Genomic DNA, 553,326 nt, shown 5'->3' on the forward strand with positions numbered 1-553,326 from the left:
AGGGCTACATGGTAAGATTATCTCTTTTCTTTCTGTTTTTCTTTCTGTCTGTCTGTCGTCTGTCTGTCTTTCTTTCTTTCTTTTTCTGTTTGTTTTGGTTTGGTTTTTCGAGACAGGGTTTCTCTGTAGCTTTGGAGCCTGTCCTGGAGCTCGCTCTGTGGTCTTCTTTGCATTTTCACTGCTTTCCCCCATTGTGCTTTTAAATCTCAATCAGGACATAAAAGGCTTCACAAGACTACTGCCAGTCCTCTCTCTCCCTCTCCCTCCCCCCCATAAAATACAAAGAGGAAGAAAATGGAAACAGGTGTCATACTATTTGTGGTTCTGATTAAGAAATAAGCAAGGGTATTCCCTAAGGTGACCACGGTTGAACCTGAGTCAAAAGAGTAGTATTATCAATTGAATTTTCAGAAGTAGACTTTAGAAAGTAAAAGAAGAGGCAAGCAAGATGGCTTCATGGTTAAAGTGCTTGCCGTGCAAGCCTGATGACCTAGTTCATCCCCAGAACACACAAAAAAGTAGACAGAGCAGACTCCAATCGATGGCATCTGATTACCACATGTACATGCATGCCCTCCACATCACACATATTCATATAATAGTAATACATAATAAAAGAGAAATTGTGTTTGTTAGGTATATTTAAGATGAGCCTCTCCACAGATGCAAATAATTCCAATTAGACCAAATAAAAGATGCCCACATTTAATGCAGCAAAGGGGAGAGAGAAGGGGAGACTATGCAAAACCTGGAAACATGTGTTCCTTTTCTGGGCGGTAGCCTAAATAGCCTGTGGGAGTAGTCCTGACCCTCCCTGGGGAGGAATTACTGCTTGGTGGGCTTTCCTGGAGGTGGACTCCAGACCAAGGCAACTCCCAGGGGAGGGTCTGGGGTAACTCTTTAAACCAAATATGTTGTCAATGACTTTAAAAGTTATTTATTGGAGATGTACACAAGTGGAGTCCAAAGGACTGTGAACTTGTAGGAGTGGGTTTTCTATTTTTTACCAATGAAAGACTCCCAGTGTGGGGAGACTCTCACTCAAGTCTCAGGATAACACACCTCCCCCCCCCCCCAGTAACTCACAAGAGACCGTCCTTGCTGCAATCACATGAGGTTTTAATGATGAGATGAGACGGGAACCAGTGCACTGGGGCCAAGACTCATAACCCATGAAGGGGAAGAGTGGCCAGGAGAAGGAGTTTTTAAGGGAAGAAACCACAGCCCAGTGATCTGAAAGGGGCAGGGAGGGTGTAGAAAATTCCAAAAATAGCAGTGATGATCACAAGGGGGGCAAAACTCCCTGCCTCTCAAGATCACTCTCAGGGTCATAATCAGCTAGTTCCTGAAACACAGTATTACAAAATACCAATGATAATCACAAGGGGGAAACTCCCTGTTTCTCAAGATTATTCTCAAGATTACAATCTAACTTTTTTTTTCTTTTTTTTTCTTTCTCATGGTTTATTTTTTTTATATTTAAAAATTTCCATCTCCTTCCCTCCTCCTCCCCCTCCCTCCGCTCCTCCTCCCCCTTCCCGCCCCTCCTTCTCCCCCTTCCCTCCCCTTCCCTCCACCCATACCTCCCCTCCCTCCCTCTCAAGGCCAAGGAGCCATCAGGGTTCCCCACTCTATGCTAAGTCCAAGGTCCTCCCAACTCCCCCCAGGTCCAGGAAGGTGATCGACCAAGCTGAGAAGGCTCCCACAGAGCCCGTCCATGCAGAAGAATCAGAGCCCAGCGCCAATGTCCTTTGCTTCTCAGTCAGCCCCCGCTGTTGGCCACATTCAGAGAGACGGGTTTGGTCGCATGATCCATCAGTCCCATTCCAACTGGAGTTGGTGATCCCTTTAGTTCTGTCCCACCGTCTCCATGAGTGAACGCACCCCTCATGTTCCTGACTTTCTCCCTCATGTTCTCGCTCCTTCTGCTCCTCATCAGGACCTTGGGAGCTCAGTCCAGTGCTCCAATGTGGGGCTCAGTCACCTTCCCCATCTGTCGCCAGCTGGAGGTTCCCTCACGGTCCTGACTTTCTTTCTCATGTTCTCCCTCCTTCTGCTCCTCATCAGGACCTTGGGAGCTCAGTCCGGTGCTCCAATGTGGGGCTCTGTCATTTTCTTCATCTATCGTCAGGTGGAGGTTCTATGGTGATATGCAAGAAATTCATCAGTATGGCTATAGGAACTGGCCTTTTCAGGCTCCCTCTCCTCAGCTGCCCAAGGAACTAACTGGGGGCGTCTCCCTGGAAACCTGGGAACCCCTCTAGGGTCAAGTCTCTTGACAACCCTCAGGTAGCTCCTTAAATTAAGATATATGCTTCCCTGCTCCCATATCCACCCTTCCTATATCCCAAGCACCCCATTCCTCCGAGCTCCCCCCATTCTCCCCTTCACATTTTTCTCTCCCCATCTTCCCTTGGCCCAGTCTCGCCCAACCCTCAAGTTCCCAATTTTGCCTGGCGATCGTGTCTACTTCCAATATCCAGGAGGATTACTATATCTTTTTTTGGGAGTTCACCTTCTTATTAGCTTCTCAAGGATCCCAAATTTATAGGCTCGATGTCCTTTAATTATGGCTAGAAACCGATTATGAGTGAGTACATCCCATGTTCATCTTTTTGGGTCTGGGTTACCTCACTCAGAATAGTGTTTTCTATTTCCATCCATTTGCCTGCAAAATTCAAGATGTCATTGTTTTTTACCGCTGAGTAGTATTCTAGCATGTATATATTCTGCAGTTTCTTCATCCATTCTTCCACTGAAGGGCATCTAGGTTGTTTCCAGGATATGGCTATTACAAATAATGCTGCTATGAACATAGATGAGCATATGCTTTTGTTGTATGATTGGGCATCTCTTGGGTAGATTCCCAATAGTGGAATTGCTGGGTCCTGGGGTAGGTTGATCCCGAATTTCCTGAGAAACCGCCACACTGCTTTCCAAAGTGGTTGCACAAGTGTGCATTCCCACCAGCAATGGATGAGTGTACCCCTTACCCCACAACCTCTCCAGCAAAGGTTATTATTGTTTTGGATTTTAGCCAATCTGACAGGTGTAAGATGATATCTCAAAGTTGTTTTGATTTGCATTTCCCTGATAGCTAGGGAGGTTGAGCATGACCTTAAGTGTCTTTTGGCCATTTGAACTTCGTCTGTTGAGAATTCTCTGTTCAGTTCAGCGCCCCATCTTTTAATTGGGTTAATTGGCATTTTATCGTCTAGTCTCTTGAGTTCCTTATATATTTTAGAGATCAGACCTTTGTCAGTTGCAGGGTTGGTGAAGATCTTTTCCCAGTCAGTAGGCTGCCTTTGTGTCTTAGTGACAATGTCCTTTGCTTTACAGAAGCTGCTCAACTTCAGGAGGTCCCATTTATTCAATGTTGCCCTTAATGTCTGTGCAGCTGGGGTTATGCGCAGGAAACGGTTCCCTGTGCCCATTTGTTGTAGAGTACTTCCCACTTTCTCCTTTATCAAGCTCAATGTGTTCAGATTAATATTGAGGTCTTTAATCCATTTGGACTTGAGTTTTGTGCATGGTGATAGACACGGATCTACTTTCATTCTTCTACAGGCTGACATCCAGTTATGCCAGCACCATTTGTTGAAGATGCTTTCTTTCTTCCATTGTGTGCTTTTAGCTCCTTTATCAAAAATCAGGTGTTCGTAGGTTTGTGGTTTAAGATCCGGGTCTTCTATACGATTCCATTGGTCAACTTCTCTGTTTTTATGCCAATACCAAGCTGTTTTCAATACTGTAGCTTTGTAATAGAGTTTGAAGTCAGGGATGGTAATGCCTCCAGAAGTACCTTTATTGTATAAGATTTTTTTGGCTATCCTGGGTTTCTTGTTTTTCCATATAAAGTTGATTATTGTCCTCTCAATCTCTGTGAAGAATTTTAATGGGACCTTGATTGGGATTGCATTGAATCTATAGATTGCTTTTGGTAGAATTGCCATTTTTACTATGTTGATCCTCCCAATCCACGAGCAGGGGAGATCCTTCCATTTTCTGGTATCCTCTTCAATTTCTTTCTTCAAAGACTTAAAGTTCTTGTCAAATAAATCCTTCACTTCCTTGGTTAGAGATACTCCCAGATATCTTATGCTATTTGTGGCTATTGTGAAAGGTGATACTTCTCTGATTTCCCTCTTTGCTTCCTTATCCTTATCTGAAGCTAGTTCCTGAAACACAGTCACTGAAGTGGCTAATCCTAGATTTCTGATTCTTTTCTTCCTGCTTAGATTTTTGGCTATTTTCTTCCTGCTGGGGGTGGGGGGGGGGAAACCTGGATTTATCCAGGGCTTTCTTTGGGGAGACCTGGATTTATCCAGGTCTTTCATCTCCCCACTTCTTCTAGTGCCTAGTTCTAAACATAGAACTAGATTTTAGTATCTTCTTGACCTTGTAAAGCACTATATTGGTGGCATAACATCAAAATCTGAACAGCACTTATTCCTTCCCTAATGAAGGTAATTAGTTTTAATTCATTAAAGTACTGAGGGGCCTGTATTAGACCAACTATCCCGAGGCCCAGGATTACCGCTAATGTCAGAGAGATAGGTTCTCGTCAAAAGCGAGTTGGGTACTTGTCAAAACTCATCTTTAAGCATGTTAGCTGGATGATAAAAGACCCTAGGTACCAGTTGTACAAGCACACAGTAATCTTTGGTGTCATTAAAAACCGATGTCAACACACAAGGTGTCAGGCCTGTATTACAAGCCCACCATCTACCTAAACCAGGAACCAAGTACCTGGTGTCAGGAGTCTATGGCTCTTAAGAGTCTCATTACATAACCCCAGTAAGAGTCAGCCTATGATTAGTCCCCCAAACACAAGCCTCTTAACTGGCAGTGTTGTCAAAAGTCACAGATACTGCAATTTGGGTAGTCCAGTAGTTTGCTTCACATGGATCCAGGCAGAGATGCATACTTCTTTCAGTTGTTCCCAGATCTGGCGTCTCATCATTTCAAGGGCCTTTAGGTGGGAAAATAAAGGTCTAGAAAGAATAGCATCAGGATTATACATTCCACCCAACTCAGTGAGCAGTGGCGGTTCTCCATATAGGATCTCATAAAGGGTGAGTTTAAATTGCCCTGGGGTGTTCCAAACCTGGAACAGGGCAAAGGGAAGGAGGGCTGTCCAGCCATTTCCGTAGGTCTCTTTTTAGAATTTATATTCATCCTTTCTACCTGACCTGACTCTGGGATCGGTAAGCACAATGTAATTTTCAATTGATCTCCAGTTGGGTGGCCAGTCCCTGACTTACCTGGGCAACAAAGGCAGGTCCATTATCAGACATGATTACCTTGGGTATCCCAAACCTTGGGAAGATTTCCTATATGATCTTCTTAGCCACCACATTGGCTGTCTCAGTCCTGGTAGGAAAGCTTCTACCCATCCTGAGAAAGTATCTATAAAAACTAATAAGTACTTGTTACCATATCTGGCTGGCTTAATTTCTGTATAATCTACTTCCCAGTAGGCTCCAGGCTGGTCGCCCCTGAGCCTCTCCCCAGGAGTGTCCTGCAGCTTTTGACTACTTCTTCTGCCAAGTCAGAGAGTCCCATAACATAATAGTCAGAGGACATAACCACATCTTTTAGTTTCTTGGCCCCCAAGTGGGTCAGGTAATATAAGCTTGTAACATATTTGTGCCCTTCTTTTTGTGGGAGGACTAGTTTCTTTTCCTTCTGTCTCTACTGCCCCGTATGGAGTTTTCCTAATTTGTCCATAATTTGATAGTCCTCACGGGTGTATCTAAAGCTGGTTTCACTGATATAGGCTCTTTGACTGCCAGGATCATTGCTCCCTGGGCCGCCTGTTTAGCAGTTAGGTCTGCCATCTGATTTCTTTTAGCCATAGCATCCTGGACAATGTATGATGGCTACCTTCTTTGGCAAATGTATGGCCTCGAGAAGGCTCAAAATTTCAACAGTCCTCTTTGTCTGTATATTGCTCTGTGTATTAGGCAGTGGCAAAAGCATACCTGCTGTCAGTGTAGATGTTGAGACTTTTCCCTCTGCCATTCATACAGCTGGTATCAAAGCCACAAGTTTGGCTTTCTGTGCCAACGTCTTTCAGGGAGGTTATGCCCAGACTACTTGTTTTCCATCCACATTGCTGCCCCCACCTTCCGCTTACCTTCGACCACTAAACTGCTGCCGTCTGTATACCAGTTTGGACTTCCAGGCCAAGACTGATCCTTCAGATCATTTCGGGTACCAGCTTCTTCTGCCAAAATGTCAGTGCAGTGATGGGTAGATGAGGTGTCATCATCTCAGGCAGTAGGGTAGCAGGATTGAGGACAGCAGGGGGAGCGAAGGTCACTGGTTCAGTCAACAAAAGGCTTTAATCACCTCCGGCCGGTGAGTCTCTTTCTAATAAAGGCGTGGGACACTCAAGGAAAACCAGGAAGGAATAAGTCATTTGTCCTCTCCCCAAATCTACAGTTTGTAAGGTGGTCCACAGATATTGTTTCGGTTCAGTTGCTCCAATTACTATAGTATTTTTATTCTTTAATTTCCCCAATGGTTGTTTCAGCACAGAGTGCTCAGCCCCTATGTCCACTAGAAAATCCATAGGGGTTCCCTCCATAGTCAGGGTTACCCTAGGCGCGGGGGAGGGGGTCCCCCGTCTAATCGTCCCCTCTAATCGTCTTCTTCTAGGGACAGTACTTTAGAGGCCCTTCCTTTCTTTGGGCATTCTCTTGCCCAATGTCCTTTTTCTTTGCAATAAGCACATTGGTCTTTGTCTAAGGGGTGCTTCTGTCCGTCTTCACTCATCTTTGGTCTTCTGATGCCCAGGTTTTATCTGTCTAGGTCCTATTTTCTTTTTCTCTCCTACCACTGCGGCCAAAATTCTATCAAATTTCTCTCTTGTCTATGATCCCTCTGGTTCTCTCTTCTGCCTCTCTCTCTCTCTCTCTCTCTCTCTCTCTCTCCCTCTTCCTCTCCCTCGCCCTCTCCCTCCCCCTCTCTCTCTCTTCTCTTCCTCAGTCTCTCACTTATGAAACACTTTCTCTGCCTCCTTAACCAAATCCTGCAAGATATAATCCTGCAACCCTTCTAACCATTGTAACTTTTCTTAATATCTGATGCTGACTGTTCTATTAAGGCCATAGCTATCGCTGACCCTCAAAGGTTGGGTCAAAGGGAGTATAACATCTATAAGCCTCCTTTAAACGTTTAAGAAACATAGATGGCAGAGCCCTGCAGTGATAGACTGTCAACTGCTCCTACCAACTTTAAGTTTGACCTTGAAAGCGTACACAGGGAACTAGATAAGGCCCATATCTGTTTACATATTTTTTTTTACCAAAATCTCTCTTGCTTTTTAGACAACATATCAAAAATTTCTCTTGCTTTTTAGACAACATAGCAAAAATCTCTCTTGCCATTTAGACAACATAAAAACTCTTACCAAAGTCTTTTTTGGTGGTTCTTCTCAGTGGGGATGTATGGCTACATTTTAAACAAGAACAGCTCATAAAATCCTATACCAGTGTGAAACATTTGAGACCAACAATAGGGTTTTTTTAAACATTAACCAACAATAATTTGTAAACAAGAACAGCACATAAAATCCTGTACCAGTGTGAAACATTTAACCAGCCCCTATAAATTATGACAGATACTTATAACCCATGGGATCTGAAAGAGTTCTTCACCTGCGAAGCCAAGCCTTGGTCAGCTTTGACCAAAGGTTTGAGCATGGAGCTCCCAGGACAGGCAGAGGGAACTCATCCATCAGCACAGGGGGGGGGGGGGAGGTGGTGATACGCAGCACTGGAGAAAAAAGATTGTTAACCTCTTTAGGTCCTAGTGATTACCCTCAGATTTTTTGTTTAGTATTTGAAATCCTGTTGGGGTACATCCACCTTCTACAACTGTCTGGCAGCCTCAATACCTTATAACAGCAAATCTGAATAGCCCAGCCATCTATATAAGCATGCTGCCCCGCAGCCATGTGCTTGGGGCCGAGGCTGACTTTTTTAATGAAATATACCCCTATGCTTATGGCCCTATCTCTAAAGTCTTGTAAGTGGTCACAATACCAAAGTCAAAGAAGTCATGATTTGAGTACGTCAGCGTCAGTCTAAGTCAGGACAAAAGCACAACACACATTATACAGACATACAGGACAGGGCACCAAACAAACCAAAGACACAGCTTCAAGCTGCTTCGTGAGTGTGACCCGCCCCGCTTTCTAAATGAGACCACTATCCACGCATGTCTCTACAGAGAACTGTCATACCATTGAATTGAGAAACGCCACCCGTGTATCTCACCAGACAACTGAACACACTACCTGCGTGTAAGACAAAACAGAGACTGAAGATAGACAGACAAAGGCTGACAAAACTTAGAAAGACAAAACCATTGATCCAGGGTCAACATCACAAGTAAGAGAACAAAAGACTGAAGGCACACAAGACATGCAAAATGTCTGTCTCCACTGAGAGAGATAAAACCATTCCAGAAGTACAAACGGCTGAGAGGACATAGTTCCTCCAGTCCAGGAGAACTTCCATATCCTCACCAGCACCCAGACGGTAATCTCCCATTTGTCCCTTCTCACCTTCCAGGACGTCTTCCAGGCAGCAGTCAGTGACCTAGCATGTCTGCTGATCATTCCCTCCATCTCCTCCTGAGACATGAGCAACTGCAAAACCGATAATACAGAACCTGACCTCAGCTCACATGGAAACACAAAGACACAGACACGGCTGTAACCTCAAAATACAGAACCTGAACCTGAATTCAACCGAACCGGCACAGAAACACAAAATAAGTCACGACTGTACAGAACCTGAACCTAGATTCAACCGGCATGGAAACACAAAGGCATGACTGTAAACTCAAATGTACAAACCTGAACCTGGCACAACTGGCACAAAAACACATAAAGGACCTGCCGGCACACAGACAAAGACACACACAGACAATTTCTCACCTCCAACCCCCAAGTGGGTCTTCGCAGACGAGGGCAGTCACTAATCCCGGACGAGCCCCCAAATGAAAGACCACCCCCCCCCCAGTATGGGGAGACTCTCACTCAAGTCTCGGGATAACACGACCCCCCCAGTAACTCACAAGAGACCGTCCTTGCTGCAATCACACGAGGTTTTAATGATGAGATGAGACGGGAACCAGTGCACTGGGGCCAAGACTCATAACCCATGCAGGGGAAGAGTGCGACCCCAAGTGGCCAGGAGAAGGAGTTTTTAAGGGAAGAAACCACAGCCCAGTGATCTGAAAGGGGCAGGGAGGGTGTAGAAAATTCCAAAAATAGCAGTGATGATCACAAGGGGGGCAAAACTCCCTGCCTCTCAAGATCACTCTCAGGGTCATAATCAGCTAGTTCCTGAAACACAGTATTCCAAAATACCAATGATAATCACAAGAGGGAAACTCCCTGTTTCTCAAGATTATTACAATCTAACTTTATCTGAAGCTAGTTCCTGAAACACAGTCACTGAAGCGACTAATCCTAGATTTCTGATTCTTTTCTTCCTGCTTAGATTTTTGGCTATTTTCTTCCTGCTGGGGGTGGGATGGGGGAAACCTGGATTTATCCAGGGCTTTCTTTGGGGAGACTTGGATTTATCCAGGTCTTTCACCATGTGGGTGCTAGGGTTCAAACCCAGGTTATTAGGCTGTGGGTGGTGGTGGCACTTGCCTTTAATCCCAGCACTCTTGGGAGGCAGAGGCAGGTGGATATCTCTGAGTTTGAGGCCAGCCTGGTCTACAAAGAGAGTTCCAGGTCAGACTCTAAAGCTACACCCAGAAACCCTGTTTCAAAACTGTTATTGTTTTGGTCCCTGGTCCCTTTAAGAGATAAGCCACGCCCACTCCCTCCTCCATCCCCCTGAGGCAGGCTGATCTTCAGCTTCCGGCCTGAGCTGGCTCTCTTTCCCTCTCGGAGAGGCAGCTCTGCTTCCCCCCTCCCCCTCCCCCTCCCCCTTTCTCCTTTACTAAATGTTTAACTTTATGACTATTTTCTGTGTCTATGTGCCTTTTACCTGCTGCCTGTTTACACGTGCCTGCCTGCTGTTGGGAACCCACCACCGCTTGGCTCTCCCAGCCGCATGGCCCACCATCACTGCTTGGGCCACCGCTCTGGGGCTGGCAGCCATATCTGCCTTGGGACTGGCTGCTCACAGAGTCCACTGCCTGCCTACAGCTGCCGCCTGGGACTTTGTAGCATTTTTTAAAGAACAACAACCCCCCCAAAAAAGATCAAATTACAGTAAACCCATCTTTCCTTAATGAAAATTCCCAAAGTTTGCAACCAGTCTATTTGTGTGCAAATTACCTTGTAGCTTTGATAAAAAATGGTGATAAGGTTTTAAGTAGTTTCTAACAATGTTTTGTTGTTTAATATATACAAATTTTCTTTTGTTAAATATTATTTTTATTTGAAGGTTTATAGCCGGGCGGTGGTGGTGCACGCCTTTAATCCCAGCAACACTTGGGAGTCAGAGGCAGGCAGATCTTTGTAAGTTTGAGGCCAGCCTGGTATAAAAGAACTAGTTCCAGAATAGGCTCCAAAGCTACAGAGAAACCCGGTCTCTAAAAACCAAAAAAAATTATTTTCATTTGCAGGTTTATGTCTGGGATATTATATACCTTCTGTGTTACAGTGTATGTAGAAACTAGAGGAAGGTGTTGGATTTACAGGTGGCTGTGAGTCATCTGACATGAGTGCTAGGATTTAAACTCAGTCCTCAGCAAAAACAGCATATGTTCTTAACCACTGAGTCTTCTCTTTTGTTCTTAAAAAGATAGTAGCTGGGCAGCTGTGCATAGCTGCCAGCCCAGTGGGCTGGTGTAGCTGCCAGGAGACTTGCGGAACACATGTGACCAGGGCCACGCACGAACAGGCGGTGCAGCAGTGGGTTAACGGCACAGACACAGAAAATAGACATAAAGTTTTATTAAAGGAGAGAGGGGGAGGGGGAGGAGGAGGGGGAGGGGGAGAGGGAGAGGGAGAGGAAGAGAGAAAGGGGAGAGGGAGGGGGAGAGGGAGAGAGAAGGGGGGAGAGGGAGAGGGAGAGGGAGAAGGAGAGGGAGAGGGAGAGAGAAGGGGGGAGAGAGGCAGAAGCGAAGCTGCCTCTCTGAGAGGAAAATGGAAAAGAGAGCATGCTCAGGCCGGAAGCTGAAGATCAGCCTGTCTCAGTGGATGGGGGAGGGAGTGGGCGTGGCTTGTCTCTTAAAGGGACAGGGACCAAAACCATAACAATCTCTATAACCCCAAAGATTTCAAATCTAGAGGAGGAAATGTACATCCACGTCTGGGAGGACACTCTCTCCAAGGGGAAAGCTGGGCGTGGCAGTGCATGCTGTAATCGCAGCACATGGGAAATGGAAGAAGTAGGATAACGAACACAAAGTCATTCTTGGCTCTATGACCAGAGAAGAACCTCTAAGCATCATATTATAGCTAACATGCCAAGGGCATAGGACAAAGAAAGAACGTTGAGACATAATGAAAGACCTGGATAAATCCAGACCCCCCCCCCCAGCAGGAAGAAAATAGCTAAAAATCTAAGCAGGAAGAGAAGAATCAGAAATCTAGGACTAGCCAGTTCAGTGACTGTGTTTCAGGAACTAGCTTCAGATAAAGTTAGATTGTAATCTTGAGAATAATCTTGAGAGGCAGGAGTTATTGGGAGCCCCAGATCCTGAATTTCTTGTAATCCCCTGATCTGAGTGCCTACAGCTTCTCTGAGCACGAGACCTTCAGGAGTTCCTGATGGCAGGAGAGTGGTTTCTGGTGGGTTTGGCTGGGGCGTGGCTATCTCTATATAATCTGCCCCTGAACACAATAAAGGGGGCATTCGTGGGGAATTCAAGGATAACCTGTGTCGCTGTCTCTCTGTCTGTGTGTCTGTGTATTTTAACCTCCAGCCCCCTTGACCGAAGCTCAGTAACTGGTTAAAGTGCATCGAACGAGGTCAAGATGGCGCTGAAAGCGAAGAAGGAAGCTCCTGCCCCTCTCAAAGCAGAAGCTAAAGCGAAGGCCTTGAAAGCCAAGAAGGCAGTGCTGAAAGGCGTCCACAGCCACAAAAAGATTTGCACATTGCCCACCTTTCGGCGGCCCAAGACCCTGCGGCTACAAAGGCAGCCTAAATACCCCCAGAAGAGCGCTCTCAGGAGGAACAAGCTTGACTACTATGCCATCATCAAATTCCCACTGACCACTGAGTCAGCCATGAAGATAGAAGACAACAACACACTTGTGTTCATTGTGGACGTCAAGGCCAACATGCACCAGATCAAACAGGCTGTGAAGAAACTCTACGACATTGATGTGGCCAAAGTCAACACCCTCATAAGGCCCGACAGAGAGAAGAAGGCGTATGTCCGGTTGGCTCCTGATTATGATGCTCTGGATGTTGCCAACAAAATTGGAATCATCTAAACTGAGCCCAGCCGGCTAATTCTAAATATACTTTTTCAACGTAAAAAAAGTGCATCGAACGCAGACACGGGGGCGCAGTGCATGGCAATTGGAGGTCTCCACCGAGATATCGGCAATTGGAGGTCCCAGCTGAGATATCAGGAACTAGGGAACGCTGAGAGGTCACCCTCAGAAGGTGAGGGTGGATTGGGGTATGTGTTAATCCTGATGTCCTTCGCTCCATTTGGCAGCAAGTGGAAGTCAACTGAGAAAGAGGGGTAAACGAACAGGGTTGTCCCCGGCCGGAGGGGACGTATGTATTAGGAAAAGATAGAATGTATATAGCTTAAAAAGATAAATGTGTACAGATGTATGATATGTTGATTGTGTTGTCTTTTGTGTTCTGGACTGGAGAAAGACATTTGATTCTAGGAACTGCTAAGAAAGGTATCTTGACTTTAAAATATGGGCTTAAGAATTTGATGCTTTGGATAGGAGGTTCTGTATTTGTCTTCATAGACGATGAGAACCTGAATATTTGATTCATGTGGTTTGAATCACCAAGACCTCCTGAAATGTTGCAGTAAGTACCACCAAGAATGCAGCATCCCTGCTCAGCAGGAAGTAGCCAGACAGATTGACAACGCCCAAATTCCCTAAAAGATTGTTTAAGTGGGGCCCCTTCAGTGGTTTTAGAGCAGCAAGCCTGCTTCCCTGAGTTCTGCTCCACTCCATGCACCAGTTTGGACCCAGAACGAATGCAGCTGGGGCTAGAAGGCAGCTGGAGCAGAGCTTTGCTAGGTGGCTGTGGTGGAAGGCACATTGCCTCAGCCCAGTCAGTGCCTAGCCTGGCGGATGCCACAGCAGTGCCAGAAGTATCAGCAAATGCAACAAGTGCTGGAGCTGAGACAAGCTGGAGCACAGACCCCACTGGGCTGCCCGAGAACGCAGCAGCGGGGCAAGGAAAAGGCAGTGGCAGTTCTAGGCTCTGCACGCTGAAGAGTCTGCGGCAAAGCGAATTTAAATCAAGAGACTGCCCTATTGTAGGAGCAGGTGGACTAATGGCTAGTACAACAAATGTCTTGTTCATTATTCCATTTGTATGACATCTGTTAATATTGCTAATGCCTCTTATGTGGTGAAACAACTCAATGGTTACTTGAATAACCGTTAAAATGTTACAATTAGCACACCAGATTGTACTGTTTAGCCAAAGGGATGGTTGAATACCATAGCTCAAATGGGAGGTTGGGTCCAATGGTGACTGGGGACCCTACTGCTGGCAATCTTAACACCTGTTGCCATGGGCATTCATCTTTAAATCCTGTGTAAGATCAAACAACCCACGAAAATGCAGCATATGGTCACTTAGCAGAAGCAGGATCAGCTGGGCTGCTAGGGAAGCCAAAGAAGTGCACGAGCAAGAAGGTGTCTTCCATGCACTCAGCTGACAAGAATGAATGTGTCACAGGGTATGGCAGCTGGGGTATGTTATTTAGGGGACTGCTGAAGGAGCAGTGGATTCTGACTGCTCCTGGGATCAAGGCAAAGCCGCTCCTAAAAGTCCCAAGTCTGAAATGGTCACACACCTCTGTTCACTTGAGGGGAAGAGGGTGTGTGGGAAATAGTATGAGGAACCAACAGTCTCTGGGATATTTGAATATACCTGTCTTACAGGCTTAAGTTGCTCTCTTGTGTCCCCTAAAAGCCAGTATTCTCCTGAGGAGATGCTGTCACTCTCTCCTAGTTACAGGTTCAATCAAAGTGACCAAAAGGCTGTGTGGTCAGGAGGGTCTTCTGTTTTATAAAAAAATTTAGGAGGGAGATGTTGGGAGCAGTGAGACCCCAGATCCTGAATTTCTTGTAATCCCCTGATCTGAGTGCCTACAGCTGCTCTGAGCACAAGACCTTCAGGAATTCCTGATGGCAGGAGAGTGGTTTCTGGTGGGTTTGGCTGAGGCATGGCTATCTCTATATAATCTGCCCCTGAACACAATAAAGGGGGCATTCTTGGGGAATTCAAGGATGACCCGTGTCGCTGTCTCTGTGTATTTTAACCCCAAGCCCCCTTAACAGAAGCTGGGTAACTGGGTAACAGTGCATTGAACGCAGACACGGGGGCGCGGTGCGCGGCAATTGGAGGTCCCCACCGAGATATCGGCAGGGAGTTGCCCCTTTGTGATCATCACTAGTATTTTCAGAATTTTCTACACCCTCCCTGCCCCTTTTGGATCACTGGGCTGTGGTTTCTTCCCTTAAAAACTCCTTCTCCCGGCCACTCAGGGTACAACTCTTCCCCTGCATGGATTATGAGTCTTGGCCCCAGTGCACTGGTTCCCATCTCATCTCATCACATCATTAAACCTCGTGTGATTGCAGCAAGGACGGTCTCTTGTGAGTTACTGGGGGTGTCGTGTTATCCTGAGACTTGAGTGAGAGTCTCCCCACATTGGGGGTCTTTCAGTAAAAGAAGTCTGAAGTTACTTACAAAGCACTACATACAAGGAAAGCATCAACTGATGTATTTCAAGCCCCCAAACAACTCACCTGTCATCCAAATTACTATATGCAGCAAAGAGATATCCTTTAAAAGAGGAAGGCTGTAGAGGTGGCTTAGTGGTTAAGAGCTCTTGCTGTTTCTCTAAAGGACCAGAGTTTGGATCCTAGCACCCACATTGGGTGGCTCACTACTATCTATAACTCTAGGTCTGGAGGACCCAACTTTTTTCTAGCAAAGCATGGAGACTCCTTTCTTTAATCCCAGAACTTGGGAAGCAGAGGCAGGCAGATCTCTGAGTTCGGCCTGGTCTACCAAAGGAGTTCCAGGACAGGTTCCAAAGCTACAGAGAAACTTTGTCTTGAAAACAAACAAAAGGTGGGGAAAGCTTTTAATTTCAGCACTCAGGAGGCAGACGCAGGCAGATTTCTGTGAGTTCAAGGCCAACCTGATCCACAAAGTGAGTTCCAGGAGAGCCAGGGATAGCTGCATAGGGAAACCCTATTTTGACAAAAGTAAATAAACAAATTAATAACAATATCTGTGCTGGGAATGGTGGCACTTGCATAAAATCACAGCACTTGGTAAACAAAGACTACAGGAGGACTGAGAATTCAAGATGGTCATCAGTAGCATTCTGAGTTCCAGGCCAGTTGCATGAAACCTGTCACAAGCAACAATGCTACTACCAACAATTTAAGAGAAAATATATAGCAACAGTAAATAAATTCACACCAAATTCTAACCTAGAACAAATATTGCTATACATAAAGGGGGAAAGTCAATTCCGGTATGGGAATTGAAGGTGACTTCAACAACCAATCATCTGAACACCATCCAGACACCACGCCTTAAGCATCAACACAGAAACTTCTGAGCAAGTGCCTCTGTTTCATCTTCTCAGGAGTCCAGAGGCTGAGGTTGGAGGACTATTCAAAGTTCAAAACCAAGAAAGAAATATATTTAAAAGTTAAACCCTGTGTTGAAAAAAAACAAGAGTTGATATTACAGAATTGTTAGAAGAGACCACAGAGGAAAAACTTAACATTGGATTTAGCAATCTAATAAGGAAAGCACAAGCAATAAAAGGAAAAAAAGTTGAATTTCATCAAAATTAAAAACGTGTATATCAAACGGCTCTATTCATAAAGAAATGTCAACTTACGAGATGGGAAAGTTTTGCAAATCATATAAGGCATTGATTGATCCTGATCCTAGCACTTGGTGGGTAGAGGCAGTGTTAATCCCACCAGTGAGAATAAGACCACTACCACAGTTTTTGAGCCAATTTTGAAGCAGGTTTTATTCAGTACTAGCCAAGACAATGGATACTGGACAGGTCCATACCTGGGATTCTCAGAGAATGGCCATGAACTGAAAGGTTTAAAACTACTTTTACAACTGAATTTCGGTTTCAGTTCTCTGAGAGGAGCAGACAGGTGTCTCTCCCAACAAAGGGCCATTCATCAATGATCACCCTTGCATTCAGGGACAAAGGAGAGTATACAAACAAAGCTTGAGTTAGCCTTACACTGTCTCAAGGACAATTCCTGCAACCCCTTGAAACTTACCCAAGATGTCCAAAGATAAAACCCTAGCAAATTAAAAGTATACTAAGGTAACTGCTGCTTGCTTAACCAATTATGTATATTTATTTATTTTTTATTAAAAATTTCCATCTCCTCCCCTCCTCCTCCCCCTTCCCTCCCCTTCCCTTCACCCATACCCCCACTCCCTCCCTCTGCAGGCCAAAGAGTTATCAGGGTTCCCTACACTATGTTAAATCCAAGGTCCTCCCAACTCCCCCCAGGTCCAGGAAGGTGAGCAACCAAACTGACAAGGCTCACACAGAGCCCGTCCCTGTCGTAGAGTCCAAGCCCATTGCCATTGTCCTTGGCTTCTCAGTCGGCCTCCACCATCAGCCACATTCAGAGAGTCCGGTTTGGTCGCATGTTCCATCAGTCCCATTCCAACTGGACTTGGTGATCACCCATTAGTTCTGTCCCACCGTCTCAGTGGGTGAACGCACCCTTCACGGTCCTGACTTTCTTTCTCATGTTTTCCCTCCTTCTGCTCCTCATCAGGACCTTGGGAGCTCAGTCCTTAACCAATTATGTTTGAGATGACCTAACTGTCCGTGAAATTTCCCTAGCTGTGCTTTGTAACTGAAGGTTTCTCTCTTGCCTGCTGGTTCACTAATAACCACTCTGAGACTTAATATTAATTACAAACTGTTTGGCCTATTATCTCAGGCTTATTGTTAATTAACTCTTACAGCCAGGCAGTGGTGGTGCACACCTTTAATCCCAGCACTCGGGAGGCAGAGGCAGGCGGATCTCTGTGAGTTCTAGACCAGCCTGGTCTACAAGAGCTAGTTCCAGGACAGGCTCCAAAGCTACAGAGAAACCCTGTCTCGATAAAAAAAATTAACTCTTATATCTTAAATTAACCCATTCTATGAATCTATGTGTTGCCAGATGGCTGTGGCATTACCCCACATTTTGCTTCCCTGGAAGCTACTGGTGCCTCCCAGACTCCACCTTCCTTTTCCCTTTATCTTTGCTTAGATTTCTCACCTGGTTCTATTGTACCTGGCTATTGGCCAAATCAGCTTCTTTATTAACCAATGATAATAAAACATATTCACAGCATACAGAAATGCATCCCACATTATCTCCCCTTTTCTGTCTAATTAAAAAGGAAGGTTTTAACTTTAACATTGAAAAATTACATATAACAAAACAGCTATCAAGCAACAATTGCAGTTATAATATTTAGTCTAAACTGGATGGTGGTCATATACACCTTTAATACCAGCATTTGGGAGGTAGAGGCAGGTGGATCACTGTGAGTTCAAGACCAGCCTGGTCTACAAAGCAAGTTCCAGAATAGCCAGGACTGTTACAAAGAGAAACCCTGTCTCAAAAAACAAAACAAAACAAAAAAATTAGTCTATATGTATTTGACAAAATTAAAGAAAATAGCCTATCATCAATTCTTTATTTGTGAGTCTAAAGTTTCATATTTAATTAATTTTAATCATAACTTGTAGGAGGAGCACCTGCTTGTTCTTCCCAGCTGCCTGTCTAGCTTAGCCCCGACATAGTCACACAGAAACTGTATTAATATAATCATTGCTTGGATCATTAGTTTCTTTTTTTTTTTTTTTTTTTTTTTGGTTTTTCGAGACAGGGTTTCTCTGTGGCTTTGGAGCCTGTCCTGGAACTAGCTCTGTAGACCAGGCTGGATCATTAGTTTCTTATTGGCTAACTCTTACATCATAATTTAACTCATTTTCATTAATCTGTATATCACCACGAGGTTGTGGCCTACCAGCAAAGTTCCAGCATGTCTGATTTTGGTGGCAGTTCCATGGTGTTTCTCTGACTCTGCCTCCTTTCTCCCAGCATGCCACTTAGTTTTCCCCGCCTAGCTCTGTTTCCCTACAGCTCTGCTATAGGCCCAAAGCAGTTCCTTTTCTAACCAATAAAAGCAACTCATAGGCAGAAGGATCTCCCACACCAATAACTAAGGAAAATTACACTTATAATTTTAATTATAATATAAATATATTAAATATATATCAAATATATTTAAAATATATTAATATATTTGATATATTTAAAATATATATTAAATATATGTCAAATATATTTAATATATTTTAAATATATTATCATATAAATATAATTATTAATTATAACTATCTAGTCTTCAACTGCATCAAAGACCCCAGAAGGATATAATATTAACTAAGTAAACAGAAAGTGCATTGTGAGCAACTTCCAAAACTCTAGAAATAACATAGATAACTGGCTACTTCGGTATATGTTCAGTTTATTCAGCATACAAGCAAGAGCACTTTCTCCTCCAACTGGCTAGCCTTGTCACATTGAAAGCAAACTCCATAAGGAGTTTCTTCCATGCCCATCATTCTCTTAAAGTAATTAATCATACCAGGAGCAGATGTGTCTCACTGTTGAGAAAAGTCTAAGTTCTTAAAACATTTTAAATGCCATATTTTGTAGGTCTTTGAAGTGTTTGAAGATTACCTATCCCTCTAAAATATATCTCTGCATATCTACAAAACCTAACATGTCTACAAGAGTGACTATTATAGATGGCTATTAATTTGTATTTTTAACTATACATTACATTTTTAAATGTGTTGCATAAACATAATACCTTAAACAAGAGTAGAAATAATGCATAATAAAATAAAAATTTATCTTAACTTTATATTAATAGACTAAAATCCACATCTATGTGTCAGCCCATATTCTACATGGTATGGAGGCCAGAATCTTAGGCCATAGTTTGCACCTGCCACACAGGAGGTGGTTACCTCCCTAACTAAGAGTCAGGATGTTGTTCTGCTCCTTCTTTGTAATTTGGAGGATGCCTGAAAAGAGATGTTAATTCAGTCTATGTGACAGAGCTGGCATACAGAGCAGGAAGATAGGGAGACATGACAAAATGGGCATAGAAAGGTGTGGTCAAAGGTGTGGATGTGACCAGAGACATTTGCCTGGTTACCTAGGAAACAGAATGCTAATGAATTTCCCCCTCAGTTTATGTTTTGGTATATAAGGCTGATCGGAGAATAAATGAGGAATTTCAGGATGTGAACTCAAGATTTCATGAGAGATCACTGAGAATCTCCTTCACGATAAAACCATGTGAGTTGTGTCTTTATTTCCATGCCTCCCCAGCTGGTCCAGAAAAATAATTGAGGGTCCAGGCTGGCACTGAACCCCAACATAATGGCACCCTGTAACATAGGACTGATCTGCAACCCCCCCCCCAAAATGCTGGAGAAGTGACCAGACGTATGGAGGAGAATGTGAGGAACCCGAGAGAAAAAAATTGAACCTAGGTGGATATGTGAATATGAGCACTCAGAAATAGAGAATAGAATTTAAAGAAATGTAGAGAAGCTGTAAATTTAAAACAAGAGTAAAAAATTGTAAATAATAAGTTATATATATGGGATAAGGAAAGAGTATTCAGTTATATATGTTGATAGCTAAAGAAAGTTAGAATGGAGCAGAAACAATGGCAGAGATATTTAGAATTTGTAAACGTGATAGTGGCTGAAATGCAGCTTTTATGGCTTGCTAAACATTTAGGAAAAGTAAAGGAAATACAGCATTTGGCCCATGAATCGCCTAGGTTACTGCTGAGATTGAGGCGCCAGGCACACAGTAGCCAGCTGAATCTAATCTGCCTGTGCAGAGCCATAAAGAAAAGCAAGAGTAAGTTTAGAGAGCAAATTTTACCACACAGTCAGCAGCCAGAGTCAGTCAATAGAACAGAGGACAGGATTCAGGAATTCTCCTAATTTTATGATTACAAGTTAAAATTAACAAAAATAGTTAAAAATCGGTGTGACTTCACTTGCCAGAGCTTGTGATGGCAGACTGGCAGATGGAGGGAGCTTGTGTCCTGCCCGCCCCCAACCCACAGCATAGCCTGGCTTCAGCAGGAAGCTGAAAGGCAGGTTTGCAGAAAAGGTAGCTTCCAGGAACTGCAGCTTCGGGACAATTAAAAATAAGTAATCAGGTTAAATATGCTTCTTTTCCATTTCACAATTTTTGTTTCTTTGTCAACAATCTGTAGTTTGTAGGTGTGTGGAATGTAATTACTTCCTTTGATCCTCATATCCATTTTCAATCTGTTTTCAGTACTGTGGCTCTGTGATATTATTTAGGCTATCCTGAGTTTTTATTTTTTTCTTATAAAATTATGGGTTGTTCTTTCAAGGTCTGTGATGAATTTTGCTATAATTTTAATGGACATCTGCACTGAATCTGTAGATTGATTTCAGTAAGATTATCATTTTTGCTATGTTGGTTCTACTTTCACAAGAGAATAGGCGATCTTTCCATTTTCTGATGTCTTCAATTTCTTTCTTCAAAGATTTAAAGTTCTTATCATACAACTTTTTCCACTTGGTTGGTTAAAGTCACTCCAAAACATTTTATGGTATTTATGGCTATTATAAAGGATAATGTCTCTCAGTTTAGCATATGTGTAGAAAAGGTGCATTTTGGGTTGTTTCAGATTCTGCCTATGACAAAGTAATTCTGCTGTGAACATAGTTGAACACATGTTCTTATGGTATGGTTGAACATCTTTTGTGTCTGATTTTTAAGGTAGATTGTTACCTAATTTTCTGAGAATTCACTGTACTAGGATCCAAAGCGGCTGTGCCAGTTTGCACTTCCACCAACAGTGGAGGAGTTTCTTCTTTACCCCACATTCTCTTAAGCATAAATTGTGATAAGTATTTTTAATCTTGGTCATTCTTGCAGGAATCTCAGAGTTTTGATTTGCATTTCTCTAATGGTTAAGGATCTTATGCTTGAGCATTTTTAAGTGTCTTTCAGTCATTTTAAGTTAATCTGCTGAGAATTTTCAGTTTAGGTCTGTACCATTTATTTATTGGATTATTTGTTCTTTTGGTGACTAATTTCCTGAGTTCTTCATATGTTTTGGAGTGGATTAGTGACAAGTGAAGATCTTTTCCATTCTATAGGCTGGCTGCTATTATGTCTTATTGATTATGTCCTTTGCTATACAGAAGCTTCTCAGTTCAGGAGATCTCATTTATTAATTGTTTCTCTCAATTTTTGTGCCACTGAAGCTGTGTTTGAGATGTACCAACGCATTCAAATGTACTTCTAATCTTTTCTTCTATGAGGTTCAATGTGGTTAGTTTTATGTTGAAGTCTGTGGCTCATTTGGACTTCAATTTTATGCACAGAGATGAATATGGATCCGTTTTCATTCTTCTACATGTTGATGTCTAATTAGGCCAGCATCATTAGTTGAAAATGCTTTTTTCCATTTTCCTATCAGCTAGGCAGACTTACAACTTAAGAGGAGGATAGTTTACAAACTTTTAATTAGATATACAATGGCTAAAACTTTAGTTATAATATTCTTATTGGAGATATTGAGCTACTAAGTAAAATTCTTAAAGGGAGCAATGAACCAATTTGCAGTAGAGAGCTTATAGAAGCTGCCAAACAGGTACTCAAGCAAGTGTAGTACAGTTCAATAGGTACAGTATAATCATAAACTACAGTATATTAATTATGATTCAGCTATGGTAAGTGTGTGTATTTAGTGCAAAACTTATTCTACAACAGTTTTAGGCAACAACAGAACACTTTTTGTGGCTGCACCTTCCTGTTTTTTCCAGTTAAGATATTAAACTATTAATGTAAAGCGGTAGCTTGTTTAATACAAAAGAACAGGATGAAATCTAGGAAATATTTTAGCAGAGCACTGCCTCTGATCGATGTTTCTTATACTAAGTAATAGATGAATTGATAATTTTAAGATAATGATCCTTGGACAATTGTGTTTGCTCAATTCAAAGGCCAGAGTAATAATCTTTTCCCAGATGATCTATGCTGCAATTCGCACAACTATATTTTGCTAATGTTATAGCTAAAGATCCCTTAAAGGATGTTATGCTAAATTTTACAAATGGCTCTTCTAATGGAAGAACTGCATATATGGTTAATAATGAAAAGTAACTGTGGAGCCTGATATGACTCCTTGAAAACAAGTGAAGAGGATAAAAGTTTCAGACAGATCTGGCATGATGGTACCAAGGTGACCTTTGCTAAGGCAAGTTGAAAAAAAAAGCTCTTGCAATGAATTATAAAAAGACCCGAACTATATTAATGTGGGGTTGAGGATGTGTTTGTGCTTTCTTCACAGAAAGAAAATAAAGCTGGATGAGATGACTGCATATTCAGTAAAGGAGTGGCAGAGGTGATGACGTAGTAGCTGCAAACGCCCCATAGAGGAGTTGGAGAAAGGAGCTGGAGAGGAGTCCTTGGTCCAGTTTCCCTGCCTCCACAGAGAGGAGTGCCTGATCCGCTGCAGGGTGCCATGCTGCACCGAGGGACAGATGCTGAGCTGCTTCCAGACAATCCAGACACACACAGACCCAGAGAGGCCCTGCTGACATGACCTGACCACAATGACTACAATTTTCTGCAGTTTGAATCCTGTCTGCTTTGGCGCTGAAACTAAGACCTAAGCTTTCCCCTTAGGGAAAGAAAGACTCACAAAAGGAGTAACTGAAACCCTCTTCAGTTAAGAAGGGGGCAGACGAAGGGCTCAACTGCTGCTCAGAGACTGGAACTGCTGTTTGATAGAAGCAATGCCACTGTTCTCTCACCCATCAGAAAAGCTTTTCTTGTCTTTTAATTAAGGGGGATTTAAGAAAACTGGGACATGTGAATTTATTGCTAATCATGGTATTGACCTGATAGTGTTTATAAATGCCTATAAGATGTTGAGAAAAGTTGGTATTGACCTGACAATATTTGTAACCGCTTATAAGATGTTGAGAAAAGTTTGATACACCCTGTAAATGTTTGGATTTAATGCATATGTTAAGAATTTTAGATTTTGATACAATGTGAAAATTTAAAGAGGCACTCTAGATTAGCTGAAGAAACATTTTCAACTAGGGCGATCCTCTTCTCCTTTAACTAGGAGACTATAGCCTTTAGTAGCATGATTATTCATACAGCATTCATACAGCATTATAATTTATCCTGACAAGAAAATGTGGCTCTAAGACACAGGGCCCTAAAGGTATCTCTCTCCCTTACTCTCTTTTATTTACAGAGATCAGCAGTCAATGGCAGGTTTGAAGCTTCTTCTCCCCAGATGCCTAAGACAGGAGCTTGCATAAAATGGAATGCCTGTTCCAAGGATGAATAAATTTGGGTAAATGGAGAAGTCTTTGCCTAAGGCAGACGTAATCATCTGTCCTGTTGCAAAAGCACAGGCTTTATTAAAATTAATAAGAGAGTAGAATGTAGGCCCTTAGTTCTACATGGTATGGAGGCCAGAATCTCAGGTAGTTTGCACCTGCTACAAAGGAGATGGTCACCTCCCTAACTAAGAGTCAGGATGTTGTTCTGCTCCTTCTTTGTAATTTGGAGGATGCCTGAAAAGAGATGTTAATTCAGTCTATGTGACAGAGCTGGCATACAGAGCAGGAAGATAGGGAGACATGACAAAATGGGCATAGAAAGGTGTGGTCAAAGGTGTGGATGTGACCAGAGACATTTGCCTGGTTACCTGGGAAACAGAATGCTAATGAATTTCCCCCTCAGTTTATGTTTTGGTATATAAGGCTTATCGGAGAATAAATGAGGAATTTCAGGATGTGAACTCAGGATTTCATGAGGGATCACTATGAATCTCCCTCTCAATAAAGCCTTATGAGTTGTGTCTTTATTCCCATGCCTCCCCTCTGGTCTGAAGGAATAATTTAGGGTTCAGGCTGCACTGGACCCTAACACCTATGCAAAGTATTTTGAGATTAACATTTTTGGGGGTTAAAGTAGATTCAATAGTCTACCTATTTTTTATCATTTCTACCTCACATCCCCCTTTTTCTTTAGAAAGAGATTGACTATGACCTTTAATTATTTATAATCAACCCCCTTTAAATAAAAACAAACATTTATAAACAATATTTTGGGAATTTGGGTGTAGTTTTTTATACTACTTCCTGCTGATTGGAGGCACTGGTAATCTTATGGGGATCCTGAGAAAATTTGGAATTATTGTTAAATTTTGGCTGTAGTAGTCTGTGAGGCTGCATCATTGCCTTGAAGTTGTTTGGGATGTTGGATCACCTGGGAATCATTAGAGACCTCTCAGGGAGTCTTGCTGAATCAAACCATATTAGACTCCAAATCCACAGTTTTTCATCTTCTGTGAAAACAAAAGCATAACCTCTTTTTCAAAGTATCATATCCTTAGACCAAAAATTTGAAGTCATGATACCTCTATGTTGGTTTAACTTAGCTGCCCCTACAATCAAATGTCTCTCTGTAGTTAGCTCATTAACAGTCAAAAAATAAAAGAAAACACAATAATATACATAATCTAGACTTTCTGTGTATTTCCCATTTTATGTGGCTTATTATAATTTTTATATTACTCTATTTCCTTTTTAAGAATCTCAATTTATTATCCTTAAATTTTTCTTGTAATCCATAACTCTGTCTACCCTTTATCCTCCCTCTCCCAAGCTATACATATTTATCAAATACATTATGACCCATTTAGAGGTTTTTTTGTGAATCTGTTTTTATGGTGTGTCTGTAATCATTTTCTGACCAAGAGAGTTTTTAAAATGCTAAGTGGGCATAGATAGGACAAAGACTAACCTTTAGTTGCTGACTCTACCCCGTTTGGCTTTCCAACATGGTAGAGGTACCCAGGAGAGTCTAGCCTTCCTCCCCAACTTTGTGAAGCAGCACTAAACAGCTTGCAGTTGCACTGTGCTCTCCAGCTCGCAGCTGTGCTCTCAAGCCCACAGGCACTGACTGGGAGCCTCTTACCACAACCCTGTAAGAGACTGCTGAAACCTGCCATGCAGCTCAGACCATGGCATTTGGTAGTCAACTCCATCTCTTGGGCAGTTTCTGGAGATGCCTCTATGTGATATGGCCAGCACGAGAGACTAGGAAGCCCAGTGTGTCTTGTTTCTTTGTGCTTAGAACCTTTTAAAAGCTTCTTTAGGTCTTTTATGGATCCATGCTGGACAGTGGGCACCATTTGTAACTGGAAGTTTCTCTCCTGCTCACTAGTTCATGAATAACTAGTCTGAAGCTTAATATTAATTTCAAACTGTTTGACCTATTATATCAGGCTTATTATTAACTAGCTCTTATATCTTAAATTAACCCATTCTATTAATCTATGTGTTGCCACAAAGTTGTGGCATTACCTCACGTCTCCCTTTCCTGGCAGCTGCTGGCATCTCCCATCTGCCTTCCTTTTTCCTTTGCTTGGATTTCCCATCTAGTTCTATTCTGCCTGGCTATTGGCCAAATAAGCTTCTTTATTAACCAGAGATAATACAGAAGGGCATCTCACATCAGTGCTTAAAGGAGCCTGCAAGTTCCTCTCAGGGTCATTGCCACTTTGTACAGGTGTCCAACACCTGCATGCTGGTATAGTAATAAAGATTCTTTGTTCTTGCATAATATTTGAATCTGGGGTCTTCTTTCAGAGTTTTCTTGGACCCTTTACAGAACCACATTACTCAGGTCCTTATAAAGGCAAACTCCACAAGGTTATGCACATCCTTGGTCCAGTGAAGGGCAAGCATACATCCTGATGCATTTCCTGCCCATGTACCTCCCACCTATGTGTGATCAAGAATAACCTGTGCAATTGGGGCAATCAACCTTGTATATAGAGGTGAAACCAAGTGGCTTGTTACCTTTTTCTGTTTTTCAAGACACGGTTTCTCTGTGTAACAGCTGACCAGGCTGGCTTCAATCTCACAGAAATCACCTGCCTCTGCCTCCTGAGTGCTAAGATTAAAGGCATGTGTCAGTATCACCAGACCATGCTTGTTATTTTATGTGAACAGCCCCCAGCATTCCAGGCAGTTATCTGTCCTCAGGTAAGTGATAATTACAGGTTAGAGGCATTTTTCTTTATAGATCTCTTATGCACAGTAATTTAAATTTATAAAGATAACTTTAGGCCTCACACAGGAGAATCCTAAATTCAAGGTCATCTTTAGGTATATCACAAGTTGGAGGACAGCCAGGGGTTCTGTGATAGCCTGTTTCAAACAAACAAACAAGCAAACAAACAAACATAACATTAGTAAGGCAAGGCATGGTGGCATACACCTGACACCTATAGTCTTAGCATGTAAGAGGCTCAGGCAGGAGGATGCTAAGATTTTGAGGCCAGCCTGGTCTACATAATGGGTTGAGGAGCTAGACTAGATTAGAACACAGAGTGAGACCCAGTCTCAAACAATAGTAAATTAAATCAGAAGAAAACCTTCCTTGAGCTCAAACCTGAAATTTTAACTAGTTTATTGTTATAAGTAAAATTAACCTTTCGAATACTCTTTAGTTATACTTCTAAATATCTTATTCCATACCTAAAAGGGTATGAAATCTATCGATTGCAGGTTTATGGCATCTAATATTGAAATTAAAAGAGTACTTAATGTGAAGTTTGGGTTGCTAAGTGTATTTGCAGGTCTATTTAGTTCGCATAAAATGTAGCCAACCTCTGCACTCTTAAGGCAATTGCACAATCTGTGTAGGGCTGGCTGGACCTCCCCAGACTCAGCTGCATGTCTGAAATTATCTTGCTTACAACATCTTATTCTTAGTAGAATTTTGTCTGGTCCAGATGGGTACAGCTGGGTCAGTCTCAATACTCTGTAAGTCTTGTACAGGATTGTTTCCAATCAGCATGTATTGCTGGGGATCTTTAGGTTCCTCAACCTACCCATATGCTTTAGGGGATTCCATTTCAGTCAACAGACTCTGGGGATTTGTTATACAAAGAAGTCACATAGCCCCTGAGGCTCCTGTGATGGAGGACTCTCATTGGTTAATAAAGAAACTGCCTTGGCTTTTTGATAGGGCAGGATTTAGATAGGTGGAATAGACAGAACAGAATGCTGGGAAGAAGGGAAGTTAGTCTGACGCCATGCCTCTCCTCTCTGAGACAGACGCCATGGAGCCAGCCACTAGGTCAGACATGCTGAATCTTTCCCGGTAAGACACCACCTCGTGGTGCTATACACATTACTAAATATGGGTTAAAGCAAGATGTGAGAATTAGCTAATAAGAGGCTGAAACTAATGGGTCAGGCAGTGTTTAAATGAATACAGTTTGTGTGTTGTTATTTCAGGTTTTAAGCTAGCCATGCGGGAGCCAGGCAGGACAAAAAGCAGGCCTGCCCGCTCACCTCTTACTATACTCCTGGATGAGACAAGCACACAAGTATAATTATATATATATATACATAGTATAAATATATATATATATATACTTTATATATATATATATATATATATATATATATAAAACCTTAACTATTATGAGCACAGAACTATCAGCAGAAATTCAAGGGAGGAAATACTTCATTCATATTAAGTCTGGGCATGCTTGCATATACCTGCAATCGTAGCATTCAGGATGCTAAGACAGAAGGATTGAAATTTTAAGGACAGCCCTAGCTACACAGTGTAAGAAATATCAAGCAGATGTCTTTTCTACCAAATACTATATAACTTGGGTTTAGGACAAGGAAGTACAATCTTTTTATCTTGTCCACCTTGTAAGATGTTTATGCAGATGTTTAAAGGTGCTCGGCCTTTATTTACACAAGGCCCACTTTTTCATTCTAGGAATTTGATGGTCTTCTGGAAGCAATGATCCCTTCTCCATTCTCCGTTTGGTGTAGTGGACCAATTCTTTTCAGACAATCAAATAAGATTGTAAAGTTGGATTCCAGCCAATGAGGAAAAGACACAGCCACCACCTCCTGTGTTGGTGTGTTTGCTCTTCTTCTTTCTTCCCCTTTTTGTCTGTTTGATACAGGATCTTACTATATAGTACAGGCTAGCCTAGAACGCCTCATGATACCCCTGCCTTTGTCTCCAGACTTCTGAAATTACAGTTTTAGATCTCTGTGTCTGGCTCCATCCTCCTCTATATAAACCATTCCACCCATTCAGGGGTAAGGCAGCGAGAGCATGATAGAGCAATGTGTCTTTAGTTCAGTCGCTGGTAAGGATGAGTACAAGCGACTATGAGATTACCTCATATTCAAGCCATAACACTGCATATGAGATGGTGTAAAAAGGGTATGTGAAATGGATTTGCTGCGAGTCCCCAGCAGTGGGCAGTGGGAGCAGCCAGTCCTAAGCAGGGACTGCGCATGAGACTACACGGCAGGAAGGTGGCTGGTCCCCTGCAAGCCACGTGGGGAGCAGCGTGTGGGAGACACAGGGATAAGCACACCATACAGAGTAAAGTTAGACATTTATTGGGGGGGAGAGAGAGAAAGAGAGAGGGGGGAGAGGAGAGAGAGGGGTGGAGAGGGGAGAGGGGGGGAAGAGGGAGAAGAGGGAGAGAGGGGGCGAGAGAAGGGGGAGTTCCTGTGCCGACACTTTTCTCTGGGTTGTTCTTCGGAGCGTCGCTCTCGCGCTCTTCGCCGCGCAGATAATCGAGGAGCGAGAAACCAGGGTGGGAGGTGAGGGAGAAGTGGGGAGAGAGGCAGAAGCTTCCTCTCCGAGAGGAAGGCAGAAAAGAGCTAGCTCAGGCCGGAAGCTGAAGATCAGCCTGCCTCAGCAGATGGGGGAGTGGGCATGGTTTGTCTCTTAAAGAGACGGAACAATCATTACAATAGTACCCAGTGCCTTTCAGATGTCTGAGTATAGAACCTTGATCCTGAAAGAGATCAGTGGTTGTTTCCAGGGGCCTGGTTTGCAATATCGCCAGTTAAGTCCTGATGCTGAGCTAGTGACAAAGCCTCTGATACTTCAGCATACTGAGATAAAGGCCTGATTTTCTGGATTCCCCTCCCATGGGTAGCAGCTGAGAGGAAACATGGGTCAGAGAGTATAATAAAACAAAAGCCAGCTCGCTGCAGCGGTACATACCAGTCAGTAATCCTAGGTACTTGGCAGGCTAAGATAGGATTGCTTGAGCCTAAGGGTTCTAGGCCAGCCTGGGCAAGAACTCTCTCTCTCTCTCTCTCTCTCTCTCTCTCTCTCTCTCTCTCTCTCTCTCTCTCTCTCCTAATAAATGTCTAACTTTACTCTATATGGTGTGCTTATCTCTGTCTCCCACACGCCGCTGCCCACGTGGCATGTCTGGTGTTAATCCTGTTTCATGTTTTTGTTTGAGACAGGGACTCTCTACATTATCCTGGCTGTCCTGGAACTCATTATGTAGACCAGACCTATCTCAGACTCACAGAGAGAGATCCACTTACTCTCCCTCTTAAGTGCTGAGATTAAAAGCACATACCACCACCCCATCCTGGTTTGTTTTAAGATTTATTTATTATGTATTCAGTGTTCTGTATGTGCCAGAAAAGTGCACCAGATCTCATCATAAAGGGTCATCACCTTGTGGTTGCTGGGAATTGAACTCAGGACCTCTGGAAAAGGAGCCAGTGCTCTTAACCTCTGAGCCATCTCTCCAGTAGATTTGGTTTTTTGAGACATAGTATCAGGTATCTCAGCCTGGCATCAATTGACAAATACTGGAGGGTGACCTTGAGTTTCTGATCCTCCTGGCCTCCACCTCCTGGGCATGAGACTATAGTTGTTAGCATTCAGGCATTAAGCTTACCTGCCCTTGGGATCTAGCAGAATATATCACTAACAACAATCATACCTACTCCCCACGCGCATGAGCTTACTAACATTTCAGGCATCATGCTATCCTGCCCCCAGGGTCATCAGCTGTAACCATGAAGAGCACCCCTGGGCATACATGTTATCAGCTTTCAGGCAGATACCTGGCCAGTCCAGAGTCCTATGGCTGCTTTGTGACATGTTAGTCTGCGTGCTCGCGCTAAACCCACTTTAAAAGCAGTCTATCCAGTCCCCCTTCCCTTTCCCACTGCTCTTCTGAAGAGGCAGGCAGGTAGGCCTCTGTCTCTCCAGCTCCCCCTTCTCCCCCACCCCGCAAAACCTCCAGTGTGAGAGCTTGCTGTATGGTGTGATTCATCTGCACAGCTGCTAGACAACAACAGGCATATACCACCACACAGTTTATGCAGTGCTGGGGATCAGACCCAGGGCCTTGTACGGAATGCAAATGCCTTCATCCCAAGTTCAAGTATCTTTTGTGTTTTTTTTAAAACAAAACAAAACAACAACATCAACAACAAAACCCTCATCTGGCCCAAATTAAGCACTTCCTATCTGTTATTTCGAGAGGCTCAGGTCCCCACAGATTCAGTAAATCCATAGCCCTAGCACAACTCCCAAGCAGCCTAGCCCTGGGTTCAGAGTCAGGGAGAGACACACCCCGAAAAGTGGGACCAGAGACATGAAGAGACAATTTGTCCCCAAACCTATAGCCAGAGAAATGACCCCTGACCCTGAAACTAGGACCAAAAGAACACACAAAGTGTCTAGATTTACGACATACCAAAGATATTTGCCTTGGCCCTAAAATTAGGGCTAAAAAGATAAAAAGAATGAGAAAAAAGAAACACAATTTGGTCCCAGAAACGGAGCCATCTCTGCCCCCCCCCCACTCAAAACCAGCCAATCCCTGAGCAGAGAAAATGGACCAATCAGAGCCTCAGGCAGTTACTGGCAGTTGGAAATTTCCCTCGGGAAAGCCCATTACATCATCAGAGGGCTATCAATCCCTAGCCTGGAAGTATGTAATTCCCCCTCACACCACTAGGGGGGCAGCCAATCACAAGTCCTGAGGCTTGGAATCCCCTGAGCCTCTGCCCTATATAAACCACCGTTTTTCATCCCCCCACCCCTGCTCTGGGTCTCTCCTGGGGCTGCTGCTGCTGTTCTCATCACTGCTGCTGTTGTCGCTGCTGCTGGCTTTTGACTGATGGAGTGACCCGAGTTAACTCGTGAATAAAGACTGTTTTTGCATTGGGGTCAGTCTTGTGGTGGTGATTTGGGTTCTGGAATTCGGGTATAACAATTTCATATGACCTATGAAAATTCATGGGGTAGGTCTTATCACTGTATTTATTCATATAAATAGCTGTTTTAAGTTCGTAGCAGAATTCATCAGAGTGTTTCATTCTTTGCTTTCACACATGCGATGCCTCTCTCATTTTTAACATCCTGGACAATAGTAGTACATTTGTATCAACTTATATATTTTGTTTTCTATAGTGCTAGATCAAACCTTGGGAATCAAGCTTGATAAGCAAGCATCCTACCAGTGAACTCCTAGCCTTTGTATTATTGAGGGAAAATTTTAATTACAATATTCATTTTTTATTTTGTATGTATATTTATATACACATACATGAGAGCCAAAGTTACATTTTAAGTTTTAATTTCTATTCCATAGATACCAATGAAACAAAAATACCTCTGAGTTCTAAGCTCTTTGCCCAAAGATGGGTAGTTCCTGAAATGTTGGAGGTTATTGTTTATATGAGATAGCAAGCCATGGGTTTTTTTACTTCCCTAAACAATTTGACCAATCTGCACCAGATGTGCTTGATCACATGTGGGCAGGAGTGTTCACCAGCAGGAAACATGTCAGAATATAGGATGTAGGCTGGAGGTACATCAGGATGTATGCTTGACCATGATTGGACCTGATGGAAAAATCCAATGAATTATTTAGGTTTTCTTTCTTAAGCTGCTGCAAACTGTGACTTGGGACCATTTTCTGAGAACATGGGTATAGACCTGGTAAGAGCCATCCACCTGTCCAGTATTAAAGCTTCCTTAAAATTTAGCTTTAAACTGTGATAGTGGTATTATTATCGACTGATGGGATTAACATTTTCTGGAGGCCCCAGCGAGATTCAAATTACCCACCCAAATTCTAAAGCTGGACCTTCACTCTGGAATTCCAGGCTTTAGGAGCTGCTTCAGGAGGCATGTACCTTGAGATGTTCAAAGACTCCAAGGCTGCTTTTAGTTCACAGACTATTGGAGTGAACTTCCAGGCTGAGCAATGCAGCAAGCATCTACAGAGGCCTCCTGGTAAATCATAGTCTGGTTTTGTTTTGTGGGATCCCTATCTGGGATATGATGGAGGTTTGACAGGGCCCAAATATTCTCCTGCCCAGGGCATATAACAAGACATTGTCCACCCCTCTGATTCTGGTACTGGTACTGGTTGGAAAGTTTTGTTTGTCTTGTTGGAAAGTTTTGTCTGTTTCTCAAAAGAGGTGTGTCTCCCTGTTTTGTTGGAAAGCTTTGCCCTTTCACAAATGCCAGGGCTGTGTGACCGTCACCAGAAGCACCAGCCACAGTGAAATGGAGCAGGCTGATATCTAAAAGGTAGCCTATGTGTATCCTGCTGAGGGTGGGCCCAAAGAGGATTCAGACCTCTTGAGAAAACCAAAAGGATTGTGACTGAATCCCATATATTAAGCTTTGAATTCTTTTCACTGTTGGAGCTTGGTTTTGCCTTATGTGGATTGTGGCTGTACCCTGTTTTCTCCTTCTTGAAGTAAAAAAAGGTACTTTACGTTTGATATTGCAGGAGCCCACAGTTGACTAATTTTAAACTTTTTAAGAGGAAATTTTAGAGTATTACAAAAATTTTTAAAATGGATATTTTAAGGGACAATTTTTAAAATATAAATATATTTCAATATAAACAAATATATTTAAAATATAAAAATATTTTTAAGGCTATGGGCCACTTTAAGTTTATAAATTGTTTTATATTAATATTTGAACTTAAAGATAGCTAAAAGGCTAAAAATTAAGGTCTCAGCTATGAGTACCAAGTACGAAACACTAGAAATTGGGATATTCCTATCTTAAGATGCAGCAAGACAAATGCCTAAGCAGTCTGGCAAAGGGCTTGAAGTACCTACTCAAGATTTAAGTCTCATCCCTGTGGGGGTTGAAAGACCTTTTTACAGGGGTAGCCTAGGACCACCTGCCTGTTTGATTAAGATTAAGATTCATAACAGCAGCAAAATTGCAGCTGCGAAATAGCAACAGGAAAGATTTTGTGGTTGGGTGGGTCAACCACAACATGGGAACTATATTGAAGGGTTGAAGCATTGGGAAAGTTGGGAACCACTGGTGTCTATTAACTTGACTAGGGCAATGCTAGTCTCTAGGCTCTCCCAGTCCCTGCTCGCACATCCTACCCCAGAAAGGCCTAGTCTTATGAAAGCTAATAAGTTATTGTAAACAGCCGGGCGGTAGTGTACGCCTTTAATCCCGGCACTTGGGAGGCAGAGGCAGGCAGATATCTGTGAGTTTGAGGCCAGCCTGGTCTACAAGAGCTAGTTCCAGGACAGGCACCAAAGCCAGAGAGAAACCTTGTTTTGAAAAAAAAAAAGTTATTGTAAACTGTTAAGGATAATTAAGGAAAACCGGACTATATCCAGCACATGGCCTGACAACATGACTGGAGAAGTCACACAAGTCAGCATCACTGCAGTTGACTCCTGGCCTCTTCTCAAGCTCTCACAACTCTCAGCTGTTGCTTATGCTCATGGGGACTCCATAAAGTGGGTTCAACAACTTCCCTGAGCTGGGGTGGTAAGTGTGGCTCCCACCCATCCCCACTAGAATGAGGCTAGATTCTCAGGGAACCTAGGGGGACAGAGCCAGTGACCAGAGTGTAGGAGCCCACTCCTACAAGGTCAGCGGGTTCCTGGATAGGGGATACTTGAGGCCAAAGAAACGTCAGAAGAAAGAAGACAGGATAGAATCGGGAGGTCTGTCTGGTCATGCCAGAGCAGCCAAACAGCCCAGAGTTTATTTCAGAGCTTGCTTATATACAAAAGCAGAACGAAGCATAGCACAGACGATCAGTCAGTATCTAATCAGAAGACCATTCCTGTCCTTGAGTGAGCACCTCCTCTCCAACATGGGCTTGCTGCTCGGAAGCAGCCTCACTTTCTATCTTGATGTTGCTGAGGTTTGTCGTCAGCAGTATACTGTCTACTAGATAGAGTGTTCTTTTCTCATGGGCTAAATCAGAAGTCTCTCATAGCCCTCAAGGTAATAAAAAAATTAGAGCAGGCAAACATGAACTCAAATTACTTAAGTCAGAAATGACTCCAGATGGAAACTGAGTCACACGTGGGCTCCCACACCAGAGACATACAGCAGAGGGCCTAGCTGCCACCTAACAGTTTACATTTTGGCTTACATGGTCAGAGAACACTAGAGACGAGAGAGAGAGAGAGAGAGAGAGAGAGAGAGAGAGAGAGAGAGAGAGAGAGAGAGAGAGAGAGAGAGAGAGAGAGAGATCCAGATCCAGGCAGAGAAAACCTCTGAACAGGTTACAATGTGCTTTGAAATGTGCTTATGTACTAAAGAAAGAAAAAAGAATTGGGAATAGACAATCATAAAAATCAATCAATCAATGGTTTAAAAATAGTAAAATAAATTCTTTAAAGAAATAGTAAAATAATAAAATTAAAAACAAACCAAGCCACATAAGGATGTGAAATACACAGGCACCTGGATCCTGTGTGTTGTTTTGTTGACTGAAATGTTTTTTAAATGCTGATGAGCAAATGGCAGTTGCTGAGAGAAACTGGATTGTGGAAGAAACTGCTGAAATAAACCCGCCCATATACTTTAGGGATATCTTGGCTTCAGAATGGAAGTCAGGAAATGTGTTGCATTAGAAGAGATGTTGTACTTTGTTTCCACAGGAAATTAAAAACAATGGATTCCTTCAAAATTAATAAAGATCAGATTTGACCAGGGGAGACCTCCTGAGGATCTTGGCTACAGACTTGAGGGAGAAATCCAGGAAAGACTACAGGACAGGGGACATGTATGCTGATCCCTCTTCAAGGGAACATTTCTGAGACTGAATAAGACATGATAAATCTTGTTGGCTAGAGAGTCCTCATAACAGTTTGTTTATATAGTCCAAACAGACTTATAAAGTGGTCAGATGTCTTTTACCTACTCAAACATCAAACAAATCATCATCAGCTGACTTACGCACACCGCACATTCCATACTTGTATTAATATGGATATATGTGTTACCTTTAAAAGTTTATATGCTTTTGGAACAAAAGAAACAGACACGAATAAAGACAAGTAGCTCAAGTTATCCAGCTTCTCTGAATGCCTCAGTTACAGTTTCCTCAAAAACTTACATCCAGAGCAACCTCTAAGCTGCTATCTGAGATGGTCCTGCCTCACAAACCACTCCAGCCTAGACTTCAGATAAGCTCCACACTTTCCCACCACATAGAGACTAAACAAAACAATTATGCAGCTAGGTCTCCAGGACTTGATCATCATCCCGGTTTTCTAAGGGTCCCCTAGAGATGCCATTGCCCCCAGACAATAGGAAGCAGTCTAGAGAATGTGAAGCCCACATTTCCAAGAGGCAGAGTGGTTGGTTTCTGGTCATTTGGTGGATGTCTGTCATTGTTTATGGGGCTTGGTTGCAAGTTGTTAACGGTCGTGGTTAGGGAGGAAACAAAAAAAAAAGGAGCTTATATTCAGGAATCATTTTTACTTAAAGCAAGGGGTGGGATATAGCAAAGGGCAGATTATTGAATCTACTTTTAAACTAAAAGAACAATTACTAGTCTCAAATATTTCATACTGGTATGAATTTTTGTATAGTGATACAAATTTAAGGCTATTTTTGTTATAATGTATATATGTTTCTACTCTTGTTTAAGATATTATACCTATGCAGCTCATTTAATGATGTTTGTTTGGTTTAATTTTTCAAGACAGGGTTTCTCTGTGTATCTTTGGTTGTCCTGGAACTCACTTGGTAGATCAGAGCAGCCTCCAACTCATATAGAGACTCATCTGCCTCTGTCTCCTAAGTGCTGGTATTAAAGGTGTACACCACCACACTGGCGATGCAGCTCATTTAAATTTATAATGTATAACTAAGAAATACAGGCTAGTAGTTAGTCATATATATTAATCTATAATGATAAAAACATATGTTAGGTATGCTTTCAAGGGTAAGACTAGATTTGTTTAGCTCAGATATACTTAAATAATGGTTCTCAAACTTGTCAGAGATCTGATGAATATGCCATTTAAAATGTTTAATGAGAAAAGCTTACTACAACAGACAGACTCTCATCTTCTAGTGTTGATCCCAAGGTTTCCAAAGAAGGTGACAGGGCACCATGTCTTCACCTGGATTGTGGTAATACTAACCACTGGACAAGCATGCTCCAATGCAGCACCTGCTGCCAGGACACTGACCAAATGCAGATAAACAGGACACTGAAGAGTTGATTGCCCCATTTTGCCTAGACAAAGTAAGGTCAGTCTCTCCCAGATTCCTCCTCTACAGGAAAGATGCTCACCTTCTGGGTCTAGTTGCTAAAGATTGATGCTGTCCTGGTAATTCTGTCCCCATATGCCACAGGAGCCTGGGATGACTGTCTAGGTAATGGACTAGTCTCTGTCGTTTGAATTGACACTTAGACCATTTGGGTTATAGTTTATGCTACACTTTATCTTTCTCAGATCTTTGCTGGTATTGACTGGCTAGGCTAGCTATAGCTTTGTCAACTTAGCAACAGCAGGCAACCAAACTCTTCGCCAAGGCTGCAGTCAGCGTCTTAGCTCACTTCATATGTAAAAATTTGGCATACTTTTTCTAGAACTACTAGGTATCCTGTTGAGAAAATGCAGACAGGTTTGCGTTGCTAGCAGGTTAAAAGAGGTTCCAGATGTAACTTCCCACTAAAGGAACATGATGCTTCTGGTAAATGATTGAATGGAAAGAAAGGTGTTAAAGTATATGTAAGTTCTGAGAGTCTAAGATACATGAAGGCCTGAGGATGTGAAAGCTTAAGGAAGTTTTAAGGGTCTCAGAAAACAATTGAAGATATAAATACAAGTTTTAAAGGTATAAGTAAGTGATTTAAGATATGTAAAAGTGGAAAATGTTTCAGATTTCTTTCCTCTTCTATGCTATCGCTACACTAAGATTTCAAAAGTTCAGGGTTCTGACATTGATCAATGGAGTTCTGATAAGCTGGTAGACCAGTGATTACTCACTGGCTATAGATCTAGTTCCAGGACAGCTAGGGCTGTTACAGAGAAACCCTGTCTAGAAAACCCCCCCAAAAAATTCCTTTCAGTTCCTAACTTTTAGCTTCTGTCCCTAGTCTTAGCCGACTTCTACTTGGCTGACAGACACATCTAAGCATTAGCTTTTCCTACATGCTCCAACCAACTGCAAGCCCTGGACCTGCTGAAAGCTGACGTGGACCAGTCCAGCCGATGTGAATGCTCCTGGACTCTTCAGCTGGGTCTATGAACCAGATGCTTCTGATGGACGCCCCATTGCCTGAATTCCCTCTTTGTCTTTGACTACCATTCCAACCTTCCTGGACCCTGACAACAATGTCCTAGTTTCAGCAAGAAGTTGTTACTGAAAAGAGTACATTGCCCTTTGTCCCCCAAACAGGCTAGAATGTTAGATCAAAAGAAAACTCCCTGGCATAGGGGACAAAAATAGCTACCTTTACTGCCTATCAGCATACCAGGAAAGGTACCTGTTAAAACCAAATAGGCCCAAATCTAACAACAGGTAGATTCATTAGCTGAAATATTTCCATAGTATGATAGGACATTCGACCTATAGGTATGGAGTCCAAATTCACGTGTGCACCAGATGAAGAAGGACGCTTAAAAGAAATCCCACACTAGCTGAGAACTGATAATAATAGACATTTATTTAGGGGTAGACTCCCAAATCAGAATCCTCTGCTGGAATGGAGAACAGAAACCAAATCCTGCAGCCGGAAAAGAGGCTGGATGCATGCTTTATATTGGCATAAATAATATAAGAGGCCATGCCCCAGTGGGTGGTTTACTTAAAGGCTATTGGCTGTATGATTCCTACAGCACCCTCTCCCTTTCTCTCCCACCTCTCCTCACACTGCTCAGGGTCAAGTCCACTCTGGACTCTCCCAGATGTCTCTGCCTCTGGCTATGCTCTCCCTTTTATTTACAATGAACTTTCTCCTTCACCACACCTAGGAGCAGTTGTGTCCTTTTCCTTTTGATTTCCTTTTTTCCATTCAGGTTATATAATATGTTTGAGGTCAGCTTGGATACATGAGACCTTATCTAAATTTTTTTTCTTTAAAAATCAATGAACTTGCAGTCAGGTGGTGGTGGCACATGCCTTCAATCCCAGCACTTCTAGGCATTAGAACTTGTAATGATGAGCGGCTTCTCTTAGATGAGAGCACTTGCTTGCTTCTAGCAAGCAAAGCCAGACCTGAGAAATTGCTGCTACCAAGAAAACATGCTTTACTCTATTCTTTCCCAAGCTTTCCCAAGCTTTCTGTGGATTCAGCCATCTACGTTGGGCGCCATTCTGTAATGATGAGCAGCAGGCAGACCTGCTTTTCGTCCCACCCGGCTCCCACATGGCTTGCTTTTCACACAAAATAACAACACACAAACTGTATTCTTTTAAACACTGCCTGGCCCATTAGTTTCAGCCTCTTACTCACATCTTGACTAACCCATATCTAATAATCTATGTAACACCACGAGTGGTGTCTTACCAGGAAAGGTTCAGCATGTCTGACCTGGTGGCTGGCTTCATCTGTCTCCCTGAGGAGAGGCACGGCGGTCTGGCTCAGAGAGCAGAGGCATGGCGATTTATTAACTTCCCTTCCCAGCATTCTGTTCTGTCTACTCTGCCCACCTAACGGCTGGCCAATCAAATGGGCCAGGCAGTTTCTTCATTAACCAATGAAATCAACTCAAACAGAAGACCCTCCCACATCAAGAACTCTGTGAGTTCTAAACTGGCCTGGTCAGTGCTAGTTCCAGGATAGCTACAGCTGTTATACAGAGAAACTCTGTCTCAAAAAAAAGATGAACTTGAATTTCTTCCTTCCTTCCTTCCTTCTTTCTTTCTTTCTTTCTTTCTTTCTTTCTTTCTTTCTTTCTTTCCATCCTTCCTTTCTTTCCTTCTTTCTTCTTTTTCATTTATTTCAAGAGAGGGTCTCATCATGTAGTTCTGGCTGTCATGGAACTCACTATGCAGAGCTGACTAGCCTTGAACTCATAGGAGATCGACCTGCTTCTACCATTGTCCACAAGTGCTGGGACTAAAGGCTTACACCACTAAATCTGGCTAGCCCTCTGTTTAATGGAAGGTGTGATTCCTTTGGAAAGGAGTCTCAGTTCCTGGATTGTGGACCCTTTGAGGCAAGGCCAGTAGTGTACACAATGTGCTACATCCTTCCTACCTCATGGTACAAAGGGTATGTCCTGATCCTGGGAATCATGAGAGAAAGACCAGTTCCACTATTTTTGAGCCAAATTTGAGACAAGCTTTAATTAAATACTGGTCAGAAAGATGGACTCTAGCCAGGGCCATTCCAGGGTTCCCAGGAATGGTTACTAGTTACATTTTGTTGAGGCTTATGAAGGCATGCTATAAATCTACTGTTTTTCCCATCAGTTTCATTCAGGGGCAAGTTTATATCTCAATGTATTTCCTACCCATCTACCTCCCACCCACATGTCATCAAACATATCCGGTGCAGATTGTAGACAGAAGTTTCTGCCCGCTTGGTCTAGTAGCTGTTCAGTCCCAAAGAAACACGCATAGGCTTATATTAATTATAAAATATGTGGCCTATTAACTCAGGCTTATTATTAACTAGCTCTTACAACTCAAATTAAGCCAAAATTCTTGTCTATATTTAACTGCATGGCTTGGTACCTTTTCTCAGTAAGGCATTCTCATCTTGCTTCCTCTGCATCTGGCTGGTGATTGACTCTCTGCCTTTTCTCTTCCCAGAATTATTTTTTTAATATTTATTTATTGTATATACAGTATTCTTTCTGAAAGCATGCCTTCAGGCCAGAAGAGGACACCAGATCTCATTACAGATGGTTGTGAGCCACCATGTGGTTGCTGGGAATTGAACTCAGGACCTTTAGAAGAGCAGGCAGTGCTCTTAAACACTAAGCCATCTCTCCAGCCCCCCCCGAATTCTTTTAGTCTGATCACCCCACCTATACTTTCTGCCTGGCTACTGGCCAATCAGCATTTTATTAAACCAATGCAAGTCACAAATCTTTACAGTATACAAAAGCTTTATCTTGTAGTATTTCCCCTTTTTCTTTTCAAAACAAGAACCCTGAATCTTTTTTGTTTAGCTTTACCACTGAAATCTGAGAAACTGTCTTCAACACAGTTCTCTGACAGATCCCGCACCCACTTCAAACTGAGGTTGGTCCAGTGAGTTCTTTCAGGCACTACATTCTCTCTTCGGTCAAAGGCTGTTTTCTGAATCCTCCCTTTCTTTAAGCCATACCCAATTAGTTCCTGCTTGTCCTGGTCCTTGGCCACATGTAGAGGGAGTCAGCTTTGTGACTTCACAAAAATCTCTTGTGACAAATCTGAACCTAGAGAATCAGGAGCTGGGCAGAAGGGGCTTCCCTCAGGAACATCATGTGACTTTTCATAGCACTACACCCCCACCTACTAGGGAATGAAGACAAGCTGTCCCTACGGTAAGAGCCCAGGATACCCTCTGAACCTAGCAATGTCTCTCCTCAATGATTTTGGCTTCCAAACCCAATTCAGTACTCCAGGCTATATTTGGCAATATCTCAGGGATCTAGGTTCATAATCCAGACTTGTGGAGAGACAGGTGATTCTTCTGGGTGATGGTGGTGTCCAAATGGGGCAGAGGAAGAAAAGGGAGAGCAGGTAAGACCGGGTTCTTCTCATCAGACGTTGCTATTCTTCTGAAATGAAAGAACTGATGGTGTAACTCTTCCCTAAGCTCTGCCTTACCAGTCCCCAGAGTATTTCCTAATGAGTCAGACTCAGGAGTCTCTGTGTTCTATAGAAATCTTATAGCTATAAACTAATTGGCTTTCTGCTCCCTCCCCCCCCCCACACAAATAATAAGCTTCTTGACCAACACAGTAGGGCAGATTGAGTTGAATTGAAAAAGTATAATTGCAGTATATTTGAACAGAGCAACTCCTGGGCAGCTTCTCTGGTCCCAGACACAAAGAGCAAAGAAGTCACACCCTTGAACTAAAGCAGGGAGACTTTATAGGTCATAGGCAAGGGGTGAGGACTTATCCATCACAAGCTGAATTTGTGCCCAAGAATGGTCAAAATCTGATCAATTGGGTGATTAGGCGGGGATTTGGGTTTTGGTGGCATCAGGGGAAGATGCTGAAATTGTCTCCAAGTATGCAGATCTGGGCAAGGATTTGAAAAATAGACTGCTGTAGATGGGTCATCTGTCTATGCGTTACTTTCATTGGTTAATAAAGAAACTGCCTTGGCCCTTTAATAGGACAGAAAATTAGTTAGGCGGAGTAGACAGAACAGAATTGTGGGAGAAAGAAAGCAAGTCAGACACCTCAGGCCTCTCCTCTCCGAGACAGATGCAGGTTAAGATCTCTCCTGGTAAGCCACCACCTCGTGGTGCTACACAGATTACTAAATATGGGTTAAGCAAGATATGAAAATTGGCCAATAAGAGGCTAAAACTAATGGGCCAGGCAGTGTTTAAAAGAATACAGTTTCCGTGTAATTATTTTGGGGCATAAGCTAGCCAGGCAGCCAGGATGGGCGGCAGGAACACAGCCTGCCGCTCTCACTACAGAGTGGTGCCTCAACGTGGTAAATTGGATCCTTGTAAAACCTGAGAGAGCTTAAAAAGGAGACACAGAGAGAGTTTAACACAGCTTTTTGCTGTTTGCTAGGGCGTGATGTAGAGACTAAGGCTTCATATCATATTTAAACAATCTTTAAACAACTGTAGTAAATGAAGACAATGACCTCAAAATGTAAACAATGTATATGTATCTTGATCAGAGGTAGAAATATATAATGCAATATGATAAATATATCCTAAAAATTGTATCAATATACAAAATGTCTTAAAAAGAGGTAGAAAGATACATACATACAATCTGACAAAATAGCCTTGCATAGGTGTACAAATATTGTAAACAGAAATAGGAGCATATTCAATATAACAGATAAAATTTGAACTTATATCAATATATAAAAATCTATATCAATGCAAATTGTCCATAAATAATAGCTCACAAGTATTTCCTCTATTTCTTACCATTATTATCATTTGTGTAAGTAAGTTCACACTAATCTACCATTCAATTTTCCCTCCTCTTTTTTTCAGTGAGATCTCTGGGCCTACATAATTTTCACCCTAACCCCCAATTTATAATCAACCCCTAAATGATGTCCCTAACCCTAAGGACAAACCCTCTTGGGAGAGGGGACGTCATCTTCTAGAATTGCTTCCAGCTATCATGGGGGCAATGTTCTTTCTATGGGATTCTGTAAAAGTAAAATGATGGTTAAGCTTCATGATTATTGTCTTTTATAATTGCAAATGGTCTCTGAGTATTCTGTAGTGTTTTTCTAAAGTTCTTTTTCGGAGTTCTGGTCAGAACGTTGTAAGAAGGAGCACCATTTCAGAAGCTGACACCCAAAGCTGGTCTTATAGCAGCACTATCAGCATCATGACATCATTATCAACCAGGTGGAGTCATTGTTGTGGGGTCCCATCTGCTTCCTGGAAAGCTAAAAGATTACTGCAGGAAAATCTACTGTTCATTGTGGAAAACTTAAACATTATTCATATAGACATATATTCAATGAAAGATATAATATAGACAAAATAGGAATGGTGAAAAAAACAAAACAAAAAAAAAAAGCCGGGCGGTGGTGGCGCACGCCTTTAATCCCAGCACTCGGGAGGCAGAGGCAGGCGGATCTCTGTGAGTTCGAGACCAGCCTGGTCTACAAGAGCTAGTTCCAGGACAGGCTCCAAAGCCACAGAGAAACCCTGTCTCGAAAAACCAAAAAAAAAAAAAAAAAAAAATAGGAATGGTGAAAAGGAAATTTTTTCCTAAATTCTTTCTTCTTTCTGTCCCATACCAGATGGCTCCTGACATGAGACAGAAACTGATTTTTTCTTTTAACAACATGCTTGGATTTAGAGAAGGATAGCCATTGTCCAACTCCAAAGCCAGTTCTCTCCCTCCCCCCCCCTCTCTCTCTCTCTCTCTCTCTCTATATATATATATATATATATATATATATATATGATGATTTTTTTTTCAGATCATCTGTCCTCATAAGCCATATTCCATTTTGCTTGGTGATCCTTTGTGGATAGTTAATTTTTCTTCTTTAGGCATCCAAACGTTCAAGGTCTCTTGACTTTTTGAAGATGTGTATTTTTCTGTGAAGACAAGAATAGAACCCTGCTCTAACCCTTATGAGGTTTCCTTCCCACCTTTATGTGTGTCACCTCTATGGATGAGCTGTCATTTCTCTCTCTCAAGAGGTTTCTCTTTTTCAAACCGAATCTTTACTAATTTTGATGGTATCCATAGTTTTTTCTTCTCCTGTGAAAACAAGAGCAAACCCCCTTTCACAATGCAGCACATCTTCTGGTTTCCATTGTGAGGTCAACACATCCTTGAAATACACTGATTTAATTCAGAAGTTTTTTTCCTATTATCCAATGTCTCTATGCTGCCATTGTTCTTTCTCATTAGCATTAAGAAAATTTAAGGTTTGTAAAGCAATATGCAATCTATTTCTGGGGGTATTTTCCATCCCTTTCTGTTTGTTTAGCATATTCTTTATAGTTCAATTTGATCTTTCTATAACTGTCCGACCTATAGGATTGTTTGGTATGCCTGGAATATGCTTTATATTATAATAAGCAAAAAATGGTTTCATTTTCTTAGATACATATGCTGGACCATTGTCTGTCTTTATTTCTGGAGGAATACCCATGATGGCCATAACTTCTAGCAAATGTGTGATTACTGAATCAGCCTTTTCTGAGCTCAAGCTGTTGCCCATTGAAAAGTCAAGTGTCAATGGTGTGGTATACATATTTTAATTTTCCAAATTCTGTAAAGTGGAATACATCCATCTGCTAGATTTCATTCCTTTGAGTACCCTTTGGGTTACTCCCTGTAGGTAACTGTATTTGGTTATAGAAAGAACAAGAACATCTCTTTATAATCTCCTTAGCTTGTTGCCAAGTAATAGGAAACTCTTTCTTTAAACTTTTGCTATTGACATGATGTTTTCTATGAAATTCTGAGGCCTTCAGCACATTTCCAATCAATAATCAATCAATTTTTGCATTACCTTATGCTAGAGGACCTGGCAGGCCTGTATAGTATCAGATATGTGCTATGTATATGGGACAAAGCCTAGTCCTGATTATGTCTTGAACCTGAATGAATAATGAAGTCAATTCTGTATTTTCTGGTATAAATTCAGCTGTTTTGATATGCAAGACAACTCTGCATATTGTGAATCAGTATATTGAGAAGTTCTTTAAAATGCCTTAGCACCATGATAATAACATATAACTCTGCCTTCTGAACAGAATCATAAGGGCTTTGTTCCATCTTACTTAATTCTTCTGATTTGTATCCTGCTTTCCTTGATTTATTTGTGTCACTATAAAATCTGTGGGCTCCAGTTATTGGAGCATCATATACAATTTGAGGAAGAATCCAAGTAGTTCTCTTTATAAGGTTAATTCTGTCACTTTTTAAGTGCTATTAATGTCTCCCAAAAAAATTAGCACAAGCTCGTTGCCATGGTTCATTGTCTTCCCATAATTTTTAAAATTTCATCAGTAGTAAAAGGCACTATAATCTGCTTGGTCTATACCTGCTAGTTGACAAAAATCTCAATTTTCCTTTTATAATAATTCAGAGACCTTTTCCGCATAAGTTTTCAATTTCTTACTTGGTTTATGTGGCAAAAAGGTCCATTCTAAGATAATATTTTCCCTCTGCATTCAAGTTCCTGTAGGGGAAATTCTGTAAGACAATATGACTAGACTATAATTAAGATTTGGATTTACCCTATCTACATGTGCCTCCTGTAATTTCTCTTCAATGATCAGCAATTCTTTTCCTGCCTCAGCTGCTAATTCTCTGGGACTATTTAAGTCTTTGTCACCATCTAAAGTTTTGTTTAAATGAACTACTAGGTCAGGTGTTAATTTCCTGGTGAGACATGTCTTTCACAGTGACTGGGAATGACTGGACCATGTTTGACATGGGGGCCTGCAAGAGGCTCCCAAGGAGTTTCCCATTGTTATCAGGTTGTCTTGTCTGTCTTTTGTTAATCTACATTCATTAGTCCAATGTTGGCCTTTGCCATGCCTCCTATATATACCAGAAGTCTGAGTCCTCCTATTCTTGCCAACCTAGAGGTAACATTATTCCTAGGAATTTATTGTCGACAATCTCTTCTCAGATGTCCTATTCTACCAGAATTAAAGCATTTGGCATTTTCGTGTCTCCTCACACCATTGGAAATTGCTTCTCCTACCCAAGCCTCAGTACTATAGTCAAATGTCTTAACATTCATTGTATGCAAGATCCATTCATCAGTTGGTGCTGGTTTGACCTTTAAAGGCCCAAGGATCTTTTTGCATTCTAAGTTGGCATTTTCAAAAGCCAAAGATTCAATAAGTACACATCTAGCTTCTGGGTCTGTTACTCCTACTTTTTTTTTTTGGTTTTTTGAGACAGGGTTTCCCTGTAGTTTCTAGAGCCTGTCCTGGAACTAGCTCTTGTAGACCAGGCTGGCCTCGAACTCAGAGATCCACCTGCCTCTGCCTCCTGAGTGCTGGGATTAAAGGCGTGCACCACCACTGCCCGGCTTGTTACTCCTACTTTTATGGCCTTAGTTAATCTTAATAAAAAGTCACTAAAGGGTTCTCTCTAGCCCTGTTAACCCTAATATATGATTCAGTTCTCTTCTTAGTTCCTGAATTCTGTCCCAAGCTGCTTGCTATATAGGGACCAGGTACATTCATCTTAGAGAGCCTGGTCCTGAGGATCATTGTAATGGCCCTCACCAAGAATTTGTTGTTGGGAAGTCTCAAATCCTTTTGCTTTTCCCTGTTCTAAAATTTTTGCCTCTTCTCTCCAATAACACTTCCAAAACTGCTGAGGTCCATTTTCTAGGATCACTGAGATTAATTGAAGCCAATCATGTGTGGTTGCCTTATTGCTTGAAGCCCATGTTTTCACCATTTCCCTAACAAATGGTGAATATAGCCGTAAGCTACTATTGCTTGTTTAATTTCTTTTAGAGAGCTCATACATATTGGTTTCCATGTATATTCTTCGACTATTTTAGGGTACTTTGTTCCAGGTGGTCTTTCTGAGGAAATTACTGGATAAGCAGTTAAACCTTTGGGTAAGTCATCCCGGAGTCTGGCACTTACTGATGAGGCTAAATCCTGTCCTTGTACCTTCTGTCCCTACTCATCAGTTTCAACAAATTCCTCAATCTTTTTAAATTTTCTTACTACTGCCTTTTGTAAAGTCTGAATCTCCTGTCCAGTGTTCTGTTTTAATGCCCTCATAGAGAATTCCAAACTATGAAATTTCTCCAGTAAAGATAACATCTCATCCTTGGACATAATTTTGATAGCGTGCATATTAACTTCCTGGAGCGATATCTTATTCATTCATCTATCATAACTTTTCAATAGATTCCAATTATTAAATTCAGCAGCATGAATTCTTTCAGATAATGTCTCTGCACCCTTAGACTGGATTTTGTCTGTCAAATTGATATTACCCCTTCCAAAATGTTAATTTTTCCAACTAGCTGTTCATTATTAGTCTGTAAAGACTGTATCATTTCTAAAAGTGCCTCATTCTTGTCTCTGTTATCAAACCATTTTCTTTTTTAAAATAAGATTTACTATTTATTTATTATGTATACAACATTCCTTCCATGTATGCTTGCCAGAAGAGGGCACCAGATCTCATTATAGACGGCTGTGAGCCACCATGTGGTTGCTGGGAATTGAACTCAGGACCTCTGGAAGAGCAGTCAGTGCTCTTAACCCCTGAGCCATCTCTCCAGCCTTCAAACCATTTTCTTAATGAGATAATATGAAAAAACAAAATTAATCCATAGAACCAAATAAAGGGAAGTATAAGGAAAATCACATAAGCCTTGCTGAATACCATTTATAGCATAAGCAAAATAATTATTGAACTCTTGGATAGTTACGTTATCAGTGATTTTTGTAGTTTTTCACATCTTTCCTGTCATAAAGCAATTACAGTGAATTGGAAAAGGTGTAAGAATCATTATCAGCCACAGGTGTCGCAGTTGCAGCCACATGGCCAAGAGATGCAAGCAGTGGCAGACAATCCAGGTTTGGTTTTGTGCATGTTAGATAATGAAAAATACACTTTATTTAACAAATTAAGAGCAGTTATTAAGGTGATGGAAGCAATTCCAAGAGTTGGTCACCAGGATAAAGAGAAAACCCAAAGCTTTCCATCAGTGCAAGTCAAGGACTGTGCGTGCTGCAGGGATCACTGGCTGGAGAGGCAGTGGCATCTTCGAGATGGGATCGATTAAAAGGAACAAATCAGAGGAGTGGCATGTGCATTGCCTGCCACCGGCGGGGAACGTGCACTGAGCTGGCGAACCAGGGGCTTCGCGGGGTTGCCTGGGCGTCCAGAAGAGAGTGAGTGTGAACTGAGCCCCACATTGGGTTGCCAGATAAAGCTGAATGCGTCCAGTGAGGGAAATTGCGAGTCAAATAATTCTGAGATAACTCCAAAAGAGTATTCTAAGATTATTCTTTATTTTAAGGGAAAAGTTCACGGAACAGGAACGGGGGTCCAGCCTTAAGGTGTGGATCGCGGGGGGCAGAGTAGAGAAAGAGAGCTGGGAGGGCCAACAGCTTTCTCTGGGTACCCAAAAGTCATTACCTAACCTGGTCCAGCTTTAGACCAGGCTGGCCTCGAACTCAGAGATCCATCTGCTGCTATCTCCCTAGTGCTGGGACTAAAGGCATGCACCCCACCACCTGACTCTGCTTTGAATTCTTGATCCTCTTGCCTTAGCCTCAGTGTTCAGATTACTAGCAGGTGCTACCATGCTAGTTTTCACTTGTTTCTTACGAAAACTAAAGTGAGGCTCGAGGAAGAGTCAAAATGGGAGTCTTAGAGGTCTGTGGTTGAGTAGTGGTTCTGACACAGGACTGTCAGATAAAATGTAAGATTATCAGCTCAATTTGAATTTCAGGAAAACTAATTATTTGCTATTATTATTCTCCTCAATAACTATGTAGGGTCTTCCTCTCTGTCTGAGGCCTAGGGAGCTGGGAGCTGGGTAGAGATGGAGGTCACTGTCTTGTTTCCTTCTGACCTCTACGAAGCTGTTTTGAACTCATCAGATAAGGTAGGGGGTTAAACTATTATCTTTGTAGATCTTCAGTTTATTTCTCTGTAAAATGAAGTGGTGCACACAGATATAATCAGGCAGGAGTTATAACTCTGCAACATTTTTGGGGGGGCGGATAGGGTAGTGTTCATCCTATTTATTTTTTGGAGGACTGTTGGAGCTTGCTGGTTAGGTCAATTAGCAAATGACTGTGTTTTCCTTTTTACCCAGAGCCTGGTAGTGCTACCATTCTCAGTAACTTCTACGACACTCAGAGTTTAGTTTTTTCCAGTTAACAGGAGAGCATAAGTGAGTTCTGGAAGAAAGCAGGAGGTAGTGGGTGGCACTAGAGGAGAAACACCTGAATCCATTAAACCTAGAGAGGAGGCACTTGGAGAAAAGTAACTCTAGGAGTTGGAGATTGAGGCCCAGAGAACTTAATACTGTGGATTTTCCTACAAATAATGAGCATGCTTGGGACAGAGAGAAGTAGATTATGTCTAAGACTGTAACCCTTGATCCTGGTGACAGAGCTGGGGCTCCTCTTGTCTGGTCTGATTCTGAGGAGCTCTGTATGTTTCCTCCCCCTTTCAGCTGGGGGCCTCCTTCTCTTCTTTGACTTCTTTTTCTTTCTTTCCTTCCTTCCTTCCTTCCTTCCTTCCTTCCTTCCTTCCTTCCTTCCTTTCTTTTTCTTTCTTCCTTTTTTTGGTAGCTTTGGAGCCTGTCGTGGTACTAGCTCTATAGCCCAGGCTGGCCTTGCACTCACAGAAATCTGCTTGCCTCCCTTCCAAGTGTCACCCCATTGCTCCTCTCAGCATGGGAGTCTTGTAGGCATGTGACTGTGTGCTTACATGCTTTTTACAGTGGGGGAAGGAGAGCTGCAGGAGTTATAGGGTAGAGATTTTTGGTATTCTTGGAGACAAAGTCTCATGTATTTTAGGTTTGCCTCAAATTTGCTAGGTAGCCAAGGATGATCTTCAGTTCTGATCCCTATCTCTCCACTGAAAGTACTAGGATTGTAGGTATGCACTGCCATCACCTGCTTAGAGGGAGTTGCTGCTAGAGAGGCCCTATACTTCTGCTCTGCTTCTCCAGTGTCCCAGACCTTAGCTTCCCCCAAATCTCTCCTTGGTGTTCCTTAGGACTACCACCAACCCAGCGCCCCCCCCCCCCACTGGATTCCCAAAGTGGAGTAGTGCCATCTGGTGACAGAATGAGGCAGTAACTCCCCTTTGATAAAGTGGACTTCAGGTTCCCACCAGGGCTCCTGTAGAGTTGACCACAGACAGAGGTAAAGTAGCCAAGCACTTAGGGAAGCTACCTAGAGGATCGATCCCTCTACATTTTGGGATCATGGCCCAGGGAAGTACAATGCAGGAAAGCTGCCTGAAGTAGTATTGTAGGTATTGTGAACTCCATGGCTTTTTTTTTAATGATAGAAATTTAGCTGAGCAAAGTGGCACATGCGTTTAATCCTAGCACTTGAAAGGCAGAAGCAAATGGATCTGTGTTATTTTGTAATCAGAGTTGGTCTACATAGGGAGGTCCAATTCAGACACAGTTACATAGTGAGATCCTGTCATGAAAAATAAAAGGGTACAAAGGAAAAAAAAGAAATTAGAGATTTATGTGTATGAGTGTTTTGTTCATATGTACCACACACATGCATAATGTCCAGAGGCCAGAAGAAGGAATCTGATTCCCTGAAACTGCCATGTGGTTGCTGGGAAACAATTCCTAGTCCTCTGGAAGAGCAGGCAGTGCTTTTAATTGCTGAACCATCTCTCCAGCCCCCACATCTCTATATTTTTTGTTTGTTTTGTTATTGCAGACAGGGTCTCTCTATTATGTAGCCCTAGCTGTTCTGGAACTCACTCTGTAGATTAGGCTGGCCTGGAACTCACATGTGTGACCACTACCCGGTGGGTAGTGGCCTAACAGTTATAGAATCTGGTCATAGCAATAGGCTCAGTGTCTTATAATTTCCATGTGAAAGTATTGGCTGTGAGAACTCTATGGAAACGCACAGAACATACTAAGAATTCCAAGAGCAATAATGGGTTGCATCAGGCCTGATGTCTGGGTAGGTCTTGTCAAGATTCTGCTCAACTGTGGAGTTTGTTTCATGCCTTCACATAGGATCTGTGGGACAAAGATTGTTCCTCCTGATGCTTCTTCACTTTGTCTGGTGATATTAGGCAAGTCATTTACTCTGGCTGTCAATTTCCTCAACTCTAAAATTAAGAAATTGAATTAGATAATCTCTGTGATTAGTCCAGTTTTCGCTGAAGAGCTTTTTTAAAAAATATTTTGCCTCGCCGGGCGGTGGTGGCGCACGCCTTTAATCCCAGCACTCGGGAGGCAGAGGCAGGCGGATCTCTGGGTTCGAGGCCAGCCTGGTCTACAAGAGCTAGTTCCAGGACAGGCTCCAAAACTTCAGGGAAACCCTGTCTCGAAAAAAGCAAAAAAAAAAAAAAATATTTTGCCTCACATATAATACGATAGTTTTTTGATTCTTGCCGAATGTTTGGAACAGAAAGACAAAGGAAAATTCGTTAGTTTCTTCTTATTGAGTGATGTAATTTCTGATAAATTTATACGAAATGCATTCTTGGACCCTGGCATATTCTGCGGCTTATATGTCAATCATAGTACCACTGAATCTTTTCGATGACACAGGGTAGAATTAAGTATTGACAAAGTTATCAGGCAGCTGTAGCCAGTCGGGCTTTAGAAAGATCGATTCCTTCGTTCACTTTTTGCTTCCGCTTTTGGAAGCAGCTAATAAATACACAGCAATTCACGTTTAATAGAGAAAACTACGAATCCCCAAAGCTAATGCGCTGGGGAGGCGCTTGCTGGTATTTCCCCCCCACCCCGAAACACGGAACTTCATTTCCCAGGAGCGCTTTGATGTTCCTCTGCTCGCGCCGACGTTCTCCCCCCCCCCCTTCGCGAGCCTCGCGCCAAGTTTACGCGCGCGCGCACAGCACGTAGCATACGAGTGACGCATAATATGTGGGCCGCTCAGGAGCCGTGGTCGCGCTGTGTGTGTGAGTGAGGGAGAGTGAGTGCGGGACCAAAGGCGGCGTGTGTGAACTGTGGCCGCTGGAGGGGTCGGGGGAGAAGCGGCGGAGCCGTCCGCGAAGGTAAGCGGGGTGAGGAAGGAGCCGGCTCTCTGGGAGGGGCACGAGGAGAGAGAGCGCGCGGACGGCTGGGCGGGAGAGTGGGCGCCTCGCTGGGGGAGGGGCGGCACCTGCTTCGGCTGCCGGCGGCGAGGGGGCGGGCAGGACCACCCGGGAGGCCGGGCCTGGGGCCTGACAGGACTTTCCCGTTTCCGATCCCCGGCCCGGGGGCGGGGCCTCCCGGTTCTTCCTTCAGTCTTCCAAAGAAGCTTCCTTTAGAGTAACTCTTTGGGCCGGAGCTGGGGGCAGGGATGCGCTCGCCTCTACCTGCAGGAGGTGCTCTTTCAATTTCTCTGGCCGCCTCCCGGTCTTCGTTCCTCACGGGCCGAGGGGCTCCCTCTTCCCTGCCACACGATGGACCCCCTTCCCTGACTGTCTCCGCCTCCTGCCTCAGTCACCTGGGCGGGCTTTCCCCTGCTTCGGCTCCGTGCCACCTCCCACTGCACCCGCCCTGCTCTGGGCCCGGGCTAGAGGGTGGAGCTCTCCGGGAACCCCTCCCACTTCGACGGTGCGGTGGAGAGTGGCGGGGGAGGAGGGGGGGAAAGGTAGGTGTGCGGGTGCGGGGACGCCTTGAGGTTGCCTGTCTAGCTTCGCGGGCGCTTGTGCCCACGGCCTCTGGTTTTTCTATCGGGCTTTCAGGGGCGTTTGCCATACTCTCTCCTGTTTCTAGAAGGTGTCGCTCTGTCTCCTCATGCTGCAGTGCTAGCTCTCTGGTTTTGCCATTTGTTGAGGAATTAACTCTTCGAGTGTGTGTAGTAGTAAATGACTTTTGAGTTAATGACTTTGACTCGTTTTTTGTCTTCCTCGTGTTGCTTTTTTTTTTTTTTTCCCCTTTGGTCTTTCTGAACTCTCTCTGTAGACCAGGGTGGCCTCAACCTCAGATCCTCCTGCCTCTGCCTCCCGAGAGCTGGAATTAAGGGCGTGCACACTCTTTCCAGTGAAGCCTTTTAACTAGTCTGCATGTTTTAATTATTAATTTATTGTAGCACTATCTTTCTGTTGTTAATGTGTAGCGTGAGAGGTTCATTGGTAGCGTCACCTGAAGGCTTTTTTCCCTCTTGGGTTTCCTGGTGTTTACCATTAAGGCTTTTATAAGCGTATGCGTTTTGACTTTAGGAGTCGATATAGTATATTTCTTCCAGGTGTCAAGATTTGTATTTGTATATAGCAATTTTCCATTAACCATTTTTGAGTGGGGATATATTTTTGAGGAATTTCTTACACATTTCTTGCGTATAGTACTTTACTGTTACATTATCGTTCAGTTGTTAAATTTGATAAAACGTAATAAAACGAACTCCGTGTTAAATTGAAGTGATTGGAGTTGGTTTTTTACCACTGTGTTTTTGTAAAGCAGGTAGTAATGGACAGTAATAAAGTTATATATGATCACGTGTCATAGTCTTTAAGTTTTTGCTTGAAGCTGTAAATTCTGAATTCCCCCCTTTTTTCTTCTGGTGTTGGGGATTCACCCAGGGCTCTCTTTTCCTCCCTTAAGGCCTTTGGATTCGATTCTCTATGTAGCCCAGGCTGGCCCCAGACTTGTGAATGCACCTCCTTCATTTTTTTAAATGATGTGTGATACAGCTATGTAGCAGAAGCTCGGATTGGATTGGCCTGCTTGCTGCCTGCCCGCCCACCCTCCATACCCTCCAGCCCCCCCTCTCTTCTTCCCTTCTTTCTGCTAGGAATTGAGTTTAGGGCCTTAGGGCCTCAGTGATAGGCTCTACCATTTAGTTACACTTCTCAGCTCCTTTTAAGGAAGGGTTGCAACTTTTCTAAATGAGTGCTCTCCCACCTTTTCTCTCTACCCCAGGACCTATTTTATATTTTAACACAGACTTTATCTTATATATGGGGGACAGTTTTTTGCTGAATCAGCCATTCAGTATAGTGTAGTAGAAGAGGACCTATTTTGTTCTTTAATTTGAAAATTACAAAATGATGGGGAAATGGTAGAATGGAGAAAACCTTTATCCTACACGCAGTTACTTGCCATAATAACTTAGCTATATCTTGGGTATTCTTTTCATTTCAGAGGTTTATACCTGAACATTTAAATTCACAGTTGGCAATTCTGCACAGTTTTTCACTTTAATTTTTGTATTTAACAATTTATTTGAGCTGAGTGGTAGTGGCACACACCTTTAAACCCAGCTCTCTGGGAGTCAGAGACAGGTGGATCTCTGTGAGTTCAAGAACAGCCTGATCTACAGAGTGAATTCCGGGAGAGCCAGGGCTACACAGAAAAGCTCTATCTCAAAAACAAACAAAATGGATATTTGAGAATCAGTCGAAATTAGTTTGACCAAAAAGTTGGTTCAGTTCCAACATTTTGTTTTATTTTATTTTTTGATGATGATAGTTTTGGGGATAGATGGAACCCAGGGACACTCCTCCTCCCCATGTCTTTGTGTAACAGCCCTACCTGTCCTGGACTTGTCTTTGTAGACTGGTCTGGTCTATAAGGTCATAGAGATCCTCCTGTCTCTGCTTCCTGAATGCATTTGTTTTTTGAGAGAGAATCTTAATCTCCCCTCAAAAAATCCTTCAGAGGAGAAGCTAAATTAAGTGATTACCTTTTGTTTCAACAGTTAACTGCTTTGCTGTGTATATTCTTCTGTATTCTTTTTCCCTGTCTTTATTTTGTGGAATTTCTTGAGGTTGTGGGCACATCACCTCTAAATTTTTGGGCACACAGTTTTTTTCTTTTTTTTCTTTTTTCTTCAAGACAGGGTTTTTGTTTAGCACTGGTTGTTCAAGAACTTGCTCTGTAGACCAGGCTGATCTCCAACTCAGAGATCAGCCTTCCTCTGCTTATGGAGTGCTAAAGGCATGTGCTAGCACAGCTGGCTGGCACCCATTCTTATGACTAAGGAATTTCCACGTGTGTAAATACATAGTTTAAGCATATTTGTTTATATTCTCTAATAGAGGTAGATTATCTTTCGTCCCTCACAACTGTTTTTATTTAATAGAAAGGAAATTGAGGTTTTTTTTTTTTTTTTTTTAAATTTGATGTTTAGAGAAGCTAAGTAACGAGAATTCACAGACTGTCACGGAATGTCAGCAGTGCTGGGATTTGGGTCCTTTTAAACTGTAACTCTCTTTCTGACATGTGTTGTGGTCATGGGGAATCTCTCTAACATGTAAGTAAATTCCTTAGCTCAGTATCTTAGGTTGGGTATTCCTTCTTTGGTGACCATTGGTTGTGTCATCATTAGATGTGTCATAATTTTTGCATGATATTTAGAAAAACCTTTGTGGTGGCTTATGTTTTTAAGTACTTGGTAGGCAGAGGAAGGGGAATCTTTTTATGAGTTCAAGGCCAATGTGATCTATATAGAGAGTTCTGGGCCAGCTAGGGCTGCAAAGACTCCTTCCAAAACAGAAAAACAGGGTGAATTAAATGATCCATTCTCAGTCTATTATGTCAAAATAAATGGTTATACCTTGTAAATTTTACATTAATAAAGCCTCTTTGTTTGCATAGCCCGGCTGTCCTGGAACTCACTCTGTAGACCAGACTGGCCTTCAACTCAGATCTGCCTGCCTCTGCTGGGATTTAAGCTAGGCTGGCTTTTTAAATATATACTACAGTTCAGACCCAGGATTTTGTAATGACATGCAAATGCTCTAGCCACTGTCCTGGATCTGCATCCCTTGTGTGTGTTTCTAAGTTGAATTCTAAAATTTTATTGTTTTAATGTCCTTGAATTCCCCTTCATTACAATTCCTTTTTTTCCCCCTCTCTCAAGACAGGGTTTCTCTGTGTAGACTTAGATGTCCTGGAACTTGCTCTGTAGACCAGGCTCAAACTCAGAGATCTGCTTGCCTCTTCTTCTCAAGTGCTGGGATTAAAGGCATGTGCCATGACTACCTACCTACGTTTTACTTTTTATATTTTTCGTTTTTCGAGACAGGGTATCTGTGTAGCTTTGGAGCCTGTCCTGGCATTTGCTCTGTAGACCAGGCTGGTCTTGAACTCACAGAGATCCGCCTGCTTATGCCTCCCGACTGCTGGGATTAAAGGCATGTGCTACCACTGCCTGTGTTACTTTCTTGTTCTTTAAAAACATTTTTTTCTTTAAATTGTACTAATATGTGGAGGAACTAATATATAGGGGAACCTTAAAAATAGAATGTTAATGTAGTAGGTGTGGTGGTGCACACTTGTAATCCCAGTACTCATGTGACTGAAGCCTGAACAGTCATGAAATTGAGTTCAAGCCCAAGTTACATAGTAACACTCTGTCTGAAAAAAAAAAAAGAAAGAAACCATGGGCAGCATGGGTGTATTAGAGTTTCTATTGCTGTGAAGGGACACCATGACCACGACAACTTGTTTAAAGGAAAGCATTTAATTGGGATAACATATAGTTTCATAGGTTTAGTTCATTATTATCATGGAAGTGTGCTGCCAGACATGGTGCTGGAGAAGGAACTGAGAGTTTTACATCTTGATCCAGGGACAGCTGAAGGAGTAGTCTGTGTTCACATTGGATGTAGCTTAAGCATAGGAGACCTCCACAGTGACATACTTCCTCCAACAAGGCCACACCTCCTAATAGTGCCACTCCCTATGATTTTATGTGGGCCAGTTACATTCAGATTACCACAATGGGTTGGCCTAGTGTGGCAGGCCTAAAGGCCCAGGACTCAAAGCCAAACTAGGAATATCCAAGGTTCAGGGTTTACCTGGGTGACAGTGAGTTTAAGGACAATTTGGGCAACTAGACCACTCAAAAAAAACCCAAAAAACAAAACAAAACCAAAAAACAAACAAAACAAAAAACCCCCCAAAAGTTCCAACTAAAAGTAAGTTAAAGTAGCACAAAATTGTAACTGTATGTTCTAGAAGGCTGATTGCTTAAGGGTATTCCTCATTCCTTCATAAGTTTTTGTTTGTTTTGTTGTTTTTTTTTTTTTGAGTTTTTGAGACACTTTTCTTTTAATGTAGCCCCTAACTGTCCTGGACTCGCTCTGTAGACCAGGCTGGCCTCATACTCAGAGAGACCTTCCTGTCTCTGCCTCCCGAATGCTGGGAATAAAGGTATGCGCTACCACCACCCAGCAGCTTGTTCTTTTTGAGACAGGGTGTCGTGCCCCCGTTCCCCCCCCATCCCCCCCGCCCAGTTCTGATTGTCCTGGAACTCAAACTCACAGAGATGTTCTTGAATTTGCCTTTCAAGTACTAGGATAAAGGGCATAGTGAGGTTTTGTTTTGTTTTGGTTTTTTTTGGTTTTTTTTTTTTTTTAGTTTTTTTTAACCTTTATTGAAAATATGGAAAAAAATCAAAAGGGGCTAGACTGTTCTCATGTGGTAGAACACTTGTCTAACATGCATGAAGCTCAGTTCAATCCTCAGTACTATATAAACCTCTGTGATGGTTATATATCTCTAATCCTAGCTCTTGGGAGGTAGAAATAGAAGGATCAGAAAATCAAAGTCATTCTTGGGATATAAAGTGAATTCAAAACTAGCCTAGGGCCTGGTGGTGCTGTCACATGTCTTTAATTCCAGCACTCCGGAGGCTGAGGCAGGTGAATCTCTAAATTCGATGCCAGCCTAGTCTGCAAAGCGTGTTCCAGGACAGGCTCCAAAGCTACAGAGAAACCCTTGTCTCGAAAAAAACAAACAAACAAACAGATCTAGCCTAGGATACTTATCCTGCCTATAAAAAAAATGTAAGCCTGGTGTGATGGCTACATCGTGAGTTCTAAATCAGTAGTGATTTAGTTCACTAGTGAGAGCCTCCCCATCCCCGAAGATTGTAAACTTATAACCCAGTGGTATTTAGTAGATTCACTATTGATTGTAGCCATCACCTATTTAATTTCAGTGTCCCCCCTTCCCCTTCCCCCCTCCCCCCATTTTGGAGACAGAGTCTCTCTGTGTTGCATTAGCTGGAGTAAAACTCAATGTGTAGACCAGGCTGGCCTCAGACTAGGAAGTGAGCTGTCTTCCCAGTTCAGTTTATCCCTTACCTTGACACTTTTCTTTTTTGTGGGAACTGTCAGGTATGTTTGTTTTGTTCATTTCTCACTGTTTTGACTTCTTTAGGCCAAACCATGACTACAGTAGTGGTACATGTGGACTCCAAAGCTGAGCTCACTACCCTGCTGGAGCAGTGGGAAAAGGACCATGGCAGTGGGCAGGATATGGTACCTATCCTTACCAGGTAAGAATAATTTGTTATTTTCTACACAAAACTTTGCTTTCAAAAAGGTATGTTGGTGCTAGCATTATGACTGAGCAGTTAAGAACATTTGTTATTCTTATAGAGTTTGATTCCCAACACCCATATTGGGTTGCTCACAACCACCAATAATCCTGGGGATTCAGCTTCTTTTTCTGGCCTCATGTGCACATATCCCCACACAGACACACGTAATTTTTGAAAAGTGGGAAGTTTAGCTGGACTTGGTGGCGCATGTTAGACAGGTGGACCTCTATTAATTGAGGTTTGCCTGGTCTACATCTTGTTTCTAGGACATCCAAGAGACCCATATCGTGGAAGGAGAGAACTCACTCTTGGTGGTTGCTCTTTGACCTCCACATATGCTCTGAAATGGTGTGTTTGTACATATATGCATACATACAAATACAAAGGGAAAACTAAGAAAAAATGAGGAATTTGGTTTTATATAGCTAATCTATGTAGGCAAGTTTGACTTGGGAGATGTATAACATACTGTTAGAGAGTTATCATTATAATAGAGTAAAGGATTAGTAAACTCCATCTTATAATCTATATAAAAATGTCTTTAAACTGTGTGATAGTGGCACATGCCTGTAATGCCAGCACTTGGCAGGCAGAGTTAGGCAGATCTTAGTGAGTTCAAGGCTAGCCTGGTCTATGAAGCCATTCCAGGACAGCCAGGATTGTAACACAAAGAAACCCTGTCTCGTCTTGAAAAACCAAAAAAAAAAAAAAAAAACCAGAAAGACCAGAATGTCAGACTTGTTTTAGGATGCTCAAATAATTTTCTTGTTTTCATCAGGTTTGTATGAATAGCAAGGCATAGTGGCATATACTTTTGATATTATTGTTTGGCAAGCAGAGATTAGTATCATGAGTTTGAGGTCATTCTCGGCTTCATAAGGTGTTAGAGCCTGAACTAAATCAGATTTTGCCACAAAAGAATAAATAAAAGGGAGGAGGGCTAGGGAAGACAGCTTAGTTACTAACATACTTGTTTTGCAAGTGTGAGTTTGATACCCAGAACCAAGTGTTTAAAATAAAAAAAGTTAGACCTGGATTATGTACATTTGTAATCCCAGTGCTGGGAAGGATGAGCAAGGAGGATCTCTGAGACTTGCTGAATCTGCCTTCCTGTCGTTTGGTGAGTTCCAGTCCTGTGAGTGACCTTGCCTCAAAGAAAAACCTTAAGGACTGCATTCCTGAGGAATACTTGGGATTGTCTTCTGGCCTCCACATACGTGTACATGTACACAAAAGAATCAAAAAGAGTTCATGAATAAAAAGGAGTTTGATATTACAACATGGATGCTTTTCTAGAAGGATCCTGGCATAATAAGACTTTATATAATTTTTATGTAAAATTCTAGAGCAGGTGAAACTAATCGCTAGTAATCAAAAGCAGAAGAGTGGCTACTTGGGCTATGGTGGAGGCCTAAATGGTAGAAGGCTAACAACAGAATGTGGAATGGCCCTGAACTAGGAGCTTGGGTTCTTTGAATAGCATAGAGGGTCAAATGTTTGAACTTTAATAAAAAAGAGTAGAAGAAGCATTCCAAAACTGGCAGAAGCTATATAATTGCAGGCCATAGTAGTATTGAATTAATTCAAGGAATATAGTTAGTCCCTGGAGCCGGAGACTGAAATGTGTTAAGTAAAGCTGAGAAGTCGGAACCAAGAGCTGCAAAATGGGTATTAGAAGTAGTTCACATAGTTAATGGTAGGGGTCTGCTTAAGGATAACAGTTGTCAAGATTTTGAAATGATTGGAATCAGAAGATGTCTGGTAGGTAGGGTTACAGGAATTACTGGATGAGGAGAAGGAATTTTTTTAAAGCCCAGATGCTTTGAATTTTGTGTATACCTCAAGGTGGCTTCAAACTTGAAATTCAACTTTCTGATTGCTGTGAGAACAGGCCTGTGCTAGACCATGTCTATCAGAAAATGAAGATTTTAATGGTGATTTGTTGACTTTAAATTTCTGAGGTGGTAGTAGTGTTGTTTCGTGATGCACAGAAGTTTGGAGAAGATTAAGAGTAGAAATTATGTTATGAGGTGATTATTTAGATTTTGTTATTCATAAGAAAAATCATGTTTTCCTAACGATGTTTTGCACCATGACTATTGATCGATTAATGCACATTTTTTTGAATTTTACTTTTGCTTTTTTTTCTAACATGGTCTCACTATGTGGCCCTGATTGGCCTGATGATGCTCATTGTAGCCCAGCTTGCCCTTGGATTTAAAAGGCCTTCTGCCTAAGCCTCCTGAGTGTTGGGATTTGGGGTGTGTACTATTATGCCTGGCATTTTTTTTGTATGCTTGTTCAGAGTTGACTCTTTTCCTTTTTGTGCTAGGATGTCAGAATTAATTGAAAAAGAAACTGAAGAATATCGTAAAGGAGATCCAGACCCATTTGATGATCGACATCCTGGTAAGATATATATATATATATATATATATATATATATATATATATATTTTCTTATGTCTGAGACTTTTTTATTTTGTATTTCTTTTGAAAAAGGGTCTTGCTGTGGCTGTTCAGACAGGTCCAAAATTCATGAGTAGCTGAGATAACAGGCATGCTCCACTGTGCTCATGTGTTTTTTTTTTTTTTTTCTTACAAAAGAAAGTTATTGGGCTTTGCAGATGACATGGCAGGTAAAAGTGCCTGCTGTAACCTGACAGGCTGTGTTCTGTTTGATCCTGGAGCTCATGTATAGGTAAAGGAGGGAACCTCAGGATTGTTATCTAACTTCTGTACATGTGCAGTGGTCTACTATGGCATGTTCATATATACATAGACATCACACAGCATACCCCACCAACACATAGGTAAAACACATGAAGAAGAAAATTGCTAATAGTATCTTTCAATTGAAATAACGTCCTCTGAGGTAAATTCCCCCTACCCCCCGAGAGGATTTTCTGTGTAACCTGGCTATCCTGGAACTTACTCTATAGACCAGGTTTGCCTTGAACTCACAGAAACCTGCCTGTCTCTTCCTCTTGAGTGCTGGGATTCAAGGTATATGCTACCACTGCTTGGCTCTCTGTTGTAAATTTTAAGTTTTTATGTTTTTGCTGGGCATGGTAGCACAAGTTTTAATCCCAGGCACTTGGAAAGCAGAAGCCATGGATTTCTGTGAGTTTGAGACCAGCCCGACTTAAATGTAGTGAGTTCCAGGATAGCCAGGAACCAGGGTTACATAGTGAGACCCTCTCCCCCGCAAAATTATTTGTTATCCTGTTTCTCAAGGTGAGATAAGGAAAAACATTCTAGTAAAATTGTAATATTTGTGATAAGTCAGGCATGGTGGCACACCCCTTTAATCCTAGCATTCCGGGGACGGGGAGGCAGACAGATATTTGTGAGTTCGAGGCCAGTCTGGTCTATAAAACTAGTTCCAGGACAGCCAGGGCTCTGTTATACAGAGAAATCCTGTCTTGACAAAAAAACCACAAAAAGAAAAAAGAAATATTTTTAATGGTTGTAGATCACTTTCAGGATCTGAGTGCTGGACTGAAAGATATGTGTCATCACTGCCCAGCTGACTTTACAATTTTTATTTTTTAAGTTTTATTGTTTCATTTAGTGTACGTGTATGTGTGTGTGTGTGTAGGTAGGTAGGTAGGTATACAAGTGTGATCCTGCTACGGTGAGCATGTTGACGTTAAAAGATGTACAGATGTACAACTTTCAAGAGTCATTTTTTTTTTCTCCTGCTGTGGGTTCAGTGAATGAACTCAGGCCATCAGACTTATGTGGCAAAGCCCTTTTATCCACTGAGACATTACACTAGCCCTTCTCCCAACCCCCACTTTTAATTTAAAAAAGCAAACCAAGCTTTTATTGCACCTTCATCTGAAACAATTATCCTGGTATTTGTTGGGAAATACAGTTGACAGTTGTGAGCTGCCATGTAGTGCTTGGTGCTGAATCCGAGTCTTCTGTAAGAACAGCAATTACTGTTCACTACCGAACCATCTCTTCAGCCTCCTTTTTTTCTTTTTTTTTTAAGCTACTAAAATCTTGATGCTCATTTAAATTCATAGTGTCATTATTTAATTTAGTATTGTTGTATAGACAGTGTCCTGAGCTGTGGGAGGATCAGTGCCTTAAAGAGTTTATATTGCATTTAATTTTTAAAAATTTCTTTTTCTTTCTTTCCCTCTCCCTCTCCCTCTCCCTCTCCCTCTCCCTCTCCCTCTCCCTCTCTCTCTCTCTCTCTCTCTCTCTCTCTCTCTCTCTTTCTTTCTTTTCCTTTTTTTTTTTTTTCATGAGACAGAGTTTCTCTGTGTAGTTCTGACTGTCCTGGAACTCACTCTGTAGACCAGGCTGGCCTGGAAATCATAAGAGATCTGTCTACCACTGCCTCTCAAGTTTCTGGAATTAAAAGTTTGAGCCACCACTGCCCAGCAATTTCTTTTTTTCCATGTGTGTGTCAGGTGAGGGGAGTGTATGTTTGTGTGTGTGTATGTGTAGGCGGAAATTTCCCTGTGCTGCGGCTGCTTCCCCAAAAACCAATATAGAGACTCAATATTGTTATTGGCTAACTCTTACCCTTAAATTAACCCATATTTCTTATTTATGATTTGCCACATGGCTTGGTACCTTTTCTCAGTATGGCATGCCCATCTATTCTCTCTGCACTGTTGTAATTTTCTCACTCTGCCTTTTTTCATCCCAGTCTCCTAAGTTTGATCGTCCTGCCTAACTTTATCCTGCTTTGCTGTAGGCCATTCAGCTTCTTTATTAACCACTGAGAGTATTACATATTCAGTGTACAGTATGTGTGTTCACATATATGTTAGTATGTGAGTGAACTTTTTTGTTGGTATGTGTGCATGTGGAGGCCTCTGAGTCACCTTAAGATGTTGTTCCTCAGGAGCCATCCGTCTGGTTCTTAGACAGGGTCTTTTGCTGGGGACCTGGGACTCCCAGTTTGGCTAGGATGACTGATGTGGGAATCATTCTGTCTCGACCTTCCAATTGCTGGGATTTCAAGTGTGCACCATCATGTGTGGCTTTATATGTGAATTTTAGGGATCAAATTCAGGTTCTTATGTTTGCATGGTAAGCTCTAGTGACTAATCTGTCTACGCAGCCCCTAGAGAATGATCTTTTTTTTTTTTTGGTTTTTCAATATGGGGTTTCTTAGCTTTGGAGCCTAGCTCTTGTAGACCAGGCTGGGACTAGCTCTTGTAGACCAGGCTGGCCTTGAACTCAAAGATATCCACCTGCTTCTGCCTCCCGAGTGCTAGGTGTAAACCAAGGGTAACCTCATAGAGCTCTGCCTGCCTTTGCCTACCAAGTGCTGGTGTTAAAGGTGTGTGCCACCATGTCTAATGCTAAAAAATATTTCTTATTAAATTTGCTCACAGAAATCTTCTCTTTGTTTCTGTTTATTTTTGCTGACAGTTTACTAGTCATATTTATAAGAACCCAGATGTTATTTTGTAGGTCTAATTTATTTGATAGGATTACCTAATCTGTTGTGTCTCCCTCTTCCTGTGGTAGGTCGAGCTGATCCAGAGTGTATGCTGGGCCACTTGCTGAGAATACTCTTCAAGAATGACGACTTCATGAATGCAGTATGTTTGCCTTTGCTTTCATCTAAAAGTTATCATCAGAAGATAGATAATCATACAGTTGTTTATTTAATAGTTTCCTGTCACCTAAAACTTTGTTAAAAATTGAGAGTAGAGTGGTTAGAATTTTCTTTTAAATTTGGTTATTGAAAAAGTAATCAAGCTGCTTTTTCAACAAAGTTCTGTTTGTGATGAAATTATTTTCTGTTTGTTTAGTGTGAACTATTGGTAAATGCTCTCAAGGTATCACTGCTTATTCTTTGGCAGGACTCTTTTGATTTAGGAATGTAAAATGTTCTTTTGGATTCCTGAATGGAAAAGTAAGAGTGATATATGTTGTATGATTCTGCACTAAAGCTGTTTGTGCTTTGGTATGTGAGTGGCTAAGGAGGTGCCTCTTGTCTGTTGTAAAGAGTAAATGAGAGCGAGAGAAGTGTGCATGTATACACACGTTATATGCACACTTCTCTCACAGCTACTGAAAGTAGCATAGCTCAAGAAATTACGGATATTAGTAGTTAGAGGTAGAAAATGAGGGGAACCAGTGTGATGGTTTATGTAAGTAAGCAATCCTAGCACTTGGCAGGCTGAGGGAGGAGAAAGATTTGAGTTTGATTGAGCTATGTAAGACCCTTTTTTCAAAATAACTCCCTCCTCAAAAGCTATGGGGATATATTCAATTCAATCCAATCCAATCAAATAAAGGAAGTTTAATAAATAAGTTTAATAAACTTATTATAAAACTTTTAAAATTTGATTGTATTGATTCCAGAACAAATAGTATTCCTTTACAGCTGTCTTAAAAATTTCAGTTATTGCTGGGCGGTGGTGATGCATGCCTTCAAATCCTAGCACTTGGGAGGCAGACAGGCGGAGTTCGAGATCTTTGTTTGAGGCCAACTTGGTCTACAGAGCGAGTTCCAGAGTTCTATGATAGGCAGAGAAAGAGAAACCCTGTCTCAAAAAAATTATTAATACTTATTGGTTATACAAGTTGATGAGATTCATTTTAATACTCAAATACATATAGTACATTGATCATGCCTACCCACCTTTTACTCCTCATTTCTCCCTTTGTTTTCCTTTCCTCTTTCTTTCCAGCTGGTGAATGCTTATGTGATGACAAGTAGAGAGCCCCCTTTAAATACTGCAGCTTGCAGACTGCTGCTGGACATCATGCCAGGTCTAGAAACTGCAGTTGTCTTTCAAGAAAAGGTACTTGATCGAAGAAAATAATCGTGTTTTTGAATCAAGTGGATCGAATTACTGTATTTGTACTTGTTACTACAGTAATTGTTAATTTTTTTCCTATTCAAGTATCAATGTATACTCTAGATAAAAAAATTCTAAAAACAGTTATTTGCATTGGGGTATACAACTGTTACCTCAGCATGGGGATGGTTGAGATAGGAGGATCAAGAGCTCAAAGTTGTATGTTTGCTAATTTGGTGTTCAAGGCCACCCTGGCCTACATAAAATCCTATCTCCCAAAGCAACAGAAGTATTTTATTTGAATAGCTACCTGCTATATGGGTGAAATAGTATTTTTCAGAATCCTAAGGTCATGTTTTAAACAGTATATTATAGTCTCATTTAAATTTTTGCTCTTTTTCCTCCTTTGTGGTAATAGAGATTAAACCCAGTTACTTTTATTAACAACACTGGAATATAGTTTTTAAAGGTGTGTGTGTGTACATGTCGAGGCATAGGCCTGTACATACACTTAGATACCAGAAGAGAGTATCAGGTGGTCGGCTATATTACAGTCCACCTGTTCCTTTGAGGATCACATTCTCTCTGCTGGACTGGAAGCAAGGGTGCCCCAGTAGTAGTCTTTTTCTTTACTCCTTTGGAGTTACAGTTATCTGTGGGATACTGGTTCTGTGGGTGCTGGGATCTGAACCTGGGTCTTCATGATTGTGCAACAAGTTCCCTCTAAAGACTGAACCATCTCCAGTCCTGCACTGAAATATTCATTAGCTTTTTTTTTTTTGTCATGGTATAGAAACCTTGGCTTTTTATTTAAGTTATGAAAATAGGTCTTTTATGAATTATACCCTTTCTTGTCCTTTACTATAGGAAGGAATTGTTGAAAATCTTTTCAAATGGGCCCGAGAGGCTGATCAACCACTGAGGACATACTCTACTGGACTGTTAGGAGGTGCTATGGAAAATCAAGACATTGCTGCCAACTACAGAGATGAAAATTCACAACTGGTAAGGACCATCTTAGAATTGTTGCACACTTGTTGCCTGAATCTGAATAGGTGTGTTCTATCAAAACATGTACTAGAACATAGTTATAGCAGTACTTTAAGATTTCTTTCCGTAGTAAAGAGTTTTGATTTTACTTTTCTTTTTTTACATTTAAACTTTTTTTTAAAATCTTGTCAGGGATCATGACATATAAATCATTCCCTATGTCTTGTTCTCATTTCTCTTCTTAAATTTTGTGCTTTGAAGATTTTGAAATATGTAGCAAATTGGAAAAAATTTTAGTGAATATTTGAATCTGTACCAGTTGAATGGATTATTAACATTTTTTTTGGACTCATTGTTAGTTTACTTATCTACCTTCCATTTACCTACTATTCTAAATTTTATTTATTTATTTTTTTTTTAAAATACTTATTTATTATGTATACAATATTCTGTCTGTGTGTATGTCTGTAAGCCAGAAGAGGGCACCAGACCTCATTACAGATGGTTGTGAGCCACCATGTGGTTGCTGGGAATTGAACTCAGGACCTTTGGAAGAGCAGGCAATGCTCTTAACCTCTGAGCCATCTCTCCAGCCCCTATTCTAAATTTTAAAAGAAATGCAATTCAGATTGAAATCCAGATACACCCTCCCTTTTATTTTTGTTTTTGCTTTTTGAGACAAGGTTTTCTGTAGCTTTGTAACCTATTCTGGAACTTGCTCTGTAGACCAAGCTGGCCCTGGACTCACAGAGATCCGCCTGCCTCTGCCTTTCCAGTGCTGGGATTAAAGGCGTGCGCTATCACCACCTGGCCACAAACCCTTTTTTTAGTGTAGTTTCATTCTTTTTGCTTTGCTATTCCCTCCTCTTTATTTTTTGGGTTTTTTTTTTTTGTTGTTGTTGTTTGTTTATTTTCTTTCTGCTTGCTTCAGACTTCAGAAGTTCTTCTCCTTCAGTACCCCAAGTGCTGAAATTATAGGCATGTACCACTGCACTCAAGTAAGCATAGAACCAAGTTTTAGTATTGGCTCTAAAAATAAGTACTAGAAGGTTTAAAAAGGCAAACTTGGAAATTAGATTATGTAGTTGCTAGTGACATACAATGTGTAGTCAGTAAGTTTTTGAAATCTTTAGTTTTGATTTTCAAAGTCAATTAAAAGTTTAGCTTCTGCTTTTTTTAAGTGTGATGCATAACCTAGTCTACCTTGGCCCCAAATTGTGTGTTTTATGTGCAGATCTTCTGGTTTGGGTTTTCTAGGAAAAAACCACAGACATACATTTTAAAATAGACCTCTTTATTGTTTGTTTGTTTTTTTGAGACAGGGTTTCTCTGTGTAACAGCTCTGGCTGTCCTGGAGTGTACTCTGTAGATCATGCTGGCCTCGAACTCACTGAGATCCACTTGCTTCCTGAGTGCTGGCATTAAAGGCATGGTCCACTACACCCAGTTTAAAATAGACTTTTAGTCCTAACTTCACCAAATTTTAGCAATCAAATCAACATATTTATCAAATCTTTACTATTCCCTGGTGTTGGGTTAACTGCATGAGTATTGAGTTCTCTCTCCTATTTTTAAAAGGTTTATTTATTATGTATACAGTGTTCTGCCTGCTGTGTGCCTGTAGGCCTGAAGAGGGCACCAGATCTCGTTACAGATGGTTATGAGCAGGGAATTGAACTCAGTACGTCTGGAAGAGCAGCCAATGCTCTTAACCACTGAGCCATCTCTCAATTGAGATGAGTTTTCTTTAACAGGAAATAATAATATATTAATGAGCTGTTTGTGGTGGTATGTGCCTATAAATCTTAGCATTTGAAAGGCAAAGGAAGAGTGAAACTCTACCTCATAAAATAAGCCAAAAGAAAATAATTATTTAATAAGAATCATGAGCCGGGCGATGGTGGTGCACACCTCTAATCCCAGCACTCAGAAGCAGAGGCAGGTGGATCTCTTTTGAGCTTGAGGCCAGCCTGGTCTACAGAGTGACAGCCAGAGATACACAGAGAAACCCTTTCCCGAAAAACCAAAAGAAAAAAAATTATGTTCATAAAATTCAGAATAAATAACTTCTTTTACTCAAATATTTGTTGCTAGGTGGCAATAGTGCTTCGAAGACTGAGAGAGCTACAACTTCAGGAAGTGGCTTTGCGGCAGGAAAGCAAGCGTCCTAGTCCACGGAAGCTTTCATCCGAACCGCTTTTGCCTCTAGATGAGGAAGCTGTAGATATGGACTATGGTGACATGGCTGTAGATGTTGTGGATGGAGAGCAAGAAACTTCTAGAGATATGGAGATCTCCTTCCGTCTTGATTCAAGTCACAAGACCAGTAGTAGAGTGAACTCAGCAACTAAGCCTGAGGACGGAGGACTGAAGAAGAACAAGTCTGCAAAGCATGGCGACAGGGAGAGCTTCAGGAAGGCCAAGCAGAAGTTGGGTTTTTCATCTTCTGACCCAGATCGTGTGTTTGTTGAGCTGTCTAATAGCAGCTGGTCAGAAATGTCCCCCTGGGTGATTGGCACCAATTATACCCTCTATCCTATGACTCCTGCTATTGAGCAGAGACTTATTCTCCAGTATCTGACCCCTCTAGGAGAGTATCAGGAGGTAAGTTATTAGGATAAGGTCCTATTTTGGGACTAGTATGGGGCTATTATATTTATCTTTAGGGCATTATATGGGTATATCTTACCCACTGATACACTTTTAACTCCATTCCAGAAAGTTCTTCATCTCATTAAGGTCTTATGCAGGTCATTCCTGATAAAGGTTAGTTTGATATAGATTTATTTATGTAAACATATGGTATGTGAATATATGTCTTAGCGTTTCTGTTGCTGTGAAGAAGAGATTCTATGACGACGGCAACTCATATAAAAGAAAACATTTAATTGGAGCTGGCTAACAGTTTCAGAGGTTTAGTCCATTATCCTCATGACAGGAAGCATGGTGGCATGCAGGCAGACATGGTGCTAGAGAGGAAGTTCAGAGTTCTACATCTGAGTTGTCAGGCAGCATGAAGTGAACTGGTTTGAGATTCTGAGTCCGCAGAGCACCCCCAACCCCTGGTGACACATTTTTCTAACAAAGTCACACCTCCTAATAGTGTCACTCCCTATGAACCAAGTATTCAAACACATGAGTCTGGGCCCATTTCTAGTCAAACCACCACCACATATGAACATATTCTTCATGAGGGGTGTGTGATTGTTTTTTAAAAAAAATTTTCTCTTAATTTTCTTTTTATATATTCATTGTGGTTTCATTTCTTTAATAGTCTTCATTCATAAAATACAGGGAATGTGAAAAAGCCACAATTTAATTCTTATTTTTTGGTTCTTATTTCAGTTACTTCCTATATTCATGCAACTTGGATCACGAGAATTGATGATGTTTTATATTGATCTGAAACAGACTAATGATGTCCTTCTTACTTTTGAGGCACTCAAGGTAAAATTTGCAAAAATACTAGTTTTTGTTATTACTTGATGTTTATGAAGCTCATGTTAAAGGTGGTTAGTACAGCAGTACTGGCCAGCCCTATGTGATTTCTCAGTACTTGAAAATAGTTTGTCTCCGAAGAACTGAAGTTTCATTTATTTACTTTTGTGACAGGGTCTCAGTCTGTGGCACAGGTTAGCATGGAACTCATTATGTCTAGTCCAAGTTGGCCTCAAACTTACAGCAGTTCTCTTGTCTCAGCCTCTTTGGTGTTGGGATTACATTTGCCTGGCTTTACATTTTAAATTTTAGTTATTTTGATTAAGTTAACCTTCATGTCACCAGTGTGCATCAAACAGTAGTATAGCCATATATTGTTGAAGTGGAATTGAAATGAGTAAATTTTTCTTTTAGTCCCTAGACATTTTAACTTTGGATGAGATCAGACAGAATTGGAGTAATATATGGGAGTGGGGTTTGTGTTTGTGTGTTTCTGTCTGTCATTCTGTCTGTTTCTATCTGTGTCTGTTTAAAAAGTGTACTGAGTACCTTGAACGGTGAAATGGGACTGGAGGTTGGAGCTGTGTCCAGTGGCCGAGAAATACTACATTCAGTTATAACACTGGTTTTGAACAAGATGCTATTGGATAGTGACTTTGGATGGCTGTTTGCTTATTCTCTTTGGAATTGCAATGGATATTATCATCCATCTGTTTCTTTAAAAAGTTATAAAAGGGACAAAAGAATGAAATATCTATGAACAAGGAAAAACTTAAAAGATCCTTCTTAGAAACAAAATTGGAGCTGGAGAGATGGCTCAGCAGTTAAAATACCAAGTTTGGTTTTCAGAACCCCTATTTGGCAACTCATAACTGCTTGTAACTCCAGTTCCAGGATATCTGTTGTTCTCCTGGGCACCCACATACTATCTTACATACACCCCCCCTTCCCCCCCCCCCCGCCTGACACACACAAAGAAATCCTGGTGTATCATTTTATTCTAAAGGATGATTCAAGTTATGTAAGAGAAAGAACAGAAAGGAACATTCTGATAGATACAAAACGGGTTAAAAGACAATTGTGGCTGGTTATGGTGGCGCACACCCTTAATCTCAGCACTCAGGAGGCAGAGGCTGGCAAATCTCTGAGTTTGAGGCCAGCCTGGTCTACAGAGCGAGTTCCAAGCCCAGACTATCAAAATAGAAAGAAAACAGACTGCTGACAGGGTGAGGTGAAGAGCGTTTGTAGGTGGTGGGGACTCAAGTAAAGCTAGGTTTCTTGACACACATTAAGCCTGTTTATTCTGTTTTACCACCTTTTGTGATGGCGAATTATCATGGTCTGGTAGCGGCATTATGAGAAAACCATCCATGTGGCATGAGTTACTGGGAATGGATATCTAGTTTAGCTGCTTCTTGAGGGAAGAACTGGGGGGAAGAATAGTAGAGGTCTTTATGACAAACAAAGGATAATGAAGGAAAGGAATTGAGTTTTAGTAAGGGTTAGTTGAGCTCTAGGTGTTGAGAACTTCTGAATGGGGTAGATGGATACCTGTTAATGGTGGTGCCATTGACTTTTATCTCTTCAAGTATGTAATTGCAAACTTGTATTGTCTGTTGTGGAAACAGGAGGGGGAGCTCTAGACCTCCTGAGGCCCTGTCTTTGAGGCTCCTGGGTTCAGAAATATGAAGAACATCCCACTTTTGTTGGACACTTTGTCCTTAAAATTGTGCAGGTCATTCCACCCTGGGAGACTAGTAGGAATTGAGCAGCAAATTAACAAAACTTAAACATTAGAATTTTAACTGGGTGTTGTGCTGCATTATTGTAACCCCAGCTGTGAGGAGGCGGTTGGTTCAAGGCTAGTAGGATGCCCTATCTAGGGCCAGTGAGATGGCTCAGCAAGTTAGGGCCAAGCCTGATGACCAGAGTTTGATCTCGGGAAACCACATGGTGGAAGGAGAAAACCAATTCTTGCAAGTCAAGTTGTTCTCTGACCTCCACATGTAACGCCATAGCTACTCATAGAATAAATAAATCTAATAAAATGTTTAATTTTGAGACAGGGTTTCTTTGTGTAACTGACTGTCCTGGAACTTGCTCTGTAGACCAGACTGGACTCAAACTCAGAGATCACCTGCCTCTGCCTCCTGAGGGCTGGGATTAAAAGCATGTGCCACCACAGCTTGGCCAAAGATTTAATTTTTAAAAATGCATTCTGATACAGCAGAACAACAATAACAACAACAAAACTCTGCCACTTTTGATTCTTTGCTTAAGGTTCTTCTTTGGGATTCTGTAATGCCAGCACTTGAGAGGTGGAGACCAGCTTGGGATACAGAGTGAAACCTTGTCTCAGAAAGTTTTTTTTTAATTGTTTGGGGTTATATTGAAAATAAAAGTAAAAGAAAAATTTCTGGACTTCATAAAAATCAGTGACTGAACTTGAATTAGAACACTGAGCTGATTATATATGAAGAATTAAATTGTCAAGGTTAGCAAAAGTCTACTCAGGAAACATGAAAAAATGATTGTAAAATTGTGCCATTGCTTTCAGCCAGGTTTATTATTTTCACCCTTTGTGTTTGTGGGTACTAGGAATTTAGGGCCTTGAAAATGCTACCAGCTCTTTTAACTTTCTGTTTTGAGACATGGTCTCACAACCTCTTGGACTTGAAGTTGTGGTTCTCCTGTCTTAGCCTCCTAAGGTGCTAAGATTACAGGCATGCCCTGCTTCGTGTGTCTTACTTTTTGTTTGTTTTTGTTTTCTTTGTTTAGTGGGAGAAGGGCTTATTTTGGCTTACAGTTTGAAGGAATAAAATATAATCAGTCCATCATGTAGGGAAGGCAAAACAGCTCCTTGGTAGCAGAAATGTATAGCTGGTCTTTTCATCTCCTCACATCTTTATTTCAAGACAGGGTTTCTCTGTAGCTTTGGAGCCTGTCCTGGAACTAGCTCTTATAGACCAGGCTGGCCTCGAACTCACAGAAATCTGCCTGCCTTTGCCTCCCGAGTGCTGGGATTAAAGGCGTGCACCACCACCGCTGGGCACCATCCCCTTACATCTTGGCAAAAGAAGAAGTAGAGGTTTGTTTTTTTTTTGTTAGAAAAAGAAAACAGGTTTATTTATTTCATATCCTACAAGGGTGGGCAGTAACAAGAATACTGCAGATAGCCCATTTCATGTTTTTAACCTGTTGCAGAGGATATAGCTCACTGGTATAGCTCATGTTTAGCCGGTACCCAGTTCTATTCCTACCCTGCCTCCCTACTCCCATGGGTCCTGGAAAGTTGAATACCTTTCTGTGTTAGGAAGGAAAAGGGGGATGCTGTAGAATTTTAAGCCGTTCTTTTTCTTTCCCTTCTTTTCTTCCTTTTTCTTTTTTTCTTTTTTCTTTTTTTCGAGACAGGGTTTCTCTTTGTAGCCTTGGCTGTCCTGGAACTTGCTCTGTAGACCATGCTTGCCTCACAGAGATCCACCTGTCTCTGCCTCTCTAATTCTGGGATTAAAGGCATGCGCCACCACTGCCTGACCTGGCCTCCTTTCTGTTTTCTTTCTCCCATCTTTCCTTTTTCCCTTCTCCTTTCTCTCTACTCTAGGTTTTTTTTTTTTTTTTTTTTTTTTTTTTTTTTTTGAGATGGTGGTTTTGTACTTATGACTCTATAGAAGCTAATATTATGCTAAGACATTTGTGATGTTTTTGGTTATTCTACTGTAACATGTGTCCTTACTGTTTAGCACCTAGCATCTCTCCTGCTCCATAACAAATTTGCCACAGAATTTGTTGCACATGGTGGAGTACAGAAATTACTGGAAATTCCTCGTCCTTCTATGGCTGCAACTGGTGTATCCATGTGCTTGTATTACCTGTCCTACAACCAGGATGCTATGGAAAGAGTAAGTCTAGTCCATTCAGGTGATGAGAATGTGTTTGATGGGGACCATCTCTTTAAAGCAGCACATTCACAGATGAATGTTTAGATAAGAAGAAAGGAATAGTTGAAAAAATGAAATTCTTATGAAAGACTTGAGGAATGTGAATGTATATCTTCATAAACCATCCTAAAATGTAAAATTATTTAGAAAATTTTAACTCTACTGAGAAAGTGCAGGACAGATGTTCCACAAGCTTTATTTGCTTTTTTGATTTCTATGGCGTTATGATTAGTAGCCAGGCACTTTTCATTTGTGTCTCAGTAGAATTGTATTATATTTTAAAGTCAGTTTATTATATAAACAGGTGATGCTTTATGTATGTTAAATAATTTGTGATGGAGATAGTAAACTAATTTCAGCTGTTCTCATTCTTAGTTTGAGTATTGTTTTTCCATTAAGTCTTTCATGTTAGTGATCGTTTTTAAAAGTGAGTGGGTTGTACATTTGGAAAGTGATGGTTTCTCAGGGTATCTCTAGGAGGTGGCTTACCGTTTCTATACAAGGATCATTTTTCTCATATTGTGTATTGTACTTTTTTTTTTTTTTGAGACAGGGTTTTTCTGTGTAATAGTCCTAGCTGTCCTGGAACTAGCTCTTGTAGACCAGACTGGCCTCGAACTTACAGAGATCCGCCTGCCTCTGCTTTTTGAGTGCTGGAATTGAAGGCATGTGCCACCACCACCCGGCTCTGGTTGATTTTTTTAAGTTAAGCTGGTGATTGTCTTGACTGTTGTCTTTGTCTTTGTTCATTTATTAAGAATACTGTAATAATTAAAATTTTACGTTTTGTGAATATTAAACTATTTATATGCACAAAGCTAATTATGGCTAAAATATAGAAAAAAGTACCAAGCAAACCTTGGGGATGTTTTATAATTTGTTGTTTAATTCATAGACGGTATAGACCTGTATGAATCAGTGGAGCAGCAGATACTACATATGATGAACTCAGGTTCATCAGTAGGCTCAGACATTTATAAGAATGTCTTTGCTGGGCATGGTGGCACATGACTTTGATTCTTGTACTTGGGAGACAGAGGCAGGTGGATCTCTGTGAGTTTGAGGCCATTCTGGTCTATGTAGTGAGTTCCAGGCCAGCTAGGGCTACAGAGTGAGACTATTTAAAAAGAAAACAAAACAAAAACAACAACAACAAAAAAACAGTCCTTAACTTCTGTGTCTTCATAATTGTTAAGCAAGATGTTAATACTTTATGCTCTGAGTCATTTAGAAGCTTTAAATGATATTTTTTTGGCTCTTGGTAAATATAGGTTTACTTAATTAATTTAGGTAGTTTTCTGGTTTGGAATGGATTATGTTCTAGACCTGACTTAGAATGATCACTGTTTTCTATAAACATCTCTACCTACACAGTTGAATTTTTCATCCCTTTTAAACAAACCTTTGCTCCAAATGTTAAAAAATAGATTTTATTTATTTATTTATTTACTTTTTTTGTTTTTTGTTTTTTTTGCAGGTTTGCATGCATCCCCACAATGTTCTATCTGATGTGGTGAATTATACCCTGTGGTTAATGGAATGTTCTCATGCTTCAGGATGCTGCCATGCTACAATGTTTTTCTCAATTTGCTTCTCGTTTCGGGCTGTCTTGGAGCTCTTTGACCGTTATGATGGTCTTCGTCGCCTGGTGAACTTGGTGAGGTTCTTCCACTAGCTCTTCAGTTAGCTATAGGGGTGTCCTCTTTGTTTCTGCTATCCTGAAAGGCATCATGTAGAAGACAGAAAATTTCCTTTTGGTTGTTTGGATCAAGGTTTCATGTAGCCCAATCTGGCCTTAACTTGCTGTATAGCCAAGAAGGACTTTGAACTACCATCTCTCCTGTTTCTTATTTCTCAGTGCCGGAATCAAAGGTATCATTGCACCTAGTTGGGTGTATTTCTGATGGGCATTTTGGGCTTTGGTGGTATATATATTTTTTATATATGAGTTTTTTCTTTCTGTCTTTTCTCTTTTTTTTCTGGTTTGTTTTGTTTTGTGGGTTTTTTTTTTTTTTTTTTTTTTTTTTTTTTTTTTTTTTTTTTTTTTTTTGGTGCTGAGGATTGAACCCAAGGTGCCATACATATTTTACTATACTATTGAACTGCTGCACCCAGCCCTGTTCTCTTGTCTCTGGTGGTTGGAGTTTACTATGCCATTGTAGCCTTTATGTATGTATGTATTTACCCAGTAATTTTGTAGTAATTTTGCTGTGATCACCTTAATTTTTTTCTTATCTTTTTTTGCTTTTGTGAGAAAAGGTCTCCCTATGTAGCCTTGTTTGGAACTCCTTTTGTAACCATGCTGACATTGAACTTCTATTGATTTTTCTGGCTCTGCTTCTCAAGTGCTGGGAGCTGGATTGCAATTGTGGGTTACCACACACTACAACTGGTTAATTTTGACCAATGGCAACAACTTTAGACTAGTATATCTTTGTTTTCCTTTTCTTGTTAATTTTTTAAAAGATTTTATTTTATGTGCGTTTGTGTTTTGTTTGCATTCATGTCTGTGTGAGGGTGTTGGATCCCCTGGAACTGAAGTCACAGACAGTTGTGAGCTGCCATGTGGTGCTGGGAATTGAACCCAGCTCCTCTGGAAGATTAGCCAGTGTTCTTAACCACTGAGCCATCTCTCCAACCTCCCTTTTTTAAAAATTTTAAGGCAATTTCTCTGTAGTTCAAGTTAGCTTTGAATTTTCTTTGGAACTTAGTATTTTCATGCCTCAGTCTCTCAAGTGTTGTAGTATAAGAATATACTACCATATTGCATCTTCTCTATATATTTTAATATGATTAGAAGCTCCCATTTTTCTTTCATATGACTGTTAGCATGTTGTATATATGGATATACTTGTCAGTATTGTTGAATGTAAACATTTACCAAAATCTTTTTTATCTTTTTACTTTTCTCTTCTGTGTGCTCTTTCCCCATCTACTTTGCAATCTTACTCCTGTTTACTAATAGATCAGTACTTTGGAGATTTTAAATTTGGAAGACCAGGGTGCACTTTTGAGTGATGATGAAATATTTGCTAGCCGCCAAACAGGCAAACACACCTGCATGGCTCTGCGCAAGTATTTTGAGGCTCACCTGGCCATTAAATTGGAACAAGTCAAGCAGTCACTGCAGAGGACTGAGGGTGGTATTCTTGTTCACCCTCAACCTCCATACAAGGTAAGAGAATAGTCATTTATTTATTTAATTTATTTTTGAGGCATGATGTTTTAGAGTTAATTATTGCTATGATGAAAAAGCATGACCAACACAACTTTGGGAGGAAAGAGTTTTATTGGCTTAGGGTTCATAGGTTCATATCACTGTTCATCATCAAAGGAAGTCAGGGCAGGAACTCAAATGGTAGGAACCTGAAGGCAGGAGCTGATGCAGAGACTACTGAAGAATGCTGCTTACTGGCTAATGTCTGGAAATTGGTTTGTGGACAAAGATTCTCTTTTGCTACAATATAATTGTAGTTTTTATCTATTTGAGAAATTTTCTGCTTATACAGATGAGACATATGGTAGACTTCTGTTTTAAATGCCTGGAAACACCATGAATGATTAGCCAGTACCAAAGGTCCATATGAGTCATGCCACCATAAAAACCAGTTTTCCTTTGCTGCCTGTTACAGGTTAGGCCATTATGGACATTGCTTTGTCTTTGTTGCCCATTATGATAACTATAATCACCTTACTTTTGGCATTTTAGTGCTGCCACCTGGCCCCTGCTACTTTGAGGCTCAATTTAACCTGCATTTAATTCATCCAGCTGAGTAACAGCATCTCCAGCCCTAAGGTCTGGCACAAGGGAAAGAGTGACAGCAGAGCTCTGCAAATGGAGTGGTGCCCCCACCATTTTGCATCTCTTAGTGAAGAGCATATCTTCTGGGCCCTCCAATATGGAGGATTAGATTTTAGACAGTGTATCTACTCTAGCATTGCAATTTTCTTGAGCCTTTAAATCTCTTCATATGTTGGAGGAGGCCACTTGTTGGTTCCCGGCTGCTCAGCCCCAAGATAATCTCACAGAAACTGTGTTATTTAAATCACTTTTTCGCCCATTAGCTAACTCTTTCATTTTTTATTTTTTATTTTTTTTGATTTTTCGAGACAGGGTTTCTCTGTGGCTTTGGAGCCTCTCCTGGAACTAGCTCTTGTAGACCAGGCTGGCCTCGAACTCACAGAGATCCACCTGCCTCTGCCTCCCGAGTGCTGGGATTAAAGGCGTGCGCCACCACCGCCCGGCTTAGCTAACTCTTATATATTAATTTAACCCATCTCCATTAATCTGTGTATCTCCATGTGGCTGTGGCTTACCGGTAACGTTCCCAGCATCTGTCTCTGGCAGGGCTATATGGCTTCTCTCTGACCTGTCTCCTTTCTCCCAGCATTCAGTTTATCTACGCCTATCTACCCTATCAGGCTAAACCAGTTTCTTTATTGACCAGTGGTATTTGCAGCATACAGAGGGGAATCCCACATCACCTCCCCTTTTCTGTTTTAATGAAAAGGAAGGTTTTAACTTTAACATAGTAAACTTACATATAAAAAAAACAGGTATCAAGCAAGAATTACAGTTACAGGGGGCTGGAGAGATGGCTCAGAGGTTAAGAGCACTGGCTGCTCTTCCAGAGGTCCTGAGTTCAATTCCCAGCAACCACATGGTGGCTCACAACCATCTATGAGATCTGGTGCCCTCTTCTGGCATGTAGGTATACGTGCAGACAGAACATTGTATACATAATAAATAAATTTAAAAAAAAAAGAATTACAGTTACAATATTTATCTACTTTATATATTTTATCATATCTAAGGAAAACTATAAGTATAACCATTTATTCTTCAACTCCATCAGAGACTCCAGAAGGGTATAATATTACCTAAGTAAACAGGAAGTGCATTGTAAGTAACTTCCAAAACTCTAGAAATGATAGAGACATTCTGCTGCCTGGACAGTCACTCAAAGTTCTTCTGTACTGTTGGGGCATCCATCTTTAGCCTATGGGCCCATAGTATCCAGCAGACTTTTCCTTGAAGCGGGAAATTTTAAAGACAGTTCCGTCTGTATTGGCAGTTTGTCAATCACTTTCTTCTGTGTACTACAGAATGTCTGGCAGACTCTTTCATGAAGTAGGAACCCCAAAGGACCATCTCACCTTTAGGCAAGTTCAGCAGTCATTTCTCTGTGGGTCCTGCATGTCCAGTTCATCAAGCAGTACAAGCAAGAGCTGTCTCCTGCCCAGATGGCCAATAAACTCCATAAGGAGTCTCTTCAGTGCCTATCTTCCTCTTGAAGTAATTGGTGCTGCTAGGAACTGATGTGTCTCATTGTCATGAAAAGTTCTAAATGCTTAAAACATTTTAAATGCCATATTCTGTAGTCCTTGAAAAGTTTGAAGAATGCCTATCCATCTGAAATACATATATGTCCCTCTAGAAAATCTAACTAACATGACTACAAGCTTGACCATTATAGATGATTATTTATTAACCTATATTTCTTAATTATACATTATATTTTTAAATGAGCTGCATACACAATACCTTAATCAAACAGAAACATACATATAACAAAACCGAACTTAAATTTGTATCAGTAAACCAAAATCCATACCAATGCAAATTTCTGTAGCATATCCCCCTTTAAATGTAAACAAACATTTATAGACACTATTTGGGGATATGGGCATAATTGTCTCCAAACTACCTACTGCTTTTTGTTGGCCAAAGTAATTTTTGGGGGTGTTCATGGCAACCTTTTGGGGTGTCTTAGTACATCAAACCACATTAGTCTGGAAGAGATCCACAGGTTCTCATCCTCTGTGGAAACAGAAGAACAACCTCTTTACCAAAGCAACATATCCTTCGACTCAAATTTTGAAATCAAGATACCTTTAAAGAATATATGTTGGTTTTGCTTAGCAGCCCATTCAATGAAATGTCTCTCTGTACTTAGCTCCTTCACAGTCAAAAAGTTCGTAGAAAATACAATAATATACATAATCCAGACTCTCTGCTTATTATTTTTTACTCTATTATTTTTTAATATTTATTATCTTTATACTCCTTTTAATCTACAACTGTCTATACTCTGTCTCTTTAAAGTCTTTACCTTTTTTTAAAAAAAAAAAACATTTACTTCTTTTTTCTTTTTCTTTTCTCTCCCAAGCCTACATACATTTATCCAACAATGTGGTTCATTTAGTGGTCTTTTTTTTTTTTTAATCTGAATCTGTCTTTATTGTGTATCTGTAATTACTTTCTGACCAGAAGTGCTTCTTAAAATGCTTCTTACAAACTTTAGCGGCGCCATTGCTAGGGGAAATACTGCACTGCTTCCTTGCGCCGCCCAGTCCAGCATCGTGGAGCTGTTTGCTGCCTCTGAGAGCCTTGCTCACAGCCCTATTTTTAGGCACACAGCCAGTTTATATTGCCATTAGGCAAGTTGTAGAACTGTTCACAAACCTCATTTAAATGCTTAGCCTCCTGAAAGAGCCAGAGGTCGCACTGGCAGCATGACCCAGAAAGCTGGCATTTCAAAATGTCACAGCTTTTTTCTGCTACTGCTGAATCAGGAAGACCTTAAAAGGTCTTAAACTCTCTTAAAGGAGTTGCTGCTTACTCTGTTCTCTTGTGTCTAGGATTCCTTTTTAAGCTTTCTCAGATTTTAAGTGGTTTAGTTAGCCACGTTGGTGCCAGTTTGTTGTTATGAGGCTGTTAGTTTGTTTCCCTACTGTCTGGCAGCTCATACTAGAAATAACCACACAGAAACTGTATTATTTAAATCACTGCATAGCCCATTAGCTCTAGCTACTTATTGGCTAATTCTTACATATTAATTTAACCCATCTCCATTAATCTGTGTATCTCCACGTGGCTGTCACTTATCCGGTAAAGTTCCCAGCATCTGTCTCTGGCAGGACTATATGGCTTCTCTCTGACCTGTCTCCTTTCTCCCAGCATTCAGTTTGGTTTTCCCCGCCTATCTACCCTATCAGGCCAAACCAGTCTCTCTATTAACCAATGGTATTTACAGCATACAGAGGGGAATCTTACACTTCATAGTCACTAAGCCAAGGGATATCAGGCATCACCAACTCCTTTTTGATAGGCTATCATTGGACTGATGCTTCAGCCAACCATTTAAATATACTTTTGTTATCTTTTGTTCGATTGTTTTGTTTTTGTTTTTTTAATACAGGGTTTCTTTGTGTGACTGTGGCTGTCCTGGAACTAGCTTTGTAGATCAGGCCGGCCTTGAACTCACAAAGCTTTGCCTGCTTCTGCCTTGTTGGTGCTGAGATCAAAGGCGTGCTTCACCACTGCCCGGCATTTTGTCACCCTTTTAAACTTTGAACTTTCCATATCAAACCTAGACTCTACCCAGTGGACCCTTACAAATAAACTCAGCCCAGTCTAGTATTATGTTCATTCCACAACTTTAAAATCTATTTACACACATACTCCCCAGACTTCTACTTGAATGAATTAGCAAACTCATTGAGCTCTTTAGTAGTGTAGTGTGCTTCCTCATGGACTATATACTTTCTGTCTCCAATCTATGAGCTTGCTTAGCTTTTAGTCTGGTTATAGGTCTAGAAGCAACTATTGGTGGGCTCTGAGGGACATCAGTACTGGCATCTTCAGGGTAAGTCAGTGCTGGTTTAGCAGGTAACAAAGTGTTGATTTCCTTAGTTAAAGTAGGAAAAGGCAAGTATTTCAGTGGGTGGGAGTATATCTGTTGAGGGTGGAGAGACTGCTCCCTCAGGTGAGATAAACTCTTGAGAATCATCTGAGGGTTCAAAGTTTTCAGCTTCAGTAGGGTCCTTCTATATTAATTTTCTGGGAATTAATTCTCTTTGTAATTCAGCCAGTCAAATAATAAGTGCTTTTGTTTGACTTTCCAAACTTAAGCTTTGTGGCTGCTGGAGAGATTTCCTTCCAGGGCACACTAGAAACCTTTAGTGTGTACATCTGGAGCTGGTCAGTTTCATCATATTGCTGTCCTTCACTGTATTCTTTCATGCTAGAAGTTAGTTACTGTTGTCATAGAGCTTATTCTTATCCTTTGCCAGTTTATCCAGAGATGCTAGGAACAACCAGCTTTTATCATCATTTTTCTTATTTTTCCACACACTGTCAAAAGTCTTGTTTTTGTTTTTGTCTTCTTTGTGTTGTCCTGGCTGTTCTGGAACTTGCTCTGGAAACCAGGCTAGCCTTGAACTCACAGAGATCTGCTTGCCTCTGCTTCCTGAATATTAGAACTAAAGACATGTCCCACCACTGCCCAACTTCAACAGTTTTATGTAGAGTCACCAAATCCATTGCTTCTCAGGATAGGTGAATAATTAAATGCATTTGTCTCCTTAAGTTTGTAAACTAGGTCACACTGGGGTTTTAATACTCTCCAAGCTTCTAAGAGAGGCTTCAGTAACTGGAGGGGCTACAATAACAGTAGGCAATGGCAAATTGGAAAGCCTCTTCCAGATCCTTAAAAAATCATCCTTGGCTGGGTGGTGGTGGTGCACACCTATAATCCTAGCACTCAGGAAGCATAGGCAGATGGATTGCTTTGCTCTAGGCTAGTCTGGTCTATTGAGTTCCAAGATAGCAAGGGATATACAAGGGAAATCCTGTCTTCGGAAAACTAAAACCCAAACAAAACAACAAAAAACCCACATCATTTTACTTCTGTTGCTCTAGAACCACTTCTGGTACCAAAATCTTTGATCAGGGTTCTCAGGAAGAATAGAATTTATAGAATGAACTCTCTCTCTCTCTCTCTCTCTCTCTCTCTCTCTCTCTCTCTCTCTCTCTCTCACACACACACACACACACACACACACACAAACTTATTAGACTGGCTTAACAGTCTGGTCCAGCTCATCCAACAATGTCTGTATACCAACATAATTTCCAAAATTCCAGTAGTCCATGAAGTTGGATGTCTCAGGTGGTCTTCAGTATATGACAGATTCCTGAAGAAGTAGGCTATAATGCTAATAAGGAATGGTCTTGGCCAGAGAGAGCAAGATCTAGCAGGCAAAGAGCAAAAGCTTCCTTTTTCCATGTTCTTTATATAGGCTGCTGGCAGAAAGTGTGGCCTAGATTAAAGGTGGATCTTATCATCCTGACTGAACTAAAGGTGTATCTTCCAACTTTAAAAGATCTGTATTAAAAGTGGTTCTTCCCACTTAAATGTTTTAATGAAGAAAAAATAAAATCTCTCATAGGTTTGCTAGGCTGATTGGATTTTTGTTAATTCCAGATGCAGTTAAGTTGACAACCAAGAATGACTACCACAAGGTCTCTGTTAGTAAACCAGGCTGACCTAGAACTCAGAGAACTATTTACGCCTTTTACGCACTGGGCCATTTCTGAGTGCCTTCTAAATGTACCACCATAGCCAGTTTCTATTCTTTTATTTCTTGTTTCTTTGTTGGGGAATCAAAAACAGGGTCTCATACGTGTCAGATTAGTGCTGTAAAACTTAACTACATCCTGACCCAGGACACAGTCTTAAAAATTAATACAACTTGGGGCTGGAGAGATGGCTCAGAGGTTAAGAGCATTGCCTGCTCTTCCAAAGGTCCTGAGTTCAATTCCCAGCACAACCATATGGTGGCTCACAACCATCTGTAATGAGGTCTGGTGCCCTCTTCTGGCCTGCAGGCATACACACAGACAGAATATTGTATACATAATAAATAAGTAAATATTTAAAAAAATTAATACAACTTGCAGCAGTTCCAGGTTTGAAATCACATCTGAGACTAGTGTCATGTCTGTAGGACGTATAGTTTTGCATTTTACCTTCCCTATATGAAAGCAGAACAATTAAAAGTGGAGGTAATAGATGAATTTCAAAGACCTTTTTGTTCCCACTTATAAGTCACTGCTATTCTGGCACGCTAAAACTAAAGGGACTCAAGTATGAGTAAAACTGCTTGCTTTTGTGAAAACTGCAGAATTTTGTTTGGGAAAGATGTATCCATAACTCTAGCTCTCTGTCATTTTGGAACTTATTTGATCGGTTTCAGATCAAGATGAATGTCTGCATGTTTCAAAAATTGCAAGTTGAAGAGATACCTGTTTCTTGGTGCTACTTTCTCAGCTTTCTTAAGTATGCACAAATCAACTTTTTTTTTTAAATATATGTGCCATCACAAAGTACTAAGCATTATGTAATGTAGTATTGTTTTACATATGGACTGGTGACTCAGGAATTGTGGAAATTGAAAGCTTTTATTAAAATCTTTGGGCAAACACTGAGAAAGTAGCAGATAGATGATGCAATTTTGTATTATAATGCATACCTCTCTTTATAGGCGTGCTCATACACTCATGAGCAGATTGTGGAAATGATGGAGTTTTTGATAGAATATGGCCCAGCTCAGCTGTATTGGGAACCTGCTGAAGTCTTCCTTAAGCTTTCGTGTGTGCAGCTCTTGCTACAGCTTATTTCCATTGCCTGCAATTGGAAGACCTATTACGCAAGGTGGGACTAGAAATTTCGCATGAAGTTCAGTATTTACATAATACATGTTTAACAAGCTTTTGTTAAGGTGAAGTTTTAAACTAGACTCTGAAAGAAGTAGGTTAAGTATGAAAGTGTTTGTTGTTGTTGTTGTTGTTGTGTGGTGGTGGTGCATGTCTTTGTTTCCATCACTTGGCAGACAGAGGCAGGCAGATCTCTGAGTTCCAGGCCAGCCTACTGTACAGAGTGAGTTCCAGCACAGCTAGGGCTACACAGAGAAACCCTCCCCCACAAAAAAAACAAAACAAAAGTAACAGCCCCTCCAAGTATGATTTTTATTATTTAATTTTTTGTACCTTACCGCCTTTTCTTTTTATGTGTGTATGTGGTTGTGTGAGCTTATGTATCTCACATACAGGATCTTGAGCAGAAGAGGGCATCAAATCCCCTGGAATTTTGAGTCAAGACAGTTGTGAAATGCCTTGTAGGTGCTGGGAATTTAACCCGTGTCTTCTGAAAGATCAACCAGTGCTTTTATCTCCTGGTCTATCTTCCAGCCTTCTCATTTTATTATTTTATATTTTGAGACAGAATCTCACTGTGCAGCCCTGCCTGGCCTGGAACTCAGTGAGGTCCGTCTGCCTCTGCTTCCTGAGTGATGGGAATAAAAGGTGTGTGCTATGATGCCCAACAATGTGAGTTTTCAAAAAATCTCTCTCTCTCTCTCTCTCTCTCTCTCTCTCTCTCTCTCTCTCTCTCTCTCTCTGTGTGTGTGTGTGTGTGTGTGTGTGTGTGTGTGTGTTAGTTAGAGACAGCATACAGGTATTGATTCTCTCCTTTCGTCATGTGAGTCCCAGGGATAATACTGTGAGTCAGGCTTGATAGCAAGTGACTATCTGCTGCTGATCTGTCTCTATGGCCTCAAAGGTGTGATTTTGGCTTTAAAAGTATTTATTTACAGCCGGGCCGTGGTGGCGCACGCCTTTAATCCCAGCACTCGGGAGGCAGAGGCAGGCGGATCTCTGTGAGTTCAAGACCAGCCTGGTCTACAAGAGCTAGCTCCAGGACAGGCTCTAAAGCTGCAGAGAAACCCTGTCTCGAAAAACCAAAAAAAAAAAAAAAGTATTTATTTACTTAATTACTTGTATGGGGATACATATGTGGTAAGGTGAATATTTGGAATCGAGTAACAACTTGTGGGAATTTGTTCTCTTCTCTCTTTTCTCTCGTTCCCTCCATCCCTTCCTCATCCATCCCTTCTTCATTTTCTTTTCTCTCTCTCCCTCTCTCTCTTAAAGAATTAGGTCCAGGCTCTTTTTGAACTCTCTGCTTCAGCCTTGCTTATCTGCTCCCAATGCTGGGAATCATAGGCATGTGTCCCTACAACTGGGTCTGACACTGTTTCTTTTTCTTTTTACATTAATATCTTTTGATGTCTCATGAGGCTGTGGTATTTAGAACCCATGATATAGTATATCTTCATTTTCACCTTTAGTAAATGTTGCCAGATTGTAAAGTGATCTTGATAGTTTTTCACCTTCTTGTAAATGTTTGGTACTTTCAGATTTTAAGCTTTGTATCCTGCATTTTCTCTTTCATGTAATTTTATTCTGTAGAGAGGAGCTGTGGGCAGGCCTGCTTTTCGTCCCGCTCTGCTCCCGCATGACTAGCTTTACACCCAAAATAACAGCACACAAACTATATTCTTTTTTTTTTTTTTTTGGTGTTTTCGAGACAGGGTTTCCCTGTAGTTTCTAGAGCCTGTCCTAAAACTAGCTCTTGTAGACCAGGCTGTCCTCGAACTCAGAGATCTGCCTGCCTCTGCCTCCAGAGTACTGGAATTAAAGGTTTGAGCCACCACCACCCGGCAAACTATATTCTTTTAAACACTGCCTGGCCCATTAGTTCCAGCCTCTTATTCACATCTTGACTAACCCATATAGAATAATCTGTGTAACACCACAAAGTGGTGTCTTACCAGGAAAGATTCAGCATGTCTGACCTGGTGGCTGGCTTCATGGCGACTGGCTCAGAGAGGAGAATCATGGCATCTGCCTCACTTCCCTCTTCCCAGCATTCTGTTCTATCTACTCCACCCACCTATGTTCTGATGTATCAGCCAAGCAGTTTCTTTATTAACCAATGAAATCATCAGATAGATAGAAGACACACTTACATCATTTCCCCTTTTTCTGTTTAAACAAGAAAGAAAAGGCTTTCACTTTAACATAGTAAAATTACATATAACAAAACAGTTATCAAGTAAGAATTACAGTTACAATATTTATATCTATTTTATCTTTTATCATAACAAAGGAAAATAACTATATTTATTCTTCAACTCCATTAAAGACTCCAGAAGGATATAATATTACCTAAGTAAATGAGAAGTAAGCAACTTACAAAACTCTAGAAATCACTGAGACATCTTGCTACCTGGACAGTCACCCAAAGTTCCTCTGTACCGTTGGGGCATCCATCTTCAGCCTACAGTCCCATAGTATCCAGCAGACTTCCATGAAGCAGGAAATTTCAAAGACAGTTCAGTCACTTTCTGCTGTGTCCTGCAGAATGTTTCACAGACTCTTTTATAAATCAGGAACCCTGAAAGACCATCTTACCTTTAGGCAAGTTCAGCAGTCCTCTCTATGTGGGTTCTCTGTGTCCAGTTTATGCAGCAGTCCAGGCAAGAGCAGTCTCTTGCCCAAATGGCTATCAGCTATCAAACTCCATAAGGAGCCTCTTCGATGCCCATCTTCCTCTTGAAGTAACTGGTGCTCCCAGGAGCAGATGTCTCTCATTGTCATGAAAAGCCCTAAGTTATATATGTTTTATAGGTACTTGCCTTTCCTGTAGAATTTTTTTTTTTTAATGATTGTCACTGGTTACAGGGTAGTTGGCCATAATTGATTTTGGAGTATTTTAGATTTAAAATTTTTAGATTAGTGATTGTCAACTGATAGATTCCCTCTAAGTACTTTAAAATTGGAAGAGCACTGTCATTAGAAGTGGTTTTGGTCCAGAGGATTTTGGATAATAAATTCTTAGCCTATATAAAAACACTAGTTTGTACCTCTTTTCTTTTCTGAGACAGGATTTTGCTGTTCTGGAACTCACCATGTATATAGACCAGGCTTACTTCAAACTAACAGAGATGTTTCTGCCACTGCTTTATGAGTGCTGGGATTAAAAGTGTGCCCCACCATTCCTGGCTTTAATATGTATCTTGTTGCTTTGGCATTCCTTTGCTCCTCTCAGAATCTACTTCCTAAGGATGCCAACATACACTGAAGACCTGCAGGTCTCTAGGAATAACCCAGGACTCCAGCACCAAATCGGGAATGCAGAGACATTGGACCTTTTGCTTGCTTCCATGCTTGCTTCATCTATCTATCTATCTTTCTATCTATCTATCTATCTATCTATCTATCTATCCATCCATGTATCCATCCATCATCTATCAATCTGTCTATCATCTGTCTGTCTGTCTGTCTGTCTGTCTAACTATCTATCCATCCATCCATCCATCCATCCATCCATCCATCCATCCATCCATCCATCCATCCATCCATCTCCTGAGGCAGGGTTTCTTTGTGCAGCCCTGCCTGTCCTGGAACTCATTCTGTAGACCAGGCTGGCATTGAACCCAGAGATCTGCCTGTATCTGTTTCCTGAGTTCTGGGATTAAAGGCATGTTTCACCATTACCTGACTTGAAATCTTAAAAAACAAAAACAAAAGAAAAACAAAAACAAAAAAAAAACCCAAAACCTGTTTTGGGCAAGGGAGATGGCTCAGTAGGAAAAGAAATTGCCTCCAAGCCTTGTGACCTATGTTTGATCTCTGGGACCAACATGATAGAAGGAGAAATCCAAGTTGTCTTCTGACTACACACACTATGACACACACGAATAAGTAAATGTAATTATAATCATATCTCATTTCCATATTATTTTTTAGTGTTCAGTATATTCTCATTCTTAAATATTTTTTAAAAATGAGTATTTTAGAACATTTTAAATGGCGGTTCTAATCTGTTATATCTCCTTGTTTTTTTTTTAAAATTGTTTTTAGTAATTATATTGTATTTGACTAATTCTTTTTTTGACTAGGAATGACACTGTGCGCTTTGCTTTGGATGTCTTGGCTATTCTCACTGTGGTGCCAAAAATCCAGCTCCAGTTGGCAGAGTCAGTGGATGTACTGGATGAGGCTGGCTCTACTGTGTCCACTGTAGGTAGGTTGCACCATGTTACTACGCTAGTTTTCATGAGTATATGCAGGTGCATGTATGTATGTGAAGGCCAGGGGATAGCATCAGGTGTTATTCTTCAGGGAATCGTAGTGTTTCTTTTTGGTATCTGGAATTCACCAAGTTGGCTAGGCTGGTTGGCCAGTAAGCCTTGGAGATGTATTTTCTTCTGTTTTCCCAGTACTAGGATATAAGCATATACTACTATTCCTGATTCTTATATTAGTTTTTGGTGGGTTCCAGGGATCATACTTAAGCCTTTTGATGGTAAGACAAACATTTTACAGACAAAGCTATCTCTCAAGCCTGCACCTTACCAATTTTCTTGTGTGATAATTTGTCTTTGCTCTTCCTATCAAATTTGTAACCTAATTTCAGGGTGTTAGAATATAACAATTTTTAATGTGTGGGTCAAACAACTCTTTCATAGGAGTTGCATATCAGATATCCTGCATATCAGATATTTACTTTATGGTTCACAGCAATAGCAAAATTAGTTACGAAGTAGCAACAAAAATAATTTTATGGGGGCTGGAGAGACGGCTCAGTGGCTAAGAGAATTGCCTGCTCTTCCAAAGGTCCTGAGTTCAATTCCCGGCAACCACATGGTGGCTCACAACCATCTGTAAAGAGGTCTGGTGGCCTCTTCTGGCCTTCAGACATACACACAAACAGAATATTGTATACATAATAAATAAATAAATATAAAAAAAATAATTTTATGGTTGGGGTTACCACAACATGAGGAATTGTATTTAAGGGACGCAGCATTTGGAAGGTTGAGAACCTCTGGAATAGAAGGTTGTGGAAGAAGGTTTCTTGTCTGTCAGCTGTAATTGACACCACACAGTTCATATAGTGAGAGTCATGTTAATACACTTAGTATTTCTGGATGGGTCAGATATTTCTATACTAGGATGTGCACTTCCCAGAACTTTACCTTTACAATGATTAATAAGTTAGGACAAACAATAAAAATTTTGGCAACACTTGAGTACTTAGAAACATAGGAAAGGAGAAAGTCTGTGTTTGGAAAAACATTGTTGCTGGGTGGTGGTGGTGCATACTATTGTCCCTAGAGGCAGAGGCAGGTGGATCTCTGAGTTTCAGTCCAGTCTAGTCTACAACAGCAAGATCTAGGACAGAAGGGCTACACAGAGAAACTGTATCTCGAAAAATAACAATAGAAAACTCATACTATTAAGAGCAGGCTGTTGAGGTGAATGATGATAGACTATGGTTCTTCAGGTGTAGTACTCTGGGAAAGAAAAGCATGCGTGTACACGTGCATGCATGTACACACACACACAGTTCACACAGACACACAGGTTTTGGGTTTTTGAGACACGGTTTCTCTGTCTAGCTCTGGCTGTACTGCAACTCACTCTAGACCAGGTAGCCTAGGACTCAGAGATCCGCTTGTCCCTGCCTCCCGAGGACTGGGATTAAAGGTGTGTGCCACCACCACCTGGTTTAATAGATAGTGAATAATGTTCCTATTGCTGTGAGATTTGCTCAACTAAGGGCTTTTTGCTTTCCTGCAGAAGGTTTTAATTCATTTCCACTATTTTTGTCCCTTTTACCTAGGAAACACTGTACCAAACTTTGATAGCTTTCATACTTCATATAACCCCTCTAATAACTATACAAGAGATATCGTACATGAGATATTCAGGTACAGAACATGTAGCAAACTTTTTTGTTGTTTTGGAGGGTGTGTGTGTAGAGACAGGGTTTCAGGTATCCCAGGCTGGTCTCTTAACTTACTATGTACCCGAGGATGACTCTGAACTCCTGATCTTTCTGCCTCCACCTGATAAGTGTTTTTAAGCAAGTATGTAGTTTTGGGTGTTAGCTCTCTTCTTTGTTCCTGTTGAGACATGACCTATCTTGTTGCTTTGAGTGCATGATCTTCCAACCAGTCTGTTCTCCCATCTTTGTCTTGTTATCTTGTTGTGGAAATGCTAAATGCTGCAATTACACATTAGTACAACGTTCATTTTTTTTTGAGGGGGGTATGTTTCAAGACTGAGTTTCTCTGTGTAGCAGCCCAGCTGCCCTGGAACTCACTTTGTAGTTCAGGCTTGCCTCCAGCTCACTGAGATCCACCTGCGTCTGCCTCCCAAGTGCTGGGATTACAGGCATGTGTCCCCACCACTTGGTAACATTCAGGCCCCCCCCCCCCGCTTTTTTTTTTTTTTAACATGGGTTCTGGGCATCAAATCAGGTCATCAGGCTTATACAGCAAGCTTTCTTACTCTCTGAGTCATCTCCTTGGCTCTTAAAGCTCTATAGAATGGATTTCTTTATGGTATTTTATATTGTATAGTGTAGTCACTTTCTCATATATGTCTTCCACTTTCCTCCTTCCAATCTTCTTGTTCCCTGATGGAGGAGTGTCTATGTGTTACTTTCATTATTAATAAAGAAACTGCCTTGGCCCTTTAAGAGACAGAAAATTAGGTAGGTGGAGTAAACAGAACAGAATGCTGGGTAGAAGGCAGTGGGACAGACACTTCAGGCAGTCGCCATAGTGAGTCGCCATGCCTCTCCTCTCCGAGATGGACGCAGGTTAAGATCTCTCCTGGTAAGCCACCCCTCGGGGTGCTATATAAATTACTAAATATGGGTTAAAGCACGATATGAGAATCAACCAATAAGAAGCTACAGATAACAGGCCAGGAGCCAGGCAGTATTTAAATGAATACAGTTTCCGTGTAATTATTTTGGGTAAAGCTAGCCGGGTGGCGGGACACAGCCCGCTGCTCCTTCTACAGTTCCCCGTTTTGCTTTCATGTCACACTTAAACATAGTTAAATTTAGATTCTCCATGTGGGACAAAATATTTTTTGTTTTTCTTGCTCCCATCATCCTCATCTGCTCCCTTTTTAAGACCTCTTCCTTCTCTGGGCATGGTTGGGTACACTGTCAGAGCACTTGGGAGGCAGAAGCGGGTCAGTCTTTTAGTTTGAGGGTAGTGTGGTCTATGTAGTGAGTTCCAGAAATAGCCTGGGCTAGGAAGAGAGAGAGAGACTGCCTCAAAAAAACAAACCCAGAAAACAACCAGTAGGAAAACAAAAGAAAACAGTCATCTCTGTTCTTTCTTAGGCCCATTCTAGTCCCATGCCTTTTTTGGTGGTGGTTTGTTTTTGAGACAGATTCTCACTCTGTAGCCCAGCCTGGCCTGGAATTTACTGTGTAGTCCAGGCTTGCCTTGACTTTGTTTGTATCTTCCTGCCCCAGCCTTCTGAATATTGGCATCCTTACACATGTGGATTTCTTTGTTAATTTTAATTCTAGATTCTGCTTATGGGCTAGTGTATTTAATATTTTCTTAAGCTCTACCATTTTCTTTTTTTCTATTAACATTTTGTTTTGTGTGTCCATGCACACAATGATATATGTGTGGAGGTTAGAGGGCAACTTGCTGGAATAAATTCTCTCCTTCTGCAAATGGAGTTCTGAGGATCAAAGTCTGGTCAGCAGGCTTGATGTCAAGCCTTGACCCAATGTCATCTTGCCATCCCCATCTATTTTCTGGTATATGACAATTTCATTCTTTTTTATGACTGAGTAAGATTATATTGTGCATAATACCGTGTCTTCTTTGTCCATTTGTCTGTTGAGGGACACTTAGACTGATTCCAAAATTTGACTGCTATTAATAGTTCATAATAAAGATGAATGTGTAAAGTGCCCCTATGATATGCCATTTTAAGTTCTTCTAGCAATAAGTTTTATGAAGAGTAAGATTTTTTTTTATGTTATAGGTATCAGCATTATTTTAGGAGTGGCTGAGGGTGAGTTCTTTATCCATGATGCTGAAATTCAGAAGTCAGCACTTCAAATTATCATCAATTGTGTGTGTGGCCCAGATAATCGGATATCCAGTATTGGTAAATTTATTTCTGGAACGCCTCGGAGAAAACTGTCTCAGACCCCCAAGAGCAGTGAACATACCCTGGCCAAGATGTGGAATGTGGTCCAGTCCAACAATGGCATCAAGGTGCTTCTGTCCTTATTGTCTATCAAGATGCCCATCACAGATGCAGACCAGATCCGGGCCCTGGCCTGTAAAGCCCTAGTGGGCTTGTCTCGAAGTAGCACTGTTCGACAGATTATCAGCAAATTGCCCCTTTTTAGTAGCTGCCAGATTCAACAGCTGATGAAGGAGCCAGTGCTGCAGGACAAGCGGAGTGACCATGTCAAGTTCTGCAAATATGCTGCTGAGCTCATCGAGCGAGTATCAGGAAAGCCTCTTCTCATTGGCACTGATGTGTCCCTGGCACGACTACAGAAAGCAGATGTTGTTGCCCAGTCAAGGATCTCCTTCCCTGAGAAAGAGCTGCTCCTGTTGATACGAAACCATCTCATTTCTAAAGGGCTTGGAGAGACAGCGACTGTGCTCACGAGAGAGGCTGACTTGCCCATGACTGCTGCCTCACATTCTTCTGCCTTCACCCCAGTAACTGCTGCTGCTTCTCCTGTCTCTCTTCCCCGGACCCCTCGGATTGCCAATGGCATTGCAAGTCGACTGGGTGGCCATGCTGCTGTGGGTGCTTCCGCCCCTTCTGCCCCCCCTGCCCATCCTCCGCCACGCCCTCCCCAGGGTTCATTGGCTTTGCCTGGACCATCATATGCAGGCAACTCCCCTTTGATTGGTAGGATCAGTTTTATCAGAGAGAGGCCATCACCGTGCAATGGCAGGAAAATTCGAGTGTTGCGGCAGAAGTCGGACCATGGTGCATACAGTCAGAGCCCTGCCATTAAAAAACAATTGGATAGACATCTTCCTTCCCCACCTACGCTGGACAGTATCATCACAGAGTATCTTAGAGAGCAACATGCTCGCTGCAAGAACCCCGTTGCCACCTGTCCACCCTTTTCTCTCTTTACTCCTCACCAGTGTCCTGAGCCAAAACAGAGGCGACAAGCGCCAATAAACTTTACCTCAAGGCTAAACCGCAGGGCTTCATTTCCAAAGTATGGAGGGGTAGATGGCGGATGCTTTGATAGGCACCTTATCTTTAGCAGGTAAGGAGAGGTTTTCCACGGTCCTTGGAATGATTCTTTTGTTTACATCAGTGTTTTGTCAGTATCATCACTGAGTAATTAATTAAAATTATTTGTTGGCCTGAAGTATCACTGAACGTCATTTTAAATGTGTTTTGTGAAGTAATTAAGTCAATTATGGATTTGTTTTAGATTTCTTGGCAGTATTTTGATTTCTTTGCTGTCATCACAACCAGTATGTTTGTTGCTTAACTCACTGTTTCTAGCCGGTACTCAGACTTGCCTTTTGTGCTGGCCAGGTTGTCTTCTGTCTGCTTCTTTACAAATCTTATGTACGAATCATGGGATTTTTTACATTGAAAATTTAAACTACTGAAGGTCACACTATAATGTTTTAGAATTCAGTTTTTGTTAATAAGACTTCACATTTTGAAACATAATACTCTTCTCTCATACTGTCTAGCACAGTTTGTGTTTGCAGAGTTCCTGGATATTCTTTGTTCTGATTTATGTACTCTTTCTGTTTCTGCTTAGATTTCGTCCTATTTCAGTGTTCCGGGAAGCTAATGAAGATGAAAGTGGCTTTACCTGCTGTGCATTCTCCGCTCGGGAGCGATTTCTGATGCTTGGTACCTGTACAGGGCAGCTGAAGCTCTACAATGTATTTAGTGGACAGGAAGAGGCCAGCTATAACTGTCACAACTCAGCCATCACACACCTTGAACCTTCCAGGGTGAGGGTTCCTTTTTGTTTGCTCTCAATTTGATATGGATTGGGCAGCCAGAGTTAAAGGAGTTACCCCCGCCCCCGCCCCGAGACAGGGTTTCTCTGTAGCTTTGGAGCCTGTCCTGAAACTTGCTCTGTAGACCAGGCTGGCCTTGACCTCACAGACATTTCCTGCATCTGCCTCTTGAGTGCTGGGAATAAAGGTGTATACCACCATTGTCCGACAAAGGAGTCTTACCTTTTATTGGACTTTATTTGTTATGAGCCATTAACTAGAAAGTCTAGTTGATATTGACTCATATCTCAGAAAGATTCTTAGATATTTGACCGGAGAGTTTTAGCTGTGTGTAGTGGTCATGGGAAAACTGAGACAGGATGGTCATGAGTTCAGAGCCCAACTTGGGTTACAAAGTAAGTTCTAGGCTATTCCAAGTACATAGACCCTATTTCAACAAAAGAAAAACAAACAATAAAAAAACGCAGGGCAAAAAGATGGGTTAGTGGGTAAAAGTGCTCACCATGCAAATCCTGACTACCTGTTTCTTGGAATTCATGTAAAGGTAGAAGGAGAAAGCAACTCCACGAAGTTGTCCTCTGACTTCTACATGTATGGTGCATACATACACAATAAATAAACCATAAAAAAGGACCATCTTTAGGCCCCTGGGAATAAACATATTTTTTTTTTTCTAGTTTGCTGAAGGCACATGTAATTAAGACCTAGTGATTTCTAATTTTGTCCTCTTTTAGGATGGGTCCTTACTTCTGACATCTGCAACTTGGAGCCAGCCTTTGTCTGCACTTTGGGGGATGAAGTCAGTATTTGATATGAAGTATGTATTTATTTGCTTTTACAGCATAGTATCTTGTATTTTGTGTCTTATTTAGCCACTTTGTTTCCCTTCATCAGATATTAAATTACAAGCCTTTTGGGGAAGAGTAATAATGTCAAACTGTTGGTACCTTTTTCTTTCTCATTTGAGATTCACATTTAATAAGAATTTGTCTTAGTTTATAAATAATCTTATGATATCTTTATATTCCCATTATACAGTAGACTGTTTACTTACCCAAAAGGGACATTTATGTACTAGGTTCACATGACAATTGTATTGATTTCTGCAATATTTCAAAAGCATATATCCTGTATTAGCCATTTCTCTAACCAACAAACTCTCATTATTTGGGATCTGTTCAGTGGACTTATAGAGGAACTTTTCTTTTTAATCAGTGATACAATTATTTCTTCTTTGGAAACCAAGGAAAATCAGGTCAGTGTGATTTGTAAGAGGCTGAGAATTTCCTGTCCTTTCAGGTGACTGGAATTTGTCCTGACAGTCTTACCTCAGTAATTTTGTTGTTTGTAGGCATTCCTTCACAGAAGATCATTATGTTGAATTCAGTAAGCACTCTCAGGATCGGGTCATAGGCACAAAAGGAGACATTGCCCATGTAAGTATTTAAGAATCTACTTCTATCAAGCTGATTTTACCCATTTGTTCACACTGAAATCTTCTGGAGGTAATGTGGGAATGTGTGTCTTGTTGGCAGCTAGAAATTACTCAGTTATGTGGGTGTGGTAGTCCATGTCTGTAGTCCCAGTTATTCTAGAGACCAAGACACAGAGATTGCAGATTCAGAGTTGGCCTGAACAATTAGTGAGCCTCTCAAAATAAAATTTAAAGGGCTGGGAGATGAGTTTGGATTGTATTGATAACTCTTGCCTAACATGATCTAGAATCAGTCTGTAGAATTCCAAACAACAAAATACCAAAGAACCAAAGCACCAAAACAGACCCTCTAGTTAGAATCCAGAAGTAAATAAAGCAGTTGTAAATTATGCAAAGAGCCAGACATGGTTGTGAATACCTGTGATTTCTCACTGCAGAGGCAAGAGAATCAAGAGTTCAAGTGCAAGGGCAAGCAGTGGTGGCCATACCTTTAATTACTCGGGAGGCAGCCAGGAGGATCTCTGTGAATTCAAGGCCAGCATGGTCTGCAGCGCGAGTTACAGGACAGCCAGGGCCACACAGAGAAACCCTGTCTTGGGAGAAAAAAAGGCGTTCAAGGCTAGTACTGAGTAGTGAGACTGTCCTAAATAGTGAGCTACATGGGGAAAATGTGAAAGGGTTGAGGATGAATCTGGAAGCTTGAAAAGATTTTTTTAGTACAGCAGTCTGTCCTTTTTTCCCCTCCCTCCCTCCCTCCCTTTCTTTCTTCCTTTTTCTTTCTTTTTCTCAATAGAACATTTCTTTATGTAGACTTGCCTAGTCTTGAATTTAGAATCCTTCTGCCTCAGCCTACCGAGTTGTAGGATTATAGGTGTCGGCTAACCACACCCAGCTAAGAACAGATGTTTATTGATTTCTTACCACGTGTTAGATGAACTATAACCTCTGCTTTTAGGGAGCCTTGTTGGAGAGACGATAAATAAAATAAATGTGTTAGGTAGTTAAGAGTTATAGAGCAAGACAGGATAGTGTTTAATTAGAATCCTGAAGGAAGCATGACTGTCATTCAGGTAACTGGAGAACTAGGAGATTGGGGTGGGGGGTTATAAGGCAGTAAATCACAGAGGATTTCTCCCTTTGGAAACATAAAAGTATATGGAAAATTGTAAAAAGAAAATACATATGTTCGGTACCTGGATTCGTCATTTTAATATTTTGCAGTATTTTCCATGTAAATTACTTTTTAAAAAAGCATTTGAAAGGGGGTTATAGACACATTATGAAATTTTTATCTTTTATATTTATCTTCTAACATTAAAGATGCTTTGTTGTATAATAAATTTTAAAATAATTCCCACATAGCTACTATTCAGTTCACACTCAGTTTTCTTAATTGTCATTGATGAACTTGTTTTCAAAGGGGTTTTGTATTTGTTTGTTTATTTTTTTTAATTTTGGAGTAAGCAGGTTTTTTTATTAATTTTTTTCATTTATTTTTACATACCAACCATAGTTTCCCCTAATGCCTCTCTTCCCATTTCCTCCTTCCACCTCCCATCTATCCTCCCATCCACTCCTCTGTTCAGAAAGGGGCAGGCCTCCCATAGGAGTCAACAAAGCATGTCATATCACAGTGAGGCAGAACCAAGCTCATCCCCCTGCATCAAGGCTGGGCAAGGCATCCCTGCATGGAGAATAGGTTCCAAAAAGACAGCTCATGCACCAAGGTCAGGTCCTGATCCCACTGCTAAGGGTCATAGAAACAGACCAAGTTACCCAACTGTTATCCACATGCAGAGGGCCTAGGTCAGTCCCATGCAGGCTCCCTAACTGCCCGTCTAAAGTCTATCAGCTTCCCCCAGCTTGGATCAGCTGTCTTTGGGTTTCCCTGTCGTGATCTTGACACCCCGCCCCCCTTACTCATATAATCCTTAATCCTTCCTCCCTCTTGTCAACTGTACTCCAGGACCTAGGTCCAGTGCTTGGCTGTGGATCTCTGCATCTGCTTCCATCAGTTTTTGAATGAAGGCTCTCTGTTGACAGTTAGGGTAGTCACCAATCAGATTATAGGAGAAGGTCTGTTCAGGCACCCTCTCCACTATTGCTAGGAGTCTTAGCTTGGGGGTAGATTCCTGGGAGTTTTCCTGGCACTAGTTTTCTCCCTAACCCCAATACGGCCCCTCTATCAAGATGTCTTTTTCATTACTCTCCCCTCCCCACCCCAGTTTACCCCAGCACCCATTTACCCAGGATCTCTCATCTGTTTCCCCTTCCCAGGGATAGTCATGTGTCCCTCTTAGGGTTCTCTTTGTTATCTAGCTCCTCTTGGGCTGTGAATTATAGCCTGGTTATCTTTTGCTTTACATGGGTTTTTGTTTCTAAACCAGGACCTAGTCAGGATTCATGTAATGCATTTGGGTTATGTCTTACTAATGTTTAAAGTCAAGAATCTTTCCTCCAACTTTCCTGATTTAGAAGAGAGCAGGATGGATGTCTTGTCCATGATCTGGGCTTGTTATGGTGTCAGAGGAGGATCTTTTTTGTTTGTTCGTTTGTTCTTTTTTTATTTTATTTTATTTTATTTATTTTTTTGGAGACAGGGTTTCTCTGTAGCTTTGGAGTCTGTCCTGGAACTCACTCTGTAGATCAGGTTTGCCTCGAACTCACAGAGATCAACCTGTCTCTACCTTCTGAGTGCTGGAATTAAAGGTGTGTGCCACCACCACAGTCTGAGGAAGATCTTTTTAAAACTGGAAATATTACAATGTTGGGAAGTAGAAAAAGACAAGATCTCCTGAGTAAATTGGGAGCATGGGGACCTTGGGATAGGGTTGAAGGGGAGGGGAGAGGCAGGGAGGGAATGAATATATATATATATATATATATATATATATATATATATGATACGTGACATGTTCCAGGCTAGCCAGGGCTCTATAATGAGACCCTGCCTCAAAAAACAGTAGTAAAATGAATAAAAAGGCAGCACACATCAACTGCAGTCAGGAAGTATGTTCTATGTTCTGTAAGTTGTATAAGGGTCAAAGCCAGGCAAAATTAATCAGTGGAAGAGGAATTGGGGTGTGTTTACTATTGTGGGAAGGTGCTGGAAGGGACCACCAGGGAAACTTATAGAAAACAAGTAACTCTAGTGTTTGAGGGGTATGTGGGATGTATGTATGTTTCTATATATGTGCATGTATATGTGATTTCTGCTTCTGAATGGGCATGTTCAGTATGCGAAAAGTATTGAACAGTTCCCATAAAAAATACTACAATGTCTTAGTTGATTGGAAAGATCTCGTCTGTGCATTGGTTGCAAATTGTAGACTTTAGAACTTTTTAGTGTGATGGAGCTAAAATATACTCTGAAATTTTAAGAAAAAGCAAAAAAACTCGAAGTATCTAACTTTGGGTAGTATTTATGGTTAGTCATTGATCTTTGATGATAACTTCTCAAGTTTAACTTTGGAAATATTTTGTTTCTTCAAAACTTAAGAAAAAGTTTTTTGTTATTTACATCCTTAATTTGGTTGACTTCCATTTTCTTGTGGGAAAGGGATTTTTCGAAGCTCAGATGACAGCTGGTGAGCTTTGCCTTTGCTCAGGGTGTGCTTTCGAGCATTTCAGTCCAACAGTGTCAGGGCCTTTGTAATTGGGGTTTGGGAACATGGAGAGGCGCTTCACAGTCTCTCTTTAAACCTGTCACTGCGTAGATTGGTCTGATTTTTCTCTTCCCGCCCCTTCTTCTCTAAAGATTTATGATATTCAGACTGGCAACAAGCTGTTGACTCTGTTTAACCCAGATCTTGCCAACAACTACAAGAGGAATTGTGCCACCTTTAATCCTACAGATGATCTTGTCTTAAATGATGGCGTCCTCTGGGATGTCCGCTCTGCACAGGCCATCCACAAGTTTGACAAGTTCAACATGAATATCAGTGGTGTTTTCCATCCAAATGGGCTGGAGGTCATCATCAATACAGAGATTGTATCCTTACAAGAGATTGTATATCTTTCCGTTTGTCACCTGATTTTGTTATACAGAACTATTTTGGGCTACTTTACTTTTGCTTTGTAGAAATCAGTTGCTAGAGGGGTGAACGAACTGTTACTTTTGGGAGGAAGGGAGTTCATGTAGTTTATATATATGGAATTATTTGTTTATGTATATGGGATTATTTGCAGGAATATCAGTCAGAAATATGTGTTGGCATTGAAGTCTCAGTACTTCACATTTAATTGGAAGAAGTGATACTTCAGAGAATGCATCAGGTTAGAGAAGAGCCTTTGGACTAGGATGGAGCTTAGTTGGCAGAGTGCTTGCTAAGCATGGTTCAGTCCTGTTCTAGTAATACAAGATCTCTCAAATTTTGATTAAATTTTTTCCCTTAACCAGACTCCTCCTAGTGGGACCTTCGAACTTTCCATCTTTTACACACTGTTCCTGCTCTGGATCAATGTCGTGTGGTGTTTAACCACACTGGGACAGTGATGTATGGCGGTAATAAGCCTTTTACTTCATCCTCTTTCTCATATTGTATACTCTCACATAATTTGGTATAATATTAGAAATACTTTTCACTTTTGAAAATCAATTGAAAATTAAAAGTTAAAAGAAATAGAACAAATGGTAACAAAAGAGAAGATTAAAAATTTGTTGATTAGGATAAAAGGCAACTAATTTTGAAGATAATGAATTTGTATAGAAAGAAATATGTGAGCCCTGCATGGTGGCCCACATCTTTAATCCCAGCACTCAGGAGGTAGAGGCAGGCAGATTTCTGAGTTCCAGGCCAGTCTGGTCTACAACGTGAGTTTCAGGATAGCCAGGACTTCACAGAGAAACCCTGTCTTGAAAAGCAACAACAACAACAAAAAAAAGAAAGAAATGTGCAGAAATTTCCATAATGTTAAATTAAAAGCCATTATATTTGTTTTCTTGGGATATTATAAAACTTCATCCTCAATACTTATTGAGGGATTGAGAGTCTTGTTTGCTGTAGTGGGCTGGATATGGAATGAGGGTACCTGGAGAAGAACTAAGTAAATGCAGAATAAGTTTCTTTGCAATTATATTCACTAAATTCTTGGTTGATCTGTGTAATTTCTGTACTTGTGGTTCAGTATTGTCTCTGATTCTTAATTTTTGTTTATTCTCCCTCCCCTCAATCAGCAATGTTGCAGGCAGATGACGAAGATGACTTACTGGAAGAGAGGATGAAAAGCCCTTTTGGGTCGTCCTTCCGAACATTTAATGCAACTGATTATAAGCCTATAGGTAAGCTTGAAAGGGCAGACATTTGATCATTGTTTCCTTCCTGTCTTGGTATCTTTCCTTAAGATCATTCATTTTCCAGGATGCCCATAGTGGCCAGAGTCATCAGATCCCCTGGTGTTAGTTATGGGTGGTTGTGAACCATCTAACATGGATGCTGAGGTTTGAATTTGGGTCCTCTGCAAGGATGCACTCCACTGAGCCATCTACCTAGTCCTAAATATTAGCCTTTAATTCCTGGGAACAAAAAGTATTTTTAGGCCATAGCAGTAATTTAAGTTTCAGTCTCATTCTATTTTTCAGCAACTATTGATGTGAAACGAAATATCTTTGACCTGTGTACGGACACCAAAGATTGCTATCTTGCTGTCATTGAGGTAAGGGAGGCTCACAGAGACTCTTTTCTATTGTTCTGGTATTTAAGATAATTTCCAAGTTATATTCAGGCATCTTATTTGACCTCAGATGCATTCTAAAGAAAGTAGTATTCTTGATGGTATATTACCGATAATGTACTCAATTAATAGGACTTGGGAGATGTACCATCTAAGAGAAACAGTGAAAAAAAACCTTTATAAATTCCTAGCTTCTGAACTCAAAACTGTCCTTCTTTTCTTAGAGGAGTCTTTGTGTCTCACAGAGTAAGATAAGCCTGTTTAAGGTAGTGGCTCACAGCTACCGCTGCCTAAGCTTTCCCATCCCATCTCTTGTCCTAGGTATACCATTTTCAGAGTCCGCCAAATAATTGTAAATATTAGAAGCTTTGATAGTTACAAGGTCAAGGAAAAGGGCACCTGTCAGCTGAGGTATGGATAGTGGCTCTCTGACTCATTGCTTATTTTAGAATGGTTTTTCCATTCCAGAATCAAGGCAGTATGGATGCCCTGAACATGGACACGGTCTGCAGGCTTTATGAAGTAGGCAGGCAACGATTGGCAGAGGATGAGGATGAAGAGGAGGACCAGGTCAGTGATCTTCGAAGTTTCTGTTGAAGCTTTGAGGAGTACATGCTCTGTTTTTTGTTGGAGGGGATTTTAAGATAAATCTTCTACATGTTGCCATATTTGGAAGACATGTTAATGTGTCTGAAACTTACAGAGAATGAAATTTTGTTATTATAAAACATTTTTTAATTTGAATGGATGAATTAAAACACTCATCTTTACTGAAGACTTTTAAAACAAAAAGGGGATAGGACACTACTCTGTGATTAGTACAGGGTTTTTAAACAAGCAAACAAAGAGTGATATTGTCTGCCTGGTATCTCAATACTCAAGCAGAAGGATTGAGTTCAAGGCCAACCTGAGCCACCCGGTGAGATCATGTCTCCAAAGCACCAGTCTTAAACCAGAACAACAACAACATAACCTCTACCTAATGACTGTGTTCCATTTACAATGTACATCCTAGAGGTCTCTGATTTTACTTTCATGCTTGTCATAGTGTCCATTTTGGGCTTCACAGTAAGCAGCTTCCATAGAGCCAGTGAGATGGATTACTGGTTAAAACTGTCTGTTGTCCAAGTTTGATGATCTGAATTCAATTTCCTGGATTCATGTGGTAGAAGAAAACCAATTTTTTAAGTTGTCCTCTGACCTCTTCTTGTGCATGGTGGCATGCACCCTACCCCTTCTGTAAGTAGGGCAATACAAGAGACAAGCACCTCTCCTAGCCCAGTGCCAGTGTGATCAGGTGGTTCTCCTGCTGGAGACGGTGGTAGTGAGGTGGGTGGAGTGAATACGTAAAGATCATTTTGATGGTTTGGAGAAATTTAAACATAAATACAACACAAGTAGGTCGTATTATATCCCACAGTCTTACCTTTACCTTTCTCCTGAGGTGGGGGATTTATGTTGTAGATGTTTGTATTGATTTCTGTTCTGAAGGGCATATCAAACTTGAGAGCATCAACAGATTTTCCTGATTGCTGGATTCACAGCCTTCTTTTTACAAGAGTACCCTTTAGTCCACCTGCTTGGTCCTGTCTTTTCAGCATTTGCCTCCGAGTTGAAGGACTAGTGTTTGACTTCCTCTCTCTACAGATGAGAGCCAGTAAAATGACATTTTTCCAGATTTTGAGTTAATTTCTTTTATTTTTGGTTCTCTGGGACTTTTCAGTCCCCTGGATGAGATAAGCCACAGGATGAGAAGAACTGTGCCCTCTCTGTATTACTGAAGCTCTTGCCCTCACCACTCTCCTGTTTTGATCATCAGTCTCAGGTCAGGACTTTTTTTTTTAAGTGTCCATTCCATATAGCATGGGCTTAACTTTTACAAGAATATTTCTTAAGTCAATTTTTTTTCTCCTTTCTCCTTCATTCCCTTTTGTGCATGCTGTTTGGAAGGTGGTACTAGAGATTGATTAAACACTGGGCCTTTTATATAATAAGCACATCCCAGTCCCCTCCCCCTTAAACTTGACATAGCATCTAACCAAGTTGCCCATATCTTGTTAAAACAATAATAAAAACAACAAAGCCAAACCCGAAAGAAAATTTACAAAACAAATAAAAAAACCTAAGAGTTTTCTGAGTGCAGTTAGCTAAGGACTCATTTTTCTCTAACAGACCTTAGTTCTGACTAAGCAAAAGCATTTTGTTGTGCTACTTTGAAATGCAGGTCTGTATATTACTGTTAGGTTGTATAGGTAGCCCATCATATGTGCATTTGACCCCACTGAGCTGTGCCCTAACTCGGAGTCTGTTTTTGAATACTGTCTGAACTTGAAGGATGATTCAGGACACCTGAGTGAGATGTATTGGGTTGAGAAATCTAAAACATACCTCTAGAACTCCATTTGTGTGTTCTTCGTTTCTATTGGTTTGGGTGGTGTATACTCCAGCATGCTCAGGGGTGATTGGTAGTTCTCAGGAGTTTTTGAATGGAGTAAGAAAAAGGGTGCTTGTGAAGTGTAGGGCTGAGATCACAGGGAACAGTCATCATCAGGATCTAGCAGCAGCTTGACCCTGAGGCTTTTTTTTTGTAGGATGTTCTCCTAGGGAGGGCCGAGAGTCAGTTCTGACTCCCCTTTACTCTGTCACACAGGTGAATAGTATTTTCTTGAGTGCCATGTTCTGATTTATATATGCTGCTGCTCTTTCTTCAGAACACAGCTTGAAAGAAAAACTCAGTTCTCTACACTTGACTGAACTACTACTACTACTACTACTACTACTACTCCTCCTTCTCCTCCTCCTTCTCCTCTTCCTCCCCTCCTCCTTTTCCCCTCCTCCTCCTCTTCTTCTCCTCCTCTTCCTTTCTCTCTCTCTCTCTCTCTCTCTCTCTCTCTCTCTCTCCTTTTTCCTTCCTTTTTCCTTCTTCTTTTTGAGATGGGCTCTTTCTCTGTAACCTTGGCCAGCTTAGAACTTACTATGTTGACTAGGGTGGCCTTGAACTCAGAGATAGACCTGCCTCTGCCTTGACTGCTGGAGTTGAAGACTTGTGGTATACCTGGTGTTTTTCTTTGTGTGTGTGTGTTTACTTTTTCTTAATTTTGAGATAGTCTCTGTAACTCAAGCTAGCTTTTAACCTGTGGCAGTTCTTTGGCAAACTCCTGAATGCTAAGATTATAGGTATAAGCTATCATGTCTTGGTTTGGTTTGAGTGGGTTTCATTTTTTCTTTCAATATTTTTTTTATTATTTTTGACTTTAGATTTTAGGCAGGATCTTATGTAGCTCAGACTGGTACCAGATTCACTATGTAGCCAGGGGTGGCCTTGGCCTTACTCTTTCTTCCACTCCCTTCAGAGCCCAGGATTATAAGCGTTCACTACCAGGCCTGAGAAGTTGCTTCCTTTTTTTCTTCCATTCTTTTGGCCTTGAACTTAACATACAAATCTAGGATGACTGATTCTCCTGGCTCTACCCCTGTGCCAGAAATATAGTATAGGTATAAGCTACTGTTGTCGGAGCCTGCTTGTTTATTCTCAGCTGCTCAGCCCAGAAATAACCACACAGAAACTGTATTAATTAAATCACTGTTTGGCCCATTAGCTCTAGCTTTATTGGTTAGCTCTTATACCTTAATTTAACCCATTTGTATTAATCTGTATCTCAACCTGGCTGTGGCTTACCAGCAAGGTTCCACCATGTCTATTTCTGACGGCAGCTACTATGTTCAGTTTCTTGAAAAGTTTTTCTGAACTTATAAAAATCATTTATTATTAATATATGTGTATTGAGAGAGAGACAGGTATAGTATATATGAGTGTATGTGTGCCATAGGGTGCATATGGAGGTCAGAAACAACTTTGTGGAATGGTTCTTTCCTTCCACCTTCATCTAGGTTCTGGGGATTGAATTTAGGTCATTAGGCTTGTGTGGACAGTGTCTTCAATTACTGAGCTATCTTGCTGGCTTAGTGCAAGTTTCCCTTTTTTTTTCCTTTTGGTTTTTTATGATAGGGTTTCTCTTTGTAACAGCTCTAGCTGTCCTAGACCTTGCTCTGTAGACCAGGAGGCCTTGAACTTACAGAGATCCACCTGTCTTTGCCTCCTGAGTGCTGGGATTAAAGGTGTGTGCCACCACCATCTGGCAATGCAAGTTTCTTAATAGTGCTATTTTATTCCTGCTTCAGTTTGTTGCTTTAGACACTATACTTTTCATGCTGCCTGTCATGAAATAAGATGAAATTTAGTGGCAGGGAATGATGGTTTATGCTTGTAATTCTGACACTTGGGAGGTTGTGGCAGGACAATCGTGTTTGAGACTGGCTTGGTTGTATATTGAGACCCTGCCTCCAAAAGCAGTTGAGCGAATGAATTATAAATATTTTATTCTTGGTGAGTAAATAGGGAAGGTGCAGTTGTCAAATCATTTATCTGTACATAGCAATGGTGTAGGTATTCAGAGACTTTCTTACTCCCCTATGGGTTTAGTCATTAAAACCATCTATTAGGTCTAGCTCAGGCTTTCTTTGAGATAGGGTTGCTATGTGTAGCCCAGCTGTCCTGGAACTAGTTCTTGTAGACCAGGCTAGCCTCAGACTCCCAGAGATCCACCTGTCTCTGCCTCCTGAGTGCTAGTGTTAAAGGCATGTGCCACCACTTCCCGATTTGTCTCAGACTTTTTTGTTGGGATATATGCCAACTTGAGGTTTGTTTTAAATTTCTCATCTAACATCATTATCCCTACCCTCTGTATTTTTGAAGTATCCTTAGTGTAATATTATTGTGTTGGTTCACATTATTTCTAGACTCTTGTGATAGTCTGATACATTTACTGTTCCCATTGGATCCCTCCTCACTTCCTTTCTTTATGCCTTCTTGAATTTTTTAAATGCACACTTTGGTTTATATGCTTCACCTGATTTTTAAAACTAGACTTTTCATTTTCATATGAATTATTTGCTATTCAAAATTTTGTCCTGGTATTGCTACCTGCTCTTCGGTCTTCTCAGATGGTTTGGGTGTGTCATGTGGCTTAGGAATGCAAGCACCTGTGACCAACACCTTTGAATTTGCCTTTTCACCTTAGCAAAACAAGCTCAGGGTAATGAGTGGTCAGTTGCCATTTTCTAAAATAGTCTCCCATAAAGTACCTATTATATAAGATGGTAGTTATTGGGAGATGAATGATGACCTGAATTCAATCCTCAAAACCATGTGGCAGAAGGAGAGAACAGACTCCCACAGACTCATATATACAAGTAATATGTGAATGAGAAAGTTGCCCTTTACCCTTAAACTTAAATAAGTGTGGATATTTAACAGAAAGAGATGAATTTGTATGTAATGTTGATGAATGAAATGTATGTAACCTTGCATAGTTGGCACTGAGGAAGCTACTCTGATAGCAGCAGTGAGCCTGCTAGAGTTAGTACTATTCATTCAAAGCTTGATGTCTGTTTTTAAAAAATTTAGTCAACTTTGTTGTTGGCTTTTTAGGAAAATTATGAAGCCAAAGATTAATAATTGCTTATTATTCCTAGATTTTGAAAAGTCAGTAGTTAATTACTGTTAACCTTAAATTTATAAAGAGCACTCTGAACAAGGGAATATATTTTCTTTTTTCCACTGTTTGACTCTGGGACACACTGTCTGCTGTGCTTCCTGTGTGTTCTCCACTGCCCAGCAGCGGATGGTTAGTCCCCACCATCTGTACCCTTGACTAGAGGTGAAAGGGTCTTTTTTTTTTTTAAAAAAAGAAAAAAAATATACTTGAGTTAAATTCTGCTTGTAAGGAAAGACCATGTATTTGACACTGAAAAAACCTGTAGTCTTTTAGGTGCTAAAGAAGTAGAAGTGTGAGGTACATAGATAAGACAAATTGAGTGCTGGACAGTAGGATTGCATCTGAATTCATTACATCTTTAACACTATCCTTGTTTTTAGATTAACTGTTCTTAAAGGATGGCCAGAAATTTAGTTTTCTGACTGATTTATTTTGGAAGGAAATAAAGGCTAAAAGCCATTTCTCTTGAAAAACAGATATTCAGGAAGAATTTTTGAATTATCTATGAACAAATGCTACACACTAAATAAGTACACATGTGAAAATTTTGCACAAATCCTGAGGAACCAGGCGGTTTGGTGTATAGCACAGGTGGCTAATGGGATGGCCTGGACTCACTTCCATGACGCTGTTCTTGGGAAGGTGAGGTGGGCAGAAGAGTGGAGCTTGAGAGCTGTGAGTCCTTTAGCTGGTGTCTTTACAGGGTTCTTAATTAGGGGTTCACATCACAATTCTACTGTGTAGACTTTGTCTAGTAAAATCTCCTTCCCGGATGTGGCGGTACACGCCTTTAGTCCCAGCACTCAGTTGGATCTCTTGAGTTCCATTGAAGTCAACCTTGTCTACTGTAGTGACTTCCAGCTCAGCCAGGGCCAGGGCTACATAGTGAGACCTGCCTCCAAAAAAAAAAAAAAAAACCAGCAGAAAAACTGACTTACCATTCTGCATCCTTGCTGGAGGTTGGGCAGCGTGTGTTTTGCAAAATAATTTCTCAGATGATTCTGATGGTCACACATGTCACGTAGACCTGATTTAATCTGAGCACATCATTTAATAAGAAATTGAGATTCAGAGAAGTTGGCATTTGATAGATTTGCAGTAAATGGCCATTGCTGGTTTTTGCAGTTCTGTATTGTAGGATGTGTCGCAGAGCCTTTGGGATGTTTAACTTATAAAAAGGAATAGACCATACAGAGCTGGAGCCCAGTGGGTAGCGGGATGGTGCCGCAGTTGAGGGCAGTACGTGGGGAGGGAGAGGTGTTGGAGACCCCAGTTTTTGAGAATAAGTCAACTAGAAGTAGAGCCAAGGAAGCCAGAGAATTTTAAGTAAATTGCAGATTTGACCTGTAGCTGAGTGAAGACGGACGAAGCCTGTTAGAAGCAGCCAGAGTTTGGCTGTAAAACCATATGAGTTTTAATTTCTTTATGTGTGAGATGATATATGCAGGCAGAAATAATAAAAAATATGCTTAGGGGAAAAAAATACAAGGATCAGGCTAATAATACAGCTTAGAAGCTAACATTGGCTAGGGACATTTACTGGGAATTTTAATGCCAGCATTAACTGGTGACATTTACTACAGAGGAGCTTGATGGTGACTGTTTAGGTTTTGATACTCTGTACAGTGTCCTGTGCTTATAAAAAGAACCACAAACTCACTCACTGAACATTGTATGTACATTAAGCACTTACCAACAGCTTAGATACATGACTCATACATTAAACAAAGGAAACAAACAGATGTACCCAAAACACTTAAATTTGCCAGGTATGGTGGTACATAACTTTAATTCCAGCATCGGAGAGGCAGAGACAGGCAGATCTTTGTGAATTTAAGGTCAGGCTAGTTTACATAGTAAGTTTCAGGACTGCCAGGGCTAAATAATGAGACCCTGTCTCAAAAAACCAAAAACAAATAAAATAAAATACCACTTAAAAACCACCCCACAGTTGATCTTCATGCTAATAGAGTTTGAACTTAGTGGAGGCAGCCTCATTCCAGAGACACTGTACACTTTGGAGTGGTACTGGCAGAAGCCACTTGTCCCTATGTGAGGTGAAGACTAAGCGAGCGAGTGGTGTAGTGGCAGCTGAGTGTCAGGGTAGAGATGGCTTTATTACCTCTTTAGCAGTAGATGGGCAGAAGGCACGTGGAACCTGAGTACTAATGAGAAATTGTTAGGTGTGGGGAGCTCAATCTCTTTGCATAAGAACTGAGCAGCAGTGGAGGAAGTGTGAAGGTATCTGAGGCAGGGATGTGAAAAACACGTCTGTGGAAACAGGCTTTCAAGGTGGATTCAGGCCCACAGCAGGAAGCTTGCCAAAGTCACATTTAGGGTCAGAGGCCAGAGGAGGGATTTTTGCCTTTGATCTGTCAGGAAGCATTGGGACTTTAGATCATCATGAAATAGACTTGAGATGAATTCAGAGAGAAAAAGAGTTTATTGCATTTTGTTCTAAAACTTATTAGTAGCCTTTAAAATGGCCTCGTTCTCAGTTCCTCTACACTGTCTTAAATCCTCAGTGAAGACTTAGAACAACAATGGCCAACACTTTACATTAGATCCAGTGGAAACCTTATTTACATAGACAAGAGAGGGGCTCTGCTGTCTGATGCTTTGACTCCCAGTGATTGCTCTAAATGTTGCTTCCTTAGACTTTGCATTTGGGTTCAGTACAGGCTTAGATTCTGCGGTAACATTTGGATAGGTCTGTGAGCCTTTGCTCCATGATCCAGGTTTCAAATTTGAATTTTAGCTGGGCATAGTGACCTGTGACATAGCATGTGTCTCACACACACACAAACACACACCCCTCTCTCTCTCTCTCTCTCTCTCTCTCTCTCTCTCTCTCTCTCTCTCTCTCTCTCTCTCTCTCTCCTCTCTCCTTTCTCCTCTCTCCTCTCTCCTCTCTCTCCTCTCTCTCCATCCAGCAGCTTATCAGGGAGTCTCTATGGGTTGGGCAATGGCTGAATGAGTAATGTGCTTGCCACACAACACAATCATGAACCTGAGCTTGAACCCCCAGAACACACACAAAGCTGGTTATGGTAGCAAGCAGTTGTAATCCCAAAAACTTCTATAGTGATGGTGAGGTGAGACTGGAGAATCCCCAGAAACTTGCAGACCATGCTAGATACTGTGGCTGAAGAACAAGAGATCCTGACTTAAAAACAAGAGGGAAGAGAGGAATCAACACTGGAAGTTATTTTCTGACCTCCACATGTGTACTGTTGCATGTGTGCCCACCTGTACTGACAGCAAAGAACACACACACACACACACACACACACACATTTTAACCTATGTGTGTTAAAAAAGTCTTTAATGGGGGGCTGGAGAGATGGCTCAGAGGTTAAGAACATTGCCTGCTCTTCCAAAGGTCCTGAGTTCAATTCCCAGCAACCACATGGTGGTTCACAACCATCTGTAATGGGGTTTGGTGCCCTCTTCTGGCCTGCAGGCATATACACAGACAGAATATTGTATATATAATTAATTAATAAACAAACAAACAAGCAAATAAATAAGTAAATAAATATTTTAAAAAAAGTCTTTAATGGTTGTTCCAAATGATCAGGTCTAGAAGCAGAGCTGCTTGTTGACAAGTCTGGCTTATATCGTAGCTGTGGGTTTTTTTTTTTTGAATCCATGGCCTTGTCAACAGTGTGCTTATTTTTTATGTGGGCAGCAGGATATTTAGTCCAGGATACCTAGAGGAAATATATCACTGTTTTTCTGGAACATTATTTATTGATTGATTTATTGCTTTGTAACAGGAAAGAGTAGTTATGTATATACTGTCTTGTGTGCCTCATTTGTTGAAACGTTCACATTGAGTGCTTAATAGCTCTGCAAGGTCTCTGCCCATTATGTAGGATGGAACACATGAACGCAGGGCTTTAGGAACTGGCAGTTCAGCAGCTGTGTTCTTTGTTTACTAGAACATGGGACTTCAGATTTCTGCGCAAACCTTTTGTTCCAGTGTCTGAGTTAAGTTCCCTCATTTTGGTTGATGGAGGAGGCAGAAGAATCCCTCTGGTCTTTGAAGGTTATTGGTAGTTTTAGACAGGTTTTCTATTTCTTTGCATAAGGGCTATATGACCAGTATTCCCTTGTGGAGGGACCTGTAATCCTTGCTGAGGGGGCTTTCAGATGTCTTGATCATGTGTGCCTGTCCCAGTCGTCATGGATAACAGTTTATTCCTCTGTACACCCTGTATTCCCCAGGATAGGAATCACTGCATGGCCCATATGGGTTTAAGCCTTTGTGTTTGTCCTTATGGACTTCATGCTCTCTCACCAGGAAGAGGAAGAGCAGGAGGAAGAGGATGATGATGAAGATGATGACGACACCGATGATTTAGATGAACTTGACACTGACCAGTTGCTGGAGGCGGAGCTGGAGGAGGATGACAACAATGAGAACGCAGGAGAGGACGGAGACAACGACTTCTCTCCCTCAGATGAGGAGTTAGCAAACCTCCTAGAGGAGGGAGAGGAGGGGGAAGATGAAGACTCTGATGCAGACGAGGAAGTGGAACTGATCCTGGGCGACAGTAAGTATAGGGCAGAGTTTGGGATGAGTGGGCCAGGTCAGCCCAGGCCGGAAGAGCTGTGCTGGGTTCTGCGGACTCAGCAGTCTCGTCCTTAAGGAGCAGCAGGATGGCGTCAGTGACCCCTGCTCTCCCGTTAGACTTTGTACACCGTTCCAGCTGCTCCCACCTCTTTCCTTCTAACCAAAGGCATGTAAACGTTTTCTGTCAGAGCAAACTCATTGCTTTTTTCGCTTCCTGGGTCTTATGGTCTCTATAACAGACACTCAGCTCTGCTGTAATAATGAGAAAGCAGTCACAGGCCAAATGTATGTTTATGACTGTGTTCTAATAAAACTTATTTACAAAATAGGTATGAGCTTATAGCTTTTGAATTCCTTCTTTAAAGGATTGATTGGCCTTAGGAAGGCCAAAGCCTAGCTGTCAGTCGAGGCTCAAGCTGGAATCAGTGAGAACAGTTCCTCCCAGGCTGCTGTGCCTTTGAGAGAGACTGTTGCATACAAACTAAGGGCCTTTTGTGGGAGAGTCCTTTCTAGTCTTCTTTTGGCCTAGTCCCCCTAAAGGCTGAGGTACAAGTGCATCTGTTTCGTTCATTCCTCCCCCACTTCTTTGTCCAAAGTTTGAAGAACAAGCTCTAGCTTGTGTAGTGATTTCCCACTAGTGGATTTCTGAAACTCTTCTGCCATTGCTAATTAATCCCAGATAAACCAGCCAGCAGCTTTAAGACTGGGCAAATGCCACCACTGCACTACGACATATCTCAGCCTTGCTGAGAGTGCCACTGTTGGCAGACTTCTGCCAGCTATGGTCCTGGTTCTCTGTATTGCTGCCCTGCCTGAGTGAGGAGTGATCCCTGTCTCCTTTAGCTAACATACCCACCATTCTCAAAGGCGTGATAGGTACTGTGTCTAATAATGACAGGCACTAATCACAGAGGGATGTTCACATTTAATTAAAATAGAAATTAGCTTCTCATTTTCAAATGCTCTGTAGCCATATGTTGTTACTGCTGAGCACTAAGAACACACACATCACTTACTCTGCTGACAGAAGTGTTGTGATGGTCCAGGCCAAGCAAATGCCAAGCTTCTTCCTCAGAGGACCTTATGTTTATGATCATGTTCCTGGTAGAAGAGGTGGGTGGCAGATTTTAAAGCATACAAATAAGAGACCCCTGTCATGTGTGCGGTGCCTTCACCGCTGATGGAAGTCCATTTTCTTTGGGATAGATCTCTCTCATGTGCTGGTGGTACTGAAGGCAGACAGCTGATTGCCTTAGCAGAGACTTTCAGCAAGTGCTCTTTTAGTTATTTGAGGAAGTTCTTGGTGGGGTTATCTGCTGTTTATCATATTTAAAGGTGATTCTGTGAGTTAGCTCCCAACCGTGACCTGAGAGCCAGGTAAGAAGGACCCAGAAACATTTTATCAAAATATCAATAGTGAGATCTTAGAGACAAATTATCCCTCCCTTCAGTTAATGATGCAGGAGGCGGGGTCAGTCCACATGTAAGAAAGGGTTACTTCATTTGTTTTTTGTTTTTAAATAAAAAATACTTTAGCAAAACACAAGATTTAAAAATATTTCGAGACAGATTAATCAAAAACTGGTCTTGAAGGGAGGGGCTTACTAAGAAGGGCTACATTGGGTGTCCCATTTTTACTCAAGCCTGTTCCTCCAGGGCCTGCTTTATGGCAAGAGGTGGCTAGATTGCATATGCTAAATAACTGAATCCCTGTTTTCAACCAGTACAATATCTCCATAGAAAGGGAGGAATATAACCCAGGTAGTGAAAATAAAACTTCTTCCGATCACAGATAAAATAGAGAAACCTTCCCACCCCCTACTCTAACCCTGACAACTGCCTTCATTCGCAGGGCTGTGTACTTAATCCATGATGGGGGCAGTGAATGAAAGAGAGCCGCTACCAGTGACCGTGTCCCAACAATCCAGATGACACTTCCAGCTTCTGCTCATGCTTTACAACAGTAAATGACACATAGATGTGCTAATGTGCATTTAATCACCAGAGGAGCGAAGATATCTGGGCTTTTTTATTCTGTGATGTTTCTAAACCTCTACTCATTAAATGCAAAGAAAAATGGAAGGAGTCTTGACAGAGCAGCAGGGACACCCACATGGTGATAGACGGGTTTAAGTGTTACTTGCGGCAAGGAACCTGTTAGCATGCTCCAACTTTTTCTAGGGCTTGGGCTTTGCTGTTTTGATAGAACTGTGCACATCCCCACTTCTGGGGACTACTTGCCTTCTAGATACCTTAGCATAGTCCTTGCTTGCTTGTGTTGAGATGATACGTTTTGGTTATGAAAAACACTTTAAGTTCTATATTGGGTCTTAATTCTGACAGGGACAGTTGACATTTAAGTGTTTCTCTGGAAGCGGGGGTGGGAGGTGGGGAGGCACGTCCTGGGCAGCGGTGACATAGTTAATGCCCATTGCCCTCAGCTTCTACACTGTGACACCAGGTGCTGGTTCAGCCAAGGATGCCTGGTTTTATGTGGGGCAGCATGGTCATCCCAGATCCCCAGTTTGTCCTAGTCACCTAACATAGTGGTACTGTGTGGCTGAGATTGGCCCCAAGTTCCCAATCCTTTTGCCTTCATCATCCGAGTGCTAGGTTTACAGGCTGTGCCACCACACCCAGCTTCAGGTTTTCCATTCTTAATTTGAATATAAATCCTCTCAATTTGTATTTGGTAACAGTGTACCCTCCCTTTGCCATTCTGAAAATTTCTTCTCTCAAAGCAAAGTTTTAATTCTGTACGTTATAATAATATTATAATATTGTCACTATTACCTAGGTGTAAATATTGACATATACATGACAAAGTGTGGCTATTTCTGCTTGGACTCTGGGTTGAGAGACAGAGGTGGCACCTGAAGGCTGTCCTGTAATGTTTTAAGGGTTGTCCATCGTGGATATTGCTTATTCGTAGTGGCTATCTGTGGAGCAGACTGATTGTACTCAACTCCTCATAAGTATTACTGTTACAAGCTTTATTCTGATTGCCTGGAGGAACTCTTCCTGAACTTAGGGAGTCTTTTTAGGGTATAGTGAAAGCCATAGAGACCTACACTCTGTGGGCTGCCATGTGACTTTGCATAGGCCCTGGGTCCTGCAGGGATACAGCTCCAGATAGGGAACCCTAGTCCTTGAGAGAGAGAGGCATGTTGTCGTCAGGGTCTTTGTGTCTTTGCTTCTGGAGACCCCTTGCTCCCAAGCCTGGATGTTGTAAGGCAACAACAGGTCAAAACACTGGAAAGATTGCCTTTGCCGCTATACAGCATTCAGAATGGGAGCTCCTGACCAGAGGCTGCGGATTGGGTCACTGCAACATCTGGGACTGAGAAAAGGCGAGGGCAGGTAGATAAAAGGCGTCCTGTCACCTGACCATTGGCTGCTGTGATCCTCATGGAGCAGTCCTTAGATGTGATGCCGAGTTAAATGTTGGCTTTTTTTTTTTTTTTGCAGTGGGGTAGGGGGATAGGGGGATTGAACTCTTGGCTTCCTAGAGAGGTTCTCAGGGAAGTGGACCTGGCATTGTTGGCATGCCTGTAATACAAACCCTGGAGATTCAGTAGATGTCTGCAGGAGTCTGGTGGCTCTGGAAGTAGACAGTACCTTCCTTCTGGAGTTTTTACCTTCCGAGAAGCTGCTGGGGTATGGGCTGTTCAGGTCAAGTGTCAGCTTCTCATTCTGTGACCACTCCATTGTGTTTTTCAAATCCTTGCCATGCTGGGCCATGTTTATATCCATTTGGATCCTGCAAACCCCGATTTTGTCCTCTCCCCCCAGGCCATCTCTTTTTTTATTTGAAGGACATTCTTGTCAGTGGTGGTGTTTCCATAAGGGACCTTGCAGAGAGTGAAGATGCACTTTTCCTTCTTCACCTTCCCTAGAATTCTTTTGGGTACCTTGGAGAGGTGTCTGTGAGCACCCCTTTCCACATGGACATGCCAGAGTCCAGGTGTTTCAGGGCTTGCCCACGTTCCTGGGAACCTCATGAAAATATCTCCACAGCTTTATTTAAAAAAAAATGTAAGGGGCTGGGAAGATGGTTCAGTGGTTAAGAGCACTTGCTCTTGCAGGACCTGGTTTGATTGCTAGCACCTACATGACAGCTAACAACTATCTGTTATTTCAGAACCAGAAGATCTGATGCCCTATTAACCTACTCGGTCACTAGACCCATGTTTTGCCCAGGTATACGTACAGGCAAAACATCCATATATACATTTAAAAAAAAAGTTCAAATTATGTTTAGGGAGAGAGCATGCTTTCCAGAGTGTGTGTGTGGTCAGAGGAGGACAGTTTGTGGCTCTGGTTCTCTCCACCATTAGGCTCCTGGGTAGAACTCAAGTTGATAGGATTGGTGGCAGGGACCTTCCTGCTGAGACCACTTTACTGGCCCCAAACACTAGGTCTTAAGAGTTATTTACTCATTTTAACTTTTATCAGATAGGCATGATGCATTTTTGTTTTGAGGATCCTTTGGTGGAGGGAAGGGTTAGAACATGGTCTCACTGCAGCCAGGCTGACCTCTCCAGAAGATGGGATTATAGATAATGTCTCTCACACCTTGCTTTGAGGGGCTCTTTTCCTACCATTTAGTTTCATTCCTCAATGGATCGTTCTAGAAGTGTTAATAAGTTCATTCCTTGTCTGCACATTAAGGTAGGGCCCTTGGTCTCCATGCTCCTTGTGGCCTCCTCCTTGTTGGTGGATGGTTGGCTCTTCTGTATCTGCATTCCAAGGATTGAGTCTTAGGATCATCTGTCTTTGTAGGCTCCTGAGGCTTAGAGAAAGGGATTCAGCCTGTTTTTAAAAATTAATTTTAGTGCCAGATGGTGGTGGTGCACACCTTCAATCCCAGCACTTGTGAATCAGAGGCAGACAGATCTCTCTGAGTTCTAGGCCAACCTGGTCTACAAAGCAAGTTCAGGGACAGCCAGGGCTGCACAGAGAAATCCTGTCTTGAAAAACCAAAACCAAACCTCCCCTGCTAAAAAGCTAGTGTGTACATTTAAGGTATCCATCATGAAAGTATAGGATTTATGTGAAAAGGTTACTATAGTGAAGAATGGACATGCCCACCATCCAACCATCACCTGCTTCCTATGGCAAGAACAGCTAAAAAAAAGAAAAAAAATCTTATTAGTCTGATCTGTAATGTAATTTCATTGATATGGTCTTTGTGTGGTATGTTAGGACTCTAGACTTGTTTATCCTTTGTATTTGCTACTTTGAACTGTTGACGTCATTCTTCCTGTCCCCTACTTCCATTCCCCTGGTAACAGTTTGTTTTAAAGACAGGGTTTTACTCTAACTCAGACTGGCCTAGAACTCACTATAGCTGGTGAGCCTCTTTTTAGTGCTTTCTCGGGGTAAGGCCAATGATCCTGCCATAAGGAGACAATAGGCCTGGAGCTGAGACCTCTTTGCTCCTCTCAGTCCTGTCCCTTTGCAGCCCAGTGCCCCAGGTGAAGGCTTGAGGACACTTGATCCCTCTGGGGTGTCCTGGGCAGGAAGCAGGGCCTCCAGGTTCAGGTCTTTTGAAAGGCAAGAGAACCAGAGGTCCCAAGGGTCTCCATTGTTGCCAGCAACAGGCATATTCTCTGGAGCCAAGCTCCAAGGAGTTAATTGATGTGTTTTCTACTTTCTGGAAAGTGGTAATTAACCCTGCTCAGGCATAAGTGTTGAATGCAGGGTCTTCTACAATCCTAGCACATAATTCTCTCTCCCTTCTCTACCTTTCAGCAGACAGCTCGGACAACTCTGATTTGGAAGATGACATCATCATATCTCTGAATGAGTGATGTGCCATCCCCACTTGGAAGAGAATCTTGGCAGGCGAGAGAAACTGAGTGAATGAATTCAGAACACCTGCCTTTGCTGTCTCCCAGGGCTGTCCGTTAAGGAACTGTATGCCCTGCATTCAGAGGACTGGTTTAGACTCTCCCTGACTCTGAGGGCCCTTCTAAAAAACAATAACAACCACAAAAAAAGACTACAGGGACTAGGCCCTAGTTTGCGTCCCCTCTTCCTAGGACGGACATAGCTTTCCTCAAGGGAAAAACAAACATGTCTCTGGGTATTTCACAATATATTTTCTTTGTATAATGTTCTTTACTTAAAGAACAAGAAATAGTTTTTTATAAAACTTTAAAAAGAAAAAAAAAGCAACAGGCATTTATAACTGAGGGTCTGAACTTATATCCACCAGTGTCCTATCCTGCACTTCATTTTCTTTGGAAGAAAATGATGTCTAAAGAACAATATAGAGGCATTTTTACATACGTATTTAAATGAAGAGGAAAATCGTGGTTTCTTAAATTGATAAGGATTAAGAATATTTTATTATAAATATAATATATGATTTTTTAACCTGTTTTGTTGCCTCATACGCTGTCAAGTTAATTTGTTTTCCTTTGTGCCAGAGCGGGAGTGGAAGGCATGGCCTGCTACTGGGAAAACGCCTAACTCCTCCTACCTTGGTGGCCAGGCAGTTGTGTAGACCTTGTTTTTGTGGAGTTGAGAGAACTTTAGGGGTATAAATTCACTCCCTCTCTTTCTCTTTGTGATTCAGTTTTTCGAAAGTCCTTCTTTCCTTCCCTTTCTCCCCAATGTGGAAATTACAAATCAAAGGTCTTTTTCTTTAATGTAAAGTGTATTTATTTTAAAAAAAAATACAAAATAAACTACAAGTCTGTCTTTGTTTATGGCCTTTCCTTGTTTTCTTTTACTGAGGTGGGGTGTCCTTCTCCACCTCCTCACAGTTCTTGCCAGACCAGGGGGACCTAAGGAAGGCAGAGCCTCCCACAGCACGTCTCCAGGGCAGACAGTAGTTTAGTCACTTGAGCCTGGCCTGAAGTTGCTGGAGGCCTTGTGAGGATGGGGTGGGGGGCAGAGAGGGTAAGGGAGTAGGGCTGCATCTCTATCACCGTGTGTGGGACCTTTAAGGAGCAGTCTGGCCACCCCTAGGTCTTTTTCAGTCCTAGAAGTTGAGGGGTACTTGAGGCTTGGTCACGTTGGATATGGAGGAAAAACTTCACGGGTCTGAAAGTATCAGGGGCTCATGTTTTGTTTATCCCACCATTTCTCTTCCCGCAATAAATATAAAACATTAATTTCTCTCTGATTTTGCCAAAATGGTAGCTTCGGTTTCTGTTACATAGGCATTAATTACATAGCCACAGAGACACCTCTCCCTTTACTGAGAGAAGGGTGCATTGGGTATAAAGTAAACAAGCAACACAAGATGGCGAAAACTCTCCAGGGGTAGGTAGAACCTGCTACACTTAGGAACCTGTCACACTGAAATGGCCTGTACCACAGAAGCACATCCATCCTGTTCCTGTAAAAGCTGAGGCCTCAGCTCCTCCTCTGCTTCATGCCTTGGCATTAACTGGTTAACTGACAACAGCTAGTACAAGTCTGATGGCCGGCACTGAATGCAGCTGAAGGGAAAGCAGCAAAACTGCATCATCACTAATTCCGCTCATCTGCCAGGAGCTCTTGGGAGCACCCACAGGCCTCCCAAGGTGGAGATGGGCACATTTAATAGGAAAGCACAATTCTGGTTGACTTGACAACACTCCCTTAGGAATGTGTTTCATGAGACTAAAAGAAAACATCTACCTTCCTTGTTCTACCAGGGTTCAAAACCCGAGTCACTTAGGAAGACACAGGGTATAAAAACATTACCCATTAGGGGTTTTTGTCTGCTCTGGTTTTTTTGCCTTCATGAAACGTCAGCCGCTGGGTACCTGCTGTTGGCTTTCTCACTGGAGACAATGTCATGACCAGACAAGGCCTTGGTTACCTGACCTACACCTTCTTTAGTGTTGGCAGGGCTGGCTAGGAGGCCACAGAACCTGTTATGTCTTAAGGACTAAAAGGAAGTGGTTAGGATGGTTAAGTGGTCCAAGGTGGAAGGTCACAGTGGGTTGTGGGTCTTACCAAGAAAACAGTGGTTATCACTGGAGCCAAAGGGTGACCCTTTCCAAACGGGTTGATTAAAGCTGGGGCCGGGGTGTCTTGGTTCTACCTGGGAAGGGTGCACTTGGGTGATGAAACTTCTTTGTAGCTGTTCTATGACATTGTTCAAGATCTCCAAGAAAAACTGCAACAGGCCTTCAAGATGAGGCTTGCTCTGGTTTCTGGCAGTATCACAAAGAATTCTGAAGTAGTTTGGGACACCAGGCCGACTGACTTGCTCCAAAGAAGTCAGTGACCACAGCTCAAGGATACATTAACTCTCATTAATGTTTAGAGCAGTGGTCCTCGACCTTCCTATGCTGCGACCCCTTTATGGTGACTCCAACCATAAAATTATTTTCATTGCTACTTCATAACTGTAATTCTGCTACTGTTATGAATCGTAATGTAAATATTTTCTGGTGACACAAGTTGGTCAAAGGGGTTGCGACCCAATGTTTTAGAGACATGTTTGGTCTCATGAACACCAGCCAAGGCCTGGTGAGAAGAAAGTCCTTATTTTACCCAATTTCCAGAGTTTCTGTCCTTGTAGACAGACATGAACTCCATAAAACCTCCAAGGTCTATCTCAGAGCCCAGAGGTTACAGGTGCTGCCTGAGGAAGTGGGCCAGAACCAACCCCTAACCAGGACTCCTATTCTCCTAGGCCTGACTGGTTTGGACTACCCAAGCTGGCACATTCTCAGCCTAGCTGTGATCTGTGGCGACAATTGTTCCCTGATCTAACGTCCTACTTGAGACAGCAAAGGCAGAGCCTAAAACTCCTTAGGCCACTTTCCCCTCCCAGCCTGAGGATGCCTCAGTCTGTTTCCTTCTTAGCCCAGCTGATGTGGCTCTGGGCTCTAGCCTGTCATCTAGCAACTGTCACTTCCTACCACAGAGAATGATCTGTTTCCTTACCTCATTTCTGTGGTCAGCACGGAACGCTATGTCTCTCATCAAGGACCTCTTCCTGGCACTGTATTCCCTTGCAGCACTGAGTACTGTAGCTGGGGAGTTTGCTGTTGGCCATAAACCTCTAGGTTTGTCTGGCACAGGCTCACTCTACTGACAACCCTGAAAGACCAAAGAAAGCCCCAAATCACAAGCACATTGAAGGGTTAACCAAGCTAGGCTGCTTCTCCACCCTGCATCCCACCATTTGCCTCCAGGACCCCTGGGAACCAGGCAGCTGAGTGATACCGGAGACCCTAAACTACATAAAGACTAAAGACTGATCCAGAGGGAGCCTGGACAGGTTAAGCACAAGGCCCCTCAGCATCAATATTGCACTGTTCCTCCCCCAGAATGCAAGACCATAAAACTGAAAACTACCCTCTCTGTCCAACAGGCTTTAGAATTAGGTACCTTGTCTAACGGCCATAGCTCAAACTGAAGCACTTAGGACAAGGAGAAAACAGTAATAAAAACTACCTGTAGCTGCTGGTACAGATCTTAGGCCCAGGCTCTTCCTCTGACGGGCTCTGCTCAGGGTGGTGTGATGGCCCACGTCACACAAGCCTGTTGGCCATTAGGGACCGAGGAGTGTGAGCAGGGTCCTGACAGATGAAGAGCTGGCCACCACGAACACAGCACACTGTTAGAAGCAGTGGTACCAAAAACTGGACATAGGTCATGCACTGAGGGCAGTTTTCCATTTTTAAGAAAAAACCTGATTAAACCAGGACTATGGTCAGATTAAAAAAAATTCATCCTCTGACAAAGGCTTTACTGACAACTTTCCATACAGTTAGTCAAAAAATAAAAATAAAAAAGAATAAAAAAAATACAGAATACAGCAGATAGTATCTCATACATGGGAAACACAACAGGAGTTTTTTCTTGTAAAAAAACAAAAACAAAAAGCTCAGACCCATGAACTTAGTTTTAGCAGTGGACAGGAAGTCACCAAATGAACCAGATCAACCCAGGAGAGAATTCAAACCAAGGGGGTAAGGTGGGTAGAGAAGGGAGCAGATTTTAACAGGACTGCTCTGTGACACAAACCCAGTGGAAGAGCAGGTGCGGGCTAGGCAGCGTCTCTGACTATAACTATCACCATGTGCTCTTCCTCTAGCTTGCCCAGGGTCCGCAGTGCCGACTGCAGGTACCGCTGTGAGAAGTCGCAGGGTGGGAAAGCGTAGAGCATGCCCGTGCTGTCTCTGCCCTTAGACCCACCCACTGGCAGGCTGATCACCCCTGCAGCCTGCTTCTGTTTCAAGTAGGAGACCAGGTTCCTGAGAAGCCGCCTCTGTAGGCCTGGTTCCACCGCGGGCACCCCTTCAGTGCCAGGCCCACTGGGGGCTGACTGGATGGCTAGGAGCACTGCGTAGCCGTTGGGGCTCCCCTGCTTGATGCGACGGGTGACCTCGTCCAGCTTGGGCTGGTCCAGTCGAAGGCGCTGGGCAATCTTTAGCTGGGTCAGCTTGCTGCCAGAAGTGTGGTCTTTGAGGAGACCGCTGATAACTCCCTGGTCCCCCTCTAGGATGTGCATAGATGTTGGAAAACAGCTGTTTTTCAAAACTAGAAGCCCATTCCAACCCAGCTGCAATGTCTGCGCATACTCGGATAAAGTCTTTAGCTTTTTGGTCTCGTGTTTTGGCTCTTCAAGAGTCTTGGGCTCTGCCTCAGTGGTCCGATGATTGCGTTCACTCTCTCGAGTCTTTTTTCCATGGGAGGAGTCTGGAGTCTCGTGGTGGTGGTGATGGTGGCCCCTCTCCTCCGCACCATGTCTGCTGTTGCTGAGGGAGTTGCTGCCTGACTCCTTGGTCCCTTCACTGGAGTGGTTTTCCTTTCGGCTACGCTCAGGGGTGCGGTCCGAGGCTCGCTCAGACTGCTGCCCCCCACCCTTGGTCCTGCTCCGTTCCTCATAAGGGGAATGAGTTGCCCTCCCGCGGTCACTGGAAAGGCTCCTCCGCTTGCGTCTCTCTTCCCAGGGCTTGGCTATACTTCGGTCCCCATCCCCTCCCCAGCGCTCACCACTCCTGCTGCGCACTGAGCGGCTATAGCCCTCCAGGCTGTTTCTGCGGTCCGAACTTTTACTGAGGCTGGTCCAGTCCCCTTCCAAAAAGGTCCGGTCCCGGTCTGAGTAGAGGAGGTGTGGAGGGGTCCTATCCCGCACCCTTAGGTCCGCATCCAGGTTTCGATGCCGGGTATATCCATCAGTGAGCAGCTCATAATGCACAGGGAGAGGGGAAGGCTGGTACTGCTGGGGATAGCGAGTCTCCTCTGCTTTGGCAAAATCCACCCTGAGCCTGCGATCCGGACCACCCAAGGGAAAGCCCCTCATTTTAGCGCAGGCGGCTTGGGCTGCGTCCAGGCTCTCGTACTGGATGTAGGCAAAGCTGTCTCCTTTGACGTGATCGATGGTCCGAATGCTCCCAAAGCGATCAAATTCCCTGGCCAGGGCTGCCAGCGAGGTGTTAGGTCCCAGACCACCCACCCAGAGGCGGGTGGTGGGGTTAGCTTTGCCGTAGCCTATCTTTATGGGGTTTCTGCCAATCACCCGGCCGGACATAGCCACCTTGGCCCTGTGTGCCATGTCCAGGTTCTGAAACTTGAGGAAGGCATAGGCACCACCCTGGCCACGGGCAGGCCTCTTGATGACCACCTCCTCAATGATGCCGTACTTCTCGAAGGCCCGTCGGAGCTCCACCTCAGATACACTGTGGTCCAGGTTCCCGATGAAGAGGTTGCGCGTGGCTCTCTGGTCATCCTCCGGCATCAGGTCCTCCTCGCACACGGCCGGGTAGCCGTAGGGGCGCCCGCGGTCGTCGTACAGCCCGTAGTAGTCCAAGGCCCGCTCCCGAGACAGTCCCACGGCGGCCGCGGCCGCAGCATCCAGGGCGAAGGCTGCCGCGGCGTGCCGAGCGCGGGGCTCCCGCAGGGGCGGGGCGGCTACCGGCGACAGCGAGCGCTGCTTGTATTGGTAGCCCCCGTGCAGCGGCAGGTAGCCCAGCGGGTCGGCGGGCGTGGGGGGCCCTGGGGGCGGCGTGGAGGCGGCGGCGCTGCTGCTGCTACTGCGCCGGCTGCTCCCGCCGCCGCCGCCGCCGCCGCCGCCGCCGCGCAGGTAGACCGGCTCTACCTTGAGCGGCCGGTCGTAGAGCAGCAGCTGCCGGGCCAGGGCGTGCTGCCGGGCCTCGCGCGCGTCCTGTGGGTGCCGGAAGTTCACGTAGGCCACGCGGCCCAGCTCCGGGGTGTGCGACAGGCGCAGGCTGATCTCACCGAAACGCTTGAACTGGTGGAAGAGCCGGTCCTCCAGGTGCTCGGCCGGCAGCGCGGGGCTCAGGCTGCTGATAAGGAGCGTCTTGTACTCCGGAGCCGCCGTGGAGCCGGGACCCGCTGGTTCCGCCCCGGGGGGCGGCGGGGGCGGCGGCAGCGGAGAGGCGCGGGGCGACGCGCCGCCGGCACCGGGGTCCCCCGAGGCCTTGCCGGTGCGTCCTCCGCCTCCGGGCGCGCCCGAGGAGCGCCCGCTGCTCGCTCGGTGATTCGCATCCCCGGCTGCGCGACCGTCGCGATGCCCGCCGCCGCCACTGCCGCGGGGCTTGTCACGAGCCCGCGCTGGAACCGGGTGCTTGGTGCCGCCGGAGGCCTTGTGCGCTGCTCGCCGCCCGCCCGCCTCTGCCTCCCGTTCGCGCTCCCGCGGCCGCTTGGCGGACGATGACGAGCCACGCCCGCTCGGGCTGGAGTCTCGCTCGTTCTGCCGCTTCATGGCGCCGGCGCGGCGGGCGGGCGGCCCGCAGGTCCCTCACAGCGGCAGCGGCGGCAGCCCAGGAGGCAGCGCCCCCGGCGCCGCCATCTTGGACAAAAGGACTCGGCGCGGCGGCGGCGGCGGGGCGGGGCGGGAGCGGCGGAGGGGCCGGGAGCTGCGTTATCAAGCTGCGCCGGCCGCACCACGTGACTCCGGTGGGCGGGACGAGAGTTTCGCTCGGCGCCTATCACCGGGCTCCGCGGCCCTGCACCACGTGACATCCCGGCAAGTGGAGGAGCTGGCCCGACTGCGAGCTCTGGCGCCACTGCGTGGCTGGCTGGGCTTAGGCACCGGCTACTGCGTTATGCGTGGAGTTCCTCAGGAGCAGGTAGGCCCCAGGGGGCTTGGTCTTTGTGCTGGGGGCTACCCACGCCGGTGGGTCTGCCAGCTCAGGGCCGTGCCCACTGGAACAGGAATGGCCACTTGACTGGCAGCCTCGTTACGTGAAGTATCCCACTCAAACCTGCCACTAGCTTGACATCCTATTCCCCTCCATGGCGTTTTCTGACTGGGACCAGAGATGATATACTTGAAGGATCCCTACACCCTGTCCAGGACCCACATCCCAGGTATCTTCTGCATTCAGATTCTTCAGGCACTGTCCTGGCAAGACCCTGAAAACAAAGACTACAGGTGCTGGTGAGACCTCCCTGGGTCCAGTACTGCATTTGCATCCTATAGACAGGAATCTTGGTGCCCCTGGGTCCAACTTTCTGCTGTAGGTTTCTGGGCAGACAGGAGGCTGAAAAGGTAGGTCTGTAGAGCAGGTAATGCCAGAAGTTATCTCTCGCCATGATGACATCTTGCTGGCTAATATTCTGTCTACATCCAGGTGAAATACAGGCAAGAGTACCCAAAGGCCTTTAGGGCTTTATGCTCTCCACGGATGGCTGCTGTTTCCAGGTTAGTTCCTATAGGATAACAAAGGGTGCACCCAGCTCTCCCCTCCTCCCACAGGCACAAAGTGACTGGCAGGAGACAGGTGCAGTGGGCTCCATGACAGGATGTAAGGCCCCGAGGATGCAAACTGAACTTAGGAACCACACAAGCGAGCTAAGACCGACTCTTTGGAAAACACAACTTCTTAGCTGTCACTTCTTTCACATGATGTTTGGGGGCAGCAGGAGTGGTGTCCCCAGCGAGGCACAGTCACACTGTTAAGTACCAGTCACAAAGCAACTGAAAACATACTGCACATAGCTCTCTGGCCCTCTGAACCAATTCCTGCCAAACCTGCAAAACTACAAGTAAGCAAGGGGCCTTGTTCACACCAGACCTAGACTGGAACCCCAACAAATGGATAACTAAGTACCAGGTGGGGTGAAGAAATGGAAATGCCAACTCTGACTACCCGCACTAGCGCAGAATATTCTCTGCTTGTTCTGCATATGCTGACCTAAGACCAGTAATAGGTCCACCTTCAGCTCAGGTGTCAAGCCCCAGTCTTCACCAGGCTGAAGTACACAACACTCTGAAGCCCAGAACTGCCCCCCTTCCCAACTTTGGCTGCTCCAAGCTCCCAAATCCTGTTATGGGTGATTCTGGCACTGGCAGACCAAGGGATCTTTGCAGACTGGAGAGATAAACCAGTAGATTATAGGACCGAATCCTGTTTCAGTTCAACTCTCCAAAGACAGATTTGTTTTTTCCCTTTAATAAAAAATTCCCAGACAAACTTTGAAGTCCTAGAGTAAACCAGCAAAAGAAGGAAGTAAACTCCTCCCCCTGGGAGGAGGGGGCACCATGGAGCCAGCATCATCATTAGGAAAGCCCCAGGCTTCACGTCTCATTGTCAGGAGCCCGCTTAAAAAATAAATTACAAAATGTTGTTTGGGGAAGAGACAGATGAACTGTTTTTCCCGCCGGTGACTATAAATCAGTCCGTGCGCTGGCTGCCTTGGGGGCATATTTAGGCATCAGTTCGTTTATCTTCCGGATATAGTCAGACTTTTCTGCGCAGCCTTTGCACATCTCCCCCCAGTCGTCCAGGATCTTCTTCAGCTCTTTCACCCGGAGCTTCTTCAGGTCCACTGTGCTCAGGTCAATTTGCTTGTCTGCAGGGAGAGCAGGACAGTAAATGGCGGGGTAGGATGCTGCAGCCCCATGCTGCATGCAAACCATTCCTTAGGACGGCCGGCCCCACTTGCGGCAGGGGAGATGTGGGTATACTGTGCCAAGAGGGGACTGGCATTCACCAGGAGTCACCTCAGGCTGTCAGTAGCCACTACAGGACACACACTGCCGAGAACCCACATGGTTCCAGTTCCCCAAGGACTGTCTACATGTCAGCACAGAATGAGTTCCAGGCTGATGACAGAGCAGACACATCCTCTTTCTCCCCATCAAGGTACCAGAGTCAAAGCTTACTCCATAACCCATGACCCAGACAGACCTACACCAGAACCAACCAGGGCACCAAGGTACCACAAGCACAAACCACAAACACAAGGCCCTTGGACACGAGCTATAATTAACGCTGGCATTGTTTAAACTTCGTGGGAGAGGCCTGGCTTGTCAAGACTGGGGTCATGTGCGATGAGATGGGCTCTGCGCGGTGACGCTGCGACTCCCATCACTCCTGGGCCGACGGTCTTGCCATGACACGCCTCATTACAGCGCTTCTCTGCTCAAAAACTTCTGATGCTTCCAGCTTCAGACTAAAAGCCAAGTTCCTTACCAAACCCAAGGCCCCACCCAACTTGTCCACCTTATGTATTGTATCTTTATATTGTGCACTGTCCTGCTATTAGCCGGCCTCCTTCAAGTCCTCCCTCTCAAAGTATGCTAACAAGTCACCTTCTCAACTTCTGACCACCACCTAGCTTTGATGTGAAGTCTCTGAGCCCCGCACAGAGTGTCATCCATCCTGCTACAAACCCTCACGATGACGCTTCTGGCTAGAAAGCAAGCCCAGGCGGGCACACAGACATGGCAGGGGGGGCACAGTCCTGGCCACACTCACCGTATTTCAGCTCACAGATCTGGCTGTCTTTCTTCTTCAGCTTCTCACAGATCTTCTCCACGGGGATATGGTGGGCCAGGGGCTTCGACACCTCATTGATGATCTTGGTGGCTGCATCATCTGTGGCCCCAATGTAGTAGCACTGTAGTAGAAAGGAAAAAGGAACAAAAGAATGTTTTATGTGCATGATGAAGTACACATGTACGCAGGTGCTGGGGAGGCCAGAAGGCATCGGATTCCCCGGAGCTAGAGTTAAGACTGTGTGGGTAATGGAGACTAAATGCAGGTCCTCTGCAAGAGCAGGATGCTTTCAGAACCACCTCTCCATCTCAGGTCACTTTGGAAACTCTTGGCCAGGCTGCATGTTTTCAGTGCTTGCCCAGATCCTGTAGTTGTAGACTCTAAGCCTTGATGTTTGCTCAGAGCCAGAGTTTCCAAATGAACTGAAGAACCATCAGAGTTCCAATGAGAGACTGCCAGAGACATTAAAGCTACAAAGGCCAGTGCTTTACATTATGGCTCTTGCCCTTGACTTGGCTCTGGCCACCTTGGGGCACCTAGTTAACTATTCCTGATCCCAAACACACCAAACTCTCTCTGGCCTTTGGGCACTCACACTGTTTGGATACACTCTCTCCACTTCACCGATCCATCCCCTCTCTTAACAGCCCCCCACTCCCCAAACTACCCTAGTCTATTTTCTTCATGGATACACCACTCACTGCTTTCCATTTGCCTGGCATTATTTTCCCCTGGCTGTACCAATACTCAGCTCATAGGAGATATTTTACAAGTACAGGCTAAAAATACTTCAGTGTCGCATTAGTTTACAGACATGGCCCATCATCAAGTGGACCATACACATGAGCCAGGGAGAGCCTGGGCTGGTCACCAGTGACTTACCAACCGATTCTCTTTGCCTCTTGCTTCACGACAGAACTTTATAAGTTCTTCTTCAATAGTGGCTGGTGAAAATGTGACATCTCTGTCTTTGAGGTCCTGGTAAAATCTTCCCAGATAAGAAATACAAACTGCAAAAGAGGAAAGAGAGATGCTAAGCAATTACTAGTCCCCATTTCACAAGGGGTAGAAATAAGAGATGATCATTATTTTCCATCACTGGTTTTTCTCACGCACTCATAGGTGCACAGAACTCTTAGGTTGCTGGGGTCTTAGTACCCTGTGCATGCCGAGAATGAACATTTACCCCAGTGACCCCCATAAAATCTTCCCTGCTCTTTTCAAGTTTAAGCAGAGAGTGGACACGTGTCCTTGAGAGGGAACTCACTGTGACCTCATAAGGGGCACACTAGAAGCTGAAGCAAACAATCAAAATGTTCCTTATTCCAAATACAACACCGAACCCTTAAGTGCAGCTTGGCAAGCCCAAGAGGCCGTTGCGGCCCACGGGGGTCCCTTCAAGGAACCTCTAAACACTGATGGGAAAGGACAAAAATTCCTGTGTTGTGGGCTCCCGGCCAAGTTTTCAACGCGACTGAGCCGACGCTTTCCCCTAAACGAGTGGATGTTTCTAGGTCCGGGTAATAGTTCCGAGGTCCTTCCTCCAGCGGGCCGCGCCAGGATGGGCCCCCGCCCCCGCCCTCTCGGTTCCGTTGGGTTCAGCGCCATCTGCCCCCCCCCCCCCCCCCCCGTCTCCCCACGCACCTTCGCAGTCGCCTGGCCGCAGCGCCCGGCTGTCAGGCAGCACGCTCAGGGCCAGCGCTACCGCCAGCCCGCGCGTAGCCCACATCTCCACTGCCTCCGCCACCACTGCCGCCGCCGCCGCGCGAATGAACCGCACCCGGCGCGGTGCACCGCCTAGGGGGCTGGGACACAAACCGGAGCTTCCCATTGGCTTGTAGTCCCCGCGCCCACCCATATGCCGCATTCTCATTGGTCCACGTGCCCCGGAGCCCAGGACGGCGGCTCCACGCTACCCTTCCTCATTGGCTGGCGGCGTCTGGGCCTAGACAGTTGTCGGTTGCTGATTGAGCCTGGGCGGTCCATAGGAAGCGGCTGGGCGGAAGCTGCACGGGCCTCCATATTGGGTAGGGGCAGCGGCTTTGCCTCTTGCCGGGCACCCTCTGAATCTGGTGACTCGTCCCGAGTACTTCTTGGCTCCACATCCAGTCCCCTCCTGGGCCCCGGATTTGTAGCGCAGGACTTCTGGCGTCAGCAGCCACCCAGCAGCACAAGCGGCGCGAGCAAGGATCAAAAGCGGTTCCTTGTTTTGAGCCACCACGTGGATTGGCGGACCAATGAGAGCGTCCACCTTCATGTGCCTGCTGCCCATACCCCTCCTTATCCTGGGTCGGAACGCAGAACCTCTTAGACGAAAGTCTAGAGGCCTGTCAAAGTCGGCTGCTGTCCTGGACATTTGAGGGCCTTGTTTGCGGCAAAACGAGCCGAGATTTTGGGATAGCCTCCCAGTTGAGGCCATGGATCTCGGGAAGTTTTGTGTCCCACTCTTGAAGACGCGCAAATGGGAACTGGAGATGTTACCACCTGGACTGCCCTGATGCTAAGTGCAAGGGCTTGGCCACTTGCCCTCGAAGGCAGACTATGAAGAGCGGCCAGCAAGTACAGGAAAGTATCTGGAGCTAAAAGGGCTTGGAGCCCGGCGACAAGGGTTTGAGAGGGGCACTTACGCTCCCATTCAGTGAAATCAGTGGATCAATATCAGGTATTCATCTTTAATTCACATCACAGCAGTCAAGGGAGGGGGGAGTCAATTGGCAGGTATTTACATCTAAAATTCACATTACTCGTTGGATGTATAACATGCTACCACAATATATACAGTAAAATACCTCTTGGGACACCGGCACAATTTTTTTCTTTAACTTTTCTGGTACAGGTAGGATCATTTTTAAATCAATTTTTCTTTAGACACAAGTACACAAAGGAAATGGTTAGAAGTTTTCTTGTTTTAAATAAGCACAGAATGCCATAGGTTAAAAACACATTTATAGGGCTTATTACCAATTAGACATCACACTCTATACATTTTTTGCTCAAATTCCTGTACAAATACACAGCATTCAAATAGGTATTTACAAATATGCTTATAAGAATGAAAATCAGTATTTCACAATCTTTTCAAATGATTCTGATCTCTGGCCTCCCATTTCCCTCAAACTGGCTGGTTTTTCAATACAAAGTATTCAGAATAGGTCCATTTCATCCAGTTAGGGAAAATGGAGAGGGACGACACAAATATATTTCATCTTGCATAAAGCAAGGCCAAGGAACTTAACCCTACATTCCCCTCCCTACCTCCTGTGCCACCAAGTGGAGAAGGCAGATGTCTGCACTGGATAGCAGGCTGCCTCCATGGACTGCTGCCTTCCCTAAGAGTCACAACAAAGCTAGACTTTGACCCTCATACCTATGAACCAGATGGTCCAGAAATAAGCTTACCAGTGAATCTAGGTTCAGGAGCAGGTGTGTCTGCCCTTGGAGCCAAGGCTACCTGAATTGGCCTACATCCTCCATAGTCTCTGCTCTGCCTGAATGATCCTGAGGTATCAGAAAGCCCTATACTGTTGTACCTGGACCCCCAACATACTCTGGAGTTAAATGGGCCTTCTATCTTTTCCCTTAGGTTATTTGCTGGTAATTCTATTGAACTTGTTTATAAGAGAAAAAAAAAAAAAAAAAACAAAAACCCTGACCATGGACTTTTCGGTTTGGGAAAAGAATTGTGGGGAAGGGATGAGCAGCTAGGCCCAGAACTTGGCCACAGGAGGCCAGAAGGCCAACAAGATAAAGGGAATGGGGCAACATACCTGCTCACCAAGGAGAAGGCAGTCTTATGGCCATCACTGATGAGAATGTAAGCAAATGAAAGGAAAACAACTGTCTGAGACAAGTTATTTTAAAAAGTAACTTAGAAGCACCCTGGTGAAATATTACTATACCCCCACCATAATACCAAGAGAAAAATCAGTGCCCTGACACGAAAGAATTTCCTATAAAGTCACCACTGTGCCCTTCCTAACGGACTGGGGAGGTCTGAAAAACTGCCCTTCTGCCTGTCCTGAACCCTGAGTGGCGGTCCCTATGGGTTTGGAGTGGAGGGTTCTGTACTTGACTACTTGGAAGATAACAGTTTTACCTGTGTGGCTCTCCACTTCCAAAATTAGTTTCCTCCCATCAGTTAAAAAAAATTATTTTAATGTTTTATACCCAGGAGCTTGCTGAACCTGACCACACATCCTCAGGGCCTGGAAGCCAGGCTGGGCAGCCAACCCCAAGGCTCAGAGGTAGTGCTGAAAATCCCTGATTCAGGCGCTAAATGTCAGGCATTTGGAGCCCTGTGAAAGCTTATGAGGCATTCTGGCTCCTGCCACACTGGATCTAGCCTCATCCTTACACCAGCTCTTTCTAACACAAGGGAAGGGGCTAACTCCCTGCAGGATTGATAGTCCTCCTAGCTTCATTTAATTCAAGCCCCAGGGCTGAAGAGATAACCCTTGCTAGTCCATTCGAGCCAGGGAGGCTTCTGCAGATCATGAGGTGTTTTGAGTGGAAAGTCCAAAAGAAAAGTGATGTATAGTGTCCAGAGTGGGGTAAGAGACAAGGCTGGCCCATGGAATAATGTCCAAAGTGGGATAAGAGACGAGGCTGGCCCATGGAAGCCTGGCAGTGTGCCCTGGGCATGCAGTTAGGCCAGTCATGTGCCTGACCAGCCCCTCAGTTGCACACTCCTAGATGAAAGAGTGGGCAGGTGGGCAAGCATTTGTGCAAAACGGCTTGTGGCCCCTTTGTCCACCTGTGACATGTCGTCCATGTGGTCCTTGCAATCCCTGAATGCAACCATGAATTTTTCTGTTCATACAGCAAAGGAAGAGGTCCCTAGTGCAATTTCCATTCTTCGCCATCTCTACCCTGGAAGGAGGGCCTGGGCTCCTCCTCCTGGACTCTGCAATACTGTAAAGCAATTCTGTCTGTGCAATATCTCCATATAGCTCCATGTGGTCTGGAACTGCAGGAGGAAGAAAGCAACTACTGCATAAAGGAAAACCCAGAAAAAATGGGAAAAAAAGAAATAAAAGAGAAACCACAACCCTTCATGCTGCTGTGGCCTCTGGACATGGCAATACTTGAGTTCACGGCAGTAGAACAGAGACTCTGGTGGTTTTCTCCTGAGTGCCAAGCCTCTAGCTCCCTGGGAGGGACTTGCTTTTCAGACCCGGAGTGCCTGGGCAAGCTGCTCATTGAAGATGGTGGTGCAGCTGCCTCTCTGCTCCTCACTGTTCCCCTCGGCCGTGCTCCCAGGCCATGCGGGCCTGTTCCTCCTTGGTGCTCCCAGGAGGCAGTGAGGCCTTTCGGTGCAGGCCCCTTGGCCTCTCAGCCTCCTCCCGCAGTAGCACACCCTCATCGTGCTCTAGGGCTGGCAGGCGGGGGTGGTAGGGCTTGGGTGGAAGCGCAGGGGGGTCCATGGGGTCCTGAGGGATGACACACCCTGGGGCTGAGTGGCTTCTGCATGGCTGGGACTTGATGGAGTCAAGGACAGCAGACTCAGAGAGGCTGTAGTGGACAGGGAGGTAGGGCGGCTCAAGGTCTTCATCGCCATTCCAGGCCTGGCTTGGCATGGAGTCCATGGTGTCTGTTCGAGGTGGGGCCTCTGAGGAGTGCCCAAAGTTACTCTCACTCAAGGAGGACACACCGCTGCTGGCGCTGCCAGACAGCGTAGAGTTGCTGCCATCCAGGCCCGATTGGGGGCTTGTAGGGGAGGCTGGGATGGGGTGGAGAGGAGACTGTGCGAAGGAAAGGGTGGGTAAGTTAGAATCCCCTAGACAGGTGGACTGGCCTGCCATGTGGAGACCAAGAGTCTGCTTATCAACGAACGTTAAAATCTTATCAGCTTCATGTCTGTGTCTTCAGCAATGATTCCCCCCTAAGCATCTTCCCCCCCAAAGCAAGCTAGTGGGGCCCAGAATCACTATTTCTGCCCTGCCCTGGCTGCTGGGCACTGATGCACCTGGGACCAATTCCCAGGTTGGGTATGGTCTGGGTCATCAGGCAGAAGGAATCCTGCTGGGCCACAGATGAGGTGAGTGTTACTCTGTTGCTGAAATCTGTCACAGACTTGGTTTATTTGCAGAAAAATGAAGCTAACAAGAAGAGTCAAATTTTACTTCTTGAATTTTTTGTAGAACTTTAGTGCCTGATATTTCTCATTTTCAGTTGACACTAATTTTAAAAACTCTTATAAGCCACCACAGGGACATTTAATTAGCTATGGGACTACAGTGTGTTGAGAGCCTGTGGTATTGGCAGAGAGCTCCCAAGTTTCTCAATGCTCCCTACACACATACTCTTGTCATGTGTTGTCCATAAGACCCCCTGATCTCCCTGTCCTCATGTTCATTGCAGGATTCATGGGTCACCTGCTGCTCTAGTGTGGCTCTAGCCACCCCAGCTTCTGCCAGCTTAGGCTCTCAGGACAGAGGAGAGGAGAGGCAGGTTCTCTTGTAGGGTGTCTACAGCAGATGAGGCGGTGGGACAGGTGCTTCAGTACATTACCTTGCGCAGGGTCCGGGCAGGGAGGGCTGGGGGGGCATCACCCAGTGGGTGGTGGAAGGCGTCAAAGTGTAGGGAGTAATGACCTGCAAAGAGAGCAGAACCGTAGCCTCAACTGGGGACCCCTGCACAAGCTGCACAGCAGAATCACCTTGCTGGGCACTGGGCAGGTGTGGAAAAGTCCCCCAAGAACACCTCAGCATTGAAAGTCACTTTTCTTTACACTGACAGTCTGTAAAATACAGGTCACTGAGGTAAAGAATCCCATTCTATACAGGAGGTCAGGAGTTTGAGTGCTTCAGAGCCCATGAAACAGGCTTCAGGCAGGAGAAGTTCTGGTTCACTGGCAGGTTGATGGCAGACTGGTGAGTGGTGTATCTGGCACAGCTGGTTTTGTCGTCTTCAGCCTCCCTGCCTGGGAAGGCCTTACTGAGCTAGCTTGCAAGACTCAAAAACCTTACTGGCCCCAATAGTCAGCAGACTCCTTTCTGTGGTGTGAATGTTTTATCCTTGGCTGAGACGGCCTAGAAAGCTGCTGATCTAGCCCTTGGTCAGAGTTTGAGACGACAAGCTATTTGGGGGACCCGCTTACCATGCAGCAGGCTTCGGGGAGGCACTGGGGGAGCCAGGATGTGCCCCATGAGGGCAGACAGGAAGGGCTGGGCCTCTTGGGCTCCGCTATCCAGGCTCCAGCTGCTGGGGGCTGCTGGCACCGCTGAAGGGTGGAAAGAGATGGAGTGAACGGAGGTTACTTCTTGAGCTTCCCGCTCGGAGAAGCTGCCCTACAGCCTGAGGCTTTTCTTCGTCTGCTCTGTGTAGCCAGCACACAAGAGGCTTGTCAGGCCCTACAGCTGAAAATAGTAGCCAAGCAAGACACTGTGGCCCAGAGAGATGACTGGCCAGTGACTGAAGCTGCCTCTGAAGACAAGAGTAAGCTGATTTCTGAAGAGTGTTCAGGATAAAGCAGATTGAGAGAACATGCAATCAGTCTCTGGGATCTGTCAGAAGCAAAACCAGAAGACCACAGGAGAGAACAGGAAAGGCTGAAGAGATCAAGAACATAGCACAGGACACAGAACTCTTCACAAGTCAAGAATTAGGTCAAGGCTCTTGAACTGCCCATGCCCTGTGTGAAAAGCAGGGGGCAGGACAGGAGATGGAGACCGTGTCCTTTGAGAGGCAGCTCTGCTGGTTCTACAGGAAGCCTGTGGTAACATTGAGAACACTGAGCCATCCCTGTTCTTATGCCTACTGACTGGGTTTAAGAGCAAGACATTTTCTGGGCAAGAAGAGGTATTTAAGGTACCCACTGGAGTCTCAGCCTGGACCCAGGGGAACACAACTGCTTCCTGAGAAAGGGGGAGGCTACAGCTGGGGTGACAGTCCTTTGTTAAAGGGGAGAGAAGAGCAGTGGCTAGACCTTCACAATTTGGGGTTTGGCTACTCTGCAGGTGCAGGAAAGAAAATGTGAAGCTTGTTTAAATGGTTTTTTTCAGAGAACAAACACTAGGAAGAGGAAACATGCCTTTCCTCTGATGGAGCCTTTTGGAAGGGTAGCCTATGCAGAGTACAGGTGTCTAATACGGGTTCTGTTTTAAAACAGTGGTAGCTAAGGGAGCCTGAGGTATCCAAGGTTTGGGCTTTCATGGCCCAGATACTCAATGGAGAATTCCAAGGCCTGACAGGAGCTGGGAGCCTCTAGAAAAAGCTGGAATCTGGCCTTTGAGTAGGAGATGGTCCAAAGTGCTGGGCCCAATGCATTCCATGGATAAAGGGATGACATCATTTTTCTTCTCTTTGCTCAAGGACTAGCATGGGCTTACAGAACAGCAAGATAAAACTCCAGCTATAAGGTTGCTTAATCTCATGATATATTGATGGCTAATAGCAGGAAGAAGGGGCATCTGAATCTGATGAGTAGCAACTGAGCTGTTACCTGCAGAAAAGAATTCTGAATCTGATAAGCATCAGATGGCTTCCTCAGAAATCCTGAGACCAAGAATAGGCATATCTTCCTCCAGGTTCTCCAAGGTGCAGCAAGGGCTTCTTGGTTCTAAGCATCCAAGCTCTCATCTCCCAAACAAAAACAATACTTATGATGAAAGCCACAGGTCTCGGAAGTGGCAGCTTAGAGATGATCCTGTGAAGCTTCTTCTCTAAAAAGACCTGACAACCCAAGATCTCAGACATGCCCTTAACTCCCTAAAGAACTGAAGGGGCTGCTAAAATTTACCCCAAGGGTCCAAAGGAAGTTGAGGTCAGGGACACTATAGGGGAAGAATGCTAGGAAGGCTGTCATGGTGTACTTAGGATGATGTCTGAGTGAGTCATTCCATGTCAACCAGAAACCACAAATCTGCAGTGAGGCCAGTGAACCTTTGCCATGTAGTGTGGCCAAGAGAATGATTTATTCTAGGAGAAGAGCAGCGGCCCTCTGTGTCCTGACATCTGTCAGCATTAAAAGCTCTACAGCATTGGCCTGAGGTCCCCAGTGCATAGTTCCTGACCTGAGGGCAGCCTTGTCTTGTCCAGGTGTGACTGGCAAAAAAAAAAGAACCTACAGGTGAGAGGTAAGTTTCTAGGGGTACCTAGGCGTTAGTCTGGCCTGTGTATTACCAATGGGAAACTGCCTAATTTGTTGCCACTAAGTGTTGACCTTGTGGTTTGGATATGGTAGCTCTGGGCTCAGGTTTTGTTCTGAGACACCTGTCCTTCCCCCAGACACCAAGGGTGAGCGTGCCCAGCTTTTTACTGCAGTGTAGCTTGTGAGGCCTGAGGTTCTTCTGTGTCCAGCTGATGTAGCATCCTGGTCTGACCACCAATACTGATTTGAGCTCTGAGCTGTGTGATTCTTGGCTAGTTTTGAGATTGCTCTACATCTTAGGTGAAGAAAACCATTGTGGATTCTAGCCTTCCAGGCCAAAAAGGCCCATTGTTTTGGGGTCATAGGTAAAGGAATCCAAGGAGTCACTTTCGGGATGTGCAGCCTTGAGGTTAGGAAGGCATCTTCAGTAGGCCTTTTGTAGTGGAGCATCTGGCACTAATGCACACTAGGAACCAAGGTTTGGACCTAGTGTTTGGACTCCTTAAAAAGGACACAGAGTTTGTCCTTTACAACAGCCAACAGGAGTAACAATGACAGTGGGGAAAGCAGACAGCACTTGGTAAGCAGGTGCAATGACAACACGATGAAAGCTTTGAAGGGACATGGTCTGATGGGCTAAGGGGCAACAGACTATTGGTGGGAAGTGAATATGTACTAAGCACAGCAGATGGAGGCGAGGGGAGAACTATGGGACCAGGTTCTGCTTGACAGACAAGCTCAGCATGGTCCCCATTTAGGTACTGCTGTGCTAAAATTAACTTAGGTGTCTAGGGCTTCAGTCAAGGTTATAGAGGTTGGACACTAGTTCTTACATCAGCTTGCAGAACACAGGGTAATGTGTCACATCTATGCAGCTGCAGCTCTAGGGAGAGTTTCTCAGTGGTATGGTGTAGTACAGGTGGACCCAGCAGTCCCTGGCCAGAGTGGCTAAACAGTGACTGGACTTCACTGGAGCACACAGAGCTTTCTCTGCACAAACTTAATTTTGGAAATTCACTGTAGTATATATGTTCTATTCCTTTGGAGCTTTCACTGCCCACAGTCCATTCTGAGCTCCAAGAAGTTTCTGAAGCCCCAGATGGACCATCAGGCATACTAAATACTAGAAGTTATTAGGAAGAACCTAGGAAAGTAGATGCCCACAGCAGCCTGCGTTATAACGAATTACTCAAGGCAGATGGCAGATGGGCTTCTCTGAGGGTGGGCCCTAGAGAGAGGGAAATACAGACAGACAAACAGAATCCAGGCCAGCTGTGGTCTAAACAGTGACCTAGAAATTGGTCAGCACTACGTCTAGGGAGACAGACATGAGCATTTTGGTTGTGGCTCAGACCTGGACAGTTGGTAACTCAGGAACAAGAGTTAGACACTCAAGATGGGACAAACATGAGAGAGCTCCTAGAGAGAGGAAAATACCTTTTTCAGCCATAGACAGATTGGGATCACTGCAGGGTTTACAGGCTCCAACTACTTGCTGGAACAGGGCCCGCTGGAAGTTTGGTGGCTGAGGGAAGGAGAAAAATATCAAAGAGTGTAAGCGCAGCCAGCTACATCTGGGAGGCAGTGTTATGGACTACAGGTGCCAGGATGTTCTAAGCTCAGATGAGGATATCAAAGCAGTAAGATAGCTCATGCTTGAGATGTGCTGAGAGCTTCACACAGCCCTGGGAAGGCTGTTACAACAGTCCAGGTATATTTGATCTGAGCACTTCATGGATATTTGAGACATCACCCAGGCTGTCATGTGCAAGACATCGGTACTTTCCATTATTCAACTGTCACATATTTCTATTTGCCAGGGAGACCACCGACAGAAAGGACTTAAAAACCCATCTGCTCCATGAGCACTGATAGGTCTCAATTCTTAGAAGTCCCCACCCAGATCCAGGTTAGCACTGAGGGGAGAGAAAGGCAGCACCCATACCTGGAGTCTGGCAGGTCCCATTGCTCTTCTGAGCAGCACCCATCAGATCTGCTCCCTGCCTGACAGAGGGGTGCCACTGAGAAACTCCTGGCACTTTGGGTCTAGGACAGTTACTTGGAAGTGACTTTTATGGCTCTGGATAGAAGGTCGGGGGCAAACTGCACAGGACCAAGTGTTATTTGCTGGTCCAAGCATGATGTCTGGAAAACTAAGTGCGGAGGTCAACCCTAGCAGGACACACAGACGTCCTCCTACCTGTGTTTACTATAGCCTCCTCAGGATGCAGAGGAGTGGGACTGTGCAGGTCAGAAAGCTGGCTAGAGGTTTAGGAAGCCACCCAAGCAGGTACAGTCCATGTCGCCAGTCTCTCAAAACCTACACTGGATTTCTGGCCCTCAGATTCACTACCTTGAGGAGTCCAACAGCTTTCTTACAACAGAATGAGGGAGGCATGCAAGACTGTGCATGCAAAGGTTTAGCAGATGCAATGAGGGAGCCCAAGCCAACACACTTGTAGCAGAGGACAGTTAGTCAAGGCGAGGCCTGCTACCTGTCCATTCTCTAGGATGGCTGCTGGATACATGGCACTGCTTGGGCGGTCCCGATGTGCGGGCAACAGCAACATCATTTCCCGGGCATGTCGGTACTTATCTGGCAGAGAGGGAGAGCCTGTAACCAAGTGAGAACAATCACGAACAGATGACAAACCACAGATGGAGGGCTCAGTGGCCAAGCATCCTTAGGACTGGGGACCAGGGTAGGTGTCCCTTACAGCTAGGGTGAACTCAGCAAAACACAGAATGAAGGAGATCTAGTGAACAGACGGTGAAGACTGAATCTGCTATCTTGGCTGAGGCACATTCATTGACAGAGGCCACCACCATACCCAGAGGCAGAAGGTAAGGAGAGTTGTGGCCTGGTGCAGGGTGCTTAGGGTTTTTGAACCTTGTGTTCTCAGGAAGAAATGTGGTCTGAATAATGGGCTCTTCCAGAGGACTCGGGTGTGGGCCAAGGTCAGCTTGTGATAGAGCCATCACACAAAGACAAGAAACACTTGGAATAACAACCACATAGTTCTGACTTGACATACTGGGTCTACACACACTTACCTTCTCCAAACACCAGTGGTTCTGTTTTCAACTGGCTTCCAACTACCCTTTTGGCATATCCCTTCCAGAGGGTAGGTTCCCACTGCCTTGATACTGCCTACCTGTCAAACCTATTACAGCTCTATAGTTAGGCTAGCTGGAAGCCTTGGACCCTGTAGACAGGTGGTTTGATACTTGCTGACCCTTGAATGCTCTGGGAGAATGCTCTTGTACTCTGTAAAGATTTGTCACTTATATTGGTTTAATAAAATGCTGATTGAACAGTAGCCAGGCAGGAAGTATAGGCAGGGCAACCAGACTAGGAGAATTACGGGAAGAGGAAAGGCAGAGATGCAGTTGTCATTCAGAAGCAGAGGAAGCAAGATGAGAATGTGTTACTGAGATAAGGTACCAAGCCACATGGCTAAACATAGATAAGAATTATGGGTTAATTTAAATTGTAAAAGCTAGTTAGTAATATGCCTGAGAAATAGGCCAAACACTTTATAATTAATATAAGCCTATGTGTGTTTATTTGGGACTGAATGGATGTGGAACCAGGTGAGTTCAGGGACATGGAACTAACCCAGAAAGCAAGGGATGTAGACCCAGGCTTTTTCCTCCCTTACTGTGTAGCCCTGGCTGTCCTGGAACTTGCTCTGTAGACCAGGCTGGCTTTGAACTCAGAGTTATTTGCCTACCTCTGCCTCCCATTGTCCATCTAGACACAGGTTCTTGAGTTGACTTATTTCATGTTATTTTCCTTTTGTTACTTTTCAGGTCCTTTTTCTATGAAGCCAGTGCAGTGATTGCTGGCTGAGGTGCTATTAAAGCATTGAGGAACTTCCCCTCTGTGGTTCTTAAGAGAACTTTTTATAGAAACAGTAAGATACTGCTGGCTTTCCCGTGGTAGGGTGATAGGAACACTTCTGCAAATACACACTATTTATTGTATCAGACAACTGAATAGCCACAGTGCCTCCAAGGCAGAGTCATCTCGACCTCAATGTTTCTGGCTGACTCAACACTGAAGAGCTGGACAGTAGAGAATAGTCATGGGCTCCAGCTGAGAGGTGAGTCTGCAGATCCCAGAGGGCATCTGAGTCTCTGAAACCCACTGTCTCTGTGGCTCTCCTCTGGGCCTGTGGTGCTGGTACTAGAAAAAAAACTCTAACAAATCAAAGCAAAATCAGGTCTTCATTCAGCTTACTGCAGGAGTCCTTGAGAAGTCCAGAGGTTCATTTTAGTCCAAAAAGAACATAAATACCAACAATGTAATTTTTCTGCTGTTATTTTTGTAACTTTTTCTACAGCTGTTCTGAGAGAACCTCTGGGCTGGCTTTAGGACTTTTATAACATCCTTCAATAATAAGGGAATGCATAGAGTATGGTTACTTAAAATTCTTTGTTTTGTATCTTTACTGATATTTATGTTCTACTTTAAAATTTGTGCTTTAAGGCAATCTCAAGAAGATGGCTATGTAGAGAAAAGAAATTTTAAAAAAGCTCCAAATCCCATTGATTTGTCTCTGTCTTCCCAGATGAGAGACTGTGAATGCCCCTAAGCCCCGCGGGCAACCTCTAGACATGATTATTTGCACAGGACAAAAAGAAACATCACTTTGAGATCAGCGCACCTAGAAAATCTGTCTATTCAATGCCTATTCCACAGTAGGCATCGGCTGGAAGTGCTTCCCTCAGGCTATGTTCTCTCACCTCAGAAAGCCTGGCTCATAAGACCAGCTGTGCATCCATATGTGCTTCCTTGATTCATGCTGGGGCTGCATGGAGGAGCATCATCCTGAAGGTCTGGGGTTCTGGTGAGGACTTACTTTCAAGTTGTGGCGGCCACTTGTGTGTTACAACAGAAGAGTAGGGTGTACTAATTTTCTTCAATTCAGCTGCCTCACTTTCCTATGCCCTAGGCAGTCAGTCCTTGGTGGGACAGAGTGTTGTTAACTTTCATGAATACATTTAAATACTATGAGGGCTTGTCTGTTCATGGAGCTTCTGAACTACTTCAGCTACGCTCCAATAATCAATCCGGAAGTTGGGTCCTAGTGCCACTATTTCCCGGGTCTTATCAGCCTTTTGACCAGCAAGGGGAGCCATGGACTTAACAAGAATTTCAACTGTACTTTATTGTTCTCCCTGTTCTCCCAGACTTCTAGTTACAAGAACCATAGCAGAGGTTGTCAATGGGTATGTAAAAGAAGAACAACGGTCTTATGACCTAGGAGTGCGGAACTGGACTCTATTCCAGACCATATTCAAAGAAACTTTTCCCTCACTGGTAACAAGGGACATTAAAGAATGAACAGACCCCTCACTGCCTTGTTTATCAAGAGTACATCCCATAGCCACATCTACTTGAAAACATCAGACTTATCCTATGATGTTGTACAGTCCTTTTCAAAACTATTTATTTTTAAAGGTATTCAATTTTACAGTATGGTGAGTGACAGCATACACATGCCTGGGTGTGTGAGTGGAGGTCAGAAAGCGACTTCTGAGAGCCAATTCTTTCCTTCTTCCATGGGTACCAGGGAGTGAACTCAGGCAATGCAGGCCTATGTGACAAGTGCTTTTACCCACTGAGCCATCTCACTGGTCCCATGCAGTTTGTCTTCCCCCACACGTTCGACACTGTGCCTGACAGGCATCTGGGTGTGCAGCTCTCTCCAGACGGCTGGTGTAAAGACTTTATGAATGAGGTAGTTGAAAGTGCCTTCCTTTCTTTCTAACTGCTTCTGCCCTTGCTATTAGTTCCCCGCTTTGGGCCAAGTTCTATTTAACTATTTTGTTTATTTATACACTTAATGCCGCAGACAGGGAAGAGGCTTTTTTCAACTTTCCTCTGTGTAATAGCCTGGAGTTCAGCCATTGTCAGAGTTTGTCTCTAAAAATGGCAATCATCAGTGACTTCCTTTTCTCAACTCTATGCTCTGCTCCTCATGAAACATCTTGTTAATTCATAATTCTAAGACACAACTGTTTTAAGATATCTAAGGTTTGAGAACACTTTATACTATGCCACAACAGATAACAAAGACATTAGAAAGAAAGAGATAACCAGGAGAACTTTTTTCCTGTTTCACTTATTGGACAAGAGCCATGCAGTTTCTCCACTGAGCACTCAATAAAAACTTATGAGGGACCAAATCAGTTACTAGTCACTGTGGTCCGCAGGAATCATGCAGTGAGATTTCAGCTGATAGAGTAGAAGGCTGACCCACCAGAGCAAATGCGTTATGATGGAGATAAACACAGTTCTCAAGGTGCTGGGCCCACCAACTTTTGTATATCGGCTAATTCTCACAGTGGCTCTCTTGTGAAGCCATTCGCTCTCCTTTGGTACAAGATTCGGCAGAGTATGGATCACTGGACCCAATTCTTTCCCATGTACTGGTATATTGGGACATCCCCCCCACACACTCTGAGGGACCTCCAGTGGGAAATTCAGTCAGAGGGGAATAACTGAGTTTTCTCCTGGGTCATGTCTTTTTACTGAAGGAGAGATGTAATACTGGCTACCAAGTAGCAGCACAGCAGCAAATACTGCCAGAGCAAGATTTAAAGTCAGCTGGTGACCCAAACCCTCAAGTATGGGTGCTGAAAATATAAGCATCCTCTAACACAATGATGGGGTTGCTAGGCAGGGAGACAGTTAATCAACAGCTCCTCAGCAGCCGTCATTTAAGGCATGCAAATATCAATGTTGGAGTCATCTTTGACAAATGTCATCATCAGTGGCAGGTAATACTCTGGGAGATAGGGAATTAAAGACTACTAAAATGAGACAGATTTTTACACACTATATGGAAAATCTCTATGATGCTTATGACCATTTCCAAGTGCTGGCCTTCCTTCCATGGACAGATTAAAAATAAACAGTACTGGTCCTTCAGTAAGTGATGACGATCCACCAACTGGTTGTAACTAAGGTTAGAGCTAAATCAGTAACAAGGGCTCCAAACTGGCCTCAAACAAAGTCAAAAGGTAAATTAACAGCAATATATGCTGTTGTTTGTTCATTATTAGCCTAAAGCTAAGAAATCTAGAAGGTAAAATCGACAACAATAAAACTCAGGTAGTTATTACATCTATCTTGGGTGTGCCCTAAATTCTAGGCTACCCAGAACAACTTTAAGCTAACCACAAGGCTAAACCAAACTCAAACATTTCCTCCTTAGTGGGTCCAAAATGTGGAACACTGCTTGTGCACTCTAGGCCTATGTCACTCCCTTAGGAAGGCAAATTTGCATCCCATCAATAAAAACTACACAAGCAGGTCAAGCATGGACACACCTTTAACTCCAGCTTTTGGGAGGCAGAGGCAGGTAGATCTCTTGTGATTTTTTGAGCCAACCTGGTCTACATATTGACTTCCAAGGCTAGCTAGGGGTATATAGTGAGAATCTATCTCAAAACAAAATCCAAAACAAAAAACATCCCACAACCAAAAAGGCTCTGGATACTCAGTTTCTCTCTTGTCCTCACTTTGTTTTCCAATGCATTTTTTTTTTTTTTTTACTTTTCGTTCTATTAAAGATATAACTTTCTTTTTCTCTTCTCTTTCCATCTCACTTTTTGGACAGCTACTCAATCCTAGGTGTACTTCTCTGACATTCTGGGCATGCCCTCTCCCAGTAATCCTAACCCAAGGATTCCCACTCCTCACTGCAGCTTCTATAGATTTACAGTGCTGACCCAACCTGCTTTTTGATTTTCAGCACAGAGAGAATAGCTTTCTCTTTCCCCTTCTATCTCTTCCCTTCAGGCTGATGGGAACTCTAGCTTGCTTGCCTGTTATTTTATCAAACTCCAATAAAATTGCTTTTGATTTTTAAGTCTCCTTTTAAATTCTTTTATCCATCTACAAAAGGGATTCGGTGTCCCTTGGTGACAGCAAGGCCACTCTCAAAGATACAGGCACAGATGAAAGGAAGACAAGTGGGGTTCATGAAGCTTTCTCTTCTCCTTCAACAAGCAGCATCCTGCCATCCTTACCTCGGGTGCTAGAAGGGGCAGAGGTAATCATCTGGGATGGTGCTGAATGAGTGGAACTCAGGCTGGAGGAAGAAGGGCTTGCCTGGGATGAGGATAGAACAGAGACGTTGGTGACTGAGCCCTGGTACCTGGGGTTGTGATATGCAAGCTGCAAAGGAAAAAAAATTGGCATTCTGAATGATCAGTACTGTAAAGCTGGTACAGAGAGAGCTGGCTTATGCACCCATGACCTGAAGTACCCTAACCAAGTAACTGATATTGTATTCTGGACTCTGCTAGAAGGTGGACTAATTAATGGTAAGCACTATGGACTACAAATAAAACCCACATGGAGCAAGACAGTTGTGCTTGCTATCTATTGTGCTACACATGGAGAAGAATTCGGGACTTAGCCATCAGAACTACCAAGCAGGAGGCTAATTTGCCATTGTAACCTGTTAGAGCAGCAGGTCTGAAGCTAGGTTTCCTGCTTGTGAAATAAGGTATGGAAACTAAGATGGGGTGGTATTAGAAACAAGGCTGCCTTTCTAGCTATGGAAGGTGTGTTCTGAATCCAGGAACTAGAGAACTTGGTAGAGCTTCCAGTCATCAGACCAGACTCCAGAAAGGTGAGTCCTCTAGCCATGTTACCCTGTTCATTCTCACAGCTCAGTACCTGCATGTGGTGGTAGAGGTCTTCAGGAGCTTCACCCATAGAGCTGTCACCCATCATCACCATGTTCCCTGCTTCACTAGACGCATGTGAGGAGAGAGATGATGATGAATGGCGGCCTGTGCCCATTAAGTTCATGGGGCTGTGAACAAGAGTAGGAGACAGGGAGGAATCAGGTAGTAGCTAGAGGAAAGCATGCTAGGCAGTAGGGACAGTGGACAGATTTGTGAAACAGTGATATCAAGCCCAAGCCAGCACTGGTTTGGAGTGTTCTATAATCAATGTTCACATCTGTCTGAGGCCTGGAGGAATCCTGAGCCCCACTTTGCCACTGGCCTGGAAAGGCTTATGCTAGTACAATCTCTCCTTACAGTTAAATGGATCAGAGCCATTCAGTATGAAGGCACTAGCAGTATATCAGGAGGAAAGAGAGAGAGAGAGAGAGAGAGAGAGAGAGAGAGAGAGAGAGAGAGAGAGAGAGAGAGGATAAATCAGGTCAGGAATCTTACATCCTTCTTCCTATGGAATATCAGTCTGAACAGTGCTAATCTAGCATACACTATTATGAGATTTGCTCTGAGCTCAGAGGAGTCTTATAGGGATGAAGACACTATCAAAAGATAGCTGTAAACTCTCTGTGGGTTTTTGCCTGTATCTGTGGCTACAAGTTTCCCAACAACTTTCCTCTATCAATATCAGGAGGCTGTTTGTTCAGTTGTTTCTGTTCTCATTTTCTGAGTGGCCACTCTTCTGGGTTGCTGATCATGTTGGAAAAGAAATCTTAGTGAGAGACTCCTTGTACTGGCTTCCTTTCCTAAACCTGGCTTTCCTGTCCTAAAGGCTTTGAGTATTCCCACTTATGCCTGCTCAGGTCAGAACTCTTGAGTTTTGAGCAGTCATTACTTGAATGCCCATACCACCAATATTATTAGCTTCCTTAAAAACAATCAACGATCTTTATTCTCTTTGGGCTCATGTCCAAAGGCACATATGAACACGACCGCGCTGGCCCTGTCCCCTACCTCTTACCTCTGTTCACAGGACTGGCGAGGTTTCTTGTTCACATCATGCATGTTTAAGTTCTTTGCCTGGATCTTGTCCCGTCACTCTTCTAATGTGGACTCTTTACTGCCTAGAAAACCTCTGTCCTTCAAGACTTATCCCAATATCCCCTCCTGTGTACTCAGAATACCATGTGTGTGCTTCTGTTACATAGGATAGTGACCAGTTAGATGCAGGTGAAATGCCACTGACTGACCAGTGTAGGAGCTGCTTGAGGCAAGGCTGGGGCCTAGGGGTTAAAAGGACATGTGAGCACAAACAAGTACTTTCTGCAGGTCTTTTTCTCTGATGTTTATCCTCCAGACCTACCTCTCTGGAGGAAACCTTCCACAGTCCTAATGCCATACCTGTGCCTGTGGGTCATCTTGATGTTCTCAGGGCTCATGGGGCTATGGGATGCCAGAACATTTCCCCGTGGGGTGCTGGTGCCTGAACATGCAGGACTTAGCTTATCCAAACCTGGAAACTCCTGTTGAGAAATGAATACTTGTTCATAGAAAGCAACGAATAGACAAGGGGAAGGAGAGATGAGTTCAAGGTAAAAATGTAAAACAAATGAACAAACAAAAAACAGAACCATATGATATACTTCTCGTTTCTTCTGGACCATCACATCTTCATTACTAAATACTTCTGCAAGCATACTGGAGCCTAGACCAGATGTTATGGAGTCCCAGGTAAAATTCCACTGAGAGACACATCTGGAATAGGCTGAAGTGAATCTGAGTTCATAGGAGAATGTTAACAGGCTTCCTGACTTCACAGTAAGCAGAACAGAGACTGGAAAGGAGGAGAGGAAGACTTATCGGCTGTTAGTTAGTGCAAACTCTCACATAAGAACTGGTGCTGGGTTTTATTGGATCGCTGAATGGCTCAGCTCTTAGTGACCTGAGTTAAGTTGCTTGTGACACAGCCTCTAGGGAAATACGAAACAACGTCCTGATGTAAGTAAGCAGTTCTACCTTTAGCATAATTAAATTCTTACTAAGTATGTAGACTTCTTGGCAGAAACTACAAATCTAACTTCCCACTGGGTGATAGAAAGCATATGATCTCTGTCTCTGTGACAATGAGGAAATTTTGTTGTTGTTGCTTTTTTTTTGCCTCTCCCTCTCAAGTGCTGGGATTAAAGGTATGCACTACCACTACCCTGCGACAATGAGGAATTTTTAGAGCATAACTTTATCCAGGTTTTCTCAAGATCTTCATAATATATGATGGACAAAAACTCTTGTCTACAGGGTATGTTTCTGAGCTAGACTTAAAGTGGCAGGCACATTTTCCAGATTCTTCTTCTCAAGCAGGTATAATGTTACAGTGTGTTTCTGCAATGTGCACAATAGGGGCCTTCAAGTTTATGGGCAAGCACTTGGTGCTTTTGTTGCAGTGATCTGACTGCAGAGATGTGGCAGGAAACCCCCTGGTGCCAGGCTCTACACTGCCTGGGCTACGAGATGGCATGGGAACTTGCATAGAGCAGAGACCAGCCATGCTAATGAGGTGGAATCCCATCAGATTCAGTGATGCTACTCAAGTTCTTTACTAGCCAGTGATCTTAGTTTTAAAGAAAAAATATTTATGTTCTACATAAACTCTATGGAAGGCCATGGGAGAACCATACCAAGAAGCAGAAATTTTGTAAGCTATAGAAATTTCTCTGCAAAGTGGGCCAGTCTCTAAAACTGTAATGAGCGTCTTTTTCTATTTTGCTTTTCATGCTGTCCACTTTTTTTGTTTTTCGAGACAGGGTTTCTCTGTAGCTTTGGAGCCTGTCCTGCTCTTGTAGACCGGGCTGGCCTTGAGCTCACAGAGATCCTCCTGTCTACTCTTGCAATGAATTGGATGAGGGAATCTGGAGAGACTAGAACTATAACCTGTAGCATACAAGAACAAAGCAGGCCAGTTCCAAGTGGGACAGCTCACTGAGTCCTTGGGTGGTTCAAACTCCAGGCCTTTATGTCATCTCTAAAGAGGAAACTTCTCTCTGACAGCTATATTTCTTTGTTTCCCTAATACTTATACCTGGCGGCACTCAGTAAAATGAGAAGAGCACCTCACAGGTATCTTGGTGGGTATTTTGGCTCATGGCCACTGAAGTCTGGGAGCCAAGACATTTAACAGAAAGTCTACTCTAGAAATAATTTAGAATCAGCCTTGTGATTAAAATTGGATAAGGGTATGTGATGTGAATAGGGGCCTGGGGACTCAGTGCTACCTGAATCTCATCTCCAACCAGCCATCATTCCATGCCAAGGAAAACTGATCCTGGAATACAGGTCCTGCCTGTGTGCATTAGTTCTTGGGCCAAATCTGCTATGGAAGGTGAAGAGCCAGGTCAAACTTAGGTAGATAATCTGGGGGCTGGTATGATACCTGCCTGACACCTTCAACAGAAGTCAGAATGAAAGTACTTGGTGCCGAATACTTTCTTAGATGTGATCCTGGATCATAAGACATTACAAAGTAAATTGAGAAGGGAAAAATAAAGTTAGAGGGGAAGAAAAGGCAAGAAGGAGGGAAGGTAGACAGGGAGAAGGAATGAGAGAAGGGGGAAGAAAATGGGTAGGGAGAGAAAAGAACAGAGATGAGCCAGTTCAGGCCATACATTTATTCTTGAGGTCCTTGACAAGCAAAATATCTCCAAAGAAATTCCTGAATATGAGCCCTTTCTGCATGTGGAAAGCTCTATTAGCACAGAGCCTAGAAAAATGTTCTTTGCCATGAGTCTGACTCTTTCTTTGGAAGTGAACCAATGAGAAGATATTGAGCACCTGGCTTTGGATACAGTACCCACCACCCCCACCTCCCACCCCTTGTGACAGGAACAGCTTCTCTCCCACCTTTCCCCACTTCCTACTTTTTTTTTGACTGTGGTATAGGTGTAGAGAAAGTGAAAGTTGGTTCTAGTGGGCAGGCATGGGATCAGCTTACATGGTACAGACTGGCCCTCATCATCTGGAACTGATCAATCAGCTTCTTATGCAGAGGCCGCATTTCTGGATGCACAAACTTCTCGTGGACTGCCAGCCCAACTCCAAGAACATGGACCTATGAGATTTGTCAAATAAGGCCTCTATGTTTAGCAGGAAGCAACCTCTGAGAACTGTGTCATTTTGTAGTAAGTAACTTTTCCCACTGGTTTTGGACCTTCTAAGTCCTACAAGCCATACCTGTTCCTGCATTAGCTCTTTGAGCTGAGCAATCTTCTCAGCATCTCCTGGGTGCTTGGAGATGTAATCTTTATCGAAGAAGGCCTGTAAAAAGAAAGTTCAGGCAATAAAGACCTGTCCTAGTCTTAGATGGAGCCCTTAAAAGGCAGCCAGGTTGCTTCCTCATAGGTGTCCTTCAGCACCTCCAGCTTGACCTGGTTGAACACCTAACAGTCAGGAATTGTGTATTTTCTGTGCCTGGAAAAGACTAGAGGTGGTCTAATATGAGGCTGGATGCTAGCTCTGGTTTCTCACAAAGCTTGGATGGCATGACTATGCCAGGCAGAGCTGGTGATATTTTATTTGCATTTTAATAAGTAAGCTTGCCTGAAGATCAGAGAGTAAAACAGTCACACTGATCACCTGTAGAGATCAGGCAGTGGTAGCACACACCTTTAATCCCAGTAGCCACACTAGTTCACCATAGAAACCGGGTGGTAGTGATGCACATCTTTAATCCCAGTGGTAGAGAGGAATATAAGTTGGGGTGAGACAGGAACTCATTTCTGATCTTCAGGTTGAGGCTCAATATCTGTCTCTGGGTTTTTATTATTCGTGCTACGTGCACCAGTTTCTTAGGTAGCCTGTCTCCATGAAAGACTAGGTTTCTTTTTTTTCCTTTGGTTTTTCAAGACAGGGTTTCTCTGTATCTTTGGAGCCTGTCCTGAAACTAGCTCTTGTAGACCAGGCTGGCCTCAAACTCATAGAGATCCGCCTGACTCTGCCTCCCGAGTGCTGGGATTAAAGGTGTGTGCCACCACTGCTCAGCAAGACTGGGTTTCTTTCTTTTTTTTCAACTTTTTTTTCCAGTTTATTTATTTTTTATTAAAAATTGCCATCTCCTCCCCTCCAAGACTGGGTTTCTTAAGGACCCCAGGAAGCTACTTTATAATTAGATGAGTTATTCATCTGACAGAGACTGTGTGTGTGTGTTGGGGGGTGGGAGCCAGAGATATGTGCTACAGAAATAGAGAGTGGCTACGAGTTTACAACTTTTATCTCAGAACCACCTCGTCCAGAAGACGGTATAACTATGGGGAGAGGAGCCTGTGAACTGTGTTCTTAGCCAGGCTGACTAGCTAAGTTTGGTCAAGGCCTCCATCTTACCTCCTGGTAGCGTGCAATGCCTCCATTGACAGCTGCATCAATGACACCATTCAGGCACATGCTGAGCAGATTGATGTTGCCATGCACTTGTTTGTGCTGATACTGGCTGATCAGAGCTCGCAGCTCCTGATTCTTATTCTCCACTACTTGGATGGCATTCTCCAGAGGACTCACCTCCACCTGTGGGCACACATAGAGTCCTCTCAGGCATGAAAACTGCTCCTCATATGCTGAGCACAGAGAGCAATTACCTGTGCTGCCAACCCTCCTTCCTGTGGACAGAAGACTTCACAGTGTTTTTACTTTTCTGACTTAAGAAAGTGCAGAGAATAGTGAGGAGGGTTAGTTCTGCAGTCAGGGATTTCTGGCTTATAGAATATCAGAGTTTATTTATTTTTTTTCATTTGTAAACTGAAAAATACCTGATGCTTAGGAGTGTCCTGTGGTCTAGATGAGAAGATATCAAAGCTTCTGGCATAGGATTGGCCTTAGAGAACTGAGGCCAGGTAGGTGCCAAACTTTGTTCTTTCTTTAGTCCTTAGAGAAAGCTCCCTAGAGATGGGCTAAAGAGTAGCAAGAAACTTCAAGCCTTCTGAGGCATAACTTACCAGTTCCCTCCTTTCCACTTCAAACCACCGAGAAATGCCAGGCAAGCTGTGGGTCAGTGTCAGTGTGGTGCGCTCAATCCACAGGCTCTGCAGGGAGGGCACAGACAAGGGCACAAAGTTAGACCTGATGGGAGGGAGCAAAGGCAATCGTTCCTGAGAAGCTGGGCTTGCCCCAGATTTGCCATGTGCACTGCATCCATTTCCTGTACCTTGAATTCATTCTCTTTGTCCTTGGGGCCTTTGTGGAAAGGTCTGTCATACCGGAATTTCCTCACATTGTTGACACGGTAAAAGCTCTTGACACGATCAGGTACTCTATCCATTTGTAGAACATCCACATAATCTGGAATAGGTGTCACTGCATATATCTGTAAATCTGGACATGAAGTGAAGGAGAAATCTAGACTTGGCAAAAAAACCGACTGAAGTGGCAGCCTCTTGTCCTCTCCGTGATAAAGTGCACGCAGCCTTTGTTCCTTCCTGGAAGTTGTGGTGGAGGCAGCAGGATCCGTCAGACCTAAGCAGAGTTAGACAGACCTCCCTCCCTACCCCTTCCCTCCTGCTACAACAGAGAATGTCATGAGCATTCAGCCAAGGTGAGGTAGCAAGTGTCCTGCGCTGCCCCTTTAAGAGAGTGATTAAACAAGCAGGATGTGCAATGTCCACACCACAGAAATAAGTTTCTGGGTCTGCCCATAGTATCTAAATGGATTTTTATATAAAACAGTCTTTTTGTTTCCTTTATTTCTGTTTTTTCAGTTCTCTCTCTCTCTCTCTCTCTCTCTCTCTCTCTCTCTTTCTTTCTCTCTCTCTCTTTCTTTCTTTCGTGGCATTAGGGTTTAAGACCGAGGCTTTGGGATGGGAATGATAAGCTTATCCAATGGGCTGTATCTCTAGCCCCTTTTGCATTCTGACCCAGGGTCTCACTAAACTACCCAGGTTAATGTTAAATTCACCCTGTAGCTTTGACATGTCTTAAACTTGGTATCTTACTGGGATTATAGGCCTATGTCAACAGGTCCAGTCAATACAACCTTTCAATTAAAATTCTGTCTGAGGTCTTTGTGAAGAGAACATGAATGGGTGTCTACTTGCCATTTACTCTCTGGAACAAGTATGCATCATGATGACAAGCATATAACTTCCAACAAATCTGTGTAAAGTGGGCAGTGAGGGGCAGGCCAGTGTTCGCACTGAAACTTCCAAATGCCATCAAGTCATAGGTATTCTTTACTTCCTTCTCCTCCGTGGCACTCTGCTACGGCAATTTAACAAAGACAAGGGACAAAAACTGCACAGGAAAGTAGAGCAGGTTGCATCATAGGTGGTAAGCCCATGCCAAGAGCCCTGTTGGGACCATAATCGCCTTATTCAGTGATTGGCCCTGGACCTGTAGAGTCCAGGGTAGAGACTAAACTCATGAGGGTAACTAGCCTGACAATCAGTCCCTAAAGTTCAGCTTATAACTTATGAGGTCATCCATGTTTAATGGCATGCGACTGCCTCTTAGGACTGAGTGTCTTGCTAAATGTGGGTTTAATGGTAAAGCTACACCTAGATTTGGGATGACAGGTAACCTAAATAAAAATAGAAGGCCAGCTACAAGTTAGAGGAATGGTTGGTGGTGGGACTTACATCTCAGGATCCCGGCCCTTCCCACTCTACCAAGTTTCAAAAGATACACTGAGCATCACACTGTAGGATGGCATCATCAGGATGGTTGGGGTGCTGCATAGCAACGGCCTGTGGGAACTCACTGAGCATCCTCTGCTGGAAGGCTTCCAGCCTCTCGTAGTCATGACCACGGCACACATATTCTTTGTTCTGCCAAAAACATGAAAGTACATTCTATGCCTTGCATGTGCCTGACTCCATTTCTACATAGCGGCAGTTTTCATGCATAAATATACCCTAGGAACCTCCTTTGTACTAGACCTAGGAACAGGTACAGGGCACAGTACTCAGTCCCTGTCTTAAGAGAAATTACAGTTGAGAAGGGAGAGGGACAGATGAGGAGATGGTTGTTCTGTGGTGTTGCAGTCCTAGGGAGAATGTATAGACATTCAGGAACTTGGGGGAAGGAGGGATACTCTACCTGGGAAAGGTAAAATTTTTAAAAGCCCTGAAAGGCCCACTTGGTTGGTCTGCTATACAAGAGTAGGAACAAGTAAACTGCATATGATAACAACCCAAGTAACAGCCAAACTACGAGAAAGCATAGATTGAAATAATGTATGTTTGTAGAACTGGAGAGAAGGTGGCTGGGGAGACTAGCAAGTGCCTGTTAAGAAGTGAATGCCGTGAGTGCTGACAACTTTAAATTAGGAGCGATCATGTGTACCTAAACATTGTACTATTGATATCTATTACTTATTAAACTTGATAAATCCTTTTGGCAGCAAATTTCTTTGCAAACATGCCAGCAGAAAAAATGTATATCATTCTCTCTATAAGTAGAACAAATGCCAATCTTTCTCTCATTCCTTACCTTTCTTAGTCTCAATATACAGTCCAGATTAGCCTTGAACTATAGGTGATCCTCCTGTCCCTGCCTCCTGAATTCTGGGGTTACAGACATGCACACATTTGGTTTGGGTTAGGTCTTAGTTTTTCTCTTTATGGGCTGAAGTTTCCTTGTAAACAAGACACCCTTAACTCCTGTTGCTCCATCTACCTCACAGCTGGTCATGTATGAATAGCCAGAAGCCCCAATCAAATCTACTAGGAGGAGGGCTGGAAAGATGGTTCAATGGTTTAAGAGCTCTTGCTGCACAACCATGAGGAACAGAACTCAGATCCTAGCACTAATGTAACATTTGGGTGTCTTAAACATAGCTGTAACCTCAGCTCTGAGGTAAGCAGAGACAGGGTAACTACTGGGGTTTGTTGTCTTCCAGCCTAGTGGAAAATATGTAAGACCCAGGGGTTCAGGAGAGATCCTACCTCAAGGGAATAGGGAAAGAGGGATTGAGGAGGACACCTGACACACCTTTTTGGCCTCTGTGTGTGCACGCATACCAATACACTTACACAGATGCAGACACTCACACAAATAAAAATTTAAAAGCCTACGAGTCACACTGCCTACCTAGCTGGCTCACCAGGCCATTTCAGCAAGTCACATTTGACATCAGGGTCCCTTTTTGAGATGTCTTTGTGAAAAGGGGGGAGTTTTAAGGGGAGGTAAAGAAGAAAAGAAAGAGAGACAGAAGAAGGGGCACGGCATCCTAAGGACAGCTATACATTTTGTAGGGCAGAGCTGATCACAGGTAAGGCTTTGGAGGACCTCAACCTATCTTATTCTTATCTCGAATAAGACTGAGTTACATATGTGGGTGAATCAGAATGGAAAACTATTACCAGTAAAGACTCCAAAGACTACAGAGCTCAAGTCCTTACATAAAGGTATAACTTCATATATAAGCAGAGCATATTTTCCTGTATACTTCACATCATCTTTAGGGTACTTAAAATACCAGGATGTCAGGTTTTTTTTTGTTTGTTTGTTTTTTGAGACAGGGTTTCTCTGTAGCTTTGGGGCCCGCCCTGGAACTAGCTCTTATAGACCAGGCTGACCTCAAACTCACAGAGATCTGCCGGCCTCTGCCTCCTGAGTGCTGGGATTAAAGGCATGCGCTACCACCACCCGGCCTCAGGATGTAAGTTCTATAAAACTGTTGTTTTACTGTATTATTTAGGGAATGACAACATGGAAAAACAAGTTTGTATACATTTGGTACAGGTGACATCCCCAAGTATGTTCTGTCCTTGGTTGGTTGAATCTGCAGAAGTGGAATCCATGGACAGAGAGGGCTGACTGCATCTTTAAAGAACTGGCTTTGTCAACATCCACTAACATACACATAATCCCCACAAGCACCTGCTCATAAATCAAGTGAAGAGAAACAGGAATTCTCCTAAGAAAGGAGGGCTGGATGTTTTCCTTTCCCCTTGAAGATTAGTAGATAATCATAATTGTGAGGTGGGGGAGGCAGACAACCCAGAGAAACCAAGCTAAGTGAGCTGAAGGGGTGGTGAGGAGTAGCTAAATGTTTGGGGAAGGGCCAGGAAGAGGAAGGCACACAAGTGCTGACCTTGAGGCTGGCTGTTGGTTTCTGTCACTCCTACACAAATGCAAGCATCCCCACAAAAAGATCTAGCCGCCACTACTTTGCACTGTCATCTACTTTCACTTGCTACGGAACTGAGCAGCTTAAGGAAGGGAAGATATGAGGTTAAGCCAGGGAAATCTGTATGCGTCAATCAACTAACAGGTAATACTCTCTATAAGCAGGAGGGATGGGCTGACAAGTGTTACTTCCTAACAATCTTTGTTTTTCTCCCATTACTGCAGACCTTTGCAACCACAATGAAGAGCCAGACTCTTACTGGCAAGCACAGGATACAGGTTCTATGCCTGGTCCTTCTTGTCCAAAGGTGCTAAGAATCTGCGACGTTGTATGTTCTGTGACATGTACATGGGGAGGTGAAAGTGAGCCTAAACCTGATAGGGTATTCTTGCTTGGGAGACAGAAACATGAGACAACAGATATTGTTTATTGCCTGCCTCTGCTTCCCGAGTGCTGGGACTAAAGATGTGAGCCACCACTGCCTGGCTCCTTTCACCTCTTTTATTGACCTGTAGTTCAACTATTATTTTTTTCTGTTTTTGGAGAGAGGGTCTCATGTAGTTCACACTAGCCTCAAATTCACTACGTACCTAAGGATGACCTTGAACTTTTGATTCTCCTGCCTCCACCTCCGAAGTGCTAGGATTATAAGAGTGCACCACTACATTTGGCTTCCACTGTTACTTATTTAGACAGGGTATCCCTGTGGAAGAGCCCAGTCTGCTCTAGAACTTACTATGTAGCTCAGACTGGCCTTGCACTTGCAATTTGCCTGCCTGAGGTTCCAAGTAAGCATAAACCACCACACCAGACTATTAGAGGATCTTCTGAAATGCCTGCCCTGAATGGTCATTATATGTCAAGGAAGCCTACTCAGTCCTCAAAAAATTTCTCTTTGGAACATACTTGGAACCTTCCCAGAAAGAATTATTAAGCAGAGTTTGCTGTCCCCCTTTTATTACCTGTTTTGGTATACATGTATGTATGTATGTATGTATGTATGTATGTATATATACTTTCAGCTAAGAATGAGTACTTCCTAGAAAAAGTGAAAGCTGACCTGTTTTACATCTGAAGTATAGATGTCCTGGACTCTTGTTAGTAGGATGGGTTGCTTCCTGTCCTCCAACTCTTAGGGAACCAGCAGACTCTTGCTATTATATTAAACTTGTTAGTGCTCACTGGTTAAAGCAATTTTCCCAAGGAGATTTTAAATATTTTAAAGGAGTTTAGTGATCTTTCCCATCTGTTGGCTGACGTTTGTGGACACAGAAATTTACTAAGATACTGGAACTGCGGGCAATCAGAGCAGTTTTAGTGCACTGCAGCGCCGGTGCTCATTCAAAGGGACAGCTTTACTTAAGTCATTTGAGAATAAATGTCAACGAAATACAGCCTAGAGACAGGATAACTACTGGATCATATGGTTTGCACCTGAATCAGTAGCTACATACCCACTTTGGCAACAGCCTGACTTCTACACCACTTCCCATGGAAGGTTCAATCCCTTATGCATTCCCCACTTTTGTCTCTCATTCCCAGAATTACCAAAGTGAATGTGCATTTCCCCAGAAAATGACAGTACAGGAATGGAATGGAACTGGACAGAAGTTACTATGGAGAAGAGAAAGCTAGGGAAGACAACCAGGTGCTGTAAAGGAGACTATATGCTTGTTTCCTGATGTTGGCATTTTTTCTCCCCCTGAAGGAAAACTACAGCTGTCTGGGCTCTGGGAATTGCTCTGCTGATGACATTATCAAAGATATAAACAGCAACAATTTGGAAAGTCTGCTCTAAAATACTGAAGCTGCTAGGAAATTGCTTTCTAGGGAAAAGTCCCCATGGCAACATAATCTAGGAAGGGTTGATTTCAAAATTTGTGTCCTTCTTGAGCTGAACTGATTACAGTCCCTTTCTGTTTGAATCTGTTTGGGTGCTAGCACTGCTTCTGGGAAATCAGAAGAGACCAATTCTGTGGTTAACTCTGTTGGCATTTTTCCAGGCTCACATTTGTGAGCAGCTATATGGACTGAAGGAAATGTTGCGGGTGGTGGTTTAGTTCTCTTAGACAGGCTTACCAATTGTGCTTGATCTACTATTAGTTTGCTGTAGTTCGTGATACACTGTATTTCATCTGTGGGATTGGTATAATCCTACCTGGACACCTTCAAATACTTTAAGAATCCTTCACACCCATTAGATGCTATTGAACAAATTTTTCCTACTTTTACTTCATCTCCTGCATCATGAAGATCCAGAAGCAGAAGCATTAGCTGGGATGTTCCCTGCTTTGCTTATGATCCAAACAATGAAATGATCATGTACACAGGAGTTGTGCTTTCACTTAGGAAACTTCTAGGATCTGTTGAATTTCAAACTCTAACTCCCATGCTAAAAGCTATGAGACCATTGCTTCTGGAATAGATGAGCAGACTTAAATTATGGTAGATGCAGGACCACCTGTCATATTTCTTAGCTTGCTAACTCTAAACCAATAACGTTCAGAAGGAAGTGACAGGAACAATGTTGAGCATCACAGATGGCTGTCAGGACCAGGAACAAGATTTATACATTATGAATTAGTATCATTTTTCATTGGTATTCTCTATAAGGCAGAGTTTAAGATACAAAAGGAAACTGTCTAGGTTGTGATCATATGAGTGGTAGAAGGGTTGCACAGATTGTATGCTCCACTTACTGTGCCTTAATAGACCAACTAAGGAATTTTTTTTAACTGTGAAAGATTCTCAAAACATACTAGTTATTCTGAACCATTCCAATTATCTTTCGGCCTACAGAGAAACTTGGTATAGTGATTTAAAAATATATGGAGGCTTAGACAAGACTGAGGCTCTTTAAAGCCATACAAATAAGTTTATGAACAAGATGTTATCAAGCTTAATTGAGAACTATTTCTTGAGTAGAATAAGTCCAAGAGCTGGGATACAGCTCAGTGAATAGAGCACCTGCCTAGCATGAACAGTCTTGGGTTTGGTTTGCATTGCACAATATCAGGTTCTCAGCACTCGGGAGGTAGAAGCAGGATGACCAGGAGGAGTTCAAAGGCAGTCTTAGCTACATAACTAGTTCAAAGCCAGGTTGGATAATGTGAGACCCTATCTCAAAAATCAAAACCAAACAAAAAGAGGATCGAAGTGTGCCAGAAACTACTTCTGAATGCTTTACTTTCCAAATTCAGGATAGTACTACTAACACCTTAAACTTAAATATTACTTAAATATTACAACTGAGATATTAAGTTGCTTGCTGTATTACATATGATGTTTAACATAAGTTTTTCCTATTATTCCTTTAACACAACTTTTTTTTTTTTTGTAGATGAGGTCTGTGTAGTGCAGGCTGGCCTGAAACTTACGATCTTCCTGCCTCCATTTTCAAAATGCTGGGTTTACTGTTGTGCATCTTGATTCCTGCCTTAACAATTCTCTTATAATGTGGTTTGTTACTGTAGCATTAAAAAAATTAAACTATATTTGAACAGTAGTTCCAAACTATACATAGTATATGAAGCCTGACCCTGAATGAGTTTCTTATTTCTATGCATAACCTCACATATTGCAGTGAATTGTAAATAAAGATGAAATTATGTCCTTTACTTCACAATGGCTCACCTACTGTCACCAGATGTATGCACAAGTTATCCTTCTACACTGAGTGTACATTCTAGATCATTAATTTGGACATTTTTCTCCCATTTAAAGAGAGAAGTTGCTGTTGTTATCTTGTGTCATGGAAATGGCTTCTTAGTCTTTTGTAGCTAAACTTAGCTCTTAGAACTCTTACAGGGACCTGAGAACTAAGTGTTCTGTCTGTCAATGACAATTCTTCATCCTGCCTATAGAAGTTACAGTGCATTCAAAGGAAAAAAAAAACCCACAGCATTTTAGACAAACACCCAAGAGATATGCCTACTGTTAAGATAGGGCTACACTAATGCTATTGGCTAAGTTGAGTTACAGTGAAGTTTCCAGGCACTAGAGGCAGAAGTTGGAAAGTACCTATATAGGAGTTTTTAGGCACTAGTCACTTCCTGACATGTTCCTAGTAAACATAGAATAATACTGCAGATTAATATAGAATTGAAGGTGACAGTATTGTTAAAATAAGGCAAATATTTTTGATTAACTGATCAGTTCTTTGGAAAGAAGTAGTCAGTAAAATACAGGAAATTGAAAGACGAGTATACAGGTGTTAAGTGATTTACATGTATAATATAAATATCCTTGTGGGCTACAGAGATAGTTTAGTTGGTACCTGTGGTGCAAGAATGAGGACCTACTAAGCTTGGATCCCCAGAACTACGTAAAAAGTTGGTCATGGAGGTATGCACATCTAACCTTAGCACCAGTAATGTGAAGGTTGATAGATTCATGAAGCTCACTGGCCACACAGCCTAATGGGATCAATGAGCTTCAGGCTTTCAAAAGTAAGGTGAAGAAGGTAGAGAAATGTCTTAGCAGTTAAGAGCAGCTACTGCTTTTGCAGAGAATCTGAGTTAATTTTCTAGCACACACATCAGAAAGCTCACAACTCTCTGTAACTCCAGTCACACAGGGATTATAATGATCTCTTCGAGGCTCCGCAGGCATGTGCACTCTTATATACATACTCTCTCCTTCTCTCCCTCCTCACTTTCTTAAAAATAATACATATATTAACCCCAGTACTCCAGAAGCAGAGACAGGCTGTGAGTTTGAGGCCAGCCTGGTCTACAAGAGCTTGCTTCAGGACAGGCTCCAAAACTACAGAGAAATCCTGTCTTGAAAAACTAAAATAATAATAATAATACATATAAATCTTAAAAAAATAAAGTGGAAGGTGATGGAGAAAAGACACCTAACATCTACCTCTGACCTTAGTATGCATGTGTGAACATGTGTATATACCAACAAAGAATACATTACCTACCCACTATCACTACTACCCCCATCACACACACACTTAAGATTATTGTGACCACCTGAATGGACTTACCCGAAGAAAGAAAGGAAACTTCCTGCCATAAAAGCCAACCCGGAAGAACTCAGGCTCCAGGCGTTGCTGCTCTATAATATTGTCATAGTAGCTGGCCTCCATTTTCTGTTAACAATAAAGGTGTGGTTGTTATACAAAGCAAGTTCTCCTAGGCTCAACTAGACATTGTATGCTAGACACAGTTCATGGTAATTCAATCTAGGAAACAAGGAAGTAAACCCCTAGATACTACCAGCCTTTCTCCAGGGAACTGCATCATCAAGGAGGAAAGCCCTCCGCCCTTCTTCACTGTCATTACAAGTTTGCCTACTACATCCCCATGAGGTTGCTCTCAATAGTTTCCCTGGGCATGGACCCAGATCCATGGAGATCTGAGGCCTGAACTTGAGAGGTAAATATTTAACATGAATTTGACTGACACTCGCTACATCATCTGATCCTTGACCAGGGCTGCTGGGAGCTGTCTACCAACAACTCTCACTACCACTGTATGTCAGCACATCTGCATCCACTCTTATTCACTGGCATTAATACTATTGACCACAGTGAGGAAGCATCAGTTGTGAACATCACTGATGTTGGTTCCAATTTAGGAGATTTTAAATTTGAAAAGATAACTAATATTCATGTCTAACATTACAAAGTCAGCAAGCTTTTCAGTATGGCTATTCTAGCTTCAAATTTAAGCATCTTTAGTCAGTAGCCATCAAACATCAGCCAAAAAGCTACTTTGGAGAATCATGTCCAAATTCTAATCTAGACCAGAGATTTCTGGTCTTAGTTCAAATGCCTTAGCCACACCACAGACGGGGGTGAAGTAAATGATACTCTGAAACCACTATTCTTTCTCTGATGATAAAATAAGAATGTACTGTGATTTAGAAGATAGCACTGGCAACAAGTAAAGACTTTACACAGACTTTCAAAATCCATGGGACATTTGATGTGATTTTTGAATATTATGCTCTAAAGAAGGGATCAAGGACAAAGTGCTTAAATAACTACAAGATGCAGTGGGGAAAGTTCTTACAATATTAGGTGCTGGTGAGCTATAAAAGCATTTGCTGGCAGCACAAGCCTGGTGATCTGGGTTTGCTCTCCAGAACCCATGTAAAGATAAAAGGAAAGAGTAAACCCCACAAAGGAGTCATCTCACTCTACACATCATGCATGCCTACCTTATATCATACACACCCACAAATAATAAATTTAAAAAAATTATATATCACTGAACAAAACAATTTCATGAAAAACTTCTTCATGAAACTGGGTTGTACACATGCACATATGCACGCATGTGCATGTGCGCGCGCGCGCGCGCACACACACACACGTATACAGAAATCACTATTCTATCATGCCTTCTTCTTTCCCTGAATACAAGTAGCTTTTAGGGTTCAGATCATAAAGTTACCTATCAGGTATGTGCTTTTGTTCTACAGTCAGACAGTAAGTATCTTATGGGCAGAAATCTAATCTCTGTCCATGGTAATAAGCTAAGAGCCTTAGGCATCACTTAAAAATTGATGCCAGAAGCCCAGGAGTCTTTGATCTTTGGTCAGTCATACAGTGGAAGAGACAAAGCTTACCCGAATCCAGCTGAGGCTCTGATAATCATAGAGGCTCTCATATTGACATGCCAGCTCTCTACACAGAGGGATTCCAAACTCCCAGCTCTGGATAAAAGACAGGAACAGGGCTTCAGCACCTCAGGCATTCTAGGAATGGTTAAGTCCACACTGAACATATGAAAGACTAAAATAAAAGGCTAGCTCCAACTCATGTATTAAAAGGAACACAATCTTCAAAACCAATTTATATAGAGTAACACACAATACTGTTGTTTTCTAGCTTGTGCAGAGCTTTCTAGTTTTTGCTCAAATGTCTTAGCTTCTTGATGTGGGATTCCCCTCTGTATGCTGTGAATACCATCAGTTAATAAAGAATCTGTTTTGGGCCTATTGCAGCACAGAATAGGGCAAGGTGGGAATTCCAAGTAGATAGAGGAGGAGAGAGTAGGCAGAAGAAGCCACGTAGCTGCCGCAAGAGACAGATGCCAGATGCCAGACAGAACCTTACCAGTAGGCCACAACCACGTGGTGATACACAGATTAATAGAAATGGTTAACTTAAGATATATAAGCTAGCCAGCACGAAGCATGAGCTAATAGGCCAAGCAGTATTATAATAATACAGTTTCTGTATGGTTACTTCATGTCTGAGCGTCTGGGAAATGAACAAGCAGCTGCTGCCAACAGCTTCTATGCCTCTCTTGACTGCTTTTAGAAGAAGAGGTACTTCTTAATATGTTTTGGTCTGCTGTTTTATGTTACCTCTTAAAAATATATTTACTTTTTTGTTGTATTAGTCTATATTAGAAGACAAATTGCATAAAGAAGAAAGCTAAGCTTATGTACTTTATTTTCAGATGATAGAACAATAGCAGGTATGGCAGCTACTCAGTATTTCTTTAATAAGTTAATAAAGGGATTATGAACCTTTGAATAGGGATCAATTGAGTTAAGAAAAATTATGGCAATCAAGCAGAAAGGAGCTGTCAAAGATCTGGCAGTAGGCCCAGCACTTTTCTTTTATGAAAAGACTTTAACTTTAGGCTTTAAATGATCTTTGCCTACTTGGAGAATAGATTGTTCCTGTGATGTAGTTCCTGTTACAGCAAGAGGCCCATCTAACAGGTGCCTGAAGAAGATTGCAGTGAACTTCATTCTAAGCAAGTGTTCATTGCCTTCCTTTTTTTCTTTTTGTGGTGCTGAGGACTGAACCCACCAGGACCCTGTGAGAGCTGTGTAAGTTCTTTACCACTGAACTATACTTTCATCTTCCTCTCATTATTACTGTATTTTCTTTTTCTTGGGTACTTCGAAACATTACTTTACACAATATTTAATTCAGTTTATTCTTCCCAGCTTCCAAATACTAATTCAAACTTATACATGATGAACTTAGATACCTATCACCAACCTCAGCTATCACAGAGATGTCATACAGTACAGCAGAAGTTGAGGGGCTGAAGGTCTTGCTTTCTGACAATTACCTTGCCTTTGTTGAAGTAGTGGATGATCTTCCTACACAGTCCCTCTTTCCGCTGCCACTCAGTCTGGGATGGGTAGTGTAAGAACTCCCGTAGTGGCCTATCTTCCCATTGCAGTAGCTCACAGTAAAGAAGCAGGGTGAATGCAGCCTCTGCAGGGATAGACAGCATAGGGTTCAGGGTTTCCTCTGTGGGCCCAGGAAGAGCTGAGCAAGAATATCAGAGCAAGGCATGGGTAGCACAAATTAGGAATACTAGATACCAAAGATCAGACTAATGGACTGTCTAAGCTAATAACTCTTGTTCACAGAATGAAGGAGCCAAAAATGCTACCAGTACCTGGCTACCTGTTTTGAGTTCCAGATAAAGAATAAGAAAGGTTCACATATGGAAACCTACTAGTTTAGAAGTTTCTTAAAATATATACAAATATGACAGGAATTTAAATGGAGTAATTATATAATGGGGGAGATGATGCTCCAATTATACATCTTATGCCACCAAGTAAAATCTCCAGGGCCAGGAATGAGTTATATCTTGTTGAATAGTTGGTCAAAGGGGTCCCATAAGACCCCCTAAACATCACAGGCTATTCCTAAGGCTATTGGTTATTTTCCACAACCTGACAGTGAGGCTCTATTGCTGAAGATACTATTTATATCATCAAACATTGCAGAAATGGAGCTGGAGCCCAAATAGAAGCATTTCCCCCTACTGACTAGAATTTGTGTTGCTGGAAGATAGTCTATACATTACCAGAGATAAAAAGTAATCATCAATACCACCCAACTACAAACCCTGTGACCAATAACAGCAACCTGCCTGTAAGATATACTAGGTGCAATAGTAGCAAGAATTTTAGGGAAGTAACCAACTATTTTTTGATTGGATTTAAGGCCCAGTCCATGAGACAGAATCCATACCTGATACTAAAGTGGCCAAGAATTGAGACTAGACGTTGGGAAAAAAATTACAATATTTTTTCTTCTAAAGAAACACAGCAATAAAATGACTCCTAATGACATATTGCAACACCCACAGATCACTCAATCCTCATTAGAGAAGCTTTTTCTTTCAGTGGATAGTAATTAACACAGAGACCAACAACTGAACAACATACAGAGAGTGAGATACTCTGGAGGACTCAGCCTTAAATGGGATGTCTTCATCAAACCTCTCCCCTCAAGGCTCAGGGATCCATATTGAAGAAGAGGTGGAAAGAGTCTAAGGGCAGGAAGTGATAGGGCAACATTGAATAAATGGGACCTCCTAAAACTGAGAAGCTTCTGTAAAGCAAAGGACACTGTCATTAAGACAAAACGGCAACCTACTGGCTGGGAGAAGATCTTCACCAAGCCCGCATCAGACAAAGGTCTGATCTCCAAAATATATAAAGAACTCAAGAAACTAGACTTTAAAATGCTAATTAACCCAATTAAAAAATGGGGCACTGAACTGAACAGAGAATTCTCAACAGAAGAAGTTGAAATGGCCAAAAGACACTTAAGGTCATGCTCAGCCTCCTTAGCGATCAGGGAAACACAAATCAAAACAACTTTGAGATACCATCTTACACCTGTCAGAATGGCTAAAATCAAAAACACTAATGATAGATAGCCTTTGCTGGAGAGGATGTGGAGTAAGGGCAACAATCATCCATTGCTGGTGGGAATCAAGGAAGCAGCATCTTCCAGACCCAACAGCACTGATGCACATATGAACTTAAGAGACTGTGACAGCAGGCACAGGATATCAATAGGTTCAAACCAGACAAAGTCCCAACTCTCAGAGGGAAAGTGGACACAAAAGTTCCATGCCTAACCAAGAAGCATTTGCAATTGATACCTACTGGGAAATGGGAAATTAGTTTTCTAAAATGGCACCTCACTGGGTGTATCAACTACACTCCAGGATAGGTCTTATGCCTAAAAGTAGTTGCCAGTGCAAAACAGACTTCATGTTTGGTTTTTAGTTGGGGAGCTTTTTGTTTCATTTTGTTTTGCTAATTTTAGTCTTAAGTTTTTTTGTTTGTGTTTTCATTGTTTTTGAGAGGGAGAGATGGAGAGGGAGAAGGAAAAGGAGATGGAGAGCAAAGAGCGAGGGACAGAGGGAGAGACAGACAGAGAGAGCATGAGAGCATAAATTTGGGTGGGTAGGAGCTAGGAAGGATCTGGGAGGAATTGGGAGGGGAAAGAATATGATCAAAATATATTTATGAAAAAAGTTTTTTTTCTTAAAGAATGGCCCAGCTACTTTAAGGCTATGCACAGTTGTCTTGCTTTGGGTGACACAGACACTTGAGAGCTTCTTAGGTTCCTTTCTGTTCACTTTGCTCTGGCTTTCTATCTAACCTTCTTAGAACTGGTTCTATTTGGTGAGTGCCAATTCATCAAGACTTTCCATAACACTCCTTAATCTACTCTTGTCTACTGCTCCAGGAAGTACTCTTTCCCCTTTTATTGTTACTGTTTCTAAAAGGATGAAAGTTATGGAATGTGAGCAGGTATTGATTATGGGATGAGTTTGGAGCCAGAGACTATATTCTGGAGGAATTTGCTGATACTGGTCTCAGAGTGTAGGCCTAGCAATATTTTATATGTGGAACAGTTAGTGATAGTTGCATAAAAACACAGCATCCTTTGATGTTTAGTGTAAATTACAAGCAATAAGTCATGCTGAATTGCAACCATCGTCCAGAGCCCTATTAAAGAATTCTTTTTATTCTTCTGTTTGGTAATTTTAATGGCATTTCCCCACTAGCAAGCTAATAATTCTAGCTTCTGCCCAGATTTCTAGGTCATCCTAAAAAGTGCTCACATAATTATAAAGAATCTCATTTCTAATCATCTTGTGATCCACTTCCAGTTTTCACTGATCCACTCTCTGAACTTCTCATTCTTCTCTCTCTACTTGTGCCGCGACACTGACATCTCCTACCAGGTCCTCTTTATGAAACCTGGAGAACTGCATGAAACCTTTATCATCCTAATTGTGATGGCTAGCCATATGTCAACAAACTAGATTATCTGAAAGAGGGGCACCTAAAATGAGAAAATGCCTCCATAAAATCTGTCTGTAATGCATTTTCTTAATTAGCAATTGATGGGGGAGGGCCCAGCCCATTGTATGTGGTTTCATTTCTGGACAGGTGGTCCTGAATTCTACAAGGAAGCAAGCTGAGTAAGCTAGGGCAGGCAAGCCCATAAGCAGCACCCCATACATGGCCTTTGCATCAGCTCCTGCCTCCAGGTTCCTGCCTTGTTTCAGCTCCTCTCCTGACTTCCTTCAAATATGAACAGAAATATGGAAGTGTAAGCCAAATAAGCACTTTCCTTCCCAACCTGCTTTTTGGTCATGGTGTTTTGTGGCAGTGACAGAAACCCTAAGATCCTTGTCTATATTATTTCTACATGTAACACCTACAGCTACAAAATACCAAGTATAGCACTTCTCTGTTCACATCCATGACTCAGTCTCTTATGTAATAGCCTAGCCCTTGAGTTTAGCAAATGTCTATACTAATACATGGAATTTATTTTTATATTTTAATTAATTATTTATTTTTATGTATATGGATTTAACTTTTTCCTTATTCTTTGTGTCTTTCACATCATGCATTTCCACCTTCTGTCTCTTTGTATCCATCCTCTGCCCTTGCAACCTCACCCCACAATAAAATAAAATTTAAGAGAAAAAAAAAGAATCTCATCATGGAAGCTGTAGTGTGACACACTGAGTCACACAGTAAATCCTTTTATCCATTATAGCTTTACTTGCAAGTGTTCACTGCAAAGTCATTAGTCTGGTTCGAGGCCTCTGGTTTCTGCTGCACTATCAATGCTGGACCCTCACTGGAACTCCTTTTGGCTATTCTGATGTTGCCCTGTGTTGTGGAGGTTCTGCAGTTTTGAGTCTGCAGTTTTGGCCTTTGCATCAGCTCCTGCCTCCAGGTTCCTGCCACATGCCAGCAGATCACAGATGGGATGATGTTGGAGAGGGCCAACTCATAGACCTAGTTCTGTGCCTGGGTGGTTGCAGGTCTGGTCAGCACACCAGCTCTCCCTTGTCCTTACCTTGTCCTGCACTGCCATGGCTAGTTCACCCCTTGCAGTAATGAGCAAAGGGCAGGGCCAGTTCTCCTGCTTTCAGGTCCTCAGGGTCGGTTCTCCCACACCTACACCTTCAGGGTCAGTTTGACTGTGCTGCCCAGGCATAGCTAGGGGTCACTCTCATAAGTGCTGCAGGACCAGCTCTCCTCTTCTTATTACCTCAATACTAGCATGCATGGATGTTTTCTCTGCATGTATGTTTGTGAATCACATGTGTGCAGTGCCTGCAGAAGACCAAAGAGTGAGCCGGTGCCCCTGGGGCTGGAGTTACAGATGGTTGTAAGTTTTATCAAATGAGTGATGGAACCAAACCTGGGTCCTCTGGAAGACCAGGCAGTGCTCTTAACCACTGAGCCATCTCTCCAGCCCAATACAAGGAACTGAAGAAACTCTTTCCTTTCAATGTGCTTTCAGAGTTGTTCAGAACATGATTAGTGGGTATAAAGAACAGTAAATTTGGTCATGTTATTCAAAGTAATATAATTTCTCTTAAAATATTCATTCATTCATTCATCATCCATCATTCATTCATTCATCTATTTATTTGGTTTTTCGAGACAAGGTTTCTCTGTGTAACAGTCCTGGCTATCCTGGAACTAGCTCTTGTAGACTAGGCTGGGTGCAAACTCACAAGAGACCCACCTGCCTCTACCTCCCGAGGTGTGTTGGATGAAGACATCCAGTTTAAGTCTGAATCCTCCAAAGCACTGTACAGCAAGCCGACAGCCAACATCAAATTAAATGGAGAGAAACTCAACGCAATTTCACTAAAATCAGAAACAAGACAAGGGTGTCCACTCTCTCCATATCTATTCAACATAGTTCTTAAAGTTCTGGCTAGTGCAGTAAGACAGCAAAAGTAGATAAAGGGGATTCAAATTGGAAAGGAAGAAGTCAAACTTTTGCTATTTGCAGATGATATGATAGTATACATAAGTGACCCCAAAAACTCTACCAGGGAACGCCTACAACTGATAGAATGGCAGGATACAAGATCAACCAAAAAAAAAATCAGTAGTCCTCCTACATACAAATGATAAAGAAGCTGAGAAAGAAATCAGAGAAATATCACCCTTCACAATAGCCACAAATAACCATCCTGAGTGAGGTAACTCAGACCCAGAAAGATGAACATGGTATGTCCTCCCTCATAAGTGGATACTAGCTGTAAAGTAAAGAATATTGAGCCTATAGTTTATGATCCTAGAGAAGCCAAGTAACAAGGTGAACCCTAAGAAAAAACATACATAGATCCACCTGGAAAGGGGAAATAGACAAGACTGCCTGAAAAAAAATTAGGAACATTGGGGTGGGGGGAGAAGGGAGGGTGGAAGGGGAAGAAGAGTGGAAAAGGGGAAGGGGGAGGAGAACTTGAGGGAACGGGATAGTCGAGATGGAGGAAGGACAGAGATGAGAGCAAGGAAAGAGTTATCTTGATTGAGCCATTATGGGGTTAGCAAGAAACCTGACTCTAGAAAAATGCCCAGGAATCCACAGGGATGATCCCAGCTAAGACCCTAAGCAATAGAGGAGAGGGTGTCTGAACTGACCTTACCCTGTAGTCAGACTGATGATTATCTTAAATATCACCATAGAACCTTGGTCCAACAACAGACGGAAACAGAGACGGAGACCCGCATCAGAGCACTGGACTGAGCTCCCAAGGTCCAGTTGAAGAGTGGAAGGAGTGAGAATATGAGCAAAGAATTCAAGACCATGAGGGGTTCATCCACTGAGACAGTTTGCCTGGACTAATGGGAGCTCATCAACTCTAACTGGACTGGGAATGAACAAGGATAGGATCAAACTAGTCCCTCTGAATGTAGCTGACAGTTGTATGGCTGGGGTAGACTGAGGGGCCACTGTTAGTGGCACTGGGATTTGTCTCTACTACATGTACTGGCTTTTTGGGATCCTATTCTCTTTGGATGTATACCTTGCTCAGCATAAATATTGTGGGGAGGGCCTTGTACTTTCCACAAGGCAAAGTGCCTTATCCTCTCTTAGGATTAGAGGGGGTGGGGTGGGAGGGTGTGTGGAGGGAATGGGAGGAGGGGAGGGAGCGGGAATTTGGATTGGTATTTTTTTAAAGTAATAAAAAAAGGAAAGAAAACAACAACAACAACAACAAAAAGAATAGAGCTTGGTCACAGGAAAAAAGATGGTTCTTTAGGGGACTATGGTACAAGGGAATCACACAGAACATCCATGCATTCATCCTTCCTCTTCATTCAGAGATGCTCTCAGTAAACACATCATGACAGGCACTTTGCATAGACTGTAGACATAAAAAAAGGCTCACATCTGTCCTCAAGAAGATTAATGCTGTCCACACTCTGTATTGGGAGCTCAGTGTAAGAGCTGGCGTGCAGTTGCAGAGGAGCCAGATCTACCAGTGAGCTCTAGAAGTTCCAGGATTAAGGAGGCATTCCTTTGCTATGGTCTTGGTTACTTTCAGCTTTGTTAAGATATAAGCAAAGTTATATTTCTGAGGAGTGACAGAACTTCACATGTTCTGAACCTGCTGCACCAGCATTTGGAAGTTACTCTTGAGTCCTCAGAGACATGGAGAGGAACAAGGGTGAGTGGAACTGTCCAAGACAGTAGAGGACATGTATGGAGCACATGTCAGGAAGAACAAAAATGTCACCTGCTTAGGACAGGAGTGAGGGACCCGACACTGCTGAGATCTGGCAGATTTCATTCTGAAGCCTTTCTCTGTATAGTTCCCATGTCTGTCCTAATGGGAAGACACAGTTCTTTCCTTTCTCTGACTCACCTGTGTAGTTTTCAGCCTGTAAGTGCATGTCACAAAGCTTATGGATGTATCGGATATACATTTCCTCTTTGTTAATCTCAGATTTGTAAAAGTTCTGTAAGAGAATAAAATATATTTAAGATGCAAGAGTCTATCCCCTTTGAAGGTCATTTATAAGCTCCAGTCAGCCAGCAAAAACCCTGGCTTTGTCATCACGAGGGAAGGAGGAAGAGCTTGTGTCCTCTCACCATTAGGTTAACAGTGCAGCCAATCTTCTTGTTCTCTGTTTCTTCTCCTTTCATGCAGTCCCTGAAAGAGAGAACATAGATGTGACCCCGATATGAAGTGGTATCTCCTGGGACAATACATAAAACAGTAGCATTACTGGACTATCAGCATGTTCAGTTCTGAAAGTAGAATACCTTTGAACAGGAAGTCCTTCAACAGAAGAGGATTATATTGTGAGACCTTTCTCTGTTTTGTACCCAATCCTGGGGTTCAAAGATCTCTGTTGAGCTCCTTGTTCTGGTTGCAGAGTATATAGTCCAGATGTATCCTCAAGGCATTAAGTGCCCCTTACCAATCTCCTTAGTACAGAGGGATGTGTTTGTAAGGCAGATGGCCAAATTCTCAAGTTCCCAGGGAGGCAGAGAGTTATTCTTAGGGGGCAAGTTTCATTTTATGGGAAAATGTGAACTAGAAGCCACACTCTAGTCTAGAATTCATGTAAAGTTAAGATATTACTGTCAAAGCTGAGGAGGACTTCTCAGAAGTTTGGTCAGTCTAAAAACAGGACTCACACTAAAGGTTCAAGTCATGCAGGACCATAACTTACTAGAAAAAATTAAGATTTTATATACAGCTACTATCTAAATGTCATATATATGTATATATATATATATATTATACACATATATTGTCAATAACTGCTTAGAGATTTTCTTGATTTTGGCATAGTCTCCCCTGAAAGCTCATTTGATTGATCATTATTTACTGTGTACCTGTCAGAGATAAGCAGAGTACCAGAAGAAAGCTTAAGTATCCTGATTCAAGGAGTTGGCTTTTTTCTGTCAAACTGAGTCAGAGAGATGGCAAATGAAGCATACTCAGAAAGCCGGGTGAGCTCTTGGCTTGGGAAAGCCTCTCTGATGGTTTGGACTGGGGAGTTATTCTAAGAAAATGACACAGTGTAAAGAAACCTGAAGGGAAGAGATCAATGAAGAAGAAAATGGATGGTGATCTGGAGCACAACCTTTGAATCAGCTACAACTTGGCTCAACTTTGGCAACAGAACTTTTCATGTGTACTTTTTCATTGATAACTGCAAGAGTAACCCTTCAGGAATGCAAATGAGATTAGAGGCACTGCATATACAACATTAACATGGTAGTTTTTCTTTAGTAGATAGAACCACCACAAAAATCATGGTGTTTTTCTTCACGTTCACTAGGAGCAGTACTTGGGAGCTGGAAAGCAGTATGTGAACACTGGGGACTGGAAGGACATAGGGCAAATACCAGTTCATGTTTGAAGACATGTAAAAAAGATTGTGTACTTGTTTTACAGATACCATAATGAGACAAGACATGGAGAGTGAAATTAGTTCTGGCCATGAGTTTCATTTGTTTATAGAAGAAAGAAAGAAAATCAGTTAAAAGAAGGTCTTTAAGTCTAAGGGACTAATTTTGGGTCTTTCAGATAGATGGTAGTGAATATGAACAACCTTCAGTAAATATTTCAATAAGAGAAAGATATAGCTGGGTGGTTGGTAGTGGTGCACACCTTTAATCCCAGCACTCAGGAGGCAGAGGCAGGCAGATATCTGTGAGTTTGAGGACAGCCTGGTCTACAGAGGGAGTGCCAGGACAAGCTCTAAAGCTACATAGAGAAACCTTGTCTCAAAAACCCAGAGAGAGATGGGGCAGGAGGGAGGAAAGAAAACAAGCTTTAGCCCACATCTCTTTTCTGTCTGATGGCAGGTACAGGAGAAGGCTGGGACCTGATATGTAAGAAGGAAGCCTTTTACTTTAAAAATGGCTGACAAAGGCCATCTTTGACCTTTTCAGGTGCTAGTAAAATAGGCAGAAGCTTGCACAAACCCTGTGCTACAGAAAAGAGGGGATGTTTGGGATAGGAATTTCCATTTCCATGGTCAAGTCAGTGTACTGACATCTGAGTATTCTGCATGGCAGTGCTTTCTTCAGAAGTAACTGGAGAAAGTCTGAGCATCCTATTTCTTAATCCAGGGGTTTGTACATTTTGTAGCATTATGGCTTGGGATTGGTTTTATTCCTTTATTATCCTATTTATTCTCATCTTTGTGACTTCCAGAAAACATTCTTAGTGACTATCTAAGTCCTACTGAGAGCATAATTAAGACTTTAGAGCAATTCAGCAGTCATGACAGGACTAGGAAAGTAGGCTTTGACAAAACAATTCTAATTCCACATGAATTCTCAGGCTGAACATAACAGAGATCCCAGAATTCACAAACTATTTCCTCTAATCTGTTCCCATGGCTAGGATTAGGAGGCAGGAATAGATTTTAACAAAAGAATATAGGTATGAGAAAAATGAAAATTTTCCTTGGTCATATTTTGGTACCAGGTGACATTTCCTCGTTTATCTCCCATATGGCTGAGGAACTACAGTGGCTCCCCAGCTTGCTCTGGAGACAGTTTTCTTCCCTTCTATATTCATTCATTCATTCATTCATTCATTTCTATTTAATTAATTTTTTATTAAAATTTTCTGCCTCCTCCCCACTTCCCATCTCCTTCCTCCTCCCCCTCCCTCTCCAGTCCGAAGAGCAGTAAGGGTTCCCTGCCCTGTGGGAAGTCCAAGGTCCTCCCCTCTCCATCCAGGTCTAGGAAGGTGAGCATCCAAACAGGCTAGGCCCCCCCAAAGCCAGTACATGCAGTAGGATTAAAACCCAATGCCATTGTCCTTGGCTTCTCAGCAGCCCTCATTGTCCGCCATGTTCAGGGAGTCCAGTTTTATCCCATGCTTTTTCAGTCCCAGTCCAGCTGGCCTTGGTGAGCTCCCATTAGATCAGCCCCACCATCTCAGTGGGTGGGTGCACCCCTCGCAGTCCTGACTTCCTTGCTCATGTTCTCCCTCCTTCTGCTCCTCATTTGGACCTTGGGAGCTCAGTCTGGTGCTCCAATGTGGGGCTCTGTCTCTATCTCCATCCATCGCCAGCTGTGTCTACTACTCTGAGCTCTGACTTTTCTAGATGGAAGGGCATATGGCAGATGACTCTGAGATGCCTTTTGTGTACATTCAATTTTCAGGGGATCTCAAGAAGGTCTAACTTATACCTGAGGAGAGGTATTCTGTTACTGGTCAGACGGTCCCTAACAACCACCAATGGCACCAGAACAGTCTCCCTATGCTATGACATAGTATAGTGGTAAAAAAACAAAACAAAACAAAACAAAACATGGTCTTGCTATGCAGGCTAGGGTAGCTTTAAATTTATACTCTTTTTGCCTCTGCCTCCCCAGCGCTGTGACTACAGCTGTGCACCACCATGCCTAGTTCTCACCTTTGTTTGTTTTTAAAGACAAGGTCTCACTATATAGGCCTGCCTTGCCTGAAACTCCAATGTAGACCAGACTGGCCTGGAATTCAGAGATTTATCTGCCTCTGCCTCTTGAGTGTTGGGGTGAAAGGCATGTTCCACCATACCTAGCATGGTTTTATTTTGTTCTTTTGTTTTTGTTTATTTGTTTTGTTATGCTTTGCTTTTTCAAGGCAGGATTTCTCTGTGTAACAGCCCTAGCTGCCCTGGAACTCACTCTGTAGATCAAGCAGTAGATCCTCCTGCCTCTGCCTCCCGAGTGCTGGGATTAAAGGGGTGCACTAGCACCACCTGGCTGGCAGTTGCTGTTTTAATACTTATTTATTTTTATGTGTCTGAGTGTTTTGCCTGCCTATATGTACATGTATCATGCGTGTAGCTGGTACTCAGAGAAGGCAGAAGTGGGCATTGGATTTTGTTGACCTGGAGTTAGAGCTAGGTATAAGTTGCCATGTGGTTGCTGGAAACTGAAAGCAGGCCTTCTGCAAGAGCATCAAATACTCTTAACTCCTGAGCCATTTCTCCAGCCCCCGGTGTGCTCTTAAGTTTTCAAGTCAAGTGAATATCCATGTAGAAGAGAATACTTTATTAGAGAAGAGTCTACAAAGGTTTCAAACTAAGAAAATACCTGTAGTCCAGAAGGCGTTCCATGAGGCGGGTGACTGAGGTAACAAAGGAAATGCCAGTCTCACGCCATGTTTCCTGTTCAACCTTCTCCAGAAGGCTGTTGGAAAAAGAGAACATAATTCATTAGCCGTCCCTGGTGACAACAGTGAGGGCCAAGAACCTGTGCAGGCTGTGAGACATCTGGAGACAGGAGACTTGCCACACTGTAGTCTTACCTGGGGTAGGGCCCAAACAGCTGGGTTCTACTCCATGCAGCAGAAAGCAAAGACAAGGATATTATTGAACTGGCAGCAACAAATAACATATCTCCCATTTCCCTGTTCATGTTCCTAAAGATATCTCTGAGGTGGAGGTGAGAGGCATGTGCTGTAAGGTCTATTCTAAGGAACACATGAGCTAAGAGACATGGTGAGATGCATAACTGTGTCTATTGCTCAGAGTTATTTTCAGTAAACACACAAAACTACCTCTTCTCATAAATCAAAGATTCCCACAAGCCTCAGGGGCCCAGTATGAGGGACAGAGAACAAATTCTGGAGCTATACTCTGTCATCACCTTGGTCAAGGGAAGCTTCCAAAAAACACGTGATAAAGACAAAAGCTTAATGGACAGGTCATTTTAAAAATCGGATAGCATCATACTTCTGTCACTCTGAGGCAGCTTTTGGTTTGTCCAAGAATACTCAAACCACCTGGCTTTAAGACAGGCTGACATCCCACATGCGTCTTCCGGGAGGGGATGGCCTGCATTGTTTCCTCTTGCTTCTAGTAAGGAGCTTAGGTCTGGATCTCACCCTACACAACTCTATCTATGATCCCTTAAGAGCACGTTTCTCTTTCTGCCTTCTGAAGAGTTATCTTGAGTTGGCTGACCAAGGACTGGGGACCAGCACTGGGGACACAAACAGCTTGACTACTGTTATACTTTTTGTCTACATTCACTGCTCCCTGTAGAGAATAGACACGTGGGCCAGAGGCTCAGGGAAAGAGAGGCTTCCTGTGATCACGTTGTTAGAAAGAGAAGACGACCATGGGCTCTAGCATTAACTTGTGTGGACTGGAACACTGCACTACTTCCTAACTGTTCCCTGGACATTGGGAAGAGGTGTTCTATGAGCACACAAGCATGGGAAGTGCTGATTACTACCTTGCTCCTTTAACTGAATCTTTTCTAAATTAGTCTACACACATTTTTATTGCCCCCCAAACCTACAAACATCACCCAAGTTAAAACTATGAAAGGTTGCTCCATGGTATCAGTAGATCTCAGGTATCAAACTGACTTTAAAAGGGTTTACAAACACAATTTGGAGAGGTAATTAGTTAATTGTGAGCTATTTTTATACTTTTTTCTTTGTAATAAAGTCATTTGCTAGTAGCCAACAAAGAGAATTCAATGTCTTTCTTCCACAACTGGAAACACTTGATAAAAGAGATCATCAGACATTTCAAATAAAATTCTTATGACTCATCAAGGAACAAAGCAGACATAGTGACCAGAAAGAATTCCCCTCTTGAAACTGTAGCTGTTGGTCCCCCCTTCAGATGTGCCTTTTGCTGGTCAGCTGTGCCAGCAATTCCTTGAGCCCAGTCTCATAACTTCTAAGAAGAAGGGAAGGACAGTCCCCATGCTGCAGCCCTTGCAAGTGTGTTATCAGCATCAAGTCTATAAGTCAACTTATGAAGCTTTTGAAGTTGAAAATGTTTTACTAGTAATTACTGGTAATGCTTATAAATTTTGTTAAATTTGACATTTTGATATGATAAGATTAATAGAGTACACACATAATTATGTTATGAAACAATTATATTTTAATTAAACGTACTAAGTTTCTATGATTAAGTCTATATTGTGGATCTGACACAGCCAATGGTACTTTTGTAGTAACTGCTAATATAAATAACTCTGAATTTTAAATAAAAGTATCAATACATTTTATACACTGCAAAATTCTAAGTAGTGTCTCATGAGGCCTGATGGCCTTTATCAACTTAAAAAAGAGGTTATTAAAATGATAGGTCTGAGGAAACTTTGGTATCATTTCGTATAGCCAGATCATTTTATAAAAAGGAAAATGGCCTCGAGAAGTTGTGCGGCTTATTCAATAACCTGGGCAGTGTTTATCAAGCTGCAGTATTTCCTACAAGAGAATACATAATTTGCCTCCCAGAAATTCCAGAACTGAACCCTAAACTGAATAGTCCCTAGGGCTATTCGTCCACCAGGATGTAGGGAATGCTATAATATACAATGGTGTCTTGTAGCAAACGCAGGAGCTGAAATTATTCATGGCTTCATCCATCTTCAGTTAACCATGACAATCCCTAGTGCTTTCTTTCTTCTTTTTTTGGTTTTGTGCTTTTTGAGACAAGGTTTCTCTGTGTGTAGCCTTGGCTGTCCTGAAACTTGGTCTGCAGACCAGGCTTGGCCTCAAACTCACAGAGATCTCTGCCTTCCATGTGCTGGGATTAAGCCACCAACACCAGGTTAACACCCTCACACACCCAGACTGTGTACTGAACCCAGTATCACTGAGCTAAACTCCCAACCCCGCTTGATTTCTTATAGATAGTGACTACTGCCACCACCAGAGAAAATAAGTGGGTCTCTCCTGGCACCCATCCTCTGAAGTCTATCCAGTGAAGGCTTCGTCTCTACCCTTCACTGGCCCACACTGCCCCTACTCCCAACATAGGGCTTTTGGGGAAGGAGCAGCTTACAGCAGGCTGAAGAGTTCCCTGTAGCTCTCGTCACCTTTCCCTTCTGACACCATGCTGTCCAGCTTGTCAATCAGCTCAGCCTCCACCTAGAAGGAAGCAGAGACTTCATAAGTTCAAATAAACTCAGAGAGAGAAGGAAAATTTCCAGTCTCATGGCTATGTAAGGATCATGGAAAAAAAATATATATATTATCATAGTTGCAAGTAAATCCCAGCAAAAGACAGAGTCTGGCCGATGTATTAGGAAAAACCTTGTCTTCTGAACCAGAGACTAGATGGCCCAGGGACCTATAGTAAAGCTGTTCTATCAATAAAATGACTCCTAATGGCATTCTGCTACACTCATAGGTCAGGGTCTTGCTCAGCATCAGTGAAACTTCCTCCTGCAGCAGACAGGAACAAATACAGAGAACACAGGCAGACATTATACAGAGAGTGAGAGATCTTTGAATCCTCAGCCCTAAATGGATATCTCCATCAAATATTTCCCCTTGGAGACCAGGGAACTTCTGGAAGAGGAGGTAGAGAAAGTGTAAGAGCCAGAGGGGATGGAGGACACCAAGGAGACAAGGCTCTCTATCTAAATCAACAGGATCCACACACATATGAACTCACAGAGACTGAGGCAGCAAGCACAGCACCTGCATGTGTCTGTATCGTGTTCTCTGCATATATATTATGGCTTCCAGTTTAGTGTTTTTATGGGACTCCTGATGGTGAATGAGTGGGTCTCTGATTCTTCTGCCTTCTCTTGCTCTCTTTTCCTTCTGTTTGCTTGTCTTGTCCAACTCTAATGTGTTAGTTTTTGTTTTACCTTATTACAGTTTATTTCGCCTTATTTTATTGATAAACTTTAGAAGCCTATTATTTTCTAATAAGAGACAGAATTGGAGTGGATCCAGATGGGAAGGGAAACCATAGTCAGGATATAGTATGTGAGAAAAAAAATCTATTAGCAACAAAAGGAAAATAAACAAACAAACTTGGCACCCTTGCTTAGGAAGGCTTTTCATTCTGACTTATGTATGTAAATGTTTCAGATAACCATTTCTATCTAAGAGCTAAAGATGAAGACTCCTTCAGAAAAAAAATATTTCAGATCTAAAAGAGAGAAGCCTTCACCAAATGTTCCTCTTTTAAAGATATAGTATTTTTATTAATCTTCTGAGAATTTCATATTCACATACAATTTAATTTGATCATATTCACCTTTCCACTCTGCCCCCTAAGAACTTCTGGATTCATCCCTTAGGTCCCTCCCTTAAATAACCCTTTGAACCCAATGTGCTACTCATATACGTATGGATGTGGGGTCATCCGGAGCACAGGAGACCTACCAGGCTACATTTTTTGTTTGTTTTTTTGTTTTTTGAGGCAGGGTTTCTCTGTGTAGCTTTGGCTGTTCTGCAACTCACTCTGTAGACCAGGCTGACCTCAAACTCAGAATCTGCCTGTCTCGGTGCAACATGAATTCTAATTGTTCTTAATAAAAACTCAGAATTAGATAGAGAGGTGAAAACTGAGAGATCAGAGAAGCAGAGTGGCCAGACACTAGAGTTCTTACCTCTACCAATGCTCAGACCAAAAGGACAATCCTGTCCTCAGACTGCATATTCAGACTGACTGCTGATCAGACTGCAATGAGCTCCTGTCTCTTTTGTCTTATATTCCTCTCTCCACCCAGTCATATCACTCCTATCTCCATCTCCCTATTGCTGGGATTAAAGGCGTGTGACTCCCAAGTATTGGGATTACAGATATGAGCCACCACTGCCTGGCCCTCTTTCTCTTTGAGACTGGATCAATCTAGTGTAGCGCAGAGTGGCCTTGAACTCATAAAGATCCATCTGCCCCTGTCTCCTGAGTGCTGGGATTGAAGGTGTGTGCTACCACTTCTGGCCCCTAATGGCTTAGCTCTGCACTCTGATCTTCAAGCAAACTTTATTTGTTAAAACACAAACAAAATATCACTACACCTCTGCCTCTGGAATTAAAGGAGAATGTGCCCTTCAACCCCACCAAGGCTCTAGGCTACACTCTTAAAGTAAACAGACTCTCCCTCTTCTAGCAGCCATCAACCAATAGTTCCTCAGCTAGGGAGTGAGACTCATAAGCCACTTCCCCTTCCATGTTGGAAAATTGACAGGCTTGATCTTATATTATATAGGTCTTGTGTAGACAACCATTGATGCTGTGAGTTCATGAATGTACCATGCCTATCATGTCCAGAAGACACTGTTTAATCCCAGTCTTCCCTGACACCTGACTCTTACAATTTTTCTGCAATGCTCCCAAATCTCCAAATCTCCCCCCTCTCTCCTCTCCCTCTCTCTAAGACAGAGTTTCTTTGTGTAGCCTTGGCTGTCATAGATCTACTCTGTAGACCAGGGTGGTCTCAAACTCAGAGATCCATTTGCTTCTGTCTCCTGAGTGCAGGGATTAAAAGTGTGTGCCACCATCAGCCAGCTGTTTATATATTTTTTAATATTTATAATTTTATGTGTGATTGGGATTTATAGGTGGAGGTCAGAGAACAACCTGTAAGGAGTCAGTTCTCTTCTTCTACTGTGTGGGTCCTGGAGACCTTTAGACTCTCTGAGCCATTCTACTGGCTTCAAATATTTCTTGGTTTTAAATATCCATTCAAGCTTTAGTTCCAGCACTTGGGAGTCAGAGGCAATAATATTTTTGTGAGAGTTCCAGTCCAGCTTGTTCTACAGAGCAAGTTCCAGGATAGCCAGGGCTATACAAAGAAACCCTGTCTCGAAAAAGCAGGCAAGCAAGTAAACAAACCAAAATTCACTCAAAGTAATTTACATAGACTATATCTACAGATCTGGAGAATAGGAACACAATTGAGGAATCCAGTAACCCAGTGCAGGGCCCAGTCACAGGGCACTGACAAAAAGTCAAGCCTCTTATCCTGAAAGTTTCTGAAGGAAATATAGCTCATTCAAACTCCAGTAATGTCAACCTCAGTAGAACAAGGGTGAATCATGCAACAAGCTTCTTTCCTTGACTGGAAGATGACAGGATTGAATTATAACTAAAAATAGTCTGATGAGTCTAGAAGCCAACATATCTCACTCCTAATCCAGAGCCATGTTTAACCCTAATTCAGTGAGGTGGCTACAAACTCCCTATGAAAATGGCCAGATACTAACAATGAATCAAACTCTTTTCATATACAGAGGTAGTTAGTATGGGCTAGAACAGAGCAAAAACAGGGAGGAAGCCTGCAGCAGCAGAGAAACAAAGGGTACCAATATGCTTCAGTGGTCCATTGGGGTCCAAAATGTTTGTAGTCTGGGTCCCTGGGTCAGTAGCCTTCATTTCACCGCAGATCTTGTTAAAAATCCAGTATTTAGGTCTCTCTAAATCCAAAGGTCTAGAAACTCAGGGTGGGGGTAAAAGTCCACAAATTTGTTATAAGAAGCCTTAGATACACATTCACCTGTTAAAACTTCTGTATCAGGCAACAAAACTAATGATAGAAGGATATGGAGATATTATTATCTCTGCAGAACTGATAGAGACACTTTGCTCTTCATTTGACAATCATCCTGTGACATAACAAGCAATAGAGTTCTGGATATATACCTTTCTAAATTCAGATCTCCTTATTTGTGAAATAGTTGTCATGGTAACATTCCTTTATAGTGTCACTATGTCCTGGTTTTTGGGAAATGCTCAATAATATTAGTTTTTATTGTTATCATCACAACCCACCATGTGCCAAGGGCCACAGTGAGCTCTGAGAAATAAAATACACAATCATTCTGGTTCCTGGGGCCCTATAATTTAGTAAGTGGGACAGAGGCAATGGCAACCGGAGTTCAGCATGGTAAGGCTCAGATACAGCTCACACAGAAACACTAGTCTGAGTTTTGAGATCAACACATAGCCAAGTTTCAAGAAATAGTGCTATAAAAACTTAATTGTTTTTACTCTTTGTGCTGGTTATATTTCTGCCAACTTTACATGAACTAGAATTATTTGGGAAGTGGAATCTCAAATGAGAAAATGACTCCATCAGGCTGGCCTGGAGGCAAATCTTGGGGCCATTTTCTTAAGACTGATGTGGGAAAGTTCACTATATGCAGTGTCATCCCTGAGTATCCGAGGCTGTGTAAGAAAGCAAGATGAGGTCCTTGGTTGTATAAGAAAGCAAACTAGGCAAGTCCTGGGGAGAAAGCCAGTAAGCAGGACCCCTCCATGATTTCTGATTCAGTTCCTACCTTGGCTTCCTCCAGTGATGGACTATGATTAGAATGTGTAAACCAAACCCACTCTTTCCAAGATGCCTCTGATCAATGTATCTTTAGTGCAGCAATAGGAGCAAACTAAGATACTCTTTGACACAGCAATCCTAGGTTGAGAAATCTACCTAAGAAAATAACAGAGGAGAAAAGTGGCGAAGTGCTTGCTGTGGACTCCAGAACCATGTGAAGAGCTGGGTGAGGTGGAGAACAATGGCAGTTGCTGGGCTTCCGTGCTGGCCAGCTGAGACTACTCAGTGAGCTCCAGGGAAGTGAGATTTCCTACTCTGTCTCTAATCAATCAATCAACCAACCAACCAACCAACCAACCAACCAACCAACCAACCAAGGTATATGGCTCCTGAGGAATCACATTTGAAGTTGACCTCTGGTTTCCACATGGATGTGTGCCCACCTGACATGCATTTACATATACTCACACAAAGGAAAAATGGAATAGATGCTTTTGACAATTTTAATAAGAAAAATTTAAAATGAATCTAAGTTATTCAGAACGACTAAATACACTATAGTGGAAGGACTCTAAAGATATAGAGGAGCAGTAAGTGACACAGAGGCAGTCATGGCAAGTTGTTGCCAACACTGGAAATTACACAACAATATATTCAACCATTCCATTTTTGAAAATAGAAATCTATGTGTAGGGTGTAGTCCTAATGGAGACCATTGCTATTCATCTCGTATGCTTTTGGTTTTGTTCTAACTCTAAAACTTCAGCTAAGGTATAAATCTTACCTTGAGATCTGTAAGAATATTGGGTAAGGTTATAAATCTGAAAAATCTGTAACATTGGGGTTGATAGTTAAAAATCTGTACTCAGATAATCTTAAAGGAACTATATGGTTTGATGCCATTTGGGGATAAATCAACCAAGGAGGAAACAACTCCTCCAAGCCATGAAGCCCAAACCAGATGGCTCCTCCACTATTTTCTATCATAGCAGTGAACCTCCCATTTGTCAACTTCAACCAGCAGTCCCTTCTCTTTCTTTCCCTTTCTGGTTTCCCTTTCTCCTCAGTGTCAGGCTGACCACCAAATCAGGGCTGAGTATGTGGTGTTAAAGCAGAGTACTCAACCTTTCACAATAGCCACAAATAGCATAAGATATCTGGGAGTAACTCTAACCAGGAAGTGAAGGATTTATTTGACAAGAACTTTAAGTCTTTGAAGAAAGAAATTGAAGAGGATACTAGAAAATGGAAGGATCTCCTCTGCTCGTGGATTGGGAGGATCAACATAGTAAAAATGGCAATTCTACCAAAAGCAATCTATAGATTCAATGCAATCCCAATCAAGGTCCCATCAAAATTCTTCACAGAGATTGAGAGGACAATAATCAACTTTATATGGAAAAACAAGAAACCCAGGATAGCCAAAAAAATCTTATACAATAAAGGTACTTCTGGAGGCATTACCATCCCTGACTTCACACTCTATTACAGAGCTACAGTATTGAAAACAGCTTGGTATTGGCATAAAAACAGAGAAGTTGACCAATGGAATCGTATAGAAGACCCGGATCTTAAACCACAAACCTATGAACACCTGATTTTTGATAAAGGAGCCAAAAGTACACAATGGAATAAAGAGGGCATCTTCAACAAATGGTGCTGGCATAACTGGATGTCAACCTGTAGAAGAATGAAAGTAGATCCAAATCTATCACCATACACAAAACTCAAGTCCAAATGGATTAAAAACCTCAATATTAATCTGAACACACTGAGCTTGATAGAGGAGAAAGTGGGAAGTACTCTACAACAAATGGGCACAGGGAACCGTTTCCTATGCATAACCCCAGCTGCACAGACATTAAGGGCAACATTGAATAAATGGGACCTCCTGAAGCTGAGCAGCTTCTGTAAAGCAAAGGACATTGTCACTAAGATACAAAGGCAGCCTACTGACTGGGAAAAGATCTTCACCAACCCTGCAACTGACAAAGGTCTGATCTCTAAAATATATAAGGAACTCAAGAGACTAGACAGTAAAATGCCAATTAACCCAATTAAAAAATGGGGCGCTGAACTGAACAGAGAATTCTCAACAGAAGAAGTTCAAATGGCCAAAAGACACTTAAGGTCATGCTCAACCTCCCTAGCTATCGGGGAAATGCAAATCAAAACAACTTTGAGATATCATCTTACACCTGTCAGATTGGCTAAAATCCAAAACACCAATAATAACCTTTGCTGGAGAGGTTGTGGGGTAAGGGGTACACTCATCCATTGCTGGTGGGAATGCAAACTTGTGCAACCACTTTGGAAAGCAGTGTGGCGGTTTCTCAGGAAATTCGGGATCAACCTACCCCAGGATCCAGCAATTCCACTATTGGGAATCTACCCAAGAGATGCCCAATCATACTACAAAAGCATTTGCTCATCTATGTTCATAGTAGCATTATTTGTAATAGCCAGATCCTGGAAACAACCTAGATGCCCTTCAGAGGAAGAATGGATGAAGAAACTGTGGAATATATACATGCTAGAATACTACTCAGTGGTAAAAAACAATGACATCTTGAATTTTGCATGCAAATGGATGGAAATAGAAAACACTATTCTGATTGAGGTAACCCAGACCCAAAAAGATGAACATGGGATGTACTCACTCATAATCGGTTTCTAGCCATAATTAAAGGACATCGAGCCTATAATGTGGGATCCTTGAGAAGATAATAAGAAGGTGAACCCCCCCCAAAAAGATATAGTAATCCTCCTGGATGTTGGAAGTAGACACGATTGGCAGGCAAAAATTGGGAACTTGAGGGTTGGGCGAGACGCGGCCAAGGGAAGATGGGGAGAGAAAAGCATGAAGGGGAGAATAGGGGGAGCTCGGAGGAGTGGGATGCTTGGGATACAGGAAGGGTGGATATGGGAGCAGGGAAGCATATATCTTAATTTAGGGAGCCACCTGAGGGTTGTCAAGAGACTTGACCCTAGAGGGGTTCCCAGGTTTCCAGGGAGACGCCACCAGTTAGTTCCTTGGGCAGCTGAGGAGAGGGAGCCTGAAAAGGCCAGTTCCTATAGCCATACTGATGAATTTCTTGCATTTCACCATAGAACCTCCACCCGGTGATAGATGAAGAAAATGACAGAGCCCCACATTGGAGCACTGGACTGAGCTCCCAAGGTCCTGATGAGGAGCAGAAGGAGAGAGAACATGAGAAAGTCAGGACCGTGAGGGGTGCGTTCACTCATGGAGACGGTGGGACAGAACTAATGGGAGATCACCAACTCCAGTTGGATTGGGACTGATGGAACATGAGATCAAACCAGACTCTCTGAATGTGGCCAACGGTGGAGGCTGATGGAGAAGCCAAGGACAAAGGCGCTGATCTTTGACTATTCTGCATGGACAGGCTCTGTGGGAGCCTTCTTAGCTTGGTTGATCACCTTCCTGGACCAGGGGGGAGTTGGGAGGACCTTGGTCTTAACATAGAGTAGGGAACCCCGAAGGCTCCTTGGCCTGAAAAGGGAGGGAGGGAGGGTATGGGGGGAGGGGAGGGAAAGGAAGGGGGAGGAAGAGGAGAGAAGATGGAAATTTTTTAAATAAAAAAAAGAAAATAAAACAAAACAAAATGACACAAGTTGCTGATTTAACTCTCGATGTGTGCAGACCATTTGTTTCTGCTGGCTTCTGCTACCCATCATATTTACTTCCAAATTCTTCAGATGCTTCTTCCCTCCACCTTCTCTAACCATCCATCTCTTCTAGCTTACTTGGTAAATGTCCTCTCTGGCTCCTGGAGCCTGTTATACCTTCCAGGGCCCCACTATGTGGGCACCTCTCTATTTATTAAGATACTTTCTCTTCTTTCTCTATTAGAATCCTCCCTGTTTTGTGCCTCTTCTCCTAGGAGTTGCTTAAGGCCCATGGCTAACCCTTCTTGGTCTCTGTGATCTTGTCATTCCTGTCTCTCAGCTCCCACTTGGAGTTTATAGAAGACCCCCCTGAGTTCATTTTTTGAACCTTCTCCTTTTCCTCCATGGACTCCATTTCATTAACGCCTCGCTCTAGCCTCAGCACAGTTCAAATTGCCAAAATTGGCATGCTCAATTTTCAATGATGAAAGCTTCTGCCACTGCACAAACACATGATCCAAAAATCTTTCATATCTGTTGTTTCTCCTCTATGTCTTCTTATCTGCACCTGTCTGGGATAACGCATAGATGTTTATTGTGCAAGAAACCCTCACCTCTAACCAACATCCCATCCTAATATGGTCAGGAATGTGCTCTGTATCAGGCTGTTAAAGGCTGATTCAGTTTGCTATAACTCCTTTGTTCATCTCTCCTTCACTGGGGCTTGCCACTTATGCCTATTTTCTCTATTTTTGTATGATAATTCCTGTCCTGAAAATCATAGAAACAGGGTTTATGGTAGACTTTTAAAAACAATAATTGCTTAATAAGGTATTAAGGCTGCACCTCCATGTACTCATTCAAGAATGTACCCTGTGCTGGTGGCTGAACTTTTTTAACACTTCAACCAGACCATTCTCATAGTGGGACAGCTCACAAGCAGGTTGTCAAAAGGAGATCCTCATCCCTGTAACACCTAATCAACTTCTAAGACAACTGTTCCCTATGCTTGCCTTTCCTATGATCAAACTAGAGATTACTGCCAACGCTGGCCAGAAACTTAGGGAGGCTCTGAAAAGTCATCTGGTCTGGCTCCAGCCATACAAATCCCTGGGTCACATGGTAGAGGAAGGACAGCATGCTCCCAGGACTCTTTTCTTAGGGAAACTAGGAGAGTTCAGTCTCTGCTGTTCTTTTCTTCATCAGAGAGTTCTTAACATGTTTATCCCTTTCCTCTAATTCTATTGTTTGTTTATTTGTCTTTGAAAAAAGTTACTGCTATGTAGTTCAGGCATTAGTACTTTCTAGGTAGTCCAGGCATTAGTACTTTCTATGTAGTTCAGGCTGACCTCAAACTCATAGCAATTTTTCTGTCTCAGTTTCCTGAATGTTAGGATCTGGTCTCTAACTTGATGATGAAAATTTGCATATAAATTGCTATTAGTGAGTCATAAATAAACTCTAAAGCAGGATTTAAGATGGTTACTTCCCTATCTGAACCATGACCAAGCCATTTGGACTACCTGCCTGATACAAATAGGCTAATCTCAGAGGAGAGTACGACAGACACTGGAGCTATCGTGTTACCTGCTTGAAGCCACCGTCTTTCCTCTGCTCCCAGTCCATCATGTCGTGGAAGATGGGGATCATGATGTTCCGGACTTCCGGCTGTGGGACCAGGGTCACACCCAGAAAAGGACCGATCATTCCCGGAATAAAGTGGATCTTATGTTCACCTGATCAATAAAACCCAACAAATATTACTTCTTTCCTGCTTTGTTTCTTACATGAAAAATACATAAGTCGGGTCAAGCACATATTACAATTGATAGTGGGGTTAGGAATCTAGGCTTAGTGGTGGTACAGTGTTTGCCTAGCATGTGTGAGACTCTGAGATAGATCTACATTTCTCAGCACTGAAAAAGTCAAACCAACATTCTCCACCTTCAATTGCTCATTTATACTAGAAGTTTACAAGGGTAAAAGGTGATTTATTCTATGGTTTTTGAGATACTCCCTCTGCTTTTTAAATTTTTATTTTATTATTTTTAAAATCGTTTAAAAACATTTATCATTTTATTTTATGTATATGAGTGTCTTACCTGAATGTATGTCTGTGTGCCATGTGGTAGCACCTGGTATCAGGTGCCAGAAAAAGGCATCTGATCCCCTGGGAAACAGTTACAGATGGTTGTGAACCACGATGTTGGTGCTTTGAGTCAAACCTGGGTCCTCTGGAAGAGCAGTCAGTGCTCTTAAGTGCTATGCCATCCCTCTAGCTCACTCCCTCATCTTTTTAGAGTTTTAAATGAACTGGTCTAGTCAATTTGAAACATGTTCAAACAGCAAAAAATTGCTTTTCAAAAAATTTCCTGTGAAGTTTTATTAACTACCCTAAAACCTTCAGATCAAGGAAACAGCTTACATTTTATAGATGAGTGAAGTGCTAAGAGTTTCAGACATCTACAGCTTCTGTTTAGTGAGGAAGATCGGCATGTTTCTGCTTAAACACTCTACTTCTAGAAGGCATTTCAATGATCAGGAAGCCCAGTCCAAGGATTAAGCTACCAAATGCCCTAAGTACATGAATCCCTTAAAGGCCCCCACCCATGTATGCTAAAAAACCCTCTACCTAAGCTGCTAAGAGCTTACTGCATAGCTTCATCCCAATAGGCTGTCCTCCTGCCCATTCTTCACATTGTATTCTTTTGGTAGGAATACATCCACTCTGATCAGATCTGCTCACCCCAACTTCCTTTATGAGGCCTTCTTATGGGAAGTGAAGTGAGTGATACAGCTTTTCCTCTGGTTGGTCTGTTCTCTAGGGAGTATCCTAGAACCTAGGGCCAGTCCTGAGGACTTTTGTTTGCAGTGGTGGAACAGAAAGAACCAACCTCAGATTTCCGTTTTTAGCCCTCCAGAGACTACAGAGGGAACTGTTCGCTTGTGTAGTAACTGCTACAGTCAAGGAAAGTTAGTTTTGGGGGACCAGAGAGAGACTGTTACTTCCTTCAAAAGCAATGAATGGCTTTATAAGACAAATCCAACAGCTAAAAATATTTGGCAGTATTGGGGGTTGAAACCAGGCTACTATCTTTGTTTCATTTTGGAAGCCTGTCTAAGAAGTAAATGTTAGCTCTAAGATGCACTCTGCATACTCTGATCTTCGTACCTGATACAGTTGTCTGTCTCTTCTGTTCCTAGGAATTTCAAAGTCAAGTTCAGTGTTGAAATATATATCCAAATTCTGTTGTGGGCAGGTATTAAGAGGGATAAATCCAGAAGGACTATTTGGAAACACAACTCTACTGAGGGATGAAGAGTCCTATTGCTGTCTTATATTTTTTTTATTTATATGCATGGGTGCTTTGCCTGCACATATGTTAAGAGTACCATATACATGCTTAGTGCCTACAGAGGTCAGAAGAGGGCATCAAATTCTCTGGAAATGAAATTACAGGTGGTTGTGAGTCACCATGTGGGAGCTGGGAATTGAACCCCGGTCCTCAAGAAGAGTAGCTAGTGCTTTTAACTGCTGAGTCATCTCTTTAGTGCCTCCTATTGCTGTTTTACACATTACTTTTTATCTCTAGATCAGGGTGAGGAAAGTTCATAGACAACCTTAAGATTCTATGACCACCATTCCTATGGCTTAAGAGGCACAAGCTTAGCTTATATTAAATTTCATTGGAAATAACTAATTTTTTAAAAAAATCTTCCTTCCAGAAGACTCATATCCCTCTAGAATTCTGTGAGGCGCAGCTAGTCATCTAGGCAACTTGAAGACTACCAGAAACACTGATATGACCATTTTAGATTCAAAGTAGTATCTACTAAAGGTGTTCAAAGAAAAAGCCAAAAGTCAATCTCATCCAAAGGCTCTAACTTTCATCTTTCCTGATCTTTCATGTAAGTGGTATCAGACACATGATCTGGATGGATATGTAAATACCTGTAGTCCAAAATTTATTTTGATCTTATATTAAAATCAATACTTGTCCTTGTTTTCATGTTGTGCTGTGGGATAATGCTTTTGAACCCTGTAAAGATTTGTTACTCACATTGGTTTAATAAAATGTTGATTGGCCAGTAGCCAGGCAGGAATACAGGTGGGGTGACCAGACTAGGAGAATTCTGGGAAGAGGAAAGGCTCAGTCTGCAGTTGCCACCCAGACCCAGAGGAAGCAAGATGAGAATGCTGCACTGATAAAAGGTACCAAGCCACGTAGCCAACATAGACAAAAATTATGGTTTAATTTAAGTTTTAAGAGCTAGCTAATAATAAGCCCGAGCAATAGGTAAAACAGTTTGTAACTAATATAAGCCTCTGTGTGTTTCTTAGGAACTGAATGGCTATGGGACCAGGTTGGACAAAAACTTCTGTCAACAATGCTGTGTCCATGATCTACACTTCTAAGCCTGTAACATGAGTAGTACAGAGGCTCGAACAGCATGGATTCCCAAACTGGAAAAAACGACTGTCTTCCTTTTACTCCTTAAACTTCTGTTCTTAAAATGGAGTGCACATGTCATACTAGGATCTCTTAGCCAAATTCTCCCTGCCAAGGAGGGCTTTATATACATATGCTACATTACATTATTCATCTGAGGTGCTATATTAAAGCTGTGTAAGGATCTTTGGGGTATGAAGTGATATTCAGAAAGCTGTGGAGAATTATTAGTTCTTGTACTTTTTTATTTACCTATGCAGTATATGAAAGAAAGAATCAGTAGAAAAGACCTACCAAGATTCTGCCACATGCTGAACAGTTCATATGCCATCATCACACGCATGTCTCCATACCTGAAAATAGTAACACAGAGCCAACTGTTAATGGAGGGAGACAGACCTGAAGATTGAATGAGGTCAGAACATCAGCACTGTTATTTCTAATGCTCTCAAAATGCTAAGCCATTTGGTTATTGACTGAACTTTTTATACTTGGCTCCTTGGAAAACCACCCATATGAGAAACTTCTGGACTTCTGAAAGAATCTGTTATAGAAAAATAGTTCCATCTGGGCAAGTAGTAGAGAGATGAACAGAAGATATCTGTCTTACTTATCTAGAATCTTCTTCCTCTTGGCTGAAGTAATGATTTCTAGCTGAAGACTTGGCTGGTTTATGAACAGAACTGCCAGGCTAAAATAAGAATTCCACACCTAGAGAGACAGAAAAAGAATTATGTGATTGCCTAAGTCCTTAACCTTACAGGGGGAAGTAACTAGATACATGTGTGTATCACAGAGTCCATTTTATAATCTTAAATTCTTTTCTTAAGAATTTTTTTCCCTTTTCACTATCTGTAGAAATAGGCTTTTCCCCATTTTTGCTTTCTTGATTCTTTCTGAAGCCAACAACAGGCATCTTCATAGATGCCTGGCTCCCAATATTTCTACCAGGGGGCTCTCAGATCACATTACAATAGCTATCAGCCTAGGAATCTATGGTACTATGAATATATTACTAAAGCAAAAAGGGGTGAGTATGGACTTTAGTTTTCTAGGGTTATTGTGACAGTGATGCATTTTCGGGGCTCCTACCTTGAAGTCAAAGTCTGTCTCTGTGAAATTCTTGTGCAGTGCAGAGGACAGGTACTGGACAGTAGTGACTATAATACTGCAGTGAGGAAACAAGGCATTGGTAGAATTAAAAGACTAACAGTGGCAGAGCCTAGCATCTGTTGTCTGCCTGTAGGCAAACGTCTTGAAGACAATGTGCTCTTATGTAAGATGTGGCTTTAGAGGAAAGAGAAAATGGATCAACTCTACAGAAAACCAGTTTCAGAGAAATTCCTCTTAGAAGGTGTGATAGCAAAGAATATCAGTAGGTCACTGATAACTCTTCTAAGTCTTGTTCTTTAAGATTTCTTCTAGCTCAATAAGTAATTTTTTTTAAAACTGGGGATTTCTGGATAACAACACAGGTTATAATCACTTTGTAGGATTTAGAGCGTAAGTTTATTATTTTACCAGCGAATAGGAGCTAATAGTGATTAAATAGTTCCTTTTGTCATGTACTGTCTCACTGGGCTTCAGCCTTTAGAATAGAGTATCAGTAGAATATCAAGCTTAATCTTAGCCTGGAACATACCAAGAGGAAGTTAGTCTGTGAGAATTAAGACCATGAGTTGAGGTGTAAAGGAAGGTAAATGTTATGTTAAGGGAAGGGAAGTTAAAGGGTTTTCTTAGAGGCCTTGGCTATGTGGCAAAGGAATTATGCTTAAGAGTGGCCACCTGATCCACCAGATAAGTATAAGCAAAAAGAGTGTAAGAATATATGGGCATGGGAGACACCAAGAAAACAAGGCTCTCTAAACCAACATGATCAAAGCTCATACATGAACTCATAGAGACTGAGGCAGCATGCACAGGGCCTCCATGGCCTGTAGACCCTACATGGGTCTACACCAGGTCCTGTGCACATATATTATGGCTTCCAGTTTAGTGTTTTTAATGGGATTCCTGAGTGTGTGAACAAGTGGGTCTCTGATTCCTGTGCCTTCTTTTGGGCTCTTTTTCTTTTGATGGTTTTCCTTCTGTTCATCATATTTGACCAACTCGAGTGTAATAGTTTTATCTTATTATATTTTACTATTATCTCCTAGAAGCCAGTTCTTTTCTAATGAGAGACAGAAAGAATGAATCGGGATGGGAGGGGAAGTGGGGAGGAACCGAGAGGAGTAAAGGGAGGGGAAAACATAATCATGACACATTATGTGAAAACAACAATCTATTTTCAATAAAAAGAAAAAAATGACCATATGGGTCTTTATACAGAAGCAAAATAGTATATAAAAGAGACTAGACTTCCAGCAGAGCAGGTGCAAGGGTATGGGGGAAAGAAAGACTACCCCTGCAGGACAGGTTGCAAAAGATAAAGTTTTTTTTTTTTTTTTTTTTTTTGGTTTTTCAAGACAGGGTTTCCCTGTAGTTTCTAGAGCCTGTCCTGGAACTAGCTCTTGTAGACCAGGCTGGCCTTGAACTCAGAGATCCGCCTGCCTCAGCCTCCCGAGTCCTGGGATTAAAGGCGTGCGCCACCACCGCCCAGCTAAAAGATAAAGTTTTTTAAGTGTAACTAAGAGATATAAATAAGAAGGATCTAGATAGAAAAACCACTATTTGAGGAAATATGTGTGCAACTTCCTATCATTCTTTTGTTTTGGACAAAACATTTGCAGGTTTTAAGGGAAAAAGGCCCTATAAAGAGCTCATTTTGAAAAAAACTCACATTGCTTTGCTAATATACATAACAAGTAAGTTGACTGCATTCTACACAATGCCAACATAAAAGAACAGTGAAAGAAGGCAGTAGGCTAAATAGTGAAGACCAAGTAATCTACAGGAGACACAGAGAGAATGAACAAACGCCTTACTACACGTATCACTTGTCTGGTTTGCCAAGAGGAAGCACAGGTTAGAAATATGAGTGGGACAGACATGTTAAGACAGTTTTAGCTCCCCATCTATATTGCCAAAGCTCTACAGTGCTCAGAGCTTTACAGCCAAGGCTTAGGCGGAGAGTTAGCATTAGGAGGCAAGTACTGTCTGGCAGACAATATAATCAGATCAGGAGGGGATCTTGGGATGCTGCCTAAAGCTGCAGAGCAACAGCGGCTAATGGCTCTTTCTTAGTATTATATTTCCCATCTTTAACATGTCTTTTTCTATCCACACTTCTGTAGATTCTGCTTTTTGAATTATCTTTGATTCTTTTCTTTCATTGTCTTTATGGCCAGTGGGCAAATCTTGTGGATTCTATCTCCAAATATATTTCATATTTGTCAACTTCTCTCTCTTCCTCATCTTGGTCTTAATCTTCCTCTCACTTACACATACATATGAACCCCCAGCTTGACTTAAAGCTCTATGGATGACAGTACAGGCCTTTCCTTACTTGCTTGTCAAGAGTCTCATCACCATCCAGTCTCGAGGGAAGACACTCATCTTCATTAGGTTTCTGAACACACAGAAAATCTTCAGCAGAAATTCCTGACCACAGAAGAGAAACAATGTAAGACAACACTACTACTGCTGTCCCCAGTTCCTCAGGCGGCCCTTTCTGAAATTTCTGCTTGGAGAATATATGGTACTGGTGGGTTAGATTTGGTTCCCTCTCTGAGTTGATTGTCTCTTACAGGTTATGTGAGAATAAATTCAGGACATTCTTTCAAACTATATGGGAAGAGAGTAAAATTTGGCAGACTCAAGATAGCTTTATATCAACTCTAGATCCACACCTAAATCCTAAAGCCCAGGGCAGACTAGCACCCTGCAGAACTGTCAGACTGAGTCCACAGATATCACTCTGTAAGCAAAAGTAGAGTCTCAATCAAGCATTTGATAGTAAGAATATGCTCTTTTGAATATTAGGAGCACTTTGTTAAGAAAAACACTTTATGAGAGAGAGTGTAAAAATCCAAAAATTCCTGGGGCTGAAGTCAATGGTAGAAGGTATACTTAGCATACCCAACAGCCCGCGTTTAACTCCCAATACCACCCCCAAACAAAACCCTAAAACAAAACAAAGCAAAAACCTGTAATAAATCTGTCCATAAAAATAATGATGTGAATAAGACTAATTAAACAATTCAGTATTACATAATCCAAGGAGAACATACTATCTAGCTTTGTGAACATGACAGAGTCAGCTGGAAAGAAAGAACCTTAACGTAAGTATTACTTCCATCAGATTGTCATGTGGGGAGGTTTTTTTTTTAAATTAATGTTTGATGTGGGGGGTACTATTCAGTTGTGGGTTGTGCCACCTCTGGGCTGGTCTTGGGTTGCTTAAGATAGCAAACTGAGCAAGCCATGCAGAGTAAGCCATTAAGTGGCACTTTCCCATAGTCTCCACTTTTAGTTCCTGCCTCCAGATTCCTGTCTCTAGTTTCTGCCTTTACTTCCCAATGATGGGAATAATGACTGTAACCTATAAGCTAAATAAACTCCCTCTTCTCCTAAGCTGGTTTTAGTTAGAATTTTATTACAACAACAAAAGCAAACAAAGACAAAAAGTTCAGTAAGGAAAAATGGATTAATCTCAGAAAATACTGAATTTTGTTACGTTTCATGCTTCCTGATTTATATTTGCTGTAATGATTGTTCTGTCTCTTTAAGAGACAAGCCATGCCCACTCCTTTCCTGCTTGCAGCCTCAAAGCCCCACTTTCTCTCTTCCTGTCCCCTTTCCCTCTCCCTCCCCCCTTCTTCCTCTTTTCCTTCCCCTCCATAATCCACCTAATAAATGTCTAACTTTACTTTTGTATGGTATGTTATTGCCCGCTGGCCGCAGTCACAGTCACATAGAGACCTGCCGCATGGTCTTGTCCGCCATCACTGCTCGGGACTGGCTGCTTTTGGGACCCTGGAAGCTTGCAGCAAACCCATCTGCATGGTGTTCCTATCTGTCTGCCCCTTGCCCACCTGCTGCCCACATAGCTAGCCACCGGGGACGCCCAGGGGACCAGTCACCTTTGGAGACATGCTGTATGGTGCGCCAGGGCCCTGCCCAGGACTGGCTGCTCTCTGGACCGGCAGGAAATCCATTTCATTTTCTCTATTTACTTTAACACTCAACTATAGAACTACAGCATCCACAAAAAACAAAGACACTAGCAGCCACTGGGATAAAATAGTTTTAGAGCCTCTAAATAGGCCATGCTCTAGAAAATTGTTATTATTTGACCTGTTTGGCAGCTCCTTGGACAAGCCTATTGTCCAGGGCTTGTCTTTATTTAACTCAGAGTTTATCCTGCATCCCCAGGACATCTGTTGAAAAAAAGTCACATAATTTAACATTCTAGATACATAACACATTTACACTAGTTGGAACAAAAGAGATCTGCCAAAAATCTTCAAGGAAAATCTGATAATGAAGTATCTATAGGGACCTGTGAAAAGATTTGATATATTCCTTAGGTTCTAGAAGGCCATACATGTGCTGGGCTGCTCATACTGCCAGAAAAAACCAAGAAGCTCAAATCTCTCCTCTCTGACTGAACATGAGGTTCTGTACAAACAGAACTCCAAAGACACAGAGCTATAACATGCTGAATTACTAAAGGTGAGCCCAGTATACACACAGAGCCCTTAGCAAAACAGATCTATTGATTTTGAGAATCTAAGAACATATCTTTGTATTTGTTACATGATCACAATTTAACTAATTGGAAACATCTGTGGACATTAACAATCTAAAATATAGACATTAAAGAAATAGTTCTGGAAAAATAAGTCAGTAATGAAACATTGCAGCTGATGGTGGCGCATGCCTTTAATCCCAGCACTCAAGAGGCAGAGGCGGGTGAATCTCTAAGTTGGAGGCCAGCCTGGTCTACACAGAGAGTTCCAGGATAGCCAGGGTCACATAGAAAAACCCTTCCCTTGGAAAAAAAACCCAACCAATCTACCAACTACACAAACAAACAAACACAGCAGCAGCAGCAACAACAGAAAAACACCAAAAAGGCAAAAAAAGATAAAAACATCATTACTAGCAAAAAACAACAAAAATCCACAACGAACCTTGGGGTGGGAGTAATCTGATTGGCAGAGTTGTCACATTAGATAAAAGTCTAGTTTTTTCCCAGACATGTGGGATGGTATGACAAGAAACAAATCTAAGGTCACAGACATAAAAAAGGTAAAGAAAGAATTTCATTCTGATGGCATAGAAAACATTCTCAAAATAATAGTAGCAGAAAAAAACTGACAGATTTTAGTGAGAGATGCTAGCCCAGACACAGGAAAGACATTTAGAATATCAAATAGACAAGACCAGAAAAGAATGTTCCCTTGTAATATCATAGTTAAACTATGAAATATATAGAACAAAGAATACACATTGAATGTAGAGGAGAAACATTGAGCCATCTATAGATGAGCACAGTGCTCTTGCTTTAGTATGAAAGTATCAGATCATTTCATCACTGTTTGTTGAGAACTCCTCTTTCGTCATTAAACTGTCTTAGCTTCACCACTGGAAATTAATAGTGTAAATATAAAGATTTATCCTTAAACTTTAGCTTAGTTCTACTGATTTATGTGACTATCTTTTTGCACATATCAATTCTTTCTAAAGACAAAGTCTTACTGTGTGGCCCTGACTAGCTCAGCCTTGAACTCACAGAGATCCACCTGCATCTGCCTCAAGTGCTGGGATTAAAGGACTATGCCATCATGCCCCAGCTTGCCAGTGTCAATCTTGATTACTTGTTTCTTTGTAGGAAGTTCTGAAGTGGGTAAATGTTAATCTTCTGATATTGTACTTTTTCAGCAATCCCTTTCAATAAAAACTTCATCAGTCTCTGCAAAATGGAAGTGGAATTTTGATAGGGTTTGCATCAAAACTGAAGATCAATTCAGAAAGTATTCCATGCTAATGTAAAAATTTCTAATCTATAAAAACAGAGTTTGAAATCAGGGATGGTAATGCTTCCAGAAGTTCCTTTATTGTATAAGATTGTTTTGGCTATCCTTGGTTTCTTGTTTTTCCATATAAAGTTGATTATTGTCCTCTCAAGATCTGTGAAGAATTTTGATGGGACCTTGATGGGGATTGTATTGAATCTATAGATTGCCTTTGGTAGAACTGCCATTTTTACTATGTTAATCCTCCCAATCCAAGAGCAAGGGAGATCCTTCCATTTTCTGGTATCCTCTTCAATTTCTTTCTTCAAAGACTAAAAACATACATGAATTATCTTTCCATCTATTTGAGTTTTAATTTTCCTAATTATTTTATTCACCTTTATATAATACATATATATTTTTATATGTGTGGTATACATATGTGCACACCGGCCTTCTATTTTATAAGATGGGGTCTTTGGCTGACTCAGAGAGATTGGCTGGGTAGTGAGTTCTGGGAATGCTTTGTCTCCACTTTCTTACCACATGGACTATTGGCACACACCTATACCCAGCTTTATATGTGGGTGTTGGGAATCCAAATTCAGGTTCTCATACTGTGCAATAAGTATTTTGACTGAACCATTATCTCAGCCCAGAATTATTTTTTCTACTTCAATCTTATCACTCTTCTTAAAATAAAACTAATGAAATACATAAAGTGAACTCTTGTACTTGACACTCATGACAGCTATCACTTGTGGAATAAAATATTTGTTTAACTATGTAAAGATGTGTTGCTGTTCTACCTTGTCTGTATAAGGCACCTGATTGGTCTAATAAACAGCTGAATGGCAAACAGCTAGGCAGAGGAGGGATAAGCAAGGTTGGCAGGCAGAGAAAAAGGGGACCAGCTAGCCAGACATAAAGAAAGGAGGAAAGCAGGATGGACAGTATGCAAATAAGGTAAATGAGACTCAGCAGCACATAGATTAATGGAAATGGTTTAAATTTAAAAAGGGCTAGCTAGAAACAAGCCTAAGTTAAGGTTGAGAATTCATAATTAATAGTAAGTCGCTGTGTCATGATTTGGGGGCTGGAAGTCAAAGAAAGCCTGTTCATCAGCACCACGATCTCTATGTTGTCTTTCCTAAGCACTGTCCAAGCAAAACTTTTGGCTGCCTCCATGCTGCCTACATGAGGTACCAAATTGAAAAGGGCGCCTGACACACTGGGGCTGGTATTAGGAAGAAAGATCAAAAAGCACGATCGCCGGGCAAAAATTGGGAACTTGAGGGTGGGGCGAGACGGGGCCAAGGGAAGATGGGGAGAGAAAAGCATGAAGGGGAGAATAGGGGGAGCTCGGAGGAATGGGATGCTTGGGATACAGGAAGGGTGGATATGGGAGCAGGGAAGCATATATCTTAATTTAGGGAGCCACCTGAGGGTTGTCAAGAGACTTGACCCTAGAGGGGTTCCCGGGTTTCCAAAGAAACGCCCCCAGTTAGTTCCTTGGGCAGCTGAGGAGAGGGAGCCTGAAAAGGCCAGTTCCTATAGCCATACTGATGAATTTCTTGCATATCACCATAGAACCTCCACCTGGCGATAGATGAAGAAAATGACTGAGCCCCACATTGGAGCACCGGACTGAGCTCCCAAGGTCCTGATGAGGAGCAGAAGGAGGGAGAACATGAGAAAGAAAGTCAGGACCATGAGGGGTGCGTTCACCCATGGAGACAGTGGGACAGAATTAATGGGAGATCACCAACTCCAGTTGGAATGGGACTGATGGATCATGCGACCAAACCGGACTCTCTGAATGTGGCCGACGGTGGAGGCTGACTGAGAAGCCAAGGACAAAGGCGCTGGGCTTTGATTCTTCTGCATGGACGGGCTCTGTGGGAGCCTTCTCAGCTTGGATGATCACCTTCCTAGACCTGGGGGGAGTTGGGGACCTTGGTCTTAACATAGAGTAGGGAACCCCGATGGCTCCTTGGCCTGGAGAGGGAGGGGGTATGGGTGGAGGGGAGGGAAGGGGAGGGAAGGGGAGAAGGAGGGGAGGAAATGGAAATTTTTAAATATAAAAAAATAAACCATATAGAAAAAAAAAGAAAAAAAAAAGCATGATATCGGCTGGGAGTGGTGACACACTCCTTTAATCCCAGCACTCAGAGGCAGATGAAGCTCTGTGAGTTTGAGGCCAGCCTGGTGTACAAAGCAGATGCCAGGACAGTCAGGAAACAGAAAATCCTGCCTCGAAAAACCACCCCCTTACCGCCCCCCCCCCACCCCACGAAGGCGGCTATTCTTTGTCTGTGTTTCGAATGAAGAGTCACCTATTTGTATGCTACTCAGAAAGACTCCCACGGTGAGTTCCCAAAATTCAGAAAACAAGATGATCTTCCTACAAATAATCCTTATTTTTGCTCCTCTTCCTGGAACACAGTCTCCTTTCTCTCATACACTTGCTAAAGGCCATTCACAGAGGCATTGAAGATGATGACATAGAGTTCCCGGTCCAGTCTTAGTGAGGCTCACAAGGCAGCCTGCAGATTAGGGTTCTTGGGTTCCCTTTGCAGTCTCTGACCCTGTCCCCTTTTTCCTTCATGGGTTCACAGAGATATGGAGTCTGGGAATGGACCCCCTTCTCTAGCAACCCCTCCTTTTTTTTTTCTTCCAAGGCACCTTTTGCTTCTTGGGTGCACTTGGCAGAAAATGAGGCTGCAGGAATGCCCTGGAAGCCTGGATCAAGGGCTAGGGCTTTAGAGGAGGTTGATACCTCTCCATGTTCCTGTCGTGGTCTCCTCCTCAAAACTATTTTTATAATCAGTTTTCATATTATTTAGTGCTAGTAAATAGAATATGACTGTCTTTTGAAACCCTGCTGAATTTATTTGTTCTATTTTTTATGAAGCAGAGTTGGGACTTATTTTATTTATTACTATTATTACTGCTTTTTTTGAGACAAGGTTTCTCTATGGAGCCCTGACTGTCCTGGAATTCACTTGGTAGACTACACTGGCAGTGGACTCAGAAATCCCTATGCCTCTGCCTGACAAGTTCTGGGATTAAAGGTGTGTGCAACTATGCCTAGTTGTGGCTTATCACAGATATTTTAAGATGAATTTTAAGCATAAAGGTTAATAGAGAGGAGCCCCACAGAAGAAAGCATACAGTGGGCTTCTCTAAGGAAGGGTCATTGTTTACTTTTGTTAAATTTTGTTGTCATTGGATACCGTAGAGTTTACAGAATGTAAAGTCATGCTATCTGTAGGTAGACAGTTTTACTTTCTTTCTAATTCACATATCTTTTACTGTTTTTCTCAACCCTAGCTACTTCAGGCACATTCACTATAGCAGTCAATCTTCTGTTATTGAGTATGACACTACCTATGAATTTTCACGGGTACTCTTTACCAGATCAAACATTGTCTTTTTTATTTCTAGTTTGTTGAATAATTACAGAAAATGGACGTTTATTTTACAAATTTCTTTTCTGTCATTAATAGGAAAATTATGTGGGTTTTTTCTGCCCTTGATATATCCTTGGATAATGGGATGTTACACTGTTTGACTTCTATGCGTTATACTAATCTGACATTTGATCAATGTATTTACTCTTATGTTGCTGGATTTAGATTTTACACACACACACACACACACGCATGCACGCACGCACGCACGCACACACGCACGCATGCACACACGTTATATGTGAGTATGTGTGTACACATGCAGGTATGGTGGTATATGGCATTGGGATTGAACCCAGGACCTCTATACCCCTGAAATAAATACCTACTCCTGCTGTCATTTAGCTGAAGACTGTTTTTTGCTTATATTCACAATGGGACATTTCTGATTTTTAACAATGATTTCATAAAATGACCTGGAAAATGTTCTCTTCTTGTGAAAGATTTTGGCATTCAATCTTAAAATTTTTGACAGAATTATCAAATTATTTAACATTCCTCGTGCATTTTCTTCTTTATATATTGATACCTGTCCAAAAATCTTACCTATTTTAACTTTATTCAAATAGCACCACTCATAAAGTACTCACAACACAATACCTAGTGTGCAAAATCTGTGCTTTGGGACCTGCTGTGGGTTACATTAATAAAAATCTGATTGGCTGATAGCAGAGTGAGAAGAGATTGGACAAGACAGCCAGACTCAGAGAGAATGATGGGAGGAGGAAGGGCAGTGAGAAAAGAAAAGCCAGCTAGCGCTGAGCAAACAAAACATATAAAGATGAGTCAGCAAGCCATGAGTCACAAGACAAAGTACACATAGAAATATGGATTAATTTAAATGTAAGGGTTAGCTAATAACAAGCCTAAGCTATCAACCGAGCATTTATAATTATTATAAGCCTCTGAGTGTTAGAGAACAGCTGTGGGACAGGAAAACTTGCATCTACAGAGACCTGATGTAATATTAGAAATCTTGAGAACTAGCAAATAAATTATGATGGCTCTTACACTGTATCCAGCTCTGTCATTCAAGTCAATGAAAGGATGTTTATGTAAAGATAAGGAAAGTAACAACAGAATTCAAGTTGTGAGCCAATCCCTATGCTAAATGCATACACACATACGTATTCCTTCAACCCTTACAACTCTCTATTGTACAGTGTTTTCATTTTACAGACAAGAAGTAAAACTAAACAAAGTCCAATAGATCTGCCCTTTTCTTTTTTTCTATTTTGTTTTTCAAAACAGGGTTTCTCTGTGTAACAGCTCTGGCTGTCCTGGAACTCACTCTATAGACCAGGCTGACTTGAAACTCACAGAGGTTTTTCTGCCTCTGCTGGGATTAAAAGTGTGCCCAGCTGGATCTGTCTTTTAAAAAATATTTATTTGTATATGGGGGAGTGTATGTACCACAGCATGCATGTGAGGATCAGAGGACAACTTTCTGTGGTTTAGGTCTCTTTTACTTTGTTCTGAGTCAGGGCCTCTCATTTTTGTTGCTTTGTTATGTACACATTTCTGACTGATTTTTCCATCTCCACTTCCCATCTCACCATGGGAGTACTAAGATTACAAGTCAGTGCTGCTACATCTGGCTCTTCATATAGGGTTCTACAGATAAAACTAAAGCTATCGTGTGTGTATCTGAGTGTGTATGTGAGTGTGTGTATGTGTGTGTGTGTGTGTGTGTGTGTGTGTGATCCCTGCATTCTTACATTGAAAGTGAGATGGCGAGATAGGAGAATCCCTGGAAGGTCATGGGTCAGATACCAATAGTGTACACAATGAAGATCAAGGATCGACACTGAAGTTTTCCTATAATCCACAGGCATGCCATGATACATGCATGCTCCCTCCCCACACGTATAGACACATGTCTTACAGACATACACATACACACAAAGATGAAAAGTATATAAATGATATCTAAATAATGCTGTAATAAAGAGCACATGAACAGATTCCTTCCATATTTAATGTGGTACACTGAACATGTTCCCTTGATTATGTATCTCTTCAAATTTTAAAAGTGGCAGTCAAGAAAATGGAATACAGGGATTCACAGAGACAAAACAGGAGAGAATACAATAATCAAATAAACTGAACAAATATAGAAAACTTTAAAAGAAAGAAATCGGGGTTGAAGAGATGGCTTTCTTTTATATATAAATATATATATATATATATATATATATATTTATTAAAAATTTCCACCTCCTCCCCTCCTCCCACTTCCCTCCCCTCCCCTCACTCCCCCCTCCCTCTCCAGGCCAAAGAGCAGTCAGGTTCCCTACCCTATGGGAAGTCCAAGGTCCTCCCTGCTTCCCCCAGGTCCACGAAGGTTAGCATCCAAACAGACAAGGCTCCCACAAAGCTTGTCCATGCAGTAGAATCAAAACCCAGTGCCATTGTCCTTGGCTTCTCAGTCAGCCTCTACCGTCAAGTTAAGAGCACTTACTACTCTCTGACAGGATCCAATTCTGTTCCCAGCATCCATGTAGGGCAGCTCACAAAAACCTTCAGTGCCAGCTCCAGGGAATCTAATACCTCTAGTCTCTGAGGGCACTTGTACGCATATGCAAATACTTCCCCTAACACATAATTCAAAATAAAAAAAAATTGTCAGGTGATCTTATCTGCTTCCAATTTCCAGGTGGATCTATATATGTTTTTCTTTGGGTTCACCTTATTACTTAGATTCTCTGGGATCATGAACTATTGGCTCAATGTTCTTTGTTTATGGCTAGTATCCATTATTGAGTGAGTACATACCATATTCATCTTTTTGGGTCTGGGTTATCTCACTCAGGATAGTGTTTTCTAATTCCATCCATTCACATGCAAAATTCAAGATGTCATTGTTTCTTTACTGCTGAGTAGTACTCTGATGTATAAATGTGCCACACTTTTTTTTTTTATCCATTATTCCGTTGAGCGGCATCTAGGTTGTTTCCAGGTTCTGGCTATTACAAATAATGCTGCTATGAACATAGCTGAACAAATGCTTTTGTAGTATGATTGAGCATCTTTTGGGTATATTCTCAAGAGTGGTATTGCTGGATCCTGAGGTTTACTCCCAATTTTCTGAGAAACTGCCACACTGATTTCCAAAGTGGTTGCACAAGTTTGCATTCCCACCAGCTATGGATGAGTATTCCCCTTACTCCACATCCTCTCCAGCATAAGCTATCATTAGTGTTTTTGATCTTAGCTGTGCTGACAGGTATAAGATGGTATATCAAAGTTATTTTGATTTGCATTTCTCTGATAGCTAAGGAAGATGAACATGTCCTTAAGTAACTTTTGACCATTTGAAATTCTTCTGTTGAGAACTTCTGTTTAGTTCAGTACCCCCTTTTTAAATTGGGTTATTTATAATTTTAATGTCTAATTTCTTGAGTTCTTTATATATTTTGGAGATTAGTCCTTTATCTGATGTGGGGTTGGTGAAGATCTTCTCCCTTTCAGTATGTTGCCCTTTTGTCTTATTCACTGTGTCATTTGCTTTACAGGAGATTCTCAGTTTCAGGAGGTCCCATTTATTCATTGTTGCTCTTACTGTCTGTGCTATTGGGGTTATACTTAGGAAGTGGTCTCCTGTGCCCATGCATTGAAGGCTACTTCCCACTTTCTCCTCTATCAGGTTCAGTGTGTTCGGATTTATATTGAGGTCTTTAATTCATTTGAACTTGAGTTTTGGGCATGGTGATAGATATGGATCTATTTTCATTCTTCTACAGGTTGACATCCAGATATTTGGGGGGGGGGGGTAGAAGGAAGCAGAGAAGGGGAAGAGGAGAGGAGAAGGGAGAAGGGGAGGGTTGGGGAGGGAAGTGGGAGGAGGGGGAGGAAGTGGAAATTTGGATTGGTATTTTTTAAAGTAATAAAATGAAATAGTAATAAAAAATTTAAAGAAGAAAGTGTGGTAACTGACTTAACAGACTTAAATCCTACTCTCTGCAAAAATGGGGCTTTTGGAGGTAAGAGCATTAGGAAACAAGAGGACAACAGAAAGGAAGACTCTCAGAAAGGCATACAACTGGAGGGGCCACCAGATGTAGTGATATTTCATCTATATTTTAATAAATAAAGCTTGCTTGAAGATCAGAGAGTGAAACAGCTTCACTGGTCAGCCTTACAGATCAGGCAGTGGTGGCACACACCTTTAACCTGAGTGAGGTAACCCAGACCCACAAAAGCAAATGTGGTATGTACTCACTCATAAGTGGATACTAGTCATAAACAAAGGCCAACGAGCCTATACTTCAGGATCCTAGAGAAACTAATAAGGTGAAACCAAAGAAAAACATATGTAGACTCACCTGGAAATTAGAATCAGACAAAAATTTGGGAGCAGAGAGCCAGGAGGTAGGAGGAAGGGGAGAAAGGGATTGAGGAGAACTTGAGGGAATGGGATAGTCGAGATGGAGGAAGGACAGAGATGAGAGCAAGGAAAGAGATATCTTGATTGAGAAAGCAGTTATGGAGTTAGCATGAAACCTGGCTCTAGAAAAATGCCCAAGAACCCACAGGGATGACACCAACTAAGACCCTAAGAAATAGAGGAGAGGGTGTTTGAACTGACCTTACCCTGTAGTCAGACTGATGATTATTCTAAATGTCAACATAGAACCTTCATCCAACAACAGATGGGAACAAAGGCAATGACCCACATCGGAGCACTGGACTGAGCTCCCAAGACCCAGTTAAGAGTGGAAGGAGTGAGAGTATGAGCAAAGAATTAAAGACCATGAGGGGGTCATCCACTGAGACAGTTTGCTTGAGCTAATGGGAGCTCACCAACTCCAACTGGACTGGGAGAGACCAGCATGGGAACAACCAAGCCCCTCTGAAGGGGGTTGACAGCTGGGGCAGACTGAGGGGCCACTGATAGTGACACTGGGATGTGTCTCTACTGCATGTACTGGCTTCATGGGATCCTATTCTCTTTGGATGTAAACCTTGCTCAACCTAGTTAGATGTAGTAGGGAGGGCCTTGGACTTTCCACAGGGTGGGGTGCATGGCACTCCCTTAGGGTTGGAGGGGTGGGGGAGAGGGAGGGGACTGGGAGGAGGGAAGGGAGTGGGAATTTGGATTGGTATTTTTTTAAGTAATAATAAAAAAGAAATAAAAAAATCCCAGTAGCCACACCAGTTTGAAATAGAAACCGGGCAGTATACGCCTTTAATCCCAGAGTTGCGCACCTTTAATCCCAGTACTAGATAAGAATTTGAAACATAAGGAGACAGCTGTCAGACACAGTCTCATTTTAAGATTCATGGAGGCAGGATCACCATTTCAAACTGAGGTACAGGTAAGAGCCAGTGGCTGGCTGTTTTGCTTTTCATAACTTAGGTTGAACCCCAACTTCTGTCTCTGGGTTTTTATTAATTGTGTATGACTAGATATTTTTGTGTGACTTGGGAATGAAGGATAAAAATAGCAAACTGTGTCAAGTCTCTCTGGACCCCCTGCTATCTCACTCATGTCAGTAGGTAATTAGCCTTTTCCTAGCCCATCAGAAAACTGAGAAATGTTTTCTGGAGTTGGGTGATCACTTAGTATTTGTTTTCAATACAGCAAAAGCTTAAATCTGAGACACCAAAATGAAAACAGGAATTTAAAGAAAGTTTATATGTTAAACTGGAACACTCGTGGATTCTATTTTTACATATTAATGTCTTTTACTTATCATACAAAATAATTATTTCATTATGACATTTTTAAAGATATAGAATACTGAACTTATCCATCACCCCATTACCCCATCTCCCGCCCCCATCATTTCCTTCTGGTCTTTGTCCCCCCAAATTTTATATATATTTATTTTTTTAACATTTGTTTTATCATTTATGAGAGATGCAATTTTTTCAAGTTCAAGAGAACAAATCTACATATTCACAAGTAAGACAAATCCTGTTCATAACTAAGATTTCAAAACAGCAGCACCAGGCCGGGCAGTGGTGGCACACGCCTTTAATCCCAGCACTCGGGAGGCAGAGGCAGGCTGATCTCTGAGTTTGAGGCCAGCCTGGTCTACAAGAGCTAGATCCACGATAGGCTCTAGAAACTATAGGGAAACCCTGTATCGAAAAACCAAACCAAACCAAACCAAACAAAACAAAAAAAAAACAGCAGCACCAGACTTTACTTTTAGATACAAACTGACACTTAGGAATCTTCTCCGTATAGTAAGAAAGTCTTTAATACAAAAGATAGTGAATGTGTCAGGCATGGTTGTAGAATTCCTGTAATCTCAGCTTTCAGGAAGTATAGATATGAAGATTGCTAGTTTGAAACTAGCCTGCCAGTTTGAGTTGAAGGGCATCCTGAGCCACACATCAAGATCCCATTCCCTGCAAAAATAAGGCCACGTTATAACTCATTGGTAAGGGCAAGCCAAGGAAGGTCTGAGGTTCAATTCCTGAACTACAAAACAAAATAAGCCAGACTGAAACAAAGAAGAGGATGTCTTTAAGAAAAAAGATGACCTTACAGCATCCGAACACTGTGACAATGAGTCAGGTTGAGAGGAGTGGAGTACTAAGTGACAGCCAGAGTGCAGAAGCCAGAACACAAACAAATATAAACATATTAGAAATGAGGCAATCAAGTTTTGGACAAGCAACATGTACAAGAAAGGAAATATAATACATCTCTTGGCTCACCACCAATTCAAACAAAACTAACCAATAATAAATAAAAATGTATAAAGTCTACATTGGAAGAATAGAAGGGAAGCTTGGGCATGTGAGAGAGGAATAATTAAAGAGAAGAAAATAGATAATTAACAATCTCTAAACATTTTCAGTAGAAGCTCCACAAAGAACAGTAAATTAAAAACTAGCTGTTATTGAAGAGTAGGGACAACTTGCCAAGCTAAATCATGGAACCACATTTAATATATTATAAACTGTGTGGATGGGTATAGCGTTTATAATCATATAAATATGTTTCTGTAATAAAAATAAACAGTTATAAGTGAATCATACTGGTCTGGTTGAGACTCAGTATCACACATAGAATGAAAACAATCTAGAACAGGCAAGTCTGTATGTTATAGCTCTACACCTCAGCTTGAGCATTGCTTGGCCTCTATTTGGGTTCTGGTTGTCTTCTGATTCATTTTTACAGGTTATATATGATACCAACCTACAGAGATCTGTCTGTGGATAGGAGGCAGAATCAGATACCAAAAGGTGATAACTGATAGTAAGTGACACAATAGATTAGTAAAACTAAGATATGCAGAAAAATAGTAGGATGGGATGCACTCCTATGAAGTGCAAGTGACTTTGTTTTGAATAAAAGCAGGACACAGACCTAAAGTCTGCAATAGTCCTTAGCCCAGGTAGGCAGTAGCATGCTCTGATGTAGACATAAATCCCACAGTGGGCGAGCAGCTGATCCTATGCTCAGCAAGGGTAATGTTCTGTTGTCTGGACTCCAGGCTAATTTCTTTGTGCCATCTCCCTTCAGTACTTCAAATTCAAAGCCTGGCAGCTCAAGGGAGAAGGGGTATACCCTGGCTCTCAGAGGTATTTTCCAGAACTACATTCAAATAAAGAATTGTTGTCAGCATCATCATTAATATTATAGTTATTAAAGCAGCAAACCCTGTCTGTGCAGAATTATACATAAGAAAGGGAGTATTTTAGATTTTCTGACCCCAATGTATTTCAGGTTATTCTCTAATAGAGGCACATGTTCACAAGGCTGCTCTCAGCTAGATAAAAAACTTCAAGTGTCAGCCTGGGGTTTAGGGCATGTAGGGGGCACTGCCAGATTTCAGCTTCTGGAGGTGATGTACTCCACTTTAAACTGGGGCTGCTGAATCCTATACCCCAGGCAGTAATGGCTAATTGAACACAACCCCCAGAGAAGGAGAAACCTATTGGTAGCTGTGGATGCCGACTTACTTTCCTGGGTATAAAGCCAGCACTCCGTTGCCTACCTTGAGTTCATCTTTGCTCTGGAAGTTGTCTAAAAGGTGTTGGTAATGGGTGTCACACATCTGACGGAGCAATGAGAGGAGGCAGGACACATATTCACCCTGGGAACCAATCCAAAACAAAAACAAAACCAAAAACACTTAGCACAGTCAGTCACAGGGGCTTTGTTCTCCAAATCACAGAGGGTAAGAAGAGAAGGGAGGGTTTGAGATGGCCCCAAATGTTCATGGAGAAAGGTGACAATTAAGTTCTTGAAAATAAACTTTTTTTTTCTAGGAGTGCTTTGGAATTTTAATGAAGCTTCTGCAGCACAGAGTTATTAAAAAGCCTTCACTTATAACATAGAGTACTGCAAAGTAAAGTATTATCATTTTTCTACAGCAAAGTCTAGCTAAATAGTCTTTAATTACCAGAGATGGGGGGAGACAGATCACATACACACAGTCTTATTCTGAGATTCCTGGAGGCAGGATCACCATTTTGGACTGAGGTAGAGGTAAGATCCAGGGGCTGGCTGTTTTGTTTTTCTGACCTTCAGGTTGAACCCCAACTTCTGTCTCTGGGTTTTTATTATTTGTACTATATTTGGTGACCAACGTGGGGCTCAAACCAATGACCCTGGGATTAAGAATCCCATGTTCTATATGTTCTACCTACTGAGCTAGCCAGGCAGGGCTAGGGCCCCATGTGCAGCCCTGGTGGGAGCCACACATGCAGCCATGGTCTGTGTTAGTGGCTAAAAAGCCTCAGGAAAATTGCTTTTTCGTGAATTTTGTACCCCCAAATAAAATCAGAAGAATATAAGATGGGAGGAGACATCTCATAGACATAGTCTCATTCTGAGATTCCTGGAGACAGAATTGCCATTTTGGACTGAGGTCGAGGTAAGAGTCAGTGGCTGTTTTGCTTTTCTGACCTTCAGGTTGAACCCCAATTTCTGTTTCTGAGTTTTTATTATTCAAGCTACACATCAGAATACAGTAAGTCTGTACAGGCTACTTGGAAAAGGAGCCTCTCTTTCTCTGAGTTTGGATCATCTGCTGGGAGAGGGCACACATCCAACAAAGATATTCTGGGGAAGGGCAGTTTGATGGAGGAGTGTCTATGTGCTACTTTTATTAATAAAAAAATCTGCCTTGGCCCTTTAAGAGAACAGAAAATTAGGTAGGCAGAGTAGACAGAACAGAATGCTGGGTAGCAGGCAGTGGGGAGACTCTTCAGGCAGTCACCATAGTGAGTCGCCATGCTTCTCCTCTCCAAGATGGGTGCAGGTTAAGATCTCTCCTGGTAAGCCACACCTCATGGTGCTATATAAATTACTAAATATGGGTTAAAGGAAGATGTGAGAATTAACCAATAAGAGGCTACAGATAATGGGCCAGGCAGTGTTTAAAAGAATACAGTTTCCGTGTAATTATTTGGGATAAAGGTAGCCGCGTGGCGGGACGCAGCCCCGCCGTTCCATTTACAGCAGTTCAACTGGGAAAATGGGATATAGATGATCAAAGGAAAGGCAAAAGAATCAAAATTGATCTTTGGGAGGGAACAAGCAATAAACTTCAATGTATATTTAAGTATGATGTTGAGTCTTTTAAGCCAACCAGGATACATTAAAACACCACCACCACCAACACCACCACCACCAAAATCCCAATGTTTTAAGGTTTCCAGAGACCATGATATAGCAATTACTGGCATGGTTCTTAAAAGGCTGTCTTTTCAGAAAGGAAAAACTAGTTTACTTAGATAATTTTCAAGTATTTCTAAATTCATGACATTTTCAGTAGCCTTTAAACTTATCAAATTCTTTCTAGAGTCCTGAAACTACACAAAAATCTATATATGTACATGAATTTCAGTTTTATCTGAAAATGAGCATAAGACATCATAATTAATTTGCTGTAGGGGTCAGATGAGTTTGTGTGTGGGGGACAGCATTGAAGCACAAAATCAAATACATAAAAGGTACCCAACAAATCACAGTTATCATAATCTACAGAAATGGACGGATTCATTAGTAACATCTGTTAAAGGCTTAAAGAAAGATCAGATCACCTAGTAAGAGCCGTGTAAGTGTTGATTAAAAGGCTGGGCTACCAAGACATGCCAGGGGACAGTTTACCTACAACGAGAGTGCCCTCAACAGGGGCTTCAAACAAAAATCTCACTAAATTTTTCTTAAGGGATTTTACATGCTATGATTCTTTCACTGCTCATTTAGGTCACTACTGTTCTAAGCTGAAGTTCTAAATTTCTCTTCAAGTCAGTCCATTTAAAAAGAACTGCTTAATACAGTTATCATGTCAGCCCATAAATCTCAAGCTTCTTTCATCTCCACTTGAGTCACGGACATGCTGATGACAAATTAAAAGTTCCTCATCTGAAATCTTCAGCATCTAAATTGTTGAAGCTTACTTCAGGTTCTGCTTTAGAACAGATGGACGGTCTGATGTTCAATCCGGACATCCTACTTCTTACAGCACAAATGAGTTCCTGATTATGTCTATTCCTAGGATGTCACACTGAGGAATACTACAGACCTGTGCAATAGACAATGACTATAGTAAAAAAAAAGAAAAGAAAAGAAAAAAGACCAAGTCTTATGTTTTTCAAAAGGTGCTCGTAATGAAGGAGACACCTTTTCCAGAATGAATGGCCCAAAATCACATGCTCACCGTGGCATGCTAGAGTTTGGCTTGTTCCCAGAGATGACTTTTTCAAAGAGAGTTCTGTAATCTCTCATCTGTCAACTGAAAGAGTTCATAGAAACTGTTTATCATGTTATCACACAAGGGCTGGAAAATTCACTCTGGATATGCAACTGGTATTGGGTGCCAAGGGTTCTGCCTCTATCCCATCTGAGATGCTTTCCTAGTTTGTTTCTCTCCTAATTGTGTTATGTAAAATCACTATTTAGCAATACCATTGATAGTCTACCATATTATAATTTTCTTGATATTATAAATTTAGATACAGATACTATGGACTAAATCAACTAATCTGTAGACCCAAGAAAATTATTCTGTCCTATATACTATTATTTAGGAGAACTATAAGTGAGGTTTCCTACAGGGCATGGCCTGCCTATCTTTTATCTTTAGTCTTTCCCTACAGTTTTACTGTATCCTGCTTCAATCAAAATTTATAGAAAGTGACTTAGCTTAAAGGCAAAGACCAACTGAAACTATGGTAAGAAAACCATACAAGAAGCATTCCTTGAATCTTCCTTATACTAGGCTCCTGGGAGTATGAAACTAGAGCTTTCAGAGAGAAGGGGAGTAAGACTCAAGAAAGAAGAGGGTGGCATGCTGACAACCATGCAGGGAGGAAACGGAGATGAAAATGGTGAGATGGTTGGACAGGAGTGATGGGAGGAGCCCCAGGTTAGAAAAGAAAGCAAGAACACCTCAGTGTTAGTTACTAACAGTGATCTCGGCTGTGCACTGCGGGCACCGTTGCCCTCTTACCGCCTCCTGAGCATGTGATTTACTCATGATTGTGAGCAGAGTCTGTAAGAGCACATCCAGGAGGCTTTCCACCATCATCTCTACCTCCTCCACAACATCTGCCTCCTGGAGTGAGCAGGGAGAGAGTACACCATTAGCATTAGGCCAAGTAGATGTTTGGGTAGCAGCACTTACTAAGCTACATCAGGAGTGAGCTTTTGACTAGATCTCCAACACTGATCTCTAAGACTCACCAAGATGAAGTGTGCAAGGAACCCAGGTTTTGGGAGGAGATGAGGCATGCCTGCCTCTGCTGTCTAGGCATGGTAGCTGAGGCCTTGCCTTTCCTAATGCCACCCACAAATTTCAATCTCAGGCATACTAATTTTGACATATACGACAGAGATGGATGCCCTGAGTTAAAAGTTCTCTTTGGTTTCCTTAGTACAGTGGAAAGCAAGCAAGTCTCTACAGCACTGTGAGAATGGAGCTGCACCCCTGAGTGTGGCAGGGACTTTTTCACTAGTACAGGCATCTTTTTTTTTTTTAAATGAAGTTCTTTTGTTTCTTTCTTTTTTTTCTCACTGCTCTCAATTTTTGCAAACCTCTTCTGTGGCCATTTCTAGCTCCTCAGTCTGTTGCTGTTCCCAGCTCATCTGAAAGTCTCTAGTCTCAATCTATCTTTCTCTAACAGCTTTATAAAATAGAACATGCCTTCTCATTACAGGCTACTTTTCAGTTACTAGAATTTTAGAAGCATTTGTATTACCCTTTTGTAGACATCACACATTCAATTTTTTTAAGAATTTGTCTCTCAAAGAGATTCCTCCATTTCTTCAAAATATATTTTAAACTTATTTTGTGTCTGTGTGGTGCATATGTATGTACCATTATCACCTCCACCACCACCACCTCCTTCAGTTTTCAACTGAACCTAGAGTTTGCCATTTCATCCAGAATGGCTGACCATCAAGAGTCCTAGATCTTCCTTCCTGTTCCTCCATTCATTCCCTCCCCACAGTGCTGGGTTTAGGGACATATGCACCATTATACCAGTTTTTATGTGGTGCTAGAGATCCAACTTCATGCCTTTGTGCCAGCAAAGCAAGCACTTTAAACATTGAGCCATCTTCCCAGACCTTCAAAAATATTTGTATTATTACTGATTATAATACTCACCCTCTAACCAGTTACCATCATTACACATTTACTATGTGCCATTCACTATTTGAGAACCTGACTATACTGAGATGAACTAGAGAGAAAATGTCTCTGATCTCACAGAACTTAAATTTACCGATTCATCAAATATAATTATATTCTGTCCCATTTCGCATGAGGAATTAGTTCTGGGGTATAAAGTAATCTTTCCCATTTATCAAAGTGCTTATAACACCCTTTTCCTGTGGTAAAGTTCGAGCAGTTGTAGTCAACTAATTATACTCAGCTCTATATTCCTCCAAATACAACCAAACTACATCTTTCTGGTTTTTTACTGAATTCCATTCTTTCCTTTAAAAAATTTTTCAATTTCTCCCCCCTTTTGTTTTATTAATAAGCTACCTCATACATGACTTTGGTCTACTGTAGATATTATGTACTTGGTATAGCTTCTGTGAGGTCTGGTGGGAAAGAGAGTTGTCAGGTCTTGTCTGGAGCAAAAAGCAAACAACTGGGTCACTACAACCAGAAGAGTCACTTTCTGATAAGTTGGCCCTCTGTCATTAGATGGTACTTCAGGACAGTAGAGCTCCCTATTGGGTTTTTGTCTTTTGCTCCAACGAGGCACGCCTTTGTTTTAGGTGCCTCTTTTCCTCTACCCAAGTAGTCTAGCTTTCTATGTTATCACCTGGACCATGTTCTTTAATTTAAATGCACTTTGAATTTTATTCTAGGAGCATTGACTTTAAAACATCATATAACAAAATCCATGCTTATTCTTCATTCTATTTATAGTTTTCCTGTCACCTAATTTTCTATAATATGTATTTCTTCTATTATAAGTATAGAAAATAGTATGAAAATAAATTCTACTCTCACCCACGCCTTTACTTTTCTCCTACCTCCATCTCTTTCCTTTTACCACATATTTCCTCAAAAAAAGAGAGAAAAGAAGATGAAAACATTACTACTTGAAACCTGACCTCTAAAGAATGATTCTACATCCCACAGGGCTCAGCACTCTGTGGGTAGCATACAGCTATAGCATATCCTGACCTCAACTGGCAAGATGTTAAGATGCCATTGGTAGAATCAAGCTGTCTGAAAGCTGAAAGAAAAGTCTGAATAAGCAAGCTTCCTCTGCCCTCTAGACTGGGTTTTTCTCCTGATATTTGTACTTAAAATCCTAAGAAAACTCACAAGAATCCAGAATTAATAACTGTTGATAGAAACAGAAGATGGAGTATGACTGGGCTTTCTGATCCAAGGGAAATTATATATCTGTATTCATTTATAGTAGTATAGCAATTAATAGACCAAGAGTGTATCATATTGAGAATCCCATGGGCATACACAGACTTCCATTCATTTGGGTACTTTCTTTTCACCAATAAAAGCATCTCTGACTGAGAAGTGAACAAAGTGATCAGTGTGGGTCAGCTCCTGACTACAGTATCATAAGATCAGGGCAGAGACAAGTGTAGACGAGTGTGGGGTCACTACCAGAGAGCTGGTCTTGACGATGGAGAAGATACTGCCCAGAATTCCTGAGCAGATTAGCAGCTCTTTCTGCTGCCTCAGGTGAAGATGAATGTGATGAAGAACCACAGGAAGCAGGATGCGGCGGGATTCTAGGAAAGAAAACAGAGATGAGGTTGTCCATTGGAGGACAGCTAATTATTGCTAGAAGAAAGCGGCATTGTGGGACTTAAAGGAGATGAGATTAGGAGCAGAGTCATAGTAGAGACTACCCCCTTCTAAAAGTCTAAACATCTTGTGACTAGAAATTATAAGCAGTCCATGGTTCTCTATCTTTTTTTCTTGCATCATTGTTTTTGTTGGGAGCAGTGAGACCTCAGATCCTGAATTTCTTGTAATCCCCTGATCTGAGTGCCTACAGCTGCTCTAAGCACGAGACCTTTCAGGAGTTCCTGATGGCAGGAGAGTGGTTTCTGGTGGGTTTGGCCAGGGCGTGGCTATATCTATATAATCTGCCCCTGAACACAATAAAGGGGGCATTCTTGGGGAATTCAAGGATGACCCATGTCGCTGTCTGCCTGTTTGTGTTTGTGTATTTTAACCTCCTGCCCCTTGCCCGAAGCTCTGTAACTGGGTAATAGCACACAGAGTGCAGACACGGGGGCGCGGTGCATGGCAGTTTTAGACTCCTACACTATAGTATTTGATATAAGTAGAAGTTTGCTTCCAAATGATATCTTTTTAATGTTTAAGCACCAAATTAAAAGTAGTTAGTTTTAGCTGGGTGGTGGTGGTACACTCCTTTAATCCCAGCACTCAGGAGGCAGAGGCAGGAGAATCCCTTTGATGTCAGCTTGGTCTATGAAGAGAATTCTAGGACAGCTAGAGCTGTTACAGAGAAGCCCTGTTTCAAAAAACAAACAAACACAAACCCCAAACCCCAAACAAACAAAAACCAAAACCCCCAAAACAAACAAAAAAGTAGTTTATAGTAAAAAATCCATGTCAATATCACACTTACCATGAACTACAATGACTAGATTTGTAGGCTTACTAGAAATTTCTAACTGCTCCTCTTCATGCCATGACTAAGTAGTCTCACTCCTGTTCTGGTATGCATTCACCTTGTCAAACCATCTGGCTTGTCTCTTTATCATGGGCTTGTTAGACTGCTATTGGCAATGTTCACAACAACGAATGGAATAGAAATGTAACCTTAGCCTGTCACAGCCTTTGAACTCTTATGTCTATCCTACTGTACACATTTAAATATCTTCCTTTTTCTTCTTCATGTTACCGGAATAGCACACCATGAAGAGGAAACCATGTTTGGAACCCGTAATTCAGAGAGGATGAATGATATTTAAGCTCCCACAGGCTTATTTTCCCCTGTGTAGAATGGGATGTTAAAGGCCTTTTCTACTAAATAAAATACAAGTGTGAGTATGTTTATGTTACCCCAAACTTTTGTGTGGCAGTAACTGTGCATCCCTGAATACTGTCCTACCTGTCCATAATTATTTCCTGGCTGCCCAGATCTGAAATAATCACACAAAACTATATTAATTGCGACACTGCTTGGCCTATTATTTCAGGCTTCTTATGAACTAACTCTTAAATTAACGCATTTATATTATTCTGTGTATTGCCATGTGGCTGTGGCCTACTGGTTAAGATTCTGTCCGGTATCTATCTCCTTAGGCAGCTACATGGCATCTCTCTGGCTCCACCCCCTCTTTTCTCCTTTATCTCTGCTTGGAATTCCCTCCTTGCTCTATTCTGCACTGCCATAGGCCCAAAGCAGCTTCTTTATTAACCAATGGTAATAAAACATATTCACAGCATACAGAGGGGAATCCTACATCACAGGATACTGGGTTTGCTGAAATTGGAATTACAGATGGTTGATGCTGGAAACTGAACCCAGGTCATCTGGAAAAGCTGTCAGTAAACCATCTCTCCAGAAATAAAAAAAATTAAGCCAAAGATAAATTATATGATATGTGACATTTTATATTGTTTTATCAAATATTTATGATATATTAAAAAAGAACAGGGTGATAGCTGTTCTATATTTAAAAGGATGTGTGGATAAAAAAGTTAATAGTATATTTTATATCAAAAGACAAAAACAGTTGGATTTATTACAAGCAATAGTTGCTTTCAATAAAACATCAGTTTGTTGTTAGAACATGCCAAAAATACCAGATTGGTATGCTCAGAGAATATAAGGATTGGTTATATGACATCACTGGTAAAGATCATCTATAGCTTAACACTGAATTAGGACAAAATACAACTGAAAATTTGGTGGTGAATTCTCATAAAATCTAATTATATAGTCCAATATTACATGAGTTTTAAAAAACAAACTCTTAAGTGATTGTGTAAAGCAGCTGAACACATAAAAAAATAACAAATAAAAGATGTCAGTGAGAGCAGTTGGCTGTTTCATTTTCTGTATTTTTTGAAAGCCTTTTTTTTTTCCTTCAGAAAACACATAAATCAAGAGTTGTAAGCAGTGGATTTTAGGAACAGTGTCCAAATCACTGACAAAAGTTTTCAATCTGAGGCAGAAGAAAGCAGTTTGCCAACAACAGTTACTGGAGCAGGGCTGACTTCTGCAATGGCAGTGTTACCATTACTGCTCTGCACTGGTAGAGGTGAGTTAGTAGGAACATCTCCTTAGTATTCCAAGCATATACAGCATTGAACTACAAGTTGTTCTTATACTTTAAAGTCAAACTTTAAAAATTAACATGTAAAATTCTAATGATGAAGATCCATTATCTTCATCATTAGATGTTGATGCTTCAGATTTATTCTTGTGCTTGGAGGTTTATTCTAAAACACGGGTATTCTACTTATATGATCACGCTTATATTCAAATCAGCTGAAAGGTTGAACTTGACCACAGCAATATAGTTTCAAGGATAAATCCAAAAGCTCTTTCTGAAAAGTATCCTAGACTCCTGATTTATCAGTCAGGTTGTGAGGACTTCTAGGGAGCATGAAACACTTTCTGTATACTTCTATCTTTTAAAAAAAAAGGAAAAAAATCTGACTGCTGAGTCAAAGAAATAAGCAAGCACAGGGTTTCCCAGGTTCCCTTTCAGGGTCTTTTTAACTTTCTTGGCTCGTCATTGTATTCTTGGACTGGACCCTTTTCTTTTGTATTCTCTCCTTCCCCTTTGTACTTCCATCTGACTGCTGCTTTGATAGGATCCCATAGCCAGCACACTGCCGTACCTGAGGCCTGGAGACAAAGGGCCTCCTGCTACAAACTAAGTGTTCATGTCCCTATCAAGTTCATACATTGAAACCTAATCTCCAATGTAACAGCACACAAAGTGGGGTACTTTCTAGTGATAAGGTCATGAGGGCCTTATCCTTATGAATTAAATTAGTGCCTCATCTCCCCTTTGAGACAGGGTCTCATTATACAATCTGCCTGGCCTGGAACTTGATATGTAGACCAGGGTGGCTTTCAACACACAGAGATCTGCTGGTCTCTGTCTCCCAACTTCTGAGATTAAAAGCACATACTCCTTAAAACGAGATCTCAGAAAGTGTTCTTGCTCCTCCTGCAAGGTGATAAAACGGAGAAGAGAGATTCCTATGAAACAGGAAGTAGGTTTAACTAGACATCAAGTCTATTGGAAGCTTGATCCTGGACTTTCTAATCTTTAAAACTACAAAAATTAAGTAGTTGTGCCTTTTTTCTTTTCTTTTTTTTTTTTGAGACAGTTTTCCATTTAACCCGGGCTGACTTCAAACTTGCTATGGTACTAAAGATAATCTTTATTTCTTTTTTTAACTTTTTAAATTTATTCTTTAATTTTCTATTTATTTATTTAGTCATGCATCTCCATTCCATTCATTTCCCCATCCCTTTGAATCCATCCTCTGCCCCTACAGCCTTCTCCCCACCAAAATAAAATGAAATTAGATAGAAAATTAAAGAAGTAAAAAGAAAAAAAAAGAGAAGGAAAAACCAATCTCATCATGGAAGCTGTAGTGTGATCCAGTGAGTCACACAGTAAACCCTTTTATCCATACGTCTTTACTTGCCAGTATATATTGCAAAGAGTCTCGAGACCTCTGGTTTTTTCTATACTATTGATGTTGGCCCTCACTGAAGCTCCTCTTGTTTATCTTGCTGTTGCCCTGTGTTTGGGAGATCCTGTAGCTTTGGGTCTGCAGAACCAGTCCCTTGACTGTTCCAGCAGATCACAGATGGGTGATGTTGGGATGGGCCAACTCATAACCCTGGTTCTGGACCTGGGTAGTTGCAGGGTTGGTCATCCCACCAGCTCTCCCTTGTCCCTACCAAGGTGAGCTCTCATGCACTGCCCTGGCTATTTTACCCCTTGCAGTAATGAACAAGGATGGAGCCAGTTCTCCTGCTTTCAGGTCCCCAGGATTGGTTCTTCTACACCTACATCTTCTAGACCAGCTCTACTGTATTGTTCAGGCATGGCTAGGGGCCACTCTCATACATGCTGCAGCTGATGAGGGGCAGGGCCAGCTCTCTCACTCTTTATGACCTCAGGGCCAGTTTCCCCAAATCCCTCAGGTGTTGATGGGGGGCATGTTTCCTCTGTCTATGCTGCCACATGACAGATAAGAAATGGGACAGTTCTCCCACGCACACAACTTTGGGACTACCTCACCTACAACCTTTATTTTCATGTTCTGAAAATAAAGCATGTGTCCTCATGTCCAGATTTACACACACACACACACACACACACACACACACCATTTTACTGTTACAGCATGAGCAGACTAACACAACACCTTAGGAACATGCCCTAAGATATGGGCTCTTAAAAGCAAATTGTGAAAGAAGCAGTGGGTCTAGATCTTAGTTGAATTTCTCGCATAGTTTACTAAAATATCTACACTTTAAGGCTCACTGGCTTCTTACATTGTTAAATTGTTACTTTGATCAGTTTAAACTTGGCTACCACCCTGGAAGGGAAGAAATAAAATATGACTCTTGAATTTACCGGAGAAAGAAAACAGGCGACTGTCTACTGTCCTGGCGATGGACTGCAGCTTCACCACATCCATTGACTGTCCGATGTGCACAGTGCTAGGCATGCTTCCCAGGGTTCCTCTCACAAACTCTGCTACCTCTTGCACGGTAAACATTTGCAGCAACTCGTCAAAGATAGTGGGGAAAGAATTAAGTAGTGCAGCCTGTGGGAGCAAGTAAAGCTGTGGTTAGTTTAAAGTTAGGTTTGTGCTTATCTGGTATGTTCAACGGTATGCGGCTGAAAGAGTTTCAGAAGGCCCTACAGCACCCCTGACTTGAGAGGGTTCTTTCCTGGCCTTTGACTCTACTCATCCCTACAGCACTCTTGGAGCATAGGGAAAGAATATCCAAAAATTAAACCAGTAAATTTTACTAGGGCTCAGGCCATTTGAGGCTTTCATAATTTGCCAAGTATCTGCAGATGAGAGAAGGAAGGATGAAGAGAACTTTGCACAATGTAGCATAAGACAAACAGTTATTTTTTGATGTAGGTGTGTCTTCTATCTATCTGATGATTTCATTGGATAATTAATAAAGAAACTGCCTGGCCCATCTGATAGACCGGCCCTTAGGTGGGTGGACAGAACAGGAAGAAGGAAGTGAGGTAGATGGCTCAGTCAGATTCCACGCCTCTCTTAAGTTAGGCAGACTGCCGTGCCTCTTCTGAGAGAGAAGCCAGACGCAATGAAGCTCCAGCCCAAGATGGATGTACGCTAGAAACTTCCCGGTAAGACACCACTTTGTGGTGCTACACAGATTATTAGATATGGGTTAATCAAGATGTGAGTAAGAGGCAGAAAATAATGGGCCAGGCAGTATTTAAAAGAATACAGTTTCTGTGTAATTATTTTGGGGCATAAGCTAGTCAGGAGGCCGAAAGCAGGGCGGCAGGAATGCAGCCCACAGCTCCTCACTACAATTTTTCCTCATAGCATAGATTTAAACTTTTAGTATTTATGATTAAGCTCTTGACTTCTCAAGTTTAGTTTCCAACTCAAGCCAGAAACCTCTAAGAAAGGGAAAAGTAACTGAAGGTTGAGTGCTTTAAGCAGTGCCAGCTGGACTCCATTAATAGCAGTAACCCAGCTTTAAAAACTAGACCATTTTCCAGGGATAGTGATGTTCGTATATAATCATATAATCTGAAGAATACATATTTTTTTCTCATATGTGATCTCTGGCAGTCTCAAGTATAAATTCAAAAGTATGGGAACATATGTATTCATTTAGTTATAAACTCTTGAGGACTATTGATAACATTGACTTAGAATTCAGTGACTCTGTTGGCCCAAACAAGGAGGGAAGTAGGGAGGGAGAGGGTAGGAGAGGGTAAGAGAGGGAGAGGGAGCGAGAAAACACATGTGCACGTGGGCTTCTAGGATCTGAGCTCTGGAAGCAAGATGTGGTCTCTTAAGAAGAATGTAATAACTTATTTTATTGAGGTGGGGAAAGCATGATGGCATTAGTAGTTTTATTTGTTCATTCATTTGAATCACATTTATTTATTTAGTGGGGAGCACATGCTCATTTGGAGGGCAGAGGACAACTTATGGGAGTTGGTTCTCTTATTTCAGCACGTGGGACCTGGAGATCAAACTCAGGTCGTCAGGGCTGGCATCATGAGCCTTTACCTGCTGAGCCATCTTGCTGCCCCAATCTGATAATACTGATTCATAATTTTTGAGAGGCAGAACACTATAGGAGAAAAATAATAGATTTTTAAATTAGATACATATGAGTTCAAATTCCAGCTTTAAGCCAGGTGTGGTGTTTCATGTTTGTAATTTTAGCTATTGAAATTTAGGCAGGAGGTTGCAAGTTTAAGACCAGCCTGGATAACACAATAAGACTCAATAAAAATAAATAATCAGTTTTATCATTTGTCTGCTATATGCTTGATGAATTGCCATAATCCTTGGTTTTCTCATTTAAAAATAGGTATTATGGCCGGGCGGTGGTGGCGCACGCCTTTAATCCCAGCACTCGGGAGGCACAGGCAGATGGATCTCTGTGAGTTCGAGGTCAGCGTGGTCTACAAGAGCTAGTTCCAGGACAGGCTCCAAAGCTACAGAGAAACTCTGTCTCGAAAAACCAAAAACAGAAAAAAAAATAGGTATTACGTTATTATTGGAATATGGAAAAATTAGGTGCATTGTTTTTATCAGAGTTCTAGAACACAACAGGTCTTCAATAAGTGCTATGTATGCTAATTATCAATTTGTCAAAGTCTAGGATCACCTGGGAGATGGATCCCTGGGCATGCCTTTGAGAGATTATCTTGATTATGTTAACTGATGTGGGGAAACCATCTTTATTGTACGCAGGACTGTTCCTTGGGCAGGGGATCCTGAACTGCATAAACAAAGGGGACTGAGCCACAGTATGCATTCACTGCTCTCTGCTTCCTGACTAGGGACGGAATGAGGAGCTGTTTCAAGCTCCTGCTGCCTGACTTCCACTGCGATGGGCTGTGTGCTGAACTGTGAGCAGAACAAAACGCCTTCTTCCTTAAGTTGCTTTTGTGACAATACTTTACCAGAAAAGAAGCAAAGATGAGATGGCTCCTATTTTCTTCCTGTATTTATTAAAAGAGCCATGAAGGAAGCTTTTTGTTCCTTAGTCTTCTTATACCACTAATCCAAACAAGATTTATGAAGGAAAATAGAAGCGACACCTTAAGAACAGAAGGTAACAGACTACGTTTAACAAGTGAGGTGGAGTTGGGGAAAGACATTTTTCTTAAATGATTCCTCAAGCAGTAGATAATGGCATAGAATGAGTGGAAATTCACACCATGGGAAAGCTGGCATTACTGTCTTTTATGTTAAGGCCAGATTAAAGTGTGAAATTCATATGAAACCTGTCTTCAGGCTAATAAATATCAAGAAAATTGTTTTACAGCAGTTAAAACCAGTATACACATATATAAGCAATTCAGATACAAAAGATAAAATGGGGGTTAATTATGTCATACTCAGTAAGAACACTGTAGCTGATTTCTTTCCTTAAATGGTGAACTTTCCTACAATTATGTACCAGAACAGAAAGACACACTCTGACAACTTGAGAGTCATGATCAACAATAGAAAGTCTGATTCAACAACAAATTTTCCAAGAGTTTTGGAATTCATGAAACATATGCTTGGTAGCATAGAACCAAATTTGAACCCTAAACATAACTGAATTGATACTAGGTGACCAGGTCTAAGCTATCTATCCTTATGTTTCTCCCAATAACCCAAGGGTACATGAGATGAAACACAGTGTTTGACCAGGAACAAAAGCTGGTTCTTCAAGAACAATTTGATAAGTGCATTTATCCATGCCAGGATCACCACTGTTTGTACAAAGCATTGACAAGTACCCGGAAAGCATGTCTACCCTGCTCTGTTAGCTACCTTCAATCTCCCTGTAACTCTTTTTGGAGAGAGAAGCTGTGGGTATCCTTGGTCCCTATTAGAAGGAACAGATAAACTGGGGAAAGCCAGAAAGAAAAATCAATTTCTTGTTGTAGTGATGAGCGAGCAGGCCTGGTTATCGTCCCACCCGGCTCCTGCATGGTTAGCTTTACACCCGAAATAATTACACGGAAACTGTATTCTTTTAAACACTGCCTGGCCCATTAGTTTCAGCCTCTTACTCACATCTTGATTAACCCATATCTTAATAATCTATGTAACACCACGAGTGGTGTCTTACCGGGAAAGATTCAGCATGTCTGACCTGGTGGCTGGCTTCATGGCGATGGCTCAGAGAGCAGAGAGACATGGCATCTGCCCCAGAGAGGAGAGGCGGGGCAATTGTCTGAGCCATCTATCTCACTTCCTTCTTCCTGTTCTGTCTACTCCACCTCTCTAAATCCTGCTCTATCAAAAAGCCAAGGCAGTTTATTAGCCAATGAGAATCCTCCATCATTTCCCCTTTTTCTGTTTAAACAAAAAAGAAAGGCTTTAACTTTAACATAGTAAAATTACATATAACAAACAGTTATCAAGTAAGAATTACAGTTACAATATTTATATTTATTTTATCTTTTATCATAACTAAGGAAAACAACTATAACTATCTATTCTTCAACTCCATCAAAGACTCCAGAAGGATATAATATTACCTAAGTAAATAAGAAGTAAGCAACTTACAAAACTCAAGAAATCACAGAGACATCTCGCTGCCTGGACAGTCACCCAAAGTTCCTCTGTACCGTTGGGGCATCCATCTTTGGCCTACAGGCCCATAGTTTTCAGCAGACATTTCCATGAAGCAGGAAATTTCAAAGGCAGCTCAGTCACTATCTGCTGTGTCCTGCAGAATGTCTCTCAGACTTTTATGAGTCAGGAAACCCGAAAGACCATCTCACCTTTAGGCAAGTTCAGCAGTCCTCTTTCTGCGTGTTCTTTGTGTCCAGTTTATGCAACAGTCCAGGCAAGAGCAATTTCTTGCCCAAATGGCTAACCAACTCCATAAGGAGCCTCTTCGATGCCCATCTTCCTCTTGAAGTAGATTAGTGCTGCCAGGAGCAGACATGTCTCATTGTCATGAAAAGCCCTAAGTTATTAAAACATTTAAAATACCATATTCTATAGTCTTTAAAAGATAGTAGGAATGCCTATCTAACTGAAATATATCTCTATATATCTAGAAAATCTAACTAACATGACTATAAGTTTTACTATTATCAATGATTATCCATTAGCAACCTATATTTCCTAATTACACATTACATTTTTAAATGAACTACACAATCATAATACCTTAATCAAGATCAGAAATACATATACATTTAACAAAATTGACCTTAAATTTAAATCACTAAAGCAAAATCCATATCAATGTAAATTATTTAACTGCCTTGGCTTTTTGATAGAGCAGGATTTAGAGAGGTGGAGTAGACAGAACAGGAAGAAGGAAGTGAGATAGATGGCTCAGACAATTGCCCCGCCTCTCCTCTCTGGGGCAGATGCCATGCCTCTCTGCTCTCTGAGCCAGTCACCATGAAGCCAGCCACTAGGTCAGACATGCTGAATCTTTCCCGGTAAGACACCACTCGTGGTGTTACATAGATTATTAGATATGGGTTAATCAAGATGTGAGTAAGAGGCTGAAACTAATGGGCCAGGCAGTGTTTAAAAGAATACAGTTTCCGTGTAATTATTTTGGGTGTAAAGCTAACCATGCAGGAGCTGGGCGGGACAAGAAGCAGGCCTGTTCGCTCATCACTACATCTTGTGGCACTTTTAAAGTGAGCTCACAGAAGGAGTTTCCTTAGAGAGACTCTTGAAACCTTGAGGATTCCTTTATAGCATGTAGCTTCCAGATGGACCTGTTCTTTGGCCAAGAAATCTACAAACAATTAATTGGCATATAGAGACAATATAGAAACAAGACAAATAATAGACTAAGTTTAGAATAAAGTAGGACAAGGCTTAAACATACAGGCTGACTAATAGCACATTCAGTCATTGATGGGGAAACATAAAGAAGCTATCTGATCTTTGTTGACAGCTTTTGGCATAACTGACTTTAAGCAGCTGAAAAACTATAATCCACTAGGTAAGAGTCTACTAATTTGATAAGAGGAAACCACAACCCTTATGTGTATGGAATAATGAATGTTTTATTTATTATAGCACAGTTCTGCCTGGTAAAGGTAATAGACTAGCTGGTTAGGAAATTTTCAAAGGAGGAAGGAAATTTCTTTCTAACACTGATATTTCTGATAGAATCTAGCTCTAATTCTTAGTGCATTCAGTTATTCCTATTAGGTTTCAATTTATCTCATTCTTAACATTTGTAATAGAAAGTTATAATAAAAATTAACTAGGAAATAAAATTCCTTATATATTTTAAATATCCTCCATGAATACAATGTTTATAACAACTATAGTATGGTAATTAGCAAACTTGGTCTAAAGAGAATTCATAATAACAAAGTTCTGCTGCTTTTCTAGTATAAAGACACTAAGCTCTTTCAGACCTCATAGCAGAGGCAAAGTTGGCTTTCCTTTGTTCTACTAAGTATTTACTTGTAATTCACTTCTTTCCGAACACACAGACTCTTGTCACATTTTCATTAATTCTAGAAATCAAAGAAACCACCTGCTAAAACGAAGTACACTAGCAGCAACACCTCCCTCCACAGGAGCTATAGATAGCTCTCCCAGAATGGGACTGTCAATAGTAAGGCATGGATGGAGGAAGCTTTGGGGGGGGGGGGTTCTTCCTCTCACGACTAAACTACTTGCTACTAATGAGCAGTTCAGAGAAGAGCGGAAACCACTGCCTTCAGTTATGTTTCCACTGGACACATCCCCAGGCTCTGATGGTTCCAATCCAACAGTTACACAGATGGCCATGACTAAACTGAACAGGCCACAAAACCAAGCCAAGAGTCAGGAATCTCAGAAAGGGACTGGCCGAGAAGAGCAGAAAGTTAAGGAGGGAAAGGAGATAAAAAAGGCTTGGGGAAAGAGTAATCAGAAGTTATTATAAATGAAATTATCAAAGAAGTAATTTAACTCAGGAAATCCCCCAAATAACACAACAACAATAGCAACAAGAAATCCCACACTATTTCCAGACAGTCCACAGACCTGAGTGAAGAGGAGTGTTTCCGAGTTTCTACTGTCCAGACTCAGCACAAACCGAATGGACTGGAAAAGCTCTTGAATGCTAGACCGGAACTGTTCCTCTTCCATTCCACAGGTGGCTCTTGAATACAGGATTCGTGACTGCACAATGAACTTGAAAAGGTATTCCAGGGCCTAGAAATGCAGGAGGAAAAGGAATGGTGAGACACTGAAGATGCCTAGGAACTCAAGTAACAAGAATGTAAGGACAAAAAAACAGCAAAAAAAAAAAAATCAGGTGACAGGTGATTCCAGCTATAGATAGGTATTCTATTCCTAAAAATCTTTTCTCAAAATTCCAAACTGTCGCTAAGCAGAAGCTGTCTGTTTACTGACAGAATTATCAAATGATTTTATAACCATTTTCTAGGTTTTGGAATGAAGACATCGCAGACAGTTATTCAAAGAGTTAAAGAACATTCAGAATTCAAAGAAAATTCAGCTTCTTCTTCTTTTAAGGACAGAAAATGCAAAACCTCAAAGGCAAGGATATAGCTTAGTTATTCTTTGTTTTTTTGAGGCAGGGTCTTGCTGTGGCCCAGGCTGACCTCAAACTCACTATCCACCTTCACATCCTCTGGAGTGCTAGGACTAAGGGCATATGCCACCACTCCTGATGTAACTACTCTTGAGTTTACTGTAAGAAGGAAAGGGTTTTTAAGGAGTGTCCTGAAACTTTACATTACAAGTGGGGTCTGGGATAGGGACTTCTGCCTTCTTATTGAAGGACAAAGAAGTCTGGAAAAGTAGTCGTAGGTTACACAGCAGCTTGTGACACATTCCCTCTCCAGTTCCTTACAGCCATGACATCTGCCATTAACAGTTCAGGAGCAACATAGAAGACAACGTCCTCAAAAAATGGCTTGAGAGAGAACGTGATTCTGATGGATCTTTGCAATTTGTGTGATACTTATCAACACAATAATTCTCCTTTAAGAGAATAGATTCAAGCCTCAAGACTGTTTCCTAATACACAAAGGATAGAGAAGCAGAGAGGGAATTCAGAGAATCTTCACCTTTTATGATAGTCACAAATAGCATAAAGTATCTTGGGGTAACACTAACCAAGGAAGTGAAATATCTATTTGACAAGAACTTTAAGGCATTGAAGAAAGAAATTGAAGAGGACACCAGAAAATGGAAGGATCTCTCATGCTCTTGGATGGGAAGGATCGACATAGTAAAAATGGCAATTCTACCAAAGGCAATTTATAAATTCAACGCAACCCCCATTAAAATCCCAACAAAATTCTTCACAGACCTTGAGAGAAGAATAATCAACTTTATATGGAAAAACGAAAAACCCAGGATAGCCAAAACAATCTTACACAATAAAGGAACTTCTGGAGGCATTACCCTCCCTGACTTCAAACTCTATTACAGAGCTACAGTATTGAAAACAGCTTAGTATTGGCATAAAAACAGAGAAGTTGACCAATGGAATAGAATAGAAGACCTGGATATTAACCCACACACCTATGAACACCTGATTTTCGACAAAGGAGCTAAAAGTATACAATGGAAGAAAGAAAGCATCATCAACAAATGGCGCTGGCATAACTGGATGTCAACCTGTAGAAGAATGAAAATAGATATCTATCACCATGCACAAAACTCAAGTCCAAATGGATTAAAGACCTCAATATTAATCTGAACAATATTTCAGATTATTAATATTAACAACAAAATTCAATATTTAAGAAGAATAATATCTTCTGAAAGAAGAGAAAGTGGGAAGTAGTCTACAACACATGGGCACAGGAGACCACTTCCTACTTACATCCCCAGCAGCACAGATAATAAGGGCAACATTGAATAAATGGGACCTCCTAAAACTGAGAAGCTTCTGTAAAGCAAAGGACACTGTCATTAAGACAAAAAAGCAACCTATTGACTGGAAGAAGATCTTCACCAACCCTGCATCAGACAAAGGTCTGATTTCCAAAATATATAAAGAACTCAAGAAACTAGACTTTAAAATCCTAATTAACACAATTAAAAATGGGGCACTGAACTGAACAGAGAATTCTCAACAGAAGAAGTTGAAATGGCCAAAAGACACTTAAGGTCATGCTCAACCTCCTTAGCGATCAGGGAAATGCAAATCAAAACAACTTTGAGATACCATCTTACTCCTGTCAGATTGGCTAAAATCAAAAACACCAATGATAGCCTTTGCTGGAGAGGTTGTGGAGTAAGGGGAACACTCATCCATTGCTGGTGGGAATGCAAACTTGTACAACCACTTTGGAAAGCAGTGTGCCGGTTTCTCAGGAAATTCGGAATCAACCTACCCCAGGATCCAGAAATCCCACTCTTGGGAATATACCCAAGAGATGTCCTATCATACTACAAAAGCATTTGGTCAACTATGTTCATAGCAACATTATTTGTAATAGCCAGAACCTGGAAACAACCTAGATGCCCCTCAATGAAAGAATGGATAAAGAAAGTATGGAATATATATATATTAGAGTACTACTCAGCGGTTAAAAACAATGACATCTTGAATTTTGCATGCAAATGGATGGAAATAGAAAACACTATCCTGACTAAGGTAACCCAGATCCAAAAAGATGAATATGGTATGTACTCACTCATAAGTGGATTCTAGCCATAAATAAATGACATCTATAATTCGTGATACTAGAGAAGCTAAATAAGAAGGTGAACCCAAAGAAAAACATATAGTTATCTTCCTGAAGGAGACAAGATTGCCAGGCAAAAAGTGGGAACTTGGGGGTGGGGTTGGGGTGGGGGTAAGGAGAGATGGGGATAGAAAAGTGAGAAGGGGAGGATGGGGAGAGCTTGAGGAATGGGATGGTTGGGATGGAAGAAGGGTGGATATGGGAGCAGGGAAGTATATATCTTAATTAAGGGAGCCATTTTAGGGTTGGCAAGATAACTGACTCTAGAGGGGTTCCCAGGTGTCCAAGAAGATGTCCCTAGCTAGTTCCTTGGGCAGCTGAGGAGAGGGAGCCTGAAATGGCCCTGTCCTATAGCCATACTGATGAATATCTTGCATATCACCATAGAACCTCCATCTGGCAATGTACGGAGATAGAGACAGAGACCCACATTGGAGCACTGGACTGAGCTTCCAAGGTCCAAAGGAGGAGCAGAAGGAGGGAGAACATGAGCAAGGAAGTCAGGACTACGAGGGGTGCACCCACCCACTGAGACAGTGGGGCTGATTGAATGGGAGCTCACCAAGGCCAGCTGAACTGGGACTGATGGAGCATGTGATCAAACCGGACTCTCTGAATGTGGCTGACGGTGGAGGCTGACTGAGAAGCCAAGGACAATGACAATGGGCTTGGACTCTAAGGCATGGACGGGCTCTGTGTGAGCCTTGTCAGTTTGGTTGCTCACCTTCCTGGACTTACGGGGAGTTGGGAGGACCTTGGACTTAACATAGTGTAGGGAACCCTGATGGCTCTTTGGCCTGGAGAGGGAGGGGGAGAGGGAGGGGGGAATGGGAGGGAAATGGGAAGAGGGAGGAGGTGGGAAGTACTCTACAACATTTGGGCACAGGAGACCGCTTCCTACTTATATCCCCAGCAGCAAAGACATTAAGGGCAACATTGAATAAATGGGACCTCCTGAAGCTGAGCAGCTTCTGTAAAGCAAAGGACACTGTCACTAAGACAAAAAGGCAGCCTACTGACTGGGAAAAGATCTTTACCAACCCCACAACAGTCCAAGGTCTGATCTCCAAAATATATAAGGAACTTAAGAGACTAGACTTTAAAATGCTAATTAACCCAATTAAAAAATGGGGCACTGAACTGAACAGAGAATTATCAACAGAAGAAGTTCAAATGGCCAAAAGACACTTAAGGTCATGCTCAACCTCCTTAGCAATCAGGGAAATGCAAATCAAAACAACATTGAGATACCATCTTACTCCTGTCAGATTGGCTAAAATTAAAAACACCAATGATAGCCTTTGCTGGAGAGGTTGTGGAGTAAGGGGTACACTCATCCATTGCTGGTGGGAATGCAAACTTGTACAACCACTTTGGAAAGCAGTGTGGCAGTTTCTCAGGAAATTCGGGATCAACCTACCCCAGGATCCAGAAATCCCACTCTTGGGAATTTACCCAAGAGATGCCCAATCATATCACAAAAGCATTTGTTCAACTATGTTTACAGCAGCATTATTTGTAGTAGCCAGAACCTGGAAACAACCTAGATGCCCTTCAGTGGAAGAATGGATGAAGAAAGTGTGGAATATATACATATTAGAGTACTACTCAGCGGTAAAAAACAATGACATCTTGAATTTTGCATGCAAATGGATGGAAATAGAAAACACCATCCTGAGTGAGGTAACCCAGGCCCAAAAAGATGAACATGGGATGTACTCACACATAATTGGTTTCTAGCCATAAATAAAGGACATCGAGCCTATAATTTGTGATCCTAGAGAAGCTAAATAAGAAGGTTAATCCAAAGAAAAACATATAGTTATCCTCCTGGATATTGGAAGTAGACAAGATTGCTGGACAAAAAATGGGAACTTGGGGGGGGGTGGGTTGGGGGCAAGGGGAGATGGGGAGAGAAAAGTGTGAAGGTGAGGATAGGGAGAGCTTGGGGGAATGGGATGCTTGGGATATAGGAAGGGTGGATATGGGAGCAGGGAAGCATATATCATAATTAAGGGAGCCATCTTAGGATTATGAAGAGACTTGACTCTAGAGGGGTTCCCAGGTATCCAGGAAGATGCCCCCAGCTAGTTCCTTGGGCAGCTGAGGAGAGGGAGCCAGAAATGTCCAGATCCTATTGCCATACTCTGAATATCTTGCATATCACCATAGAACCTTCACCTGGCGTTGGATGGAGAAAATGACAGAGCCCCACATTGGAGCACCAGACTGAGCTCCCAAGGACCTAATGAGGAGCAAAAGGAGGAAGATCATGAGCAAGGAAGTCAGGACCATGAGGGGTGCGTTCACCCATTGAGACAGTGGGACAGAACTAACGGGAGACCACTAAGTCCAGTTGGAATGGGACTGATGGAACAGGCGACCGAACTAGACTCTCTGAATGTGGCTGATGGTGGAGGAGGACTGAGAAACCAAGGACAACGGCGATGGGCTTGGACTCTTCAGCATGGACAGGCTCACTGTGAGCCTTGTCAGCTTGGTTGCTCACCTTCCTGGACTTAGGGGGAGTTGGGAGGACCTTGGACTTAACATAGTGAAGAGAACCCTGATGGTTCTTTGACCTGGAGAGGGAGGGAGTGGGGGTATGGGTGGAAGGGAGGGGAGGGAAGAAGGAGGACGGGGGGAGGAGATGGAAATCTTTAATAAAAAAAATGAGAAAAAAATGGATCTCAAGATGAAAAAAAAACCTGCATTCTCTGAAAGTGGCAGACAATGAGGGCTGACTGAGAAGTCAAGGACAATGGCACTGGGTTTTGATCCTACTGCATGTACTGGCTTTGTGGGAGCCTAGTCTGTGTGGATGCTCACCTTCCTAGACCTGGATGGAGTGGGGAGGACCGTGTACTTCCCACAGGGCAGGGAACCCTGACTGCTCTTTGGACTGGAGAGGGAGAGGGAGGGAAATGGGAGGAGGCAGAAAATTTTAATAATAATAAAAAACAATAAAAATAAAGACAATGCAAAAAATAAGAAAACACACACAAAAAAGGAAAGAAATGCTATATTATCTCAGATAATGGAAAGCCAAAAACATTGGATTAAAAAATATTCTTAGCCTCTTTTTAGTATCTGCCTGTTAGGGTTGGCTTAGGAAATTCAGTTCATATGAATGATGGTTAGCTTAGGAAATGTGTCTGGGAAGTTGATATCTGATCTCTATGTGAGCATTCCACAACTACAAACAAACAAACATAATTCATTTCTTTTAAAGGGCTGGGAAGGAGAAAGCCAGATAAGGACTTGTATTCTCCTTTGTTTACTGCTTTGTGCCACAAACCAAGTCACTCCTGATGTCAGGTCTTGCCTGCCATGATGAACAGCATTTCTCTGAACTGTCAGCCAAAGTAAGTTTTTTTTAATTGGATATTTGAACACAGCTATGAAAAAATACATTGGCCTCATACAATGCTAGAGCCCTGTGCTAGGAGCCTTTTTAACATCTAGTGAATGGAGAATCGGAAAAGTCTGTTACTTTATAAATCCAGATAGACACCTGCAAGCTACATGCTGTGATTGGTCCACTATATATGTACTTTAGTGATTACTCATTCATGCTTGTGCAGCAGATAGTATAAAATTCCAAGACCCAGTCTAATGTATTAGGTTATTCCAGTCACTAAAGTAGGAGTTATTCCCTCTACTATGACACATATATTCTCAGTCATAGAGAAATTTCTCAAAAATTTCACATGCTTAGGATAGAATGTGAGCCTGGTAAATGTCTTACTGTCTGTCAGATGCCTCACCTCAGGAGGCAAAAGATCAGTGAATATTGTAGAATAAGGAAATCAGACAGAAAAAGTTATTTTTTTAAAAAATGAAAGCCTATAATATCTATTATGCTGTATCTAGTTATAAACTACACATCTTGAATTTCATTTTATTTTTTTTAAGTTTCTTCATTTTTTTTCTTTTTTTTCTCATGGTTTATTTTTTTATATTTAAAAATTTCCATCTCCTCCCCTCCTCCTCCCCCTCCCCTCCACTCCTCCTCCCCCTTCCCTCCCCTCCTTCTCCCCCTTCCCTCCCCTCCCCTCCACCCATACCTCCCCTCCCTCCCTCTCAAGGCCAAGGAGCCATCAGGGTTCCCTACTCTATGCTAAGACCAAGGTCCTCCCAACTCCCCCCAGGTCCAGGAAGGTATCGACCAAGCTGAGAAGGCTCCCACAGAGCCTGTCCATGCAGAAGAATCAGAGCCCAGCGCCATTGTCCTTTGCTTCTCAGTCAGCCCCCGCTGTTGGCCACATTCAGAGAGACGGGTTTGGTCGCATGATCCATCAGTCCCATTCCAACTGGAGTTGGTGATCTCCCATTAGTTCTGTCCCACCGTCTCCATGAGTGAACGCACCCCTCACGTTCCTGACTTTCTTTCTCATGTTCTCTCTCCTTCTGCTCCTCATCAGGACCTTGGGAGCTCAGTCCAGTGCTCCAATGTGGGGCTCAGTCATTTTCTTCATCTATCGCCAGATGGAGGTTCCCTCACGGTCCTGACTTTCTTTCTCATGTTCTCTCTCCTTCTGCTCCTCATCAGGACCTTGGGAGCTCAGTCCGGTGCTCCAATGTGGGGCTCTGTCATTTTCTTCATCTATCGTCAGGTGGAGGTTCTATGGTGATCTTGAATTTTGCAGGCAAATGGATGGAAATAGAAAACACTATTCTGAGTGAGGTAACCCAGACCCAAAAAGATGAACATGGGATGTACTCACTCATAATCGGTTTCTAGCCATAATTAAAGGACATCGAGCCTATACATTTGGGATCCTTGAGAAGATAATAAGAAGGTGAACTCCCAAAAAAAGATATAGTAATCCTCCTGGATATTGGAAGTAGACACGATCGCCAGGCAAAATTGGGAACTTGAGGGTTGGGCGAGACGCGGCCAAGGGAAGATGGGGAGAGAAAAGTGTGAAGGGGAGAATGGGGGGAGCTCGGAGGAATGGGATGCTTGGGATACAGGAAGGGTGGATATGGGAGCAGGGAAGCATATATCTTAATTTAAGGAGCCACCTGAGGGTTGTCAAGAGACTTGACCCTAGAGGGGTTCCCAGGTTTCCAGGGAGACGCCCCCAGTTAGTTCCTTGGGCAGCTGAGGAGAGGGAGCCTAAAAAGGCCAGTTCCTATATACATCTTGAATTTTAAAAAAGAAAATATTTTCTTATCAGCACTGCTCAAATGTTTAGCTATTTGTTTTTCAGTCAGAAATGACTACAAGAGATGTTCTAAGAAATATTCACTGGTTTCAGAAGGATAGAATCTAATAGCAAAGTTGCTCACATTTTTCACACATGATGGCTTAGTTCTCTTAAAACAGTGTGCAAGAAACACAGGATTGTGTGAAAGAAAGTCTTGTGCAACCTGGACAGAGGAGAGAAAAACAAGGCCACTTTAAATCTTCCATTACCACCTGTTTTTCCCCTTCTCACTCCTGAAAACCAACTTGCTACCTCTGAGACCCCAAGACAGACTGCAGCACAAGTGAAGGGTACATCTTAGGGTATTTGTTCAAGATTCAAGGGGTTGCTCCCAACCATGTTTGGAGAAAATGAAACATTTAACTGAGGCTAAAGCAGCTACCCTGTCCTTTTCTACTTAGCAAATTTGAAAGGAGATTGTGAAAGTTCTTGTAAATCTCTCCTCTCTCTCTCTCTCTCTCTCTCTCTCTCTCTCTCTCTCTCTCTCTCATATATGTGCATGCATACACACCTGTGTGCATGTATAGAGGCTAGAGGAAGACTTCAGGTGTCTGAATTATTCTTTTGAGACAATGTCTCTCATAGAATATGAAGGTGGACTGGCAGCAGGCAAGTCCCAATGGTACTCATCTCTGCCTCCTGTAGAGTTGGGGTTTCAGGCATGTCTGTGGCCATGCCAGGCTTCTTAGGTACCAAGATTCAAACTCAGGTCTTCATGCTTGCACAGAAGGTGTTCTTGTCTCTCCAATCCCTATTACAACTTTTCTATCACCAAGAAGATACACTGTACCCTTTGCTAAGCGAGTGATATGGCTCAGCGGTGAAAAGCATGTTATGTTTATGGAACACTTTGTCAGAGTCATCCTCATATCCTAGCCCACAGATACTTGCTCAGCCATGTTTGTTGCCACTTCTATTCACAATAACTATGGAAGAGAAACAACTTAAAGGTCAGTCAGCGGAAGAATGGATATGAAAATGTGGTACATATACACAATGGAATTCTATTCAGCTGTAAAGAAAAATGAAATAATGAAATTTGCAGACACATGGATAGAACTAGAAAATACACAGACTGAGGTAACCCAGACTCAGAAAGACAAACACCACATAATATCTCTCATCTGTGGATCCCAGTTCTGAATCATTAGATGTCACTATGTAACTTAGGAGTAACCACAGAAACCAGGAAAATAAAAAGGAACCATGAGGGGGAATGGCTCAAGAAAAGGAAAAGGTAGTAGGATATGGTGCTAAGAAGGGGGGAAATGGGAAAAATGGGGAGGGTAACTTTCTTAGGGGAGGGACAGGGAGGAAAGAGAAATACACTAAAGGTATTTGAGAAAGTCAAACACATGATTTTGTGTTAGCTTAAATATACACACACATATGCATGCATGTGAGTATGTGGTTGTGTGTATGTTTAATGAAGTTATGCCACGTGGTAGTTTGAATAAGAATGGCCCCCACAGATTATATATATGAATGCTTAAGTCATCAGAGAGGGGTACTATTTGAAAGGATCAGAAGGATTAGAAGGTGTGGCCTTATTAAAGGAAGTATGTAACTGGGGTGGACACTGAGGTTTCAAAACCCCATGCCACTTCTATCTGTGATGTAATCAACAGCTGTCCATCTGTTTTTCTGTCTCTTTGCTGTAGATTAGGATGTAGCTCTCAACTGCTTCTCTAGCATAATGCTTGCCATGTCTGTTTGCCATGCTTCTCACCATGATGATAGTGGACTGTAAATAACCCTCTGATAAATGTTTTCTTTTGTAAGAATTGCCTTGGTCATGGCATCTTCTCACAGCAATAGAACAGTGACTGCAATATGCCACATAGGGTCATAATGCTTCCCAACAGTCACAGACGAGCTAATAAAACTTCCAGTGCCAAGCATGGGAAATTTCCCTTCAAGTTGTTGGTGAAGGAGTCCAGGAGACTCCCAAAACAATATAGGCTATTACTGTTGACCTTGGCTGCCTCTCAGAACTTGAAGATAAGACTCTATTGCTGGAGACAATAGACTTGAAGGAGCCGAGTGCCTTTAATCCCAGCACTTGCAGAGGCAGGCAGATCTTTGTGAGTTCAAGGCCAACCTGGTCTACAAGAGCTAGTTCCAGGACAGACTCCAAAGCTACAGAGAAATCTTGTCTCAAAAAACAAACAAACAAACAAAAGACTTGAAGGAACAGCTGGAATTAGCTGGAAGCCACCTTCCTGAGGGCTAACTCTCATAGGGGCTATGTAAACTGTCAAAGGAGAAAAGCAACAAATAGTCCTGTTCAGCTTTAAAGCCTATGAATCACAACAGTGACCAGCCCAGCACAATATTCCCATTGGTGTAATAGTTGCACTTCTATCTGGGATGTAATCAACAGCTGTCTAACTAGACTTAGGCCCACTCAACAGGAGGGAATTCATGCTTTGCACTGTAAACCCAGTCAATTACTCAAGGCTGAAGAGGTCATAGGCCCTAGAGGAGAGCCTACTACTGCTACTTTTCTAAACCAGCATAGTTTCTCACTGTACACTAAATACTTATTCTTACAGTACGTGTAGCTCCCACCCTTCATAAAAGAAGCTTATTTTGCAACAGACCATTACCGAAATCATTACCTGGTAAAAATGCAAAGAACAACTGACTATGGGGTGCCCAACCCCAACTGATTCATCTACAATGCAGTCCCTAAGATTCAGGGAATATCACAGAAGAGGGCAGAAAAATTATAAGAGCCAGAGAATGAGGATGCATGTTGTGAGATAGTGTCTTCTATTGTAGATAGGAAAGATGCAACCATGAAATCTTGGAAATATGGCTTTCTAAACAAGACCTGCATAATGACATGCCAATATGGACGGGGAAATCTTTCAAACTTTCTATAGTACCCTTAAGTAATTAATTAATGGGCTCACACAGAATCTTTTGTATTTAAGTTTTAGGAGATGGGCTAGTCTTATGAATATTTCTTAGCACCCAGAACAGACAGTAACCATTTAGTGAACATTTGTATGAAGGAGGAAAAAAAGCCTTAGAGCCTCAGGTATTTAAAGTATGTTCTGAGAGTCAAGGAAAAGTAAAAAGAGAACTGTGACTTAATTTTACCCATGCTATCTGTCACACTGTACTATGTAAGAAAGAAGAGCAATACACGACACAAGGCCTATACTTCGTGTAATGATGTGATATTAAAACAAGACAGAAAAAGAACAACTTTGATGCTATTCTCTTTTTAATTACTATGTAGAAAGTGTGGAAAACATAATTAAAATGCAACTTTAAGAAAAGATAACCCAAGTACAAGATAAGATAGGGACAGATACAGAAAGTCTGGTCTTGCTTTAAGGGTGTTTCCAGAAGACATGAAAGCTTTCTTGAAAACATTTGAAAAAAAAAGAGGATTTAATTGTTCTTATATGGTTCTCTACTGTATGAGAAGAAGTTAATATACTGAAGTTAACTTACGGTGAGGGGAGCTCAAACCATTTGGAGCTACCAAGCAATGAAAATCAAGCTACATTGTCAGGGAATCTACTCAGGCCAACATTTTGAGGATCAGCCCACAGAAGATTCCAGATTCTTATTAATGCACAGGTTTTAATGTTAGCTTCTTCAAATATCATCATCTGATATATCTATCCACTTCTTTCTTATTTACCACAGACCCAAAACACAATATTTGGTATCCATCAAAAAAGTGAATTGTATTCAATCTTAATTCCAATCACTGTTCTTACCAGTATTAGCTTAGAAGTAGTATTAATACTTGAGTCAGTAGGATGGCAAACTGATACTATTGGTAAAAATAAGACAGAGGAGGGTGGCTAGAATACATGTTCACTTCTTGCTTCAAGGTAAAATGATCAGGTATAAAGCTCCTAAGGAGCATAACTGAGGTAGGGAAAGGAGATTACATAGATCACAGCATTCATTCCTGAAAGTAGGTCAGCATACTACAGTTGTCTTGAGCACCATACCAGTGATATTACACACAAATAAATATAGGAATGGCCCCTTCTGGAAGTATGGCAGCTCAGGACATTACCCGCATGGCTTCCTGAATGTGGTCCTGCCGAATCAGTTCTGCTGAGCAGTCCATGTACCATTTCAAACAGCGGATGAGCTCCCTGGAAATAGAACATTTATAGAAATTCCATTTTAATCAAAAGGCAATGAGTCTCAAATTTACATTTAGTCAAATGGAAAATAGCAAAGAACTGTCAAATAGGAAATAATATTCTGCTGATGAGCTAAAGTGATGGATCCATCACAGCTGTGGAATTTTCACATTATCGGAGAGCAAACATTCTCTGTCCATAAGGAGCTACAGAATTTTTATCAGTAGTTATAAGCACTCTTTCCCACTCTAGTTTTTCCCCAAACTTAGATCATATTATGTATTTTTATTTGTCTTAAGTTGTAGTATCTCCAGAACATACAACACTAACTAGCACACTGAGTAAAAGTATACTAATGCCACTCCATTCCACACCTCATTTCCCAAGGACCAAGCCACCTCAGAGCAATGAGTTTACTGAGTTAAAAGTATTGCAATGTAAAAGAGCATAGGCTGGTTTGAACTTGTGATCCTCCGTCTCTGCCTCCTTCAGCAAATTCTACCAGCGTGTACCACCACCACTGGCATTATGACACACAATGATGCCTATGCCATGCCTTTTAGTCTCTAACAGGATATATCCATGAAATTGTTTTTCTTAACACAATAACTGTTAATGTTACTAATATCTCAAGTAACAGAACTAAATTTGTGGCAAGTATAATAAAGCAGCTATAATAGTTTCATACAGGAGGGATGGGGAAGGCTTAGAAGGAGAGAGTACTGGGAGAGATGACTGGAATTAGGGGGCATTTGGGGAGTAACCTGGAAACTCTGCAATGGAAATTCCCTGTAATCTGTGAGGGTAACTTCAGTGAAGACTTCTATCAATGGATGTTGTGTAATGTTTTTGTTCTTTTATTCTTTGGATTTTTGGACTCTTTCGGGAGGAGAAAGACTTCAGGAGCCAGCCATCCAGCCAACCAGCTACACAGCAAGCCACAGAGTCAGAAACAAAGAAAGGAATACCGGAATAGAAAAAGATAAAAGGCCAGAGGCAAAAGGTAGACAGGATAATTTAAAGTTAAGAAAAGCTGGCAAGAAACAAGCCAAGCTAAGGCTGGATGTTCATAAGTGACAATAAGCCTCTACGTATGATTTATCTGGGAGTTGGGTGGAGGGCTGCCAAAAGACCAAAAGAGCCAAAAAGAGAAATAAGAGTAAACCACAACCAACAGCATTTGACCAATGTGGGGCCTGTATTTCCATGTAGAGCCTGAGAAAGCTCAGGGAAAAAAAAGTACACTGTCTATTGGCAAGTCCTTGAGCAGCCAGTACTTTAAATGGGGACAAAACCAAAGTAAAATCACAGATACAGCACAAGCACCGCATTCTAGAGCTCTGGGAAGACTGAACGCAGTTCTTGATGAACCTCCAACCAAGACGCAAGCTTCAAGCTTGGCTCTCACTGAGAAGAGGGCAGAGTCAGCCAAGAGAGCTGTGCAGAGGATCAGGTGTAGCTTAACAGTGTAAAGTTTGCTCCTGTGATCAAAAGAGACTAAAAGATACACAGTAAAAAAAAAAAAAGTCCAGATGGAAAAAAAACCCTCTAAATAGATTCCAGTGTGTTTTACAATGTGCATAGGCTTAAGAAAGAAAGAAAATGGGTATAGGCAGTTATAGAAAGAAATAATTTTAAAAAAATGAAGTCTTTAAAGAGATAGTAAAAGTTATATAGAAGAAAAAAGCCACATAAAGATTGCTGAGAGACCTGGAATTGAAAGAGGGATTGCTGAAATAAACCAGCATAGATATTTTAATAATGCCTTAACTTTAAAAAAGTAAAAAAAAAATGTATTTGTCAAATGGAAATTAAAAAATGCTTTGGATAAATGGTTTTCCTTTTGTTTCCACAGGAAACAAGAGGCTGTGGATTCATTCCAGGATGATATGAATCAGGTTTGATCAAGGGAGCTCGCATGAAACTTGATAGGTGATATCTATCAACAAAGGTTATAACTGGTCTTCCCAGGACTCGTTCATTACCTCAAAAATTTCCCAGGGACCCTAAAGATGCTTTGCCCACATTCAGCAGGAAACAGTCTAGAGAAAACAATGTCCACATTCCCAAGAGCTCAGTTGTGGGAAGCTTTAGGTTATTTGGTGAGCCATGGATGTTTGGTAAATTTAGGGAAATATAGAAATATAGGAATGATAAAATAAAAGGGTAGATTACTAAATCTACTTTAAACTAAAACCAACTATTAATCTCAAATGTTTTGCATTGGTATTGACTTGTATATTAATACAAATTTAAGGTAATTTTTCTTACAACACACTGTATATGTGTTTTTACTCTTGCTTAAAGGATTTTTGTATACTGACACCAATTTAAGGTTATTTTTGTTACAACATATTGTATATATGTTTCTGCTCTTGTTTAAGGTGTTGTACCTAAGCAGTTCATTTAAAAATGTAAGGTAAAATTCTAGTTTTTGAAAGCTATTATTATGAACTATTTAGGATAATCAAGAAACACAGCTCAGTGGTTAGTCATCTATAACAATCAAATCTGTAGATAAGCTAGGTATGCTTTCCAGATGATAAAGATATATTTTAGATAGACAGATGGCCTTCAAACCTTTCAAAGACCTACAGAATATGGCATTTAAAATGCTTTGTCAATTTAGGAATTTTCATAACAACGAGACACATCTATTCCTCACTACCAATTTACTTCAGAGATGATGGACATTGAAGAAACCTGTTATGGAGTTTGTTTTCAGTGTGGCAAGACTAGACATTTGGGAAAGAAGCTGCTCTTGTTTAGACTGCTTGACAGTATGTTGTACAAACTGGACATGCAGGACCCACAGGAAAATAACTGGTGAACTTTGCCCCCCAAAAAAGGCGGGATGGTCCTTCAGTGTTCCTGCTTCACAGAAGAAACTGCCAGACATTCTACAGGACACAGAGGAAAGTGACTGACAAACTGCCAAAACCAGTGGGAAAATCTTTCAAATTTCCTGCTTCATTGAAAAGTTTGCCAGATACTATAGGCCTGTAGGCTAACTCTGGAGGCCCCAACATTGAAAAGGAACTCTGGGTGACTGTTCAAGTAGTCAGATGTCTCTGTCATTTCTAAAGTTTTTGGAAGTCATTTGCAATGCAATTTTAGTTTACTTAAATACTTTTATATTTTCCTGCTGCCTTTGATGGAGCTGAAGACTAGACAGTTATAGTGGCAATTTCTTTAGATATGATAGAAAGTAAGTAAAAAGAAATTGGATTTACTAAGATATGATAGATTATAAAGCATTTTCTTTAAATTTACAAGACACAAATGAATTGGAATTTGGTACAGTGTGAATGTAATCTTTACTTGATAAATGTTCTTGTTGTATATGGTCTTACATGTTAAGGTTAAAACATTTCATGTTTGTTTATAAAAAGCTATAAATGTTGGGGAATATTATTTTAAGGCGTGTTACATTTGTTTATGTTGCATTTTTAACTCTGTGAAGCTATGTTATTTTGTCTGCCTAAAACATCTGATGGTCTAATGAAGAGATGAATGACCAATAGCGAGGCAGGAGAGAAGAACAAACAGGGCTGTCAGGCAGAGAAGATAAATATGAGAAGAAATCCAGGAGAAAAGGATCTTGGAATAAGAGAAGAAGGAGGAGGACTTCAGGGGACAACCACCCAGCAAATCATGGAGTAAGAAAGGTATAAAGGAATGGAAAGATAAAAGCCCAGAGGCAAAGGGAAGAATAATTTAAAGTTAAGAAAAGTTGGCAAGAAACAAGCCAAGCTAAGGCTGGGCATTTATAAGTAAGAATAAGCCTCTGTGTATGATTTATTTGGGAACTGGGTGGTGGGCCCCCCAATAGCTGAAAGAATAAAAAGAGTGAAGCCGTCAACAAATGGAGGATATAGTCTGAACTCGCCACCTTCTGTAAAAAGGCAAGGCTTCCAGATTGGGACACCAACCAAGGCACAAAACCTCTGACCTACAATCTGTGCTGCCTGGAAGATGTGCTAGGGTAATGGTGGCACAGTGGTGTAAGAGGTTCTTCTGTCTATGTGTTGCTTTCATTGGTTGAATAAAGAAAACTGCCTTGGCCTTTTGATAGGACAGAACTTAAGAGAGGTGGAGTAGGCCGGACTGGATGCTGGGAAGAAGGGCAGTGTGGCAGATGCCATAGTTCTCCTGCCCAAGACGGATGTTGATTAGAGTCATGCCAATAAGTCACAGTCAAGTGGCAATACACAATACTGGAGATGGGTTAAACTTATATGTGAGAGTTGGCCAATAAAAGGCTAGAGATAATGGGCCAGGCAGTATTTCAATGAATACAGTTTCTGTGTGATTATTTCGGATATAAACTAGCCAGGTGGCGGACGCAGTCCGCTGCTCCTCCTCCTATAGCACAGAACTTGTGGGAGAGGCCACCAATGACTGGTTCAGCTTTAGATCCATGCCAAAAGAGGGAACCCATACCTGATACCAGTGCTTGGATGGCCAGGAAGCAGAGGCAAGACAGCCTAGAGATTCCAGATAGAACCAAAAACGAAATGGAAAAACAAAGTCAAATGAATCCTAATGGTATTCTGCTATGCTCATAGATTGATACCTACCCCAGTTGTCATCAGAGAGGCTTCATCTAGCAACTGAAGGGAGCAGATGCACAGTCCCACAGCCAAACATTAGGAAAAATTTTGGGATCCCCACCCCAGAGGGGGATGAAAGATTGTAGGAACTAGAGGGGTCAAGGACACCACAAGAACACAGCCCACAGAATCAACTAAGCAGGGCACACAGGGGCTCACAGAGACTGAAACAATTATAGACCCTGCATGGGCCTGCGCTAATTCATACCTTATTGCTGTATAGCTTGGTGTTCTTGTGGGGCTCCCCAAAGTGGGAGTGGGGCCTGTCTCTCACTCCTTTGCCTACTCTTAAAACCTTTTTCCTCCTACTGGGTTGCTTCATCGAGCCATGATATGAGGATTTGTGCTTGGTCTTACTGTAACTTATTATACAGCGTTCAATTGATATCCCTGGGGGACCTGCTACTTTCTGAAGGGAAATGAAGAAAGAATGGATCTGGGAGAGAGAAGAGGTAGGGGAAGGAAAACTGTGGCTGGGTTGTTATATACGAGAGAAGAATAAATTTAAAAAATTGAACTCTTAAAAAATAAAAACAAACCACAGGTCTGTGTAAAGGAACCGAAACGAATTGCCCTTCAGAATAAGCTTGAGTAGTAGAGAGAATGCCACAACTAAAGGAGCCATGATCAAGCCTTGAAATGGGAAAGCATTTCATTGAAATGGGAAATGCCCTGTATAGTATGAGGAGGTCTTGAAGGAAAGAGCCTTCAAACTTAAGGAACAAATGGGGTTTCTGAGTCTTACAGGTTTCCAGAGTGAGTGGAGACGCTACTTCTGACATGGAGGAAGGCACTAGATGAGACCACAGTTTAAAGATGGCTTGTTCTTAGCATCAGAGGAAGCTGGGCTTCCTCTAACAGTCACAGAAAGTGCCTGTTGGTTCTTGTTCTTAGGGATAGGCTACAGAAGATATGTGGCCTGATTTCTTCCGTATGGCCACATCTAATCTGTCTCTCTCTCTGTCTCTCTCTCTCTCTGTCTGTCTCTCTCTCTCTCTCTCTCTCTCTCTCTCTCTCTCTCTCTCTCTCTCTCTCTCATTCTCTCTGAGCATAGGCCTCAAATTCAGAGATTGGCCTGCTTCTCCCTTCCAGGGGGTGTTGGGATTAAAGGTATGCACCATCACCGCCTGACCACATCTAATCTCTCTCTCTTTTTTTTTTTTTTTTTGGTTTTTCGAGAGTTTCCCTGGAGTTTCTAGAGCTTGTCCTGGAACTAGCTCTTGTAGACAAGGCTGGCCTCAAACTCAGAGATCCGCCTGCCTCTGCCTCCCGAGTGCTGGGATTAAACGCGTGCGCCACCACTGCCTGGCTATAGTACCTTATTTTTAAAGTGGCAGGTCCATGATCTAACTAGAAGGTATATACATTTTCATAACAAGAGATTAACAGAGGTAAAGGGTATAAGCTATGGGCTGTACTAGCATACAGTATTGCTTTCATAGGCATATTATATAATCCCACTATGCCTCATTCTACTCACTGGACATATGGAGGAAGAAACAGTATATCTCAGGGTTATTGTTGAAAACTAAGACGATGATACATAAAACACATAGTGTCTACTCTCCAATGTGCCATCAAAATCTAAGAACACTGCAGTTTTGCCACTGTTAAGCTTTATTTATGGCACTAAAAATTATACTAATTTCATAAAATGGCAACATCTTATTTATCTAATGTTCTTAGCTAATTTTTTTCACATGAAGTATCTTTTTGTTTTATTTGGTCTTTGTTTGGAGTGTTATAATGTTGGCCTCTCATGCTTCTCATCCAAACAAGACTGAACGTCAGTAGCTTTTCCACCAGTTCTTAAAAGAAAATGCACAGTAGGTATGTGATAAACTATATTTTAAGCTCCAAGCAAAAGCCTGCTGCTCATATTTTATTTGTTGTGACTGACAGGTACTCTAGGATGAGGAAAAAGGGCACTTGTTTTTAGCCACTTATTTATTTGTTTATATTTATTTTTTTATGAGAAGCTCTACCTTGAGCAGTAAGGTAAGAAAAAAGAATTTAAAGGCATTCAAATTGAAATAAAGAAGAAAAAATATGTCTACTTAGATCTCACATATGTCCATTTCTTATTGTTCCACTAGTCATCATGATTGTGTGAGTGTGTGTGTGGGGGTCACTGAAGATCTCATAAAAAATGTTAGCACTAGGGTGGATAGCTGGAAAAAGACCTGAAAGGGAGCAGATAGTAGAACGCATGGGAAATGGCCGTCAAGAAGAGAAATGCTAGGCTGATAAGGTTTAAACACAGAGAGGGTTAGGAGGAAGGGTTAAGGGAAAGTGAGGGTATAAGAAATTATATGGAGAGAAAGACTGAGTGGGAGACAAAGATCTACATGCCAGTCTGGGCTGCCCTGGCCCAGAGAAGAAAACAGGGGCTTACCGATACTGCAAGGCAACTGGTGGATGGGTTCTTTTATGGAGAACAAATATATAGTGGGGTACGGAGGAGAGAGATAGAATGGTTCATGTCTTGTGAAGAGAGGCAGATCCAAAAAGGTGAAGGTAGTAAGGAGTTGGCTGAGGTTGGTGGCAAGCCTGTACTCATGTCTGTGGCTCCAGTTGCCACCAAAGGCAGAGAGGTAGGGCTGCACAGAGTAGGTCCTGTCCCTCATTGACGGCCACACTTGAGAGAGTGGGCCCTGCACCTCGCATGAGCAGTTTGACAGAACTGACTCTGTTGCTGAGGACAAGGGCAAGCTGGCCCCAAGGGCATGAAAGTGGGAAAGCTAGTCCGGCCCCCTTGTCTGACACGTAGTGAGATGGATGAGGGAAAGATGTCCTCCCCCCATCATTACTTGCTGCCTGTATCAGGCATGAAAGCTGAACCAGTCCCTCACCAATTGCAGCACTAGAAAGAGCAGGCCCTGCACTTTACCTGGGCTACACAGTAGAACTGGCCCTGCTAGCATGGTAAGCCAACCCTGAGGGTGTGAGTGTAGGAGAGCTGGCCCCACTACGTGTCTATCTGCAGCAATGTGGACGGGGAAAAAATGCCCTCTTGCCCCTTACCACCTGCAGCAGTTATGAAAATGAAAGGGCTGGCCATGCAACCGGCATGGGCAGCATAGTAGTGCTGACCCTGTGGGCGTGGGCATGAGTGAGCTTGCCCTGAGGTCATGGCTGTAGGAGAGCTGGCTCTACCCCTTGTCTTCCATGTGGTGATGAGGGCAAGGGAGAGATGCCCCTTCCCCTTTGCCCCTTGTGCCCTGCGGCAGGCAAGAAAACTGCCCCTGCCAACTGCAGCACTCAGGACAGCGGGTCCTGTACTTCATCTGGGCAACACAGTAGAGCTGACCCCGATGATGGGTGCATGGGTAAGCTGGCCCAGAGGACATGAGCATGAGAGATCTGGCCCTGCTCCTTAACTGTCATATGGTGGCATGGGCAAGGGAGAGAAGCGACCCCATTCACACTCCCTAAGGCCGGTGGCAGGTGGGAGAGCTGTCCCTGAAGTTATGAGAATGAGAGAGCTGGTCCTGCCTCTCACCAGCTATAGCACCCAGCAGAGTGGCCCCTACACCTCACCTAGGCAACACAGGAGAGCTGGCCCTAGGGTGTATATGTTGGCCAGCCAGGCTCGGGAAATGAGAGCAGGAGAACCAGGCTTCCTTTAGCTGCTTACTTCATAGGGTGAAGTGGCTGGGGCAGTGCTGGAGAGTTCACCCTGGTATTGAGGATGCAGGAGAGCCATCTGCTGACCAACTCAGCAACCACCAAGACCCAGGAACAGAGTTATGAGTTGGCCCATCCTAGCATCCGCCCCATCTGTGATATGTTGGAACGCAAGAAGGGGCTGGTCCTGAAGATCCAAAGTTGCAGAATCTCCACAAAGCAATAACAGGATATCCAAGAGGAGCCCCAGAGAGGGCCTAATATCAGTGGTGGAGCAGAAACCAGAGACTTCAGAACCAGACCAATGACTCAATGCAATGAACATTTGCAAGTAATTATATGTGGACTAAAGGGTATACTCTGTGACTCACTGAGTCACACTATGGCTTCCACAATGAGACTTTTCCTTTTTTTAAAAAAAAATCTCTTTTAAATTTTATTTATTTTTCCTGGTGGGGGGTTACAAAGGTAGAGGGCAGACGGGAAGGGAAAGGGAGATAAATAGGATCAAGATGAATGATGTTAAATACATAAAGAATCAATAAAGAGTTAAATTGGAAAAGAGAAATTATATGGATACCTACTATTCTATAAGCTATTTCAAAAATATATTTTAAAAATGAATTTGAATGGAAATAACCTACACAAATGGATGGCAATCCCAGAAGCCATAAGCAATCAAACAAATCCCACTGGTGGATACGTCATACCTCCCTGTAAGTTGTTGGCCAGGAAGGTACAGAGACCCCAAACAACACAGGCTATAGCCACTGCTCTGTAATTGATAAGACCTTATTTCTGAAGATACCACACACCTTGGCTGCAGGACATAGAGAAGTCAAGCTGGAGCTGAACTGGAAACTCCCTCCCTGCTGGCTGTCATGCAGTGCCAGAAGATGCTACCCAAGTTGCAGGAGTTGGGGACAAAATTCATCAACTGTTTTACCCAGCAGAGGACCTGAACTGCTATAATGCTAACCTGCCAAACAAGATGTATGCCCACCAGTGTAATAGCATTTTGAGGTTAACCAAGTGCACTCTAATTGAATTGGAGGCCTGTTCCACAAGAAAGAATTCAATGACTACTACTGTAAGCCTGATTAAAACAGAACAAAAACAAAAACATGGTTGGAGAGGTATTATTATGGCTGTTTTGCTAAATGGACATGATATCAAACTGCCTCTAAGTATTTACATTTATACCCATACACAAGAGCTACTCTCAATCTTAACATACAAGCTTCTTTTTGTAGTGGATGGCACTGAATGCAAAAACTCACGGCTACTCAAAGTCTGAGAATAAGTGACTGTTGAGTTCTCATCCCTACACAGGACGTCTATATCACCCTCTTTAAGGATCAAGGAACATAAAGGAAGAAAGGGTAAAAAGAATATAAGAGCCAGATGACAACAAGAAGGGCTGTTATCTTCTGGGCACGCCATGACCATTGCAATAGTGAACTAATAGCTCCTGCAGTTGCCAGCACTGGGTATGCACAAGACTGAGGCTGTCGACAGCCAGTCAAAGATAGGGGAGAGACTCATGGAGCTCTATGCCTCCTGGGAAACTACTAGCACTGATGGATGCTGGGCAAAGGGAAGCTATGGGGGTGCTTGGAATCTAGCCTTAGTTCTCTGGCAGAGCACCGAGTGCTCTTAACCAATGAGTCTTTTCTCCAGCTTCCTATTGTTCATTCTTAAAAAGAAAATTCTGATATACACTACAACATGGTGACTTTGATGACATGGTAAGAGAAACAAGCTACTCTTTTGAGGTACTTAAGAGCAGTTGAAATTCAAAGACCAAAGTATAATGTTTTTCAGTAGCCGTGGAGACTGACAAGTATAACTGTTAGATGTTACAGAGTTTTGGTTTGTGAGATAAAAAGAATTTTGGAGATGGATGGAGTTCTTGTGATGACTCTATAACAATATGAGTAAATTATTTTAAATCTGAAAATGGTTGTGATAGTAAATTTTATATTATATATTTTTAAACCACAATTATAAAAGTAACATTTGAAAAGTCAGCTAAATGAATGCTGGCTACAACTGAACTTTTTAAATTTTTGATTTTCTATTCAAATCATATTGTAATGATAACAAATTAAACTTACTTATATGCCAGGGCTCCAGCAAAGTGCTTTTGGATATATGTGTCCATCACAGGTCGGAAGTGAAAATATTTTATGTCTCGAAGCAGGTTAATGATGAACACCTGAGAAGACAGAAAGATGGCCACCATGGTTTAATTAGAGGCCTCAGAAAGATCCCTAGGAGGGAACGGACTCTTGTTCTTCAAGAGCAAACTGTTAGTGTTCCCTATGGGAACTAACCATGAGATTTCCATTATCTATTTTTTATGTCTTATTTTTTCTTTCATTGACTGTACAATTCACAGCTGTACCTTCTCAGCTTGTGCCTATGTTACCTGGAGCCTCTCCATTCACCACAATGATGAGTGGTGCAGTATCATCAGGGACAGATAATACAATACCTGTGTGAGTGACATAAACACTCAGGTGTTCTACAGAACTTAGAAAAGTGGGCAATCAAAGCCTGTGGAAGGCTGTGCTCTTCCAAAAAGGGTCTCATGACCAGGGAGCAATGAAGAAAAGCAAAGCCAGAGAATCATTCTAGCTTTAGCTTCAGTTCTCTATCACTTAGACTGGAGCACCAATTCATCTTGAATAAACAACTCTCCTGTGGGACTGTAGATATTAAACAAAGTGTGCCAAACACCATTAGCACTCTCAGTTGATATCAAAGTAAGAGTTGTATGTGCTCTAACTGCTGAGCCTTCTCTCCAGCCCTCAAATCCAATTCTTCAAATTGATCTCGGAGGGATCTGATGGGTAGGTTGGCTGGTTAGTCTTCCTTGGGTAATAATCCTCAGAGCCTTTTTTTAATTGAAAACAAGTCTTCTGCTAATTCAGTCTAGTAAGTTGATTCCTTTAGATATTTTTTGAAACGTGATGTTAATAATTAATAAAGAGCGCATGCCCGACACTTCCTGAATGACCAGGAACTGGAGGCTGGATATCCCAGTGCCTAGGGTAGAACCAAACACGACTGGCAAAATAAATAAATGAAATTTTTCCTAATGATGCTCTGCTATATTCATAGATCAGGATCTAGTCCAGTCAACATCAGAGAGGCTGCCTCTATCAGTTGATGGGAATAGATGTAGAGACCTACAGCCAAACATGAGGAGAGAGAACATAGGTCAGAGGTTTCTATCATGTCCCTCCCCTCAGAGCTCAGGGAACCCCTAAAAGAGGAGGAGGAGGAATTGTGGGAGTCAGAGGGTTGAAGACACTGGGAGAACACACCCTCAGAATCAATTAAGCAGCGTTCATGAGGCTCAGAGACTGATTTGACAATTGTAGAACCTGCGTGGGTCTACACTAGGTCCTCTGCATATATGTTATGGTTGTTGGCCTGGTGTTTTTTTTCGGGGGGACTCGACACTGGGAGTGGGGGTTTCTCTGACTGTTTTGCCTATTCTTGGGACCCTTTTCATCCTACTGGGTTGCCTTTCCCAGTCTTGATGAGAAGGTTTGTGCTTAGTCTTATTGTATCTTCTTGTGCAGTGGTCTGTTGTTTTCTGGGGGAAAACAAGGGAGGGGGAGTGGGTCTGAGGGGGCTGTAGGTAGGGGAATTGGGAGAGTGGAGGGGGAATTGCAATGTATTGTGTGAGAGAAGAATAAAAATAAAAAAAATCAAAATTCAGGAAATGACTTACCAGAGACTGAAAAACCAAAAGGCCGTATTTCTCTGTATTATCGTCCAAAATCACAAAGAGTGTATCTAATATATCCTGCAGAAACTGAAACAATACAAGAACAAAGGGTTCATATAACTTAAGATTGTTGATACATGGTCAAATTTTCATATAACAATGATTTTTAGCTCCCAGTAAACAACAACAAAAATCTTGAAAGCATGGCAAAAACCCTCTAGTACCTGTCTCTACCTAGATAAGGGATAACAAGGTGGACTACTGGGGTTATATATAGTTTAAGGATCTTGCAGAAGACCTATCATTGGGCAAATGCTAAACTTCTAAGGAAAGAGTAACCACCAAAATATCTTAGGAGAAAGGAAAATGCAGCCAATGAGGACTCTCAATGTGGATAAAAATCTGGCAGTATTATTTGTTGTTAGTTTTTATTTTGTTAAGTACATGCCTGTTTTTGAAGTTGCAAAACTAAGGTAGATAATAGTAAGTAACAATGAATGCTTGGAGCACTGAAAAATGAAATCTATTATCTTGTCAATCAAAGCATATAAATGATACATTTATAACTTATATCAAAACAATATGAGGTAACTTAGGGTTGTTCCTCCACTATCTTCAGGAGAGCTTGGTCTACTGTATAGTATTTCCTGGTGGACTTCTGTATCCGGAAGTGCTTGGTACAATCTCAAGCTAAAACCAACAGGGCAAAGTGCTACCCAGAAAATTCCTTAAAATACAACTGGAAAAGACTGTGTTTCATTAACTGAGAAATATCACAAAGATACATAGAGAAAGGATCTATACTAGAGGGTAAGAAAGAGTTCCTAGTACAGACCCCAGGTAAGAAGAAGGTCCACAGGTAACAGTTACATGCATTAACGGACATTACTCAGAGTGTTTATAATCAAAAGCCCAAGCTCATGTGTTAGAGAGCTATAAAGTTTGGAAAACAGGAAAGACCCAAAGAAAGAAGAAAACAAAGACATTTAGACAGCACGGCCACTGGGATTCACTCTGAGAAGATACTTTTTTACCACTATCCTTTAATATTATTTCTGTGGGAAGTAAAACAAATCATTAAATAGGGTTTAAATTTAAATGCAACAAACCTTTCCTTGAAAAAAAATAAAGTAGCTAGAAAAGAAACTGGAAAAAACAAAAACAAAATAAAACAAAAAACCTTGACATTCATCTATTTTGTATTTAGAGAAATGGTCTTAGAGGCTTACTGGCAGAAATAACAGTGGAGGCATTCTGCCCATATTTTTTCTTCAGACAGTGTGCCTAGACTGAGTGAGAGATATACCTTAACAATTTCTTCCCCACTGACATGCCGCAACCGCCCGAGGATGTCCATGATCCGATCTGGGAAAGCTTTCCATTTCAGCAGAGCGAGAAGGTCCACTAGAAGGCAAACCCAGAGGACAGTGAACCTCATAAAGTTGAGCAAGGTTCAGATTCTTTTAGACAAAGACAAATGAAATCTAGGGAAATAGAACTAGTTGTGACTATAACGTATTTAAGTGCTAAAAAACGGGGGGGAGCAAAGATGTAACTGTGCACCATGGATACAACCCCTAGGAACTACAAAAGCCATGGATAGCTTTGTGGGCTATTACCGTTGAGTGATTCTTTCAATTTCAAAAGGAAACAGAAAAGGTCTTTACTTTGTCATTAAGAAGCAGTCTTGATCTCAACACACACAAGCAATGTGGAACCAGCAACAGAAAACAAAGGAGGGAACCACTTTGCAGGTACCATTACCTACCATTCTGTGTGAGTTTGGTAGAAGAAAGTTGTGTAGAAATGAAGAAAGACTCTTTGGTGCTACGCTGGAAGATGAGGCTGGAGGGAATATTAGGGCAGCCATTGTAGTCTTCTTTGCAGCAGGGCAGGCCAAGGTACAGGGCATGGTTGTTAAATGTGCTATTCTCATCACACTGTAGGTAAACACAGAGAACAGAGGATGTTTCCTAAGCAACTCAATATGCAAAAACCAAGTCCCAGGGAACTTGAGTTCATATTTATAACTTTCTTCCTAAGGTTGGACCTTGGGTTGTAGGTTCTCTTACAGGACTGCTTTCTGTTCATGATTTTCCTAGAACATGATAGGATCTGTGACCTCTATCTGATATATAAGCAACTTTGGTTAGCAGCTATGTTGTGGCAACTAACAACACCATGATCTCAAATAGCAAGGCTTAGAACATTTTAGTTAAATTAATAATGGCACAGAAGAGCTGGTAACAGATTTCTCTTTACTGAAGTGAGAGGTGGGAAGCAAAGGGCCTGCTGGTATTAGCTGTGGGAGAAGGGCCCCTTAGAAAAGTATTTAGAAAACTAAAGCCTGACCACAGCTGTCCTATTGTCACACACCAGTGTGCTACCTAGAATCCTCTAGCCTGACCAATGAAAACCAATTAAACAAGATTCATACTTGAGAATGGTCAAAGTAGGGTAAGGAAGGAATGGAGATAAAAGAAAGACAGCTCCGTACCTTATACACATAAAGCTCATGAATATCATCTGAGAGTGTGGTGCCATCATCACGCATCAGGGGAGAGAATGCAAAGCCAAAGAGTTTCTTTTCCCCTTTGTCCTTTGCTGCAAGCAGAGCCAATTATTAGAAGTACTCCCGTATTTGTCACCCACACTCTTTTGAACTTTACTTCATTAACTAGGTAGCAATCTGACTACAGGATGATGAGAAACATGCTCGTCTAAATTTCCATGGCTACCATGACCATTGGAGATGCTACATTTCTGGACTCGATAAAATAGGGAAGGGGGTTCTATATGAGTAGTTCAGTAAGTACAAAAGAAAACATTCCAAATAACGATGGGCATTTCAGGTACCAGGAAAAGCAACATCAGATACTAAAGAATTTTTTTTAATTATTCTTATTTATGTGTGTGTGTGTGTGTGTGTGTGTGTGTGTGTGTGTGTGTGTGTGGTGTGTACATGAAACCAGAAAAGGGCATCAGATGCCCTGGAGCTGGAGTTACAGATGGTTGTGAGTCATCTGATGTCAGTGCTAGGAAGTGAACTCAGGTCCTCTAAAAGAGTAGGTGGCTCTTAACTGCTGAGCCATCTCTCCAGCCCCAAACTCCATGATTCTGAACCACTGCTTTTACAGTCTAAGACATTGCCTCTGATGACATCCTATTTCTATTTATTTCTAGTTCCTAATAACAAGAATTTTCACAAGTTTACTTCAAGAGCAGAGTTATGTTTTTATCCTCAAGGGAATCGAAAGGGAAGTCTCACTCACTGGAACAATGCCTGAATTCAAAACGTAGATGGGAGCCCCGGAATCTGTCAATGGGAATAGGTAATTTGATAATTTCTCCCCAACGAGGACTATTACTGTGGTAGAGAACAAAGGAGTGATAGGAACTCCTATTTGGTTCTCCAGAACCCAAGCTGATACAGTCCTGGAAAAGAAAAGCAAAATAAGATGTTATTTTCATAGAAGAACTTTAGTTTCTGTCATTAGAATGCTTTATTTTATTCTGTATCAAGATCTTATTTTTGTACCAGACCAGAAGATAATACATTTGACTTAAATTCATTATTTTTGGAAGTAATTATATAGACAGTGTAATTATTCCAGGAATGCCCAATCTGAGGTCCATGGACCACATACATCCTATGATAGCTATGAATGTTTCCCAAAACATTTGTAAAGGACAACATGCCAAAATGTCAAAAGGTTAGGCATTCCTGGCAGCAGTCATATGTTCCTTGTCTTCCTAGGGTCAGAAGTAACCACACAACTGTGACAAGCTGAAAGAAGCTGGTTGGTGCACCTGCATCACCAAGGTAAGTTTTACATACTTTCTGAGAAAGAAAATAAGAAGTTCCATGAGAGAAGTCAATTATACACAGTATTTTATTAGACCAAGAAGAAATTCTAAATTTTCCTTAATGCTATGTTGAACTATTTTAGGCTACTTTTATTAACTTTTCATAAACAAGATATATCAGATTTAATGTGACTCCAGCTTTGAAACATTACCAGGAAGACTTAGCACTGTTCTGACCCTTACCCTGGAAGATGGAATTTTGGGCAACAAAATTAAGGACAGTTCTCTTTCCACACATATCGGAGAGGCTGATAGCTCTGCCTCTGGCGCTTCCTTGCATAAGCAATGAGCATGACTACCCAGGGTTTTATTTAATGTTTTATAGTGATACACAAACCACCGTTTCATCCCTGTTTAAACATTTTCCTCTATTTCCATCTGCTTTGGGAGACTATTTTAACTAATTTTGCCTTTTTCCTCTGTACAGTAGAGCTAATGATTCCTGTTCTGACTTCCTCATTAGGCCTGTAAAAAGCTGATCTGCCAAGTGCACTGGAAATGGAGACTAGCTATTGATCACCAGGGTCCTCACTATGACAGAACTGAGGAAAACAGACAAGCTTAAAAATAAATCAGTTTTCTAGGTCTCCATTTTCAATGAAGAATGACAAAAAAAAAATCCTTGTACTACATTGCTGGAAATAATTTCCTAGGTTGAATCTGTTCTCTGTTCTAAAACTTGGTGCTAACAAGGTATCTAAATCCTACCCTATTTCAATGAGCAGAAAGACAAAGGAGGACCTAGTAATCACTACAAAAAACAGGCAGCTTTGTGCTTGGTAGAATAGAAAACAGGTAACATGCAGGGCAGAACTAAAGGAATAGGTATAAATTGGAGTAAGAGGCATGCAGGTAAGACACTAGGAAGAATGAAAGCAAGGGCTATATGACATTAGGAATCCTTTTCAAACCACACTGTAGTGCTTCCTGGATGAAAAAGAAGATGGGGATGACAACACATATGGGGCCATTTGAAGTGGGCCCTGCCTAAAGGGAATGATCTGGGCAGACAGTCCATGAAAACACATTAGCTTTCATTCTAAATTACTAACAAGCCTTACCTTTAAGATTTCTCCATCTGCATAGAGTACATACATGGTCACTTCAATATTCTTTTGTACACTCTTTCCCCCTCTTTCAAAATCCCCCTTCTCCAGGGTTAGGTACAAATCATTGCGGATATCACCTGTTGAGGGGGGAAAATGCAATGTGTTCATGACCACAGACACCACAAGGCCCTGTTTGCATGGAGGATCAGGCTAGCATTTGAATCCTCAGGGCATTCCAAGCTTGGTTAATAACAATGGACTTTCCGCCAACAAGAGTGCAGCACTATCAGAGGGTTAGTTACATATTCTCTAAGTGTACTCTAAAGGTGTTCACTACAGCTTTCTTAGAGAATCTGATCTTGGGCTACTGGTGTTCAGACTGCTCAGTCTCTCTCCCTTCCAAGATGGGTATAGTATAAGACCCTTAAAGAAGGAAGATTTTAAAAATGATTTTAATCATGTCTGTCTTACTACTAGTCTCTTCTCTTTTCCCTAAGAAATTGTTCCTTTTTTTTCTTCATAGTTTTCTTTTTACAACTCTCAAAACTTTGGAGTCTGAATAAATGACACATTGCTTCTTTCTGGAAGCTGATGAAAATATGTTTATTACCCAGAGTCATAATGAGAGAAACAACATTTGGTTTTGGTTAGCAAGTAAGCTTCCTGATTTGGTCAGATATATGTAGCATTGCTATCTTTCTTGTACCAATGATCTCTCCTCTCTAACCCTGAAAATGTCTTAGGCATCAACTCTGAAGAGGTCTGGCCTGTAAGCCAAGGTTTCTTCTGAGGTCTTGATGACTCTTCCTTTTCTTCCTCAGGCCACCACCATCCTAGCCCAGGAGCACAGCCTAACAATCACAATTATATGGATACACAGTTTTAAATAACTTGGCTCAAGTAGAGAAGAGCAGTCCACTGCAAATGTTTTTCAGGAGCCTAAAGAACTTTCTCTAATACTGAAATCTATCCTGTTTCCTTAGACTCTCATGAAGGGAAAAAGAAAATGTGTTCTAAAGATCATACATGATCTTTATCCTATTGCTTATGTGGGCAGGTCTGAAGGTGTCCATTTCTGTAGTTGTCTGTGCTTCAAAGTCTGGCCAATTTAGAACCTTCATCTGCTTCCTTTGTTTGGCCTTCCTCACATACGTTAATAGTACTGATATGTACAGGTGTAGTGGGGAAAGGCAGATAGAAAAAGGAAACTCAAATTCACCAGCTTGTCACTGTCTAGTAACAAGCTGAATAAAATTATTCATGAAGGTACTGAAAGCCCCTAAAGTCTAAAATTCAAACTTAACTGGGACATTTCCTATTGACTACAGTCATTATAATAGGATGAACCAGAATAGATGACATGTGAAATCTTTAACAACTGAAACTGCCTCTTCTAATAAAAAGCCTTTTAGTTGCATGTTAGCTTTCCTGTGAAATTGTAATTATTGAGTTTCCAAAATGATTTTTAGCATTAAGTGAATAAATGAACTAAGATAATTTTAATGTCTATTTTATATGTATGGCCTTTTGCCTGCATATCACATGTGTGCCTGCTAGAAGATTTGGGTGTCAAAGCTCTTGGAATTGGAATGTCAGATGGTTGTGAACCATCATGAGGGTGCTAGGAACTGAACACGGATCCTCTGCAAGAACAGCAAGTGCTCTTAACCTCTGAGCTGTCTCTCCAGTCCAATTTTAACGTTTAATCTAAAGACTAAACTTGGTTTACCCTGGTTTTCATTTTCTGGGAGTTATTTTAGAGATAGTCTATGCGGCTTTTAAAAGCAGCTATTTTTTGGCTACTTAAAATATTATTCTAACGTATACAAACTTGTCATTTCTATGGATTTATGTGTATGTCAGCAATAAACATACCCTTGAAATGGAATGTTTTCAAACTGTTCTAAGCAATAACGTTACAGAATATTGACACAAAACTGGGTCTTTTTCTTGTAGACTGTTTATACAAAATTTCATCTGTGTTGCTTTATTAGTGAGCTCATGGTTTTTGAGCAGGATTATTTTAAGGGAAAGAGCCAGTTTTAAAATAAGCTAGGCATTCCTTTAGTTTTTACTCTTTTTGAAACAGTGTCTTAGCGATACCCTTGAAAAGTTTTAACACAATTACTATCCTCCGAGGTATAGACAGAAGCAGCTCGATTTCATCATGTCCCTGGTTGCTATTTATTTAGAGAATAGATCTGCCTAGACTAGAGATAATCTCAGAACAGGTATTAGACTGCCTTATGGGTTGTAATTTTTCAAATTATGTTTCATTTTAAAAATGACACTTTGTGAAGGTTAATGCTACTTGAGGTGATGCCAGGCTTCTTGTCAAAAGGTCCCAGTGGTATCACTAAAATTGCACTGTTCACTAATTGTGCTAGAATTAGGAGAAAACCTAAAAATCACAGTATGAATAGCCTCAGTGCACCTTATAGTAGTCTCCCAGGGCTCTCCAACTCTTCAACTGTTCCCTGGTACACATTATATGTTCCCCAAACCCATCACTGGAATCATGCCTCAAGGCTAGGGCACTGTGTTCAGGAATAAATTAACATTCATTGCCAGAAACTACTTTCCAATGAGGGAAGATGACAGGCAATCTGTGATGAAGATGGACAAGAGAGAGCTTAAGTACTAGCTTTGAAGGCTTGTATGATAGTGCCTGGTTGATTATATTTTAATGACCCAGAAAACATGTTAAAAATGAATTTCTATGGGCGCTGGTGGAGCACACCTCTAATTCCAGTACTTGGGAGGCAGAGGGAGGCGGATCTCTGTGAGTTCGAGGCCAGCCTGGTCTACAAGAGCTGGTTCAAGGACAGTCAATGTTACACAGAGAAACCCTGTCTTGCAAACAACAAAAAAGTATAAAATAATTTAAAAAATGGATTTTTACCATTTACCCATTGGGATTATAGTAGGTCTTATGTACATATATTTACAAAAAGTTCATAGGTGATACTGGTATTCTTCTTAGTTACATCGTAGGGGCTTGCTGTGAGGGCAGTGAGAAAGTCTACTTGAGAGTAAAAGCCTGGGCAGCCCTTATGCAGGCAGTCTGGAGAAGTGCTGGGAGGGTGAGGTTTACATACAGAATGTGGTATTGTTGAGAGCTGTCCTGCTAATGAGTTGTCATAATTTAGGAAGGGAGCTGGGCACTCTTTGCTACCTCTCTTTGTGGGTATTCTCAGTTTTCTAATGATAGCAGAGGACTTAATATTTCATATCTCTTAGTGCCTGTATGCCATGCAACAGTGTTTCTTTCCTGGAGATGAACTAACTGGGTTCATTTTTATAAGAATGCCTCAGAATAAAGTGTCTCCTCCACTTTCACAGCTTTTATAAGAAATAGTGTCAGCTGTTGGTATAGGAGCAGGTCATGGGACTAGATACTTAACAGAAGGCAGAGGCAGAGACACTTTCTGTATAGATCTGGCAGTATTTTAGGTATTGTGGGTCAGTTGCATATTATGCTTTCACAATCCTTTATTATGTTAAAAATTCTGGGATAGAAGAATCTAAGTTCAAGACCTATGTATATTACATAGAGAGATACTGTCTCAAAAGACAAAAACAATTTTGACTGGCAATTAGTACAGAAACAGATTTCTGTCTGGATTTTGCTCAGATTAGAATTTTTATAGACCTTCACATACACACACACATATATACATACACATATATATATGAACTTTACACACACATATACGTGAATACATAAAATTTCTACTATGTGTTAAAAAAATTCAGACTCCTGTGAGTCTACAGAAAGAACTTCTGGAAACAAAGTTTTAAACCTGAGGCCCACATTATCTTAAGAACTGGCCTGAATACTTCTTTAGGGTACTACAAAAGAAGAGCTCTGAGAAGGTAACAGTGCTCCTCAGCCACCAGAAACCTTAGCAGGCTGGGGAGCACTCTGAGAGTCTAGTCTTCCAAAATGTGCATTCTAGTGACTGAAGAAACACTGCACACAACACAATGGTTTCTTCTAGGAGTAGTCTCTTTATAGATATCAGAGCCTCTGAGGTCTAATTCAGATATCAGAATATTCTGCTAGCAAGATTATCTCTTGTTAGATACTCTAGACTTGCTTGCGAGTTTTGGGTTATATGTTTCCATGGTTCTTTGAATGTGACTGGCCCCATGATCTCAGTGGCACTATTAGGAGATGTAGCTTTGTTGGAGGGAGTATGACCTTGCTGGAAGAAGTGTGCAACTGTAGGGGTCGGCTTTGAGGTTTCCTACGCTCAGAAAAGGATATGACTTCCTGTTGTCTGTCTATCAAGATGTAAGGAGTCTCAGCTCCAGTGCCATTCTTCTTGCCATGATGATAATGGACTGAGCCTCTGAAACTGTAAGCAAGCCCCCCCCCCAATTAAATGTTTTCTTCATAGAGTTGTTGTTATGGTGTCTCTTCACAGCACTATAAAGCCTAAGACAGTATCATATTATTCTGGCCTATCTGGCATTCTATCCTGATAGAAATGTTTTACACATATTTGGGTATACAGTCTGGCTTGTCTTATTTTTACATCCATTCTACATAGATTATTCATATCACAAAGTAGGGGCTTAGAGTTAAAGTAAAGTGGTATTTAATACTCTATCATTTATACTTTGTTCTAGACAGGACTAGCAAGGGTGTCTGTGGAAATACTTTCTTTCCCTGGAGACTGTGGAAATAAAAACTGACTTACTCCTAGAAGACATAGCTGCCTACTTGAGGTGGTGCCAAGTCTTTTTTTTTTTTGGCAGAAAAAAAGACATATCCTTGTAGCAGCATTTATCAAAATGTGGAGATGCCATTCTACACATGGGGTTTTGATACAGGAGTCCAAATTGTACTTGTGCTAGTTCTTACTTTCTTAAGGTAGTGAAGGAAGAAGACTCTTGGACAGACTGTACTAGATTACCCAGAAATGATAGGATCTTTATTATTCTCACATTGTCTTCAGCCATACACTTCTGATTCTAGCATTACAAAGTCATAAATACCCTCTGTTCTAACAGAATAATAGTATGGAAGAAAGTGATGTGGTTATATAATGAATCCTTTCTTGGGCCAGGAATGTGATAACCTTCTAACTAAAATAACTTGATTAGTCCTTTCAGAATTTTATACAATCTGTTTTGACCATATCTACCCCCTTCCCTGCCCACCCAATCTTCTATCTTCTTTCTTTTCCCCCTATACCACCTATCAAGTCCAATGTATGCCACCCATAAATTCTTGGATGTGTCGCCCTCTACTGGAGCATGATTTACCCAAAAGGGACTACATTCTTCTTTTTTTTTTTTTTTAAAAAAAAAAACTGACTTATATCCCATCCTTTAGAGGTATGGCCGAAGCTTTATTTCCCCCACTTAAAACCCATAAAGCCAAGCATGCCTTGGTCAAGGACTCATTTGATAAAGATTGACCACAGGAACACAATTGTAGTAAATCATTCTATCACTGGCTTTGTGAAGAGCTTTCCCCCCAAAGTCCTGTTTCTACGTCCTTGCCCTTCTTATGAGCTATATCCTAACATAACTAAAGAGAGAAATCTTTGCCTTTCTGATTCTGTGGCTCAGAATAATAACTACTCATTTTTGTTTTTTTCATTTTCTGAGACAGGGTTTCCCTGTGTAGCCCTGGCTGTCCTGGAACTTGCTCTGTAGTCCAGGCCACCCTCAAACTCAGAAATCCACCTGCCTCTTCCTCCCGAGTACTGGGATTAAAAGCATGCACCACCACCGCCTGACCATTATTTTTTTATAACTGGAGTAATACAAAATGTCTCATTTAAAAGTCCTTTTCTCTATCTACACTTCAGACTTGTGAAGATATTTTTAAAATATTGCAGTATGTCCTCAGATTTTAATGAACACCCAAAGAAACATGGTGTTTAAGATTAGGCTGGTAGCTTTTCTTTTAGTTCTTGTCAATTACCCAGGAAGGCGAGACTGATGAAGGATTAATAATGTACATGACACCCCACCCAGTATTGCAACATTCCATGAAACAAATGGGGATGAGAACAAAGCAGGCAATAAGCAGTCAGGACACACAAAATCAAGAACTTACACCCAACTATCTTCATCTCTGCATCAGAAAGAAAGGGACGAGAATGAGGGGGACAGCACAGAGAAAAACAAGAACAATTAAAACAAACAGGAAAAGAGAAGAAACATCACTTGTAGGTCAGTGATGAAGCATGCACTTTTTTATTAAGGATCAAAGAAAATGGCAAAAGTGTATTTACAAGCACAAAGGCAAAATTCAGAGGCCCCATAAGAGGGGTGGCATGCCTGCATAGCATGTGCAAGTCTAGAACAACCCAGGGATAAACACTGTTTGCCTGAGCTCTGACTCGGCAGGGACAAACCACCCATACACAAAGCAGAGTACTTTTTAAGTCATGGCTCATTCAATCTCCTCAATCTCTCTTTTTTATTTTGAATTTAGATTTTATTTATTGTTTTTGTGATTCTGTACACATGTATGATTGTGTATGTGAGTGTGGGTTTATGTATGTGTAGAGGACAGAGGACAACTTTCAGGAACCAGTTCCATAGTGGGTTCTGGGGATCAAATTCAGACTTGTACAGCAAGTACTTTTACTTACTATGTCACTTTGCCAGTCCTAAGACATGGCTTTATCATAATATATTTTTAAAAATTTGTGTCTGTGTGTGTGTGCACGCATGCACACACATGCACTCATATACTTGTGTCTATGAAACCCAGGTGAGAGAGTCAGATCCTCTGAAGCTGGAGTTACAAGTAGTGAGTCATACAATATAGGTGCTGGGAACTGAACCCAGGCTTTCTGCAAGGCAGTGCATGCTCTTACCACTGAGCCATCCCTCAGTCCTAACACATGGTTCTTAAAGGGGTTCCCAGACTAGCACCATTCTTCATCACCTAAGAGTTGGTGAGAAAACCAAACTGCTGGGCCCAAACTCAACTTAGAAACTTTTGAGGTGGGCACAATAATCTGTTTTTCTATGTCTTGCAAGTAATTCTGATTCATATTAACATTAGAAAACCACTGCTTCAGGGGAGACATGTTCTAATTAGAACAACATACTAAGTCATAGGTGGATTTTTATATTAGGATAGAAGACCATTTAACGATTTTGAAATTTGGCCTATACCCACTGGAGACAATAAATACCCTTAGAAATCCAATTCTTTGAAAACAGAATAAAATACTGTACTTGTCACACAAAAGAATTCTCGGTATTTCCATTAACCCCAGGAGACAGGCTTTCCAGGAAAGATAAGAAATGAAATAAGAAGATATAGGTACTAGTACATCGCTGCTGGCTTAAGAATGGTGTCTAGAAGGCTATAGTACCTTCATGAACAGATATTTTAAGCATGTTACACTCTGCTGGCTTCCAGCATTCTTTGGGGTATCACTGTGGCTAACACTGACCTGTGAGTCACTTGTCCCCTGGAACAGCTGTCCTAATCCAGTCTTTCCCACCCATCATTTTTTAAAATACAGGAAAGGGCCTAAGGGTGTGCTATAGACTTATTAGCTTTTGTACCGAATAAAAATAATCTTGAAGGATGGAGAAAATGGAAAAATATTGTGATTAACCAATAAAAAGTTTTAGGAGCTCAGTTTAAAAAATGAAGAGAAAGCTTAGTTGGTAAAGTGCCTGCTGCACAAGCATGAGGACCTAGGTTCAGATCCCTATCATCACATAAAAAGCCAAGCACAGTGGTTGACGTCCCTAACTCCAGCATTAGAGCACAGAGACATGTTTCCCAAAGGCTTGCTTGTCAGCTAATCTAGTAAATTGGTGAGTTCCAGGTTCAATGAGAAGCCTGTCTCAAAAAAAAGAAAGAAAAAAGATAGTGATAGAAGACACCTGGTGTCAACCTTTGTCTTCTACACATACATACATACACACATGCTCACATGCACACACACACAAATATAAACCCACAAACACATATAACACCACATACTTACACAAGACAAAGAACAACTATTAGCTAGGTGTGGTAGGGCCAATGTAATAGCAGCATTTGGCAAGTGGAAGAAAAAGGATCAGGAGTTCAAGGCCAGTCTCATTTATACTCATTTATATAAGTAATTCAAAGCCATCCTATCTCAATCAAGGGTTAAATTACTGTATCTACTACAAGAGCTAGTTCCAGGACAGGCTCCAAAGCTACAGAGAAACCCTGTCTCGAAAAACCAAAAAAAATTACTGTATCTATTTGTTCTTTTATAATATAACATGGCACTTTCTGTTAGGCACGCCTTTTTATGGGGTCTTAAAGGGCAACAGTTCTCAGAATTCTTGCAGTATCACTGTTGCCTTTTGCCCATTACTAATGGCCATGAGTAGAACTAAGTGGCTTAATTAAGGACTCAGCTGTGTTACACAGGCAGTTGTCTTTTGCTTATAGCATCCACCTTGTGTGTATATAAACTCTCATAGAAAACAATGAAAAGAAGTCAGAAAGACCTTTCTAGAAGTGACACGCTAGATATCTGTGCCTAGAGTCCAGTATGGTGCTCTAGCAACATGTTTTGACAGAGATCTATTTGGGACAGCCTGACAAAAATAGACCACTCCATATGAGTATTTGGTAGTTTCTGCCAAATGCTGGATCACAGCTTGCAAGTAATTCTAATTTTTTTATCATTTACTATAACTCCTCAGACTTTAGTGTTGGTGTGCTCACAATTACTGGCACAGTTTCTTTTCTTGTTCTTGCTTCATGTGCCCATGTGTCAAGAAAATAAAGTTGCACCTTCTTCTAAGTTGGCCAGCACTGTGAAGCTGAGGAACTGTTTCAACCCAAAGGCAATGTTCTCTTAGAAGAAGAGTGCCCCAGCTTCAGAAGGAGAAATGGCTATGACTTACCAGACTCTCTAAGGCTTTTCTTCCTACAGTCATTGTTCCCAAACCAGACTGACCACATGTATGCATGCACACACTCATGAGCTCTCACTCACTCGCTCTCTCCCTCACTCCTTCCTACCTTCCCTCCCTCCCGCTCTCTCTCAAACACACACACACACACTTTAGCAGAACCTGTAGGTGCAGGACTAACACCTTCTCTGAGGATTGTGAAACCCATTCTGATGATATATTGGAGCACAATATAAGAAGATGATAGTTGTAATGTCAAGGGTTGCCATTTATGTAAAAGGCTCTTTCCTAAGGAGGAGAAAGGATAGAGTATGGGACAATATATAGAAGATACTGCTTACTTTTAGATTAATACTCATCACTGCAAAAGCAGACAACCCAGAAGTAGCACTCGTATGTCCTGGCCCCAGGTCTCCAAGAAATGCGCAATGTCATGCCTTGTAGAGAAAATCATAGTGAAGGGAACCCTGATGGCTCTTTGTCTTGGAGAGGGGCGGAGTGGAGGTATGGGTGGAAGGGAGGGGAGGGAAGGGGGAGGAGGAGGGGAGGAGATGGAAATCTTTAATAAAAAAATGAGAAAAAAAAAAGAAAATCATCTGGTGATGCTTTAGCTTCTCAGGAAACAGAATACTTCCTTAACCTCAGCTCATCTCACTAATGCTTGACATCACAAACTTCCAGTCATTTTTAGTGCAGATAAAATCCGTTCTAAACCTGTGTGTCAATGCTACAAAGTAAGGGAGAGTACTCGAGCAGAAGATATTTTCCATACATAAAAGTTTTTTTAATGTATCTTGCTAATATAATTTGTACAAATATATGCATGTGTGGAGGTTAAAGGAAAGTCAGATGTTATTTCTCAGAAGCTATCCACCTTGGATTTTTTGAGACAGGGTTTTCACTAGCATGGAGCTCTGCCAAGTCTGCTAGGCTGGTTGGCCAGGAAGCCTCAGGAATCTGCTCGTCTTTGCCTCCAAGTGGAGTGCTGAGATTATACCATACACCACTCTACTCAGCTTTTTAAAATGGGTTCTACTGATTGAGCTCAGGTCCTCATGCTTGCAAAGGAAGCACTCAATTGACTGAGCTGTTTTCCAAGACATTATGTATAATTTTGACTGACCTTTACTTCTTTCTAGATTCTATTTAGTTCCAATTCTATGAGCTATTACAAAGTTAATGTCCAGATATTATACAAAAAAATAAACTTAAGAAAAAAAAGGGCTCAAAGGACATATATTATTCCACCACAGCCAGCCCCTAGACATCTAATTTTGAAAAGGTCATTAGATTCATTAGATCAATTTCAGTTAGCCTATATTCTCTTTCTAAAATTGCATTGCTGCAAAGCTGAGATTGTTGTTTGGGATTTCCTTTCCCTGGTTACAGGGTACAGACAGGGCTGAAGAATGGGATCAGCAAAGTATAGGAGCAGCTTCCAATGGAACACTCACCTGTATGACAGCCAGATGGAGGCCCTTCATAAGCATGAAGTCTCTTAGCACTTAGTAATAAACATAATTGATCTAGTTGGCCTAAATTTGCCATCCAAAGAGCTTCCTGTGTTCATAAGTAGGAAATAAAAGCAGGGCACAGCGGTTTACTCTGTATACACAGTGTCCATGGGGAGGGACTGAAGGTGACAGAAAATAAATCTGGGCAAACAGAGTAGCTGGAACCCATTGTGTGAGCCTTCTTTATGCTCAAGTCACATTCCCCTTTGAGTGTGTATTGGCAAATGTTTCCAATAAGAAGATTTAGTGAAGAACCAGGAAGAACTAAAAAATGATATATAAGGTAGTCACATTTAATCCATCCTGGCCTGACTCTTCTCAAGAAAACAAGCTTTGCATAGTGAATTAAAACTCGGGAGGCAGAGGCAGGCAGATCTCTGTGAATTCTAGACCAGCCTGGTCTACAAGAGCTAGTTCCAGGACAGGCTCCAAAGCTACAGAGAAACCCTGTCTCGAAAAACCAAAAAAAAAAAAAAAAAAAAAAAACTCAACTGAGAGGGTAGGTCCACCTCTCCTAGAGTTGATTTATCCAGACAACCAGGTATTGCCTGTTCTGAGCTTCCTATCCTTCATCTCTTCTTGGTTATCCGACTGCCTACCACCAATCTCTACCCAGCCCTTTCACTTCTGACAGCTCTTTCAGCTCCAGCAGCAGTTAAGGTACACTTTTCCAGTTCTGCCTCAGCCCACCTAACAGAAAACACAAGACTAGTATTGGCCTAGGAAAACCATACTTGAGAGGCTGCTCATCCCTCCTCTCTGCCCTGGAACTCCACTGAGACAACTGCTGAGAAAATGGCCAGGCAGAAAATTAGAATGCCCAAATTTATACCATTTGTATGATCTATTTTCTGTTACATTAAAATGTACCTGTCATTCCTATACAAAGTGGAGTCTCTGATAGTGAAGAATTTTGATAAATTCTTCCCCCTAAGTGGGAAATCCTTGTGAGGAAATCTTCAGCTAGGGAATGTTATGAAAGAGGTTACAAAAACACATCTCTAGGAAGAAATTTCATGTTGGTTCTCTTATTGCCAGAACTCCACAAAGCCCATATGCTGAGCTGTCATGCTGCACTGGGGAACATGGTACCGGGGCTTCTGGTGAAGAACAAACGCTTACAAGACTCAAAGGGCTAATGCTGAAAACTACAGTCAGTCACCTGACTTGGGAGGCAGTGACTTTAATGGCTGTGTAGCTCACCTGAATAGCTTACCATCTGCTCAAGCAAGGAGCACTAAACTCCATTCCGCTAAGCCATCTCCTTCCCCATCCCCAAGTAGTTCTTCCTACCTGGCATGATAACATCAGGAAATCCCAATTTTCTTGTAATTGCTAATCCTCTATTAAATATCATGGGATTTTCTCTCCGAATCTGTTCCATGTCACCACGAAAAAGCTGTAGGGAAATAATAAGACCTACAAAAAATAAAACATTTTTTTATTCAGAATCACATAACGACTCTGTGCATTGTACCAGGAAAGACACCAAGTGTGTCTCTTCTCCATTTCTCCTGCCACACTGCTAGGGATAGAATCTAGAGCTACATGTTGAGCAAACATTTTCTCACTAACCTGCACCACTGCCCTGATAGTTTTCTTAGAAAACTAATCATTAGTGTCAGGCTTTCTTCAAGATGCAGACGTTCACTAGGAGTAGAAAGAGAACTGATACTAATGCTTGTCTTTTTGTTCAAGAAAACAGACTTGACAATGTAACGAACCTTGAAACATTTTGCTCACTGGACTGGAGTTCAAGTTACCTAGCAAAGTGTATAGAGTTCATTATTAAAAAGACCAAATGTATTTTAGTCAGCAAATACTAAAACGGTCTTAAATGACTAGATGTAGAACTAGTACCAGAAAACTCCAAGGAAGGAAACAAATGTGAGCAGGAAATTAAACTTTACAAAGCAGTCAATCCACATCAGCCACTGAAGTGCTACATGACTAGCACATACAAATGCAACACAAAAGTTTCTAGTCAAATAAATACATCACCATGGCTGGCACTGGGGGCGGAGTACTTGGTGCTTGACTTTCGAATGATGTTCTCATGAATCTGGGTCCACTCACTCTCATTGTTACATCTGTAACAGAAGGACAGATATTATGGTTCACCAGAATTTACAACAACTGGTCTGGTGGCTCAATGTTGAGCAATGAGTTGGAAGGGAAAAGGATTTCCTACAGAAATGAGTATATGCTTTATAATTAGATAAGGTTCTTTTGCTGTTAAGTATAGAAGACTGACACTGGGAGAAAGAGTAGATATTAAAATGAATCTTTACATATACACATATAACAATGTGCATATTAATACAACACACACATATCTTTGAAACTTTAAAATTAATCCTCGCTAGTATGCACACACATAAAAACACACACACTGACATATACCCATGTGTCTATAGATTTTGGGGGGTGCTAAGGACTGAACCCAAGGCCTTGTTATAAGAAACACATTTTCTGCTACTAAGCTACATTACCAGGCATACATATTTTTTGAATGCAAAAATAGCTTCATCTCTGAAGTATAGTTCTTCCTTTTCTAGCTCTGCATGTACATGCACGTGGATACACACACACACACACACGGGGGGGGGGGGGGGAGATGTTTCCTGATAGAGAAATGTTTCTCTCAACAAATACTACTGTTTAGAACGGCCATGACATTAGCTTTTTTCTTTACCATATTAATCTTTAATGAGGTATATTTAACAGTTGAGGTAAAAATTTGCACAGGTATTCAGTAAATGAAATTTTAAACCTGACTGATTACCTCTTCAGCTTTTCTGCCATAAACCGTTTATCTGTTCAGTGTTACATTTTTTAATTAATTAATTAATTTTACATCCTGACCACAGATTCCTTTCCCCCTTCTCTTCCCAGTCCCTCCCCATTCCACTACTCCTTTGTTTCCATTCAAAAAAGGGCAGACCACCCACGGATATCAACAAAACAGGGAATATCAAGTTTCAGAAAGACTAAGCATAGATGTCACTGCTTCCTGAAATGTTAAAAAATATGCTAATAGGTATCCCTTTCTAGCTTGTAGTTAAGCTGCAAATATGTCTACTTAAGAAAAAAGGAACCAATAATGTTCTAGTAATTAACATGAAATTTAAGAGCTTATATATGGATTCACACAAATTAGGGGAGTCTCCTCTCTGAGCAAGTCAAGTCAGAAGCAGCAACAAGTCCAAGAAACTCAGTAAAATTGATAAAAGAGCAAAAACAATGTCATGTTTTACTCTTAATAAGATGAGAATTTAAATAATATTTAGTTTTTTTTAAAGGTCAATCCCACTCCTGCCCTCTTGTCTATAAAGAATTTCCTGTAATTGGAGGTTTCTCTCCCACCCACCAATTCCTGAATAACCTCTCAGAGGCTTAATATTAATTATAACTGTTTGGCCAATGGCTCAGGTCTATTATTAGTTAGCTCTTACATTTAAATTAAGTCCTTCTTTCTTATCTATGCATTGCCACGTGGTTCATGGCTTGCTACCTTAATTTTTACATGTTTACATGTCTTGTTTCCTTGGCAGATGACTGGCAACCCCATCTTCTTTATCTGTATCTCTGCTTGGAGTTCCCAACAGTGAGAGTAACACATATTCACAGTGTACAGAAAAACCACCCTACAGCATTTAATGGCACCAACATCCACATAACACCTGAAAAAACTGAATGTATAGAAATGGAGCCACAACTGGGCGTCCGAGTCTCACAGTCTCATTCCAGCAGCAGCACACAGACATGCCTCCCAACAGCTGCCTGCAAGACAAAGCCGGCCACCAGACACTATTGGTGTGGGAGAATTGTCTGTATTCTGTCAATTATATTTTAAATAAATGCTGATTGGCTGATAGCCAGGCAGGAAGTATAGGCAGGAAAACCAGATAGGAAGTAGAGGTGGGACAATGAGAACAGGAGTATTCTGGGAAGAAGGAAGCTCTTAACGCAGTCCTATCCAGATCACCAAAGAAGCAGGATGTGACCTGCCCCCACTGAAAAAGGAACTGAGCCATGTGGCTAACATAGATAAGAATAATGGGTCAATATAAGCTATAAGACCTAATAAGAAGCTATAAGACCTAATAAGAAGCCTGAGCTAATGGGCCAATCAGTTTATAACAGGAGACCTCTGTGTGATTTTCTTTTGGGGGCTTACCGGCTGTGGGAACTGGGCAGCATAGAAACCTTGACAAGCAGGCCCTCATGTTACACACTATGGGCTAAGCTGCATGGCAGGTTTCTGCAGTCTCACATAGGCTTCGGTACAGAGAAGCTAATCAGCTGCACACTGTTTGGCAGATTTAGCTTTGGCTAAATATACACAAAAAAGGCTAAAAGATACACAGTAAAAGAGGTCCAGACAGAAAAACCTCTAAACAGGTTCCAATGTTTTACAATGTGCATAGACTTAAGAAAAAATTAAAAAGGTATCGATATTTACAGAATAATTTTAAAAAATATAATAAAGCCTTTAAAGAGAGAAATAAGGTCTGGAGAGATGGTTCAATGGTTCAGAACACTAGCTGCTCTTTCAGAGGACCCAGAATCAATTCCCAGCAACTTCATGGCAGCTCACAGCCTCTGTAACTCCAGCTCCAGGGCTTCTGACACCCTCACACAGACAGACATGCAGGAAAAACACCAAAGGACATAGATAATTATTAAAAAGAGAGAAATAAAATAAAAAATAAGCCACATAGAGATAGAAAAATTCAGGGAGTTGGATCCTGCATAGTATTGTATTAATTTTGAATGTTTTGAATGCTGACAAGCCAAAAGCAGCTGCTTAGAGACATGGAATTGAAAGAGAGACTGATAAAATATACCAACCTAAGTATTTTTAAAAATTCTTAATTTTAAAATAGAAGTCAAAAGATATTTTTGTAAAATGAAATTTAAGAGATGCATTGCTGGGGGAGCAGGAGGAGGGGAGTAGGAACTGGGATTGGTATGTAAAAAGAGAAATGATTAATTTTTTAAAAAAAGATGCATTGCTTGGAGAAGCAGTTTTGCTTTTTGCTTTTGTTTCCATAGGAAACAAGAGGCTATGGATTCATTACAGGTTATGATGGACCAGGTTTGATAAAAGGAGACCCTCCTAAACACAGGTGATATCTATTATTAACAAAGGTTATAACTGGTCCTCCCAGCACTTGTCCATTAGCTCAGATTTTCTCAGGGTCCCCACATAGCACCACCAATCAGCAGGAAGTAGTCTAGAGAACTATGTCCAAATTCCCAAAATATTGTTTATAAATGTTTGATTTCATTTAAAGAAAGTTGGTTATAAATTGTTGTTAGTCATATCAACCTATTTCTAAAAGAGGAAAGGGGGATATGATGTAGAAATATATGAAATAGAAATGTAAGATGTAGAAATGATGGAAAAGGGTAGATTATTGATTCTACTTTTATTCAAATAACACAACTGTCAATCTCAAAATATTCTACATTGGTATGGATTTTAGTTTATTGATATAAGTTTAAGGTCAATTTTGTTATACTGTATGTATATTTCTACTCTTGTTTAAGGTATTATGCTTATGCTGCTCATTTAAATATGTAATATATAATTAAAAATACAGATTAAGAGTTCATCTATAATAGTTAAAAATAAAACCATAATGGTTATGTTTTTAAGTATACAAAGATATAGATAGGTAATCTTCAAATACTTCAAAGACCTACAGAATATGGCATTTAAAATGTTTTTTGAACTTAAGACTTTTCTCTACGGTGAGACATATCTGTTCCTGGCAGCACCAATAACTTCAAAGACAATAATGGGCATCAAAGAAACTCATTATGGAGTTTGTTTTCAATGTGGCAAGACTAGCAATTTGGGCAAGAAACTGTTCTTGCTGGGATTGGTTGACAGTATGCTGTATAAACAGGGCACGAAACCAGAGGAAAATAAGCACTAAGCTTTGCCAAAACAAGGCAGGATCTGCAGGACACAAAGGAAAGTAACTGACAAACTTTGCCAATCTGGGTAGGACAGTCTTTCAAACTTTCTGCTTCACTAAAAAGTTTGCCAGATACTCTAGGCCTGTAGGGTGAAGATGAATGCCCCAACATTACAGAAGAACTTTGGGTGGCTGTCCAGGCAGCCAGATGTCTCTGTCATTTCTAAAATTTTAGAAGTTGCTTGCAATGCACTTCCTGCTTACTAAGAAAACATTATATCCCTTTAGGGTCTTCGATGGACTTGAAGACTAGATATAATTTTCCTTAGTTATGGTAAAAGATAAATCAGATATGAAACTTTATACTCACGAAGATAGGAAAGATGATAGAGTATTTTCCTCAATTTTGTCAAATACAAATAGACTAGCTATTTTAACTGTGAATCTTTTTTTTTTCCAGTTTGGTTTTTTCAAGACAGAATTTCTCTGTAGCTTTGAATCCTGTCCTGAAACTAGCTCTTATAGTTGGCCTTGAACTCACAGAGATCTGCCTGCCTCTGCTTCCTGAGCGCTGGGATTAAAGGCGTGTGCCACCACCACCTGGCTTGTAACTGTAATTCTTACTTTATAACTGTTTGGTTTCATGTAATTTTACTATGGTAAAGTTAAAACCTTCATTTTTGAATAGACAAGATGAAGAAAATGTTATGGAATGGTCTTTCTGTATGTTATGAATATGTGTTGCTCTTATTGTTTGGTAAATAAAGCTGCTTTGACCTATGGCAAGGCAGAATAGAGCCAGGCGGGAAGTTAAAACAGAGATACAAGTGGAGAATGGCAGAATTGAAGAGATGCCAGCCAGCTGCTGAGGATGCAAGACATGTAAAAATTAAGGTAACAAGCCACGAACCATGTGGCAAAGCATAGATAAAAAATATGAGTTAAATTAAATACAAGAGCTAGCTAATAAGCCTGAGCCATTGGCCAAACATTTATAATAAATATTAAGCTCCTGAGTGGTTATTTGGGAACTGGCAGGTAGGACAGAAACCTCTGATTAGTTTCTTGATAATCATATAATTCTAGCAAAAGTAAAGAAATTCAGGCTTCTTTTATTTAGAAAAATGAGATGTTATTGTGCAATTCATCTACCAGCTCTGAACAGTAATCTCCGTTCTGTGTGGCTCCCCCCACAACACTTATTATTCTTCTTGAGTTGAAAACCTTAAGCATTTGTTGTCATACAATTGTTATACTAGCCCTAGAGGAAGCCTTACTAAGCTTACTAAATGTGAATGAGAATATGAAAAGCTTCTAAAGATAGCAGCTGAAGTGCTCTGTGGTTTAGGGTATGGAAAGCTTAATAGGTATGGCTGGATTTTTGACCATATAAAATCTAAAAGTTCCTTCCAAGGGACTTAAGGATTGGGACAAAAGAGACAATAGAGGAAGAGCATAATTCTGTTATATTCTGATGTTTAGTGACTCTGTAAAGGGTAATTCAAAAAGAACTACTACAAATAAATCTCTCAACCTAATAAACATTCCAATAAAACACAGTGGGTGAAAGCTATCCTAACATCTAACAAAATAGACTTTAAGCTAAAATCATTCAAAAGAGACAAAGAAGGACTGATGGAGGATTCTCATTGGCTAATAAACAAACTGCTTTGGCCAGCCCTTAGGTGGGTGGAGTAGACAGAACAGGAAGAAGGAAGTGAGGTAGATGGCTCAGTCAGATGCCATGCCTCTCCTAAGTGAGATAAATTGCCATGCCTCTGCTCTCTGGGGCAGACCGCCGTGCCTCTCCTCAGGGAGACAGATGTGATGGAGCCAGCACCAGGTCAGACGTGCTGAATCTTTCCTGGTAAGACACCACTTTGTGGTGTTACACAGATTATTAGATATGGGTTAAAGCAAGAGATGTGAGAATTAGCTAGTAGGAGGCTGAAACTAATGGGTCAGGCAGTGTTTAAATGAATACAGTTTGTGTGTTGTTATTTCGGGGCATAAGCTATCCAGACGGCCGGGAGCCGGGTAGGACGAAAAGCAGGCCTGCCCGCAGCTCCTCACTACAAAGACATTTCATATTTGTCACAGGAAAAACCCATCAAGAGGAAATCTCAATATTGAACATCTCTGCATATAAGGGCACCCTCATATGTAAAAGAAACACTGCTAAAGTTTAAATAACACATTAAAACACACACACTAATAATGGGAGACTTCAACACCCCATTGGACAGGCCTGCCAGACAGAAATTTAAAAGAGAAATAAGGGAACTAACAGATGTCATGACTCAAATGGACTTAGACATCTATGGAACATTTCATCCAAACATAAAAGAATATACCTTCTTCTCAGCACCTCATGGAGTCTTCTAAAAAAATGACTATATATTAGGTAACAAAAAAACCTCAACAGATACAAAACAAAACACAACAAAAACTGGAATAACCCATATAGCTTATTAGATCACCATAACTTAAAAATAGAATTCAACAGCAACCTAATTTCAAAAAGCCCACGAACACATAGAAACAATGCTCACCTGAATCACCAATGGGTCAAGAAACAAATAAAGAAAGAAATTAAAGACTTCTTAAAATTCAATGAAAATGACCACACAACTTATTCAAATTTATGGGACATAATGAAAGCAGTGTTAAGGGGAGAGTTCATAGCACTTAATGCCTACATAAAGAAGCTAGAAAAAAATTCAACGCTAGTGAGTTAACAGAACACCTGAAAACCCTGGAACAAAAAGAAGCAAACTCATCCAGGAGGACTAGATGGCAGAAAATAATCAAATTGAGAACTGAAAACAACAAAATAGAAAGAAAAAAACCAATATAAAGAACATTTGGTTCTTTGAGAAAATCAACAAAATACACAAAACTTTAATCTAAACTAACCAAAAGGCAGAGAGAGAATATCCAAATCAACAAATCAGAAATAAAAAGGAGGACATAACAACAGACATGGAAAAAAATACAGAATTATCAGGTTATACTTCAAAAAACCGTACTCCACAAAATTAGAAATCTTAAAGGAAATGGACAATTTTCTGGATAAATATCATTTACCAAAATTAAATCAAGACAGATAAGCAAATTAAACAGACCTATAAATGCTGAAGAAATAGAAACAGTCATCAAAAGTCCTCTCCCCCCAAAAAAAGCAGAACCAGATGGTTTCAGCTCAAAATTCTACAGGATTTTCAATGAAGAATACCAATATTACTCAAATTGTTCCAGAAAGGAACATTACCAAACACTTTTTACAAGGCTACAATTACCCTGATACCAAAACCACAAAGACACAACTAACAAAGAGAATTACAGACCAATCTCCCTAATGAACATTGACACAAAAATGATCAATAAAATACTGGCAAAGTGAATCCAAGAACACATCAGAAAAATCATCCACCATGTCATCCCAGAGATGCAGTGATCCTTCAAAAAATGAAAATCTGTCAATGTAATCCACCATATAAAAAAACTGAAAAAACCCCACATGACCATCTCATTAGATGCTGAAAAAGCTTTTGACAAAATACAACACCCTTTCATGATAAAGGTTTTAGAAAGAGCAAGGATACAAGGAATGTATCTAAACATAATAAAAGCAACATACAGAAAGTCAACAGCCATATCAACCTAAATGGAGAGAAAATCAAAGTGATCCCACTGAAATTAGGAACAAGACAAGGTTTTCCACTCTTTCCATATCTATTCAATATAGCATTTGACATTCTAGCTAGAGCAATAAGACAACGAAAGGAGATCAAGGGGATACAAATCAGAAAAGAAGAAGTCAAAACTCTCACTATTTCCTCAAGATACATTAGTTTACATAAGTGACTCCAAAAATTCTAACAAGAAACTTCTACAACTCATAAACACCTTCAATAATGTAGAAGGATACAAGATTAACTCAAAAAAACTCAGTAGCCTTTACACAGGTGATAAATGGGCTGAGAAAGAAATAAGAGAAACATCACCCTTCTCAAATGCCACAAATAACATAAAATATCTTGGAGTAACTCTAACCAAACAAGTGGAAAACCTGTATGATAAAAATGTTAAGTCTTTGATGAAAGAAATTGAAGAAGACACCAGAAAATGGGAAAGATCTCCTGGGCTCTTGAATAGGTAGAAGTAACATAGTAAAAACAGCAATTGTACCAAAAGCAATTTATAGATTCAATGCAATGCCCAGAAAAATCCAAGAAAAATTCTTCACAGACCTTGAAAGAATAATACTAAACTTCTTATGGAAAAACAAAAAACCCAGGATGGCCAAAACAAATCTCGCACAACAAAGGAGCCTCCAGACGCAACACCATTTCTGACTTAAAAATCTCTATAGATTTACAGTAATTAAAACAGCTTGGTATTGGTATAAAGATAGACAGGTGGACCAATGGAATCAAATCAAATTAATCTACACACCTATGAATACCGATTTTTGGTAAAGAAGCTAAAATTATACAATGAACAAAAGAAAGCATCTTCAACAATAGTGCTGACATAACTGGATGTTGACATGCAAAAGAATGCAAATAGATTCCTACCTATGCCTACGCACAAAGGTCCAAATGGATCAAAGACCTCAAATAAATCTGACCACACTAAACCTCATGGAAGAGAAAGTGGGAAGTGGTATTTAATGCATGTTGGGCACAGGAGAACACTTTCTAAATATAATAGTAGCAAAGACACTGGGAGCAACAATAAATAAATGAAACCTCCTGAAACCGAGAAGCTTCTGTAAAGCAAAGGACACAGTCAATAAGACAAAAAGGCATTGTACTGAATGGGAAAATCTTCACCGACTCTACATTAGACAAAGGACTGATCTCCAAAATATATGAAGAATTCAAGAAATTATACATTAAAATTCTAGATAACTCAATTAAAAATAGGGTACTGAACTAAGCAGAGAATTCTCAAAAGCCAAAAGATACTTAAGGAAATGTTCAACATCCTTGGCTATCAGGAAAATGCAAATCAAAACAACTTTGAGATACCATCTTACACCTGTCAGAACAGCTAAGATCAAAACCACTAATGATAGATAGCTTTATGCTGGAGAGGATGTGGAGTAAGGGGGACACTCATCCATTGCTGGTGGGAATGCAAACTTGTACAACCAATTTGGAAATAAGTATGGCGATTTCTAAAAAAAAAATAAAATTGGGAAGCAACTTACCTCACGATCCAGCAATACCACTCTTGGACATATACCCAAAAGATGCTCAGTCATACTACAAAAGTATTTGTTAGTTGGGCATTGGTGGGGCACGCCTTTAATCCCAGCACTTGGAAGGCAGAGGCAGGCAGATCTCTGTGAATTCGAGGCCAGCTTGGTCTACAAGAGCTAGTTCGAGGACAGACTCCAAAGTTACAGAGAAACCCTGGCTCGAAAAACAAAAACAAAAACCAAACAAACAAAAAACAAAGGATTTGTTCAACTATGCTCATAGCAGCATTATCTGTAATAGCCAGAACCTGGAAACAACCTAGATGCCCCTCAACCGAAGAATGGAAAAAGAAAATATGGCACATTTACACATTAAAATACTACTCAGCAGTAATAAACAATGATATCTTGAATTTTGCATGTAAATGGATGGAATCAGAAAACACTATCCTGAGTGAGGTAACCCAGACTAAAAAGATGAATATGGTATGTACTCACTCATGTGAATGCTAGCTATAAACAAAGGTCATTGAGCCTATAGTTCTTGATCCTAGGGAAGCTAAGTAATAAGGTGAACCCAAAGAAAAATATATATAGACCCACCTGGAAATTGGAAATGGACAGGATTGACTGGCAGGGTTGGGATAATGGGGGTGGGGGGAGAGGGGAGGGTAGGAAAAAAGGAGGGAAAGGGGGCAGGGTAGAGGAGAACTTGAGGGAATAGGATAGTAGAGATCGAGGAAAGACAGAGATGAGTGCAAGGAGAGAGATACCATGATTTATGGAGCCATTATAGGGTTAGCAGAAACATGGCTCTAGAGAAATTCGCAGGAATGCAAAAGGATGACCCCCAGCTAAGATACTAAGCAATAGAGGAGAGGGTGCCTGAACTGGCCTTGCTCTCTAGTCAGACTGATGATTATCTTAAATATCACCATATAGCCTTCATCCAGCAACTGATGGAGGCAGAGGCAGAGACCCACATCGGAGCACCAGACTGAGCTCCCAAAGTCCAATTGAGGAGTGGAAGGAAAGAGAATATAAGCAAGGAGGTCAAGACCATGATGGGTTCACCCACTGAAACAGTTTGCCTGAGCTAATGGGAGCTCACCAACTCCAGCCAGACTGGGAAGAAACAAACACAGGACCAAACTAGTTCTTCTGAATGTGGTTGACAGCTGCATGGCTGGGGCAGACTGAAGGGCCACTGACAGTGGCACCAGGATTTATCCCTACTGTATGTACTGGCTTTTGGGGATCCTGTTCTCTTTAGATGTATACCTTGCTTAGCCTAGATATAGTAGGGAGGGCCTTTGACCTTCCACAAGGCAATGTGTCTTACCCTCTCTGAGGATTACATGGGGGTGGGGTGGGAGGGTGTGTGAAGGGAATGGGAAGAGGGGAAGGAGTGGGAACTTGGATTGTCTTTTTTAATCTAATAAATAAATAAAAAAGTACTTGTGTAACATTTTATCAATATTAAAAATAAGCTCTTAACTAGAAAACTATTGTCTTCAGCATAATCTACTTAAATAGTCAATTTTGTTTTAAAGAACTTAGCATAATTAATAAACTTCATTTGCTCTTAGAATTATATAATTTTCTGCTTTAAAAAATATTTTTGAAGGCAGGCAGTGGTGGCACATGCCTTTAATCCCAACATTCGGAAGGCAGAGGAAGGCAGATCTCTGTGAATTTGAGGCCACCCTGTGCTACACAAGATCATCCCATAAACAAATCCAAGTGGTGGAGCCTCATACCTTTAATCTCAGTACTAGGAAGTCACACACCTTTAATTGTAGCAATAGAGGGAATATAAAAATGAGAGGAGAGAGAGACTCTGGCTGATTAGTCTGCTTAGTATGTAGTAGCCCAGGCTTGGTAGATATAGGACTTCTCTAGTGACCTGTCTGCTTTGCTTTTCTGGTTTTTGGGTTGAACCCCAATATTCGTCTCTGGGTTTTTATTATTCGTGCTAAATCCCAGACATTTAAAAATTTTCTGAAGCTGGATGTTGATGCTATACCCCCTTAATTCCAGCATCTAAGAGGCAGAGACAGGTGGATCTCTGAGTTCAAGGCCTGGTCTACAGAGTGAGTTCCAGTACAGCCAGGGCTACACAAAGAAATGCTAGCTCAAAAACCAAAATGAACAAAGAACAACAAAAACACCACCCCTCAAAAACTCTGAGCATATTTTTACTTTGTTTTAGAATTATTTTGGATATTTACTATTCTAACTTTTGGTTCATCTACACGTCCAAAGATCTCCGATTCCTCTAATTAAAGAATGGTATTCAAAAATAAGACTGATTCTCTATATGTGATCATTGTTATTGGGATATTGTTGCTTCTGGGCCCCTTCAGCTGACAGATCAAGAAAATAAATGTGTATACAGATCTGTCTATACAGAGATATTTACAAATATGTCTATATGCAACCATTTGCCTGTGCATTAAGATAGAAAACCTGATGTCTCCAACCTCATTTCCATAACTACATGGATCATTCTAGCCTATATTTCTTTTGTTGTTACGATTTTGTTTTTTGAGACAGGATCTCATAATGTAGCCCAGGCTGATATATAGTTCAAGATCTTCCTTCCTTCCTTATGCTCTTAAGGGATTACAGGTTCAATGTGTTTTGAAAAAGAAAATGACTTTAAAATAAAAAGGAAGTCAAGCGGTGGTGGGGCACACCTTTAGTTCCAGCAGAGGCAGGTGGGTCTCCATGAGTTCAAGGCTAGCCCAATCTACAAGAGCTTGTTCCATGGCAGATTCCAAAGCTACAGAGTAACCCTATCTCAACAAACAAACAAGAAAACAAAAAGAAGGGAAAGAGAATACACACCAAGAATATATTCAGCATTTGAAGCCTCAGAAATATGAGAAGAGACATAAGAAGTAAGTGGTAGGCAGAAAAAAAAAAGAGTTAAAATGAAAGAGCTACAAATTTGGCAGAAAAAAGAACAAAGAACTCAAGTTAGTCATGAACAGACTAACACACTGTGATTAAGTATCAAAGATATGGGTCTAGAGAAAAGTGAAACAAATTACCAGATTGAAAAAAAAAAACATTTCTATAGACTAGCAACAATTGCTCTCAGTGGGGCTGATCTTGTCCTAAGGGACATTTGAGGTAGATGGCTCAGACAATTGCCACGCCTCTCCTAAGTGAGGCAGACTGCCATGCCTCACCTCTCCTCTGTGAGCCAGACTGCCATGCCTCTCCTCAGGGAGAGAGATGCAATGAAGCTCCTGCCCAAGATGGACGTACGCTAGAATTTTTCCCGGTAAGACACCACTCGTGGTGTTACACAGATTATTAGATATGGGTTAGTCAAGATGTGAGTAAGAGGATGAAACTAATGAGCCAGGCAGTGTTTAAAAGAATACAGTTTCCGTGTGATTATTTCGGGTAAAGCTAGCCGGTGGTTGGGAGCCGGGTGGCTGGAAGCTGGCCCACAGCCCATCACTACAGAATGGCGCCCAACGTGGATAACTGAATCCACAGAAAGCTTGAGAAAGCTTGGGAAAGAATAGAGTAAAGCATGGCTTCTTGATAGCAGCAATTTCTCGGGTCTGAGCAAGCGCTCTCATCTAAGAGAGGTTTCCTGACTCTGCTTCAGCTGCAAAACCCTGCAGCTCATTAAGAGGTCCTGCCACAAAACACTTAAACGGTGTTGATGGAAAGCTTTTCGGTTTTTAGCCGTAGCAGGAAAAAAACCTGTGCCGTTTTAAAATGCTGGCGTTATGGGCTGTCCTGCCAGGGCAAACTCTGACTCTTTCAGGTAGGTGGTCAACTATGGAGTGTTTGAGTGTGGTTTCTGAGTGCAATGTTGCAGCTTGCTTGCTGGTAGGGACCTTGAAACACTGTAGAGTTGTGGCGATAAACTAGGCTCTGGCTGGTACCTCGGCCACAAGGCTGTAATCGCAGAAAGCTAAGGAATGGGCTGGATCCAGCCACCAAAGCCACGGCTTTAGTCCTACAGATATTGTTTCATAAATTAAAGACTCATGTGGTCACAAAGTGATATACAGTAAAAGAAAGATTCAAAGTTGAAGAAAACGTCTGAATGGTTTACAATGTGTTAAAAATATATGCAGGCTAAAGGTTAAAGTTCTTAAAAGTAAAAAAGAAAAAGAGAAAGAGAGTAGTTTGGGTGTGGTGGTTCCAACCTTTAATCCCAACACTTGGGAGGCAGAGGTAGATTGACCTCTGTGACTTCAAGGTGTGGTAGCACACGCCTTTAATCCCAATGCCTGGGAGGCAGAGACAGACAGATCTCTGTGAGTTCAAAGTGTTGTAGCACACACCTTTAATCCCAGCACTTGGGAAGCAGAGGCAAGTAGATCTCTGTGAGTTCAAGGACAGCCTGGTCTACAGAGTTATTCTAGGTCAAAGATATACAGAGACTGTCTCAAAAAGCAAAAAGTTAAAAGTAAAAATAAATGAAATAGAGGTTAAATTAAAGCTGCATGGAAAATACACAGAAAATCTTGATACTGTATGCTATTATGCTCTCTTTGAATTGTTTGAATACTGAGGAAGAAGCAACAGCTGCTAAAAGATATTTGTTTATAAATGCTGCTGAACTATTCCAAGATAGATATTTTGAAAATACTTTGACTTCAGAATTTGGATCTAAGGATATGATACTTTGGAAAACAGTTTCTTCTTTTATTTTTACAGAAAATGAGACCCGTTGGATTGTTTCTATCCCAATATGGTATGATAGACCACGCCCTCCTGAAAGGTTGCTGTGAATACTTTAAGAAAATTACTTCACCCAACTGATGACTAAGATGAACCTAGCACACAGGTTACACCATGAAAGATCTGATTAACAGCGTCCCCATTCAGCAGGAAGCAGTTTGGAGAAAGATAACTGCGCCCATATTCCCAAATACTGTTTATAAGTGTTCTTTTACATTTAAAGGGGGATATGAAATAAATATGAATAATTTGCATTGATATGGATTTTGCTTTAATGATTTAAATTTAAGGTCAATTTTGTTATATGTATATGTATTTTTGATACTGATTAAGGTATTGTGATTGTGTAGTTTATTTTAAAACTGTAATGTATAATTAAGAAATATAGGTTGTTAATGGATAATCATTGATAATAGTAAAGCTTATAGTCATGTTAGTTAGATTTTCTAGATATGTAGAGATATATTCAGTTAGATAGACATTCTTCATATCTTTTAAAGGCTACAGAATATGGCATTTAAATGTTGTAATAACTTAGAGCTTTTCATGACAATGAGACACGTCTGCTCCTGGCAGCACCAGCTACTTCAAAAGGAAGATGGGCATAGAAGAGACTCCTTATGGAGTTTGATAGCCATTTGGGCAAGAAACTGCTCTTGCCTGGACTATTGCATAAACTGGACACAGAGAACCCTCAGAGAGAGGACTGCTGAACTTGCCTAAAGGTGAGATGATCTTTCGGGGTTCCTGATTCATAAAAGAGTCTACGAGACATTCTGTAGGACACAGCAGAAAGTGACTGAACTGTCTTTGAAATTTCCTGCTTCATGGAAATGTCTCTGGATACTATGGGCCTGAAGGCAGAAGATGGATGCCCCAACGGTACAGAGGAACTTTGGGTGACTGTCCAGGCAGCAAGATGTCTCTGTGATTTCTAGAGTTTTGTAAGTTGCTTACTTCTCATTTACTTAGGTAATATTATATCCTTCTGGAATCTTTGATGGAGTTGAAGAATAGATAGTTATAGTTGTTTTCCTTTGTTATGATAAAAGATAAAATGGATATAAATATTGTAACTGTAATTCTTACTTGATAACTGTTTGTTATATGTAATTTTAATATGTTAAAGTTAAAGCCTTTCTTTTTTGTTTAAACAGAAAAAGGAGAAATGATGGAGGATTCCCATTGGCTAATAAACAAACTGCCTTGGCTTTTTGATAGGGCAAGATTTAGATAGGTGGAGTAGACAGAACAGGAAAAAGGAAGTGAGGTAGATGGCTCAGACAACTGCCATGCCTCTCCTAAGTGAGGCAGACTGCCGTGCCTCACCTCTCCTCTCTGAGCCAGACTGCCATGCCTCTCCTCAGTAATATCTGAAGACAAGTTTCATTGTTATGACTTATACGCAAAGACTAACTTCATGAGGACCTACAAGGCAAGTGACAGGTAATAAATATGCTCACTGTGTATTTGAGGATAAGGATATGAGTGACGTTGAGTACAAGCTAAGGATAGAGAAGCTACTCAAATCATTTTAGAGGCTGTAGCTTCATCAGCATATTTTATCCAATCACTAGAATATTTTGTAGGAAAAATTTAAATGTAAGCATTTATTAAATAATCAAATGATTCATGATTATAATGAAACACGATTGTTATATCCAATCAAATTAATATGTAGAGTATGATTAATGATGTCAATAGTTTATCTACCCTTATAAGATACATGAAGAATTTCATCATCTGCGTACTGCCATGACAACCCATTTTATTCATTACAGGGACAACAAGCATAGACAACTGTGTAGCACTTCAGCCACTGCATGTTCAGCGGTTAGAGGGATGAAAACTTTTATTTTCCACATAAGTTCTCCAAGCATTAAGAAGCAATAGGGCATATATGTAGGTTCAACAGGTCATAATATTCTTGGGGTAGCAGTAACCAAAGAAGTAAAATGATGTGGTTGCATTATGTGTTGCTTATATTGGTTAATGAATAAAGAAACTGCTTTGAGCCTATAGCAGGACAGATCAGAGCTAGGTGGGGAAAACTAAACTGAATGCTGGGAGAAAGAAGGTGGAGTCAAGAGAATCCATGTATCCCTCCTGGAGATAGATGCCGGACGGAACCTTGCCAAATGGGTTAAATTAAGATGTAAGAGCTAGCCAATAAGAAGCTAGAGCTAAAAGGCCAAGAAGTGGTTAAATAAATACAGTTTCTGTGTGGTTATTTCGGGGCTGAGCAGCCGGGAACAAACAAGCAGCCTTCTCTAACAGTGAAAGACCTGTATAACAAGAACTTTAAGTTTTTAAAGAAAGAAATTGAAGAAGATACCAGAAAATGAAAAGATCTCCCATGCTCTTGGATAGGTAGGATCAACATAATAAAAATGGCAATCTTACCAAAAGCAATCTACAGATTTAATGCAAACCCCATCAGAAACCCCAACACAATTCTTCACAGACCCTGGAAGAATAATATTCAACTTCATATGAAAAAACAAAAAAACCCAGGATTCCAAAACAACAAAGGATTCTCCAAACACAACACCATTCCTGACTTAAAGATCTACTATAGAGATATAGTAATGGAAACAGCTTGGTATTGGCATTAAAACAGACAGATAGACCAATGGAATCAAATCAAAGACCCTGATGTTAATCTACACACCCATGAACACCTGATTTTTGACAAAGATGTTAAATTATACAATGGAAAAATAGGAAGCATCTTCAACAAATAGTGCTGATATAACTGGATGTCGACAGGTAGAAGAATGCAAATAGATTCCTATCTATCCCCATGCACAAAACTCAACACCAAATGGATCAAAGACCTCAAATAAATCTGACCACACTGAACCTCATGGAAGAGAAAATGGGAAGTGGTTTTCAATGCATGGGCATAGGAGAACACTTCCTAAATATAATAGTAGCATAGACACCGACAGAAACAATTAATAAATGGGATCTCCTGAAACTGAGAAGCTTCTGTAAAGCAAAGGACACAGTCAATAAGACAAAAAGGCAGCCTACAGAATGGGAAAATACCTTCACCAATCTCATATGTGGCAGAAGATTGATCTCCAAAATATACAAAGAACTCAAGAAACTATCAAAAATATTAAAACGCCTAATAATCCAATTTAAAAAACGGATTATTATTATCTAAACAGAAGGAGCTACCTGAGGGTTGTCAAGAGACTTGACCCTAGAGGGGTTCCCAGGTTTCCAGGGAGACGCCCCCAGTTAGTTCCTTGGGCAGCTGAGGAGAGGGAGCCTGAAAAGGCCAGTTCCTATAGCCATACTGATGAATTTCTTGCATATCACCATAGAACCTCCACCTGACGATAGATGAAGAAAATGACAGAGCCCCACATTGGAGCACTGGACTGAGCTCCCAAGGTCCTGATGAGGAGCAGAAGGAGCGAGAACATGAGGGAGAAAGTCAGGAACGAGAGGGGTGCGTTCACTCATGGAGACGGTGGGACAGAACTAATGGGAGATCACCAACTCCAGTTGGAATGGGACTGATGGATCATGCGACCAAACCCGTCTCTCTGAATGTGGCCAACAGCGGGGGCTGACTGAGAAGCAAAGGACAATGGCTCTGGGCTCTGATTGTTCTTCATGGACGGGCTCTGTGGGAGCCTTCTCAGCTTCGTTGATCACCTTCCTGGACCTGGGGGGAGTTGGGAGGACCTTGGTCTTAGCATAGAGTGGGGAACCCTGATGGCTCCTTGGCCTTGAGAGGGAGGGAGGGGAGGTATGGGTGGAGGGGAGGGGAGGGAAGGGGGAGAAGGAGGGGAGGGAAGGGGGAGGAGGAGGGGAGGGAGGGGGGAGGAGGAGGGAAGGAGATGGAAATTTTTTAAATATAAAAAAAATAAACCATGAGGAAAAAAAAAAAAGAATTCCAAATGGCTGGAAGATACTCAAGGAATTGTTCAACATCTTTTGCCATCAGAGAAATGCAAATCAAAACAATTCTGAGATACCGTCTTACACCTGTAAGAATGTATAAGATTACAAACACTAATAATAGCTTATGTTGGAGAGAATGAGGAGTAAGGAGAGCACTTTTCATTGCTGATAGGAGTGCAAACTTATACACTTTGGAAATCAGTATGGCAGTTTCTCAGAAAATTGGGAATCAATCCACCTCAAGATCCAGCAATACCACTTTTGGGCATATACCCAAAAGATGCAGTCATACCACAGGGACATCTGTTCGACTGAGTTCATAACAGCATTATTTATAGTAGCCAGAACCTGGACACAACCTAAGTGCCCCTTATCTGAAAAATGAATAAAGAAAATGTGGTACATTTGCACAATGGAGTACTGTTCAGCAGTAAAAAAAAAATGACATCTTGAAATCTGTAGGCAAATGGATGAAACTAGAAAAAAACCAAACAAACAAACAACAAAACCTGAGTGAAGCAACCCAGACCTAGAAAGACAAACATGGTCTGTACTCACTCTTTTTGTTTTGTTTTGTTTTGTTTTTCGAGACAGGGTTTCTCTATAGCCTTGGTGTCTGTCCTGGAACTCACCTGGTAGACCAGCAGGTCTCAAACTCATGGAGATCCACCTGTCTCTGCCTCCCAAGTTCTGGGATTAAAGGCGTGCACCACCACAGCCCGGCTGCTTTTTTGTTTTTGTTTTTGTGTTTTGTACTCACTCATAAGTGGATACTAGATGTAAAGCAAAGGGTAAGATGTAGTGATATTTCATTTGTATTTAAATAAATAAAGCTTGCCTGAAGTTCAGAGTGTAAAACAGCTACTCTTAATTGCCTTACAGACCAGGCACTGGTGATACACACCTTTAATCCCAGGAGCCATGGTCATTTGCTTTAGAAACCGGGTGGTAGTGGTACAGGCCTTTATTCTAGCACTAGAGAAGAATATAATACAGGAGGAGACAGCTCTCACACACAGTCTCATTGTGAGATTCCTGGAAGCAGGATTGCTATTTTGGACTGAGGCAGAGGTAAGAGCCAGTGGCTGGCTATTTTGCCTTTCTGATCTTCAGATTGAACCCCAATTTCTGTCTCTGGGTTTTCACTAATCGTGCTACAACCAGCATATAGTCCATTACCCCAGAGAGGCTAGGTAACAAGGAGGACCCTAAGAGAGACATACATGGATTCCCCTGGGAAGGGGAATTAGACAAGATCTCCTGAGAAATTTTGGGGGAGGGGAGTTTAGAAGGGGAAGGAGAGAAGAGAAGTGGAGGGAAAAGGAGAATATGAGGGAACAGGATGGTTAAGATGGAAAAAAGACAAAGAGGGAGAGCAAGGAAAGAAATATTTTGATTAAGGGAGCCCTAATGGAGCTAGCGAGAAACCTGACCCTGGGAAAATTCTCAGAAATCCACAAGAATGACCCCAGCTAAGACCCTAAACAAAAGTAGAGAGTGTGCCTGAACTGGCCTAACCTTATAATCAGGTTGATGACTACATTAATTGTCATCATAAAACCTTAATCCAGCAACTGATGAAAGAAGATGAAGAGATCCAGTTAAGCACTGGGCTGAGATTCTGGAGACCAGCCCAAGAGAGAAGGAGCGATAACATGAGCAAAGGGGTCATGACCATAATGGGTGAATACCCACACAAACAGCTGACTTGAGCTGATGAGAACTCACTGACTCTGGATTGATAGTGAGAGAATCTTCATAGACCCATACTAGGCCCTCTGAATGTACATGAGAGTTATGTGGCTTGAGGCCATTGGAAATGGGACCAAGATTTATCCCTAGTGCTTGAATTGGATTTTTGGAGCACATTCATTCTGGAGGGATACCGTGCTCAGCCTAAATAGAGACAAGAGCCTTGGTCCTGCCTTAAAGTGATATATCAGACTTTGTTGACTCCCATGAGAAGTCTTACCCTCTCTGAGGAGTGGATGGGAGGACTGGGATCAGGGAAAGGTGGAAGGAACGGGAGAGGAGAAGAGCCAAAGGAGTGGGAACTGGGATAGGAATGTAAAATAAAAAGATTGTTTTAAAAATAAATTTAATAATAAAAAGATCTATAAGTTTGCATTTAAAAAAGAAGTACCTATGAAAGGTCAAAAACTGTGTGTTAATTTCCAAAATTAAGAGAACAATATGATATGTATTGCCATGCCCATTTTTTTTTCAGATAGGGAGAAAAAGAACATGAGTTCAAACATAGGTCTGGGCAGTCCCAAAGGCAGATTAGGGAGAGAGCAGAATAGGCTTTCAGAGCCCCACTCTCACATTAGGCTTCAAGGTGATTGTAAGTCCGTATTCTTATTTTGCCTGCCTCTTTAATTGTAACTATTAAATTTTGGTCAAGGCTTGACTTAATTGCTTTTAATGCTGACTAAAATTTTATGTATTTATCTCTAGGGTCTACTTAATTTTGTTTATTTAGTTGAAGATTTTACGTTAGAAAATAGGCAGTAACCTACATATTTAGGAACATCATCAATACTCTTCATTAGCTCACAATGACTTTTCCTTTAGTGCAAAAAAAAAAAAGAAAATTAGAAGGATAAAAAACAAACAAAACCACAAATTTCTGGAAAAATTCCCTGAGTAATCATATACAAATTGACCAATCTAATTGATTTTAGATGAGATTTCATGAGAGTAATCTGTCTTCTATTGTCTAGATGGGAACTGTTTAGACCACAAACACATTTCTATGTCTCAACTAAAAATATATGTTTAAAATCTCATAAGGAATAAACTGTGTTGGTTTTATTGTTGTTTATGTTAGAATCTCCCTCTTCTCACACATCTAATGCCATGCTTCATGAGAAATGTGGGTGGTTCCAGCTGGAGAGGCTTCCAGGAAGTGCATGATCAAACCAAACCCTTTCTGCTAAGCTAAAATTCATGAGAAACTACCATTAGCAGAGCATGCCTTCTGTGCTAGGCAAGGAACTAGGAAATTCAGAGGATCACCAGCGCATGCCAAATGTTTACCAAAGTGCCTGAATGTAGAAAACAGCCAAATGTCACCTGTGGTGGTTATTTCATGGGCATTATCTTTGAAGATTTACTCATTAGTCTTCTGAAACAGATTCCATGATCTCCACCTTACAGGGAAAGAATTGAGGCTCACAGAGGCATATGGTAGGCTCAAAGTAACACAGCTATTTCATGAGTATGTATCACTGAAATTCTAAATACAAGTTCTTCCCAACATAACGCATGTATACTTGAAACATGAAACAAGAAAGTACTGAGAGAATGGAGTATGAAGAGTTAGGTTCAAATCCTAGCTCTATGAACTTTTGCTGTACGACTCACAATTAATATGACCAATTAATGTCAATTTAGTCAATATTAATATGACCAATTAATATCAATTTAGTCAACTATAAAAATGGCAATAATAATATAGACCTCCCATGATTACTTTGATCGAGATACAATACTTTCAAACATCGATGACAGCCAGACAAACAGTAGGCAATCAAAACATCAAATCTAGGCTAGGCAGTGGTAATGCACGCTTTTAATCCCAGAACGTGGGAGGTAGAGGCAGGCAGATCTTTGTGAGTTTAAGGCCAGCCTGGTCTATAAGAGGTAGTTCCAGGACAGGCTTCAAAGTTACAGAGAAACCCTGTCTAGAAAAACCAAACCAAACAAAATAAAACATCAAATATAGGCTGAGGAGATAGCTAAACCAGAGAAGTCCCAAGTTCAATTCCCTGAATCAACATAAAAAGCCAGGTGTGGTGTGAATCCTTACACTTGTAATCTTAGTTCTGGGGAGGCAAAGAAAGGGGGTTCATCAGCTAGTCAGCTTAGCCCATCAGTGAGCCCCAAGTCCCAGTGAGAAACCCTATCTCAAAACAAGGTAAAGGGCTCCCCAAAAATAACATGAAGGTCAAACTCTGGTGTTCACATCCACATGCACCAAACAAACAACCAACCTAATGCTGAAGTATCTGGAGTGTATTTTCAAATACAGGTCCCATGAATATGTTTCTCATTGAAAAAGAGAAACCAAAACCATTTAGACTAATTGTTTTAGGAAATTAAAATCACAGAACCTCAATTCTGTGAGCATAGGCATCATCTTAAGCAACATGAATATACTGAAACATGAAGATATACATAATTGTATGAGGCAGGAAAACATTAGTCCTATTTTAAAAGTCATAAATGGAGGCTCAGAGAACTTAAGTAATTAAGTCAAGATCATAAAGGATAAAACAGTATCAACAATATGCTCTATGAAATAATACTTATAACCTATTTTTAAACATATAGGTAGTCTCAGTATAAAAATCATACAATAGTTTGTAGAATTTCAATTTAAATTCTTCTTTTGGAAGCACATCTATCACACGAGAAAACTACACATGAACATAATTAATGCAATTTCCATCCTTGAGCTGTATTCTGTCATTATAGTACAGGGAGATTAACAGAAGCATAAATAAGAGGAAAAATTATATATATATATGTATGTATATGTACATATACATATACATATATATATATATATATATATATAAATCAGTATAAATTCATGTACTTCTAGGATAACAAGGGGCATACAAGAACATGGTTGGGAGTAAGGGTACAAAGATTACAGGAGGCATCTAGGATTTGCTTTGGTCTGGCATACTGAGAGGCTCAGTGCACGCATCTAAACAAGGTCCTTAAGAGTAGCTGATAGAAGCTACATGGGAGATTATCTCCCCACTTATATTGTGGAGGTGGGAATTAAACCCAGGTCCTTATGCATGAAAGACACCCAACCCATCAACTAAGCTACATCCCAAGCCTTGAAATAAACTTTTAATGAAAAATTTAAACTATCTTACATATTATTAAGGTTTTTTTTTAAATATAGAAACTCTCAGTTCCTTCATCTGTTCCTTTTCTTTCTGTAAAAGAAAGGTAACAAAAGGCCATAGTGTGTGTCTGATGATGCTACTATTATCTGTTATATCAAACTTATTCATATCTTCTTAAATATCAGATTCTCTCCATACAGATTAATTTTGGTATTCTTATCTGTTAAGAGATACAAAATAATCTTTGCACTGTTTTAGTAGTCTTTCTGTTTCTAGTAAGTTGACTTTAGGTAAACATTATGTGCATATAAGTCAATGCAATGAGAACTTCATTATGTATTTCACTACAGACTATATGAAATATGAATATAATTACAACCATGTCTATCAGTAACTCACACCTAGAGTTACTATAGGTGTTCATGTAGAGAAAGTAAAAATGTGGTTTTAACAGTGGAGAAATGGAAGCAGAGGTGATACCCAGTACACTGTCTCTGCCTTTTCCCCAGATAACATGTTCACTTCCTATTGCCTTTGGATCAAGATGGAAAGACTCTAGCTCCAGCACCACATCTGTGTGTGTGCTGCCTTGCTTCCTGCCATGATGAAAATGGACTAAACCTCTGAACTGTAAGTAAGCCACTCCAACTAAATATTTCCTTTATAAGAGTTCCCCTGGTAATGGTGTCTATTCACAGCAATACAAACTTCAAACTGTTATCTTTACAAAAAATATGTAAGATACATAAAAGATAAAAATTACATGTATTAATGGGGTTCTGTGTAATATTTCCATACATGTATACATTGTGTAATGACTAAATAAGGTTAAACATCTATATAGCCAAATTTTAATTTTTGGGAGAGTGGTGGTACTGGAATCAATTACTGATTAAGTCTGTAGGACAGGTTTTCATACTTAGAAAATTCTTTCCTAGCAAAAGTTAAAGCACTATTAGTAGAAATTAACAGTCTTAAGGTTTACAATTTAATTGAACTGACAAACACATCACCTGAAAGGTACTGAAAAATATGGCTTCTGACAGTTGGGTTCAATGAGATGCTATGGATTTAAGTTACTAATCCTGGAAGAAGTCCAAACTGCATAAAAAAATCAACTTCACAAACCTACATTTGAGAATTTGTTTGAAAGTCTTGTAGCCTAGTCAAGTAGAAAAGCCATCTTACATTTAAATTTTGTCACTCCTTCCAAAGGAAAAACAGCTCTTCCTTTCTATAAACACAAACTAACTTTCTTTGGCATTTTAGAACTGGCATAGCCTGTAGGAAGGAGCTAAGAAAATACTATGCATGGAACCCACTTCTTGCAAAGTGGAACACTGGTACTAAAAGCTGTTGCTTTAGAGACAGTTAGGCAAATAAGACTCCTAGCAAGAATTCAGAATTGAAGCAGCGCATGAAGTTCCTTATCTGCAATGAGATTCTGCACTAAAGCAAGGACTAGCTGCTACACACAGATATACCATCTTTCGTACTATCCTTAATCCCTTTGCCACTGGATAGAATATAATGGAGTAAGATGATAAGAATTATGATCTTGGATTTCTGTTTACTTCTTTTGAAAGGAAAGCATATGAAGAAGTAGGTTCTACCACTCATCCAAAAAGAAACTCAGTATTTTTAGAAACTCTGACTCATGCACTAAGGAGGAAGCAAGATAATCTTTTCGTTGTAAATGACTACTTCAAGAAAGATCTTCACCCCAACAATTCCACAACTTAACCAAACAGAGGAGAAGAAAAATATTTAATAAATATGCTTGGACTTTTATTTTGAAATTCATTAAATGTACTTGATTAAAGAAAGTCCTGAATTAAGTGTAATTATAAATTGAATTATTTTGATATCAGAACCTGACAGAACACATAATGCAGGAAAATATACATACAATATTATGGCAAAACTATATTAACAAAATGATTGACAGTATGTGACTTAATTTGGGAAAATGATACTATGTTAAAGTTAACAGAGGACTCGTTTCTTTAGAGAATTATCAGAAATAGGGTCTTCAGTTAAGAGCATTGGGTATTCTTCCAGAGGACCTGGGTTTGATTCTCAGCACCCATACGGTGGCTTACAAACATTCATAACTCCAATTTCAGGGGCTTGAAGACCTCTCCTGACTTCTGGAAACACTCAGGCATACTATGGTATACTTATATACACTTAGGTAAAACATTAATACATATAAGATAAATATTAACTTTTATCAGATATATATTTATTTTAAAAACACATGAAAACTGGGCACGGTCACTCATGATTACAGTCCCAGCGTACAGGAAGCTGAAACAGGAGGATCATCATGAGCTAGAGGCCAGCATGCAACACACAGTGAGTTCTAGGCCAGCTGAGATTACTGACTGTCTCAAAAACTTCCTTATTATTAAAAAAGCAAAAGCTTGCTAAATTCATCACTAATCATTTTAAAAAACTTTATATATTTCTGGATTCCCCATAAGCAAAGAGAGATTATACACCCATGTTCTAGTTTCCTTTTTAAATTCCTTTTCTCTTTACCACTGTTGAGTAAGGGCCATGAGGAGATGGAATGAATCTATAAGGCGTATCCCCCTGGTTGAAGAATACCAAAAATAGCTTCATGTCACACTATATGTGGTAGCAGAAGAAAAGAATAAGATCTTGGATCCTCAAAACTTTTGGTTTTTCTTCAAATACATTATACCCTGACTCATAATTCTTTTAAGTAAACTGCATTCTTGGCTAGCTCAGCAGCAGCAATTGTTGGATACGTACTAAATAAAGAATTATGTATTTAGGATAAATGAGAAATTATATTGTTGGTTTTCTGAAAATATGAAGTTGGCTTATTCTACAGAGAAAATGACTATTATAGGTATGAACAAGAAATGTCTACTATCAGACTTTACTTTAGGTTAGAAGGCTCCAAATTCAGACGTTTTAGTACCTAAGAAATTTATTAAAAATAAAAATGCCTAAGACTTTAAAACCTTAGATCAAAATCTGCATTTCCACTAACCCTCCTTATACTGAATTACGGTTACTCTATGTTGATAAGGCTTGAGAACCGCTGCTCTCAGGGCATGTTACAAACTATCATTATTCTTGACATGTATTATTACTCACGTGTAAACTTTAAGAACAAAATCTTTTTCTTCTTTTAATTCTGTAAGTGACTGCAGAACATCCAAAATGCTTAGAACTGCACAGCCATACGGCCGCCTGTAGTGCAGGTGAGCAGGACCCTTTTTGGAGTCATTCAGGAGCATTCGACCTTGGGGATAGCAGAAAACACCAATTAGGTAGAGAACGTCAACACTCTTCTCTAGTACCTTATAATTATCAGCCAGTGACACCAGAGCTACAGGTACTAAAAGATTCCCAAAGACAAATAAAGAGCTAAAGTGAGTCATCTAAGGATATCTGTAAGAAAGAACACCAAATTAGCCTCTGGCCAAAGTCCTTTTTCTATGTCACATTTGGTCAATTTATCCCAAGAGTACATTTATTAATCAAATGAAAATAAGAATGACTTGATGAATTTCTTTTTAAAAAAGTCAGTGAACTGATAAGATTTAAACTTGATGGCCATACTACTAATAAAAGTTCAGTATTTTTAGCTGCTCTTATAAACCATATATTCATAGGTATAAAGGTTCTCAACTAGAAGTTCTTCCTCTAAATTCTAATGCCAGAGATGCTGATGAACCATTGTGGGAGTGAGAGAAATCCCGAGCTATGGATTGCTGCTTATTCCTCCGAGAGAGCAAGGCTGTACCAACAGTGATAAAGCTCTTGCAAAAACTGTGATTTCAACAAATGCTTTATGAAGTAAGGCAAAACAGCTGTTTTATTATCAAAGGATTGAACATATTTTTGACAAAATTATATACCATATTCTAGAATTTAAACTATGAATGAAGACTTAGTTCTATCACCCAAACCTGAAATATGTATGACCAATCAAACAATGGAACAGCAGTGCAAGGTCACTTTCTTTCATCTCAGTTTGAGTAGAAATGAGAAGCTACTTATCTTCTACACTGGCAATATTAACTCTAATTTTGTGGGAAATGGCACAACTGCATAATTTTGGAAATAAACTAAAGCAAAGGGCATGTAACACTTGTTCAATTGGCATTCTGTAACTCTGTAAGAACTCTGGAGGAAAAAAACATACAGAATCAGGCAATGTTACAGGAAGAATATTAAAAAAAAATCAGACCACTTAAAATACAAAATTTGGGCCCGAATTCAAAGAGGGAACAGAAGATTTGACATGGGGGAAACATGTATTTATTTGCATCATATCTAGCTACTGCAGCAGCTGAGATTAAAGGCAAAGCAAACCAAACCACACCAAACCAAAACAAGAGGCTAGACTCTAATCCTGAAACCTGAAATAGCAGGAAAGACAAAGTTCAGATGTATACTTTTCCTAAGTTTGACCAGTGTTAATCATGAGAACAGTTAAGGTGGACAATACCTATTCGGATCACATGAGCCACAATGTACAAATCTCTCTTCATGTCTTTGCTGCTCAGATCCTAAAAAAAGAAAAAGAATAAATAAATCTAGGCAAATAATGCACAGAAAATGATGATAAATTTCATTTCATTTGAACTTCATAGCAGTTTGCTTTAATATATATTAAAGGGGGAGAAGAGAGATTAGAGAACATAACATTTAATACATACAATAAGGTTTATACAGTGGAGAGGCCCTATTACTGAAAATACTACTTTGTCATTCAACAATGAAAGCCTGAACTGGTGCTCAGCTAGAAGTTTAATCCCTACTGGCTAGTGTTCATGATGCTGGAGGAAAAAAGTAATCACCAATATCAACCAGGTACAAAACCTATGATGTAAAACAGCAAGCTGCCTGCAAGATATATTGGTACAATAGGGGCACAAACGTTAGGAGTAATAAACTACCTTATGATTGAATTTAAGACACATTTCATGAGATAGATTTCACACCAGACAGTGTTCAAATGACCAGGAACCTGAGACTAGAAAAGTCGTGGCCTCTAGGGGGAAAACCAACTATTATTCTACTAAAGGAACACAGCAATAAAATTATTCCTAATGACATACAGCTATGCCCATAAATCAATGCCTTTCTCAACCCTCATCAGAGAAGTTTCTTCTTGCAGAAAATGGGAACTGACACAGAGACCCACAACTGGACAGTATGCAAAGAATGAGATACTTTGGAGGACTCAGTCCTAACTGGATGTCTTCATCAAGCCCTTCACCTCAAAGCTCAGGGATCTACGCCAAAGAGAAGAAGAAAAGATTGTAAGAGCCAGGCATGGTAGATGACTCCAAGGAAACAGTATTTTCTAAACACAATAGAACTGACAAAGACTACAACAATACCTACAAAAACCTGTGCAGGTTCAAACCATAAAAAAATCACAGAAGGGGAAATGGACATGAAGTTCCACTTCTAACTATCCACTTCTAACTAAGAAGCTATTTGCAGCTGAAACCTGCTAGAGAAGAGAAAATCAGTTTACTTCAATATACAACCACCCTCCAGAGCAGGTCCCATGCCCAACACAAAATAGACTGTGTGTGTGTGTGTGTGTGTGTGTGTGTGTTGTGTGTGTGTGTGTGTGTGTGTGTGTGTGTGTGTGTAGGGAAGATTATTGTTTCATTATTTTTGTCTTATTGGTTTTTTTAAAATTTTCTTCTGTCTCTTCTTTTTGAGAGGGAAAGAATGTGAGTTGGGTGGGTAGCAAGGCTGGGAAGATCTTGAGGATGCCTAGGGGAGGGGAAATATATTCAAAATACATTGCATTAAGACTTTTATTAAAATAAAAACTGTTAAAACATATAATGAAAACTTGAATATTATATTCCTTTGAAATTTTATTTTATTGATAGTATTCTTCTAGCTCTCATTTAGATCACCTAATAAATCAAGTATCTACAAAAGTTTCAGAATGGAATTCATATTGTTTTCACCTATGGTTATTCTGTAGCATGCAAAGACATTTTATAATGCAAGAAATAAATGTTCTGACGAGGAGCAGAAGGAGGGAGAACATGAGAAAGAAAGTCAGGACCGTGAGGGAACCTTCATCTGGTGATGGATGAAGATAAAGACAGAGCCACACATTGGTGCACCGAACTGAGCACCCAAGGTACAAATGAGGAGCAGAAGGAGGGAAAACATGAGCAAGGAAGTCTGGACTGCAAGGAGTGCTCCCATCCACTGAGATGGTGGGGCTGATCTATTCGGAGCTTACCAAGCCCAGCTGGACTGGGACTGAAAATGCATGAGATAAAACCGGTCTCACTGAACATGGCAGACAATGAGGGCTGCTGAGAAGCCAAGGACAATGACACGTGATTTGGACCCTACTACAAATACTGGCTTTGGGGGGCCTAGCCTGTTTGGATGCTCACCTTCCTAGACCTGGATCGAGGGGGGAGGAACTTGGACTTCCCACAGGGCAGGGAACCCTTACTGCTCTCTGGACAGGAGAGGGAGGAACAGTGGAGGAGGGAGGGGGGTAATGGGCTGTGGGGAGGAGGCGGAAAATTTTTAATAAATAAATTTTAAAAAAAGAAATAAATGTTCAGTGCAATAAAATTAAGCAAAACATTAAAATCTCATGAATGATGAATATACTAAAATTTTATTCTGTACTAACTTTATATTCATCCCACTGTCCACAAATCATTATTACACACTTGATACATTTCCTATAAATGAGATTAATTTGGTCTTAGTGAAACCTTGATAAAAGATTTGGTTATAAATTTAGATATTTATTGTTATTATCTGTACCAAGTTATAAGACAGAAAATGTTTTATCTTGTTTTTCCATTATTTATGAAAGGGTGCCCGTGTGTCATGTCATGCATATGGAGGTCAGAGGACAACTTACACAAATCAGTTTTCTCTACCATGTGGGAACTAGAATCAAACTCAGGTCATCAGGCTTGGCAACATCTACTGAGCCATCTTATTGGCCCTAAAAGTAATTTTATTGGAAATTTTTAAAAGCTTCTTTTAAGTAAAAAAAAAATCCCAAATCATAAACTTTCAAGCTGAAAAGTTACAAAAATCTGTTTTAACATATTTATATTTAGAATCCATTGTAAAGTAACAATTTGCTACTTTTTTATTTAGAACATTACACCAGGAGCAGTAAAACTTCCATATATATTTCATATATACTATCCATCCATCCATCCATTCATCCACCCATCATCTATGAAGTTTCAGATTCGTCATGAGGTTATCCACTTGCAGGTTGCTCAGTAATTATGGTGATTTAGTGGTGCCTGATGGTGTGACCTTTCTTTCATGAGACAGGTTTTCCTATTTTCACTTCTATGAAAGAGTCTATCAGCTCCATTTTCTGTCCATCTTTCATGTATTGCTTGGTTTCACATGCATGTCTCTTTTAATAAGAACAGAAAAAAGAGTGGCTATGATTTTGAGTTAGCCCATAAATGCAGAGTCACCACAATGTTCCTTGATTTATACCCTTTTATTGAACTACAATTAAGGGGAAGCAAGGAAGTAACCTAAGGTACAAAATGTAAGGAGGCTCTCACTCTTGGCATCCTGTGTGTTGCTTATTTTACTCTAGTCCCAGCTCTGTCCTGCTGAGTAACTCTGAACAAAAGAACCAGTGAGACATTAAATGACAGAGCCCCACCTTGGAGCACCGGACTGAGCTCCCAAGGTCCTGATGAGGAGCAGAAGGAGAGAGAACATGAGAAAGAAAGTCAGGACCGTGAGGGAACCTCCAGCTGGCGACAGATGGGGAAGGTGACTGAGCCCCACATTGGAGCACTGGACTGAGCTCCCAAGGTCCCGATGAGGAGCAGAAGGAGCGAGAACATGAGGGAGAAAGTCAGGAACGAGAGGGGTGCGTTCACTCATGGAGACGGTGGGACAGAACTAATGGGAGATCACCAACTCCAGTTGGAATGGGACTGATGGATCATGCGACCAAACCCGTCTCTCTGAGTGTGGCCAACAGCGGGGGCTGACTGAGAAGCAAAGGACAATGGCTCTGGGCTCTGATTCTTCTTCATGGACGGGCTCTGTGGGAGCCTTCTCAGCTTGGTCGATCACCTTCCTGGACCTGGGGGGAGTTGGGAGGACCTTGGTCTTAGCATAGAGTGGGGAACCCTGATGGCTCCTTGGCCTTGAGAGGGAGGGAGGGGAGGTATGGGTGGAGGGGAGGGGAGGGAAGGGGGAGAAGGAGGGGAGAGAAAGGGGAGAAGGAGGGGAGGGAGGGGGGAGGAGGAGGGAAGGAGATGGAAATTTTTAAATATAAAAAAAAATAAACCATGAGAGAAAAAAAAAAAAAAAAAAAAAAAAAGGTAATACAGAAGGTGAAACTGTAGTTCTGGATCCTAAATGGTCACAAAATATTGCCAGTTTCTTAGAAAATAGCAACAATGAAATGTTACAAAATTTTATTGAAAAAAATAGTATCTCTGGCATCACAAAGATAAGCTTTTACATAAAAGTTGAATGGACATATTGAACTCCATTTTGTACATTTCTCTAATTTTAAAATGGAATTTTAGGTGCTGGAGAGACGGCTCAGTGGAATTTGTGGTTAAAAACTCTGTTCTTTGTAAGAACAGAGTTAAGTTCCCAGCATCTACACAGTGACTTACAAACATAAAAAACTCCAGTTCCAAGGAATCGAATGCTCTCTTCTGATCTCCACAGGCACTAGGCTTGCACATGGTGCACATATGTAAAACACCCACACACATAATATAAATCTAAAAGAAGTTTAATAAAAATAAATATGGAATTTTAAATATTTTCAAGTTAACACTGTAATAAGTTATACAATAGCCAAGTGGTGGTGGCACACGCGTTTAATCCCAGCACTTGGGAGACAGAGGCAAATAGATCTCTATGAGTTTGAGGCCAGCTTGGTCTATAGAGTGAGTTTCAAGTTAGCCAGGACTGTTACACAGAAAAATCCTGTCTTGGTAAGACAAAAAAAAAAGATATACAATAAATAATAGAAATTGAAAACAAAACATTTTCAAGTATTTTATGCTCATTCTTAAAGTTTATATATTTCCTGAAGGTTTGGTATACTTTCAAATGAAACAGTTCCATCTATATAGTTAAACTAGTGTTAGTTAACCTGCACTTCAAGATGTTTAGCATCATCATCAACAGTGCTCCCGTGGACTGCCACACAACCAACAGTACATTAGGCAGTACAAATTGAACTCAATTTTTTAAATGAGGAACAAAACTGGGAGAGGATGGAAAGGGCATGAATATGGAGTAGTTCAAGAAAGGGGATGAGTACGATAAAAAATGTATAAAATTCTCAAGGTATTAATAAAAATTATTATTTAAAACTTTGTAGATACTCCTCCAATAAAGCTGGGAAACTTTAAAAAGTCCAGGGCTGTAGTACAAAGGAAACCACACGGTAGCATACTAACATATATTACTAACATAATAACAGCTTGTGCCTTCCCACTGTGGCAGAAGAGGGGCACACCATGAGTATTACAAACACTTTTATTTACACAGGTGATGCTTCAGCTTTGGTCTCTGGACTCAGATATATAAATAAAGTGCTAAATAAAATTTTGACTTACTATAATTACATTCAAAAGTCTTCATAATTAAGTTTATTTTTAAGAGACAAGGAGAATTCATATCTAAGAAATCAATAGCTTATACACTTAGCTCTTTTGAATCTAAACAACAGTCACTAACAATTTCTCTTGTTTTAGTAAAAAGTAAGGAGGATATCAAGATCTAGAAAAGCCTCTTTCTAACTAAGACATCCTCTTTCTGCTTTAGAAATGACGTCAGTCAGGCACTCTCACTTCAAAGCTCTCTGCTCACATAAATTCCCTTCCCTATAATCTCGATTCTTTCTTCTGTTTGGTGTTGAATAGAGTACACTGTTCTTTCTAGATTAGCCATTTTAATTTAATTCCCTCAATAATTGCCATGGGGTTGCTTTTCCGATTCTTTCTTCTTACATTATCTCCCGAGGTTTCAATGATGAGCTCAGTAATGGACAAAATATTATTTGAGATTAGCTAGGTTTGAAAAACCTTCCTATACAGCTGAAGCATTCTTTTCTACATAGAGAACATTTTCAGTGAGAGCTATTCCACTGAGAACAGTTTCTTATTCTGTAGTACCATGATCTGACATTTTGACAGATTAAGTTGTAGTAAATGATCTGAAGTCAGGTGCAGAAACATAATTTTAGCTCTCCAATAAAGTCACATATCAGATCTTCAGATAAATACTATTTGCCCTTAAGAGGCATCAAATCAGCTTTAAGATAGCTCTCCACCTACCAGTCATGGGAGACGTGAAAGGCCAAGAACATTGTGGAACTATCACACCTTTGTAAGCTCATGAAGATTTCTGTTTTGTTCTATTTTGTTTTTGCTAACATCTTGCTAATCCTCCAACTTCTGCCTCCTAACTAGCTAGTTGTAACATTCATAAGCAAACTATGCCTAGCCAAAAAATTTGATATATCTTAACCATCACTGAAATAGGTCAAAGAAATCACAAGGATTCAAGAGCTTTAAATTGTGATATATTCTTGTTTTCTTCTTCAATAAATTAATTAAATAAAGGTGGATAGTTGTTACAGTAAAAATAAATAAAGTTGATTTGGATAACACAAGGGTGTTGTAGAATTATGAGATTTAATTTTTAATAAGCAGATTTGCCAAGCCTTCTGAGATGAGATGATGGTTTCATGAGTGGAGACCAAGAGTAATAACATAGTCATTTGGAAAAGAGTAAAGTACAGATGAGAGTAGAAAAATTCCTCCATTTGGTATTATAAAGAGGACAGGTTAGTTTACATGAACTTACTAGATAGCTCCTAAACTATAGGTCTGGTGGATGCCTTGGACATCAGAGATTTTATATGAAATAGCATATAAAATCTACATTAAGTACTTGATTTTTTAAATAAAATTTCAATTAAAGACCACTGCTAAAGGTCTCTACAAGTATTTCATTAAAACCTGATGGAAATATAAATCAATTCCTATTCTCACCAGTGGAGGTGGGAGATAAGAATAGATGTTTGTTTCCAGAGTGACAATATTCACACAGCAGGCCCTTGATTAAAGTTAGCACACAAAGGGGAAAGAAAATTTGCACATACTGTAAAAAGGGCACACATTCGCTCTATCTTCTCTGGGTTCCTTGGTCCACCATTCTTGTTCAGTCTTACCAGAAACCGTTCACTGAAATGTAGGAAAGAGAGAGACAGAAAATGTAATGAAACAAATTAAAAAGGCATATACAGAAAAATCCCTAAAGGCTTATGAAACAGCTTATTGTGATAGGCAAGGATTAAAACCATATGCACTGGTAAAATACCTTACTTGTTGTGCCAAACAATTTGCAATACATATATGTTGTTGTTTATTGATTAGTTGTGGCTGTGTCTAGTCTCTCACGTATGAGTTCCTTGAAAGCAGCAATGAGCTTATACTCACTCCTTCATAAGTCTTCTCGGAGTTGGAGTCCAACTCTATACCTATTGTAGCAAATATAATCTCTAATATGAGCAGATAACTGTAAAAATATGTATAATACTAGACCTAAAAGAAGTTATATTATTCAGTTTATATCTTTCTACATATATAACTCCAGGGAATTATTTGAGGACCTTAACTACTATATACTATTTTTCAAACTTTACCAAAGTCTTTATAAGAATTTTTCTTCTTGCTACAATGAGAATTTAACAGACACTAAATATTTTATTCTCAATTCATAAAGACCATTCTTGTAAGAAATTATAGACTAAAACACATCAGAAACAGTATTTGAAATATTTGGAAAAATATCCCCTTGCTCTCTAATCTTCCCATCCCAGCTCAACATCTCCTTCCTGCCCTCTCTCAGGCTCCTTGCCAACTGTAACAGTAACACTAAGTCACAGTGAAAAATCTATGTTATCATAAAGGAAATGTTCTTTATATGCCCAGTTACACTCATTAAATGTCTGTGAGATTAACAAAAGAATGGTATGAAAATATTACACTTAGAATAATAAGATGCATCCTACCAAATTTGACTGGCTTTTTATACATTTGTTTGTTCATCAAGTAAATAGAATTTTCTGTGATGCTCTATGTGCTAAACATGGGAATACAAATGTGAACAAGATATATACAAGATACTTTTAAGTCCCTGTAGATAGTGAAATGTGCATAACCAAATCTCAAAAGATTTAGGTCAGATATAAAGTTGAGATTCTTTATTTGAAGGAGTAAATGAGAATAAGAATGGAATTCATATAGAACGAGAAGAAGCTTTGATCAGAATCCTAAAGGTACTAAGATTTAAGAAATAGGCAAAAGAAAAACTAACAACAGAGAAACATAGGGACAAACAACAACACAGAAGAAAAATAAGTACAATGGATTACTGTTTCATCAAGGCCATAGACAATCACCTTAGCTAAGGACAAATTTTAGAATAGCAACATGAGTCTGGGAAAGCTGCCTCAGTAAAATGGTAGAGAAGAACAGCTGTGTGAGAAGAATGAGGAAGTTCAAACAGCAAATCTGTAACTCTGAAAGGCATGGTGTGAAACAAAAGCAATGTACTTTTAGTTACATGGAGATAAGGAAGGTCTTTGTTACATGAGAAAATAAACCACATGGGTAAAGTCAAATTACTTTCAATAAAGATATCGAGGTAAAAGTTGAGTGGTGGTAGTGCACGCCTTTAATCTTAGCACTCTGGACACAGAGGCAGGTGGATCTCTGTGAGAGTTCGAGGCCAGCCTGGTCTACAAGAGCTAGTTCCAGGACAGGCTCCAAAGCTACAGAGAAACCCTGTCTCAAAAAACCAACCAACCAACCAAACAACAAACAAACAAGTTATCAAGGTAATTCACAGAGATAAGCATGGAGCTGGATGGGTACTTCAGTGGTTAAGGGCACTTGCTGTTTTTTCAGAGGACCTGACTTTGGTTCCCAGCTCTCAGGTTGAGTGGCTCACAATTGCCTATAACTCTAGTTCCAGAGGATATAACACCCTCTCCCTTCGCCAAGGGCACACATGGTCCATAGACATACATACAAATAAATAAACTTTCAAAAAGAAGACAGCAGCTTAACAAATAATACTGAAGAATTCATATTAAAAACGAACCTTGATTCCTATCTACAACAATTAACTTGAATGGATCAAATACTTAAATAGGCCAAATTATAAAATAACAAGAAAATAAAGGTAAAACACAGAATAAAATAAAGAGCCTTGTATCGTGTTGAAATTTGTGTTTTCATATTTAACATAAAAAAAGCAAAAACACTTGGTGGCCTCAAATTATTAAGATTCTTGTATCTTGTTGAAATTTGTGTTTTCATATTCAACATAATATAACCCAAAACACTTTGTGGTCTGGACTTATTAAGAAAATATTCATATACCAAAATTAAATCAAAACAGATAAACAATTTAAATAGACCTATAACACTTAAGGAAATTTAAGCAGTCATAAAAAGTCTTCCCAAAAACAGTCTAGGGCCAGATGGTTTCAGTGCAAAATTCTACCAGAATTTTTTTTTTTTTTTTTGGTTTTTCGAGACAGGGTTTCCCTGTAGTTTCTAGAGCCTGTCCTGGATCTAGCTCTTGTAGACCAGGCTCGAACTCAGAGATCTGCCTGCCTCTGCCTCCCGAGTGCTGGGATTAAAGGCGTGCACCACCACCGCCCAGCTTTCTACCAGAATTTTAAAAAAAGCTAATTCCAATACTCCTCAAACTGTTCCACATAATAGAATCAGAAGGAACATTGCCAAATTCATTTTATGAAGCTACAGTTACCTTGATACCAAAACCATACAAAGATGCAATAAAGAAAGGAAACTACAGATCAAGCTCCCTCATGAACATTGATGCAAAAGTAATCAATAAAATACAGGCAAACAGAATCTATGAATACATTAAAAAAATCATCCACTAACCCTGCAGAGATACAGAGATGCAAGGTTAGTTCAATATATGAAAATCTGCCAATGCAATCAACCATATAAACAAAGAAAAAAACCCGCATGATCATCTCATTATATGCTAAAAAAGCCTTCAACAAAATTCAACAACCCTTCATGATAAAGGTCCTGGAGGTATCAAGGACACAAGGAACATAACTAAACATAATAAAAGCAATTTACAGAAAGCCAATAGCCAACATCAAATTAAATGGAGAGAAACTCAAAGCAATTCCACTAAAATCAGGAACAAGACAAGGCTGTCCACTCTCTCCATATCACTTCAATATAGTACTTCAAGTTCTAGCTAGAGCAATAAGACAACAAAAGGAGATCAAAGTAATACAAATTAGAAAAGTCAAACCATCACTATTTGCAGATGATATGTTAGCATATTTAAGTGACCCCAAAAATTTTATGATGTTTACAGATGATAAACACACCTTCAGTAATATGGGAGGATACAAGATCAACTCAAAAATATCAGTAGCCCTCCTATATACAAATGATAAACAGGCTGAGAAAGAAATCAGAGAAATAACACCCTTCACGATAGCTACAAATAACATAAAATATCTTAAAGTAACTCTAACCAAACAAGTGGAAAGCCTGTATGGCAAGAACTTTAAATCTTTGAAGAAAGAAATTAAAGAAGATACCAGAAAATGGAAAAATCTCCCAAGCTCTTGGGTAGGTGAATTAACATAGTAAAAACTGCAATTTTACCAAAAGCAATCAACAGATTCAATGCAATGCTCAGCAAAATTCTTCACAGAACTTGAAAGAACAATACTCAATTTCATACATAAAAGCAAAAAACCCAGTATGGTCAAAACAATCCTGTACAATAAAAGAACTTCTGCAGGGATCACACTTCCTGACTTCAAACTCTTCCATAGAGCTATAGTAATAAAAACAGCTTAGTATTGGTATAAAAACAGACGTGGAACAATGGAATCAAACTGAAGAGCCTGATATTAATCCACACACCTATGAACACCTGGTTTTTGATAAAGAAGCCAAAATGGTACAATGTAAAAAAAAAAAAACCTATTTAACACATGGTGCCGGAATAAGTGGGTATCAATATGCAGAAGAATGAAAATAGATCATGCACAAAACCCAAGTCCAAATGGATCAAGGACCTCAACATAAAACCAGTTACACTGAACCTGAAAGAAGAGAAAGTGAGAAGTAGCCTTGAACGCATTGGCACAGGAGACCACTTCCTAAATATAACACCAGTAGAACAGACACTGAGTGCAACAAACAATAAATTGGACTTCCTGAAACGGAAATGCTTCTGTAAGGCAAAGGACAAAGGGAATATGACAAAATGACACCCTACAGAATAGGAAAAGATCTTCACCAACCCCACACCTGACAGAAGGCTGCTCACCAAAATATATGTAGAACTCAAGAAACTAGACATCAAAATACAAAACGAAATCTAACTTCAAAACGGGGTGCACAGATAAATAGAGAATTCTCAAATGGCAAAAAGAACAATCTCAAAAGGCAAAAAGAAATTTAAGGAATTCCTTAACATCCTTAGCCATCAAGGAAATGCAAATTAAAACGACTCTGATATACCATCTTATAACCATCAGAATGGTTAAGATCAAAAATACTAAGGACAGCTTATACTGGAAAGGATATGGAGTCAAGAGAGCACTCTTTCACTACTGGTGGGGGTGTGACCTTGTACAGCTACTTTGAAAATCAGGATGGTGGTTTCTCGGAAAATTGGTAACCTATCTACCTCAAGACTAAGTGATACTGCTCTTGAGCATATACCCAGAGGATTCTCAATCATACTACAAAACACTTGCTCAACAATGTTCATAGCAGTATTATTTGTAATAGCCAGAACCTGGAAACAACCTACATGCCCTTCAACTGAAGAATGGATAAAGAACATGTGGTACATTTACACATGAAATACTACTCAGCTGTAAAAAACAATGACATCATGAAATTTGCAGGCAAATGGATGGAACTAGAAAAAAACATCCTGAGTGAGGAAACCCAGACTGAGAAAGATAAACACGCTATGCACTCACTCATAAGTGGATTATTAGATGTAAAGCAAAGGATAACCAGACTACAACCCACAAATCCAGAAAAGCTAGGTAATAAGAAAGACACTAAGATGGACACATGGATTGCCCTGGGAAGGGGAATTAGATGAGACCTCCTAAGTGAACTGGGGCAGGGCAGGTGGTAAAGGGGAGGAGATGGGAGATGAGAACATGAGGAAACAGAATGGTCAAGGGGGGAGAGAGATGGAGTGGCAGAGTGATGAAAGAGAGATTTTGAGAGAGCCACTATTAGGTTAGGGAGAAACATGGTATTAGGAATATTCCCAAGATTCCACGAGGATGACCCCAGCTAAGACTCGTAACAACAGTGAAGAAGGTACTTGAACTGGCCTTCCCCTGTAATCAGATTGGTGATTATCCCAACTATCATCATAGAGCTTTCATCTAGTAACAAATGGAACCAGATGCAGAGATCCACAACCAAGTAACAGATCAAGCTCCAGGAATACAACAGAAAAGAGAGAGGAGGGAATATATGAGCAAGGGAGGTCAAGATCATGATAGAGACCAGTACTTGGGAAGCAGAAGCAGGTGGATCTTTGTAAGTTTGAGGTCTACAAAGCAAGTTCCAGGACAGTCAAAGATACACAGAGAAACGCTGTCTCAAAAACAAAACAAAACAAAGACATTGGTGGAGAAATCCATAGAGACAGCCAAAACAAGTTCATGGAGAATCATGAACTCTAGACCGACCGCTGTGGAGTCTCGATGGGACCGAACTAGGCCCTCCATATGTGGAAGACAGTGGTGAAGCTTGGACTACCTGTGAAGCACCTGACAGTAGGAACAGGATCTATCCCTGGTGTATGAGCTAGCTTGTAGGAACCCATTCCCTATGTTGAGATGCCATACTCAGCCTTAATGCAGAGGAGAGGGGCTTGGTCCTGTCCCAATATAATATTGCTGACTCCCCACTGGCACATTTTACCCACTGGGAGGAGTGGATGGGGAGTGGGCTGGGGGGAGGTTTGGGGGCAGGAGTAGGGGTGGAAGGGAAAACTGCAATTGTAATGTAAAATAAAATTTAAAAAAGAAAGGAAAGGAAGGGAGGGAGGGAGGGAGGGAGGGAGGGAGGGAGGGAGGGAGGGAGGGAGGGAGGGAGGGAGGATATCCTAAGTTGCAGGAATGATAAAATAATCTATCTATTGGAAACTATCTCCTTTTTGAAACAGGATGATAAGAAAATAAAAGGATGGGGTACTTACTGAGAGAAAACATTTAGCAAACAAATATCTAAAAAAGAACTGTATTGCGAATATGCAAAGAATTCAACTCAATAATATTAACAAATCTGTTTAAAATAAAAAAAGGATCTGGGGATATGTTTCAATGGTTTAAAGTGCTTTTATGTAAGTAAGAAGACCAAAATTTAGATGCCCAGAACCCACATAAATGTGCCTCTTCTGTAACTCCTGCCTTGGAAGGCAAAAGGTAGAAACAGGGACTTCCTGGAGCAGCATGGCTAACTAGCCTCTGGTAGGCTCTAAATTTAAGAGAGACTCTGCCTCAAAAGAGAATAAAAGTAGAAAGCAATCGAATAAGATTCTCAAATGACATCAACCTCAGGCCTCCACATGTGCATTCCCAAATACAACTATACCCACACACATGCAAACACACATAGATTTTGCACCCCACATACATGAAAAAGGCAAAAAAAAAAAAAAAAACATGGGAAAAGGATTTAACTAGATCCTTTACCAAAAATGCACAGGGAAGCTGGGCGGTGGTGGCGCACGCCTTTAATCCTAGCACTCGGGAGGCAGAGGCAGACGGATCTCTGTGAGTTCGAGGCCAGCCTGGTCTACAAGAGCTAGTTCCAGGACAGGCTCCAAAGCCACAGAGAAACTCTGTCTCGAAAAAAAAAATGCACAGGGATGGAAAGTAAGTGGGGAAAAAAATCATTAAATCTACTTGCCAGTAACTACTTACATTACTCCAAGGTTTAAGGGTAATTATAGTTAGAACAGTCAAATTTATTCATGAGATTTTTTTAAAAAAAAAAAATTAAAAAACTTTTAAACAGAATCTCATTATATATCCCTGACTGGACTGGAACTTGCCATGTAGAGTAGGATGGTTAAAGTCACAGACATTCACTTGCCCCTGCCTCCAGAGTGTTAGGATTAAAGGCATGTTCATCTAGCCCTACATATACATTTTATCAGCATCAATATATTTACATGACAGAAACAGGTCATGCTTTCTCTTAAACAATAGGTGAAAATTCAATGATTTAATATTTGAAGTCTTTCAAGAGAAAAGAAAGATGACTTGTATTCTTTCCCTTTTTTGTTTTGTTGAGGTAGGATATTATTAGAATTTCTAGACAGGGTGTAACTTCTTATGTAAATTGTGTTGGCATCAAATTTGTGATGTCCTTCTGTTTCTGTCTCCCAAGTGCTGTATTATGGTTGTGTGCCACTGTGTCCCCAACTTTTCCTCTTTAGTGAACTGTATTACCAGAAAACTACATTTAGTTGTCTTCATAATGATGAACTATGGACAGACACTATTTAAAATTATATTAATTTCATATTATAAAACAAGTCTTACAAATTAATTCCATAATCTGAATTTGTGACAAGTCTAATGTATGTTAATTTCACTTGCTTTTATGAACATTATTAATTCGTGGTGGTCCTACACTTCATACACTTCACTTCCAGCAATTCGCGCATTCATTCCTACAGCAAACATTTGGTGAATAAGGTGCACTGAGGCAGAAGTAAAACCTCTCATCCTAAAGGGCAATCTTTCCTAAAGACTAATTTTTAGAAATAAATGCAGTTTCCTCAAACAAAATCAGTTGAATTCTCTCAACTCTTTCAATTTGGTTTTTATGTTCTTCCTTGGATCCTCCCTGAAGATGGATGCCTACCACTTAAAGCACTTCTAACGATAATTGGCCAAGTGCTTGACAACTGACAAGCAGACCCAAGGATGTACTATATTGTATACCCTAACAGGTTAGGAAATCTCTAACACTCCCTCATGGATTTGTTTTCTAATTTAGATCACTTAGCTTTATTTTTCAAGTTCCTTATGTTATCCCTGTTTCACGTAAAGTAGATAGAGCAAACGTGATAAAAGAAAACCAGAATCCAGTGCCATGGTTTCCAGACTGACTTTTGTTTTCTACTTTCCTTTCCTCTTTAACAAATCTTACCGCTCACCAACACAAGGAAAATTAAAGAACAGAGTCACTTCAGTGAGATCAGAACATTTCTGTAACTACTAACACAAGGGTCTGACCTTGTCCTTTTTACTTTTTTCAATAAATCTTCATTGATTTTTGTCATGTTTTTAGAGCTTTGGATCCAGCACATCCTTTTTTAAATGTGTGAAATCTGCCTGTCTGACCCTTTCTTTTACACACTCCCCTTAACTGGCCAGATCTAGCCTAGGGTCAACATCCAGTGCACTGGCTTTGTCAGGCCATCCCTACCTGCAAAGCAACTTAACTTCAAAGATTCCACCAAGATCAACCCTAGCTGCTACTTACCCACAGGGCCCTGCTACACTGCATCTAATCTCTCCACCCACCCAGATCTCCCACTTCCTTCTGCAGGGTCTAGTCTATTGAGTATATCTGACCCTCCGACATCCTCCCTGACCAACCAGATTTAGTCTGAGACCCTTACACACCCTCTCCCCCATATCCAATGCCCAGGACTAGCCTTTCCATTCCTATATGTACAATAACCAATTTCTAGGCATCTTCTGTGACCCACCCTGCCTACCTTCCAATTCATAGGCCACACCAACTCCACAACCTCCCATGCCACACCCAACCTCTTCACTCAGCTAGCCATATCCCTATACTCTAGTGTTGGACCACTGGTGTAGGAGGTCCTTATGTCGATGTGTTGCTTTTATTAATGAATAAAGAAACTGGCTGTTTAATAGGGCAGAGTAAAGCTAGGCAGGGAAAACTAAACTGAATGCTGGGAGGAAGGTGGAGTGAAGAGAGAAGCCATGTTGCCCCACTGGAGACAGACACCAGAACTTTACCCAGTAAGCTACAAACTCGTGGAAATACACAATTAATGGAGATGGGTTAATTTAAGATATGAGTTAGCAAGAAATATGCTTAAGCTATTTGCCAAACAGCACTGCAAATAATATGATTTTCTGTGTGATTATTTGGGAGCTGAGCAGCCAGGAACAAACAAGCAGCCTCCTACAACAGACCACTTCAGTTCCTTTTGTCTTTCTTACTTCTTCATTCCACCCAAGTTATTTCCCACCTCTAGGCCCAGTCTGCCTGCACATCTTTTATGCTCCAAACTGCCCTTAATATATCATATTTAGAACAAAGGAAGTCCACGTACTCAGATTTCATTGCAAATATTGAAATAATATGAAAGATCAAACCAGTAATCTATGTATGTCTCTCTTAGTGTCCTCATTGTTGTCTAAGTTCTCTGGGATTGTTGTTTGTAGGCTGGTTTTCTTTGTTTTATGTTTAAAAACCACCTATGAGTGAGTACATATAATAATTGTCTTTCTATGTCTGGCTTACCTCACTCAAAATAATGTGTTCTAGCTCCATCCATTTTCCTGCAAATTTCAAGACGTCACTATTTTTTTCTGCTGTGTAGTACTCCATTGTATAAATGTACCACATTTTCCTTATCCATTCTTTGGTCGAGAATTTAGGTTGTTTCCAGGTTCTGGCTATGACAAAAAATGCTGCTATGAACATAGTTGAGCACATGTCCTTATGGCACAATTGAGCATCCTTTGGCTATATGCCCAAAAGTGGTATTACTGGGTCTTGTGGAAGGTTGTTTCCTAATTTTCTGAGAAATTGCCAGACTGACATCCAAAGGGCTTGTACCAGCTTGCATTCCCACCAGCAATGCAGAAGTGTTCCCTTTTTCCCACAACCTCTCCAGCATAAGTTATCATCAGTGTTTTTGATCTTGGCCATTCTTACAGGTGTAAGATGGAATCTCAGAGTTGTATTGATTTGCATTTCTCTGATGACTAAGGATGTTGAACATTTCCTTAAATTTCTTTCAGCCATTTTAAATTCCTCTCTTGATAGTTCTCTGTTTAGGTCTATCCTCAATTTTTCTTTTATTACATTATGTGTTTTTTTGGTGTCAAATTTCTTGAGTTCTTTGTATATTTTTAAGATCAGACCTCTGTCTGATGTGGGGTTAGTGAAGATCTTTTCCCATTCTGTAGGCTTTCGTTTTGTCTTGTTGACTGTGTCCTTTGCTTTACAGAAGCTTTTCAGTTTCAGGAGGTCCCATTTATTAATTGTTTCTCTCAGTGTCTGTGCTGCTGGGGTTATATTTAGGAAGTGGTTCCCTGTGCCAATGTGTTCAAGTGTATTTCTCACTTTCTCTCCTATAAGGTTCGGTGTGACTAGCTTTATGTTAAGGTCTTTGATCTATCTGGACTTGAGTTTTGTGCATAGTGATAGATATGGGTCTATTTTCATTCTTCTACATGTTGATATTCAGTTATGCCAGCACCACTTGTTAAATACGCTTTTTTCCATTTGATATTTTTTTTGCTTCCTTGTCAAAGATCAGGTGTTTGAAGATGTGTGGATTGATATCCGGGTCTTCTATTCAGTTCCATTGGTACTTCTGTCTGTTCTTATGCCAATACCAGACTGTTTTCAGTACTGTAGCTCTGTAGTAGAGTTTGATGTCAGGGATTGTGATGCCTCCAGAAGTTCTTTTATTGTACAGGATTGTTTTGGCTATGCTGGGTTTTTTGCTTTTCCATATGAAGTTGAGTACTGTTCTTTCAAGGTCTTTGAAGAACTTTGCTGGGATTTTGATGGGCATTGCATTGAATCTGTAGATTGCCTTTGGTAAGATTGCCATTTTAACTATGTTAATTCTGCCTACCCAAGAGCATGGGAGAGCTTTCTACTTTCTAGTGTCTTCTTCAATTTCTTTCTTCAAAGATTTAAAGTTCTTGTCATACAAGTCTTCCACTTGTTTGGTTAGAGTTACTCCAAGATATTTTAAACTATTTGTGGCTATTGTGAAGGGTGTTGATTCTCTGATTTCTTACCCAGCCCTTTTATCATCTGTGTATAGTAGGGCTACTGATTTTTTTGAGTTAATCTTGTATCCTGCTACATTGCTGAAAGCGTTTATGAGTTGTAGAAGTTCCTTGGTAGAATTTTTGGGATCACTTATGTAAACTATCATATCATCAACAAACAGTGAGAGTTTGACTTCTTTTCCAAATTGTATCCTCTTGATCTCCTTTTGGTGTCTTATTGCTCTAGCTAAGATATCAAGAACTATATTGAATAGATATGGAGAGAGTGGACAACTTTGTCTTGTTCCTGATTTCAGTGGAATTGCTGGTAGTTTCTCTCCATTTAGTTTGACCTTGGCTGTTGGCTTGCTGTATATTGCCTTTATTATGTTTAGGTATGTTCCTTGATCCCTGCTCTCTCCAAGACCTTTATCATGAAGGGATGTTGTATTTTGTCAAAAGCTTTTTTGGTATATAATGAGATGATCATGTGATTTTTATTTTTCAGCTTGTTTATATGGCGGATTACGTTGACAGATTTTTTGTATGCTGAACCATCCCTGCATCTGTGGGATGAAGCAGACTTGATCATGTTGGACGATGGCTCTGATGTGTTCTTGGATTCAATTTGCCAGTATTTTATTTAGTATTTTTGCATCAATATTCATGAGTGAGACTGGTCTGTTATTCTCTTTCTTAGTAATGTCTTTCTGTGGTTTGGGTATCAGGGTAATTGTAGCCTCATAAAAAGCGTTTGACAATGTTCCTTCTGTTTCTATTGTGTGGAATAATTTGAGGAGTATTGGTATTAGTTCTTCTTTGAAAGTCTTGTAGAATTCTGAGCTGAAACCATCTGGTCATGCATGGGCTTTTTTTGGTGGGAAGACTTTTGATGACTGTTTCTAGTTATTCAGCAGTTATAGGTCTGTTTGATTTGCTTGTCTGGTCTTGATTTAATTTTGTTAAGTGATATTTATCCAGAAAGTTGTCCATTTCCTTTAAGTTTTACAATTTTGTGGAGTACAGGTTTTCGAAATATGACCTAATAATTCTCTGTATATCTTCTGTGTCTGTTGTTATGTCCCCCTTTTCATTTCTGATGTTATTAATTTAGATATTCTCTCTTTGTCTTTTGGTTAGTTTGGATAAAGGTTTGTCTATTTTGTTGATTTTCTCGAAGAACCAGCTCTTTGTCTCATTTATTCTTTGTCTTGTTTTCTTTGTTTTTATTTTGTTGATTTCTGCTTTCACTTTGATTATTTCCTGCCATCTAGTTCTCTTACATGAGTTTGCTTCTTTTGTTTGTAAAGTTTTCGAATGTTCTGTTAATTCACTAGTGTGGGATTTTTTGAGCTTATTTATGTAGGCATTTAGTTCTATGAACTTTCCTCTTAATACTGCTTTCACTGTGTCCCTTAAATTGGGTATGTTGTGTGGTCATTTTCATTGAATTTTAGGAAGTCTTTAATTTCTTTCTTTATTTCTTCCTTGACCCACTGATGATTCAGGTGAGCATTGTTTAATTTCCATGTGTTTGTGGGTTTTCTGGAATTAGTATTATAGTTTTATAACATGGTTATCTGATAAGGTACATTAGATTATTCCAATTTTTTGTATTTGTTGAGGTTTGAATTGTTACCAAGTATGTGGTCAACTTTTGAGAAGGTTCCATGAGGTGCTGAGAAGAAGGCATATTTTTTTCTGTTTGGATGGAATATTCTATAGATGTCTGTTAAGTCCATTTGAGTCATAACATCTGTTAGTTCTTGTCTCTGTTTATTTTTTTGTTTGATTGACCTGTCCAATGGTGAGAGGGGAATGTTGAAGTCTCCCACTATTAGTGTGTGGAGTTTAATGTATGATTTAAGCTTTAGAAGTGTTTCTTTCACATATGACGGTGCCCTTGTATTTGGGGCATAGATGTTCAGTATTGAGATTTCTTCTTTTTTTATTATGTAAATCACTGCTTGGCCCATTAGCTCTAACTTCTTATTGGCTAACTCTTACATATTGTTTTAACCCATCTCCATTAATCTGTATATCACTACATGGCTGTAGCTTACTGGCTAAAGTTCTGGTGTCTGTCTCTGATGGAGTGACATGGTTTCTCCCTAACTTTGCCTTCCTTCTCCCAGCGTTCAATATGTAGTTATAGTTATATTTTTCTTAATTATCATGAGACATAAAGTAGATAAAATATTAAAACTGTAATTCTTGCTTGATACCGGTTTTGGTGTATGTAATTTTACTATGTTAAAGTTAAAACCTTCCCTTTTTACTTAAACAGAAAAGGGGAGGTGATGTGTGATTTTTCCATTGTATGCTGTGATTACTATTAATGAATAAAGAAACTGCTTTGGACCTATAGCATGGCAGAACTTAGCTTGGTGGAGAAAACTAAATTGAGATTTCTTCTTGATGGATTTTTCCTGTGACTAATATGAAATGACCCATTTTTTGTCTCTCTTGACTGAGTTTATATTGAAGTCTATTTTGTTGAATATTAGGATAGCTACACTCATTTGTTTCTTGGGTCCATTTGATTGGTATATTTTTTCCCAACCGTTTACTCTGAGACAATGTCTGTCTCTGAGGTTGAGATGTGTTTATTGCATGCAGAAGAAGGATAGATTCTGTTTTCATATCCAATCTGTTAGCCTGTACTTTTTTATAGGTGAGTTGAGTCCCTTTACATTAAGGGATATTAATGGCCAGTGATTGCTATCTCCTGTTAATTTAGTTTTCATCGTTGGTGATGTTAATTTGTGCGTTTTTTTCTTCTTTGGGATTCTGTGTAATTATTTCGGGTCTAAGCTGGTCAGGTGGCTGGGAACCAACAAGTGCCCTCCCTCCTATATCTCAGTAACCACAGATACTATCAGTACTCACATGCCTTGATCAGTAGTGTATCAATCTATTTATAGCTAAATGAAAGCAGTGCTTTCATTTATTTTTTGTCAAAATCAGAGCACTGTGGAGCATACAAACTAACTTTTTACTTCTTTTTACTTTATTTTATTTTGTGTTTGTTTCAAGACAAGGTTTCTCTGTATAACAGTTTTGGTTTAGTTATACTCAGACTCAGAGAGATCCACCTGCCTCTGCCTCCTGAGTGCTGAGATTAAAGGCATGCACCAAGACAGCCTGCCAAATTAACTTTTTCTTTCATATGGTTTTAACATTTATGAAAAAAAATTTTATGTGTAACATATACTTCTAAAAGTAAATTAAAATGAAAGGACAAAAAAGCTCATTAAAGTACTTCAAAGAAAATTCCCAGGTAATATAAAATATCCCCAATTTTTTTTCTCTCGGCTTCATTTAGTAAATGACAACAGAGAAATGTCTGAATTCTCTAAAATACATCTTGGCTACAAATGTCACCACATACTATCAGATCTTTGTGCCTGCTAGGTCAAAGTAAGCCTAGGGCCTCCTTAATTTTTCCCTACCCATGAAGTGAGAAAGTAGTACTGTAGTTATTTAGGCCAATACAATCTACTGTGTTTCAATCCATTGTGTTGCCCTTTTTCCAAACCAAAGCAAAAGTGAATGACAATGTCAGCCTTCCTTTCTGCTCAGAAGATGCACTCCCTCTTGCAGGGCTACTATAGCACTGCGGACTGAAGATGACCTCAGATAAAACACTCACAGACTTTTTCTCTATACGCTCTGTCACACAAAGCCAAAGCAAGACAAGACCAAGTGACTTCTGTCCTCTGGGGCTGGACATCGTTGTTACATTCTCTTTACCCATATGTTTCTCCTCTGTCTTTTCTCTAGCATTAAACACAACATATTTTTCTGAGGTAGTGATAGCCAAAACTTACTTTGAGCTTCCAATATGGAATTAGGTATAGAAGAAAAAGAAGCTATTTGTAGTTAGTTGTTTTCTGGAATATCCTTCCAAGGATCTCTGTTTAAAGCTTTATGCCCATCTGGTGATATGACTGGGTGTGATAGGAAGCTATAGGAGGCCAGACTTAGCTGGAGGAAGTAAGTGAATGAACCATGCCAATTAAGAGCATACTGAGACTCCAGCTCTTTCTCTGTTTCTTTCTGCTTCCTATTTGCCATATAGTGAGCAGTTTTACTTTATTGTGTGTCCCCATTGTGCTCTTCTACCTTACAACAAGCCTAAAAGCAATAAAGACAGCCACCCATGGACTGAAACCCTTGAGTCAGTGACTAAAATAAATCTTTCTTCCTTGTAACTTGCCCACCTTAGATATGTTGTCAGAGTGATGGAAAGTTAACACAATATGGGGTGATTTGGATGACTTCAAGTGCTACTGGAACTGGAGCCAAAGTCCAAGCTAATAAGACAAAACTAGTTTATCTTGTTTAATCACCTTGATACATTTACTCTGAAGGCCAGAGTGTAAATATAAATATACACCTCACAAGAACCTCCTAGGACTCTTACCTTATCTGTTTGCCTTCTCTCATGTCATACAGAGAAAAGAAGACATCAGTATCTTCCCCAATGGTATTATAGGTGAAACTCTTCAGGCTGAAGAAGAAATGATGTGGTACTGGCATCCGACAGCTTTCCCCATGGCGTGGGCGCATTGTATCTACCTATTGAGGAAAGTAAAATGTTGTGATTTATATTTTAATTACTCATTATATTTATCACTAAGGAACAAAAAATTACTAAGTCTTATTATAATGACAAATGGGATTATTAAATAGGTAAGACTGAATGTTTTCTCTAGCAATATGGACTACTATAGCAGACTTGTACTGTTAGGTGGTAATAGTAACAATTCCAGATATCATTTTTATCTTTTCCCAAATGAATCCTTTTTAGTTCCTCAGTCTACTTTCTTTTAACTGTTCTTATATAAATTTGCACAAAAGAATGGAAACTGGCCAAAGGTCTTGGACGCCAAAGTCCCTTAGAATGAAAGTGTAACACAATCGAGGTTTTTAAGGAGGAAATATGAGCTAAATATGATAATATACATGCTATGAAAATGTCTTAAAGAAACCCATTATGTCGGCCTGGCAGTGGTCGTGCACGCCTTTAATCCCAGCACTTAGGAGGCAGATGAGGATGAATCCCTATGACTTCGAGGCCAGCCTTGTCTAGAAGAGCTAGTTCCAGGACAGCTAGGACTGTTACACAGGGAAACCCTGTCTTGAAAAAAGAAAGAAAGAAAGGAAGGAAGGAAGGAAGGAAGGAAGGAAGGAAGGAAGGAAGGAAGGAAGGAAGAAAAGAAACCCGTCATTTCATATATGTCCTAAAATTTTTAATTACAAAGTGCACCTCCCAGAAGAAAATGGTGTTTGTCATTTCTTGGTGTTTCCACATTTATGATCTCCTAAAAGAAAGACTTAAAGGACAAAAGTGGGAGGTCTGAGTAAGACACTTACTTGAGAAGTGCTCTGCTGCACACTCTGTCGGCTAGATAAATGCTAGGAAAGAAAAATAGAGAAAGATTTACTCTACGGTGGAGGAAACTAACTCTTATTAAGTACCTCTCTAACCTAGGCCGTCTACTATGCCTATTATAACCATGATCTCACTTAAATCAATATTATTCATATTTTATAGAGACAACTAAAGCTCAGAGTAAAGGACTTGTTTGCTGAAGGTCACATAAGAAGATGGTAAAGCCCATATGTAAAACCCTCTGTACGAAGGTCACATATAGGTGGTTGGTTGTTACCAGACTTCTGATTTGGCAGTCTCTCTCACTTTGTATAATTCTCTATGCTGATGGATGAAGTTCCTTCAGGCTTTCTACAATGCATCCCTTTAACAAAATCTCCCAAACAACTTTCTATGTTGTTCCTTATCACTGGCTGAAGTTATAAGATAAAGACCACAATTTAAGTTCTATCACATAGGCTGTGAACTTTCTTTTTTTTGAGAAACTAATTTTAAGTACTTTGAAACAATAAATATCTAACAATCTCCACAGTACCTGCTAGACAGTGAAATCAGCATTATTTCTTGGATCATCTATCCAGAGTTCTATTTTTCTTTTGACAGTAAGTGGTAGGAATTCCAAAGACATGTGAACAACTACTAATTAAAGGCTGTGTTTGCTAATCCAGCATCATATTTCCTGTCTTGGAACCTCTGAATAGCTGGGAGGAAGATACAGGAAATAAGAAGGCTTCTGAAAATACAAGGGGTGACTCTTAAGCTCTGGCCCCATGTTGGCTCTGAGGCAACACACAGGGTTTGAGGCTGAAGAGGAATACAGAGGCTGTAAAGGAAGAAGCCCCCTCACCCCCAGGTGGAACCAGTGGATTCAAATGCAATGCTGGGGATGTTCCTAGGATGTTTCTAGGATGTTTCTTCTAGGCTTCCAAGTCTTTTTCAAATTCTTAATTATCTTCAAGTATTTAGCCAAGCTTAACATGTATGTCACAGTTCTGAGCTAGAAACGTTCCAACTGCTTTGCTCAAATGGAATCCAAGCAGGAACCGGAACATGATGTCAATAAGGAGGGTGAGAGTTATGTGAAGGGGCTTCAGCTCCTTCACTGTGGGGGCTCTTCCCCCACACCTAGGCTGTGAAATTTTTTTAAAAAGCTCAATCTTTCTAATAAAAATTTCACTCCAATATAAAAGATAAGAACCTGTTTCATCTTTCCCAGAATGATGATTCAGGTGTGCATGTGTGCACGTATACATATAAGACAGAGGTCAATACTGACCTCTTCTTCAGTTGTTCTCCACCTTCATCTCTGAGACAGGTTAGGGTTCTCTGTCAACTTGAAGCTCGCGAGCTGGCTAGACCTGCTGATCAGTGAACTTCAGGGATCCCCTAGGAAGTTCTTTTGAGGCTCAAATTACATAGTGGGAATCAGTATTCTATTGTAAGTTAGGAACTTAATTACAGAAGTTGGTTCTGGTTTTGGACCTTGACTCATGTTTACTAGATGGGTATTTTCTTGTCTATAAAATTTGGGCTTAAATCAACATCACAGAAATTTATGTGGATTAATGCAATACAGTACCAGTAATATTATAAACTCAATATACTACCTATCATATTAGAAATGGATAATTGCATTTATATCTAATATTCCTATTATTTTTTTATCTGGTATTATTCTCACAGGTATATTACGGGGACAAGTCAATCATGCTGAAGAGTAAATCTTGTTCAAGAGCATCATGACATCACAAAATCACTAATGGCTACCATGTGGTACTAGTAAACTCTTAATAATTGTTTCCACCCTAAAGGTATGTAGCAGAACTCATTCAGTGCTTCATATACCAAGATAAAAATTATTATTTCAGTTGAATTATTTAATTTCACTCACATACATTTAACTATAACTAGTTAAAATTAAATAATAATTAAATGTCATACATAATAATCTATGTACATTATTAGCAACATTAGATAATTACAATTGACTATTAATGTCTGTTCCTGAAACTTTATTTTCCTATGATACATATTAAAGTAAAAAAATCAAGTATCTAATAGCTGGGTAAATTATTCATAAAATCTATATTCACAAAAGAAAACTTCACATATGAATTAGTTTTTAAAAACTTTAAGGTTTGGAAATATAACTTAATGATAGAGCACTTACCTAACATGCACAAAGCTCTTGGCTTAATCTCAATGAAAAAATAAACTTTACAAAACAAACAGATTTGAACAAACCTCCCTCTTAACGGCAATCATCACTTGTAGCAGAACTTTAATTCATTAATGTTTCCATATTTACTACTTAACTTTAGACTATGAGCTTTCAAGGTAGCAAACTATTATTCTATTTATCTTTTCATTAAAATAGTATAAATATGAAAATAACACGAAGAAATTACAAAATGCATAGACTACATTACTCCTCCTGCCAATTTTTCTCTGGCTGAGATGTTTCTAGAACTTTACAATCTCTAATCCATTGAGTCTATCAAATATACCAATATGAAAACAAACCTACGCATCTTTGGACACAGTATTAATAATATGACTAACTGTTTGATGTATACACTGGAGACAGTGTTAACAATTGTGACTCTTGGGGCTGGAGAGATGATTCAGCGGCTAAGAGCTGCTCTTCCAGAGGAACCAGGTTTAATTCTCAGCGACTACATGGCAGCTCATAACTGCCTGCATGTAACTCCTGTTTCGGATGATCTGACACCCTCAACACAGACATGCAGGTAAAATAACAATACACATAAAATAAAAATAAATTATATATATATATACATATATATATATAAATGAATTGTGAATCTTACAAGAAAATATAAGGTATCTGATCAGGATTATCAATAATACCTTAATTTTGATAAATAATACAGTCAAATGACTGGCTCCAGAAATGGTAGAACATTTATATATTAAAATATCAATTACATTTTAAATATAAGAGCTTTATTTTGAAATACATTAATTAGTACTAAAAAAACAACAGGAAAAAGCTGGGCGGTGGTGGCACAGGCCTTTAATCCCAGCACTTGGGAGGCAGAGTCCAGGTGGATCTCTGTGAGTTCAAGGTCAGCCCAGTCCACAGAACAGGCTCCAAAGCAACAGAGAAATCCTGTCTTGAAAAACCAAAAACCAACCAACCAAACAAGCAAACAAAAAAACAAAAGAAAAACAGAATTTCAAATTAATACAATGCTGCGTGAAATGGTAAGAATGAAGCACCTATTACAATGCATTAAGCAATATGCAGAGCATGACACATTTTGACACAGTTTGTAACTTCAACATGTATCCAGTTTATAAACATTAACACAATACTTTGCTGTTGCTATAAAAAATGCTTTACTATCTTCTGCAGAATTGACTTTCTGTTGTTGACAATGGGTTTAAGTTTGCTGAGGAAAGATGAAAAAGGAAGAAATATAAGGGATTTCCTCAAACAATAAAAATTTAAATTCTGTGTATTAAAAGAATTTTAAATGATATATTTTTTCTAATGAAAAAGACAATGCACTAAATGCAACATAAATCATATTTATAAAGGTGTTTTTTAAAGAAAATGTTTGACAAGGAGTACTAAAATTAGAAAGTTTCAGGCTTAGAACCTGGAAACAAACTAGATCCCCTCCAATGAAGAAATGATAAAGAAAATGTGGTACATTAACAAAATGGAGTATTACTCAGTTGTAAAAATCAATGACATCATGAAATCTGCAGGCAAATAGATGGAACTAGAAAAAAAAATCCTGAGTGAGGAAACCCAGACTGAGAAAGATAAACACACTATTTACTCACTCATAAGTGGATATTAGATGTAAAGCAATGGATAACCAGACTACAATCTACAGCTCCAGAAAAGCAAAGGTAACAAGAAAGACACTAAGAAGTCTTTCCCAGGATTGCCCTGGGAAGGGGAATTATATAAAATCTCCTGGGTAACATGGAGGGGGGGGGGGTAAAGGAGAGGAGATGGGAGATGAGAACATGAGGCAACTAGATGGTCGAGGGGAGAGAGGGACAGAGAGGGAGAGCAATGAAAGCAATATCTTGATAGAGAGAGAAAGGGAGAAACCTGGTGCTAGGAAAATTTCCAAGATTTCACAAGAGTGACCCCAGCTAAGACTCATAGCAATACTGCCATCCCACTAAATTCAGGAACACGACAAGGCTGTCCACTCTCTCCTTATCTCTTCAATATGGTGCTTGAGGTTCTAGCAATAGCAATAAGACAACACAAGGGGATCAAGGAGATTTGAATTGGAAAGGAAGAAGTTAAACTTTTGTTATTTGCAGATGATATGATAGTGTACATAAGCAACCCAAAAAACTTCACCAAAGAACTCCTACAGCTGATAAACTCCTTCAATAACGTGGCAGGATACAAGATCAACTCCAAAAAATCAGTTGCCCTTCAATACACAAAGGATAAGGAAGCAGAGAGGGAAATAAGAAGTATCACCTTTCACGATAGCCACAAATAGCATAAAATATCTTGGGGTAACTCTAACAAAGGAAGTGAAGGATCTATTTGACAAGAACTTTAATTCTCTGAAGAAAGAAATTGAAGAGGATACCAGAAAATGGAAGGATCTCCCCTGCTCGTGGATTGAGAGGATCAACATAGTAAAAATGGCAATTCTACCAAAAGCAATCTATAGATTCAATGCAATCCCCATCAAGGTCCCAACAAAATTCTTCACAGACCTTGAGAGGACAATAATCAACTTTATATAGAAAAACAAGAAACCCAGGATAGCCAAAACAATCTTATACAATAAAGGAACTTCTGGAGGCATTACCATCCCTGACTTCAAACTCTATTACAGAGCTACAGTATTGAAAACAGCTTGGTATTGGCATAAAAACAGAGAAGTTGACCAATGGAATCTAAGAGAAGATCCGGATCTTAACCCACAAACCTATGAACACCTGATTTTTGATAAAGGAGCCATAAGGACACAATGGAAGAAAGAAAGCATCTTCAACAAATGGTGCTGGCATAACTGGATGTCAACATGTAGAAGAATGAAAATAGATCCAAATCTATCACCATGCACAAAACTCAAGTCCAAATGGATTAAAGACCTCAATATTAATCAGAACACACTGAGCCTGACAGAGGAGAAAGTGGGAAGTACCCTACAACATATGGGCACAGGAGACCGTTTCCTACATATAACCCCAGCAGCACAGACATTAAGGGCAACATTGAATAAATGGAACCTCCTGAAGCTGAGCAGCTTCTGTAAAGCAAAGAACACTGTCACTAAGACACAAAGGCAGCCTACTGACTGGGAAAGATCTTCACCAACCCTGCAACTGACAAAGGTCTGATCTCTAAAATATATAAGGAACTCAAGAGACTAGACTTCAAAATGCTAACTAACCCATTTAATAAATGGAGCTCTGAACTGAACAGAGAATTCTCAACAGAAGAAGTTCAAATGGCCAAAAGACACTTAAGGTCATGCTCAACTTCCTTAGCTATCAGGGAAATGCAAATCAAAACAACTTTGAGATACCATCTTACACCTGTCAGATTGGCTAAAATCAAAAACACTAATGATAGCCTTTGCTGGAGATGTTGTGGGGTAAGGGGTACACTCATCCACTGCTGGTGGGAATGCACACTTGTGCAACCACTTTGGAAAGCAGTGTGCCGGTTTCTCAGGAAATTCGGGATCAACCTACCCCAGGACCCAGCAATTCCACTATTGGGAATCTACCCAAGAGATGCCCAATCATACTACAAAAGCATTTGTTCAACTATGTTCATAGCAGCATTATTTGTAATATCCAGAACCTGGAAACAACCTAGATGTCCTTCAGTGGAAGAATGGATGAAGAAACTGTGGAATATATACATATTAGAGTACTACTCAGCGGTAAAAAACAATGACATCTTGAATTTTGCATGCAAATGGATGGAAATAGAAAACACTATTCTGAGTGAGGTAACCCAGACCCAAAAAGATGAACATGGGATGTACTCACTCATAATCAGTTTTTAGCCATAAATAAAGGACATTGAGCCTATAATTCGTGATCCTTGAGAAGACAATAAGAAGGTGAAACCAAAGAAAAACATACAGTTATCCTCCTGGATATTGGAAGTAGACAAGATTGCCAGGCAAAAATTGGGAACTTGGGGGTGGGGTGGGTTGGGGGCAAGGGGAGATGGGGAGAGAAAAGTGTGAAGGTGAGGATAGGGAGAGCTTGGGGGAATGGGATGCTTGGGATATAGGAAGGGTGGATATGGGAGCAGGGAAGCATATATCATAATTAAGGGAGCCATCTTAGGATTATGAAGAGACTTGACTCTAGAGGGGTTCCCAGGTATCCAGGAAGATGCCCCCAGCTAGTTCCTTGGCAGCTGAGGAGAGGGAGTCAGAAAAGGCCAGATCTTATAGCCATACTGATGAATATCTTGCATATCACCATAGAACCTTCATCTGGCAATGGATGGAGATAGAGACAGAGCCACACATTGGTGTACCGGACTGAGATCCCAAGGTCCAGATGAGGACCAGAAGGAGGGAAAAAATGAGCAAGGTGTGACGAGTGCTCCCATCCACTGAGATGGTGGGGCTGATCTATTCAGAGCTTACCAAGCCCAGCTGGACTGGGACTGAAAAAGCATGGGATAAAACCGGACTCCCTGAACATGGTGGACAATGAGGGCTGCTTAGAAGCCAAGGACAATGACACTGGATTTAGATCCTACTATGCATACTGGCTTTGGGGGGGGCTCACCTTCCTAGACCTGGATGGAGGGGGGAGGAACTTGGACTTCCCACAGGACAGGGAACCCTTACTGCTCTCTGGACGGGAAAGGGAGGGAGACTGGAGGGGGGAGGGGGTAAATGGGAGGCGGGGAAGAGGCAGAAATTTTTAATTAAAAAAAAAGACTCGTTGCAATAGTGGAGAGGGTGCCCAACTATCATCATAGAGCCTTCATCCAGCAACTGATGGAAGCAGAAGCAGTAAGAGGCCAAGTTCTGGAAATCCAATAAAAGAGAGGGAGGAGGGAATATATGAGCAAGGGAAGTCAAGATCATGATGGAGAAATCTATAAGAAAGCTGAACCAAACTCATAGAAACTCACGAACTCTATAGACCAAACACAGTTGAGCATCCATGGGATTGAACTAGATCCTCCATATGTGGGAGACAGTGGTGAAGCTTGGATTATCTGTGTGGCACCTGGCAGTGGGACCAGGATCTATCCCTGGTGCATGAGCTAGCTTATTAGAGCCCATTCGCTATGGTGGGATGCTATGCTCAACCTCAATGCAGTGGGGAGGGGCTTGGTCCTGCCCCAGCTTAATTTGCCAGACTTGGTTCACTCCCAGTGGGAGCCCTTATCCAGTGGGAGGAGTGGATGGGGGATGGGCTGGGGGAGGTGAGGGAGAAGCTGGAAGAGGGTTGGGAGGGAGAACTGTGGATAGAATGTAAAATGAAATTTAAAAAAAAATGTTTCTGGCTTAGATTTTATGATATCTAATTTTATTTAAAGTTTAATGTAAAAGGACATTCTGAACCCCACTGATCCTTGATAACTTTTAAGATTTAGTAAAAATGGCTCCCTTAATTAAGATATATGCTTCCCTGCTCCCATAATCCACCCTTCCTATATCCCAACCATCCCATTCCCCCAATCTCTCCCCATCCTCCCCTTCACACTTTTCTCTCCCCATCTCCCCTTGCCCCCAACCCACCCCACCCCCAAGTTCCCAATTTTTGCCCGGCAATCTTGTCTACTTCCAATATCCAGGAGGATAACTGTATGTTTTTCTTTGGGTTCATCTTCTTATTATCTTCTCAAGGATCACGAATTATAGGCTCGATGTCCTTTAATTATGGCTAGAAACCGATTATGAGTGAGTACATCCCATGTTCATCTTTTTGGGTCTGGGTTACCTCACTTAGAATAGTGTTTTCTATTTCCATCCATTTGCATGCAAAATTCAAGATGTCATTGTTTTTTACCGCTGAGTAGTATTCTAACATGTATATCTTAATTAAGGGAGTCATCTTAGGGTTGTCAAGAGACTTGACTCCAGAGATGTTCCCAGGTATCCAGGGAGATGCCCCCAGCTAGTTCCTTGGGCAGCTGAGGAGAGGGAGCCGGAAAAGGCCAGATCCTATAGCCATACTGATGATTATCTTGCATTTCACCATAGAACCTTCACCTGGCGATGGAGGGAGATAGAGACAGAGCCACACATTGGAGCACCGGACTGAGCTCCCAAGGTCCTGATGAGGAGCAGAAGGAGGGAGAACATGAGAAAGAAAGTCAGGACCGTGAAGGGTGCGTTCACCCACTGAGGCAGTGGGACAGAACTAACGGGTGATCACCAAGTCCAGTTGGAATGGGACTGATGGAACATGCAACCAAACCGGACTCTCTGAATGTGGTTGACGGTGGAAGCTAACTGAGAAGCCAAGGACAATGGCGATGGGCTCGGACTCTACAACAAGGACGGGCTCTGTGTGAGCCTTGTCAGTTTGGTTGCTCACCTTCCTGGACCTGGGGGGAGTTGGGAGGACCTTGGACTTAACATAGTGTAGGGAACCCTGATGGCTCTTTGGTCTGGAGAGGGGGGGAGTGAGGGTATGGGTGGAGGGGAGGGGAGGGAAGGGGGAGGAGGAGGAGAGGAGATGGAAATTTTTAATAAAAAATAAAAAAAATAAAAAAGATTTAGTAAAAATGTATGAATTATTGTCCATTTCCTTTGCAGAAAAATTTGTTCTTTTAATTTTTGTTATTTATTATTTATGTGTATAGGTACTTTGTCAGCATGTATGTGTATGCCTTGGTACTTACAGTGAGAAGGAAATGGTGTCAGAACCCCTGGGACTAGTGTTACAGATAGTTGTTAGTTGCCATGTGGGTATTGGATTCAAACCCAGGAAGAACAGCCAAGGCTCTTAACTGCTGAGTTGTTTCCCCAGCACCATAAAAGATGTATTTCTTGGGGTGGGGGCAGAGGGAGAGAGAGAATGTATATGTATCGTATGTGCGTCTACATGCTAATGAATCCAGGTGCTCAGGTAGGCCAGAGGAAGACATGAGATCTTTTGTAACTGGAGTTACAAGCATTTGTATGCTGCCAAACAAGAGTGCCGAGAACAACTAGAACTTCAGCAAGTGCAGCAGAGCATGCCCTCTTATACACACCTGGCCCACATTATTTATATTTCTGTATATGAGCTAACATAAATACCTAAAGTGGTAACTTGTAAACTCTCAATCAGTTTTCCTTCATTATAGCTAGTTCTTTTTTTGTTGGTTTATTTGTGTTTTCAAGATAGGGTCTTGTATATATGTATACTCTATGTATACTCTGCTTGTCCTAGGCCTCGCTATGTTGATCATGCTAGCCTAGAACTCACAGAGAACTGCCTGCCTCTGTCAGGAGTGTTGGGATTAAAGGCGTGTGCTAGCCCCTATGCCCAGTTTATTATATAGCTGCTTCCTTTAATGTAAAAATAAATGTACAACACAAAAGAAAATAGAATAGAAAATAAAAGTCTTGAATTTAAGCTTTTATGATAAATCAGTATTTTGACAAAAAATAGTAAAAGTAATGCATGTATTTTAAAAGCTAAATATCTTTAAGGCTTATAATAAAGATTACTGGTCTTTTTTCCCATCTGTGCTGCATCATAGAGATAAATAGTTTTAACTCCTTACTGTGTTTTTCTCCAGAACTTATCAAATACTTCTAATTGTTATATTTATAATGTTTTTTCTAATTCCAATTTTAAAATGATCTAATGGCTGTTTATTACAGCAGTTTATAAGATTTAAATCTTGAATACATCTTCCATTCATCTATCTTCCCGTCAAAACTTTTGGTTAAAACTATTCATAACAGTCAGATTGCCGAATATCTTAAATGTCATCCAGCAACTCCTGGAAACAGAGGCAGAGACACTCAATGAAGCACTGGAATGAGCTCCCAAAGCTCAGTTGAAGAGTGGGAGGAGTGAGAATATGAACAAAGAGGTCAAGACCATAATGGGGACACCCACTGAAACAGTGTACCTGAGCTAATGAGAGCTCACCAACTCCAACCAGACAAGAAAGGTGCCACATAGATCTAAACTAGTCTCTCTGAATATGTATAACAGTTGTATGGCTGGGGAAGACTGTAGAGCCACTGGCGGTAGCACCAGGATTTATCACTACTGTTTGTACTGGCCTTCTTTGGATGGATACCTTACTCAGCCTAGACAGAGTACGGAGGGCACTGGACCTTCCCCAGAGCAATGTGCCTTACCCTCTCTGTGGAATGGATGGGGAGTAGGGCAGGGAAAATGTGGTGGGGATGGGTGGAAGGGAGAGAGAGGTAACTGGGTTTGGTATGTAAAGTGAAAAAAGATAATTTGTTTTTTTTTTTTTTTTGGTTTTTCGAGACAGGGTTTCTCTGTGGCTTTTGGTGCCTGTCCTGGAACTAGCTCTTGTAGACCAGGCTGGCCTCGAACTCACAGAGATCCGCCTGACTCTGCAGAGGTTTTTAAAGAAAAATAAAATTTAAAAATGTAAAAAATATAACCTAAACATTGTTCACAGTTAACTCTTTTTTCATATTTTATCATAGATATAATTATTTTTCTTTAAATTATGGTCATTCTTTTTTAATGGATTATTATTGAGGTCTACATTTTTCTCTGCTCCCCTCCCTGGTTCTCCCCTTCCCCATCAACCCTCCCCCAAGGTCCCCATGCTCCCAATTTACTCAGGAGATCTTGTCTTTTTCTACTTCCCATGTCTCTTAGGGTCCTTATTGTTGTTTAAGTTCTCTGGGATTGTGATTTGTGGGCTGGTTTTCTTTGTTTTATGTTTAAAAACCACCTATAAGTGAGTACACGTGATAATTGTCTTTCTGTGTCTGGCTTACCTCACTCAAAATAATGTTTTCTAGCTCCATCCATTTTCCTACAAAATTCAAGATGTCACTATTTTTTTCTTCTGTGTAGTACTCCATTGTGTAAATGTACCTCATTTTCCTTATCCATTCTTTGGTCAAGGGGCATTTAGGTTGTTTCCAGGTTCTGGCTATGACAAAAAAATGCTGCTATGAACATAGTTGAGCACATGTCCTTATGGCACAATTGAGCATCCTTTAAATGTATACTCAAAAGTGGTATTACTGGGTCTTGATGAAGGTTGTTTCCTAATTTTCTGAGAAATTGACAGACTGACATCCAAAGGGCTTGTACCAGCTTGCATTCCCACCAACAATGCAGAAGTGTTCCCTTTCTCCCACAACCTCTCCAGCATAAGTTATCATCAGTGTTTTTGATCTTGGCCATTCTTACAGGTGTAAGATGGAATCTCAGAGTTGTTTTGATTTGCAAATTATGGCCATTCTTAGTTATCAGTCAGAAATTTGTTTTAAGCCTCCTCACAGATACCAAAACTATATGGTACAGGCAGGATGGTACAGCCTACATACATTCTGCTCTTAAACTCATCTCTCAACTGCTTAAAATATCAGCTACAATATAAATGTTAAATAATGTGTGGTTCTACCATCCTGTTTAGGAATAGCTTCTTGGTTTATTAATTTGTTTTTTGTGAACTTGACAAAAACTAGAGCTATCTGAAAAGAGGAAATCACAAATAAAAAATATCCTGTAGGCAAGCCTGTGGAAAATTCTCTTAATTAGTGATTAAAGTGAGAAGGCCCATCCCTGTGCAGATGGTCCGTCCTGGGGTACATAAGAAAGCAGGTTGAGCCAGCCATGAGGGAACAAGCCAGCAAGCAGCATTCCTGCATGGCCTTTGCTTCAGTTTCTGTCTTAAGGTTCTGAAAGACCCAGATAAATCCAGACACATCTAGCTGGAAGAGAAGAGCCAAAAATCTAGGTTAGCCGGTTCAGTGACTGTGTTTCAGGAACTAGCTGACCATAAAGTTAGATTATAATCTTGAGAATAATCTTGAGAAACAGGGAGTTACCCCCTTGTGATTATCACTGGTATTTTCGGAAATTTTCAATGATCACTGGTATTTTCAGAATTTTCCCTACCCCCTTTGGATTACTGGGTTATGGTTTCTTCCCTTAAATACCCCTTCTCCCAGTTACTCAGGGTCGAAGTCTCTACCCCTGTGTGGGAAATGAATTTTGGCCCCAGTGCACTGGTCCCTGGCCTGTTGATAAACCTCGTGTGATTGCGAAAAGGATGGTCTTTCATGGGTTCCTGGGGGATCGTGTTATCCCAAGACTTGAGTGAGAGTCTCCCCGCTCTGGAGATCTTTCAGTTCCTGCCTTGAATTTTTGCCTTAACTTCCTTTGATGATGGACTGTTATGTGGAAGGGGAAACGAAACAAACCTCTTTGTCTCCAAACTGCATTGGGTCATGGTGCTTTATCACAGCAGTAGAAATCTTAGCTAAGACACATTGTTTGGAATAATGACATGTTTAAAACAGACATACCCTTTTGAATATTTTCCAGTGGAAGTTGATAAGATGTGGAAGCTACAGATAGGGAGCATCAACTGTCAAGGGTCTTTTCCTATGCACTCCATAGTTCTAGAAAGTACCTAGAAATGCAAGCTCTAGAAAATTAAGGTTATCAGATAATTTAGTTTTTCTTCTACAGATAACCTTCCTGGTTACTTTCTTTTTATCTAATGTGGAACAGTTCTCAGTAGTTTTTATGTTAAATACTTGTACAAATGTTACCTTGGAACTTTCCTATACTGGTCACATCACAATTCTTTGTCCATTTCATTTGGGTCAGGTTCCATTTGGCTGACACACAGTGCCTTTGATCTCCTCCTTTCCTTCCCTCCTCCTCCCCGTGTCTACTCCTTCATTTTGAAGGAATAATTTATTCTTCAGTATTATCTTGAAAAGGGTCTCCCTCTGTCATGTCTGTTTTTTCTTCTAAAAGTCCATTAATCCCATTATACTGAAATTGAACCTCTCATCTTTGTAACTTCTCTCTTTTACTTTTATTCTTTTACAATTTCTTTTCTATGATTTTAAAACATGTAGGAATATGTGTCTTCATGACTGCCGGTTCCTATGGAGGCCAGAGGCATCAAATATCTGGGAGCTGGAGTTACAAATCACTATTAGCCACCCTGGCAGGTGCTAAGAATAAAAATTGAGTCCTCTGGAAGAGCACTAAATGCTCTTAACTACTGAACCACCTACCTTATCCTTTTGCATCTTATTTTGATGCTGTTTTCAAATTCATGTCCTTTTCTACTATAATTATTATTGTTTTGTGGGTGTGCATTGTTTCTATCCTATTGAGTCTATTATTGTTGTCTATATATACATGGGAAGAGAACTGACCACTTGAGTATGGGCAACCTGTTGAGGGCTCAATTCTCATTTCCTCGATGATTAGCAACTGTCTGTAGCTTCTAAAATAGGGGCAGAAGTTTTTGTGTTCTATACCCAACCATGCTGGTATGTTGATTTGTACAGTCTTGTGTACATCTTTTATGAGTATAGCTGTTGAGAGTTCATGGCAATATCCTCCTCAGGTCAAAAAGATATCATTTCAAAGCAGTTCTCTCTGTTCTTTGAATTTTTTTATGTCCCACTTCCTTTTTTTCATTTCCCCTTCCTTCTATACCATATTTTTTCTAATGACCTAATTGTTTTCTTTTGGTTTAGTGAGACAGGATTTCTCTGTGTAGCCCTAGATCTCTTGGAACTCACTCTGTCTACCAGGGTGGCCTTGAACTCTGATCTTGAGATCTTGAGATCTGCCTACCTCTGATGGGATTAAAAGTGTGCATTACCCCAGGTGGTTTACATTTTTAAAAGCTGTATGGGTTACTGTACTCTGTTTGTACTTGTTCTCTCCTTTCCTCTTTGTTGACAAGAATCCCTGTTTACTCCTGAGTCTTCCACATATTACTTGCTCTCTAACTTTTATTTAGAAATTTTTGTTCATTCATGTATGGCTATGTAAAAGTTCTATGTGAGCTCTATTATCATTGGATTTCACTGTAGAAATATTTGGAAAAGAAAGCAATCTTCTTGCTGAGCTACAATTATAGATATTTTTCCTGATGTCTCTAAAATTACTACAGCTAAACTTTACTCCTGAACCAAAACTTTAAATACAAGTTTTTTGGAAGTTTACTTTACACCAAATTTTTGAAAATTAAAAAAAATATCCAGTACTCTTGGTTCCCTATGGTTACCCCCAAATCGGATTCCTCCATATAGTCCCCCATTGTACTTTTATCATCTGGGCAGATAAAACACAGGAGTCACTGCTCTTTAATCTATCTCTTCCCTGTACATATGCATACCAATTCATTCTATCAATAACTCTAACTCTAAAACCAAAGTATATTCAATATTCAACAACTTCTTTCTACTTCCACTGTCCTGGCTCTAGGCTGAACTACTGAACTTAAATGACTTCTTTGCAGTTCTATTTTATGATCTGAAAAACCTGCCATGTCACTATCATGGTCTATCAAGCCCCTAATTGGGGCCTACAAAGCTCTTCACAATTTGGCTCCTGACTCCTTCTTAGCTAAAATTATCAAATGTCTCACACTTCCTGGAACTGCTATTTCCATTTGTTGTGTGTCATTTTGGAAGTTCCTTCCTTACCTTTTCTGGTCCCCAGAATACCAATCTTGATTCTAACAACATCAGCATACACCTTATTTATGCCGTGCAGCACATACAATGGTAGTTACTTATGATCTATCCACTAAGAGCTTTCGAACATAGGTTCACAATAGCTGTAATCAGTCCTAGGCTCTCAATAGATATATTTCATTTTCTTGCAGCTTTCATCATACAGTCTTAATCACTATAAACTCTTAAAAATAAATTTCCTTAGTCTGAAGTTCTCACCTTAAATTTCTACTGTATTATATCATGATTTTTTACTTATTATCTAGCATGTAAAATATAACTGTGTTTATCAATCAACCCTATAGATATTTTCATTGAAATGGTTACTTAGATCTAGTGATCTTCTACTTTATGTCCAAAGTATTATACACATTTAGTCATATACAATGTCATATTCCTATAATTATTATATGATTTAGGTACTATACAGAAATACATGATCTACTGCTAGAAGTGGTTAAATAACTATGCCACACAACTACTAAATAATATGTCTAGAGTTTACGCCTCATTAATTTAATTTAGTATCCTTACTTTAGTCTGAGTTTATAATTCAATATTATGACTAGAAAATGACATTAATTGGAGGTCATTTTTATTTGTCAAGAATTTTTTTAAAATAACTAACATACATCTAAGGATCTATCAGATATTTATAGGCTTTGTCATCCTCAATGCTCATCACAAGAATGGAAACCAGTCTAAGTTACAAGAACCTGAGTTCCCTCAATTTTCTAACTGCTTATAGACCACATATACACACTATGAGGATTGTGATTGAGAGCAGGACTCTAAATATGCTTCTTAACAACATCATATCTCTAGAAAGGTTATTTTCAGGTTCAATCACTTTTTTTCAGTCACTGTTTGAACTAACCACTGGTTCTTTGCAACATCAATCATCTTTTCATTATAAAAGGCAAGACAGGTCCTGAGTTCAATTCCCAGCAACCACATGGTGGCTCACAACCATCTGTAATGGAGTCTGGTGCCCTCTTCTGGCCTGCAGGCATACACACAACAGAATATTGTATACATAATAAATAAATATTTTTAAAAAATAAAAAATAAAAGGCAAGACAGGGATATATACTATTAACTATTGCAAGTGGCAGAAAAAAAAAACAGCAGAGTAGAATTAACAGAGAATTGACCCCTAGAAAGTATAGTAGTTCCACTTGGAAAGTATGATGCCAGAGTAAAACTAGTTGTTTCTTAAATATAGAGACAGAAGCAAAAGGACAGTTTAAAAAATGTTGCAATCTATCTCAAGATCCAGCAATATTACTCTTGTACATATACCCAAAGAATGCACACTCATACCACAAGGACATTTGCTCAACAATGCTCATAGCAGCACTGTTCATAACAGCTAGAACCTGGAAACAACATACATGCCCCTCAACTGTAGAATGGATAAAGAAAATGTGCTACATTTACACAATGACATCGTGCAATTTGAAGGCAAATGGGTAGAACTAGAAAAAAATCATCCTGAGTGAAGTAACCCAGATTCAGAGAGACAAACACAGTATGTACTCATTCACAAATGAATATTAGATGTAAAGCAAAGGACAACCAGGCTATAATCCATAGTCCCAGAGAAGCTGAGGAACAAGAAAGACCCTAAAAGGAACACATGGATTGTCCTAGGAAGAGGAAATACATAAGATCACCTGGATAAACTGGGAGAAGGGGAGAGGATGGAAGATGAAAACATAAGGGAACTGGATGGAGTTGGGGGAGGGACGGAGAAGGAGAGCAATGAAGGAGATATCTTGATAGAGGGAGCCATTATGGTGTTAGGGAGAAACCTAGTACCTGGGAAACTCCCAGGAATCCACAAGGAAGACCCCAGCTAAGACTCCCAGAAATAGTGGAGAGGGTGCCTGAACTGGCTTTCCCCTGTAAACAGATTGATGACTAACCTAATTATCATCATAGAACCTTTTTCCAATAACTGGATGCAGATGCAGAGATCCTCAGCCAAGCACCGGGCCGAGCTCCAGGGGTCCAGTTTAGGAGTGGGAAGATGAATTACATGAGCGAGGGGGGGCAGGGTCAAGATCATGATGGGGAAACCCACAGAGACAGGTGAACTAAGCTACTGGAAACTCATGAACTTCTGGACTGATAGCTGGGGAGCCTGCATGAGACCAAACTAGACCCTATGCACATGTGTAACAGTTGTGTGGCTAGATCTGTATGTGAGGCCCCTGGCAGTGAGACCAGGATTTATCCCCGGTGCATGAGCTGGTGTTTTGGAACCCATTCCCTATGGCTGGATGCCTTGCTCAGCCTTGATGCAGCGGGGAGGGGCTTAGTTCTGCCTCAGCTGGATGTGCCAGGCTTTGTTGACTCCTCATGGGCCTTACCCTCTCTGAGGGGTGGGTACCGGGGTGGGGTGGGGAGGAAGTAGGGGGTGGGAGAAGGGGAGGGAGGGAGAGGAACCAAGGGAGGGGGTAACTGTGGCTGGTATATAAAATGAATAAAAAAATTAAAAATGTTTTAAAAACAAAGGAAAACAAAGGAAAAAATAGCTGTAAAGGAACAATCCATCCCTTGTGAAGACTTCTTACCATTTTATAGAGATCCGAGACACTAATCTGGTCTGAGTCCACTACTTCAAAGTCCTTCCGAGGCACCAAATCCAGGCCCAAATGCCTAGTAAAGAAAAAGACCACATTCAGTTGCAAATGCTCAGATTACTCATCTCTCTATGTGGAACTGAAAACCTATGCCTTTCATGATTTTGTAGACAGAGATTCAAGCACTGCCCTAGAAGGGATATGCTTTTATCTAGCAACATCTAATTGTGTTCAAATAAATGAAGCTAGGGATTTTAAGACAATTCTAGTTACTAAGCAGTTCTACTGGTAATTACAAAAAGCTTCCATTTAGTATGGTTATAATAATAATTTCATTAAGAATAATTTTTATTAGACAAATAAGCCATTTTTATTTCTATATTTCTCACACCTTACTGGTATATTCAAGGTTCACTTTTGCATTATTTTCATTACAATGAAAAAAATCAACACATAAAAATCATGTCCCAGGACCTAGCATGGTTGTGCACACCTTTAATCCCAGCACATAAAGGCAAAATCAGGAAGACTTCTGTGAGTTCAAAGCCAGTTCCAAGCCAGCCAGAACTATACAGTGATTCTGTCTCAACAAAACAAAACAAAAATCACATCCTAAAAAGGATGATCCCAACTAAGATTCTTAGCAATGGTGGAGAGGGCGCTTGAACTGGCCATCTACTGTAGGCAGATTGGTGACTTCCCTAATTGTCACCAGAGATACTTTATCCAGTAACTGATGGAAGCAGAGGCAGAGATCCACAGACAAGCACTGCGCTGAGAGGAGAGGAGGGAGGGAAAATTAGTTGGTATATAAAATAAATGAAAAATGTTATTCAAAAATTTTAAAAAGGAAATGTATTTTAGTTTATCCGTATATTGTTTCCAATTTAATACTAACATTGGTAAGTCTTAAGATATATAAGCTGTAATATCTTTAACAATAGACAGAGGTTTAAGAAATGCTACTACTCAAGCAATAGAATTTAGAAGATATAATTTTGGATGGGGGAAAAAAAGAAGTGATGTATTGTAGGAGGCTGCTTATTTGTTCCTGGCTGCTCAGCCCCAAAATAACCACACATAAACTGTATTAATTAAACCACTGCTTGACCCATTAGCTCTAACTTCTTTTTGGCTAAGTCTTACATATTAATTTAACCCATTTCTATTAATCTGTGTATTGCCACATGGCTGTGGCTTACTGGGTAAAGTTCCAGCATCTGTCTCTGGCCGGCTACATGGCTTCTTCTGACTCCGCCTTCTTTCTTCCAGCATTCAGTTTAGTTTTCCCTCCTACCTCTGTTCTGTCCTGCTATAGGCCCAAAAGCAGTTTCTTTATTAATCAATGGTAATCACAGCAGCATACATAGGGGAATCCCACAGTGATGGTAATTTTCAGTTGATTGTGTGGTAGCATTAGGCAGTGGGAAGAACTCGCTAGACCCCAAATTTTTGGGTACACCTATCTAACATAATTTATAGTCAACTTGATAGTCCCCTTCTTACTAGCTCTAAACCTGAAGATCAGTGAAGTTAGAGGCTTGTGGGCCTATTAAATGGATTGTGATACTAGACTGGGGAAGATCATATATGAATTTCTTTCTAAAGAAGAGAACTTACTTATCAGGGTTTCAGAGGCGGTTCACTCGACCTCAATAAGGTTATGAATTAGTATGTCTGGTAAAAGTATTCCATGGGACTTTTCAAAAGAAACAATAACTACTCTAACTAAGCTATAAACCTTTTCATAAAATGTTAGCAAAATTAATTCTGTAAGCTCTTTCAGCACATAAACCCCTATTCATTTAAAATAACAAGAGTTGTGCATCCAAAATGTAGGCCTATTTTACCAATAATACATAATTTATTTGTGCTGTTTGTTTGTTTCTGTCAACTTGACACAAGTTAGAGTCATTTGGGAAGAAGGAACCTCACTAAGAAAAGGTCTCCATTAAATTGGCCTGTGACCTAGTCTGTTGGACATTTTCTTGATTAAAATTGATGTGGGAGACTACCTACTGTGGACAGTATCACCCCTGGGCAGGTGGTACTGGGAATTATAGGAGGGCAGGTTGGGCAGGCCATGAAAAGCAATTCTGTAAGCAGTGTTTTTTCCCTGATCTCTGCTTTATATCTTGCCTAGAGTTCAAATCTTTACTCCCCTTCAGGATGAACTATAAACTGAAAGAGGAAATAAACACTTTCTTCCCCAAGTTGCTTTTGATCTTGTGATTTTTATCATGGCATCAGAAAACAAACTACGGTAAGCTTGTTCGCAGCAAAGTATCTGATCTAAAAGAATCAAATTACAAGATGATGATAAAGTAAAAATAGAAAATCAAAACTATGATGAAGATAGAAGCAATGATATTAACAGCATGTTAAAAGCAAGCACTAACAGCAAAATGATTACTATAATTTAGAATGAAAAGAGCACGCCAGTATTTGTTACAAAACTAGAGTTATAAAATTATCTTTAAAAATATTTTCCAAGTCTTTATACACCATGTCATTTATATTTTCTAAAAAAACAAAACAGACATAGATGAAAGCAGATTGGTCCATGTCTATAAATCCTAGTACTCACTGAGGCAATTAGATAAATGAGTTGTAGGCTAGCCTAGGTTACATAATAAGATGTGTATCCATGAGGGGAGGAGAACAAATGGAAGGGGAAGCATGGTGGGAGAGAACAAAACATACATTTCATATATATTCCTTAACTACTGGAAGTTTAGAGATGTACAGCTGTCTCTTGATATCCAAGAGGGATTAGTACTAGAAGCCCTCAAGAATGCCCAAATACAATGATGTTCAAATCTATTACATAATAGAGCTACAATCTGTATATAATACATAAGCATATTCAACACAACTGGATAGAATACATAATTTTTCCGTATACTTTGTCATCTCTACATCACTTGTAATATATACAATGTAGATGCTATTTAAATAGCTGTTCTATTGTATTGTTTAGGAAATAATAAGAAAATGTGTAATTTAAGAAAGGTAGGGAAAGAGAGACTGCCTGACCCTTCAAGAAGAACTGCTGCTGACTCTACCTTAGCCACTGAAGAACCTAAGAAGTCACTGATACTCTGCTGCCTTTATATGTCCTAAAAGGAAAAAAAGACTGTATCTTTAAATCTTTAATAGGGAATCCTTAAAATCTACTAAGGGGAAATTTATTGAGTGACACATTTTTGTGTATTCCAAACCAAACTACTTCTTATAGCACTTACTCTAACTACAATTATCTAAATAAAGGACATAAACTAAATCAGAGAGAGAAACATGAAGGAATTGTTACAGGTAAAAATCTTATAGTGGAGGTAGAAGAGAGGGAGGGGAGATTAGTGAGATTAAGAAAGAAGAAAAGGCAGAGTATAATGGCAGGTATGCACAAACCTAGCACTCAGGATACCAAGGTAGAATAATTATAAATTCAAAACCAGGCTGAGACTTGATATAAAACAACAATTACTAGAATTATACATTATAAGTGATTCATTTAAAAATTTTTGACTTTGCAATAAAAATAACAATTTCAATTAACAAAATAATGTACAGAAACATTTGTTTTTAAGAAAGGGTTTCACTGTGTAACAGCCTTGGCTGTTCTGAAATTTACTCTGTAGACCAGGCTGACCTCAAACTCACAGAAATCCACCTGCTTCTGCCTCCCAAGTACTGAAATTAAAGCCATGCACCACCACATAATTTTAATTCAACAAAAGTTTAAAACTATTTTCAATGTTATTCAAATATGAACTTGCCACCTAAAGAATGCAACACATAAAATTCTATAATTTTTTAAAGTGTATGTCATTACAGCACACTTAGGATTAATCATGCCATTCTGATTGTTCACAGGTATCATAGCTGAGTAGGATGGTAGGTTACTTCCTTCCTTTAGAAGTTCAATGCAAAAGACAAAACCTATTACAGAAAATAACAACCAATCAAAATGCAGAGTTGTGGAGCCCAGTCTCAATAGATACATCTACCAGGAAAAAAACCCTCCCACAGTTAGGGCTCAGGGAACACTGCAGAAGAGGGAGTAAAGGGATTCGGATTCTAAGAGCCAAAGGAACAGGACATTTGCTGTGAGATTATGTCTTCTAGTAATGTCAGAAGCTACACCCATAAAATATCACAAACATGACTGCCAAACCATGAACTAACCGAAGCAATAACAATAAAATGCTAAAGTAGATGGGATAAAGGCCACAAGACTCAACCCTATACAAGGAAAAACAGGCAACTAAAGAATGCTAAGCGTGGGAAGAATAATCTCCAGGAAAGAGCACACCAATAGGTCAGGCAATACCAAATGGTCAGCTATGAAAACATACATATGAGTAACATCATACAAACTGATCAGGCTGTATTTAGAATAAATATGTATATTAATACACGCATATATATTTCATATATATGCATACAATGACAAGTAATGAAAAAAGGCCATGAATTTGAAAGACATCAAGTAGGGATATATGGGAGGGTTTGGGATGAGGAAAGAAAAGGGAGAAATGATGTGACATAATCTCAAAAATAAAAATTAAACTTATTTTTAAATAAGCAATAAAAACTTTTAAAAATATTTCTCCTTTTGAGTATTTTTCTAAGGCAAAATCCGTTTACCTGTGTCAATTCTGGATTACTGCAATTTTAATTTACCTATTTTATATTTTCTACAGTGATGAAACTAAAGACATAGAAAAAAGTGTTTATGGAAGGTATTGAAAAATTAATAAATTGAAATTGCTGGGTGTATTATTTTTAACTCTTTGCACTGAATATAATTATTGGATTTATTCTTTATATAGGATACTTTAGAAGGGAGAATGAACAGTTCACTTGAACACAACTTTGTATTAAACACTTCCTGTACCATAGATCCTAAAAATATAAAAACACAATACTGTTGGGCATGATGGCACACGCCTTTAATCACAGTCCTCGAGAGCCTGAAGCAGGTGATCTCAAAGCCTGCATAGTGAAAGCCTGTCTAGAAATAAGTTCTGCATTTATTTTAAAATTTAAGAAAAGAACATAGGATGAGAGAGGGGAGAGGATAGGAAGGAAAGGAGGAGAGGCAATACTAGGAGAAAAATAAAATAAAAACCAAACAATATCTAAACTACAAACACTGGTAACAAGTAACTGAATTTTAAGACTAATACAAACAGGTACAGTCCTCTAAAAATATGGGTTTTAGGAGTATCCTAGGTATAGATGCCAGTTCCAGCACTTACTACATGATAGTACACTAAGGAAATTGCTTCTTGGTCATAATTACCTTACTAGGTAAGGTAAGATAAAGCTTTTGTCTTGGAAGGTCATAGAAGTATTTCATTACAGTAAGTGTTAACAATGGGTCCCTACACTTTCCAAGGTGCATTACATGTACTATCAATAGCTATTATTAATAGCTTATGAATTGATTCTGAAACAAGTTATAATATGTCAGAGCTTATAGGAAAGGCATTAGAGTTTAGCATATAACTAAAAATTATGTGAAATAAAACATTAAAATGTCCTCATCAGATACTGACAGTGCATCTACTTAACATGCTGCGTGCCAATGTTCTATGACAGATAACAATAGAGCACAAAATGTGGAAATATGCTGGTATACACAAGAACGATGGATATAGATTTCTGACTCAACTTTGGGATGGAATAATCTCATTTATATAACTTAATGGCAGGAAACACCTTAACAATAAATCATCTCTTATTTTTAAATATTAAGGAATAATTAAAGTTCAAGCAAGAACTAGAGGGAGCAGTTCTTCAATTTCTGAGCAAACATTTTAGATTTGACTATTTGCTTGTTTAAATAGAGATCCTCAAAGTCAATGAAATAATTACTAATGATATTTTGCTCTACTTACAGATTAGTGCCTAGACCAATTGTCATCAGAGATGCTTCATCCAGCAAATGATAGAACCAGATGCAAAGACTCACAGTCAAACAATAAGTGGAGCTCAGGGAACCCAGTAGAAGAGGGGAAGGAAGAATTGTAGGAACCAGAGGGGTCATGGATAGATTGTAGGAGCCAGAGGGTTCAAGGATACCAGGAGAATATAGTCCATAGAATCAACTAAGCAAGGCTCATATGGGCTCATATTGACTAAAGCAGCAATCACGGAGCCTACATGGGTCTCTGCTAGGTCCTCTGCATATACATTGTGGTTGTTTAGCTTGAGAATGTATTGGAACTCCTAACAGTGTAGCTGGCATTTTCTTTGGGCCACCAACTAGTTCCCAAATAAAGACATTGAGACTTCTTTTTAATTATAAATGCTCAGCCTTATCTTATGCCTGTCCCACTAGCTCTTTTAACTTAATTTAACCTGTTTCTATTTATCTACATTTTCCCTCGGAGCTTTAAACCCTTCTTTCATTCTGTATGTTATACCTTTCAGCTTCCTCTGTGTGTCTGGCTGGCTGGCCCCTGACATCTTCCTGGCATCCCCCTTTCTTTCTTCCCAGAGCATAAATTCCTCCTCCTATTTACTCTTCCTACCCAAGAAGTTCTGCCTATACTTTCTCCCTTGCTATTGACCATTCAGCATTTTATTAGACCAAGCAGGTGCCTTGCGTAGACAAGGTAAAACAGTAACACATCTTTACATAATTAAACTAATGGAACACATCTTTACATAGTTAAACAAATATTCTGCAACATAAACAAATGCAACACATCCTTACATACTTAAACAAATGCAACTTATCTTTGAAAAGTCAAATAAATATTCCACAACATCAGTGGGAGTTGGGGCATCTCTTACTCTTTTGCCTGCTCTTGGAACCCTTTTCCTCCTACTGGGTTGCCTTGTCCAACCCTGATAGGAGGTTTGTACCTAGTCATATTGCATTTTGTTATACTGTGTTCAGTTGATATCCCCGTGAGGCCTGTTCTCTTCTGAAAGGAAATGAAGGGGAAAGGGATGGAGATTGGGAAGAGCAGAGGGAGGGGAGGCTGTGGTCAGGATGTATTGTATGAACAAAGAATAAATAAAACAACAACAAAATAGAGACAGAATTATAAAATTTTGTTTAGGTTTCTACTTTATTTTCTATTGGGAAAAATAAGAAAACTGGAGGAAAGAAGGGGTGCATGAAGAAGGAAGATGGAGAACAAGAAAAGAAGGGAAAGAAATGAAACTGTAGGTAGTGATATTTTGTTTGTTTTAACAAATAAAGCTTGTCTGAAGATCAGAGTGCCAAGTTAAGCCACTAGAGGGCAGGGAGTGGAAGCACACACCTTTAATTCAAGGACTCAGAGACAGAGGTAGAGGGATCTCTGTTAGTTCAAGACCACCCTGGGCTACACAAGATAGAATCTATTTAAAAGAGAAACAGAGATCACACAAAGGTGATCCCAGCACTTTGGATCACATACCTTTAATCCCAGCCCTAGGAGGGTGGAGACAGGAGTGATATGGCTGGGTGGAGAGGGGACTATAAAGCAGGAGACAAGAACTCTGCAGTCTGAAGTTTGGTGGAGACCAGTCTGGAGAGATGCAATCTGAGGACAGGATCGCCCCTTTGGTCTGAGAACTGGTAGATGTAAAAGAACTTTCTAGTGACTGGTCTCTCCGCTTCTTTGATCTTCAGCATTATTCCCTGACATTAATATCTGACTCTGGGTTTTTTATTATTATGACCAACATGAATTCATGCTACAATTATGTTTCTTTTTTGACTACCCTCCAATATAAACATACCTCAATGAGGAAATGTTTAAAAAATGAAATCATTTGACAGCTACTGAAAGGTATTTCCAGTGTACTTAGTTTTCTTAAAAAATAATTTGTACTTGTTTCTAAGACATCACTTTAAAATTATTCTCATTAATAGTATAAAATATGATTGGTTTGTTTCCTAAGTTTTGCAGTAAAATGATGACTGATATTTATCTACTGGTTTTATGGTTGTAGTTAATTTGCAACATAATGAATTGTATAACTATTAGTGGCATCAATTCATGTTCATTTATTATTATTGATATTTTGTTTGTTTGTTTTTGTTTTTGAAGCAGGGTCTCTCTCTTTAGTTCTGGCTGACCTGGAACTCACTATGTAGATCAGGCTGATCTCAGACTCAAAGAGATCCTTCTGTCTCTGCCTCCAGTGTACTGGGATTGAAGTTGTACACCACCACTCCTAGCTACTGCTATTGATTCTTAAAGAAAATGCAATATATAATGTAATTTATAATATAATTAGTGTTTGGGACTGAAGAGGCAAAATCATTACTTATACTGCAATTTCACGTATTTTACTTAGTTTTTATTGTTTCAAGTCATTAATTTAGAGAACACTATTGATCATTGTACTTGAATTCATATATACTATAACATATAACTAGTTTAGTTTATAACAAAGACTACAATGTACAGTTGCAAAACTAGCCAGGAAAGTACCCTGTCCTTTCAGAAAAACTACAACCAATTTAAACTGTATTTCTCTTATTATTAGTAGTAACAATTATCACTCTCAGTTAGATCCATTCAGAATTTATTAGAGTTCATACTTCCTGATTTACTCTTTTTTTTTTTTTTTTTTTTTTTTTTTTTTTTTTTTTTTTTTTTTTTGCTTTTCAAGACAGGGTTTCTCTCTGTGGCTCTGGCTGTTCTGGAACTCTCTATATAGACCAGGCAGGCTGGCCTTGAACTCACAGAGATCCACCTGCCTCTGTCCTGCCTCCCAAGTGCTAGAATTAAAGGCATGTGACACCACCAGCGCCCACCATTCCTGATTTACTCATATACACTTTACAATTTCTTTCCTCGAGTTTCACAAAAATAAAGGAAATCAGAGAGAGCTATTCAATCTACAAATGGCTTTAACTGGTCTTGACACTATCAGTGTGACTACTTATAAACCCTGGCTAGTTTATCATTTCCTCTATGGAATCCTAAAGCAACTACTTTATTATCTTCCAGTATTTGATATTATTGATAAAATTTTTGAGGCAAGTGTAAATACTTTCTTTTCTAAGAGAAGTTGTTTTTCTATCTAAAGACCTTAATGAATTTCTCTTCATCCGTAGGATAAACAAATATGTACCTTAAAATGGACTCTTTTAAAACTCCATTCGTTACTTTAAATTTATGGTGAGTCCCTTCTATTGGGAGGCTGCTGATTTTGGACTCGAGGAATTTATGTTTCTTTATAAATACTATTTCATTGTTCTTGTTCTTTTTCTAGGAATTGTATCTGATCTCAAACCTCCCTAATTACTCTCTAATAGTAAATGTAGTCACTCATCAGTTTTCCATCTTTTTTGTTTTATTCTCAAAGAAATTACACAAAATTTATCTGAATGTTTTATTTTAGAAATCATATATTTCTATTCTACACAATGAGGATTCTTGATTTTTAAATGCAGGGGAATTTGTTTTGTTGTTAAAGTTTGTAAATGAACTTCTATTCCTATCAAAGGAGAAGTCACTTCCCCCCGGGTCTAGGTATTTTTTTAATCCTGGTGACCCTCTTCCCTGAGAGATAATTTATATAAACATCAGTGAAATTAATTGTTCATTTGTATGTAAAATGCACTGGAAGAAATGTAGGAAGTTTTTGTTTCTAAATAGATAACTGGGAGACTTTCCTTTATGGTAAGAGTGGGGGACCTGGTCATGATACTACAAAACCTTTAAATGCCACAAAACATAAGGTCCCAATTCTTCTTCCTGTTGCCCAGTTCTCTGAGGCTGTAGGTTTCAATATTTGCTTACATAAAGGGGAAAGAAGTGGCTATTAATTTTTCTCAAGTGATGCTTATTCTTCATACAGACTTTCAGACCATTAGCATGACCTTTTAAGGTCCTTCTCATAACCCTGGATTCTGGGGGCTTCAGAGCAGACTTTCTCCAACATCACTAAAGTTCTCTGCCTATACTGACGACTTCTGTCAAATAGCCTACTTCCTACCTTTCAGAAATAGATTCACATATCTCATTTATTGGAGGGTACCCCTTCTCAATCATTTTCTTTTCTATCATTTCAATAATGCCTTGGTTGGGAAAAGTGAACATAAATATTTAAGTATATTATGTACATACATATGTCTGAAGTAGGAAACAACATGGTTGCTTCTAAGTTCAATGGACATGAACAATTATCAAATTTAGGAATAACTTTAATCTCTTTCAACTTATAATGAAAAAGTCTCAAACTTTTATCTAAAAAATTATTTTATATTATGTGTATGTGCATTTTGCCTGCATGTATGTCTGTGCACCATGTGCATTTATGGTGTCAAAAAACCATAAGTGAGCAGTAGATCTCCTAGAATTGGAGTTGTAGATAGTTGTGAGTCACCACACTAGTGCTGGCAATAGAACCTGGGTCTTCTGAAAGAGCAACCTGTGCTCCTAACCACACAGCCATGTCCCCGACCCCCAAATTTTATTTTAAGGGCACAGAAAATCCTCACATCCACTGCACAAATGCAGGAATCTTTCCGAATGACAAATGAGTTAAGAATACTCCGAAGTATAAATACTAATTTATAAATGATATTTATACAGATTCATTGTATGGCTAGAAAATATATTTAAAAAAACACTAACACAGATGCACGTGAGCGCGCGCGCGCACACACACACACAGTATACATTTATTTGTTGTGTGTGTATGCATGGAGATGCCCAAGCAGAAGCCAGAGAACTTCACCATGTGGGATCTGGGGTTCAAACTCAGGTAGAGAGGTTCAATGCAAGTATCTTTATCAGCTGAGCCATCTTTCCTGACTCCCCTTCTTTTCCCCCTTCAGTATCAGAGAATTTTTTGAAGTATACTTTGATTAGTGAGGTTTAAAATAAAGGAATTTATCTCCTGGAAGACAGCTCAGAGAGTAAAGTCCATCCAACTCATTAATTCTTAACAGAAATAAAATACAGGGTAAGAAAACATCAAGACTAGAACGAGTGAATGCCCTTTGATAACTGGAAGAAACAATGATACCTATAAAAACTGTACAGAAGATATATTATCTTTTAATCATTAAAGAGAAGCTTACTCAAGTTTAAATTCTAAGAGGACTAAGTTACAATGAAACTAAGAGATGTCCAAGTAATAGTCATACTTACTCATTACCCCAGTCCAGTCGTACGGTGATGTGCCGCTTAACCTCCCGCACCTGATCCTGTGTCAGGTGACCAGACAGTAGCTGCCTTCGAAGGTCAATAAGTTCATTCATCACATGGCGTAGTTTGTAGAAAAGATCTACTTTGTGTTTCTGAAAGGTATTTTGGTGTGGGTGAAATATAAAAGGGATATGGAAAGGGAATGAAAAGAGAAAGAAAAATAGTTAAACTATGAAAAGTGCTCATTTCCCTGAACTATAAAGGCAATGTAAGAAGCAACTTACTTAGAAACAAAGTTTTGAGTTCCTATTTTCTAAAAACTTGTGCACAATGCTATCTAACAAGGCAGTGTAACTAATCTGGATCATGGAAAAAGCACCCTCTCTATCCGACCCTGGACTACCCATCTCAAGTAAATCAAAGTTATTAAGCTTAATCAGAAAAGTAACTTACACAGAAGCCCAAAGCTGATTTCACAACGGAAATAATAATGCACTTAGCAGCAAAGACTTCGACCATCTGGCAACACCTCTAGTTTCATCAGGAGAAATAGTCAAGTTAAAAGAAGGAAGGAGAGAATTAATTGCCCTATTTTGAAGCAACTAAGGTTTCATATAAAGCCAGTCTCAGGAGTGAGATTCCTTTCTTGGATTCTAGGCCTCATCTAGCTTTCTAATTAGCTTCTTTTAAACAGCGTGGGTCCCTAGAGTAATAGATTTCTACTCCTTTCAGCTTAATAAAGATCCTTACGTTTACAAAAGTTAAGGAGAAACATCATAATGAACTTAATTAAGGGCATTATAGTGTTTATTACCTTGCAAGTAAAAAAAAAAAAAACTAAATACTCACAGTTGATGCTTCAAAAAAATGTTCATAAGAATAAAAATTTAGAAACTGGAGTCTTATTTCATTGAAGCAAAACCTTAACTTTTGAATACTTTGATTCTGTTTCTTTCAAAGAAAAATGATTTTATATGATTAATGAATAACTTGAGATAAAATAAGTCTATAAAGAGTGTTTTTTTGAACTGGTTTTTGGAGTCCATTCCCTATCGTGGGATTTCTTACTCATCCTTGATGCATGAGGGAGGAGCCTGGTCCTACCTACCTCAACTTCATATGCCAGACTTTGTTAGAACCCCAAGGGAGGCCTTGTCCCATCTAAGGAGTGGATATGGTTGGGGGGGATAGGAGGAGGTGGGGAGGATGAGAGAAACGGAGGGAGAGGGAACTGGGGCTGGTATGTAAAGTAAAAAAAAAACAAATTTAAAGAATGCTTTTAATGATCAATCAAAAAATGCCCCCAGATGCAAATTTTTCCAAATATTTTTTCTCCATAAAACTTGAATCCATGGGTACAAAGGGGCAACCGTATTCTCACAGAAAGGAAAAACTCCTAATATGGGCAATGATGCAGAGAGTTGGGAATGTAATGATATCACTGAAGTCTTTTCCTTTGATTGCTTCATTCTCAGAGAAATAAAAAGGCAAGATCATTCATTAGAGTGATACAAAAGGATACTGAAGCTCTAGAAGACATGAAACAGTTTCTCGGGGAATAGTAACCTTGAATTATGGGAGAAAGGTATTTTCAGTTGCTAGGTAGCTCTGAGATTTACATACGCTATTTAAAAGTGGGGTTTTTTAAGGTCAAGTATAAGGAAGTGAGCTGACGTCAATGCATCACATGTTTGCATATGCGCTATGAGTTATTATTTTTAAAGATTTTTTTACTTTAAGCATAATGCCTTTTTGTCTAAATGTGTGTCTGTGTATCACATGCAAGCCTGGTGCCTACAGAGAACTGAAGAGGGCACTGAATACCCCTGGAATTGGAGTTACAAACAGTTGTAATCTGCCATGTGGGTGCTAAGAATCAAACATAGGTCTTCTGGAAAAGCAGCCAGTGGTCTTAATTACTAAGTCATCTTTGCAGCCTGTGTGCTAAATTTAAATGCTTGTGTCACACTGCCGTGGGTCATGCCAGAGGAACAGCTGTTGGGGCAGCTGGCCCAATCCCTGCGTTCAGGGGCGTGGCTGCCCCAGAGGAGTAGCATACCCCTTAAATAGGATCGGGGCGCCGGAAGGAGCCCCGTTTGATTCTCCCCTGCGTACTTTCTGCTCCGCTGGACCCTTGGTTCTGTAAGTTTCCTTATTTTCCCTTGTATTAAAACTGATTTATTATAAAGGACTATCGTGGTTATTTCCCTAACCCCTATAACAGCTGGTACCTTTGCCAGTACAAACAGCAAGTTGCAGTTGAAGTTCCAGGTGTCAGCCCACCAGAAGGGAATCCTCCGAGGGGTCCATCTCGTTTAGGCAAGGACACAGGACTACAAACCCCAGAACACCTTTTGCTTCAGCTGTGCCTTTACATGTTTGCTGCAGTTTTCTTTCTCTAGTACCTAGAATGGAATGAGCGGATGTGGGGAGATCTCCACTGCCTGTGATATAATGTGTTTATCTCTTAGAAACAGCCCATTTTACTGGGTAATTTTACCTGTGGATTGTCAAGAAGATGACCCTCCCCTAAGGTGTACTGTATAATTTAATAATAGCTTATACAAAGTTTTGATGAATAAAAATAAGTACAAAGATGTTTCGCAGTCAGGGTCTATGAATCTAACCTAAAAAGTTGTATAATGTGGGATTCTCCTCTGCATGCTATGAATATTCATTATTGTCACTTAAAAATAAATTAATAAGAAATTATTAATAAAAAGCTGCTTCTGCCTATAGCAGGGCAGAATATAGCGAGGCAGGAAGAGATATATAAAGAGAGTAGGTGGAGTCAGAAAGACACTATGTAGCTGCTGAAAAAGGCAGATGCCATGTAGCTGCCCAAGAAGCAATAGGTAACAAACCACAAGCTTCATGGTAAAATGCAAAATAATAGAAATGGGTTGATTTAAGATATAAGAGCTACCTAGAGATATTCTTGAGTTGTTGGTCAAACAATGTTATAATTAATACAGTTTTGTGTGATTATTTGGGTCTGGGCGGCCAGGAAATGAACAAGCAGTTTCCCCTTACCGTTGCATGGATTATAGTTAAGTTAATGACTAACAATTGAGTCCAAAAAGCTCAGTTAGTTTAAATCCTTTTAAAATTAATGTTGGGAGATGTGTTTACAAGTCTCAGAATGCATCATAGCTGAAACAAAGCTTTGAAAATAACAAAGTTAGACTAAGATATTTTTGTTAAAAAACTTTGAGGTTAAAAAAAAAATCTGAGGGCCGGGCGGTGGTGGCGCACGCCTTTAATCCCAGCACTCGGGAGGCAGAGGCAGATGGATCTCTGTGAGTTCGAGGCCAGCCTGGTCTACAAGAGCTAGTTCCAGGACAGGCTCCAAAGCCACAGAGAAACTCTGTCTCAAAAAAAAAAACCTGAGAAGACAACTTAAAGTTTTAGTGAGGCACAAAGTTGAACGCAAAACTCTTTTAAGGTCAGGGAACAAGAACAAAGCAGCCCAGTTATTACTGGCTGACATACTCTTATTGCTAGCTCTGGTTGATGACCAAAGGTGATGAGTAATTTCTTTTACTGGGAACCAAACAAGCAGCCTTCTCCAACAAATTGGTGCCCAACAAGGGGACAACTTAATCCACTTAAAACCTGAGAGAGTTTGAAAAGTAATTCTAGACAAAAAAAAAAAATACAGAGTTTAACACAGCTTCTTGCTGTTTGCTGGCAGCATACAGCAGCTCCTTTAAGAGAGGTTTTCCTGATCCAGTTGTAGCAAAAGAAAAAAGAGCCACGCCACTTTGAAATGCCGGCTTTCTGGGCCATCCTGCCAGTGCAAACTCTGACTCTTTCAGGCAGGAGGTCCAGCTACAAAGCATTTTAGTGGGGTTTGTGAGAAAACTGCTGCAGCTTGCTTAATGGCGACATGGACTTGCTGTGTGCCTGAGAGTAGGGTGGTTTGCATGACACTCAGAAGTGTGAACAGCTCTGCCATGCTGGACTAGGTGGGGCAAGCAGAAAGTACCATATATACCATAGTAATGGTGCAGCATTAAGTTTTTAAAAGCACTTAGCATTTTAAAAAGCGCTCTTGGACAGTAAAAAATTACAGATATTCAATATAGACAAATTCAGATGAGTCATAGTGTTGGATAAATGTATACAGGCTTAGAAGTGAGAAGAAAAAGATTATAGTCATAAAAGGAAGTTAATGGTTTAAAAAAGGGTAAAGTCTTTAAAGAGCTAGAGTACAGATAGTCATAGATAAAAAGGAGTAAAGAAAAACAAGCCATGTAAAAATGAAAAATTCAGAGAGTCTGGATTATGTATATTATTGTGTTTTCTTTGAATTTTTTGACTGTAAAGGAGCAAAGTACAGAGAGACATTTCATTGTATGGGATACTAAGCTAAACCAGCATGTATATTAAAAAGGTATTGTGAGTTCCAAATTTGGGTCTAAGGATATGTTGCTTTGGAAAAGAGGTTCTTCCTTTGTTTCCACAGAGGATGAGAAACTGTGGGTTGCTTCCAGACTGCTGTGGTTTGATAGAGCATGACCTCCTGAATGGTTGCTGTGAACACCCTCAAAAAATTACTTCACACAACTACTGACTGAGATGAAGCTAGCACACAGGACACACCATGAAAGACCTGATCAACAGTGCCCCCAAACACCAGAAGGAGTATGGACAGAACTATGCCCATATTCCCAAATATTGTTTATAATTGTTTACATTTAAAGAGGGATATGATATAGATATTAATAATTTGCATTGGTATGGATCTTGGTTTGTTGATACAAATTTGGAGGTAATGAACCAAATGGACTTAACAGACATCTATAGAACATTCCACCCAAATAGGAAAGAATATACCTTCTTCTCTGCGGCTCATGGAACCTTTTCGAAAATTGACCATATACTTGGTAACAAAGCAAACTTTCACAGTTGCAAAAAAATATTAGTAACCACCTGTGTCTTATCGGATCACCATGGATTAAAATTAGAATTCAACAACAATGCTACCCCCAGAAGGCCCACAAACTCATGGAAACTGAACAGTCAACTACTGACCCACACCTGGGTCAAGGAAGAAATAAAGAAAGAAATTAAAGTCTTTCTTGAATTTAATGAAAACAAAGACACAACATACTCAAACCTATGGGACACAATGAAAGCAGTGCTAAGAGGAAAGTTCATAGCACTAAGTGCCCACTTAAAGAAAACGGAGAAAGCACTCATTGGTGACTTAACAGCACACCTGAAAGCTCTGGAAAAAAAAGAAGCAGACTCACCTAGGAGAAGTAGAAGACTGGAAATAATCAAACTGAGGGCAGAAATCAACAAAATAGAAACACAGAAAACAATCCAAAGAATCAATGAAACAAGAAGCTGATTCTTGGAGAAAATCAACAAGATTGACAAACCCTTAGCCAAACTAATCAAACGGCAGAGGGAGAACACGCAAATTAACAAGATCAGAAATGAAAAGGGGGACATAACCACAGACACAGAGGAAATTCAGAAAATCATTAGATCTTACTACAAAAGCCTGTATGCCACAAAATTGGAAAATGTAAAAGAAATGGACAGTTTTTTAGATAAATACCATATACCAAAGTTAAACCAGGACCAGGTAAATGCTATAAATCGTCCTGTTAGTCGCGAAGAATTAGAAACTGTTATCAGAAACCTCCCTACCAAAAAGAGCCCAGGACCAGATGGTTTCAATGCGGAATTCTACCAGAACTTCCAAGAAGACCTAATACCTATACTCCTTAAGGTATTTCATAATATAGAAACACAAGAGTCACTGCCAAATTCCTTCTATGAAGCTACAGTTACCCTGATACCTAAACCACACAAAGACCCAACCAAGAAAGAGAATTACAGGCCAATCTCACTCATGAACATTGACGCAAAAATTCTCAATAAAATACTGGCAAACCGAATCCAAGAACACATTAGAAAAATTATCCATTACGATCAAGTAGGCTTCATCCCAGAGATGCAGGGCTGGTTCAACATACGAAAATCTATTAATGTAATCCATCATATAAACAAACTGAAGGAAAAAAACCATATGGTCATCTCATTAGATGCTGAAAAAGCATTTGACAAAATTCAGCACCCTTTTATGATAAAGGTCTTGGAGAGATTAGGGATACAAGGGTGATTCCTAAATATAATAAAAGCTATTTACAGCAAGCCGACAGCTAACATCAAATTAAACGGAGAGAAACTCAAGGCTATCCCACTAAATTCAGGAACACGACAAGGCTGTCCACTCTCTCCTTATCTCTTCAATATAGTGCTTGAAGTTCTAGCAATAGCAATAAGACAACATAAGGGAATCAAGGGGATTCAATTTGGAAAGGAAGAAGTTAAACTTTCATTATTTGCAGATGATATGATAGTATACATAAGCGACCCCAAAAACTCCACCAAAGAACTCCTACAGCTGATAAACTCCTTCAGTAACGTGGCAGGATACAAGATCAACTCCAAAAAATCAGTCGCCCTCCTATACACAAAGGATAAGGAAGCAGAGAGGGAAATCAGAGAAGTATCACCTTTCACAATAGCCACAAATAGCATAAGATATCTGGGAGTATCGCTAACCAAGGAAGTGAAGGATTTATTTGACAAGAACTTTAAGTCTTTGAAGAAAGAAATTGAAGAGGATACCAGAAAATGGAAGGATCTCCCCTGCTCGTGGATTGGGAGGATCAACATAGTAAAAATGGCAATTCTACCAAAAGCAATCTATAGATTCAATGCAATCCCAATCAAGGTCCCATTAAAATTCTTCACAGAGATTGAGAGGACAATAATCAACTTTATATGGAAAAACAAGAAACCCAGGATAGCCAAAAAAATCTTATACAATAAAGGTACTTCTGGAGGCATTACCATCCCTGACTTCAAACTCTATTACAAAGCTACAGTATTGAAAACGGCTTGGTATTGGCATAATAACAGAGAAGTTGACCAATGGAATCGTATAGAAGACCCGGATCTTAAACCACAAACCTATGAACACCTGATTTTTGATAAAGGAGCCAAAAGTACACAATGGAAGAAAGAGGGCATCTTCAACAAATGGTGCTGGCATAACTGGATGTCAACCTGTAGAAGAATGAAAGTAGATCCATATCTATCACCATGCACAAAACTCAAGTCCAAATGGATTAAAGACCTCAATATTAATTTGAACACATTGAGCTTGATAGAGGAGAAAGTGGGAAGTACTCTACAACAAATGGGCACAGGGAACCGTTTCCTATGCATAACCCCAGCTGCACAGACTTTAAGGGCAACATTGAATAAATGGGACCTCCTGAAGTTGAGCAGCTTCTGTAAAGCAAAGGACATTGTCACTAAGACACAAAGGCAGCCTACTGACTGGGAAAAGATCTTCACCAACCCTGCAACTGACAAAGGTCTGATCTCTAAAATATATAAGGAACTCAAGAGACTAGACGGTAAAATGCCAATTAACCCAATTAAAAAATGGGGCGCTGAACTGAACAGAGAATTCTCAACAGAAGAAGTTCGAATGGCCAAAAGACACTTAAGGTCATGCTCAACCTCCCTAGCTATCAGGGAAATGCAAATCAAAACAACTTTGAGATATCATCTTACACCTGTCAGATTGGCTAAAATCCAAAACACCAATAATAACCTTTGCTGGAGAGGTTGTGGGGTAAGGGGTACACTCATCCATTGCTGGTGGGAATGCAAACTTGTGCAACCACTTTGGAAAGCAGTGTGGCGGTTTCTCAGGAAATTCGGGATCAACCTACCCCAGGACCCAGCAATTCCACTATTGGGAATCTACCCAAGAGATGCCCAATCATACAACAAAAGCATATGCTCATCTATGTTCATAGCAGCATTATTTGTAATAGCCAGATCCTGGAGACAGCCTAGATGCCCTTCAGTGGAAGAATGGATGAAGAAACTGTGGAATATATACATGCTAGAATACTACTCAGCGGTTAAAAACAATGACATCTTGAATTTTGCAGGCAAATGGATGGAAATAGAAAACACTATTCTGAGTGAGGTAACCCAGACCCATAAAGATGAACATGGGATGTACTCACTCATATTCGGTTTCTAGCCATGATTAAAGGACATCGAGCCTATAAGTTTGGGATCCTTGAGAAGATAATAAGAAGGTGAACTCCCAAAAAAGATATAGTAATCCTCCTGGATATTGGAAGTAGACACGATCGCCAGGCAAAATTGGGAACTTGAGGGTTGGGCAAGACTGGGCCAAGGGAAGATGGGGAGAGAAAAGTGTGAAGGGGAGAGCGGGGGGAGCTCGGAGGAATGGGGTGCTTGGGATATAGGAAGGGTGGATATGAGAGCAGGGAAGCATATATCTTAATTTAAGGAGCTACCTGAGGGTTGTCAAGAGACTTGACCCTAGAGGGGTTCCCAGGTTTCCAGGGAGACGCCCCCAGTTAGTTCCTTGGGCAGCTGAGGAGAGGGAGCCTGAAAAGGCCAGTTCCTATAGCCATACTGATGAATTTCTTGCATATCACCATAGAATCCACCTGACGATAGATGAAGAAAATGACAGAGCCCCACCTTGGAGCACCGGACTGAGCTCCCAAGGTCCTGATGAGGAGCAGAAGGAGAGAGAACATGAGAAAGAAAGTCAGGACCGTGAGGGAACCTCCAGCTGGCGACAGATGGGGAAGATGACTGAGCCCCACATTGGAGCACTGGACTGAGCTCCCAAGGTCCCGATGAGGAGCAGAAGGAGCGAGAACATGAGGGAGAAAGTCAGGAACGAGAGGGGTGCGTTCACTCATGGAGACGGTGGGACAGAACTAATGGGAGATCACCAACTCCAGTTGGAATGGGACTGATGGATCATGCGACCAAACCCGTCTCTCTGAGTGTGGCCAACAGCGGGGGCTGACTGAGAAGCAAAGGACAATGGCTCTAGGCTCTGATTGTTCTTCATGGACGGGCTCTGTGGGAGCCTTCTCAGCTTGGTCGATCACCTTCCTGGACCTGGGGGGAGTTGGGAGGACCTTGGTCTTAGCATAGAGTGGGGAACCCTGATGGCTCCTTGGCCTTGAGAGGGAGGGAGGGGAGGTATGGGTGGAGGGGAGGGGAGGGAAGGGGGAGAAGGAGGGGAGAGAAGGGGGAGAAGGAGGGGAGGGAGGGGGGAGGAGGAGGGAAGGAGATGGAAATTTTTAAATATAAAAAAAATTAAAAAAAAACAAATTTAATATCAATTTTGTTATATGTATATGTATTTCTGATCTTGATTAGGGTATTGTGTTCATGTAGCTCACTTAAAATGTAATTTATAATTAAGAAATATAGGTTAATAGATAATAATCAAACTTGCACCCATGTTAGATTTTCTAGATGTATAGAGATGTATTTCCATTTCATAGGTATTCTTCTAATCTTTCAGAGACCTACAGAATATGGCATTTAAAATTTTTTGATAATGTAGTATTTTTCATGACAATAAGACATGTCTGCTCCTGGCAGCACCAATTACTTTGAGAGGAAGATGGGCATCAAAGAGGCTCCTAATGGAGTTTGCTAGCCATTTAGGCAAGAAACTGCTTTTGCCTGAACCGATTAACTGGACATGCAGAACCCACAGAGAAATGATTGCTGAATTTGTGTAAGGGTGAGACAGTCCTTCGGGGTTCCTGCTTCATGAAAGAATCTGCTAGACATTCTGTAGGGTACAGAAGAAATTGACTAACTGCCAATATAGGTGGGGCTGTCTTTGAAATTTCCTGCTTCATGGAAAAGTCTACTGGATATTATGGGCCTGTGGACTGAAGAGTGGATGTCCCAATGGTACAGAAGAACTTTAGGTGACTGTCCAGGCAGCGAGATGTCTCTGCCAATTTTAGAGTTTTGGAAATTGCTTACAATGCATTTCCTGTTACTTAGGTAATTTATATCCTTCTGGAGTCTTTGATGGAGTTGAAGAATTTATAGCTATGATTATAGTTTTTCTTAGTTTTGATAAAAAAAATAAAGTAGATATAAATACTGTAACTGTAATTCTTGTTTGATGCCTGTTTTGTTATATGTAATTTTACTATTTTAAGTTAAAACCTTTTTGGTTTAAACAGAAAGGGGGAAATGGTATGGAAAGTCCTTCTATGTGTTGCTTTTATTGGTTAATGAATAAAGAAACTGGCTTGGCCTGTTGATAGGGCAGAAGTTAGGTAGGTGGGGAAGACAGAACTGACTGCTAGGAGAAAGAAGGGAGATGCTATGGAGCTGCCGCCAGATATAAACAAGCTGAAACTTTGCTGGTAGCCCACGACCTCATGGTGATATACAGATGAATAGAAATGGGTTGAATTAATATGTAAGAGTTAGCCAATAAGAAGCTAGAGCTAATGGGCCAAGCAGTGGTTTTTAATAATAAAGTTTTTTGTGATTATTTTGGGTCTAAGCTATCTGGGCAGCCTTGAACCAAACAAGTGGCCTTCTCCAACACATTTATGTCCACAATCTCCTGATATAAAAATCTATTAATGAATAGATATGTACCCTAAATATTTAAGTAGAGCTGACTTTTTCATATAAAATTTATGTTTATCATTCCTTTAAGATTTTCTATAAAATTACCTTTCAAGATAAGTAATGAAGTAATTGGTCATTTCTTTGTAACTGAAAATGCTGCCTGCCAGTAAAAGGCCTAACAAGAACACCTTGTTTTTTGACATGGTTAATCTATAACAAGATGCTTGGGTATGAATATATGTAGGCTCTTGGCATAATTTGTTTTTTTTTACCTGTAATACATAAAATGTTTACTCATATGAGGAAGATTAAAAAGATGTTTTTACCTATAATCATTTACTTGAAAAATGGATTGCATCTGTTTTGACTCTGGGATATAAAAGCTGTAAGATAACATGAGATAGAAGAGAGAGAATAAATGAGAAAAAGAATAAAGAAGGAAACCATCAAGAGAGTTTGTGAGTGTCTTTTTTCCCTAACTCCCCTCAGATAGAAAAGTTTAGCCTCTCAGACTCCGTGGATTCCTGTCAAAGTCCTGTGCTGCTGCAAGCTTGTCCCCAGACAAAAGTATTGCACCAAAATTCACTTGTCAAAATCCTAATTCCTGGGGCTGGAGAGATGGCTTAGCAGTTAAGAGCACTAACTGCTGCTCTTCCAGAGGACCCGGGTTCTGTTTCCAGCACCCATATGGCAGCTAACAGCTGTCTCTGACTCCACACACAGATAGACATGCAGGGAAAATACCAATGCAAATAAAATAAAAAAAATAAATTATTTAAAAAAATCCTAATCCCTAAGGCAATGGTATCAGAAGGCAGGATCTCTGGGGAGATGATTAAAGTCATAAGGGCAGAACCCAAATAGCATTAGTGTCCTTACAAACCTCAACGGAGTGTGTTCATCTCCAATACAATGTAAGGATGTAATGGGAAGGTGTCAGTTAAGTCGAAATGGGCTCTCCCATGACAGTAATTCTGTAAATCTTAGACTTCTCATATTCCAGAACCATAAAGAATAAATTTCTTCTTTAGTTTATAGTTTGATATACTTTAATAAACTTTAATAAACTAAGAGTATATGTGTAATAATTATATAAATGGGTATATACATAAGCATATATATACACATGTAAAAAATATACAAATGTTTATACATACATAATATCTGTGCAAGAATATATTAGTATAGTCTTTAAGAAATTATGTTTCAATAATGAGTTTTCATATTAAAATGTCCAGTGATAGCCGGGCGGTGGTGGCGCACGCCTTTAATCCCAGCACTCAGGAGGCAGAGGCAGGCGGATCTCTGTAAGTTCGAGGCCAGCCTGGTCTACAAGAGCTAGCTCCAGGACAGGCTCTAAAAAAGCTGCAGAGAAACCCTGTCTCGAAAAAACCAAAAAAAAAAAATGTCCAGTGATAATATCTACCATGCCCTGTTCTTCTATAACAATGTGATATTGACAGTCCTTTAGGGAAGACAAGAGTGTGTTGATCCTGAGACTGCTTTGAGCAACAGAACATGACATCAGTAAACTAAGTCAATTTTTAGCCCTTCATTAGTTCATTTCTTGCTGTCTCTTAGCATACATGAATAAATGAATAAATAAAGTAGTCAAGCTTTTAAAAGTACAAGTTACATGTTGAAATTGTAAGTAGGTACCCTACTGACAGCTCCTCAATGTGACCCATATTGTATACAGAGCCTATTGCCCACTTTGCAACCATCTAACTGCAATAGAGTGAGAAACTGTAAGAAAAAGTAGGCCAGCTGAGCTACTGAGACATTTATCAGTTGTTTGAAATTACTAAGCTGTTGATATTTTGTTATGTAGGTAACTGGAACACTTTTCAAAAGTATAACTGCTAAACTTTTTATCTAGTAGAAAATCCATTCTCATTTAACTATGCAAAGGTGGAAAAACAAGCCCTAGCCTTTTGTGTAAAGACAGAGTACAAATGAAATGGATCATATAACTAAAAAGCAGCAGAATGATTGCAATCAGTACGGCGTCAATTTATTTTCCAGTCCTCTACACTCAACTAAGTGGTTCCCTCTCTCTAGGATCTGTTCCTGCTACACAGGTGCTCTCCTAGCTTACTTTCCTTTAAGCTTTCCCCTATAATAATGCCCTTCCTAAAAATCTTACCCTACCTGATGTCAGTAAAATACATACTTTAGATTCTCAAGGTAAGCACCTAAAACCACTAACTCAGTAGAAGTTCTGTGTAACCAGAGGTCTTCCAGTACTCTAACTCCTGAATTAAACTAGCCCACAACTACATGTGCCAAAAGTAAAGAAAATGAGATCCCATTTTGGAATAACTGGATGTGTAGTCAGCATAACTAGCGAAACAAAAGTAAAAAATGGATACAATGATGGACATTGTTGCAAATTTCACAATATTGAGGACAAAGAGATGATTCATAAACTTTCAGGGAGACAAACTGTAAACAAGAGGAGCCAGAACAACACTGGCATGGTATGACAGAAATGACAGCATTGGAAAAGGGAAAATAAGGAAGACAAGCTTTCAAAGTTCTGTAGGGTCTGCTTTTGTTGTTGTTTTGTCTGAAACAGTTTCATTGAATATTTGTGCCTGGATGAATTCAAAATCTTATCCTCCTGCCTCAATCTTCTGACTGCTGGCTAGAATAAATATGTATACCCATACCAAGTTAAAATTCTGTATCTTATTTGTAACAATTTTATATTCATCAAGACTATCAATCAAAGATAATGGCAGGCTATATATATTTTAAAATGCAAAATGTTAATTTTTACTTTACATTTTTTTTCAGAAAGCTATTGACTGGTAAAGTATTTTGCCAAAGGAACAAATAAGTCAAAATTAAGGCAAAAGTAGTTTAGCCTCAGAGACAAAGACATTTTTAAGGACATATTAATGTAGAAGGTAACAGGATATAACTGAGAAAAATTATATTAGCTAAATACCTAATGTATTTGAACATACTCAATGGAAATTTTTATTTTAGATAAGAGTTTAGATTTTACAAAACAAAGTAAAGAATACCAAGCAGTCATTAACTATGAAAGGAAGCACAACTTGAATTCCTTATTTATGAAAATAATTACACAGATATCGTAACAACTTATTATTTACTCAAAAGGGGGTCATGAAATTTATGAAATAGCAACACTGAAACTACTGAATAATGACTCAAAAGACAGAGATATGGGATTCTGAACACAGTGCGGGCTGGGGGGAGTAGCACAAGTGTAGGTGCATGAGCATTCAGTTTAATTACTGTCATTTACAATAAGACAATCATTAAACAATACCTAAATACCTTTTCTAAAGTTTAGAAAAGACATCCACTAAAGGGATATTTCTAGAAATGTAAAACTTTAAAGAAATAGCTTAAAGAGCTAGAAAAGATAAGTATGGGCTATAAGTTAGGAGTGGGAAGAGATGGCACTAGAACCTAAATTTAATTAAGTGATCAGCATTCCTTGGTGTATAAATTTATTTAAAACCTAGATTTACAAACATCTTTGATTGTTTTACAACATAAAACAGAATAACCCCCAACTATAAAAAGGCATTTCTCCATCTCCCACCCCAAATGAGTTATTGTAGGACACAAAGTTAAGTAGAGTCAAATACAGCTTTCATTGCTTTTTACCAACTTAAATATTGATAAATGGAACTAGCAAACCTGGCTAAGTACAACAATTCCCTGTCAGAATCAACACAAAAGCTAGACTGCTTATATTCCTGGAACACATGATAAATGAAGAGCATTCCATAGCAGAAAGTGGCCATGGAGAAAGCTTTGTGTCTTAACTACAGCATGCCATTTGTCCACTGAGAGTTTTCACCCTCTGGTGACATTACATATAGAGCAGCAGTGATTGCAGCTACCCTGCCAACCAAGCCCATTTAGGATCTCAGTCATCCTGTAGCAGGAAAAAAAAAAAAGAAGGAAAGAAAAGAAAACAGGCAGAAAGTACATATTTACATCTACTTCTCTAGAAATACAACAGCCATTTCATACCAGGACTTAACACCAAGGAAACCCAGGAATTTTCTATTAAAAGCACAGTGTTATATTGAATCCTACATTTGGTTTCTCTTAAAGGTTTGTCTTTCCTACTAGAGGAAAAAAAACCTGGATACTTTAATGTTAAAAAATTCACTCCTGCACATCCAAAGTGAATTCTTAAATTCACCATTAACAGTAACATGAAAACATTCCCTGCCTTCCTATTACTGATTATCTCTCTAGACTTTTAATTCTTTAACAATATGCCATAGTGCATAAGGGATACTAGATATAGGGTCAAGATTGCTTGGTGCTCTATCTTAATTGACAATTAAAGTGATCTGGGAAAAATTAATTAACTAATTCAGTGGTATGCCTTGGTATTTTCATTTGGGGGAAGGAAGGAAAGGGAGAAAAGGGGGGAGATGAGAATGAATCTATCTGCAACTGTAGTTATTATCACACCTCTGTTTTGTTCTTTCCCCATGAGACTCTGCTCTGGACCTGGCCTCAAAATATCATCTAGTTTGCTAGACAAACTTCTAAACAATAACCACCAACCCTTGCCCTGTGTCTTACTTATAAGTACCGTAACGTAAAAATAATTCTAAAAATAACACCCAACTGCTAATCATAATCTTGGTTTGGATCTTATAGTCCCTTTATATATGCTGAGGAGCCTGCATGGGACAGAACTATACCTCTTCATGCAGGTGACATGTGGCTTGGTCTGTTTGTGGGGTCCCTGGCAGTGGGACCAGAGTTTATCCCTGGTGCAGGAACTGGTTTTTTGGAACACATTCCCTATGGTGGGATGCCTTGCTCAACCTTAATGCAGAGAGGAGGGCTTGGTCCTGCCTCAACTTAATGTGTCAGCCTTTGTTGACTACCCATTGGAGACCTTACCCTCCTCTCTGAGCAGTGGATGGTTTGTGGGAGATGGGGAGCAAGAGGAGGGGAGGGAGAAAAGGGAAGGGAGGAAGGGGAAACTGTGGTTAATACAATGAATAAAAAATTTAAAAACCTATCTTCTTCACTACTATATTTCCATTATTTAATGTGAAATTTTTATTTACTGGGTAACTTAGTCCTGCCCTATTCTCATGTCTCCCCATTTGTGGGATTTTATAAAGTACACAGATTATCCTTTATTGGCAGTCTTCCTGCCTCAGCCTCCTAAGCTCTGGATTTATCTTAGGTTGTTTGACTGTATTCTTTGCCTTCATCAGAATCAGATAATCAGAAATACACTAGTTTTGTTGGGTGATAAGGAGACTAGAAAGATAAATGAAGACCAGTAAAGGAAATACAGGGTAAAAGGGATGTGCATGGCTTTCTCTGTAAAGCAACATTAACATGAAGATATCCAAAGTCCTACCAAGATAGTTACCACAATACTGATAAAAAAAAAAAAAGATGACTCATCCTATGAGTACGAAGAATCTTTTTCTCCTTAGCTATCCTAGTGCTTGCTCAATAAGACCACAGAAAGGTGGTCAGGGAGGCAGGGACATAAACCACCTATAACTTCAGCAACACTGATTTCTCTTTATTGAAGGTGGTATGGCTAATGTTACTGAGTGTTGAATCTAACAGCAAACGCCAGTACTGAAAACTTAGTAAAACATTATTTCTCTTGGGAATGTAGTGAAAGGCAGATTAAATAGAACTTTTTATGATAAGGGAATATAGATCCAATTTTACTGAGTAGGCATATATTCTAGATATAGATTTGTCTTCTTCAATAATCATTCTTCCAGTATCACTATCCATGGAATCACATAATACCTTATCCCCACACTCATGGAATGCATGAATGATTACAACTGATAAAGTAACTGTAGCAATAAGATTATGTGTGCAGAACTGATTGGTCATTAGCTGATCATGAAAGTACATTCTGTTCCACAGAAAAACACAGTATTGGAAAATCAAGGCATCAAGTAGGAATACACCCAGTCAACATCATTACAATTGCCCATTTATAGACTTTCAAAATTCTCACCTTAGAAACTTTGAAATTTGTTAGCTTACAGACATTAGTACTGATGAGAAGAAGCCCATGTTTTAAACAAGGGATACAAGAGTTGTTCTTATATCCCAACATTTACAAGGCAGAGGCAGGAAGATCAGAAGTTTAGAGTCAAGCAGCACTACTAGTAAGTTCCAAGACAGACTGGGCTAGATCGCAAGACCCTAACTAAATACACACACACACACACACACACACACACACACACACACACACACGCACAAATCAACAAAGGATCATATCTTATTAGTCAGAAAAATCCATATAAAATATATAAACATAGCCGGGCAGTGGTGGCACATGGCTTTAATCTCAGCACTCGGGAGGCAGAGGCAGGCAGATCTTTGTGAGTTCGAGGCCAGCCTGGTCTACAAGAGTTAGTTCCAGAACAGGATCCAAAGCTACAGAAAAACCCTGTCTCAAAATAAACAAAAAATGTATAAACATGATATAACTATACATTTCATGAAATTCTTCTTTTAATTTTTTTGCACTATGAATTTTACTTAACTGATTTAACAGTAGTCAGAAATACTTCAGCTTCTTAGCATATCTTGCATCGAAATAGTGAAGGAAGTAGTTTCAAATCCTAGCATGGACAATGGTGACTCTTTACAATTAAGAATAAAAGTAATTCTGGGAAACAAAGGCCTTTTCTAGCAATACTGACAATCAGTCATGATTAGACTGTTTTAGGAAAAAAAGGAAAAAGATAACTTTTGTGTGGCTTCAAATGACTTTACAGTTTTTAGGGTGTTTGTTTTCAAGACAGGGTTTCGCCATATAGCTATAGCTGTCCTAGAGCCTACTAAATAGACCAGAGTGACCTCAAACTCACAGAGATTCACCTGTCTCTGCCTCCAGGATGTTGGAATTAAAGGTGTGTGCCACCACAACTGGCTGACAATTTTGTTCTGACAGAAAAACATAATCAGGTATTTTCTACAAGTGAAAGCTCTCAAATGACTTTTTATGATATTTGTATGTGTGTATGTATGCATGCATGATATTGTCCAAATAAGCTCCTTACATAAATGAAACCCATTTTATTATGTCCTTAAGATCAATTCAGATTGTTGAAAAGTACCATTCATTAATTTCTTTTAGTTTTCTATTGTATCAAAATAAACAAACAAAAAGCTATAAACGCATTTGAAATTACACAAAGTTATCTTTCTCCTCTTTCAAAAACAACCTAATTATGACTGATCATCAATATTTCTAGACAAGACGTTTATTTCCCATTGTAAAATATTTGGTGTTTTACCAGTTTTTTGCCTAAAAAATATTTTATGAGCATTCACGAATTGGTTTTTATGTAAATTAAGTTTTCAATTCTTAGGGCAAATATACAAATCTGTGTCATTTATTAAATCCATGTTTGATGTTATAAGAAAATATAAAATTTTTCCAAATCCCTGTATCATTTTATATTCTCATCAGCACTACAGAAGAGAACCTGAGCCATATCTATGCCAAGACTTGGTATTAGCAGTATTTTTTATTTCACTATTCAAAAATAGTTGTGTATTTTACTACAGCCTAGTTTTACATTATTTTAATGGTTAATGACAAGGAAAATATTCATTCGATTACTGGCTATCCACATACACTTCTGAATAAAGTCTCTTTTGTATTTTTTGGCAGTCATGCCATCGAATAATTTAATTATTTTCAGCTTAAAGAATGTTTTAAATCTTTTTAAATACATCTCTTTTTATGGATGCATGCTTTGAAATTTATTTCTAGCCTATAGTTTTATCTTTTCCATTTACCATGGTGGTTCACAAAGCAAACATTTTAGGTTTTATTGTCCACTCTGTCAAGTTGTTCTTTGTGAGTTACAATTTTCATAACCCTAGCAAGGCCTTTCCCTTCTTTATCTTCTGGAGTCTTCTGGTAGATGGTTTATTTGTTCTGTTCAGGAGTCTCTGTTGTAATGCTATTATCAGCAGACAACAACAACAAAAATATTAGCAAGGATATGGAGAAAAGGTAACTACAGCCAAAACAGTGCTAAAGACAAATGTGCTTACTCCATCTTGCTAGAATTCAAACCTAAAATGGATTGTGTTTGGCTCATCTTGCTCAGAATTCAAATTTTGCTGCTTATTTCTAATGCATAACTATGCCCATCTTATTCTCTACTCAGTGTCTAAATGGTTTCACTATTGTTTTTATTTATTTTGAATTTTGTTATCCCTAAAGGCCAAGGTACTGAAAGCCTGGTTCCTTACTGGTGATTACACTCATTGAGAGTTAAGAGGATCATGAGAAGCTCTGGCTCACTTAATAGATTACCCACTGATGGATAATAAAGCTAGAGAAATGGGTATGACTGAAGGAGTAAGTCATCGGAGGAGTGCCTTTGAGTAGTGTGTCTTGTTTTCGACACCTTCCAATCTGCTTCTTTTTACCTGTAATCTGCCATTTTCTTCCATTATATTCTTTCTGACAGGATGCATTACTATGCTCAGGCCCAGATGCAATGGAGCAAAGGGGACCATGAACTGAAAGTGCTACAATCTCCCTTTACCGAAATCTATCTTTCTTTTAAGTTGTCTTATCACAGAGATGCCAAGCAACTAACATAAGTTTCTAATAAATTTACAGTTAACTGCCAGACTAACAAAGTGATACATATGATACATTCTACTAAGTAGTGCAAGAAACCATTAATACAATTTCTTGGCCTAAACCACTACTAGGATGACAAACAATAAAAGGACATTCTCAAGGTTTTTTAATCATTCAGTAAATACTTGTTTATAAAAGTATATACAAACATGCAACTGATGAAACAGATAAGACTCATGGTTTGGAGCTTAAATTCTAATGATCATATCAGGGTAAAGGTGTCACATGTCTTAATATATGAAAAATGTATTGTTTAGGCTAAAAAATCAATTTACTACATTCCAACTAATAATCAGAACATTTATTTAGAAACTAGTAATATTTTTATTACTTTAAAAAAATACCAATCCAAATTCCCACTCCCTCCTCTCCTTCCATCCCCTCCACACACCCTTTACCCAACCCCCCTCTAATCCTAAGAGAGGGTAAGGCACTTTGCCTTGTGGAAAGTCCAAGGCCCTCCCCACTACATCTAGGCTGAGCAAGGTATACATCCAAAGAGAATAGGATCCCAAAAAGCCAGTACATGCAGTAGAGACAAATCCCAGTGCCTCTCAGTGGCCCCTCAGTCTGCCCCAACTGCCAACCACATTCAGAGGAACTAGATTGATCCTATGCGTGTTCATTCCCAGTCCAGTTGGAGTTGGAGAGCTCCCATTAGCTCAGGCAAAGTGCCTCAGTGGATGAACTCAACTGGTAATATTTTAAAATTTCAAACTGAGAGACTGGCACCAAGGGCAGAGTTTCTTCTCTCTTGGTAAACAGAACTTTACTATTCATTAAATTCGCATGAACCACATGCCACATACAGCTGTTTCTATAGATAGATTGGCCCATTCTAAATGTAGAGTTGTGAACTACGTACCACATAAAGCTGTTTCCATAGACTGGCCCATTCCTGTAGAGTTGCTGTAACTTCTGTCACAATAGAATCTTCAAGTGGCACCACAGTTTCATACTGCCTAGAAACCAAAATCACCACAGTCACATTATCTTAGATAAAATTTTAGATGGCACCTGAAATTTTTCAATGTCCTAAACTCAAAATTTATAATCATGTAAACATAAAGAGAAACATAGATAACTGCTCAGACACCTTCGTATAGTGACAGTATACAATGGTGTAACTGGAATAAATTAATATAAAAATATTTGGTTTTGTTCTATAATTTCCTATTGCTTTTATAAAAGCTACCTAGAAAATATTGAAGTTTTTGTTTGTTTTGTTTTTTTTCAGCATCATCTTAAAACATTATATTTTTTCTTTAGAAAAACCATAACTCTACAAAACTGTTGCTTAGTGTGGTAGCTTGAATGTAATTAGCCCCCATAATCTCATAAGGAGTGGCATTATTAGGAAGTATGGCTTTGTTGGTGTGGATATGGCCTTGTTGAAGTGTATCACACTTGGGGTGGGCTTTGAGGTTTCCTATGCTCAGGATAACATCCAGTGCTATTGACTTCCTGATGCCTGCAAGATGTAGGACTCTCAGATATGCTCCAGTACCACATCTACGCCTGCCACCATGTTCACTGACATGATGATGACGGACTGAATCTCTGAAACTGTAAGCTGTCACCTCAATTAAATGTTTTCCTTATGAGAGTTGCCATGGTCATGGTGTATCTTCACAGCAACAGAAACCTACTAAGATACTTAGGTAATTAAAAAAGAATTTCTGTAATACAAAGTAGCTCATACCCTATGCTAAAAGATCTGAAAGGATTCAAAGTCCCTAGCACAGTGCTTAGTGATGGCATTCTTCTAATTGAACTAGGCAGATAAGACTGGAAAAGGTAACTTTACATTCAAATGGGAAGACAGAAATGGAAAATTTCAAGGAATACACACATAAAATGATACAACTGAAGTAATAAAATAACATGCTAATAAGTCAGATTATTTTGAGAACTTATCAAGTGAGCCACTATGTGGTTCCCCAACGATGGGCACTTCCAAGGCCTATACACTTTTACTTCTTACAGGAACTTCATCTAAATGCTTCAAATATGATGTATTGTTAAACATAAGGCAGATCATTCTTTATGACTGTTTTATAATTTTTCCTTTTATTAAGAATTATAAAATAGAATATATTTCTCAAAAACCTCAAAAAAACAAATAAATGAAGTTTTATGGATTTCAGAAAAATAATTCAAAATGACTATGCTAAGAAATTTCATTTAACTAAAATAGAAAACAAGAGTTGGATTTGTGAGGGTGATTCAAATGCCATAAGAGATGGAGTGAAAGGGTAGACCCATTCATATGAAGGTAACATGCCATCAGATATTTATCTGGCTGAATAGAGGGCATTTTCTTATTAGACTAAGTAGCTTCCTATTATATCTAAAGCTAAAGGACCACAGAGATTATATGATCCTGATTAAATGTTGTAGCAGGTTATGACATTAATGAATTAAGTTCAAAACTATAGGATGTATTTAGCTGCCATTTGAACAAATACTCTTAAGTAGAGATTAGGTCCCAAAACTTCTTCTGCAGGAAATATAATTTAACAGTACTGTGTTCATTCAGGACCTGCAAGGAAGGCCTAAATAAGTCAAGCATGAGATGTGCCTGTTAATTCTACTATATATAGGCAATAAGAAAAGTCTCTTTTATTTCAAATTTTAATGATAACTGTAACATAGATAAAAAACATGCAAGTCAATGAAATAAGGGAGCTGATACACAAATGAAAAACTCAGGGACTAGAAGTGTGACTCAGTGGCGGAGTGCTTGTTTAGCACATATATGGGCCTAAATTTGATCTTCAACACATAAAAAATTAAAATAAGCTCTATAAGACATGGGAAGGAGAATTAGACAAGATCTCCTGAGAAATTTGGAAGTGTGGGGGAGAGGGACAGAAGGGAGGGCAGGAGGGAAGGGGAGAAGAAGGAGGAGAACATGAAGGAACAGGATGGTTGAGATGGGGGAAGCACAGAGAGGGGAAGCAAGGAAAATGGTATCTTGATTGAGGGAGCCATTATGGGGCTAACGAGAAACCTGGCACTAGGGAAATTCTCAGGAATCCACAAGAATGACCCCAGCTAAGACCCTAAGCAAAAATGGGGAGTGTGCCTGAACTGACCTTCCCCTGCAATCAAGTTAATGACTACCTTAATTGTCATCATAGAACCTTCATCCAGCAACTGATGGAAGCAGATGCAGAGATCCACAGTTAAGCACTGGGTTGAGTTTCGGGAGAAAAGTCCAAGAGAGGGAGGAGCGATAATATGAGCAAAGGGGTCATGACCATAATGGGAATACCCACAGAAACAGCTGACCTGAACTAATGAGAATTCACTGACTCTTTACTGATAGCAGGGGAACCTGCATAGGGCCAAACTAGGCCCACTGAATGTAGGTGACAGTTGTGTGGCGTGGGCAGTCTGTGGGACCACTGGCAGTGGGACCAGGATTTATCCCTAGTGCTTGAACTGGCATTTTGGAGCCAACTCCTTTTGGAGAGATACCTTGTACAGCCTCGATATAGGGGGGAGGGCCTTGGTCATGCCTCAAAGCGATGTGTCAAAAGACTTTGTTGATTCCCTTTGGGAAGGAAGCCTTACATTCTCTGAGGAATGGATGGGGGCTGGGGTGAGGAGAAGTTGAGGGGAGCAGGAGGAGGGGAGGATATGGGAAATGGAATTGGTATGTAAAATGAGAAAAGATTTTTTTTTTTAAAGTTAAGTTTAATAGGCCGGGAGGTGGTGGCTCACAACTTTAATCCCCACACTTGAAAGGCAGAGGCAGGTGGATCTCTGTGAATTTGAGGCCAGCCTGGTCTACAAGAGCTAGTTCCAGGACAGGATCCAAAGCTACAGAGAAATCCTGTCTTGAAAAAAAAATCATAAAAAAGATATACAAAAGACTTGAAGAGAAAGGAAAGACTACCATTAGTCCCTAAATTAAAGAAACCCTAGAGTCCACCGAAATAATCCTGTTAGAACTAATAAATTAATTTGGAAAGCTTCAAGAGACAAAACCAGCATACCAGTACCTTTTTTATAATTAGCATTTAACTGTGCAAAAATAAATTTTGAAAATATCACTTACAATGGTTGAGAATATAACTTAATGATACAGTATTTTCATAAAGTATGTGAGATCTAATGCTTAATAACAAAATTATATTTTAGTAGCATTAAAAAAGATACTTAATGAAAATGAACACATTTCTCAAAAAAATACATGAGGATACTGCCTCTCTCTTCCTGTCCCTTCCCAGCTTGCACCCAGAACCCCCCCCCCCGCCTCATCCTCCCATCTTTGGGGCCAAAAAATCCCACAGCTCAGCCTGTTTGGGCGCCAGGGACCTGGAATTGAGTGCACCCAGGCCGGTGGGAGGTCCCCTCCTTCATTAGCCTGCTGCCTGCAGCAAAGTAGGCCCTTTGTCAGCGAGCTGCTTGGCCTGCAAGAGGACCTGAGAGTCTGCCAGAGGATCCATCATACATTGGGGTGAGTGAGGAGTGAGTGCCTGAAACGCAGCAGCTGCCCGGAGAGGGACCACTGACATTCCCCAACTCCCCCCACCACCGGCACACTTCCTGCTCTTCCTGCAGGGGTTATTCTCCCCGGATACTGCCTCTCTCTTCCTGTCCCTTCCCAGCTTGCACCCAGAACCCCCACCCCCACCCCGCCTTATCCTCCCGTCTTTGGGGCCACAAAATCCCACAGCTCATCCTGTTTGGGCGCCAGGGACCTGGAATTGATTGCACCCAGGCCGGTGAGAGGTCCCCTCCTTCATTAGCCTGCTGCCTGCAGCAAGGTAGGCCCTTTGTCAGTGAGCTGCTTGGCCTGCAAGGAGACCTGACAGTCTGCCAGAGGATCCATCATTCATTGGGGTGAATGAATTGAATTCATTGGGGTGAACTGAACTTCTAAAAGAAGAACTAAAGGGGATTATTTAGAGGAAGAAATGGGCAGGCGCCAATGCAAGAATTCCTCCAACAATTTGAAAAACAACATGAAAGCACCAGAACCCAGCGAACTTATAACAGGAGGCCTTGAACACACTAATCAAGAAGAAGTAGAAAAAATTGACTTTATGAAAGTAATAGAGTCCCTTAAACAGGAGGTGAAAAACTCCCTTAAGGAAATGGACGAGAAGAATAACAAAAAGTTTGAAGAATTGAATAAATCCGTAAATGATATCCTAGGAAACCAAGAAAAAACAATCAAACAGATAAAGGAAACAGTGCAAGACTTGAAAACTGAAATGGAGGCAAGGAAGAAAACACAACCCGAGGGCCAGCTGGATATGGAAAATCTATGTAAACGAACAGAGACTACAGAAACAAGCATCACCAACAGAATACAAGAGATAGAAGAAAGAATCTCAGATTCTGAAGATACCATAGAGAAAATAAACGCACTGATCAAAGAAAACAGCAAATCCAACAAATTCTCAACACAAAACATTCAGGAAATCTGGGACACAATAAAAAGACCAAACCTAAGAATAATAGGCGTAGAAGAAGGAGAAGAAATACAGCTCAATGGTCCAGAAAATATATTTAATAAAATTATAGAAGAAAACTTCCCAAACCTAAAGAAAGATATTCCTATTAAGGTTCAAGAAGCTTACAGAACACCAAATAGACTGGATCAAAAAAAAAAAAATCCCATCGCCATATTATAATCGAAACACAAAACATACAGAATAAAGAAAGAATATTAAGAGCTGCAAAGGAAAAAGGTCAAGTAACATATAAAGGTAAACCTATCAGACTAACACCTGACTTCTCTATGGAAACCATGAAAGCCAGAAGGTCCTGGATAGATGTTTTGCAGAAACTAAGAGACCATGGATGCAAGCCCAGATTACTATACCCAGCCAAGCTTTCATTCACTATAAATGGAGAAAACAAAATATTCTGGGATAAAAACAAATTTAAACAATACATAGCCACAAATCCAGCCTTACAAAAAGTAATACAAGGAAATTCACAAACAAAGGAGTCCAGCATTGCTCAAAATAACTCAGACATCTAGCGACCCTTCACCAGCACATCTCAAAGAAAGGAAACACACAATCTCTACTACCAAATAAAAAATGACAACCAGAGTTAACATCCACTGGTCATTAATATCACTTAATATCAATGGACTCAATTCACCTATAAAAAAGGCACAGGCTAAGAGATTGGATACGAAAACAGGATCCAATATCCTGCTGTTTACAAGAAACACACCTCAACCACAAAGACAGACATCTACTCAGAGTAAAGGGTTGGGAAAAGGTTTATCAAGCAAATGGACCTAAGAAACAAGCCGGTGTGGCCATACTAATTTCTAACAAAGTTGACTTCAAACTAAAATCAATCAGAAGAGATGGAAAGGGACACTTTATACTCATTACAGGAAAAATCTATCAGAATGAAGTCTCAATCCTGAATATCTATGCCCCAATACAAAAGCACCCACTTATATAAAAGAAACATTACTAGAACTCAAGACAGCCATCAAACCAAACACACTGATAGTGGGAGACTTCAACACTCCTCTTTCACCAATGGACAGGTCATTTCGACAGAAACCTAACAGAGAATTAAGAGACGTAATAGAGGTAATGAACCAAATGGACTTAACAGACATCTATAGAACATTCCACCCAAACAGGAAAGAATATACCTTCTTCTCTGCGGCTCATGGAACCTTTTCGAAAATTGACCACATACTCGGTAACAAAGCAAACTTCCACAGTTACAAAAACATATTAGTAACCACCTGCATCTTATCGGATCACCATGGATTAAAATTAGAATTCAACAACAATGATACCCCCAGAAAGCCTACAAACTCATGGAAACTGAACAGTCAACTACTGACCCACACCTGGGTCAAGGAAGAAATAAAGAAAGAAATGAAAGTCTTTCTTGAATTTAATGAAAATAAAGACACAACATACTCAAACTTATGGGACACTATGAAAGCAGTGCTAAGAGGAAAATTCATAGCACTAAGTGCCCACTTAAAAAAAAATGGAGAAAGCACACATTGGAGACTTAACAGCACACCTGAAAGCTTTAGAAAAGAAAGAAGCAGACTCACCTAGGAGGAGTAGAAGACTGGAAATAATCAAACTGAGGGCAGAAATCAACAAAATAGAAACACAGAAAACAATCCAAAGAATCAATGAAACAAAAAGCTGGTTCTTGGAGAAAATCAACAAGATTGACAAACCCCTAGCCAAACTAATCAAACGGCAGAGAGAACACACAAATTAATAAGATCAGAAATGAAAAAGGGGACATAACCACAGACACAGAGGAAATTCAGAGAATCATTAGATCTTACTACAAAAGCCTGTATGCCACAAAATTGGAAAATGTAAAAGAAATGGACAGTTTTTTAGATAAGTACCATATACCAAAGTTAAACCAGGACCAGATAAATGCTCTAAATCGTCCTGTTAGTCGCGAAGAATTGGAAACTGTTATCAGAAACCTCCCTACCAAAAAAAGAGCCCAGGACCTGATGGGTTCAATGCAGAATTCTACCAGAACTTCCAAGAAGACCTAATACCTATACTCCTTAAGGTATATCATAATATAGAAACAGAACAGTCATTGCCAAATTCCTTTTATGAAGCTACAATTACCCTGATACCTAAACCACACAAAGACCCAACCAAGAAAGAGAATTACAGGCCAATCTCACTCATGAACATCAATGCAAAAATTCTCAATAAAATACTGGCAAACAGAATCCAAGAACACATTAGAAAAATTATCCACTATGATCAAGTAGGCTTCATCCCAGAGATGCAGGGCTGGTTCAACATACGAAAATCTATCAGTGTAATCCATCATATAAATAAACTGAAGGATAAAAACCATATGGTCATCTCATTAGATGCAGAAAAAGCATTTGACAAAATTCAGCACCCCTTTATGATAAAGGTCTTGGAGAGATTAGGGATACAAGGGTCATTCCTAAATATAATAAAGGCTATTTACAGCAAGCTGACAGCTAACATCAAATTAAATGGAGAGAAACTCAAGGCCATCCCACTAAATTCAGGAACGCGACAAGACTGTCCACTCTCTCCTTATCTCTTCAATATAGTGCTTGAAGTTCTAGCAATAGCAGTAAGACAAAACAAGGGGATCAAGGGGATTCGAATTGGAAAGGAAGAAGTTAAACTTTCGTTATTTGCAGATGATATGATAGTGTACATACGCGACCCGAAAAACTCCACCAAAGAACTCCTACAGCTGATAAACTCCTTTAGTATGGTGGCAGGATACAAGATCAACTCCAAAAAATCAGTCACCCTCCCATATACAAAGGATAAGGAAGCAGAGAAAGAAATCAGAGAAGCATCACCTTTCACGATAGCCACAAATAGCATAAAATATCTTGGGGTAACTCTAACCAAGGAAGTGAAAGACCTATTTGACAAGAACTTTAAGTCTTTGAAGAAAGAAATTGAAGAGGATACCAGAAAATTGCTCTTGGATTGGGAGGATCAACATAGTAAAAATGGCAATACTACCAAAGGCAATCTATAGATTTAATGCAATCCCCTTAAAGATCCCATCAAAATTCTTCACAGATCTTGAGAGGACAATAATCAACTTTATATGGAAGAACAAGAAACCCAGGATAGCCAAAAAAATCTTATACAATAAAGGAACTTCTGGAGGCATTACCATCCCTGACTTCAAACTCTATTACAGAGCTACAGTATTGAAAACAGCTTGGTATTGGCATAAAAATAGAGAAGTCGACCAATGGAATCGAATAGAAGACCCAGATCTTAACCCACAAACCTATGAACACCTGATTTTTGATAAAGGAGCTAAAAGCACACAATGGAAGAAAGAAAGCATCTTCAACAAATGGTGCTGGCATAACTGGATGTCAACCTGTAGAAGAATGAAAGTAGATCCAAATCTATCACCATGCACAAAACTCAAGTCCAAATGGATTAAAGACCTCAATATCAATCAGAACACACTGAACCTGTTAGAGGAGAAAGTGGGAAGTACTCTACAACATTTGGGCACAGGAGACCGCTTCCTACGTATAGCCCCAGCAGCACAGACATTAAGGGCAACATTGAATAAATGGAACCTCCTGAAGTTGAGCAGCTTCTGTAAAGCAAAGGACACTGTCACTAAGACAAAAAGGCAGCCTACTGACTGGGAAAAGATCTTCACCAACCCCACAACAGACAAAGGTCTGATCTCCAAAATATATAAGGAACTCAAGAGACTACACTTTAAAATGCTAATGAACCCAATTAAAAAATGGGGCACTGAACTGAACAGAGAATTATCAACAGACGAAGTTCGAATGCCCAAAAGACACTTAAGGGCATGCTCAACCTCCTTAGCAATCAGGGAAATGCAAATCAAAACAACGCTGAGATACCATCTTACACCTGTCAGAATGGCTAAAATCAAAAACACCAATGATAGCCTTTGCTGGAGAGGATGTGGAGTAAGGGGTACACTCATCCATTGCTGCTGGGAATGCACACTTGTGCAACCGCTTTGGAAAGCAGTATGGAGGTTTCTCAGGAAATTTGGGATCAACCTACCCCAGGACCCAGCAATCCCACTCTTGGGAATTTACCCAAGAGATGCCCAATCATATCACAAAAGCATTTGTTCAACTATGTTTATAGCAGCATTATTTGTAATAGCCAGAAACTGGAAACAACCTAGATGCCCTTCAGTGGAAGAATGGAAGAAGAAAGTGTGGAATATATACATATTAGAGTACTACTCAGCGGTAAAAAACAATGACATCTTGAATTTTGCATGCAAATGGATGCAAATAGAAAACACCATCCTGACCGAGGTAACCCAGGCCCAAAAAGATGAACATGGGATGTACTCACTCATAATTGGTTTCTAGACATAAATAAAGGACATCGAGCCTATAATTCGTAAAAAATCCTAGAGAAGCTATATAAGAAGGTGAACCCAAAGAAAAACATATAGTTATCCTCCTGGATACTGGAAGTAGACAAGATTGCCAGACAAAAGATGGGAACATGGGGGTGGGGTGGGATGGGGGGAGGGGGGGATGTGGAGAGAAAAGTGTGAAGTGGAGGATGAGAAGAGCTTGGGGGAATAGGATGGTTGGGATATAGGAAAATTGGATATGGGAACAAGGAATTATATATCTTAATTAAGGGAGCCATTCTAGGGTTGGCAGAGACTTGACTCTAGAGGGGTTCCCAGGTGTCCAGGAAGACACCCCCAGCTAGGTCCTTGGGCAGCTGAGGAGAGGGTGCCAGAAATGTCCAGATCCTATTGCCATACTCATGAATATCTTGCATATCACCATAGAACCTTCACCTGGCATTGGATGGAGAAAATGACAGAGCCCCACATAGGAGCACCGGACTGAGCTCCCAAAGTTCTGATGAGGAGCGGATGGAGAGAGATCATGAGAAAGAAAGTCAGAACCATGAGGGATGCGTTCACCCACTGAGACGGCAGGACAGAACTAATGGGAGACCACCAAGTCCACTTGGAATGGGACTGATGGAACATGCGACCAAATCCGACTCTCTGAGGGTGGCTGATGGTGGAGGCTGACCGAGGAGCCAAGGACAATGGCGATGGGCTTGGTCTCTACGACATGGACGGGCTCTGTGTGAGCCTTGTCAGTTTGGTTGCTCACCTTCCTGGATCTGGGGGGAGTTGGGAGGACCTTGGACTCAACATAGTGTAGAGAACCCTGATGGCTGTTTGGCCTCAAGAGGGAGGGAGTGGGGGTGGGGGTAGAGGGGAGGGGAGGGAAGGGGGAGGAGGAGGGGAGGAGATGGCAATTTTTAATAAAAAATAAATAAACTGGAAAAAATACTCAACACAATATAAAAGAATCATTTCTGATTTGTTAGGTGAAGAGCACTATTGAGCATCGTTTTTAACTACAATATCACGGAGTTGAAGGAACAAATCACCTTGAGAACAGAAGGAGAAATAAACATATTTTAAAGGGATAAAACATTATATCTTTACTAGACCATCTCTACCTCTAACACTTCAGAAGTTTAGAGACTTGGAGTATTCTTACATTAACTGCAAGAAAAATGAAAGAAGTTCTTTTGAGATCACAACTATGAAGTCATATGGTTATACAAATCCTGCTGCATTGGTGTGCAAAACATGAAACACATTTACTTTTCTTGTCAGTCACCTAGCAAGAATTAACAGACACCTAACAGACTGAATGTGTTTCTGTAACTTCAATAACCTCATCACTACAGTAACAAGAGATGGAGTATCCTTATTTATGGTTGCAGACAGCAAGGAAAGAAGTTACAGGTAAGAGAATCAAAACTGTTACTGCTGAAAAACTACTCCTTAAGTTTCACATGGTGCTACCTTCATTTTTACATAAGCACGGTAGCATAGTTCAAAGCTCAATACATCAGAAATATTCACATTTAAATCAACTTGACTTTCAGTTATACCATATTAACAACCAAAACAATAAGACACACAAGGAAGGATATATTAAATCCACTTTGCTAGCACTGGCTTCCTGAAACATCAACTCATTTTTAATAGAAAAGAAATAGTGCATCTCAGTTTGCTTAGGAGCTAGGAGATCACTTTGAATTTTGCATTTCCTAACTGCAAACAGAATACAGTATTTACAACAGGTTATAAATAAACTGATTTTCAACCATAGAGCCAGCCCCAATGATAATAATACATTATTTTAAAAGACCTAAGTCAATGAATTCAATTTTCAATGGGGAAAAAAAAGAACCGTGTAAACAAAGCTTAAAACTGAAGCACAATTAATAAAACTCAGAGAAATTGGGGTTCAACCTGAAGATCCAAAAGGCAAAAAAAAAAAAAAACCAAAAAAAAAAAAAAAAAACAACAACAACAAAAAACAGTCAGCCACTGGGTCTTACCTTGTCTTCAGTTTTAAATGGCAATCTTGTCTCCCAAAATCTCAGAATGACACTGTGTGTTGAGAGTTGAGATTTCCTCCCGTTCTATAATCCTCTCTAGGGCTGGGATTAAAGGTGTGCACCACCATGATTAAAGGCATGCACCTCCTGGTTTCTATGGCAACTAGTGTGGCAACTGAGATTAAAGGTGTGTGTTACCATAATCTGGTCTATAAGGCTGACCAGTGGGACTGTTTTACTCTAGATTTTCAGGCAGTCTTTAGTTATTAAAATACAGTTGAAATGCCACTACATAAAACTACCATTTTTTGTGCCAGTGTTATAAAATATAGCTTTTAATAAAACCTTGACCCAAATGCCAGTAATTTCAGAAAAGAATTTAGATGGGAAAAGAAACACATCTCCTTTAGGAAAAATAACAACTATCTTTTTTCAATCTTCAACACACACAATTTAAACATGTACAATTGCTGTAACACTTTATGTAATTCCTATGTAGTGGAGTAAGAACAAGGTCTAATAACAACTATAAACACTGGGTCAAGGCTTTACATAAAAATACCAACCATTCTACTTTCCCCCATAAGTGTCTAAAATATCAAATACTTTCCTCAACATCTACAGCCATCCAGGAATTTTTTGAAAACTTCTGTGCATGATCTTAATTCCTAATCCCTGGCTCTCGGAGTTCAGTGAAAAAAGATCAAAACCATTAAAAGTGATGGTTCACTTGAAGTCAAATGCAAGACCCTGGCTCAATTAGTCTCATAGGATGAAAGCAGTGCTACATCAACTGGCTCCATGCATGAGGGGCATGTGAAGGATCTTATCAACCAGTCATCTATACAGTCCATGTGATAGATGTGCATGCACGGCAGAAATCGAATTGGGTTCCCATAAACAAAGTCCATCATACAGATCACACACTCTTGGATCCTTTTTTCTGATCCATCTCTTCCAGGGTCATAAACTCCTTTAGGCAGATGTTGTATAAGGCCTATTCTTTGAGCTATTCTAATTTGTTCCTCTTCAAGCAGCTGAGTTGATAACCAAATCTGGCTAGGTGTTGGATGAACTTGTTCCTGATTTGGCTCCAAAGCTAGCCCTGTCAGACTGAGACTCATGAAGGAGAGAGATGTCATCTGAGGTCGGGAATCTGAGGCAGTTCCCCATCTTCCGGGGCTGGGATGTGTGTGTGAGATCTGGGGGAAGAAGAAAGCTGTGACTCAGTCTCTTGAACACTCAGAGGTGAGCTTGCTAGGCACTGCATGGTTCAAGACAGCAGGCCTGGGGCTCAGGGGGCGGCTCCCTGCCGAGGGGCCATTCATAACAGCCCCAGGGAAGAGGGAGTAAGGCTAGGCTGCCGGCTTGGAGGTAACATTATTAATAACAAAACAGGTGCACAATATAAACTATCAGATTCTAGAACTGTTTTACATGAATAGATTTACTACAAATTCTATCAGATCGACATTCGCGAAAAGAAGTGAGGATCCTAAAAGACGGTTATGCTGGAAAGGCAAGCAGATATAAAGAGGGGTTCTGTACACTGTGCTGTGTTGTAAAAAGAAACATAAAAACAGTGAGAAAGATATGTTAGAAAAGATTTGTACATGGGACATTAAAGTAATAATCCATCTGATATGACAGATTGTGTTATCAATGAAAGGTTAAGAGATTTAACCTTGAGACTATAGAAAAGACATGACACACAAGACACAAGATAAATAGTATAATGCCGTTTCTTTGGAATCTCCTTTTTTTTTTTTTAGTTCAGCTACTTTAATCATTGGCATTTGTGAGAGACTTACATTTTTCCTATTTTAAAGTTTAAATATTTCTAACATACTGAAATCTATACTTTTCTTCTTCTTCTTTTCTTTTTCAAGAAAGGATTTCTCTGTGTAGCCCTGAAGCTCACTCTGTAGACCAGATTGGCCTCAAACTCAGAATTCAGCTGCCTCTGTCTCCCAAGTGCTGGGATTAAAAGCATGATCCACCACTGCCTGGCCTGCAAGCTATACTAATGTCGGCCTAAATTAATATTTATTTCTTTTAAGCTATTATATAACCAAAGTATTTAAGATCCAAAAATAGTATAATATGTAGACACATTATTACATAAGCCAAGTGGAATGTATTGATAACACTCCAAAAAATACACCAAATACTAAATTGATTCCAAAGGAACCCCAGGTTCAATAGATCTTGAGTTTATGAGAAATAAAATTTTGACAATGAAAAAATATAAAACTTTCATTACACAGGTATTATGCAACAGAGGCAAGATATGGCCTTTAGAGAAAATGTACCTATCAAGGAAAACATACCTATGCTTTGGTTATTATCTAGATAAAGAAATTAAAGAGTGGGGAGGCGGGAGGTGGGAAAGAAATTGTTTGTTTTAAATTTGAGACAGGTCTCACACTATATTCCAGGCTGAGCTGGAAACTGTTATCTAGCCTAAGCTGGCCTCAAGAACTGCTATGACCTTCTTGCCTTAGCCTCCTGAGTGCTGGGATTATGAACATGAGTCACTTCCTGCCATATTCACCTTCCCTGACACTCCTGGTTTTTCTTTGGTATCCTGAAACAGTACTCTGGGGTTTTGGAGCATTCTGGTTTTGCTAACAATGACATAGTCAGCAGCATACCAAAAAAAAAAAAAAAAAACAAATTAATAAAGCAAATCTTAGGGTGGTCACAGATCAGAAAATCGCAGGCCCCAAAATGTTTGTGTAGTTTTATAATGTCTCACTGTGTCACTCATGGGAACTACCATGCTAAGTACAAGAATATCATGAGAGTGAAAGAGTTTACTAACTATAGTGAAGGCAGCAAATAAATCAGTTCTAGAAAAATGAGGGCAGCTGGTTATCCGATGCACTGCCCCTGTCAAATGCACTGAAGGATACCTCTGACAAAGACACTGGTGCCCACTCACAGATTTACAGACTATAGGAAGAATTAAAACTAGAAAGGATACCAGCATGGCATAGGCTCATAGCAAGGATATTCTAACAGAAACAAACAACAACAAAAAAAAAAACCCTTGATCTAGCCAATGAGAACCTTCATGGTATAAAAGTCATGCCATATCACTATGCCACTTATGAGGGCACAGAGGACCTAGTATGAGAATCTGGACTATCATCTCTAGTAGAAGGTAGAATCTACAGACAATATGAAGCACGAGAATAGGACAGAGAATGAGTTTCAGAGCATTGGGCGTAGGCTGTCAAATTAGTATATGAACAAAGCAAAAAGAAATCTGGAAACCTAGTTTAGGATAACTAAATACAGCTACATTATAATACTAAACCACACACCCATGGTTGGAGATTTAATATGCTAACAAAACAGAAAGTGCATGAGGTTGTATGTAGAGCTACATAAAACAGAAAATGTGAAAGAAAGTCTGTTTTATGCAAATGACCTAAGAAGCCAGTATTACTTGACATTAAAAAAAAAAATAAACAACCATTCTGCAGCAGGGCTCTCTTTGCTGTGGTGCATTTTCTCTGGTGAAATGTATTTTTTTTTTCTTCAGCTACAGCTGCTACAACTATTTGTCTCTGCTCAATTCTTTGTTCCAGATAAAAGAACCTATAATTCCTCTGGATTGCATATTCAACACTGATACCAACTAGTGATACAACCAGGAAGAAGTATTTATGTCACTGATCTCTTAAACTTTGTACTCATTCTGGAGGTACCCAGAGGGGCCACTCCAAATTGTAGGCATGGGTTTGGCAATTAAGCATCATTAGAGAGCACCTCCTGCTTGAAAATTCCTGTGACATAATAATCTGGTCATTAGCTAAAGTTAGAACTGTCCCTTGCTAGATGTAAGCAAATGTTCATGCACCAAGGAACATTGCAAGAACTGGCTTTTGCAGCCCATTCCCTATAATGGGATACATAGCTCAGCCTTGATACAGGGGGAGGGGCATGGTCCTGCCTCAACTTGCTATACCAGACTTTGTTGACTCCCCAAGGGATGCCTTACCCCATCCCAGAGAAGTGGATGGGGAAAAGGAACGGAAGACGGATGAGGAGGTGGAGAGAGGGGAGAGCTGGAATTGCTATGTAAAATGAAAAATAATTCTTAAATAAAAAAGGGAACACTGTAAAGTCATGACTGTAAGTATCCTGTGGTAGCTCACTGATAAAAACATAACTGCTTCCAAAAAGCTGAGAATGTTTTCACTCTCTTCCCTGTCCTCTAACAAACGCCTTCACTCAGTCACTTCTTTCTATCCTTATTTCATCCTCTCTTGTCACTTTCCCTGAAGCTCACAGGGATGGTAGGTATATAAGGCAGGGAGAAGGCTGTCTAAGTGCTTATTGTTGCTTGTACACTAGGGTTCAGCACCCTGCCCAAAGGAATGTAGTGCCAGGAGACCCCGGCATGCAAACATCATGCTGGATGTTTCTTAGGGGTGGTTTTAGCAGTGTGCCCCTGGGGTAAGGCATATCTTATTACTCTACTGAGAACTGCTGCCTCCCAGGATCCCCTACATTATATGAGGTTTGCTCACTGGTCCTTTTCAGTATTTTTTGCTAATTCTGCTTAAGAACTCCCTACTACCATTTTGAGTTACTAAATTATTTACTTTTGGTTTGTTGGGATGCTTTCTGCTCTTTTATCATAGAAAAAGTCCATCTCTGAGAGATGTTGGGGAGACCGCTTGTACATAGCCAGGCTGGAAGAGATAGAGAGAGAGAGTAGGCAGAGTCAGCGAGATGCCATGTAGCCGCCAGAGGAGAAAGACGTGAGCTGTCAGTTAGAACCTTGCCGGGAGGCTAAGAGCCTCATGGTAAAATATAAAATAATGAAAATGGGTTAATTATAGATGAAAGAACTAGCTATGAATATGCTCAAGCTATGACCAAACAGTACTGCAAATAATATAGGTTATGTGTGGTTATTTAGAGTCTGGGCAGCTGGGAAGAAACAAGTGGCCTCCTACAACAGAGAGATTTACTCCCCAGGTAGTAAGACACTTTCTCCAACATGAGATCCAGGAAACACAGTCATTTTCTATTTCTGGCATTTGGGGTGTGGAAAGGCTAGAGCTATTCATACAAGCAAACCTCTGTCTAATGAAGCTAATAAACCGAGTCTCTTAAAAGAGAGGTCTTGTTCAACTGAAGTAAAAGAAATAACCTTGGATATGCTTGTAGCATGGGTTATATCTCAGTTTCAGGATGTTACCATGGGATATATGGTCCCTAGACACAATACTAGCATTGTTTCAAACCACACCAGAGATTAGAAAGGCCAGGAGGATTGAGAGTTCTAGGCTATTCTCAGTTCCTCAGAGACACTTGGTAGTATGTTGGAATTGGGGAGGTCCATAACTTGTGAAGTCTTCTTGAGGTCTCTTCAATGAGCTAAATTAATGCTTACCTCCATTCCAAAACTCCTCTTTTTCTCATATCTCCCTTCTAAAAATACAATTGCTGACAATTATCTGGACAGTTTGTCGGACAGCTGGCAGTGGAACCAGTGTTTATCCCTAGTGCATGATCTGGCTCTTTGGAGCCTATTCCCTATAGAGGGATACCTTGGCTCAGCCTAGATATACTGGGGAGGACTTTGGTCCTGCCTCAAGTGATGTGATAGACTTTGTTGACTCCCCATGGGAAGGGTGAGTGGATCGGCAGGGGGGAGAAAGTGGGGGAGCGAGAGGATGGAAGGGAGAGGGAACTGGGATTGGTATGTAAAATAAGATTGTTTAAAAAAATACAATTGCTTCTAGCTATCCACTATATCAGAGTAAGTCTAATTCCAAGAAAAGAAGAGTCTAACACTTTGCTATAACCCTGTCTATCCCCAATAAAAGATGCATGATAGGGAAGTTTGGCTAAAAGTTGGAAAGGCCTATATATGATCAGATTTCTTACATATCTTAGAAAAAATCAGAGGATCTGGGAGGAAGCACAGAGACACGCAGACAAGACAATTTGCTCAAAACCCTGCAATGGCTACCTACCAAGAGCACACCCTTTCCAGATCAGGACCCCATTCCTTGGGACATAAAACGTTAATGGAGAGCCGGGCTGTGGTGGCGCACGCCTTTAATACCAGCACTCAGGAGGCAGAGGCAGGCGGATCTCAGAGTTTGAGGCCAGCCTGGTCTACAAGAGCTAGTTCCAGGACAGGCTCTAGAAACTACAGGGAAACCCTGTCTTGAAAAACCAAAAAAAAAAAAAAAAAAAAAAAACCCTTAATGGACACAAGCTGAATGCCTCCTCCCAAGAAAACTGTGTTAAGAAATTTGTCAGGTCTGAAAAATATAGAGGTCATTTATAAAAGGGAAAAACATATAGTTATCCTCGTGGATATTGGAAGTAGACAAGATTGCCAGACAAAAAATGGGAACTTGGGGGTGGGGTGGGATGGGGGGACGGGAGGATGTGGAGAGAAAAGTGTGAAGTGGAGGATGGGGAGAGCTTGGGGAAATAGGATGGTTGGGATATAGGAAGGGTGGATATGGGAACAAGGAATTATATATCTTAATTAAGGGAGCCATTCTAGGGTTGGCAGAGACTTGACTCTAGACGGGTTCCCAGGTGTCCAGGAAGATGCCCCCAGCTAGCTCCTTGGGCAGCTGAGGAGAGGGAGCCAGAAATGTCCAGATCCTATTGCCATACTCATGAATATCTTGCATATCACCATAGAACCTTCACCTGGCATTGGATGGAGAAAATGACAGAGCCCCACATAGGAGCACCAGACTGAGCTCCCAAGGTCCTGATGAGGAGCAAAAGGAGGGAGATCATGAGCAAGGAAGTCAGGACCGTGAGGAGTGCATTCACCCATTGAGACGGCGGGACAGAACTAACGGGAGACCACCAAGTCCAGTTGGAATGGGACTGATGGAACAGGGGACCAAACTGGACTCTCTGAATGTGGCTGACGGTGGAGGAGGACTGAGAAACCAAGGACAAGGGCGATGGGCTTGGACTCTACAGCATGGACGGGCTCACTGTGAGCCTTGACAGTTTGGTTGCTCACCTTCCTGGACTTAGGGGGAGTTGGGAGGACCTTGGACTTAACATAGTGAAGGGAACCCTGATGGCTCTTTGGCCTGGAGAGGGAGGGAGTGGAGGTATGGGTGGAAGGGAGGGGAGGGAAGGGGGAGGAGGAGGGGAGGAGATGGAAATTTTTAATAAAAAAATGAAAAAAAAAATACCACAGGACTACAGACCCTGGAATGCCTTTTACTTCTCCTGTGGCTTTTTCTTGCAGCTCTCTTTCTCTGGTATCCAGCATGATATGAGTGGACATGGGGAGATCCCCAATGCCTGTAATATATAGTGTGCTTCTCTTGGAAACAGCCCGTTCTACTGGGCATTTGGATGCACACCTTCCTAGGACTGATGGAGGGAAGAGGGCCTTCCCACAGGTCAGGGTACCCTGCCCTCTCTTAAGGTGGGAGGGGGAGGGAGGAGGGTGAGTGTGGGAGCGGGAGGGTAATGGAAGGAGGGGAGAAAGTGAAAAGTTTTGAATGGAAAAAAATAATGAAATACCACTATATACATATTACAATGGCTAAAATGTGGAAGGTGGACAAGAGTAAATGCTGATGAGAATGGAACTCTCATAAACATTGTCAGAACACTTAAATAAATAAATAAATCCCCATGTTTCTACCTGGTAAGAGGTATTTTTGTCAAGGCTGGTCCCCAACAAATTTCTAAGCCACAGAATTATATATATAAATAATTTGGGTGTGTGTGTATGTCCATTGTGTATATGTGTATGTCTCTGTATGTACATTTGTGCCTGTGAATGCAGCATGTGTGTCTTGGTGCACATGTGAAGATGAGAAGATCTGGGTGTCAGTTCCCCACCATCCCTCCCACGTTTGATACAAGGTGTCTTTTCTGTTTTCTGGCCATGTGATGGCTGATCTTGGTTGCTAACTTGACTATCTCATTAATCAACTAAAAACCCAAGTACTTGGGCAAGCATGTGATCTTGACTGGATCATTTGAGAAGGGAAAAAATCTAGGCAACTCATTCTGGTGGCAACCTACATAGAAGGACATTGAAGGAGGGAATCTTTTCATTTTTAGCCGTATACCCTCACTCTTGCTCCCAAGTTCATCTACCTTGTTGCTTTGGCATTCTTTTGCTTGTATCAGAATCTACTTCTTGAGGATTTCAGCACAGAGTGAAGACTCACATGTCTCTAGAAATTCCCTAGGACTCCAGCACCAGATTGGGAATGATGAACATCTGGTCTATTTTTTTTGTTTTGTTTTTCTGAGACAGGGTTTCTGTGAGTAGCCCCGGCTGTACTGGAACTCACTAGATGGAACAGGCTTGCCTCAAACTCACACATCTGCCTGCTTCTGCCTCCCAAGTGCTGGGATTCAATGTGTGTGCCACCACTACCCTTTTACATACTGAACAACTACAACATTGTTTTCCTTTCCCATAGGAAATAGTCGTTATTGGACCACAGATTGTACAAACTCTAATAAACCACATATATTTTTTTCATTGCATCAATTCTGTTCCTTTAGAAAAACACTAACTAGCACACTAACTAGCACATGTCATGCATTAGTCATGTGCTAGCTGACCCACAATCATCCAGTGATTCTCCTGTCTTCACCTCTAATCTTCCTAGAGAGGCAAAGGGATTATAGATGCTAATGCTGTATTTACAGATTTTACATAGATTCTGGATAGTTTGAACTCAGGTCCTCCTGTTTATATAAGTGTTTTTACCCACTATACCTTCTCAATAAATTTGTTATATTATATTTACATAATTCCACAAGTTATATAAAATATAAAATTATAATGCTGAAAGCAGTTTTGATATACAGTGATTGTTTTAAAAGAAACAAAAACTCAACCTTTTAATGAAAAATAAGTTGTTTTAGGGGGGTAAAAATGTTGCTCAGAATTAGTTCCCTGTTAGCACCTCTACATTTAAAAACCTCTCTCTGGCAAAACAACATAATCCATTAAAGGGATCTTAATACCAAAAAAGGGCCAGCTGTGCCATAGGGGCATAAAGATTGTTTAGAGATAGAGACATCTGAGAATCAACCAATGCAGGAAGATGTTTTTTCTCTTAACTATGTTAATTTAGATCCTTTTTTAAAAAAAAATCACAAATTTCCTCTGCTGTAACATAAGAGACCAGGCAAAACTGACACAATACACAAGATAAACATTTTTGCAAACTGTCATATCTCCCTACTGTTCTTCTCAAAGCCTATTTACCTTTCAGATGTCATTTGTGCTTCCATACATGTTTCTTCCCCCGCCCCATGTTCCTCTAGAAAGCCACTTATTCTTCCAGAAGTACCTCTCTGCCCCTTCTGTTCCCCTAGTAAAACAGTGTAATGAGTTCTCAAATCTCACTGCTGCTTTGGTTATTCATTTCTTCCATGATGTTCTTGTGCACATAAAATTAAAAATAAACCTCTAAGCTTTTTCTTCAGTTAAAAAAAAAACATGGTTCAGTTGAAATCTTCAAATAGATTAAGAAGAAAGAATAGTAGGTCTTATGGTTGATGAATTATAACATCCAAACAATGATGTAATTTCTATGTGAAATGTCTCCCACAAGCTCATGCATTATACACATGGTCTTTAGCTGGTGGCTGTTTCTGAAGGTTGGGGACTCTTTAGAAGATAAAGGAAGAAGTCAGACACTGGAAGCACGACTTGAGGTTTTATAGTCCAGCTCAATACATACCCTTTTCTCTATTTTCCGACTGCTGAAAAAAATGTGACCAACCACCTCATATTCCTGCAACTAAATAGTTCCCACCATGATGATAGTATCTCTTCTTAAACTACACATCAAAATAAATCCTCAGTCCTTAAATTGATTCTTGTCAAGTATTTGATCATAGCAACAAAAGTAACTGATGTAGACAAAGGAAAAAAAACAGGAAATTATGAACAGAGCATGTGTTTGGACAAGAAGAATAGACCACACTTAAGATTAGTAGGCACAGAAAACACATTTAGTAGAATAAACAGAAAATTCTCTGATCTTGGTAAAGAGAAGAATCTATAGTAGGTACAGAAGGGATGTAAAACTTAAATATGGGCCGGGCGGTGGTGGCGCACGCCTTTAATCCCAGCACTTGGGAGGCAGAAGCAGGCGGATCTCTGAGTTCGAGGCCAGCCTGGTCTACAAGAGCTACTTTCAGGACGGGCTCTAGAAACTACAGGGAAACCCTGTCTCGAAAAACCAAAAAAAAAAAAAAAACTTAAATATGTATATGGCATAAAAAAAAAGACTCCAGGTGCCCTCCTTTAATTTCAACACCCCGGAGGCAGAGTCAGGCAGATCTCTGTGAGTTTGAGACAAGCCTGGTCTACAAAGGGAGTTCCAGGACAGGCAGGGCTACATAGAGAAACACTGTCTGGAAAACCCAATAATAACATCAACAATAATAATAAGTAAAAATAAAAGACTCCATTTCACAAAATACTTACATTTCCCAGAGTACAAAACAAAGATTATTGAGGCCCCTCTAAAGAAGTATTAAGGTTCATAAAAACAAGCCCTCCTTAGCTCCCTGTGAGCCTTGTCAGTTTGGTTGCTCACCTTCCTGGACTTAGGGGGAGCTGGGAGGACCTTGGACTTAACATAGTGAAGGGAACCCTGATGGCTCTTTAGCTTGGAGAGGGAGGGAGTGGGGGTATGGGTGAAAGGGAGGGGAGGGAAGGGGGAGGAGGAGGGGAGGAGATGGAAATCTCTCTCTTTTTTTTCTGGTTTTTTGAGACAGGGTTTCTCTGTGGCTTTGGAGCCTGTCCTGGAACTAGCTCTTGTAGACCAGGCTGGTCTCGAACTCACAGAGATCCGCCTGCCTCTGCCTCCCTGAGATGGAAATCTTCAATAAAAAAATGAGAAAAAAAAACAAGCCCATCAGAAAAACAGCCAACTTCTCAACAGAAATTTTAAAGGCTAAGATGGCATGGAATTTTTTTTCAGGTTCTACAAGCAAATAACTGCCAATCTAGATGACATCATCTAGTTAACTTGTAAAGACAGTACAAAACTACAGGGATCCAAAAAAAAAAAAAAAAAACTAAGTCAGTACTGGGGGAAATACTTAAAAGATCACACACATAGAAAAGACATAGATATACAGTCACAAAAGCACAAGAAAAAATAAACCTCATAGGGATATTTAGAGAAGCAAATGTAATTAGAAAAGTATCAAACACTAATAACTCAATAAATTATCCAAACTCTAGGAGAAATAAGGGAGGGAAAGAACATGGAATATTTAAAACAATTGAAGAAAATAAACTAACAAGAATTAATACACATCTTTCAACAATAATCCTGAATAGAAATGGGCTAATTCTCCAAAGACACAATCTTACCAATTAGATTAAAACACAAAAAACAACTGTGTCTGTCAAGATAATGATTTCACCTGCCAAGCCAGGGTAAAAGAATAGAAAATTATATTCCAAGAAAATGGAATCTGAAAGCAAGCAGTAATTGATCCTTGCATCCTTTGAAGCATGTTTCAAGCAAAACTTAGATAACTGAGACAAAGAAGGTCACTACATAGGGATCACAGATTATTTATACTAATCATATAAAAATTCTAAATACATGTGCATGAATCAAAACTGTACCCAGTTTTATAAAAGAAACTCTTAGACATAAAGAAACAGTTGGGAGACTCTGGCCTCCAGGCTGGTCTGAGGATTCCTGCGGAGGGGTGCAGGCTCCTTCAGATTGTGCTGCCAGGTTCGCTGTGTGATATTCCATCCCGCCCTGCCCCCACCTTGGCCCTTTTGTCTGGGCGGCGACCCTGGGCTGCCTGGAATCCCTGATCCTGGGCACTGACATTCCATCTGAACTGGTGAGTGAATGCGGACCCTGGGGCAACCTGCCCTGGAAGAGAGCACAGACCCCCGCCCCCCAGCTCCCTCTGCAGGCTTGTCTCTGTTTCTCCCGTCCCTGTCTCTCCCAAGCTTTCCCTAGTGTTCTCAGGTGTCCTGATCCTGTTCTAAGGCCATCCACCCAAAGGGGTCAGACTCTGGCCTCCAGGCAGGTCTGAGGATTCCTGCAAGGGAGTGCGGGCTTCTTCAGATTGTGACACAAGGAATAGGTCCTCCTCTGGCACTGGGGAGATCCAACCAGTTTCAGTCACAGCAAAGATTGGTCTAGGACACCAAGCGCCTCCGGGCTCCTTTTGAAGGAAGAGATGGGAGGCGCCAATGCAGGAGCTCCTCCAACAACATGAAAGGCAACATGACATCACCACAATCCAGACATCCCGAAACAACAAGAATTGAACACCCTACCCCAGAAGATATAGAAGAAACCGACCTTAAACAGTACTTTGTGAAAATAATAGAGGACCTTAAACAGGAGGTAAAAAAACTGCCATAAAGAAATGGAGATGACAAACAAAAAGGTAGACGAAATAAATAAATCTCTCAAAGATACCCAAGAAAAACAAGAAAAAGCAATCAAACAGGTAAGGGAAACAGTACAAGACCTGATAAATGAAATGGAGGTATTGAAGAAAACACAATCTGAGGGACGACTGGAAATGGAAACTCTGAGTAAACGAACAGAAACTTCAGAGACAAGTATTTCCAACCGAATACAAGAGATGGAAGAAAGAATCTCGGACTCTGAAGATACTATAGAGGAAATAAATTCACAGATTAAAGAACTAAACAAATCTAACAAATTCTTAACACAAAACATTCAGGAAATCTGGGACACCATGAAAAGACCAAACCTAAGAATAATTGGGGTAGAAGAAGGAGAAGAATTACAACTCAAAGGCCCAGAAAACATATTCAACAAAATTATAGAAGAAAACTTCCCCAACCTAAAGAAGGATGTTCCTATCTTCATACAAGAAGCCTACAGAACACCAAATAGACTGGATCAAAAGAAAGCATCCCCACGCCATATAATAATCAAAACACAAAACATACAGAATAAAGAACAGATATTAAGAGCTGCAAAGGAAAAAGGTCAAGTAACATATAAAGGGAAACCTATCAGAATTACACCTGATTTCTCAATGGAAACCATGAAAGCCAGAAGAGCTTGGATAGATGTGCTACAGACACTAAGGGAACATGGATGCAAGCCTAGACTACTATACCCAGCAAAGCTTGCATTCACCATTGATGGAGAAAACAAGATATTCCAGGACAAAAACAGATTTAAACAATACGTAGCCACAAATCCAGCCTTGCAGAAAGTAATAGATGGAAAATCACAAACCAAGGAGTCCAACAACGCCCACAATAACTCAGGCATCTAGCGACCCTTCACCAGCACAACTAGAAGAAGGGAAACACACAAACTCTACTGCAAAAAATGACCGAAGTTAACAACCACTGGTCATTAATATCACTTAATATCAATGGACTCAATTCACCTATAAAAAGGCACAGGATAAGAGACTGGATAAGAAAACAGGATCCAACATTTTGCTGTTTACAAGAAACACACCTCAACCACAAAGACACCTACTCAGAGTAAAGGGTTGGGAAAAGGTTTATCAAGCAAATGGCCCTAAGAAACAAGCGGGTGTGGCCATACTAATTTCCAACAAAGTTGACTTCAAACTAAAATCAATCAGAAGAGATGGAAAGGGACACTTTATACTCATAACAGGAAAAATCCATCAGAATGAAGTCTCAATCCTGAATATCTATGCCCCTAATATAAAAGCTCCCACTTATGTAAAAGAAACACTTCTAGAACTCAAGGCAGCCATCAAACCACACACACTAATAGTTGGAGACTTCAACACTCCTCTCTCACCAATGGACAGGTCAATTCGACAGAAACCTAACAGAGAATTGAAAGACTTAATGGAGGTAATGAACCAAATGGACTTAACAGACATCTATAGAACATTCCACTCAATAGGAAAGAATATACCTTCTTCTCTGCGGCTCATGGAACCTTTTCGAAAATTGACCATATACTTGGTAACAAAGCAAACTTTCACAGTTACAAAAAAATATTAGTAACCACCTGTGTCTTATCGGATCACCATGGATTAAAATTAGAATTCAACAATGCTACCCCCAGAAAGCCCACAAACTCATGGAAACTGAACAGTCAACTACTGATCCACACCTGGGTCAAGGAAGAAATAAAGAAAGAAATTAAAGTCTTTCTTGAATTTAATGAAAACAAAGACACAACATACTCAAACCTATGGGACACAATGAAAGCAGTGCTAAGAGGAAAGTTCATAGCACTAAGTGCCCACTTAAAGAAAACGGAGAAAGCACTCATTGGTGACTTAACAGCACACCTGAAAGCTCTGGAAAAAAAAGAAGCAGACTCACCTAGGAGAAGTAGAAGACTGGAAATAATCAAACTGAGGGCAGAAATCAACAAAATAGAAACACAGAAAACAATCCAAAGAATCAATGAAACAAAAAGCTGGTTCTTGGAGAAAATCAACAAGATTGACAAACCCTTAGCCAAACTAATCAAACGGCAGAGGGAGAACACGCAAATTAATAAGATCAGAAATGAAAAGGGGGACATAACCACAGACACAGAGGAAATTCAGAGAATCATTAGATCTTACTACAAAAGCCTGTATGCCACAAAATTGGAAAATGTAAAAGAAATGGACAGTTTTTTAGATAAATACCATATACCAAAGTTAAACCAGGACCAGGTAAATGCTATAAATCATCCTGTTAGTCGCGAAGAATTAGAAACTGTTATCAGAAACCTCCCTACCAAAAAGAGCCCAGGACCAGATGGTTTCAATGCGGAATTCTACCAGAACTTCCAAGAAGACCTAATACCTATACTCCTTAAGGTATTTCATAATATAGAAACACAAGAGTCACTGCCAAATTCCTTCTATGAAGCTACAGTTACCCTGATACCTAAACCACACAAAGACTCAACCAAGAAAGAGAATTACAGGCCAATCTCACTCATGAACATTGACGCAAAAATTCTCAATAAAATACTGGCAAACCGAATCCAAGAACACATTAGAAAAATTATCCATTACGATCAAGTAGGCTTCATCCCAGAGATGCAGGGCTGGTTCAACATACGAAAATCTATTAATGTAATCCATCATATAAACAAACTGAAGGAAAAAAACCATATGGTCATCTCATTAGATGCTGAAAAAGCATTTGACAAAATTCAGCACCCTTTTATGATAAAGGTCTTGGAGAGATTAGGGATACAAGGGTCATTCCTAAATATAATAAAAGCTATTTACAGCAAGCCGACAGCTAACATCAAATTAAACGGAGAGAAACTCAAGGCTATCCCACTAAATTCAGGAACACGACAAGGCTGTCCACTCTCTCCTTATCTCTTCAATATAGTGCTTGAAGTTCTAGCAATAGCAATAAGACAACATAAGGGAATCAAGGGGATTCAATTTGGAAAGGAAGAAGTTAAACTTTCATTATTTGCAGATGATATGATAGTATACATAAGCGACCCCAAAAACTCCACCAAAGAACTCCTACAGCTGATAAACTCCTTCAGTAATGTGGCAGGTTACAAGATCAACTCCAAAAAATCAGTCGCCCTCCTATACACAAAGGATAAGGAAGCAGAGAGGGAAATCAGAGAAGTATCACCTTTCACAATAGCCACAAATAGCATAAGATATCTGGGAGTATCTCTAACCAAGGAACTGAAGGATTTATTTGACAAGAACTTTAAGTCTTTGAAGAAAGAAATTGAAGAGGATACCAGAAAATGGAAGGATCTCCCCTGCTCGTGGATTGGGAGGATCAACATAGTAAAAATGGCAATTCTACCAAAAGCAATCTATAGATTCAATGCAATCCCAATCAAGGTCCCATTAAAATTCTTCACAGAGATTGAGAGGACAATAATTAACTTTATATGGAAAAACAAGAAACCCAGGATAGCCAAAAAAATCTTATACAATAAAGGTACTTCTGGAGGCATTACCATCCCTAACTTCAAACTCTATTACAGAGCTACAGTATTGAAAACAGCTTGGTATTGGCATAAAAACAGAGAAGTTGACCAATGGAATCGTATAGAAGACCCGGATCTTAAACCACAAACCTACGAACACCTGATTTTTGATAAAGGAGCCAAAAGTACACAATGGAAGAAAGAGGGCATCTCCAACAAATGGTGCTGGCATAACTGGATGTCAACCTGTAGAAGAATGAAAGTAGATCCATATCTATCACCATGCACAAAACTCAAGTCCAAATGGATTAAAGACCTCAATATTAATCTGAACACATTGAGCTTGATAGAGGAGAAAGTGGGAAGTACTCTACAACAAATGGGCACAGGGAACCGTTTCCTATGCATAACCCCAGCTGCACAGACATTAAGGGCAACACTGAATAAATGGGACCTCCTGAAGTTGAGCAGCTTCTGTAAAGCAAAGGACATTGTCACTAAGACACAAAGGCAGCCTACTGACTGGGAAAAGATCTTCACCAACCCCGCAACAGACAAAGGTCTGATCTCCAAAATATATAAGGAACTCAAGAGACTAGACGGTAAAATGCCAATTAACCCAATTAAAAGATGGGGCGCTGAACTGAACAGAGAATTCTCAACAGAAGAAGTTCAAATGGCCAAAAGACACTTAAGGTCATGCTCAACCTCCCTAGCTATCAGGGAAATGCAAATCAAAACAACTTTGAGATATCATCTTACACCTGTCAGATTGGCTAAAATCCAAAACACCAATAATAACCTTTGCTGGAGAGGTTGTGGGGTAAGGGGTACACTCATCCATTGCTGGTGGGAATGCACACTTGTGCAACCACTTTGGAAAGCAGTGTGGCGGTTTCTCAGGAAATTCGGGATCAACCTACCCCAGGACCCAGCAATTCCACTATTGGGAATCTACCCAAGAGATGCCCAATCATACTACAAAAGCATATGCTCATCTATGTTCATAGCAGCATTATTTGTAATAGCCAGATCCTGGAAACAACCTAGATGCCCTTCAGTGGAAGAATGGATGAAGAAACTGTGGAATATATACATGCTAGAATACTACTCAGCGGTAAAAAACAATGACATCTTGAATTTTGCAGGCAAATGGATGAAAATAGAAAACACTATTCTGAGTGAGGTAACCCAGACCTAAAAAGATGAACATGGGATGTACTCACTCATAATCGGTTTCTAGCCATAATTAAAGGACATCGAACCTATAATTTTTGATCCTTGAGAAGATAATAAGAAGGTGAACTCCCAAAAAAAGATATAGTAATCCTCCTGGATATTGGAAGTAGACACGATCGCCAGGCAAAAGTGGGAACTTGAGGGTTGGGCGAGACTGGGCCAAGGGAAGATGGGGAGAGAAAAGTGTGAAGGGGAGAATGGGGGGAGCTCGGAGGAATGGGATGCTTGGGATACAGGAAGGGTGGATATGGGAGCAGGGAAGCATATATCTTAATTTAAGGAGCCACCTGAGGGTTGTCAAGAGACTTGATCCTAGAGGGGTTCCCAGGTTTCCAGGGAGACGCCCCCAGTTAGTTCCTTGGGCAGCTGAGGAGAGGGAGCCTGAAAAGGCCAGTTCCTATAGCCATACTGATGAATTTCTTGCATATCACCATAGAACCTCCACCTGACGATAGATGAAGAAAATGACAGAGCCCCACATTGGAGCACCGGACTGAGCTCCCAAGGTCCTGATGAGGAGCAGAAGGAGAGAGAACATGAGAAAGAAAGTCAGGACCGTGAGGGAACCTCCATCTGGCGATAGATGAAGAAAATGACTGAGCCCCACATTGGAGCACTGGACTGAGCTCCCAAGGTCCTGATGAGGAGCAGAAGGAGAGAGAACATGAGAAAGAAAGTCAGGAACCCGTGAGGGGTGCGTTCACTCATGGAGACGGTGGGACAGAACTAATGGGAGATCACCAACTCCAGTTGGAATGGGACTGATGGATCATGCGACCAAACCCGTCTCTCTGAATGTGGCCAACAGCGGGGACTGACTGAGAAGCAAAGGACAATGGCGCTGGGCTCTGATTCTTCTGCATGGACGGGCTCTGTGGGAGCCTTCTCAGCTTGGTCGATCACCTTCCTGGACCTGGGGGGAGTTGGGAGGACCTTGGTCTTAGCATAGAGTAGGGAACCCTGATGGCTCCTTGGCCTTGAGAGGGAGGGAGGGGAGGTATGGGTGGAGGGGAGGGGAGGGAAGGGGGAGGAGGGAGGGAAGGGGGAGGAGGAGGGGAGGGAAGAGGGAAGGGGGAAGAGGAGGGGAGGAGATGGAAATTTTTAAATATAAAAAAATAAACCATGAGGAAAAAAAAAAGAAAAAAAAAGAAAAAAAAAAAAAAAAAAAACAGTTGGACCTCCAAGAGACAACAACCAAAGGAGTGAATGGAGTAAAAATTGTAGTAGGGATGTATTGTATGAGAGAATAATAGAAAACTTAAAAATAATTTTTAAAATAATTTTTTAAAATTAAAAATAAATAAGTCATTTTTTTAGAAAACACAACTAACCAAACATTAAAAAAAGAAAAGGAAATAGATGGGTGTCAATATAAAAACAGATTCGGTATCCACTCTCACTGATAAAGTGATCCACGAAAAAAAGTTTTGATTTAGGTCTATTCTATAGACCAAATGGACTTAACAAACATTAACAAACCATCCCATCCAAACATAAAAACAACCAGAAACCTGAAACTTCATCCAAAACAGATGTTTCAGGTCATAAAGCAAGTACTAAACTCAAAAACACACTAAAATAATTCAGTGTATCTTAACAGATCATAATATATAAAAACTAGAAATCAACAACAAGGAAAATACAGAAAATATGAAAGCATACAACAATCTAAAAATAACTCTGGTAGTTGTTAAAAGTTCCTGCTGTTTGAGGACAGGAACTTAGTTCCCAACATTGTACATATCACAGAAGCTTGTAACTACAGTTCCAGAGTATTTGACACCCTTTTCTGCCTTCTAAGGACAGTATACTCACATGTACAACACACACACACATGTAACTAAAGTTACACAACTGAATCATTACTAAGTCATTAAAAAAATCAAAGATGAAAAATTTAAATGTATAGAATCCACAATGTCCCAGAATCTGTGGGATATAGCTAAAGCGGGTTCTAAAAGGGAATTTTAGTGTTATGGGTACTCAAACACAGATATTGAAAATATCAAAAATAAGCCAAATCAAAAACCAAAAGAAAGAAAAAAATCAAGGTCAAGGGAGAAATTAATAAAATTAGGACTAAAACAGCGATATAAAATATTAATGAAATAATTGGTTTTTAAGAAGATAAAAAATTGATAGCCTTTGGTCAAAATAACTAAAAGAATAAAATTACAAATGAAATGGGAGATATTACAATATATACCCCTAAAATCCAAAGGATAGTTAGGAACTATATAGCAAACTTATATCCCACTATAATGGAAAATCTAACAGAAATGGATAAATAGCTACAAACATAGGGTCTCCCAAAAAAACAAACAACTAAGAACCTAAATGGACCAATAATAAGCAATGAAATTAAATAAATAAATAATAATAGTAATTAAAAGTTTGCTAATAATTAAAATTCACCAAAGAACTTATTAGATACTTTTAAGATAATTTATTTTATGTGTATGGGTGTTTTGCCTGCATTTATGCTTGTGCCTTGTGGGTGCACGGTGCCTTCAGAAACCAGAAGGCAGCATTGGATCCTCTGGAACTGGAGTTAGACATGATGTAACTGTTGGGAATCAAACCTAGTCCTCAGGAAAAGCATCCAGTGCTTTTAACCACTGATATATCTCTCCAGCCTCATAATTTATCAGACTTTAGATGAGAAATAATATCCCCCAAGATCTGGTCCTGCTAGGAAAAGGTTAGTAGAAAATGAAAGAGGGGAGGGAGAAAGTGATTTTCTGTTTCTATAACAAAATCTATGCAGGAATGCTATCCAAATGTTAGACGTGCTTTCCTCAGCAAGAGAAAGATTTGGGATCTTATCATAGCAGGTTACGAGCCTATAGCAAAAGCTTCCCAACTAATGAACATGCACTGAGTTTCTACCACACATCTGCACTGCACTGTTGTCCATTTGTGTGAGAGCATGACCTGACTGTCAGTGTCCTAGAGTATGCAAGGTGATTTTTGGGATTGTACTTCTTGTGCTGAAAAGCATGTTTTGATTTGATTAATAAGTTATTTAAATAGGCTATATGAGAATTTTCCTATGAGAAACTATAAGTTGCCATATTTTTAGTTTGCTTTTAAAATGTTTCTTTTTGTTGCTATTGTTTTTAATGTTACTAGACCATTAAGCAAACTTTTATCAAAGTCTACATTGTACAGAAATGCATTTCAACTGATTAAAAGTTCAAAATCATTAAAGAGAAATTATAGCACCAAAACTTGCCCTCCTGTAATCACACTAGAACCACTATTCAAACTAATTTTCTAGGCATTGCTCCACAAAATCCTATGCAAATTTCAACATTGGAATTCTTTTTTATTTACTTATTTACTTTTAAAAAAATTTTTTAAATTTTTTTTCATTTTACATACCAACTGCAGTTCCCCCTCCCTCCCCTCATACTGACCCCTCTACACCGTTCCTCCATTAAAACCCCCACCCAATCCAGAAAAGGTAAGGCCTCCCATGGGAGTCAACAAAATTTGGCCTATCAAGTTGAGTTAGGACCAAGCCCCTCCCCCCGTATCAAGGCTGAGAAAGGTATCCTTACATTGACAATGGGCTCCAAAAAGTCAATCCATGGACTGAGGTGATGTGGGATTCCTCTCTGTTATGCTGTGAATACCACTGGTTAATAAAGAAACTGCCTTGGGCCATTGATAGGGCAGAGTAGAACTAGGCGGGAAAAACTAAATTGAATGCTGGGAGAAAGAAGGCAGAGTCAAGAGAAGCCATGTAGCCTCACCAGAAACAGACACCAGAATTTTGCCCGGTAAAACAGCCTTGGGGAGATACACAAATTTATGGAGGTGGGTTAACTTAAGATATGAGTTAGCCAGAAATAAGCTTAAGATATTGGTCAAACAGTATTGCAAATAATATAGTTTCTGTGTAGCTATTTTGGGTCTGAGCAGCTGGGAACAAACAAGCGGCCTCCTACTATACTGTGAATAAATTCTGGTCCCACTGCCAATGGCCCCACAGACTGCCCAAGACACAGAACTATTACCCACATTCAGAGGGCCTAGTTTGGTACTATACAGGTTCCCCAACTGTCAGTCCAGAGTCTGGGAAATCCTGCTAGCTTGGGTCAGTTGTCTCTGTGGGTTTCCCCATCATGATCTTAACCCCTTTGCTCATATAATCCCTCCTTCCTTTCTTAAACTGGACTCTGGGAGCTTAGCCTAGTACTTAGCTGTGGATCTCTGCATTTGCTTCCATCAGGTACTAGATGAAGGTTCTATGATGACAATTAGGATGGTCATCAATCTAATTACAGGGAAGGCCAGTTTAGGCATCCTCTCCACTATTGCTAGGAATCTTAGCTGGAGTCATCCTTTTGGATTCCTGGGAGTTTCCCCAGCACCAGATTTCTCCATAATCCTTTAATGGCTCAATCAAGGTATCTCTTTCCTTGCTCTCCTTCCTTTCTGCCCCCACCTTTGTACAGTCACTTTGGAAACCAGTATGGCAATCTCTCAGAAAATTGGGAATTACTCTACCTCAAGACCTAGCAATACCACTCTTGGAAATATACTCAAAGGATGCACATTCATACCACAAGGACATTTGCTCAACTATGTTCATGCCAGTATTATTCATAATAGCCAGAACCTGGAAACAACCCAGAAGCCCCTCACTCAAAGAATAAATAAAGAAGATGTGGTACATTTATGAAATGGAGTATTCAATTGGAAAAAAAAACACCACTCTGAGTGAGGTACCACAGACCCAGAAAGACAAACACAGTTTGTACTCACTCGTAAGTAGATATTAGATGTAAAGACAAGGATAACCAAGCTACAATCTTCAACCAAAAGAAGCTAGATAACAAGGAGGATGCTAAGAGAGACATGTATGGATGCCACTCAGAAGGGGAAATAGGTAAGGTCTCCTGAGAAAATTGGAAGAAGAGAGGGAAGAGAGGAATTAAGGGGAGGGGGAAGAGAACATGAACAAACAGAACATTAGGACTCTTAATTCTAAAGTTCAAGGCCAGCCTGATCTACAGAGTTAGTTCCAGGACAGACGAAAAAAATTAATTCTACAAGTTTGGAACTAAAGCCAAGAAAATCTACTGGGTTACAAAGTCCAGCTTAAATAAGCACCCGTCCTCCCAATAGCATTTCAAAACATTACGTGTTGTGCTCATTACAGAATCAGACCGAAAAAGCTGACTGGAAGCTTTCCTAATGGAGCATTCAATCAACAACAGCATGTTTAAAGTAAAAATATCTTCTTTTCTTTTTAAAACTAATTCAGGGTGGTGGCTAGTATATTTGTTAGTATTTAAGCTGCTGCCATCATGGAAACGCAGCAGTACTGTTAGTACAGTCACCAGTCACATCTCCTTGCCCTGCACCTACAGCGGTGATACCTGCTGGCCAATAAAGATTATTGAACCTATGGAAATTTTCTCAAAAACTGTAACAGAGGTAAGTACACATGATTAATAAATAAATTTGAATATTGTAAACAAACCCCAAGATAATAACAGACAATATCACCATCCATGAATTTAATAACCTTTTGTTTCTACTTAGGATGGGATTCTACAAGGCTTATATGGAGTTCCTAGTATACCCATTTTTGTGATCATAGGACTTAGCTTTGGTTTTCATATTACATTCTTTAAAAATGGTTTGATAACAAAAGAATGAGACACTTTTAGAAATGATAGTCTTTACAGACTAATGAGAAATTAGCTGAAAAAATAATACCATTGAAAATGATAATCTTACTTTGACAGACAAAATTCAATCCATTTCAGAGGGTTATGAAACCTTACAGAAGGGTACTGAGAGATTATCTGAACAGTTTCATACTGTTGAAAGTGACAATCAAAATCTGTTAAAAAGTTATGATAAGTTAGCAGATAAAGTATCTCTCCATGAAGGCAATCTGCACGTCATCCAAATAATATTCAAAGATGGGAAGTATCATTAATGGAAAAATATAAAAACTTGGAATCACATGTGCAGAATGAGTATCAGAAATTATTTGATTCGATGAAATCATTAGAAATATTCACAGGCCAGGAGATTCAGGTTTTACAAAAGACAGTGGTAAAACGATTTCAATTGATTGAGGTAAGTATCAGAACTGATAAGAAAGGAGAAAATGTAAAAGCAAAGGATTTAGCATCGCCAGTACCTCTCAGAGTCAGAGATGACTTACCAAGAGTTTTAGTGACTTATCCTGTTATTACCTCTGACAAGCCAACAAATACTCAACACCCAAATTGATAAAAGAATGTAAATGAAAACCTATAGGTATGAAAGATCTAAAAGATATTAAGAAGCAGTGACATCTTCTGGCATGCATTCACCATTTATAGGGAAATAGTAAACACATAGGCTTCTAGCAATAAGGCTACTTCACATGACTGGCTTCAATTAATCTCAGCAGTTATGGAAGATGAGCCGCAGTTACAATGGAAGTACTATTAAGAGAGAGAAGGCTAAAGCTCTAGAACAGCAAGCTGTTATGCTGATCCACAGAGTCAAGATCTTTATAATGAACACATCTTGTCCCTATGCCATACAGCACATGATTAAAGGACATCGAGCCTATAAGTTTGGGATCCTTGAGAAGATAATAAGAAGGTGAACTCCCAAAAAAGATATAGTAATCCTCCTGGATATTGGAAGTAGACACGATCGCCAGGCAAAATTGGGAACTTGAGGGTTGGGCAAGACTGGGCCAAGGGAAGATGGGGAGAGAAAAGTGTGAAGGGGAGAGCGGGGGGAGCTCGGAGGAATGGGGTGCTTGGGATATAGGAAGGGTGGATATGAGAGCAGGGAAGCATATATCTGAATTTAAGGAGCTACCTGAGGGTTGTCAAGAGACTTGACCCTAGAGGGGTTCCCAGGTTTCCAGGGAGACGCCCCCAGTTAGTTCCTTGGGCAGCTGAGGAGAGGGAGCCTGAAAAGGCCAGTTCCTATAGCCATACTGATGAATTTCTTGCATATCACCATAGAACCTCCACCTGACGATAGATGAAGAAAATGACAGAGCCCCACATTGGAGCACCGGACTGAGCTCCCAAGGTCCTGATGAGGAGCAGAAGGAGAGAGAACATGAGAAAGAAAGTCAGGACCGTGAGGGAACCTCCAGCTGGCGACAGATGGGGAAGGTGACTGAGCCCCACATTGGAGCACTGGACTGAGCTCCCAAGGTCCCGATGAGGAGCAGAAGGAGCGAGAACATGAGGGAGAAAGTCAGGAACGAGAGGGGTGCGTTCACTCATGGAGACGGTGGGACAGAACTAATGGGAGATCACCAACTCCAGTTGGAATGGGACTGATGGATCATGCGACCAAACCCGTCTCTCTGAGTGTGGCCAACAGCGGGGGCTGACTGAGAAGCAAAGGACAATGGCTCTGGGCTCTGATTCTTCTGCATGGACGGGCTCTGTGGGAGCCTTCTCAGCTTGGTCGATCACCTTCCTGGACCTGGGGGGAGTTGGGAGGACCTTGGTCTTAGCATAGAGTGGGGAACCCTGATGGCTCCTTGGCCTTGAGAGGGAGGGAGGGGAGGTATGGGTGGAGGGGAGGGGAGGGAAGGGGGAGAAGGAGGGGAGAGAAAGGGGAGAAGGAGGGGAGGGAGGGGGGAGGAGGAGGGAAGGAGATGGAAATTTTTAAATATAAAAAAAAATAAACCATGAAAAAAAAAAAAAAGAAAAAAGAAACAGGAAGAATTGTGAATCACATACTAAATTTAAATAAGGCCCTAGAGAACCCTTTAGTGACTTTTTATAAAGATAAGCTAAAGGTGAACAAATAGGAGTAACAAATCCATAAGCTGGATGACTACTTATTAAATCTCCGGCTTTTGAAAATGCCAATTTAGAATGCAAAAAGATACTTGGGCAGAGATTATAATACCTTTTACTAATGATTAAATTTAAAAATTATGGGAAGACAATGAACCCTGACAAAGAGCTTGTGCTAACTTTTTAGGAAAGATTAATAACTGTTCCAAAAGTGACAAAATTAATATTATAAAAAGAGTAACTTAGATCCTTCCCTGCATTGTACATGACATGCCAATAACTGGAGCCTGCACATTCTATGCTGATGCAAATAAATCAGGAAAGTCAGGTTACAAATAAGAATATTTAGCTAAAGTGGAACAAAGCCCTCATAATTCTGTTCAAAAGTTAGAATTATATGTTATTCCCAAGGTACTAAGGGATTTTTAAAAACCGTTCAATATCATTACTAATTTGCAATATGCAGAAAGAGCTGTTTTGCACACTGAAACCTCTGAATTTATATGAGATGATACAGAATTGACTTCATTATTAATTCAGGTTCAAGATATAACCAGGAATAGGCTTTGTCCCATATACATAACACACATCTGATCCCATATTGGTCTTCCAGGTCCTCTAGCACAAGGTAGTGCTGAAATTGATCAATTATTAAATGGATATGTGCTGAAGGCCTCAGAATTTCATTTAAAAAATCATGTCAATAACAAAGGTTTAAAGAACGAGTTTTCTATTACATGGCAACAAGTTAATAAGATTATAAGGAAATTTTCTACTTGTTCTCTATATAACCAAACACTGTTACCTGCAGGGAGTAACTCAAAGGGTAGCAAAGAAATAAAATCTGGCAGATGAACATGTTCCATTTTGTAGAATTTAGAAAATTAATATATGTACAGTACACCACTGACACCTATTCAAGTTTTCAATGGGCAACTGCTTTGAGCTTGGAAAAGGCTGATTCATTAATCATGCATTTGCTAAAAGTTATATCCATCATGGGTATACCTGCACAAATAAAGACAGACATTTTATACATTTTATACATATGTCTCTAATAAAATGAAACAATTTTTGTTTATTATAATATAAAGCATATTACAGGTATACAAAACAGTCCTGCAGGTCAGGCAGTTATAGAAAGATCAAGTCTAACTATAAAGCATATGTTAACACTCAGGAGGCAGAGGCAGGCGGATCTCTGTGAGTTCGAGACCAGCCTGGTCTACAAGAGCTAGCTCCAGGACAGGCTCTAAAGCTGCAGAGAAACCCTGTCTCGAAAAAAAACCAAAAAAAAGCATATGTTAACAAATAGAAAGGGATGGAAAATACCCCCAGAAATAGACTGCATAATGCTTTATTATATTAACCTTGGATTTTCTTAATGCTAATAAGAAATGAACAATGGCAGCAGAGAGACATTGGGTAATAGAAAAAAAAAACTTCTGAATTAAATTAGTTAGTGTATTTCAAGTATGTATTGACCTCAGAATGGAAACCAGGGGATGTGCTACGTTGGGGAAGGGGTTTCACTCTTGTTTCCACAGGAGAAGAAAAGCTATGGATACCATTAAAATTAATAAAGATTCGGTTTGAAAAAGAGAAACCTCTTGAGAAAGAGAAATAACAGTAATCCACAGAGCTGACAATCATACAGGTGGTAAGGAAACTCATAAGGGTTGGGGCAGGTTTCTGATCTTGTCTTTGCAGAAAAATACTTATCTTCAAAAAGTCAAGAGACCTTGGATATCTAAACGCCTAAAGAAAAAAAAAAAAGATAGTTTCCCCAACAGAATCACCAAGAAAAAAGAGATCTGATTTATGGTACCATATCCTCTGCAGGGTAAAATTTTATTGCCTGAACACACACACACACACACACACACACACACACACACACCCATATACTTCTTAGTATAATAATGAGCCTAAATCACCTAAAAAATTAAAGCTGGCCCTGGAGTTGAACAATGGCTATCCTTCTAGAAATTCCAGCATGTTGTTAAAAGAAAACTTCAGAGTTTCTGTCTCATATCAGGAGCCATCTGGTATGGAACAGAAAGAAGAAAGAATTTAGGAAAATTTTTACTTCTTCCCATTCCTATTTCTGTCTCTATAATATCTTTCATTGAATATATGCCTATATGAATAATGTTTAAGTTTTCCACAATGAACAATAAATTTTCCTGCAGTAATCTTTAAAGTTTCCAGGAAAAAGATAGGGGCCACAGCAATGATTCTACCTAGTTGATATGACATCATGATGCTGATAGCACCACTTTAAAATCAGTTTTGGGTTACAAGCTATTCAAGATGATGCACCTTCTTACAATGTTCTAGCCAGAAATTAAAATAAAAATTTCAAATAAGGACTTCAGAAAAACCCTACTAACTATTCAGAGATGATTTGCAATTATAGCTGACAGTAATCTTGAAACTTAACCATCAATTTAGTTTTTACAGGATCCTGTGAAAATAACATTGCCCCCATGACAGCTGGATGTAATTCTAGAAGATGATGTCCCCTCTCCCAACAAAGTTTGTACTCAGGGTCAGGGACATCTATTAGGGGTTGATTACAAGAGTGGTTTAAAGTTGGGGATTGGGATAGAAACTAAATAGGCTCAGAAATCTCTTTTAAAAAAAGAAAAAAAAAGGATTGGATGGGATGATAGGTAAATTAGTATGAGCTTACTCACACTAATAATAATAATGAATAATAGAGTAAATACTTGTGAGCTATAATTTATAGACAATTTACATTGGTGTAAATTCTTGAATATTGAAACAAACTTAAATTATATTTGTTATATTGAATATAATCCTATTTCTGTCTAAAATGTTTGTGCACCTATGCAAAATTATTTTGTCATATTGTATGTATGTGTGTTTCTACCTCTGATCAAAATATCAAAAAAAGATATTTGTATATTGATGCAATTTGGGGATATATTTATCATATTGCACTATATATTTCTACCTCTGATCAAGATACTTATAATTGTTTACATTTTGAGGTCATTGTCCTCATCTGCTGCACAGTTATTTAAAGATTATTTAATATTTTAATATGAAGCCTTAGTTTTTAAGCTATACAGATATTAAGAATTATAGGTCAATAGTCATCCATGTTTGTCATAATTATGATTAGACTAATAAGGTTCTTTAGATGCATAGAGACTATATTCTGCATAGATAGATAATCTTCAACAACTTCAAAGAACTGTAGAATATGGCATTCAATTAACTTTGGATTCTGTTGACATGAGACACAATTGTTTCTGGCAGCACCAATATATTCCCGAGAAAATATTGGGCACTGAAGATGCTCCACTTGGAGCTTGTTTTCTTCTTAGCAAAACTGGCCTTTGGGCAAAGAACTGCCCCCGCCTCAACCACTGACAAAATGCATGATGTCTAGACTGGACAAGCAGGATATAAGAAAAGAACTACCAAACCTTGCCAAAACAGGGTAAAATAGTTTTGAAAATTTTCCTTCCTCTGAGAATGGTCTGTCAATTACTCTAGGACTTAGGCAGAGCTGACTGCCCCAAAATTGAAAATGAGGCTTTTGGTGATTGCCCAGGTAGCCAATTGTCTCTCTCATTTATTGCACCTTTCGGAAGTTGCTTGATTGTGCTTCCTGTTTGCACAAGTAATATTATTTCTCTTCTCAGGTCTTTGATGGGGTTGAAGACTAGATAGTCATAGTTATTTTCCTCTTCAGACTTAGTAAAGCCATTTCTAATACAAGACTTAGGTACCTTAGGACAGGATAACTATTGAAACATTTAGCATATGTTTCTTCCTTGATGTTGTCCATGCTGGCTGTAATTCTATTTTTTATACTTGATATTTGTTCTTATTGTATATAGTTTCGTATTAGGCTTAGAACTATTTTATTTAGACAAAAGGGGAGGTGCTGTGAGAAATCTTTCAACAAATAGCCTTTAAGATACCAGCCCACTTTGGGTGTGATCTCATATACTATAAACTCAGACAAAAAGCATGTGTGGGCCCCTTGGCTGCTGGATTCAGTTCCTGTTCCCAATTCAGGCAGAGGACTGCTGATCTGTGAGGCTACCCCTAAATAAAAAAACCTTTATTATACTCCATTCTGGGCTAGTGTGGGATTATTTTATTATAATCTGCAACAGCTAACCTTGCAACAATGGAAGTAGACTCCATAAGGAGTTTCTTAGATGCCAATAATCATATTTGAAGTAACTAGTACAGCCAGAAGCAGATGTGTCTCACAGTCAAGAAAGGTCTAAGTTCTTAAAACATTACAAATTACATATTTTGTAGGTCTTTGAAGTGTTTGAAGATTGCCTATCTATCTGAAATATATTTATGTATACCCTAAAAAACCTAATAAATATGCCTATTATAGATGACTATTACTCTTATTTCTTAACTATACAATATTTCTAAATGAACTGTATAAACATAATACCTTAAACAATAGTAGAAATATACATATAGAAAAAAAGAAATACACATACAGTATAACAAAATTGACCTTAAATTTATATCAATAAACTAAAATCCATACCAATGTAAAATATTTTGAGAGTAACAGCTGTTTTTTGGAAATTAGATTCAAAAATCTACCCTTTTCTCCCATCATTTCTACATCATACAGTTCTACATCAACATCACTTTCAGGAGATAAAACCAAAAAAGACTTCTGTATCTAGATAAAATTACTTAACTATAAAATGAGGAAGCACAGGGTTAGATAGCTCTAATGGGCCAGCATCAGTATGAGAAGATTTGTTGTTGTTGCTTTTAAAAAATATTTTTAAATTCTTTAAGAATTTCATAAAACATATCTTGATCTTATTCCTGGTGCTTTTTCTATCAAGATTAGCATTTGAGTTTTGCCATATAAGATATTAGTTTATAGCAATAGATCTCAATTAAAACATATACACACACACATATGTGTGTGTGTGTGTGTGTGTGTGTGTGTGTATCCTTTAACTCCCAAATTTACCCTTATCTCCCCTGACCCCCAATTTTGTATATTCTTTTAAATTTTTCAATAACCCATTGACTTCAATTTCTGCTGTTCATATCACTCTGAGTGTGGAACTGAAATGCTAGAATCTGTCTTCACTTCCTCTCTAGATACATTAACTCCTTGGTTTTAACCAGAACCTTAGCTTTAAATTAACAGAAAACTAGTGACTTCTAACTTTACACAACTTCACATCCAGACAGACAAAGGCCTAATTTACAACTCTATTTAAATATGTAACTCTTCAAATTTAATATATTCAAGACTGCAGTATGTTATATCTTCTTAAGAACATCCCTTTCCAAACTGCACATTTCCCTGAATGGCGACTACATCCTTAGTTGAAATAGTCACATATTCTTTTTATCCATAATATGTGTGCACGTGCACACTATTGGAAAATTAGCCAGGAGTGGTAGCAAACACCTTTGATCCCAGCACTCAGAAGGCAGAGGCAGGTGAACCTCTGAGAGTGTGAGGCTAGTCTGGTCTACAAAGCAAATTCCAAAACAGCTAGGCTGTTACATGGAGAAATCCTGTCGAAAGAAAGAGGAAGGAAGGAGGGAGGGAGGGAGGGAGGGGGGTAGGGAGGGAGGGAGGAAAAGGAAGGAAGGAGAAGGAAGGAGAAGGAAGGAAGGAAGGAAGGAAGGAAGGAAGGAAGGAAGGAAGGAAGGAGAAGGAAGGAAGGAAGGAAGGAAGGAAGGAAGGAAGGAAGGAAGGAAGGAAGGAAGGAAGGAAGGAAGGAAGGAAGGAGAAGGAAGGAAGGAAGGAAGGAGGAAGGAAGGACGGAAGGGAGGAAGGGAGGGAGGGGGGAGGGAGAGAGGGGGGAGGGGGGACGGGAGGGGGAGGGGGGACGGGAGGGGGAGGGAAGGAAGGAAGGAAGGGAGGGAGGAAGGAAGGAGAAGGAAGGAAAAACGGAAGGGAGGAGGGAGGGAGGGAGAGAGGGAGGTTGGGAGGGAGGGAGGGAGGGAGAGAGGGGGGAGGGGGGACGGGAGGGAGAGGGAAGGAAGGAAGGGTGGAAGGGAGGAAGGGAGGAGGGGAGGGAGGGGGGGGGGGAGGGGGGGAGGGAGGGAGAGAGGAAGGAAGGAAGGAATAAGTAAAAGAAAAGAAAAAATTTCATCAGCTCAAATGACAAAACTGACACAGCACCTTACCACTTTCTATCACCCTGATAAACATCTATCTGCATCTAAGCCAGAGTAGTGTCCTCCAAAACTATTATAATCTTTATCTTTTTCTCTGATATTTTCAGTGGTGGGGACTGAACAATTGATTTTTACTACAAAGTTATATTTAGCCTAGACTAATTCTAAATTTCTGTAATATTTTCATTGTGGTTTCCATGACACTTACATAAGGCATCTTACAAATCTATGCTAAGTTGATATGATGTGTATGTGCATGTATGTGTGTGTGTTTGTGTGTGTGTGTGTGTGTGTGAAAGAGAAGGGCTCATATACATATGTGGGGGGGGAGTAATGAGCACTTATGAAGGCCAGAAGAAGACCCCATGTGTCCTCCTCTATCAAGCTCCACCTTTTTATCTTAAGTCAAGGCTTCTCTAAGATAACAGGCTCCAGAGATCCTTCTGTCTATCCCAGGCAGCATAGGGCTTACAGGTGAATATAACCATGCCAGCTTTTTATATAGGTGCCAGGGATTTGAAGCCAGGGATTCATATGCTATCCAATGAGCCTTTTCCTCACTGTAAGTTTATAGTTTTAATTGCATACAAAACTTCTAAAATTCCTTCCCCAATTTTTTCACTGACATCACAACTAGTATCAGCATGTATTCACTGATTCTGCAACTATAATTACTCTTAATAATTGTCTTTTAATTTTATATTAAAACTACCAGTGATTTATATACTACCTTGATAATACTCATGCTGTCATGTTTATATCTTTGGCTTTACCCATGAATTCTATATTTTCATTTTATTTTATGCCATATAGCAAGCACCTTTTTTGCTACAACTTAAAGAATTCTATCCTTGTATTTCTTGCTAGGCAAGTCTACTTGCGATAAATTACCTCTGCTATTATTTTGAATGGGAAAATATTTCTCTCTATCTTTAAAGGGTCATTTTACTGGACACAATATTTTTGCTAAGGAGTTTGTTCCTATTGGTATGTGGAACTCATCATTCCATTCCCTTCTATTCTGAAAAGTCTCTACTGAGAAATCTGCCATATTGTATAAAGCTTCCTTGTATACAAGTTCCTTTTTCTTTTGTTTGTCTTTGACTTGTGACAATCAGGTTATAACATGCATTTTTAATTTTTCTCAATAGTGTGCTTTGGGCTTTAATAATTGATGCCCATTTCCCTCCTTAGATTTGGAAAGTCTTCAGTCATTATTTCTTTCAAATTCCTGTCCATCTCTCTCACTTCTCCTTCTGGTAATTCCATATAGCATATAATGTCCCAAAAACTTCAAAGGCTCTCTTCTCTTATTCTCTTTGTCCCATGCATGGATCATTTCAGATGATCTACCTCTAAGTTCACCAATTATTTTTCTTATTATATCAAGAATGTTATTCTATTGAATATTTCAATTCAGGTGATATTGTTCAACTCCAGAATTTGTGTTAGGTTCCCTTTTACTTTTCCCTTGTTGTTGTGGGATAATGTCCTTAGACATTGTAAAGATTTGTCACTCATATTGGTTTAATAAAATGTTGACTGGCCAGTAGCCAGGCAGGAAGTATAGGTGGGGCAATAAGACTTAGAAGAATTCTTGGAAGAAGAAAGACAGAGACACAGTCACCAGCCAGATGCAGAAGAAGCAAGATTGAGAATGCCTTACTGAAAAAAGGTATCAAGATGCGTCGCTAAACATGATAAGAATTATTGGTTAATTTAAGTTCTAAGAGCTAGTTAATAATAAGCCTATGCAATAAGCCAAATAGTTTGTAATTAATACAAGCCTCTGTGTGTTTATTTGGGACTGAGCAGCTGTGGGACCAGGCAGGACAAAAAATTTCCATCTACACCTTGTGGTTTCTCTTTACTTGTTGATTATGCTGTTGTGACATACATTAACTTATCTGTATCTATTTTCTTATATTTCACTGTGTTTAAGATATTATTTTAGATTTGTTATCATGTAATTCACAGAATTTCATTTTTTACCATCAGTTATAAGACGCCTTATTACCTGACTCTTCATGTTCCTTTTAAATTTGACTTTTTTTTCCTCATTTTTTTTATTAAAGATTTCCATCTCCTTCCCTTCTCCTCCCCATTCCCTCCCCTCCCTTCCATCCATACCCCCACTCCACCCCTCTCCAAGACAAAGAGCCATCAGGGTTCCCTTCACTATGTTAAGTCCAAGGTCCTCCCAGCTCCCCCTAAGTCCAGGAAGGTAAGCAACCAGACTTTTTCTAGTAGCAAAATGAAAAAAAAAAAGTACTGCCTCCCTTGGTGTTTATGGACTGGCTTAAACAGGGAAAGGCTCTCACTAATCAATCCATCTGACAATCTGGGTACCTCTCAAAACTGACTCCAGAATGCTGGGATTAAAGGCCTGTGCCACCACCGCCCAGTACAAACAGGCTTTTAGTGGACAGCAATAAAATAAAATATAGTAAAATAATATATAATAAGATAAAACAAAACACATCAGATATGGAGAACACAAACAGAAGAAAATGAGTCCAAGATACAACACAAGAATCAGAGGCCCACTCATTCATACATTCAGGAATTCCATAAAACACTAAACTGTAGTAAGGCATGTATTTAATTCCAGCACTCTGGAGGCAAAAACAGGCAGGTCCTATGGGTTGAGACGACCCTGGTTTACATAGCAAATTCCAGGCCAGTGAGGCCTACATAGAGAGATATTGTCTCAAAAACAAACAAAAACAAAAATTTCTGTTTTTCAAATGTGTGCTTAATGTATTCACTTTGTATAATAATGTTTTTTGCCCACAAGGTATACCTTAAATTTTTAAATCTCTACTTATAAAGATTTTAAACGTTTCCTTCACTTTGAGATGAACAGTGAAATGACAAATTCATCTCTAATACCTAGTCTATGAATAATTAATTAGGTAATAAAATCTTACCTAATGTACTTATAAAAGACACTATATATTAAACTGCTTTGATAAAATTTACAGTTAAAGGTATATCCAGAATATGGTTCAAAAATAGAATTTGGGATTCTATATAATAATAAATGCACATTTATTATCATATGGAATAAAATAAAATCCTGTCAACAGTAATTTTTAAACTATGAACCAAGTCACACTTCTGCTACAACCTCTAATAGTTATAAATTAACATTTAGGCTAACTACTCACCCCCTATTACTGACAATTGCCTTCTTCAAATGAATGTAATTCGCAGGAAAGATCCCCTGTAAAACAAATAAAAAGTTCAGTTAACAAAACATAAATTGTAATTAAAAAAGAAAGAGAATGGAAATGGAGTAAATAGTCTATTAAAACAACCACTTTGCACATGAAGAATACAGAGTTAAAGGAAGAGCATTAGGTTGGGATTTGATGACCATGTATAACTAGATTGTATCCTCAGAAGAAAACTAAAGCCATAAACACTTCATAAATAAAATGTTCAATACTTACAAATTAGGAATAGTCTATCAAATGACCCACAAGCTACAGTATTATTTACAGGTCATTTGTGTTCAAAATTCACATAATATCTGATCAATAACTCAGAATTATCCAGCATTGAGTTACAGAAACAATTTTAATACATTCACTAATATTTAGGTTCATTTAAGAATGCATCAAGGAATTATATATCTTAGTTAAGGGAGCCATTCTAGGGTTGGCAGAGACTTGACTCTAGAGGGGTTCCCAGGTGTCCAGGAAGACGCCCCCAGCTAGGTCCTTGGGCAGCTGAGGAGAGGGAGCCAGAAATGTCCAGATCCTATTGCCATACTCATGAATATCTTGCATATCACCATAGAACCTTCACCTGGCATTGGATGGAGAAAATGACAGAGCCCCACATAGGAGCACCGGACTGAGCTCCCAAGGTCCTGATGAGGAGCAAAAGGAGGGAGATCATGAGCAAGGAAGTCAGGACCGTGAGGGGTGCATTCACCCATTGAGACGGCGGGACAGAACTAACGGGAGACCACCAAGTCCAGTTGGAATGGGACTGATGGAACAGGGGACCAAACCGGACTCTCTGAATGTGGCTGACGGTGGAGGAGGACTGAGAAACCAAGGACAATGGCAATGAGCATGAACTCTACAGCATGGACGGGCTCACTGTGAGCCTTGACAATTTGGTTGCTCACCTTCCTGGACTTAGGGGGAGCTGGGAGGACCTTGGACTTAACATAGTGAAGGGAACCCTGATGGCTCTTTGTCTTGGAGAGGGATGGAGTGGGGGTATGGGTGGAAGGGAGGGGAGGGAAGGGGGAGGAGGAGGGGAGGAGATGGAAATTTTTAATAAAAAAATGAGAAAAAAAAGAATGCATCAGTTTGGAAGATTTTATAAATAGTTCTTCTTGTACTCCTTTTAAAACTATTTTCATTTAGTAAGAAATATATTTTTATTTTTTTAATTATATTTTAAATAACTGTGTATGTGTGTGTGCATGCATAACATGCATAGAGGCCAGAGGACAACTTGTGGGAATCCCTTCTCTCCTTCTGCTTTGTGGCTTGAATTCAGGTGGTCAGGTTTGGTGACAGGTATCCTTACCAACACAAAAATATATTATTTTTAAAAAAGCCACTTCAGTTTTCCAATCATTTCATTTATCCCAATAAAATCCCTTCAAATAAAACATGAATGGCCTAAATACTCTCATCCTTTAACCCGGAGTATAATAAATTATAAAGTCCACCAATAATATATAAGGCCATCAGCAACTTAACTATAATAATTCATTTTATATAATGGCTCATAATAAAAGATAACCTGTACAGTGACAAGGAATAGTAAACATGAGAGAGTATAAAGACTTATACTACAGAACTACATGCAGAAATAACTAAATGAAGCTCACATATATGATATTTACCATTCAAGAAAAGCTAGGTAGAAAAAAATAAAGAAGTCAACTACATATTCATAAAAGGAACAATTCATCAAGATGTTATAATGATTGTGAAAAAATTGCAATAAATGTAAGGGTTTCCCAATAGCATAAAATAAACAGTAAAGCACATTATAAGATAGAGGAAGGCTTCACTGCCTCACTCTGAGCATTAGGTAGGTCCTTGCAACTCAAAACAGTAAAGAAACGTCAACATTAAATAATCATACAATCAATACATTTTATTTACCACATCTAACATGAAAAATACACATTCATCTAAGTGGCCTAGGGAACCTTCTCTGATACCTATTGTTATCTAGATAACAAAAAACTAAATACTATAGCCCAGTATCTTTAATGAACATAGATTTAAAAGTTCTCAACAAAATATTCATAAGCAAATTTAAGAACATAATATCTTACATCACTATCAAGCTGGCTTCATCTCTGAGAAGCAAGGTTGGGTTCAACATATGTGAAGTAATAAATGAATTACACCATACAAAAAAGACATAAGGACAGAAATAACATAATCACCTCAGTAGACACAGAAAAGCTAAAGCCGGCAGTGGTGGTGCGCGCCTTTAATCCCAGTACTCTGGAGGCATAGGCAGGGGGATCTCTGTGAGTTCTAGGTCAGCCTGGTCTACAAGAGCGAGTTCCACAACAGGCTCGTATGTTGTGAAATGTGTATTTTTCATATTAGATGTGGTAAATAAAATGTATTGATTGTATGATTATTTAATGAGAAATCCTGTCTCAAAAAACAAAAAACAAAAAAAAGATAGTCTTTTGACAAAATTCCATTACCATTTCATGATAAAATCCTCAAAAAATAGGACTAGAAGGAACATACCTCAATATAATAATGGCTACATTTGAAAAGCCTATAAGCTAACATTATACTAAATGAAGGAACTGAGAGCATTTCCTCCAAAATGTGAAATAACACAAAGTGGTCCACTCTTAATGTAATGCTCAGAACTTTAGTCAGAAAGATAAGAGAAAAAATAAAAGGGATATAAAGTAGGACAGGAAGAGGTTAAATCATTCCATCTGTAGATGGCATAATCTAATACTTAAGGGATGCTATGGACACCACCAGAAAACTCATAGCATAAGAAGACAAAAAGCAACATAAAAATCAGTAGCTTTTCTATATATCAATAATAAAGTGGCCAATAAAGAAATTAGAAAAGATAATTCATTTTCAATAGCTTTATAAAAATAAGGGGACTAGAGCAAAGACTCCTTAGTTACGAGTGCTTTTGCAGAGAAATGAAGTTTGGTTCTCTTCATGTCAAGGGACTTATAACCTCCTATAATTTTAGCTTGAGGGAATCTGATCTATGAGCACATATGCATGTACACATACAAGGTACACAAACATAAATAAAAAGATAAATCTTTATTGAAGGTCAGAATAAACCTCATTGTAAAGATTTAAGAAACCTCTATGATGAAAATTTTAAAACATTTAATAATGATATTGATAGTCACTAGAAAATAAAGGCATTTCATGCTTAGAAACTGACTCAATACCGTGAAAAAGAATTATTAAAAGAATTCCAAAGAGTCAATTCAATCCCCATCAAAATATAAATGAAATTCCTCACTGAACTATATTTTTAAAAGACTAGACTCATAGAAAACAATGACCTCAAAAAGACACAGCATTTCTTAAAAAAAAAAAAACAAAAAACAAAAACAAAACCCCAAAAAACAGAAATTTAACAACATCTGACCCCTGACCTCAAGTTAACCAAGAACTACTGGAAAAGAAAGAAAATGCAGAAATAAACCCACACAGCTATGGCCACCTAAGTTTTGACAAAGGTGTTAAAACCATACATTGGAGTTGGAGAGGGAAGATAGTTTTTACAACAAATAAGTGTTTGGAAAACCAGATCTCTATATACAAAAGAGTGAAGCTAAACCTCCACTATGCATACTGAATATATATATATATGTATATTATAGATATTAAAAATTTAAAAATAGTTTATTATAAAACTTGAAATGCTGAAACTTTTGGAAGAAAATCTAGAGAAATCACTTCAAGATATATTGGTTTTATTTTAAATTCTGGAAAGCACAATAGTGGGAAATAAACAACGTGACAAAAGGGATTACATGAAATCCAAAGGCTTCTTCGTAGTAAATGAAGCCATATAGAGTGAAGGGCCTGGCTACAGAACAGGAGAAAAATATTTTTCCATTGTATCTCAGAAAAGGAGTTAATATAATATCTAGATATGTATTTTTTAAAAAATTACAAAAATCAAGCACCAAAACTAAATCTTCTGATCAACAAATGGACTAATGAACCAAAAAGATAGTTCTCAAAAGAAGTAAATGTGTAGCCAACAAATATTTGAAAAGTGCTTTACTTTACAGCTTTATGCATTACAGAAATACAAACTAAAACTCTTTAAGACTGCATTTTATCCCAGTTAGAATAACTATCACCAAGAAAACAAGAGGCAACAAATGGTGCTGAGGACATAGGAAAATAGAAACCCATATTTACTACTGGCAGGAATGCAGACTTGTGCAGCCACTATGAAAATCAGTATTTATATCTTTCCAAAAACTAAAAATGGAACTAACATATGGTCAAACTATACTACTCCTAGGAATATGCATAAAGGATTATTAAGTCCTACTACAGAGATACTTATACATCTGTCTACTGATGCACTACTCACTGCTTTGAAGAGACACCATGACCATGACAACTCTTATAAAAGAAAACATTTCAATGGGGCTAACGGTTCAGAGGTTTAGTCCATTATCATCATGGTGGGACATGGTGGTATGCAGGCAGACATGGTGTTGGAGATGGAGCTGAGAATTCTATATCTTTGATCCATAGGCAACAGGAAGTAAACTGAAACATGGCGTGGCTTGAGCATATATAAGAACTCAAAGCTCACCCCACAATGACACTTCCTCCAACAAGGACACACCAACTCCAACCAAGTTTCTAATAAGTATTGGATCCCTGCTTTTTGGGTATCCTCTGCTGATGCAATAAGCCAAAGCAAACCAAATTAATAAGATCAGACTTAATTAGCAGAGCAAAACAACTCCTGGGTAACTCTTGAAAAGGCAGGAGAGAAATCACATGGCAGGCCTAGCAACCAGATCTTAAGTATGTAGGTGTGTCTTGAGCAGCTCTGGGGAAGAGCTGACCCTTGGTGGGCTTTCTGAGGGGCAGGGTCTGGAATGGACAGAGACCAGAGCAGAGATTCCCAACTGCCACACCTCCTAATAGTGCCAATCCCTATGAGTGTATGGAGACCGACTGCATTCAAACTATTACAATCCACTCGCTGGGCCTTATAAACTTTGTAACATACAATAATGCAAAATGCATTTAGCTCAACTTCAAAAGCCCCTATAATTTATCATAGACTCCAAGATGTTTTAAGTACAAAGTTCAAAGTCTCTTCTGAGATTCATGCAATTTCTTAACCATCATCTTATTTAAGATTAAAATCAAAAACAGATCACCTATTTCTAAATTATAATGGCACAGGATATATATTAACATCCTAAAATGTAGGGAAGAGGGCACAGAGAGGAAATACTGGATCAAAGCAAGACCAAAACCCATCTGAGCAAACTCTATACTCTGCATCTCCATATATTATATCAAGACACTCTTCCGATCTCCAACCTGATTCAGCTTTATAGACTGCAACATACTTCTTTCTCTTGGGTTGGTTTCACTCACTGTTAGAAGTTTTTCTCGGCAGGTATCCCACAGCTCTGGCATCTCCAACATCTTGGAATTTCCAAGGCAATCCGGGCTTCAACTTTACAGCTTCACAAAATAACCTGTCTAGGCCTCCATGGACACCCAACACATGCCTGGCCTCGGTGGCTTCCCTTAGTCATAGTCCCTTAGTCATAACCCCTTTCTTTTATTCTTAACTCAAAAGCCAGAACCATGTGATCAAAGCTACCACCATCTCTTGCTTGCTAGGGCTTGAACATGATCCCCTTGTTCAATTACATTTTCACCAGCTTTCTGGTTTTGATGGTTACCTTCACTGCCTAAGTTTGGCTGTTCTTGAACTTGCTCTGTAGACCAGGCTGGCCTCAAACTGAGAGATCTGCCAGCCTCTGCCTTCCAAGTGTTGGGATTAAAGGAGTACACCACCACACCTGCCTCTGAGCTTTTCTTTAATTCCTTTTCACAAGGTGGAAACTTAGCTGGGTGGATCTTGTCCTGGGATCATCACTCCCTTTAGTCCATTTCTTAATCTGTTTATCTCCTTGAACACAAGATTTAGTTTCTTTCCCCTTCCTGGTGCTCCTTTTCTCCTCAGCTTGCTCCTTTTCATTATAAATCTTCATTAGACTTAACACTAATAACCACATGACAGAGTCTATACTAGGATATTTTGAGAGTTCCTCTGCCGGCAGAATTAATCTAAAATTCTTTATTTGACCTTAGGCAGACTCTTCAGACAAGGACAAAAAGTAGCCACTTTCTTCATCAAACTATCACAAGAATGATCTCTAGGTAATATACTAAAATATTCTCCTCTGAAACCTCTTGAGCCATCCCCCCAAAGTTCAAATCATTCTCAGAAACATCTTCCATGCTCCTACTAGTATGGCCCAATAAGGAGTGCTTAAAATTTTCCAGTTTTCTAAATCCAAAGTACTAAAGTCCAAATTCCTCCAAACAAAATCATGATCAGTCAGATCACAGCAACACCGCAGTTCCTGGTACCAAGTTCTGTCTCAGGTTGTCCATTGTTGAGAAGAGACACCATGACCATGGCAACTCTTATAAAGGAAAACATTTAATTGGATGGCTTACAGTTTAGAGGTTCAGTCAATTATCATCATGGTGAGATATGTTGGTTTGCAGGCAGACATGGTGCTAGAGATGGAGCTAAGAATTCTCTATCTTTGGTCCATAGGCAATAGGAAGTGAACTGAGACACCATGTGGCTTGAGCATGTATGAGACCTCAAAGCCCACCCTCACAGTGACACACTTCCTCTGGCAAGGCCATACCTACTCCAACAAAGCCACACCTTTTAATAGTTTCACTCCCTATGAACTTATTGGAGCCAAGTACATTCAAACTACTACAATATCCATAAAAGATGACCGGATAATGAAAATGTGACATATATATGCAATTAAATTTTATTGAGACATAAAGGAAAATGAAATCGTGACATACACAGAAAATAGATGGACCTGGAAATTATATCTTAGTGAAGTATCCTAGAAAGAGAAATAACCTGTTTTTTTCTCTCATATGCATAAGACCTGCACAAGATCAAGCCAGCCAACATTCAGGCATGAGTGGGTGTTGTAAGGTAGAGGGCCGCTTGTTCATCCCAACCACCCAGCTAGCTTAGCCCCAAAATAACCACACAGAAACTGTGTTCATTAAATCACTGCTTGGCCTATTAGCTCTAACATCTTATTGGTTAACTCTTACACCTTGATTTAGCCCATTTCTATTAATCAATGTATCACCACATGGCAGTGGCTTACCAGAAAAGATTTGGCATGTCTGATTCTGGCAGATTATGGTGTCTCTCTGACTCTGCTTTCTTCCTCCCAACATTCAGTTTTGTTTTCCACACCTACGTAAGTTCTGTCCTATCAAAAGGCCAAGGCAGTTTCTTTATTCATTAACCAATGAAACAACACATAAACAGAAGGATCTCCTACACCAAGTGGGAGAAGAACTCATGAGGCCCCATTGTTAGCAAAAGAGCTATTGGGAGGGTCATATTTCTTTGGGGTTGTGACTCTGGTAGATTGCCCATATTCTGGTGAGTGGTCTCACATCTACTTGAATGCAAGCAGCTCAATGAGTTATTGATCAAAAGAAAAAGAGGAGGAAGAGATGAAGAAGATGGGAAGGTCCAAGAGAGGGGGAATGGCAAGTTAAGCTGATACTATCAAGATACATAGTACACAATTAAGAAATTGTCAAAGAATAAATAAAATATTCAAAAAAGTATGTATTAGGAGCCCACAGTGAAGTTCCATTACTTTGTATATTAATCTTTTTTTTAAAAAAAAAAGACTAATACTAATAGCCAGGTGTTATGGTACACACCCTTAGTCCCAGCACTTGGAAGGTCGAGGAAGGTGGATCTCTGTGAGTTTCAGGCCAGTCTGGTCCACATAGCGAGTTCCAAAACAGCCAGAACTATACAGAAACATCCTGTCAGAAAGAAAGAAAGAAAATACAGAAAAGATCCTGTCAGAAAGAGAGAAAGAGAGAGAGAGAGAGAGAGAGAGAGAGAGAGAGAGAGAGGGGGGAATAAAGAAGAAAAACCTAATAAAATAAAAAATAAAGTTAAAAGCCTCTATTCAACAAATGAAACAGTTACCAGTGAAGAAAAAGGCCACATAATGGAGAAAATCCTTACCAGATAGTCATCTCATATGAAATTAGTACCAAGAATACATCAAGAACAAAAAACAAAAACAAAAAACACACATACAAAAAACAAACCTCAATTTAATCAATAAATAGGTAAGTAAGTTGAGTAAACAGTTCTCAAAAGAAGAAAAACCAAGTACTAGGTGATGGTGGTACACACATTTAATCCCAGCACCCTGGAGGCAGAAGCAAGCAGATTTCTGTGAGTTCAAGGCCATCCTGGTCTAAAGAGCAAATTCCAAGACAGTGAAAGCTGTTTTATGGAGAAATCAAAAAAAAAAAAAAAAAAAGAAAGAAAGGGAGGAAGGAAGGAAGGAAGGAAGGAAGAAAAGGAGCAAGAGAAAGAGAAAAAGAAGAAGAGGAAGGGCGTGGAAAGATGACTCAACAGTCCAGAGCACTTGCTGCTCTTCTAGAGAACCTGGATTCAGTTCCTAACACCCTCGTGGCAGATAATAACCATCTGTATTCCAGTTCAAGGAGATTTGATACTTTCTTCTGACCTCCATGGACACCAGTCACGCACATAGTGTGCATAAATACATGCAAGTACTCATATATACACATAAAAGTAAATTTTTTCATAAAAAGAAAAATGAATAACCAATAAAAACATGAAAAATGTTTAATACCCTTAGCTATTATTGTGGCTGGTTTTAATGTCAATTTACCACAAATCAGAATCAACTAGTAGGGAGTCTCACCTGAAGAACTGTCCTGATTATTTCAGGAAGACTCAACCCAACTATGGGTTGCAACTTCTGGTAGGTGTCCACCTGACAATGGGTACTTTAGAGAAAGTTCATTCTCTTGTCTTGTTCTCTTGGCCTGCCACTGAGTTGATTTGCTTTGTTGTTGTTGCTGCTGCTTCCTTTGCTGACAGCAGAACCAGCAGTTCCAAACTTTCATTATGTAATAGAGATCAGCAGCTTTCTAGGAAATTACCAGCACCAGATTAGACTACAGGCACCCCACCTTGTGGACTGAATGACTACTAGTTGTCATCCCCTTTTTAAAAGGGGTTATTCTAGAACTACTCCAACTACTATGGCACACAGCCTCAAGGACCCAATTTCAGGGTATCAGCATCTGAGGTGTGATTTGGCTGTTGTTACTATTTTAAAGCTTGTTTAATAGATTCCCCATGGAGAAATGCAAATCAAACTTGGAGCCTCCCTGACTAATAACTTGTGAGGCAGTATCACACACCTGGCACAGAAATTTTCATTTAATAATCCATGTCTTCTGAGGGAAGGGTAATGGGACATACACAGCACTAGGGATCAAGAGCTTTTCTTGCCTAATTTTAATAGAGAAGGCTGAGATGAATCTCAAAGAAAGCAACATCAGCAGAGATGGTGGGAAAGCAGCTGTGGAGCTGCTAGCTGTTTTAATAGCCACTTAAAGAGTTTGAACCACAAGAGATGCAGGCAACAGCCAAACCTGAATCTCAACACCTAAGTTTATGAACTACAACATTAGCAAGGGCTAAGGATTCCAACTTCCCAGACCTCTGTAAGAGATGTAACCATTGTAGGCTATGCCTGAACAAAGGTTGTAATACTTATTACCATATAGTTAACAGTCCTAGTACCTAGTACCTTAAACAAGAGCTATAAAATTAGGAGAGAGAAACTTCTTGTCTGCTGCTACCACTCACCATTGACAAATACCAAGGTATATAAAAGCTGCCAGAGGCCATCAAAAGAACTCCTCACCTAAACAATTTCTACTCAGAGAAAAAGAACCCTAACAAAATGATTCACAGAAAGCACAAAAAGGGTGCTTACAATACAGGCTTAAGGAAATCTTAACAACAAACTATCAATTCCAAGTGTTTAACTGTAGTCGTGAAGGGATTTTAAATTTTGAGTTTAGTGTGGGTTACATACTAAATCTGAGGCTTGCTTGAGCTAAACAGAAAGACCCTGTCTCAGGAAAGTACAACAATGCATGTCCCACCCATACTTTACAGTAGTTAACAATGATAAACTGTTCCACACAATCTTGATTCGTCATTCCCCAGTTACCCTCACTGTAGTACTGCAAAGTACACTTCAGAAGGCATCTACAAATTCATCAATATGTATCTTTAGTAACAGTTTCTCTTAGAAGTTTTATACTGTGTACTATATGGTTTGTGTCCCCTAAGGTTCTTGTGATGAAGGTCCTCAAAGTGGCACTACTAGGAGGTAACCAGTTCTTTAGAAAGTAGACTCCCTGACCTGCACAGATCCAAACTAGGCCCACTAAATGTGGGTGACAGTTGTGTGGCTTAGTCAATCTGTGGGGTCACTGGCAGTGGGACCAGGATTTATCCCTAGTGCTTGAACTGGATTTTTGGAACCCACTCTTTTTGGGTGGATACCTTGCTCAGCCTAGATATATGGGGAGAGCCTCGGTCCTGCCTAAAGTAATGCACCCAGACTTTGTTGACTCCCCTTGGGAAGTCTTATCCTCTCTGAGGAGTGGATGGGGGGTCTGGGGGGTGGAGAAGGTGTGAGGAGTGGGAGGAGGGGAGAGAGTGGGAACTGGGATAGGTATGTAAAATGAGAAAAAACTGCTTTTAAAAAATTAATTTAATAATAATTTTAAAAAAGAAAAAAAAAGGAAGTGAGCCTCTGGGAGGTCCCTGGGGGAAAGAACCTATGGGAGATTCTAGTATCCCCAACTTCCCTGCTTTGCTTCCTGGCTCATATTATGTACAAAGTGATCAATCATATGTTCCCTGGTCATTGCCATTTTGCACAACCATTCCAAAGGCTCAGTGGAACAGGATGCCTGATTATGGACTTGAAGATCTAAAACTATGTGTCAAAATAAACCTCTTTATTAAGTTAAATTATCTTATGTACTTCACTGTAGCAACAGAAAGTTAAAATACTGTATGACACAAGGCAAAAGTTTGGAGCAGGGCAGTGGGGGTGGGTTGGGGGGAGGGGGAAATGGGGAGAGAGAAGGGAAATGGGGAAGATTGGGGAGAGCTTGGGACAATGGGATGGTTGAGATGGAGGAAGGGTTGATATGGGAGCATGGAAGAAGATATCTTAGCTAATAGAGACATTTTAGGTTTGGCAAGAGACTTGGCTCTAGAGGGGTTGCCAGGTGTCCAAGGGGATTTCCCCAGCTAGGTCCTTGGGCAGCAGAGAATAGGGTGCCTGAACTAGCATTCTCTCATAGCCACACTGATAAATATCTTGCATATATCACCATAGAACCTTCATCTGGCAAGAGATGGAGATAGATACAGAGACCCACATTGGAGCACTGGACTTAGCACCCAAGGCCCAGATGAAGAGCAGAAGGAGGGAGAAGATGAGCAAGGAAGTCAAGACCACGAGCGGTGTGTCCACCTACGGAGATTGTGGGATTGATCTAATGGGAGCTCACCAAGGCCAGCTGGACTGGGACTGAACAAGCATGTGTTCAAACCAGACTCTCTGAATGTGGCTGACAATGAGGGTGGACTGAGAAGCCAATGATAATGACACTGGATATTGATTCTACTGCATGTACTGGCTTTTTGGGAGCCTAATCTGTTTGGATGCACACCTTTCTAGACCTGGAAGGAGTGGCGGGCTTGGACTTCCCACACAACAGGGCACCCTGATTTCTCTTAGGAGTGGAGAGTGAGGGGTAGGGGAAGTGAGGGGAGTGGGAGGGAAATGGGAGGATGGGAGAAGGTGGAAATTTTTAATGAATAAATAAATAAAATAAAAAATAAATAAAATATAAATAAAATAAAAAAAATACTGTGTGACAATAGAACACATACAGCTCTGCTGAATCATGGATTCCCTGTTAGCAATGAGAAAGTCTAAAGACCATACCATTCTCTGTACTCATTGGTATATAATATACTAACTACAAACCTCACTTACTTTTCCTGTCATACCAACCATCATTCTCTTAACAGCATACTCTAGTTGGCTTGCACTATTTGTCGTTTGTTGAATATGGCTTATAAATTTCCTACCATACAAAACATTCTATAAGGCTCCTTTCCTAACTCATGTAATTCTAGGCATCTGTTGATAATTAAGTGTATAATGGATGCTTGTTAAAAAAAAAAACACAAAATGGAAGTAAATATCAACTCTTACGGAACTGTTTGTTTTCCTTCTTCAGCATATGCTTTATAAATGTCAAAACTGCAATTAGTTTTTAATCTTATTTATTTTGCTCTCTTACTCTTTAATACTTTGGATATGTTCTTTAAAATTATAATCTTTTTATAATATTTTGATAACCCTGAATCACAGGCCCCTTCCTTATACACAGTAGTTAAGAGAGCAACTGTCATCCAGGGCTGTGATAACATCCAGGCTTGAGCTGCAGCCAAGGGTCATGTCTGGGTCCATAGCCCCACTGCAACCAGGGTCTCTGTTGATGTCCATGGCTCCTGTTGCCACCAAAGGCTATGCAGATGCCCAGTATCTGGGCGTCACACCTGAGGTCATGTTGGCATTCAAGGGTCATGTTGCTGCTAGGACCATGCAGATCTTAGTGGCCTACATGGCCATCTGGGGCCATGGTGATATCTGGGCCCAAGCTACTACTGCTAGTCATATCTGAGTCCATGGTACTGCTACGGCCAGGGTCTATGTTGATGTCCACTGCCATGTTACTATAGTGGCCCGTGTAAACCATGCATGTTGAAGTCCAAAGTCTGTGCTGAGCTGGCTCTGTCCCTCACTGGCCTGGGAAAGCTGGTCCCACCCCTCACAGGATTGAAGAGCTGGCCACCACACTTGGGAGATCTGGGTCTAACCCTCACATTAGGGGGTTGATCGCAGTGTCCCAGACTGACCACCTCAGCTACCAGCCAGGTACACAACCAGGGCTTTGACTTGGCATACCCCAACATCTACCCCATCTATAACATGCTGGAGCTTGTTAAGGGACTGGTCCTATAGAACCACAGCAGCAGGATCTCTATAACTCGGGACAACTGCAGGATATCTGAGAGGAGTTTTGATGGTGGTCCAGTATTGATGGTATACCAGAAGTCAGAGGCCTTGAACCTGACAAATAACTCATTACACAATGAACATTTGCAAGTAAAGTTGTTTGGACAAATGGTTTGCTACATGACACACCACACTTCTCAATGCCACTAAGATGAATGAAGAAGTAGGTGATGGAGACTCAGGAAAGATGGAAGAGCAAAGTGAGTTTTGTTTTGTTTTGTTTTGCTTGTTGTTTTCTTTTTCTGTGTTTTTTTAGGGCTTTTGTTTTTTGCTGTTTGTTTCTTAATTAATATTTTACCTGTATTTTTAATTTTTAATTTTTATTTACTCTTATATTCTTCTTGGGGGGGATGCTACAATGGTGAAGGGTGGATATAGAGGGACTGGGAAGTAGGTGAGATTGGGGTACATGATGTGAAATTCCCAAAGAATCAACAAAAAATTATGTTCTAAATAAATAAAGTAATAAAAGGAGAGCAACTGCTGGCCAAGAAATCCTTCACTACCAACTGGTGAAACTGTCCTCTTAGAAGCCTGGCCATTTCAGACACAATCACTGTTGGCTATTCATACCAACTCTACCAGGTGGCAGAGTGGCTTTCCCTGCCCCGATGGAGCTCCAAAAACCAGGCCCTGTCCCCATACTTCTCTAATGGCTGTAACAGCCATTCCCAACACACACAGGCCCTACAGAAAAAAAAAAATGCCAACAATCTCTGAGCTTGCCCCAAGATCAGGCCACATAACCCCTCTATTTCCAGGTCACTCTGGAAAGTCCACCACCAAGAAATGCCATATAAACACTGTCTTCTGTTCAGTTCTCTGCTGCCTCCCACCTGAGCAGAGGCAACCACCCTCCTGGGTTCCCCGCCACCCATAAATATCTTGTGTGAGTGTTATAATGTTGTATGGTATGACTTTTGTAGAATTTTAACTCCCAACTGCCAGGATACCTTTCCCATCTGAGCAGCTGTACTCATAGTCACTCTGAGGACACTGCAACAGATGCAGGGGCCAGTACACCCATAACGCGGATCAAGAGTAACCCCTCCAACAGATGCAGGTGGACAGTACACCCATACCAAGGATCAAGAGTAACCCCTCCAACAGATGCAGGGGACAGTACACCCATAACACGGATCAAGCGTAACCACTCCAGAGACCTTGCTTAGAAAGCATTACTCCAGAAAACTTTACAGTCATTTTCATCATACCATACCAGAGGGAACACTTCCCTTCATGGTCCAGCTGAAGGATTCTGATTAGTGTAAATATAATGCTTCATTTGCATGAATGGTGACTATATAAATACACTACCTGGAAAACATCCTCTTGTATTGGCCGTGGTGTTACAAAATTAAACACAGTAAAAAGCTTCTTTCTGATGGAAATTAGATTTTTATCATAAAACAAAGAAAGCTGAACTGTTAGAGAGAGAGAGAGAGAGAGAGAGAGAGAGAGAGAGAGAGAGAGAGAGAGAGAGAGAGAGAGAGAGAGAGAGAAGGGGTGGTAGCAATGGGGTGGTAGCATTGGTGCTGGCAGCAACAACAACAGCCATAGTAGTAGTGACAGAAATAGAATTCTGGCAAGAAAGTGGCTAAAGAATTTCAAAGAAAACAATGTCTAAATGGAGAAGATTTTGTGGATGCTACAATAATGCTGTAAGTCCTACATAAACTTCAGGAACATGTGAAATTTTCTACTCAATATTTCAGCAAATAAAACCAAGGTTGTCTTCTGTCCTACACACACACACACACACACACACACACACACACACACACTAAAGGAAGGTTAGTACTAGCTTATTAATACCCTGATTAAATTTGTATTAATCAGCATTTAAGAATCTTAGGCTAGAGTTGGATACTTGCCTAGCCTGCCTGAGGCCCTAAATTCAATCCCAAGTAAGTACCACAAAACAGGAGAAGTCTTGAATTTTATTTGATATGACAGAAATGAAATCTTTACATAATTCGGAGGAATTTTCAAATAATCCCTTTCAAAAGAAATAAATGTATAAATCTACATTTATCAAATAGTAACAGTCCTAGAAAACAATGAATGAACAACTCTCACATGCATCGTTATGTCAGAAGACAAGAAACTGCTTCTTGAATGTTTCTAATGTACATTTTAACCACTGAGCATATTATAGGCATGATTCCATGTTGCATTCAGATTGTATATGAACTTTGTTGAAAAACAAAACTGTTTTTAATGTGTTTTGAAAAGGCATACCAATTCAAACTTAAGATGTGAATATCTATTGCTAGTAAATGCTGTAGCCACCTAACATCTAGAAGAAAGTGGAAATTACCAAAACACACAATCGCAGAAGTACATTTGCATAAAGAAAACAATAAAATCTGATTAGACGTAAAAAAAAAAAAACTCCTAACACTGCTTAGTGTAATTCATGTTCCACTGACTGTCAAACTATTTCAAAAACTGAACACAGAGTAGTTCTCTCACAAAATCCAAATAACTATACATAATGAAAAGAATTTAGAAACAGGTGTAAGAGTCTGAGCACTTTTTTGTAATTCTAAAATAAATATAGTGACCTTTCTGGAGAAGTCAGTTAAAAAGCTAGAAGACGACTATGTAGAGAAACCTAATTACCATAATTCAATGGTTCAAATGAGAACAGCTAATTCAGAAAGTTTCTATTTGCACATTACATAAGTCATGACCAAATTTCCAAAAGCCAAAATACGAAAAAGAACCACTAGAAAACAACAGAAGACTGTAACTTATATTATATGCTATTTATCTTGATATTTGTGATCTGGGCCACTTTTCTACCTTGATTCCTACTAGTATTTTAATATCAGAGTGAAGCAAGTAGTCATTTAATTAACTGCTTTGTGACTAAAGTTTCGAATTAATAATGCACAATGTATCATTTCAAAATATTTTTTTTAATTTTTATTGATTATTTGTGGATATCACATCATGTATCCTGATTCCCTGTCCCCTGGCTGCCGCCCTCGGCCCTTGCACCCTCCTCCCCCAAAACAAATTTAAAAGTAAAAGCAAAAACAAATGAATAAACAAACAAAAACCTTGGCATGAAAGCTATAGTGTGGCACAGTGAGTCACACAGTACACCATTTAGTCCATACATGTTAACTTGTAAAATGTTTATTGCAATAAGTCATTGATTGGTCTGGTTGGAGGCCTTTGGCTCCTACTACACCCTGGATAGTGGGCCCTCACTGGGACTCTTCTTCACATGCTCTAGCAGTCCATAGATGAGGTGAGTGTTAGTATGGGCTACCTCTTAGTACTGGTTGTGAGCCTGGGTGGTAATTGGGTTGGTCAGCCTGGCAGATTTCCCTCATAGTCACCACCCAAGTGAGCTCTCCAGCACTGTCCTGGCTAGCACACCCAATGTAGCACACAGCAAGGATCAGGGCCATTTCTCTAGCTCTCACACCCACAGGTCCAGTTCACCCACACTCACACTACCAAGTGTCCAGCTCTATTGTTTTGCCCAGGTGAGGTGCAGGGCCAGCTCTTCCATTCTCAGGCCCCCAAGGTCAGCTCTCCTGCCTGTCACAGGTAGCAAGGGATTGGGGGGGGAGGGGGGAGCGTACATTTCCTTACTCTTGCCATCCCATGGTGTATGAGGGAGGGAGCAGGGACAGCTCTCCTGCTCTCCCATATACAGGCCCAACTCAACTGAGCCCCCACGAACAGGGTCAGCTCTAGAGGGTGGTAACTGTTATTCTTTTGGCCCCGCTCCTTTCCACGCCCACTCCCAGCGATATCAGACCACTGGAAACTCTCTCTTCTTCCTGTTCCCTCTGGCGTGTGCACACTTGTCTTCTCCTTCTCTCCCTCTCTCCCTCTCTCCCTCTCTCCCTCCCTCCCTCCCTCTTTTAGTAAATGTTTAGCTTTCTGTTTATTTTATGTGTCTATTACCCGCCGCCTGTTTACACGCGCCCGCCTGCAGTTGGGAACCCACCGCAGCTTGGCTCTCCCGGCCGCGTGGCCCGCCATCACCGCTTGGGCCACCACTCCGGGACCGGCAGCCTTCTCTGCCCTGGCACTGGCTGCTTGCAGAGTCTGCCGCCTGCCTACAGCTGCCGCCTGGGACTTTATAGCATTTTTAAGAACAACAGTAACCATCTGCCAAGATGACCAAATGGGTCCCAAGACAACTATAGCTACAGGTAATATTACAAACATCAAAATAATAATGACCTCACCCCATCAAATCACAGTATCATGTCAGATAAAATGGTTGTTCATTTAGTTCATGGAATTTTGAAGCATTTTAATATCAATGAAAAAATAATTAAAATAATTATGCTTAGGGCTGGGGAGAAAGCTCAGTAGGTATAAAGTGCTTTACTTGTAAATATAGAGACCTAAGTTTGAGCCTTCAAACACACATCAAAAACAGCTGGGTACAGTGGCACATTTGTAATCTCAGAGCTGAAGAGGCTGAACCAAGTGGGTTCTTGGGGTTCTCTTGGCAGCCATCCTCACAGCTAGTTGGAATTCCAGCCATTTAAAGACTAAGGTAAAGGGCCACGGCCCTGAAACCAGAGCTAGTGAAAGAAAACACCCTGGCTCTGAAACCTGAGACTGTGGGGGGAAAAAAAACACTTTCCCTCTGAACCCAGAACCTAAGAAACACACCCTGAGTATGAAACCAGAGCCAAAGAAGCATACTTTGGCCCTGGAAAAAGAGCCAGTGAAAGAAATAGGTGCTGCCCCCAAAACTGGAGACAAAAAGCTAAAAAATGCCAATGAAAGAAACAGTTTGGCCCTGAAACCAACTCTGCCACCAGCCAACTGAACCAACCAATCCCTGAGCAGGAAACCAACCAAACTGACTCTGAACCCAGAGCCAGTGAAAGAAACATAACCTGAATCTGAAACCCAAACCAGTGAAAGAAACACTTTAGCCAAAAACATACACCCTGACTTTGAAATCAGAGCCAAGGAAACACATTTTTTTTTTTGCCCTAGAACCAGAGACAGTAAAATAAATATGCATTAGCCTTGAAAATAGAGCATAAAGGTTAAAAAGGGCCAGTGAAAGAAACAGTTTGGCCCTGAAACCACAGCCAACTCTACTCCTGACCAACTAGACTAACCAATTCCAAAGCAGGAAAGCTAATCAATCCTTGAGCAGAAAAATTTCTTTCCTGGGAAGACTCTGCCCCTAAGAAGTCCTAAATAAGCCCCTCCTGCCTGTTCAGTTGTGGGCTGTCCTTCACCACTCTGGCAGAGGCAGCCACTCTCTCCTGGACTCCTTCCCAATTAATCATGTTCTTAAAAGAATTTAAGGTAAAGATCTTGGCCGGCATGGGGCGGGGAAAAAAAAACAAAAACAAAAACAAAAACCTTTTCTTTTCTGAGACTTTCCTTTAGGGAGCCTGAGCAAAAAATAAAAATAAAAAATAAAATAAAATAACCAGAAGAAACAGTTACATCTGCTGGGAAACTCCCTTAGGAGTGAAGCAGAAAAACTAACTTTTTGCTAGAGGGGGTTTTTTCTGCAGGGGTTTCCCCTTTAGCAGAGTGAAGCAGAAAAAGCAACATGTTGGGCCTGAGCAGAGATGAGCTGAACAGAGTAGAAGAAATGGATAGCTCTGCTAGGACATTCCCTTAGGGGAACAGAGCAGAGCACAACTGTACTAGCTCTCTCTAGGAGAGGAGCAGGATTGCTATATCCTGTGGGGAGACCATCCCCCACCACACCCCAGCTTCAGGTATCCCCAGACTTTCTGATGAGTCAGGATACCTTTTCCTTCAAAGCTGTCCCTTCCAAGCTCCAGAACTGTCCCTTCCCAGCTCCAGGTATGGCCTGACATCCCAACAAGTCAGGATCCCTTCCCTCTAGAGCTGTAACACTGGCAAAGACACTATCTCAAAAAATAAAATAAAAGGTAGACCTAAGAAACAAACACAAGTTGTTCCAAACAGAGGCACACAGAAAAAAAATGTATTTAACATTTTAAAGGTGTCATTATTCACAGGCTGCACAATCATCAAGTAGTAGTGCTGGCAGATGATAAACAGGCTGAGAAAGAAATCATAAAAGCATCACCCTTCACAATAGCCACAAATAGCATAAAATATCTCGGAGTAACGCTAACCAAACAAGTGGAAGACCTGTATGACAAGAACTTTAAATCTTTGAAAAAGAACAATACTCAAGTTCATATGGAAAAGCAAAAAACACAGGATAGCCAAAACAATCCTGTTCAATAAAGGAACTTCTGGAGGCATCACAATCCCTGACATCAAACTCTACTACAGAGCTACAGTACTGAAAACAGTCTGGTATTATCATAAAAAACAGACAGGAGGACCAATAGAACTGAATCGAAAACCCAGATATCAATCCACACACCTACAAACACCTGATTTTTGACAGAAAATTAGAAAACAACCTACCTCAAGACCTAGCAATACCACTTTTGAATATATACTCAAAGGATGCTCGATCGTACCACAAGTACACATGCTCAACTATGTTCATAGCAGCATTTTCCATCACAGCCAGAACCTGGAAACAACCTAAATGCCTTATTGAGCTCAATAAAAACAATAAAAAAAATTGAAAGAAAACATAATAATAAACATAATCCAGAAAAAAAAGTAGTAGTGCTGGAAGCAAGGCAAAGGGGTTGTAAAGTCTACAAATAATAAGCACAAATAAAAAGCATGTAACATCACTAATTATTGCTTTCCTTTTTTTCTGGAGACCAGGTTTTTCTGTAGCTCTAGAGCCTGTTCTGGAACCAGGCTGGCCCTGAACTCACAGAGATTCACTTGTCTCTGCCTCCCAAGTGCTGGGATTAAAGGCATGTGCCACTACCACCCAGCTGCCTCCATTAATATTTAAGATTGCACATTTTTCCAAGTTCTAATTTTGTCAAAATTTAATCAAATCCTTAAATATAGAAGCTATTCTTATAAAGAATTCTTGAGGAAAAAAAACCTGTAGTATTGCAAGTTTAGAAATACATAGGGATATTTGAGAAGTGGTTCTCAATTAAAGACAATTTGGCCCCATAACATATGTAATTGTACATAGTTTCTGTCCCACCTGGTCTTACAGCCATTCAGTCCCAAAGAAACACACAGAGGCTTATATTAATTATAAACTGCTTGGCATACGAGTTCAGGCTTATGATTAACAAGCTCTTACAACTTAAATTATTTCAAGACTGCTGGCTGAGATGATCCAGCCAAAAGAATATGCTAGTCAGGACTTAACCATAATCCTAAATTTTCTTTGGGTCCCCATAAGAACACCAGCACCCCCAATCGACAAAACTACACCCACATTCCCAAAAAATTGATTATGAATATTTGTTTTTGTTTAGTGTTGGTTACAAGTTGTTATGGACAATAGTCAGGAAAAAGGCTAAACAAAGGAGATTAGATTCAGGGTCTTGTTTTGAAAACAAAAAAAAAAGAAAACTGCTATGGGATAATGCTCTTGTAACTGTAAAGATTTGTCACTCACACTGGTTTAATAAAACACTGATTTGCCAGTAGCCAGGAAGAAGTATAGGTGGTGCAACCAGACAAAGAGAATTGTAGGAAGAGAAAAGGCAGAGATGGAGTCACTAGCCAGACAGAAAAGGAAGATGAAATGCCTACTGAGAAAAGGTATCAAGCCACATGGCTATATATAGACAAGAATTATCAGCTAATTTAAGTTGTAAGAGCTAGTTAATAATAAGCCTGAGCTAACAGGTCAAACAGGGACTGAACAGCTGTAGAACCAAATGGGACAGAAACTCCCAGCTCCAGGTAATGTCTTGCATTCTTTTTCAGTCTTTCAACATGGGGAGAAACAGACAGGGTGGAGGTAATAAGGCTTCTTAAGGAGAAAGGTCATATGTGATGCTAAATATCTCATATTGCACAAGATGGGTTTCTTACAGCAAATAACTGACGAGACCAAAATGTTATACAACAACAATGAAAAAGCCTAGCAATGCTGAATTAAAATTTGAAGGTACTGTTTTTCCTCTAATAATTACCTTAAAATGTAGTAAAATATGAGTCCACTGGCAAACTAATGCCTACCAATAATTTTTTAAACTTCTTTATTGAATCTTTGGGGGTTCACATCATAAACCCCAGTTCTGTTCACCTAGTGGTCTCCCATGGCCCCCCCACTCCCATTAGGCCTCCCATGAAAGAAAACAAAACAAGGTAAGCAAGGAGACAAAAGAAAAATAAAATAAAATAAACCAAAACAGAACCACTCCAGGAGCAGAAAAATTTCTGCTTCTCCTTCTTTCCTGCCTCTACATCACTTTATCTGTCCTGGTGGAATAGGGGGCTTCAGTGTGTCGTATAGTATACCCCTTTGTCCCATCAGCTTGACTAGCAACTTTTTACTTCAAAGTGTAACTGGTCTGGTTCAATGCCTCTGGTTTTTGGTACACCATCCTCATTGGGTCCTGCCCAGAGCTCCTCTGGGATCTCCTGTGGCCATCCTGAGTATCATTCCACAGGATGAGTCACTTCAAGAGCTTCAGAAGGTCCCAGATGGAGTAGATGCTAGAGTGGGTCAACCCAAGGCCCAGTTACAGGCCTGGGTGTTAGCCAGACAGGTCAGATCAAGCCACTGGAGTCACCTGCCTTGTGTGCTGAGGAAGAGTCAGTTCCCCTACATACATGCATGCCCTCAGGGTAGGGTCATCCTTGCCTGTGCTGAGGGGTGGGAGTCCTCTTCTCCTGGTAGTGGCCAGCAAGAAGCAAAGTCAGTTTTCCCAGAGCAGTGAAGGGCAGGGCCAGGTCAGCATAAACCTTTGATTTTTAAATAAATTTTAATGAAGATAATAATATAATAATGCTGACACTTTTTCAATATAAGAAAAGCATAATACTTCTAATATTAAGCTACCAAAAGGTAAGAAATGTGAACAAAGCCGGACAGTGGTGGCACACACCTTTAATCCCAGCACTTAGGAGGCAGAGGCAGGTGGATCTCTATGAGTTCAAGGCCAGCCGCCTAGTCTAAAAGAGCTAGTTCCAGGACAGGCTCCAAAACTAAAGAGAAACCCTGCCTCAAAAAAACAAAAAGAAAAAGAAATGTAAACAATATTAATTATGAAAGAGTAAGCAGGAATAGGGATATAGCTCAGGAGTTGGGCACTTATCTAGCATGTACAATAATGCCCTGGCATTCAAATCCCAGTACCATATCCCAACCCACATCTGTTAGAAGACTTCTAACCCATCAGAGGCCAGGTCAGCGCCCTGAAAACCAGGTAAGCTGACACCTCACCCTACACCTCCCTGCCTGTACCTGCACAGCATGATACCAACCATCTCTCTTCTCCTCCTTACCATACCCTGGCCCACACCTCTGGTCAAAACCTCCTACCCTACCACAGACCAGGCCAGCATCCTGAACCCCAAAGGAACCCTGGCCAGATCAGAGACCATGCACACTGCCAAAACTCCAGCACCCAACTTGTGCAGCAATCCTCTTGCTGGAACAGAGGCCATCTAGGTCATGAGAAATCAAGACCTAATGTGGGCAGCGACCCTCTATTCAACCACCGGTCACTCCAACCAAAGGACCAGAGAGGAAATAGAAACCAAGCAACAAAGCATCCATCCAACAAAGACAAACCCAGAAAACAGCACCTAGACCTATATCACTCCAAATTCAGATGCCTAAATGTCAGTGTAAAAACATAATCAACAGAAGCCAGAGTCCAGCCATCCCACTACAGCAAGCCCTAAATATTCTAACACAGTTGAAGCACAAGAAAACAACCTTAAACCCAAATTTAGAAGATGATAGAGGTCCTTGAAAAAGAAATGAATAAATCCCTTAGAGTTATGAAGGAAAAGATAATCAAAACATTGGAGAAAAATAGGAGCTCACCAACTCCAGCCAAGCTAGGAAGGAACAAGCGTAGGACTTGTGTAGAATGTGGTTGACAATTGCATGACTGAGGGACCACTGGCAGTAGCACCAGGATTTATCCCTACTGCATGTACCAGCATTCTGAGATCCTATTCTCTTAGGAGGTATACTTTGCTTAACCTAGATATAGTAGGGAGGGCCTTGGACCTTCCACAAGACAATGTGACTTACCCTCTCTGAGGATTGGATAGGAATGGGATAGGAGGCTTCGTGGAGGGAATGGGAGGAGGAGAGGGAGTGGGAACTTGGATTGGTATTTTTTTAAAAAAATCTAATAAATTAAAAATAAAAAGAATGTCAAGAAAGTCAAGAAAAAAAACAGTTCAAAGCCTGAAAATGGCCGGGCGGTGGTGGCGCACGCCTTTAATCCCAGCACTCGGGAGGCAGAGGCAGGCGGATCTCTGTGAGTTCGAGGCCAGCCTGGTCTACAAGAGCTAGTTCCAGGCCAGGCTCTAAAAAAGCTGCAGAGAAACCCTGTCTCGAAAAACCAAAAAAAAAAAAAAAAAAAAAAAAAAAAGCCTGAAAACACAAACTGGCCGGGCAGTGTGGTACACACCTTTAATCCCAGCACTCAAGAGGCAGAGGCAGGCGGATCTCTGTGAGTTCAAAGCCAGCCTGATCTACAAGAGCTAGTTCCAGAGTAGGTACCAAAGGAAATCTTGTCTCAAAACAACAAACAAAAAAGGAAAAGAAATCACAAACTGAAGGAATTCTAGATATGTATAACCTAGGTAAGAGAATAGGAACTACAGACCAAGCAGAATACAAGGGATGGAAGAGAGAATCTCAGGCATCAAAGACATGATAGAAGAAACAGATACTTTGGTCAATAAAAATGTTAAATCTAAAAGATACCTGACACAACACATCTAGGAAATCTGGGAAACTACAAAAAGATCAAACCTAAGAATACTAGAAATAGAAGAAGGTTCCAGGTTCAAAAGATCAGAAAATAATTTTTAACAAAATCATAAAAGAAATTTTTCCTAACGTGAAGGAGATGCCTATAAAGGTACAATAAGCTTACTGAACACCAAATAGATTTCAGCAGAAAATGAAGTCCCATCACCATGTAATACTCAAAACACTAAACACACAGAACAAAAAAGAGGATATTAAAAGCTGCAAGGGGAAATGAGAAAGTAACATATAAAGGTAGACCTATTAGAATTACACTTGACTTCTCAATGGAGACTCTAAAAGCCAGAAGGACCTGTACATATATGCTGCAGACTCTAAGCAATCACAAATGACAGTTCAGACTACTATACCCAGCAAAACTTTCAATCACCAGAGATGGAGAAAACAAGAAATACCATGATAAATTTGAATTCGAACAATATCTATCCACAAATCCAGCCCTACAAAAGGTAACAGAAGGAAAACTACAACCCACGTGATGTGGGAAATCCTTCTGAATATGTGTTGCTTTTATTGGTTAATAAATAAAGAAGCGAGCCGGGCAGTGGTGGCACACGACTTTAATCCCAGCACTCGGGAGGCAGAGGCAGGCGGATCTCTGAGTTCGAGGCCAGCCTGGTCTACAAGAGCTAGTTCCAGGACAGGCTCTAGAAACTACAGGAAACCCTGTCTCGAAAAACCAAAATAAAGGAAGGAAGGAAGGAAGGAAGGAAGGAAGGAAGGAAGGAAGGAAGGAAGGAAGGAAGGAAGGAAGGAAGGAAAGAGAAAGAAAGAAAGAAAGAAAGAAAGAAGGAAGGAAGGAAGGAAGGAAGGAAGGAAGGAAGGAAGGAAGGAAGCTCCTTGGGCTTATCACAGGGTAGAATAGAGCTAGGTGGGAAAACTAAGCTGAATGCTGGGAGAAAGAAAGCAGAGTAAGAGAGAGGCCATGGAACTCCCACAGGAGACAGACACGGGATGCCAGATGAAAATTTACCAGTGAGCCACAGCCACGTGGCAATACACAGATTAATAAAAATGGGTTAATTTAAGATATAACTAGTAATATGCCTAAGTGATGGGCCAAGGAGTGTTTTAATTAATACAGACTTCTGTGTGATTACTTTGGGAGTCTGGATGGCCGGGAAAAAAATGAACAGCCTCCGACTACACCCAGGGAAGTTAACTAACACCCATGAAAACACAGGCAATAAGTAATCTCACTCCAGCATAACCCAAAGAAGGAAACACATACACCACCAACACCAATACCACCTACAAAAAAAATACCAGGAAGTAATATTTTTGGTCATTGATATCTCTCAATATCAATAGATTCAGGTCCCCAATAAAAAACACAGATTAACAGAATGGATGCAAAAACAAGACCTATCCTTCTTCTACATACAAGAAACACATCTCAACATCAAAGATAGACATTACCTCAAACTAAAAGGTTGGAAAAGGATTTTCCAAGCATATGCCCCAAGAAGCAAGTTGGTGTAACTACTATAATATCTAACAAAATAGACTTCAAACCAAAATTAATCAAATGAGATAGGGAAGGACATTTCATACTCATCAAAGGAAAATTCCTTAACCATCAGGGAAATAGAAATTAAAACAACTTTGAGACTCCATTTTATATCTGTCAGAATGGCTAAGATCAAAAACAGGAATGACAGACTCATGCTAGAGAGAAAAATACTCCTCCATCACTGGTGGGAGTGTAAACTTGTATAGTCACTTTGGATAACAATATGGTAGTTTCTCAGAAAACTGGGAATCAATATACCTCAAGACCCAGCTATCACACTCCTGGGCACACACCCAAAAGACACTATATCCTGTCACAAGGATACTTGCTCAACTACGTTCATAGCTACTTTATCCATATTAGCCAGAAACTAGAAACAATCTAGAAGTCTTTTAACTGAAGAATGGACAAAGAAACTGTGGTACATTTTACATTTTACTCAGCTGTTAATATGACAATGAAATTTGCAGGCAAATAAATAGAACTTGAAAAAAACCATCCTAAGTGAAGTAGCCCCAACCAAGAAAGACAAAAATGGTATGTACTCACTAATAAGTAGAAATTAACTATAAAGTAAAAGATAATCATGATAAAATCCACAGACCCAGAGAAGGTAAGCAACAAGCAGGGCTTGAAGATGTGGGGGTGGGGTGGAGAGCAAGGATTTCCCTGAGAAGTGGAAATAAAATGAATTTTGAGGGTAGACTAGGGTAGGTGGGAATGGGAACAGGAGGATCAAGTTAAGGGGTGGATAGAGAAGGAAGAGTACTGGAAGAGATGACTACAAAATGGGGGCATTTCAGGATGAGGTAGGAACCTAGTGCAATACAAATGCCCAGGAATCTACAAGGGTAATTCTAGCTAAGACTCCTAGTAATAGGGGATATGTAGCCTAAACCGGCCATCTCCTATAACCAGGCAAGACTGCCAGTGGAGGGACTGGGACACTAACCCAGCCATATAACATTTGACCTACAATTTGTCCTTCCTACAAAATGTGCTAGGCTAAAAGTGGCACAAAAGTTGTGGGAGTGGCCAACCAATGACCAGTACAGACTGGAACCCATGCCACAAGAAGGAGCCCACTCTGACACCACCTGAAGTGCCAGGACCCAGAGGATGGATAGCCCAGAGATCTAGAATAGAACCAAACATGACTGTCAAAAAAAAGTCAATGTAATGATGTCTAATGATGATCTGCTATACTCATAGATTGGTGCCTAGCCTGTCATCAGAGAGGCTTCACCCAGGAACTGAGAGAAATAGCTGATACAGATACCCACAGCCAAACATTAGGCATCGCTCAGGCAATCCTTCGGAAGATGAAGAAGGACTGTAGGAATCAGAGGATCAAGGACTGATGTGGGAGGGTCTTCTGTTTTGTGTTGATTTCATTGGTTAATAAAGAAACTGCCTTGGCCATTTTATAGGCCAGCCCTTAAGTGGGTGGAATAGACAGAAGAGAATGCTGGGAGGAAGAGGGAAGTGAGGCAATCGCCATGCCTCTCCTCTCTGGGTCAGACACCATGGAGCCAGTCACCATGAATCTTTCCCGGTAAGCCACCACTTAGTGGTGCTACACAGATTATTAGAAATGGGTTAAGCAAGATGTGAGAGTTAGCCAGTAAGAGGCTGAAACTAATGAGCCAGGCAGTGTTTAAATGAATACAATTTGTGTGTTGTTATTTTGGGTGTAAAGCTAGCCATGCAGGAGCCGGGCAGGACAAATAGCAGGCCTGCTCGCCTCATCACTACAAATGGCGTTGGGTAAAGCTAGCCGGTGGCCTGGAGCTGGGCTGCGGGAAGAGGTCTGCCATTCCATCAACAAAGGACATCGCATGAAAACTCACCGAATCAACTAACCTGGACTCACAGGGGCTCACAGAGACAAACTGGCAACCTGGGAGTCTGCATGAGACTGACATAGGCCCTCTGCATATATGTGACAGTTGTGTAGCTTGGTCCTCTTGTGGGACTCATAATGGTGGAAACAGGGCTTGTCTCTGATTTCTTGTGGATTTTGGAAAGCTTATTCCTCATATTGGATTTGCCTTGCCTAGCCTTTATACAAGGGGAGGTGCCTAGTCTTACTATAACTTGATATGCCATGTTTGGTTAATATCCCTGAGAGGATTAACCTTTTCTGAATAAAAACATAGGAAAAAAGGGAAGTGAAGAGGGGAAGTTGTATAGAGGGACTGGGAGGAGAGAAGGGAGGGGAAACTGTGGTCAGGATATAACAGCAACAGTAATAATAATAACAACAACAACAAACATTAGTAATGTTCCTAATTATAACTGCTAACTAAAATATATCTTAATAAGCTAACATTATAGACTGAACACGTAAAATCTAATATATAACATCAGTATTTAAGTTTACATTTAAATTAAATTTTTAATAGCAACCAAAAATGCTTAGGTAAGCATTATTTTCATCTTCCCATTTTGCATCTTAGCAATAAATTCATCTAACTAGACATGTGGTTCCACAGCACTAAAACTATAAATACATCAATTTAGTTTTTGTCAAATCATGAAGATAAATGACTTAAAAGTATGAACAGGCTTCTTCAAAATAAGCATATAGCTATAACCACATTTGCATTTTCTGTGATTTTTTTTGAAAAATCATTTTAATACTGCCTGAGCCTTAGAATATTCTTATACAATTCTGCAAAAAGATAACTGTAACTACTATAAAGAATTAAAGATGGACTAGAAAACAGTTGCTATGACTGTTAATAATATACTAGGCAAATCCTACACATTGAGGAACACAATGATAAATTCTCTATTACCTTCACATTAGGCTTCTTTGTTGAAACTCCTCTGTACCAACCTAAAAAGATATTAAAATAATGTTATTGTCATTCTATAAGAGCTATAATATAGTAATTTTAGAAAAGGCAGATGAAAGTGAAATTTTCATTACTATGCTTTCATTAGGATCTACAATGAAATGCTAGAAACATTTACACTGAAAGAACAGGTTTTTATTTTTATTCGGTTTTGTTTCTATGGCAGGTAAGAAATACAGTGCAGACTGTTTCCTGATTCATTCATTCTCTCATGCAGCATATACTGTATTATTCACTTGTGTGTTGGTGGTTGTTGTTTCTGTTCAGTCACTAGAGTCAGTATTACTACTAGTTCAGAGATCACTTTCTTTCCTTTCAGCATTCATATGCAGCAATATGAACAGAAGGTTCAATTACACAACAGAAGTAGAATTTTCAAGCAAGGGAAATTTTATAGCCATCCTTTCTTAATTCTATTATTTTCAGAGTTTTGCTAAAGTTCACTTGCATTTGATAGGAAACAGCATGTAAAATATAAACCAAGAAAAGTACTTACAAAAGGAAAATAAAAGTGGAAAGTATAAATAACAGCCAATATTATCTGAGAACTTTTGTTATTAATTTTACATATTGCAATTGAGGGCAATTTCCATGTACTAATCTTCATATCTCATGACAGTGCTATGAAAGGGGGAAACCTAATTTTCTCACATGAAAACAACGGATTACAAAAGAAGAGAAATTCGGCTTTTTTCAGTAACAACAGCTCAGACAATAAATATCAATAACTAGTTTCACAAACTGAGTCTCAATTTCTTCATTGATCATTTTAGATAATCTTCAGCACTTGGGAAACAGAGGCAGGCATATCTCAGTTCCAGGACATCCAAGACTACACAAAGAAACCCTGTTTCAAAAAACCTTAAAAAAAATAATAATCTTACTATACCTAAGATAAATATATTAAGACGTCACATGGCAGAATGAGTCTTTGAAAACCTTGAGGATAAATAAATAAATAAATAAATCCATGAGAATGCTCTAAAGCTACAGTATTCAAAGCTGTGGGGTACTGGGAAAAATAGGCAAACAATCTACTAAACAAAAGATAAAATCCATAAACAGACCCACACAAACTTCAACTGACCCTTGACAAAGAAGCAATGGCAATACAATAGGAAAAAGATGTGTTTTTCACAAATGGTACAAAAACAACTGGTATCAACTTGGAAAATAAATATATACATACACACTCAGCCCAGTCCCCAACTCGGGCAGTGACCCCCCCTCCTCCACCAGAGGCCAACCCAGTTGTCAGAGGTCCAGGTAGACCATTGATCAGCAGACCTCCCCCACTCTCTCAGTGCCCCTCCCTACCCTATTCCCAATCCATCCTCCCCTCTTTGTCACTAATTCCCAGGCCCCAATTCAGGCAGAGACCCCCTACTCAACCAGAGGCCACACCAGCCACCAAAAGCCCAGGTAGGCCATCCACCCACAAACTCCCTACTCTCTTGGTATCCCCCACCTTATCCCCAATCCTCCCACTCCTTGTTGCTATGTCCCAGATCCCAACTCAGGCAGAGAGCTCCTGATTGACCAGAGCCCACACTTGCCAGAAGACCAGAGAAGATACAGAAAATAAGGAATAAAACACCCATCCAACAAAGACAAACCCAGAAATCAGCAACTAGACCTATAATCACTCAAAATCCAGATGCCTAAACGTCAGTGTAAGAACACAATCAACAATAGCAAAGGCATTAGTCAACACCAGAGTCCAGCCATCCCACTACAGCAAGTCCTGAATATTCCAACACAGCTGAAGCACAAGAAAACAACCTTAAAGACCACCTTTATGTAGATGACAGAGGTTCTTAAAGAGAAAATTTTAAATTCCCTTAAAGAAATTGAGGAAAAGACAATCAAAAAATTAGAGGAAATCAATAAATCCCTTAAAGAATGCAAAGAATAAACAAAAAGTTGAAGGAAATGAATAAAACTGTTCAAGACCTGAAAACCAAAATAGAGGCAATAAAGAAAACAAAAACTGAAGGAATTCTGGGAATGAAAATCTAGGCAAGAGAACAGGAATTACAGATGTTGGGGCAGCTGGCCCAATCCCTGCGTTCAGGGGTGTGGCTGCCCCAGGGGAGAGGGGTACCTTTAAAAAGAACCGGGTGGGAGAGAGACGCCCTGTTTTTTCCCCCCCGCTTGACCCTTTGCTTCGCTGGAGCCTTGGCTTTGTAAGTGTCCCTCTTCCTCCTTTTATTAAAACTGATTTATTCCAAAAGGACTATTTTTGGTTATTTCAAATCTCCCGCATCATACAGAGGCAAGTTTCACCAACAGAATATAAGAGATAGAAGAGAATCTCAGGTGCTGAAGACACAATAGAAGAAATGCATACATCAGTCAAAGAAAATGTTCAATCTAAAACACTCCTGTTACAAAACATCCAGAAAGTCTAGGATACTATGAAGAGACCAAATCTAAGGATAACAGGAATAGAAGAAGTGTCCCAGCACAAGGACCAAGAAAATATTTTAACCTAAAGAAGGTGATACCTATAAAGGTACATGCAACTTACAGAACATCAAATAAATTGGACCAGAAAAGAAATCCCCCTCGCTACATAACAATCAAAACATTTAACATAAAGAACAAAGAAAGAATATTAAAAGTTGCAAAGGGAAAAGAGCATATAATGTATAAAGGCAAACACGGCTCTGGTAGGCCTTGACCTTTCCCCATTCCCTCTGCCTTGCTAAACTCTAGTAGGTTACATTCCTAAAGGTGGTCACTAAGGTCTATACCCTTATTTGGTCACTTCCTACCCCTAAGGCTGACTACCAAGGTCCAACTTTCAAAATATTGAAGTCCAGCAATTAAAAGCCCCCATTTTGGTCACCCTAATTAACCTGTCCAATTAAATACCTCATCCTGACAAAGGGTTTCCCCATTTATCTTTATAAACTTATTAGTATTCATGAAAAATAATTGGAATCACATTCTGGGAGAGACATTGGTACTCCATGCTTCTTGACATCACATTACTGACAATAACTAAGATGAGGAAGCAACTTAAACATCCATCCAAATGACTTCATGCAAAAAAATATGGTAAACACATATAATGGAAGATTATCCTTTAAAAAAAAAACTCTTGATTGTAAAGCAATACAGATTAATTTTATGAGTAATACACTATGCAAAAATAAGTCAGTCACAGAATGACAAATGTTCCATGGTTCTGTTTATATGAGATTCAAAACAGCCAAACTCATAAAAGTAAAAATTAGAAGGGTAGGTATCAAGACAGAGTGGAAAAGGAAGTTGAAGAATTGCTAGTTAACAAGTGTGGTGGTTTAAACATCCCCCATAGGCTTATGTATTTGAACACCTGGTCCACAGTTGTTGGTGGTATTTAGGGAGGTAGTATAGCTTTAATGAAGGAAATATATCACTGTCTCCTCTCTATCCAGAGGCACTCATTTGTCCTTTGAGGGCAAATATCCCTTCCCCCTCCCTTGATCCTTTTCCCTTTTCCCTCATCCTCTATCTCCTGTCTTTGTCTCTTGTTCCCTGCTCTCTGTCCCTCTGGGACAAATAAATCTCCTTTGTGCTGAGAACTTGGTCTTGGGGTGTTTTGTGCCGATACTGTTCCTTTCATTGATTCCATGACTCATATTTGACCTACAGGATTACCCCTAGCCCAGTTCTTACACATTCAGACCTTCAGGCATTGGCTTTATCTTTCCAGTAATGGCTAATCAGCACGTTTTCCCCTGAACTCCTACATTCCTATACTCCTGATTAGCATATTCAATTATGCTAATCAATAATGCCAAGTCTGCTGTGGTTCACAAGCTTTCCTTTAACTTTTGGTGACTGTATCACTGGAATTCAGAGCATCCCCCTCCAAAAAAAAAAAAAAAAAAAAAAAAAAAAAAAAAAAAAAAAAACCTGCCTACAGTCCTGGATTTCTCCTCAGATAACTGTGTCCTTTCTCTTGATGACAAGTCTGGGTAACAACCCTTCCTTCCTAAAGAAACTCCTTATAGGCCTGTGGAGATTCATGCAAACACCCTGACTCTAGACCAACACTCACCAGCCTCTACTGATGATGGGAATAGCTTCTTCTACCCAGAAAACTTACACCCAATATTAATGGTAGACTTCAGCACCCAACAATAATTCTGGTAACTGAATGTATATCTGCTTTCTCTTTTGTCTGCTCCAAGCATGCTATATAACTCCTACATGCTCTGAACTTTCCTACAGTCCACCATTTCATGTCCTATTTAAGCCTCCACATACTACAGAAATATTGACTGCCCAGTACTCTATGCCCACCAGCAATGTACCTGCACCCTGGCGCAGTTCAGAGTCACAACAGCAAAATAGCAAGAAATTGGAAAAAACCTGGATGTCCCTCAACCAAAGAACGGATAAAGAAAATGTAGCACATTTACACAATGAAATATTACTCAGTAGTTTAAAAAATGGCATCATGAGCCGGGCGGTGGTGGCTCATGCCTTTAATCCCAGCACTCGGGAGGCAGAGGCAGGCGGATCTCTGAGTTCGAGGCCAGCCTGGTCTATAAGAGCTAGTTCCAAGACAGGCTCTATAAACTACAGGGAAACCCTGTCTCGAAAAAACAAAACAAAAAAAAAAAAAAAAAAAAAAAAAAAGGGCATCATGAAATTTTACAGGCAAATGGATGGAACTAGAAAAAAAAAATCATCCTGAGTGAAGTAACCCAGACCCAGAAAGACAAACATGATATGTACTCACTAAATGATAATCATGCTACAATCCATAGACCCAGAGAGGCTAAGTAACGAGGAGGGCTCTAGAGAGGACACATGAATCTCCCTTGGAAGGAGAAATAGGTCAGATTTTGTGGGTAGACCAGGGGAGGGACCAGGTATTGGAGAATGGATGGAGGGAGAGAGTACAGGGAGAGAGGACTGGAACTGGAGGACATATGCAGGGCAATGGAAACTCCCTGGAATCTATGAGAATGAGCCTAGTAAGGATTCCTAGTAATAGAAGATATGGAGCCTGAACCATTCATCTTCTGTAACCAGGTGATGTAGGTGTGTCTTCTATCTATCTGATGATTTCATTGGTTAATTAATAAAGAAACTGCTTGGCCTGATAGGTCAGAACATAGGTGGGTAGAGTAGACAGAACAGGATGCTGGGAGTGTGGCAGATGCCTCGGGCAATCGTCATGCCTCTCCTCAGATGCAATGGAGCCAGCCGCCAGGTCAGACATGCTGAATCTTTCCCGGTAAGACACCACTCGTGGTCTTACACAGATTATTAGATATGGGTTAGTCAAGATGTGAGTAAGAGGCTAAACTAATAGGCCAGGCAGTGTTTAAATGAATACAATTTGTGTGTTGTTATTTCCGGGGCTAAGCTAGCTATGTGAGAGCCGGGCGGGATGAAAAGCCGGCCTGCTCGCCTCCTCACTACAACCATGCAAGGCTTTCTAGTGGAGGAACTAGGACTCCAACCCAGCCACAAAACCTTTGACCTACAAGATGTGGTAAGGCAATGGTGACACAGAACTTGTGGGAGTGGCCAACCAATGACTAGTATAATTTGAGGGCCATGTCAACCAATGACAGGTCTAATTTCAGGGCCACAACACAAAAGGCAGTCCATGCCCAGCACTGCCTGCATGACCAACAACCAGAGACTAGATAGCCCAGAGACCTAGGATAGAAGCAAACACAACTGACAAAAAAATAAATTTTAAAATAAATAAATAAGATCAATGAAATGATTCCTAATGATATTCAGCTATACTCGCTGATCAGTGCCTAGTTCAGACATAAGAAAAGCTACTTCTGGCAGCTGATGGGAGCAGATGCCGAGATCCACAGCCACACACCAGGCAGAGAGTGAGCCCAGGTTGGAGGTCTCCATCAGGCCCCTCCCCTCAGAACAATGGAAAGGCCACAGATTCAAACAAGCAGGGCTCATGGAAGCTCAGAGAGACTGAAGTGGCAATTAAGGAACCTGCATGGTTCCATATATATATTAGGGTTGTTAGTTTGGTGTTTTGAGGGGATTCCTGACAGTGGACTCGGGTGTCTCTGGTTCTTTTGCCTGCTCTCCTTTTCCTCCTAACTGCTTGCCTTGCCCAGCCTCAATGTGAGCGTTTATGCCTAGTCTTGCTGTATCTTATTGTGCCACGTTTGGTTGATGTCCCTGGGAGGTTTGCTCTTTTCTGGGGAGAGACAAGAATGGGGTGAATCTGCAGGAGACTGGAAGTGGGGAGTGGGTAGGAAGAAGGGGAGAAAGCAGAAATTACATTCAGGATGTACTGTACAAAAGAATAAATTATAAGTATATATGGATACACACACACACATGAGAGAAAGAGATTTACCCTCACAAGAATTAACTCAGCTGGATCATACATCTAAATATAAAGTGCTAACTATAAACTTTCAGACGACACCACAGGAGAAAATTCCAGTAATATTAGGTATGGTGATGATTTTTAGATGCAAAACCAAAAACATGATTCATGAAATAATAAGTGAACTACATAAAAATCTAAAGTTTCTGCCCTATGAAAGATAATGACAAGAAAGTAATATGGGCCACTGAGTAGGAGGAAATCTTCACAATGATAAAATATCTGATAAAATACCATTACCTCAATTATATATAAAGAATACATACAACTCAACATGAAGAAAATAAACAGCCAACCAGGTATGGGAAAAGAAAGAGGGGGAGAAGGGGAGGGAGGAAGAAGAAATGACAGTAGCAGAATAAAGGTGAAGAGAGGAAATCAAATTTAAAGATAGGTAAAAAGAAAGGTAAACATCTTACCAAATAAGATGATAAATGGTAAAATAAAAAGACAATCATCATCAACTGATTAAGGAGATGCAAATTAAAACAATAGGATACAACTAAACACAGAATCACCTAAAACTGGAATGCTGGTAACACAAAATACTAGGAAGAACATAGTGTTTGTTCATTTATTTATACTACATGAGGAAAACATAAAATACCATGTCCCCTTGCAGTCAACCCTTTTCCCAAACCTTCTTTCCCCAAAGCCCTGGAAAGTACCAATCTAAGTAGCTTCAAAAAAAGTATTATCAGCTGGGAAAGGGGAGGCAAACCTTGGGAGACAGTTAGAGGCCAACCTGGTTTACACAAAGAAACTCTGTCTTAAAAAGCATTAAAGGGGAAAAAAAGAATATTATCATCTTCCCAGATTTGACCTCTGTGAGGATCATAAACATCATACTCATTGAACTTCGGTTATTATATTTTTATTTATTAGCATGAATTAACTAAAATACTACTGAGGCAGAGTGTACTATTTCCATATATATATATATATATATATATATATATATATATGGTGTGCAGTGATAAAATCTAACCTTTTTCCTCAATTTTTACCACAATGAATATATCCTAGACCCTTGCAATAACTTTAATTTTCAGATTAACTTTTTTTAAACTTCTAAATATGAGAAAGAATGAACACTAACTGTCTTTCTGTGTCTAGACTGCTGCATGTAACATGATGTCCTTCCTCCAGCTCTACTCAGTGTATGACCAATGACAGGACTTTGATCCTGCTATCATGTATACAAAACACATTTTCTGTCTCAAATTCATTTGTTGATAGATATCCAGGTTGCATCCTTATTTTAGCTATTATCAATAGTGCAGCAATAAATATGTGTACACATGTACCTCTTTGTTACACTGACTTCATCTCCTTTGGATAGCAATCAAATACAGGAATAAATGAATCATATGGTAATTCTAATTTTATAGCTTTCTGAGGAATCTCCAAACTGTTCTCCATTATAGATGTACTAATTTACATTCCTACCAACAGTATATAAGAGTTGTTTTTTTCTCCGTAACATTACCATTTTCTGTTATTTTTGATGTTTATAATATCTTCTAATTGGAGTAACACGGCATCTCATTTGTAGTTTTGATCTCGATTTATCTAACAATAATACCGAGCATTTTTCAAATACTTGAGGACCAATTTTATTTGTTACACCTGTCACCACAACCACAAGTCACATCAAAATTACAACTAAACACACACAAAAAAAAACTAAAGATTTCACTTGGAGAAATAACTGTTCATGTTTTCTTGTTTCAAGTATTGTTTCTGGTAACTGAACAATCTCTTATATGTAGGTTTCCTTGGCTCAGGTGCTTTACTACATATATGTCAGAACATCACTCACAATCTCCTTCCTCAAAAGAAAAAAACATATATAGGGTTCCCACCAGCACAAAGCTCAAAGATTCTATAGGCTGAGGACTTCATGGTGAAATACTGCCTAGGTTGGTCTACATTAGCAGACCTGTCTACTTACATTTTTCCTTTTTAGTAATAGCCATTCTAACAGAGCATCTGATTTCCATTTCCCTGATGATTTGTGATGTTGAGCATTTTTCACATGCCAATTTGCCTGGAATCTTTAGTTTTCCTTTGAAAAATTGATATAGGATTCTCCTCTGTATGCTGTGAATATGTTTTATTACCATTGATTTAAAAAGAAAGCTGCTTCAGCCTATGGTAGAACAGAATAAAGTCAGGCAGGAAATTCGAGCAGAGATATACAGAAAGAGTAAGTACAGTCAACAAGACACCATGTAGCTATCGAAGGAGACAGACACTGGAATCTTACCAGTAGGTCACAGCCTCGTGGTGATACATATACTAAACAAAATGGGTTAATTTAAGAGGTAAGAGATAATAAGAAGCCTGAGCTAATAGGTCATGCAGTATTGTAATTCATATAGTTTTCGTGTGATTATTCAGGCTTAGGAAATAAACAAGCAGCCTCCCCTTTCAAAATGATGCCCACTGTCTGGGGCATGGATCCACAGAAGACAAAAAAAAAAAAAAAAAGAGGGGCCGGGCGGTGGTGGCACACGCCTTTAATCCCAGCACTCGGGAGGCAGAGGCAGGCGGATCTCTGTGAGTTCGAGGCCAGCCTGGTCTACCTGGTCTACAAGAGCTAGTTCCAGGACAGGCTCTAAAAAAGCTGCAGAGAAACCCTGTCTCGAAAAAAAAAAAAAAAAAAAAAAAAAAAAGAGGGCTACTAGACCCACAAAAAAAGGAGCCAAACACAGTATTTTGGTAACTGCATTTTTTTTCCTACAGATTTTTTTAAGAGAAGGATTCCTGACTCAGCATTAGCAGCAAAAACTGTATGTCTTCTTTAAGAGACGGTAGCTCTGGCTCTTTGGGGAAGTCCTGCACTTAAATGGAGTTTGTGAGCAGAGTGCTACAAGTTGCTTAATGGTGACATAGATCTGCTGCATCCTTGAAGCTAGGGTAATGAGCATGGATTGCAGAGTTGGCAGCAAACATACCTCCGCCATATTTAGAAGGCCAAGAGAGGCAGAGCCAGCATGCAAGGCCCCTGTGACCAAGCTGATTACCATTTTAAAGCACTCCTGGTCAGAAAATGATTATATATACACATTAAGACAGATTCAGATGAAAAAGACTTCTGAATGGGTCACTGTATTGGATAAATATGAATGGGCTTATTGAAAGAATAAAGAGTACAGAAAGTCATAGATTAAAGGAGTAAAGATGATTAAATATTAAAAAGTAGTAGAGAAAAAATAAGCCACATAAAGATTAAAAATATACAGAGAGTTTGGATTATGTATATTATGGTGTTTTCTTTGAATTTTTTGACTATGAATAAGCTAAGTATAGAGTGACATTTCATTGTACAGTCTGCTAAGCTAAACTAAGATTATACATTTTAAAGGTATCTTGACTTCAAAATTTAAGGATATGTTTACTTTGGAAAAGAGGTTCTACTTTTGTTTCCACAGAGGATGGGAACCTGTAGGTTTCTTCCAGGCTAATGTGGTTTGATAGAACAAGTTTCCCCAAAAAAAGTTTCCATGAACCCTAAAAATACTTGACCCAACAAATAGCAGGAAGCAGTTTGGAGAAAACTATGCCTAAATTCCCAAAATGATTGTAAATAAATGTTTGTTTTCATTTAAAGGGGGTTGATTGTAAGTGATTAATGGTCACAGTCAATTTCTATAAAAAAATAAGGGAGATATGATACATACATGAATACTTTGCATTGGTATATATTCCTGCTCTTGTTTAAGGTATTCTGTTTATGTAGCTCATTTTAAAAAGTAATGTATAATTAAAAATCGCAGATTAATATAGTCATCTATAATAGTCAAACTGTAATCATGTTAGTTAGGTTTTCCAAATGTATGAAGATACATTTCAGATAGATAGATATTCTTTCTAGATGTATAGAGATATATTTCAAGTGGATAGGTATTCTTCAAATCTTTCAAAGACCTACAGAATATGCCATTTAAACTGTTTTAACTTAGTACTTTTCATGTCAATGAGCCACATCTGCTCTTAGCAGCACCAATCTACTTCAAGAGGATGACGGGCATTGAAGAGGCTCCTTATGAAGTTCCTTAGCTATTTAGGCAAGAAACTGCTCTTGCCTAGACTGTTTGATGGCATGCTATATAAACTGGACACACAGGACACACAGGAAAATGACTGTTGAGCCTGCCTAAAGAAGATGAGACAGTCCTTCAGGGTTCCTGCTTCATAAAAGACTGTGACAGACATTCTGCAGGACATAGAAGAAAGCAACTGATGAACTTTGTCATTACAAGGCAGAACAGATCTTCAAATTTCCTGCTTCATGAAAAAGTTTGATGGATACTATGGGCCTATAGGCTGAAGATGAATACCCCAACATTAAGAAGGACTTTGGGTGACTGTCTCTCAATTCTAGAACTTTGGAAGTTGCTTACAATGCATTTCCTATTTACTTAGATAATATATCATTCTGGGGTCTTTGAAGACAGATTACTATAGTTTTATTTAGTTATGATAAAAAATAAATTAGATATGAAAATTTAGACTCACAAAGACAGAATAAATGACAGACTATTTTTCTTATTTTGCCAAATGTAAATAGAATATTGTAACCGTAATTCTTGCTTGATATGTTTTGTTATATGTAATTTTGCCATATTAAAGTTAAAACCTTCCTTTTTATTTAGACAGAAAAGGGGAGATAATATGGGATGTCCTTGTGTATGCTGTGAATATATTTTATTATCATTGGTTAATAAAGAAGCTGCTTTGGCCTATAGCAGAGCAAAATATAGCCAGGCTGGTAGAGATACAGAGAGAGAGTAGTAAGAATCAAAGAGACACCATGTAGCTGCTGAAGAAGACACCTAACTGTAGGCCACAGCCTCATGGTGATACACAGATTAATATAAATAGGTTAATTTAAGATGTAAGAGTTAGTTAGGAATACACTTAAGCTATTGGCCAAACAGTGTTGCAATTAATATAGTTTCTGTGTGATTACTCCTGTCTGGGTGGCTGGGAAATAAACGAGCAGTCTCCATTTACAATTAAGATATATTATTGCAACAAAATGACAATCACTAGATGTGAAACCAGAAGAGATGAGTATGAAGAACTTCCATACCTACAAAAAGCAAATGACTCTTTCAATATTAATCAGGAAAGATTTCTTCTCCATAAAACCTGTCCACAACTATCAATAAAGCTTGCACTATTCATACGAATCCCCACATTTGGGTATATTATATGTGTGAACATGTGTGCATGCATGTGCATTGTGTATGCAATGTGTATGTGCACCAGTGCATGTGGTCAACCGAAGTGGATGTCTTCTCCAATAACTTTCCACTTACTTTTTTTGAGACAGGGTACCTCACTGAACCTAGAGCTCATCAACTCATCTGAACTGGCTGGCTAGTAAGCTCCAATGATCTACCTATCTCCACCTCTCCGACGATAGGATTACAAGAATGCAGTCCGCTGAGTAGTATTCTAGCATGTATATATTCCACAGTTTCTTCATCCATTCTTCCACTGAAGGGCATCTAGGTTGTTTCCAGGATCTGGCTATTACAAATAATGCTGCTATGAACATAGATGAGCAAATGCTTTTGTAGTATGATTGGGCATCTCTTGGGTAGATTCCTAATAGTGGAATTGCTGGGTCCTGGGGTAGGTTGATCCCGAATTTCCTGAGAAACCGCCACACTGCTTTCTTGAATTTTGCATGCAAATGGATGGAAATAGAAAACACTATTCTGAGTGAGGTAACCCAGACCCAAAAAGATGAACATGGGATGTACTCACTCATAATCGGTTTCTAGCCATAATTAAAGGACATAGAGCCTATAAATTTGGGATCCTTGAGAAGATAATAAGAAGGTGAACTCCCAAAAAAAGATATAGTAATCCTCCTGGATACTGGAAGTAGACACGATCGCCAGGCAAAAATTGGGAACTTGAGGGTTGGGCGAGACGCGGCCAAGGGAAGATGGGGAGAGAAAAGCATGAAGGGGAGAATGGGGGGAGCTCGGAGGAATGGGATGCTTGGGATACAGGAAGGGTGGATATGGGAGCAGGGAAGCATATATCTTAATTTAGGGAGCCACCTGAGGGTTGTCAAGAGACTTGACCCTAGAGGGGTTCCCAGGTTTCCAGGGAGACGCCCCCCAGTTAGTTCCTTGGGCAGCTGAGGAGAGGGAGCCTGAAAAGGCCAGTTCCTATAGCCATACTGATGAATTTCTTACATATCACCATAGAACCTCCACCTGGTGATAGATGAAGAAAATGACAGAGCCCCACATTGGAGCACCGGACTGAGCTCCCAAGGTCCTGATGAGGAGCAGAAGGAGAGAGAACATGAGAAAGAAAGTCAGGACCGTGAGGGGTGCGTTCACTCATGGAGACGGTGGGACAGAACTAATGGGAGATCACCAACTCTAGTTGGAATGGGACTGATGGATCATGCGACCAAACCCGTCTCTCTGAATGTGGCCAACAGCGGGGGCTGACTGAGAAGCAAAGGACAAAGGCGCTGGGCTCTGATTCTTCTGCATGGACGGGCTCTGTGGGAGCCTTCTCAGCTTGGTCGATCACGTTCCTGGACCTGGGGGGAGTTGGGAGGACCTTGGTCTTAGCATAGAGTAGGGAACCCTGATGGCTCCTTGGCCTTGAGAGGGAGGGAGGGGAGGTATGGGTGGAGGGGAGGGGAGGGAAGGGGGAGGAGGAGGGGAGGGAAGGGGGAGGAGGAGGGGAGGAGATGGAAATTTTTAAATATAAAAAAATAAACCATGAAAAAAAGAAAAAAAAATAAAAAATTAAAAAAAAAAAGAATGCAGTCCTGTACCCAGATTTATTTGTGGATTCTAGGGATCCAAGCTCAGGTCTTTATGCTTGCACAGCAAGGGCTTTATTGACTAAGCCATCTCTGAAGCCACACAGTCCCATTTTCACCAGTGAAATATCTTATAATTCTAACCACAGTTCTGATTCGGCTAACTTTTACTTATAACTCATTTTTACATAAAATACTATCTGAAGCTACCCATCTGCTGACTGTCTTTTTATCAAGGCTTAAAAAGAAACCAGCTAAAACCAAAATGCAAAAAGTAAATCAGAGATATAAGAAACTAAAATAAACTGAAATGTCTCTTTTGACTTGGTGTCCCAAGCACACACTGGGCTAGTAGGAGGGATAAAATGTTCTTAGTCTATACTGTTTATTATTAAGGGTAGAATTTTTTATAAAAAGGCAAAACTAGATGTCCTCTAAACCAGGTATACAAAAAATTCTTACAACTCCTTCACTGATATAAGAAATAAATAAAACATTTTATGCCGAAAAAAGCCAAGCAAAGAGCTGCCACAAAGTAAATGAAAAAAACAAAACAACAACAAAAAAACCCAAAGAAACAAAAACCTAGGGTTGAAATTCCATTTTGAAGGCATAATATCAATGACTGATGTGGGAGAGTCTTCTGTTTGTGTTGATTTCATTCGTTAATAAAGAAACTGCTTTGGCCCATTTAATAGGCCAGCCCTTAGGTGTGTGGAGTAGACAGAACAAGAAGAAGGAAGTGAGGTAGATGCCTAAGGCAGTCGCCATGACTCGCCTCTCCGAGATGGATGCAGGCTAGAATCTTCCCGGTAAGCCACCCCTCGTGGTGCTACACAGATTACTAAAATATGGGTTAAAGCAAGAAAGAGTTAGCCAGTAAGAGGCTAGAGCTAAAGGGCCAGGCAGTGTTTAAAAGAATACAATTTGTGTGTTGTTATTTTGGGGCATAAGATAGCCGTGCGGAAGCCAGGCAGGATGAAAAGCAGGCCTGCGCTCCTCCTCACTACAAATGATAATCAGAATGACCCTTAAAATGATTTTAAAGTCTCTCAAATAAATAAAATAACATAACAATGAAAAAAAGTAGAAGAGGTAACAGTAAAGCCAAAAGCTTTAGTATTAGTATTAACTGGACCTGTTTTGACTCTTCTATCATTAGTCTAATTTGGAATAGAAACAGCCCTATGCTGTATAAATTTATTCACTCAAATATTATAATTCTAGTAAGGATGGCTGAAAAGTGAAGCATTTTTTTAATGAGCAAAAATATTTATTTATTCATTTCTTGCATTTGAAGTAGTCTTCGATGACATACTTGGCCAGAGATTCTTCACCATAGTCCTTAACTACTACACAACTGCGATCAACCCCTTTCCATGGCTTCCCTTTCAATCAATTTGACAGAGGCTTACCCGTTCCCCTAGTCTGTTGCTGTCATCAACTTCAATTAGGTTGATTTGGTGCTCACCACAAAGTGCCTCCACCAACTTGACATATGTAGGCTCATCACAATTGGATGTAAGTACACAAAGATGGACTTGGTGCTTGTCTAAGGCTTTAGCAGCGTCAGGAATGCCATGTGCTAGTCCATCGTGGTAGGGGCGACCTTCAGCACTTCTAGAACAACACTGATGTTCATTACATTACCAGCAGCAATGACTTCCTCTGCCATGGTGGTGGATTATGGGTGAGGATAAATCTTGAAGGCACTGAGACTTCACTTCCAAATGCAATTCAACAGCAGCAGGGGAAGAGCCAAGTGAAGCATTTCTATTTCACTACAAATATTACTAATTACATTCACTAAAAATAATAAATTTAAATACATTTAATAAAAATAAAATTTAATATGTATATTTAAAAAAATCTACATTAAATACTAAAAACAAACTCTTTAAAAAGACTCTACACATGCACTGTGGCACACTATGTTCAAGCACACACATGGGTACACACAATAATAAATAATATAAATGTTATGGGTAACCAAACATGATTAAACAGTAAGGTATGGAATCAAATTAAATTTCTGAATATAGACATTAATTCTTTTATACTAGGGGTTTTAAAATTTAAGAGTGCAATGGTCACTTTCACTCCACTGTGAAAGAATACCTGACAAAGTAACTTAAGGGTGGATTTATTTTGGCTCATGGTCTGAAGAGATACAGTCCATTCTAGCAGGCATAAGACAATTGGTCACACTACCTCCAAAGTAGGGTAACAAAGAAAGATGTATGCCAGCATTCAGCTAGTTTCCTCCTTTTTCCCTTTTTAATCCCAGACCCCAACCCATTTAGGGTGAATTTTCTCTCCTCAGCTAAATTACAGCACTGTAAATGCCTTCAAATGCATACCTAGAGATTTCCTAAGTGATAAGATTAATCATCACAAGCTGGGCTTTAATGCCAGAACTCAGGAGGCAGAGGCAGGCAGATCTCTGAGTTCGAGGCCAGCCTGGTCTACAAGAGCTAGTTCCAGGACAGGCTCTAGAAACTATAGGGAAACCCTGTCTGGAAAAACCAAAAAAAAAAAGATTAATCATCACAAAAAGTTATTTACAGCACACTCTACTTAAGCAATTGGGTCACAAAGAAAAAGAATATTATAGGAAGCCGTTTTAAGTAGAAATAATCATGTTAGGCTAATGAGCAAAAAGCAAACAAAGAGTTTTAGAAGACCTGGACTGACAATACTTTCAAATATAATAAATTCATAGGAATATTCTGAACTGGTCAAATGTCACTAAAGTACAAAAAGCAGAAGAACCTGAGAACACTAGGCAATCACCATAGAAGAAAGAAGCACGACAGAGTACAACTGTGATTGCTATCAGTAAGTACTCAGGGATTACCTGACGTGGAAAGAGAAAGTTGTGTGGTTTACACTTGTCCTCTTAACTGTGGATTATATTTTACTTCATGAGTCACACCAAATACTTCACATATAAATTAAAAGTCACTCACTTCAAATCAAGTTGTAAAAATAAATAGGGTTTTTTAAATTCTGTTATATTAAACAAGCAAATAAATAAGAGAAATACAAATAAAGAGAAAATCTATTTAAAAAATGTTCTGAGATTTGATGTAAATATTAATTTGTGTGGAAGGCATAATTAAAAAACATGCATAAAAAGTACTAATGACTTAGCCTTGTGCCACATTCTGTGCTAAAAGTTTTAACATCTACAATCTCATACATTGATAATATCACTTGGCTAAATATACATTATTGCTTAAATTGTGAAATGGACTTGCTAGTCACCCAATGCAAGTGAAGCCATACTGTCTCAAAGAGGCAAAAAGTACCACTACAGTTGCTACTGACAGAGAGGTTGCGGAACAATGTGAGCAGTGTTAACTCAAAGAATAAAGCCTCTATACAGATCAGGCCATGTAACAGTCAACAATTAGCAGTAAAACCAGGTGCAAACCAAGCAAGTCAGATCAAAAGTACCAAATGTAGCCCAGGGATAGTACCCCTTTGAGAAGTTTCAAGCCTTTTATTTCAAAGGTGTAACATATATTTTTCACTGACAAAGTAAAACAATCCAAACTTATTGACCCTTAACTACTGTAACAAATACCCATGTAGACAGAGATTACCGACAAGCACATGATATTTACAAAACAAATACAATGTCTTCTTCATCCTATAATTTAAAAGTCTGGTTTAAATTTTTGAGAAACTGTCAGGGCTGATAAGATGGCTCAGCAGGTAAAACATTTGCTGCACAAATCTGGTGATCTGAGCTCAATCCTCGGCACTATGCAAAGGCAGAAGAAAAGAACCAATTCCACACGTTGTCTTCTGACCTCCACCCAGGCACCACAGCACACATGCCTACACATACAGTAATAATAAAAAGGATTTTAGTTTTTTGTCTTTGTTTTTTGGGGGGTTTCTTGTTGTTGTTGTTGTTGTTGTTGTTGTTGTTGTTTCTTTGTATTTTCAAGACAAGGCTTCTCTGTATAACAGCCCTGGCTGTCCTGAAACTCATTTTAATAGACCAGGCAGGCCTTGAACTCACAGAGATGTGCCTGCCTCTGCCTCCCAAGTGCTGGGCTTAAAGGCATGCACCACCATGCCCAGCTTAGTTGTTCCTTTGTGAAGGACAGACTGGAGTGACTGCACATTCTAAAAAAAAATCATGTAAGAAACCAACTGTGGATTTGAAGTCAAAAACAAAACCTACAACCTTTAAAAAAATATTTTCTTACTTTGGTACATCAATAAAAATATACATAGCCTTCAAATTCTTGGTCTCCTTTCCAATTATATAACTAATAATAGGCAAGAAAGTAAGTGTCAATCACTTATAAAACTAAGAAACTTCTAGCAGAATCCAGTCCCCAAAAGTGGAAACATAATTATTCAAAAGGCTGACTTTGAAATTTATCTTTCCATTATTTTCACTGAAAAGCCTAAAGAATAATCTTGTATATTTATTCATGTAATCTAATGCTATTTTAAGTCTTCATTTATGATCTATTACTATAAAAGATGATAATCAGCAAAAACTAAATATGCATTCAAAAACTGAGATTTTTTTTCCAAATGAGTCATTTTCTCTTGAAATTATTCTGGAGAGCCCTAAACAAATTTGAATAATACTGCCGCTGATCAAAGAAGACATTTACAAAATTCTACAATGAAAATGTCTTTAAAAATAATTGTGAGAGCTGGGTAGATGGCTCAGTAGGTAAAGTATTCACCATGCAATCATGAAGTTTAGATCCTGGCACCTGGTAAAATGTCAGGTACAGCAGCATTCATCTGTAATATAAGCGCTGGGGAGGCAGAAGATCTCTGAGCCAGCTAGCTTACCCAAAGTCAGTGGGCTCAGGATCAGTAAGAGACTATCTCAAAAACAGGTGGAGGAACAATTGAGGAAGACGCCAGATGTCTACTTCTGGCCTCCACATGTATACAACAAATACAAATAAATTTGTGAAATTTCTGGTTCCTTCTCTAGTAATGGCGTTGGGCTTTGATTCTACTGCATGGACAGGCTCTGTGGGAGCCTTGTCAGTTTGGATGCTCACCTTCCTGGACCTGGGGGGAGTTGGGAGGACCTTGGACTTCCCATAGTGTAGGGAACCCTGACTGCTCTTTGGCCTGGAGAGGGAGGGAGTGGGGGTGTGGGTGGAGGGGAGGGGAGGGAAGTGGGAGAAGGGGAGGAGATGGAAATTTTTAATAAAAAAATAAATATTAATTTTTAAAAAACTACTTTGAAAAAATACAAAAACTTTTAAAAGTACATGAAAAATATGAAAGAACAGAAGCACAAATACCACAGAGAGGACTTGAGGCACTATAGTCCATAAGAAAGGAAATTTTATAGGAATGAGCTCCTCCAATCACCCGATATTTTTCTCTGAGGATATCACATTAGAAAAATGGTAATTCCACTAAGATAATAAGGTTGAAATTGAAGTCTACCAAAATAACAGTCTTCAAGGATAAAATCCTTAAAGAAAGTGAATTACAGTCAATCCAAATTTTTGTATATAATCTATTGCTATGACTACCAGTTTTATAAACTGGTAGCCCGGAAAAGATCCAGGAAAGCAGCAGATCTGAGGCTAAAAGGCTGGGTAGAGCCACTTTAAGATAAAACAATAACCCAGTGACTTTTCAACAGAAACTGTGCAAATCAAGTATTAATTAAGTAAAATTTATTTTTATTATTGTTTCTATAGATGTGTGGGTGGATAGATGCATGTGTTTCACAGCATGTACATGGAGATCAGAGGGCAACTCTGTGTGGTTGGTTCTTTCCTTCCCCCTTTACATGGCTTCCAAGGATTGAATGTAGGTCCTTAGGCTGGCATAAGAAACACTTTTATCCACTGACCCATCTTGCCAGCCCAATTATATAAAATCTCTAAAATGTTCAAATATCTATCAAACTAAAATTCTCCACCTAGGGAAAACAATAACAAATTGAAAGAAGGGTCACAAAAGCAGAGGCTAAAAAAGAAAGCAGTCAACCTGCACTGAGAAAATGTTTAAGATACAAAGAAAATGAGCCTTATAGAACGCAGCAAATGAGAAAATAAAGGAAAAGCACTGGATAGGGTTAATGAATGTGAAAACACAAACAGAAGAAAAATATCTGATGAGAGGACTGAGAAGATGGCTCAGTCAGTAAAGCTCTCGCCTCACAAGTGTGAGGACCTGAGTTCAGATGCCCAGAACCTATTCAAAAGGTCATATGTGGTGGTTTGCAACTGCTGTAGGGTAAAAAGGGCCAATGGAAGAAAATCCTGGCCTGAGAATAGAGCCCAAGAAACACACCCTGCCCCTAATCAATTCGCAAATTGAAACCAACCAATCCCAGACCACAAAACCAACCAATTCCTAAATACAAAATCCAACTAATCTCTGAGCTTGTCAGAAGCTCAGGAACTAAGAACCTACCAATCCTCAACCCTGCAAATCTTCACCTTATAAAGCTCCACCCCTAAGAAATCCTATATAAGCCCTGGTCAGTTTAGGGCTGACCTTTTTCACACTGCCAGAGGCAGCCACTCTCCTGGATTCCTCCCTCCCAATAAATCTCGTGAGTTCTATGGTAACAAATTTCTTTTGCTGGAAACAACTTTCTTTTGCTGGAGTGGAGCAGAGTAGAGATGTAACAACTTTCGACGGCGCAGAGCCAGGCTGCAACAGTTCTTGTCATTGCTGGAGCAAAAGGTTACACTCCAGGGAAGCTGAGCAGAGCTATGACAACCTCATGGGGGAAATCCTCCCCTGCTCCTGCAGATCTGTTAAACTTGCACTAGGGAAACTTTTCCCAGAGCAAGGACTTTAACACTTTGCTGGGTCACCAGAACAGAGTTGTTAACACTTCTGTTGCAGCTCTCCCTTCAGATACCTATCCCTTCAAAACTCTAAGTAATCCTCGGCTTCCAACTACCAGGATACCTTTCCCTTAGGTGATGAAACACTTACTGGTATTCCTTGGCTTCTAACTGCCAGGATATCTTCCCCTTTGAAGCTATAGGTAATCTCTGGACTCTGACTACCAGGATACCTTTTCCTTTAGAGCTATTAACACTTACAGCACTGGCAAGATATGAAGCAGAGAAAGATGGATCCCTGAAAGCTTAAGTCCTGGTTATATAACAAAGCTCTGGATACCAAAGTACCAATACCAGAGGTTGTCCTCTGACACCCACATGTATACCACATACATATAAGTAAGCAAATAAATAAATAAATAAATAAGAGCAATATAAAACATGGGGGTAATTTAATTTAATCACTATAACTGTTATTTATTGTTTGACAGTATAAAAGCATAAAGTACATGTTTTACACTCTAAAGCCAACATACATATTTTACACTCTAAGGCAGATGTACCAAACTTTTGGCAGTGTAACATAGTGTTGTCATCTACAAATGTATTGGGCCATATTCACTAGACATTCTGTAGTGAGGGGCTGTGGGCAGGCCTGCTTTTCATCCTGCCCAGCTCCTGGCCACCAGTTAGCTTATGCCCCGAAATAACAACACACAAACTGTATTCTTTTAAACACTGCCTGGCCCATCAGTTCCAGCCTCTTATTAGCTTATTCTCACATCTCTTGCTTTAACCCATATCTAATAATCTATGTAACACCACGAGTGGTGTCTTACCGGAAAAGATTCAGCATATCTAACCTGGCGGCTAGCTTCATCGCAACTCTCTCTGAGGAGAGGCACGGCAGTCTGCCTAACTTAGGAGAGGCGTGGCATCTGACTGGGCCTTCTACCTCACTTCCTTCTTCCTGTTCTGTCTGCTCCACCCACCTATTTTCTAACCTATTAGGCCAAGCAGTTTTCTTTATTAATTAACCAATGAAATCAACAGATTGATAGAAGACCCGCCTCCATCAGACATTCTGAGTGACAAGTACAGGACACAGGCTGCAGGTTGGACATACCTGCAAAGGTTGCTGAAGGAGGGGAGTCACTTTCTTCAGTTGTATAACTACCCACTAATAAGATACTCAAGTAAATAACCTTCATTCATGTTTGTGCAAGGTAGGAGACTCAGTAGACTGATAACACCCCCCATACACACACACACACACACACACACACACGGATAGACGGACGTACAGACAGATGGACGGATGAATAGATGTGAAAGTAGAAGGGGTTTTGCTGGGAAGAAGATTTTCAGCAAAAGGAGAGGAGAAAAAAAGAGGAAAGGGGTTGAAAGTGACTAAAATTCATATGAATGTGTAAAACTGCCAAAGGATAAAAACTTAAAATTTAAAAAATCTCAAAATTTCTATCACAGCAAGAGAAAGACAGGCACAAAATGAGATACATTTCATCCTCAATCCCAGTACTTGTGTCTAAAATTCCCTATGCCTTTTGAGGATGTGCTACATAAAGGAGATTAGTACTCAGCTATTTTTATTAGTGCCTTGGGTCTCAAGTATGGTATGCTTCCACTCTTTCAATTCCTTACAAATTTTCCATATCCTGTGGATACATTTTTAATATCTGTATTTCATTTGTATTGCTTTCAAGAGAAAAAAGTAGATGTAGCTATTCAGTACTCTACTATAAGCCAGGTGTGGTGGTGCACACCTTTAGTCCTGGCACTCAAGAGACAGTGGGAGGCCGATCTCTGAATTCAAGGACAACCTGATCTATAAATTGAGTTCCCGGGACAGCCAGGACAATACAGAGAAACTGTCTTGAAAAACAAAAACCTCACTAACTCAAAAGTTTCCATTCTTTTCAACATAGTAACAAATTTCCATACTTTAATAAGAAGACTTTTACTTGCTCAGAGAATTCCAAATACTTTTTGATAAAATCTCAATGTTATTTTAAAAATAATAATGATACACCAAGGTCCCTAATAACATGACAATATTCATCTTGGTGGTATAAACTAAAACCCGTTTTTACAATGCCTATTAACTTAAGGCCACAAATTGCAAAATGAACTAAAGATCTGATGTAAAATCCATACATTCTTTTCTGAGTTTTAATAGTAACATCCAAGGAACTATAACAGAAAACTTCTTAGAAATGCCAACTATGGTATACCTGAATATAAACTGAGATTTTTCCAGACAATAACAAAAGGATATTAGTTCATTTAATCACCTAAAGTTTCCATGAAAACAAATTGCATTCATTCCTTTTCTTCTTGCCATGACAGAACTTGACAAAAGCAACTGAAGGAAAAGAAGGGTTTATTAGAGATCATGATTTAAAAAGGAATGCAGTCTATCACACTAGGAAAGACAAGATAGCAGAAGCATGAGACAGCAAGCTAGTCAAAAAGAAAAAACAAAGCTGGTATTTGATTCAGTCCTCCTTTTTATTTAACTGAGAACCCTAACCCATGGAATGGTGCACTCACATTCTGGGTGAATTTTCCTTCCTAACTGCTCTCAAAACAGCCTCACAAACATGCCTAGAATAATTACAAGTACCTATTTCTATTATCTTACAGAGAGAAAACTTGAAGACTAGAAAGATTGTTAGGCTCATTGCCCTAAAATCGTCCACAATAAAGCTATATAGAACTCTGGTTTCTCGAGGTCCACTTTCACTATCACCTCCACAAAATCAAGAGTATATACAAATAAAAATACAAGATAAAAGAACAGTGACTATCTAAGACTGCTAACGCAAAGGATATCTATCAGATTGAGTTGCCAGAAGCCATTCATCAACTTACATGAAAGACGTGAGAGATTATCAATGTCACTTTGAAACTCTAATAAATTTTATTTCAAATACACACACAAAACTACAAAACAAATTAAAACTCTCCTCTGCCCAGCAGAACCTATCCTCAAGCTTCAGGAAAAAGTAAACATGAGGCTATATAAAATTTCAAACCCTGGAGCTTCTTTTTATGATAGTCCATAACCTGTTACTAACTTAAATTTACATAGAATATACATGAATGAAAGTTTTGCTTTTGACAAGAGAACAATGGTTCCAAACTAACACCATCTTTAAAATTACATTGACAAATATACTTAATGACCTACCAGGGAAAAGACATGTTCCAAACAACCCAATAGATTTTAAACATAGACCTCAGAGTCCAAGCTCTCTTAAAAGTCATATTTTGATTCCATGCCCATTTTTGCTGATGTTCACACTGAGACACATAAAAACTAGTAGCCACATTCAGAGAGTCCAGTTAGATCACATGCTCCATCAGACCCAGTCCAGCTGGCCTTGGTGAGTTCCCATTAGATAGGCCCCACCGTCACAGTGGGTGGGCACACCCCTCGCGGACCTGACTTCCTTGCTCATGTTCTCTATCCTTCTGCTCCTCATTTGGACCTTGGGCGCTCAGTCCAGTGTTCCAATGTGTGTCTCTGTCTCTATCTCCATCCATCGCCAGATGAAGGTTCTATGGTGGTATACAAGATATTCATCAGAGTGGCTATAGTATAGGGCCAGTTCAGGTGCCCTCTCCTCAGGTGCTCAAGGAACAAGCTGGGGACATCTCCTTGAACACCTGGGAACTCCTCTAGAGTCTGGTCTCTTGCCAACCCTCAAATGGCTCCCTTAATTAAGATATATACTTCCCTGCTAGTTTTCTTAAAGGAAAAACTTTGAAGAAATAAAAAAGACACAGAGGGATCTATAAAGAAGTAAATATGTCCGAAGTGCATAAGAGAACAAATGTTGCTTTTACTTCTAGACTATGAGCTTAGTAGGAAACCATCTGTGGAAGCTGGTAGTAAGGCAACAAGTGATTAAATGTGACTGAATGTAGGAGCTAAATCTAGGATCACCAGATCTGTGGAACAGTAGTGTGCAAACAAGTTCCCATTTCACTGTGCAAAGTGGTTATCCCACAGCATCACCCTATCTGTCCCCAGCAGGCATCACAAAAGGTGTCAGAGACGGATAGTTATGTAGTATCCAACTATGCTCTATGAATCTGAAGAAAACCAATACTAGAGAAAATTGCTGGGGGAGGGGTGTAGCACCCTACCTCTATTTGCAAAATAACTGAGAAATGTCATGAATGGCCAAAGTAGGAAACCATTACAATGTGATGATTAATCTTCACAGTCAGTCAATTTTACTGAATTTAAAATAACCACAACCCTGTAGGTATGTCAATGAGACTATCTCGAAAAGGGGGTAAAGAATGAAGACACACCCTAAATGCTGGTAGCACCATTCCATAGAGTGGAGTCTTTGGACTGAATAAAAAGAAGAAAGCTGAGAGTAAGCCTCAGCAGCACAGCAGGCAGGCCAGGTGGCCAGGGGAGGAAGCCTCAATAGCACAGTGGGTTGAGGCAACAGCAGCAGTGGCCTCTGGAGATTGTCTGACCACCAGAAGCTCAGCCTCAACCCTGACTGCAACTGGAGGAGTAACCATCAGCACAATAGCCATGTCTGCACCAGGAGGAGTCTTAGGTCAGTAGGCACCTGGAGGAATGATTACAGAAGGCTCTACCCTGCTTACACCTAAGGAGCCTTCAACAGAACCAGTCCCCAGATATACCATTTGTAGGAAAAGGGACACCCCTGAAATACAGGCCCCACCTGTTCTGATTGGAAGAAGAGATAGATAGACAACAGGGTAAAAATACACTCAACAATATAAAGAGCAAGACAGCACCACCAGAAACTACTGATTCTATAGCAGCAAGACCAGAACATCACAACACAGATGAAAAGAAGAAAATGAGCTCAAAATAACTTTATTAAGATAATTGAGGTCTTTAAAGAAGAAATGAAAAATTCCCTTAAAGTGGAGGAAAAGACAAACAAAAAAATGAAAGAAATCAACCAAATAAATCCTTTTAAAAAAAGCAATCAAACAGGTGGAAAAAAAAAAAAAACAGCTCTAGACTTGAAAATTGAAATAGAGGCAATAAAGAAAATACAAACCAAAAGAAATCTGGAAATGGAAAAACCGGGTAAACAATCAGGAACTACAGAAGCAAGCATAAAGAAGAGAATACAAGAGATATACGAAAGAATCTCAGACAGTGAAGATCCGATAGAGGAAATAGATACATCAGTCAAAGAAAATGTTAAATTCAACAAGAAAGTACTAGAAGGAAAACTCCAATCTAAGAAAGTTAGCTACACCCACAAAAACACAGGAAATAGATAATCCCACACCAGCAAATCCCAAAGAAGAGAAACACATGCAGTCCCAACAACAATAACCAAAAAAAAAAAAAAACAACAACAAAAAAAAAACAGGAATTAACAATCACTGGCCATTAATGTCCCTTAATATCAATGGTCTCAATTTGCCTATAAAAAGCACAGGCTAACAGATTGGATACAAAAACAGAATCAATCCTTCTGTTAAATACAAGAAACACACCTCAACTACAAAGGCAAACATTACCTCAGAGCAAAGGGTTGGGAAAAGATTTTCCAATCAAATGGACCTAAGAAACAAGCGGGTGTAGCTATCCTAATATCTAAAAAGAAATAGACTTCAAACTAAAATTAGTCAAAGTGACAAAGAAGGAAAAATCCATCAAGATGAAGTCTCAGTAATGAATATCTATGCCCCAAATACAAGAGCACCCTCATTCATAAAAGAAACATTACTAAAACTTAATCAAACATCAAGCCCCACACACTAATAGTGAGAGACTTCAACACCCCACTCTCACCACTGGACAGGTCTGGTAGACAGAAACTTAACACAGAAATAAAGAAACTAACAGATGTTATGACTCATATGGGCTTGACAGACATCTATAGAACATTTAACCCAAACACAAAAGAATATACCTTCTTCTCAGCACCTCATGGATCCTTCTCTAAAATAGACCACATATTCAGTAACAAAGCAAACAAAAAAAGAAATAAAAAAACTGAAATAACCCCGTGTCTTACTGAATCATCATGGCATAAAGTTAGAATTCAACAACATTAATTACAGAAAACCCACAAACTCATGAAAACTCAACAATGCCCAGATGAATCACCACTGGGTCAAGGAAGGAAGAAAGTAAAGACTTCTTAAAATTCAATGAAATAAAAATAACGACACAACATATTCAAACTTATGGGACACAATGAAAGCAGTGCTAAGTTTGTAGCACTAAATGTGTACATAAAAAAAGCTGGAAAAAAAATCCCATACTAGAGAATTAACAGAACACCTGAAAAGCTCTAGAACAAAAAGTCACACAGGAGAACTAGATGACAGGAAATAATCAAATTGAGGGCTGAAATCAATAAATAGAAACAAAGAAAATGATATAAACAACAATGAAACAAAGAATTGGTTTTTCAGAAAATCAACAAGATAGACAAGCCTTTATCCAAACTAACCAAAAAGCAAAGAGAGAACATACAAATTAACAAAATCAGAAATGAAAAGGGGGACATAACAACAGACACGGAGGAAATACAGAGATTCATTAGGTCACATTTTGAAAACCTATACTTTACAAAACTGGAAAACTTGAAGGAAATTGACAATTTTCTGGATAAATATCACTTACCAAAATTAAATCAAGACCAGATAAGCAAATTAAATAGACCTATAACAACTAAGGAAATAAAAACAGTCATCAAAAGTCTCCCAACCAAAAAAAAAAAAAAAAAAAAAAAAAAAAAAAAAAAAAAAAAAAAAAAAAGCCCAGGGTCAGATGGTTTCAGTGCATAATTCTACAATACAAAGAAAATCTAATACCAACACTCCTCATATTGTTCCACACAATAGAAACAGAAAGAACACTGTCAAACTCTTTTACAAGGCTGCAGTTACCCTGATACCCAAACCACACAAAGACACAACTAAGATAGAGAATTACAGACCAATCTCCCTCGTGAACATTGACACAAAAATACTCAATAAAATACTGGCAAACCAAACCCAAGAACACATCAAAAAAATTGTCCACCATGACCATGCAGGCCTCATCCCAGAGATTCAGGGATGCTTCAACAATAAGAAAATTCATCAAAGTAATCCACCATATAAACAAACTGAAAGGGGAAAAAAAAAACACATGATTATCTCATAGATGATGAAAAAGCCTTAGACAAAATTCAATACCCCTTCATGATATATGTCTTAGAGAGATCAGGAATACAAGGAACATGCCTAAATAAAGGCAACAAACAGCGAGTCAACAGCCAACATTAAAATAAATAGAGAGAAACTCAAAGTGATTTCACTAAAATCATGAAAAAGACAAGTCTGTCCACTCCCTCCATATCTATTCAATATAGAACTTGAAGTTCTAGCTAGAGCAGTAAGACAATAAGAGGAGATCAAGGGGATACAAATTGGAAGGGAAAAAGTCAAACTTTCACTATTTGCAGATGACATAATAACAAACGTAAGGGACCCTAAAAATTCTATGAGGTAACTCCTACAACAGATAAACACCTTCAGTAATGTTGCAAAATATATGATTAACCCAAAAAAAATCAGCAGCCCTTCTATATATAGATGATAAATGGGCTGAGAAAGAAATCAGAGAAACATCACCTTTACAATAGTTACAAATAACATAAAATATCTTGGGGTAACTCTAACCAAACAAGTAAAGAACCTGTATGACAAGAACTTTAAATCTTTGAAGAAAAAAAACTGAAGACATCACAAAATGAAAAGATCTCCCATGCTCTTGGAGGTAGGATTAACATGATGAAAATGGCAATCTTACCAAAAGCAATCTACAGATTCAATACAATCCCCATCAAAATTCCAATATAATTCATCACAGACCTCCAAAAAAATAATACTCAACTTCATATGGAAAGACAAAAAATCCAGGATAGCTAAAACAATCCTGTACAAGAAAGGAACTTCTGGAGGTATCACCATCCCTGACTTCAAGCTCTACTATAGAGCTATAGTGTTGGGGCAGCTGGCCCAATCCCTGCGTTCAGGGGTGTGGCTGCCCCAGGGGAGAGAGGTACCTTTAAAAAGAACCGGGTTGGGGATAGCCGCCCTGTTTTTCCTGCGTCACCCTCTGCTTCGCTGGAGCCTTGGCTTTGTAAGTGTCCCTCTTTCTCCTTTTATTAAAACTGATTTATTCCAAAAGGACTATTTTTGGTTATTTCAAATCTCTCACATCACTATAGTAATAAGAAAAGTTTGGTATTGGCATACAAACAGACACATGGACTAATGGAATAGAATCAAAGACCCTGACATAAATCTGCACACCTATCAACACCTGATTTTTGACAAAGATGTCAAAAATATACAATAGAAAAAAGAAAGTATCATCAACAAATGGTGCTGGCATAACTAGATGTCGACATGTAGAAGAATGCAAACTGATCATATCCATTGCCCTGTACAGAACTCAAGTCCAAGTGGATCAAAGACCTTAACGTAAAACCAGTTACAATGAAGCTGACAAAAGAGAAAGTAGAAAGCAGCCTTGTCATTGTCACAGACTACTTCCTGAATATAACACCAGTAGCACAGACACTGAGAGCAACAATTAATAAATGGGACCTCCGGAAACTGAAAAGCTTCTGTAAGACAAAGAACACTGTCAGTAAGACAAAAAACTATATTTTGTTTTTTGGGTTTTTTATTTATCTTTTCACAAACACCAGAGGGGGGGAGGGAGGGAGGAACGAAAAAGAAAACCTGGGTTTTTCCCACGCTCAGGATACCACCCAGTGTCTCAGCTGACTTCCTATTGTCTGCAAGTTGTAAGACTCTCAGCTACTACTCCAGCACCACGTCTGCCTGCATGCCACCATGCTCCCCACTATGATGATAATGGACTAAACCTCTGAAACTAATAGTTTCAGAGTGAACTTCTGAAAACTATTAAATGTTTTCCTTATAAGAGTTACTATGGTCATGGTGTCTCTTCACAGCAATAAAAACCCTAAGTAGGAAAAGCATGTATTTAGCCCTTTTACAGCTAAAAATATCTAGTCTATTTGACAGAAAAATAAACACAAACCAATTTACAATTCACTCAAACACAGTTAAGTATAAGCAGATATATAATAAATCTAAAATAATCATTGGACATTATATGTAATATTAGTATTCTTATGACCAGAAATGTCTGTTACTTCATTAAAACATTGAGATACCATCTTACTCCTGTCAGATTGGCTAAAATCAAAAACACCAATGATAGCCTTTGCTGGAGGTTGTGGTGTAAGGGGTACACTCATCCATTGCTGGTGGGAATGCAAACTTGTGCAACCGCTTTGGAAAGCAGTATGGCAGTTTCTCAGGAAATTCGGAATCAACCTACCCCAGGACCCAACAATCCCACTCTTGGGAATTTACCCAAGAGAAGCCCAATCATATTACAAAAGCATTTGTTCAACTACGTTTATAGCAGCATTATTTGTAGTAGCCAGAACCTGGAAACAACCTAGATGCCCTTCAGTGGAAGAATGGATAAAGAAAGTGTGGAATATATACATATTAGAGTACTACTCGGCAGTAAAAAACAATGACATCTTGAATTTTGCATGCAAATGGATGGAAATAGAAAACACCATCCTGAGTGAGGTAACCCAGGCCCAAAAAGATGAACATGGGATGTACTCACTCATAATTGGTTTCTAGCCATAAATAAAGGACATCGAGCCTATAATTCGTGATCCTAGAGAAGCTAAATAAGAAGGTTAATCCAAAGGAAAACATATAGTTATCCTCCTGGATATTGGAAGTAGACAAGATTGCCGGACAAAAAAAATGGGAACTTGGGGGTGGGGTGGGATGGGGGGTGGGGGGATGTGGAGAGAAAAGTGTGAAGTGGAGGATGGGGAGAGCTTGGGGGAATAGGATGGTTGGGATATAGAAAGGGTGGATATGGGAACAAGGAATTATATATCTTAATTATAAAATAAATAAAAAAAAACTAAAAACTTAACCTTTAGGGAAGATTTCATAACAGTATTTAATATGGTTAATAATGGTTTCACAAAGATTTCTTAAAAAAATCTATCAGCATAATTGCAATACTTCCATAATTGATCACTATGTGTTTTATAGGACCACACTTACCTTCACACTTTTCAAGAATTTGAACTGTTTCTCCTATTTCTAAGACCAGTCCTTGAGGGACAGAACCTCGAAAGCTGCATATCACTAGAAAAGCAAAGACAAATATATCAGTTAGTATTATTAAAATACTTATGGTCAGAGTCACTGAATTAAGCACTGAATGTTCAATATAAATGCTCCATTATTCAATAATTCCTGTTTAATGTGTAATGGTCAATATATTGCAAAAGGTAGTATCATTAAACAAGCCAGAAAGTTACACACATTGTGGCAAAATTATTATTCCTGAGTGGTGTGCATGTGCTCTTAAATAAAAACATTTCATGTATAAAGACTCTTCCTGTCCCCCAGCTTGACCTAGGTTCGCATACCCTCAGAGCAAACATGTTAGTAATCCTGGTTAACAGAATGGCCAACCTGCAGAACAAAAATTCAGGCCCAGTATCAGAACAGACTCTATGGATGGAACTCAAGATCTACAATGACAGGTTAGCTGCTGAACAAGGTTGACAAGACGACAAGCTGAGCCAACTTCCATATCAGCCCTCACGACCCTCCAAACCCTAAAAATAAAAAAATAAAAATAAACTACTACCCACACGCTAGCCAAAGCAAAGACCAGGCCATCTAAGAACTCTGTCATTAAGGCCACCGGCAGAACATGCCAGGTGATCCACCTAAACACTCTAGACAGAGAAACTGATAGTGTTTGCTATCACAGCAAACATGTAAAGATTAAAGGAAAAATACTTCTTTCTTCAAATTCAGACCAAATCCAAAAAGATCACAAATAATCAAGGAAACATAAAACTGCTACCAAAGGAAGAAAACAAAGTACCTCTGCCTGACTAAATAACCAGGACTAGATATGTGACACCACCTACCATTTAGGCACTCAGCATGCAGAGGTGTGATGAGCCAGACATTGATGAAGCTATTCTAAAGAGACACATGTATTCCTCATTCAACTCAAACAATGGACCTCCCCAGGAAACTAGAATTCACCAAGAATCTCAAGCTGGAAAAAGAAAAAGGCCAAAGCATGGCCCAGCCAAATTTTTCTTTCACAAAATAGAAGACGATGAGTGGCTCTTAATTCTTGTTGGTGAGAAAATTTGGAAATGGACTCAGAAGGAAACTCAAGGACCATGTTAGAATTTGAGAAAGAGAAATAAACTGGCTCATTGGTCTAGGAATATGATTCCTACTTTGAGTCCAAGAAAAAAAGGGAAATGGAGCAGACAGGCTAAACATGTTGGCAGCTGTTGGGGAAAAAGAGAAAAACCAATGTAATTCACAAAAAGATACTGAACTTAGGGACTCTGGTTGCTGCACTATTAAACTCAGTATTTACATTTGTAGACAGAACTGTCTTATGATACAGACATAGATACACTATGTAACTCTGACAGATGTAATATAAAGAAAATGCTATTGGTGATTTTGTTCACATTTTGGTTTTACATATGCATATTTACTGCAATCAGCAGCATATAATACCTTCAATATCAATTCAAGAGGTTGTTTTTTCCTGTCTGCTTTTTGATAAAAGACTGATGATCTCGAATATCACCATAGAATCTTCGTTTGGTGACGGATGGAGATAGAGACAGAGACCCTCATCAGAGCAACGGACTGAGCTCCCAAGGTCCAGTTGAAGGGCAGAAGGAGGGAGAAGACAAGCAACGAAGTAAGGGCCACGAGGGGTTGGTCCACCAACTGAGGCAGTGTGCCTGTTCTAATGGGACCTCACCAAATCCAGCTGGATCGGGTCTGAATGAGCATGTAATCAAACCGGACTCTCTGATTGTGGCTGACAATGGGGGCTGACTGAGAAGCCATTGATAAAGGCACTGGGACTTGTTTTTATGGCATGTTCTGGCTTTTGGGACCCTAGTCTATATGGATGCACAGCTCCCTAGGCCTGGATGTAGCAAGGAGGGCCTTGGAATTCCCACAGGGCAGGGTTCCCTGCCCTCTCTCAAGCAGGAAGGTGGAGGGAGGAGGGGGAGTGGGAGAGTGGGAGGGGATTGGGAGGATGAAAGGAAGTGTAAATATTTGAATGGAAAAAAAATAAAAATTAAAAAAAAATTTTAAAAAAAGAATATACAGAAAAGGAAAAAAAAGAATCCCATTCCTGTGATACAAGGCATTAGAGCGCAGCCCTCCCCATCTTTGCCTGAGGATTTCCTTCATTTTTCCCTTTGTTCAAAAAGCTACATTTTCTTGGTATATGAAAACACAGGTATTGCAATAGACTGCGATTTTACATACTTTAAATTGCAATGCTGTGTCTTCTCCCTTCAACTGTGATACTGTGCTTAAGGTGTTCGATGAGCTGTATGTAAACTCTTTCTAAAAATGAACCTAATTTTTTTAATGATAAAACACTTCTAGAATAAATATGTATTTTCATTAACCTGTGTCCTTTAATTTCAAAATCTAGTTTTAACTTAAATTCATCTGTTACTTATTTAAACAGAACCATGGATACTGCTAGGAAACAGCTACAGTCTACCCCTCCTTCCTTTTTGTCTAATCTATTTTAAAGAAATGACCTAATGACTAAAATTCAATGTACTGTCCTGTTTAAGTTTACATAGCTAGGTAAGAAGTATCTTAGGAAAAGCAAAGCAAACGCTTTCTTACAAAATCCAATCTCTGTAAAGTCTGTTTCTGTGGTTCACACTACCTACTTTTCAATTACTCTTCCCTAAGAGTCAACATCTTAGTGTTTTGACCTGATTTTTGGTTTGGAAATGTGGCTGTACTTATGTATCTTGAATTATCATCTCAATGTAGGTATAATTTAGAAGATTTCATTAGAAATTACAAGGTGGCAATTCAATTGTGCAAGTTTTCATTTTTACAAACTACTTAAAAATATCACTCAATTAGAAACTTCATCTGGTTATTGTTACAGGAAAAAAAACAAAATGTTTTTCTAACATTTTGATATTTGTTAAAGTCTTAAAAAATAGTCAAGAGTTTAAAAATTTGGCCTCGTTCAGCTTTCAAGATTCAAAATGTAAGTAACAGATGCCCAAAATACACTCTAAAACTCAGCGTTTTTTTCCTAGTCATAAACTAATCACACTATTAACAACTGAGAATTATAAGGATGTTAAAAAAAAGTTGACTGCTCAGTTTCTTAGATCTGAAAATATAGATGGTTATTTTACAACTGTCTGTTAGAAACCTGAGAAAAATATAAGGCTGTCTATGCCCCTAAATAGCTACATGCCATTTTATAGCATTTCAAAACTTAAGTATGAATACTGTCCTGATAATAACAGTTTATGCTTAACTTAAAAGACAAGATTTTTTGAGTTTTTGTTTGCTTTCATTCTATAATGTTTCAGATGTGGGTTAGTTAGGAATATACCTTAGCAAACGTGAAATCCATTTAAGTTTCTGTGTTAAAGTCTTTTAAAGAACTGTTTGTAGTGATATTTCATTTGTATTTTAATTTTAAAAAAAGCTTGTCTGAAAATCAGAATGGAAAACAACCACACTAGTCAGTCATAAAGGCCAAGCAGTGGTGGCACACACCTTTAATCCCAGTAGGCACACTAGTTAGCCATAGAGGCCGGACAACAGTGGTGCATGCCTTTAAGCCCAGCACTAGAAAGAAATATACGGCCGTTTGAGACAGGAACTTTCTTTCAGGCTGAAGATTTCACAGAGGTAAGAGCTCTCAAGTGGCTTGGCTGCTTTGCTTTTCTGATCTCAGGTTGAACCTGTCTCTGGGTTTCTATTATTCGTGCTAATTTTGGCAACCAACATTTGGGGTACAAATTCAAGAAAAGCCATTTCCCTGAAGCTTTTTAGTCACTGGCTGTTGACGGAGACTGCTTGTTCGTTCCCTGGCTGCTCAGACCAAAATAATCACTCAAAAACTATACTAATTACAACACTGTTTGGCCAATGACTCAGGCATATTTCTAGTTAGCTCTTACATCTTGAATTAATCCATTTCTTTTAATCTATTACCATGAGGGTATGGCCTGCAGGCAAGGTTACAGCATGTCCTTCTTATGCATCTTCATGGCATCTCTCTGACTCCACCAACTCTCTCTGTATCTGTTCAGATTTCCCACCCAGCTTTGCTCTAAGCCATTGGACGAAAAAGCTTTATTCATCAACCAGTAAAAAGCAACACATATACAGAAAGACACACCACATCAACTGGCACAGGCTAGAGCTGCATGTGGGGCTACAGCCCTACCTAGCAAGGCTTTCTCTTCTTTTTTTCCCAAGCCTCCGTTGAGTTTCAGATTTTCTTCTTGATGCCTCTCTGAAACAGTCTCCAGCTGTTATTCAAACTCCTGAAGCACCTAGGCTCCAAATGTCACAGGATTCACCTGCCCTAGACTGGCTGGTTCTGCCTTCAGGCAACCCTCACCAGAAGTGTCCTGTCCCCCCCTTCAGTCCCACCCCCTGAACAATCCCATGCATTTTTTAGACCACCAGCTTGTTCACTCCTGTGCTCACATGCTCGCATGCTCTATCTCTCTCTCCCCCTCTCTCTCTTTCCTTCTCTACCACGGACTGTGGTCTCTCCCTGAACCCTGTTTCAGGCTGCTGCCAAACTAGGTAGCAGCCTTGAAACCCAGTCAGGCTTTTACTGTTCTATGCAACAGAGCAATAAGCCTCACATCTTCAACATCGATGTTTGACTAGAAGCATCACCCCAGCCCCTGGCACCCCTATACTCAAACAGTCTGGGATATTTGGTTGGAAGTGTCACCCTAGCCCCTGGCATCCATATACCCAAAGATCTGGAATGTTTGGGTAGAAAGTTCCATTCCAAGCCCTCTCCCCTGAGAGCTGCCTCAGTCCAGACTCTGAGAAAGCCCGCCAAATGAAGGCCCCTCCCCAGAGATGCTCAAGACCACTCCCACAGGGTATTTAAACTGCCAGAGAACAAACGTGGTTTTCTGGTCTCCTTCCCTGGCTCTTCTCTAGGGGGCTAGAAGACCACCCAGGAGCGTTGGTATCCATTAAATCTGGGTTTTTTCTAATTAGGTTTGAGTTGGTTGATTTGGATTATTGCACTGGCGGAGAGGTTTACTGGGGTGCAAAAACTTTTCATTTAGTAGATTTGATAAGACAATTGGGAATTCTTAAAGGGAAGAATTAGTTAAAAGAAAGGTCTTTTTTCCCACATTAAAAAATGGGGAAAATCATTACAATGGAGGGATTGGATCTCTGTATAATATGCTAGACAGTTTAAAAATGGAATGATTAAATGAGAAGATATCTAATTTAAATGAGATTTATGTAATGTCAATTGTAAACATCAGCACTATCATTTTTGTCTTATTACTAAAACAGCTGGCTAATCTGAGTGCTAAAATACAGGCCTTAGAAAAACCTAATAAAACATATCACAGATATATTCAAATCCAGACAGAGTATTGTAATTGTAATTTCAGCAATGCATTAAAAGAATAGAGAAGAACAGCATGTTTTCAGACAACCAACCTTAATATATCCAGTAACCTTACAGGAATTTCCAAATGGCAGAGGCTCTGTTACAACTAACTGGACTCCTGTGCCAATATTAAATTTAAGAAGATTCAAGGAAGCAATAGTCTCATATGGCATGCATTCACATTTTGTGAAGTAAATGTTAAACTCATGGTCAGTTTGTAACAGAATTATCCATAAAAACTGGATAGAAAGGTGCGCATCCAAACAGACTAGGCTCCCAAAAAAGCCAGTGCATACAGTAGAATTAAAACCCCATGCCACTGTCATTGGCTTCTCAGTCAGCCCTCATTGTCAGCCACATTCAGAGAGTCCGGTCTTATCACATGCTCATTCAGTCCCAGTCCAGCTGGCCTTGGTGAGCTCCCATTAGATCAGTCACACCGTCTCAGTGGGTGGACATACCCCTCACAGTCCTGACTTCCTTGTTCATGTTCTCCCTCCTTCTGCTCTTCATCTGGACCTTGGGAGCTCAGTCCAGTGCTCCAGTGTGGGTCTCTGTCTCTATCTCCATCCATTGTCGGATGAAGGTTCTATATGAACTTCCCACAGGACAGGGCACCCTGACTTCTCTTAGGACTGGAGAGGAAGGAGGAGGGGGAGTAGAGGAAGTAAGAGGGAAATGGGAGGAGAAGAAGTAGAAATTTTTAATAAATAAATTGAAAAAAGGTCCCCTCCTTCATTTGACTGCCCGGGGCAAGGTAGGCCTTTGTCTGAGAGCTGCTTGGCCTGCAAGGGGACCTGACAGTCTGCCAGAGGATCCATCATTCTTTGGGACACTGCAGTCCTGATGACGACTTCTGGAGATGCACTTTCATACCTCGCTGACCTCTCAACACAGTAGCACCAGTGATATTTTCTTAGTTGTTCTCAGGTGTCCTGCTCCAGTTCTAAGGCCATCCACCCAAAGGGGTCAGACTCTGGCCTCCAGGCAGGTCTGAGGATTCCTGCGGAGGGGTGCGGGCTCCTTCAGATTGTGCTGCCAGGTTCGCTGTGTGGTATTCCATCCCGCCCTGCCCCCACCTTGGCCCTTTTGTCTGGGCTGCGACCCTGGGCTGCCTGGAATCCCTGACCCTGTGCACTGACATTCCATCTGAACTGGTGAGTGAATGTGGACCCTGGGGCAACCTGCCCTGGAAGAGAGCACAGACCCCCTACCCCCACTTCCCTCTGCAGGCTTGTGTCTGTTTCTCCCGTCCCTGTGTCTCCCAAGCTTTCCCTAGTGTTCTCAGGTGTCCTGCTCCTGTTCTAAGGCCATCCACCCAAAGGGGTCAGACTCTGGCCTCCAGGCAGGTCTGAGGATTCCTGCGGAGGGGTGCGGGCTCCTTCAGATTGTGCTGCCAGGTTCGCTGTGTGGTATTCCACCAGTTCAGTTCCACCTGAACTGGTGTCCTGCTCCTGTTCTAAGGCCATCCACCCAGAGGAATCAGACTCTGGCCTCCAGGTAGGTCTGGGGATTCCTGCAAGGGAGTGCGGGCTTCTTCAGATTGTGACCCAAAGAATAGGTCCTCCTCTGACACTGGGGAGATCCAACCAGTTTCAGTCACAGCAAAGATTGGTTTAGAACACCAAACGCCTCCGGGCTCCTTTTGAAGGAAGAGATGGGCAGGCGCCAATGCAGGAGCTCCTCCAACAACATGAAAGGCAACATAACATCACCACAATCCAGACATCCCGAAACAACAAGAATTGAACACCCTACCCCAGAAGATATAGAAGAATCCGACCTTAAACAGTACTTTATGAAAATAATAGAGGACCTTAAACAGGAGGTAAAAAACTGCCATAAAGAAATGGAGATGACAAACAAAAAGGTAGACGAAATAAATAAATTTCTCAAAGATACCCAAGAAAAACAAGAAAAACAAGAAAAAGCAATCAAACAGGTAAGGGAAACAGTACAAGACCTGATAAATGAAATGGAGGTATTGAAGAAAACACAATCTGAGGGACGACTGGAAATGGAAACTCTGAGTAAACGAACAGAAACTTCAGAGACAAGTATTTCCAACCGAATACAAGAGATGGAAGAAAGAATCTCGGACTCTGAAGATACTATAGAGGAAATAAATTCACAGATTAAAGAACTAAACAAATCTAACAAATTCTTAACACAAAACATTCAGGAAATCTGGGACACCATGAAAAGACCAAACCTAAGAATAATTGGGGTAGAAGAAGGAGAAGAATTACAACTCAAAGGCCCAGAAAACATATTCAACAAAATTATAGAAGAAAACTTCCCCAACCTAAAGAAGGATGTTCCTATCTTCATACAAGAAGCCTACAGAACACCAAATAGACTGGATCAAAAGAAAGCATCCCCACGCCATATAATAATCAAAACACAAAACATACAGAATAAAGAACAGATATTAAGAGCTGCAAAGGAAAAAAGTCAAATAACATATAAAGGGAAACCTATCAGAATTACACCTGATTTCTCAATGGAAACCATGAAAGCCAGAAGAGCTTGGATAGATGTGCTACAGACACTAAGGGAACATGGATGCAAGCCTAGACTACTATACCCAGCAAAGCTTGCATTCACCATTGATGGAGAAAACAAGATATTCCAGGACAAAAACAGATTTAAACAGTACGCAGCCACAAATCCAGCCTTGCAGAAAGTAATAGAAGGAAAATCACAAACCAAGGAGTCCAACAACACCCACAATAACTCAGGCATCTAGCGACCCTCCACCAGCACAACTAGAAGAAGGGAAACACACAAACTCTACTACTAAAAATGACTGAAGTTAACAACCACTGGTCATTAATATCACTTAATATCAATGGACTCAATTCACCTATAAAAAGGCACAGGCTAAGAGACTGGATACGAAAACAGAATCCAACATTTTGCTGTTTACAAGAAACACACCTCAACCACAAAGACAGACACCTACTCAGAGTAAAGGGTTGGGAAAAGGTTTATCAAGCAAATGGCCCTAAGAAACAAGCGGGTGTGGCCATACTAATTTCCAACAAAGTTGACCTCAAACTAAAATCAATCAGAAGAGATGGAAAGGGACACTTTATACTCATAACAGGAAAAATCCATCAGAATGAAGTCTCAATCCTGAATATCTATGCCCCTAATATAAAAGCTCCCACTTATGTAAAAGAAACACTTCTAGAACTCAAGGCAGCCATCAAACCACACACACTAATAGTTGGAGACTTCAACACTCCTCTCTCACCAATGGACAGGTCAATCAGACAGAAACCTAACAGAGAATTGAAAGACTTAATGGAGGTAATGAACCAAATGGACTTAACAGACATCTATAGAACATTCCACCCAAATAGGAAAGAATATACCTTCTTCTCTGCGGCTCATGGAACCTTTTCGAAAATTGACCATATACTTGGTAACAAAGCAAACTTCCACAGTTACAAAAAAATATTAGTAACCACCTGTGTCTTATCGGATCACCATGGATTAAAATTAGAATTCAACAATGCTACCCCCAGAAAGCCCACAAACTCATGGAAACTGAACAGTCAACTACTGACCCACACCTGGGTCAAGGAAGAAATAAAGAAAGAAATTAAAGTCTTTCTTGAATTTAATGAAAACAAAGACACAACATACTCAAACCTATGGGACACAATGAAAGCAGTGCTAAGAGGAAAGTTCATAGCACTAAGTGCCCACTTAAAGAAAACGGAGAAAGCACTCATTGGTGACTTAACAGCACACCTGAAAGCTCTGGAAAAAAAAGAAGCAGACTCACCTAGGAGAAGTAGAAGACTGGAAATAATCAAACTGAGGGCAGAAATCAACAAAATAGAAACACAGAAAACAATCCAAAGAATCAATGAAACAAGAAGCTGGTTCTTGGAGAAAATCAACAAGATTGACAAACCCTTAGCCAAACTAATCAAACGGCAGAGGGAGAACACACAAATTAATAAGATCAGAAATGAAAAGGGGGACATAACCACAGACACAGAGGAAATTCAGAGAATCATTAGATCTTACTACAAAAGCCTGTATGCCACAAAACTGGAAAATGTAAAAGAAATGGACAGTTTTTTAGATAAATACCATATACCAAAGTTAAACCAGGACCAGGTAAATGCTCTAAATCGTCCTGTTAGTCGCAAAGAATTAGAAACTGTTATCAGAAACCTCCCTACCAAAAAGAGCCCAGGACCAGATGGTTTCAATGCGGAATTCTACCAGAACTTCCAAGAAGACCTAATACCTATACTCCTTAAGGTATTTCATAATATAGAAACACAAGAGTCACTGCCAAATTCCTTCTATGAAGCTACAGTTACCCTGATACCTAAACCACACAAAGACTCAACCAAGAAAGAGAATTACAGGCCAATCTCACTCATGAACATTGACGCAAAAATTCTCAATAAAATACTGGCAAACCGAATCCAAGAACACATTAGAAAAATTATCCACTACGATCAAGTAGGCTTCATCCCAGAGATGCAGGGCTGGTTCAACATACGAAAATCTATCAATGTAATCCATCATATAAATAAACTGAAGGATAAAAACCATATGGTCATCTCATTAGATGCTGAAAAAGCATTTGACAAAATTCAGCACCCTTTTAGGATAAAAGTTTTGGAGAGATTAGGGATACAAGGGTGATTCCTAAATATAATAAAAGCTATTTACAGCAAGCCGACAGCTAACATCAAATTAAACGGAGAGAAACTCAAGGCTATCCCACTAAATTCAGGAACACGACAAGGCTGTCCACTCTCTCCTTATCTCTTCAATATAGTGCTTGAAGTTCTAGCAATAGCAATAAGACAACATAAGGGAATCAAGGGGATTCAATTTGGAAAGGAAGAAGTTAAACTTTCATTATTTGCAGATGATATGATAGTATACATAAGCGACCCCAAAAACTCCACCAAAGAACTCCTACAGCTGATAAACTCCTTCAGTAACGTGGCAGGTTACAAGATGAACTCCAAAAAATCAGTCGCCCTCCTATACACAAAGGATAAGGAAGCAGAGAAGGAAATCAGAGAAGTATCACCTTTCACAATAGCCACAAATAGCATAAGATATCTGGGAGTATCTCTAACCAAGAAAGTGAAGGATTTATTTGACAAGAACTTTAAGTCTTTGAAGAAAGAAATTGAAGAGGATACCAGAAAATGGAAGGATCTCCCCTGCTCGTGGATTGGGAGGATGAACATAATAAAAATGGCAATTCTACCAAAAGCAATCTATAGATTCAATGCAATCCCAATCAAGGTCCCATTAAAATTCTTCACAGAGATTGAGAGGACAATAATTAACTTTATATGGAAAAACAAGAAACCCAGGATAGCCAAAAAATTCTTATACAATAAAGGTACTTCTGGAGGCATTACCATCCCTGACTTCAAACTCTATTACAAAGCTACAGTATTGAAAACAGCTTGGTATTGGCATAAAAACAGAGAAGTTGACCAATGGAATCGTATAGAAGACCCGGATCTTAAACCACAAACCTACGAACACCTGATTTTTGATAAAGGAGCCAAAAGTACACAATGGAAGAAAGAGGGCATCTCCAACAAATGGTGCTGGCATAACTGGATGTCAACCTGTAGAAGAATGAAAGTAGATCCATATCTATCACCATGCACAAAACTCAAGTCCAAATGGATTAAAGACCTCAATATTAATCTGAACACATTGAGCTTGATAGAGGAGAAAGTGGGAAGTACTCTACAACAAATGGGCACAGGGAACCGTTTCCTGCGCATAACCCCAGCTGCACAGACATTAAGGGCAACATTGAATAAATGGGACCTCCTGAAGTTGAGCAGCTTCTGTAAAGCAAAGGACATTGTCACTAAGACACAAAGGCAGCCTACTGACTGGGAAAAGATCTTTACCAACCCTGCAACTGACAAAGGTCTGATCTCTAAAATATATAAGGAACTCAAGAGACTAGACGGTAAAATGCCAATTAACCCAATTAAAAGATGGGGCGCTGAACTGAACAGAGAATTCTCAACAGAAGAAGTTCGAATGGCCAAAAGACACTTAAGGTCATGCTCAACCTCCCTAGCTATCAGGGAAATGCAAATCAAAACAACTTTGAGATATCATCTTACACCTGTCAGATTGGCTAAAATCCAAAACACCAATAATAACCTTTGCTGGAGAGGTTGTGGGGTAAGGGGTACACTCATCCATTGCTGGTGGGAATGCACACTTGTGCAACCACTTTGGAAAGCAGTGTGGCGGTTTCTCAGGAAATTCGGGATCAACCTACCCCAGGACCCAGCAATTCCACTATTGGGAATCTACCCAAGAGATGCCCAATCATACAACAAAAGCATATGCTCATCTATGTTCATAGCAACATTATTTGTAATAGCCAGATCCTGGAAACAACCTAGATGCCCTTCAGTGGAAGAATGGATGAAGAAACTGTGGAATATATACATGCTAGAATACTACTCAGCGGTAAAAAACAATGACATCTTGAATTTTGCAGGCAAATGGATGGAAATAGAAAACACTATTCTGAGTGAGGTAACCCAGACCCAAAAAGATGAACATGGGATGTACTCACTCATAATCGGTTTCTAGCCATAATTAAAGGACATCGAGCCTATAAATTTGGGATCCTTGAGAAGATAATAAGAAGGTGAACTCCCAAAAAAAGATATAGTAATCCTCCTGGATATTGGAAGTAGACACGATCGCCAGGCAAAAGTGGGAACTTGAGGGTTGGGCAAGACTGGGCCAAGGGAAGATGGGGAGAGAAAAGCATGAAGGGGAGAATGGGGGGAGCTCGGAGGAATGGGGTGCTTGGAATATAGGAAGGGTGGATATGGGAGCAGGGAAGCATATATCTTAATTTAAGGAGCTACCTGAGGGTTGTCAAGAGACTTGACCCTAGAGGGGTTCCCAGGTTTCCAGGGAGACGCCCCCAGTTAGTTCCTTGGGCAGCTGAGGAGAGGGAGCCTGAAAAGGCCAGTTCCTATAGCCATACTGATGAATTTCTTACATATCACCATAGAACCTCCACCTGATGATAGATGAAGAAAATGACAGAGCCCCACATTGGAGCACCGGACTGAGCTCCCAAGGTCCTGATGAGGAGCAGAAGGAGAGAGAACATGAGAAAGAAAGTCAGGACTGTGAGGGAACCTCCAGCTGGCGACAGATGGGGAAGGTGACTGAGCCCCACATTGGAGCACTGGACTGAGCTCCCAAGGTCCTGATGAGGAGCAGAAGGAGCGAGAACATGAGGGAGAAAGTCAGGAACGTGAGGGGTACGTTCACTCATGGAGACGGTGGGACAGAACTAAAGGGAGATCACCAACTCCAGTTGGAATGGGACTGATGGATCATGCGACCAAACCTGTCTCTCTGAATGTGGCCAACAGCGGGGGCTGACTGAGAAGCAAAGGACAATGGCGCTGGGCTCTGACTCTTCTGCATGGACGGGCTCTGTGGGAGCCTTCTCAGCTTGGTCGATCACCTTCCTGGACCTGGGGGGAGTTGGGAGGACCTTGGACTTAGCATAGAGTGGGGAACCCTGATGGCTCCTTGGCCTTGAGAGGGAGGGAGGGGAGGTATGGGTGGAGGGAAGGGGGAGAAGGAGGGGAGAAGGGGGAGGAGGAGCGGAGGGAGGGGGGAGGAGGAGGGAAGGAGATGGAAATTTTTAAATATAAAAAAAAATAAACCATGAGAAAAAAAAAGTAAAAAAAAATAAATTAAAAAAAAAGAAGAAAAAGAAACAGAAAAAAAAACTGGATAGAATTGGTTAATGGTGTTTTAGAGCCTGATCCACAATTATAATGGAATACGTGGTTCAAAGAACAGGCTAAGATTATTGAAGAATGGAGTAAAGTTAAAGGTAGGGAAATCTCGCAAGATCAAATTCTTGGAGAAGGAATTTATGCTACTATAGATTATGCTAGTATAGAAAGGCAAGCTGTATATGATGACCACACCCAGGATTTTTGCAACTCAGCAGCTATTAATGTTTGGGACAGAACTGGAGAAATACAAAAGAAAATTGAATCATTTACTAAAGCTATACAGGGCCCAAAAGAAGCCTGTATAGATTTCTTACAAAGACTAACTTCAGCAGTAAACAGAATGATACCAAATTCAGAAGCTAGACAAATAATAATTGAATCTGTAGCTTTTGAAAATGCCAATTCTCTATGCAAAAGGTTAATTAGGCCACTAAAGGAAAGGTCAGCACCTTTGGAGGAATGGATTTGTGATACAATTATCATTGACTCTCCTGATCATGATGATACATGGATAGGAGAGGTGATTTCCAGAGGTTTGAGGAAAAATCAAAACGTCAAATGTTATAAATATGGCAAAAAAAAAAAGGTCACGTTAAAAGAGACTGCAGACAGGGCATTCCTAGAAACAATGTTTTTTTCTAAGAACAATCCATTCACAACATCCCTCTCTTCTGGATTATGTAGGTGTGTCAAAGACAGGCAACGGACTAATAAATGTAGGTCAAGGAATCTTTTGCTTTCAGGAAACTCCATGAGGGGCCTCTCACGGGCCCCTATGACAAATCCAGTTCAGTCATTTCCTGCCATTGTAGAGGAAACTCCTTCCCAGAGCAATTAAAGAACCTAATGCCTACTGTAAGAAACCATGCTGCTCTGGATAATAGAACATATATAAACAAGAGAACAAAAAATTCAGAGAAACCATAAAGCGAGTATTTTGACAAAGTTCTATAAACAAACAAAAATCAAAGTTAAAAATAAATGAATTTGTCATTGAAGGTCTATACATACAGGTGCAGATGTAGCAATAATTTCATCAGAATCTTGACACCAAAATTGGCCTCTTCAGAACTTACATGTTCAGTTTATAGGGATCAGAACTGTATCTCAAGTGAAGCAGAGTGTGAGAGGAATTAAATGTATAGAGCCAGAAGGACAGAGAGGAATATTAAAACTATATGTAACTAACATAGCAATGAATTTGTGGGGACATGATTTGTTACAGCAATGGAATACTCAGATTAACATTTCCCCAATCTTAGAAATGAGCCATAAATTATATTAGAAGATATTATAGAGAACAGTCACCGACCATTCAGATTGTACAAGAACAGGGCACAACAGCTGTTGATATTTCACAGGAACCAACAGTCCTGTCTTTAAAATGTCAGACAAACATGTATGGGTTGCAACAATGGCCTTTAACAACAGAGAAACTGCAGGACTTAGAACAGCTGATATAGAAGCAGTTAAATGCTCAGCATATTGCAGAATCAACCAGCCCTATATTTGTTGCTCAATGTTCCTGTTTTTGTTGTTAAAAAGAAATCTTGAGAAATGGAGAATGGTTACAGATCTAAGAGCTGTTAACCATTGGCTGAAGGTGATTCAGCCAATGGGCTCTCTATAGTCTGGAATTCCCCTTTGCCTTCTCTATCACCTAAAGAATGGACTCTTATAATTACTGTTTCTCTGTTTAATTTATTGTTTCTTCACTATAACTTTACAAGAAACAGACAGGAAAAAAATCTGCCGTCCCAGTGCCTACTTACAATAATTCTCAGCCTGATAACAGATATCAGTGGAAGATTCTCCCACAGAAAATATTAAATAGTCCCACCCTGTGCCAATATTTTGTAAGGCAGCCATTGGAAATGATATGTAAGCAGTTTACTAAATCTATAGCTTACCATTACATGAACAACATTTTGATATCTGATTCAAATGTAGATACTTTAGAAAAAATGTTTAAAGAAGTAAAGAAAATTTTGCCTTTTGGAGGATTACAAATTGTTCCTGAAAAAATACAAAGAAGAGATTCCATTAATTATTTAGGCTATAAAATAGGTTTACAAAAAATTAGCACCAAAAGGTGCAAATTAGGAAAAATGGATTGCAGACTCTTAATGACTTCCAAAGATTGCTAGGAGACATTTCTCATCTATAGCAAACTATTGGGATAAGGCCTGATGACATGATTAATTTAAACAAAACCTTAGATAGTAATCCCAGGGAATTATCAGCTGAAGTTGAGAGAGAATTGGTTTTGATCGAAGAGAAATTACAGAAGGTACATGTGGATCATGTGGATCTGAATCTTAACTGCAGTCTGGTCATCTTACCCTCCAAGCATTCCCCTACAGTAATTTTAATGCAGAGAGAAGATATTATCTTAGAATGGATCGTTTTACCACATAAACAGGGTAAAATATCAAAAACTTATGTGGAAAGGTTTCTGAGTTAATTCTAAAAAAAAAAAGACTTCTTAAATTAACAGGAATAGACCCATTAGAAATTATAGTCCCTTTTTAATAATGATGACAAATTATGGGAAGAAAGTAAATCCTAGCAAAGAGTTTGTAGTTTCTTGGGAGAGATTAACAACAACTATCCCAAAAGCAAAAGAATTTGACTTAGAACTAACTGGATCCTTCCTAGCACTGTACAGGACACACCAATAATTGGAGCCCTACATTCTATACTGATGCAAATAAATCAGGAAAGGTAGGTTACAAATCAGAAAAATTAAGTAGATCAAAACCCTTATGATTCTGTCCAAATGCCAGAATTATATGCTATCCTCATGGTACTAAGGGATTTTAAAGAACCTCTCAACATAGTTACCAATTCGCAATAGCCAAAAGAGTTGTTTTGCATATTGGAACCACTTAATTTATAGAAGATGATACAGAATTGACATTATTATTTATTCAGTTACAAGACACAATCAGGAATAGGAATCATCCAATATATATAATATACATTTAATCCCTTACGGATCTGCCAGGTCCTCTAGCACATGGTAATGCAGAAATTGATCAACTATTGATTGGTAATGTGCTGAAGGCCTCAAAATTTCATAAAAAATCATGTCAATAACAAAAGTTTAAAAAAAACTTCTCCATTACATGGCAACAAGCCAAGGAAATCATTTTTAAAAAATGTTCAACTTGTTCTTTTTTTTTTTTTTTTTTTGGTTTTTTGAGACAAGGTTTCTCTACAGCTTTAGAGCCTGTCCTGGAGCTAGCTCTTGTAGACCATGCTGGTCTCGAACTCACAGAGATCCGCCTGCCTCTGCCTCCCGAGTGCTGGGATTAAAGGCGCGCACCACCACCGCCCGGCTCAACTTGTTCTTTATACAACCAAACACCACTACCTGAAGTAAATAAACCAAAGTGTACTCAAAGGAATAAAATCTGGCAGATTGAAGTGTTCCATTTTGTAAAATTTGGGAAACTAAAATATGTACAGCACAATATTATACCTATTCAGGTTTTCAATGTGAAACTGCTTTGTGTTTGGAAAAGATTGATTTGGTAATTGCAGGTTTGCTAGAAGTATGGTCATCACGGGTATACCGGTACAACTAAAGACTGACAGTGCTCCAGCATATGTCTCTAAGAAAATGAAACAGTTTTTGCTTATTATAATATAAAACGTATTACAGGTATACCACACAATCCTACAGGCCAGGCAGATATAGAAAGATCAAACTCTAAAGAATATGTTTAATAGAAAGGGATGGTAAATAACCTCAGAAATAGACTGCATAATGCCTTATTAACTTTGAATTTTCTAAATGCTAATGAGATAGAAACAACAGCTGCCTCCAGAGAGACATTGGATAGTAGAAAAATTACAGAATTAAATCAGCTGACATAAAGATGTACTGACCTCAGAATGAAAACCAAGACATGTTCTACACTGGTGAAGGCTCTTTGCCTTTGTTTCCACAGAAGAAAAAAGCTATGGATACCATCAAAATTCATAAAGATTGGATTTGAACAAAAGACACCTCTGAATTAGAAGAGATAATAGTTCATCAAACATTGTAGCTATTTAATCTAAACTAACCTCTAACACTAACAAATGATTTTCATTTGATCAGATATAACTTGCCAAAAGAGAAATCCCCCCAAAATTGAGGTTGGGGAAGGGTATTGTTTCTGTCTTTTCAGGAGAATAAAGGTATCCACCTAAGGAATCTAGAGACCACTGGACAAATAAGGCATCTGAAGAAAAAGGACAAGTCATAAAGAAAAAAAATGTCTCAAGAAAAAAAGTAAATTATCTATTGGTATATCACATTTCCAACAAAATAAAATTTCATAAATCTTTCCAAATGTTTGTTTCTGCTGTTCTCTATAGACATATAATGCAAATAGTCCTTTTGTAGTCACAGTCTAATTAAAAATCAAAACTGGCTTTGGAGTTGGAGTGTGGCTCTCGCCTTCTCTAAATCCAAGCATGCTCATTAAAGTGAAATCCAAAATCTCTGTCTCATGTCAGAAGAGCCATCTGATATGGGACAGAAGAAAAACAAATATTTAAGGACTACATTACTGCCACTAATCTCTGTTGACTGAGGTTTCTGTCCTGCCTGGTCCCGCAGTCATTAAGTCCCAAAGAAATCACACAGAGGTCTACATTAGTTATAAACTGATTGTCCCAGTATCTCAGGCTTCTTATTAACTCTTACAACTTATATTAGCCCATTATTCTTATCTGTGTTAGCCACGTGACTTGGTACCTTATTCAGCAGGGCAGTCACATCTTGCTTCTTCTGTAGTTCAGACAGGACTGCAGAATGATGGGCTTCCTTCTTTCCAGAATTTTGTTCTCAGTGACCCACCTCTACTTCCTGTCTGATTGTCCTGCCTATACTTCCTGCCTGGCTACTGGCCAATCAGTGTTTATTTAGAATATAATTGACAGAATACAGACCATTATCCCACACCAAATCTCATAATCCTTTGGTTTTATATTAACAGCTTTTCTTAAGGTATAAGATTTATAAGATTAATATACATATGTTTATATATATATATTAAACTTTTTGTTATGATATTAATAGTCATGTAGAGTACTAACTTATTCTAGAAAAAGGTTTATCTACCTTCCCTATATGATTCCAGGTTTGAGTCTCTATCAGTCTTTTAATTTTTTTATTACTTTATTGATCTATACATTTTCTCTGTTCCCCTCCCTTCCTCCTTCTCCCCCTCTATAGCTCCTCTGACCCCCATGCTCCTAATTTACTCAGGAGATTTTGTCTTTTTCTCCTTCCTATGTAGATCCATGTATGTCTCTCTTAGGGTCCTCTTTGTTGTCTATGTTCTCTGAACTGTAGGGGTTATGAACTGTAGGCTGATTTTTCTTTGCTTTATGTCTAAAAGTCACTTATGAGTACATATTATATTTGGCTTTCTGGGTCTGGTTACCTCATTCGATATGTTTTTTTTCTAAATCCATCCATTTGCCTGCAATTTTCAAGATGTCATTATTTTTTAAACTGTTTAGTATATTTTCCTTATCCACTCTTTGTCCTAAAAAAATGAGGGGCATCTAGGTTGCTGCCAGGTTCTGGCTATTACAAATAATGCTGCCATGAACATAGTTGAGCATATGTCCTTGTGGTATGATTGAGCATCCTGTGGGTATATGCCCAAAAGTGGTACTGCTGGGTCTTGAGGTAGAGTGTTTCCTAATTTTCTGAAAAATCGCCATACTGATTTTCAAAGTGGCTGGACCAGTTTGTACTCCCACATCCTCCCCAGCATAAGTTGTCATTAGTGTTTTTGATCTTGGCCATTCTTACAGTTGTAATATGGAATCTCAGAGTTGTTTTGATCTGCACTTCTCTGATGGCTAAGGGTGTTGAACAATTCAGACTGGACAACAAATGATACAGCTACAACTCCCAGGACTTGACAATTAACCCAAATTTTTCTTTTCAGGATCCCCTAAAGATGCCATTGCCACCAAATAGCAGATAGCAGGAAGCAAATTTAAGAATATGATGCCCAAATTCCCAAAAAGGCGGGATGGGTAGTTTTTGGTCGTTCATTATGGATATTGATATTGATATGGTTATGGATATTTGTCATTGTTAAGGGGGATTAGTTATAAGTTGTTATTGGTAATGGTCAGGAAAAAAGCAAAACAAAGAAAAATTAGATTCAGGATTTTTATTTTGAAAAGAAAAGAGGGAGGTATAGATATAAGATAAAAAGCTAGATTATTGAATCTACTTTTAGAAAGCAACTACTAGTTTTAAATATTTTACATTGGATTAGATTTTGTATTTTGTATATTGGTAGAAATTTGGGATTAATTTTTGTTAGAACATACTGTGCGTACATTTTTATTCTTGGTCAAGGTATTGTACCTATACAACTCATTTAACAATGTAATGCAAATTTCTAGTCCTTGAAAATTATTATTACCAACTATTTAGGATAATAAGGAAATGCTGATCAGTAGTTAGTTAATCACCTATTATAATCAAACTTGTAGTCACATCAGGTATGTTTTCAAGGTAAAACAAAGATATATTTTAGATAGACAGGTTATCTTCAAATACTGCAGAGATCTACAAAATATGGCATTTAAGATGTTTTAATAGCACAGACATTTTTTTAGGACAATGAGATGTGTCTGCTCCTGGCAGCACCAATTTACTTCAGAGAAGATAATGGGCATTGAAGAAACTATACATGGACTTTACTTTTTTGTGGCAAAAGAAAGCCACTGGGCAAGAAAATGTTCTTGTTTTAACTGCTGACAGTATGCTGTCCCAATTGGACAAGCAGGACAAAAAAAAGTGATTGTCGAACATTGTCAAGACAAAAAGTGACAGTCCTTCAGAAATCCTGCTTCACAGAAGGGTCTGCCAGATATGCTAGGCCTGTAGGTCAAAGATGGATACCCCAACACCGCAGAGGAACTTTGAGTGACTGTTCAGGCAGCCAGCTGTTTCTGTCATTTCTCACAATTTTTGGAAGTCCCTTGCTTGCACTTTCTGCTTGCTCAGTTAATATTTTCTTCTTGGGTCTCTGAGAGAGTTGAAGACTAGATAGTTATAGTTTTCCCTGTTTACCAGATGCAGAAATCAAGTTATAATAGTAAATTAGATACAAGACTTTGGATTCATAGGATAGATAATGAAGTATTTTCTCTAAATTTGTCAAAAACAAATGGACAAGACATTGTTGATGTATTTATTGCCTGTATATATTATATATAGTTATTGTACTTATTATATATAGTTTTTCTTAGATTAATTTTATTTTATTTTTTATTTTAGACAAGAAAGGGGAAATATAGTGATATTTCATTTGTAGTTTAATAAATAAAGTTTGCCTGAAAATAAGAATGGAAAATAGCCACACAGGCCAGGCAGTGGTGGCACACACCTTTAATCCCAGCAGCCACACTAGTTAGCCATAGAGGCTGGGCAGTTGTGGTACATGCCTTTAATCCCAGCACTAGAAAGGAATATAAAGTGGGATGAGACAAGACTTGTTCTCTTTCAGTCTAAAGATTTAATAGAGGTAAGAGATCTCTAATGGATTGGCTGCTTTGCTTTTCTGATCTTCAGGTTGAACCCCAATATTTATCTCTGGTTTTTATTATTCATGCTACAACTGCTTATAAGCAATTATCTTAAAAATGATACCCTATGTATCTATATGATTTTCAGAAGCATATTAGCTATGTATCTGAACTTTATATATTATTTTAAAAATTTACAACATCCAAGGCATACAAAAGTTAATGCATTCAAAGTAACCAATAACTACTACTGCTCAGTCTAGGGCCTTCTCCGCAGTCAAGTATGGCTGACAATATCAGCAGCTTCAACCAGAGCCTGTCTAAGCAATGGGCACAGCAAGACAGAGCATAGCCCTGCTTTCTCTTGACACTGGAGCAGGCTAAATAGCTTGAGTTAAAGCCCCTGGACACACAGAAATGCAAGACAGCCCTTTACCAGTACCCTGGATGAGACCAAGGAACAACTCATGGAGATCGTGAATTATGGAAGGCTAACAAGGAAAGCCCTTCCATACATGCAATTGTAACTAATCAGCTCTTTTAAAACTTTTTAACTGCCACAAATGATAGACTCTTTTCATGCTACACTGGACTTGTTAATATTTTTCTTTAGTTCACTTACATACTAACCAAATGGAACTTGCTTAAAATGGATAATGATGGGCCTTTGGAGATCTTACCTATCTAATTAAAAATGACTGGCGAGATGGCTCGGTAATTAAGAGCACTGGCTGTTGTTCTAAAAGACCAGAAATGAGTCCCAGCACCAACATGGTGGCTCACAACCATCTATAACTCCATTTCCATCCAACATCCTCTTCTGGTCTTCAAGGGCACTGCATGCATGTGGTACAGGGTCATACATGCAGGTAAAACATTCATATACATAAAATAATTTTTTAGCCTTTTAAAAGTTTCATTACATATGCTATAATGTTGACCGCTTCGTGTCTTATAGATGAAGGCATGGGGTGGGGGGAGAATCTGTCATCTGAACAATTGTGCTATTTGAAACTCATATGTGTGTGCATGTTTGTGTATGTGTGTATATGATTTATCCTGACAAAATATAATAAAATCTTATTGTACATATGACATACACTTGTACACAACCTGCCTGTAATAACTAATACTGTTCCATGAATTTTAAGTGTAATTTTTAAAAACTTTTGTAATTTTTCTATGTATAAGACTGTGATACTCAAGCCACAGTACACACATACATGCAGAAGCCCTTCCCCTCTCACAGATACCAACAGGCACCTTCCTGAGACACTGTGAATTTCTAGCAGACTTCCAAGTACCAGGATATCTCACCTGGGAAAGTGAGTTTACATCAAAGTGGGTATCAGTGGCCACACATCCTGCTCCTCATCCTCTTTCCGACCTCTTACCTGAGAATCAGGGAGCATGACTACAGGCTTGTACAATGAAATAACTCCCATCCTCAGAAAGGTGTGAGGAGAGACTCCCATTTCTGCCACATGGAGTCTCTGACATGCTTTGTTGTTGGGACCTAAACTTTCCTCAAAGTCCCAGTCATACTGTTACCTACCTGTTTGACCATGGCATTTATAACTCTTCTAATAAGTTCCTTATCCCCAACAATCAGCCTCAGTGTCCCTCTTGAACTCAATGGTGTTGTCACTGGCTGTTTTACATGCATATTACATACTCCTTTTGTGATACAAAACTTAAGGAAACACTTTACATAGGTGGTAACTTCTGATCTTCACCAGGATATATATCTGTGCATTCCTACTTATAACTATTTGCCTCAGCAAAGGCAATTAATCAGGTTCTAAGACTGGGAACTTCAAGCAGTACCTTTTGATAATTAAAAGGTATTGGACATTGATAAATCTATAAATGAGTACTTAATTTTAAAAGCAGGTTTATTCTTGTTGGCTGTGTTGTCATAAAACTTTATAACTATTGAATGCTAATTCTGAATAAAGTACTTGATCTTGAGAGATGTGTTCTATAAAGCTTTTACACTGTTAACATGCTGCAGAAGTACTGCTCTGACAAAGAAACTGGACAACATTTTGAGATACCACTGCATTATCCACAGGACAAATAGAATGGACTTCAGGTTTGCCTGACATAAGAACCATTTCTTCTACACTTCCTAGTTGCTTTTAATTGTCTGTAAAGGGTTAACTGACACTAACTCCTTAACATCTATAACTTATTCCTCCCCTAAATCCACTGCTTCTGTTTCTCTTCAGAAAAGAACAGGCCTCCCAGTGATATCAACCCAACACCAAACACAGCATAACAAGATGCAATAAGACTGGGCATAAACCCTCATATCAAGACTGGATGAGGCAACCCAGTAGAAGAAATTATTTCCATTTGTTTTCTCCTTTTACCCTACAGGTCCTTTGTGTATATATTATGACTTCCAGTTTAGTGCTTCTATGGGATTCCTGAGTGTGTGTAAAAGTGGGACTTTGTCTTTATGTGTTTCTTGTATCTTTTAGGGGGCTCTTTTACTTCTGTTTGTGTTGTCCTACTCCAATGTGTTAGTTTTTCTTTATCATAGCATACAATAGCATATCATATTATATATTAATTATCCATTAGAAGTCTGTCTGTTTTCTAGGTGGAGACCCACATCAAAGCACTGGACTGAGCTCCCAAAGTCCAGTTGAAGAGTGGGAGGAATGAGAATATGAGCAAAGAGGTCAAGACCATGATGGGTACACCCACTGAAACAGTCTACCTGAGCTAATGGGAGCTCACCAACTCCAGCTGAACTGGGAAGGAACAAGCATAGGACCAAACTAGTCCCTCTGAATGTGGTTGACAATTGCATGGCTGGGGCAGATTGGGGGGAAGGGGAGAAGCACTGGCAGTGGCACCAGGATTTATCCCTACTGCATGTACTGGCTTTTTGGGAACCTATTCTCTTTGGATGATACCTTGCTTAGCCTATATATAGTAGGGAGGACCTTGGACCTTCCCCAAAGCAATGTGCCTTACCCTCGCTGAGGAGTGGATGGGGGTAGGGTGGGAGGGTATGTGGAGGAAATGGGAGGAGAAGAGGGAGTGAGAACTTGGATTGGTATATATAATGAAAAAAGATAGTTTGTTTTCCTTTTAAAAAAATAAAAATAAAGAAGTCTGTCTGTTTTCTAATGAGAGACAGAAAGGGAGTGGATCTAGATAGAAAGGGAGGTTGGGAGAAACTTTGAGGAGTACAGGGAGAAAAAAACATAATCAGGAAATATTATGGAGGAAAAAAGCTATTTTCAATAAAAGTGGAAAAAAGAAATTTTAATAAGTTAACTTGAATATTTGATTTAAAAATATAAATATAGGCACCACCATGCCTGACCACAAATAAAGCATCATAAAGAAGCAGAGTAAACTATGAGGACATAGATAACTAAGTGATATCAGGAAAAGAGTTAAGTGTACAAGATGCGAAAGTCCACAAATATAAACCACTAAGAAAAGTAATCTAGCCCTGAAGAAAACAATGACTAAGCTGAAAAACTTCACAAGAACTTCAACAGTACATTCATCTAATTAAAAAAAAGTAAACCAATATGTATCTCTATAGAAATTTCAAAAGGAGGGAAACAGGAAGGGAGTAGGGGAAGAAAGCTTTTTAAAGAATGAATGAAATTGAGTAGAATATGGGTTGTGCCTATAATTCCAGCACTTGAAAGGTAAAGACATCAGGATTGCAAGTTTGAAGTCAACTCGAAATAGTCAGCAAGTTCTAGCAAGCCTTGGGTTCATGGTGATATCTTATCTCAAAAAAGAAAACAAAGACCTACACTGACAGAGCTGGAGGTATAATTCAGTTAGCAGTGTGCTTTCCCAGCATGCTCAAGGTCCTGAGTTTGAGCACCATAACAAGCAAAGATCACCCACAGCCGTGAACACAGTTAACTAAAAAGCAAACAGTTCTTAACTAAGATACATTATAATCAAATTTTAAAATGTAAAACACAAAATTTTAGAAGCACCAAAAGCAAGTTATCATATGTTAAGAGTTTTTAATCATCCATAAGACCAGGAGTGAATTTTTCAGCAAAAACCTTCCAGGCAGGAGACAGTGGAATGATACATTCAAACTAATGAAAGAAAAGAAAAAATCACTACAAAAAAACAGATTGCTCAGAAAAGCTGTCTTTCAGAAATATAAGGGATAAAAGTTTCTATTCCCAAACAAAAATGGTGAAACATTTCATTACCACTGGACTTACCTCATAAGGAATATTGAAAGGAGATGCTTTTTGTCAGAGCATTTTAGTATAACAACAGAAATAAAACTAGAACATTAACTTAAGGAAGAGCTTCTCTAGATTAGTCTGAGAATGCAGTCCATCAGTTCATGGAAGTCATGATCATGAGGCAGCTGACACATTGTATCTGCAGTCAGGAAGCAGACACACATCAAAGCCAGTACTCACCTCATTTCCCTCTTTTTATTTGGTCTAAGAACACAGCCCATTAAATGGCACTACCCACAATTAAGGATGTGTCTTCCCACCTCAAGTTAACCCAATCTAGAAACTCCCTCACAGACAACTCAGAATTTTGTCTCCAAGGTAATTCTGGATACTGTCAAAATATCATTATTAACCATCAAAACTAAATATACAAAACAAAGTTTATTGGATCAAAACTGCAAAAGAGAAGCACCAATTCAGATATAAAAGCGAACAATCAAAGTAATATTTCTCAACAGAAACCAAAAAGCCAAGAGGATATAGGATGACATATTTCAACCACTGAATGACTGACAATAACTGTCAACCCAGATTACTATACCCAGTGAAGCTATTCTTTATCACTGAAAGGAAAAAAACAAAACTTTTCATAATAATTACAAACTAAAGAAATTCATGACAACTAAGCTGTCTGAAGGAATCTTATACACAAAAGAGAAAGATAAACACATCTATGAGACTATGGGAGTGGAAGGGATGCACTAGAATCATAAATAAGTCAATTAAGACAATAAAAGTAGTAAATAGCATTAAAGCAACAAAATGGTAGGAATGAATATATCTTTCAAAAAAAAAAACCCTGAATGTTAATATTCTTAACTCTTCAATCAAAAGGCACAGACTAACAGAATGGTTAAATAAAAAACCGGTTCCGTTGGGCAGGGTGGCACAGACCTTCAATCCCAGTCTTTGGGAGGGAAAGGGAAGTGGGTCTCTTGAGTTCAAGGCCAGCCTGGTCCACAAACGGTTTCAGGCCAGCCAGGATCACAGACAAGACACAAATGTATAAACAAACAAACAAACTGAGATCTACCTAAGTGTTGCTTGCAAGAGATATCTAAAAAAGACAAACACAGTCTTGGGGTAGAAGAATGAAAAAAATTCTAAACTAATAGCAAAAAGTTAGCAGGCATAGCAATTCTAATATCTAACAAAATTGATTTCAAACTAAAATTAGTTTACTTAAAATTATTTCAAATTAAAATTAATTTTTTTCAGGAAAAAATGGAAAATTAGGGATTTTTTTTAAAGTCCCTTTATACTGATTCAGAGAATGATCTATCAAGATCAATTTTAAACATATACATACTGAATACTGATACATCCAATTTTATAAAACAAGCACTACTAGATGTAAAGTCACAAATAAATCCCAACATACTAATAGTGGGTGATGTTAATAAGTCATTCTAACAGACAGATCAGCCTGATAAAAATAATCATCTTAGTTAAATGATATCATAGGTCAAATAGACCTAACAGACATCTTTACAAAACATTCCATCCAAATACTGCAGAATATACATTCATTTCATAAACTTTCTATCATCCCATAGAACTTTCTCTAAAATAGATTATGACACAAAGCAAATCTTAACAAATAAAATTTATAAAAATTCTTGTAATTTACCTAACCACAACTGAATAAAACTAGAATCAAAGGCAAAAGAAACAGAACATTCAGAAACCCAGTGATTAAATGACACTAAAGAAGTCAAGAAGAAACCAAGGGCTAGGGAAATGACTAAGTTGGCAAAGTATCTGCATTCAAGCACAAAGACCTGAGTTAGGTACTCAAAGTATATGTAAAAAGTTGGACATGGCAAGGCTCTCAACATCCCTTGGCATTTTCATATCCCGTACCATCCTCAGTCTTCAGGTAAGGTAGAGCGCACCAACCGCTCTTCGAAAGACACCCTTCTTAAGATGTCACAGGAACTTCACCTGGACTGGGTAAAGCTCTTACCTTTGGCCCTTTTCAGACTCAGGGCCCTACCAAAGAGCCCGCTGTTTATTTCACCTTTTGAACTCATGTATGGACGGCCGGTTCTAACCCCTGGTCTCCCACCTAAAACCTCCCCCCTGCCTGATCACCTGCTCACGCCATTACTAACCCGCTTATGCTCACTACTGTGGGATTTCACTGACCACTCATTACCTCAACCATGTGCTAATCCATGTCCACCACCGATCAAGATCGGAGACCAGGTACTATTCTCTCCCCCAGGTCAACGCCCCTCACCCCTTTCCCCTAAATGGCAGGGTCCCCTCAGAGTAATTCTTCTAACTCCCACAGCTGCCAAGCTCGAAGAACTTCCTCACTGGATTCACCTGTCACACCTTAAGCCGTTTACTCCTCCAGCTCAAGAAAATTCCTCATTCACAGTAACTCAGACAGGACCTTGCTCTCTTAAGTTCCAGAGGACACCAACTTCAGCTCCCCTTACTCCAGTCCAAGGAAAATAACGGTCCCATCTACACTTAACTCTCTTATACTAACACATTCTCTCTCCTCTTTCCTATGTATGACCTCTCCAAATACTTCCAATGTCATGCTTAAATTTCTAAATAACCACTCAGTTGTCTTTACAGGAATCATCACCCACGGAGACAAGAGGTTCAGGTGGTAAATATGGTTAGAAATTTATTTCTTTTTAAGGCATTTTCTTTAAGCTCCAGGGAGCCAGCTTAACCCACCTGAACAGACCGGACACGAACAAAATAAGTACTCAAACGGAATAAGTATCATTTAATTTTTATCATTCCTGGCCTCAAAAAAAAAAACCCTAAAGCCCCCCACTACCTCAAACCCTGAAGCCCCCACCTCATATCCCCCCCCTTAATTTTTTTCCCTTTCCTAATGCGACTCTTGTTTTCCAGCACCTTACGATAACCCAGATCCTCAAGACACCAACGGATGCGGTTTCAATCAGCCATCTCAGGATGTCAGCGAACAGGACACGATCACCAGGACACATTGGACACCCCCGAAAAATCTCTCGATGCCCACAAAGTCAGCAGGAAGCAGTTATGAGAGACCGGGCTACGCCCCCATTCCCTACCCATTAAGACCCTCAGTCCCCCCCCCAAATTTTTTTTAATAAACCAAAAAGGGTGGAAAAAAAAGTTGGACATGGAGGTATGTATAATCCTAGCTTTGGGGGAAAGAGACAGAAATAGGCAGAACACTAAAACGTACTATCTAGCCAGTCTATCTGAACTAATGAACTTCAGGTTCAGCAAACCCTTTCTCAAAGGAGAGACTGATTACAGAGGAGATTGTGATGGGAGGCAAGATTAACTCCACAAGTTATCCTTTGACTTCAAATTGTGTGTGTGTGTGTGTGTGTGTGTGTGTGTGTGTGTGTGTAAAACAATACAGTCCTAAAGTTATTTTAAATGCCTATTTACATGTATATATAGAAAGAAAACTAGAAACATGTCACTGTTAGGAAGAGTTTTATCTGTGTAAAAGATGTTTAAGTTGTGTATGTATGTTTTTCCATATCTTCTGATATTTACATAATGAATATGTATCTCATATAATCAGAAAAAATTAATACAGATAAATAAACATCAAATAAATTCAACATACTGAATTCACACTATAGAGAAGACTGTAATATATTACATTTTGGAGAATTATCAACCAAAATAGACAAAAATCTTTTCATTATGCTTTTAAAGGCTAAAAAGCCTCATCCAAAACACAGAATTCCCTAAAGATACTGAACAAAAGGTAATAGGGGAAAGTCAAATTATATTACAATTACCTGATGTAAGATTTCTGACTCACTGTTGTGATAACTGCAATTCAGGGTGAGATGAATTGTTACTGGAATCCTCAGGCTCCCACCCAAAATCAGTCATTTGAACTCAGCCATAAGCAGTAAATCCCTAACAGGCTCAGGAAAGAAAATGGTCCAGAACAAATACATATTCATGTCACACACCTAACAACCATATATTACATTCACAGCCTGCCTTGTAAATCAGCCTCAATTAGCAAAAAATAAACTCTTTACTAGTTCAGATTCCCAGTGGAGTACATATTAGATCCTGATGGTACAAACATGAACAAAGTTCTTTGTCCAAAAGCTGCTAAGTCTTCTGGAGCAAAGAAATGCAATTAAGCCTGTTATAAAGGAGTAAGGGATGCATCACAAGCAGTACTTCTTTACATCAGGCAGAGCTGTGGAAAAGCACCAAAGAGATAACATTTGAGTTTTTTTGCAGTTGGCATTCCCTAAGCGGAAGAAGGTAGCTGTAGAATCTTGGTAGCATTATAGCCTGAACAAAGCAAAAAGGTAGAAATTTAAGATCTTTTGGAATAGGGATGTATTAAGAACATAGGTATATCTCAGTCAATAAGTACTTGAGATAAACTATCCTCTAAACAAAAAAGGCTTACTTTAGCTCACAAGTTTAGACCATTAGTCCATGGTTGGGCAGATGGAACTAGGACTCTCAGGAAGCAGGAGGACAGAGCACAGTAAATAACCTCAAAGCCAGGAAACAAGAAATGAAAAGGAGGCAGCAGTGGGTCCTCAGTAGTCTTTCCAAAGATGCACCCCCATTAACCAGAGGACTACTCATAAAGTCTTACATAAAGTCTTACAATAGCCCAAGCTAGGGGCCATCCTTCAACACATGAGCCTTGGGAACAGGAACATTCCAAGTCCAAAATGTAGCAGTGTGGAATTTGGAAAGGAAGTCAGGAAAAAAAGCCCAGAAAATTTTAGCATTATATTTCCTCCTATGTATGAAGATGAAAATGGGACTAACCTCTTTTCAATATAAACATTTATTTGACATGCCCCATAACTAAAAGTAGGTCCACACACTCCTTTCAACCACATCTTTCTTCCTCACTAATACACCTTGGCTACAGACCATAATCTGGAACCTGCCCTAATCCCAAGCACTATCAGATTCACAAAGGTGGTATAGCTGGCACTGTTATGAAATGTTCATCCAGATAATTTGCATTCAAAATAGAGCACAGTAAAAATACAATTTTATACACTAAATACCTCCCTCTAGTGTTTATTGAAAATTAAATACTCTTTTTAGTATTTTTATTAGCTATCAGCAAAAAGACAAGGCACTTGGATAACAAAGTCTTATTAATTGTATAAATAAATTATTAAAGAACGATGAGTAAAATCACAAACTTAACCTTCAAGAATATTTGAGAAGCTGTACTGATAAAGCCAAGTATGGTAACTTAAATGTGATGATGATAAAAATAAAACATTTAAAAAGAATATTTAGGGCTGGGTGGTGGTGGCACACACCTTTAATGTCAGCACTCAGGAGGCAGAAGCAGGCAGATTCTGAGTTCAAGGCCACTCTGGTTCCAGGACAGCCAGGGCTACACAGAGAAACCCTGTCTTGAGAAAAAGAAAAAGAAAATTTAACATCTTTTGTTTGGTATTGTGTATAAGCTCAGAATACATCATTTGATTTTGGTTCAAATGAAATAAGTTCTAGTGCTTTGTTGGTTACACATTCAATATGAACAATTAAATATGAAATAACATCTCAAAAGTCACCAAAAATCAAGCAATACCACACTAACAAAAGCATTCAATTTAATTCACAAGCACATGTATGAAGCTCTCTATAAGCCTCACACTAAGCTCTATCTTTCAAGAACAATGAGGTAACTGTAGCACAATCCCTACTTTTAAGAGTTTATAAAATAAGGAAATTGAATTAAATGGAAATAAACTCAAAGCAGTTCCACTAAAATCAGGACCAAGACAAGGCTGTCTTCTCTCCCCATATCTATTTGATATAGTACTTGAAGTTCTAGCTAGACAACTAAAAGAGATCAAGGGGATACACCACAGAAAGGAAGAAGTCGAGTATCACTATTTGCAGATGATATGATAATATACATTCCTATTTCCAAAAATTCTACCAGGCAACTCCTACAGCTGATAAACACCTTCAGCAAAGTGGCTGGATACAAGACTTAACTCAAAAAAATCAGTGGTGGCCCTTCTATGTTGCATGAACCCACAAGAGTCTGTTAAAGGGCCTCAAGAATTTATTTAGATATAAGATAGGAATAAATACTGATAAAGAACAGATTAGCTGCTGTCATGATTCAGCTGCTGTGTCTTGCTGTTCTGCCCAGTGACCAACTGCTCCTTGCTCTGGCTCAAACCACCTGAGAGGGGGGATGGAGGGAGGGAAGACGGGGAGAGGAATGGGGAAGAGAGAGAGAGAGAGAGAGAGAGAGAGAGAGAGACTCCTCTCCCTCAACTCTAAGCAATCATGTACACAGACAAGACCACACACTAGAGCTTGCTGCCCCAAAAGTCATTGGCTAAACAGATCAAAATCCCACACTTCCCCCTTTTTTCTAAAAGAAGGTTTTAATTCTAACATAAAACTACAATAAGAACAACTATCAAGAATTGTGCAGAAGAAAAGGTAATAACATAAAATGAAATTACAACCAACAAAAACAACATCAAGCAAGAAACGCATACTAAATGTCCACGCCATATGTCATTGGCAAATTACAGTGCTTATTTCGATAGCTGTCCTATCCATACCTAATATGCCCTAAGAGATGATGGTAACTGTAACTAGCTAAGCTTCAACCCCATCAAAGACCTGAGAAAGAAAATAATATTACCTGAGTAAGCAGGAAATGCAAATAGGCGATCTCCAAAAGATGCAAGAAATGACAGAAACAGCTGGCTGCCCTGACAATCACCTAATGTTTCTCTGTAACACTGGGGCAACCAATTTTGGCTATAAGCCTAGAATATCCAAGTGACCATTTTCAGAAGGAGGAAAATTTGAAAGACTGCCCTACCCTATCTTGGCAAGGTTCAGCAGTCGCTTTTCCTTGTATCCTGTTTGTCCAGATTGGACAGCGTGCTTATTATCGGCAGTCAAGACAAGGGCAGTTCTTTGCCCAATAGGCAGTTTGCCAAGAAGAAAACAAGCTCCATATGGCATGTCTTTGGCACCCTTCATTCTCTCAGGAGTAGATCAGTACTGTCAGGAGCAGTTGTGTCTCATATCAACAGAATTTTAAGTTAATAAAACATTTAAATGTCCTATTTTACAGGTCTTTGGGGTGTTTGAAGATTACCTATCTATACAAAACATATCTTTGTGCATCTAGAAAGCCTACCATAACTATAACAGATATGGGTGACTATTAACCTGTAATTCTTAATAACCTGTACAGCTTAAAGACTAAAGCTTTACATTAAAAAATAAACAATCTGTAAACAGATTTATAAAACAGATATTTATAAAGACAATTACCTCAAAACTGTGACAATATACAAAAATATCTTAATGTATAGTGCAGTATGATAAAAATATCCTTAATTTGCATCAATATATAAAATATCCTAAACAGAAGTAGAAACATATAAATAATATGACAAAAATAATCTTACAAAAATACTTTAAACAGAAGTAAAAACATATATACAATATGACAAATATAATTTTGAATTTGTAACAATATACAATTTATCTTAAACAGGAACAGAAAAATAATTTTATATTTGTTCAATATACATGAATCCATACCATTGAAAATTATCTAAAACTGATAGTTGCTATTTTAATTTACAAGTAGATACAATAATCTACCTCACTATCCTATCCTATTTATCCCTCTTTTTAATATTTTAAACAAGATTAAACACAAATAAAAAATAGGCGGAGAAAGAACTCAAGAAAACAAACCCCTTAACAATAGCCACTAGTAATATAAAATATCTTAGGGTAATTCGAACTAAACAAATGAAAGACCTGTATGATAAAAACTTGAAGTCTTTGGCCAGGTGGTGGTGGCGCACGCCTTTAATCCCAGCACTCAGGAGGCAGAGGCAGGCGGATCTCTGAGTTCGAGGCCAGCCTGGTCTACAAGAGCTAGTTCCAGGACAGGTTCTAGAAACTACAGGGAAACCCTGTCTCGAAAAAAAAAAAAAAAAAAACCAAAAAAAAAAAAAAACTTGAAGTCTTTGAAGAAGGAGACTGAAGAAGATATCAGAAGATGGAAAGATCTCCTATGCTCAAGGATTGGTAGGATTAATACATCCTACCAAAGCAAACTACAGACTCAATTCAATCCCATCAAAATCCCAACACTATTCTTTACAAACCTTCAAAGAACAACACTCGACTTCATATGGAAAAACAAGAAAATCAGAATAGCTAAAACAATCCTATACAATAAAAGAACTTCCAGAGATATCACCATCCCTGACTTCAAGCTATAGTAATAAAAACCACATGATACTGGCACAAAAACAAACAGATCACTCTGAATTGAATCGGAGACCCAGATATAAATCCACACACTTATGGACACCTGATTTTTGACAGAGACGCCAAATTATACAATGGAAGAAAGCATCTTCAACAAATGGTGCTGGTCTAACTGGATGTCAGCATGTGAAGGAATGCAAATAGATCCATATCTATCATTCTGCACAAAACTCAAGTCCAAGTGGATCAAAGACCTCAACATAAATCAGACACACTGAACTTGATAGAAGAGAAAGTGGAAATAGCCTTGAGTGTATTGGCACAGGAGGCAACTTCCTGAGTAGAGAACCAACAGCACAGGCACTAAGATCGACAATAAATGGGACATCATGAAACTGAAAAGTTCCTGTAAGGCTAAGGACACTGTCAATAGGACAAAAAAGGCAGTCTATAGAATGGAAAAAGATTTTCACCAAATCCACATCTGACAGAGGGCTAATAAACAAAATTACATATTTGGATCAAGAAACTAGACACCAACAAACTAAACGATCCAATTAAAAAGTGGGGTATAAATCTAAATAGAGAATTCTCAACAGAGGAAACTCAAATGGCCAAGAAACATTTAAAGAAATGTTCAACATCCTTAACTATCAGGGAAATGCAAATCCCAAACAACTTTGCGATTCCATCTTATACCTGTCAGATCAAAAACACAAGCTCATGCTGGTAAGGATGTAGAACAAGAGAAACACTCCTCCATTACTGGTGAGAGTGCAAATTTGTATACCCACTATAGAAATCAATATGGCAGTTTCTCAGAAAATTGGGAATCTATACACCTGAAGACCCAGCTATCACACTTGTGGGCATATACCCAAAGGACACTCCACCCTACCACAAGGACACTTGCTCAGCTACATTCATAGCAGCTTTATTCGTAACAGCCAGAAACTAGATACAACCTAGATGTCCCTCAACCAAAGAATGGATAAAGAAAATGTGTTATATTTACACAACAGAGTGTTACTCAGCTGTTAAAAACAATGACATTATGAAATTTGCAGGCAAATGGATGGAACTTGGGGAAAAAAAATCATCCTCAGTGAGATAACCCAGACTCAGAAAGTCAAAAATGGTATATACTCACTTAAAAGCAGAAATTAGTTATAAAGTAAAAGATAATTCTGCTACAATCCACAGACCCAGAGAAGCTAAGCAACAAGGAGGGCATGAGGGGGAAGCAAGGATTCCCCTGACAAGCAGAAATAGAATAAATTTTGAGGATGAACTAGGGGCAGGAGGGGATAGAATCAGTAAGAATCAATAATGAGGAGGGAGAAAATACTGGGAGAAACAACTGGAATTGGGAGGCATTTTGGGAGCAAGATGGAAACCTAGTACAATGGAAACTCCATGGAATTTATGAGAGCAGCCCTAACAAAGATGCCTGGTAATGGAGGATATGGGGTCTGAACTGGCTTTCTCCTATAACTCAAGTGGAGAGATTGGGACAGCAACCCAGCCACGAAAATTTTGACCTATTGTTTGTCCTTCCTGCAGTGTCCTGGGACCAGAGCCTAGCAGAATCCTCATCAATAGACCAAAGAGGATTCATCCAGCAACATATTGGAGCAAAGCAGAGTCCCACAGTCAAACATTAGGCAGAGCTCGGGGAGTCCTGTAGACAAGGGGGAGGAAGAATAAGAGGAAACAGAGGGATCAGGGATACCATAAGAATATGGCCCACACAATCAATTGTCCAGGACTCATGGGAGCTCACAGGGATCAGGGAACCTGAAGGGGTTTGACCTAGGTCCCTTGCATATATGTTATGGCTGAGTAGCTTGGTATTCTTGTGGGAATCCTAACAGTGGGAGGAGGGGCAGTCGCTGACTCTTTTACCTACTTATGGGACCCCTTTCCTCCTACTAGACTGCATCTTCCAGCTTTGATTTGATAGTATGTGGCTGGTCTTATAGTAGCATATCATGCCATGTTTGGTTTATGTCCCTGGGGGGGTGGGGGCTGCTCTTTTCTCAAGAGAGATAGAGGAAGCATAGATCTGGAAGAGAGGGAAGGTCAGGCCGGGAGAGACTGGGGAGAGGAGGGAGGAGAAACTGTGGTCAGGATGTAATATATGAGAGAAGAATAAAAAAAAATTTAAAAAAGAAAATTGTTTTTTAAGATTTAATTTTTATTTCATGTGTATGGGTATTTTGCCTGCATGTATGTTTACTTGGCACATATGCATTGCCTAAGGAAATCAGCATCCCTGAAACTGGAGTTATAGATGGTGGTTAGCCACCATGTGGGTTGTGGGAATTGAACCTGGGTCCTCTAGAAGAGCACACAGTATTCTAAGCTGCTGAACCATCTCTCAGCCCACAAGGAAATATCAGTTTTGTTTTGTTTTTTTAAACTATGAGTTACAAAAACCAATAAACTGCCACCAATACTCTTAAATTTTTTATTACATTATTTATTCTGTGCACATGTGTATCTATATATGAGCACATGTGTGCCATGGGCTGTGTGTGAAAGTCAGAGGACAACTTGCAGAAATTGGTTCTCTCCTTCCACCACATGGGTTCTTCCTAGGGATCAAACTACAGAACCTTAAGCTGTATTTTCTCTAAGTTCTCTTAAAGGCCAAAAATTGAACTAGTGGGACTGGAGAGATAGCTCAGTGGTTAAGTAGCTACTCTCAAATGGCAGCTCACGTTCATCTATAACTCCATTCCCAAGGGATCCAACACCCTATTGTGGCCTTCCTGGCAACAGGCATACACATGGTACACAGACATAAATGCAGTTAAAACACCCGTACATGTATTTTTTTATTTGAAATTGAATTAGTGAAGGGTATAATCCAAGCAATTTATATAGAAGCAAGGAACAAAAAAAATGGATATGAAGTCATCAATTCTACTCAGCAATAAGAATATTCTAGCAACCACTGTCTACTAATAAAATGGGCTCCACTTAAAGAGTAGCGAAGGTCAAATACACACTTATTGAACTAAATCTACTGTGAGTTCTATGTTTATCATGTTTTAATTATTCCACAAATGCTGGTTCTCACTCATTAGCAAGAGAACATAAATGAGTTTTGAAAGAAGAGGGAAAAAATACATGGAAGTAGGTTGAGATTTTATACCACTGTAGACAAACAGGAAAACAGAAAGATGTTTCTGAAAGACAATCCCCAACAAAGTCATTGTCTTCACTAAAGTATCCTAACATGTAATATAGCAAGTGCCTGAACCACCACTAAAATAGATGATGTATTTATGAATACTTTAAAAATTAAAAAAGTCTCAGAGACTATGTGCAAAAACTTTACAAAATCTTGCTTCTCTATACAAAATTTGTCGGAGACGGCAATATACAAGAGGCTTAAAAGCAAAATCCTAAACTGTTCACTACAGTAAAAGCATAACATTGAAAATAAATCCCTAATATAGCAGGTCAACTGCTGTTTACAGACTAGGAATAATTTTAAACATTCTTATTATCAAAAATACAAAATTCAAAAGAATATTCAAAAGCTATTAAAATTCAACACCAAGTATAAATATAAGGTACTTCCAACCTCAATGACCATTCTCTTCAGACTGTTATGTTTTAGGATGTCTGAAAATGCTACACATTGAGCTGGAGAGATGGCTTAGGGGTTAAGAGCATGTGCTATTCTTCCAGGGAGCCCAAGCTCGGATTTTCACACCCATGTCCAGTAGCTCACAACTGCCTGGAACTCCAGCTCTAGAGAAGCACCCTCTTCTGGCCTGTCAACACTGGAACTCAAGTGGTAGAAAAAAAGCATACACATAAGTAAAACTTTTTAAATCTTACACTGAAAACACTGTTTTGTTTATAATGCACTTTAATGCTTCTAAAGTATATTCTAATACTGCATGATAAAATGATCGGTAAATCTGAAGTCTACAGAATGTTGTTATATATTAAATCTATTAAGTGTTAAGCTGACTAGGGGCTCATGCACACCTGTTGCCCAGTTACAGGGAAGTTGAAGGTGGGAGCCCATAAACTAGAGACTAACCTGGATAACACAGCAAAATACCCTGTCTCTATAAAAAGGGGAGGCTCAATCTATGAAAAGTTTGTGCCACAAGCATGGGAAAATGAATTCAGATCCTTAGCACCCATGTAAAAGCCAGACACATCTGTAACTCCAGTGCTGAGGTAGGGGATGGAGACAGGGAGATCTCTGGAAGCTGTCTGGTCAGTTAGTCAATCTAGCTAAATCACTGAATTCCAAGTTCAACGATAGACCCTGTCTCAAAAACTAAGGTGGAGAACAATTGAGAGACACCTCAGAGTCAATCTCCACTTACACACATGCACATAGATCACATATACCACACACAAACACAAACTTTGAATTGATAATTCGCTGTTTGTTTTAGAGAACAGAAGTCAAGACAACTCCTTTTGGTTTAAAGAGCCACTCAATAAACATATGTTACATTCAATTTCTTTCCTCTGTTCTAGGTGTCTTTCTAAAAATGAACAAAATGCTGGACATAATCAGCCTGGTCTATATAGTGAGCTCCAGGCCAGTTAAGAAGTGAGACCCTGCCGGGAGGTGGTGACACACACCTTTAATCCCAGCACTTGGGAGGCAGAGGCAGGTGGATCTCTGTGAGTTCGAGGCCAGCATGGTCTACAAGAGCAAGTTCCAGGACAAGCTCCAAGGTTACAGAGAAACCCTGTCTCTAAAAACCAAAAAAAAAAAAGAGTGAAACCCTGTGTCCTCAATGAATTATTGAAAACTTGCTTTCTGAACACATACCTGTATTTATACCCACTATCAAAATAAATCATTATATTCAAAAATGGAACAATAATATTATGTAGCCTTATACAATGTCCAAGGTGGGAAAAATTCCTTAAATATATTTACCTAGTTTAAAATGAAAAGACTCTATACCACTGATTCTCAAAATGTGGGTCTCAATCCTTTAGGGGGTCAAATAACCCTTTCACAGGGGTCTCCTAAAACCACTGGAAAACACAGATGTTTACATTATGATTCATAACAGTGACAAAATTACAATTATGAAGTAGCAATAAAAATAATTTTATGGCCGGGCGGTGGTGGTGCACGCCTTTAATCCCAGCACTCGGGAGGCAGAGGCAGGCGGATCTCTGTGAGTTCGAGACCAGCCTGGTCTACAAGAGCTAGCTCCAGGACAGGCTCTAAAGCTGCAGAGAAACCCTGTCTCGAAAAACCAAAAAAATAATAATAATAATAATTTTATGGCTGGGTCATCACAACATGAGGAACTCCATGAGGGCATAGCATTAGGAAGGTTGAGAACCACTGCTCTAGACTTCCTCAACTTTCAAACTATACATACAGTACTGACAAATTCCATTCAAAGGCAAGGAGTATAATAAAAGAATCTGTAGACCTGGAAAGATGACTTAGCAGGTAAAACAGCTCTGCTACTGCCCAAGCCTGACAACCTGAGTTTGGTCCCTGAAACCCATGGTGGAAGAAGAAAACCAACTTCCAAAATCATCTCCTACCACAATGGGACCTCATGTCAACACTCAGACACAACACACACACACACACACACACACACACATAATAATAATAACAACAATAATAAAATTTTTATAAAGGAGCAAAATCTGTAGCACAGAATTCTAAAATCACGGGTTCAAATGTCAACTCAGCCCTTAGTAACCTAGACACCTTAGATCTGTCACTTAGTAGCCTAGGCACCTTAGATTTGTCACTTAGTAGCCTAGGCACCTTAGATTTGTCACTTAGTAGCCTAAGTACCTTAGATCACCTTCTTCCTGCTGTTAACGCTCTTTGTAAATACTAAACGTGTGATTATAAAATGCAGATTATATCCTTGTTTCTCAGAACAAAATAAAGTTCTGGATATGTGACCACGTCTTCCCCTGGTGGGTATCTTTATCTCAAAAAGAGGTATTAGTTTTCTGAGGCTTCAAAAACTGGGCTTCCTTCCTAGGACAAATGGGCCATAAAATAACTAAAGCCACCATGTTTTCAAGCCAGTCTAATGACCAGTGGATTTCCTCAAATGCTGTGGACAAGGGTTCTTTCCCATACAGTTCCTGCTCCACCTCTGTACTACAGATCTTTTTTTTTCTTCATTTTCATCCTTTCTTATCTTTCCTCCTTCTCCCTGCCTCCCTCTTTCTCTCTCCTCAAACTACTGATCCTCAAGTCTCTAGAATTCAAGGAAATATAAACCACACCAGGCTCTACTACAGACCTTTAGAAGTCAAATTTTCATGAAACTTAGTGATTTATTTAAATAAAAATAAAAGACTGTATACACATACCCTGGTCTTGAGAAAACAACCAAGGCATAGAAAAGTAAAGCAAAAAAAATATTTTTTAATTAGGAAAAAATAAATATAGCATCACAAAACTATTGTTAAAAATGTTAAATATTCTGGAGGGTAATGAGGGAAATATTTCATGGTATAGGAATTGAAAAATAGCAAAAAAATAAGAGTTATTCAAAAGTTTACCATGGAGCTAGGGGTGTAGCTTGCTGGCAAAGTACCTGCCTAACATACACATGCAGTTTTGTTTGTTTTTAATATAAAAACAGCAGTGGAATAAACAAGATGGATTTTTGAGGCAGTTTCCACATTCTCTTAGTTACATTTTCTATTGCTATGATAAAGACCATGAGCAAAAGCAATTTAGGAAAGAAGTGGTTTAATTTGGTTTACATGTTATAGTCCCTCATCAGAGGAAGCCAGGGCAGAAATGGAAACTGAGACCACAGAGAAATGCTGCTTATAGGCTTCACCCCTGTGGCTTACCCGGACGGTTTTCTGATATGACCCATGACCACCTGATCAAGGGTGGCACCACCACCCTCTTCCCAGAGGTTTTCACCAAGTTGACAAAAACTAACCAGCATATACATCTAGGACATCAAAACAATGCATACACTTTCACACCTTTGCTGTTTATCTTTTGAATGAATTTAATTACATTTTTATTTGCTGTGGGTATTTCCTGTTCTTGTTACTAAAGGGTGAGAAAAGTGCTGTTTTAGTTTGGTTTCCCTGTTTGTTAGTTTGAGTATAATCTGAAAAAAAAAAAAAAGGACAACTTTTTTCTTATCTACTGCACTGTAGAGCAGGAAGTTCTTTGGAAAGACAACCTAAGAAATAAAACATACGAATTTTCCAAGCAGTTATGGTTTCAGGCTAGCCTGAACTATAGAGTGAAACCTGCTGCAAAAACACAGAAGAAACCGGGCGGTGGTGGCGCACGCCTTTAATCCCAGCACTCGGGAGGCAGAGGCAGGCGGATCTTTGTGAGTTCGAGGACAGCCTGGTCTACAAGAGCTAGTTCCAGGACAGGCTCTAAAAAAGCTGCAGAGAAACCCTGTCTCGAAAAACAAAAAAAAAAAACAAAAAAAAAAAAAAAAAAAAAAAAAAAAAAAAAAACACAGAAGAAATGAAAAAAATCCCCTAAAAAAATATTAAAGATGAGCAAAAACAATCAAGTATGTCATGAAATACCTCCCATTGCAAAAATTATTTTATTATTATTATTATTATTATTATTATTATTTATTGGGACTATACAACTGTTAAATGACCAAAGAAAGAAAGGAAAGAAAGAAAGAAAGAAAGAAAGAAAGAAAGAAAGAAAGAAAGAAAAGCAACCTCTGAGATTCTTTTCTTAATTTGTGTAATAGATGTCCTATTAAGACTATTCTGGAAATCTACATAAAGCAACACAAGTTGGTACCTCAGCAAACTGATGGGCACATTTATCTTCACAAAAGGTCAGTGCCCTCCCCAGCCTCTCAAGCCAATCACAGAATATAACAAAAAGGGAGCTTGGGTACCACAGTCTTAAGTAAAAAAGAATAAAATAAATGTTGCAACCTGTACAGAGATCCTCTATTGTAAAAATAAAGATAAGAAGGTAGTAAGAAGTTAATTACAGACCAAACTTGGTGGCACATGCCTCAGGAGGCTGTGGCAAAGGGATCTCTGAGTACTAAGGCAGCCAGGGGATACAAAGTTCGAAACTGTCTTGAAAGAAACCATTAGTTACTACTAGATTTCAAAAGCCTTAAAATGTGAGAACACAAAGGAACAACTACATAAAGGTGGAGGAAGGAAGACTTGCAACAGGGGGCTCATTTTCCCACCGATATCAGGAGCTCTTTCTCACAATTCTCCAATGGGATGGAAAGTGTGTTTTCTTCCTTGCTGTAGGATTACAAATTGCCGAACAGAAACAGAAATCTGTACTCCAGCTTAGTCAAATATTCAAATCTGGGACCAATGAGATGGCTCAGTGGGCTAAGGCACCTGCCACTAAGTCAGATGACCTGAGTTCAATCCCCAAAATCCAGAGTATAGAAAAAAACAAACTCCCCAAGTTGTTCAACGACCTCCACATGCATGTTATAGCATGGGTACACCCAATCCCCACACAAATATAAATAAATGTTTTAAAAAGGATCAAAGTTGATCTCAAAATATTTTCAAAATATTTTCTTAAACAATGGTAATAGTTACTTTCAAGCTAGTCCTTAAAGCAATTAAACAATGAGATAAATGAAAAATCATTTGAATTGACATTTTTCCTCATTAATAAGCACAATATTGAAGATACCTTACAGACCGAATTAGATTTTAAGAAAATGCCTAAAAGTGCAGTCCCTAATATGTTCATGGGGAAGAGGGTAAATCTCCTGAATTTTAAACAATTTAAAAAAAAAAAAAAAAAAAAAAAAAAAACCTTTTAGACGTTGAAAAAACAGTGAGAGAAATATCAAGTAGTTACCTTTTTTTTAAGAAGAAAAAGCACCAAAATTATACCAGACCACAGCTGCAAAGCAACTGGCTTCAGAATGACAAGCAGTAAGACCTACCCTGTGCCCAATAATGTGCCCCTCTACAGGGCATAGCAATTTTTCTAAAGCTAAGCACAGTCCGAAGAATCCAAGACTCTCCTTTCATCTTCCGTCCTGGTAAATCACACATCAAATCTTAGTACTCTAAGTCACATATGCCTGTCCTGATTGGCTTGTATTGCCAGTCTCCGAACCACCACTCCTAGTATTTATTATCACTAAGTACTAATGGGGGAATTAACATGTACTAACTACTTAGCAAGTGTACTTGTTTGCTTTTCACATCCCTTTAAGATATGTAAACATGAGCCCTCATTTACACATTAAGAAGATGATTTGAGTAACCTGACCAAAGCACCAGTAAAAAGAAGCCAGCACTCTGAACTCCACTATCTGCACCACTTGTGAGTTCCTCCCCAAAAGAAAGAAATTAGTCAAGTACCACTGGACAGCCGACCACTTTCACACCCATTGCTTGCTATTCTAATTAAGAAGTTCTGATAGCAAGTTATGAAGAAGAAAAACCATCAGCCCCTCATTTCATAGTATCAACTTAGTATTCAAGGAATGCTTTAAATAGAAAAGGTAAAAGAGTCTCTAGGGGTGAATCCAGCATGTGCATCACTTCCCAATTCTTTTTCAACAGACTCTAGGACCAGGAGTCTTTTTTTTTTCTTTTACCAGTTCCACTATAACATAGCTAATTACAAACTTTGGAATGTTACTTTTCAGAACAAGATAGACGGCTTCTCTGATATAAATCCTATTTTGACATACCTTGCCAGATGGTATTCCAAAACAATTGTTACCACTGCAGAGTTACTTTGTAATGAATTAAAAGCGAAATACTGATAGAATTGTTGCACTAGTGGAAATAATGATTTCCCCTTAAGCAACACATTTCCTATTAAGTTTTCTAAAATTTTCCATTACAAGCTAAGAAAGAAAAAACACTGCGCACTCAACATTTTAAATATTTCTAAGTAAATCCAAATTGCAAATCCAGTTTACAAAAAAAAAAAAACAGCGTGCTGAACACTCTCTCATGCAATGACCACGAAATACTAATATTGTAAAACCACTCGGTCCCTTAAATAACTAAATATTCTTTTTAAAGAGATGGAATGTTAAAAGAAATCGTTAGCCTCTGGAGTTTCACATAACACTTTAAAGGAAACTAAGGAATAACGTTCTCATTTGAAACAGATTTTTTAAACGAAACCATGTCAACAAAATACACTAAACTTTAACAGTGATGTATGTCCAAAACACCTCCCACAGTAGTAAGGTCACTATTTCTAATACTCATAGCAAAACAAATAGCTGCAGCATTTGAACTGAGAAAATGATGTCAACGAATTCATCCTTTTTTGTAAGATTCCAATCGGAAAATAAACCGCCATCGGGCTCATTAACTTTTGTGCAGAAACTCATTAAAATCGAGGTTCTGACTGCTGGAAAAAGCAAGTCCTCAGAAGGCATCTTCTTGGGCAAATTGTCCTGCGCCCCACACCACAAACCTCCCGCAACTGCCCCGGCCTTGCGGCCCCTCCCGCCGGCCGCACCTGCTGAGGCCGCCCCGCCAGCGCCCCCTGCCGCTCTCCCCGCACCCAGAGCCCCGGGCCCAGCCCCGCGCCTGGAGCGCACCCGCCCCGCGCCGCGCCGCGCGGCGCCGAGGCCGCACAGTCTGCGGGCAGGGGCGGAGGAGCCAGGGCAGCCATCGAGGCGGGGCCGGGAAGTCGGGCACGTGCCCCTCCATCCCCGCCGCTGTCAGGCCCGAGCTTCACCTACCTACGCCGTATTTCTCCTCCTCCGTGGGGGTCCACATGGCCGGGCCGGGCGCAGCACCGCAGGCGCGGCGGCTGGGGGACAGCGCGGAGGGGACGACCGCAGGGACGGCCGCGGGCCCGACTGTGGCGTCACCGCGAGGCAAGGCGGGGGCGGTCAGGCGGCGCGGGCAGTAGGCCGGTGCATCCCTCGCCAGGCCCGTCCGGGATGCCACCGCCACCCCGCCGGACGCAACGTCCTGAAGCGGGACTGGGCGGGCCGGCCCAACGCCCCTGGCGGGCGACGCGGGCGGACGGCTTACCACCTGTCCGTCGCCACCGTCCCCGCGCCGGCCGTTCGGCTCCTCGCAGCTCAGGTCGCTGGCTTCCCGGCGCCGCCGCGGCTCGGCTTGCCTCAGCGGGCTCGCAGGACGCCCTGCGCATGCGCCGCTCCCTGCGCGCGGGTGCTCGCAGGACCCGGGCTCGCGCCGCCCGAGCCCGCGCGCGAATCCACGAGATGCCGCTGCGGGCCAGCGGAGGGAAATCTGCGAGAGGCTATTGGACAGCCCGGCCCGGGAGGGCCAGGTCCCTCCGCCCACACCAGAGCCTAGGGCTGCAGCTGGCACCGAAGGGGGTCGCGGTCCTGTGTGTGGAAGGCCACAGTGCCTCCGGCCAGCCGTATCGAGATGGCCGCTCGCCCTCTGGTCAGAGAGAGGAGAACCAGTAAACGGGAGGGGGGGAAGCATCGCTATTAAACTCATCTCGTTGTCACAATGCTGTCACAGCCACATCCCCTGAGAGATCCTCTTCTGTCACCCCGAGGGGGCTGGCAGAATGGGATCGTCTCAAAGGAACCAAGTGAAGAGCACGGGTTCCTGGACTCCTAGGGTGCTGTATCTAGGCCAAGGCCGCCAACATCTCCTGAGTTCTTTTGTTGGGTTGGCTGCTGTGGTGAGTGTGTGGGGCCTGAACAATCTTAGCAGCCTTTCTAGTAAAGAAGCCTTTTCTCTCAGAACTCTGTTTAGTTGTGTACACCAGACCATGCCTCTGCGGGACATAGGTCTCCGCCTTCAGCCATCCTGACTAAGTTCCAGCTCCCTCCCAGAACTTTCTTCCTCCTCCTCCTAAGAATCCCTTCACTCTGATGGCTACCAACATTACCTTATGACCCCCTACTGTCAGCTGCCGAGCAGAGACCAGGAACTGCTCGGGACTCTACATTTGGACCCAGCATATAGCCAAATCGCAGCTTGTCACCAGCACTGTAAGTTCAAAACCTGGGTGGCCTGCCTCGCTATCACCCTTGGATGCCCTGTTCTTCAAAACCCATCTCAGTAACTCTCTTCCAGGAACCCTAATTTAGTACTGCAGTCAGCACAATGACAGCTTTCCTCTCTTTTGTTTTAAGATTTTATTTTGAAGTGTGTGTGTGTGTGTGTGTGTGTGTGTGTGCGCGCGCGCGCGTACGTGTGCGTGTGCGTGTGCGTGCGTGCGTGCGTGCGTGTGTGTGTGTGTGTGTGTGTGTGTGTGTGTGTGTGTGAAAATAATGTCCTCTGGAAAAGCAGAATACCAAAGCCATTTCTCCAGCCTCCTCCTTACATCTTTTGTCTAGGATTTCAGGTATTCATTTTTATCTAAGAACCCTAACCTTTCTGCCCTAGGACTGTCAATTTACCAGCTTGTAGACAAGCTTTAGGCTAAAATCATCTTTCTGGCCTCTCAGCCCCCACCCAACTCAACATTGAGTGCTTGGTCATTAACTGAGGAGCAAGACTAGAATAAGAATACTCTGGTGCTACTGGCGTGGTGGCACTCACCTCTGAGTACTGCACTCTGAAAGGGAAGGCAGACAAATCCTGTTTGCGACTAGCCTGGGCTACATACAGAGACCTTGCTTTCATCTTTTTAAATTTAAAAGTAAGTATCTTAATAATGGCCAGATCTTGTTGATTACTTCTTCAAAGTGCCCTGGCTGTCCTCACTATCACCCAGGATTATTGCCACTACTACCTGATCTATGGATTCTTCCCTCTACCAATGAAGGCTGCCTGCCACTGCTGCCCAGAAAATGTCTGTTCTGTGAACAATTGAATTTCTCAATAGCCAGAAACACGCTGACAGTAGAAGGCTGATTAGGAACCAAAAGCAAAACAACAGAGATGCCCTTATCTATTTGACTAGCTATAGATTCCAGGAATATAGACCCCAGAATGGACCAAATAGTGGGTCCAAGCAGCACAGGTCTTCTGAATAGTCATGAAGCTCTTATTTCATCCTCTACCTCGATCCCCTCGATGGATAAACGTAGTGACAGTTGCAGAGCCTAAGGTCCAGTTTCCCCAAAGGTTACTCCCATTTCCAAACAAAAGAAATCCACTCTACTACTGCACGTCTCAGCGCTGGGGTCAGAGATTATTAATTCCAACTAGTGAAAGGGAAGGAAGACGGGGAGGGAAAAGGACATTTGGTTAAGTTCTGGACTCCTCTAGTCTTGCTGTTTGCACTAAATTTAGATTGTTTTCTTGAAATAAAGCAAAGGACACAGCATACCTTGTGGAAAATCAGACCTCAGCAGGACCACGCACCTGCCCTTCTGTCCCCATAGCATCTGGTCCAAGCCTTTCCATCCTCGGGCTCTCAGTCCACTTGGCAACCCCCTACACACAACCCTTCCAGCCGTAAGCTGATTTTCAACTTGCATCTGAAATTCAGAATCCTCACTGACCACCCCCTCCTCTTTATCCAGCTTTCTTCTGTTCCTGCCAGGACCCAGCCTCTTGTTCTTTCTTCAGAAGCCTGTCTCGCATTTTCACCCAGGCTTGCTGCACAGGCTTCTACCACCCCAGGAAGACCAACTTGTCAGTAGCCTCACCGCTCCCCAGCCACTCATTCTTCCTCCTCTCTCACCTAACTTCAGGAGAGAGTTGTTTGCTCCAGGTCCTTTGATATCAGTGTAATTTATTCGATTCTCAGCCCAAGATCTGATTTCTAAGCTTATACCACATAAAAACTGTTCTCCCAGAATTCTCCAGAGCTATTCTAATTCCAAACACTGGCATCTGCCATTTCTTGATCTGATGGGGCTTCTGTGAACAATACCCCCCAGCCCACAACCTCTTTCACTTGAAACTCATGGGTCATCCTCAACCCTCCAAAGATTGCCTCGGGACCACTTCTCCAGGAAGACTCCCAGCTGCCCTCCATACTAGAAGTTTTTCTCTGTCATTGGCATTTCTTCCCGATAGCCCTTAATCCTCCACTTTATTCAAGATGGAGCGTGTGTACTTGGCACATTGACAGCCATCCATTTTATTCTTCAGTGACAAGGATTTTGTTATTTTAGCCCCGCACAGAGGCTACCATAGTCCCTGACACCTAACACATCTATTCTTTTGTGGATGTTCTACCTATATGTCTCTGACACTATAACAAAATTAGGCTGAAAAAAAGACGCTCGTATTAATCAGAATAAATCTCCCCATTATAAGAGCATCCATTTTAATTAAGAGACATCTTACTGAACAGCTATATAAAAGATAAACATGGTAGAACAATTTGAGAAACAAAGAAATCTGCAAACAGTCTTATTGTGTCCCCGTTACTTTTAGTTTTACTTCATTATCTTAAGTGATAAATTGCAGCTTGATGACTAAGGAAGGAATCAAATTTTCAGCAGGAAATCCCTTAATACTAGTGGCTATTAAAAGTAGCTATAATGAAACAGATTTCCTAGATAATGTATAAAATACAGAAAAGCATCATATTTCCTCTCAAATGAAATGAAAGTTGATCAATAATCCGTCTATCATGAGCATACTCCATAAAGGGCAATCCCTCATCACCTTTGGCAATGAGACTGCCCTCTATAAAGTTCTGTCAGATTGCACTTCAAGCCTTCTTGTTTTCTTCTGCCTGAAGATTCAGACAGTAGCATTTAAGGAGCCAGCCAGGCTGATGACTCAGCTCATAAAACAATGTGTGGCCACAAAGATGATGTTTATCCAAGAGCATTCTGGAGGCTCTCGCTACTGAAGGTCGGCAAGCTGTGGGTATGTGGCACACGATGCTCATTCCTCCTCCCAGGAGTCTCTGGGAGCAGTGACAAAGCAGCACTCCCTTTCTCTCCCAGCAGTTGATATCATATGATGCTCCATCTAAACAGAATGGTAAAACTTCAGAGAAATGCATTTGGCAATAGAAGCAAATCCAAACAGAATGCCGGTGGCAGAAGTGGCACCCTGCCTTCCCTTGACCAGGAGGCACTGTAGTCAGGGCCCCAGAAGCAAATGGATGAGACTTACACAATTAACCTCTACTCTGCTGGCACCCTCAGGGTGTGAGCCTCCTCTGGTTGGTAAAATACCTGCAGAGCTAGTTTTCTTAGGGAAAGAAACCCCTAAGGTGGGCCACTTTCCCTCCACTTTTTAAGTGTCCCAAACTGACACCTTGTAGGAAGCTTCCTCTGAGGCAGCCAGGAGCAAAAGGCTAACCCAGCCACAGGAGATAACTGCCAAGTTAGGGTCCTTTTAGGTAAGGAGACCTAAATGACAAAAAAAGAAAACATTAGCATTTTGCTTTAAGGTATTTTTTTTTTTTTGCAATGAATATCTATGCAGTGGGGAGGGAATGGGGAAGAGTGTGAAAGAGAAACAGATTAAGCAGTGCAATATTTCATTATTTTTCCTAAAATGACAAACTTTAGCCATCTGTTCCTATTTAATCAACCCATTCAAAATATTATTAAAATGCAGATTTTTTGCAGTTAGCCAGTGTCTTCAAATGAGGAAAAAAAAAACCAGGTTTTTCTGATTTCAATCCCTAAAGATCATCTGTGGATAGGATGTTGTTTATCTAGTCCCATCATTATGAGTACCACAAGATGGTCCAAATGTGCCTGAGAATCTACAGCATGTCTTACCTCACCCAACACTGAGCTACTTGGAGACAGTAACATGATGTCCTTATGTGTTTCTCATCTTCGGTGCCTGACACAGAGGATGTCACACATAGTGGGTACTCAGTAATATTCTCTGAATGAACACATTAGTAAAAGAGGGTTTTTTAATTATATATTTATTTGCATTGATGTTTGCCTGCATTTGTAAAGGTGTTGGATTCCCTGGAACTGGAATTACAAACAATTGTGAGCTGCCATGTGGGTGCTGGGAATCAAATCCAGGTCCTCTGGAAGAGCAGCCAGTGCTCTTAACTGCTGAGCCACCTCTCCATACCCAAAAAGGTTTTTTTTTATCTCAGAAATGTGCACGCCTTTAATCCCAGCACTCGGGAGGCAGAGGCAGGCGGATCTCTGAGTACGAGGCCAGCCTGGTCTACAAGAGCTAGCTCCAGGACAGGCTCTAGAAAACTACAGGGAAACCCTGTCTCGAAAAACCAAAAAAAAAAAAAAAAAAAAAGAAAGAAATGTGTATCTTTGTTCAATAAAGCTTTCATTTGCTTATTGTTTTATTTTTGGCCAAGGAAACGAGCAAAAGTAGAATACAAAGTGAGGGTACCCCAGAAGGAAGGGCAGCAAAGGCAGAATACAAAGTAAGGCACCCCAGAAGGAAGAACGAATGGATAGAAACTTGGGCATTGCTTAGTTCTTCTTTCTCTTGGGGGAAATAACTTTGCCCTTGAATTTCCACACTAAGTAACCAAGGAGGGATTGAAATTAAAAACCTTGGAGAGTATTAGCAACAAAACGTTCTAATGTCAAGAAGTGAATTTTATGGGACCATATTTGTAATATTAATTGAGCCTCTGTGTAGCCAAATGGTGAAATTATTGCCTCTAATATAAATAGGCCCAAAGAGGAAAAACAGCCCAAAATAGCACAGATATTGCAAATCAGGACAGAGGTAATTTCTCTGTACATAAAAAGCAACCAATTGCAATGCATTCACAACTCCACTGAAGTGCAAAACAAAGCCTGTTTGCTTGATATAGCCCTATCTACCAGTATCTGAATTGCTGTGGGACTGGTTCTAAGAAGGGAACTGGAGACTTTGTTCCTTTGTTGCTTTTCACATGAAATTTTGCAGCATTCCTCCACCAAAAATTTATTGAGAACCATTACGGGCTAGGGTCAAAACAGAAGATGTTCATAATCTTTTTCATCATAGGGTTTATGTTCTAATTATGGGAAAGAAACTGAATCAGTTACCACATAAGCAAATCTCTAATCAGAGACACGAGACTACTGTATAAAGGAAGCATCAGTCAGGTGGCCTGACCTAGTTTGTAAATGAGGGAAGACTTCCTGGAGAAATGATACTTATGTTGGAACCCAAGTGAGACAGATGAATCAGCCAAGTAAAGGAGGAACTATTCTAGACAGAAGGAGCATTGGGGAGGTAGACCGAATAGAAAAGTTGCTTAATGTACCTAGGATGTGATCTGTAAGTAGGCAAGTGAGAGTGGGAAGAGACATGTCTGGAGTAAGAGGTAGAGCCAGGTCTTGGGACCCTTGTAGGTCTTGTGACATTGTCAGGCCCTAATAAGCCATTAACACATGAGTCAGGTAGGGTCCTAAGACAAAGCTTTTAGAAAAATCCTGAGTACGTTTAGGACGAGCCTGGAAAAAGGCCTCGCCCAAATTGAGTATTGGGCTCAGAGCTTACCTTTGCACATTTCCCAAGTACAGACTTAACAATTTGCTTGTTTCCTACAAACTTTGCACAAAGCTAAAGGCCTGAGGAAAGAATAGTACCAAGCATGCTGGGAAACAACTGGACCTGAGTCTGATCAAGGACATTGCTAATTTTTTCTCCTTAAGAAACATTCTGTAGAGAGCAAAAACCAAACAAAACAAAACTCAAAAGACTCTTTTATGAGAACAGACCTTGAATATGTGCTTACAAAATGTAAGGTCCTGACCCAGAAAGTGACAGAAACAGTATGCACCCTGTTTCCACTGAGGAAGAGAAACTTGAAGAAATAGAGACTATTCATCAATTAATATTGAGGGCGATGGATCATGATTATCATGATTGTTTATGAATATAAAACAATCAGAGAAGTAATATTGGTCTACCAACCTGCCGTGCCAGGATCCTCTGAAAATTTTTATGAGAACTCATCACTGAATGGCCTTGCTAGGACCACTTCTGCACACAACCCCCGACACCTGACCCCAGTCACTCTAGCCCACTCTGAGCCTTGCTTCAAATTTTCAGCTAACATTGCAATAAAGAATAGAGCTTAAGAATCAGAACTGGGCTCACATTCAGTCCTGGACACATTCAAGCTGTGTAATCCTAGGTAAAGTAACTGAACCTCTCTGAACCCAGTTTCCTCTAGCAAGTGAAAATTACAATGCCCATCAATACAGAAATATCTATGAGGATAATGCCTATAAAATTCCCAACATAGAGCACAGCACAGGGAAAAGTTCATTCAACATTGGAATTTTGCTCCTCTCCCCATGATACACCAGAAACACTGGGTCTCCTCAAATTGTAGGACTCAAGCCAGGCTGAAACTGGTGTGGTCACTCCTGGCCAGCTGGGCTGTCCGCGTCTCCCTTTATATCAGCCTCCACTTAGCTGAGCATCAGCCTCCTCTCTCTATTTAACACCAAAAGTATTGATTTCCCTATCCTTCCCCATGCTTTTCCATGATACAACACCCTCGAGATCTATAAATGCATTCGTTCTCCTCCACAACCAGCAAATCCCCTGCTCACAGTCACTCTCCTAAAGCCACAGGGTCCTCAGCTGCTGAGGCATAGATTATGTTTCATTTTGCACTTGCTTAAAGGTCAAACATGAACTTCTCCCCATTATTGTACTGTGGTCTTGTCACACAGACGCTCTGTTTCATGGATTAGTCACAGTCTTGCTATCAAATTAAATATTCCTCGGTGGTTATTTTTAGAGAGATCGTTTTCTAACTCTACATGGTGCAATGATGTGTGTGCACCCACAGCTCTGGAATCCAGGCATTAGCAGGTGGGCTTCAACTCTGTGAGGGGCTCAGATTCCTCTAGAAAGCAGCAGCCAATGGAGCAGTGGAATCTGTAACCTGTCTCTGTTCGTGAATTCATGATAAGTGAAATATGTCATCCCCCACCCTATCCCACCCCATACCTTGGGTGATTGGTCATTCATCACAAGATCCAATAAAGACTCGGGGAAGCTCTTGACACAACTGTGAGTTTAGGGCACCTCTCATTTGGATGTCCCCCCTATTCTAGTGCAAGGACAACAGTGTCCTCATTTCCTGCACCCTCATGGAAGCTTCCTAAATCTATTCCATGGTGCTGCTTGCATAACTAGGCCGTCATCAATAGAGAATGAGGCCTCAAACCAACCGAATCTCAGATTTGGCTGGAGTGGGTGTGCTTGCTAAGTGAGTCTTTTCACCTGCCTACAAGCATGGTGTAGGTAAGAAGCTCTGCATGCTTTGGGCCTTATGGTGATCAATGCATAGCTGGGACATGTGCCCCCATTGACTGTGGCATATGAGCCCCCTCAGTGCACTTGAGACTTGGGGAGAGATAGGAAAAATAATTCTGGGGGTCAGTTTACAGTTGTGTTCACGCTAAAGCTGCTTCCTCTACAAACCTGTATCATCAAAAGAAAAAAATGATGCTTTGACCTGAACTACCTTTCTCAACTTATTCAAAGTTGAATGAGGGGGGAAGAACTACTTTTGGGGGGTAGTGAAGGCCTTCTTAGAGATCCCTACATACCAGCAAATGCTTCAACACTGAAAGGTAAGCTGGAAGCTGAATGGACTGGAAGAAATCCAAAACAGCTTGGCTGAGGAGGTTATGTCTCAGAGAATATTTGTCTTAACATAGCCAAAGAGTAAACAGAGGCAGTCTAGGAAGAGGGTATCACAAACCAAGATACAAAGGGAGGAAGAAATAAAGGTTTATAGAAGGAAACAAAACAAGTCAAACTAAGGCCCAGGATTTCCTTGGAGAAGTAGCATGGAGAGACTAAAGAATTCTAAGCAGTCAGTAGAAGACAAAGACTATAAATTAGTCAAGAAGTGTTTCTTGAAGTTTCTCTGAGGTCCATGGGAAACGGCTAAAGAGAAAGCCAATAATTATTTAGAGGAGACTCCGTAAAAGGCTGCTATGGGGCCTTCAACAGGAAGACTGACCATGGAGAGTGGCAGGAAGTAGGGGGATATGCAGAAGGGCACAATCATTTGACTTGATTTACTTCAGTAGGTGAAAACAGTCCCCAGCAGAGCTCGGAGAGTCTTTAGAGACCTCGCTGAGAAAGACACTAATGTGTATCAACTCTTGGGAGTTGCTTGCTCCTATGGAGAGAATAGAATCAGTAAATGAACAGATGGAAATTGAGCATCTTATTTAACCACCAAAGACAATTGAAACTATGAGGAGACCCCGTTGAATGCATCTTTTTTAAAAAAATCAAATGACAAATTGCAGGCAGTTGGGAGTGTTGACATGTGTATTCCAAATAGAGTGGGTCCAGCTGACTTCCCACCAACAAAATGACTAGAAATACCAAAAACATTAAAATTATTAGCTTATGGAAATGGATCAAGAGTAAATTACTAAGCTGGCGGTGGTGGCTCCCACCTTTGATCCCAGCACTCGGGAGGCAGAGGTAGGCAGATCTCTGAGTTCAAGGCCAGCCTGGTCTACAAGAGCTAGTTCCAGGACAGGCACCAAAGCTACATAGAGAAACCCTGTCTCAACACCCCTCCCCCCCGCCAAAAGCTTAAATAATTCTTAATTATTTAATAATTCTTAATTATTCTTAGTTTTTCTTAAGAATATTTCTGTTGCTATGAATTGTGGTGGTGCACACCTTTAATCCCAGCACCCGGGAAGCAGAGGCAGGTGGATCTCTGTGAGCTCTATGAGCTCAAGGCGCAACATGGTCTACAGAGCTAGTTCCAGGACAGGCCCCAAAGCTACTGAGAAACCCTGTCCCGAAAAACCAAAAAACGAACAAAAAAAGAGTAGTTCTATTCTATAGATATTCAGTGTAATACTGTTTATAAATATTAGATATGACCCAAATGACCATCCATAGGGGAAGAACTGCTTAAACAAGAAGAATTACACCAAGCAACTTTATTATTAATGCCATATATCAACATGGAAAACATGTATTATATAACATTCAATGAAAAAAATAAATTTCATACAAGAACAAATGCACGTGGATACAAGCTACAGTAAAATTTGTCAAAAGAGCCTTCGTTTTTCTGTAATTTCCCAACGAGTCTGTACAGTTTCCATCTTAAACTCAACTGTATAAAGCATTATAACTTTCTCAGGATAGCGACACATAGGAAGAACGTGGCATTAGACAACACTGGAGCCCAACCCTTCCACCTTCCTTGGAGCTCATGTCTGCTGGAAACGAACAGAACTGTCTGTCGCAAGAAAGGTCTGGTGATAGGGGACCAGTGCAATACTGAGAAGGGATTCCTACACTTGCTTCAATCCTCCCTAGTCCTGGCTGCTATATACTGCCTGGCATCCCCAAGCCTTGCCTTTGTGGCCAGTGAGGGCTTTGGCCACTAAAAGTTCCTCAAAACTTCTTGGAGGGTAACGGAGAAAGGTCCCCTGTGCTGTGCTACACAACCTCTCCTCCACAGTCAGCAGCTCTCACTTCAGACGAATAGGCCCCTAACTCTACTCTGCGCCACAGAAATGAATGCCCTCCCTGACTCAGAGGATGTCTGTAAGATTGCTTCTCTGTCCTTGTCCTACTTTCCCAGCTCAGAAGCATCTAACCACATTACCCAGCCCCCTTTCTGGGAACACTTGCATTTTAGAGTCTTATAATAAACTATACAGTCAGATCTGTGGATTTCCACATCCGTGGTTTAAACCAGGATTGGAAAATAGATTTTTTTTAAAATTACATTTGCACTGAACACAAAATTTTTCTCATCATTATTCCCTAAACAAAACAACATAACAGCTATAGCACAGCAGTTACATTGTACTAAGCATTATAACTGAGCTAGGGATGATTTAAAGGCACTCATGATAATATGCATAGGTTATATGCAAATAGTATGTCATATTATGTAAGAGACTGGAGCATGTATTGACTTTCGTATACATGGGGGTCTTGGACTCAATCCTCCATTGATATCAAGGAACAATTGTTCTCTCTTGTTTTTTCTCCTTCCTGGTTGCCCCTGTCTGTTTACTTTCCTAGTACCGTCTCATCTCCTGTGATGGTTGAGTGTCAACTTGAGCAGGTTAAGAGACACATCTAGACCGAGCAATGGTGCTGCATACCTTTAATCCCAGCACTCAGGAAGGCAGAGGTAGGTGGATCTCTCTGAGTTCAAGGCCAGCCTGATCTACAGAGTGAGTTCCCAGACAGCCAGACAGATAGAGAGACCCTGTCTCGAAAACACAAAAGCAAAAGAGAGATCTAGGGCATTAGTGAAACACACCTTTTGTTGTGTTTGTGAGAGTGCCGGCTGAGCAACAGTGTTTCCTCCTCTTCTTTGCTCACTGAGAATGGCATGGGCTTTTGAAACTTCAGGCCCTGGCCCGTGACACACACCTAGTCCAACGAGGCCACACCACACCTCCTACTCCTTCCCAAGCAGTTTCTAACCAACTGGGACCAAGCATTCTAATATATAAGCCTGTCTGGATCAGTCTCATTCAAACCACTACAGGGCTCTTTTTATCCCTTTCTTCCTCAATTCTCTTCTCTGCTCTGCTTCTCTCTTCTCCTGCGTTCTTTTATAGCTTCGAATTGAAGTCATGCTGTCTCCCATTGTCTTAAACTGCATTATTACAGCGGGCTCCCAAAGATCAAGAGCATCTAATAGTATTCTGAAAAGGGGCGGAAAGCTACCATCCCAATCTTCTCGCCCCAACAGGAAGCTTTTCCACCTCTCCAAATGACTAGTGGTTATCCTTAGTGCCCTCACTCCCCCCACCCATAGTCATAGTCATCCACCGTGAGTTCTAGGAGTCCAGCTCTAAAATCATCCGTTCTCTCAAGCCAGACCATCTCCCTTTTCGTCTGGAATTCTCAGGCTCTTTTCTGCTTTCTTCTTCTTCACTTGTCCTCTATGATCCTTCCCAGGCAGCAAGAGGGATTAAGTTTAAATCATAGCATGGAATAATGACTTCTTGAGAGCTTAAGTCTCAACCTGTTTATTGTATTGAATTGAAGTCACCACCAATGCAAACAAGACAAGGATAACAGAGCCATTCAAACTGGAAAAGAAGTTCCAGGAATCGCAGTGCATACCTGTAATACCAGCACCCAGGAGTGAAGAAAAAAAGACCAGAGATCAGGCCAGTCCTGGGCTATGAGGCCCTACTGCATAAGAGAGGGAAAGAATGGAGAGAGAAAACGAGGCTGTAAAGGAAGAAATAAAGCTGTCTGCACTCACAGAAAGCATAATTATGTGTGGAGAATAGAAGAGCAAATAAGTAATTATAGTAAATATCATGGAATACAAGATCAATGTGAGAAAAACAATAATACTTCCATCATCCAGCAATAACGTAACTACCAAGAAATTGAAACATTCTTAAATTTTACTTAAAATAGCATCCAAAAACCTAAAAATACTAGGAACAATAAAAGGGAAAGGACTGCTAATGCAACCTGAGAAATCTCCAAGGAAAGTCAAATACAAAAAAAAAAATACATACTGTAAATTCCTTATATAAACTTCTAGAATAGGCAAATACTGTCTGTAATAATAGAAATCAGACCCTATTTTCTGGACTTGGGAAAAGAAAGTGACTTGAAACTGAGACAAAGGAGATGTTCTATATCCTGGTTGATAAACTGGTTCATGGTCACATGAGTTAGGTCAAAATTATCTGTCTTTTCACTTCAGATTTTGTTCTATGCAAATTTTACCTAAAAAAATAAAAAAGCTGCTTGTCTGAGCAAAACAGACCCAAACAGTGAAATGCCCTCATGAGAATCCGGGATACGAACATCCAGTAACTCCTTCTTGGATGTGGTCTGGAAAGAAATCAGGCCTGGGAAATAAACAACCTGTACTTGATCTACACTTGATGAGATGAGCCAGGGTTGCCAGAGCATGAAGGGACAGGCAGCTGAAGGCCATGGATTTGGAACCCTTGAAGCTGTCTTGGGCTTGAAAGGCTTTGTCACCACCCTGTCAGCCAGACCATCTTGTGGGCAGGGATGGGACCCCACCCCTGATACACAAGACCTGAAGGGTGATTCAAGTTCATGAACACAGGTTGTACCTTTGAGAAACAGAACTCCATCTCTGATCAGTCTGCCTGCTCTCCAGGGTAGCTAATGGCCTCGCTACAGTGCATCCATGGATCCTTCAGCACCTTACAGTAGAGACCTCTGCAGAACTCAGGAACCTTAGGCTCTCAAATGCACTGGCTCTCCTGCCATATCAGTTGCTACTTTCCATCTAATCTCTTTTCCCCTCCCCACCCTCTAGAGCTATCTCCTAACTCCCCCATCCTCGTGTAGCCTCCATTATTAGACTTTCAATTCAGATCAAAACTGTGTGTGTGGGGGGGGGGGATTCTCATATGTTTCCATACTGAAATCTTCCAAGAACCCTGGGAACATTGTTGTGACCATTTACAGGCAATGAAAAAGAGACTCCAAAGAAGGAGAGAGGCTTGTCTAAGAGGACATGTAACAGCTGGTCCTGGAGCTCCAGCATTGCCTGGCAGGCGCCAGTCTTTGAGGAATTGAACCGGAAATTCTGCAGAACCTAGAGGGGGGAAGTGCCAGATCTAGGACTGTGATAACTCAGCTGTGGAACATACTTTGGGAAAAAGAAAAGTGGAAGAGGCACTCTCTTCCCCTCTACCAATGCAGCACACAACCTAGATACTTGAATTCATGTCTAGATGCAGAGAATCCCAAGGGCTTCATGAGTGGTGAGGAAAGCAAGAGTGGGTCCTGTCATTGGCTATCACTAGCCAGGCAGACCCAAAGGATTGGCATCTGGACCCAAGGTCCCAGAGCCGACTGTAGAATGGCACCACCCACTGCATTTGTTACTTATCTTGTTACTGTGACAAAATACCTGGCAAAGACAACTCAAGGAAGGAAGCATTTATTTTGTCTCCCAGTTGGAGGCTGCAGTCTACCATTGCTGGATGGCATGGGAGCAGGAACATCCACGGTCATGAAGCAGAAAGCGATTAGTGCCGGGGGTCAGCTTCATTTTCTCCTTTTATTCCGCATAGCAACACTTCCACCCCAATTAACTAATCTAGAACTCCAAACAGGCATGCCCTTGTTTCCATGGTGATATTAAATCCCACAGAACTGATAGCCAAGGCAAACCATCACACCCTTAAAGCCTAAACTCTTGAATTCACTGTGTCCTTACCTACTCCAGACAACTTCAGGTGGGAAGGGTTTACCCCGTGAAGCTGACTCTCAGAGGTAAACCACCTGACCTGGTGAGCAGCAGGACTAAAACCTTCTAATAGGGCTCTGAAAGGCAGAGTAGGAGGGGGTGGCTGTCCTGTGGGAACATTGTTGTCCCTTGACAGTATTCTCATCCCCTTAATGTCATATCTCTTAATAGCCAGGTTCAGCATTCCCTTCCCAGGGCAAAGCTGCAACCTTTCCCAAGCCCCCTCATTCTTCTAAGCCAACCTCAAGCACTGAATGAACCAAAAGCTACCATTCTGTTCCCAGGATCTCCATGGCCCTGATTCTAGGAACACATCCTGGGACGGGCCTGTAGGGTCTGGCCATATCTCCATCCAGAGAGAGGGGTTCCACTTGGAGACAGGCTATGACTTCAACATTTCTACAGCTCCAGGTACAGTCAGAAGATCCTGATCACAAGCTTGTTGAGATTATGATATATGACTATTACTGAGAACTTCTGCTTTCTCCAACCTCAGCATCTTCCCACCAAGCATCCCTATAACTCCAGTAAAATGAAATGCCAATTCTGAGAGCTCACCAAGAGGAATCTCCCTCTGCCTTCTTTCTCTGGCATAGTAGACAGAGCACATTCTATCTTTACAGACTCTCATCTCCAGGACTGCAGAGGATGACTCAGCATGTAAAACATTTTCTGTGCAAGTCTGAGGACCCAAGTTCGATCCCTAGCACCTATGTAAAAGCTAGGTCTGATTGTTCACGCCTATAATCCCCAGGTTGGGGGAGGCAGACGGAAGATTCCTGAGGTTTGTTGGCCAGCCAGACTGATTGAATTGACAAGCTTCACTTTAGTGAGAGACTTTGCCTCAAAAATAATTTGGAAGTTCGAGGCCAAGCCTGGTCTACAAGAGCTAGTTCCAGGACAGGCTCTAAAAAAGCTGCAGAGAAACCCTGTCTCGAAAAACCAAAAAAAAAAAAAAAAAAAAAAGAAAGAAAGAAAAAAGTAATTTGGAGAAGCAATTGAGGAATGACACCCAGTGTTGACCTCTAACCTCCATACATGTACACCAAACCGGCACACACATGCCCACGAACAATACACACACTCAAATCTATATCAGATGTGAATTGTATCTTTTTTAAGATTTATTTTATTATTTTTTAATTATATGTATGGGGGTGCATGTTGAATGCAGATGGCCTGAGTCCAGAGGCATCAGATCCTACTGTAGCTGAAGTTACAGGCTATTGTGAGCCACTCAACTTGGGAATTGAGAACAAATTTCAGGGCCTCTGGAAGAGCAATACATGCTCCTAACTGCTAAGCCATCTCTCCCTTCAGCACAATGAATTATATCTTTTTATATCTTGGTATAAAAAGACATAGCCATTGGGCTTCTGATACTAACAGCCCCAGAAAACTGTATATATCCACAGGTTAGTGGATTCAATTATTACTGACAATAACATAGTGAAACCATCTCAGAAGTTATCTCTGTAGAGTCAAAGGCTAGAAGAGGACAGATATACATTTAGCCAAGCTACCCTAAGCTCTGGGCCTGACGTGTGCTGTGCAGTCAGTCCAGAACTTAGTAAGAGAGGCCTGAAGAAGCCATTTCCAGCCAGGACATTGCCCCACATCTTTAAACCCCAGCACATGGGAGGCAAAAGCAGGTAGATCTCTGTGAATCCGTGGCCAACTTGGGTCTAACATAGCAAGTTCCAGGCCAGCCAAAATTACATGAGGAAACCCTGTCTCAACTCCACCCCTACCCCAAACAAAGAGGGAGGCTGTGTTCTGAAAGCCCATAGGCAGCCACATATTCCCTCCTCCTTAGGAGAGGCTGCTGGGGAACAACCTCTAGGAGCAAGACACACACTTTACCTTCTACTGCCCCAAGAGCTTTCAAGCCTCTGCACTTGCTTTTCTTTTTCTCTAGGATGTCCTTCTTCCTCTTCTTATAGCCAACCTTTTGCCATTTGTCCCTAGCGGGATAGGTCCTACGCAGTCTTCTCTGACCCTTCTGTCCATATCTGTGACCCGACTCTTCAGCTGTGCGCTCCAACTTTGGACATGGAATCCCATCTGCTTAGCCAGCACACAGGAAACCTGCCCATCGCAGGCCCCCAGAGCCAATCCATTCCATTGCCTTTCTGACACAGAGTGCAAGCCTGTGCCCCACAGCATCCCTCTCCCTTTACAGTCCTGTAGGAGAGAGTCTCTGCACCTGCCTCACGTAGACTCCACTACCTTTCTAGTCTCCTTAGCAGCCTTGGCAGCCTCATCACACAGCCTACTCGGCCTGGCAAGGGATCTTCACAAAGAGGCCCAAAAGATGTGGGCAGCTCCATTAGACAGGAGCTCCTTCCAGGAAGACTGCCTCCTTTCAGAGGCTCTACCCCATGACTCAACACTTTCTGAATGCCATCATGCCCCCACACAGAGGCCTGTGTGAGGTGAAATTTTTCAGGACCTGTAACGAGCTGAGAGTTCTACAGAAATGTCATGTTTTACCCTCTCTTGTCTCATAGTATAAGGGACAAGCATTGTTACCCATATACCCTAATGAGGCATGGACTCTGAGTGACGGATGGATTATCAGAATTTCAAAGCAGAGTCGAAAAGAACCCCTAGGGTACTTGTTTGCAGATACTTTGGCTTTAAACATCCATGCCCAGGGTCAGGAGCCAGAGCCATAAAAGATCACCTCAAGAGTCCTTTTTCTGGTAACCAGGAGTAACAAAAATCAGGGGAGGGGAAATACAGATGAGTGACATCTCAACTAGAACAGGTCTGGGAAGGGATGGGGCTTTGGGCCTCTTTGGTTACAGACAGACTTCTTTGTGAGGAGACTCTGGAGATCTGTGCCCCTGGCCATGACATAGCTGCTCATGCTCCAGAGATTGGATTGTAACATGGGTATAACTTCTGTTGCAGAAGCTGTTGGAAGAACAGAAGCATAAGGGAGGCCATGTGAGATATATCTGGCATGCATGAGGTACTCAAAACTTGAGCTGAAAACTGTGTTTGCAATGGGCTCAATAGATTGGCCTTCTTCAGTGGCCTTTACCCAAGCTTCTATAATAGCCATCTTGTGGAGAAGAGCCTATAAGCCAAAGTTCTACCACCTGAAAGGGAGGCTGGAGTGGGGTGTGTCCACACACTGGATAAAAGGTTGCTTTGTGGGGAGCTGACAAGCATGCCTCATTCTTGCACAAAGAATCTCTGCCAGATGTGTGAGTCCACTGCCCCTGGCTTACTGTGGACACTTCACACAGCCCCTGAAGCAGAGGTCACTTTTGCAGAAGAAAACAGACTCCTCAACACCTACCCTGTTATCTCCTCATACCCATTACCTCCTCTTCACCCCCATCTCTTTGCAGAGTGAAACGGCCCCACCCCAGTGGCAGCACAAGATGACCAAGGTCACCTAGTCATCTCTGCTTCCTTTGTCAGGAGTATAGGCAGCTATTCCCTTCTTGTCCTGCAGAATCTGGATTCTGAGGGCAGGCACAGTAGAAGAAAGGGTAACCTAGAGGTCACTGTGCCATGGCAGCGCTCCACCTCCTGACCTCTCCAGCGTTGGACCTAAGCAAGCTACTCAACTACTCTGAGTCTGGGTTTTTCCATATGTAAACTGGGGATCGTAGTGCTTGCCTCGTAGGATTCAAGACGTATTTTGATAATGTCTAGTTCAGTGGTCCATAAACTTTTTTTAGAGCACATAAATTCATGCTCAATTTAAATCTCAAGAGAAATCCCAGTATATAAAATAGCTCTCTTGGCAGCAGAGGTGTGAGGCAGGGAGCTAGGACTCCTCCACCAAATGCTGGGAGTTCAGGGAGTCCAACATAGACGAGACCGGGTTCCAACTCTGACAGCCAGCTCAGGAGTGAACTGGAAATGCCACAGCAGCAAGAGGAGGTGGATGGATTGTTTGACAATCTGGCATCGAAGGTGGGTGTATCTCCAGGAGAGACAGGGGTGAGGGGTAGGGGCGGGAAAGGTGGCACACATGAGAGTGCCCTAGGAGCATGAAGAGGAGGAAGCTGCCTCTAGGTGTCCCCTAACACTGAGGGCCCCACCCTAATTGCCTACGGGCAGATGAAGAAATGAGAGCCTCCTGGCCTCACAACTGTTCAATGGACACAATCTCTGTTCTCCCCTTAAAGAGCCCTGCCGCAGCCTGCATCTGCCAGCTGAAGTGCCCTTCCCTAATTTCTCCATCCAAATCTGGCTTATCCTTTGAGTTCACATGGTTACTACATCTCAGAGGCCTTCTGTGATTGTCTCCAGCCAAGACCAAGGGTAGTGTTTTCTTCCTCTGGGCTCCTGTAGCACGGAGGTGGGGTGAGTATACAGTGGCTAAGAACATGGGACTCGGTTTCTCCATCTATCAGATAAGAATATGAGAATTAAATTAAGTGACCCAGGTAAAGCCCAGCACATAATAGGTACACAGCAAACAAACTGTTCATCATGATGTGGTTACACCCCTCTTCCGAATGCTGACACATAGTAGGTATCAACAAAAATGCTTACCTGGGTGACCATAGATGGCCTCACACCTCCAATAAACATGTCTTGCTGGCCACTGGCCATTAACTCTCTGAACTCCCCAAAACTGGCTCCCTTGAGTTAGCCTATATTTGGGGGCAGAGGAAATAGAGGAAGAATTAGCAGAATGCCAGGCAGCTGGACTCACCCAGCAACAGATGCTGGGGATGAAGGTCTTTGGGAGTTCATCTACCCATCGTCCTCCTCCAGCTGTGTGAAGCGTTCTCCCATTTAACAGGTAAGAAAACTAAGACCTAGCAAAGCTCATGGCCTGCTCGAAACCACAGAGCATTCTTCCCAGTCTATTAGCTGCTGGCAGCATGTCTGCCAGGCTGCTGGAATAATCTGGTCCTACTTATTCAACATCTTAGTTTACTGACAGGGAACCTCAAAAATGACCATATTCTTGACCAAGGCCTCTGGCAAATTAAAGTTCAGAGCTAGTTCTAACCCCATCCTACACATAGGGGATGAGGCGAGCTTCCTGCCTACTGATTTTTACTCCAAAGGGTAAGCAGACTGGCTGCTCAGTGGGACAAAAGGAGGGATTTTACCCTTCTGAGCTTGAAGGCAGCTTTGAGAATCCATGGGAACTACAGAGGCTCAACCTAAGGCAACCAGGACCGGAGACAGCTACACAGTTCCCACTGTACCCTCATGCCTTCCAGGGGGAGTTTAAAAGGCCAAAAAGCATTGAGACCCTTACAGAGGTTATAGCAAGCTGCACTTTGAGGCTCAATTCTGATGCTGCAGTGGAGGGGCTGGATTGAGGGGGAGGGTGGAGAGGGGCTGGTGTAGAATAGTAATGAGCCAGACTGCTGGAAGCCAGCCAGCCTCAGGTTCTGAGGACAGAGTAGTGCTCCCCCCACCCAACCCCTCCGAGCTCTCTCTCTCTCTCTCTCTCTCTCTCTCTCTCTCTCTCTCTCTCTCTCTCTCTCTCACACACACACACACACACACACACACACATACACACACACACACACATACACACACACTTCACTCACACACATGCATATGCATCTCTCTCAGGTGCACACACATACACACACACCTCTTGCACACATACACATATGTATCTCTCACACACACACACATACATGGACCTCTCTCACACACACATATGCATCACACACACACACACACACACCTCATGAAATTCTTCACTAACAGCTCCTAAAGAAGCTATCATAGTAACTATGTATAGTAAATGTTTGTGTTTGGATTAGCTTGTGTGAATGTGTGGCCAGTTGGCTTCTTAGCTCATCTAATACAACCATCGGATTGTCACTTTCCATCATCCATTTCACAGGGAGCCACCTGAGGCCCAACCTCCCAGTCCTGGCTTGTGGGACTGCACCGAATGCCAGAGATCAGGGGGCTGAGCCCTGGACTGGGCTTGTCACCGAGTCAAGCTATCTCATGGGATCAAGCAAGTGTCCAAGGAGACAGATGAGAGAATAAGCCTTCCACCCTCTTCTTTAACCTAACGGCCCTACAGCCCCTCTTCCCTAAGAGTCACATGAGAGGCAAGCTCCCTCCCTTGTGACAGTGATGGGCAAGTGTGCCTAATAACAGCCCTTCCTTGGGGCTGGAGGAAGACACTGGGTCTGATGAGAACCTCATCCAAGACGTCTGCAGCTGTGGTCTCCCCTATGGAGAAGGTGGGTACAGCAGAGGATCAAGGCCAGCCCCAGGGAGACGACAGAGCCCTAGGGCTTTATACTTGTCCCTGAGTGTCCCAGCTGCTCTACTCTTAAACCCCGTACCTAAGAGGTGCCCTTCCTGTCCTCCAGGTTGCATCAACTCTCTTTGGCTTAATCTGCCTTTCCTCCTAGACCACATGAAGACCATGATTCCGTAGTACACATTTGTGTAGTACTTAAGGTGAGTGCCTGGCGGGTGTCCACCAGCGGATGTCTAGCCCCTATTAGTCACCAGGTATCCTCTGCCTCCTCCCCAGTGCAAACTCCGTGAGATGAGAACCCCGCCTGAAGCTTTTCCTGCTGTCTGCCCTGTACATACAAGTCTCAGGCATAGCGGGGACTCAGCAGCCAAGAGAAAGAATCCATCTATACCTCGTGTGCTATATTATATGTACCTTCCTACATGGTCAGCATGCCCCAGCGTCAGCACACTAGGAATGTTAACCTGAACCACAGGCTCTATGAGGACCGTCAAAGTCATCTGATTACCCGCCTTTGAAGTCCAGAGCAGCAATAAAGGCCCCAAAAGCACATGTTGCTAACCTGAAGAGCAAGTCCTTGGAAGTGAAACCCCATAAATATGGAAGATCTGATTTCTGGATGCAGAGTCCCAGAGGTAGAAATGGCCTGGACTGAGCTCCCCTCCTCACTCTAGATTCTCTCCTTCTAAATGGATGTGGATACCGGGGTAGCTAATGGGGTGAGGTTTGCACCATGTACCAGGCACCCTCTTAAAACTATTGTACAAATGGTATCTACCCCAACCCCTTAGCTGACACCGTGAGATGGGCACCCTCATCTGCAGTTCTCAGTTGAGGATCTAGAAGTCAGGAAAGCTGAGAGACTTGTCCAAGGCCAGCAGGCTAGGAAGCAGCAGAATATCTCTGGAGCCCTTGCCTTCTAACATCTCTGCACCCTCCCCCAGGCCCTAAGGAAAGAGGGGCAGCTGAGGAGGAGCGAGCCCTGCCTGAGCCAGATGAGTTCTTGGGAAACTGGGAGGTTTCAAGATTGAAGCTGGAGGTTGAAATGCCACAGTGAGGGCCCCTTGAGGCTGCCCTCAAGGGCTCCCAAGGGGTGAGGGTGCTTTCTTGCTGGAATAGTGAAAAGACAGTCTTCCAGCATACCACCCCTCCCCTCTCCAATATTCTCACTGCCAAATGAAACCTGGCAGCTTCTGAAAATAGCTCCGCGCTGCAGCAGGCACTCTGCCCGCCCTTCAGCAGGCTGGCACGCAGCTGGGGGTGGCCACTGTGGGCAGACTCTGGCACACACGGGGCCGGGGGTGGGTGTCACACATACAGTGCACAGGGGCGGTACAGAGCTGGAGGCATGTGGCAGCTGCCACCCCTCAGTCCTTCTGACCTTTCTACAATGAATGAGGCAGAGGTGCTGGAGTCAGCCTGGTGTGTTTACCAGGCCAGAGGCGCCCTCTCCAGCCAGGATACGGTCACTAGTAGGGGTGTGGAGCTGCCCTGTGACTTGTGTCCACCCAGGTACACAAAAAGAAACCCAGAATTCACTGAAAAATGTTAAAAAGATGTTTATTAATATCTGGATAAAAAGTCCAGCAGTATTGTCCTAGCTGTTATGAGCTAGGTTTCCCAGCCTGTAAGAAAGGCCAGGATCTAGGAACAAGGCTGAATGCCAGGCACTTGTCAGGTCATCTATCAAACACTCAGCACCTGGAGGCTACCCTGGCACATGGCAGGGCAGAGCTGGCTAAGTCTGGGGTCAGCCAAGAAGGACCCTCTCCGATCTGACTCATGCTAGAGCCGGGATCAGACCTCATAAACATGGCTCATCAGCCCATCATCATTTTGGGTCTGATCTCCAGTAGAAAACGAGGTCCTGGAAAACAGGGAGCCAAGCACTCCCTTTCACAAAAGTATCCCCGGAATAGCCCTTGCCATCAGCAGAGAGGGACTTCTTCCTACCTGAGATCTGGTGAGCGGGAAGAGGCGTGGGGCTTTCGTCACAGTGATGTTTTCCAAAATGGAAAAAGGTTAAGGATACCCACCTCCCCAACTCGCATACGTACACCTTCAATTGAGATGAGAAGCTACCTTTAGGATTAGGGGGTAGTGACGGGATTCTTAGCCTCGGGGGCTCTAGTGGACTGTCTGTGGGCTGGTGCTACAGAGAAATAAGCAAGCTGGACTATACAGCTTCTGGCAGACCAAACAGAAGTGAGGCTGGGGAGGGGCAGCCAGTGTGAGAGAAACAAACCTCCCCAAGAAGGGAGGTTCCTGATTGTCCCTCCTTCCTCCTTTGTTCAGTATTCAGACAGCAACATGGCCTCTGGTCACCATAGCAACCAATGGTCAGATACCTTTCTCAAGGCCAGACCCATCTGCCCACACAGCAGGACGTGTCTCTGTAGAAAAAGGGTAGGTCTGCCACAACTCCCAGTGGCCTAGAAGTAAGGCCAATGCTACAGTAGAAGACCTGTGGCCTCACTCAAGCCACAGTGGCCAAAGTTGCTTCTGCTGTAGCAGAGGGCTCCCCGTCCCGGGGGGGGGGGGGGGGGGGGGGGGAGGGGCAGACGCTTTCTAGGGCCTGAGCTTAGGCTGGGACCCTTGGCCCAAGCTCTTTATCCTCAAGTTCAATGTGACACATTAAGACAACAAAATTATCCTTTTGTTATAAAAATGACTCCAGCCCTTCCTGGCCAGAGCCTCCTCGGAACACTGCAGTCTGTCACTCTGACTCCCTCGGGAGCTACTGGTTGTTACATCCTTGTGAGGCTGAGGAGCTGCCTGCTTGTTTTTTCCTCCGCTTGTTGAGGAGCCGGTTGTTAGAGGTCTTCAGGTCCTTGATCTTCACCTGGTCATAGTCCACCCGCATGGTGGCCAGGGCACTGGTCATCTCCTCCTGTGTACCATTAGCAAGGGGACAGAAGAGGTCAGGATAGCCTAATATTAAAAGCCATCACTTTCGTGCCTGGGAAGCACCCTCCATGGCATCACTGCTCCAGTGCTCACTATGTGCTCGGCCTTGGACACATAACCCTCCCTACAACTGTTTTCTGGTGAACACTGAGCTTATTCACAAAGACAAAAGAAACAGATGACTCCCTGGGTCCACACCACAGCTACTTGGACAGAGAACTAAACCAATGGCATTTGCACAGAACCACAAGACCTGCAGACAATGGCATTTTCCTTGGTCCCCAAGAGCCTGAAGCTTTGAGACTGTACCCTGGATACCCCAATGCTCTACAATGCTATCTCATAGGGACAAACCTGACCCTCACTACATCTGAAACAAGGTTGGTTCCTATCACAAATGTCATAAGAAAGTTTCTGGCCAATGTTTGGGCCCCAAATCCTTTCATGAAGGCCCTGGCTTAAAATCTCCTCACTAAGAGTGCCCCATGAGCATCACCCTAAATAGGAAAGTGTAGCAGACCATTGCTCAGTGGCCTGCCCTGGCTGGATCACTGGAGCAGTTGCTGACATCCTCTAGGCACAGGGGAAGAGCCAAACTCCAGATCCAGATCCAGGAACGTATAGCGACTGAGAAAGACTACCCACCTTGACATCATCCCAGTGATCTTTGTCTTCCTGTAGCACTCGGGCTGTGTGCAGTGGGGTCTGCGGGACCACCATTGATTGCTAGAAGGAAGTCCAAACACATGGATCAGAGCCTGGGACTGTGTGGTACAGCATAGATTACCACCACTACATACCCTCCTCCCCATCTCAGGTGGGGAAATGGAGGTTCAGAGGGGGGAAGGAGCCTAACTGCAGCAGTGGCAAAGCCAGGCTATATGTGGGATGTTACCAGACATCACTGTTCAAGGCTCCAGTCCAGCCCTGCACCCAGGCCTCCAGGGCTACCACCGTCCAGCCTGCCAGCCCTACTCCAGGCCAAGACCATGCTCACATTGATCCAAGGATGGTTCATAAACTGCATGATGGTCAGCCTCTCTGTGGGATCTGTCTTCAGGAGCAGACGGATTAGCTGTTTGGCTAGGGGACCCAGAAAAGAGGGGAGCAGTGAATTGCAGTCCCTCAACCTTCCACATGAATCAAAAGCTCTGCCCGACAGGGCTATAAGTACTCCTACATTCTTCATGATCAGAAATGGTGAGTTAGCAATTTTGTCTCGTTTGAGGTCACTAAGCACTCAGGATAATTTGTTAGGCAACAATAGATAACTACAAGGCAGAATTGTTTGTGCTATCTAGGAAGGAAAGCATGAACAAGGAATATATAAGAGGGAGTCCTGGGGAAGCATTTTTTTTTTTCCTTGAGACGGGATCTCTCTAAATATAGCCCTGGCTGTTCTGGAACTCTATATGAATTTATAGAGATCTGCCTGCTTCTACTTCCCAAATGCTGGATTTAAAGGTATGTGCCACCACACCTGGCTGGGGAGAAAAATTTTGATCCCACTTGACAGATACAGAAACTGAGACTTGAGCTGGGCTGCGGTGGAACAAGCCTTTAATCCCAGCATCTGGGAGGCAGAAGCAGGTGGATCTCTGTGAGTTCAAGGCCAGCCTGGTCTACAAGTGCTAGTTCCAGGACAGGCTCCAAAGCTACAGAGAAACCTTGTCTCGAAAAACCAAAAAGAAGAAAGGAAGGAAAGAGAAAGAAATAAAAAAGAAAGAAAGAAAGAAAGAAAGAAAGAAAAAAAGGAAGGAAGGGAGGGAGGGAAGGAGGGAGGGAGGGAGGAAAGAAGGAATAAAGAAAGAAAAAAGAAAGAAAAAAAGAAAAGAAAAAAGAAAGAAAGATTGAGACTTAAAAAGTTCAGATGACTTGTCTAGGTTCACATAGCTAGGATTTAAGCACAGGTCAGTTTGACAGCCAAAGGGATCTCTCCCAAAACAGAGGCTGAAGGGACCAGGTTAAGTAGAGAATCTCACTCACCATCTTCAGAGACCTCTGACCACTCAGGCTTGGGGAAACCATACTGGCCCAGGCGAATCCTTCTCTTCATCCCTGGAGAGATGGCCTGTCCAGTATTGGAGTAGAAGGGTGGGAATCCACACAAACTGGGAACGAGAAGAGGCCATTTGGTACAAGGGTTGGGCACACAAGGGTCAGGCAGAACTGTCCTCTCCTTTCGCAGGGAGACAGGCAGCCAGACACCACAGCAATGACACCAGTCCCTGCGGCCTCTTGAACACATCCCAGGAATACCATCAGCCTTGACATGAGGCAGTCGCAAAGAATGTCTCATGACACAAGAAACAAAAGACAGCCTGACCAAAGGATGACATGTCCCAAAGGACACAAGGGTGAGAAGCTGAATGGCACTAAAAGGACATGAAAAAATAGAGTAGGGTGGGTCAGGAGAGGACAGGTACTCACAGGATGTACATGATAACGCCCAGGGACCACATATCACATGACTTGTCGTACTTCTCGGGACCCAGGACCTCAGGAGCTGCCAGAGCAGAGAGCATAGGAGATCTCTCAGCCCCCAGGGTCTTGGGAACTAGGAAGGAGTCTTAAGCCTAGGTAAGGTGAGAAACAGGTACCCAAACTGGGAGGTAGGACAGAGTAGACTGGCGTCTGGCACCTTCTGGGAAGGCAGCATGTGTGTGAAGTAGGGGAGGAGAGACAGCTCCCAGAAAAAAAGAAGCTGCTCTCTGACAGCCCCCTAGCTACTTAAGGGCCCCTCTGTCAGTCTCAACTTGGTAAGAGAGAGGAGGAAAGAAAGCCAGCCCCAAGTTTGGTGAGGCCCTGCCGCGGGCAAGGGTCTCAGTCTGTCAGAGGCATTGTGTTGTGTCTCTCATCTCCCTGAATGCACAGTCTAGATCACAGACTTCTGTGTTCCATTGTCAGCTCGGATACCCAACCATTGGCCTGGGTTTTCCAATCAGTGCAGTGAGGTCAGCAGGTCAGACTTAATATTAAAGTCCTGCAGAATACCCCCTGATAAACAGGGGGCCATTTCTGGAGTTTCCTACCCCTTAGCTGTCCTCCCAAAAGGGAAAAAGCTTCAGTTACTGCCCTACTCTCAGGGAAGGGGCACTTGTTACAGGGGCTTTTGGCAGTTGGAGGCTGCCTGGAGCTTTCCCAGGAATCGTAAGTATGTAGACACCCCCAAGCCCCAACCAATTCCTGGCTCAAGGGACCCTTTCCCACAAGGCAGGTGACTAATACCCCGTATCCCTCTAATGTAGGCGAAAAGGCCCGCCCACTTTCTGAATATGAAGATGAAAACCGGAGAAAAACAACCGCGGTTGGGCTCCGTCCCGAGCTGATGGCAGCCTTTTATCACATATATATTTAGAGCTGCTGTGATGTCATTCAGCTCACAGACCACAGCCAGAATTTTCCTGGATCTATTTTCAAAAGCAGAAGCTGAAGTTTGGAAGAATATTTTTGCAGCCTCCGGCCCCCCACGTCACCCGCCTCCATGCAGACAAGAGTGCTCCCTCCTCCCTCCTCTCTCCTCCCTCTTCAAGCTTTAACACTTTGGTTCCCACAACCCACTGGCTGCCCCGGTCTACAGCAGTATACAGCAAGGGGGATGCAAGCCACATGCTACAAGACTCACCCACATAATAGGGAGTGTAACAGGGTGTCTGCAGGGCATTTTGGGTGGTTTCCTTGGCAAAGCCAAAATCAGTGAGCTTAAGCACAGCATCTCTCTCCTTGGATGTATAGAGGAGGTTTTCAGGCTGCATCCAGAAGAGAAAGAAAGCATTGGTAAAGAGGAAGGTACCATGGGGGGGCAGAGCCCCAAAGTAACCTTTAATCCCTGCCTCCATCCCAATACATGATGAGCCATCTCTGCTTTTATGAAAACATCTGAACCTTGGTCACCATGGTCACATGGATTGGAGGTGATACCTTCATTCATAGAGAGAAAAGTGAGGCAGGTGTTCAGCCAAGATCATGAATGACCAGGTGCCATAGAAAGCCCCTAGGCAGAAACTTCTGTTCCTGAGTTGGTGTGAATACCAGGAAACGCCAGAAAAGACGCCGAGGTAGAAAGCAAACAGCTCATGAGCCAGCATCATCGCCAAGCACATTCTCACACCCAACCCAGAAGGAAGCCCACAAATCCAGCAGGCTAGGTCCACTTGAGGTAGCTTAGGGGAGCAGGAGCCACAAAGAAGAAATCTTCCTAGAGGCAAAGCACAGATGGGCCTGGCAGATGGGGACAGCCAGCAGGGCTCCGTGGAGGAGGCAGCCCTGAAAGTTGGCTTTTAGTGAACAGGTAGGATCCAGGCCTATGCTGAAGAGCAGGAGGGATGACACCCAAGCAAAACTCGGGTGGAAGAACAGTGCTCCAGTTTGGATCCAGCAGGAGCTGCTTCCTAGGTTCTATTTGAGACGCTCTGACCTTGGATTGGAATAACAGAGAAGTGATTTAGCATATTCTGCTCTGCAAATTTTTCTTCCCTTAAGAAAAAGGGAACTCAGGGGCTAAAATAAAGAAAGGATTTAGAAGGTGGATCTGCTTTGGCTGCATGTGTATCCTGAATCAAAGGTAACTGTACGGGTTGGCAGCCCTCACCAGAGAGGCACGTCAGCTAGCCTCTCCATGCTCTGAGGTTCAGCCTTAGGAGGAAATAAGCCAAGCAAAGGCGAGGAGGAACAGGCTGTGCTAATAGTGGCTCACACACAAATGCTTAAGTGTGTGCAAGCATATAAGCTATGTGTATGGAGGGCTGCCCAGAAGACCTTAGTTTTCCCAGAAAAGAAAATTTGGAGTGTTCTGCTTCCTATGTTTCAAGCCTGATCACTGGGAAAGCCAGCGGGCCCAGCCCTGGGACCACCTGGAGTCCTTTCTCAAAGTCAGAAAATGGCTTTTAGCTAAATGCTGTTGTTTGGTAGCCTAATTTGTTTAAACGCTATCTGTGACTTCACCAAAGATCCTATAAGACATTATAAGGCAGCCCTCTTTCAAAGATCTGGCACATTGATGGTCATAAAATTTCTTGCTGAACAAGTGAACAAAAGAATGTCTCCCCATGCAGCAACTAAGCCTAAGGCAAGCCTAAGGTAAGACAGTAAATGCTCAAAGAGCCTCAGTTTGCTTATCTGTGAAATGGGTAATGGCCCCATCCCACAGAGCCAAGTGAGCATTAAAAGAGATGAGGGAGGGGGAACTGGGATTGGCATGTAAAAAAAAAAATAAAATAAAATTATATACCTATATATAAAGAGAACCTTGTTGGGGCCCACTGGCTGGAAGTAGGCAGTTATTCTCATTACTATTGGGATTACCCAGTGTTTGAAGAAAACAAGGAGGTCCATCTGGCAAGAGCAGAATGAGTGTGCTTGCTGTACTATGAGAGGAGAGGAGAGCAGTCAAGCGCGCGGGGAAGCTGAGGCAAGGAATTCAGTGAGTGCTGGGAGCCATCATCCTGCAGACTGAGTTCTGGCAGCTCACCTTGACATCCCGGTGGGCGATGTTCTGGCTGTGCAAGAACTGGATGGCAGTGCCAATGTCCCGCATTATCTCTGCAGCCTCTGTGGGCACCGCGAGAGGAAGGGGTACATGATGTCAGGTAAAGGTCACCTACCCATAATCTCTCTTCAGCATGGTCTGGTAAGCCAGCACTAGATGGCAGTCCTGCAAGCCAGGAAGGTCTTCCATCCTAGCTACCCACCAGACAAGGTGTTCTGAGCCCACCTAGGCCTCTTTCCTCAGGCCTACACTAATTCATAGCAGTTCCACCAGGGGCCAGCACCAAAAGCCTCTGAGTTCTCCACCTCAAGACCATAGGTAGTCCATCTACAAAGATTCAAAGAACAAACCCTTTGAGGGGACGGGACATTCAGCCCATCGTCTTTAGTTCTTCTGTGAATCCCGAGGCTCAGCGAGGGGCAGGCCTCGCCCGGGTATCTCATAGCAACTCCAGTATGGCCCTTCCCACACTAGCTCCTCACCGGTCCCAGGGCCCACACAAACCTCTCTCAGTGAAAGCCTGGTCACCACGCTCCTGAATCCGGCTGAACAGCTCACCACCTTCCATGCTGCAAGACAGAAAGGTGGAGAAGTGAGTATCTGTTCTCTCTGCCTGTCTTGTTCAACTCACTCTGCCCTGGATCAGAGGCCTAGGCCCGTGTGCCCTGGAGAACCTGCCAGATGGTGGGCTGTCAACTTGGGTGGGTTGATCTGAACTTTTCAAAGTAAGAAAAGGTGGGATCCTTGCCTAGATCTTTGCCAGGAAACTCCCATGCTCCCTGTGGTGCTGGCTCTGTCTGGCTGTGAGACCTTGGACACCCCCAACCCTATCCAAAGGTATTTCCCCAGATGCATAATGAGACATCAGTTGTCATTGTCATGGCCCACTGTTCTCCGCATGCTTGGTGTGTGCTATACCCTGAGCTCTACCCTCTGTGCACATCGCTACAGAACCCTGGTCGCCTTCTTTCCCTCAGCTACCTCTTTTGTTAAAAGAGAATAATAACACCAACCTCCAGGAGTCATGAAGATTGACTGGGAGAGCTTGGAACAGAGTCAAGCTCAGGGTGAACACCTCATGATGGGTGAACTTCTTCACATTTAATGTCTGAGTTACAGAGATCCAGAAAGCTTAGCGGGTACCCACAATCCCACCGCTAGTGGGTGGCTGAGCCAGGGTCTAAACCCCAAATCTGAACAGTTAGCTAACTTATGGAGGGAGGAAAGACTTGAAAGGCAGACAAAAAGAACCCAGACAGGGGGCACAGGGTCTGAGGAAGGCTAAGGTTGTACCCCAGTGCTGATGGCACAAGTCCAGGATGGAGGAGGCCGATGGCTCCTGTCCCCATGCCTCATCACCCAGCATCCAATAGGACAAGTCCCATAGAAAGGAGAAAGTCAAGGAGCTGTGTGTATCCTGCTCCTTTCCAAAGCTCCCTGCCCACACAGTCAGGGCTTGGCAGCCTTCTCTGACAACTCCTCGCAGAGTGGAAGTCCTGTCCAGGAAGGCAACAGAGAACTGAGGATGTATTTTTCCTGCCCTTGTGGAAATGCCCTGGCGGCCAGCTCTACAGATCCAAGGCCTGTGACTGTTGACTCCACGACTCCTCAAGAGCTGGAGTGCCACTCTGAGCTGCTATCTGAAGAAGAAGGTCCTCGGATTGTGGTGACCCTGGGGGCACAAGAACACCAGAGGGGTTCAAAGGTAGGGAGGGCACCTGCCTACCATTCCATGACGATGAGGAGGCAGCGCTTGCCATGATGCATGTTCTCATACACGTCCAGGATGCGCACGATGTGGGGGCCGCCCGAGGCCTGCCAGTGGTGGTCCACCTCCTGCCGGGCCTTGGGGCTGTCATACAGGAGCTGTGGGAAGCAGGCACCAAGGGCATCAGGCTCATATCCCCCACCCTCCCTTTCCTCAAAGAGGCCTGGAACCTGCCGAAGCACCAGGGATTTATCTGTGAGGGGCACAGTGAAAATTCAAATTCAGCTTTCCCTGCTTTATGGTCCAGTGAGCCTCTGAACTTAAGGGGCCCAAGCAGCGCGGCCAATGGGCCTAGAGGGCCCTGGGAGGTGGGTGACAGGCTAGAGTTCAGAGGTCAGAAAAGTCCCTACTTCTCTCTTCAGGGGAAGCAAATGAAGTAGAGCTTGAGCAAGGTTTGTGGTGAAACATGTGAGACATGGGGCCGCAGGCCACGGACCACATAGCTTTTGAGCCTCAGTTTTACAATTGATGACAGGGTTGCCCAGTTATCCGGGCTGATCGGGATTTGCATATGCCAGGCCCTTGGTGTCTCCTCATGTTCCTCATCCAGCATCTCTATGGGAATGTGGGGATGCTAGAGAAAGGCAAAAGGGAAAACTCAGCACACAGAGAAGATGCTGGAACTATATATTCAGAGACTGAAGAGGCATGGAGGCCTGTGTCCATCCATCTATCCCCCTGGGACCTGACCTTGAGTGGAGGGAGTCACAGCCGTATTCCCATAAGGAGCAAAGGTAAGTAATTAAGACATCACATTCTCCAGGAGTGGGTGCAGGAAGAAAACTGTCACTACCAAGAAAAGTGCTTCTAAAATGAGTTGCTTGGAGCTGGTGAGATGGTTGTGGGTAAAAGTGCCTGTTACCAAGCCCGGTGACCTAAGTTTGATCTCTAAGACCCACATGGTGGAAGGAAAGAATCAACTCCTGTAAGCTGACACACACACACACGCACACGCACACGCACACATGCACGTACACATGCACTTACTAAAATTAAATAAATAAGATACAATTAGTTGTTTGACCATGACCTCTGGCTTTCAACATAACTCTGTAGCCTCCCTGCGATCTGTGCAGAGCAAGGGGCTGATGCTAGAGACCTGGAGCTCACCCTCATCCCAAGCCTACAGACCCCAGGTTATAATGCAGGAATTGACTTGGGGCAGGATGGACTCTAACTGAGGAAAGTGACAACTGCGTGGGGTTGGATGTAGTTTTAGGATTGAATTCATCCAGTACTTACTGCGGCCTTAAATAAGTATGCACAGCTCCAAGCCACAGCCCACAGCCCTGTAAAATGTAGTAATGACAGAGTCACCCCCACCAGACTCCGCTCAGGAAAGCGGGCGTGAGTGTCAGGAATCTCACTCAGGTTAACAGCCTTGGGCTATGGCTGCCTTCCAGAAGACTGATCATCGGAAATGAGCAAATCCTGGGAGTGAGAGAGCCTGGGGGAGTTGGGAAAGAAGTCAGTTTACAAGCGGAGAGGGCCCAGAATAGGGACAATAGTGACAAGCCACCCCCAGCAGCCTTGCTCATCCAACGACCAGTTATATTTTCTTATTTGAGGAAGGCTGAGGATCAGCGCTCCGATCATCTCTGCCCTGCTCAGCACCTAGAGGAACCTAGAACACACCGGACTCAGTGTCCCCCAAACAGGAGCGTGAAGGCTACTTTACAAAGGGCGCAGTTAAGACAGCTGTAGAACCAAGCTCTCCAGATAAAGATAGGACAGTGTCCCAGGGAAGGGGGAGGAAAGCAGTAGCTCTGGAATCTTCTGCCCTTTGGCTGTTCCTCCAGCTCCGGAGGGTTTTATTTGTTTCACCCTGGAAATACAGGCAACACAAGAAATACAGGGAGCCAGGGCTTAGTAAGCCCCTCTGTCAGTTCTGAGTTCCCTCCTCTGTTACCCTGTCAGGGTAGGTATGTTTGGAACAGTTGTGGGCCAAGGCCACTTCTGGATACCATGGAGCCTGGCCTCTCAGGATACCTTTGAGGTCCACATTGGAGCACCCTGGCTTCTTGCTGTCAGAGCTGAGGGCTTTTGTCTTAGAGGCCCACCTCAACTGTGTCCGGGGTGGCTCCAGCTACAATGCCCTCATTCTCAGTCACAGGCCCCCAGGTGAGCCAGCCTTCCCACTCCCCAGGCTGACCTGTCTGACCTGTCTGTCAGGCCTCCCAGACTGGCTCTAGACCCCCTCCTCACTCTGCCTCCCTGTCATTCATTCCCACCCAAGTCCTCTCCTCAGAAACCCCACGCTTGCTCGCCCACGCTCGCCCAGCAGGGTCAGCTGCCCTTCCTCTTCTCCATCCATGGACACAGATCTCCTTTCCACAGGCCCTCTAGATAAACACCCTCCGCCCCAGCACCCAGACTTGTCTTCACCCACCTCATGATCTGCTACCTCTGGGCCCTTAAACAGTTCATCCAGGCCAGTAGACTGCACTCGCTACTCCCAAACAGCCCCTCCCTCTGTTTTACCGTCAGGTTGGGAGCAGGTGCAGAGCAAAAGCAAGACAGGTGAATTGGGGTTTCCTGACTGGCCCTCAAAAGGAACACGGCTCCTGAGCAAAGGAAGGGAGGAAGGCAAAGGTTGGAAGAAGAGAGGGGCGAGGGAAGAAAGAGAATGGCCACAGAAGAGCCAAAGAAACTCAGAGCTGGGCCTGATAGGGAGGAGCAAGTGGAGTAGATCAGAGAGGAAGCCGTGTGAGGCCCCTACCCTACTTCCCACGTAGACTAAATAGCCGTTCAGTACCACGCCCTGAGAATAGGCACAGGCATGGGACAATGGCTGTTCCCGGTAGAGCAACAACGAATGTTTCCTCTGTTTTCTCTGCAGGTCAGAATCTTGAACCTGGACCCACTTAAGCCCAGCTGCCAAGAAATCTCCTGGACTGTCACTTCTGCCACCTTGATTTGTCCCTCAGCATAGCCTCCAGTCGTGTGTGTGTGTGTGTGTGTGTGTGTGTGTGTGTGTGTGTGTGTGTGTGTTGTACGTAAGCATATGTGTATGTATGGGTGCACTTGCCTGTTCATGAACATGTGAAGGCGAGAGCTCTACAATAAGTGTCTTCTTCTATTCCTCTCCACTTCCCCCCCGGCCCAGACAGGTCTTGGCTGTCCTCGAACTCACTCTGTAGACCAGGCTGGTTTCAAACTCAGAGATCCGCCTGCCTCTGCCTCCCAAGTACTGGGATTAAAGGCGTGCGCCACCACCACCCAGCAACATCACACTTCCTCTCCACTTTAAAAAAAATATATTTTTATTTTATGTGTAAGAGTGTTTGCTTACATACATGTATGTGCATCACATGTGAGCCTGGTACCCAAGGAAACCAGAATTTGGTGTCAGATTCCCTGGAGCTGGAGTTACCAACAGTGAGTTGCCACATGGGCGCTCTTAACCACTGAGTCATCTTTCCGGTCCTATCACCTAATTTTTTTTAAATTTTTTTTGAGACAGGGTCTCTCAAGAATCTGGTATTCCCTGTTTCAGGTAGATTGGCTGTGCAGGAAGTGGTTTAAACTCACCGAGCCATCTCTCCAACTCCATAAATCTGTTTTTGGTTTTGTTTCTGTTTTTGTTTGGTTTTTGTTTTTCAAGACAGGGTTTCTCTGTGTGGCCCTGGCTGTCCTGGAACTCTGTAGACTAGGGTGGCCTCGAAATCAGAGATCCACTTGCTTTTGCCTCCTGAATGCTGGGATTAAAGGTGTGTGCTACCACTGCCAGGCTTTTGTTTCTTTCTTTCTTTTCCTCTTTTTTTTTTTTTTTTTTTTTGTCTTTGAGCCCAGGCTGGTTTTTGAATTCACTGTTTAGCCAGGAATGACCTTGATCTCCTGATCCTCCTACCTCTACCTCTTTTTTTTTTTTTTTTTTTTTTTTTTTTTTTTTTTTTTTTTTTTTTTTTTTTGGTTTTTCGAGACAGGGTTTCTCTGCAGCTTTTTAGAGCCTGTCCTGGAACTAGCCCTTGTAGACCAGGCTGGCCTCGAACTCACAGAGATCCACCTGCCTCTGCCTCCCGAGTGCTGGGATTAAAGGCGTGCGCCACCACCGCCCGGCTAAGAAACAATTTTTTTTTAAATATTTATTTATTTATTATGTATACAATATTCTGTCTGTGTGTATGCCTGAAGGCCAGAAGAGGGCACCAGATCTCATTGCAGATGGTTGTGAGCCACCATGTGGTTGCTGGGAATTGAACTCAGGACCTTTGGAAGAGCAGGCAATGCTCTTAACCACTGAGCCATCTCTCCAGCCCCCCCTCTACCTCTTGAGAGTTGGGATTATAGGCATGTGCCACCACACCTGGTTTATGAAGTGTTGGGGATCAAGCGCTCTACCATCTGAACTACGTTATCAGCCTCCAAATCTTAGAAAAGCAGTTTCCCCACCTTCTTCTCCCACAGCTAGAGCCTTCTCTTCCTCCAAGATGCCCCTGAATGCCACCTCCGTCCAGAAGCCCTCCTGCCCATCCTTCCTAAAAAGGAACTCCTTTCTCCCTTTATTTTTCTCTTTCTGTCTATACAGTTTCTGTTTGTTTATTTACGAAGTATAATTTACAGTCACTAAAATGTACAGGTCTCACAGGTCTGGTTCAATGAGTTTAGACAATCCCACACACCCTGGCAACCACACCCCCATCGAGATAGAAAACATTCCCAGCTCCCCAGAGAGCTCCCATGTCATAGCCCTTTTTACCTCCCATGCCACAATGCTCACAGCCTACAATTAGCTTGTTCCTTTGATCACCCCTTAAACAAATATACACAGACACTGTATTTTCAGCGTGCTTGGTTTGGTTCAGAACACGTTACAAATATTAGGAGAATACATTGTCATCATTATTTCTTAGATAAGAAACTGAAGCACACAGAGAGGAAGTAACTAGTCCCTGATCACAAGACTGTTCTCGCAATCTCTCCCAAGGCCAACATCCTGCTGCCTCCCTCTTCAAACTGTGAGCCCACAGAGCAGGGTCTCTGTGATTGGTCCTGTCTCTGATATTACTTGTAAATTAGGTGATTACTCCACAAAGGAGGGATGACAGGAGGAAACTCTGGCAGTGCATCATGGGAACAAGATAACAGGAGGAAACTCTGGCAGTGCATCATGGGAACAAGATAAGAACAAGAGGCAGGCTCCACAAAGGACAGGCATGACATCCTCAAACCTTCTGTACATACCTTCTCCATTCTCCCAGTGAACCAGACTTTACTCCCTCTTCCAGGAACCCAGGAGAACTTACGCCAGTCCCCACGGCAAGTTGACTTCATTCATGCAGGTACATGACTCTCTACATGATCCTTCTTTTTCTTAAAGATTTGTTTATTATGTATACAGTGTTCTGCCTGCATGTGTGCCTGCACACCAGAAGAGGGCACCAGATCTCATTACAGATGGTTGTGAGCCACCATGTGGTTGCTGGAAATTGAACTCAGAACCTCTGGAAGAACAGCCAGTGCTCAACCGCTGAGCCATCTCTCCAGCCCTACATGATGCTTTTTTAAACAGTGTCCCCAAGCATGAGAATAACACAGACTCAGAGATAGGAGGCCCAGAATCTATTCTTAGTATGTGCTTAGTGTTAGCATCCAGGTACACTTTGGCCCCGCACCTTGGGCACAGGCATCCCTCTGCCATGGCAGTGTGTGCAGTTGCAAAAGCCCCTTTAAGAAGAGCTCCTCCCACTCCCAATCTCTCTCTCTCTCTCTCTCTCTCTCTCTCTCTCTCTCTCTCTCTCTCTCTCTCTCTCTCTCTCTCTCTCTCTCTCTCGCTCTCGCTCTGTGTGTGTGTGTGTGTGTGTGTGTGTGTGTGTGTGTGTGTGGTGTGTGTATCTCTCCCTTCCTCCCCCTACCCTCCCAATACCTCCATACTCAAACTCTCTTTGCATGGCATATTCTATTTCTCACCCATGCTCCTCACCCACCACGGGACCTACTAAGGTCTCTCTTGTACCGTATCTGGGCCTCTGTTTCCCCAGCTTTTCTGCAAGCCTTAGTAACAAAGGAAGCCTTTGGACAAGACCTATTCTCAAAGTACCTATTGTTGTCACTGCTACAGCCCCCAAGGAGGGGCCCCATTACCACACACTGGAGTCCACTCAGGTTTACTCATAATGGGCAAGTCAGTCACAGATGTGATAGGAACAAAAGGATAGGGAATGAGCTAATGACAAACCAATAGGAACTCCACTCCCATTTCAGTCCTATGCCTCCTGCTTCCTGGGCTCCTCAGGGGTCCATCAAAGCGGGGGGGGGGGGGTGCCAGCAATGACATCTGGGCAGCTCCACGACTGTAGCTAGTCCCCAAAAGACACGAACATCTACACACAGCGGGACATCTGTGTACATACACTATAAGGTTTCCTTCTGAAGAGTCAGGGGTCCTGGCTATAGCTGAAGTCTGGACCCCAGTGAAGCACAGCAAAGCACTGAATTTGAGGTGGCATGTCCTTTAACACTTCTCTAGCCTAAGCCTTTCAAGCAATGGTTTCCACCTTGCCGTCTCCTTTGCCAAATTCTCCTTCCTGCCTTCTGAACTGGCAGCCAGATGGCCAGACCCTAGCAAGCCAGTGACTTGCTGGTGCCCTTCTGGCAGCCCCAGGTAAAACTGGGTCTCAGGAAAGCACGCTCCCCCACCTCCAAATTCTACCCACTCCCACCCAAACCCAGTGACAGTGGATTCTTGAGTTTCAGGGCTAAGAACACAAGAGAAGCATTTGTTTGTTTGGAAAACAATTTGCAGTTTACAAAACACACTGCTGTCCTTTATCTCCTGGGAATGCTTGGTGCCGCCCAGTGAGACAAGCAGGGTGGGAACCATTAGCCTCAATTTGCAGATGAGGGAGACAGAGGCTCAGGAAGATGAAGTCATTGCCCTGGGGCCTCCAGTCTCACTGTGGAGGCTGGGAGAGGAAGGGAACTGAGTTTTGAGAGGGCATCTAAGGGGAGATAAGAAGAAGGCCACAAGTTGGAAGTCACGGCTTACACTAGACTCAGGAAACTAAATTCGAAACAAATCTGTGAACAGGTGTATAAGCACTTGGAGTTATATGTATGTATAGATATGTAGGTGTGTGCATGCATGACAAAGTGCATGTGAAGGGGTATATGCATGGTATGCAGAAAGTATGGGGTAGGGTGGGGATTGGGTATTTGGGTATGCGTGCATCTCCAGTCTCTATGATGCTGACTTTGAACTCTCAGAGGGTGAGATTCATCCATCTGTCCATTAATTCTTCCAACAGCTTCGGTTTCTCCACAGTGACTTGAAGAGAATTGGCCACAAGGAGGGTCTCAAGAAAGAATGATGGTCTTGCTGCCACAACTCAATCTATGACAGCCTTGTCCAAGACAGAGCCTGGAAACTTCTATTAGACACCTTCCATTTAGACCACTGAGGTCCCAGCTCCATGGGGAATAACACAGAACATGAGGGGTTTCCACAGAGGAACCACAGAAACACCAAACCCGTTATCTCCATATGCCTCCTCCATGGCACAAGACTTCAGGCATTATGTAATTCCAAAGCACAAGAGAAGTCAAGTAAAACAAAAGCCTCTGGTTGTCTCTAGAATGAAAAGACAAAATTACCAGAAACCTATTTAAGTTTTTAAGTATAAACAAAGACAAATTTTAATTCTGATCTTCCTGGTAGTCTTGGCAAAGAAACAAACCAAGTAAGCGCTACAGCTTTTACAAGAGACCAAACTCCAAAAGCAATTTATATGAAAGGCAACAGGCAAAACGTTCTAGCAACATCTTCAGCCATAGTTCTGCAGAAGGCACAGAAGACACAAATGGACATGTTTAATATGGATTCCTCCATAAAGACTGAATTAGGTTGGTGAACCTTGCACCAAGTACCAAGATAACCAGCCTCTTTACTTTCTTGGGATCGAGCTTTGTTTGCCAGAGGACAGAGAGGAGACAATGCCAAGGACTAGTATATCTCCTCGACACCTTCTCACTCACCTATGAGGGCTCGTCCTGGCCTCCAGCCAGGGCAGACAGGAAGCTGAAGCACTGCATTCTCTACTGTTGATGAACTAGAGTTGTGCTTGCTCAGTGTCAAGCAGGCAGAAGACCCAAACACAGTGTTAGAGGACTGTGCTCCCTGTAGGAGTCCCATGTTCTCACAGAGGAGCCTCTGGATAAGCAAAGTACTATAACTGGAAAGTGGTCCATGGGAGGGGGAAAGGGACAGGCATTTTAGGGGAAAGGAGGTCTCCGAGGGTAACAGAACTCATGTGACGTAGAAGAGGCTACTGGATGTGGCAGGGGGAAGGGAAGAATGTAGAAAAAGTGGGAGAAAGAGGAGCAATGAAAACAAATTATGTTTGAACATGTCATCATGATGCCAATCGGTGGCGGCACATGCCTTTAATCTTAGCAGCTAGCAGACAGATCTCTGAGTTCAAGGCCAGTCTGGTCTACAGAGTGAGTTCCAGAACAGCTAGGGCTACACAGAGAAACCTTGTCTTAGAAAGAAAAAAAAAATACAAAGAAAGAAAACATCATAATGAACTGGGCATAGTGGTGCACACCTTTAATTCCAGAACTCAGAAGGCAGAGGCAGGCGGATCTCTGTGAGTTCAAAGCCAGCATGGTCTATAGAGTGAGTTCCAGCGCAGTCAAGGCTACAGAGAAACCCTGTCTCAGAAAATCCAAACACAAGAAAGAAAGAAAGAAAGAAAGAAAGAAAGAAAGAAAGAAAGAAAGAAAGAAAGGAAGGAAGGAAGGAAGGAAGGAAGGAAGGAAGGAAGGAAGGAAGAAAAGAAGGAAGAGAGAGACAGAGAGAGCAACAGAGAGAGAGAATGCCATAATGAATCTAATACTGTTACTTTAAAAAAAATAAAAATAAAAGACAACAAATTAAGCCCTGCCATACATCCTCCTTGACAAGAGTTGGTAAACTCAGCCATTTCCAGGATCCCTTATGACTCCTAATTCTACAGTGATTGGGGACTGTGACTCCCACAGGCACTACTCTCTCTATAAAAGACACCATTGGAATAGTGGGACTATTTTTTTAGCCTTTTTGTTTGTGTATAGAAGCTCACTGTGAAGCCCAGGCTGGCCTTGAACTCAGCCTGGATCCTTCATTTTGGCCTCCCGAGTGCTGACATTACAGGTGTGCACCACCACATCTTGTTCCAACCTGTGTATGAGACCACCCTGCCTTGCAGTCTATTGTGAATACATTCGCCCTCGGCCCTCACCTGCCGATGTGCCCGTCTGGCTGTCTCTTGTCAGCTGACAGCATGAACCAAAGCCTCCGCCTCTGATCTGAGTGCAAACATCATCTCAGTCAGTTCAGGGTACAGAGACAAGGGTTTCTTACTTTTTAATACTTTTAATACTAATTTACTTTATCTTGTGTGCATGTGTGTGCTGTGGGATCATGTGTGCCACAGTAGGCGTGTGGAAGAGGTCAGAGGACACCTAGCTGGAGTTAATTCTCTCCTTCCATCATGTGGGCACTGGGGAATCAAAAAGTGCTTGGTGGCCACCTCACTGGAGTGACAAAAGCTTCTTTAAGCATGGACCTTATAAAACCAAAGTCATTACAACTTCCCTATCCCGCCCCCGCCCCCAACACTCTCCGCGGCCGTATCCTCAAGAGTACCAGTGCTATTTAGGGAGCTGGTAGTGATGTCAAATCTAACTTCTTAGTCACAGTTTCAAATTAGAGCCACAGACATGTGCCATTATTTTCTCACACTCATTTTCCCAGCTTTTGTAGCTCATTAAGAGAGCTAATGGAACCAATTCCACAGCCATGGATTAGCTGGCCTCACGCCAGATCAGACTGCACTTCATTAAGTTCCGACCACAGCTTGTTCTCTGTCGCACCCTGGTCGTTTACCTTCTCCTCCTCAGATGCAAAGTTCCAGGGAGGTCAGCTGATAACAATGATCCCCGAATGCCCAGGCCCAAGCTGGATGCCCAGGGAAGGATGGTTTCGGGTCAATATGAGTACCGCCTTTCAAAGCAATTGTTCTTCCCATGCTTATGCTGACACATCCCACACTTCACACATGTATCTGGAGAAGAACTAGCAACACCTTCTTACCTATGGGGAAACCGCTCTCTCTGAGGTTAAGTGACCTACCCAAAGTCACACCATCAAATAATGAGG

General features: G+C 40.9%; 5 protein-coding genes, 1 long non-coding RNA gene and 2 pseudogenes across 7 annotated transcripts in view; 2 read left to right on the forward strand and 6 right to left on the reverse strand.

Moving 5' to 3' along the window:
• Nucleotides 1-51,639: 51,639 nt before the first annotated feature.
• On the forward strand, nucleotides 51,640-117,645 carry Dcaf1 (DDB1 and CUL4 associated factor 1). Of its 2 annotated transcripts, none has more exons than XM_038321688.1 (24): nucleotides 51,640-51,789; nucleotides 57,890-58,007; nucleotides 60,385-60,461; nucleotides 63,552-63,625; nucleotides 64,724-64,837; nucleotides 65,702-65,839; nucleotides 67,919-68,428; nucleotides 69,170-69,271; nucleotides 73,003-73,161; nucleotides 74,678-74,857; nucleotides 76,166-76,375; nucleotides 83,530-83,699; nucleotides 87,790-87,914; nucleotides 91,700-92,963; nucleotides 93,477-93,675; nucleotides 94,419-94,501; nucleotides 95,036-95,120; nucleotides 98,877-99,110; nucleotides 99,530-99,623; nucleotides 100,296-100,400; nucleotides 100,701-100,774; nucleotides 101,261-101,362; nucleotides 110,657-110,909; nucleotides 116,684-117,645. In XM_038321688.1, the coding sequence occupies exons 2-24, from the start codon at nucleotides 57,898-57,900 to the stop codon at nucleotides 116,740-116,742; spliced, it is 4,521 nt and encodes a 1,506-aa protein (XP_038177616.1). In that variant the 5' UTR covers nucleotides 51,640-51,789; nucleotides 57,890-57,897; the 3' UTR covers nucleotides 116,743-117,645. The 2 variants fall into 2 exon arrangements, with proteins under 2 accessions (XP_038177616.1, XP_038177617.1); XM_038321689.1 differs by having other exon boundaries at nucleotides 116,687-117,645.
• Nucleotides 117,646-120,596: 2,951 nt separating this feature from the next.
• Nucleotides 120,597-123,614, reverse strand: Rbm15b (RNA binding motif protein 15B). Its single transcript, XM_038321690.1, has one exon. The coding sequence runs from the start codon at nucleotides 123,612-123,614 to the stop codon at nucleotides 120,933-120,935; it is 2,682 nt and encodes an 893-aa protein (XP_038177618.1). The 3' UTR covers nucleotides 120,597-120,932.
• Nucleotides 123,615-125,291: 1,677 nt separating this feature from the next.
• On the reverse strand, nucleotides 125,292-128,435 carry Manf (mesencephalic astrocyte derived neurotrophic factor). The gene is made up of 4 exons (XM_038322838.1): nucleotides 128,281-128,435; nucleotides 127,519-127,646; nucleotides 126,616-126,757; nucleotides 125,292-125,707 (listed from the first exon to the last, which is right to left on the reverse strand). The coding sequence occupies exons 1-4, from the start codon at nucleotides 128,363-128,365 to the stop codon at nucleotides 125,523-125,525; spliced, it is 540 nt and encodes a 179-aa protein (XP_038178766.1). The 5' UTR covers nucleotides 128,366-128,435; the 3' UTR covers nucleotides 125,292-125,522.
• A 192-nt stretch (nucleotides 128,436-128,627) lies between these two features.
• LOC119810572 lies at nucleotides 128,628-131,690 on the forward strand. The gene is made up of 2 exons (XR_005284767.1): nucleotides 128,628-129,298; nucleotides 131,458-131,690. It is a non-coding gene; the product is annotated as an uncharacterized LOC119810572 (long non-coding RNA).
• Nucleotides 131,691-131,867: 177 nt separating this feature from the next.
• On the reverse strand, nucleotides 131,868-469,011 carry Dock3 (dedicator of cytokinesis 3). Its single transcript, XM_038322276.1, has 53 exons — nucleotides 468,954-469,011; nucleotides 468,474-468,557; nucleotides 438,242-438,282; nucleotides 409,958-410,013; nucleotides 364,627-364,723; nucleotides 344,603-344,751; nucleotides 333,477-333,561; nucleotides 316,225-316,266; nucleotides 315,272-315,426; nucleotides 299,884-299,965; nucleotides 293,203-293,263; nucleotides 291,843-291,990; nucleotides 266,068-266,156; nucleotides 265,360-265,485; nucleotides 253,673-253,797; nucleotides 252,017-252,179; nucleotides 251,242-251,348; nucleotides 250,513-250,684; nucleotides 250,051-250,148; nucleotides 248,748-248,831; nucleotides 247,120-247,220; nucleotides 236,690-236,771; nucleotides 224,745-224,915; nucleotides 218,126-218,318; nucleotides 213,138-213,265; nucleotides 210,453-210,599; nucleotides 207,030-207,128; nucleotides 192,145-192,239; nucleotides 189,792-189,867; nucleotides 189,310-189,410; nucleotides 188,994-189,052; nucleotides 185,836-185,984; nucleotides 176,385-176,470; nucleotides 173,879-173,905; nucleotides 173,665-173,760; nucleotides 169,702-169,762; nucleotides 169,475-169,568; nucleotides 162,590-162,738; nucleotides 161,124-161,210; nucleotides 159,535-159,639; nucleotides 152,091-152,232; nucleotides 150,618-150,784; nucleotides 150,409-150,495; nucleotides 149,801-149,980; nucleotides 148,655-148,738; nucleotides 148,416-148,532; nucleotides 145,832-145,953; nucleotides 144,426-144,564; nucleotides 143,771-143,918; nucleotides 138,223-138,341; nucleotides 137,165-137,252; nucleotides 133,147-133,229; nucleotides 131,868-132,377 (listed from the first exon to the last, which is right to left on the reverse strand). The coding sequence occupies exons 1-53, from the start codon at nucleotides 469,009-469,011 to the stop codon at nucleotides 131,868-131,870; spliced, it is 6,114 nt and encodes a 2,037-aa protein (XP_038178204.1).
• Nucleotides 376,420-376,858, reverse strand: LOC119810570 (annotated as a pseudogene).
• LOC119810569 lies at nucleotides 452,776-453,169 on the reverse strand (annotated as a pseudogene).
• A 65,545-nt stretch (nucleotides 469,012-534,556) lies between the features above and the next one.
• Mapkapk3 (MAPK activated protein kinase 3) overlaps nucleotides 534,557-553,326 on the reverse strand; it is a 33,119-nt gene continuing 14,349 nt past the window's right edge. The window contains exons 3-11 of the mRNA XM_038324227.1: nucleotides 543,144-543,283; nucleotides 541,922-541,986; nucleotides 541,400-541,479; nucleotides 539,555-539,678; nucleotides 538,360-538,435; nucleotides 537,916-538,040; nucleotides 536,927-537,012; nucleotides 536,575-536,655; nucleotides 534,557-535,912 (exon numbers count right to left, since the gene is read on the reverse strand). Coding sequence (XP_038180155.1) covers nucleotides 535,760-535,912; nucleotides 536,575-536,655; nucleotides 536,927-537,012; nucleotides 537,916-538,040; nucleotides 538,360-538,435; nucleotides 539,555-539,678; nucleotides 541,400-541,479; nucleotides 541,922-541,986; nucleotides 543,144-543,283 — 930 coding nt within the window. The 3' untranslated portion in view covers nucleotides 534,557-535,759. The remainder of the gene's footprint in view (nucleotides 535,913-536,574; nucleotides 536,656-536,926; nucleotides 537,013-537,915; nucleotides 538,041-538,359; nucleotides 538,436-539,554; nucleotides 539,679-541,399; nucleotides 541,480-541,921; nucleotides 541,987-543,143; nucleotides 543,284-553,326) is intronic.

Source organism: Arvicola amphibius, chromosome 3 (assembly GCF_903992535.2).
Source record: "Arvicola amphibius chromosome 3, mArvAmp1.2, whole genome shotgun sequence".
Lineage (NCBI taxonomy): Eukaryota > Metazoa > Chordata > Mammalia > Rodentia > Cricetidae > Arvicola > Arvicola amphibius.

Coding starts and splice junctions, on each gene's coding strand:
- Rbm15b (XM_038321690.1), bottom strand. CDS start 123,614: ATGAAGCGGCAGAACGAGCGAGACTCCAGCCCGAGCGGGCGTGGCTCG.
- Dock3 (XM_038322276.1), bottom strand. CDS start 469,011: ATGGAAGTTGGCTCAGCTTGTCGTCTTGTCAACCTTGTTCAGCAGCTA. Junction 176,471..185,835: donor AAGACGGTGGCTTCAAGCAG/GTAACACGATAG, acceptor GCTTCCTTCTAG/GTGGAGGCTGAGCTGATTGA. Junction 173,761..173,878: donor CTGTTTGGGCCCTACCCCAG/GTAAGACTACAG, acceptor TTTTTCCAACAG/CCTTCTGGAGAAGGTTGAAC.
- Dcaf1 (XM_038321688.1), top strand. CDS start 57,898: ATGACTACAGTAGTGGTACATGTGGACTCCAAAGCTGAGCTCACTACC. Junction 99,111..99,529: donor TCATCATCAATACAGAGATT/GTATCCTTACAA, acceptor GACTCCTCCTAG/TGGGACCTTCGAACTTTCCA. Junction 99,624..100,295: donor TGGGACAGTGATGTATGGCG/GTAATAAGCCTT, acceptor CCCCTCAATCAG/CAATGTTGCAGGCAGATGAC.
- Manf (XM_038322838.1), bottom strand. CDS start 128,365: ATGTGGGCTACGCGCGGGCTGGCGGTAGCGCTGGCCCTGAGCGTGCTG. Junction 127,647..128,280: donor GCGGCCAGGCGACTGCGAAG/GTGCGTGGGGAG, acceptor CCTCTTTTGCAG/TTTGTATTTCTTATCTGGGA. Junction 126,758..127,518: donor GAGGCAAAGAGAATCGGTTG/GTAAGTCACTGG, acceptor TTTCTACTACAG/TGCTACTACATTGGGGCCAC.